This window comes from Pipistrellus hanaki (assembly GCF_964339955.1).
Source record: "Pipistrellus hanaki genome assembly, chromosome: 3".
Classification (NCBI taxonomy): Eukaryota; Metazoa; Chordata; class Mammalia; order Chiroptera; family Vespertilionidae; genus Pipistrellus; species Pipistrellus hanaki.
The window spans coordinates 154,777,180-155,353,895 of record NC_140505.1 but is presented as its reverse complement, the minus strand read 5'-3'; the positions used below and the strand labels follow the sequence as shown (position 1 = coordinate 155,353,895).

Here is a 576,716-nt window from a genome sequence, read left to right as displayed (position 1 = left end):
AGTACACCTACCCAGTAGTCAAGCACGGCAACAGAGGGCGGAGAGAAATGATTGGGGGAATAGACTCGGCATTCTTCCGGGCACGGAGTACGGGCCAGCAAGGGGTACAGGCGATGATTACGGTTTGGATTACGCAGTTACCGTACACCGCACCTGGGCTGACATGGAGATATGGCTGCAGCGAGGGCATGGAGGCTGACTACCATACATGGGAACTCCTCTACCAGTCGGGGTTTACAGAGCAGGGCAGACACTCTGGGCACGGAGGAATGGACAGTGGCTGCAGCAAGCACACAGAGCCAGGCAAGTAAAAAGCTTTTTTTTTTAAAGTATATGTGTAGGCTATATTTGGACCATAAGATGCAGGGACTTTTTCCCCCCACTTCTGGGGGGGAAAAAAGTGCGTCTTATGGTCCGAAAAATACGGTAATTAGGTTATGAAGGCAGAGCCTCCAGGAATGGGACTTGTGCCCTTATAAAAGGGACTCCACAGATCTCCCTCACTCTCTTCCTGCCATGTGGGAGAAGTCAGCAGTCTGCAACCGGGAAGAAGGCTCTTGCCCACACCTGACTGTTCTGGCCTTCTGATCTGGGACTGTCAGAAAGAAATATCTGCTGGTCATAGCCCCCAGGACTTTGTTAGAGCAGCCTGACCTGAGACACACAGCTTTAGAGGCGAATAGACCCCACGCAGCAGAGTACTATCCTCTAGGTTTAGGATAAAGATCGGCCAGTGTCTTGCATGGCAGCAAGCAACTTCTCATTTTGCCTCACCCCCACTGCATAGGTGCACTCAGAAGTATAGGTGCTTTGTCACCCATCGGAAACCATAACTTTCCATGTGGCTCTGCCTTCATAGCATGGCCAGGGCAAGGATCAACCACTTTGTCAATACCATTCCCTGTATCTCAGACTCTAAGAATTACTCCAGACCCCCCACGTGCATGCCTTGAGGACTCACTTGGGGGTGTGTGCATGTATTACATTCCCCACACACATGCCACACATGCATGCATGCAAACAACACAGATGCCCCGACTGGATCAGGGTTGGGGAAGCAGCTGGCTGGAGGGGCAGCACCGGGGTTGGAGAATGCTAAAGAAGGTGCTCAGTTTGCTTCAGGCTGGGCCTCGCTCCCCACACACAGGGCCCCAGTGACTGCACATGGAGAGGAAGGGCCCCCGTCTAGGACTCAAGGCACCTTCCTGTTTGCTTGGCTGCATTTGCACAATCTCTCTGGAAAATCAACTGTCTCCCCTTTCAGCCTCCCCCTGGGAAGGCTCTGGCAGTCCATGGATGTACTGTGTACGAGGTCTGTGAAATGAAAAAAAAAAAGAAGAGAAAAAAAAAAGTCCCAGGAAAACACTTTGGGCCCAAGCCTCTTTCTGTTAACCTTGGGTATGCACTTCTGATTTGAAAGCAGGAAAAAAGAAATGCCATATTGTTTCCTCTCAACTTCTCTTACCTTGTTTGGCATACGGTTTGCCAGTTTGGACCACCTATCATGCAGACCTGCCTGGGAAGAAAAGGCTCTCTGATGACAAGAAAATCCAGCAATTCCTGTAGCAAGAATGCCCTCTAATGGAAATGCAAAGGACACCAGACAATTCACAAACTTACTTATCCTACCTGATTCCTTATTTTAATCCAATTGGCAGCAACACTGCTCTACATTTGAGATCTTGGGCTCATATATAATATTTATTTTGCATGTGCTTCTAAAAGAATGGCTGCTTCAAATGACTGTGACCTCTCTATCTAAGCCCCTACATCTTGCAAACTGTTCTGAGAAGCTCTTTGAGGTTATGCTAGCCTTCCCTGCCATTCCAGACTCTGTATCCAGCAAGCTGTCCGGCCACGTTATGATAAAGCAGTGCCAAGAACCAACAAAAAATATTCTCTGACTTGTCTAAATGGCTTTAGACAGAGAAGTTCTTCTTATTACTTCCCCTCTCATCTCTTGAAAAATACTCCCTTACTCTGTGCCCCTGATGGTTGAAAAGAGTAAATTTTCTGTGCTTAATTTTTTTTTCAAGTTCAACATGGAGTACCCTATTCTCTCACATTCCTTCCCATCAGGGAAATGTAGATTTTCTTTCATAGAGGTGTATGTTGGCCATTGAGCTGATCTGACTTGGCCCAGAGCACCACCGAAGCCTCTTGGTCATGCAATCTTACAGGATGTGAGTCCAAACATAGCTGTGTCAGACAGCACAGGAAGGCTTTGTTCAGACGTGCTGAGAGCTCTGACTGAGAAAAACCCACATAGGCATTTTCCAGAAAGACTGATGATTAGCTTAAATTGAACCTAGGATAAGGCTAAACCTCTCAGGGTATTACGTATCTATTTCCTCTGTTAGTCAATTAAATAATTAATAGTGAGTAGTGCAGAGGCGGTTGCTTCAGGATTTAGCAGCTCATGTCTTGAAGGCCTTCCCACCTACAGTTACTTAGCCATGATGATGGCTCGGGCTGTAGATGGGATCTGGCCAGGATAGGACTTACCCTACATACCACCCAAGCAGCATCCCAGGATCCAGACTATGGGTGGAACTGCAGACCATGAACATCTAAGGGTGGAATTTTCTGAGATGAAAGCTGCAGAGATTGGGGTTGGCAATTTAATGTCGTTAGAACCAAACCTCATAGACAGACACTGCTGCTTACTTCTCTCCTATGGGGATGGAAACTTGCTGTCAGGCTTCTAGGTTGGTGGGTATTTACATACTGGACTGGTCAAACCTGGGCCCATAAAAGTATCTGCTCTACTCTCAGGTTTGATTCGTGGCCTTGATTCTGACTTTTTTTTAGAACACTGAGCCTACTATATAGTTTGCGCCCATATAGGTCTCTTACAAAAGGCCTCAAACATCTCAGGTCACTGCTTGAAGGGGTGAAGATAGAAATGACATTAACAGCGGGACCTCGTTATTTTACATTAAGTACACATGGGCAAAAATCATGCATTAAGCTACTGTCATTACACATACCACAAGCAGGCAGACTTGAGTCAACTGTTTTCCTGCTTCATGCATCTGTGTTTCAAATCATACGGGTACCAAGTGGTTAAGGAGACCAATGATTTCTAAATGAAAGGACAGTTTGCATGTGGTAGCTCAAGTTAGAGATATGCTTTTCATTGGCTCTCTGGTCTCAAAAACATAGTAATGAACCTGATATTCAGCATTTCTTCTCTCCCAAGTGTTGTCTATTGTTGCTGATTTGACACAATAGGACAGCACATACCTAGTCTTTGTGTCTACCTGATTTTGTCATGAAGCACATGACCCTCTGCTGATTTCTTCTGATGGAGGTCAGCACCCTGTTGAAAGTCATTCCAGAGGTGGAGTAATTTACCTTTCCATGAAATAATTCTTGTTTAAACTTTGGCAGAGTATTTCATTGAGAAAACCCTATTTAACATTCCACTTTATTTTTCAAGCAACTTTCTAGTGAAATCATTAAGAAATACTCAACTATCTTTGAGCATCTAAACACCAGTTTTCATTCTTTTTGGTACAGTTCGGCGATCTCTGAATCTAAAAATTGCACTTGTTGTGATATAAATTCTGCCATTACAATATATTGCACTGTGCTCACCATTTCGTTTTCTCTCTGTATTTTAAATTAAATGCACCAGGCAGGGGAAAGTATTAACCAAAAGGGAAAAGTTGTAGAGAGCAGAGTGCCTTTTGTCTGAGAGCAAAATCAAACCTCCTGAGCCTCCTCCTTATGCCCTCCCCCTTTGCTTTAAGACAGCATAAGGAAGAGCCTGGAGGGCCACTTTGAAAAATATTCCAAGGCTCCAGTAGTGAACAGATTAAATCTTTGTCCTGGCTGAGGCCTCATCTCCCAGGGGCAGAGTCCAAGGCAGAGAGCAGGGAGAAGCTGGTGGTCAACAAAGGAGGCACAATGCAGATGCAGTGCTGTGGGTCAGAGGTGCAGGTGCACTGATTGAATCCACGTGGGCAGCCTGGCCCCAGGGCTACAGACAGAACTGTGTGGCAAGATCCTTGTGTGACCTCTGCCCAAAGTTGACTCAATCTGGTTCAGTCTAAATATTATTCATCCCTCTTTTTTAAGTGTGACACAGTCACTCACCAACTCCCAAAGGCCTGGGATTAATCAAACTTCAGAGACTAAAAAAAAGAAAAAAAAGAAAAAAAAAAGTAATACGTACCTGGTGATTATCTGTAAAGCTTACAGTGGGGAGCCCTCCAGTGGCCATTGAAAAAATTGAACCCTGGTCAGTTTGGACAACAGATACTCTCTCAGAAATGGTACAATCAATATTACAGAATTCCCTACAAATTAGCCTCATTCATGCATAGCATCTAAGGGTGAGATGAAGAGAATATCTCTTTAAGAAAGTTTAGGGAGTCTTGCTCTCTCCTGAGGATATGGGTCACAGCCAGGGAGAGAAGTTGACATTGGAGTTGGTGACTTGTGTTTGTTCTCCTTCCCTTTGAAAAAAGCCTGACTTTGGGCCCTTCATGCCCCTCTCTGCTTCCTCAGTTCCTCAGTCTGTTTCTCTCTTGCATCACTGTTTTAAGGATTCAGTGAGATAGGGAAATGACCAACTAGCACACAAAAGGTGTCCTAAGAACATTAGGTCTGTCTATTTTTCCCAAGATCATGACTTATGGTTGTACTACTAGCTTTGGATCTTACAGAGAACAGAACTGTTTTGTTTGCTGTCTACTTCTGTGATTGAGTGGTATCTTCGCGGCTTGTTTGATGATCGGCTCTTCATACTTCTTTGCAGCCATGAACTAGTGTCTATCTAGTACGTGGTCAGCACCAGAGGAATGTGGATTATATTTTACTATATATAGCAAATGTTTCTCGGGGTCTACTGTATCAGGTGCTCTCCTGGGGTTCTTTGATTGGGATCAAACTGTATCTCCAGTTAAAGGAGACACTCTCTCCCTCCCTCACTCTTATGCTCTCTTGCTCTCTCATTCATTTATTTATTTATTTATTTTAATCTCACCTAGGGAGGTTTAAGCTATGATAATGACTCCACACCATTTATAAGGTCCATGGTGGACACTAAAGGGTTAAAATTAAACTTCTGCTACAAAGGCTAGAATGCTCCTATGCATCAAAAACCCTTTGCCCACCCAGCTGGTATAACTCAGTGGTTGAGCATCTATGAACCAGGAGGTCATGCTTCGATTCCCGATCAGAGCACATGCCTGAGTTGTGGGCTCAATCCCTAGTGTGGGCGTGCAGGAGGCAGCCAATCAATGATTTTCATCATTGATGTTTCAATCTCTCTCTCCCTCTCCCTTCCTCTCTGAAATCAATAAAAATTATTTTTAAAAAAAACACAACAACCTTTGCCCAACAGGTGTGGCTCAGTGGTTGAGCATTGATCATTGATGTTTCTATCTCTCCTACTCCTTTCCTCTCTGAAATTGATAAAAATATACATATTTTTAAAACGTTGCTTCATATTTATCAGTAGATATTATGGAAAACTGTCAGGACCTTCTGAAATTTGAAACTATGCTTTAAATATTATAGGTTCTAAAGTCTTTCCTATCCATGGTGGTGAGATGAGATGAGGATTCTGTGAGAGTACCAATGAGGATAACTTTAGCAAGCATATAGATCATTTTGATTAAAGGCTAACAAAACAGGTAAGAATAGTGAAAATATCAGAGGAATGAAAGAAGAGTAGAGTAGTAAGTCAGACAAGCTTAAAACAATCCCTAGAATTATCACCTAATCACTTCATATTAGCATTTTGTGTTACAGACCCTGACATAACTCATTGCATAAGTATAAAGCCTGGCATAAAACTGAGTAGATCAAAGTTCAGAAGGCTGAATGATGGGGGGGTGGGGAGAAGTAAAATGTGAGTAACCAAGGGGCTGCAATGGGCACAGAGGCGGATCTCAGCCCATCCTCCATGCCCCCACCCTGCCCCTCCTCCCATGGCCCCTGGTCCCCTGTCTGCTGGAAGCCCCACTCCCACGCACTGATGGTGCCAGTCCCGCTTGCACCCACTGAAGGTGAAGAGCAATTAAAGTCGGTGCCTGCTGCTGGCACCGACAAGTGGGTGCTGATGCTGGAAGCAGGTGTGAAAGCTGGGCAGGACCACAGCGTGCAGGAGCAAAGAATTTTCAGTAACCATCAGAGGCTCACCCCAATGACAGTGACCAGCACCCCACCTTGGTCTGGCATCCTGTTTACCTGCTCCATCATCTCGCCACGGCTGATGCCTGCCATGTTCCACACTCTGCCTTCTGCTGCCAATGCCTGCCATGTTCTGAGTGCAACCCTGGTGGTCAGTGCACATCACAGCCACCAGTTGTTCAGTTGTTCTGCCATTTGGTATATTTGCATATTAGGGTTTTATATATATAGGTATGGCCATCATTTTCTGGGATCCAAAATGTGATTTCACCTGTATTTTCATGTGTGGCAGATTGTATTTCCCAAAGGTGGTTGCAACAATATCTCCTATCTCAATTGCTTTTCTACAATGTGACCTTGCTCCGTTGAGAGGTAAAGTCTAACTCACACACACCCTGAATCAAGGTGGGCTTCTGACCACTTTTAAGAGGAGAGTATATTAGAAGTGACACAGTGAACTGTCAAGGCCAAGTCATATAAGACAATGCAGCTTCCACTTTGCTTCAACCTTGCACTTGGAACCCTAAACTTTCAAGTAAGAAGACTGACTACTCTTACATTGCTACAGAGGTTGCATGTTGGTGTCCTGGGCCAGTTTGGGCATCTACCTAAGTTAAGCTGTCAAATGAAAGAAGCTCTAATCAATGTCTGATTACATCTGCAGGAGTGACACCAAACGAGAACTACCCAGATCAGTGATCAGCAAACAGCGGCTCTCAAGCCACATGGGGCCCTTGAGTGTGGCTTTTCCACAAAATATCACATGTGTGTGCGCACATACAGTGCAATTGAAACTTTGTGGTCCGTGCACAGAAGCCAGTTTTCGGCCTGGGTGAGTCTATTTTGAAGAAGTGGCGTTAGAACACTCAAGGGGCCAAAGAGCCACATGAGAGCTGCGGTTTGCCAACCACTGACCCAGATGAACCCTGTCTAAATTCCTACCCAACCAGTCATGAGCACAGACTCATTGTTTAAAACTGCTAAATGTGGAGGTACTTTGTTATACAGTAAAGTATGCAAAACAATGTATGAAATTTAATAAAAATACTTTCAAAACTATAAATGAAAGCATTTGGCAAATTACATTAATTGCAGATTTAAATCAAGAAAATGAATGAGTCATAGATTCTCTCACATAAAATTTAATAACTCTGTGATGTTTAAAGTTGCCACAGGACTAACAAAATGATAGAATATGATGAGCAGGATTAGAGAGGAAAATTGCAATGTTATTTAAAATACAGATATGATTGCCGAAACCGGTTGGGCTCAGTGGATAGAGCATCGGCCTGAGGACTGAAGGGTCCCGGGTTTGATTCTGGTCAAGGGCATGTACCTTGGTTGCAGGCACATCCACAGTAGAGGGTGTGCAAGAGGCAGCTGATCGATGTGATGTTTCTCTCTCATTGATGTTTCTAACTCTCTGTCCCTCTCTCTTCCTCTCTGTAAAAAATCAATAAAATATATTTTTTAAATAAATAAATAAATAAAATAAAATACTGATGATGCCACAAATTGTAGCTTGATGTTACATAGTGTCTATATATCTCTGACTGCTACCTAGCTACAGAACTTTATTGAAATCTATAAGATGGTGATGACTATCTCCATTTGAAAAATATAAATGCATAGGAAAGCATTTATGTTTCAAAGTGGCAGAACAAACTTAAAAATATGGGTAAATTTTGGAACTTTTTGAGTTTTGTTAGAATCTATCCACCCTTTTAAAAATTATTATGAAAACCCCTAAATACCAGTCAGAAATAACATAGCAGTATTATTTTCAATAGTTAAGATTTGGAAACAGCCCAAGTGCCCATCAGTGGATGAATAGATAAAAAAGTTGTGGGACATTTGCATTATGGAATACTATATAGCTGTGAAAAAATGAGGGATCTCTTACCCTTTGAAACAGCATGGATGGACCTAGAAAATATAATGCTAAGTGAAATAAGCCAATATGAGAAGGGTAAGTATTACATAATCTCACTTATTTGTGGAATCTAATAAAAAATAAATAAATTGACCAACAAAATAAGATCTGAAGCATAAAGGCATAGAATAGACTGACAAACCTGGGTATGGAATTCAGGGGATGGGAAGAGATTAACCAAAGAATTTATAAACTTACTGGAGACCCAGTGCACGAAATTCATGCACAGGTAGGGTCCCCAGGCCTGGCCAGCCATCAGGGCCAATGGGGGACTTCCAGCTGCTGACCAGGGCCTTCCTTCATTCTGCACTGCCCCCTGGTGGTCATCACATATCATAGTGAGTGGTTGAAACCAGGTCAGTCAAACTCCTGAGGGAACAATTCACATTTTAGTCTTTTATTATAGAAGATTAGAGCCCAGTGCGTGAAAATACATGCACTGGAGAGGGGGTCCCTCAGTACAGCCTGCCCCCTCTCACAATCCAGGATCCCTCAGGGGTGGGAGGCAACCTGGCAATCAGGGGAAGGTGATACCTCATCACACCTCTGCTACTGACACTGGTGACAGCGCAAGCTTTGGCTGGTCCTGGTTACCTGAGCCTCAGGTGGCCATGGGAGGCTGGGCAGCTGCCATCTGAGGCTTGCCTGAACCTCGGGCAGCCCTGGGAGGCTGGGCAGCCACTATCCAAGGGATGCCTGTGCTCTGGGCTGGCCCTGGGTGGCTGATGAGCTGAAGGGACTGGGGGACTCCAGAGGCAGGTTCATGGAGTGGCTGGGCCTGCCTGGGGGTGAACCCAGCCTTGCTACATGCCTGCCATCCTGGTGGGGCTGAGGGGACTGGGCGCTGCCATCTTGTGGCTGTGGGCATCACCATCTTTGGGGGGCATGGAACTCAATTACCATATTCCCTCCTTATTGGCTGTGGGCACTGCCATATTTGTGATGGTGTTAGGGTCAATTAGCATATTCCCTCTTTATTAGATAATATGTGCAGCCCATGGACATGGGCAATAGGGTAGGATGGTTAGGAGTTGGGAGGAAGGGGATAAAGGAGGGGGAAATGGGAGCTATCTGTAATACTATCAACAATCCTATATAATAAAGAGGTAATAAGCAAATTGACCATCACTCTAACACACAAGATGGCCACCCCATGTGGTCAAAGATGGCTGCCTCCATGTGGGCACAAGATGGCCAGCAGGGGAAAGCAGTAGTGGGCAATCAGGCCAGCAGGGGAGGGAAGTTATAGGGGACCAGGCTTGCAAGGGAGTGCAGTTGGGGGGGTGGGGGGGAGACACAGGACTGCAGGGTAGGGCAGTGAAGAGGAAGCAGGCCTGCAGGGGAGGACAGTTGGGAGGAACCAGGCTGGCAGGGGAGGGCAGTTGGGGGCAACCAGGCCTGCAGGGGAGAGCAATTAGGGGTAACCAGGCTAGTAGGGGAAGGCAGTTAGGGGTGACCAGGACAACAGGGGATGACAATTATGGGCAACCAGGCCTGCAATGGAGAGCAATTAGAGACATCTGGGCCAGCACGGGAGGGCAGTTAGGGGTGACTGGGCTGCCAGGAGAGGACAGTTGGGAGCAACTAGGCCTACAGGGGAGGGCAGTTGGGGCAACCAGGCCAGCAGGGGAGGGCAGTTGGAACAACCATGCTATCAAGGGAGGGCAGTTAGGGGCAACCAGGTTGGTATGGGAGGGAAGTTAGGGGTGACCAGGTCAGCAGGAGAGCAGTTAGATGTTGACCAGGCTGGCAGGGGAATGGTTAGGGGGTGATCAGGCTGGCAGGCAGAAGCAGTTAGGGACAATCAGGTAGGCAGGCAGGTGAGCAGTTGGGAGCCAACAGTCCTGGATTGTGAGAAGGATGTCCAACTGCCCCTTTAGGCCCTATCCCATTGGATCAGGCCTAAGGGGCAGCCGGACATTCCTCAAGAGGTCCCAAATTGGAGAGAGTGCAGGCTGGGCTGAGGGACACACACACACACCCATACATGAATTTCATGCACTAGGCCTCTAGTAAAAAATATATTTTAAAAAATAACATTGAAATGCAAAATAAAACCATAAGGGAAGAATAAAATATATGATAATAGGAAATGCAAGGTAAAATGGCAGAAATAAATCCAGCAAAACCAGCAATGACAAAATAGAAAGGAATTTGATACATTCAACAGGAGACACACTTTTTTGATTTTAATATAACAAAATAAATTAAAAATAAAAAGATGGAAAAAGATAGATCATCCAAATAGCAGCCACAGTACTTCCCTGTCCCCATTGACAGTTTCACTTTCTGTGGTCTCAGTTACTCACTGTCAACCATGGTCCAAAAATATTAAATGGAATATTACAGAAAAAAAATCATAAGTTTTAAATAGAAAAAAAACGTTATTGTGAAACAAATACACTGACAGCGGAAAAGGAAAAGTTACTCATGCAAATTGAATCAGACATTTCATTTGGTTGTCATCAGAGCCTCTGGCTGTCTCTCTTAATATCCCTGTCTGTGCAGTGCATGTACTTGGAGTGAATCTCCCATTTAATGGCATGAAGGATGTTTTTAATTATTTCATAACTGTTTGGGCTCATGTTAACAATTCTTACAATTATTAATTTCTAGTTAAAATATTTTATCTTTGATGTTTTTATCAAGAAGGAAGTTTTAATTTGTTTCCTTCTTCTAAGCACTGGTAATAGAAGAATAAAATTAAATACAGCCAAAACTGGTTTGGCTCAGTGGATAGAACGTCAGCCTACGGACTGAAAGGTCCCGGGTTCGATACCGGTCAAGGGCATGTACCTTGATTGCGGGCACATCCCCAGTAGGGGGTGTGCAAGAGACAGGTGATCTATGATTCTCTCATCGATGTTTATAACTCTCTATCCCTCTCTCTTCCTCTCTGTAAAAAATCAATAAAATATATTTATTTTAAAAAATTAAATACAAAAAAAAGAAGAGTTTAATTAAAGTCAGTTGCATTATCTTGGCGTTTTTAAAAATAAAGCTCCACAAAAATGATACCCTATTTTAATTGTATTTTTAAAATGCCACTAACAACCTTCTCAACTTAAATTTCCAGTGTCATTGGCACTTTCAATACTATATGGTTTATTCTGTCATCCATAGATATATTTTTCAGGTATATATTGGCCTTAATGTGGAAAGCTGACAGATTGGCCTTATAAAATTTCTCTTGACTACCATGAATTCTGAAATGACTCTGTATTGTTTATATAAAAGCTTCCATAGGAAGATTATGACATTTCTGTCTAACTTTCTTTCAAATTTCTTACCCAGGTGGTTTTTTAAATTTGAATCTTTGGCCATCTACAGCCAAATTTTTAGAAAAGTGCGTAAAAATGCAAATACCCAAATTTCACCATAAAATTAGATTCTGTAGATTTCTATAGGATAGAGACAAGTAATCAGAATTTTAAAATAATTCTAAAACTTTTTGAAGTTGAAAACGTTTTCTCTATTAAAAAATTTACAAGATTTTAATTTCTGCAAAGATGGAGAGATCTGGAGCATATTTACCCCCCAACATGAAACTCCTTTTAGAAGCAGATAAAATATAATAAATATAGTTTCCAAACATTGGGTATTAGCAATGTGATGACCTCTCAGAGAAGGGAAACAAGGTGATTCCTGTGATTGCCTCAGCAAGAATTCCCATGCCAGCACACAGGGAAAGGGTAACGCAGGAAGAGCCCAGCGGAGTCCCTGAGTAGAACAGATAGATCTGGAGGTCCCGGAGGGCCAAAGGGGCTAGAGTGTGCAGGACTGAGTGCCAGAAAGGAGAAAGCTGCATAGGAGGAAGCTTCAGAAATCAGCAGTTCCACTTCATTTTCTTAGCTGAATACCATCCAACACCCCCAGGTTTTGTAAGGTAGAGAGGATATTATTTAGTTAAAGCTTTTTTTTTTTTATTTCCCAATATAAGCATATAATGCTATAAGTTATCTTCTGCATGAAGAAACTCAATAAATTTCAAGAAAACTCAGAAAGACAATTCAAGGAAATCATTAAAAACACAGGTTCAAAATGAGATAATTACCAAAGAGATAGAAATAATTAAAAAAGGAACCAAACAGAACCTAGAGAGCTCAATGGATGAAATAAAATATTCAGTAAAGAGTATCTGCAGTCAAGTAGAGCAAAGAAGTTAAACGACAGGAATTTGGAAAAAAAATTGTTAGAACTAATAAATAAATTCAAGTGAATTGCAGAATATAAAATCAACATATACAAATCAGTTGTGTTTCTATACACTAACAATAAAACATCTGAGTAAGAAATAAAGAAAACTATCCCATTCACAGTAGCATCAAAAACAATTTTAAAGTACTTTGGGACACATTTAACCAATAAATGAAAAGATCTATACACTAAAAACTATAAGACCTTGATGAAAGAAATTGAAGAGGACACAAATAAATGGAGATATATCACATACTTATGTGTTGAAAACATTAATAGTGTTAAAATATCCAAACTACCAATGCCATCTATAGATTCAATTCAATTCAATTCCTATCAAAATTTCAATGTCGTTTTTCATAGAAATAGAAAGACCATTTCTAAAATGTGTATGAAACCACAAAAGACTCAGGAAATCCAAAAATAATCCTAAAAAACAAAAGAACGAAGCCAGAGGCATTCCTGATATCAAACTATACTGCAAAACAATAGTAATTAAAACAGTATAATGTTGAATAAAAATGGGCATATAGACCAATGGAGCAGAATAGAGAGCCCAGAAATAAACCCCCATACTTATGGTCAACTATATTTGACAAGGGAGCCAAGAGCACTCAATGGGGACAGAATAATGTCTTCAACAAATGATACTTGGATAACTAGAGAGCCACATGCAGAAAAAGTATTGGATCTTTATTTTACAACATTCACAAAAATTAACTCAAAATGGTTTAAAGTCTTAAACATAGGACCTCACACTATAGAAGAAAACATAGAAAAGGTTTTCCTTAACATTGGTCTTGGCAATTATTTTTTTATATATGCCCAAAGCACAAGGGACAAAAGCAAAAATCAATAAGTGTATCTACATCTAAGTAAAAAAACAAAAGAAGGAGAGAGAGAGAGAGAGAGAGAGAGAGAGAGAGAGAGAGAGAGAGAAGAAGAAGAAGAAGAAGAAGAAGAAGAAGAAGAAGAAGAAGAAGAAGAAGAAGAAGAAGAAAAAGAAGAAAAGAAACGGAAAAGAAAAGAAAAGAAAAGAAAAGAAAAGAAAAGAAAAGAAAAGAGAAGAGAAGAGAAGAGAAGAGAAGAGAAAAGAAAAGAAAAGAAAAGAAAAGAAAAGAAAAGAAAAGAAAAGAAAAGAAAAGAAAAGAAAAGAAAAGAAAAGAAAAGGGAAGGGAAGGGAAGGGAAGGGAAGGGAAGGGAAGGGAAGGGAAGGGAAGGGAAGGGAAGGGAAGGAAGGGAAGGGAAGGAAGGGAAGGGAAGGAAGGGAAGGAAGGGAAGGGAAGAGAAGAAAATTAAAAAGGAAAGGAAAGGAAAGGAAAGGAAAGGAAAGGAAAGGAAAGGAAAGGAAAGGAAAAGGCAACGTATGAAATGGGAGAAAATATTTGCAAAGCACTCATTAGATAAAGGGTTAATATCTATCAGATACAAAGAATCCATACAATTCTATAACAAGAAAGAAAATAAACAATATAATTTTTAAAATGGACAGAGGAACTGAATATATTTTTTCAAAGAAGGCATCCAAATGGCACTGTTAGGTGCCACCAGGCTAAGCACAGCCAACCTCTGTGTGTGTGGCTGTGCAGCCTGTGTCTGTCCTTGACATCTGTTTATGCACATGATCTCTCTCACTGTTACCCAGAGATCATTGGTACTTTTTTTTTTTAATTTATTTTTTTTTTACCATTTATTTATTTATTTATTTTTACATATTTTATTGATTTTTTTTTTTTGCCCCTCTCCCTCCCTCCCACAAATCCCCTCCCTCCCCAGAGTTTTATGTCCATTGGTTGTACTTATATGCATGTATACAAGTCCTTCGGTTGATCTATTATCTCCCCCAAATCCTCTTCCCCTCCCCACTGTAATTTGACAAACTGCTTGTTGCTTTACTGTCTCTATATCTATCTTTTGGTTCATCAGTTTATAATGATCTTTATTATCCACAAATGAGTGAGGTCATGTGGTGTTTCTCTTTCATTGATTGGCTTATTTCACTCAGCATGATGTTCTCCAATTCCATCCAGGTTGCTGCAAATGATGAGAATTCCTTCTTTCTTATGGCAGCATAGTATTCCATTGTGTAGATGTACCATAGTTTTTGGATCCAATCATCTGCTGACGGGCACCTAGGCTGTTTCCAAATTCTGGCTATTGTAGATTGTGCTGCTATGAACATAGGGGTGCATATATCCTTTCTGATTGGTGTTTCTAGTTTCTTGGGATATATTCCTAGAAGTGGGATTACTGGATCAAATGGGAGTTCCATTTTCAGTTTTTTGAGGTAACTCCACACTGTTCTCCACAGTGGTTGCACCAATCTGCATTCCCACCAGCAGTGCACGAGGGTTCCTTTTTCTCCACAACCTTGCCAACACTTGTCGTTTGTTGATTTGTTGATGTTGGCCATTCTGACAGGTGTGAGATGGTACCGCATTGTTGTTTTGATTTGCATCTCTCGGATAATTAGTGACTTTGAGCATGTTTTCATGTGCCCTTTGGCCTTCCTTCTGTCTTCCTTTGAAAATATTCTATTTAAGTCCATTGCCCATTTCTTAATTGGATCATTCATCTTCCTTTTATTTAGTTGTATCAGCTGTCTGTAGATGTTGGAGATTAAACCTTTATCAGTGGTGTTGTTTGCAAATATGTTCTCTCACACCATGAGTTTTCTTGTTGTTTTGTTGATGGTTTCTTTTGCTGTAAAAAAGCTTTTTATTTTGATGTAGTCCCATTTGTTTATTTTCTCTTTAGCTTCCATTGCCCTAGGGGCAGTATCAGTGAAGAAGTTCTTTTGGCATACGTCTGAGATTTTGCTGCCCGTGGATGCTTCTAGTATTTTTATGGTTTCCCGTCTGATGTTTAAGTCCTGTATCCATTTTGAGTTTATTTTTGTGTATGGTGTAAGTTGGTGATCTAGTTTCATTCTTTTGCATGTGTCTGCCCAATTTTCCCAACACCATTTATTGAAGAAACTGTCTTGACTCCATTGTATATTCGTGCCTTCTTTGTCAAATATTAATTGAGCATAGTGATTTGGGTTGATATCTGGGTTCTCGATTCTATTCCATTGATCGATATGTCTGTTCTTGTGCCAGTACCAGGCTGTTTTGAGAACAGTGGCTTTGTAATACAGTTTGAAGTCTGGTATTGAGATCCCTCCTACTTTACCCTTCTTTCTCAGGATTGCTGTGGCTATTCGGGGTCTTTTATTGTTCCAAATGAACTTTTGGAGAGTTCTTTCTAGGTCAGTGAAATATGCCGTTGGTATTTTAATGGGGAGTGCATTGAACCTATAGATTGCTTTAGGAAGTATGGACATTTTGATGATGTTGATTCTACCAAACCATGAACATGGTATGTTCTTCCATCTCCTTACATCTTCCTCTACCTCTTTTTTCAGTGTCGTGTAGTTTTCTGCATATAGGTCCTTTACTTCCTTAGTTAAATTTATTCCTAGGTATCTCAATTTTTTTGGTGCGATGGTAAATGGAATTGATTTTTTAGTCTCTGCTTCTGTAGTTTCACTGTTGGTGTATAGAAATGCCATGGATTTCTTGGCATTAATTTTGTATCCTGCTACATTGCCAAATTCATTTATTAAGTCAATTAGTTTTTTAATGGAGTCTTTTGGGTTTTTTATGTACAATATCATGTCATCTGCAAATAAGGATAACTTTACTTCTTCTTTTCCAATTTGGATGTCTTTTATTTCCTCCTCTTGTCTAATTGCAATGGCTAGTACTTCCAGTACTATGTCAAACAGGAGTGGCAAGAGTGGGCATCCCTGTCTTGTTCCTGTTCTTAGAGGGAATGGTTTTAGTTTTTGCCCATTGAGTATGATGTTGGCTGTGGGTTTATCATATATAGCTTTTATTATATTTAGGTATGATCCTTGTACTCCCACCTTGTTAAGAGTTTTTATCAGGAAAGGGTGTTGGATTTTATCAAATGCTTTTTCTGCATCAATTGATATGACTATGTGATTTTTATCTTTCAATTTGTTTATGTGATGTATCACGTTTATTGATTTGCGGATATTGTACCATCCTTGCATTCCTGGAATAAATCCTACTTGGTCATGGTGTATGATCTTTGTGATGTTCTTCTGGAGTCGATTTGCTAGAATTTTGTTGAGGATTTTGGCATCTATGTTCATGAGGGATATTGGCCTATAATTCTCTTTCATTGAATTGTCTTTATCTGGTTTTGGTATTAGGGTGATGCTGGCTTCATAGAAGGAGTTTGGAAGTGTTCCTTCCTCTTGAATTTTTTGGAATAGTCTGAGGAGGATAGGTTTTAGTTCTTCCTTGAATGTTTGGTAAAACTCTCCTGTGAAGCCATCTGGCCCTGGGCTTTTGTTTGCTGGAAGCTTTTTGATGACTGTTTCAATTTCTTCCCAAGTCACTGGTCTATTGAGATTTTTAGATTCTTCCTGATTGAGTTTTGGAAGGTTGTATTTTTCTAGGAATATGTCCATTTCCTCCAGGTTGTTCAGTTTGTTGGAATAGAGTTGTTCGTAGTATTTTGTAACAATCCGTTGTATTTCGGTGGGGTCTGTTGTTATTTCACCTCTTTCATTTCTGATTTTGTTTATTTGGGTCCTCTCTCTTTGTTTCTTGGTTAGCCTGGCTAGAGTTCCATCTATCCTGTTTATTCTTTCAAAGAACCAGCTCTTGGTTTTGTTGATCTTATGTATTGCTTTTTTCGTCTCTATGTCGTTTACCTGTGCTCTGATTTTTGTTTTTTCCTTCCTTCTGCTTACACTGGGCTTTTCTTGTTGCTCCTTTTCTAACTCTTTGAGTTGTAGAGTTAGATCATCTGTTACCCTTTTTTCTAGTTTATTGCAATAGGCTTGTAAGGATATGAACTTCCCTCTCAAAACTGCTTTTGGTGTGTCCCATAGATTTTGGATTGTTGTGTTTTCATTGTCATTTATTTCCAGGATGTTTTTAATTTCTTCCTTGATTTCTCTGGTAACCCAGTCATTGGTACTTTTTGCAAAGCTTTGTTCATCCCTTTCCTCTCTGGCGACTGAAGCAATTGAGAAAATAGTAGAGTCAGAGGTAAATTGAAGATGCAGTATCAGCTGGATTGCAGGCCAAAGCTTGTACCCAAGAATAAAATGGTCTTTGAACTCCTCTGGAATTAACTGGATTAACCCACTCATTCTCAGGCAGAGCCAGTGGCTAAACTCAACCTCTCCATTCAACACTTGCCCCAGAGGGCTTTCCATGTGGGGGAAAGGGACTACATGCTGCCTGTTGGCCACTGCAGATCTAAAGAGAGAACCAGGGAGACCCAGCCATGAATGAACTTTGGAAAGAGGCAAGGTGAGAGTGTGGTGGAGAACAACACAAAGAATCCCTCCCTCCCGAGTCCCATGAGTGGAGGAATAGTTATTTGAATTCCTATTACAAACTCTATGTTTCTCTTGGTCTTCCTATAATTTTTGTTCAATAAACTAATATGTTTAAGCACTAAAGCCCACTCTTTATGGCTGGACCCCTAGACAAAAAGTCCCACAGTTGATCACGCAGTATCACATCCCTTCTTCCAATGTGGCCCTTCTTTCATTTCCCATGGCTGCTCTTCTACTGACCATCCTGAGACCTGAGCTATCCAGTGTTGATTTCACTCTGAAATGAATCACATCAGGCCATACATTACTGTTCTAGGAGGCCAGAAATCCTTGATCTCTCTCCAATTTCAAATGATAACCAACTACTTTCTCCATTACAGCTCAAGAGAAGTTATGTGATGAGCCCAAGTAACTACAGAAATAACTCCTAATAGCATAGTGCCAGCAATATTAATGAGCATACTTCTGGTAATAAATTCCTCAAAAGAAATAAGAGCCCAAAATTAAATATCTTTCCTTCTCTTATATGTAAAGCAAAAAGACATTTTACAATCTTTCCTCATTTGCCCATCTTTTATTCTGCTCGGTCTCAGCCAGAGTGATTTCATTTTAAATATCTCTGTAGCCTTGGGCTTCTTTACATAGCTGTTATACTATAGCCTTGAGTATTTTATCAAAACAGGTAATTTGTTCAGCATCTCTAACATTGAATTAATCAAGTCTCCAGCTCTTTTTTAAAAGTCTGAGTAAATCAGATATATAAAATTATCAAAGCATCAGCCCTATACCAAAAAATATATAATATATAAATAAATGCTTATTATTATAGTAGAATAATATTTCCCTATACCACACAAAGCATAACCTTTGACCACATGAGGGATGCCTGTCAAACACTGTAGCATTTACTTGATGGACTCGAGGATGCTGCTCTGATCAAGCAGTCTCAACTCATCAGTCTACAAGAGTGAAATGGATTAGCAAATTTTCAATAATTACTGCCATCTTTGCTTTGCCAAGATCTTACCCTAATGTTTAATGAGGCTGCTTAAACTTTTCAACTTTTTTATATTTCATATAAGTCCAATCCAAAAAGAAAAAAATTTCTCTCAAGCTTTGCTGAAGTCTAATTGTAATCCAATGGCCTTCTTAAAAATTCTTGTAATTAATATATTGGTCTTATTTTTGTTCAAATCTCCTCCTATCTTTATTCTCTTCTTTCTCCTTCCTTTCCAAACTATATAGAGCATAGGACTTTGTTGTTTAAGTATCACTTTCTCATCCTCCTTGCTTTTCCTCTGCCTCTTCTCTTACTTTGGTGAGGCTTGTACTATATAGCAGTGGCCAGTATTTTATATACCTGTCTATTGCATAAGTTTGCTGCCCTCTGTCCTTTCTAAATTAATTATTTTTATGTTTCATATTATGTTATTTGTACATGTGTGTATTCTCTGTCTCTCTCAATGAATGGAAAGCAGCACCTTGGTCAGTTTGATTTACTCTTCTGTCCCTTTGCCAGAAACAATCTTGACAAATAGTGATTACTCAGTAAATATATTCTGTTGAGTGAATGAATGCCTACTCATCTAGTCCAATCTGTGGATTCTATATGTATAAATGGCTAAGCCCTCAAAGGTTTCTTGTCATGAGGAATTGATCCTCTTTAAAAATGCAGTTAGAGGTTCTGTCTGGTCACCAGATGAAGACATCAAGCCTATATTTCCCTGTTTCATGCTCTGGCAATATATGGCAAAATTGCAGAGTGGTAATCTCACCTATCCTCTGAATCCCCAAATTGGGATGTGTGGACAGAGGGTAGAGCCATCATCCTGTGGAGAATTGGGCAGGTGCTCCATCCTCCTTCCTAAGGGCTTCCCCTTTGCCATGGCCCTTGCACAGTTCTTTGTGTCTTCTTGCTCAGCAGTCATCCTTCAAAGAAACATATGCCAGCCTCTGTTTTCTACAGACACCTGAAAACTTCATAAGCAAGGTGGCATTCCACCCCACAGAATACTTACTACTTCCTCAACTCTGCATGAGCGCATGGGGGCACAGGTGCACAAATTAGAGGGAATAGGGCTTCCTATGCTGATTTTTCTAGAATTTATCTTTGGACCATTTTCATTGTGATATACACCCTCAGAATAGGATTATAATAAATAATTCATAACTATATAATCCATTGGAGAAGTAAGATTGACAAACAATATGATAATAAAGATACATCATGTTGTTTTCAGCCTTGCCAGCCAGTCTGTACCAGTTCTATAGAGCTCATGTGAACTCCCCCATTGCTGCTTCTGGAGTTTCCCTAAGAATGCCAATGAGAAGCAGCAACCCAAGCCATATTCTTTTCCCCAAACCCTGCTTTTTCAGCTTTTAATCCTCAAACACTGTATAAATATTACCTCCCTGTGGCAGTCTGAAACTCTATTTTCACCACCTATTACTGTAACCAAAACACAGATCCAGCTGCTTTCCCCTATGAAAGTCAAACTCCTGAGGCAGCTCCTAGTGCAAAAGGAAAGAGGTTTATTCAGGTGCCACAACCTGGGAGAATGGTGGATTCCCATCTCAAAGACCATACCCTCTTTCTGGTCAAGCCCCTGGTTCCTATAAGGATAGGGATGGAACACTTTTTTTCTATTCGATTGTCTTGTAAGCTTTTGGCATGCTAGGATCCTGTCCATTCATCTTTCTAGCTTTTGGCTGCTTATCCATTCATTTTTTGGCACAAGAACCACTACCATCCTGCACCCCGCACCATATTGGCCAATGGGGGAGACTCCCACGAGCTCCCTAACTGTCTGTCAGGGTCAGTGGGGAAGAGGGGCTATAAGACCCAGTGTCAGGAAGCCTAGAGATATCCTAGCCCTTAGCCAACCTTCCTATACTGGTTAGGACATCTGCATGCAGGGGAGCCAATTGGAGTCCACAGGGCATGCCTGGATCCCAGCGCGGCCACCTCCTCTGTGCAGACCCCCACTAGCTGCTCACCCCCCCTGAAGTGGCCAGTAGTTGCACTCACCCTGTTTCCATCTGCCCAGGCTCTGACTATCTACAATAGCGTACCTTTTGCAGCAGAACCAGAACTTCTATAAAAGTCTGTCTCTTACCAAAAGTTGAGAAACATGGTAAAAAGGGTGGGGGAGATTAGAAGGAAGAATCAATTATATTCTTACGTCTTTGTACTTAGCACTCCAAAACTAAGGCACAGCAGAGATCAGTGTGTGCCTGCTATATAGTTCTGTATGCTCAGTCCTGGCAGAGATGCTAGAAAAGAAGCAATACCTCTTAGAGGTGAACAGGTTCTAGCTTAACAAGGGTGTTTTTCTCCTACCCCACAACTCCTGCCCTCAAAGGATTTTGAAATCTTCACAAGATAAATGTGTTCTCCAGAGTCAAGAGTATTTTCTGACTACTGGGGGAAAATATCACAATTTCTTTCCGAGTCCAGAATCTACTCATTCAATTGCATGCCCCAATTACTTTAATCCCTAAACTGAATCCTTTTATTCACTAAACCCAGATAGGGTTCCATACTTAAAGACAGCGGACAAAAAATTGGGTGAATCCTCCAAATCTGGCAGTGCTTTTTATAACCAATCACATGCCTACAAACACCAGCCACAGTATAAACTTCAACAGCCCACAAATTCAAAGATTGGCAAGGCCTATGTTTAAAGCCATCTACCTAATCCACTCCAAGACACGCTTTCTTGCTATTCTAACTTTTATGTTGATTTCTTGAGGTTTCCAAGCTAATGTACCATGCATCAGATTCCTTGTCCTTCCAGATTTTGATCCAGTTAATATAAAAAGACAAAACATTTGGCTACCAACACAGCAATAATTTGTTAAGCCAAAAATCATGAGTAGAAACTGTAACCATTGCATCAGTATTGTTAAACAGGATCAAACTATTTACATATAGGAAAAATTGTCCCTTTATTGTGACAAAAATTGCACTAACAAAGTGATCAAAGATAATGTCTTCTTGCTGGGGCAAACTGACTTCATGTGCCTCCTGATGTAATAAACTAAGAACTGAACACCTGTCTGTATTGTATGCCTGACAAAGGTACAGAACCTAAATCTAGTCATGAGAAGACAATCGGGTGACCCATGCTAAGAGGGCATTCATCTTTTACTCCCTGGCTGCTTGAAGATCAATGTCCATCATGAACAACACAGTAACTATTCAGATGAGGAAGTTCATGACCAACAGACTACTTTAGCGGAAACAAATGGTTATTGACATCCTTCACCCTGGGAAGGCAACAGTAGCCAAGACAGAAATTTAGGAAAAGGCTAGCCAAAATGTATAAAACCACACCATATGTCATCTTTGTGTTCAGAACCTATTTTGATGGTGGTAAGACAAGTGGCTTTGACATGATTGATTGATTGATTGATTGATTGACTGATTTTACAATCTTTATTGTTAAAGTATTACATATGTCCCATTTTTTCCCCATTGATCCCTTATAGCCTGTCCCAAGCCTCCATCACCCTATTGTCTGTGTCCATGGGTTATGCATATATGCATACAAGTTCTTTGGTTGATCTCTTTCCACCCACCCCCGCCTTCTCTCTGAGTTGCGACACTCTGTTCCACTTCAGCATGATTTACGATTCCTTGGATTATGTAAAGAAAAATGAACCCAAACATAGATTTGCAAGACATGGCCTATATGAGAAGAAGACCCCAAGGAAAAAGAGAAAAGAATGCAAGAACAGGATGAAGAAAGTCAGGGGGACTGCAAAGGCCAATGTTGGTGCTGGCAAGAGTGAGCTGGGGATTGGACAACAGAAGCAGTAAAGATTCAGTGATTTTATCTGTGGTGACTGTGCAGATTTTTCATGAAAAGATTAATAAACTTAAAAAATAAATTTAAAAAGAAGGCATTCATTAAAGAACTAAATTGTATTCTTTAGTAATGTTAGTGTCATGAAGCCAGAAAGAATGAGGAACTCTTCCAGATTCAAGGACACTAAAAACACAAATGCAATGTAGAGACCTTGATTGAAACATGCATTAGGAAAAACAATTGTTATAAAGAACATTTGTGAAGCAATTGGAAACATTTGAGTATAAACTGTATATTAAGTACAATATGCAGTTCAATTAGGTACAATATTGTGTTAGTGCTAAATTTCTTGAATTGGATATGCCTTTCTTCTTAATATACTAATACATATGCATAAGAGAATGGCTTTGTTCCTAGTATACATATACTGAAATATTTAGAAGTGATGGTTTATAAAATCACCAATTTACTATCAAATGGTTCTAATCAGTAATAATTGTATTAATATGCACACATTTGTGGAGAGAGATAAAGTATGTGGGAAAAACTTTTTAACAATTGGATCTAGATAAATCATATATGTGTATTCATTGGCTTACTCTTGCAGGTTTTGTTGTAGGTTATAATTTTTAAATAAAACATTAGAAAATAAATTAAGAGTATATAAAAATAAGAATAAATCTAAAAATAGATACAAGAATCAGGTTGAGGATCCCAATATTGGCTTTATTACTGGTAAAGATAGATTGGAAAACAGCAAAAATAACAACAACAAAAAGTGTGTTTCTGGAGACAGAAACCTGAAGAGCTCCATGCTTGTCCCAAGCTACCTCACTGCCTTCTCCTCTCCTGAGAAAAGTATGCCTCTCTAACAGGTTTAACCACATAGAGTGCCTTCTGTCATATTTTTTCTATTTTTAATATTGTTACATAAAATATACAGGATAGTTTTTATTTCGAGAGTTCCTGTTTGTTTCAGAAAAGCTTCTCTGACTATTCTTGATATTATACTCATCATTGTAATTGCATGCTTCCTTGCAATATGTAAAATAATCATACTTATTCAATAGTTTATCTGCATCCTGTATCTGCCAGTTCTAATATTGTCAGTCTCTTAGTATTTCCATGTTTTGCATACTGCTTCTGTTGACAAGCACTCACTATGATTGCTTGAGTTCTCATTTTTCAGCAATCTTGTTTCTGAAATTATGCTTGCTTTTATGTTAGAGAGTATTATGCTGAGACAATTCTGAGCAGCACTCCAAATTGTGATCAGCCATATGATTGATCCCCTATGCTGGGACAACCTCAGACTCCTCCATTATCTTGACTCAGAGCAGGTATCTCAGACTTAGCTTCCCTCACCCCACCCCCACCCCCCACCCCTTTTTTTTTTTTAATTCTGTAGCCCCTCCACTCCAACACTATAGGAATCTGGCTGCCTTTAGGGAAATTCTCACTGCCTGTTGGCCCAGACAGAGTCTCTGCCACTCTGGTTTAGTAGCTCTCACTCATTCCACACTGGTTTGGCTTCTAAGTATTCCCGCTTCAGCTCTGGCCATAAATATCCAGGCTTGTACCCTAGAAAATCCAGGCTTGTTTTTACTACTGTCATTTTAAGTGATTGCTGACTTTGCTGATATTCCCTCAAAGTGGTAGATTTCCTTGTGTGTTATTTAAACTTGGACTGTGAACTCATCTTCAGTTTTTTCTCCTCCTGTGAAAGTCCTGTGTACCCTAGGTTGTGAAAGTGTTCCTTTCAGAATGGTTTTGGATTTTATTCTTCCAAAGACTCCCCAAGCTTTTAACTTCTGACTAATTTTCTAACTAGAAGTGACTTTTTTCCATACACATAACAAGGTGGGTGACAAGCATTCTGTTGTTTTTTCCTGTTTCTAGATCTGTAGGTGGAGTTGTTCCGGTGCTTTTCCCCAAGTGGGACTTGAAGACTTCCAGCTTTTTGCAGAGCTTGGTTTCCGTTCTCCTCCTTGCATGGACTGAAGATTATGTCTTCTGTGGCTTATGTCAGGGCTTGTGCTCTTCTATTCTGATCTGTTATCAGCTCCTGATTGTGCCTTTGCCTGGAGTTTCCTCTGAGTTCTGATACCTGAGGATATCTCACTTTTTCTTAGTTATGCTTCTCCATATGTTCAGTGTGTTCATAACAGGATCAGAAGAGGTTGTGGGTTCCGCGATCTACTTCATTTCAATAACCCATTTTTCTAGCTATTCTCATAATTCCTCTATAACACCATTTAACAACTTCCATGGGTGTGATTTGGAGGACAGTTTGGTAGGATTGAGCTACCCTCAAATCCATGGATGGGTTTAAGCTAATTAGTGACCTGCATAACCCTAAACAAGATGATTGGCTTAGAAATGGTCACATCCACTCAGTACAAGTCAATGAAATGAGAGAAGCCATGTTTTGATACACTTGATAAAAGTTATCAACTTTTAAAAGATACAGGATGATAGTATGGACATGTTATTGACAACAATACATATTATGATTTTATTTTACAATTTCACTTTAAATTTTGCTTGACTAGGTCCATGAATCACTCAAAATAATGCAATTAAATTATTATTAAAATGTAATGTTTATTTATTCTGCTAAAAACCCTTTCCAGAGAAGGTTCTTATCTTGATCTCCATTATACAATACAGTTTAAGTTTCTTCATACTGTATCACTAGCTGAAGTTATCAGTTTATTTCATTAATTACTTTGTCTCATCCACAAAATTTTAATCTCTATGATACAAAGACCCCCTCTCTCTTATTAACTATTTTATTCTCAGTGCCTAAAACAGAGTTCCATGTATTAGAGACAGTATTAGGTGAATAAACCCTAACCACAACTCAGGCTTTTTTCTGCTGAATCTCTTCCCAATAATCTGCTCATGCCCCTAAAGAAAATATTATCTCTCTTAATAACACTTTAGAAATATAAGATTGCTGTGTTTGTTTGTTTGTTTGTTTGTTTTCCCAAGTAGTCACACACACAAAAAGTCTCCTGATTTCATTGGCCTGCATGTGAACACCTCTGAGGCAATTACATTGGCCAGAATCATGGTCTATACTAATTGACGTAAGCCATGCAAGACCCATCTTATTACTGAAAGTAGGAAGAATCCACTCAAACTAGCTTGGTAAATATGTGAAAGAGGCAGTTTCCCCAAAGAATATTCTGGTGCAATTACCATGAAAAAAACAAAAAGAGATATACTCACTAGTATTGCCAAAAACTGACCACTATACCACCCCACCTATACAACAGGATCTTACAAAAAATGTTAATTTTAGTCCAAGCCTTAAGGTCAAGTGACTCATGTATGGCATTAACAAATAATTAACACAGGAAATGGCTAAATGAGAACAAAATCTCCAAATTTTCTGTCAATCGTTTAATTATTATTTAAATTAATTACTATTTAATTTCTTCATATACGTTCATTAATTTATTCATCCATCAGTAAATATTTATTGATCATCTACTATGTGCCAGACACATGCTGTTCCAGATATTGAGGCTAGAGCAATAAACTATATAAGCAAGGTCCCTGTCTTCATGGAGTTCATATGCTAATGTGAAAGACAAATGATAAATCAATGAGTAAGTGCTTATATAATATAATGTCAAGTGGCAATAAATGCCATGGGGGGAAAAAAGCAGGGTGAGTAGATAATGACAAGGAGAGACACCTTATGATTGGTGGTCAGAGAAGGCCCCTCTAAGAAGGTACAGCTGAGCAGAGATCTGTTTCACACAAGACAGTGAGATACGAGGATATCCGTTAAGAGGGGATTTTAGCCAGAAAGAACAGCAAATAGCAAAGGCCTTGAAGTAGAAACATGCCTGGCTAGTTTGTGGAAGAGCAAGGAAATGATTAAACACAGGTGGTATAATCTTGGACAAATTAACCAACCTTTCCTAACTGTAGCGTCCCTTTCGTAAACAGGAGATAACCTATGTTTTACTATGGATAGCAGGGGACTTTACATAGAAAGCCTCTGACACATAGTAGGTGCTCAGCCAAAGATATCTTTCTTTTACGCCTTTTACCTTTCCTGTGGGTCCAACCTTCCCTCGAGTCATCTTAGGACACTAACTAACCATATGCTCAATTTGCCGTTATAAACCGTTTGGGGTTGAAGGCAGCTGCTGCTTTGAAGTGTTCCCTGTCCAAACCATGTGGTTTCGTGACCCTTTTGTTCATGATCCTGTTACACTAACCACAATCCACAAAGAAGACTGCAACACGCTACTTTCTTCATTCTGGTGTGTGTGTGTGTGTGTGTGTGTGTGTGTGTGTGTGTGTGTGTGTTACAACTCAAGCATTTTAAACTAAGCGGGTTGTGTGGGTGTCTGGTCCTATGAGTCAAAGGTTCCAACCAGAATATAAATAAAATCCAGCTCTTCATCAAAAGAAGCCAGTGTCAACTGGTATGAACCAGACCATGCATTGTACCATAAACCCTTGTAAACTATTGAAACCCACTCTTCCCTAACGTTTCCAAATGTATTGGAATAACCTTTTCTATTTGGCTTCTATGGTGCTAACTTTTGTGAAATTGCCAGGTCTCACTTTAGGTGTAGCTTTTAGACATACATCTTGTGTACATACATATGTGTGTGTGCGAAGACATGTGAGGTGTGTGTGTGTGTGTGTGTGTGTGTGTGTGTGTGTATTTGTGTGTGTAAATAAACTAGTCTAAGAATATTTATTTGCCTGTGCTTTTTATAGATCCTCTTATGGCCCTGGTTTTTAACCTCAGCTCCACAAAACTCTTCAGATGGAGGGAGATGGAGGGAGTGTAGATGTATGTGGGCTGAGGTGTGGGCCATATGCCATCGCTATTTCCAGTGGAACTTTGGCTTTTATGTATTTCACATAGTTGGTAAGATTTTATTTGAATAAAGAGTCCTGCTAATAAAAAAATGAAAATGTCTTAGGATACCAGAACAAAGCCAAAGGGAGATCTGCTTGGAAATATAATTAAGCAAATTATGCCATATTGTCAGATGGTGAAGAAAAGAGACTTAGATTTGCCTGAAGTCTTAAATCATTGACAAATAAGCATTTTCCTTCTCTTGTCTAATTTATGGTATGAGGTCCACTTTAGGTATATGTGGGTAAAGTGTTTAAGTGAAAGAAGAAAAGCTAGAATATTGTGTGATTACTGTGAGATAGAAAGTTATAATATTATAGGGGTACATCATTTTAGGCTTCACAAGTAGCATTATTTCTGATTTGCTAGTTGCATTGCCAGAAAAATGGCTTTGCATTTAGGGTATTTGTCATCCCAGGGTTACAGGACTATTTCACAGTTTTAGAGGCAAGAATATAAAAAATTTATAAGAACTATTCAATGAACAAGGTCTTATGAGCAATATAAGTTCTGTTGAAGTTCTGATTTGACTTACATTTCCATAAGGAAATTATCTAAGATTCTTCTTTTTTTTCATTAGAATCATTGAAGGATGTTTGTTTTTTCAATGAAATTGAAAAGGTCATTTTGTGAGAAATATGTAATGATTTTCTAATCAGCAGTGTTCCATCCTGACTATCCTCCATTCTGCTGGCAATTTCAGGGCATCCTCATTTACAATGAAGCCCTGGTCCATTTGATCCGGGTGCCTTCCAGCTCAAAAATTCTACGATCCTATGAAACCTTGCCTAGTGGAGTTTTCCACATCTCCCATGTTGTTTATTCTGGAACACACCACAGCAGTGGAGAATGTCCAGTTCTTTTTACTGATTTGTTTTTGCATTTCCTTCCACCTAGATTCTGAAGGGGTGGTGGGAAGCTTTGAACCACTCTTTTTTTTTATTTAAAAAAAAATCTTAGTCTTAAAAATAGCCTTTCAGAAAGACTAAATTCTTACTAAGGGTTTCCTATTTTCTTTCATTCACTGCTCTCTACCTTAGGTGCCAATTTTTCAAAGCCAGATAAGAAATGAACTGCATGAGGTGGTTGGTTCTCCCAGGTGGACCCAACCTGCTGGAACTGATATAAAAAATTTGCTTTTACTCAGTGTCTGTCAATATAAGCCACCGGGGAGTTGGATTGCACATTTTCATTATCTTCCCTGCTCATATTCTTTCTAAAATGGTATATTAAATTTAGAATGTGTCTAGGCTTCCCCCAGAGATTCTCTCAAAGTCTAAAGCCCAGACAGTTGTCTAAATTCCTGCACTCAATACCCACTCCCTAGTGTCATCTACTAGCATCACAATTGCTCTATCATATTGACCGAAGATTTCCATTCCCATTTTTTAAGATATGTTTTTATTGATTTCAGAGAGAGAAGGAGAGAGGGAGAGGGAGAGAGAAACACTGATCAACTAGCTGTCTACTTCCAGAGATCAAGCCCGAAGCCAGAGTATGTGCCCTGACCAGGAATTGAACCCACAGCCTCCTGGTGCATGGGATGATGCTCAAGCAACTGAGCCATACTGGCCAGGCTTTCATTCCCATTTTGAAGTCTTCCTCTTTGTCCCAGTTCTGCCACCATCTTGATTGCTGGGAAATGTGCTTGTATGACACATCCAACTCCCTGACCCTTTGGTTTCTTGATTTACTCATTTCTGTGGACTTTTGTCTTACTCCATTTCTGTTTTCCACTCTCAGGACTAAAATTTTGTCCTTGTCATCAACCTGACATAATCAACTCCAACAATTTAGACCATAACTTCTGTTCTTTGGTTCTTCTACTCTTCCTACTTACTAGTACTCACTGCCATTGTGCCCACATTCTGACAGTACTGCTGTATCTTTCACACATCTATTTTATCTAAGTTTACCCAGACTTTCTCTTTACTCTTCCATCTCTATCTAGCTAGATTTCATAAACCACCCCCTCTATTAAATCCTTACAGTATACCTAATCATCTTAATGCTTATTGATTTGATCACTGCCTGGCAAAACCCAAGCCCTGTTTTAACTCAGCTAGCTCCTTTTACCTTTTTAATGTCATAAGCAGCTGAAACTACAATATCCAAAACTGAAGTCATCATCCTGCCATTGGTTCTAGCCTACTGTGTGTTATCCTCATACCAGGTACTATGATCTATTTAGTTGTCTCTCAGAAATAAAACATCATACTCGACTCGTCTACCTCCTTACCAACCCTCATTTTCAATCTGTCACCAGGCCTTGATGATTTAGTTTTAGTCTTTGCTTCTTCATTCTGACTTCAATTTATTTATTCCAGTCTCTCTTTGTCTCTTAGACTTCTACAATAGCCTCCAAATTGGTCTCCCTGCATTCAGTCTTGGCCTTGTCCAATTTGTCCCTGGCCTGGTAGCTAAGTTGGTTAGAGAGTTGTCTCAATATGTCAAGATTGCAAATTAATTCCCTGGTCAGGGGACATATAAGATTCAACCAATGAATGTATAAATAAGTGAAACAACAAATCTCCCTCCGCCTCTTTCCTGTCTAAAATCCATACATTAAAAAAAAAATTGTGATCAATTACTCTTCTAATTAGGACCTTCAATAACTAACCATTGTTCTCAGAATCAAGTCCAAACTAACTAAAATGACCAGAGTCTACCCATGATCTGAGCCTGTCCCCTCCGGGTGACTTGGATCTAATTACACTGAAGTTCCTCTAATAAGCCTTGCTCACTTTGGCTTCCAAAACTTTTTGTATGAGTTCTGCTTAAACATCCTGTCTTGTATTCTTTTCCCCCTGATCCACTAATCTGTTTAGCTACTGGTATTAATTTAGGTAATATTTAGACTTCCCAAATATGAGAAGGCATCTTTCCTGTATTCACATCTTGTGATGGAATTGCCTATTTATTAGTGTCACCTATGCCCTATTCAAGTAAGACTATAATCCCTAGAGGACAGAAACCTCAATTATCTGGTTTACCCATAAAACCCCAGAAACTAGCATAACAACAGAACATTGTACATACATAATAAATGCTTGTTGTATTAATTAATGATTCAGTGTGTGTAGTCTGTCCATTAACTGAGTCATTCATTAAAAAACATGTAATACTTTTAACAATAAAGACAAAAAATAGAAGAAAGCCTTAAAAATTATGAAATCCCATTAATAGTTTTAAGTGCTAGAAAGACAAAATACAATCTCCTGGGACACATTGGAATACATCTCTATAATAAAAGTAATGCAATAATAATAATAACAAATCTCTATAAAACATGTGCCAGTCACTGTTCGAAGTGCATTCTGTGTCTTGTTCAATCCTTATACCAGCATTATGAAATAGCTAATATTATCTGCATATTACAAATATACAAAATGAGGCAAAGGGAACTTAAATAACTTCTCTAAGTTTAGGAAACAAGTGGCATGGCCAGGATTTGAACCTAAGTCGTCTGATACAAGAATCAGTGAAATGCCAGTTCTTTACCACAATTGTTTTCTTGGGTCATAGTTATTTCTGTCCTATATTTATTTCAAGAAATGAAGAGACCTTATGAATCTCAGTTAAACGAGGGAGGTGTGTTGTTGTCCTGAAGGCTTTCACAATCTGTATGAGTGTGGGGAAGGTGATAGATGAGTACATAAAAAAATCATGATTTATGTCATTGGATTGTGAACAGAGCATTCTAAAGGTTCAAAGGAGCTGAGACCGGTTTGGCTAAGTGGATAGAGCGTCGGAAGGGTCCCGGGTTTGATTCCAGCCAAGGGCATGTACCTTGGTTGTGGGCATATCCCCAGTAGGGGGTGTGCAAGAGGCAGCTGATCGATGACTCTCTCATCGATGTTTCTAACTATCTCTCTCCCTTCCTCTCTGTACAAAATCAATAAAATATATTTTTTAAATAAAATAAAGGTTCAAAGGAAGTTGTGATTTTCTCTGTCCTCAAGAAGTGAGGAGTCAAGCAAACTTTTATGAAAACATTTATATTTACCTAGATTTTGAAGGATAGAATAAATAAAGGCATAGAGGCAAGAGTAAGAATAACTTGGAGAAATATTCACAGTCCAGACTAGTTGGGGCATGAGCTGCTTGGGTATTTTTAAAAGGCATGAAAGAGCAAAATAGGGTAAAGTTTTGTGTATCCTGTTAGAAAATTCCGAAATTATTCTTGGTAAGGTGATAGCAGTGAGGAATCCAACCAAACTCTGACTCCACTTCTTCCTAGCTTTGAAACTTTAGGTAAATCACTTAAGCGTTCTCCCTTAGTTTTCCCATCATAGAATAAGGTTAATAATGATGTCTGTATTACCAAGTTGTTGTTATGATATTCTAATTAGTAAATGTATCACACTAATATATACCAAATTTGTGTGTGGTCTATATGTTTATACTAGCCTGGTAGATAGTAAGCACTTTTTGCATGTGCTAGCTATTATTATGATGTAACTTTCAAACATTTGTTAAAATTGAAACATGTGGGGGGAAAAATCTTATGTGGAATTCATATGTAGAAAATAAATTAAAGAACTATCAAATAAATAAAAGCTGCTTTGTTTTAAGAGCTCCATCTCTTGAACTGTTGTTCAATTTGTTGAGTTGCCCCAACATCAATTTGTGGTATTTCTTGGAACTCCATGACTCCATAAGAAGAGTTTGAAAGCCTCCATGGTGCCGAAACTGGTTTGGCTCAGTGGATAGAGCGTCGGCCTGCAGACTGAAAGGTCCCAGGTTCGATTCTGGTCAAGGGCATGTGCCTTGGTTGCGGGAACATCCCCAGTAGGGGGTGTGTAAGAGGCAACTGATTGATGATTATCTCTCATCGATGTTTCTAACTCTCTATCCCTCTCTCTTCCTCTCTGTAAAAAAAAATCAATAAAATATATTTTTTAAAAGAAAAGAAAACCTCCATGGTGGACACTGAAAGGAAACCCATAGCTCATTAGGGAAAGAGGGGATTTCCCTAACATCTCACACCTAAAACCCAGACTAAACCTCTCTACACCAATGCCTAACAGGCATCTCTAACATATCTAAATAAAACTCTTAATTTCCAAGAAAAACCAAGATGGCAGCATAGGTAAACATCAAACTGCAGCCTCACACAACAATTTCAATAAAATACATCTAAAATACAAAATGGACATTACCCAGAACTACAGGAAAGTCGACTGACTGGAAATTCTACAACTAAAAGAGAAGAGAAAACCAGAAGGAAAATCAGAGGAGCTGTAAAAGCCTAAGGTAGAGAGACACATTGAGTGCACAGAGAGGAAGGAGCCAGAGAGGAGGGGAGGCTGAGTGCCTGGCTGGTGTTCCCTAGAGGGAAGGAGATAAAAGCTCCAGACTGTGCTGAACCCTAGTTCCAACAGCTCTGAACCTCAGTTCTGGGAGAGACCCTGGGGACCCAGGCTCATACAGAGGGAGCCTGGGCTGTGGGCAGAACCTCAGGGGAGCGGTGAAAGGCAGAGCCCTGGAGTAGCGCACATTGCGCACAGAGAATGGACTGTTGAATCTGCTGCTAGATTGCCCTAGCATGTAGGAGACAAAAGCTCCGGACTGTGCTGAGCCCCAGTTCCAACTGCACTGAACCCCAGTTCTAGGCTGGACCCTGGGGACCCAGGCTCATACGGAGGGATCCTGGGCTATAAGACCAAAACTCAAGAGAGCAGTGAAAGGCAGAGCCCCCAGAGGTGCGCACATCGTGCACAGAGAATGGACGGTTGACTGTGCCGCTGGATTGCTCTAGCAGGAAGAAGACAAAAGCTCCAGACTGCTCTGAACCCCACTCCAACCCCACTTCCAACTGAACTGAACCCCAGTTCCGGGCTCATTGGGGGAGAGCCTAGACTGTTTGGTAGCAGGCGAAACTCGAGGGCACCTTTCTCTCAGATGTGCTTGCAGTGAGTACTGAAGGACACTGAGGAACACTGAGACTCAGGAGCCTCATAGGGCGGGGCTGATGGAAGCCAAGGCTGTAGGCTCCACCCGGAAACTCCGCCCCATCCAAGCTGAACCCAGAGACTTTTAAGGCTACCAACTCAGGGAAGCTACAAAAATGCTGAGACAAGGAAACAGATCACAAATGAAAGAAATGGAGGACAGAAAGCGACAGGATATCGAGTTCAAAACCATGCTTAAAAGGTTTTTCAAGAATTTCCTAGTAAAGGCCGATAAAATAAACAAGACCTATAAGGATATGAAAATGGATCAACTAGAAATAATAAGGGATCAACAAGAAATAAAGAATGCATTGTCTGAAATAAAAAATATTATACAGAGTCTTAAAAACAGAATGGAAGATCACAAGAATCAAGTCAAAGATTTGGAATATAAAGAGCCAGAAGACACTCCTCTGCAGAAGCAAGAAAACAAGAGAATCCAGAAAGTTGAAGACAATGTAAGAAACTTCTGGGACAACTTCAAGCGAACCAACATCAGAATTTTGGGGGTCCCAGAAGAAGAGAGAGAGCAAAATACCGAAAACATACTGGAAGAAATAGTGACAGAAAACTTTCCCCACTTGGGAAAAGAATTAGACTTACAAGTCCAGGAAGCGCACAGGATCCCAAACAAAAGGAATCCAAAGAAGACCACACCAAGACACATCATAATTAAAATTCCAAGAGCAAAAGACAAAGAGAGAATATTAAAAGCAGCAAGAGAAAAGCAGGTAGTTACCTATAAAGGAGTACCCATACGATTGTCAGCTGATTTCTCAACAGAAACCATGCAGGCAAGAAGGGAATGGCAAGAAATATTCATAGTGATGCATAGCAAGAACCTACAGCCAAAAATACTCTATCCAGCAAAGCTATCACTCAGAATTGAAGGCCAGATAAAGAGCTTCACTAATAAAAACAGCTAAAGGAGTTCATCACTACCAAACCAGAATTATATGAATTGGTGAAGGGGGTTCTTTAGGAAGAGGAAGAAAATAAAGATAAATATTATGAACAATAAATATGTAACTATCAACAAGTGAATCTAAAAACCAAGGGAATTAAAATATCTGATGAACAATATTAACTGGTGAATATAACAGAATCAGAGGTATGGAAGGGGAGTGAACTGACGATTCTCGGGGAAAAGGGGAGTGGATGATGTGGGAAGAGACTGAACATAAACTGTGCACCTATGGATGAGGACAATGGGGGGTGGGGAAAGGGCAGAGGGTGGGGTGGGAACCTGGTGGAGAGGAACAATGGAGGGGGGAAAATGAGGAACATTTGTAATAATATGAGTAATAAAGATTTATTAAAAAATAAATTAAAAACAATTTTTTTAAAACTCTTATTTTTTTTTCTTTGCCCTCACAACCCACAAGTCCTCACGAGTAAATGTTTCCACCATTCAATTGGTTGTGAAGCCAAACCCTTGACTCCTTCCTGTCTCTCACTTCATATTTATTTTGACCTGCTTAAGATCCTTTTGACTGTATCCCATAGCATGTAGCATAGCATACAAACTGGTTCATATGAGCATCATTCAGAGCTGTGCATGATTTGATCTGACCACTGCCTTCTTCTCCAGCATTTTGTATCCTTCACTGATTGCCTTTCTTTCTAGAACATGCCACCCTACTTCCATACTAAGGGCTTTTGCACTTGATATTATTTCCCATCTATTGCAGCAGGTTTTCTATTATTTGCAGTGGATGCATTCCTAACATCCGGATATCCATCACTGAGCAGATGTTGTAAGAACTATTCTGTCTTACATAATAAAGACTTCTTTCAGCTAGTTCTTATGGCTTATATTTCCCCCAGTTATTTCACTTTGCATCTTTAAGAGTTAATTTGTCCAAGAGAAAGCCAAAAGTCAGACAAGGGGAGTGTGGTGTGTGTGTGTGTGTGTGTGTGTGTGTGTGTGTGTGTGTGTGTGTGTTTCACTAGGGAAAACCTGAACCTGTTCCTTGAAACTACAAGGTTTTAAAGCCAGAGTTTATTGTCAAATTTTCATTTTAGATAGATTTCTCTGTCAGTCACATGGAGACTAGTTTCATCTCCATTTCACAGATGAAGAGTTTTAGGCATTAAGAAGTTTAACAAATACCCAGACTATAAGAAAGAAACCACACTTGAATCCTGATTTTCTAACTTCAACCTCACAATTATTCACTTTCTTGAGTGAATAGAATGGATTTTTTTAGGCTAAACATCTGTTTATTCTTTCCTTTCAAATCATTTATTAAAATTCTTACAAAGTGCTTTTCTAAGTCCCAGGAATAGAGAAATAAAGAAGATTCACAGTCCTTTAGAATTCACAGTTCTCTTATGTTTGATCTTCAATTTGGTTCCTAATACTCTGCTATTTTCTCCCCCACTGAGGTGATTAAATCCATTCCCCATTCTCCCTGGTGTGAAGGGAACATGGAGTATCCTTCTGTAGCATTCGCTTGGAAATTGCCCATGTTTTGGTTTGAGAGAAGTCTCACCATTCTTGTGGCAGCTAAATTGGGTTGGAAGACAAATAGAAATTTGACCAACACTTGACGTTTGTTGTGCCTCCATCATGAACAAATGTTCTAAGGATTCTGGTTACTCAAACCATCACAAAGTTTCCAAGAGAAGAGAGATTGAACTGGTGAGGCTATGAACCTTGCCCAAAAGGAAGTGTTTGTCCAGAACACTCACTAGCTTCTTTAATATGAAAAAGAAGAGGAAAAGAAAACATGGATGCATTCACAGGGGTTTAAGCAATTTTTTCACTGTCTCATCTCTAAAAACACTGTATTAACCCTAAGGTTCACAATAACATTTTTGGTTTGAAGACTATTTTCATTATAGGAAAGATGATATTACACAGTGAGCAAGTGTGGGTGTTACATAGCAGATGCATAATAAATTCAATGATGGAAAGCAATGATTAACAGTCCTAAACACTTAAATAGGTCTTTCAGCTTTCTCAAACCACGTTATTTTTAACCTTGTAAGAACCCTGTGGTTAAGTGGAGAGCAGGTAATTAGACAACTGAAGGAAATTAAAACACAAAAGGCGTATCTGTTTAAAGTGTTGATGGCTGTACTGGCATTAAAAGTCAGGTCTCTGAATTCCCAGATGATGTCTTTCCTATTAAATTATACTTATGTGGTAGTCAACAAAAGTATAAGTCTGGAATTCAGACAGCTCTATATACATATCTTTTATATACTGCTTCATTTGTACCTTAATAGTAGATGTCTTAGTGAGAAATAAAGTGTACACTGGAGTGTTTCTGTGTACTGTGTCTTATTACATTTTAATTTATATGAAATATTTTTTTTTGCTTAATCTGGAATATAGAGTCAGAAATCTTGGGTCAGAGATTTAAAAGTGATATTAATTCAGCCTTTCAGATGTGACCTGAGGTCCCTGTGCAGAATTAATAGATCACTTCCAGGTACTTTTCAGCTGTACTGAAGTGCTAGAGAACACATGCTCTAAGTGAGAGTCTTGACTCATGTCTTGACTCATTTTTCCAATGTGTGAACTTGGGCACGTTACTGAATATTTCTGTACTTCAGTTTCCACATGAATACAAATTGTCTTTACGTATGAAACTGGAAGGATTAACTGAGATAATACATGTAAAACACTTAGGACAATGAATGTCTATCACATACTTGGTTCTCAATAAATGTCAGCTATTATTATAAATCCCAACTATTATTACAATTGCAATAAATGTTGCGATTATATTAATTAGAGTAGCATTTTCCCCCTTGTGTGACAAATACACCTATCTCCAGTAGCTGGTAATTTTCTGTTAATTTTAATTATTTTAATTATGTTTCATTATCTTCCAAGTGAGGCCACATCACGGCAGCTAATTCTCAGATATTCCATCTTCTATTGACAATATGTAATTGTTCTTTGCCTGACAGTTGATAATGGCAAAAACAGCCAACTTTGTTTTAACAGGTAATCAACTCTTTTAAGATAAATTTAATTTCTTTGGATGTTTATGCCTTACTCTGTTATGAAAATAGATTATGACAATGCCATACTTAGAAAATATTTATGTGCGTTGAATTTTTCTTACTTCAATTTATTCAATAAACACCCATTATGCACTGTGGTTTCTGCCTTCAAGAAATGTATAATACAATAGGGAGGAAAGCATATCAATGAATAATTCTAACACATATTTTCCCTCTTAAAACTTATTTTGAGATAAAGCCTCACATGCAGGTGGCTTATTTGAGAATATGAACCAGGAAGCAGGTGTGAGGGACAGGGGGACTAAAAAGTAAAAGTGAGGGGGGGAAAACCCACAATTGAAGTATGTGTTATAAAGTTGGTCACTGCTTCAGATAACTGTTTCTTGATTTTGTGGGACTGTCCAAGAAACATGGGAAATATGCTTCACAGTTATCTGACCAGGAGACAAAAAGAGAGATGCATTTATCCATGAATTCCTATATACTATTGATGAATTGTGTCCCCAACAACCTTAACTCTCCTGCACTTTCTAATTGCATATTGTGAGTGTTAAACTGAAAATCAGGTGAATCACCCTCATCTTTTAGTCATTTCATTCCCTGCTTGCTGGTCTGATGGAATTTGGAACCAATAGATTTCTTATTCTGTCCTAGGGAACTACAGCCTCTGATAAAGCAGTTCAGGTTATGAATATTCCATAAGTGGTATCCAAAAGTGAGGTGAACATGAAAGGGGCCAATCTACTCCCATCCCTTGCCTTTTTTTTCTTTTCTTTTTTTGAACCATCTAGTCTACCTGGTGAGGATAGACCCATATACTTACTGTTGATTTAACACACATACTGTATTTTGGAGGACAGCACCCCAAACACTTAGCTAGTGTTAGCCTCATGCTTGCACCTTTCATTTGCTTCAGGATGTGGAGGTATGTGGTAAAATAAATAGAGTCCATTGCCATGCACATAGTGTTACCCCTATCTACACTAATAAACGAGAAAGATGCAAACTGACCTTACCTTCATGATGACCACCAGCCCATCAGGAGAGGGTATGCAAATTAACCCTACAAATATGGTAGGTTAATTTGCATATGCAGGTGCCTGGGCAGGATGCTTGTGTTTGCCTCTGGGAAGCATGGGAAGGCAGGGCTGGAGCAGAAAGGTGGTCCTGGCAGCCAGGGACAGAAAGGCCCATTCCTGCACGAATCTTTGTGCATTGGGCTTCTAGTGTTATCATAAAACAGGTCAGTTGGTCTGAAACAACATGCTTGGTGTATCATGCTAATGAATGACATATTCTATAAGCTCTCAAGTGGTGTGGGCCAACATACTAGGTATAGACAAAGCAATCTTAAATCTAGCAACAATAGTTTTGGTAAGAATAAATCACTGCCATTTTAATGGTAGAAAGGATCTGATATAATTAACTTGCTTTCAAGTAGAAATTTGGTTGTACCATATTAAGATCTCAGTGTTGGCCTAGTTGCCAGCAGATTAAACACAGCCATGGTGTTAGCTAACTCAGTCTTGATTAGAAGGATCCCATGCGTTAGACCCTGGCAGAACCTCCATCACTGCCACCATGTCTGCCTTCATAGGTCCTCTTGGCAAACAAAGTGGTGCCTAATGGTAGAGACTGCCAAACATCTACTATATTAGTCTGCCTGACTACTAGTTGACTTCTCTGTAGTGGGTGCAGTATGTGAGCATGTTGTTACTACAATGTCCTCATATTTTGTGCTCATTTCCCCCCCAAAAAAATAAATTTGTATGCCACTTTCCCAGATCTCCTTTTCCTGGATCTTGCTCCTGCCAACCTACTTGCCACTAGCCAGAATTCTGTGTCTATTCTTACCATGAGCTGTTTCTCTAACCACAAAAGGGATACCAAGTGCACCACTTAAAGATTTTGCCACTTGGTAGATCTCCCCCACCACAGTCTTTCAGGACATTCCTGAGTGGGGCTATAGTTCTGTAGCATTCAAATCACCACTAGAACATTTTCATAAACTCGTCTGTGAAATAGTCCCAAATTTCTTCATCTTCTATCAGCTGGCCTTAGGAAATCTTCTATGAGGCATGCTGTGAGTTGAGGAAGGAGCATTTGTTCAACAAAAATTGGTGTCATAAGAGTTTGGGATATCAATTTAAAGAATTTACTTGTGCTTTTGGGACTTATCAAACCAATATAAGATATGTACAATGCATTGCTTCTGTGCCCATCCAATCTTGTTACTGCATGGATCTGATATTATCTATCTCATGATAGGCAACTTGGGTTTATCAGTAACCTTCTTGATGCCCCAAGGCCTGACTCTTGGTCTTTGCGTGGATTATTCATGACACCAGAACAAGCTCCCTCATATAATGGGGAGTTCTCTGTCAGAAAATCATAGCCTTGCCTTAGCTGTGTGGCTCAATGGATAGAGTATGGGCCAGCAGACTGAAGGGTCCCAGGTTTGATTCTGGTCAAGGGAACATGCCCAGGTTGTGGCCTCGATCCCCAGAAGGGTGCATGCTGTAAGCAGCCAATCAATGATTCTCTCTCATCATTATTGATCTTTATATATCTCTCTCCCTCTCCCTTCCTCTCTAAAATCAATAAAAATAGGTATATTTTAAAAAGCATAGCCTTCATTAATATCCTTAGAGGTAAAGCTATGAGTCTCTTGCTAGAACTTTCCAAAGACCCCACATTTTAGTCCACCATGGATATTATAGCAGTTATCTAATTGCTGCATATTACTGCATAACAAGGTACCCCAAAACTTAATGGCTGCAATTATTTTATCTTCCAACTATCATTTGTTTTATATCACTGGAAGGAATAGTAGTCTTGATAGTGCCTTCTCCCTTGCCCATTCTTATTTATATGGAATGGGATTGGAGAGATAAAGACATGAGACTCTTTCATCCGCTAGTAAGTCATTTGCCACTATTTGGCCAAGGTTATCCCTCCTGTGAGGTTTTTCTCTGTCTAAATGGCTTCTAATTATAGTTTTTGTATTAACCCTAACATGCTTTCCATTCAGCCCATCCAGCTGTTCCCAGGCAACTCAAAGACTCCTGGTTGCAAAATATAAGTTATCTCAATTACTTCATACAGTAGTTTTGCTCAAGGATTGGTACCATGCTTCAGACAATTCAAGATAAACATGTAATTGATAAGTATGCAATCTAGTCTGGCTGAGATTAGCACATGCTATACAATATAAACCAACCCACTTTTTCTGTAAGGGGCCATAGAATAAATATTTTAGAATTTTCTAGCAATATGGTCTTTGTTGCAACTATTAAACACAGCTGTCATAGCATAAAAGCAGCCACAGACCATGCATAAATGAAAGTGCATGGTTTTGTTTCAAAAAATCTTTATGTACTAAACAAGGCCAATAGCTTACAGCAGGCTGACCCCTGCTATGCACTATCACTCCTCCATATACAGTATCTGTACCTTTTCTGAATCCAACACAGGTTAACATTTTGGTCATTGTAATGCTACAACTTGCCAGGAGTTATAATCATCTTACAGGTGTTTAGTTCTCCACTTATCACTACTAATGCCACCTGACTGCTCCTGATAGGTGAGTGAGCCAGTTCTATAGTCCAAGTCTGAGACTTGGCTTTTAAGACCACTTAACTGCTAAGTGTTTTGATTTGGATTCTCCAAAAGCAGAGGCTGACACAAGATCTTGTGTGAGATTATATTTATTTGGAATATGATCCTAGGATACAGGGGTGAAGCAATGTGGAGAGTAAGACAAGGAAGGAGGAGAAGAAACTAGCTGTCTTTACTGTGGGTAATGAGGACACCAAGAGAAGAATGCAACATATTTCCTAGAATTGTCACTTAATGGGACAAAGAATGGGAGTCTATATTCCTCAAGTACTAGCTTTCATCCCATATTTGTTGATAAAAAATTAACTTTCCTGAATTCTGGACTGAGCGTGTTCGTGGGCCAAGCGATGTCTCTGGGCTCCTGCAGAGCTGGGAAGGCCATGAAACAGAACGTGGAGAGAGTCTGATGTCCTTGGAAGTGGGATGCTGTCAGTGCAAGGTGACTCTGAGGTCATGCTGAACTCTCATCACAAGTATGGCTGAAATCAGAGGTGGGCCAGGGGAAGTGACCCAGGTGTCAGAGGTATAGTTAAAAGGTGAGACACATAAAGGACAGTTCGTTTGTAGCACTGAGAAAGAACCATCTAAATATAGGCACCGAGAGGATGTGTGAGATGGCCCAATTGGGTGGAAAAGCAGAGGAACCAAACCTAAGACCGATTGTCTAACTGGCTTTCACTTCTTATGTCAAACTAAATCCAATTTATGATCCAAGGTTTTGAGCCACTTTGAAACAAAGTAGATTCAAGGAAGTTTCCATCTCTGAATTAAAGATAGGGAGTACCTACTCTTCTTTCAATGGTCTCCACAAAACCCTATTGCTCAGATGGTCCTACTGCCCAGAAGGACTCTTTCATTTGCCAGTGCCACACAACTGAGGCCTGAATGTCAACACCTGGCAGACTTCCTCCTGTTTTGTTCTGTGGAGCCAATAAACTGCTGCTTAGGAAACCAGAAGCTCCTTGCCTCTATTTTATTTTCAATTCTACTCCCCAAGACCTAAATATGAGAGGAGATAAAGGAAAAGTTAAAACAAAACAAACAAAAAAGACCTCTGTTACTACTTTGATATTCAAATCCAAGACAGGCCCAAAATAAACCAAAAAAAAAAAGTCATTACGAATAAGATACTTAATATAATACTGTGTTTAAAACAGAGCAAACTTTAATAAGAAAACTAAATGTCAGAATTTAAATGTCACATAAATTATACAGTCTTATTTTAAAATCTTACTTTTCATCTCATATTTTTAAAAATATCTAAGAATATTAAACATGGGAACAGTATAAATGCAAGTGTGAAAAGGCAGAATATAAAATTGCCTGTACTATTACTGATTCTTCATTTTAGACAAGTAAGGTGGTACATTTCCTTGTCACTATGAGATTGACCCTTGTTGAAGGTATTCCAAGAACATCACTGTGAAGTGGAAGGATTGTTCACAGGAATGATCACTTATAGAAAGTGAACCCAAGTGTCCCTGCTGGTGGATTCCGAGACTTGCATGCCTTGGAGATTGAAGAACTGAAATATTTTGTCCTGGCCACTGACCACAAACCAGAGGTAAAAGGCACACAAAGCCTCAGCTGGCTCAGAACCAAGAATGTTGAAACGGACACTGAGCTTATCAGAATCTTTGTGGTACAGAATGGATGACAGTCTAGGAGCATGGTGACTAGTTGTTCCATATAATGTAGGGGAAATGGGGGCATACTCATAAATATGGAAACAGAAGTCATAAAAGTCTTTCATAACATAGGAATGCAACTAGCAGTGACTAATGTCTTGTGGTTCTTTCTAGGATAATAAAATGCAATGTTTATAGAGTTTGGCCTGAAAATAATTTCAGCTATTTCAGGAACACAATCTTGGACAATGTTGACAGCCTGGCAAAACAAAGACCATTCTCAAATAATAAATCAATCTTCAGAAGGTAAGGAATCCTGATTTCTTGAAAAAAGGAAAGCATCACAGATCTGAGGTGAAGCCAACTCTGAACAAGAGGAAGAAAGAGAAGAAAGACATCGTTGGAGACTAGGATTTTGAAAAGAGATTGAATAGAAATTCTGTAATTGAAAGATATTCATTTGTGGGGTGGATATGGGATAGGCAGCATTCAGCTTCATTTTGAATTATTTGAGTGATCTAAAATGTCTCTCCCTTAATTTTGGCTTTTTTCAGGGTTCTTCTTAGGGCCTCACACACTGTTTCAGGACATTGGCAGAAGGATAAATTAGCAGCCAGACATCTCTGAAATTATTGGATGCAATTTCTTCTTTATTTAGCTTGATTTGGCATCATTTTAATTCAAGAACAATTTTAGATTTTGTTAGTAATTGTTTTATTTCTAGCCTAAGACAGAGTCTACTCCTGAAAATGATGGAATTCCTAGATTCTGTGGATGACAAGTCACTGTATCAGAAACAAAATAGAAAAGAATCTATATTGTCCAGCCAGTGTTGCTCAGTGGTTGAGCATTAACCTGTGAACCAGAAGATCACAGTTCCGTTCCCTGTCAGAGCACATGCCCCCAGGATGTGAGCTCGATCTACAGTGTGGGATATGCAGGAGGCAGCCGATCGATGATTCTCTTTCATCATTGATGTTTATATCTCTCTTCTTCTCTCTTCCTCTCTGAAATCAATAAAAAAAAATTTTTTTAAGAAAAGGTCTACCAAAAATACAAAGCCTACATCCCTGGAAACTATTGAATTATCAGACTGTCAAATTACAGTGGGGAGGGGAGGAAGATCTGGGGGAGATAATAGATCAACCGAAGGACTTGTGTACATCCATATAAGTACAACCAATGGACATAAAACTCTGGGGAGGGAGGGTATGTACGGGAGGGAGGGAGGGGAGCAAAAAAAAAATCAAAAACATATATTAAAAAATAAAAAAAATAAAAAATAAAAAATAAAAAAAAATAAAAAAAGAATTTTAATTTATAAGAATTTTAGCCGAGACCGGTTTGGCTCAATGGATAGAGCGTTGGCTTGGGGACTGAAGGGTCCCGGGTTCGATTCCGGTCAAGGGCATGTACCTTGGTTGCGGGCATATCCCCGGTAGGGGGTGTGCAAGAGGCAGCTGATCGATGACTCTCTCTCATCGATGTTTCTAACTCTCTATCTCTCCCCCTTCCTCTGTACAAAATCAATAAAATATTAAAAAAAAAAAGAAAAGGTCTACCAAAAATACAAAGCCCTACATCCCTGGAAACTATTGAATTATCAGAATAGACATGTTCCTAAGGGAGAGAAAATTGGAAATGACCATTTGTTTGCATTACATTTTTTTAAATATTAATATTCTCCCAGTGATATTTATTCATAAGGATTTGATCAGGCCAGTCTCTATTTAGAGTATTGAAAACATCTTTCGATACCACAGGACTTGGGATTAACAAGCTTTGTGCTGCCCTCAGAACCATTGACCCGCCAACAGTTCTCTAGCCAATGGTCAGAGAACTATGGACAGAGTTGGTCTTTCATTTAGCATGGATCTGTTTTGAGTTAATTCTCAGTGAAAAACAGGTGACCAAACTTTAAAACTTCTCTGGAGCAAATTACTTGCCAGAAAACAAATGGCATGTTATTAATACTATATAGAAACACCACAATTTTATTAAGTCATCTACTCCCTTGGAAAAGAAAGAAGAATCCAGTTCAACTACTGGCTATCACCAAATGGAAGGATTGCTGCAATAACACCCACAAACTCTAGTCTTAGCAAGTAACCAGGATTAACAAGTGAGCTCTTTGAGAACATTATCTAAATAAACTACTGCCCGCCGAAACCAGTTTGGCTCAGTGGATAGAGCGTCGGCCTGCAGACTGGATGGTCCCCGGTTCGATTCCAGTCAAGGGCACATCCCCAGTAGGCAATGTGCAAGAGGCAGCTGATCGATGTTTCTCTCTCATCGATGTTTCTGGCTTTCTGTCCTTCTCTCTTCCTCTCTGTAAAAACTCAATAAAATATAAAGAATAAATAAACTACTGCCCATCATATATTTTAGTGTTAAATGTTCAGAATTCTCACTGTGCAGACAATGAAAAACCCCATTAAAGAAGTTCTCAACTATCTATTAAGGGAGACTGAGTGGTTAGCTCACATCCATTCTGAACTAACCTTCTCCTTTCATGGAAGCGGACTTATCCAGCCACTCTTATAGCTTCAGATGGCCATGCCTGCTCTTCAGGCAAGAGACTGAGCAGAAATTTGCTGGGGTAATCTGGAAAACTTTTTGCCTCACTGGTAAAGGGGGCAGCGATAGTTGGCAACAGCACCTAGTGGCTTGAACATGAACCTGACTCCTGAAGCAGATCACAAGAACTTCAGAAATGCCAGCTGTGATATCTTTGAGCTGCTGAACCACCATCAACTGCCACATATTCTTGTTATGTGGGAAAACACACTCTTTTTCTTCAAGCCACTTTTTGGTTGAATTTTCTGGAACTTGCAGTGAAAAGAACTCCTAACAATAAAAGGTTGAATTTTCTCTAAGTAATTCATTTATCTCAAGTTTGGTATCAGAAGGGAGTGGGAGTGAGACACATTAACCCTAAACCATGAATATGCAATTCCAATGTCTACAGCTTTCTTCCTGACTGCCTACCTCATCTTGATATTACCTTTAAACAAGGAGAATAGTTTCTCGGTTTTTAGCAAAAACTATTTAGTAACCAAAGAAAGTTTCACACTTTGAATTGTCCAATGAGCTCAGGAATAGCCACTTAACAATGAAGCACATTTATAAGCATCATTCACAAGCAAAATTGGGAGAGGATAAATAATTATCAAACACCACCTAGGTACAGATATTTTGCTACTAATTTTACATACATTATCTCATAAATTTCAGAAAGTTTGAGAGATTTTTTTAAACTTAAATCAAATTTAATGGGGCAGAATTTATATGCATGCATAAAGTTCAATAAGTTTTGATAAATATACATTCATTTAATTCCCACTACAATGAAAATAGAAAAAAAATTTGCAAATCCTAAAATGTTCTGTGCTGTCTTATCATAGCCAATATTCCTCAACTCCCAGTCCAAGCAACTACTGATCCACTTTCTGTCACTACAGAATATTGCACATTTACTTCTTTCCCTTTTACTCACTTCAGGTTTAATTTTATTAGAAAAGTTTCAGGTGTATGAGATTACTTTAACATCTGTATACAGTATTAAGATATCAAATCCAAAAGTCTAGTTACTATGCATCACCATGCAATTGACCCTCTTTACCCCTCAAACCCTTTTCCCTCTGGTAACCACCAATCTGTTCTCTGAATTGATAAGTTTGCTTTGTTTTATACATGTTTTTTATTATTATTATTATTATTAGATTTACCATTTGAGTGAAATCATACAGATTTGTCTTTCTATGTCTGGTATTTCATCCTGAAGGACCATCCATGTGATTGTAAATGGCAAGATTGTTTTTTATGACCAAGTATTGTAGTATGCCATTGTGTATATACATATACCACATCTTCTTTATCCACTCATCCATAAATGAACACTTAGTTCCCCCCAACCAAATCTCGGCTATTGTAAATAATGCTGCAATGAATGTAAGAGCGCATATATCTTTTCAAATTAGTGGTTTCATATACTTCAGATAAATACCTAGAGGTGGAATATCTAGATTATATGATAGTTCTATTTTTACGTTTTGAGGAGCCTCCATACTGTTTTCTATAGTGGCTGCATCAATTTGTAATGTACAAGGGTTGTTGTTTTTTCTCAACATTCTCTCCAAGCCTTATACCTTGTGTTTTTTTTATAATAGCCATTCTAACAGATTATGAGGTGATATATTATTGTGGTTTTGATTTTAATTTCCTAATAATTAGTGATGTTGAACATCTTCTCATATGCCTGCTGGCCATCTGTATGTCTTCTATGGAAAAACGTCTATTTAATTCCTTTGCTTATTGTTGGTGGTACTATAAATTGATTTGTTTTTGGTTGTTGTTGAGTTGTATGAGTTATTTATATTTTTTGGATATGAACCCCTTATCAGATGTATGATTTGCAAATATCTTCTCCCATTCAATAGGTTGTCTCCTTTGCCACGCAGAAGCTTTTTTGTTTAATATAGTCCCGTTCATTTATTTTTGGTTTTATTTCCTTTGTCTTTGGAGTTGGACCCACAAAAACACTGCTAAGCCATAAGTCAAGGACCTTACCAACTATGTTTTCTTCTAGGTGGTTTTTTAACCCATTTTGAGTTAATATTTGTATATAGTATAAGATAGTGATCTAGTTTTATTAGTTTTCATGTGACTATCCAATTTTTTCTAACATCATTTATTGAAGAGACTCATTTCTTCATTGCATGTTTTTGGCTCCTTTGTAAAAAATAATTGTACATATCTGGGTCTATTCCTGGGCTCTCAATTCTGTTCCATTGGGTAATATATCTGTTTTTGTTCCAATAACATACTGTTTAGATTACTATAGCTTTGTAGTATAGTTTAAAATCAGGAAGTGGAATCTATGAAAATAAATCAGTGGGATTCACTTTAATAAAGTAAAGGAATAAAAAATATATTATCATTTCAGTAGTTGAAAATTTATTTAATGAATTTAGCAACTACTTATAATAAAAACTCTCAGCAAAGAAGTAATAAAATGAAACTTCTCAATCTAATGAAATGTAACTACAAAAACTGTACAACTAACATTGTACATAACTAGGGGCTTGGTGCACAAAATTTATGAATTGGGGTGGGGGTCCCTCAGCCCAGCCTGCCCACTCTCAATTACTGAGAGCCTTCAGGGGATATCCTACTGATGGCTTAGGTCTGGTCCCCATTAGGAACGGACCTAAGCTGCCATCTGGCTTCCCTTTGTGGGAGGCAACCGGACTGATCAGGGGAAGGCACCAGCCCCATCACCCCACTGCTGCAGTCACTACCAGTCACTGCAGTGGCCAAGGTATTTTCATCAACATGGACTTCAATCCTTTCACTATGAAAAAATGACAATTTCTTTAGGCATTTTCAAGATGTGTCTTTCATAGGATATGACATTTCTTTCTTTATTTTTCTTTTTATCCTCACCTGAGGATATGTTTCCATTGATTTTTTTTTTCCCTTCTCTCCGATCCCAGGCTTGGCCCCTTCCCCGGTTTCTGCCCCATGCTTTAGGCTTGGGAAGCAGGCACCCCTGCCCCATCCCTCCAATCACAGGCTGGGAGTGACCTGGGTGCCAAGGAGGTTTCCAGGACCCAGGTATGTATGCACATTAACCACCATCTTTGTTGGGTTAATTTGCATACTTACTCTGATTTGGCTGTGGGCATAATACAGTCAATTTACATGTTTCTCTATTATTAGGTAATATGGTAACAGTATGACATGAGAAAAGTTTTCAGGATGAGGGTAATGTTCTGTATATTGATAGATGTTTAGGTTACCTAGATATATTCATTTGTCAAAACTTAATAAAGTTACTCTTAAAATTTACAAATTTATAAATTTTGTCATTAAATAAAAATTACTATAAACAAAGTTTGAAATTTAAAGAGAATCATGCAGAAGCATTTAGGGAGGAGTACAGTTATATATATTATGTACTTTGAAATGCATAAAAAATTCAGATGAGTGGATGGGTGACAAATAGAATAAATAGATGGACAAATGTGCAATAAATATGATATAATACTGATTGTGGACTCTACTTGGTGGGAAGCAGCATTCCATGCACCAAACCTGAATATAAACCATCATTGGAAAGTTTCTACTAACTTACTACTGAAATATCTGTTTAGTGGAAAATCTTCAAGGCTGTGCAACCCAGGAAAGAAATATTGTCATTGTTCAAACTGTCAGAATCTCCGCTTGAGCACAGAGCCATTTTCAGGGGCATCTGATGAGAAGATATGATCCCTGAAAGTGTACTAGTGAGAGCATCTCCCCAGCTCTATTCTAAGGAACTGGCTCTGCCTTGTTGCTGAACAGCAGCTGAAGACAGAACCATCTGGGAAGCAGAATATAGAATAATTTATATTTTTCCAAGAATCAAAGCAAGGTGGAATAGTATTGAATGAAACCATGGATGTTATTCATAAAATCTGAGCCACATGAGGTTAGAGGTATATTGTTTTCCAGTCTGAGGATGAATGGCCACCTTTGGCCTTTCAAGAAAATAATCACATATTAAGATGATGAAGAACAGATGCCACTATTTGAAGCTTCAACTAGAAAGCTCTAAATGGGCTTAATTGGCAAGGCAGTCATAGTCATAATAACTATGTCCTGCCACAGGTTGGTGGAAGGAGATGTTTAAGGTAGTGAAGACAAATCCTAGATCTAGTTGCTTCTGAACAAATGATTGACAAGGTTTGAAGCAATCAATTTATCAATATGTACCAAGTTTCAGTGCAGCCTTAGATTTGACCGATTCCATATTGGGATTAGGTTTGGTGGGGGGGGGGGGGGGGGACTATTACAATGATTTTTAGAGGAGTTCTTTAGTGAAAATATTCATACCTAGCAGGGCTTAGAGAACTCAAAGATACAAATTTCCTCTGGCTCTTCTAGAAAGCTCTGGCTCCCTTTTTCTATCCCATCTTCTGTTTTAGCAACCTTTCCCTTCCTACTACCCAAAAGTCTCATCTTGATATGTTTTTCAAAACAATATATATTAATATCCCAGACCATACTAGAATACTGGTAAAATCATATAAGTAATAAGTGACAAATTACTACTAATGTTGGACCATTTGCCTTTATGGGAAAACCTATAGTGCTTAAGCCACTGAAATGCATCACTAATTATTAAATTTCAGGTATCAGTGACAAGTTGGAAAAATATTGTTAGCAAAGAGTATTCAATACACAGTCATTTATTCATAAGGAATGTATTAACACCTTTTCTTTTAATACCTTTGTAAATTATATAAAAAAATAAAATGAACTATAAGTCAGATTTCCTTCCCTCTAAGAGTTTACAAACAGAGGAGTTAAGATATGTATATAGCTAAACAAATATGCAACAATTTTAACGTAAACCATGTAATTTTAAAAGATCATCTATTCCCCAGAAGTTCATAGAATAGAGAGACTTCTAAGTGAGGGGTTTGTGGAAGGCTTCAGGGAAGAGGTTGATAATGAGTTGTCCATGAAGGATTCAACTGATAAAGCAAGTAATAAGAAAGACAGCCTGGGTGAGGAAAAGGCCAGAAGCAAAGGTGTGGGGAAAGGGAGGTTTGGAGAATGGGCATCACTGACTTTTCATGTAAATGATCATCTAAGAGTGTGTTGATGTACACTGGGTTTCTACAGAATAGTCAAGGAAATGGCCATTTATGTTCTAGTCTCTGATTTGGCAACTCCAACACAAGCTAAAAGTCTCTCTGTTGTTCCTCATTCTATTACTCTTCACATGAGACTCAACATTCTTGGGAGCCATGGTCATCTAAATTATATATACCAAGTTAGAGTTACATTTTTAAAATTATGCTAAGTGAAATAAGCCAGTCAGGGAAAGAAAAGTAACATATGCTTTCATTTATATGTGGAATCTAATAAAAAAAATAAACCAATGAACAAAGTGGAGACAGACCCATGAAGACAGAGAAAAGGCTGATAGCTGTCAAAGGGGAGGAGGGTAGGAGCTGGGTAAGAAGGGTGAAGGGATTAAGCAAAGGAAGACTCATGGAAACAGACAACAGTATGGTGATTGCCAGAAGAAAAAAGAGTGGAGTGGGAGGAGGTAGAAGAGGGTAAAGAGGAGATGAATGGTGATGGGAGGAGACTTGACTTGGGGTGGTAAATACACAATACAATATACAGATGATGTATAGTAGAATTGTATATCTGAAATCTATCTAATTTTATTAACTAATGTCATCCCAGTAAATTAAATTACAAATAAATAAAAATAGCAAATATACTTGATGCAAAACAATTCTTTGAAGTTCTAGTTTATTTTGTTTTCTTTTTCCATACTGAAATCAAATTAAATTCCATACATTCCCTCTGAAATTACCAGCCTCTTTGCTTTATTTCTTTAATAAAGAGAAAAACATTATGCTTAACTACAGTTTTTAAATAATTCCAGAGATTTATCCAATCAACCCTTCTGTTTCCAGGCATTATTACATTTATTTCATTTCATAAACAATATGAGCAGTACTAGTGATGATTAATAATTTTATTAATGAAAAACAACTCTGAATAATCTGTTCTTAACATAATAACTGGGAAATTAATTTAGCTCATTACTATAGGTATTTCAATAGTGATTTCTATTTGCAGGACAAGGACTTAGAAACTTTGTCCTCTAAACAAAGACAAGAATAGGAGAAATCATTTTTGAGAGGATGATGATCATTGTTGGTATTATTACTAGACTTTCATAACTCATACAATGTAGGATCTCTGTGAAGGGAATGTTCACTCTAATTTATAGGACAATGCTTCGTTAGTTTCAGCATATTCATATATTTCTGACCTGCACACATGGAAACTTCAAGCTAGCAAGGGAGCAGGTTGTGTAGGAAGGAAAAAAGTTGGGTTTGGCATTGGACTCTCACTAGCTGTTTGATCTTTGGCAATTGACCTAACTTTTCTGAACCTCAATTCTTTGAATGCAAAGTAGAGATCCAAGTGCCTACCACATATGTGTGTTGGGAGGATTAGGTGACATGAAATCTATACAGTAGCTGCAGAGAACCCACACTGACAAAGCATTCTGGGAGAAACTATTTTCTGTAGTTGATAATAATCAATGAGAATGTATCTAAAAGAGTAACTTACTCAAATGATCTATTCTTAGGATTATATGTGTGTCCCAGATCTAATTATACAGAAGTTCCTGTAAGGAAACTTTTTTTTTCACTTTCTGGAATAACAACAACAAAAAACAACAACAACTATGAAAATAATGCTGGTGAAAGAAATATTCCTTATAATACAATTCGAAGCCATCTTTTCAGAAGACTTAGGAATACCATAGTGTTATTTGCTTCTACATAGTGCTATGCATCACCTCACCAAATACTGTTAGCTGCATATCTTTCTTATCCCCATTAATATAATATTTAAACCTATAAATATTCATAAAATTTTAAATCAGAAACACACAATTCTGTTTCAAAAACTTCTATACTTTTCACATAAAAATATTTCTTCTACTATAATGTGACAGAAACTTAATCTCAGGCTTACCCTTAACCAATTCACCAGCTCAATCAAAGCTCTCCATTCCTGGTGTAACACATGTTGACTGATAACCAAGTCCCACCAAATGCTCACTTAGTAGGTATGCCTACTCCTGCACTCACATGCTGCATATGTACCAAGACACAATTGTGTTTGTCCCCAAACCTGTTTATCCCAGTTCAATTTATTATCTTTATTTCACACTGTAACTAAATATTATAAAAGCCCCTGAACCATGAGTAAGAAAATAAGGTTGCTGTTTCTATTAAAGTTGAGTAGAATTTTTGGAAAGACAAAAATATAAATGATGCCGAAACCAGTTTGGCTCAGTGGATAGAGCATTAGCCTGTGGACTGAAGGGTCCCAGGCTAGATTCTGGTCAAGGGCAAGAACGTTAGTTGCAGGAGGTGTGCAGGAGGCAGCTGATTGATGTTTCTCTCTCATCAATGTTTCTAACTCTCCCTCTCCCTTCCTCTCTGTAAACATTAATAAAATATATTTTTAAAAAATATAAACGACAAAAAAATAATAATCAGTTAGGTGGAGGCAAACAGATGTAAACAAATTAGGGAAGAAAATTATAGAAATCAAGGATTTTTCACTTTAGAATATTTTTCTTTTTCAAGTTTTTGTTTCACAGTAAAACAACCAAATAAATAAAATACCCTAGACATTGCAAGTGATATATAATTGATGTATTAATATAAGGGAAACAACATTGCATTTCAAACAGCGCACCCATATTCAAAGAAAATATTTTAGATCCACAAAAAGAAAAATAATTGTATATGAAGATCCATTTATATGTTTTAAGTTTACATAAAATGTTGTTGTTTTTTTGCAGTGTGTTTTGATTCCTTTACCTTTTGTGTATCTACTAGTAGTTTCTTTTTTCTATTTATCATTAAGTTTATAGGGAGCACCTTATAGTTATAAGTCTATTTTAAGCTGATAGCAACTTAACCTTAATCTCATTTAAAAACAAACAAACAAAAAAAAACTACACTTTTACCTCTTACCCTCCCCCACCACATTCGATGCTATTGATGTCAGACTTTCCATCTTTTTATATTGTGTTTCCATTTAACAAATTATATTTTACATTGTTGTCTTCTAATTTTTATACTAGAGATAAAAGTGATTTGTGATCCAGCATTGAAGTATGAGTGTTATGAATTTGATTGTATATTTATCAGTGAGTTTTACATTTTGATATGTTTTCATTGTTGTTGCTTCACATCCTTTCATTTCAACTTGAAGATCTCCCTTTAGCTTTTCATGAATGTCCAGTTATTCCAACACCATTTGTTGCAAAGATTATCTTTGCTCCATGGTATTGCCTGTGCACCTTTGTCAAAGATCTGTTGGCTACATTTTTGTGGGTCTACTTCTAGACTCTCTATTCTGCTTTATTTATATATTCATCTATTTTTCACCAGTACCACACTGTCTTGATTACTGTAGCTTTATAGTAAGTCTTAAAATTGAGGAGTGTCAATCTTCCACCTTTGTTCTTCTCCAATGTTGAACTGGCTAGTAAATTGCCTCTCCATAAACACTTTGGAATCAGTTTGTTCATAACCGCAAAATACCTTGCTGGGATTGTTATAGAGATTGCACTATATCTATAGATCAGGTTGGAAAGACATCTTGACAGTATTGTCATCTTAATCATAGCATGTAATACCTCTCCATTTACTTAATTCTTCCTTTATATCTTTAATCAGTGTTGTATAGTTTTCCTCATATAGATCTCTGCAGAACTGTCTCAAAACAGCACAACACGTTGTATGGGACACTTGTTACTTCTCTAGCTTTTGGTGGTTTCACATTTATTGTAGGTAACTGCAATTAGCATAAATTATTATTCTGCCTATTGTAATTGCTAGAGAAAGAAAACCTAATAATTAAAATCCTTAGGGAGCATATTGTTAGACTACGAGTTTGAGACTGTGTTATTTAAACAAACAAAAAATCATTATTTTAAAGTGTATTATTTCCCCCAAAGAGAGGTATAGGCAACGTAATGGTTAGTAAAGTTATCTGTGAAGAGAGATATTCAGAACTAGAATTCTGAATTCTTGGTCATCTATTTCCCATGGTCTCCAGCAAGCACTCAAACTATACCTCTTGAATAAATGTCCATAAAAAAATCCTCAATAAAGGGGCACAACTTTTATTACTGGCTGGTACTTTCTCCCAAATTTTTATATAATCTCATAACCTAGTATATCAGTCAGAGTCTTCCAAGGAAACTGAACCAAGAGGATGTGTATGTACATAGTGACTTGTTTTAAGAAACTGTCTCATGTGATTATGGAGGCTGGCAAGCCCAAAATCCACAGGGTAGACCATCAGGCTGGAGACAGGAAAAGTCGGTGCTGTGGTTCAAGTCCAAAAACCAAAAGCCAAATGCCATTTGCTGGCGGGATTCCTCCTTGCTCAGGGGAGGTCAATCTTTTGTTCTAGTCAGACCTTCCATTAGTTGGAGAACCCCACCCACATTAGAGAGGAAAATCTGCTTTACTTAAAACCCACAGATTTAAATATTAATGTTTCTTTTTAAAAAGTTTTTTTAGATCTTAGAATATAAATTCCTGCTAATTCTTTCAGGATAAATTAAATAAAGTGGAATTGTTGAGTAAAAATACCTATATCTATTTAAAGAATCGTATCATTTATTTCAATACTTGATAAACCGTCATTATACAATATGAAAGTTCCCATTATGCTTAAAAGAAGAGCAAGACTCATTTAACTTGAAGAAAAGGTTTCTTTATTTAAAATAAAATTCTGTAAACTCAGAAAGGAGAATAACAATAATTAACATGGGAGAAGCGTCATCCTCACAAATGTAGGAAATGACTCTCTGACCAGATTAAGGTTTTTCTTACTCAAATAAGGCAAATAAAATCTGTGTGGAGGAATGTTTTTCATGTGTTCATTTAAACTACCTAGGGGCTGGTGCTGTTATCTGAGAAAGGAGAATTGAAGAAGCTGCTCACGATGTTCGTGATGGACTCCATCACACACTTCTCCAGAAAAACACCCTCACAGAAACATCGGAATAATGTCTGACCAAATACCGAGGCTCCATGGCCCAGCCAATGTGACACATAAAATTAACCATCACATCTGGCTCACTGATCCAGCCTTTATTACTTTAGCATAGAGTTAGATGCAACCCAAGGTCTGTTTGGCTTTTCAGTAGACAGGCAATAAATACAGAGATCCAAAGGATCTCTTTTTCTGAAAAGATCCTAAGAGACCTGAAAATCAGAGCAGTCAGAGAAAAATGGTGGAAAGCGTGGCGTGGATCCTCTTCCACTTTAACCTTTATTCCTGCCACTATAACCTCTGCCTCTATTTCCGTGGTCCCATCTTGCGTTCCTTGAAGAATCCCTATCAGAACCTCATCTTGGGAGTAGAGTGAGATGTAGGTAGATTGGGCTCCTCGGGGAGGTGACAGAGCACTGGAATCAGAGGCACACATCACAAAGCTTCATGATAGGCACTAGCAGAGCCTTAGTGGTCTAGCCAGGATGCTGGCAAATAAAAAGGTGCATATTCTGTACATCATTGTAAAACAGTCATAAAAGTGATTCAATGTCGGTCTGCTTTTTATGATCACCATATGCTGGAAATTCTAAACAAAGACAATGGTATACCTTTGCCCACCAAAAAGGACCACTCCCACAATCCCTCTCCTTGGCCACTACTGTGACAGAGGCCTCTAGAGCTCTAAAAGCAGCATCCTACTGTCAATCCCACATGTGTAGATGGGAAATTCTCTTCAATTACAGCATCTGTCTCCCACCCATGAATTCCTGCACCTTATTGCAAGAAGAAGGGGAGTAGAGCTGGGGGTACAGGGGTTCTTTAATTCACTTTGCTAGAGACAAACTAAAGCTCCAAGGGAAAAAAAAAAGCAAGGAAAACTGAATCCACAGTGTGAAGTTAACTTTTTGGTTTGTTTACTAAAGTACCTATATGGGTACATTTAAGCACAAGTGTGTGTGTATATATATATATATATATATATATATATATATATATACACACAATAATTGTCATTTGTATCAGGTATGAATCAGTCTACAAAGTCTGGTGTTTGTTCACATATCTGTAGACAAAAAGGGGGCCACATACTTAACCTGAAAAACTTAGAGAGGCCCGCCATGCGAGCCTTACAAACTCAGAGACAGAATGTAACCACACTGGGTAGTTTAAACGTAAAAATTCTTAACTAAGAATGGGTCATGATGAGTTGTCACTCACTAAGCATGTAGTTTCCCTGATGGCCAATCTTTACTTTTGAACTTGTACATTGTCTTTATGCACCTAAGATAACATATCTTTGAAATGTCAGAGTAATTTTCTTTTCCAGACCCCTCAAAGGTACAACTGTGGGCACCAGAGCAGGAGCCCACAGAACCACTCATTGTTATCTTGTTGCCCATATGCCATATCTATGTGCTGGAAATGCTAGCAATACTGCACCCACCAATGTAAGAGAAGAATGTGTCCCTGTACTTTGCTCTTTATCCAATCGCAACTTTTCCCAATTTGCTTTCTCCTACCTACCTATTCTACCAACAGTGAATTTCATGTAACACTTCTTACATCTCCTCCTTTAATTCTAATGTATAAAACAAGCTGCAAACCTCCGTTCTCCAGAGCATTCTCTCAATCTGTTGAGATTTTGCTTCTCAGAAATTGTCATCAGTTTTGCTCAAATTAACTTTTATAAGATTTTTCCTTAGGCTAGACATTCTTTGTTGACATGTCAAATAAAGAATAGTGCTGAGCACTATTCTATTTTGGAGGCTTGATTCTAACAGTAAACAATACAGAGAGTTGTGGAATGCAGGCGCTCCTACTTCTTTAACTCTTGAACCTATTGAATCAAACAAAAACACTTCTGTCTTGCAGAGATATCAGTTTCCAGTGACAGAACAGTGTAAACTGATACTGAAGAAAGAAATGTTTCCCTTCTTGTCTAATAACTAGTTAGTGATCCTCCCTGGAATCACCAATATCCATGACCATGCAAAGTAGGTCAAACAGTTACAAGTTGATAAAGTCAGTGGTGAACTCTTCCAGTTACACATATAAACACACATGATTTGCAGTAAGGAAAAACAAAGGAACTAAGAATGTGCCTGGTATATAGGCACATGTTCCAGTCATGGCAACTGAGACCTAATTTGAGAAGGCCATTTGTCACGTATAGGGTTCATTCTTGATAATTTCATCAGATAAAGTATTCCCCTTGTTACATACAGAGAAAGGAATTTTTAACTCAGAATTTAAGTTTGGTTATTAATTTTCCCCCCAAAGCCAGAAAGACTTTCTCTTAGTTTGATTCAATTGAGGCGCCAAAGAGTACAGTTTTGAATTGCTCCAATGGAAAAACAGATGCAAAATTTAAAAATCACGTGAGCTATGGATGCTAATGAGCTTACTCCTGCAAAGGTGATGTCTGTTCCCGTAGTGTGTCCTCTCCCAGGACTGAAGTGCTCTGCAGAAAGGTGCTGTATGATTAAAGGTGACATGGGTTGAGACACTCACAAAGGCTTCTCTACCAGTTCTGCCTCATTGGAATCCTTTCAAATTGTGAGATAACTTAGATAATTCTATACCATACAAGATCCAAGCATGAGTGCTATGTTAGACTCAACAATATTTTTACTATTCAGTTCTTTCACATGCCTTTGAGCAATTGCACAGAAATACATGCAAGTCAAATACCAGAGTAATGTAACCACCAATGATGACTTAAAGCATAGATCAAATTCAAGCCCATTAAAGAAAAAAAGAGGAGAGTGAAGAGAAGTGTGTGTATTCTTATGGCTTAGAGACATGGTGGTGCCCATCTTTATATACAAAAATCAATGGCAAATGACCATTTTAATTTAGTGAGCAACCCATAGGTGCCATGATCTGATGCTGTTCCACCATATTAAAAGAGTAAGAGTTTCTCTGTGTGTATGTATTAAAGAAATATTTTGTTATAGATTTGAGCATACTCACATTTAGTAAGCAGTAGATGACTGCAGAAAGGAGAAATTTTGGACACGTATTACAAATATAGCTAAAGGATTCTTCAATACATTTCTCTTCTGTGGTCCATTCAAAGTCAAATATCATAATCTTTTGTGACGTCAAATTTTCTGAAAGAGAATAAGCAAAGAATGCAAATTGTCTAAGATGCCTGTGATGGTTAATGTTATATGTCAACTTACCTGGCTCCTGGGTGCTCAGCTTTTGGTCAGACATAATTCTGGACCTGCCTGCAAAAGTGTTTTGGATTAATATTGAAATTGGTAGACTGAGTAACTCAGATTGCCCTCTTTAATATAGGTGGGCTTCATCCAAACAGTTGAAGGCCCAAATAGAACTTAAAAGGCTGACCCTCCCCTGAATCAAGAGAATTACTCTTGCCTGAATGCCTTTGAACTGGAGCGTCAACTTTTTCTGCCTTCAGACTTGAATGAAAATGTTAACTCTTCCTGGGTCTTGAGCCTGCCACTCATTAGACTGGAACTGCCCCATCAGCTCTTCTAGGTCTCCACCTGGCCAACTCACCTAAAGATCTTAAGATTTGTTGACTTCCATATTATGTAACTTGTTTCTTATAATAAAATAAATAAATATACACATACAAGTGAATAAACAAACATACATACACATGTATACATTGTTAGTTCCGTTTCTCTGAGAACTCTGACTAATGCAATGCCCAAGAATATTTTTCTCAAATATGAATAAACTTTCCCCTTCCTACATACCTCTTTTTCCCCTTCCTTCCTTCCTTCCTTCTTTCCTTCCTTCCTTCCTTCCTTCCTTCCTTTCTTCCTTCCCTTCTCCAAACAAGAATGCCCTAGCCAATTTGGCTCAGTGGATAGAGCATTGGTCTGCCGACTCAAGGGTCCTGGGTTTGATTCCAGTCAAGGGCAGGTACCTTGGTTGCAGGCTCCTCTCTGGTCCAGACCCTGGTCAGGGTGCGTGGAGGAAGAACCAAATGTTTTCTCACATTTATATTTCTCTCTGTCTTTTCCTCATCCTAAAAATCAATGGAAAAATATCCTTGGATGATGATTTTTTTAAAAAATAGGTAAGTAAAAAGAATATAGATATGTACAATTATGCTCCAAATATATACTGAATAGTTGATAGGATTTCTGATAGCTATTTTATCTTTTATTAAATTTATATATGCACTTGGGTATATTTCTGTGTTTTCTACTCTATTTCAATAATCTATTTTATATGTCCATACCACTCCTTTTTAAAAATTATTTTTAAAATTGTAGCACCACTTTTTTAATTAATGAGATCGTAAGAGTTTTAAAATAAGGGTCTCTCTTCTGCCTGTATTATTGGTCTTCTTTTCCAACTTTATATTAGGTGTGTTTTAAATTCTTTTTTAAATTGAAGTATAATTTACATATAGTGAAATGCATGAATCTTAAATGGAAAGTTTGATGAGCTGAAAATTTTAAATAGTTATGCCCTTTTCAACTTACAGTGTTGTATTTGAATTTATGTTTTTGAGAAGTGATATTTTTATATTGTTGCATCTTTCCATGCAAATATAAGTATGCTTTTTTCCCATGTGATCAGATCACTTTTGCTTGTCATTATATGGAAGGTCACAAATAGCATCTGCACTGTTTTGGGGGGTCAAAATGAACTATGTTATGAAGCCACTAAGAATTTGGCGGTTATTAATTATAGCAGTTAGCCTATACCAGCAATACACTTAGACTTAATGTCAGCGCTGGTTTGGACTTTGTTGTCTTATCATGCCTGTGTTATTTTGGCTACAAGAACCTGGTATGATGAGTGCAATTAATGTGCAAGTGTACTATTGGTTAACATAAGAGAATTTCTACAAAGCGCCACTAGGTGTCCTCTACTTATAATTTTCACTGAGCAACTGATAGACTGAAACTATTTTCCGTTGATGATTCCTTTTGACTGTGCTGGCTGAACTCAACAAAAGTTGACCCAGGGCTCCACCCTTTTGGCATCATTGCTAAACACAATTTTATTGGAAAATGGAAACAGCATGCTCTCTATTTTTAGAAGCATTGTTTAATAGATCATTCTTTCTTCTTGGAAACAAACGTGTAGCCTTTGTCATATTATGAAGATTAACCCCGAGCCAGAGACTGGTTGATGATTTCTCTGTGAGTTAAGAATAGATTTGGAAGAGATAAGTTAGGCTCCCTCATCTCCCACCTCTTCTCTAGCACTATAAGACAACAGGAAAATATCTCAAACAATATCAATGTGATTTCTAAAGGAGAGAAGTAATTGGAAAGTGGGGCATCTTGGAAAGGAGGGACTAAAGTCACATATATACCTTGACTTTAAGTATGTGCTTGGAGGGAGGCATTGGTTTAAGATCATTTTAAATGGTTAATGGTTAAACCACCCCATTCCCCACTGGCTTCAATATTCTTATCTAAATAAGAAGAGAATAAGATTGAAGAAAGTAGACCAGATCAGAGGCTGTTAAGGCAGAATAGACAAGAATCAATAGTGCCTAGAATGCAGGTAATGGCAGTAGAGACAGAGAAAAGGAATAAAAGAGATTTTTAAAAAAATACAAGATTTGCAAGCCACTAGTGTTTTAGGAGAGAAAAAGAAAGATGTCTAGAAAAACTCCAGAATTTCAGAATTGAGTTACTAGACATGATGGTGCCTCTTCCCAAGGCAGGAAAATCTGAAGAAGGGAAAGAATTGTGGTAGAAGGAAAGAAGGAATATGTTTTCCCTTTTTAACATGTTAATTTTGATGTATCTGGGGCACATCCAAGTGAAAATATCAAATAGACTGAAATCATTCTGAAGAAGACTTTTGGTTAAAGAAGCGAGAGTAGCGGAATTTTTACTCTTCTCCACTCCCTCTAACTCCACCAAAAACAACTGAAAAAATAGAGGGAAAATAATCTATCTTCAATGAAACATGGAAAAGGACACAACCACAAGCCACAAATTAGGAGGCAGATCTGCCAAATACTGTGAAGTCTAGACTAAAATGAGAGAAGCGAGCATGAAGAGCCAACCCTTGCCTCTAGGATCTAGAACAGGATAACTGACTTCCCCCAAAGCTGCTGCCACCAACAGCCTAAGCATCCTTTGATTGGCGTGTTGAACTGAGCTCTGTGGGTACAAGCAGTCCACGAAAAAGGAGGAATGTCCCTACAGAGACCCAAGATGACATCTCAGAATGCAGGGAAGGTTAGTAGAAAGAAATCTCTCCAGTTGACCCAGTGTCTGTGTGAGTGAGAAAGAAGAGAAGACACGGAAAGGGAAAGGAAAGATTCACAATCTGCTGTCCTAGCCAAGGGAGACCTCTGGAGGTGAAGCGGGGTGAAAGAGGGAGGAGAAGCAGTTATGGCCAGACTACAACAGAGCTTGTGACTTAAGAGACTGCTGTTATCCTCAGCCACTCCTAGCCACAGTGTCTATTATTTTATCTATTTATTTATTTTTATCAAGTGCTGGCTTCCACTAGAAAATGAGTAATAATTATGAAGAAACCAGCATGGGCTAATACATAAAAACTGCCAACACACAGACACACACACACACACACACACACACACACACACACACACAAGCAAAAGGCAGATAAAGAGCAGTTTATCAAAAAGAAATAGAATCATTACTCAACAAGGTAGGTAGAGTAGTTCTCCTCTTGATATAGAAATGTGATCTCTGTTAAGAAGAGACAACAAGAATGAGATAAAATGTCATAGATGTTTGCTGGTTTGGGCCATCTGGTGTCCACTTCCTTTCTCTTATTAATAGTAACCACCCTGCCCTCGTGTAACCAACATGCTTTAAGAAAAAATGACCCCTGCATCTCTAGAGGTAATGTTTCAGCCATAGTGAATGGTTCAAGAATGGCCCTGTGACTAAAGTTGGTCTACTCATAATGAACCTATTATTTCTGTGTAACATTTGGGGGGGGGGGGCAACTAACAAACAAAGAAAACCTTTTACTCTTGTTATGTGCATGAAAGATAAAATTCTGGAAGCTGCTGATAGCCAACTTACTAACATGAGGGGAGCTCTTGACTATGAATGGAACTAACACCAAAGAAGCTAATTTGAAAAGGAGAGAGAGAGAGAGAAAGAGAGAGAGAGAGAGAGAGCGAGAGAGAGAGAGCGAGAGAGAGAGAGAGAGAGAGAGAGACCAAGTCCTGAACAGGTAGTTTTAACCCTAGGTAAACTCATTCCCTCATCTCCTCAAGATCCAGTCAGATTTCTCTTATTATTTAAGGCATTTGGGTAAGAGTTATATATTGGCAATTTCAGAAACATTCCTAATTGAAACATGAAAAATTAAGAAACAAATAACATTTATTAACTACTTTTTAATGCCAGACATAATACTAAGCACTTTATATATAGTATCTTAGTTAAACATCAGAGCAAACCTATACAGGCAGTCCTCGGGTTACTTCGGACTTGACGTATGTTGTTTCGTGGTTTTGTCTCCATCTCCCATTTATTTATTTAAAAAAAAAAGTTCCATCATTTCAACATATTACATATATGCTTTATGTTTTTTATTTATTTACCACAAGTAAAGGTCAGGAATTGATATCTTTATTTTATTTTATTTATTTATTTTATTTATTTATTTTTTTTTTTTTACCATTTCACTTCATTACTGCTGTGTATGTGCTCCATGTGAGTGACTAAGGTGCTTATGTAGGTGGGGTCCACCTTATGACGAAAATCGCATTACATCATGCCATCTCTGATGTAGCCCAAGGCCTACAGTATGATAGGTACTATTATTATCTCCATTTAACAAATGAGACGAGTGACCCGGATGGGTTAATAATTTTTCCAAAGTCACAGATCAGGTAACAAACTTAGCAATAATTTTAACCAAGTGAATCTAACACCAAAGTTATATTTAAAACATCAGCTAGACTTTCTTCTGCACAAAGTTATGTAGGCAACATACAAAGATACATTAAATAGATACACCTAAAGTGGAGCATAGTAACCCTGTAAATTTTTCTCTGTTCCACTGGTTTGGTTGGTTTCTTCTTGAATACTACTTATATAAAAGTTGGATCTCTTCACCCTCTTCCGTATTTGTCATCTTTTCTATGAAAATGTTTATATCCTTGTTCTTTTCAAATTAATTTTGTGAGATTTCTCCAAGGTTCTTTATAGTATTTCAGTGATGTTAATTGGGGTTTATTAAAAATTTGGTTGCTCTTTAATGTTCTCTATTTATTTCTTCCTTTTCTGGCTTTCCATCTCTTATCTTTATCCATAGTTGACATGATTACTAGAATAAGTGAGTTCACTAAAGTCAATGTATACAGGTCTATATGCATAAATCAATTGTATTTCTATCTTGTTGCAACAACATTTTGGAAATTGAAAGGCAAATACCATTAGTTACAGCATCAAACAATGCAAAATAAAGGTAAATCAAACACTGAAAAATACAAAGTATCACTGAGAGAAATTTTAAAAGACCTAAATAAATGTAGAGATGTGCTATATTCATGAATTATAATATTCAATGGTGTAAAGAAATCAATTCTCCCTAAATTAGTCTATAGTTTAACAGAATTGCAGTTAAAATTACAAAAGGCATTTTTTTTAGAAATTTGCCAACAGAATAAAACACATTGATATTTACTATAAAACTGTAATAAGTTACACAATGAAATTCTGACATAGTGTTACAAATCAAGCAATAAAACATCAAGTCCAAAAATAAATCCTCATATGTATAAATAGATTATCCACATAAGTAAGAACATATACACATACAATCAAATGAATCTCTACTCTAACCTTACACCACACATAAAAAATGTATATGAATTAGATCACAACTATATGTAAGAGCTAGAACCATAAAACTTCTAGAAGAAAACACAGAGGGAGGTGGGGGGGATCTGTGAACTTGGAATAGGCAAACATCACCATTCTTGGCATAAATTCTTAAGTAAATCACATACACACACAAAATAAATTATATAAGAAAAATTGACAATATGTACTTTGTTCAAATTAAAGCTTGTACTATTCAAAAAATAATGTTACAAAAATTAAGAGAGTCTAGTTTGAGAGAATTATTGCAATGCATTTATATGTAAATGAACTAGTGTGCAAAAGCTATAAAAAACACTAACCATTGGATAATAAAAAACCATAAAACCTGATTCTTTTTTTAAAAATTTCTTTATTGACTAAAGTATTACATAGGTGTCCTCATCCCTCCATTAACTCCCCAACCTCCCTCATGCCCTCACCCCCCTTGTGTCTGTGCCCATTGGTTAGGCTTATCTGATGCATACAAGTTCTTTGGTTGATCTCTCCCCCTTACTCCCACCCTCCTCTATCTTCTCTCTGAGGTTTGACAATCCTAATCCATGCTTCTCTGTCTCTGGATCTGTCCCTGTACATCAGTTTATGTGGTTCATTATATTCCACAAATGAGTGAGATCACGTGATGTTTATCTTTCTCTGACTGGCTTATTTGACTTAGCATAATGCTCTCCAGTTCCATCCATGCTGTTGCAACTGTTAAGAATTCCTTCTTTTTTACCACGGCATAGTATTCCATTGTGTAGATGTACCATAATTTTCTAATCCTCTTAGGCTATTTCCAAATCTTAGCTTTGGTCAATTGTGCTGCGATGAACATAGGGGTGCATATATCCTTCCTGATTGGTGTTTCTAGCTTCTTGGGGTATATTTCTAAGAGTGGGATCACAGGATCAAATGGGAGTTCCATTTTTAGTTTTTTGAGGAAACTCCATACTGTTCCCCGCAATGGCTACACCAGTATGCATTCCCACCAGCAGTGCAAAAAGAGTTCCTTTTTTTCCGAATCCTCACCAACACTTGTCATTTGTTGATTTGTTGATATGACTATGTGATTTTTTATCTCTCAATTTGTTTATGTGATCTATCACGTTTATTGATTTGCAGATATTGTACCATCCTTGCACCCCCAGGATAAATCCTACTTGGTCATGTTGTATGATCTTTCTTCTGTACTGCTGGAGCCACTTTGCTAGAATTTTGTTGAGGATTTGGGCATCTATGTTCATGAGAAATATTGGCCTGTAATTATCTTTCATTGTGTTGTCTTTATCTGCTTTTGGTATTAGGGTGATGCTGGCTTCATAGAATGAGCTTGGAAGTGTTCCTTCTTCTTGAATTTTTTGGAATAGTCTGAGAAGGATAGGTTTTAGTTCTTCCTTGAGTGTTTGGTGTAACTCCCCTGTGTAGCCATCTGGCCCTGGGCTTTTGTTTGCTGGGAGTTTTTGATGACTGCTTCAATTTCTTTCATAGTTATTGGTCTATTGAGATATTTTACAATCTTCCTGATTGAGTTTTAGAAGGTTGTATTTTTCTAGGAATATGTCAATTTCCTTCAGGTTGTCTAATTTGTTGGATTAGAGTTGTTCATAGTATTTTTTAACAATCCTTTGTATTTCTGTGGGGTCTGTTGTTATTTCACCTCTCTCATTTCTGATTTTGTTTATTTGAGTCCTCTCTCTTTGCTTCTTTTTTTTAAAAAATATATTTTATTGATTTTTACAGAGAGGAGGAGAGAGGAATAGAGAGTTAGAAACATTGATGAGAGAGAATCATCAATCAGCTGCCTCTTGCACCACCCCTACTGGGGATGTGCCCGCAACCAAGGTACATGACCTTGACTGGAATCCAACCTGGGACCTTTCAGTCCACAGGCAGACACTCTATCCACTGAGCCAAATCAGTCTTGGCCATCTTTTGTATTGTTTTTCTTTTGGTCTCTATGTCATTTATTTCTGCTCTGATCTTTATTATCTCCTTCCTTCTCCCCACTCTGGGATTTTGTTGTTGCTCTAATTCTTTGAGTTGTAGAGTTAGATGATTTACTACCATTTTTTCTTGTTTTTTGAGGTAGCCTGTAGAACTATAAACTCACCTTTCGGGACTGCTTTCATTGTGTCCCATAGATTTTGGATCATTGTGTTTTTATTGTTATTAGTTTCCAGGATGTTTTTAATTTCTTCTCTGATCTCTTTGGTAACCCAATCATTGTTTAATAGCATGTTATTCCGCTTCCAAGTGTTTGATATTTTTGGATTGTTTTTATTATAGTTTATTTTTAATTTTATGCATTGTGGTCTGAGAAGGTGCTTGGTATGATTGCAATTTTCTTGACTTTGGGGAGACTTTACTTGTGACCCAATATGTGGCCTATTTTTGAAAATGTCCCATGTGCACTTCAGAAAAACGTATATTACATGTCTTTGGGGTGAAATATTCTGAAGATGTCAATTAAGTCCATCTGAATTAGTGAGTCATTTAGGATTGCTGTATCTTTGCTGATTTTTTTGTCTAGATGATTTATCCAGTGATGTCAGTGGTGTATTAAATTCCCCTATTTTGATTGTATTGTTGTCAATCTCTCCACTGATATCTTTCAGGAGTTTTGTTATGTATTTGGGTGCTCCTGCATTGGGTACATATATGTTTATCAGAGTTATATCCTGTTGTTGTATCGATCCCTTTAGTATTATGAAGTGGCTTTCCTTATTCTTGTTATGGCCTTCGCTTTGAGGTCTATTTTGTCTGCTATAAGTATTGCTTCCCCAGCTTTTTTTTTTTTTTTTTTTTTTCATTTCCTTTTGCCTGAAAGATATTTTTTCATCCCTTCACTTTCAGTCTGTGTGAGTCCCTTGTTCTGAGGTGGGTCTCTTGTAGACAGAATATATATGGGTCTTTTTTTTCCCTGTCCATTCAGCCACTTGATGTCTTTTGATTGGAGCATTGAGTCCATTTATGTTTAAAGTTATTACTGAAAGGTACTTGTATATAGTCATTTCTATTTTTGTGCCTGTGTTCCTTCTTACCTTTTTGTTTGTTCTTTTTACAGCATTCCCTTTAGTATTACTTGCATGGCTGGTTTGGTGGTGATAAATGCCCATAGCCTTTTTTTGTCTGTGAAGCTCCTGATTTCCCCTTCAATTTTGATTGATAGTCTTGCTGGATAGAGGATTCTTGGATTCAGTCCTTTGCTTTGCAACACTTTGTATACCTCCTTCCATTCCCTTCTGGTTTGATTTGTTTCTGTTGAGAAATCATTTAATAATTTGATGGGGGATCCTTTGTAGGTAACTCTCTATCTCTCTCTTATAGTCTTTAAAATTCTCTCTTTGTTGTTAATATTTGCCATTGAAATGATGATTTGTCTTGGTGTGGGTCTTTTGGGATTGATCTTGATTGGGACTCTCTGTACTTGTGTAACTTTTTTCTTCCCCATATCCGGGAGGGGAAGAAAAAAGTCATTATTTCTTCAAATAGATTTTCTAATTCTTGCTGATCTTCTTGTCCTTCTGGAAGCCCTACTATATGTATGTTATTTCGTTTTATGTTGTCCCAAAGCTCCCTTAGGCTCTCCTCCTGCTTTTTAATTTTTTCTCAGTTGCTGTTCATTTTGAGCTTGTTTCTCTACCTTATATTCTAACTCACTAATTCGGTCCTCTGCGTCTTCTAATCTACTGTTGAAACTTTCCATGGTGTTTTTTAATGTAGCTATTTCACTTTTCATTTCTTCTTGATTCTTACATAGGTTGTTGATTTTCTCATCCATCCAATGTATCCTGTTGCATGACCATTTTTCTGAATTCTTTTTTTGTCATGATGCATGCTTCAATTTCACTAATTTTCTTTCTTGGCAGCTCCTCATTTTCTTTTCTCTGGGAATTGTGTCATCTCCCCATTCTGACTATCACCAGAAGGTTCAAACTTTGAGTTGTGTGAACCTGAGCCATGTGCAGTGGGAGCTTCACACTGCCCGAGTGTCACTGAAGTGCTCCAACACTAAGACGTGTGGCTGCCGTGGGTTGGTGGGAACCAGGCTTGCCCATTGTCAGTGTTATCAGTGCTCAGTGTGGTCTCATGTGTGCACCTAGAATTAGGGACCCTGCTTGCACTGCGCTGTTGGTGTGTGCCAAAAATCAGAGTCTTCTAGTGTGTGCCAGGAGTCAGTTTCCCTGTGTCTATACCAAGAATTGAGTATCAGTTGCTTTCTTGCTTCATGCAGCTTTTCCCTGAAAATCAGGGTCCCTGTGTGTGCATGCACCAAGAATTGGAGTCGCTGGCTCTTAGTATGACTGTGCAGCCAGTTAGGGTTCCCAGGCACACTCGACAAGGAACAGAGTCAAGTCAGTGTTGCTCAATGCTGCCCCTCATCCAGAGAATTGGGGTCCTAGTCACCCTGAGGGACTGGGTTGCACAGTATCACTCTGTCAGCCGGAGGTCTGCTCCTGCGCTGTAGAAAACAGACTTCCATGTGTGCTTGCCCAGAATGCAAATCAAGTGACACTGCTGCCTTATGTGGGCTTTGGGTTTGGTTGCCCAATTGCATTGCATGGAGTAGATTTTCAGTCTCTGTGCCTGTGCAGGCTCAAATTCGCATAGTGGTGCTGCTGCCTGGGCAAGGGGCGGGACTATCAGTTACTATGGCGTTGCCCACCAGTCTGCGAGGAGGGGGATGGGCTCCATGACTCACCAAAATCTGTGGCCGGGATGTCTGGATTCTTGTTGTCCATAGGTCTGCAGCTGTGATCACAGGTCTCTGTCCCCAGTGGCTGTAGGATCCTGGTTTGCATCTGAGACCAGACAGGGTGATGCTGAGTCCAGGATCCTAGTCTCAACAGCTCTGTTTCTCAAGATGGCTGGTCTCTGTGCCCGCACTAGCCATCCACGTTGTGCGTGGGGCTCCGCCATCTAAGACTGCCTGGTTTGGAAGCCCCTTGGAAGACCTGCAGAATCTAACTGTCCCTAGCTGATACACACACACACACACACACACACACACACACACACACACACATCACACACGTCCACACACTCCTCTATCACTCCCTCACTCTCTCACACTCTCTCCCTCCCTACCTTTCTGCAGGTCACTATCTTCCTCTCCCAACCTAATTCTTTAATAAACAAAATTTTTGAACAGTCACTTCACCAAAGACATACAGAAATAGCAAATGTGCACATGAGAAAATAATTAGCATCACCTATGGAGAAATTCAAATTATAACCATAATGAGATATCACCCTAAAATGTCAAATATTAGGTAGATTGATAACATCAAGTGTTGGCAAGGATTTTGAGCAAATACAGCCATTCACACATTGCATATGTCTTTATAATATGCAAATTTATAAAGATAATTTGAAAAACAGTTTAGAAACATAAAGTGTTTAAATGCAATTCCAATAAAACACAGAAATTTATAGCTAAGTACTTACCAGAATAAAATGCACTTGTCCACAAAATGTATATGGAAATGTGAAGGACAAAACTCAAAGCAATCCAAATGTTAATCAACTAGTAAATAGATAAGCAGTGTGGTATATTTATAAAATGAAACACTACTCCATAATGAAAAGAAATATACTACTATACACACGACATAGATGAATCTCAAGAACATTATGCTAACTGAAAGAAGCCAGGCATAACAGACTACATAAAGTATAATTCCATTTATTTAAAACCTTGAAAAGGTAAATATAGAGTGATGGAAAACAGAGCAGTTATTGCCAGGATCCTGTAATGAGAAAATAGGATTTACCACACAGGGACATAAGAAAACTTTTTAGATTGATGGAAATGTTACCACAAGAATCTCAACAGGTTTTGCATAATAACCTGAAGAACACCACTTTGACTATTCAATTTGATAGGTCAATATACTTAACCAATAAAGCATGTGTATAGCATTTGTAAAAAGTGTATATGCTAGTGAACTTTAAGAAATTATGTCTAAATGTTTTAAGAGCTGGCCAAAACAAGTAAAGCCCAAGATATAGATAATGTTTTGTCATCCTATCTGGAAGCAGTTGGTGTTAGCATTTGTACAGATAGTGGTTCTTCAAGCAATTATGTTCATGAATGTTTTCACTCTCTTGTAAAATATCTGAAAATATTGACTTTGTCACAACACATCTCTTTTTTCAAGAGGGATTCTGGTGTGCAATATTCTTGAAAATAAAATTTAAAATTATTAGGATGATACTAAATGGTTAGCTTTATTAAACAAGACGAGTTTGCTCAAGAAAAGACCAGTATGAAAATGTAGACTAAGAACAAATCAATCTGCTATACACAGAAATCTGGTGATTTAATTGATGATGAGTTTTTACCAAGTTGTTTGAATTGGAAGATAAATTTCAAGGGCATTTTCAAGAAGCTAGCAGTCTGGATTTTCCTTTACAACTTAACGATGGCTGCAGAAACTAGCCTTCTTTGCAGACATTTTCTTCATATAAATCAGCTGAACGGATCTATGCAAAGCCTGGAAACAATCAATATTTGGGAAAATCATGCTGCAAAATGAAATCTTTAAACTCGTGTTTGGACCTGAAAGTGAGAAAGGATATCAACAAGTTTCAAATATTGCTGAAAATCAGCAAGAACTACAGGATAGAATTGAGCAATATTTTGAATTCCTTCTCTCTGAATTTTCTGTGACTTTGACAGAAGAAAGAACTTTGTGAGCTACACTTAAAATGACACTTACCAATCTGCCCCAGAGAAGTTCTGGATTTCTGTGTAAGAGTATCATGCAAGTCATCAGGAAGCAATGAACATTCTGCTGAGCTTTTCAATTTCTTAACATGCATGATTAAGACTTTTCTTGTTTAAACAATCATCAAGCACAAGGACCACCCTACCTGGTTTGGCACAGTGGATAGAGCGTAGGCTTGGGGACTGAAGGGTCCCAGGTTCAATTCCGGTCAAGGGCATATTCTCAGGTCATGCAGGAGGCAGCCAATCAATGATTCTCTCTCATCACTGATATTTCTATTTCTCTCTCTCTCTCCTTTCCATTCTGAAATGAATTATATTTATATATATATATATATATATATATATATATATATATATATATATATATTTAAAAGCAAGAACAGAAATCTCATTTTAGTTAAAAATAAAATCTGTATGTGCTTTTCTCAAGTTTAATCTAGAATTATGTTAGCAAAAATCAAGCATAGGATTCAAAATAAGGAGGTGAATTTGATTCTTTATATTTACTAGTAGTGTCAGAACTGAACTTTTATGCATACATTACAGTCCTGGTGCACGGATTCGTGCACAGGTGGGGGCCCTCGACCTGGCCAGCAATTGAGGCCTATCAGGGGGCCAGCCAGCTGGGGAAAGTGGCCCCAGGAGGTTGGCTGTTGTGGGGAGGGATCTTGGGAGGTTGGCCAGCTGTCCAGAAGAAGGGACTGAAGGAGGTTGGCTGTGGGAGCGCACTGATCATGAGGGGACAGCTCCTGCATTAAGCGTCTGCCCCCTGGTGGTCAGTGCATGTCATACCGACTGATCAACCAGTCATAGTGGTTGTAATGGTTATAACAGTCACTTAGGCTTTCATATATATATATATAGAAAGCTTCATTAAAAAGATCAGGAATGCTTGTATAATAATTTTGCAAAGCTAGGGCTATAAGCTTGATCATGTACTTTGAGTAAAGTAGAAGTAAAATTGTGTCTGGGGTATATTTTCATTCATATAGCTTTGGTTTATGACCTTAGCAGTTTTACTGTTCAGCATTGTTATGTTGTAAGTAGCATTAGTTAAAATCAATTAATTTTTATGTTGGAGGTAGCATTAGTTAAAATCAATTAATAATTATAATTTAAATTAAACCTGTCAAAACTATCTTTAGAAATTTGAAATTTCATTTTAGCTTGATGTAATAATTTACTATGTTCACCTTATAAGTTTTAAAATTCATAAAAATCAAAGATTAAGTAAGAAGAGTAAGTAAATCTTACTTTCAAGAATTTTCAAGAATGTGCGGCTAAAATGTTATTTTTAGTTTTAAATGCAAGAAAAAAAATACTTGTCCATATATTGTACAATCTATTACAGTGGTCAACAAACTCATTAGTCAACAGAGCGGCAAACCATGGCTGCAGCTTGTGAGCCACAGTTTGCTGACCACTGATGTATTACATATACCACACACGTATCATATCTGATTAGCATCTTACAGAGTAAAAATTTGTTATAAGACTTTTAGACTCAGTTGGATATAAGAAAAAAAATCAACCAAGAAAAAAAAAAAAAAAAAAAAAAAAAAAAAAAAAAAAAAAAAAACCTGAAGTTTTAATATCTATACTGCTTGCATTTTGTGGGGAGAAGGAAGTCACACACAAAAGTAACCTAAGTCGAAACGGTTTGGCTCAGTGGTAGAGTGTTGGTCTGCAGACTGAAAGGTCCCAGGTTTGATTCCGGTCAGGGGCATGTACGTTGGTTGTGGGCACATCCCTGGTAGGGGGTGTGCAAGAGGCAGCTGATCGATGTTTCTCTCTCATCAACGTTTCTAGCTCTCTATCTCTCTCCCTTCCTCTCTGTAAAAAATCAATAAAAATATATATTTTTTAAAAGTAACCTAATAAATTGGCCAAAAAAATATAATAAAAATAATATTCTTTACTCAATAATAATTAGTAATAATTAGTTCATTATATCTACATCTTATTTATCACATTAATGTACCATGAGCTGCAAATATAATTTTTGTACAAGAGTTCCTGATTCTTGATCATTATTGTAAGAATTCTTCATGGGTAAAAGATTACAGAGGCTTCAATAGAAAATCCATGGGCTAGCTTCAAAGCATCATCCATAAATCCTCTGAAATGGAATGCAACATTTTTCAATAATTATTATTTTATAATAACTTCTAGAAAATTTATATTTTGCTATTGTAAAAATAATATTTATTTCCATATTTGCTAATTGGTTATTATATTACTAGAGGCCCATTGCAGAAAGATTCCTGCAATAGGGCTTCCTGCGGCAGTCTTTGCCACCCCACCTGCTTCCCTCCCTTCTCCACCACCCTGCTTGCTTGCTTCTCCACAGCTTTGCTCCCTTCTGCAGAGCTTGGCTTCCTACTACACTGTCCTCAGTCTTCTTTCTGTACCTGGATATGCAAATTAACCACCATCTTGATTGGGTTAATTTGCATACTCACTCCTGATTGGCTGGTTGGTATGGCTTGCGGGAATAGCGGAGGTATGGTCAATTTGCATGTTTCTCTTTTATTATATAAGATATAAGAAAATGATAATTTTCTGTATGCTTTTTTATCCAAATTCCTCACAGAGTTCTCTTTTGATATGAGCTTCATTTGATTCCCTAGAATAATTTAATCTAAAAACAGTGATGGTAAATGATAGTATGTAGTAAACATGTTATTCAAGGATTTCCAACATTCCAATCATCTCTCCCATTATATATAATATTGTAGCTTTGGTGGGAAAAGCCCTTGACTTTAAAGTTAGCTAAGTGACCTTCTCCTGGGACTTTGCATCTTGAGTCAGTGAGCTGGCATTCTCTTACTGTTGGAAGTTATAATCATTGAAGCTTAAGGCAGCTTTGGTGGATGGGATGCACCAGGACTATTTCTGGCCAGATACTCACTGTCCCTGCCATGTGTCCTGTTTCCTGACCCTCCTGAGTTCCTCAACTCCTGTTGTTTCAAGTCTGGTCTTCCAGCTTGTCAACAAATCTGTGAACACTTGAGAATTTTCCAAGAAACTCCCTTTCTGCTTAAATCAAATAAATTTCTGTCTAAATGACACCATTTTCATATTTTTTTGTGGTTTTAATTAGACAGTTTTTAGTATTTCACTAATAAGTATTATTTTGGCTATTGGTCTGTAGCAAATGGTATTCTTTTTTATATATATATTTTATTGATTTTTTACAGAGAAGAAGGGAGAGAGACAGAGAGCTAGAAACATCGATGAGAGAGAAACATCGACCAGCTGCCTCCCACACACCCCCTACAGGGGATGTGCCCGCAACCCACGTACATGCCCCTGACCGGAATCGAACCTTGGACCCTTCAGTCCGCAGACGGATGCTCTACCACTGAGCCAAACTGGTTTCGGCCAAATGGTATTTTTTCTTATTATTATTATTACTGAAATTAAATTCAAAATGTGAGTTGTTAAAAGGAGTTTTTAAACAAGAAATGGCTATCTGACTTAATTTTTAAGCAGCTACTAAAAGGATTGTTTGTTTCTGTGAGTTGACCTATTATGGTGACCTATCATAATAATAGTTTCTCTCACATTAAATCATTCCTGGGCGAAAGTCCACTTGATTGTGGTGAGATGTTATTTCACTTTACTTCCACTTGCAAAGTATTTAAACTCTAAACTTCCTAATCTACACATAAGTAAGATAATTCTATCATGAGCCACCTTTGTTAGTTTTCAGTACTAGATCTATTCTCAGTTCAATTGGTTCATATTTTTATCTTTTTCTATAATATAGAACAGATTATATATTATAAGAATATATATTATTTTATTCATTAAGAGTTGAAAAGAACTTAGAATATAACCAGAGGCCCTCAAGCATTTATAAAAAGCAAATTTTTGACCATAGCTAGCCTAAGATAATAGTAAAAAATCTAACAAGAATAATGTTTTTAGTAATATTATTTACCCCCATTCTTATATTTTTATTTTTTAGAAGATATTAAGTGGAAATGTCATAACTTTTTTTTAGATCCTAGATACAAAACACATGCTTTATATTCAGATCATAAACACACATAACCCAATCTCTATGTCTACCTGTCATAAATTACCATGGATAAAGGCTATGTATCCAAAAGAATGTTCTCTATTCCTGTGTTAACATTGTAAATCTCCATAAAAATCTTCTACCTATTTCTTGGTGCTTTGAGTATTAAATGGAAAACTGGATCATTCGTTACATAGAAGATACAGTTGTATTGTACTGCTGCTGCTTTGGATTGTATAAATTCTGAAAAAGCAAGGGACAAGATTTCATTTGGATTCTATGTGGTCTTTTTTTCAGGTCTTTTTATGCTAATCTACTTTTATCAGGTTTCTATATGGAATCAGGATTTATTCTTTCAACTGGGAACTATTGGACATCTCTTTTATTTTTAAAAGTATTTTGTAGATTTCCATTTGCTTTTATTCATTTCACTGACCCTTCAGGCAAAGTCATTTTCAGTTAAGGATAATGGTTTCCAGAAGCTGGCAGACTGCTGATTCATTTTTCACTTAAGAATAAGAAATGATAATGTTATACTAAAAGTGAAGATTGTTTCAATAGTGCCTTTTTATGAATGCTATCTCACTACTTTAACAGAAGTGATCATGGAAAACAATGGCTTAGCTAAACCACTGCAGAATTTTTAAAAACAAAGAGATGTCCATCAATTCCACTTCTGAATATTTATCCCCCAAAATGAGGCAAGTACTTGAATAGATACTTGTACACAGATATTCAGAGTAACATTATTCTTAGTCATAGAAAGGTGGAAGTAATCTACATGTCCATCAGCAGATGAATAGATAAATGCAATGTGGTATATACCTGTTCTGGAATATTATTCAGCTTTTAAAAGAAATATATTTCTGATACAACAAGAGAATGACTAGACATGCCAAAGACTAGGAGAAAATTTTTGCACAAAGCATATCTGATAAAGAACTAGTGTGCAAAATATACAAAGAACTCTTAAAACACAACAAAAAGAAAACAACCCAATTTAAAAATGATCAAAATATCTGAATAGAAACTTCACCAAAGAAAATTACCCAGGGAAAACATATATGAAATAAGTATATGAAAAAGTGCTCAATATCCTATGGCCTTAGGGAACTGAAAATTAAAATGTGATCAACCACATACCTATTAGAATGGCCAGAATAAATAACACTGATAACACCAATAGTGGCAAGGATGTGAAGCAACAAAAACTCTCATTCATTGCTGTTTGGAATGCAAAGCGGTACAGACACTTAGGAAAACACCTTGACAGTTTCGTACAAAATTAAATATACCCTTACTACACAATCCAGCAATCACACTCTTTGGTATTTACTAGAATGAGTTGAAAAGCTACATCCACACACAAAAACCTGCATATGGATATTTATTTCAGCTTTATTCATAGTTGCCAAAACCTGGAAGCAATCAAGATGTCCTTGAATGTGAGTGGATAAACAAGTTCTGGCACATCCAGACAATGGAATTTGATTTAACACTAAAAAGAAATGAACTATTAAGCCATAAAATGACATGAAAGAAATGTAACTGCATATTGCTAAGTGAAAGAAGCCAATATGAAAAGGTTACATACTGTATTATTCCAACTATATGACAGACTGGAAAAGGCAAAACTATGGAGACAGTAAAAAGTTCAGTGGTTGCCAGAGGTAAAGGGAGGGAAGGATTAATAAACAGAGCAGAGAGGATTTTCAGGGCAGTGAAACTATTCTGTATGATAGTATAAGGATGGATACATGTTCTACATTAGACAAAACCATAGAACGCACATTATCAAGTGTGTATCCTAACTTAATGATGGTGGCAATGTGTCCAAGTTGGTTCATCAGTTGTAACAAATGCACCACTCTTATACAGGTTGTTGATAGTGGGGGAGGCTGCCAGGAGTAGAGCAAGCAGGGGGAATATAAGAACTCAGTACTTTCCACTCAATCTTTCTATCCACTGAAAATATCCTAGAAAATAAAGTCTATTGAAGAAAAAAAAAGAAAAATATTCTGATGCACGCTACAACATAAATTAACCTAAAAAAATTATGCTCAGTGAAATAAGCCAGATGAAAAAAAGATAACTAATGAATGGTTCCACTTATATATCAGATACAAATTCATAGAGAGAGAACATATAATAGTTTCCAGGGACTGGGGGTGGGGGTGAGGGTGGGATAATAACAAATCACTATACAGAGTTTTACTTTGAGAAGATGTAGAATTTTTGGATGTGGGTAATAATAATGATTGCACAACAATGTAAATTACACACTTAAATTTACTAAAATTGTAAAGTTTATGTCATGTATTTTAACACCATAAAAAGGCAAGATTTTTTTCAAATTTATCTGTATTTCTAATGAAGTTAAGTAATAACTTTTTAAAAAATCATATTTTTTCAGATTTATCTGTGTTTCCAATGAAGTTAACTAACAACCAAGTTGAACATTTATATGAATAATCCTTGCTCACAAGAATTATGGTTTATTTGACTTAAGATTTGACAAATAACTGAACTTTCTTTTTTTTAGTCTCTCTTTGTTCAAAACATAAATTCTATATGAAATGCCTTCCATCACTGAACAGCCCTTAATTCTCCTGATATGCTTCACAGTTTAAAGCTGGAAAATTTTAAAGAGATCATACTGAGTGACAAAATTCAAATTGGTCTTTGGAGAATTGAGTTCAAAATAATATTTATAAAATGATAGATAAGGTAGTACTAAACTATTAACAATATCTTGACATCTGCTTTTCCTCAAACTGGAACTGTTCTCCTTGTTCTGATACAGTAAAAATACATAGCTTCAAACAGTACAACTAAGTTGGAGCAGCCAAATATATTAGCCAGCCCATGGCACTATATAATGTGGAGGAACTCCCAAGTTTTCAGCTTCTACCTTGGGCCATACACCAAATGCCCCAACCTTTATAGCTCCTACCTAAAGAATGGGTCCCCATGGGTCATTATATAATGATAAAGGGGTTGATCATCAAGACTTGAATGTAAAGACTTGTATTAAGACCTGAAACCATAACAGTCATAGAAGAAAACATAGTGGGTAAGCTCCTTGATATTGGTCTTCATGATGATTTTCTAAATCTGACTTCAAACACAAAACTAAATAAGTGGGACTACAATAAACTAAAAAGCTTCTGTACAGCAAAGGAAGTCAACAAAATGAAGGGAACCCACTGAATGGAATAAAATATTTGCAAATCACATATCTGATAAGGGTTAAATATTCAAAATATGTAAGAACTTAAACAACTCAAGAGCAAAGAAACCAATAATCCAATTAAAAATTGGAGAGAAGATCTGGGTAGATATTTTTTCAAAGGAGTCATACAGATAGCCAACAGATACATGAAGAAACACCAGAGAAATACAAATCAAAACCACAATGAAATATCAACTTACATCTGTCAAAATCTCTACCATCAACAAATCAATATATGACAAGTGCTGGTGAGGATGTGGAGCAAAGAGAACCCTAGAACACTATTGGGAAAATGTACATTGGTGTAGCCACTATGGAAAGCAGTATAGATCTTCCTCAAGAAGTTCAAAACAAAAGTACCAGCAATCCCACTTTGGGGCATCTGTCTGAAGGGAAAAATAACTATCTCAAAGAGATGTGTGCACCCCTATGTTTATTGCAGCATTATTCACAATAGCCAAGATAAGAGAAGGGTCCTCAAACTTTTTAAAGTGGGGGCCAGATCACGGTCCCTCAGAGAGCTGGAGGGCCGGACTATATGAACTACTAATCCCTACTGTAACACCTCGGCTGCGCTCACTGCCCAAAAAACCTGGCGGGCAGGATCAGACTCCTCTGCGGGCCGCATGTGGCCCGCGGGCCCTAGTTTGAAGACCCCTGTTTCCTTACTAAGGAAACAACCTATATTTGAGTTGACAAGAGAAGGATTAAAAACAAGCATTATCCTAATATACAAAAAGCCAGGGGTCATTACAACCAAAACAACTAGACAGACAACCCAACAGCAGGCTGTGTGGGTCGACCAGGTTGGCAGGGTAGTTAGCAAGGGACGACCAAATGACCAAGCAGCAGACTGTGTGGTGCCAGTGGGTGGGGACAGTTGGGGGCAACCAGGCTGGCAGGGGGAGCAGTAAGGAGCAACTAGGCCAGTGGGGGAGGCAGTAAGGGGTGGCCAGGCTGGCGGAGGGGGGCAGTAGATGACTAGGCAAGTAGAGGGGGACAGTTGGGGGTGACCAGGCCGGTGGGAGGGGCAGTAGAGGCAAACTGGCTGGCGGGAGGACAGTAAGGTGTGACCAGGCCAGCAGAGTGGGGCAGTTGGGGGCAACCAGGCCAGTGTGGGGGCCAGTGAGGGCAATCAGGTAATCAGGTCAGCAGGGGGGGCAGTTAGGGGCAATCAGGCTAGCAGGCAGAGGCAGTTAGAGGTGATCAGGCTGGTAGTGGGGGCAATTAGGGGTAATCAGGCAGGTGGAGCCAGCTGTCCCGGATTGTGAGAGGGATGTCCAACTGCTGGTTTAGGCCCAGTCTCTGGAATCAAAGATCCCCTGAAGTGTCCTGGATTGGAGAGGGTGCAGGCTGGGCTGAGGGGAACCCCCATGCATGAATTTCATGCACTGGGCCTCTAGTATGTATATAATGAAACACTATTTATTTTTTAAAAAAGAAGAAAATCCTGCCATTTGGGACAACATGGATAAACCAAGAGGGTATTTTGCTATGTGAAATCAGTGAGACACAGAAAGACCAGTACTGTATGCATCACATTTATGTGGACTCTAAAAATAAATAAATAAATAAATAAATAAATAAATAAATAAATAAATAAATAAAATAAAAAGTCAAGCTCATAGAAATATGGAGAATGGTGCTTATTTGCTTACGGGGGGAGGGGGGAGGGTGAGAGCACCCTGGGAAAACATGGTGAGGTTGGTAAAAAAAAAAAAAAAAAGGACAGACTTTCAATTATAAAATGAATAAGGTCTGAGACTAATGTATACCATGGTGACTATAGTTTATAATAGTGTATCATATAATTAAAATGTGCTAAGAGTAGAACTCATGTTTTCACCCAATTAAATAAATCAATAAACATGTGAGGTGATGGCTGTGTTAACTCCATGGTGCTAATCCTTTCACAGCGTAAATGCAAGTTGTCCCAAAAGCATATATACACACTTTAACAGCTGGTAGCTCAATTTTGAAAATGAAATGTATTTTAATAAGCATTGCCTTTATAATTATTCAAAGTGTATATATACATTTTGGGGACACCTTATATATTAAATTAGTAACCCTGTGCATGAATCCATACACCAGTAGCTCTCTGCAGGGCCTGGATGCCCTAGAGGCTTTTCGCAACCCAGAGGCCCATCTGTGGCAGGGTGCAGAATGCATGCCCTGTAGCCACAGTCACAGCAACAAAGCAAGCATTCCGCCAGGCCACTCCTGCTGCCTGCTCTCAGCAGACACACACACACACACACACACACACACACACACACACACACACACCTCCCCCTGGGACTGGGGGACTCTGGTAGGGCTGAGGGGACTGGGCGCCACCATCTTGTGGCTATGGGTGCCGCCTTCTTTGTGATGGAGTGATGGTTAATTTGCATATTACCCTTTTATTGAATATGATCATTACACCATATACTTTAAACATACTATAATTATTTAGTAGTTGTACCTCAATAAAAGTTGGGGGGGGGAAATAGATCACATCTGCTCCTTACAATAATCCTCTAGGTAAATATTGCTCTCCCCTCTCCTTTGGTACCAAACACCATTCTTATGGTCCTCTATCTGGGAAGGTGACAAAATGCCCCTTAGTCAAATCTACTGGAAGTAAATTGTATCCAGAAAAATCAGCAAGGATTAATAGACACCTGTTCTAAGGGAACAATAAGTAAAATGAGGAGCACTGACAAAATTCATTCAACAGTGCCTATGACAAGACACATCTCTGTGCCTCATTTTCCTAATCTGTAAGATGGGGATAACCGTACTTTCTTCATAGGGTTGTTATAAGAATTAAATGAATTATGTCTTTAGAGCTATGAACATAGTAAAAATTATGTAAATGGTTGTTAATTTTTTTAACTATTTGCTTTTTAAAACATTGACTTCATCAGCCCATTTCTCTCTACAGGCACTGTGTAGCTTCTGACACACATCACAGCTAAAGTTAGCCAATTGCCAATTGTACACCAAGATGAGCAAAATGCTCAGTTGAATTATGGTTAAGCTCTTTCAGTTTGGTTTATTTAACAATTATATTCAGGACTGCCAGGACTTGCATTCTGGGTTTGGTGAAGCTGAGGAAATGACTACACTGGATGTTTGGTCCTTAAAGTTACTTGTAGGAAGGAAAATATCACTCTGGTCTACACAGTCTTTAATAAGGACACCAATCAATAGTAAAAGAATATAGTTCAAAGTGAAGAAACAGCTATTAACAAGATCAATTGCTGTATTTTATGTCTTTTATTTCCATAGGCTCATTTTGTGTTTAATAATAAGCATGTTTTGATTTTTTATAAGCTATGTAATTCTGTTTCTAAATTAAATCTCCTAATCACTATATCTACAATTCATTTCATATAATTTTTAATTGGCCAGAAAGAAAAAAAAGGGGGGGGAGATTTGCAATGAGAAGCTAATATAGTTTATATACTTTATTGTTCATTATTACATATATCTTTCTCATTTAATTATCAATGAAAGATTATCGAGTCAGCATTATCATTTCTGTTTTTACAAATAAGAAAAGAGAATGAGAGCAAGGGCAAAAACAAAAGCAAGCAAGAAAGAAAGAGAAACTAAAATTGTTTATTTCTAATATTAAATTCAGAAGATCATATTAAAGTTTTAAACTTTTTTGTCCATATTTTCATAAATAATGAATTCCACATTAATGCTGAAATAATTGAGATAATCCAGTATTTTGCTTTGAATTTCAAATTTATCTTTCTGTTTCATGCTCTTGTCTCCTAAGAACCTCCCAGGGGACTGAGTGTTCACTTTGCTTAATCCTGATAAATGCTTGATTTGTAACATATTTCTTTCCCACTAGACTTACAAAATCCTCCAAGAAAGAGGGCACAAAATTGCTAAAGAACAAAGATTTAGTGCTATGTTTGCATATGACTCATTTCTAACCAATTTGGAGTCTGTTGATTTAAAGGTTTAACAGAAAGTCCTTGTAGGACATGGACTGTCTTGTTTAAAAATATTCAGGGCTTCTGATAATACCACTGTTCTGTTCCAACCAGAAATTTTATTAAAGTAATTGACAGAGGAAAAGAAAAAGCCTAATCTTTAACCTTTTCCTTTAACTTTATAGATTTAGTTGAGTGGTATCTTTGTATTTTAAGAATCTAAGTGTATCCAATATGCTCAGTAACAAAGCTTCAAAGATTCTTTGTTCAACAAAGCAAAAATGGCGACCAGAAATATTATTAAAATTATTATCTTATTTATTGTAACCTGTTGCAATACTGAACAGCTTGCATCTGTGGGGCACGTGCCTCTTTCACCCTTCCTCCTCAGGCCTATTTTCAAACTCTAACAGGTTATAGGAGGTTATTAGGAGTGGGCTTCCTTAATCCTACCTGCACTGCATGCCCAAGGAATGAGAGTGCTTTGTGGATCACTTATTAAGCGGAATTGGTGCTGTGGAATGGACGATTGTTGCTTAAACTATCAAACATCTATAAGAATAAGTTAGGTGATAATCTTTAATCAAAACCTACATTAAACCATCATGAGTCATAGAGACAATTCACAGTGATCACAGCAAAAAGAAGAGCAAAATTTGTATTAATATTACTAGAGGCTCAGTGCACAACATTTGTGCCCTGAGTGGGGGAGAGGGGGTTCCCCAGCCCGGCCTGCACCCTCTTGCAGTCCAGGACCCCTCGGGGAATGTCCAAATGCCAGCATAGGCCCACTCCCCAAGTAATTCTTGAAATTGGGCAGTGTCAGTTCCCTAGGGAATGGGCCTAAGCCAGCAGTTGGACATCCCCAAGGGGTCCTTAGCACTGCCGCAAAGGCGGGAAAGGTTCCCACCACCACTGCTCTGTTCACCAGCCGTGAGCCTGGCTTCTGGCTGAGCTCACTACCCCTGTGGGAGCACACTGACCACCAGAGGCAGCTCCTGCATTGAGCATCTGCCCCCTGGTGGACAGTGCGCATTGTAGTGACCAGTTGTTCTGCCATTTGGTCAATTTGCATGTTAGGGTTTTATTATATAGAATACCCTATATCTTGATTTGGGGCTGTTTATTTTTTTATTATTGAGTTTTAAGAGTTTATTTAAACTCAACAATAGCAAAAATATTTTAGATATAAGTCCTTTATCAGATAGAGCTTTTAAAAATACTTTTCCCTTGCCGAAACCGGTTTGGCTCAGTGGTAGAGCATCAGTCTGCGGACTGAAAGGTCCCGGGTTCAATTCCGGTCAAGGGCATGTACCTTGGTTGCAGGCATATCCCCAGTAGGGGGTGTGCAAGAGGCAGCTGATCGATGACTCTCTCTCATCGATGTTTCTAACTCTCTCTATCCCTCTCTCTTCCTCTCTGTAAAAAATCAATCAAATATATTTTTAAAAAATAATAATAAAAATACTTTTCCCAGTCTGTGGTTTGTATGCACATTCTCTTGACATTGTCTTTTGCAGAACAGATGTTTTAGTTTAAATGAAGACAAGTTTATCAATTATTTCTTTCATGGATTGTTCGTAGGTTGTTGTATCTAAAACGTAATTTCCAAACCTAAGCTCATCTAGGTTTTTTTTATTTATTTTCTAGCTATTTTATAGTTATGAGTTTTACCATTAGTGTATGATCCATTTCTAGTTAATTTGTGTAAGGTTATAAGATCTGTGTCTACATTCTTGTTTTTATTTTTATGTCCAGTTGTTCCAGCACCATTTGTTGAAAAAGACTACCTTTGCTTCATTGTATTCTTTGTTCAGTTGACTATATTTATGTGGGTCTATTTCTGTGCTCTCTATTCTGTTCCATTGATCTATTTGTCACTTCTTTCACTAGTACTACACTATCTCGATTACCCTTGCTTCATAGTAATTATTGACGTTGGGCAGTGTTAATTCTCCAATTTTGTTATTCTCCAATGTTGAGTTCTTCTAGTCTGAGTCTGAGTCTACAATCTTTGTAATCAGTTTGTAGATATCCACCAAATATCTTGCTGGATTTTTTTTTTTTTTTTTGAGATTACATTGTATCTACAGATCAAGCTAGAAAAAATGGATATCCCAACAATATTGAGTCATCTTAATCATGAACATGGAGTATCTCTCCATTTATTTAGTTCTTCTTTGATATATCATAGTTCATCAGCATGTTGTGATTACACCTTTTATAGTTGTCCCACAGCCCTTGGACATTCTGTTCTGGTTTTCTCTGTCTTTTTTCCTCTTTGCTATTCAACTTTGGAATTTGTGTTGTCATGTCCTCCAGATCAGAGTCTTTTCTCAGCTGTATCCAGGCCATTAATGAGCCCATCGAAGTCATTCTTCACTGCTGCTACAGTTTCTCTTTTTTTCTCTAGCATTTATTTTTATTGTTTCTGAGAATTTTTATCTCTTTGTTTATATTACTCATCTGTTCTTGAATGTTTTCTACCTTATTCATTAAAACCCTTAGCATTTTAATTGTAGTTTTTAAAAATTCCTCATCTGATCATTCCAATAGTCCTGCCATATTTCACTATTTGACTCTGGTTCTGATACTTGTTCAGCGCCTTAAAAATGTGCTTTTAGCCTTTATTGTGCCTTATAATTTTATTTATTTATTTATTTATTTGTTTATTTATTTATTTATTTTTGGTAGGGTGGACATGAATACTGGGTAAAGGAACTGCAGTAAATAGGCATTTAGTAATGTAATGGTAAGGTCTGAGGAGAAGTATTTTAGTCCTAAATTGTGTCTTAGTCTTTTGGTGAGCCTATGCCCCAGTCTATGAGCACCCCAAGTGCTTCTCAGATTTCCCCCCCTCGGATAACAACTAAAGGGGGGCTGGATTTGGGAACTTCCCTTCACTTAGGCTCCAATAAAATCCTACCAGGTTAGTCTCTGATAAAATGGTTAAGAAGGACATAATGTTCTGGCTATTGCAAATGGTTCCTCTTCCCCTCCTACTGCTGGCAGCACCAGGGGATTTTTCTTCGCTGTTCACTGTGAAGATGTGGTAGAGGTCCTGGAAGTAAAATTCACAGAAGTGTTCCCCACTCCAGCCCCATTATAGGGTCCACTGGGGGAGTTTTTAACTTACAGTTGTTCACGCGGAGCCTCCAACAATTGGTCAAGTACAATTCAGTTTTCCTCCCTAGATACCAGTAACGTGGAGGTGTCTGCTCATGGGTTCTGTTCCTGTCATTTGTGATTTTCTGTATCTACTGGTCACTTTCTCCAGTTTTGGTAGCAGCAGTTTGCCTTGTGACTGTACTTTCTGACAAATTAAGAAGAGAGTTTATTTTTCAATTTGTTTAGCTTTTTACTTGTTAGGAGAGAGTGGAGGCTCATGGCACTCTTTCTTCAGTAAAAATGTTTTAATATAATTTCAATAAATGCATAAATGTGATCATACTATACCTTCAGTTATATTTTAGTCTTTCTTTTTGTGTGTATCTTTGCCTGGTACTCCTTCTTCCTTCTTACTTTCCCCACATGTAGCACTACCCTCCCTCACCAATCAAGGTAACATATTAATACCCCAGTACACATTCTTCATGTTTTTCTCTAGGTTTCCACAGACCTATATATCTATGTATGCAAGTACATATTCAAAGTTATTTGATTTTGATTTAATGGAAATAAGATCATATTAGACATGTTTTTCAGCATATTACTTTCCTCGCAAACTAAACTGCTTGGAAATCATTGCAATTCAACTGGAATAGCTTTAATTTATTCTTTTTAATGCCGACATAATAGTCAGTAGAGAGGATATGCCTTTAGTTAATTCACCTGTAACTCTATTGCATTCTCGAAACAGGATCCTCAAAAGAATTCTCAGTAGCATTCTCAAAAGACTCATGATGTTTGTGATGCAAGGCTTAAGGAACCATCAGTTCAGAATACACTCCACTTGGATTCAGAAAATAGCAGTTTAGTCATCACCTGTAACACTTTTACAATTGTGAATGAAGAAGTTATATAACTTCCAAAGACCTGTATATCTCTGTAGGGGAAAGGAATTAAGAAAAAAAAAAAGAAAAAAAAACTATAAAAATCCATAACAAGCTGCTTCGTATAAAGGGGAGATAATAATAAATAAAAAATTTTTCTCATGCAGAAGATACTCTACAGTAAAGTGGGAAATAGCACTGCTACCACTAATGCTACCACTACCACTGAGGTCAGTGAAAGATGTTCCAATTCTAAGCACCCGAGGTCACCGCACTGTAGTGGATGTGTTCCATAGAATCCTTTTCCCTCCCAGGGGTGTGGCTGTGCCTATGATGGGTTTCATTCCCGTCATTGTTTATGTGATGAAAGTGAAGGCCTCAAATAAGTTGATTTTGAGTTCATCAAAGCGAGATGATCCCAGGTTACAGCCCTTACAAAGAGTCAGAGATTTCAAGAGGGAACGAGAGATTTTCTTCTGCTGGTTTTGAAGAAGCAAACAACCATGCTATGAGAGAGCACAGGGATAGGGCCAAAGTTAGGATGGCCTCCAAGTGTTGGAAGAAAACCCTCAGCAAGATTCAGGCCCTCAGTCCTGTAGCTGCATGGAACTAACTCCTGCCAACAACCAATGAGGAGCTCAGAAAAGTGATTTCAGCCTTGTGAGACCCTGGACAAATAACTCAGTTACACTGTGTCCAGATGATTGACTTACAGAACTTTGAGATAATAAACGGATATTGTTTTTAAAGCACCCAGTTTATGGCAATTGGTTATGGGAAAACCTAAAACTAATAAAGTGACCTTTGACAAAACACAAAGTCCAGTCTTCACCACTACAAAGTAAGACAGTGGGCCAGAGAAACTAGTTTTCTAGTTCCAAAACCCCATAGTTTTATGATCCTACTGTAGATCAAAATCAAACCTCTTGTTTCCATGCTAATATCTTTCAACAGAAAAGTATCTTGTTTGTATGTTTTCTTAAACTATTTTATTTTTTAAATAATTTTAAATTGATTTTGAGAGAGAAAGGAAGGGAGAGGGAGAGAAAAAAAACAATGATGTGAGAGCAGCTGCCTCCTGCCACCTCTTACTGGGGACTGAGCCTGCAACCTGGGATGTGCCCTGACCAGGAATCTAACTGGAAACCCTTTGGGGCATGGGATGATGTCCAACTAACTGAGCCACACAGGCCAGGGCAGAAACAGTATTTGCTTAAAGAGATAGCATTGGGGAATGATAGCATTCTTTTGGAACACGGTATTTATTCAGTCTCCAACTTTAATGTGTCGTTAGAATGATCTGAGGTATTATATCAGGTCTAGCACATTTTGTGTTTTGCATATTAAATAAAATCTTCCAGGCAGATTTACAAAGAAACATTATTTTTTTAATGAGGTTGAGTAAAATGGTAAATCATTAAGCAATGGTGAAGTAGAGAAGACTTTGAAAGTAGATGTCAGTTATTGCAATAATGTATTTCTCAACATTGTCCTGCGATAGTGGTTTTGAGATAAAACCCTCCCTAGACTTTGCTCCCCTTCCTCCATCATCTACAAATTCACACATTGAAGTCCCAACCCTCAGAATGTGGCATTATTTGGAAATAGAAATGTGGGAGATGTAATAAATTCAGATGAGATCATTAGGGTAAGCCCTAATTCAATATGAATCAGGTCTTCATACAAAGGGGAATTTTGAACACACACACACGGGAAGAGCACCCTGTGAAGATGATCACAAAGATCATCTACCAGCGAAGAAAAGCCAGAGTTTACAAGCAGACCCACCTGAAGGGAGGCATGAAACAGATTCTTCCTCAAAACCATCCAAAGGAACAAACCCTGCTGACAATTCCATCTTGGATCTCTGTCCTCTAGAACTGAGACAATACCTTTCTGTTGGTTAAGCCACCCAGCCCATATACTTAGATATGGCAGCCCTAGCAAACTCATGCATTATCCATACATAAATGTAATTTTAATGGTGATAATCAAATTATGATTTTGTATAATAATGTTGATAGATAAAATAATATTGTATTTTATCTATTAACATTCCTACTGAAAGTATGTTTTACTTTCTCCTTTATTAATAACCAGAGGCCCTATGCACAAAATTCATGCATGATGCAGGGAGGAGGGGGTCGTCCCTCAGCCCAGCCTGCCTATTCTCACAATCTGGGACTGCTGGCTCCTAATTGCTCTCCTGCCTGCCTGCCTAATCACCCATAACCACTTTGCCTGCCTGCCTATAGCCCCTAACCACCTTTGCCTCGGTTCTGCCTTGGCTTTGTCCAGAATGACATCTGGAATGACATCCGGAAGGTCATTTGTCTGTCTGGTCTAATTAGCATATTACAGTTTTATTTTTATAGATGCTGTAACAAACCTGCAATTTTGTTCATGTGGCATTTCTTTTTTTGTGGATTATTTCCCTAGAATGCATTCTAAGAAATGGGAATTATTTACCAGTCCTTTACTGTTGAGAACATTTTTAAAAAGTGACTAAAAATACGTTATGCCTTGGAAATTGTGTGCTAAATTGCTTTCCAAAGAGTTGTAGCAATTTACCTTCCACCTGCTGTGATGAGTGGGTTTCAGCACGCTCTCACCAACATGTGTCTGTGTCTTTTCAAGTACTCTCATACACACTTTGAGGACACGTTCAGATTTATTCTTGTGTAGGGAGATGGGTAACAGAGTATGTTTATTTGGTCCTAACTTTTCCTCTCCCTGTTGATTTCAGGCAGTCACCAGAGGAAACGAGCCAGGTGCCTTTAGGCTACACTTTCCTTGACGCATTTAATTGAAGAGAGTCCAGCAGAAGATAATTCAAATCCGGTGTAAATTGTTTCAATGCAGGAAATAGCTCATTGCATTCATTCTAACCTTCATGGATTTTATGTCTATCTATGGTGATCGCTGTAATGGGAATGAAGACAGCTCATAGAGCAATACTCCTTTCTGGATTTTCTTAACGTAGCGTTTTTATGCGGGAATTTGCCTTCCACCTGTCCAAGGAATTAGGCTGGGCAGTTGCTGGGTTTCAGCACATCCTGGATGAGACCTATGACAGCTCCACTCACATGCCTGTCCTTCCCTCTACAACTCCGCCCTGACGCCGATGGCCACGTCTAATCTCCCCCACCCCACCCCCACGCCCCCAAAATCTATCAGGCTAAGAAACCAAACGTCTTTTTGAAGAATCTGAAGGGCCGCTGTTCCTTCAGCAGCATCTTCTCCTCTCCAGTCTCTATCCACCTGCCCACTCCCACCAGCACTGTGGGCAGATTTCGGTCCTCCAACCTGGGGAGGTCTGAGTAAACCGCGCCTCCAGCCCCTCCTGGGCGTTCGGAAGAACCCTGTGCTGTGGGTCGGTACGGGGCGCCCCACAGAGTTTGAAGCCCATAGATACAGAGCATCCCTCCCAAGGAGGGAAGAGGAGAGGGAATAGGGGGGTGCAGAAGGGACCAGCTGAGTCAATTGGGATTTGGGGCTGCCCATCCTGCTAGGGTGGCTGGGGGAAAGACCTGTTCAGTCCAGACCCTTTGACCTCGTGTCTGTCTATCTCCATCCTCCCTCTGTCCTCTCCTCTTTTTCTCTCTCCTTCTTTTCCAGACCAGAGAGGGGCGCCTCTCCTGTTCCCTTTCCCCTCACCCACCGATTAAAACACGAGGAGGGGGTGGGAACCCGTGGAGTCATAATGGCTCTGCCTGGTGCTGAATGGATGAATGGATGGATGAATGAATGAATGAATGAATGAATGAATGAATGGAGGCTCAGGGCGGGACGCAGCGAGCTGCCCCCTGGCCTCCACTGCCCAGCCCCGCCAGCCCGCGCCCCCCTCCGGCCCGCCCAGGGCCGAGGCCGCCGCCCGCTCCGCGCCCTAGCGAGGCGGCCGCGCGGCGGGGAAGGCGGGGGGAGGGTGGCTTCCTCCGCTCCACACCCAGTCTCCCGCCGGATATATAGTGTCACGTTCAAGAGCCGAGAGACAAGGAGCTGTTTCCTTGCGGCGGCGGCGGGAGCACTTCCCGTGGCCCCGGGGAAGGAGCGGATTCCAGGAGCCCCAGCTGAACCCCACCCCGACCCGGAGGAGCAGGTATTCCATCCAGGCTGCAGCCCGAGCCCGCGCCCGGCAGGCAGAGCGCGGGCAGGGCGGGCTGGGCGGGGTGGGCGCGGGGCCGGCGGGGGCACCCGAGCGTCTCCCAGGCTGAGCGCGCTGGAGCGCCCCGCGGGCAGCCAGCCGTTAGGGCGCCAGCATATTCGCCGGAGTGGGGTACGCAGGGGCGGGAACCGCGGATCGCGAGGGTTACGGTGGGGTTCTGTCCGGGACCGAGGGAGAGAGGCGCGGGCTGGGCTCTCCCGGGCCTCCTTGGCCGCGGGCTGTTCCTAGAAAGAGCGCGCGGGCTCCCGGGCCACGTGCGGCGCCGCCCTGGCTGCCCTCCCTGCGCTTCCCGCTTCCCGACCCGAGATCGCTGCCTCGCCCCCCTCTCCCCCACCCCACCCAGGGCTGCGAGCGTCCAGACCCTCCCGTGCGGGTCTGGCTGGACCAGGTCCGGGGCGCCGGGGCGGAGCCAGTCCTGGTTGAAAGTTTGGACCTTCTCCCCATGGCCTGCGTGTCTGGGAGGGAGCAGGGGAACGAGGACTGGAAGCCTCCAGCTAGAGTCCACAGCTTGCGGGGAGGCAAGTCCGATTACCCGCAGGGAAATCCATTGCATTAAGAGCAATCATGACCACCTGAATTCTAGAAACCGTAGGAAGGCTCCCCATGCCTGCCAGCCTCCTTCTCTTTCAGCTGTCGGGATGGGTAAATGATGAGCACTGATTCCTCCATGAGTGAGTTTCCTGGTGTGAGCAACCGAGAAACAGAGGTTCTCGCTGGAACCCAAGAGCTTCGAATCTCTGTGCCCCGTAGGGTGCCCCATTGTGCCATCCACGCGAGGGGAACAGAGTGGCCGGGACACAGATGGGTGGTGCTTTTTCTGCGTGTGAAAGGGTGCAAATGGAAATGTGAGGATTACGCTGTGGATTCAATGACCCATCTCTCTCTGTCCATCCCCATTTCTGTGAGCTGGAGATTTGGCTGAAGAGCATTTTTAGTCTAAAAGTGCAAAGGAACGGAATATAATTGTGATGCCGCCCCTCACTGCAGGAGCAGGCTTTTCAGCAAAATCCACATGTAGGGATATTTGTGTATAGCACCCCCAAGAGATGACCACCCCTCCTTTGCTTTTTCTGAGGGCGCTCCTGCACCTGCTTTATTAACCATCCTACCTTACTCCAGTTCCTAACATTAGGTTATAGTTATCTGTAAAACAGATATAAGTAAGCATGAGTTGGCAGATCTTCGGTGATACATTTCACCTTTCTTAATAGGAGGGAATGTGGTATCTAATTACAGAAGATGGAGACCCTTCCTTGAAAGAGGTGAAAATAAGTAAAACAGCTCGTATTTAGGTAGTACTTTGGGGTTTGTAAAGAATGGGCTCATCTGGACTATCTCACTATTTGCTTTCCTATATTTTGAAGATGCATCCTCGAGCATCCTCGAGCGTCTGTCTTTCTGGCAACAGCTGGGCAACCTTAACAATTTCTTGTTTTGTGCTCATCCCCATGTATTCCTGAAAACTCACTCATCCACCAGCATGCTGGTCCCACCCATGTATTGTGACATGCTGGGGTCTGTGGAGCATTTGCTGTTGTGGAAGATGCACTCTTAACACTTTATTGTGTTAACAGACCACTTTGAAAATCTGACAATAGCCCTAGCTGGTTTGGCTCAGTGGATAGAGTGTGGGCCTGTGGACTGAAGGGTCCCAGATTCGATTCTGGTCAAGGACACATGCCAGGTTGCGGGCTCAGTCCTTAGTGAGGGGCGTGCAGGAGGCAGCCAATCAATGATTCTTTCTCACCATTGATTTTCTATCTCTCTCTGCCTCTTCCTTCCTCTCTGAAATCAATAAAAATATATTTTTTTTAAATTTTAAAGAAAATCTGACAATAGCTATGGAATGTAAGAAACAATCATATACACATTAACACAGAAAGTTAAGCAGGAAATTCTATAACATTATAGAATACCATAACATTATTATAGATACCACAACATTAACCAGGAAATACTGCCTAAAATATCAGGAGTTCACAGTCTCCTTGATGCCCTGCCACCCATCAGAGACCCCAGGCAGCCCCAGCTTCATGGAAACATGGCCCTGTACTTGGAAGGGCCCCGTGTCCTGCTGTTACCTTCAGCTGCCTTAAGAACTTTCAAACAAGGAGCCTCAAATTTTCATTGTACACTAGACCAAGCATGTCAAACTTGTGGCCTACAAACTTTACTTTTGTGGCCTACAACAAATATTTTTGCAGCCCAGCCAATATAGTGATATGTAAGAAAACATTAATTTTACCATTGCTCTTATTCTATTTTATACTATACTTTTCTAAATAAACATACATTTCTATTAAAATTGAAGGTTGGTTTTTTGTTTTTGTTTTTGTTTTTGTTTTTTTGTGGCCCACATAGACTTAAACCTTGCTTATTTGGTCTTTGAGTTTGACATGCTTGGACTAGACCCTGCAAATTCTTTAGCCAATCCTGACCCCATGTTAACAGCCCTATTCTGAGCAACAGCATGATCTCATAGCAATTCTTCAGGGGAATTCTCCAACAGGAGTTATCAGCTGCATACTTACTGTCAGTGAGCCCTCTGAGGCAAGCTTCCTCTCTGACAAAATAAAGACAGCAGACAATAGCATCTACTCTGTTCATCTTAAAGGGTAGTTGGGAAGACACACTAGGTAAAAAGAGGAAGTAATTGTGAAAATGTTTACTTACCTCGAATAGTTCTATGCTAACAAAGACAGTATTACAGGCTTTAGTTTTCTGCTCCATTTTTAGAAGTAAGTTGAGGAAGGTTGGCTTAGTACATTAAAAGGGTTGCAGATCCTTTTTAACCCTTATATTTTGGTGGTGGGGGGGAGTAGCTAAGGTGTTCAGTTTTTTTTTTAAATATTCCTTAAATATCACTATTTGGATAAGATTAGAAATAGCAACTCAAAGTACAGAATAACTTCTTGGATCTCAAAGACACTTTCTGTCATGGACAACAGGGGGGTTGGGACATGCGTGGGGAGGGGTTTGGGATGGGAATGGGGGGATGAGGACAAATATGTGATACCTTAATAAATAAAAAATTTAAAATAAAATGCCTATTGATCTTGGATTTGTGTTTATGTATAAACTAGGGGCCTCATGCATGGACTCTTGCACTGGTGGGTCCTGCGGCCTGGCCTGCAGGGATTGGGCTGAAATGGGCTCTCCAACATCTCCCAAGGGGTTCCAGGATTGCGAGAGGGCGCAGGCCAGGTTGAGGGACCCACTGGTGCTTGGGTGCATGCACATAGGATCTTTGGTTGGTCTCTTCCTGCCCTTCCCCTCCCTCCTTCCCTCTGAGATTCATCACTCGGTTCCATGATTCCATGCCTGTGGTTTCTGCTTCCAACTGCCCTCTGGCCACTGCACATCATAGCTACCGCCGGTCAGCCGGTCACTTAGGCTTTTATGTATATAGATAATTTTCTCTTTGTGGCATTTCTTTAATACTGTACATTGCTTCCTATTAAAGTCTTTCTATTAGAGTTTAGAATTTGTCTTTAACATATTTAATTTTTATGTCTAAAAACTTCAGGAGGTTATGCTATCTTGACAATAAAAATTAAAATGAAATTGTCCTGCAAAAAAAAAAAAATCAAAGACACTTTCTAAATGAAGTTGATATTTGGACCTAATTCATCCAAATATTGAGTCAATGATTGAATTTTTTTTTTTTTGAGGATGTAATCCTCTTTATTTCATTTAAGTTTTACAAATCCATATTTTCAAAATCTTGAACAAGTCACTTTTTTTATATGATCTAGGGAGACACCTAGCAATATAAAACACACCTATCCCCTTATCGCGTTATCTTCACCTCCTGTAACGCTGAGGAGGAAATGAGACACTGGCAAGTCCTCTGTCTGCACACTCCCCGTAATTACTTCTCCTAACCTCAGAGCTTATCTTTATATCAGCCTCTATTCCCAGTATAATGGCAACACACTCAGAAGGGCAGCGGAAGAAAAGAGAGTGAAAGGAAATGGGTCAAACTCCCACATCAAAGTCTTATAATGGGGGCACAGAGGAGTAGGGTGGAGACTCCTCTTCATGCAGCTGCCCTGTTTAGGGGCACACTATATACTTTAGGATATGAAGTACCAAGTTCTGTACTTGATAGACTTACGACATCATTGGCAAGACAAAATGTGTAAATAAGAGGTGCTAATAATAGCAGATAAGTTGTTACAAATCATTATAAGGTTTGGCACAAAATGAAGGGTACAGGAAATAAATGCAATGAGGTCCCAAGGAGAGAATAAAATAAACTAAGATGATCAGTGAAGCTTTAAGTTCTGCTTCTCGTAGAGATAAATGAGTGAGTCTTCTAGGTGATAGATAGGTATGCAAAACGTGAAAATCTGGATGGGACTAAATTTCACGTTAAGAGAAAGCAGGAACCTAAAACCATGAGAGAACTTTCCACTGGCTAAATTCATTCATATTCTCTATAATAAAGGTGTAATATGCAAATGGTCTTTACACTGTGAAGTGTTAACAACCAACTACTTAACAACCAGACCACAGATCAGCAGGAAGGTGGGGTAGCAAGCTACAAGCAGGCAGCAGAAAGCTAAGGGAACAGGCAGGGAGCAGGCAGGGCAGCAAGCTCTGAGGGGGCGAAGAGCTACAAGAGGGTGGCAGTGAGCTACTGGCACATGGATTCCTGCGCAGGGCTACTAGTAAGTAAGTAATTATTGAGCCCATTTTGTAACCAGACAGTGCCAATTTCACAGCATATAGCGTTAAATAAAGCAGATATGCTCCCCATTCTTTGAGAACTTAGAGACATTTTAAACATAAACATAAAATAACAAATTGTTGGAAGTAGTATGGAGAACAGTGCTATGGAGAAAAAGACATAGGGGCTGACTCAGATGTGATGCTCTTTAAATTGATATTTGAAAGAAGTATATGAGTTAACTTGGCAAAAAAAAAAAAAAAAGAATTTGGGGAAAATCCATCTGGACAGAGAAAATAGAAATGGGAAGGCTTTAAGGAGAAGAAGAGGCCAAAAGTGTTCAAGGGATAGCAGGCACCTGTGGCTGGAGTTTGGTGAAGGTTTTGCTGAGAGGCTGGCTATGGGTGCGGGGAGGTAGGCTGGAGCGTGGTCATGCAAACCTTCACAGATCTTGATATAAGGATTTTAAATTGTATTTTGGCAGGGAGCCTTTGAAGACTTTGAAGCCAGACATCACCTAGTTTATATTTTAAGGTCTTTATGAGTACCATGAGAGAGTGGCCGGAGTCCCGGTGACAGTGCTGCCAGGGCAGACAGAGGGGAGAGGACAGAGAGATGCATTTGGAAAGTAAAATTCATAGAACTCGGTGACAGAGAGCATGTGAGAGGTGAGCGAGGTGGGAAGAAGTATGAGAACAAATTTCTTCAATAGATATTGCTGAGTGTTTATAATTTAAAACAATAGGCTCACATGTGTATGATTTAGAGCTGGATATAAAGAACCGGAAAATGAAATGCAACTTGCTAACCCTACTTAGTACCTCTAGGAAGTAGGCCAGAGGTGAAGGTGAGAGAGAGGAGGGATGAGGCTTTTGTTTTTCATATTATCACTTGCACTGTTGGGCTTATTTTTAAACCATGTATGCATTTTATAATCTATAATAATTGAAGTGTAATATGCTAATTAGACCAGACAGCCGAACGACCATCCAGACATTCTTACGGGGCTTCAAGGGCTGGCCGCCGGGGCTGTGAGGGCTAAGGCCCTTACACGAATTTTGTGCATCGGGCCTCTAGTGGTTTAAAAGTTACCACCACAACAATTATGGCTCCTGTTTTTCTGGCTTGAGCATATGGATAGGATACAGGGTAACTTCCTAAAATGAAACAACTGGGAGAGAAGGACCTGATCTTCACCAAAGTGGTTTTCCTAAAACATAACTCACTCCCCTGCATAAAACCTTTAGATTCTAGGGCATACTCCTGCCACCCCCTCCTATAGTAGTGTTTCCTAAAATGTAGTCTGTGGCTCATTTGTTTCTTGGAATATTAATAACAGTTAAGTGAAAGAGAAAAAAAAAAGCTTTCCTGATTATATAAGCTTAAGAAACACTTGATTCAACATAGTTAAGCAGTTTCTTTTCTTAAAAAAAAAAAAAAAAAAAAAAAAATTTTAAATTGATTTCAGGGAGGAAGGGAGAGGGAGATAGAAACATCAGTGATGAGAGAGAATCATTGAATGGCTGCCTCCTGCACATCCCACACTGGAGATAGAGCCCACATATGCCCTGATAGGAATTGAATGGTGACCTCCTGGTTCATAAGTTCACTCTCAACCATTCAGCCACCCCAGCTGGGCAGTTAAACAGTTTCATCGCAGGAATCCTTAGAGCCTTTAATATACTAACGCACACTAAGAATCATTGAAAAGTAAGAGGTATTTTATGCCATATTTCCTAAACTTATTTGTCCTTGAGATGCTTTTTTGGTGGAACACAGAGTCAGTGTTCAGCAGAACATGCTTTGGGAAATGCTACCCTTGTATTAATAGATTAAACCTTTTAACATGCATAGCTCTCTTAACCATCAGCTTCTCTCATTTCTTTCATGCTCCTTAGTTGGAAGAAAGCAGGAGATTAGAATTGACCCTGTCAATTGGCTTGAAACTGATGATGAAAACAATTCCGCTATATGGATAAGAGATCAAGAGATAATTCACCTGAAAGATATGCAGTCTGGTTGAAAACATTAAAAAAAAAGAAAAGAAAAAAGTCTACATGCTGGCAGGGCTATGCAGGGCCTCTCTGGATACATTCTGTCAGGTCTAGATTTACATGTGAGGAACCTGGAGCATAAACAGTGGAGAAGACATCACGGGGCCTCTCATGTTCCATGGGAGGTCTGGGCCCTACTTGATGTTTGTACTGTATTTCTGGCAAAGCCACACCGTCCTAATAATTAAAGCGTAGTATGCAAATTGTCCCCTCAACCAGGAGCTCATCCAGGAGTTCGACCAGGGCTGGCCGGGGGGAAGGGAGGAAGTACCCGGCCAGCAGCTGCTAGGGACCCTACCAGTGCACGAATTTCGTGCACTGCACCTCTAGTGTGAATACATAGATCATGTCATTTTGCAATGAATCTCAGACATTCTTTCCTGGTCCCCAGTGCATTTGCATGCTGGTGGGGTGGAGGCAGGAATACAATCTGTGACCCAAGAACAGTGAGTAGAATGGAACAGAAGGGACAGGTTTACACAACTAGAAAACTGGCTGGGGTTTCATCCATTTGGTGCTCCAGCCCAGTAGTCTGAGGGCAAATTTAGCTCCCTCCTGTTTTGATATAATATCTGAACTAAGAATGACTTTTGTACATTTTTTTTTTTACTTTTTTTTATAAGAGAACATTTATTTGGTTAATCACAGAGGTATAAAAAGTATTTCCTAGAAATGGGATTAAGAAACAAGTTATAGAGGTAAAGGAAGGGCCCTAGGAGCTTGGGAGTGAGGAAGGTAATGGTAACCTGCCTGGGCCAGGGAGGGGGAGTGGAGTGGAGAAAAGGGAAAAGCATAGACCAGGGTTTGAGCTCCTGGGAGGTAGAGCACACAGGGTCCTCCATCCTAGCTGTTTTAAGGAAAGGTCCCAGGAGATCTCAGTAGACTATTCAACAGTTTTCCAGGTGTGTGCTCTCAGGGTTCTGGGCTCCACTGATTGATTAGCTGGCACCAGGGCAAGGTAATTATCCAATAGGTCCTGAGGTCAGCCTTGGGGTCACTGGTCTGGTTTTGCTCCTTTTCTTGACCTGGAGCAGAAATACAACTTCCCATCCTAACTGAGAAACCTACCTTTAAAAAAAGAATGTGTTTCAGGTGAGATCATTCAATAAGTATTTATTGTTATTATTGTTATTATTATTATTAAACATCTGTTTCAAAGCAAAGAATATCATGTGGCCAACAATATTCTTTGTTGTGACAGTGAAGAAATTAATTCCCATACACTAAGAATAGCATTTGTTTATTGTGCTCATCTTGGTTTATTTAACAAGTCTTAGATAAATTCCGTATACTTATCCCTTCCAGTTTAGCAAAATGATTTCCAAGCTGCAATTGACAAAATGATTTCCAAGCTGCAATTGTCCCCCATGGCTTTTGGGCTATTCTCTTGTAATTAATGCATTTTAACTTCCCAGGCTCCTCCAGAAATGACCCCCCACCATCAGAGCACGGAGTTGAGGGGGTGGGGAAGCAAGGGCTCTTCCCTGTGACTCCCTGTAGAAAAGGCAAGGAGCAGTTGTTGGGTCAGTAACATTGGTTGGTGAATAACAGGATGACCATGGGAGGCAAGAATAATATTTCCTCAGCCAAGAAATGAGAAAAAGTGATTGTGAAAATGCTCCACATTGTAGAAAAATGGGGCTTTATTTAGCAGGGGTCAGTGAGAGGACACATTCTACAAACCCCAGGTAGTCTGGAAAATAGGACAATTGGAAATTAGGAAGAACACTAAGTTATGTGTCTGGTCTCAACATACTTGAAAGTAAGTACTTCAAGCAGACTTAGGTCTACCAATGCACACTATTGTCAGGAAACTGGAGATATCTGCCCCAGCTGAGTCTAACAGTTCAGTGTGTGCATATATTGAAGGCTTTTGCTTGCTACTTTGAAGAAAGGACATTTATACTGTAAGATGTCCAGATAGTAGCAGCATAGTCTTATCTATTATAGTAATGAAAGCATCTTAAAGATGGATAGTCTTCTACCTATATAATATAGGAATATGCATATTAGCCGGGGTGCCATAATGTCAGGACCGAACAGCAAGGATCTGAGGCTGCATGGCACCTGGTTGGGGCTAGGGACCTCAGGCCACGCCCCCAGCCCAGCGAAGAGTGTGCAGGGGGTGGGTGGGGACTTGACTCTAGATCCCATGGTGTGCTCCAGACTCTGATTGGAGGGAGATTTTCATATACATTTTACTAATTTTCTTTAATCTCTGACACTTCTATTATAGAGAAAGGGCAAATAGCAATATTAAAATATTCCCTCTAATTTCCTTTTAATGTGCATGAATTTTGTGCACTGGGCCACTAGTCATCTAATAAAAATAGACCCATTTAACAAAAACAAGATAATTTGTTCACTTAATTCCACTTGAAACAGAAATGTAAGATACCCTAATAAATATTAATGAAATCAACTTTATGTCCATCTATGTGGTTTTTCTTGTTTGTTTTTGTTTCTATTGCACTGTAAATTGAATCTCATTCCTATTGTGTGTTTATATAAGACCTTCAGGACATATCTGCCCTCAAGATAAGTGTGTAATCTAAAAGTTAGACACTTGTTCTAACAAAAGGCTTCAAGAATATTAAAAGCCAGTCACAAACTATTCTCAAAGCTGCAGGAATCTTGAATGGTTGAAAAGAGTTCATTTCTTTCATCCAAATGAGCAGTTTCCTTTTTTCTCAGCATCTTGTACTTATCAAAACTTTCTCCTTTGTAGAAAGGAGACATTACCTCTTCCTTTCTATCTACAATTTTGGTCTAGTCCTGCCTGAAGCAATGGCTATGCAAATTGCAGGGAGAGCATGCTGATCACAGGATTACACTATAGGTAAATTAGGTTTCTATTTATTTAGGGACAGAGTGCAACTTGCTCGAGTTAGACTTTCCTGAACTCCTACTCAACTACATGCTGGCACATATCACGACAGTTACCCACCGTGCATCGTGGTGACTGCAGATTGCTTTGCTTTAATTACATATATTCATTTCTACATTGTAGAATGTCTGAGTCCGTTATCTATTTATATTTTGTCCCCTAATTTTATAGAAAGGAAAAGCCAGTCCCAAAGACATAAAGTAAATTATCACACATCTACTTAATGCAGTGGTTCTCAACCTTTCTAATGCTGCAACCCTTTAATACAGTTCCTCATGTTGTGGTGATCCCCAATCATAAAATTATTTTCATTGCTACTTCATAACTGTAATTTTGCTTCTGTTATGAACCGTAATGTAAATCTCTGTGTTTTCCGATGGTCTTAGGCAACCCACAGGTCGAGAACCGCTGCTGTAGAGCCTAAGACCATCGGAAAACACAGATATTTAACATTACAATTCATTAACAGTAGCAAAATTACAGTTATGAAGTAGCAACAAAAATAATTTTATGGTTGAGGAACTGTATTAAAGGGTCGAGGCATTAGAAAGGTTGAGAACCACTGACTTAATGAATGAGTAGACTAGTATCCAAATCTTATTACTTCAATCTCATGACCATCCCATTCATTATTTTATTTTATTTCGTTTTACTTTATTTTATTTTTAGACAGAGTGAAAGGGAGGAAGGAAGGGAAGGGAAAGAGAAAGAGGGAGGGAGGGAGGGAGAGAGAGAGAGAGAGAGAGAGAGAGAGAGAGAGAGAGAGAGAGAGAGAGCGCATTAAGGGTATGATGGGAAATGGATTTCACATAAAATATTAAAAAGTCCACAGGGAAGAGAATGAAAATTCTTCCTAAGAAGACAATGTCCTTCTTTATTCATCAGGCCTGAGGATTCATCAGCCTGTGCTCCTCTCCTCTTAGTTTCTCACTTTCCCCAAACCTGGCTATGGAGTGAGTACCATCCCCTTTTCTTTCTGCCCGGAAAGACAGACCCACAATCTCTTTGTGTTTTAAGTAATGAACTACTAATCACTGTGGGAAAAGATATAGGGGAAGAGTGAAAACAACTAATGTGCGAAACTTGCCAAGTTTCCATAATACCTGTGAGTCCCAGCATAAAGCCAGTAGTTAGCTGCTGCCTTTCTCTGAGATGACAAGTGGAAATCCCATTTTCTTTAGCCATTCACCTTTATTTCTAGAATAAAGAGCAAAAAGCCAATCCTCTGCCTTAAAAATCTTTACCCATCATCATCTTACATCTGGATGAGTATGACATTTGTCTGATGAGATGATTTATTGCTTTCAGCAGATTCTCAAAGAGGCCATGAAGGAAGCAAGATTGAACCTTGTGAACAATCAAGTTACTCATTCCCCCTCTTTGAAATGCTCCAGACCTAAGCCACTGCCAGGTCAGGAATGAGCCCCTTGTAAAGATTCCTCACAGGACCCAGAGAACTGTCTAGGAGGCTTAGGTTTCCATATTCCATCTTCATTTTGTCACATGATTCAGAGCACTATATCTTTCCAAAACAGGGGAATAATCAATCATGTCCTTGTCCCTGTATAACACCTTCCATTGCTTAGAGAAGTTTTGCCAAGTGTACGAGTTGCTAGATGAGGTGTGTGTGTGTGTACACATGTGCACATGTGTGCACATGGAAGGGGTCTCTGGTGCATAGGACCTTCTCTTCCTTAGAGAAGTTTTCCTTAGAGAAGTTTTGCCAAGTGTACGAGTTGCTAGATGAGGTGTGTGTGTGTGTGTGTGTACACATGTGCACATGTGTGCACATGGAAGGGGTCTCTGGTGCATAGGACCTTCTCTTCCTTAGAGAAGTTTTCCTTAGAGAAGTTTTGCCAAGTGTACGAGTTGCTAGATGAGGTGTGTGTGTGTGTGTGTGTACACATGTGCACATGTGTGCACATGGAAGGGGTCTCTGGTGCATAGGACCTTCTCTTCCTGCTCTGCTCTCTGGCTGGGTGTCTATAGACAAGATACTTAACCTTTTGGGCTGCTTGAACTGCTGTAAAAAAAAACAAAACAAAAACTGAGTGGTTTCAATAACAGAAACTCATTGTCTCACAAATCTGAAGGCTAGAAATCGAAAATCAAGGCATTGGCGGGGTTGATTCCTTCTGAGAGTTGTGAGGGAAGGATCTGTTCCAGGCCTTCTTGTCTTGTAGATGGCCATCTCCTCCTGTGTCTTTATGGCATCTTCTCTCTGTGCATGTCTATGTCTCTGTCTAGATTTCTTCTTTTACACTAGTCATTGTGGATTAGGGGCCCACCCTAATCCAGTATGGCCTCTTCTTAGCTAGTTACATGTACAACAATTTATTTCCAAATAAGATCACATGCTGACGTGGTGTGGTTTAGGCCTTTGATATATGAGTTTAGCAGGGGGCACAATTCAACCACTAACGCTCAGGAAACCAGTACTTGACCTAATACTTGACTCCTCCTTACCACAATGGAATGTGATAAGGAAACTTTATCTGCTAAGTATTTTTGTCTTAAGATAATTCATCAAGAGTTTCTTTTTCATGTGACATTTAATGAGATACATTTGGAAAGTGAATAGATTGTAATTGCAGTAAGTGGAACATGTTAAAGTTTCTTTCAGATTCCAGCTCCCAGAGCAAATAAACAAAATATTTGAATTCTCCATAAACTCCCATCCAGTCACTACCTATTTCCCCCCAAAGTAACTGCTATTCTGACTTCTACACCATAGATTAGCTGGATTCAAACCTAGATTAGCATTGCCAGTTTTTAAGAGTTTATGTAAAGGGTCGAAACCAGTTTGGCTCAGTGGATAGAGCATCAGCCTGCGGACTGAAAGGTCCCGGGTTCGATTCCAGTCAAGGGCACGTAACTTGGTTGCGGGTACATCCCCAGTGGGGGGTGTGCAAGAGGCAGCTGGTCGATGTTTCTCTCTCATCAACGTTTCTAACTCTCTATCCCTCTCAATTCCTCTTTGTGTAAAATCAATAAAATATATTTTTTTTTAAAAAGAGTTTATGAAAAGGAATTCATATAGTATGCTTTCTTTGGTGTCTGGATTCTTTGCTCAACATTATGATGGTGAGATTCACCCAAATTGGGTAAATTTGTAGATTATTCATTCTCACTGCAATACAGTGCTCTATACTATGAATATACCATACTTGAGCCCTTTGTTTCTATTAGGGGATTCTGAAGAACAGCACTACTAGGAACATTCCTTTGAAGGTCTTTGTTAAACATATGTACACATTTTGTTGGGTATGCCTAAGCATTGAATTGTTTTATATAGTCAGAGCTTCAATGAAATCTGCCAAAGAGTTTTCCAGAGTGTTTGTATCATTTATACTCCCAGAAGCAGTAGTTAAGAGGTCCCCTTGTTTCAGATCCTTATCAATACTTCTTGTTTTCTCTTCTCATTTTAACCATTTTGGTGGGAGAGTTGTTGTATGGCACTGTTTATATTTTTTGATGACTGACAAGATTTAGCACTATTTTATTTTATTTTATTTTATTTTATTTTATTTTTGGTCACTTGGATATCTTGTCTTGAAAAGTGCCCAAGTATTTATCCATTTTTCTGTTGTCTTTTTCATAATGATTTATGAATATGCTTTATATATTCTAGATATAGTTCCTTTGTTGGATATCTGTCTTCTCCGAGTTGTGGCTTTCCTTTTCAGTCTGTTAATTTTTTCTTTTGATGAACATTTTAATAGAGTCCAATTTATTAGTATTCTTTTGTGGTTAGTGCTCTTTTGCCTAATTGAGGTCAGAAGATGTCCTTTTCTAAAGAGTTCATTATTTTACCTTTCAAACTAAGATATATCTATCTGTAATTAATTTTTTATATAATGTGAGAACTAAAAATTCATCTTTCCACTTGGAAATCCAATTGACTCAGGACCATCTATCCTATCTAATAAAAGAGAAACATGCAAATTGACTGTACTAATACACCCACTAGTCAATCAGTGCAAATATGCAAATTAACCCAACAAATATGGCAGTGTCCATGGAGCTGGAGCGAGCAGGAGGGTTGGGTTTCCCCTCGCGATGGAGGAAGCCAAGTTTCCCGCCTGCCCTGGCCTGCCCTGGCCTCTGCTCAAGGCTACAAAGTTTCAATTATAGAAGATAAATACATCCCAGATACCTGCTTCCAGTCGCCCTGGCCTCCGCTCAAGGAGGTGTTCAAAAAAAAAAAAAAAAAGAAAAGAAAAAGAGGAGGGGCTGGGAGCTTGGGTCACCATGGGGCATGGCCAGCCTGCAAACAGCCATTGCCCTTCTTCACCCAGGCATCCCAGTGGGGACCCCCACCCTGCAGGGTGTGTGGCCAGCCTAAAAACAGCCCTCAGCCCCTCACCCAGGCTGGCCATGCCCCCCCAACAGGGACCCTCATCCCATGGGGGCCTGGCTGGCCTGCAAACCACCACAGGCCCCTTGCCCAGGCTGCACCCCCGCCAAGGGAACACTCACCCTGATCCAGGATACCCTTCCGGGCAAACCAGCCGGCCCCCACCCATGCATCAGGCCTCTATCTATACTAATAAAAGGGTAATATGCTAATTAGACTGGGAGACCTTCTGGATATTCTTCTAGACCAGGGGTCTTCAAACTATGGCCCGCAGGCCACATGCGGCCCGCAGAGGAGTCTGATCCGGCCCGCCAGGTTTTTTGGGCAGTGAGCGCAGCCAAGGTGTTACAGTAGGAATTAGTAGTTCATATAGTCCGGCCCTCCAGCTCTCTGAGGGACCGTGATCTGGCCCCCACTTTAAAAAGTTTGAGGACCCCTGTTCTATACAAAGCCCTGGTGGCAAGGCTAAGGCAGAGGCAGTTAGAGGCCAAGAGGGGAGGGCACTTATGGGTGATCAGGTCAGGATGGGATGGCAGTTGTGGGTGATCAGGCTGGTGGGGGGTGAGGCCATTGGGGGTAAGCAGACCAACAGGGGGGCCAATTGGGGGTGAGCAGGGTGACAGTGGGTGTCAATTGGAGGTGATCAGGACAGCAAGGGTAGGGGGGAGCAGTTTGCAGTGAGCAGGCCAGCAGGGGGGGAAGTTGGAGGTAAGCAGGCCAGAGGGGAAGGAAAGTAGGGGTGAGCAGACAGCAGGGGGGGGGGGCAGTTGGGGATGAGCAGGCTGGCACAGGGGGCAGTTGGGGTGATCAGGCTAGTGGGGAGAGCATTGGGGAGAGCTGATGAGCAGGCCAGTGGTGGGGGGCAGTTGGGGGCAAGCAAGCCAGAAGGCAGAGAGGGGTTAGGGGCAATCAGGCAGGCAGGCAGGCAGGTGAGCAGTTAGGAGCAAGCAGTCCCAGATTGCAAGAGGGATGTCCAACTGCTGATTTAGGCCCGATCCCTGAGGGCTTCTCCACCTCCCCCTGCTCCTGAGGGGAGATCAGGGCAGTAGCCGATGCTCACACCTGCTGACAGCACCAGCTCTGCTCGCACCACCTGCTGGCACCGACCCCAATCACTTCACGCCATCAGCAAGTGTGAGCAGGGCCAGTGCTGTCAGCACCTGGGAGCAGTGGTGGCAGGAGCAGGGCTGCCCACAGTAAGGGGACAGGGGCCATAGCAGGAGGAGCCAGGTGGGGGTGTGGAGGATGGGCTGAGACCCACCACTGTGCCCACCATAGCCTAGCGGCCCACAGCTCCTTTCAAGGTGCACGAATTCGTGCACTGGGCCCCTAGTTTATTATAATTCTGCATGTGATTTTAAACAATAGCAGTCTGAACACCTCAGGACTTGTAAATTTAGGAATGAAGTCACTTGAAAATCTACCTCATTGTAATGACTTCCGAAGCCCGCTGTGACTCTGTATACTTTAGGACCCTCTGTGTTAAGATCAAAGTACTTATTTGACCTGCTTGTAAGGATTTAATTTCTGGTCTAATAAATCAGGCAAAATAAAATAAATTAGTCTATTTCACAATTTCACACTCAAATATTCAAGTATAAAATTTAAAATAATTTAGGTCTGAGATACAGTGACTATGGATGGAAAAAAAAAATGTGTCAAGAGTGATAAGCTGATGACCAAAGATTTAGGGAACAACAATAAAAGGGCTTATCTTTGGTTATTAAGGAAGGGCTTATCTTTTCCCATTGTACTTACAACTAAATGTCTCCCTAGTTTCCCTCAACTCACTTGAGGTTGGAAGGTGTCTGGAATACAGAGAAATTGAAGGCAGGTGAATTAGTTAGATAGCCTTTCAACACATAGTTATTTAGTGATTACGCTCAGGCATGATGTCAAATTCTGTGACTATAAGAATAGTAGAACAGTCACTTCTCTTAAGGTGTCTGGAGAGAACAGACGAATAAACAGTTATTTGCATATAATGTGATATTTAATGGGGGCTCTGAAGGTCTGGCAGATCAGACTTCTAACTTCTCTCAGAGTGCAGGGAGAATCAGAACTACTTCCCAGAGGCGTGCAGTCTGAGCTTTGCTGACTCAAACAAAGGGAATACGGCTGGGTGGTCTAGTAGAGCATGGTGTTTGGAACTGGGCTACAGGCTCTGTGACCCGAGGTAAATCTCTTTCATTTCTCTGTGCTTCAGTTTCCTCTTTGTAAAAGGGAGTTTATAATAGTAAATGCCGTGGGGGCTGAGCTATTGTTGCATGGAGGGGTTTGGTCCTGCAACTCCGGAGAAGCAGAGACATTATCAATGGCTTTGGTCCAGTTGAGGACTGAGGTCCAGAGAGAAGAGCAGACCTGAACCCAGGAGTGCAAGCTCTTGTCCTGACTTGGTACAGCTCGCTCTGTGACGGTCTTCGCTAGAAAAGCGACTAGTTATCTCACAAGCCCCTTCCAGCTCTCACACCCTGTGATTCTGCAGCTCCTGCAGACTTAAGCAATGGGATTTGGATTCTGGTCATAGAAAAATTTAATAAAAAAAAAAGAAAGAAAAGAAATCAAATTTGATTCTGATATTCCCAGCTGAGTGGGTGAAAAGAAATAGGCAAGTAAAGAAGAGACTGGTGTGTGTGGAGACTGGGAATGACAGGGCACAGACGTGTGGACAGAATTTTTAAAAATGAAGAAACCATTTCTGTTCTTTGTATTCCTGTGTGGAGAGGTGGTATATGTAGGTAGTCAGTAACAACCATAGATTCAGAAGCCCGATTGCCTGGGACACTTTCCAGCAAGTTACTGAAGTGCTCTGCATTTAGCTGGGTTTCTTCTGTAAAATGCAGGCTGAACCGCATACAATTGAGGTCAAAATGGTTGGATATTGTTAATTTTACGTGTTTCAACCTAACAATAGACACTTTCTAAGGGGCTGTACTGAGAAATAAGTGAGTTCGAAGAACATGCTAAGGATAGGGCTTGGCATAACATAAGCTGCCCTAGAAGTGATTCCTTTACTATTAAGGTTATCTGGATTATTCAAAACCTATTATACCAGTTGCATTAGGCAAGAACAATTAGGCATTGCATAATACGTCTGCTTGGGCCTCTTTCCCATGGGTTTGAGGCAAGCATGAGGACCTGAATGGCCCATTAGTCTGTAAGGGTACAGTTAAGTCGTGTGACCAGTGCTGGCTCCCATTGCCATTTTGCTTATTTCCAGTGCTTTCATCTAGACATAGGTGTTTACTCCGAAGGGGAACTTACCATCAAAGTTCCTGAATTGAAACTACCTTTCTCTCCCTGCACCCTCCTCCCCAGCCTAGCCCATGGCATCAGGGGGTCCAATTTCAGGCTCCGTCAGAGTATATAATGTTGGGACTTGCCATCTACCTTCTGAAACCCCTCGTCAGTTCAGACACCAGGCTGGCCCTGCAGAGAGGTGGAGGAGGGGACATCTAAGAGTGGTCCTGGGTGGAGACCCAGCAAAGGGGAGGACTGAGAGGAGGGTGGCTGGAGCCCCAGCCAGCCCTCAGCCATGAGTGAGAAGGTGGGGCGGAGGCAGAGGCTGTGGAAGAGCCAGACTCTGGCTGTGTGGCTTTGGACAAGTGTGAGTGTGTTTGTATGATGACAGTCCAACTGTGCATGGACAAAGATGCAGAAAGATGTTAGGCCGCAAAAAGAAGACAAAACAGAAAACCTGCCTTTCCTGAGTTTGTAAAGCAGGACCAGCTGCAGCCTTTTGCAAAACTGTTTACTGATCGTTGCTCAAGGTCCCCTATGGTAACCATGACTCACATTGTTGGGTTGACATAATAAAGGTCCTCATTTGTACCTTCTCCTTGTACTTTCTTTTTGGTGTGTCTTGAAGAGCAGAGGTTCTGACTATTAGAGTTGGTGAATTTGCCAAAGGTTTTCTCCTTGTATTGAGATTTTTGTGTCTTGTTTAAAGAGAACCTTCCCTGTCTATGTCGGTTTTTAAGCAATTTGTTTTTGAATGCCACCTCAGATTGTGGTTTCAGACTCAAGATTGCAACTGTTGATATCCTCTTGTTGGTGCCAATGCAGTGACACAGTTCACACAAAGGAAGGAAGTACTCTAACGATGATGTGCAGGATACTAAGTCATGGTTGATAAAAATCACCCTTACTGCTTACTGAATGCTTCACAGGTGCAAGGCCCCGTGCAGGCATTTACAAAACAATGTTACATCAATCCTAGGGGTTACACATTTTACAGATGAGAAAACCAAGGCTCACCAATTTTCAAATATGGTCATTGGGCAAGTATAAAAATATACTCATTACTGAAGCATAACTTCAGTGAAGAGGGACTTCCATCTAAAAAAAAAAATCTATTTTGAAAATATCTTTAATCTTGGAACACTCCCATTGTTTGGATAGACTAGACATGTTTATATTAAGAATGGCATCATATTTTCCTGAAAATCAACAAAAAATGATTCTATATTCATTTTCAATGGGAATAGACTCATGGGTTTTTCTTTTCTACCAAGAGATGATATGGATGTAATTGTACCAATAGGTAAATATTTGAGGTTGTTGAGGATTAGAGTCTCCTTCCAAAATCAGTAACTTTGAGTTCTTAGAGTTCTAATATTCTATGCAGTGGTTAAGAAAAAATACATAACAGAGAGTTACCAGGTGCACAGTACAGATGTCCTAGGTGTAGTTATAAGAAAAGCAGGAAGCAAATGAACACCTGAGAAATCCCTTATTTTCTTTATTACTTACTAGAGGCCCAGTGCACAACATTCATAAATTGAGTGTGCAGGAGGGGAGGTCCCTCAGCCTGGACTGTACCCTCTCACAGTCCGGGACCCCTCAGGGGATGTCTGACTGCTGGCTTAGGCCCACTCTCAGCAGGGTTCTTAGCGCTTAGGGTCCTTAGTGCTGCCTTGGAGGTGGGAGAAGCTCCCGCCACTGCCACTGTGCTTGCCAGCCATGAGCCTAGCTTCTGGCTGAGCAGTGCTCCCCCTGTAGGAGCGCACTTACCACCACGGGGCAGCTCCTGCATTGAGTGTCTTCCCCATGGTGGTCAGTGTGCATCAGTAACTGGTTGTTCTGTGGTTCAGTCAATTTGCATATTAGGGTTTTATTATATAGGATACGAGTTAGAAGACTTCATTTCTATGATCAAAATTTAAGTCCTGGTTGTCACTGGTATGGACCTTAACCAAATCATGTCCTCGCTTTCCACATCTGTGGATAATGGCTTCTCTCTGTTTACCTCACAGGATTGTTATAAGAAAATGCTGAAGTGTGCACATGAAATGTTTCAAGAACTATTAAAATAAAGAATAAGACATTATAGCCGAAACCGGTTTGGCTCAGTGGTAGAGCATCGGCCTGCGGACTGAAAGGTCCTGGGTTTGATTCCGGTCAAGGGCATGTACCTTGGTTGTGGGCACATCCCCGGTAGGGGGTGTGCAAGAGGCAGCTGGTCAATGTTTCTCTCTCATCGACGTTTCTGGCTCTCTATCTCTCTCCCTTCCTCTCTGTAAAAAATCAATAAAATATATTTTTACGAAAAGAATAAGACATTATGAGTTGCTAATGTTAATGGTATCAATAGCATGTAAGACTAATAATTCTGAATGCAGAGGCTCTAATATATTGTTTACTTATGACTTTGCACACTTATAATAATAATAATAATTGTACTTTACACTCCGTGGAGGACCTTTACATCCATTATTTCATACAAGCCTCAGAACATCCAGTGGGGTGGGCAAAGTGTCGTCTTGCCTTGTTGCTAATGCAGACCTCTGCTTTTCAAACAAAGAAAGCCTCTCCTCTTTTGCATCCTCTGCCAGTCATCCTTGCTGTTACTTTCACCGCCAGCTCATTTTCTGATATCTGTCAAATATGTAGCTCACGTATGTCTATTCCTTCCCAACTTTGGAGCATATCCTCCAATTCCACATCCATGTGGAGGAGCACACAGCACTCTACTGCCTCATCTCACACCTTCACCAGCTTTCAGTTCTCGCCCTAAGGCACCTAGTTTTAGAAACCTGCTTTTAAGGCCAGTCCTTGGCTTCAGCATTGCTCCAGGAGGCCGTGTCTGAAATCTCTACATCTAGCAGTTCACACATAGACGGTGACATCATATCTTGTTTTCTTCTTTCCCATCAAAGCTACCATTCCAGGTCAGCACAAATACACGTTTTCATGGTCCATGAGGTTCCTCCCAGTTGTATTCCTTCCTTTTGCACTTCCGTCCATTGCTTTACTCTTTCTTTTTTTTAAATATATTTTATTGATTTTTTACAGAGAGGAAGGGAGAGAGACAGAGATCCAGAAGCATCGATGAGAGAGAAACATCGACCAGCTGCCTCCTGCACACCCCCCACCGGGGTTGTGCCCACAACCAATGTATATGCCCCTGACTGGAATCAAACCAACACTCTACCACTGAGCCAAACCAGTTTCGGCTGCTGTACTCTTTTGTCAGCTTCCTTTATTCTCTGCCTTTTCCTTTTGTTTCTCCTTAACTCCACTCTTTGTCTAATCAAATTTGCATCTTGCTAACAGTCCATATGTCCTGCCCCACCCTCCAGCAATCAGGGTTGTTGGAGAGAACTTATGTGAAACAGGCATTGGACAAGTTCATCTTTAACAAGTTCAACTTCTTTGCTCATTTCTAATCCAATTTCTTTCCTGTCTAGAGCAGTAATTACAAATATGTACCCTTTTCCCTGAGCACCTTCCTTTACTTGCTGCTCTTCTACTGATAACATATGGGTTGCCTCATACTCTGTAGAAGGAAGTACCCAAAGATCTATCTGAGGTTCTGCTCTAATCTACAAATGCATCTACTTCCACCCACCCAGTCTCATCTCTTTTCTTCCTTTTCAAAGGATGAAATGACCTTTCGGTGTTCAGGGTTGACCACTCCATCTTTTCTACTAATTTTATTCCCCCTGAGCTTCTTTTTGGACCTTGGTTCCACTTATTTTTTATTGCTCCTTCTTTTCTATCTTATTCCTCCCAGACCATGAATATCGCATTTCACCAGCAAATGAACTCCCCCGACACACTCTGTTGTATAAAATTCTATTCTCTACTACTACTGTGTGATACTACATCACTTTCCCTCTGTGGTTGAACTTCTCCCAAAGGCAATTTACCCTAGCTGTGCATTTAATTCAGTATTCTGTCCAGCAGTGTCATATGAAATACTACAATCAAAAACAGTTTGTGATTTTTTTTTTCCTGGGACTTTATTTGGTGCCTTTTTTCCAGTCACTTTCTTCTTCTACATTGACATTTGACCTTCCTCAATAAGGATGTTTGCTTTGGATGAGTACATGACTTGTTGTTTTGACCAATGACTACAGCAGGTAACAGCATACTAACCATGAAACCTAATGTTGGAAACAAGAACTTCAAGGACAGTGATAGGAATTGTGAGAGAAAAGCACACACATTTCTCATGATCAGTTATTATGAAACTAGAGGCCCGGTGCATGAAATTCGTGGGGGGGGGGGGAGGGAGGACGGCAGGGGGAGAGAATCCCTCAGCTCAGCCTGCAATGACACAAGCGTTCTGTGCCCAGCCTGGCCAGCGGCCCTCCAGGGCTAGGCATAGAATGCTTGCTTTGTTGCCGGGGCAATGACACAAGCACCCCCGCCCCCCACGGCCGCTCCATGCCCGCTGCCCAGAGGCCCTCCACGGCTGGGGTGGAATGCTTGCCTCATCACCACAGTGATGAAGCCAGCATTCTGCCAGGCCGCTCACACTGCCGGCTCTCAGGACTCGGGGACTCCAGTGGGGCTGAGAGGACTGGGCACCGCCATCTTGTGGCTATGGGTGCTGCCATCTTTGTGGCAGAGTGATGGTCAATTTCATATTCCCTCTCTATAGATAGGATTCCTAGAGAAATGTTGCCTCAAAAAAGAGAGTATAGTCCAAGTAAATGTGCATATTCTCATAGATGAAGTTAAAGTAGTTTCTGTGCTTGAGATTCCAGGAAGTCCCAGAGGGTGAGTTCTTGATACTGTGTCACTCAAGAGTAAGCATGGATGTCAGGAGGAGCCTTTTCCTCACAATTTATCCTGGGTGGAAACCAGAGACCAGTTAGGAGGAGCTGAGCTTTGTTTGGTTCTTTCTCAGTAAAAGGAAAGAGGGCACTTTGATGAACCCTCAACTCTGTTGACAGAAATAAATGGGATTGATGATACTGTGAAGTGACATGGGGAACCTTTTCTATTAATAGATGTCAGCTCATTTCTGGGGGTGGAGAGTGAGGGATGTCTGCTGATGGAGTTGGCCCCTGAGACACACTGACTGACAGTGCATGTCTAGCTAGCAAAAGCCTATTTCTTAAAACAAAAATAAAACAGAAGAAAACAGCACAATAAAAATAAAACCCACTCAGAAAGAAATGAACAGAGAGCAATTCGAATTATAAATAATAATAATTTAGTATTTATCTTACAAAAATGCTAGGGTAAAAATTGAAAACTAAAACAAAATACCAAAATGTTAGTATCAGGAGTAGAAACTAGGTGACCTCAGTTGATGAACTTTTAAAGGACGCATAATTTAAATATGGAACGCCTTTATTTTTATGAAATGATGCACCTGTTGCTTAAGTTTTCAAAAGTACTAAACATAAGAGATCATTGTTTATGATATTCATTATCAAATTTCATTTTTAAGTTTCCTCGACTGCTCTTTCCTCCTATGAAAATTTGGGAGAATGCTTAGCAAACTTATTTAAAGAGAAAATGTAATCCCTAATAAAAGTTTTTTTTTTGTTTGTTTGTTTGTTTGTTTGTTTTTAATGATTGCAAAAGGGAATCTGCTATTAAAACAAGGTGTACATTTGTTTTTCTTGGTCAGTTTACTAGTATCAACTGGGGTCTGCATCGTGCCCTCAGGGCCTCAGACCTGCCACTCAGCTTGGTGATACCAGGTAATTGGAATTCCAGCTGAATCTGGATAAGAACAGCGAAAGTAGGCAGGAAATGGCCAGTAGCAGAGACAATATTTTGAACATTCTTAGTTAGTTTTTGTTATTTCCTCCAACCTAGAAAAGATACATTCTTTCAGAAAAAACAAAATCCACCACATTTCTATTTAAAGAAAATTAAGCTTAGATAAAGCAGTTGAAAGACTGTCTAGAGGAAAATAAGAACTATAGCAAAAACTGTGCCCCTTATATTAACAATTATTGTGTTATTTGAACAAAAAAAAAAAACTAAATATAAAACTGCTTATGACAAAGGCTGAGAAAATGATGCTATGAATATACTTTATACACCATATAGATGTGTTGCCCTAGCCCTATATCATTTTTAAAAAATATATTTTATTTATTTTTTTACAGAGAGGAAGGGAGAGGGTTAGAGAGTTAGAAACATCAATGAGAGAGAAACATCAACCAGTTTCCTCCTGAACACTCCCCACCGGGGATGCGCCTGCAACCAATGCACATGCCCTTGACCGGAATCAAACCTGGGGGACCCTTCAGTTCAGGGGCTGATGCTCTATCAAACTGTTCAGGGCCCTAACCCTATATCTTTAATCTATTGTGGAATTATTTAGGCTGTTTCAATGCTGCCTTAGCCACTCTGTTCATTTGGGCTTTTATACATAGCAATGCCATAGAAAATGGCAAAAAGAAAATTTTATGTAATTGAACTCGAATATTTTTCAGAGGAAAATAGAATATTTGGTTGTGGAGAAACCAGAAACTATAGATTAAATCACTATTCTTTCATAAACTACCAGACCTCTAATCCTTCAACTTGATGAAGCAAGACAGCCCTGTGCCCAGCACTCACCTCACAAAGTGAAGCAGTGGCCAACCTGATCTAGAGCCAGTGAGCTTTCTGAAGGGAATGGAACATAAAATGACCCTAATAAGAGCGAGAGGATGTTTATGAAGGATGCAGCAGTGCATGGAGCCCAGTCATTTAGAGATGATGGTTGAATACTCTCACAGGACATCCAGAGATTGTGGCACTTGGCACAGCTCTCGTAAGTCTCCTTCCAATCTTTTGGGGCTGAATTGGATTGAGAGAACAGTGCAGGTGAAGATCTACCACAGAAATTCCCAATAATCTACAGAGCAAATACATCAAACCTCGGTTCTCAAATGCCTCTCATCTAAAACAGTTCATTTCTCAACTGAGTTATTCATGGAAAAACAATGTCTCAGTTGTCAAAACAAACTTCAGTTCTTGACTGGACAGCCCTTTCAGGCTCGGACCTGTATGGTCAGTCATGCATCTCTTAGGCAATAAACACAGGCATGAGGATGAGTCAATTGACTGCTAACCCTCACATTGTTAACATCTCAGGAAGTCGTGCTATGAGTATTTCATGTTTTTTGCTTTTGTTGCTTCTTATTATTATTAAACTAGAGGCTCAGTGAATGAAATTCATGCACCGGTAGGTTTTTAGACCTAGCCGTTTCCCTGCCTCCCACCTACCCCTTCCCTTGCTCCCTCAGCATCCTGCTGCTGCCCCTGGTCATAGCAAGCGATAGAACTCCTGAGGGGACACTTTGCATATTAGCCTTTTATATATATAGATACATACAGTAAATCACCATGGTCCTAAGAATATTAGTGATAGCAAAGTGAAAAGGAAAGTTGTGAGAGCAACAATGGAGCTTAAAAAAGAAGTACAGTATATATAGGAAGGTTAAAACAGAGAATAATTTGCAGATATGAAACAGATTAATTCAATTTACATTATTTCTAATTGGGGGAAATGATTCTGTTTTCGAACAAATCACTTCTCAAACAGTCTTCCGGAATAAATTAAGTTCAAGAACTGAGCTTCCACCGAAGCTGGTTTGGCTCAGTGGTAGAGCGTCGGTCTGCAGACTGAAAGGTCCCAGGTTCGATTCCGGTCAAGGGCATGTACATTGGTTGTGGGCACATCCCCGGTAGAGGGTGTGCAAGAGGCAGCTGGTCAATGTTCCTCTCTCATTGACGTTTCTCGCTCTCTATCTCTCTCCCTTCCTCTCTGTAAAAAAAATCAATAAAATATATTTAAAAAAGAAAGAAAAAGAACAGCTTCCACTGTAGCAGAAAGCTGGCTATGGCTGTGGTCTTGATGAGAAAATTGAAAGAGAGGTCTGCTTCTATTAAGCTTTTACTAACACAGTATTGAGATGCTTCTGTGGAAAGAATAGGGATCAAAGAATGATGCCGCTGTGAACTACTTCAATGAATCTGTTCATCGCCCCAGTGTCATTTCTCCAGGGGGAGGAAAAAAACACAATGGAATGTAACCAATTTTTCTGTAGCTGATACACGAAGGGTTACCCTGGAGTTCCCCCCTACAGTTGAATAAGTAACAAGGTGTTTAACTGAACTATAATCAGTTCACACACTCATGGATCTTAAATCTGGACAAATTTCAAGTGAGCATTTGTTCTGGGATCTAGAAGGTATTATTATGCTCATTGCATGTAATCATCGACTTTCAGTTAAATAGCAATTGTGACATAAGCCTAAAAAAATTCAGTAATTGTATTTCTGCTCAGAAGACAAATTGCCTTTATGAGCAAGAACCAGACAAAAAGAAATAAGGAAAATTGATTGATCTGTGTGGCTGACATGAAAGAGCTCCTTGGCAATGCAAAACAGTGGATAATCTACACCTGGCCTGCAAAATCTCAAGTGTTACCTCCTGTGGTACACATTGCTCGTTGTCTTCTCTATGGAGGCTAAACTAATAATTTTCATCTGGTGGTCAGTGTAAAATTAATGGCCCTCAGAAACAGTATAGTATAGTGGATGCAGGTCTATGGTAACTATTACAATGATAAAAATAACTATAAAAAATTCTCAGTAAAATTGGTTTGCTATACTGCCACTCGCTTATGGTCTTAAAACTTACATTCAGTGGTCATTTTTTAAAGTATACTTGTAAACTAAATGTCTTTCTTAGGATGGAAGAGGAGGATAATTTTGTTTTTCTAGCATGTGAGGCCCAAGCTCTTTGCTTCTTGGAATATAAGATATAAAAACTAGATAAGCCCTTTGCTAGACACCTTATTGAAAATTTATCTTTCTTTGGTGACAATGAATTATTGTCATTATTGTCATATCTTTCTTTGGTGTACATGCATATTGGATTTACAGACGTTATTTCACTGGACAAATATGCTAGCCCTGTCATAGCCAGATACCACAGGATCGTTGGCTTAAACAATAGAAATGTATCCTCTCATAGTTCTGGAGGGTAGAAATTCATGACCAAGGGGTCAGCAGGTTTGGTTTTCTCAGAGGAGGCCTCTCTCCTTGGCTTACCAATGGCCAACTTCCCACTATGTCCACACATGGTCTTTTCCCTGTGCACACACCTGTCCCTGGTGTGTAAATTTCCTTTTCTTACATGGACACCAGTTATATTGGACTGGGTCTCACCCTAAAGACCTCATTTTAATTTGGTCATCTCTTTAAATACATTTACATTCTGAGGTACTGAAGCTTAGAGTCTCAACACATGCATTTGGGAGGGGGGAAATATTCAACCATGACAATGCCATGCATTGCAACTGAATCCTATGCCAATTTTGGGAAGTTGCTGAGATATATGAGAAAAGGAAGAGAAAGGACTCCAACATCCTTTATGCTTCCCCAGTGTAGAGTATTAGGCTAGATAGTTCAGAGACTTTATGTGTACTCATAGCCACCCTCCATGCTTATCCTATGCCAGGAACTTTACATAATTCTCATTAATCCTCACAATAAAGCTTCAAGCCAGACATGATTCCCACCTAGCAAAAGACAGAATGGAAATGGTGTTTTTCAGAGTTGGCATTCACACACAGGCCTCTCAGCCCAAGAATCCCTGTTCACTCTTCTCGATGCCAGAGTGTCACATATCTACTCAGGTCCTTGACAGGCACTCCATGGCCATTCAAATTTGTACGATCTAATTTCAGGAACATTTTCTTGTTTTGAATGGGAAAACTGAGGTCCAGAGAGAACCGAGCCCTGCCTGGCCCCATCTGTCTCCTCTATTTCAGTGATTTGTTGTGAACTTAACTGCATCAGTCAGATATGGGGGTTTGGTGATGGGATGGAAATGGACGATTTGCCATATAAAATTTAAAGCTCCCACTATAATTACTGTCAAGAAGAGAAACATAGATCGGCTGCCTCCTGCACACCACCTACTGAGAATTGAAACTGCAACCTGGGCATGTACCCTGACTGGGAATCGAACTGGCAACCTTTAGGTGCATGGAATGATACTCAACCAACCAAGCCTCACCAGCCAGGACTTTAGTGGCTATCTTAATTCCAAATGAAAGTTTACTGAACCCTTCAGATTTCCAGAGTTTATGCCACATTGTTCTTGTTGTTGTTTAGGAAACCTCAAAAAGAGATATACTAAAGACTGTCTTAACTGCAAATATCAACACAAATTTGGAAGTTGCTAAAAGTGAGGATTGTTAATCATTATAAATGTACCAACTGCCACTGAAGTGTACACATTAAAATGGTTTATTTTATATTACATGAATTTCTCCTTAATAAAAACAAACAACACAAAGATAGAAAATCTCAGAAGCTCATCTCTCTTCTCTATAAAAAAAAAAAAAAAACCTTACACAACTCCACAAGAATAATTATCTGTCCAGACCACAGAAATCAATTTGAATCTGTAGTTCTGGGAGAGATTAGGTCAGGCTTTAAATGAAGAAGTTGTAGGCAAGTTAAATTGTCATTGAATTCTTAAATACTACTCAGAATTCAAAAATTATACTTCTGAGTTATTTGTTCTCACTGTGATAAATGATGTGGCCTGATCCCAGGATCCACTGAAAAGGTCAACATATCATCTTTGCTCATAACCATTCCTAGAGAGGAGTTATTTTATTTTATTTTATTTTATTTTATTTTATTTTATTTTAATATATTTTATTGATTTTGTACAGAGAGGAAGGAGAGAGATAGAGAGTTAGAAACATCGATGAGAGAGTCATCGATCAGCTGCCTCTTGCACACCCCCTACTGGGGATATGCCCGCAACCAAAGTACATGCCCTTGACCGGAATCGGAGAGGAGTTATTTTAACCTGTGGTGGCATTTTCTATCACTTCACTCTGACCCTCAATGTTTGTGAGGCCCAGTTAAATCTCTCCTTCTAATGGTCCATCTAATGGTCTCCGTCACATGGACTCTGCCTGCCTGCCATTAGTCATGAAAGCAGCTAGAGACAATGTGTAAAGGTAGCAACCTGGCTGTGTTGCCATAGAACTTCACAAAAACAGACCTCGGGCAATAGCTTGTTGGTTCTTGTTCTACATGTTGCAGAATCACTCACTTCATTCTGACTATAGAGACTTGCCCTTCAACCTCCCAATGTGGTTCTGGCCTAAGGTTCACTTGTTATACTGAGCTTTGAGAACAAAGAAGACAGGTTCAGAGTTCACTAACTCTTGCCTGACTATGAAACTATATTGTCGTTTCAGTTTTCCTGCTACGTGTATTATAAAACTCATTTATAACTGCTTTTAGAACAAAATTATCCAAGGTTTACATTCTTGTTTGATTTCAGTAGCTTCCATGAAACCTCACTCTCAAGCTTAGTTTTTGATCTTTTGTGTTTACGTATTTCCAACTTTGAGTTCATTTGCTCAGTGGTGAATACGCCTACGTTTTCTGATTTACACCACAGTGTGAAAACAGCCTTCTAGCTCCCCAAGGAGGGTTCATCATAAATGTCTCTCCATAAAAGTGTAAGGATGCCTGTATAATGCTATGGTCTAGAATGGACAGTTGCAAGGTACACGAGGCTGCAGCCATCACCTCTGAAACAGTGGGGCCAGCTCGAAAAGCTTTCGGCAGGAAAACCTACATGAAATGCTTTGGAACTACTGATGGGAGTACACACTGGAACTAATGCAACACACAGCTAACACTCTTCCAAGACAGAAAGGCCTAGAACTGCTACAGAAGTGTTTTCTCTGATTGTGGCCACCCTGGGTTGTTACTATTGAAGTGTAAACTGTCCAAGTTACAATTGCTAAGGGACCTGTAACTGAAACAGCCTTTGATAGTTACATTGTATCAAAGGCTTTTGATCCTGGGTGATTGTAAGTGGTTCTCTTGCAGAAGTAGCTTAAAAAGATTGTTTAGGAGTGATAAAGCAGAAAGTTTGACTCCTTTCAGAATCTCATCCACTCCTAGCGTCAGGGTTTACTTCTGCAGAATCAGTCTGTAACAATGCGTTTTGAGAGGAGCTACTGAATTCCCATGTAGAGACTACTCCTGTAAAGTACACAGTGGAGCCCTATTTGTCAGAAAGTCAGTTACCTGGCTATTTGTGTTGGTTTATTGGGACGTTGGCTATGGTTTCCTAGCAGGTAGATTCCCTTGGCTTGTCAGAAAGCAAGAGAAGAATAGTCGTGGTCCAGTGAGTAGCCATGACTACCATCATTTAATCTTTCACTTCCTCCATTGCATCAAATTCAAGAATGGCTGAACCAGTACATCACAGTAACTCCTGCCATTGTTTTATCATCGGACCTCCACAAATCTAATCTGTTGCACTCTCCCTTAGAATTATGCCAGTTTAAATATTCTGAGTGAACGTTGAACTGTCAGGTTCATGGGGCACCTCTGAGACTTCAGAGGACCAAAAGCCAGAGGACCCCAACAGTCGAACTTAGAAAGAAAAACGGTTAACATTTATTAAGCACTTCCTGCATGCAGGGCACCATGATGGATGTTTATACGTATGCAATCTCTTTTCATCCTTACAAGGACCTCCATGGAACAGATAAGGTTAAACACAGTTAGTAACTGGTGGAGCCAGTATTTGCACCTAGGACTGGAAAACTCAAAAAACCCTGAGTTCTTTAAAAACCATCTATGTATTTGCAGATTCCTGGTTAAGCAGGTAATATTTGCTGTACATTTATCAAGTTGCTCAAAGGTTCCATAAAATATTGCATGTATGCATGAAGTACACGAGCCAAGTAATACATCTAAATTTACGTAAGGAATGAGGTCCAATGAACGAGCATCGGCTTTTATAACAATCGGAAGCATAAGGATCTGGTCAACATGAAATATAAGTGAAACTGGAAATGTAAAGCAAGAGAGAGTTGGAAGAAAGACTTTGGTTCCTTCAGTGGCACTCACTTCCCATTTATACACCTATCTGTAAGTTAGTGTCTACATTATGAATATGGAGAGATTTTTAAAAATTTTGATAACAGAGGAATTAAAATGCTGATATCCTAGCTATGTAACCTTCAACCATAACATTTACAGCAGGGCTCACAGCTGGCTATTCATTGCTTTTTAAAGCACATGCCTTTTAAACAGTACAGTGTTTTAGTAGACAATGTAGCAGAGCCAGTTTATTCTGGGTTGTAATACAAAAACTGAACACACCACTTTCCTCTTGCTTGCTCCATTGAAGTTAACTCCTGCTTCCTGCAGGCATTCAAGTTTGCCTCCCATAATGCGGAACTATTCCTTCAAATGCAGTGTGTATTTTTTCTTAGAGGAATACAGTTGTGTTTCCATATGTCAATGGAAGCAAAAAGAAAAGGCTGTGGTAGTAGTCTGTTAGCAGTTTTATCATTTCCAGAGACTAGTCTTCAGCTCCTCAGGTTGTGAAATTCAGGCTTGGCATCATTTTGCATTGGCTAATTTCAAAAGAATGGATTGTCAGTATGTGAACTCACAAGAAATTGATATATAAACTGGAATCCCAGTTTATCAAGTTTCTATTGGATGCATATTTCTTTTTTTAATTTTATTTTCATTTTTTAATGTTCACACTATTATAGATGTCCTCCATCCTCCCCTTTGCCCACCTCTATCCCACCCCCTCCACTCCTCTCCCCTGGCCTTCACTGCAATATTGTCTGCACCCATGCATATATGTTCTTTGGCTAATTGGAAGCATATTTCTTCCTAGGTACTAAAATTATTGTCTCTTCATTGCCAGGGACCTCCTTCCGAAATCATGGTAAATGGGTGTTTTAGCCAGTCCATAGAACTTGGATGGATTCCCCACCCAAAATTTAAAATTTGATTTGACTTCCAAAGTGCCGATCACACACACACACACACACACACAGTTTTTAATATCCATAATGAAGAGAAGGACAGACCTCTCCAACTGAACTGAAAATGGCTTCAAAGAGCCATGAAAGAGGAAAGGAGACTGGGTTTGAGTGTTTGTGGTGGTCAGAGGACAAGGCTGGGGTGAGGGTAGTAGCATGTGATGTGAACTTACTGCTGGTGACAAGACACCTAAACACCTGGGCTTTCTCATCAGCTCCCCCAGGTGTGGGGCAGAGGGGAGGTGGGAAGGGGAAGGCTTATAGGAGATGTCTGTAGTCATCAAAAACTGGACTCAGACTCTATTATACAGGGTCCACAGATTTGTAAGAAAAAAAAAATTTGTTTTGTTAGCCCGGAATTAAAGCAAAATGTGGTGAGCACTCTTGAAAGGGTTCATGCAATGCATAGTGAAGGCTAAAGACCTCCATGGAACAGATAAGGACCTCTTGGAAACAAGAGAATTGATAAAAATCTTTAGTGGAATCCCTGAGCCCCAACAGCATAGGCCCTCTGACTCCCAAGTCCCTGGTTTTTTACATGTTTTCCTTTGATTAATGTGTGTGTTTGGGGGGAGTTTACAAATTATTGTTCTTTACTTCTGTTCATAAGAGTTTTGTTCAAAACTTTCTTTGATATCAGAAAATTGAATACTTTTTTTTCTACCCAGTTTTCCTTACATTTTAGCCTGGGAATCAAAACATATTTTCTAGTGATTTCTTCTATTAGCAAACCATAACTGTTGTGGATATAAATTAAACTACTTAAATTCCTAGAATTCTAAGGAAATTGTACTTTTTACTATCTACAACCATTTTTATATTCTTTTTCTAAACTGGATGATAGTGAATCTTTTATTACTTAAGAATTTCTACCTTGCATGTTATTCCAGAACTTTGACCCTATTCTCTCATATCATGATTTAAAAGGAAAATAACATGTACATTGTAAAATGTTAGTAATAGCAGAGAACATTCCTCTAAACAACTACTTAATGCATAAAGAGTAAAGTAGCAAAGGAGAGATCATTTCTGAGTGACTGTGACTAAAACTTTTCATGTCTTTGTTGGGGAGAGAACAAATTATATATATTTCAAAAAGAAATAGAAAAGATTCAGAATACACTTGAAAAACATCTGCTAAAATAAGAAACATTTGTAAAAAGAAAAACACTGTGAGGGCCTTTTTTAAACCTTTATTTTAAAATCTGTTTATAAGAAGAACAAAGTAAGTTCTGGAATGCAACAGCCTACATCAGTGGTTCTTGATTTTGAAAGCAAGAGAATTGATAAAAATCCTTAGTGGAGAGAAAATTCACATGAAGCTCCTGCATTTGCATTTGACCTGTGATGTGTAGTATGTTATTCAGAGCTAACTTAGTGCTGCATGGTAGGTGAGAATCATTAGAAAGCAAAAGAAATTGTTTCATAAGCTACTTAGTTCTTACTAGAGCAGTGTCTCATTATTGGCCAGCTGTGTTCAGTTAGAGTCTCCAATTTCTCTCTGAACTTGACTCTATGTGTTGTTATTTTAACTACTACCCCATGCTTCAAACTGGAATATAAGAAGCACAATCTTACATTTTTATGAATATGTTGATGATGAAAAGGCCCCTTAGCCAGGCTTACAAGGATCAGATATGCAAATAATAGCAACCTTTGATTGAATGGTTACTATGTACCACACACCATACAAAGCACCACCTCATTTAATCTTCCAATTGCTTTATGATATGGTATTAATCCCATTTCATTTATGAGTAAACTGAGACTTAGAAAGTTAAACAATTTGTCTACATACTTACTGAGCACCTCCTGAATATCTGATACTATGAGTAAAGATATAAATGAAATAAAACATTTATTGTCTCAGGAAGCTTTTAGAACAAAAACAAACAAACAAAAATTCTGAAATGTAGATTCCAACCCTATATTTAAATTTATACTAAACTAATGATATGGAGAGTTGACTTCTAAAACTGTATGCGATGTATCCCATCGCAGGTTTTGTTGATGATGGCAACCAAACAAACAAATATACCCCAAGATATGTGAATTCAAGATCAAACAAAACCTCAGGCTTCAATGCAAGACAATTTTATGAACCAAAGATATCACCTTTCTTGTTGGTACCACATATGAAATGATTGATACAGCTTAATGGTGACATTAAATGTACTCCAAACAGATGTGACATGGAAAAGAATAAAAAAGAAAATGTGCATGGAGAGTTTCTTTTTATGCCTAATGTTTTATTTGTTTTTTAAAAAATGTATCTTATTGATTTTTTACAGGGAGGAAAGGAGAGGGAGAGAGAGTTAGAAACATTGATGAGAGAGAGTCATTGATCAGCTGCCTCCTGCACACCCCCTACTGGGAATGTACCTGAAACCAAGGTACATGCCCTTGTCCAGAATAGAACCTGGGACCCTTCGGTCCGCAGACCAACGCTCTATCCACTGAGTCAAACCAGTTAGGGCAATGCCTAATATTTTAAAACAGCTTTGTTCAAAGGCAATTTATATCCTTTCCCATTATTATTTTACATTTAAATATCATAGTACCTTTCCTTTAAGGCTTACCACCAATATTGATCACTTTGTCATAGAGGACAAAGGCTTTGGAGTATTAATACTTTGAAGTAACACTTACCCTCTTGTAGATTAAAACACACAGGGAGGCATAAAAATGTTAGGTCTCTGCAAAACAATCATGCAGTCAACCCTACCTTCCACTTCGAGGGAAGCAAAAGCAGAGGGATTTTTAAACCTAAAGCTAATTTCTGCATCACAGTCGTTATTTTTGTCCTACTTCATCTTCTCAAACTTCCTACCTCTCCTGAGCATCCAGAGGATTTGAAGTTCATTAATCTCCCCCTTTCTCTCCCTCTTTGACCTTTGGATTCACCTACCTCATTGACAAAGATATATTAAGTAGCTGGGTAGGTGCTAGAGGTACAAAGATAAAATCATATTTCTCTTCTCAGGGTACTTAAAGTCTAAAGGGAAAGATAGATTTGGGAAAAAATTGCAATGGCCCTGGGTGGTACTGCTGGAGTTCTAGGCAGGTGAGCTGGGTCTGTTAAGGAAGCCAAATGTAATGTGTGTGACTCCAGTGTAGGGTTATGTTAGAGGTGGTTGCCGTTGAAAAGGAAAGACATATGCAGAGTCCAGCTCACCTGTTCCTTGTTAAATGCCACACTGAGAATTTAAACTTTATCAGAAATCATATTAAACAAGGCCTAAAAATGGAATAAACTTCAGCCAGAGTGCCATGATAATATATGCATTTTAGGAAGATCCCAGCAGAAGCCTTGTGGAGGCAGCGTGGACCAGACTGTCAGAAGAGATGGCGGGCTGCTAGGGGCACTGGGCGGCCTGGGCAGCTGCAGTAAGAATGTAGCGGGGATGTGCAGGGAAAAGGCTCACGGAGGCAGGAAGGAGCTCCAGGCTTCATCCATTGATCTTATGTGGGGATTGAGTGAGATGGAGGTAATTCTCACGTTCTGCCTTGAGTTGTGGTGTTAATCAGCATTGAGGATCAATTCACTTTTTTAATATGTTGTGTTTGTGGTGCCACTAAGGCTTCTGAATATACTGTGCAGAACTCAATTAGATGTAAGTCTAGAGCTGAGGAGAAAAATCTGGGCTGAGGATAACACAACAAAAGAGCTGTGTACTAGGAGGTGGTGGTTAAAGCCATATGTAAGAAGGAAGTGAATACTAACCACATTAAAAATGAAAACAATGAAGGGCCAAGGGTACCCCCCCAAGGGAAGTATTGCCTTCCTAGGAGCCAAATTGGAGGACTTATAGGCCATCTTGTACCTTTGTGTGAACTACAGAACACCTTGACTGCCATCAGCCAGACAGTGGTCAGAATGAATTTTCAAATCTATGAAGTGTACAGGTGAATGGGCCTTGGAGCTGAGCAGGGCACACTCCCCTAATCATGTCTAGTGGCCAGCAATACTAATGTAAGAAAAATAAGAACTTACTTCCAATCAACATCTTTAGTGTTCCAATATTTTATACTCATTATCTACATTCATCTAGATCATCATTTGACAAATGAGGGGAAATACAGTTAAGAGTAGGCAAGTGGCAGGATTAAATCCAAAGTCACATTGATCTGATCCAAAGCCTACTAATTGATGCCTTACAAAAATCACCACATGGTTACATTTACTTTTCTTGGAGTAAAATAAGGTTGGGCATTGGAGTGTGCACAGAGATAATGGCAGGACCTTCAAGGAAATATTTGTTTTCTCAGATGAACAGTGTTTTCTTTGACTGGTGAACATGTTGGTAGTTATGTACTCACTCTTTTAAGAACCTTCTGAGCCAAAACCAGTTTGGCTCAGTGGATAGAGCAGCGGCCTGTGGACTGAAGGGTCCCTGGTTTGATTCCGGTCAAGGGCTGTACTTTGGTTGCAGGCATATCCCCAGTAGGGGGTGTGTAAGAGGCAGCTGATCGATGACTCTCTCTCATCGATGTTTCTAACTCTCTCTATCCCTCTCTCTTCCTCTCTGTAAAAAATCAATAAAAAATATATATTTTTTAAAAAGAACTTACTAAGAGATTCATTTATTTTTTTTAAGTATTTGTATTGATTTCAGAGACAGGAAGGGAGAAGATATTGATAGAAACATCAATGATGAGAGGAAATCATTGACCGGCTGCCCCATGTACAATCGAGCCCACAACCTGGGCATGTGCCATTGACTGGAATTGAACCTGGGATCCTTCATTCCACAGGCCGACACTCTATCCATTGAGCCAAACCAACTAGGGCTCATTTATTTTCTTACCATCAAAAAACAAATTCTGACAGGAGCAACCAGTACCATTCTAGTGAAACAATGATTCTAAACCTATTCTAAATATATTTTCATGGAAAATCTGAGAATTATAGGCAAAATAAATCTCAGTAATATTTCCCCAGAAGACAGATGCTGTTTTAATTAAATTGTACATGAGAGCTAAAGAATTTATTGAGATAAAATAGTACAAATAATTTTATAATTTATTTTCAAGATGACTTTTGAAAATGACTTTTTATTCTTAGTATACTACAAAAAAGAGAAATGCTTTACAAAATTTGATTTTGCTAAAATTTTGGCTCTAAAACCATGGTCTTGGCTTATGTGGAATTCTAATAAGCCAAAAATCTCCTTCTTAAATCATAGAAAAGTAAATGGAAATATAATATCTCTCCATCCACAGTGTAATTGTGTTTGCCTTTATCATTTTTGCAGGAAAACAACTCACGTTGCATATCTACCTTTCTTTGCAAAGAATTGCTGAGTAGGTGAGAGGTTTTCTTGGTTCTTGGGTTCCCATGGGAGACTCACCCAAGAGTGAAGCTCTTAGTTAGTGGGAAGGATCAACATTCATAAACTAGTACTTGAACCCCAAGAAAATCTCTAAGTCATGGCAATTGTATGACCTCTGAGGTTACTAAAGCCATTTAATTTTCCACAATATGGTTTGACCTGCATGAAAGCTGTGTGAGTCAGGGCAGAAATAAAGGTTGTAATTGGGTGGGATATGCATTACCACCAGCAGTGTACAGATTGCAGAATGTTTTGAGTTTATGATAGACAGTATTTCAGAAGCAAAATGTCATCTTTCAATAAGACCCAATGTGGTAAGACCTAGCATGATATTGTAATAACAAACTTGGCTAACAGCAGTCAACTCACAACAACTTGTTTCTTGGGCGTAGCAACCAATTAGCTCTGTGGAGTCAATGAGTTCTCTACAGAGGAAGCAGCCTGTACAAAGCCCTGGACGTGAGACTGTGTACCTACACAGCTGCCACACGCTTTTACAGGTCTTTTTGCCTTGACAGAATCAGACTGATGATTCCATTCTAATAATATAATAATTGCAAATATTTGTTATATTGTTGCTTTCATGGAGAAATTGGATTCTCCATTGCACTATTATTTTACAGTGAAAACCACCACTTGGAAGTATTCATTCTTTTCAGTCTATGAAAATCGCCCATGTACCTGTATTGGGTTTGGCAGAAAAAGTATGCATGCGTTTCAGGAAATGTTGCTTGTTGGCCCCCTGCCAGACTTGAATTATTGCAGAGATTCCTGCCAGACTTGAATTATTGCAGAGATTTTCAGGGGTTGTGGAGAGAGAGCTGTCAAAAAGGAATAAAATGTTTTCTCTGGTCTCAGGGAAGAACAGGCCTGGTAATTGTCAGTGTACTGACATGTTATACAAACCTTTGCTCTCTTACCTGACCTGTTCTGCTGACCTGAAGGCATAATATTTCCACTCCATTGTATTGTTGAATGACTAAGCGGGAAAGTAAGTAAAATGTGGACACTGACATCTATGCCATGTGTAAAACACTTGCTGTTTGAGTGAATATGTAGTGGAAAAAATAGCCACATGGCACCAAAAGCTACAATCCAGACTCTGAAGATAAGGGAACCAATGAAATGAAGAAGAAACCCCATATGATCCTTTACATCTGAATGAAATAATGGCACTAGCCAACCTCAAAGGATCTCAGATAGAGGGAGATTACAAGGCATCCTTACAACTTGAAAGAATCTCAGAGACCCTGAGATTCTCAGAAGGATCAGTATCTAGGATATAGCAGCTGTCTCACATCGGTGGATGTGAAAGGAGGTTGTAAGCAGGGAGTTAGGGCCCAGAGTTTATTGATTCTTAATTTCACTTGTCTTTTAAAAAACTGTATTTTAGCCCTAAATGGTTTGGCTCAGTCGATAGAGCGTTGGCCTGCAGACTCAAGGGTCCCAGGTTCAATTCTGGTCAAGGGCATACACCTTGGTTGTAGGCATATCCCCAGAAGGGGGTGTGCAGGAGGCAGCTGATCGATATTTCTCTCTCATTGATGTTTCTAACACTCTCTCCCTCTCTGTAAAAAAACCAATAAAATATATTTTACAAAACAACTATATTTTCTTTTTCTGACTTGTAGCTACCAGATAAACCTGTTTTTAAAAAATCAGTATCAATTTCCCTTACTTTGATTAGAGCCTAGGGACTGTGACTTAATGATAGTATCTTCCGTAGGAAAGATGCAGTTTCTTAAATGGTGCTTTCCTTAAATTTATTCTCCAATATGTGTCATCACGGAGAAGCATATTCCATGAGAATGCATCCTCACCCAGTGAGAATGACCCTGCACTCCTGTTCCCCTGACTTTCCCCCAAGAACTGGGCAAGAATCCCAAAGGACCCAGAAAGCCTCACCCTTGTGCAGATTTGGACCAAGTGCTTATTTCTCATTATGTCATGAGACACAATGACATTTATAGCTTACTTGAACTTTTGCAGACTGTTGCAATGTTCCTACAAGGTTTGATACTCAACCAATAAGATACCATATCCCAAAAGAATCATCCAGGTTTACCTAACCCAAACCCTTGCTTCATCTGAACAAGGTGATTGAGTCACTGTGTTGAGTTTCCTAAACTATGGTTTATAGTTAACCTGACACAAGGACCCATAATCTGAATGTTTCACCCACAGCACTACAGACACACAGCTTTCCCACAAAGCCCCTTTTTGGTTTCCATAGATAAAATAACCGTTTGGTGCCTTTGTCTTTTTTCATGCAGTCAAAAATACCGATCTCTAACTAAGTGGAGGGCACAGTGGATGTCAACTCTCATTGTTTCCACCTCTAATTGGGGGATTAAGACATACAGGCATTTAAGGAAGGAAAAGAACACTGAGAGTGCTCACTAAGAATAAAAGAAGATCATAACATAAAATGACATAGGGAAGCCCGGTTAGTGGCTCAGTGGTTGAGCATTGGCCTATGAACCAGGAGGTCACAATCTGATTCCCAGTCAGGAAACATGCCTGGATTGTGGGCTCAATCCCCAGTAGGAGGTGTGCAGGAAGGAGGCAGCTGATCAATGATTCTCTCTCATCATTGATATTTCTCTCTCTTCCTCTCCTTCCTCTCTGAAACCAATAAAAATATACATTTTAAAAATGGCATAGGGCAATTCATGATGTGTGCCATGGCCTGACAGCTGGAGCTGCCATGGGACTGGTGGGTGGAAAGGGGAGGTGTGGCTGAGTCCCAGAGTAGCCCAGGCAAGTGTTGTGGATGAAGCAGGGTTTGATCTGGGCCTTGGATGGGCCAACTTGGGATGTTTCAAAGAATTCCAAGTCAGATACCCTGGACAGGCAGAAAAATTGGGGTTCTATGAGAAGGAAAAAAATTTTTTTAAAGAAATGAAGCTTGTTTGGTCAGGTACAGCGTTCATGTAGGAGGCAGAAAAGTCAGTTTTCATCTGATTTGTAAATATCCATGGGTGTCAAGCCCAGGCATTTTGGAAACATTTGGCTTAGGATAGTGGAGTATATTTAGCTACATCCAACTATTAACAGCTGGAGAAATATATCTATTTGAATTCCTCTGTATCACATAACTCCTTGCTTCCCTTTTCCACCTGCTCCTTGGAAGCTTAAGTTAGACAGAAATTAAGTGTAGACACAGTCTAATTCTTCTCCAGTCCCTCGCCCTCTCAGATACAGGATCTCTCCTGTTACCAATTGGATCTGGTGATTCAGACAGCAGTACAACTACTGTATAGAATCCCCCTGAGGAATAGACAGAAGGGGGGCACCGCTGAGGTAGAAAAGCCAGGGTTTTCAACAGGATAACCAGGCTTCATTGTTACCTATAATGAGGGTAACAATGAAGCCACCTCTTGAATTACACGTTGGTTTGTTTTGGTGTCCCTGCTTCTTTCTCATTTTCCTTGTTTGAAGGACGGGCCTGGGTAAAGATTCAGTCATTTTATGGCTAATATTGGGCTGACACAAGTTAAATGGGTGGATGGATGGATGGATGGATGGATGGATGGATGGATGGATAGGTGGATGGATAGATAGATGATAGATAGATAGCTTTTACTAAAGAAGGTCACCTAATTAAACGGAAATGTTATTTATAGTTGGCTTTTCTTAAGATTCTTTGCAGAAAGAATTGTTAGGTCTTTAAAGGAGATAAATTTCTCATGAATTCAGGAAACTGAACTGTGGGCACTTCTGGGACCTCCAGAGAATGCTTCAGTCTCTGCCATCTCTTCTCACACACCTACTCATCGCTGAACAGCTGCAGACTAGATAGTTTTGAGCAAACTTCAGCAATGGGAAAATTTGAGCCCTGCTGCTCAGTCCCTTGAAATGGGAGAAACAGGCTTATCAGAAGCCAGATATCAAAGTATGTTTCCTCTGATTTGTGTGGGTGTGGCCTTCCTTGGCTTGTAGCTCTGCAAGTATCACAATTGTTATCTTGTTTACTCTTCACTTACATTTCTACTATCAGATTAACTAGAAGGTTCACTGTGATCTGTTTCTGGAGGAGAAACGTGATTGTCTTATTATTCAGGCAGTGGGAAGTATTTACTGAGAACTCAGACAACTCGGGTCTCAAGCTAAGTGCTAGAGAGAAGAAAGAAAAAGAGCCTGTGGGGGGGAGTGGGAAGAAACATATGTAAAATTTATACAATAAATAAATAATATAATTAAATAAATAAAAAATAAAAAGAGCCAGGTTAAGTCTGGAGACACTGTTATAAAATATGCGCCAATCAGAGAATAAATGGATACTAAAGGGAGAGATACAACAGCTGCAGTGCATGTTCTGAAAATGAAATGATTTTCATAAGATCCCTGGAGTGCTTATCTGAAACTTAGAATTCGACTAATGAGTGGCATTTCATTTCTGAGTAGTGGGGGAGTGGGGGTGGGAGAGGGAATGAACAAAATCTTGGGAGAATCTTCCAGTGAGCGAATCATGGGAGAATGTTCCAATGGCAAAATGCAAGCTTGATGTGACAAAACAGAAACTAATATGGGGAAAGCAATATGCTTTAGGTGGGTTAGTCTATAGAAGATTAGACACCCAGAAGAGTCTAGCCAGAATGTGGGCAAGGAGGCTGTTGGCAGAAATGTAGGCAGGGGGTAATTTAGACCTGAACTAAGCACAAGAGAAAGAGGATCCAAGAGGAATTTTAATGGAAGTGTCCAAAGTCATATAATGTTTTTAATTTAAAAGAAACAGTAGATATCACATAATTTAATGAATAACAATAATTTCCCCTCTAATGTCATTTTTGTCTTTAGAAATGCTTTTGACTTTACAAGTATAGTTCTATAAAGTCTTCTCTCACTATCTTTTTCTTTTTTCCAGTAGATGAAGTGGATTAGGTCTATCATCAATGTATTTATTCTGACCTTAGGCCAGCATGGGCTCCAGGTCAAGCTCACACAGTTCAAAAAAGGCTGCATTCCTTTTAGGATAAATACCTTTTAATAGTTTATGAAGGCCACATTGAATCCATGATGGGTGCAGTGATTTTAATCCCTCTGACTCTGCTGCTGAGCTTCCAGACCTCCCAGTAGAAAACTGGAAGTTAGTTTTGCTGGGCAGGCTGCGTACAAATGAATTGTGTAGGCCTGTCTCTTTGCCACTGGTTTCGGTTCTCCCAGTATTCATATGCTGAAATCCTAAACCCAATGGCCTAGAATGTGACTGTTTGGAAATAGAGAAATTGGTCAAGATGAAGTCATATTGAAGTAAGTGAACCCCTAATTCAAAATAACTGGTGTCCTTGTAAAAGGAGAAATTTAAGATTACATTAGCTTTGAGGGGACATCATGGTGATCTATAATATTGCACTAAAATGCCTTCATTTTCCTATTAGATAAGCTGCATGGTAAGCTCTGGCTTGATCATCAAGTATCAGAAGTAGCCCGGCACATAATAAGAGCTGATAGGTCATGAATGAATGAATGAATGAATGAATATATGTACTAATAATAAACCATGAATCCTCTCTGAATTTGCAGGGTGTTAGTTTTTTTTTTTTAAATTCCAACAAGAGAACATTACTTATTTTTATTTCATTTTGTTAAACTCAGTCAGAGAATAGTGTTTATTCTTCAGAATCTAGCCAGTTAAGTATCCTACCACATATTTTTCCCAATGAATTATTCATTCTTCTAAAATAATTGAGTTGATCTTTTGTGCTAGATTTTCTGTATATCAAATGAAGAAAAAAAATTATTCTTGACTCATAGGGATATTAAAGGACTGATGGGATATATATATATATATATATATATATATATATATGGCACTATGTGAATTAGAGGAAAACTCACTTTGACAGCATCTTGATGGAAACATGAATACTCAGTATACCAAGAAAAATCAACGTTTCAGATTCTTTTGTAAATAAGTGTTTGTCACAAGAAATATTTTGAATTGTTTGGAATCTCTATTTGACATGCTTATGCTCTCTTGTTTGACTTACTGTCAATTTAACTTTAGTCATTTTAATGAGGAAATGTTTTGTGTTAGTTTTCTCTTTTTAAATGAAACATGAATAAATATTCAATTTTCTGTATAATGTCAATCAAAAATTCTAAAGCAAAATATAGAACAGATGGTCCAGAAAGTTTGATTTAGTGGCATATATGGAGGCCACATTAATCAACTAAGAGTACAGCTCATATAATGATAAGGAATGCTGTTTCATGGGTTTCCATTGCTTCTTTGTTAGAAAAGCTAGTAAACTTCACTAGTGTAAGAAAGATGTCAGAGTGATTTTTTTTTAAATCTTCTAATGAAAAATCCAAATGTGTGTTGAGATATGACATTCTCTGTAAATCACTTGAAGGACATATAAGTGAAAAGTGACTCATATACAGCCATATGGTAGCCCATAACTACAGCACATGCTTCAATGGTTGTATTATTTTGGCATACTATCAGACTCCTTGCCCCAAACTATATTAACATAATGCTTGGGGCCATATGTTATTTTCAGGCAAATCCAATTTCAAATATTTTATTATTTCTGTAAGAATCTTCTTATTCTATGAACCAGAATATAGATCAGACATACTTTTTCACTTAATATAGTGATACTTTTTCATATTATTAATTATGCGCAGCCATTTTTTTTAAATAACATCATTGTGTTTAATTCCATTACTAAACTAGTTTCTTTATTCTCTTATTGTCAGATATTTGTTTTTAGATTCCCCCCCGCAAATACCCCCTCTCACACCCTGGTTATAAGAAAAGCAGTAATGAACAATGATAAATTTTAGTAGGGATAATAGAAAATTATAGAGAATAGGACCGGTCTTCATATGACTTGAGAAATGAAGAAAAAATAAAAAGGCTGAATGATATTGGGGTAAGCCTTAGATTATAACAATACTCAGGAAGGGAAGGAGACTGTTGAAGATGTATGTGTCTGTAGTCCTTCCCAGAACTATCGTTCTATTAGTTGGGAAGGTGCCCAAAAGACACCTGGAGGATCTATCAATAGGACTTTATTTGATCTGAGGAGAAAATAGATTTTAACTACAATCTATGGTTGACATATTCTCTGCTTCTATTAATGACATTTCAGTTAGTCACTTTTAAAAATAGAGTAATTAGAAATTCCCAAAGCTCATTTAGAAATTTTTTATTCTATTTATTGAGAATTAATGCATGCTCATCAAGATACAACCAATAAAAGTATAGGAATCTGAACCTGAAATAATATAAGGCAAATTCTTAAAAGTTTGGATTCCACTTCTGCCTCTGCTCTAAAAACAAAACAAATGTGTTCTCTTAAGGGGGAAAAAATTGCTGTCTAAAGCTCCATTTTGAGTCTTTATTATTGCTGACCTGCTTCATCCATTTTGCACTGGTCACTATATCCTTAGCCGTTCCATTTTGTGATTTGTGACCTCCAACTTTGGATTCTATTTTAGCTGCTCTTACTCAGGATGCTATATTTAGACCCCCTACTCTTAGGTCTTCTTTCACAGTCATTTGGCAAAGTTATTCATTTCTATTCTATTCCATCTATAAATTTGTGTCCAGCCCTCACCTGTTTCCAGAACCCCAAGAAGGATGAGCACAAAGAAAATAGCACCTAGGAAATTGGTGTAAAATAAAGATAAGGAGAAAAATCTTAACAGCAACTGGAGGTGGGGAAGATTACATTCAGGAAAACCACAGTAAGAATGACTACCTTCTTCTCAGAAACAATGAAAATCAGAAGATAATGGAATGATATGCTTAAAGTGCTGACAATAAAAACCTGCCCAGTTAGAACCCTATATCCAATGTAGGTTCTACTATTATCTACCTCTTATGGCTTGTATGAGGATTAAATGGATCATTATTATAAATCTGGTCCATAGAATAGTAGTTGGCCCATAATTCTAAAGAAGTGTTTGTTACACAAAATAAAATCCACATGGCAGTTGGGTTTATAAATTGCTATAATCTCTCTTAGAAAAAAAAAAAAATGCCTAAAGCAAATGGTATGGGGAGAGGAACTTGGTTAGTTAACAAGTTTTGTCACCATAACCTTTCTAAATTGGAACTTTAGGCCCAGTTTAGAATGCTAGTGGTACTGTACTAGTTGTTTTATAGCTCCAGACAATAAGCTCTATCATAATTCATAAGGCTTATCCATGGATGAGTAATACCAACTGTCTTATCAGAACAAAATCCTTATCAGAGCTGAAACCGGTTTGGCTCAATGGATGGAGCGTCGGCTTGGGGACTGAAGGGTCCTGGGTTCGATTCCGGTTAAGGGCATGTACCTTGGTTGCGGGCACATCCCCAGTAGGGGATGTGCAAGAGGCAGCTGATTGATGACTCTCTCTCATCGATGTTTCTAACTCTCTATCTCTCTCCCTTCCTCTCTGTACAAAATCAATAAAATATATATTTTTTAAAAAATCCTTATCAGAGCTGCCCCCACACTGACACTTTCGTTACAATGAAATCTGATCAACATCAGAGATGATGAAAATATGTGTAATATACTGTGCTATTTGTCAGGCATTGTCCTAATTTCTGTAAATTTCTTCCTTTAATCCTCCCTAGAATCTTGTGAGGGAAAGACTATTATTAGCCTCATCCCAGGATGGTAGACAGAGAGCATGAAGCACAAAGCAATGACAAACTTACGAAGTTACTTAATTAGAATATGTGAGAATGACAGTTGTAGCCTAAACTACCTGATTGTTGAGATGGTGCTCTTAACCACTGTGCATTTCTGCATCTGTAAAATCTTTTTCTTCTCTTTCCCCAAGCAAACACATGGAACTGATTAAGCTGAAGTGGCAAGATATGTTTGGAAGTACTTACATTTTGGTGCTTTTTTTTGTTCTTCTTACTTTCCAAGCTCTTTATCTTTACTACCTAGCACAGTGCTTAATACTTAATACATAACAGGTCATGAATAATTTTTGTTTTTATATAAATAAATGATTGCATGAATTACAAGGTGATATCAGTTCCTGATCCCTAACAAAATAATCACATTATCTTTTTCTTTCTTTTAATGTAGACAGGCTCTTATTAAGTTATTTACAGTTAAGCAGTTTTGAAATGCTTTCAAAAAATGTAAAAGGACTTTTGGTTGCATCGCTTGAGAAAAGAGAAGACAACCCCTTCCTACTCACCCTTCCCCCAGCCCCTCAGGTGATTCAGTCATAGAGCATAGGTCCCTGGACCATAGGGTCACAGGTTCAACTTCTGCTCAAGGGCACATACCTGGGTTACAGGTTCAATCCCTGGCCCTGGTCTGGATACATATAAGAGGCAACCAATCAATGTGTCTTTCTCACATTGATATTTCTCTCTCATCTCCTTTCCTCTCTCTTTCCTCCTTCTTCTCTTCCACTCTCTCTAAAAATCAATGGAAAAAATATTCTCAGGTGAGGATTAACAAAAAAAAGAACAATTTTTAAATACAACCAAAAAGATGGGAAGTATAAAAACTAACAATTCTTAAGTCCATTCTAAAGAATAGCTAACTATTCTTGCCTAAATGGTGTTGCTCAGTGGTTGAGCGCTGACCCATGAACCAGGAGATCAGGGTTTGAATCCTGGCCAGAGCATACTTAAAGAATACCCATCAGCATTTAATATAATACTGGTTTGGTGGTGATGAACTCCTTTAGATTTTTTCTTGTCTGTGATGCTCTTTATCTGACCTTCAGTTCTAAATGACAGCTTTGTTATGTAGAGTAATCTTGTTTGTAGGTTCATCACTTTGAATATTTCTTGCTGCTCCCACCTGGCCTGCATCATTTCTGTTGAGAAATCAATGGACAGTCATATGGGTACTCCCTTGTAGGTAACTAACTGTTTTTTTCTTGCTTCTTTTAAGATTCTCTCTTTGTCTTTTGCTCTTGACATTTTAATTATGATGTGTCTTGGTGTGATTCTCTTTGGATTCCTCTTATTTAGGGTTCTCTGTGCTTCCTGGACTTGTTAGTCTATTTCTTTCATCAGGTAGGGGAAATTTTCTGTCATTATTTCTTCAAGTAGGTTTTTGATATCTTGCTCTCTTCTTCTGGCACCCCCATAATTTGGATGTTGGTATGCTTAAATTTGTCCCAGTGGCTCCTTACACTATTTTCATATTTTTTATTCTTTTTTCTTTTAGCTTTTCTGGTTGGGAGTTTTTTGCTTCTTCATATTTCAAATCTTTGACTTTATTCTGGGGATCCTCTAGTCTGCTGTTGGATCTCTATATATTATTTTTATTTTAGTCAGTGTATGCTTAATTTCTGATTGGTCCTTTTTCATATCCCTGAGGGTCTCACTAAATTTATCGTTGCTTTCTAAAAGATTCTTGAGTAATCTTATAACCATGGTTTTGAACTCTATATCTAGTTATTTGCTTTCCTCCTTTTCTTTCATTTGTGACCTGTTTCTTTGTTTCTGCATTTTGGCTGCATCCCTGTATTGATAGAGTGGCTTTGTGTACTAAGTGTCCTATAGGGCCCAGTGGCTCAGCCTCCCCAATCACCTGAGGAAGACACACTTAGTACACCTCTTTGTGGGCTGTGTTCACAGTCTTGTTATAATTAAGCCTTGATTGCTGTTGGTTTCGCTGGGAGGAATTGACCTCCAGGCCAATTGGCTCTGAGGACCAGCTGTCTCTACAGTGGGAGAACTGCTGTGCTGGAGACACCTTTATGGGGCTTGACTTGCTTCAGTGGGGTTTTGGTGCTCACTGAGTCTGCCCCTTGAATGTATCACTTATGGATTTGAAGAATTGTAAACTGGTATGGTCTCACACTGACCACTGGGTACACTGGCTCTTGGATCTCCAAGGAGGTGCAAAATCAGCCATTGCCTGAGGCCACCCAGCAGGAGCTACAGAGAGATCTGCAGATTCCTCCTCTTTGTTTGGAATTTGGAAGTGGCCAGATGAGGCCCAACTGTGAAGCAATGCAGGCTGCTGCTGCAGGGCCTTAGGCCTTCTTTTGGAAGGTTTGGAGTTCTCTGACCCAGTTGCAGTTTGTTAGGTTTTAGATTGCAAAAGAACAGGCCATTCATATGCCAAAGCTGCTGTGCACAGCTTGGGTGGGGTTGTAAATTGTGGGGGGAAGGGGGTCCTCAGGGAATCACCAGAGCAGAGAAAACAGCAATGGCTGCCAGTCAGCCCTGCACTGGAGAGGTCCCCGAGTCTCTGTGTCCCGCTGTCCCCATGCAGAAACAATGGTCACTGCAAGCACCTCTGAGAGAAAGCCACCCTCACGTTCCTGCCCGATGCCAGACAATTTCTCCCTGTATGAGTCTAGGTCCCCAGAGTCTCACCCAGAACTGGAGCTCTGAGCAATTGGGAACTTGTATCTCCCCTCCCAATTGAAAAAAAAAAAAAAAACAATAGTGCACGCTGTTGCCAGCCCATTTCCTGTGCGCCTCTGTACCGCCACACTTCCATACCTCCTCACCTCCTATCAGTCTCTGCACATTTTTCTTTCCTTCTAGTTGTAGAACTTCCACTCAACCAGCTTTCCTGTGGTTCTGGATGATATTTGTTTTGTCTTTTAGTTTAGTTTTGATGTGGTTGTGAGAGGCAGCAAGTACAGGTGTTTACCCATGCTGCCATCTTGGTTATTCCCTAGCTTAAAGGTTCTTCAAGGACATACCAAATCAGATACAGTCCCTCATCCCTAACAGTGACATAAGAAGGCTTATTTCTCATGTCATTCCTTCTTTGAAAATGAACTCCTCTGGGTTCAGCATGCAACTGGCCTGTTGCAAGCTCACCTGCAGAACAGGCCTCGAATGAATAGCCCAAGGTGAACAGAAACAGCAGGAGTTGAGGGAGGTTAGGACAGCTCCCCAGACATGGGACCTGGATTCTTAGTCAGGTTATGACATGCCATGAAAGTGCCAAGGCAGGAAGACCTGGGGCACCTAGTATGAATCTTGTCTACACCATGTGATTTTGGCTGAGACAGTGATCTCCTGCTTTGCTCATTTAGAGAATGGTGCTACTGCTCCAAGAGTAGATGAGGAGAGGACCTACCACCCAAGATAGAGAAATTGTACAATAAAATGCTAATGCTAAGATTCAAGTTATATTTTTCAAACTCTGTGTGTGCCAGACACTGCAATGGCAACATTTTAGAACCCAGAAGGCACTGTCTGCATTTCACAGTACATAGGTGATTGCAATTGTCCTTGGGAACCCAGCCTATAGAGTCTTCCTGTGTCAGCCTGAGGCGAACTGGACCTCAGGCACAGAGATATAAGTGAGACGACCTTTCTTCCCTAGGTAGAGCTCCCCTAATGAAAGGCTGCCGGTTGTGGGATTCTGTGAGAATTCCTATAGCTCTTTAGACCTGAGTTACGTTCTTCTGCCATTTACTGCTCAATTCTTCTTATTCATACCATCTGGTCCTATAGAAAACTGAAGCCAGAGAGATAAGACAAAAAGGTAAGAGAAAAGCAAGCAAGCAATGAAATCCCAGATGTTGCTAAAGCTATTAGTAGGAGTGACAAGCTAAATGAGTTTTGGGGTGAGAGATTGATCTTTCTTACTCATTTTCACTTTTCTTTAGTCTTCATCATAGCTCATCAGAACTCATTTATCCTAAGAAACCAATGACTAATTTCCTGTGAGGTAAAATCAATAAATCTGCAATGTTTTACATTGGTTAAAAATGAGTGCTCAATTCAACTTGTATTGTGAAGCACAAGCCTAATTATTGTTGCAAGTTATTTAAATGTTTGAATGAAGAAAAATTGTTTTTCATTATGACTACATCGTATGAAATGCTGGACTTTTAGTAGTGGTGGGGTATTGGGTGGGGGTGGAGGAGTGAGATAGTTGTTGCCAGTCTCTGAAATTCAATTTTGCCTGGAGCATGTGCATTAGCAAGTGTCATTTGGGCACATCTGGTACAGATTTATAGTCCAAGGATTGTCCTATGGGAGTCAAACACAGATCACGATAGCAGGGAACTTGAGAGCTTCAGGGAAGAATATAATATTTCAATTGCGTTTGATCATTTTATTAAATTTGCCTGGAAAAATCAATTAAAAATGGAATTTAATTTCCATACTCAAATCAGAAGTTATTTATTCCAGCTCAAGTCTGACAATAAGGATGTGTGTGTGTGTGTGTGTGTGTGTGTGTGTGTGTGTGTGTTTTCTTTAAATAATCAACTCTAAAGCACTCAAGAGGCTGATTTTTCTATTCTGTTGGATGGGGGATAATTGGAATGGGCCTTCATTCCATAAATGTTTCAACTCTTTTTTCTTCAACTGGATTCTCTCTATGGGACATGTTCAAACACTATACATACCAAAATAGCGATTTATTAAACTTAAGCAGTACCTTTAAAAGATATTGATAAGATACTTAAGTTGTAAATATATGAAAGTGCAATGATATGAAAGATGTATGATTGTGTGGACTACCTGATGGGTCCCAAGTGAGCCTTCATTGCCTCATGTCCTTTTCTGAAACTAAGGGATACGAAAATAACATTAAATAATTAGTAAATTAGTAATTAGTTAACTTTGTAAATGAGAAACTTTTGGGCCTCATAGCTGTACTGCATCACAATTGAGCTGTTTTGTACTGAATAAAGTTTCTTTACTTACCACACCCCCAAATGTTGGGCAAGTTGCTCACCCTCTTTAAGCCTCCCTTTTTTCATCTGACATAGTCATGCCAGCTTCATAGGATTGCTATAAGGATTAAATGGGTTAACACATATGAACCCTTAACAGAAATCCTGGGGCAAAAAAAAATCTAAGCTATTGTTGTTATTGTTAGTATTGTTGGTCTAAGTTTACAGTTTCAGGACAGCTATCCAATAAGACTATAGGACAAAATGCAGATGTGGAAATTGTAAGATAAACAAAAAAAGTTAATGAAGACAATCATATTCTCCCTACAGTGGAGTTGCCTAGTAGTTGTACATTAGTGTACCTTCCGACTCCATAAAGCCTCACCTGGTTTCAGTTTTTGAAAGGATTGCAGCTCCAGTAAGTTATTTCCAAACTGAGTATAGGTGAGGAGATAAAAGTGCATGCTCTTTACCCTGGAGAATGTTTAAATAAAGGCATCTTGCTAGTTTCATACAGAAGAAAAGAGTCATTGGAGACAGAGTTTCTGGGTTCAAATTCCTGCTCTTCTATTATTAGACTTGCACAATTTATTTAAACTCCCTGAGCTGAACACTGTATGGGTAATGTTAACTCATGGGTAGGAAGTAGATCACTTTTCTTCTGTTTTGAGTGGGTACTCTATGTATTTCTAATATTTGTCCCAAGACTTTCAACATGATTATGTTGTCATTTTGCCTTTACACAAGAGTGCTCATTTGTTACCTCATGAAATTATTGCAAGAATTCTCTGAGAAAATAATAACATGGTACATGGAACATTTGTACCATAGGAAGTGCTCAATAAATGTTAGTGTCCCTTTTAATTTCTTTTGTTGGATGATATGTACACTAAGAAATGTTGAAAAAATGATGCATATTTAAAAATTGTAATTGTTCATTTGAAAAAAAAGAATTAAAAAAAAAAAAAAACCTCAGGTATGCCATCAGAACAAGCCCTCATGCCTGCCCTCTGAGGCCCAAGGAACGATAGCAGCCTCTGTTCTCTTTTGTTTTTCAAATAGTACATGGACCTCTCTCATTGGTCAATTGCAAGTAAAACCAATCTAGCAAGAGAGTCAAGGAAGGGTGGCCTCCAACTTCCTACAATAGAGAGAGTTGAGAAGGCAAGTTCGAAGCATCAACAGGCAACGCCCCACCTAGTACATCCCTTTTGGTACGCTCACTTGCTCACACCCTTCCCACTAGGTTTAAACTTCCAAACGACATCATGCTTTTACCTAATGTGATGCAACAACTATCCTTCATGCAATAAGGCGCTTCACCTTCTTCCCAAAATCCTATCCACTATCCATCTCTCATGTCCATTCCTCTTCCAATTCAGTGGAACTTGCTTTTGTCATCCTGTGACTTGAAGTCTAAATTAAAAGGTTTCCCATCAACAACACACCCTGTAGAAAATAACCAAGGCCCGGCCAGCATGGCTCAGTAATTGAGCATCAACCTATGAACCAGGAGGTCATAGTTCGATTCTCTGTCAGAGCACAAGCCTGATTTTTGGGTTTCATCCCCAGTATGAGGTGTGCTGTGCAGGAGGCAGCCAATCAGTGGTTCTCATCATTGATGCTTCTCAATGTATATGGATAATGTATAAAAGGTTAATCCACTATCTCTGACATCATGGTTTCTTATTATCTATTTAATTTCTGACCATTAACAGGAATTCTCCCCTCCATTTTTCTTAGGGTCAATGAACACTGTTTGGGTAATGTTAACTTGTAGGTAAGAAGTAGATCACTTTTCTTCTCTATTGAGTAGGTACTCTATGTATTTCTAATATTTGTCCCAAGACTTTCAACATGTTTATGTTGTCATTTTGCCTTTACACAAGAATATTGCAATGGATTGTTTCCAGGAAGATTTATCCAGGCAGATTGCTTTATTAAACAATCGATTTTCTTCAAGAACACTGTAAAATAAGAAATATTTGTGTCAACCAAGGAAACATCTGAAAAAGCAGCATTCTCTTGACTATAGGAAAAACAATTTTTTTGAAGAATTTTTTATGTTGCATTTAATTTTCCAGGGCAATTAACATATGCCCTGTTCTAGATTTGACACTTGGACAAATAGTCACAAACTATTTTTATTTCATTGGTATACTTTGCTAAGGTCAATACAATTGGCTTTCATTTTGTTTTGTTTTTAATAAAGAGTAGGTTTTTCCAACCTCATTACAGGCACTAACCTAATATACATTGTCCTCAAATATTTTAATAATCTTGTATTTCAACCTTGTATATTGGTTTTGATGTTTCCAAATAAAACAAAAAGATAGTCAGGACTTCCCATCTTAAAAATACTGGGGTAATGTCTCCATGTTTCCTTCTGAAAAATGACACCCCCTTTCTTAATATTACATTTACTTTAAAGGTTTAAATTTAAACGTTATTATTTATAAGTATTGTACTATAAAAATGTCATTTGAGGAACTTGCTAACAAATTATTTTTGTGGTTATTTATTTCATTTCCCCCATCATATTCTAACAGAAAAATCTAAACTTCCTGAATTTTAAAGTGTAAACTTCCTGAAGCCTAGACTGGCATCTACAGAGTCACAAAGACTGTCTTTGTCTGAGGCAGAAGAAAAACAGAGACTACTAAGGGTTTTGTTTGTCTTCATTTGCAGAAACTCAGCAAAGTTCTTTCTGTAGTTACTCAGTTTTGACGTTCTTTTCAGCCAGGTCAACAATAGTTGTTTTCAAAAGCAATTCCACCCATGATAGAGGATCTTCTAAAGCCCATATTCCCCACTGAGTGTGGCATGCTGTGCTTCCTTCCGATTGCGGTTTACCTGTCTGTCCTATTGGGATTTGTCTATTCTGAAGTTGTCTGTTTTTAACTATTGTAATGATGAAGAAACAAAGTAAGATAAAGTGTGAAGATCCTGGAAGGCATCTGCTATGTTTCAATAAATCCTTATGGAAAACTTGGACACCTGATTTTTAACCCAGCTCCACAGGGAGTCCCTATGAGCATCACTGTTCTAGCAATCTCACTTTAAATTCATGATGTACCTGCTTACAGTTTCATCTCTCAATCTAAAGAAAATACAACAACAACAACAACAACAAAAAAAAAATAGTCCTGAACAACAAAAGGAAATCGGTTGGCAAAGTAAAGATGCCAGAATCCTTTTTAAAAGATTACATTTATTTGTTCTTTGATTTATTCATCCATTTATTTTTTTTAAAAAAATCACAATTGTCTACCAACTGCTGGGCTTTCCCCGTAAGTCCGGAGGATAGTGATGAGCATAGGCAGTTCCTGTCCTCAGGGAGTTTAAAGTCTAGCTGGGGAGCACTTTTAATCAGGACATCATACAGATAAGTGGCAAATTACAATGGTGGCAAGTACTGACAGAGAAAGGTGTACAAAAGAATTTAAATTACAGCTTAGACTGAAAGGTCAGGGATAGCTTCTCAGTGGAAGGGACAAACTGATATCTGAAGGATGACTGGGCAATGACAAGACAAATATGTACTAGAGAACATTCCAATAAAGGGAACATCATGCAGTCAATGTGTCCGGCTGGTGCTGAGCAGACAACAGTGAACAAAACAAACTCCCTGCCCACCTGGGACTTACATTTTAATTTTTTTTTCTTTTTTATTAATTTCAGAGAGGAAGAAAGAGGGAAAGAGAGATAGAAAAATCAATGATGAGAGGAAATAATTTATTGGCTGCCTTCTGCACACCCCCTACTGGGGATCCAGCCCATAATCTGGGCATGTGCCCTAGACCGTAATCAAACCCAGAACCCTTCAGTCCACAGGCTAATGCTCTACTCACTGAGCAAAACCATTAGCAGGGCCACCTAAGACCATCAGAAAACACAGATACTTACATTATGATTCATAACAGTAGCAAAATTACCATTATGAAGTAGCAACGACAATCATTTTATGGTTGGGGGTCACCACAGCATGAGGAACTACATTAAAAGGTCACAGCATTAGAAAGGTTGAGAACCACTGACTTAGAGGCTGTATGGTAATGGTTTGGATCAGTTTGTCATAAGCAAAGGTAGTGAGAAGTGGACAGATCCTGAATTCACTTTGTAGGTAGGGCTGATGGGATTTGCTGAAGATTGGGTAGTGTGAGAAAAAGAGAGTCCAGGTGGCCTCATTGTCTTTGCACTGATCAACACAAAGAATAGAATTTTTCTTTACTGAGATGGGAAAGATTATAAGAGGAGTAGGTTGGGGAGAGGTGGTTGAGTCGCTTATTTTTTTAATGCTAGGAATTTTACTCTCTATTTAAAGGCCAGTTTTGAAAATGCATTCTGAATTTGTACTAGAGAAAGATTAAGCTATACATATGCTACTTAGATAAGGTGGGCATAGATATGTGGATACAATATAATGTTTGGATGTTTATGTATGGATGTAAACGTGCTAAACACACTTAACTGTCTTTCTCTAGTATTTCTATGACTTTACATTTGAAAGAAATTGAAATATACCTTCTCTAGAAAATGAAGGAGGAATTTCTGTAAAGTTTAGATTTATTTTGTCTAGATATTCTCCAAATTGTGATTTCTGTTTTTATGCATATACACGACTCTGTTTCCTTCCCTTCTGAGGGAATAAATAAATAAATAAATAAATAAATAAATATTAAAAAAATAAAATTAAAATTAAAATTGTTGCTCCTTCCCTCCTCTGGTCTCTCTAGCTCAATTTCTCCCTTCTTCCTTCCTTCCTTCCTTCCTTCCTTCCTTCCTTCCTTCCTTCCTTCCTTCTTTCTTTCTTTCTTTCTTTCTTTCTTTCTTTCTTTCTTTCTTTCTTTCATTTCGCAAACTGCAGTGTTTTTGCAGACTTCATTGTGACCTGTCAATGCTCCCAATATTTTCTTTGGTGTTGTATTTTGGGCTCCTTTCAAAAAAATATGTATAAAATATAAAATCCTTCCTTTCATTCCTGTGTCAACGTTTGAAACGAAGAGCAAACAGTCTTGTTTTTCTTGTTGCATATTAAACAGCTGAACCTGTGTTGCTCTCTGTCTTGCCTGACTTTCATTGCCTGACTTCCACTCCCTGGAGCCACCTCCATGGCTCCAGGGAGTGGTTGGTTCCTGGGAGTGTTGTGAAGGGTGTGGCCCAGGACCCTAGGGTGTGTGTCTAAGTGGTGAGGAACGCCCCCACCTCTCTAGGGTCACTGTGGAGAAATCACTCATGGGTACATCCAGTGATTGTGACAGGTGTCACACCTGAGGGTTTTGGAGAACTGAGTCTGAACACTGAGCATGCACCTTGCCTCGGGGTAATTTTGTAAGTCCATTTCAATACACAGTATTTCATGTTACAAACAAATGATTTACAAGGGTTTTGACACAGAACTTCAGGGTTTCTGTGGCCTGGAGAGGAACATGTATGTAAATTTGAGGTCTTTGTCTTGACAGCTTGACTCCATTTAGAACTGGTAACCTAAAATGACAAAATGCAGTAATAAGACAAAAAGCTTCCTTCCTTTAAATCAACTCCTCTATGTGACCCCCAGAGACCATTTTACTGGCGAGTTTACCCCTTCTCTAAATTAGTGACCTATCCACATGGGGAAAGTCTGCATTCTGAAAAGAGCATGCTGCTTTTAAATCCTTTAAATCACATTGAGACTCATATCCAATGCCCACGTGCCCTGATGCAGTCATTGGGATGCAGCCCAAGTGGACAGCACTGTAGTACCATTTCCCTCACAAGCAACTCAATTCTTAACACCTACCGTGCTCTCAATCTGCTCATATATTCTATTCATGATAAAGAAATGTGGAATTAGAGTTACTGCTCTAACCCTGGAAATCCCCTTAAACTCTCAATAGTGCATCTGAATTGAATTCATCTGCTACACCAATATGCATACAGATTAGTAGCATTATCCTTAGAGTCATTACTTGTTAAGGAAAGATAAAAGTACTCCAACAGTAAAAATTAGTGTTAGCAGAGGACAGTGGAGAAAAAAGCCTCTTTTATCTTTCTACACGTGGATAATGGTTCGTGGAATACCTTTGGAATTAGTGAGATCAACTGGAAAGCCTTGCTCTACCACTTGTGTGGCCCCATTCACAAGTTAACCTCTGCAACTCCCCTTACTTGTAAGATGCGTGTAAGAGTTTGTGGAAATGCAGGAAGACCAACCAAATGGGAACAAGTGTGGGCCATTCATTCCGAGCCTGCAAGAACAAGGGCGGCATCACCCCCACTTGTGCTTTGGCACAGACTCCAAAGCAAAGGAGCTAGAAAGCTTCCTAGGGGAGAAATGGAAGGCTTCGGGGCTGCCCTGTTGGAGATTATTGGCATGGAGAAGCTACAGGTAGGCATGTTAACTACAAGTGGGGCATCCCATGTGATTGGTTAGTGGCAGATATGTGGCTTTCTCTGGTGCTAAATTGAAAATAGGGACAAAAATTAGGGAAGCTGTCAGTTGTTAATCAAGTCCTGGCTGTTTGGGGCTGAATGTTACAGTAGCTATGGGTTGTTTGGATTGCCCTTAGAAGTAGCAATTTGACTTCCAGACAATGGGATTTACAGCTGGCTGGCTTCCTGAGTTGTGTATTGTAGATAAGAGGTTGGGTTCTTGAGCAGATTGCTGCAGGTTGTGGGTCAAAGCTCTTTTTTTTCTACAAGGTCTGGCCATTGCTCACGTGTATATTCAGTCTCTCAGTTGGACCCATGAAAAGCATCCATCACAGTGCTATCATTTGGTGGGTGCTCAATAAATAAAGTACAGTGTCAGCAAGTGTTTGAAACCACTGCTCTCTGGCACCTTTTTCTTGATGTCTGTGCTGGAGTTTGTTTCAGAACTGGGTAGACGTAGGAAAGCCAGATTATGTTGGTATAACTAGGTCCTTTTCTGTGGAATTATGTCAGAGTTGGAATGGTACATCAGTTGTAAGAAAAACACCTGTGAATTCCTTAGGAGAGTCTGAAATTGCCCATTCTGTTAATTTCACTTTCAGGAACTGTCTAAGCCCAAAAGAAACTGCAGGGTCCTAACAGGTCTCTCCATTCATCCTGAGTTTAAGATGTATTCTGGGGATACCAATGGAGCATCGGCCTGCAGACTGAAAGGTCCCAGGTTCAATTCCAGTCAAGGGCATGTACCTTGGTTGCGGGCACATCTCCAGTAAGAGGTGTGCAAGAGGCAGCTGATCAATGTTTCTCTCTCATTGATGTTTCTAACTCTCTATCTCTCTTCCTTCCTCTCTATAAAAAAGTAAATAAAATATATTAAAACACACACACACACACACACACACAAGGCAAGCCCTGGCCTAGTCAGCAGTTCGAAACATATGTCTCCTTCTGAAGTTGCATATCCTCCACAAAGGACTCTAAAATTATTTTAATGTTTAAAGTAAGTCTTTTAATGAGTTAATTACATTAGGAGTTAACAATTGCTAGACCTTGCAAAGCTATGCCATATGGAATGGGTTTGAGGGAACCAGTTTTTATAGAGGAGCTTCTGGGACCAGCAACCATGCCTTAGCCTGAGAGTAGAAGCAAGAAACAGAGGAACCATCTCTGAAGCAGCTTTGATCTGAGGATGGACATTCTCTCTGACCTTTTTCAGAATCGGTTGCCTTGATTGGAGTCACGGTCACCGTGGTCACCAGGTCTTGATGACCGGGCGGTCAGTGCCAGGAGACACGGCTGTATGTTTTGTTTTCCTCTCAGAGCACTCTGTGTACCCTGCTATGGTTTCTGTTGTGTTTGAGAAGTATCTGGGCTATGGACAGAGCAGGCAAAGTCCATTCTTTGAGGACATATCAAGCCTTCCTTTGTCCCACAAGAAATAAGCTTGGGAGAGGTATGTTTCCTGCTCTCTAAAATTCTTCATCACAATTGCAAAACTGTGTTTGGAACCAAAATGCCTTAACAGTATATTTGCATTTTTAGAAAATGTGACTCCACTAAAGCATATGAGATTACAAACAATGATATTAGCAGAAGAAATAAGGTTGGAGACCCTCTATCCAAACTCAGTTTTCCTTCCTTAATTTTTCTGCCACAAGCCATGCTCACATGTGCCAAATGTTAGAGTGGAGAAGTGTGGTGCCTACACATTTTCACATAGAAAAGAATTGGCAAGAAGTCTGCTCCTTTAGTGGAGTTGTGTTTGGTGATAACACTGTATTTGCTTTGATGATTGATTGAGTTATAAATTGTTTCCTCCTATTTCCAAAAGAGGGTATAGAAAATGCTTCAGAGAGAACATTTAAAGTAAATGTCAAAAGGAAAAGCAAGAGCCATTAAGAGGAAAAAATGTGGAACTAGTGACTATATTAATAGCTAATACTTAATAATAGTATGTACTTAATATATTCTACGTGACATATTTTTAAGATTTTTATATGTGTTCACTCATAGAATTCTTACCACAGCACTATTAAGTGGAGTCTTCTGTTGCCCCCAGTTTATTGCAGCGTAGAGATTAATAACTTGCCTGGGGTCACACAGCTAATAAGTGATAGACTGGGATTTGATTTCAGGCAGTTTCTGTTAGAACCTGTGACCTAACCTAGGATGTTATTGAAACTCGTGACACCACTTTTCTGAGCATCAAGGCAGGCAAGGCAAGAATAGTCTGTATTTTTCCAAAGTGCTCAATTCTTGAGAAAATGGTTGAATAGCTTACAATATGAATAGTGTGATATAATATGACAAAAAATAATTAATTGATGTCTTATACAAGGTCCAAATGTGTTTCTCAAAATAATATTTCTCACATCAACCCTCAATTAAAGGGGTTTAAATAGCAGCTCAATAAGTCTAGCAAATGTGATATGAAATCCAGATTTCCTAAAGCGAATAGTATTGATGTGATTTCTGTCATCCATCCCAGTTTTATCTACATTTGTAACAGTCTTGTTTATTTATGTGCTTATCTGTATTGTCTTGTTTATTTATGTGCTTATCTTTGTATCCCTGGCCTCCTCTGCTGGAGTGAAAACATGGCAGGTACCCAAAACTATTTGTTGCATAATTTCATGAATGAATGAATCTTCCAAAGGCAAAGAGTCCTGCTCAAGAACAGAGGCACAAGATCCTCCGAGTATAAATCATGACTATAAATTATAATGTGCACATTATAACTATGAAAGGTCATTGTTCCTGAGGTGTTAATGTCAGAGTGACCTTGACCGAAACTGAAGAGGCTGGGTGTGGACTCTTGGACTTGTTGCAATTCTCCTTTATAACCCCTATGCCAAGGCCAGTCCCTGGAGTTGTGTTATGCAAGATCCACACCAGCCCCTTCCAAGCAGACAGGATCTGCTGCAGCCTGAAGAGTCAGTGGACAGAAAGGAAGTCTGCTCCCCTAGAGCCAGCACCGCCTTCACTCAAAGCTCAGATGCTGCTTCCAATCAACAGTCTTTTACTACCTGGGGCTTAAAGACAAACACTCCTGCTGCGTTTCTACCACATGGGGATTATTCGTCTGGAGTGCCAGCATCCAAGTGGGGCAGCTGGCTCCCATCACCCTCTCCCCAGGCTGTGGAAACAGGGCTTACCCAGCCTCTGTCTGTGGCCTCCCTGTGCAACCTTCTCCACCCTTTCTCCTTTGCCATGCTTCAACCCTGTGAGCAGCATATGAAGGAAAGGATGGCACTCGACCCATTTTCAGCTCAAGGAAGAGAAGATCTCAATTCAGAAATGACTGAGTAGGTAGGACAGGGTCAGTCAGCACAAGTGAAACCAAAAGTTATTTGCTCCAGTAATATCTCTAAATAAAACTCCAAAGAGCTCTGGCCAGTGTTTCTCAGTGGTTAGAGCGTCACCCCATGCACCTAAGGGTCGAGAGTTCGATTTCTGGTCAGGGTACATACCCAGGTTGCAGGGTCGATCCCCAGTTAGGCGTGTCAAAGAGGCAGCCGTCTGATGCCTCTCTCTCACAGCTATGTTTCTTTCTCCTTCTAGAATCAATGAAAACATGTCCTTGAGTGAGGATTTAGAGGGGGAAAAAAACTGCAATGAAATAATAATTACATCCTAATTTTTAAAGTTTTATAGCTGTTCTAAGTTTTGGGTTAACAGGTTATAGAGCCACTCCTCGCCTTATTATTTACATTCTTGCAACCCTGAACTCCTTTTATTCCCCCCCCCCCCCCCCGATCAGCATGCTACACCACACCCTGGACCTTTGTTCTTTCTCTTTCTTTATTTGGCTTGGAACACACTTACCGCAGCCCTTCTCTGTCTTCAACTTTCACCTCAGGTGTCGCATTCCTGAAATTTCCAGGTCCTGCTATGCACCCCTCCACTGTGCCCCTTTGTGTCAGCACTTACCATGTTATATACTGCATAGCAGTCTCTACCTGTCTGTCCCCTGCATTCAACTATGAGCAATTCCTTGAGAGCAGGAACCATGTTTCACCCATTTCTTGCCCACACTTCCCAGCATAAAGCCTGGCATGTACAGTGAGCGGAATAAATATTGATTGCCACGAATCATGTTGTCAATAAGCCCTGATGACTATCACTCTCACCTTGCCCCGCATTCAAAATTCTGAGAGCACCAAGAACCGTTTAGATGACTGCACATTAGAATTTCCAGGGATGACATCTTCTGTTGTTTCTCTTCCTTTCCAGGAACCTCTTTCTGGGGCCGCGAGAGACCAAGGGAAGAATCATGTCCACGATCGCAGCTTTCTATGGTGGCAAGTCCATTCTCATCACCGGGGCCACGGGCTTCCTGGGGAAAGTCTTGATGGAAAAGCTGTTTCGCACCAGCCCGGACCTGAAAGTCATTTATATCCTCGTGAGGCCCAAGGCCGGCCAGACACTGCAGCAGAGGGTCGTCCAGATCTTAAATAGTAAGGTATGCCTCCTGGGGAGAGACTTAGGGCAAGTCTACTCCCTACGGTGTCGTAGTAGGGCCTCAAATGGCAGGTGAAGGTCAGGACGTGGGGGCAGAAGGAGGAGAGGATTCCAACAAGATAACCACCAACTGCTTCTGGGAATGGATAGGTCGTGGTGCTTTCCAATAAGAGAGAAGAGAGTGCTTAGGCTCTGTCCCGGGCAAGTGATCAGGGAGCCTCCCTGTGGGAAAGGAACATTTGGGGGAGCAAAGGGACCAGGTGCTGCGAGGCTCTGGATCCAGGGCCTGTTAAGAATGACATGGATAACACTGAGGGCAGCTTGCTCAGGAGGCAGAACTAATGGGGAGCTGTCATTGGCCCAGAGCTCTCTTGTACATTCCATAAGCCAGTGGGAGTCAAGACTCAGGGTTCATTCTGGAGTCAAAATGTTATATTCGCTTCAAGGAGTCACCTTTGTGACAAACACTATGGGGAGGATGAATGAAAAAGAAATACAGGTTAATGTAAAAGGAGAACTGTCTCCTCTGAGCCCAGAAGAAAGGATTAATGTGAGCCAGGAGAGAATGGCATGTATTGCCACAGGAGCTTTCCTCCAGCCTGTAGAATATGTGTCATGTGCAGGCATTTCAGGGTTTTATTTCTGGTAATTAGAAGACTTCTTCAAAGTAGCTGTTACCTATTTATGGTGAGATCATTGCGGTACAGACTGGCAATTTTGCAAAGGATTCACAACAAGGGGGGCTGGTTGTGACTGTGGGTTTCAGACTCGTCTATGATTCAGGAGTTTGCAGTCTTTCTATCACAGTCTTCTCGGTACCTACCTTAGCGGAAAAGGGATTCGGCTGGGTAGTGCTTATATTTTTGGTTTGGGGTTGATATTTTGATTTTGTCACTTATGAGATATTCTCTAAACCCGTGGTTTGAAAAGAAGGCCAGGCATCTCACACACCTTCCCTGATGAGTTCTTGATCAGTAAGGCCTTGAGAAGTTGTACTTTGGGACACTGTGATTGTGTTAAAAACTACAAACAAAATTGAAAGCAGTCTTCAGTCTGGAGAAAGCACCAGGGTTTGTTAGTTTGTGAAAACCACGTTTTTTAGCAAGGACGAAAATTATTAACATAATTGTCTCCAGCTTAGTTTTATTCTTCCTTTTGACATGTCACTGATCCCTGAGAAATCCAGAAAGCTTGGAGCGATACAGAGGAAAATAAGGTCGGGTGAAAGCTTACAATTGCTTAATGCGGAGGGGTTTGGTTTGAGGAAGGACCCAGAGAAGTTCTACTAGTAACAGGTTAGATCCCTTGTGGGTCCATTTGAGGCGGGGCATGTTAGGGCCTTCGGGGCTGGTGAGAGGAAAGGAAATCTGGCCTGGGAGGGTCATATGCTGAGGAGTAACCTGCAGCTCTCAGGCAGTTCCAGAAATGTAATAAGCACGGAATCCTCCAGTTTTCAAAGAAGTGCACAAAAGTCAAGTTCTGCAAAACTAGCATCAATAACATGATAATTATAACTACTTATTGAGTGTCGGCAAAAGGACAGATTTATTTATTTATTTATTTATTTATTTATTTATTTATTTATTTAGTCCTCACAACAACAATCCAAGGAAGGGTTCTTTATTTTTCTCCATTCAAGATCATATTGTATTTTTCCCCTTTTATTATTATGACATATCACAGAAATGGCCATATAGATGCCTGTTGTAACATAGTCTCGTCTCTGTAGCTGCCTCTTCTGATAGGTCTTGACCTGGTGGTTGCCTTTGACGATAGTGCCTCCGTTAGCTATAGTGCTGGATAGTGCCCAGCCCTGTGGTGGCTGTCTGTTGCCATAGTGAGAGCCTCTCCCTCTCAGGATAGCAGAAGCCTCTGCAAATAGTGACTTCCTCTCTTGAGTGACTTCCTCTCCGATAGCAACTGCTTCTTGAGATAGTGCCCAGCTGGGAAGCTGCCTCTGGCATTAGTAGCTGCCTGCTGCAACGTAACCCAGCCTGGTAGCCGCCGACTGCGATATTGTCCAGCCCAGTGGTTGCCCGTCGGGAAAATTAGGGGATTCTAAGGCAATGTGTATTTTTTTGAAGTTTAATTTAATTTTATTGAATTTATTGTGATGGCATTGGTTAATAAAATTACATATGTCTCAGGTGTACAGTTCTATAACATATCATCTGCATATTGTATTGTGTGTTCACCATGCCAACTCTCCTTCCATCACCATTTATTTCTCCTTTACCTTTCTCCCCTTCCCACCCCGCTCAAATTCCAAGTATTCGACATTGTTTTTTTATTTTTTTTAATATATTTTATTGATTTTTTTTTTTTTAGAGAAGAAGAGAGAGGGATAGAGAGTTAGAAACATCGATGAGAGAGAATGATCAGCTGCCTCTTGCACACCCCCTACTAGGGATGTGGGGATGTGCCCGCAACCAAGGTACATGCCCTTGACCGGAATCGAACCTGGGACCTTTCAGCCCGGAGTCCAATGCTCTATCCACTGAGCCAAACCGGTTTCGGCTCAATGTTGTCTTTTTAAAACATGTTTTTGTTTCTTTCACATCTGGGAAGCTTCTAAGGAAAATAAGCCAGATTTCATGTGTTGAACATGAACATGCTCACCACACCCCGTGCTTTTCAACATGTGGGTGCCGAGGTTTTCTAACCTGGCTGCTTTGTCTCTTATGAAAAATGTGCCCCTTTTATTATAAACTAACCAGCTTTCCATCTTAACCAAACCAGTTTCAGATACAGAAATTGATATTTTCTTTATTTTGCTATCTTGAATATTGCTTTGCTTAAAAAAACATGATGTCCCCTGCTAGAACAAATAAGTAGTTGGAAATAAATCCTACAGTTGTGAAATTCCAAGAAGTAATGAGAGTATTTTGAGGTTCATTAGTGCCATAAAGATGTGGTTGTTTTGTGTGCTTTGTTTTGTTTTCCCACAACAACTAGGTTCCAACTGCCTGTAATCTACTCTGAATAACTTCATAAGAAAACACCAAGACAAAATCCATACATAAAACCCCAAATAGCTGAAATTACATTAAGACTGAGGTAGTTAATTAAGAGTAATTGCAGGGTCAGCATATAAACAAAGTTTCATTGAGAGAATACTGTATTTTTCTGTGTATAAGACACTATTTTTTTTCTAAAATCATTAAACTGAAAATTGAGGGGCATCTTATACACAGAAGTCAGCCAAGGAGGGAGCCACGCAGGTGTGTAGCTGCCCATACCTTGTCAAACAGGCTTCCTCCAATCACGAGCCTTATTGTTACTGACGTCAACTGATGTTTTAATTGAAGGTGAAGGTGGAGGTGGTGGTGGGGGTGAGAGTGGGGGAGGGGGTGGGGGTGCCAGGTGCTGGTCTGGAGTGTTCTGACCCCATAAAGATTTTTTTTAAATGAAAAGATAAATACCAGTGATCGATTATCTTACTCTGCAAAATTCAAACTGAATGTCATCAGCTATACAAAAGAGCGTGGAAATAGAGCTGCATAGAGACCATTTGGATCTCCTCCCACTGAATGTATGGTCAGACAGTGGAGAAAACAGGAAGAACAACGCCTTAAGATACCAAAAAAAGAAGGTCTTAAGAGGAAAACCAGCAAAATATTTAAAATATTGATTTCTTAATTTTGGGTTTGGAAAGGGTGGTGGTCTTATATATGGGAGTGTCTTATACACAGAAAAATATGGTACCAACAATGGGTGGGTCTTTTCCTAACAAATCAGAGTAATCAGACAAGGGAAGGGTCACAGAGAGATTATGCTGGGTTTGGAATGCAGCATCATAGAAGACAAGGCGCTAGTCAAGATTTCCAGGAAAGACCTATCCTGCATGATGTAACCAGAAAGTGGATTCATAAACAAAGGAGGGCTTGGCAGGCTGTACTGTATAATTCAAGTCAACTTCTCTGGAAAATGTGAATTATTCAATAAGCCCTCAGTTGGCCCCTAACTAAATCAACTTTGAAATACCCTGCAGGGTCACACACTGGGCCCTCAGTTCACAGACCAATTGATTGTGTCTCAGACAATAGAAGGTGGTAAATTTTAATTAAACAGTTAATTGAGTCCTTTTGTAAGACTGTCACTGTTTGGTCATTTTCTAGAAGACATTATATAAATTAATCTTTAAGAGCAAAAGGAATGCATTTAAAGAAATTAATATTGGCCCTAACCAGTTTGGCTCAGTGGATAGAGCGTTGGCCTGCAGACTGAGGGTCCCAGGTTAGATTCCGGTCAAGGGCATATACCTTGGTTTTGGGCACATCTCCAGTAGAGTGTGTGCAATAGGCAGCTGATCAATGTTTCTCTCTCATCGATGTTTCTAACTCTCTCTCACCCTTCCTCTCTGTAAAAAATCAATAAAATATATATTTTTAAAAGAAATTAACTTTGAAGTAATAATAAAGAAAACCAACAACTTCTAATTAAAAACATTAATACTGAGCCAAATAACATCTGCAAAGAAAAGGCCAACAATCTGACCTTGTTGAGTATTAAGAAACACCCAAATGAAATGTTAATTTCTTTTTTTGTAAAGTTCTGTGTTGATTTATAAAGACCCTTTGATAAAAAAAACAAAACAAAAAATTCTCCTATTTTGTAAAAGCTGCTTATCCCTTCTTCCAAAAATAAATTTCTAATTCACTTTAATATTTCTGTTATATCTCTACATAAGGTAAAGACAACTGGAAAAAAGTTTATAATATAAATCCCCAAAGCCAGTTTTGTTCCATTACTATATTTTTTCCTAAGAAACTAATTATCCCACAAAAATCAAGAGACCTCTATAAACTTGGGACAACTAGAGGGAATATAATCTTGCCAGGCATTTAAATTTCTCATGTCTAACAAACACTTTTAAAGACCTCTAACTGGTTTTCAGTTTGACAGTTACTCAGCTGAGATTAGTTGAAGCATGTTAAGCTTCTCCCCTGTGGGCCATTTCCTTTCTTTCAAGAGAAAAAGAAAAAAATTTAAAGAAATTGATTTAGTCCTGGGGAAATATTAAAGGTCAGAGGAACAGAAGCAATTTATTTTCTTGATTCCTTATTTTCTTCTACAATACCATTTGCTAGTTAACTCAATCACTGACATGATTTCAGGTATCCAACTTCTTTCCTTCTTTTTAAATAGTTTCCAATCATGCAAAGCCTTTAAAAAAAAAAAAAAAAAAAAAAAAAAAAAAAAAAAAAAAAAAAAGCTTCAAAATACCTGTACTAGTTTCACACAAACAGTCACTAAGCAGCAAGATTTAGCATGACTCTGGAACACATTCAGTTTTCAGAGGTATCTGGATCTCATGGTCTAACCAGAAACCTTGAGATGACCAGACACACAAATACCCACGCGTAGCTGTCAGATTAGCAGCTTTGGAAAAATGGACTATTGTGGAAGCAGAAAGGGAGTTTTTCTATTATTAGGAGCCTATTAAGTGGCAGGCACTACCCTAGACATCTGACTTTCATTACCCTATTTAATCTTCACAAAACTGTGGTGTGCCTTATTGTAACCTCTACAGATGAGGAAATTAATCCAAAAATGTTGCCATCTATCTAAGGAATGACAAAGCAGAATTTCTCTTTTTTTTTTCTTTTAATATGTTTTTATTGATTTCAGAGAGAGTTAGGAAAAGGGAGAGAGAGAGAGAGAGAGAGAGAGAGAGAGAGAGAGAGAGAGATCAATGGGCTGTCTCCTTTACACCCCCAGTTAGTTGAGCCTACAAGCTGGATATGTGCCCTGACTGGGAATCGAGCTGTGACCTCCTGGTTCTTGGTTTGATGCTCAATCACTGAGCCACACCCACTGGACAAGAAAGCAGAAATTCAGTTCAGTTCTTTCATCTCTAAATCGCCCGTGCTTTTCCCGCTACATTGCATTGCCCCCTCTAGGACATTACTGCTTCTAACCAGGTACTTAATTCTCCAGAAGAACTCTGTGCACCTGGCCTTGGTGTGAGAACAAGGCATTCCCAAGGTGCTGGACTGAACATTGTGTGGCCTCTAGCATTTATGTAAACTAAATTAAAATCTTGTTGAATGCAAAATTGTTTTTAACAATAGCAGAGTGTCTGCTGAATCCTTAGTTCTCCAGGTCATTTAATGAGATAGTCCAGTGATTAGCATTGTAGATAAACTAGATGCCCAGTGCATGAAATTCATGCACAGATAGGGTCCCTAGGCCTGGCCAGCAATCAAGGATGATCTGTGGGGTGAGTGGCAGGGCAATTGGGGGGCCTCTGCTGGCACCCCTTGGAGGTGACTGGCAGGGTGATCTAGGGATGGCACAGCCCACTCACCAGCCACCCCGCCCCCACGGTCACCCCGCCACCATTGCCAGTTGCCTCTGCGAAAGGTGACCAGCAAGGTGATCAGGAATGGCGCCAGCCTCAATACCCACTGCCACCGTCAGTTATCTCCTTCTCCAGAGTGACAGGTGGGGCAATTGGAGAGCCCCTGCTGGCACCCGTCTTGGCTAGCCTGGGGCCTGTGGGCTAAGGCAGCTCCTGTGTTGAGCATCTGCCCCTGATGGTCAGTGATAGCAACCAGTTCTACCAGTCATTCCACTGTTAGGTCGATTTGCATATTAGGCTTTTATTACGTAGGACTAGAAGCCCAGTACTGAAATTCATGTATGAGGGGGCTGGGGGCGGGGGGTAATTGTCCTTCAGCCCAGCCTGCACCCTCTCCAATCTGGGACCCCTCAAGGGATGTATGATTGCCCTCTCACAATCTAGGACTGGGATTGGGCCTAAATGGGCGGTCAGACATCCTTCTCACAATCCAGGACTGCTGGCTCCCAACTGTGCACCTGCCTCTGCCTAATTGCCCCTAATCACTTCTTCCTGCCAGCCTGCTCAATGCTTAACTGCTCCCTGGCCTGCCTGATTGCCCCCAACTGCCCTTCCCTGCCAGACTGGTCAATCCTTACTGCCCTCCCCTGCTGAACTGGTCCCCCCAACTGCCCTCCTCTGTAGGCTTGGGTCCCCCACAACTATCCTCCCCTGAAGGCCTGGTCCCCCCACAATTGCCCTCCCCTATCAGCTATCTTGTGGTGTCCATCTTGTGTCCACATGGGGGCAGTTATCTTTGATCACATGGGGCAGCCATCTTGTGTCTTGGAGTGATGGTAAATTTGCATATTACTCTTTTATTAGATAGGGTGGGCACCAGAAGACACTCACCCAAGAGGTGAGTCATTTGCCCCAGTCACACAGCTAATATGATAGAATTACCGGGTTTCCCGGAAAATAAGACAGTGTCTTATATTAATTTTTTCTCCCAAAGTTGCGCTAGGTTTTATTTTCAGGGGATGTCTTATCTTTCCATGCAGTAGGTCTTATTTTCGGAGGATGTCTCATTTTCGGGGAAACACGGTAGGATACAAACCCTGGGCTTCCTGACTCCAAGAGCCTGACTGATCTTCATTGATAGCTCTCCCCTTCCCTGTGTATCAGACTCACTAGAGACTTGCACAAAGCACAAGTGCCCAAGCTTCCACTCAGAACCGTGGAGTCAGGCTCTCCTCAGTGAGGACATCTGGGTTTTTTGGTTTTGGTTTTTGGTTTTGTAAACAGCTTCCCAGGCAAGCCTGCTCTGTGCCGAAGTTTGATAACCACACTACCACACAACACTGCATTATAGTCCTGAAGAAATTGTCCTCGCAAAGCAGTGAAAACTTCTAGGCCAGTTTTTATATCTTATGGGAGTTCATTGATGAGCTGCCAAATCCCAACACTTTTTAAATTTTTGAATCTTTACATTGGGTACGATGGTTTTATTTTCCTTAATCTGCATGTACTTATTTGTGTTTAATTGTTCTCAACTTACATTATATTCTTTATTAACAAGTCTTTCTTGTTTGAGAGCTAACTGGGATGACCCATTGGTTTGCTTTTCATCCACACTCTAAAATTTCTCTGACAAATGTTACAGGTTCTCTTTGGCTTTAGAATACCAGCTATTTTACAAAGATTGCCCTTTAGTCAAAGGAAACTTATCTTTTTTTTTTCTTAATATTAAGCAGATTTTAATGGATTATTAGGACTAAATAACGTAGTAATATTTGAAGAGAGGGACTCAGTAAACTGAATAAGCATTACTAGTAAAGATTCTCTTGATCATAAAAGGTTTTATTACCTCAATGATGCCCAGGAACCTCTTTGTGCATACCTCCAACATGAGGTCATGTGGATGGTGGGGGTTCAAGTTCAGGACTTCGACATTGCTTCAAAAGCACCATATAAATGCCCTGCCCCCATCCCTTGCCCAAGTTCTGCTTTTAATAAAAAAAACAAAAAAAAACAAAAAAAAACAAAAAAAAACAGAAGTCAAGTTATATCTAAGGAGTTTATTGGTTCCAAAATAATTTCTCTTTCTGGCTTTCTCATTCTGCTGAATTTTCTTACTTAGGATTTTCTTTACTAAGTTTCTCTCTTGCCATAAATAAGACTGTCACTTGAGTTTAAAAACAAATTAGGAGAAAGAATACTTGCCTGTGTAGGGTCAAATCAAGGGAGCACTCCTAAACTTTCCAAGAAAAAAACAAAAAAGTATTGCTTTGTTATCAGTTTGAAATGCTTGGCTCACAACCCAGCTGCTATCTTCCAGGGACCACAGTGGCTCCTGCCACTCGTTTTCCTAAGAGGAGAAGCAGCCGTCCCTCGGCTTGAGTTTTCCTAAATGGCGAGTGGTTGTTTCTTCCTTACCATCTCAGTTTTATGCCATCAAGTAAAGGATAAATGAGAAGGAATAATATCAGAATCTAAAATTTAAAATGATTAAGTTCCTCATTGGTGGGGCGCTTCAGTGAAATGTTTGGAATTATGTTTTTCCCTCGTTTTTATTCCATCCACTTTTTCTGACCTTTCCACCATGTTTCACATTAGTGATACCCCCAAATGGCAAGCTGGGACTCTTCTCGCAGGTTCTTGTTCTATGAAGTTTGAAAAATAAATTCTCAGACTAAAAGATTTTAAGCAAAAGTGTATAAGTTTATTGCAAGGGTATACAAACTCCCCCTGGGGAGGGGTCCCCAAAACAAAGAACCCTGCTCTCTCTCCAAGATGGGAAAAAACGGTCCAGTGAGTCTCTTTGTCTACGGGTTTATAAAGGCTCGAAACTTCTTTTTTTTAATATATATTTTATTGATTTTTTACAGAGAGGAGGAGAGAGAGGAGCTAGAAACATCGATGAGAGAGAAACATCGACCAGCTGCCTCTTGCACACCCCCTTCCGGTGATGTGCCCACAACCAATGTACATGCCCTTAACCAGAATCGAACCTGGGACCTTTCAGTCAGCAGACCGACGCTCTATCACTGAGCCAAACCAATTTTGGCTCGAAACTTCTTTATCTGTTCGTCCTACTTTCTAATTGGGCCCTTCCTTATTTTATGTCCCCATGTTTTCCTAATTGGCCTCTTTCCCCATTTTCCCTGCGTGGTATCAATTTCCAAGTCCCAAAGCTCACCCAGTGCTCTCCTCCTCTTCATCCCCTTACCTTGTAACATTTTTTTAAACAATCTGGTGGGTTGGAGCCATTTCTGCCCATCAGATATGTATTCCTCTCCATGGGCCCTTACCCTAAAACTGCGTTTTGCCTAACTGCCTCTCCTGTCTCTAAAATCCTTTCATTAGCAAAAGAAATGTTCAGAAGAGCTGATATCTATCGAGGATCCTCGTGCATCATTTCATCTGTCCTTTGGGCTTGTCATTATTACAAAGGAGAAAGGTTTGCTCTGCTCTGAGAATTTCCAGCTGGCACTGTCAGTCAGTACAGAGGGCCCAGGGTGTCTTCATTTAGGAGCAGTGATCTGCTACCTTTCATCCTCCCGCTATGAAAGAGCTGGGAGCCAAGCAATTTCAGGAATCAAGCCCCATTCATGATTCTATTAGTATTCTCACAGTAATTAATTTTAATTTAATAAACAAAATTTGAATCCTTTCAATGAACTGGGAGCTGCCAAGCATAGATGGATAAGAATCAAGGAGTTTACAAACCAGTTTGGGGTGAAATTTAAGCCCTGGCTTTATAAATGGACATGAATGTTCGGAGTCAGTGTTTCTCCAAGTATGTCAGACCTATCGGCGGAGCTTGTTAAGAAATATAACTTCCTGGGTGACAAAACAAACCTAGCAGGCCCAGGTCTCTGAGGGTGGAGTATAGGAATCATTTTTAACCAGTCCCCAGATTATTCTTTTGCCTACTGCTTGAAAACCACTGATATCCTGTAACTACCCTGGGAAGTCATAAAGGGAAATGACATTTGTTCATCAGTAATAATCTGTGTTATCATCCCAAATAAAGAAGTTCTCATCTTGGGATCAGTAAAAATGAACTAAAGAACTTCATGTAAAATCCAAAGTCCTGATTATGCCCCAGTAATTTCTTACTTATTGGGCCCCACTTACTGTGTATGTGAGTGCATGCTGAGGTTAAAAGCATAGGTTTGGGGATGCAAAAACCTCAGGATAAATTGAGTAATGAGAGCAAGAACCTATGTTCTGTATGGCTGAGCTATTTAAACTTTAAAGTGAAAATAATAACACCTACCACACAGGATTAGTAGTTTGATTCATTGACTTTAAATAAATATATACCCCCACTTCCATTTCTCCCAACCTCCAGCCCCGGCCTCTGGCAACAATCACCAATCTGTTCTTTGTATTATGAGCTTGTTTTTCATTTTGCTTTGTTTTTTAAAATTACACATATTGGAGAGATCATACAGTATCTGCTTTTCTCTGTCTGACTTATTTTACTAGCATAATCTCTTTGAGGTCCACCCATGTTGTCACAAATGGCAACATTCATTATTTTTCATGGCAAAATAACATTCCATTTTATATAGAGGCCTGGTGCACAAATTCGTACTCAGGTGGGGTCCAGCCAGCCTGCCTCGATCGGGGCCAATTGGGCTGGGCTGGCTGGGGGGAGGGGACGCAGAAAGTTGGCTGGCTGGCCCTGCTCCCTGGTTGAACTCTTGGTCAAAGTCTCGATCAAGGGGACAATTTGCATATTAGCCTTTTATTATATAGGATATTCCAACTATACTAATAAAAGGGTGATATGCTAATTAGACCAGACATATTACAGACGGCCCTCTGGACATCCTTCCAGACAAAACTGTGGCTGCGAGAGCTGAGGCAAGCTGTCAAAGCTGGGAGGGCCTATTGCAGAGCCCCAGCAGTCGGACAGAGATTGGGCCTAAACCAGCAGTCAAACATCCCCCAAGTGGTCCCCATTTGGAGGCCCCCTCACCCCTGTGAACAAATTTCATGCACCAGGTCATTAGTTATATATATATTCCATTATCTATATATAATTTCTTTATTATTTTTTTTATTATTTTTTTTAATATATTTTTATTGATTTTTACAGAGAGGAAGGGAGAGAGATAGAGAGTTAGAAACTTCGATGAGAGAGAGAGTCATCGATCAGCCGCCTCTTGCACACCCCCCACTGGAGATGTGCCCGCAACAGAGGTACATGCCCTTGACCCGAATCAAACCTAAGACCTTTCAGTCCGCAGGACAATGCTCTATCCACTGAGCCAAACCAGTTTCGGCATATATATAATTTCTTTACCCATTCATCTGTCAATGGACGCCTAGGCTGTTTTCATATCATGGCTACTGTAAATAATGCTGCAATGAACACGACAATGCATATATCTTTTCAAATTTATGTTTTTGTTTTCTTAGGATAAATACCCAGAAGTGGACTTGCTGAGTCATGTGATAATTTTGTTTTTAATTTTTTGAGGCATCTATGTACTATTTTCCATAGTGGCTGCACCAATTTACAATCCCACCAACAGTGCATAAGGGTTCCCTTTTTCCTACATTCTCTCCAATATTTGGTATTTCTTGTCTTTTTTATGATAGACATTCTAACAAGTATGAAGTCATATCTCATGGTTTTCATTTGCATTTCTATGATGATTAATGATATTGAACATCTTTTCATGTGTCTATTGGTCGTCTGTATGTCATCTTTGGAAATGTCTATTCAGATCTTCTGCTCAATTTGATATTTTTTTGCTATTGAGTTGTATGTTTTTTTAAAAAACATATTTTAAATATTAGCCCCTTTTTAGATATATATTCTCCCATTGAATAAGTTGCCTTTTCATTTTTGTTACTGGTTTCTTTTGATGTGCAGAAGTTTTTTTTTACTATAATGTAGTCCCACTTATTTTTTTTTTTCCTTTGTTGCTTTTGATGTTGATTAAAAAATCATTGCCAAGACCTATGTCAAAGAGATTAGCACCATGTTTTCTTCTAGGATCTTTAGGATTTCAGGTATTGTGTTCTAGTCTTTAATCTATTTTGACCTAATTTGGGGGCATAATATCAGATAGTGTTCCAGTTTCATTCATTTGCATGTAGCTGTCCAATTTTCCCAACACCGTTTATTAAAGAGACTGTCTTTTCCCCTTTGTATATTCTTGCTCCTTAGTTGTAAATTAATTGATCACATATGAATGGATTTATTTCTGGGCTCTCTATTCTGTTCCACCAATCTATGTGTCTGTCTTTTTTTTTTTTTTTTAATATATTTTATTGATTTTTCACAGAGAAAGAGAGAGGGATAGAGAATTAGAAACATCGATGAGAGAGAATCATCGATCAGCTGCCTCTTGCACACCCCCCACTGGGGATGCGCCCGCAACCAAGGTACATGCCCCTGACCGGAATCGAACCCGGGACCCTTCAGTCCCCAAGCCGACGCTCTATCCATTGAGCCAAACCGGTCCCGGCATATGTGTCTGTCTTGATGCCAATACCATACTGTTTTAATTGCTACTACTTTGTATTATAGTTTGAAATAAGGGAGCATGATACCTCCACCTTTGTTCTTTCTTGAGATTGCTTTGGCTATGAAGGGTTTTGAGTGGTTCCATAAAAATTTTAGAATTATTTGTTCTATTTCTTTTTAAAATGTGATTGATATTTTGATAGGGATTGCATTTGAATTTATAGATTGCTTTATGTAGGATGGCCATTTTAACAGTATAGATTCTTTCAATCCATTGAATATCTCCTTTTACTTAATTGTGTCTTCTGCAGTTTCTTTCATGGAGCCCAAAATTACAAATAAATTTTTAATATGAATACTTGCTAGTGATCCCCATGCAGTTTGATTGGGGGATAACACCTTGAAAAGTACTGACCTGGTGGATGGCAGTTTGGGGATACAAATCTAGCATTCTCTGTAGGATGTAACAGTATTTACAGAGTGTTGTTTTATTAGAAATTATAGCAATATGGTGAGATTCAGATAAGGCATGTTATATAATGCAGCTAATTCATTGATTTCTTTTGACTCATAATAATCATTTATTATTTGGATCAGAAAACTTAGATTTTTTTAAGTGGACTATTTCATTCAAATATGCTCTCTCATTTGAAATCAAAAGTCAATATATAGAATATAGATTGAGACATCATTTCCTGAAATAACAATTATCTCCTATAACAGTAATGCTGTAAATTAGTATTTGGGTGCTGTTCAACATTACATTAGCTGTCTGAAAGTACAGTATGGTGTGGAGTATCCTCTGCCTTTTAGAGTCACAAAAAAACAAAGGAAATAGAAAATCTGTGTATAGCAACTTACATCAGACATGAGAAACCCCATTGCTAGGAGGATGGACACTGAAATCATCTTCCCCTTCTTACTGTCAAGCAGCCAAAAATCATCACAGCCAAAGTCAAAGATTCCACAGAACCTTAAATAAATTTTTGTGTGAATAAAATCTATCAAGCAGATTGAAAAAAAAAAAAAAGGCTTCCACAAATTTAGTTATTTTTAGATTTGAATTAACACTCCATGGAAAAGACTGACCCTTTGCAGAAAAATAGTAGCTTAGAGATAGAGTATCTGAACTTGCCAAGCAATATGTGAATTTAATTTCCTTCTCTAATCACCTTCATAAAACTCCCAGCATGGCCTCTGAATATGGTCTTGCCTGACATACATGAGCCATGATTCCTCTGGCTACCTGAGATCAACTACTTATTACCCAAAGAAAAGCCTGGGGTAGATCTCTCACGGAGAGAAGAAGCCTGCTACTAAGGATGAAGGAATAGATGAAAACATTCTTTGGTGGTTAAAGGGTAGAAGAGGACTGCCTCTGCTATTCTGTTTTGATTAAAACCACAGATGAGCCGAAACCGGTTTGGCTCAGTGGATGGAGCGTCGGCTTGGGGACTGAGGGGTCCCGGGTTCGATTCCGGTCAAGGGCATGTACCTTGGTTGCGGGCATATCCCCAGTGGGGGGTGTGCAAGAGGCGGCTGATCGATGACTCTCTCTCATGGATGTTTCTAACTCTATCTCTCTCCCTTCCTCTCTGTGCAAAATCAATAGAATATATTGTAAAAAATAAAAAAATAAAAAATAAAAATAAAAAAAAAAATAAAACCACAGATGAATTTTCTCTGCCCTTAACTTTTCTAAACATTCAGCCTTACATTTTTGCCCTCTCCCCCAGCTGTTAACATATCATACCAATATTACAGTAAAATTCCATTTTTACCAAAATAAGTTGGAATCAAGATCATTTTATTAAAATCATATTTCCTGATAAAATAGAAAACACCAATTTAATTGAAGAAGTTCTCTGTGGAGGCGAAAGTAGAGACCTAGATCCAAGTGAATAATTGTAATGAAAGTCGAAGCTGCCACTGCTCCTTCCTTTGCCCTTTATAAATTAGAATATTTTTAAAAAATCAATTATAATTCCATAAAAGGTTCATGAGCTCACGTAATTATCTAACTTGGCAATAACTGCCATTTATATTAGAAAGAGGGGATATAAAATTTGTATTTGTTTTAACCATTATAAATGTGCTTAATTTGTTTCCAATTATGTTTATGTTACTAGGACATCTTGTTAATCTGGCCAGTTAAACATGTTGTTTTGAATTGATCCTCATGAGACTTTGCAATGCCTGAAAATTTATATAGGCTGGCAATTTTGCACTGAAAACAGTATTTTTCAGCACAAAATGGAATCACCACCATGTATAAACACAGAGATGCCTCCCAGGGGAGGAGCAGAGAGGGCCGGATACATTTAATTTACTATCACTCCTCCACGCTGCAGGAACATTCAAACACACTTTTTTCCTGCTTATTAGAACTGACTTTTTTCAAATGCTTATCAGATTATGAGGAGCAGGCATGATCCCAAACATGAATTGCACAAAATTAAGCAAATGCTCTTGGGATGCCTTCTTTGAGTGATATTACAACTACTAGTAAAACCCGTTTTTTAGAGTTAGGGTGAAACAGGTCCGTGAGAACAAGAAAATGTGCTGGAGCTGGTGATCTTTGTATATTGATTTATATTTATGTTTCAGCTTTTTGAAAAAGCCAAAGAGGTCTGTCCCAACGTGCATGAGAAGATCAGAGCGGTTTACGCAGACCTCAACCAGAACGACCTGGCCATCAGCAAGGGGGACATGCAGGAGCTGCTCTCCTGCACCAACATCGTCTTCCACTGTGCCGCCACCGTGCGCTTCGATGACCACCTGAGGTACTTCCTGTCCCCTCTCGTGGCTTCTATGGATATGTGTGTGTGCATACACGTGTGCATGCACATCTGTTTTGTAAATCTGTGGTTTCTGTTGTTGATTTTTTTTTTTTTTTAAAGAAAAGGTAGGCCCAATGAAAAAGTACAAAGGAGTAAAAACTTCTCCAAAATCTCACATGCCCAGAGCTAACCACTTAACATTGTGGAGAACATTCATTCCAGTTTTCCCTTTTTGTTTTCTTTCTTTTTTTTCTTTTTTCTTTTTAAATATATTTTTATTGATTTCAGAGAGGAAGGGGAAAGGAGAGGGAGAGATAGAAACATCAATGATAACAGAGAATCATTGATCGGCTGCCTCCTGCACGGCCCCCTCTGGGGCTTGAGCCTGCAACCCAGGCATGTGCCCTGACCCCCTCCCAACTGGGAATAGAACTGTGATCTCCTGGCTCATAGGTCAAGGCTCACCACTGAGCCACGTCAGTTTTTCTTTTTTCTTTTTTCTTTTTTTATATATATATATTTTATTGATTTTTACAGAGCGGAAGAGAGAGGGATAGAGTGCTAAAAACATCAATGAGAGAGGAACATCGACCAGCTGCCTCCTGCACACCCCCTACTGGGGATGTGCCCGCAACCAATGTACATGTCCTTGACTGGAATCGAACCTGGGACCTTTCAGTCTGCACACCGACGCTCTATCCACTGAGCCAAACCAGTTTCAGCGATGTCAGTTTTTCTTTATGGAGCCTTAGTAAAATAGATTTGTGTTCAAATCTACAACAAAGTCATCATATTGAGAAGATTTTTGCAAACTGCTCATTTATTTTTTTATCTTTCATTGTTTATTATAATTTATAATGACTACATAATACTCATTTGTACACATATGTAATATATTCAGCAAGTTCTGTATAGGTAGATTGTCCTAATTTTTCACTATTGTAAACAACTCTTCAATGAACACCTCTGCACATAAATGTTTTTTTTATATAGTACCTTTGGGTGCTTCCCTTTGGGTACATACTAAATGGAATTGTTAGGTATGTATCAAATGTGCCCAGATTAGAAACAGATTATAATTTGTCATATAATGCTAAATCGCTCTTGAAAATATGGTATCAATTTACACCATCAGTATGCACACGATTCCCCATTTCAACACCCACCACCATGCTCTATTTTAATTCTTTAATTCTTTTTAACATTGTTAATTTGATCATGGAAGTGACATTATGAGTTTTGATTCTTATTTCTTTGATAATTAGGTAATTTAAATGCTGATTGGGATTTTATTCTTTTGTTCAAATACCTATCCACGGTTTTTGCCTTTTTTTCATCTGAAGCATTTTTTCTGATAAATTTTAAGATTTCTTGAAAGATTTAACAATTCGTGTTTTTTAAAAGGCTTCAAATATCTTAGCAGTTTACCATTTATCCTCAACTTTATTTTTATTATGTATGAAGTTATTTGAAATTTCTTCTAGTATTTTTATTGTTTCATTTTCACATTTCAATTTTGTTTTGTTTTTTTGTTTTTTTTTAATATATTTTTTATTGATTTTGTATAGAGAGGAAGGGAGAGAGATAGAAAGCTAGAAACATCAATGAGAGAGAGTCATCGATCAGCTGCCTCTTGCACACCCCATACTGGGGATATGCCCGCAACCAAGGTACATGCCCTTGACCGGAATCGAACCCGGGACCCTTCAGTCCCCAAGCCGACGCTCTATCCATTGAGCCAAACCAGTCTCGGCTTCACATTTCAATTTTGACCCATTTAACATTTATTTAGCTATCAGGGGGAATAAGAAGTCAGGAAAGTTCTGTAAAAAGAAGAGTGGGGTAGGTGTGAATGTAGAGTAACCTTTTTTTATTATTTCTAGCTGATGGTTACTTCTAAAACATTTATTAAATGATTTATTTTCACTTATTTATTTGAAAGGAAACTTGTAACATATTAAATTATCATTTTTAGTTTTATTCAGCTTTCTCTTTCAACATCATAGTATTTTCATTACTATAATTTTTATTTTACTAGGCAAATATACACACAGATCATTTTTAATAGGATTTTCTTGACTATTCTCACCTGCTGTACTTCTTGACTAAACTTATAATAATTTGCCAGTTTTTTAAAGGTTTGGAAATTTTATTGGGATTACCTTGAATATGTATATTCATTTAGAAAAACATTAGTTCTTTCTATCCAGGAACAATATATTTCTTTATATTTATTCAAATTTTTTGTCATGACCCTTTTGAAGTTTTATCATTTTTAGTAGAGCCTATTTGTTTATTATTAATGTGATATATATTTAACTGTTGGGTTTTGAATCTGTGCCTTTCTTCCACTATATTTCCTAATTGTTTTTTTTTTTTCTGTCCTTACTGGATTATCTTATTGTCCATCCAACATTTTTTAGCTGCTTCTGATATACACTGATGTAATCTGACATTGGGTTTGTGACTGCTTTACATCTATTAATGTTATTAATGTTTATAACTGTGAATTTTTTCCCCTAATTACAAGGCTAGAATTTCAGAGCAGTGCTAAGAGGAGGGATCATAGGTATACTTGACCCTCTTTTCACCAAGAAGCATGACACAGGCCCGGTGTGTTTCTTTCTGCCTAATTCTCTCTAGACATGCCGTGCAGCTCAACGTTACTGCCACCCAGAAGCTCCTGCTCATGGCCAGTCAGATGCCAAAGCTGGAAGCCTTCATACACATCTCTACTGCCTTTTCCAACTGTAACCTGAAGCACATTGATGAAGTCATATATCCATGCCCTGTGGAGCCAAAAAAAATCATCGACTCTATGGAGTAAGTTGGCTCAAATGAGGGGACAGGAGTGGGCAGATTGTGTTCTTCTTTGATTCTTCGTTGTCACTCACTAATGAGATGGCCAAGGGGAACACCCTTGAAACAACGTGCTTTGAAATGGGGCTAGCTTTAGCTACCCTGTCCCTGCAAGTCCCTCCATCCCCAGGTCTTGTTAAATAGCTCAGTCTTGCTATGTCATTTAGGATTGAAAGAGGTACTTGGGATACTTTACATAGAAGTGGTTTCTTCTTAATGAACTCAGTATTATCACTAAAAATATATATAGTATACTACAGGCCTGTTGCACGAAATTTGTGCATGGGTAGGGTCCGTAGGCCTGACCAATGATCAGGGCCTATTGGGGCCTTCCGGCTGCCAGCCAGGGCCTTCCTTCATTTCACAGAGCCCCCTGCTGGTCAGCACATGTCATAGAGAGTGATTGAATTCCAGATCTCCCAGTTGAACTCCCAAGGGGACACTTTGTATATTAGCCTATGAAAGGTCAGAAGGAAAGTTTTGGAGATTGACAAGACTTCAACTTGAGGCTTTTCAACTTACTGGCTGTGTGATGATGCCAAGCAAGTTCTTGACCTCTCTGAGCTTCAGTTGCTTCATTGTAAAATGAGGCTAATAATAGTGCCCATCCTATAGTTATGGTGATAAACTGATAAACACAAGCAATTGTTATAGTGTGAAGGGGCATTACATAGCAGTAATCAAAAGGTTAGTAAAGAAAAATGGAAAGAGAAAAGGATTCCTCCAGATTGGGCAGGAGTCAGTCTCTTGACCTGTTTGGCCAAGATACACTTTCCTTACTTTCCTATTGTGCAGGAGAAATAATATACAGCATTTCCCCTTCTTGCCAACTAACAGGAACCACTTTATTCTTAGGACGTGGTCGCAGTCTCAGAATAAGTATGCTTCTGTTTTCTGCTTCTTTGTTCTTCTGCTCTATTTACTAAATTTACCTTGTTACTTTTTTTTTGCTTTTTCCTCTGCATAAAAAATATTAGAGTACAGAAAATAGACTATTTCACAGTGAATTTTTCAGATTTTAATGTCATATACTACTGTATTTCCATTTAAGATATACTCTTCAAAAGGAAGCATTAGCTAAATCGAGAGTTCATTCCCTTCAGGGCCAACATTTTTATCTCATGCAGCTCTGAGGATAGATATTTTTACCTGTCATAAAAAATATCCAGGACAAAGAGGAATGAAAGTCCTTCAAAGGACCTGGCGGTGACTTACAGTTGTTAATAAATCATGCTTTGCTTAATTGGTGAAAAGAAAGCTCTCAGGTTGGGGAGTTTGTCTGGACAGAGAGAGAAAAGACACGCTGATGCCCTAGGTCAGTACAGGGAAGTCTAAAGCCTCCGGGCATTTTCAAGGTTGAATCGAGTTGTCAGTGAGCTGCCTCCTTAAAAGTGCTGTCTCTTGGTGCATATGGTGCTTACATATGAATATGCCCAAGAAAGGGCCAGACCTCCTTTGATTCCAGGCCCTGGCACTGAGAGTCCACACTCAGTCTGCTGCTGACCCCTCTGACACCTGAGGTTACAGCACAGTCTGAGGCAGCACAGTAGTCTCTGAGAGTCCCCCAGAAAAAGAGGGAGGCAACAAAACATTCCACTCAACCACAGCGAGAGGTTTCTCCAGGTACTTCCCTGCCTCCAAACCGTGTCCAGACACTCAACACCCCTGGATTTCAAAGCAGGTATTCAGCCTTTCCCACACTCCCCCACTATATGTCAGCCCCTATAGGCAGGTGATTGCTACATGATGTTTGATCAGACTCTCATTGACACTTGTACAAAATTTATGTTTCTGTCATTTGCTTCTCTCCAAGGAGAATAATTATTTAAATAAATAGGCAGCCAAACAGAACTAGGAATGAAATTCAGCATATAATTTACCATTCTATTTCTTTTTTTAACTAGGATGAGAAAGGAGCTGGTAGAGACAGAAAAAAAAAAAAAATAGAAACACCCATATTCCTTTATAAAGATCTTCTATACCACAATACCCCATGCCTTCACATTTTTGCCAATAAGTTGTGCAAAATTTATCTCTTGTGCTCTGTACTGATGCATTTTTCTTGTCTAGGAATTCTTGTAAGGCCTAAAATTTCACATTTAAATATAAGATCATTTATGTCCTTGAAGACTTCATAGTTACTGGGCTTGGAAACAAAGAAAATATATAGAAAGAGAGAAATATCAACACAGGGTGAGGTAGGATAAATACTAACTCTAACAGCAGTGTGTGATGCAGGGGTTGAAGTGAGCATCAACATCTGGCTTGTAATATATACACATAATTTGTTAATATACCTATGTGTGTGTCTGTATATATATGTATATGATATCATGTATCATACCTCTGCAGAACACACTTTGAATGCAATTAAGGAATTTAGGTATTTTTTAAAACAGGAAAAAAAGTCATAACCACCATTTATTAATTCAAAACTTTACATGTGGGACCACCTGTTCAACTACACCTCTTGGCTCTCCCCTTCCATTTGAGCCACAGTCACACAGAAATAACCGCACCTCTAACCTATGGACACAGACACTGGGGTGGTGGGGGCTTGCCCAGGGTGGGAATGGCTTTGGGTGAGGTGGGAGGGTGTCAAGTGGGGAAAAAGGAGACATATGTAAAACTTTAGACAACAAATAAATTTAAAAAAAGAAGTAACCGTCCCTCTCTCATACCACCTGCCTCTGCTTACTAAGCTCTGTTCCTAAAGAGGACTTCACCTCCGCTTCAGACAGCAAAACTCTCCCCTGGAGTCCCTCAGGCTTCGGAAGCCCCGTAGTACTACCTGTTCATTCTCAATACTGATTGCTAATCTGTATTTTCCATTAGATAGGGAAGGGCAGTGCCACAACCTTTTGCAGCAAGGACGCAGAATCTGGAGAAGGGGCCGCACATAAATGGACATACTAGACAAGAAATATGCATTTAGAAGACATGGGAGAAAGGTAGGCAGAGGCTTCACTTTAGTGGTGAACCTCCCTGTACCTTCGGACCCATCAGCTTTTTATTCACATTGATGCTTTAGTAAAGCAAAGAGACATCTCAATGGTAAAGTTTGGTAAACAATAAAAGGATGATCAGGTTAGGGGATCACCTTCAGATATTCAGCCAGCAGCAGGTAATCATATGCAGATTTTCAGCTCTGTTGAATATCAAAGTCCCATCAGCCTTCTGAGGGACTCCTCCCATCTACATGCGAACCACTTTTTGGTCCTTTCTCCCAGCATATCCCCCTTTTTGTTTTAATACATTTCAGAGCTTTGATCTTTTTATGATTTTTAAGTTCAATGAAAATGATTGAGTTCTTTCATGTCCTTTTAAAATTGTTGACAGGGCCGAAACCGGTTTGGCTCAGCGGTAGAGCATCGGTCTGCAGTCTGAAAGGTCCCCAGGTTCGATTCCGGTCAAGGGCATATACATTGGTTGCGGGCACATCCCCAGTAGGGGGTGTGCAAGAGGCAGCTGGTAGATGTTTCTCTCTCATTGACGTTTCTAGCTCTCTATCTCTCTCCCTTCCTCTCTGTAAAAAAATCAATAAAATATATTTTAAAAAATAAAATAAAAAATAAAAATAATAAAATTGTTGTCAGGTATCAAAGGAATCAGTCTGCAGTAAGCTCCTTTCTGGACCAACAGTTCTTTGAGTCCCTTGCTAATCACTGGCCAACAGTTTTTATGGGTTCCCTTCTCAATCACTGTTCCCTGTGACATGACAGCAATAATATTCCAGTTCTGGGTGGTGAACAAATGGTGGGCAATGACAATGCAGGTCCGACCTTCTTTGGCTTTGTCTAGGGCAACCTGTACCAATGCACAGCTGATGCATGCTAGCTTGGCAAGGCCTCTTTAATACCATCTCTGAACTGTTTCTCCTCTGTCTTGTCAGGGCATTGCCCCAGCATATATGCTTGGGGCAACTGCTATCTGTGGTTGGAGTAGTCTGGTCAGTTCCTCCCTCAGAACCATTGTTGCAGGAATCCACAATGGCTTGGAAGAGTTTTCTGGAAATACATAAGCATATCTTCAACCAAAGGTTAATAAAAGGACCTTTCTATAAACTTGACTCAGGATCTTCCCATATAATTAGACCATTTTCCTTTGGCTCATTCTGATACCATGTGTGTCTTGCCATCATCATTACAAGAAAAAAAAAAAAAAATCTTAAAGTGAAAAAATTTAAAATAATTAAGGCTTGATGTAATTTACTTACATGAGATTACTCCACTATCCCCCCTTTTTTGTTTTAAATTGGGAACATGCAAGTGGGACATTCCTTGAATTTATTGCATGATAAGCAGGTTTACTATGAGATGAACCATCAGTAAGAAATAGTTAATACTCCAGGAATAGGTTCCTGCCTAGTACAACTAAGTTCCCCTGAATATTCACTTATTTCAATTTGCCAATTTAAATCACTCTGAAATAGGCTTCTTTTCTAACTCATTGAATTTCTGTGTTTGAGTGTTTGAGTACAATGGCACAAGATTTGTTAGAAAAGCAAAATGAAAATTACTTCCTTTTCTTTTTGAGGCCTAATACATTGACTTTTGATTGCAATTTTCCAGATATTTGAATGAAATATTCTTCTGTTTTTTCTCCCAGAGCAATTTCTAGGCCATATTTAGGTAATTTCTTTTAAAAAACCTTTTTCTTTCTTTTAAACAGAACAACAACCTTGGTTGTTTTTTGGATGCTGGCCAGTTCTGCCATGCCTACATTTCAAGTGACTCTCTTTTTCTAATGGTGACTTACTAATGATGAGATTTATTGCTTGAATAATAACTTTTCGTTTACCTCATAAATAGTAGTGGAAGATATTTTAAAATTTCTCCTTTTTATTAAGCTTAAAATTTACTTTTAAACAGTATTTCTTTTGGCTAGTGCTCATTTGCATATGTATGCAAATTTTTACTTTGACCTTGTTAAACCCAATTGCTTATAAAAATATTGGCTTCTCATATAACTGAGCTTATATGAGATCTTGATTATATTGTAAAAAGCTAATTTATTAAGTAATTAAAGTAGGCATCTTTATTAAAAAAGTAAAGTAAGAAAACTTATACATTTGACCTATGAAGTAATAGATGCTGTCTCCTCCCCTAGTCTATTTAAAAAGCAGGCTGCCTGAGGCTTTTGTTTTTTAAAATCCCTCTGCTGAATAATCTGGTTTTGCTTAAGAAATATTCAGCAAGTTTGTCTTGCCCTTGCTTAGAGGTTGAAATCTTTATAACATTTAAAATATATGTATATATAAATAAAATATAGTTATTAATTTTTATTTGATAAAGCCTTCCACGTGATTTCAAGTATATTAAATTGGCCTAATTTAGTTCAACAATAGTTCTTTTAAGAAAAAAGAATAAATCTTGAATCATTCCAGGGCCCTTGAAATGTCCCAAAGCTATCCCTCCATTAAAGTCTTGAAATTTAACTTGGAAAGACTATCATTCATATATATATATATATATATATATATATATATATATATAAAAGATTATATTATATAATCTTTGTAATTATTCTAAAAGATATTAAATTTAAATTGGTTTTTATATTAAAATTTAGTTAAGATCATAGATTAATCCTCCTTTTTAATTAGACCAATTAAGTATTATATCTTAGGTTGAAATTTTATCACACATAGTACACATAAAGACTACAATAAATTTTAAACTACTAATTTCTCTAGAGAAAATACAAGATTTTCTCAAAAATAAAAATAAATTTCTATACTTTATGTATTTTGTTATCACAACTATATAATTTCTCCTAACTAAATTTGAACTTTAAACTCTTAGAAGCCTTAAATTTTAAGTGGCAAGTTAAATACCTAGCCTTTCTTAGATTAATAATAACTTCACATTTTCAAAAATACCAGACATATTTAATTAATAGATTCAATTCTGTCATCTAGATTTTTCATATGTGAGGCAAACTCAGATTAATATTTCAGTATTTTGTCATTTTAAAATACCTAGATATTTAATAAGTTTTATTATTTAATTCAGTAAACTCCAAAGCTTTAAGTTACCAAAGACTTGGGAAGCAGATCTGTAGCTTCTTGAATGTAAAACTGCCACATTCTTTCCTTAAAGATAACATCTAAGCTTACTGCTTTGGAAAACGTGACCAGCTCCCTACTCCATTAAAATACCTATAATTATCACTGAAAAGCTCCGCCACATATTCTTCATTTTAGTTACATCTATTTATTTATGTTTCAACAAATTTAATATTTTAAAGCCAATTATTACCATCTAAGGCATTTGCTTTGGAAAATTCTGTAACAGAGATAACTTACTGACTTTTAATGGCCTTAATGGTAACCCTGGAATGCAGTCCATTATTATTTAAAAACTATCCATTATTATGGAAACGCTAATATTGTTGCCTAAACCCAGCCTGTATATCTCCTTTGGGTCATTTTTTCCATCTTTTTGATAATAAAAACAGTTATGGATTTATTCTATATCACTTGTAAAGAGATGGAGCTCAGTTCGAGAAGCCATCCAAAATCAGACGGGGGTGTGCCTTTTCTCTTAAACTAGCCTTTTTCTCTTGATGAGTACAGAAATCCCATATGCATCCCCAAACTCTGCAAGTTTTAAATGATGGACAGGGAAATAAAAACATGGCTAAAAGGAGACTTTTAATGGTATTCTCAGGAGCGGGCATCCATTTTACAGGATCACCAAAAGACTTAGTAATTAATGGGCCACGTGTCTCCCAACCCCCACATCCTGTTTGCTCTGGGGAAATTCAGTAAATGGCCTGGCCACTGAGGTTTCTTTTCCCATTAAGTTAAATGAAAGGCTTGCTTAATAGCCTAACAATAACAACAAAGAGAGATACAAGTATCATTAATATATAGACAAGATTTAATAAATCAAAGTTCTTTTCCTGGATCTTTTCTCTCCATAGCTTTGACTAGCCTTTAAAGTTATTTTAGCTAAAATCTGCTTGTCGCAAGGCATCATGTGGTAATTTTCAAACAAAGCATTAAAGAGTACCCCTGCGAGTGAGCTGACGGCGCCACCCTCGCTAGCTGCCCAGCCTTTCCACACTAGAGGCAGAAGATTTTAGTTACTAGACTTTTGATCCCCAATACAAATTAGGCATAATGTAATTTGAACAAGACCCCACATAGTTAAATATGACAAGGCCACTGTTTTCTTGAGCCTGATTTAAGAGAGTACCTTTTGACATTTTAATTTCTTTATAATTTTGCCTATATATATAATTGATTTTTTACAGAGAGGAAGGGAGAGGGATAGAGAGCTAGAAACATTGATGAGAGAGAAACATTGACCAGCTGCTTCCTGCACACCCTCCACTGGGGATGTGCCCACAGCCAATGTACATACCCTTGACCAGAATCGAAACTGGGACCTTTCAATCCACAGACCGAAGCTCTATCCACTGAGCCAAACCGGTTTCAGCTATAATTATGCCTTTTAACCGAATTCTTCTCCATTATGGTATAGCTTGAAAAAGACATCCTCACCCACTTTGGAGCACAAATTCCAAAGTTGGTGTGAGCTTTATGCGCAGTGAATCGTCCCACCTGTTCGGGGATCCCCACCTTTACCAGTGAACTTCCTTTTTTGCTCCAGCAAATCTTCTCCGGTCCCTGTTCCGAGGTGCATAATTGCAGCAACCTTTTGCAACAATTGTTCAGGAATCTGGAGAAGGAGCCACACATAAATGGATATACTAAACAAGAAATATAAGTTTATAAGGCATGGTGGAAAGCCAAGCAGAGGCTTCACTCTAGTGAATCTCCACACCCATCAGCTTTTTATTTACTGGAATACACATCTACCCTTTAGCAAAGCAAACAGCCATTTCAATGGTAAAGTTTGGTAAACAATAAGAGGATTATCAGGTTAAAGGATTGCCTTCAGAAATTCATCCAGCAGCAAGTAATCATATGCAGATTTTCAGCCCTGCTGAATATCAAAGACCATCAGCCTTCTGAGGGACTCCTCCCATCTACATGCTAACCACTTTTTGGTCCTTGCCTCCAGCAGGGCAGGTGTCTGGCTCTTTCTTGCTCTCTAATGCCAGCACATAGTAGGGACTCAAATATTTGCTGAATGAATGAAAACTTTTTAAAATATGTTTTTATTAACTTGAGAGAGAGAGAGAGAGAGAGAGAGAGAGAGAGAGAGAGAGAGAGAGACATCATTATGAGAGAGAAACATGAAGCAGTTGCCTCCTGTATGCACCTTGATCAGAGACAGAAGCTATAACCTAGGTATGTGTCCTAACGGGGAATCAAACTGGTAACCTTTTGGTGCATGGGATGATCTCAACCAACTGAGCTGCCCTGGCTAGGCCATGAATGAAAACTTTTGATGGCACTAGATGATGATTGTTCATACTGCTCTGGCTTGTGGTGTCGGGATGGGATGGGTTGATGTTTGTTTTGACAAAAGCAAGAATAGACGACAGAATTTCATAGCTAGTTGATATTTTGGGATGTGAAGTCCTATGTGTAAAATAACTAAGCTCATATATTACCCCTGTCTCTGCCCATTTTTCTTCTTAAACTTCAATTAAAACCAAAGTGTTAAAAGTCAATAACACTTTACGCAACGCCCAGCAACCCATCACTATTACATCATAGTCCATGACTGTTTCAAGGACTCCTGTATCAGATGGAATTTCTTGAAGTTCAATAACACCAAATATCATTAAAGTTATTCTGAATAAATATTAATTCACCTAAGTTACTCTGTTGATGAATATATTTATTCTCAGCCTTCTCTGTTTTTTTTAATGGGCCCAAGGTTAACATAATAAAATTATTTCCCAAGACTTAGTTTTCTAATTCCTTGAAAATTTTTATTAACAATAACCCACCAGATCTAATAAATGTCCTTGTTCTTAGTAATCCAGCTCATAAAAAAAAAAAAAAAAAAAAAGAACCAGGAATTAGACAAGATCTTAAAGCTATACTCTGGGCTTTATGATCTCAAAACAATCACGCATGTAAATGTGTTAACTAGATGGAATATTTTCACAAGGTATCCTATCTAATAAAGAGGGAATATGCTAATTGATCCTCACACTGTTGCAAAGATAGCAGCACCCACAACCAATAAGGAGGAAATATGCTAATTGACTGCCCCCCCATCAAAGATGGTGGCACCCACAGCCAATAGGAGGGAATATGCTAATTGACTGTCACACCCTCAAAGATGGTGGACCCATAGCCAAAAGATGGCAGTGCCCATTCCCCTTAGCCCCGCCGGGTGGTAGGTGCATGACAAGGCCGTGCCTGCCCCCAGGCGGGCCCTGCTGCTCCACACACCTGCTTCCAGATTCCCCCAGTCCCCTTCGATGATGGATGCCCAGCTGCCCAGGGCTGCTCGAGGTTCAGGTAACCAGGGATGGCTAAAGCTTGCGCTCATGGCAGTGGCAGTAGCAGAGGTGTGATGGGGCATCTCCTTCCCCTAATTGCTGTATCGCCTCCTACCCCTGAGGGCTCCCAGACTGAGAGGGGGCAGGTTGGGCTGAAAGACCCCCCCCTCCAGTGCATGAATTTTCATGCACCAGGCCTCTAGTCTACATATATATAAAAAACCAACGACCAGAATGCTGTAATGACAGAATGGCTGGTCGCTATGACATCCATTGCAGCCAGCAAACCACCCAAATGGGAGGGTGGGGTGGACCAGCCAATCTTTCATGGCCCTTCCCCCGAGCCAGCCTGCTCCGGATCAGCCTCTCCCACACCCATCAAGGGCAAGGCAGCCAGCCAACACTCCCCCTCCCCCCCCCAGCTCTTCTCAATGGCTGAACCCACCCCCTATTGGTCTATCCCACTCCAATCATCCTGCAGCCCCTTCACCCATCTACCCTTACCCCACTGGGCCCCCTCCACCCCATCAGCCTTCAGCCCCTCCCCTGGCTGGCCACCCCTGTTCACACCCCCCCCCCCATCCCAATAGGGGGTGGGACCAGCCAGCCAAACTCCTGTAGCCCCTCCCCCATATGGCCCCACCCCCAATGGTCCCTGACACTTCAATCAGCCCACAGCCCCTCCCCCCAATCAGCTCCATCCCCAATCAGGGGCAGGGCCAATTGGCCAACCATCCATGGCCCCTCCCCCAGGAGCTGGCCCCAATTAGCCCCCCATCCCATGTGGGGGTGGAGCTGGCTGGCCCACTGCCCACAGCCCCTCCCCACAACTGGCCCCACCCCTGATCAGCCCCCATCACCCTGACTGGCCTGCAGTCCCACCCCCACCCAGCTCCACCCTTGACCAGCCCCCCACACTAATCGGGTGGGGCTGACTGGCCAACCTCCCATGTTCCCTCCCCCAGTCATTGACCCCAAATTGGTGCTCCCACACCCTATTTGGGGGCAGGGCCAGCTGGCCCACTGTCCACAGCCACTCCCATGGCTTACCCTGACCCCAACCACCCCCCCACCTCAATTGGGGGCAGGATTCACTGGTCAATCATCCTTGGCCCCTCCCCCAGCTGGCCCAGCCCTGATTGGGGCAGGCCTGCCAGCCAACCTCCCGCTGTCTCCTCCTCCTGACAGGCCCTGCCCTGATCTTCCCTGATTGGGGCCAGGCCAGCCAGACCACACCCAGGCACAAATTCGTGAACTGGGCCTCTAGTACATATATAAAATCATTACAATGTACACTGCAGATATTTTATAATTTTACTTGTCAATTATACCTTAATAAAGCTGAAAAATAGAATAATAAAATAAAGAGAATCACGCATAAAATGAACTTATTTTCCCAGAAAGCCAGTTTAATGGGAATTCCAGTCTGGGAAATAAAAGATGATTTGTACTTTTTTCCCAAAAAAACTTTCCTAGTTGCCTAAGCCCAAATGATCCTCCTCAGTGTTGTTAATAAAGGGAATGGGACTGTGAGCCTCAATGTGACAAGTACCACCCCTGCCCCATCCTTCCCAGCCCACCCCATTTCCTGTCCCGCCCACAGCCCACCGCTCCCTTTCTCCACTCCCTTCCTTCAGCGCACATCTGAAGCTTCCAGAATCCTGAACCATTCCCAAAAGATAACATTTGACTGTAGAAGTATAAAAAATTCAGCATAAACACATTTTAAAATTAAAACTTCAATGAAGAGTTAATGCTTTTAATTGACATGACAAGCATGGCCATTAATCAGTATGAAGCAATTGCTTTTCTTGGCTCTTATACCTGTCTTGCTTCTGCCCCTCATCACAACCATGACAAACATTTTATCCTGAGGTGTGCGACCATACTGACTCACCTCTGCCTTTATATTTCCAACTTCTGCATCGTTGGTGACATTCATCTTTAGGAACTCATGTGCATACATGGACCAGGGATTAATAGTGAAATTTCACTTTTCTCAGTGCAGCTATTTTTTATTTTTTAATGGATACAACTGATCAGAAAAGATAAGGTGTTGGGGCTGCTGCTGTCCATTTTTTTCAGGCCAAGGTAAATTAGTGGAGCTAATGAGGGAGTAAAGGGCTTTTACACCTTTATAAAAACCTTAAGTAACTAGTTAGGAAGTAGAAAAATGGATCCATACATATTTACTGCTTTATTTGACATGCAGAGATCAATTCAGTAAATATGCACTAAGAAGGGAGCAACTATTGTCAGCAGACACATTCAGATAATTCCTTAACATAATATTGTAGGGTTGATATTATTGCTGCGTAATAAGAAAGGCACAAATGCTGAGAAAAGCTAAATAACTCTTTTAAAGGCTCTCATCCATTAAGTCATAAAGAGAATTTTCTCTATAGCCATGCGATTCTGGCCACGTGGTTTTAGTCTTTCCAGTTTACCCACAGACTTGGCAGTGCCAGAGGTTAAAAGGTACTTTCTAAAGGCTTTTTTTAAAAATATATTTTATTGAGTTTTTACAGAGAGGAAGAGAGAGGAATAAAAAGCTAGAAACATAGATGAGAAACATCGATTAGCTGCCACTTGCACATGTGCCCACAACCAAGGTACATGCCTTGACCGGAATAGAACTTGGGACCTTTTAGTCCACAGGCCCACACTCTATCCACTGAGCCAAACCGGTTCCGGCAAAAGGTACTTCCTTAAGATATAGATTATGCTCTCAAGGAGCTCACAATCAAACACAAACAGAGCAGGGTAGAATTGTATTTGGGGAGTGGTGGAGAAGGTGGGACATATTAATTTGATGGAATTGGAGGGAGTGGAAAGACTATTAAGACAGGCATGGGAGATAGACTTGGAAGAACAAGTGGGATTGGGGTGCATGCTATGCAGAGCAACTGGAGCCAGGAAACCTGGGGCACATTTGGGATACAGATGTCAGTCCACTTTGGTAGCATACCTGCTCTGTGCAGGGAAGCCATGAGCGATCAAGCTGGAAAGATAGGCTGGGGCCCTGCTGTGAAGGTTGCAAATACCACCTGAGAGGATTGTGAATACCAAGCAGAAGACTGCACGTAGCTCTGTAGGCAGTGGGGATCCATTGAAGGAGAGCCGTGTGTGTGTGTGTGTGTGTGTGTGTGTGTGTGTGTGTGTGTGTGTGTGTGTGTGTGTTTCTCTCTCCAGCGCGCACACACACTGGAGAGAGAAACAGAGAGTCATAGAGAGAGAGAGAGATGGGGGGGGGGGGGGGGAGCTTTAGTCAGTTGTTTTATTTTGCTTAAATTAAGACTTGGATGAAAGTGAGCTGTAGGTAATATGGTTATGGATGGGGAAGGATTGTACATAGATTGGCTTGAGGATCCAGTGGTGGAGCGGACCAGAATGGGCATGGCAACACATTAAAAACAAAACAAACAAACAAACAAAAAACACCTTTGTGAATTTGGAGATACAATAAAAATGGTAATGCTTTGCATATGGGCCTTACACATATTTAATTAGCTACCAGATTAGAATATGCATATTGTCACAACTTGCATTTCTATTACCAGGCTTTTTTTTTTTTTTTTTTTTTTTTTTTTTCAGAGCCGAAGGGAGAGGGAGAGAGAAATAGGAACATCAATGATGAGAGAGAATTATTGATTGGTTGCCTCCTACACACCTACTGGGAATAGAGAGCACATGTGCCCTTGGCTGGAATTGAACCCAGGACCCTTGTCTGCAGGCTGATGTCTATTCACTGAGCCAAACCGGCTACGGCCAGGAATTTACTTCTTTTAAACTTTCATTATATTGATTTTTTACTAAAGAAGCAATGCCTTTCTGAGAGCTAATCCCAATTTAAGTCTTAATGATTTAAATATGTGAAGTGGAGTTCTTTAAATTAGTAATTCCCCAATTTGCCGGGCCATGAGAATCACCAAATTATTGGGTTTATCAGCCCTAAAAAATGGAATTAGTGGTTTCACAGTGATACCTTAGAACCATCCTGGGAATCTGGAAGTTTATCCGAGGCCTCACGTGAGTGATTTATGAGCTGGCCGATCTGGGAAACGGTGTGTTAAAAGTGCTTTCTTGTTGAGCAGTTTGCATCAGCAGTGGGGTTCACTCCTGTTCTGTAACCAGTGTAGCCTCTTTTTCCCACGCCCCTACCTTCCGGTGTCCTTTAATTTATTGATGGTCTAATTCAATAAAAAGTCCTCAATAGATTTGTACGTACTAAAAATCACACTTTTGAAGCTACCAGGTCACCCAAAGCCACAGCTAATTTGCCATGTGGAAAAAAAAAAAGAAGAAAAAAAAAAAAAAGGTGTTTCTTGATTTTTTTTACTTTTCAGATTACATTATCTAAAGATGGCATCTAAGTAACTGACACAAATTTGAAAATTCTGTGTACTTTTAATATGACCAAGTTGAATAATTGTCATGTTGTCAGGCCACTGGAGACCAAATTAAGTGCTCAATACATTTGGAGGAAAATACAAAGGTTCATTCAACACAAGCTCAGATATATTTTCTCTCCCCGGTAATATATTTAATTTACCCTGAAGCCAACACTGACAAATTAAAGTTGGTCAAAATATACAGAACTTCTTCTTTCAACACTTTCTCCACCACCACTGCTCCATTCTCTACAAAGTCATCCCCTTTCCCACAGTCTTCCTACAACCTCAGCTCCTTCTGAGTCCACCCATTCCCTCCTATCATTGGCCATCTCAGCTTACCAAAACCTTCTACAGAATGTAAATTGGCCAATCAAGACCATCCTCTGGCAGAGCACCCATTTACTGATTAAATAGCTGGTTCCTGGGGTAGAAACAGAGATAAAAAGCATAATCTATACTCTACTGGAAAAGTGGGGAAACAGACTGGTGAGCAAGTACATAGAACATGATGATTGCATTAATCAAGGGTAGAACTAATTCAGATGAGAGGAGAGAACAGACATTCATTACCATGAGGCTTACTCTGAAAGCTTTGCCTAGTACACTGGTCACCTTGCCCTGCTTAATGAATTAAAAAATTAAGGGGAAAAGTATATATTCTCACTGTCTCATTTATTAAATACAATACATAAATTATGAAGTCACTAGAGAGCCTGTGCATGAAATTCGTGCATGGAGGGGGGTTGGGGGGGGTTGTCCCTCAGGCCAGCCTACACCATCTCCAATCAGGGACCCCACAGAGATCTGGCCTAAACTGGTAGTCAGACATCCCTCTCACAATAGGGACTGCTGGCTGCTAACTGTTCACCTGCCTTCCTGCCTGCCTGCCTGATCGCCCCTAACTGCTTCTGCCTCCCACCCTAATCACCCCCTGCCAGCCTGATTAACATCTAACTGCTCCCCTGCCAGCCTGATCATGCCAACTGCCCTACTCTGCCAGCCCAATTGCCCCAATAGCCCTCCCCTGCTGGCCTGAGCACCCCCAACTATCCTTCCCTGCTGGCCTGGTCACCCCCAGTGGCCTCCCCTGCAGGCGTGGACACCCCCAACTGCCCTATCCTGCCAGCCTAGTTGCCCCCAACTGCCCTCCCCTGCAGGCCTGGTCGCACCTAACTGCCTTCCCTACAGGCCTGATCTCACCCCCAACTGCCTTTACCTGCTGGACTGATTTCATCCCCAACTGCCCTTCCCTGCCAGCCTGATGGCCCCAACTTTCTTCCCCTTATGGTGTTGCTGCCCACCCCTGCAGGCCTGGTTGCCCCCAGCTGCCCTCGCCTGCAGATCTGGTCAACCCTAACTGCCCTCCCCTACAGGCTGGGTCACCCCCAACTGCCCTCCCCTGCAGGCCTCATTATACCTAACTATCCTCCCTTGCAGGCCTGGTTGCCCCCAGATGCCCTCCCCTGCAGGCCTGGTCACTCCTAACTCTTCACCCGTGTCAACCTGATCACACCCAACTGCCCTCTTTGACAGGTGTGGTTGCCCCTAACTGCCCTCCCCTGCCAACCTGATCTCACCCCCACTGTCCTCCCCTACAGGCATGATCATTCCCAACTGCCCTCCCCTGCCAGCCTGATCTCATCACCAACTTCCCTCCCCTGCTGTCCTGATGGCCCACAACTGCCTTCCCTTGCTGGCCTAGTCACACCTAACTGTCCTCCCCTGCAGGCCAAGTCGCCACTTTATGCCCTCCCCTGTAGGTCTGGTTGCCCCTAACTGCCCTCCCCTGCTGGCCTGGTTGCCCCCAGCTGCCTTCCCCTGCAGACCTGGTCATGCCCAGCTGCCCTATAGTGCAGGCCTGGTCACCCCTAACTGCCCTCCCCTGCAGGCCTGGTCACACCTAACTGTCCTCCCCTGCAAGCCAAGTGACCTCCAGCTGCCCTCCCCTGCCAGGCTGAACACTCCCAACTGCCTTCCCCTGTAAGCTTAGTCACCCTCAACTGCCCTCCCCTGCCAGGCTGCATGCCCCTAACTGCCCTCCCCTACCAGCCTGATTTTTCCCAACTGCCCTCCCCTGACGGCCTGATCTCCCCTGAACTGAACCTCCCCTGCTGGCCTGATGGCCCCCAACTGCCTTCCCCTGCTGGCTGATCTCTCCCCCAACTGCCCTCCCTTGCAGGCCTGGTTGTCCTCAGCTGCCCTCCCTGTAGGCTTGGTCACCCCTAACTATCCTCTGCAGGCCTGGTCACCCCCACATGCCATCCACTGCAGATGTGGTCACCCCCAACTGCCCTCCCTGCCAATCTGGTTGCCCAAAACTGTCCTCCCCTGCCAACCTGGTCGTGCCCAACTGCCATCCCCTGCTGTCCTGATCTCATCCCCAACTGCCCTCCTCTGCTGATCTGGCTGCACCCAATTGCCCTCCCCTGCAGGCAAGTTTGCCCCTACCTGCCCTCCCCTGCAGCCCTGGTCATCCCCAGCAGCCCTCCCCTGCAGGCCCAATCACCCCCAACTTCCCTCCTCTGCAGGCCTGGTTGTCCCTAGCTGCCCTCCCCTGCAGGCCTGGTCACCTCTAACTGACCTCCCCTGCAGGCCTGGTTGCCTTCACATTCCCTCCACTGCAGGTGTGGTCACCCCCAACTGCCCTCCCCTGCTGACCTGGTTGCCCCCAACTGCCCTTCCCTGACAACTTGGTCGTGCCCAACTGCCATCCCCTGCCATCCTGATCTCATCCACAACTGTCTTCCCTTGCAGGCCTGTTTTCCCCTACCTGCCCTCCCCTGCAAACCTGGTCTCCCCCAACTTCACTCCCTTGCTAGCCTGGTCATCCCCAGCTGCCCTCCCCTGCTGGCCTGGTCATCTCCAGCTGTCCTCCCTTGCCAGCCTGGTTGGGCCAACTGTCCTCCCCTACACCCTTTGTCATCCCCAGTTGCCCTCCCCTGCAGGCCCAATAACCCCCCAACTGCCCTCCCCTGCTGGCCTGATGGCCCCCAACTGCCCTCCCCTGCAGACCTGGTTGCCCCCAACTATGCTGGCCTGATCTCTCCCCCAATTTTCCTCCCCTGATGGCCTGATCTCACCACCAACTGCCCTCCCCTGCTGGCCTGGTCGCCTCCAACTGCCCTCCCCTGCTGGCCTGATCTCACCACCAACTGCCTTCCCCTACAGGTCTGGTCACCCCGAACTGCCCATCCCTGCCAGCATGATCTCCCACAACTGCCATCCCCTGCAGGCCTGGTTGCCCCCAACTATGCTCCCCTGCTGGCCTGATCTCACCACCAACTTCCCTCCCCTGCTGGCCTGGTCGCCCCCAACTGCCCATCCCTGCCAGCATGATTGCCCACAAATGCCCTCCCCTGCTAGCCTGTTTGCCCCCACTGCCCTCCACTGCCTGCCATCTTGTGGTAGTCAACTTGTGATGATGTGAGGGCGTCGTGGGAAGTCATGAGAACCACCCAGGCTTTTATTCATATAGATGAATGATATTAAGAGGCTGATTCAATAAGTTTTAAACCAAAAAGGTAAATAATATTTAGAGGAAATTGTGGGCATGTACACACACACACACACACACACACACACACACACACACACACATTGCTTTTTGAAATCTTTAATAACTTTTTGCTTCCTTCTAATCAATTTAAGAAGTTTAGAATTTGGGACCAGTGTGTTCAAAACGCCTTCTTGAGTGTGCCAATGGGCATTGGGTTAATTTTGGAAATACCCTTTTTTTTTCATGCTAACTTACCTGCTGTTTTTAAAATGAATGGAGAACAAACCACAACAGCAAATCAAAGTTGGGTAAAGAAGAGCATGAATTGATTGTACACCCTGAAAACGACATCAGGGATGTGCGTACTTGTTACCCTCCTCTCTGTGAAGTGGGGAAGTGCCGGGTGAAACAATGGCCTGTTTGGCTGCATTAGAAAATATTTTTTTTCAGAATAATAATTTTATTTTATTATTTTTTAAATAAATCTTTATTGTTCATATTATTACAAATGTTCCTCTTTTATTTCCCCTCCATCAGGTTCCCACCCCACCCTCTGCCCTTTCCCCACCCCCCATTATCCTCATCCATCGGTACACAGTTTATGTTCAGTTTCTTCCCTCACCCCCCACTCCCCTTTTCCCCAAGAATCATCAGTCCACTCCCCTTCCATACCTCTGATTCTATTATATTCACCAGTTAATATTGTTCAACATATTTTTTAATTCCCTTGGTTTTTATATTCACTTGTTGGTAGTTACGTATTTGTTGTTCATAATTTTTATCTTTATTTTCTTCCTCTTCCTAAAGAAAATATTATTTTGAAACCAATGACTGCCTCTGTAGATTTATGCTCCTTGGTTGTTTCACCAAAAATAAGAATCCCTTAGGTTGATGGGCTCATTTTGTTTTATCAAGAAGCTTTAAGTGCAGTTGTGTCTATTTCTATTGGTCCTCATCATAACCTAAACATTTAGAACAGATGTAATCATTGCCATTTTTACAAGAAGAAGAAGAAGAAGAAGAAGAAGAAGAAGAAGAAGAAGAAGCAGAAGAAGAGAAACAAGAACAAGAATAAGAACAATGAGAAGAATGAGAAGGAGGAGAAGAAGAACAAGAACAAAAACAAAAACAAGAAGGAGAAGAAGAACAAGAACAACAACAACAACAAAGAGGAAGAGGAGGAGGAGGAGGAGGAGGAGAACAACAACAACAATGAGGAGAAGGAGAACAAGAACAAGAACAAAAACAAAAACAAGAAGAAGAAGAACAAGAACAAGAACAACAAGAAGAATGAGAAGAGGAGGAGGAAGAGAAGAAGAAGAAGAAGAAGAAGAAGAAGAAGAAGAAGAACAACAACAACAACAACAACAACAACAACAAAAACAACAACAAAAACAATAAGAAGAACAAGAACAAAAACAAGAAGAAGAACAACAACAACAACAAGGATAGGGGGTAGAGGGGAAGGAGGAGGAGGAGAACAAAAACAAAAAGAAGAAGAAGAAGAAGAAGAAGAAGAAGAAGAAGAAGAAGAACAACAACAACAACAACAACAACAACAACACCACAACAAGAACAAGAACAAGAACAAGAAGAAGAATAACAACAAGGATAGGGAAGGAGGAGGAGGAGAACAAGAAGAAGAAGAAGAAAAGGGGAAGAAGAAGAAGAAGAAGAAGAACAACAACAACAACAACAACAAGAATAAGAAGAACAAGAACAAGAAGAACAAGAACAAAAACAAGAAGAAGAAGAACAACAACAACAACAATAGGATGAGGAGGAGGAGGAGAAGGAGGAAGAGAACAACAAAAACAAGAAGAAGAAGAAGAAGAAGAAGAAGAAGAAGAAGAAGAAGAAGAACAACAACAACAACAACAACAACAACAACAGCAACAAGAAGAATAGGAAGAACAAGAACATGCTGAAACCAGTTTGGCAACAACAACAACAACAACAAGAATAGGAAGAATAAGAACATGCTGAAACCGGTTTGGCTCAGTGGATAGAGCGTCAGCCTGTGGACTGAAAGGTCCCAGGTTCAATTCCAGTCAAGGGCATGTACCTTGGTTGTGGGCACATCCCCAGTAGGGGGTTTGCAAGGGGAAGCTGATCGATGATTCTCTCTCATTGATGTTTCTAACTCTCTATCCCTCTCTCTTCCTCTCTGTAAAAAAATCAATAAAAATATATTTCTTTTAAAAATTAAAAAAAGAAGAAGAACAAGAACAAAAACAAGAAGGAGAAGAACAAGAACAACAGAAGAATAGGAAGAGGAGGAGGAGAACAAAAACAAAAACAAGAAGAAGGAGGAGGAGGAGGAGGAGGAGGAGGAGGAGGAGGAGGAGGAGGAGGAGAACAACAAGAAGAAGAACAAGAACAAGAAGAAATTAGGGTTTATTTTTTCTGGCCCAGTTTTTGTAACTTGTATGTTCTTGCTGGGAGAGAAATGGTCTTAGGTTAGTTAACTCACTGTGGCCCCCAGATAAAATGAGGTAAAGGTAACATTATTATAAGGATGGAGAACTGCCTACATTATTTCACATTCTCTGCCAACCCTCAGGTGGCCATATAATTATTTTTTCTGAGTATTTGGAGTTGTTTTAAATTTATCTTTATTGTTGAAATCCTTACAAATGTTCCCTTTTTCTCTCCATTGGCCCCCTCCAACTTATCCTCTCCATGCTTTCACTGCTCTTTCATCTATCCATGAGTTATGCATATATGCATGTAAATTCTTTAGTTAATCTCTTCCTGTCCATCTTCACCCCCATTCCCTCTGAGGTTCATCAGTCTGTTTCATGCTTCAGTGTCTCTGGATCTATTTGGTTTATCAGTTTATTTTGTTCATTAGATTCCACATATAAATAAGATCATGTGATACTTATCTTTCTCTAACTGGCTTATTTCACTTAATGCATACTCTCCAGGTTCCTCCATGCTGTCTTAAAGGATAAGATATAGGTTTTTCTTTTATAGCTACATAGTATTCCATAGTGTACTAGTCAGTGTACCACAGCTTTTTAATTCTAGGTACTTCTCAAACTTTCCCTATTCAATTTAAACAAAAGGCATGTGAGTATCTAGAAAGCATTCAATACTAATAAATAGCTGCAAAGAAAAAAAAATCCTAGACAATGCTTATGTTCTACTCCAACATCAAGGGAGAGGTGTTAAAATGGAGAGTGGAGTTTCTGAACAAGTGCTGGTGTAAACACATCTTAACTGTTCACCAGTATGCAATGGGAGCAATGTGGTAACAGCTAAGATTTTTCTACAATCAAAATAGTATGACTGAGCTCAGTTTTATAAGACAGAAATAAATGTGTCAATTCACACTAACACAGTTAAGAAATCTAATTTTTAAAAACTATATTATACCAAAAATTTGACCCAATAGGTCTGCCAGCAAAGAAAAGCATTAACTATTTAATTGACAATAATTGTATTGCTCTTTTAAGAACTGCAGTAGACTTTAAGATTATTAAAAATGCTTCTGACACCTTTAAAGAAAGGATTGGACTGATGCCATGGTAACTCAGTTATATATATATCTTGTTATAAGTAGAAATGTTCAATAATCACTATTACCACTGCTTCAGAGTACTGTAACCACTCCACTTGATAGACTTTTAGTAGTTATTAAGGCCTTTCAGAATTCATTGGAAATTTCTGGAAATAATTACCAACTTATTAACATAGATTCTAAACAGACCTTCAAAATATTTTCATAGATTTGCTAAAATATTTTTTAAGTCTGCTGAAAGTACTAGTAGTTGCTTTCATTTGTTGAGGCATTGAATGGAATTTTAAAAATTAAAAGCTGAAATTTGCAAGATTGATTGATGCATTGGGTTTTAACTGGATGGCAATGACTGAGTGGGGTGGCCACAGAAGCACCTTAGAGAGAGAGCTTTTTAAAAGCCATAAATGCACCCAGCATGTTCCTGGGTTCATGATTGGCACTCACAAACATGTTCCATGAACATATACTTCTGACCCTGTTGGAGAGAAGGTCATTGAAGATAGAGATTATCTATACTAATAAAAGTGTAATATGACCAAGCAGCCAAATGACCTTCCAGATGTCATTCGGACATCCTTCTGGACTAAGCTGTGGTGGTGGGGGCCAAGGCAGAGGCAGTTAGGGGAACAGTGAGGGACAGTCAGGCAGGCTAGGGAGCAGTTAGGGGCAATCAGGCAGACAGGCAGAGGCAGTTTCAGGAGATCGGGCAGGCAGAGGTGGTTGTGGGAGACAGCAGGCAGGCAGAGTGATTAGGGGCAATCCGGCAGACAGGGGAGCAGTTAAGGGCATCAGACAGGCAGGGGAGCAGTTAGGGTCATTAGGCAAGCAGAGGTGGTTAGAGGCAATCAGAGAAGCAAGTAGAGGGGTTACAGAAGATCAGGCAGGCAGACGGAGTGGTCAGGGGTTATCAGGAAGTCAGGTAAGTGGTTAGGGGCAATCAGTCAGGAGGCAGAGTGGTTAGTGGTGATCAGGCAGGCAGCCAGAGTGGTTAGGGTCCGTCAGACAGGCAGGCAGGCCAGCGGTTAGGAACCAGTGGTTCCAGATTGCAAGGGGGTGCAGGCCAGGCTAAGGGATCTCCCCCACACACCCCTGTGTACAAATTTTGTGCACCAGGCCTCTAGTTTGCAATAAAGTAGTAGATTGCATGGCTGTTAAACTTGTCCATCTAGGTTGGAGGAGGTGGGATTTACCTGGTCAGATTGGGTTCAGCCATTGTACACGATTTGGATAGGTTTACACTCAGCCTCACTCTCCAGTGAATGTTCTCAATTCCAGAACTCAAACTACAACGTGGACGTTCTATTTGTCTGTGGCTCACAGTGTTGTTCAGTCTATTACGTAACATTTGTTGCTGGAATTCTTTTTTCCTCGGGCTCACTTTAGGTGGTTAGATGATGCTATTATTGACGAGATCACGCCCAAGCTGATTGGGGACCAGCCCAATACATACACCTATACCAAGGCCTTGGGGGAGATGGTGGTACAGCAGGAAGGTGGCAACCTAAACATTGCCATCGTGAGGCCCTCCATCGTGGGAGCAACCTGGCAGGAGCCTTTCCCTGTAAGTCCCTTCACCCCTTCACAGATTCCTTGCTCTGCTTCCAGGCCAGCGTCCTTCTAGCCCAGTTGCTTTCTGATCTCTCTCCTCTCTCTCTCTCTCTCTCTCTCTCTCTCTCTCTCTCTCTCTCTCTCTCTCTCTCTCTCCTCTCTTTCTCTCTCTCTCTGCACCCCTCCTCTCCCAGGATGTATAACTGAGTGCAGAAAATCAAACATGAACCCGCTATATTAGGGCAAAATATTTGGTTCAGGAATTATTTAGCCTGAAACTCCTCTGGGATTTACTGATCTGGAGTTGGGTGGAGATTTTAAATTAGCTTCTCATTAACTCTAGTCTTAAATATCCATAAGAGGTAGTTTCATTTCTTTCCTTTCCCGCTATATGTAGCAGACTGGCCCTAGACAGTCTGGCTCAGTGGATAGAGTATCAGCCTGTGGGCAGAAGGATCCCAGGTTCGATTCTGGTCAAGGCCACATGCCAGGTGGCAGACTCGATCCCCAGGATGGGGTTTGCAGGAGGCAGCCAATCAATGATTCTCTTTCATCATTGATGTTTCTATCTCTCTCTTTCCCTCTCCCTTCTTCTCTCTCTAAAAACCAATAAACATTTTTTTAAAAAATAAGAAATGAAATAAAATAAATTTAGCAGACTGTTCTTAATGGCAAAATCGGTGGCATCACTACTACCAGAGTAAATCACAAAGCTCACAAAAGCTTCTCAGCTTGGGAACAGTCACCGTTGACATCTGGGTACTGCTCTGTCCTTTTGAAAGCACTTTGGAATATATTTTCTTCTCCAAAGCAATTCTGTGAAGTTTTAGGGCAGATAAAGTTGACAATGCAGACTTCTGAGTCAACTCACTGGTGAAACTGGGCTGCTGCTCCCCACTTTGCAGAGATTATGAGACAGTGTATGGGGAGTGCTCCGCAGTGCCTGGTCCCAACAACGGCTCAGCAAATAATCCGTGCATCTTCTCCCCACTCCTCTCCCATTTTACACATGCATTTTGACTTTTACAGATGAAGAAACAGAAATAATACAGTGCACTGACTTGCTTAGGGCTAAGGAGACAAACTCAAAAATACATTTTTCTCCTACGGCTTCTAAGCATAATCTCTTCTCTAACATCTCTAAGCAAGCTAATACAAGCTTGGATGGTATGAATCTTAAAATCCTCCAGAAATGGATAATTCCTACAAATCATGTTTGAAGTGTTCCCCCAGGGAGACAAAAATCAGGCCCGAGCTGGAGGAAAATGATGACTGATGAACTGGTTAGCAGGTCTTATTTAGACCCCAAGATGTCATTAAAATAGCTTGAAACTACCCATGGCTCCTCCTGGCAGAATTTTAATTATTGCACGAATAATGTGCGGAAAATATGCAGTGTTTTGCCATTGACCTTTGTGTGTGATGTGAGACCTATTGGATTAGACAATTATATTAGCTGGGGTCTCAGTGCTCCTGTTTGAAATGTATCAAGATTAGATTGCAAATGTTCCAAAGGTATTACACTTTTCTGACATGTGTAATCAATAGAGATCTTCTTCTTTATTTTAGGGTTGGGTTGATAACTTAAATGGACCTAGTGGAATCATTATTGCGGTACGTATACTAATGTGGAAATAACTCCTTGAAAGGTGGTGGAGGGATAGTAACTAACAACTTCATTGATCCAAAACCATAAATGTTACTTTACTAACTACAATTGAAGTACTTTATCTCTGTTATGGGGTTGTAAAATAGAGGCAAGATAAAACTATTTTTATTTGTGAATTTTATTATCAGAAATACAGATATACTGTGATATCGATGACCATTTAGGAGTTTTCTTTTTGGAAAGCCCTTGTGCATGGAGGACCATGACTGTATTTCCCTCTCATTACCACAAGATGGGGGTGTTTCCTATTTTTGGCAGATCATTAATAGCTTGAGTGAATGCAGCGAACTGATGATGCAATAAAAATCATATTCACAGAGATTATTATATTCTTGATTACAAAACACACACAAGAGTTTCTGTGTGTGGATATAAATTATATAAATTTATATAAATACATCAGAAACCAGTTCTTAATAGATACAAGAAAGAGAACCACCAACTCGGGCAAAGATTTCAGATTAAAAATGGATGGATTTGGGAAACACTTTTCAGCAAGCCTCTCACAGACCAGGAGAAACGTCACTGGTTCCTCTGGGCCAGCAGCCCTGTGTGCGTATCCCCTGCCATAAAGACTGGGTCAGCCTGAGCTGGGGGACATCACAGTTCATAGTGAAGCATTTTAGGACCAGAACCACAGCTCCAATCTTAAGGACAATGAACAGCAATTCAATTCTCTGAGTTAACATCTTACAAACCTCATACCTCAGACACTGGCTGTGTTCTCAGAGCTAGGTCCAATAGGAACTAAAATTCAAATATAAGACAGTGAATTATGAGCACTTGTCAAAGATAGTGAGAACACACCTTCTGTTTTTTTGTTTGTTTGTTTTGTTTTTGTTTTTCTTCTCTAGCAGCTTCTCTCTTTTTATTCTCTACCTGCCTTCCTCTTCTTTAAGGCTTAGTTATGGGTGGACATTTGGTAACTTAGAATAGAATTAATTATTTCACATGACCCTAGAGTGTGTCTTATTACACTGTTTACAAAACTGTACATTCAGTTATCTAAAAGTTCCCAAACTGGTTTCTTATGCCCAAAAGATGGGGAATCAGTTACAACAAATTAGGAACATAAGAAAGTGCTAACAACCACTGAAAATCGATGTTGGAAATAGGTAGGGTATAAATAATTCATAAAACAAACACAACTTTTTAGTTATTAACTGATTATTAATACAAATAATTCCCAATTCTTCCATCTATATAACATCAGCAATCTGTGAGGTGAACTAAGATATCAAAGGAAAAGTAAACAATGATGTCCTTTTCCCATGTAATAACAAAGTTGTTAAATGGTAGAATTTTATTAATTTTTTAAAATAAATATTTCTTAAACTTCTAGTTTCTGCTCTTGCTTGTAAAGTAGTAAGCACTAGCAGGAAACATCATTAAGAAATGGTAAAATAATACAGTATAAATGGGAAGTTGGGGAAAAATGCGTATGAATTAATTTTTAAGATGTGAAAAACTCTTCTTGGTGTTTGTTAATTAACTAAATAATTACCTCTCACAACTTTGAGGGCTTTCACAACCTAAAGGAACATAAGGACCACTCATAGAGGTTCATAGAAGTGTTGGCATTTGAGATGAACGTGGCTGGAAGGCTGGACAGGCTGTGACATCAGCCTTGGTATAGTAGCCTCAGAAGCAGTGGGTCAATGGTAGCTGTTATTAATAATTAGCTCCAGCTTTTACTTACGACCTGGCTCAATATATTATGTTCTTCTTCCCAAGCAGACAGGGAAAGGGCTCCTCCGGGCCCTGAGAGCTACTCCAATGGCTGTGGCAGATGTGATTCCCGTTGATATAGTCGTCAATCTCACGTTGGCTGTAGGATGGTACACAGCAGTTCAGAGGTGAGGATGCTAATCTGGCTTTCTTTTGTATATTTAATGATAAGGAGGGTGAATATATTAGGCCTATTTTCAAAATACATGCATTGTATTGTAGAAGACCCCAAATGTGACAGGATATATGTTTCCATATTTTACATAGTTCCAAATATATGCATTGAGTTGTTTATAAGAACTATTTAGTACTTCATTGATCATAAAGTAACACCCTTTAAATTATTAAACCACATAATTCTTTTTTTAAAAAAAATATGTGTTTTTTTACTTTGTAGAGAGAGCAGATGGGAGAGGGATAGAGAGATAGAAACATGGATGAGAGAGAAACATTGATCAGCTGCCTACTGCATGCCCCCTACTAGGGATTGAGCCTGCAACCCAGGCAGGGAATTGAATTGGAATCGAACCAGCGAGCCATACCAGTTAGGCTAATAATATAATTTTTGATAACAAAAAAAAAGCTTTTATTTTTATTTAGTAATCTAAAATAGAACTTCCTGTTTTAAAAACAAAGGAGAAAAGGAGGAATAAAATGAGAGCATATTGTTTCACTGATCTGCTCTGTTCCTGATAAATGCCTCAAGTTCAGACCACCATGTATTTACTGATACAAAGAAAAAGGGTGAAAAAATTGGTTATTTGCATATTTGGCTCTGTTAGTAAATGATAAACAGAATTAAATGTTTTTGGTTATTTTGTTGAGTCAGACTTTCCAAACTAGCAGGACTTAGTTGGACTTAGGAAAAAGCCTAGTCTGTAGTTTTGCCCAATAAACATGCCTATAATTTTGAAATATGATCATTCTCATCATCATTGATGCCAAAATTTCTGTTCGGGTCTGAGTTCATTGTCTTGCAAAATCGAAGAATGAGTTCATGGATAGAGAGATCAGCAAAAGCAAAGTCTATTGGAGATAGTAAAGTAATAAAGCTCCCTGCAGCAGAGAGGGGTCCCCAAATGGGTCACCACCGAAGCCTCTTTGTCTAGGGGTTAATATGTACCCTGCTAACTTCCAGTTGGTTGGTCTGTAAAATTCTGCTTTAGCAATATCCATACATTTCAAACTTCAGGGTTCCTGCCCCTAACTGCTAGTCTCTTCTAACTCCTCATCATGACACCTCCATTTGCTCCACAAATGTGTCAACCTATTTCCAATCTCTTACACACACACACACACACACACACTTTTCCTCTACCTCTTCTATTTTGCTTAGCCAAAAGAAGGAAGGTTGCCTAGGTTACCTTACTTATGAGAATTATTGACACATCCTTTTTTTTACATCATATTATTTTTCCTTATCTTTCTTTGATATGTTCTCCATTTTGTTTTATTTACCTAATTTTTCTTCTATTTCCAGACCAAAGTCAACGTTAATCTACCACTGTACTTCTGGTAACTTGAATCCCTGTTACTGGGGCAAAATGGGTAAGTGCCCATAGCAATGTAACTACATCACTACTATGTCTGTCACAGGGAAAAAATTAGATCAATTGTGTCATGAAGCTTAGAATCTAATGGAGAAACACACACACACACACACACACACACACACACAAAAAGAGCTAAAATAATTATAACTGTGTATGTGTAAGAGTTAAGTATAATGTGCCAAAGAAGGGTCAGTAGGAACATCTGCATAATTATAAGCAATAAGTGGTCTGTTATTTATAGAGATTTAAAAAAAATAAGTGAAACCAAGTAGAAGTCAGCAATAAGCAATGTCAGTGATCAAACACTGATCCTGTGGGGCCACAGTTCCCGCTGCAGCCACTGTTTGCTACATTGCTACATCTCTGCCATGTGAAACGACAAAGTAGATTTAGAAAAGCCCAACAATATAAACTGTTATTGAGTCAGGGATACTCTTCACTAATTATGCAGTTAGCCATAAGAGTCAACTTGATCCCTGGCTGGTGTGGCTCAGTTGGGTGCACTCTTGTGCACCAAAAGATTGCTGGTTCGATTCCCAGGCAAGGGGGCATGACTGAGGTGCAGAAGGTAGCTGATTGATGTTTTGCCCTCACATTAATGTTTTTCTCTCTTTCCCTCTCCCTTTCTCTCTCTCTACAAATCAATAAAAATATTTCCTTTAAAAAAGAGGAACCTTGAAGTTGACTGGTTGAATTAATGAATGCTGAATAAAATAGGAAATTACTTAACCAATCTTGAACTCCTTTGTCAATTTAGGAGTTTTTTTTTTTGTCAAAATCTGAAACTTTAGATCACCTACCTATTTTTAAGTACTAGATGTAGAAAAAAAATCAAATGTACTTAATATTTTAGAATCTGATTTCTATTTCAGAACACTCAAATGTGCTATCTGCAAAATTATTACTTCAATGAAAATTAAGTGAAATTCTCTAGCTGAAAAGTTCTTTAGAGCATATATCCAGTTGTTTAGGTTATCTAAATAATTCTGAAAACATTTGGAAATAAAAATATAAAAATATATCTTCTATACCACAATAATAAAGATATCAATCATAAAAAGAGGCATTAGTAGTAGTTCACAAAAACAAGATATTTTGAGCTCTTAAATAAAAAGATGTTACATGTAAATTCTATTGCTGAGATTCAAAATAGTCTTCTTCCATGCTAATAATTCTTAATATTTGTTTTGTGAAATTATAGAATCTTGGAGTTCAAAGTGATCTTAAAAATTATCTTGGAGGTTGCTTTATTTAACATAGGGGTCCCAGAGAATAAATGATCTATTCAAATTCATATGGGGAGCTGGTGCCTGAGATAGAAGACAGGTCTCTTGCCTCCCAGGAATGTGTAGTAACTGCTCCACTAGTGATTCTTAAAAGTAAATATGAATTCCTCTGGGAGGAAAGCAGTCCAGATTTCTGGATCAGATGTTTCTTGAGAATCTTTTCTATATAGGGTATATATTTTTATATAGATTTCCAAGTGGTGTCTTTTAAAGAAATAATCTTATTATAATAACTGAATAATGCATTTATGCAGATTCTTTGAAAATTCTACATAAAATGAAAAAAGAATACAAATGAATATTGAAAATTATTACTGACTTTGCAAATATACATTTAAAAAATTTTAACATGGATTTTCCTAACTGAAAATATATAAAGAAAAAATATATTATGAAAAAATTCTCTGGAGATAAGAGTAGACAATTGAGTCTGATTCATTCCCAGAGAAGTAGAAATCCCAAAGACGACCCTGGTCTTTGAAGTGAACCAGCGCATAGGAGTCCTGCCTTTACAGCCTCCTCTCCCTGAAGCCCTTAGGTTTAAGGTTTAAGTGGCCCTTTATAAGGTTTACGTAAAATGTTAAGAAACTTTCCAGATGGTTCCTAAAGTAGTGATCCAAACAAGGAAATAAGGCCCCTAGGTTCTGTCTTGGGACTTTTAGAACAATTCCCTTGGAATTGAATGATGGATTTAAGTTTTTCTGAATGACATTCACTATACTGATTAAAACTATTTCTTCTAGAAGTTGTTTAAAGATTTTAAGAAAAGGATTCAATTTTTAACCTAATCACTGCCTAAAATTTGCAGGTGATTACTTTCCAGGATAAAAATCTTAGTAATCTCAGAAGTTGTTTCTTGACTCTATAGAGCAAATCCGTATTCTTTATTGTTTTGACCCATTGCAAATGCCATCCACCACAATGGGCTTATGTGCTCCAGACTTACTCCTTACTTCACTACCACCCCTCCCCCGCAGGACTCCAAGTCTTGGCAACCTTTGAAAAAATTCCATTTGAGAGAGCTTTTAGGAGGCCAAATGCTGACCTCACAAGCAACACCTTCACAACCCAGTACTGGAATGCTGTCAGCCACTGGGCCCCTGCCATCATCTATGACTTCTACCTACGACTCACAGGAAGGAAGCCCAGGTGAGAAGCTGGGTCAACAGCTTTGAAAGTGTGGCTGCATAGAAGATTATGGCTCCAAAGTCCTTAGCCCTCCCTTCAGCTCGGGATCGGAGGTGACAACTGAATCTAACACACACACACACACACACACACACACACACACACACACACACGCGAAGATGCATTTCTCACAACGCCCAAAGAGGACATGCTCATCATCCCAATTTCACAAATGAGGAAGCAGAGCTAAGGGGGAAATAGCAAATGGTCTGAAAGGAAGTGATGGAGGAAAGATCTGGAGAAATCGGAGCTAGATTTACTATCACCTGGAGGTGAGTGAAGACTTTAGCAGGAACAGGGTGAACAGTATGCAGAGCTTTGGTGCTGTCACCATGGAGCTGTATGACGCAGGACATACTCTTTTATCTCTGTCTCACTTGAATATTATGTGTGTCTGAGGAGCCATCATTGCTATCATTACCAAAGGCAACTCCTGCAACCATGAATAAGAATCATGAATAGTCTTGCCTTCGGTGGTAACTTCTTTATAAAAGAGGAAGTCTTTCTCAGCATGTTTCATTTCCATCCTTATTAGCGGAGCAAGAGACTAAAACATAGGCAATGTTGAGTTTATTTAAATTTGCAGAAACCTTATTAAGAGCTCATCACTCAATAATTGTCAATTTCTCCTTGAACAAAGTGAAAAGGGGACAATGTGGCTATGGGGAAAATATTTGTATGAAGCATATTATATAAATATGGGAAAAGAAAAATAGCATTGTAAGCAGAAATGCTGAAGACTTTAAAATATATCAGAAATGGCCCTACCTGGTTTGGCTCAGTGGACAGAGTGTCAGCCTCCTGAAGGTCCCAGGTTCAATTCCAGTCAAGGGCACATGTCCAGTTTGCGGTTCAATCCCCAGTTGGAGGAGGCAACAAATTAATGATTCTCTCTCATCATTGATATTTCTCTCTCTCCCTTTCCCTTCCTCTCTGAAATCAATAAAAATATTACACACACGCACACACACACACACACACACACACACACACACGAGGCCCAGTGCATGAAAATTCATGCACTGGAGGGGGAGGTCCCTCAGCCTGGCCTGCCCCTCTCACAGTCCAGGAGCCCTTAGGGATAGGACGTGACCTGGCAATTAGGGGAAGATAGCGCCCCCATCACAGCTCTGCTGCTACCATTGCCAGCAGTGCTAGCCTTGGCCCGCCCTAGTTACCTGAGCTTTGAGTGGACCTGAGAGGCTGAGCAGCTGCATCCAGTTTGCCTGCTCCTTGGGCTGGCCCTGGGCAGTTGGGCAGCCACTATCTAAGGCAGTGTTTCCCAAACTTCTCTCATGATGAGAATCACCTGGTGGAGTTGTTAAAACACAGATTCCTGAATCCCAACTAAGAAGTGCTAAACTAGAATTTTTGGGAACATATAGGTAAAATTGTATACTTAACTAGTGCTCTAAGACAGATTTTATATACAGAGCACTAAGTTAGGTATGCAATTTTACCTATATGTTCCCAAAAATTCTAGTTTAGCACTTCTTAGTTGGGATTCAGGAATCTGTGTTTTAACAACTCCACCAGGTGATTCTCATCATGAGAGAAGTTTGGGAAACACTGATCTAAGGCTTGCCTGTGCTTCGGGTGTCAGCTGGGGGCGGGCCTGGCCATGCTGCGCACCTGATGCCCCAGTGAGGGGACTGGGTACCACCATCTTGTGGCTGTGAGTGCTGCCATCTTTGAGGGCATGGCATCAATTAGCATATCCCCTCCTTATTGGCTGTGGTACCGCCATCTTTGTGAGGGCATATCCCCTCTTTATTAGATAGGATATCAAGGGTGGAAGATCTGTATAAAAAGCAAAGTTTAGTAAGTAGAAAAGACAAATAAGGGACACAATACAAGTCTTTATGAATTTTTTTCTTAAGAAATTGAATTGTAATATTTGTATAAAATTGGTAGGTTTGGTTTTGATACACATTTTAATTATCTTTATGGCAGAAGTCCTTCTAGAACCTTTCCTCACCACGTGTATTTGATCTATGTATTTACAACCACATATGAAAATACATATAGTTTGGCTTTGAGGTAAACAATTACCAGTGCACATGAGTTTTTTTGTAGAATGTGCCACTGGTTTGGCAAAGATGCTGAGGGGTGGTTTTGCTGGATTCGAGCATATATGGTTGTCCTCAATAAAGGTTCTGTCCATTTGCAATTGTCAAAATAAAGACAACAAATGACATCTCTTTGTTACTTTTATTTGAGCCCCAAGTCCTCAGCACTCCCTTGTGTTCATCAAATATTTGTTTTGTTCATTAGACATTCAAGTTTTCTCCTCCATCAGTTGTTCACTAGACATTATTAGACATTCAAATTTTCTCCACTCTGAGTTGCTTCTATTTTTCATCATTTTTTCTGTTGGGTTGGCCTTATTAGTTTCTGGAAACATGTGTGTGTATGTGTGTGTGTGTGTGTATATACACATCTATATTTGATATATTTTCTCTAAGTCTGTTCCTTTTAGCTTTGAATATGAAATTTTTATGCCAGGGGAGCTACATATAAGTTTGGAGTCTGACTTCTGACTTCATCAGTTTAGCCACATGAGTCCTAAATTACGTAACCTGCCTGAAACCTAAATTTCTCACTTGGGGGGGCGAGGGATGATAATTATAGCTATTTTATAAGGTTTTGAATAAAAGTTTGTATAATACAGTAACACTATTATTACTATAGAAATTCTAAATTTTTATATGATAAAATGAATCACTTTTTGGCTTTTGCATTTTATGTATTAAGAAGACCTTCTCTACCTGAGAATAAGAAATGTACTTTTTCTTTATAAAAAAAAAATACTATTATGCTGATATAGTCATGTACATACAGTATCATTGCACAATGATTAAGAATTAAAACAAATCTATTGAAATCACAGTTACATCAGAATTATAGAATGAAGAATGTCGATTTCATTTGGGCTGCCAGAACAGAATAGATTAGAGGGCTTATAAATAACATAGATCTATTTCCCACAGTTCTGGAGATTGGGAAGTCTAAAATCCAGATGCTGGTAGACTAGGTGTGCTGAGGACCTGCTGCCTGGTTCCTAGACAGTCATCGTTCTATGCCATCTGATGCTGCAAGTGAGCTTTTACATAAGGGCACTCATCAACTTCCAGTCTCCTCCTTTAAAGACCATCTTATGAGGGGGATATAGGTTTCAAGATATGAATTTGGGGGAACATAAATATTTAATCTGAAGCAAAGATGTTAGATAATAACAGCTAAATAGAACCCTGTTCTGATGCTTATATCATGGAGAAATTATTTTTCCCTCCTAAGAATTTCCCATGATACAATGAGAGTACCACAAGAGTCAGTAAGTATGTGGACATTAGGATTGACCATAAATAAAACCAAATTCCCAAAACAGCATAGGAAGTCATTACTGGGTTACTATCATGATTTGCCTAAGGGGAAAATCAAATGTTCTATAGGCCAAAAGTGACTTGTAGCCGTAAGTCCTAGGTTTAAGCATTAGCCTTGTAACCACGAACCTATTAATCCTTTTGTAAAATGAAGATAATACAGATCTTGACTACTTCCAAGTAATGTTGTGAGGAGCAACTAGATTGCATATGGAAGTTTTTGTAAGTTGTTACGTTGGCAAGTTCACACAGCCAGCTGGTCCAAGTCCTGACCACAGGATTGGAAGACTTGGTCCACTCTAAGTAATGGGACACAGGATGGCGAGGTTACAAAAGCAGAGGCTTTTTGAGGTCAAGGAATTTTGGCTTCCACACCTATTAATGTGGCCACTTTATCTTAAATTCACTTTACTGCATTCATACAAGTGCAGATTTACACCTACCTAACTAGGATGCTATAAGAATTAGTGGAGATGAAGATTGGGGGAGGGATAGTTTTTATATCTTTCTCAAAGATAATTTCTCATGCATTCCTCTAGAGAACAGGAAAGCAGCCATCTGTGCTATGCTGATGATATTGGTTCTTATCTGATCTTTAACTCAGGATGACAAAGCTCATGAATCGGCTTTTAAGAACCGTTTCCATGCTGGAGTATTTCATCAACCGGAACTGGGAATGGAGCACGTGCAACACAGAAATGCTGATGTCCAAGTTGAGTCCTGAAGACCAGAGAGTAAGTACAGCACTGACTTAGCCAATAGGAAAATCTTACTCACTTGGAATTTGGAAGTATTTGACCTAAAAAGTTGACGAATAAAGTTCTAGTTATATACACAGAATTTAAAAATATACATATTTTTATTGATTTCAGAGGAGAGAGGGAAAGACAGAAACATCCGTGATGAGAAAGAATCATTGATTGGCTGCCTCCTGCATGCCCCCTATTGGGGATCAAGCCCAAAACCCAGGCATTTGCCCTAACTGAGAATTGAATGGTGACCTTGTTGTTCATAGATCAATGCTCAACCACTGAGCCACACCAGCCAAGCTATACACAGAATTCTTTTTCTGTAAGAAAATCAGTCAATGCTATCAACATAGTTGCAGGAAACAAGCTTAATGTAGGTAAGAAATCAAGGATCTTGATCTTTGGTTAGATCATCCCTGCTGTTCTGGGGTCTTCATATACTTAGCATTAATTCTTTGTTCACTCTCCCAGCTGTTATGTTCTCAACAAACCCTGTGTATCTCTATCTTTCCCCTAATAGCCATAGCATATGACTTTGATTAAAAAAAAAGTTATAATTTTCTTGCTTGTACATTTTCCTTCAGTTCTTATCAAATCAAAATCATTTGGCATCTCTAAAATAGTTATCTTTTTAAAGCTAAACTCAACTCCTATTTATTCTATCCCTTAGAAGACCTCCCTCCATCAGTATTGCCCTCTCCCCAGCATTGTCAACCTTCTTCCCTATGATTTAATCAACTCAGACTTGTACTTCTTACAACATGCCTTCACTTTAATTGCTTAGCACCAGCACAATGTATTTCCTCATATTAGCTTTGTGGTGGTAACAATATACCCTGAAATCTTTGCATATTCTGAAACTCACATATATAGAAATCTTTTGTGCTTTGTACATGCTCCTAACTTTCCTTCTCAAGGAGTTGAGTTCCCTGATCATGTCATTAGTTTGCAATTTAACTTTAAATTTTTCACTCTTGATTGACACTTTTCCACTGGGGGGGGGGGGGGATTGTTTAAAGAAAAAAGCATTTCTTGATTTAACTAGTTCTTGACAGACAGCATATAAAAGAAACCAAGTCATATAGAGAAACATAGCCTGGCTTTACAGCTAAAGATTTTACACCTAACATACCAACCTCATAGAGCATGATTCAAATCCCATTCTAGAATTTATGCCATGGAATCAAAGGGTTACTTGCACAATCTAACACTATAAATATTAGATTGATAAATCAGATGAGATTTAGAAGGATATTTTAATTGAAATCTTCACTGAGTACTATAATTAACATGAAATAGACCTATTTTCAGAAATGTTTATATACCTTATACAGACAAAATTCTTCTAAGCACCTGTTTGAAATGCATGGCTGATTGATCAAATCAGCTTATTTTTAAAGACCTCAAGCTATTGTACATTATTTTAAAAATTAGCTCCAAATTTTATGTAGGCTTATCTTCATTGCATTTCTCCATAGAATTTAACCATCTAAATAATTTTTAAAATAATGAGCTTAGAGTTTCATTTTTGACGTTTTACTATTTTAAACTAAAATCACTTAAAATGTCACGAAAAAATCAAATCTGTAGTGGATTTAACATACAATTTCAATACCTTAGCAAATATAATTGCCAAACTCTAGGATGGCTCGGCTTCCAGTTTGATTTGCCCCATAGATTCAGGTTTCTTAACCAGAGATGCATTGAAATCTCACTTAGAAAAGTGAAATAGAGTAAAAGAAAAGGCCACTGTTTGTATCAATGAGTATGTAATAGTGATATTGTGGAAAAACAAACATATCCAAACAAGACGATACTGAATTCAGCTTTGGACAAATCTATGAAGCTCTTTGTAACTTGTTAATCTCATCTGCTCACTTTGATGATACTCAAAATCATTTCAAAGATTTGATATTTCTTACAATAAAGGCATATATAAACAAAATAGAAATTGAATTAGAATATGAAGTCAAGGACAAAAATGAAAAAAATATTTCCATCTGTAGTATACAAAATCCTATATGTCATTCCTGTTGAAGCAGTGAATTTTTTTTGAGAGCTTTTTGGTGGTAAAAAGGAAAAGGGGAAAAAATAGTTTCATGGTATTCTTTGTCCAGGAGGAAAAAACACACTAGTGTTCCAAGAGAAGCAAAGCTTTCCTTACCACTTAACACTAAAAGAACTGTTCTGAATGGCTTCTTTAATGACACACTGAGAGACATAATGGGTATCTCTATAGCAAATACAAAATATAAGTTCTGCTAAGCTACTCCTCAATGCTTTGTTTTCCAAAGTTTGCGTTAATCTGCATAAAGTGCTGATATTGTAGGAAAGGTAGGTAGCCCAAGGGACACCATCAATATTTAAGGGGAATGAAAAGAAAAGAATGCATAATATGTTTTGATCCCTAACATATTATTCCATCACTTTTAAAAATTATTAATCCACATTTACATGAAATTAGCTTTCACCAGACTAATAACAGTTCCTTAAATTTCCCTCACAAGACTTTCTGAAGATCAAGTATTTGTGCTTGCTCCATGTTTAAATATTGCAAGGAAAATGATAATCTATATAATCAGGGCCTTTGAAATAGCAGCTCAAATAATCTCCTCTGGAGGGATCCAACCTAAGTCTTCTAAACCGACTGTTGCTCATTTATGTAAAAGAAAATTTGGTGAACAAAATGATTGTCCAGCCATGCAATTCTGGCAATCCTTTTATCTATTTGCCTTTCAGGTATTCAACTTTGATGTGCGCCAGTTGAACTGGATGGAATACATTGAAAATTACGTTTTAGGAATCAAGAAGTACTTATTGAAAGAAGATATGGCTGGGATCCCAGAAGCAAAGCAACACTTAAAAAGGTAAACATAGTCGGTCAGTTAATACTTATGGGTATCTATTTACACCAGACTTGAAATCTGAGCCAGGGAAAGGAGGAATTGACATTTTTCCCCCCAGCATTTACTAAATAAGATGTCCTTCTTTTTATACTGTGCCCTGTGATACATGGCTTCATTTACCTTCTCCACACCCCTATGAGGCATTCTTTCTGTTATCCCATTTTTATCAATAGTAATGGTCATTTGTTCCTAGTCACACATGAACCAAATTTGAACCCAAGTGTCTTTGATTCTTCTGCCACACCCTATCATGTGATAAAGTTTACCCAGTAGGCAGGAGACTGATCAGACTATGTAACATGGGCATAACCACTCTTCAAGTCCTTCAGCTGCCTTAATTTGCCATTAATCCCTTAAAGGACAAAGAATTACGACAGTTTGGTTTAATTCTGGCAGAAGCAGAGGGTTTTTAATAGATAGTAAGGATGAAAACAGAGTTTAGAGGTTGAGAACTGTTTGACTTACCCTCTAGTGAACAGGAACCAGTAAAGATTTGTGATATGGTAATAGGATCAACATACCTTCAATAAAGACTGTTAGTCATGTTTGCAAGATAGGTTACAGTATGAGAAGTATGGTAAATAGAAACTAGACAAGGTAATATTAGGGAATTCTGATTGTTGAGAATGTTTTGGAAATAAAAGATGAAACTCAAAGGCTTCTCAGGTCAAACCTGTAAGCATTTAATAATTATTTGCTTGTGATAGCCAAAAGAAACACATTTATGTTTCAGATAATAGTTGGGTATTTGGCACTGTTTTAACTTTGACTATATGTCTCTTCCCCAGGCTCCGGAATATTCACTACCTCTTTAATACTGCCCTCTTCCTCATTGCCTGGCGCCTTCTTATGGCAAGATCTCAGATGGCTCGAAATGTCTGGTTCTTCATTGTGAGCTTCTGTTATAAGTTTCTCTCCTACTTTAGGGCACCCAGAATGCTCAAGATCTAAGAACATTTGGCAGTCTTCATTTATCTGGTACCTCTCAGGTATCTCTAGAACAGCAAACTGTAGTCAAGATTAGGAAGTGGCAAAGACTATGGCCAACCTCATCACCTGTCAAATGTCATGTCATGTAGTATTTGCCCCTATTTCCTATTTCTCTCTCTCTCTCTCCTCCCCCCCCCTCTTCTTTTATGCAAGAGAAGGAAGTCATAGCCGAGCCTATAAACAAACATATTTTAGGAAAAAGTAATTTCCAGATTGCTTTCTAACACTCTATGTCCTTGAATATAAAACACCAAAGTATAACCCTCTTTCTATATTTAGCGTTCTTCCCATTGAGAGGACTAACTGCAACTCAAAACACAGAACACCTAGAAGTGGAAATAGGCTAAAGAAAGGCAGTTCTAGCCGTGAGACCAGTCTGGGATACCCAGTATAAAGGTTTAAAATCAATCTAAGTGGAAGAATGGTTTCAACATCCTCACAGATGCTGTAACCTTATATTTCAGCTTATTTTACTCAGGCCTCAATAGGAGTGACTAAATGGAGAGGAAGCTCCTAGTTTGGAATCATACAAAAACTCATTCTCTTGACTTTTGCATTGAGGAAAAACAAAATTTTAAACACAAATTTAAATGCTAGTCTTAGTCTTTTTCTATAAAGTGGGGAAGATGACTCTAGTGAGCAACAGAACTTGCTGGTGTCTCGATCATTCCAACTGCACATCGCTAATTGTACAATGTACAGCAGAAAAGGACAGACTTCATTAAGTGACTATATTTAGAGAATAGGTGTTTTGTTTAAAAATATTTTATGTATAATAAAAATTACTAAAAACTATTTATTCCTAAATTTCTATATAACTATTACTCTAACTTTCATCTTATTTGAGAGATCAGTGCGTACTGGACTGCAGTTATTTCATGCTAAAAACATGGGTTATTATTTAAGCCTAATTTGGGGGCTCAATTAAAAATAATCACAACTACTAGACAATTACATGAACACAGAAAGTTAACATGTTTATGCTCACTAGCTGGAATAATTGGTACTCAAAATGGCACACTGAAGTGATTGAGGGCAGCTTCTAGGATTTCTTGAGATTTTTCTGAATCCATAAAAGGCATTTTGGGGTAACTCTTCTGGACAATGTCCTCCCCAATCTCATCTAAGTTCTGGGAATTAATTTCTTTCCAGGGCACACAACCCAGCTCTGAAAAAAACACCTGGTGATCTTTAGCTTAAGATGTCTATACAATATTTTTGAGTTACACTGATAAGTACAGATATAGTAAAAATGAAATATATATAATTAAATGAGACTGGATAAAACATAATAGTTCCTAAGAATTTACTATCTTTTGATTATTGTGTTTCACTAATTCAATAAATTCCACTGATCAAGTATTCATTTTGACTTTTGATTACATGGAAATTTGAATTAAAAATGTTTTTCTTTTTCAGTATTGTGTCTTTAACTGATGACTACTGCAGATCTCCCTCCCTGAGAAAAAAAACGTAATCATCCAAAGAACCTACCAGATAAATACAAATTAACATATAAGTACATATTGCTCCACTTTTTCTGACCATTAATAGGGTAGCATTTGCATGCTGCATTGTTTTCTACCTGTAACATTAGAGACTTGCCATTGTCCTCTTGTAAGCAGTGAAAGCAGATAGGTATCTGTATGAAAGAAGTGATTTTAAATCAAGACTAACCATTATTTAAGTGCCTAATATATATAGAGCAATGAGAAAAAAACCCTCCTACTTTTGGGGGGGAAAGGGATGGTAAATAGAAAGAAAAGGCATTTATATTTGAAAATTTTTGATAACTACCATATTCTGCACTCACTAAATACCCAATACTGTAATAAATACTACTGAGTTGAAGACAGTCACCACCTAAGGCAATTAATATTAGAGAAAGTTAGGGCATATGGACACAGAACTCAGAAAAAAAAAACATTTCTCACAATTTTATACTAACCTAAAATCATTATCTCCACTTATCACTTTAAGTAACTGATTTAGAATCTCAAGGTAAATAGAATGACCCGAGGGACTAACACCCAAATGTGTTATCTCACAATAAACTTAATAATGTAGGTCAGCCTAAAAATTTTAAAAACAATAATCTGCAAAGTTCACAGGAGTCACATGCAAATTTCCAATTGGCTATTTTTCTAGAACTGCAAGTCTAATGTTCTGGAAACATAAGCAACTACCTATACTAAAACATAATGGTTGCTCCAATATGCCCACATGGAAGTATGGAAAAATGCTCAGTGCTAGATATATATATATATATATACACACACACATATAGCATAATACACACACACACACACACACACACACACACACACACGTTTAAATTAACAAAATAAAACAGTTGCTGGTACTTTAATTACTAACTTCAGACATGAAAACAGAATGTATGTAATATAGCCCTCCTCTTAAACCACTAAAAAATTAAGACATCTTAGTCAGTTCTTTATGAATTAAATTTGTATTAAAGATTGTAAATTTTGTTTGCATTCAAAAGTATTTAAAAATTCGGTGCTTTGTATCAAAAAATGCATGAGAAAAGTATATTAATCATCTGAGTTGAAAAATAGAATTTCATAATTCTGAATGAGTTAAGCTTTTCCAAGAGGTAGTCTGAAGTGTACAAATACACTAGTAGATAATCATTCACCTAAATATTTCATGTCTTATAGGCCAAGGTATGCAAATAATTTCAAAATTTTTCATATAATCCGAGGTCTCAACTTGAAAATATTTAGGCTGAAATAGATGTGTAGATATTTTGAACAGCCTAATAAAAAGGATTAAGTTAATAAAGTTAGGTACCCTGCTGAAGGCATCCTCAGGCATAAGACGAATAGGTCACTACAGTGTTCTCTGCAACTGAAAAGCAACACTTTGTGAGATCAGAAAACCTAATAAATCTTAATATATAGGTATACTTCATCATCCATCATCCAAAGGGCTGATCAGAATCTTATGTTTTGATTCCCAAAATATCTGATCTTACTATTCAAGGACTTTCAGCTGGAAATCTTTAATTTTTAAAATAAAAATCAATGCAAAGATTTTGCTTTGAAAAAATTCCTTTCATAGTTTGAATGGAACAAATTAATTCCATTAACATTTCAATATAATTCATAGCAGCACAATTTACAATTGTGCTAAGATCAGGAAACAGCCCAAGTGCCCACCAGTAGATGAGTGGATAAAAAAGCTGTGGTACATTTATAACATGAAATACTATGCAGTGGTATAAAGGAAGGATCACTCACCCTTTGAGACAGCATGGAGGGACCTGGAGAGTATTATGCTAAGCAAAATAAGCCAGTCAGAGACAAATATCACATGTATATGGAATCTAATGAACAAAATAAACCAATGAACTAATAGATCCAGGGACATAGAAGCATAGAATAGACTGTGGAACCTCTGAGGGAAGGCAGGGGAAGGTGGGTGGGAAGTGATCAACTAAAAGCTTGTATGCATATATAGATGTATAACCCATGGTCACAGACAATAGGGTTGAGGGGGTGGGCAGGCTAGAAGGGGTTATTTGAGGTGGGGGGAACATATGTAATACTTTCAGCAATAAAGATTTAAAAATTTTAAGAGCTATTTACTGTTAAAATCCTACAAGAAAGTAACTCTAAATGGTTATTGTCTTTCCTCCCATTAAAAAACAAAACCTCTAAAATTTGATGGAATTCTCTGACAAGCAGACTCACAGAACCAACTGTCTAATAAAAATAGCTAAAATTCTAATTCTCTCCAGTTAAAATTCCTTTTGAGAGATGCTTTCATTGGAAATATCTGAAGAAATAAAAATCACATTATTTGGAATGTTTTTGATTCAAATATGTTTCAAAGACTATTATGTTACTTGTATTAATCCGTTAACTTTGTGGCTGTTAATGATAAACTGCATTTTAAACATTGATGTTTGTATTTTCTGCAAAATACCATTCAACACAAGATTTACTGTAAAGTTTTATCAGTATTTCTCCTCTCCATTACATTATTGTCCAAACTATTTTCAAAAAACCATTTTACTTAAAAAAAAAAAAAAAAAATCCATATGAAAAACTACAACTTGTGACAGCCTATCTTCTAAAAACCATGATTTTAATCTAGCTTTTAAGCTTTGGCCTTGGTACTTACCAATTTTTGTTTCCCTATTTTCCTAAGTGCTTTACCCCATGGGGATTGGTTGACGATTCTTCTACTAACATTAAGTATTACAAAAGAAAACTGATGTTGGCACACATATTCCAAATAAGTTTTTAATGGTACCTGAATGATATCTTCCCCTCATTATTTTTAATCTTTTATAGTCTGAAAATTTTAAATCAAGTCTTAAATAGTAAGAAAGCCAGAACAACACAATCTAATACAGAATCAACCACATTCAGGACATTCTGAATGCAAATACCTCTTTCATCCAGTTTGATATTTTAATGGAAATCATTTAATATAACCTCTCAGATACGACATTATCTTGTTTTACTTAAATAGCTGCCTTACACTTTTACTTTATTTAGTTACCCTGTCGCCAACTCACCACAGCACGTATAAAATATTCTACTTTTCTTACTATTTTATAAACTGATAATTTTCATTATCAGTAGTGTATCTTTTTATTATGCATCCTGTTCCCACAGTATACCAACACAATATGATCAGATTAGAAAATTTAGCATCTTTTAAAAACATGTGCTTTTTTCCCCCCTTTGTATTAAGTGCCCACCATACAATTTGTGAATGGATTCCTATTACATGTTATAGCACCAATGTACCTGCCCCTGTAAGAATTCACCTTGGTCTTTCATGACCCTGCCTTGAACAGTTAAAAAAGTCAATAGCCAGAGGTTAAAGAAAAACAGTTACCTTCCAAAGACCAAACCATTGGATAAATTGTCTTGTCATTATGGCTTAACATTAATATGGCTATGGCATGTGAACCCATCCCTGTTTATCTTTATTAACAAGGTGACCTGATCACAACTTTTTAAAGTTTAGACTAATTTTCCATGTTTTATTCTGATATCATATTTTAAAAACAAAAGGACGTAGACATTAGCACTATTAATGCCTTTTTCTTTAGATGTGGTTTGACCTCTTTCCTTCAGGCTCTTCAAGGTCCGATTTCGACAATGCCCATTTGCTGTGAAAGTATCAGAAGGGGTCATTTTTCGAAGCAATATTCCAGTTGGACTAATTCACTGATTAGCTGCATAATTTCTTCTAAGACATTTGTAACAGACACAACATATATAGGATTTCAGTTTTTTTTCTTTTTTTTCTAGGTATGATTCCTGCTTTTCATTCTTTTTTTTTTTTTTCCTTTTGAATATATTGCACAATATTTTATTATTAAAAAAGGTTTGATGTCTCAGGCAAAAAGTTTTTCTCCTTCACCTAGGAGGTGCTAATGTGTACTGTTTTCTAAAAGAGGTAAGTGGTTGTCTGTGTGGCCATCCTCAAAGGGAACCTAGGGAGAAAAAAGACCAGAGCATCAGTTTTGTTTTACTTATTACATTAGCTCCTCTAAACACAAGGCTTTACTGAGGACAATTTTTTTTCTGGTAACCAAAAGATACTGTTTAGATTTAACAATAATACTATGAGTTAGAGACCAGTACCATTTATACTATACCACTTACAGAATTGATGGGTTTATAGGATCCAAGTCTAAAACGACAGCAAATTATTTCAACTATAAATTTTCCAATTCCATGTAACATGCCTGTAATAAAAAATGTTTTAATTGTTATGCTATAATGTAATTATTTCCTAAATAACATAAAACTAAAGCTATAACAGTATAGGTTAAGGAAGGAAAGTAGTTAGCTTTTCTCCCACAGTTAAAAGTAATGACAGTTTGATTTTAAAACAAATGAATTTATTTTCAAAATCATAAGATTCAATGATTCATGAACTTGAAAAGCAATCTTTTCAAGAGTGTTTAATACATCTTCCACCCACATAATTTTAAAAAATAAATACCAGCACTACAAATTTAAATGCATTTAAATGAAGCAATGACAAAGACTTTTATAAGAAAAGCTAGTCATTCATCTTAAAAATATAATTCAAAGTATATAAACTACTCAGTCTATGTAATACTCAATAGGGGTTGGGGATAAAGAAGGAACTGTTTCCTTTCTCTATTTATTGTATTTAACTCTATCATCTTTGAGAGAACCCCATAATATCAGGAGGAAAAAAAGTCAAAATCATAAAAACACTGACTGAACTATCACATAGCTCAAAGTATCATATTATTTTACATAGCATAAAATTAAAAATACTTTAAACCAAATAGAAAATTTACATTCAAGTGTCTACTATTTCTAGGCATTTTCTCATCTAATTCTACAACACACTTGCAAGTTAGGAACCATTATTCCCTTTTTTATAGATAAGAAAACAAATTTCAGAAAAGGTAAATATTACATTTTATACAAAGCTATCACTATGTAAATGGGAGAACTTGGATTCACTTCCAGGATCTGTCTAGTTCACTAAGTAATCAATCTTTCTTAAATCACTGAATGCAGTGAATTTAGGTATGTTTAATCCAGTGTTTTTCAACCTTTTTTGGGCAAAGGCACACTTGTTTCATGAAAAAAATCACGAGGCACACCACCATTAGAAAATGTTAAAAAATTTAACTCTGTGCCTATATTGACTATATATAAAGTAATTCTCTTGAATAGGAATCAAATAAACACAAAGAAAGTATTTTATAATTACTTTATTATGAAATATTAAGTAAACAAAATAGTGAAAAATTATAAAATTCTTGTCTTGTCTGCACCTACGGCACACCAGGCAACATCTCGCGGAACAGTGGTTGAAAAACGCTGGTTTAATCCATTAACTTTGGAATGAAGTCTTAAAAGAAAAAGTTCTTTAAATATCAAAATATGAAAAGCGTGTATATTTTTTGCCCATTTTAAGTACAAACATCCTAATTTCAGTGTCAGCAACAGTTTTAGAAAATAGACAAAAAAAAAGAAAAAAAAAAGAATCTTCACCTGTTGTTGAAAAGATTCCTCCAATGATACCACAGAGTCTTACAAAAAACTGCCAGAATGGCATATGTTCTTCAGTAACTGTCACCATAAGAGAACTGAGATCATATTTCATAAATATCCCAGAGAATCCATGGCTGCCTGCAGCATGGTTAATGACACGTTCCTAAAGGAAGGCAAAGGAAAGGGAGAGATAGGAGGAGGAAAACAGGACTTATATCAGCTGGTTACTTATATACAGTCAATATGAAGCCCTATACCCCTACTGTAGGAGAGGGACATCCAAATCTCTGCACAAATTGCCCCACTAGTCTAAGATTTTAAGAGACACTCAAATTGTTCTGTATTCTTTGTGTGGTTAGCTTTAGAAGCAGTCAAAAGGAGAGAATTTTTCTTTCTAATTTTTTCTAAAAGGTCACTTAACATACAAATTTTCTGTTGAGCTCAAGAGCTAAAAACTAACTATATGGAACATTCTTCATTGACCAAATCAATGAAAGCTAAATTCTTATTTTGACATATTTTTACATCTCTTTGCTAAGAATTTACAAAACAATCATTTACTTCCTATTATTTAAATGATCAGATTTAAAAACAATTCACTCTCTGCTGTTCATTTTAAATGACATAAGATACAGTACAGGGAAAAAAATAGTGCATTTATTTTAAAGATATCAGTATTTGGTTTAAACTAGTTCATTTAAAAATTTATTTTCTTGAAAGTTATGAAACTAAAATTATAAACCTACCACACTGCACACTAAGAAAATATTCTATTTCACTCCATTATGTTTACACTTCAAAATCAAGTTTGCAAACTTTCTAAAACATTTCTATTATAGCTCAAAACAACTATGCTGCCACAGTACTTTGTTATGACTTTTATGTCAGGCCCTACTTATTTTGACTAAGCTATAACTAAACTGCAAGCTTTAGAATAACAAGGTAAGTTAAAACAATTTTATGTGGACATTACAAAAGCCCTTCCCCTATTAACACAATAGAGCCTTATAAAGCCATTGTTAAACTTTTCAATAAAGTGATTTCATTTACAGCCCTGATAAGTTCGGACATGCCAAAATATACTCTCACCACCTCTATGGAAGAAAGATATTTCGAGATTGATCAGACTGTCCTTGGAACAAAAGACTAATAATGATTCCCTTTGGGATGCAGGACCAATGAAAGCCAGCCCTCCCCATTTCTGTTCACCTCATTCTCCATTTGACCAACTCCAGATACTCCTTTTGTGTTTTTGTTTTTTAAGTGAAACACAACTGGTTTTAGTCATCTTAAGGGCACAAACATATTCTGCAATGGTTAAATGCTCTAGGATTCTATTTTTTTATTATTTAATTAAATTATTTTATTTAAAATAGAGGTCTGGTGCACAACATTTTGTTCACTGGGGTTGAGGGGGGGTTGGAGGGGATCCCTCAGCCAGGCCTGTGCCCGCTCGCAGTCTGGGACCCCTTGGGGGATTATCCACCTACTGGCTTAAGCAGGCCTAAGCCAGCAGGCGAACATCCCTTTCACAGTCCAAGATATCTCACTCCTTATGGCCCACCAGTAGCAGAGGTGGGAGAGGCTCCTGCCACTACCGCTGCATTTGCCAATGGTGAGTCCAGCTTCTGCACTGAGTGTCTGTAGTCAGTGCACATCATAGAGACCAGTTGTTCTGCCATTTAGTCAATTTGCATATTAGGGTTTTATTATATAGGATACATCATGGATGTAATTTCATATTGGTATACAGTTATCTTTTCTCTCTCTCTTTTTTTAAAGTTGCATGTTCCTCAAATGTGGATGTACCACTTGTGTTGTTTCTAGTATTCTACAAATAGCACAAAGAAAACCCTCATACACACATCATTGTGATTTTTTTCCTACTTTTATCCTTGTATTCATCTCCTAGAACTGGGATTACTGAGTCATTTTATAGATACTGCCAGATTCCCTTCCTTAGAGACTATGCTGTTTTGCATTACCGTAGTAGCAATGATGTGTGCCTGTTTTCCCCAAAGCCTTGCCACTGTGTAGACTGACATCAGGTGGTGCCAATCTTAGTGAGAAATGGCATCTCCCCACCCATACAGAAATGCAGAAAAGAACAATATACAGATAGTCCTTGGGTTATGTCGGACTCGACTTGCGTCGTTCGTGGTTATGTCGCCATCTCCCATTTACAGTATTTATTTAAAAAAAAAAAAAAAAAGTTGTCATTTTGGCATATGTACATATGTGCTTTATTTTTTTATTATTTATTTACCACGAGTAAAGTTCAGGAATCGTTATTTTTCTTTTAATTTTTTTTTTTTTTTTTTTTTTTTTTTTTTTTTTACTGTTTCACTTCATCACTGCTGTGTATGTGCTCCATGTGAGTGATGTAGATGGTTATGTAGGTGGGTTCCGATTCACGGAGAAAATTGAGTTACGTCACACCATAGGAACAGATCCCTGTTGTAACCCGAGGACTGCCTATATACTTATGTACACTTTACCTAGTTTCTCTTTCTGTATACACCCCCCCCACACACACACCAACTTATTATACAAGTACATACTTGATTCCTCCCCTGAGCCATGTGAAAATTTTAAATACATGACACTTGACTCCTACAATTTTTATTATTTAATCCAAGAATAAGGAAAATTCTACAAGTATTAAGGACAAAGTCATCACAAAGTATAAGACTATTAAAAGAAAACTTCATCTCAAGAAAAGCCTTACAAGTCTTCTGAATACTAGTATTTGAATATTTATCATTCTTAAACAAAAAGAAAATATGATTCCAGAACAGATGAGAAATATTAAACTGTCCAATGCCAGCGCTCTGATCCTCACTGTCATATTTATTTATAAGGCCAATGCACCCTAAGGTTGCAAAACATTTGTCGTCTTAAGTAGACAAAGCACAAGTTAGGAAGGCAAACCCTCAAAATCTGCTATCTGAGCCACAATAAGAATGCATGACCAAGGTTAGATACATTATTTAAAAAGGAAGTAACACAGAAATCAGAATCTGCCAGCAAATAAAAAAACTGTTTATACCAATACATTAAAAAAATTACAAAATTAATATATTAAGATTAAAATAATTAATGCCATCAATTTAATAATTTTGAGTTAATTGAATACAAAACCTTCCAGATTTAAAAAACAAACAAAAAAACTTCTTTCTAGTATTTTAGTCTCTTAAAATATTAATGCATTTTGCTAAAACCGGTTTGGCTCAGTGGATAGAGCGTCGGTTTATGGACTGAAAGATCCCAGGTTCAATTCCAGTCAAGGGCATGTACATCCCCGGTTGAGGGTGTGCAGGAGGCAGCTAGTCAATGATTCTCTCTCATCGATGTTTCTAGCTATCTATCCCTCTCCCTTCCTCTCTGTGAAAAATCAATAATTAATATATATAAAATTCCATTAAAAATATATTAATGCATTTCAAATTTTCAACAAATTTAAAAGGGGGAGGGCACCAACTGAAACCACAACCTTATTTTGTAGCAGGAGGAATATAAAATGCTAAAAAAAATCATTTTACTAATTGGATTTAACTTACCCTTTCTGTCACAGAAAACTGATGGGTGTCTGCTGAAATTTTATATGTATGCAGTTTTGTTGGCACAACTGTAATAAAATACTGGAACATCTGGTTGTCTAGAATAAAAGCAAATTGTGTTTTTTTCCATCAATCCAGTAGCAACAAAACTACTGCCAAACATATCGTCCTCCTATTTACATTAACCAGAAATCTAATGCTACTTGTGACTTAATGCCTAACAAAAAATAATTTTAAAAGACTAAATGAAATCAATAAATACTTGATAAAATAATTTCTCTGTAAGCATATTTCAAATAGTCACATATACATCTTTTATAAGACATTTAAAAGGATGAACTACTCACTGAGATATCTTTGTAATCATTACCATCCTTATATCAAATATGAAAAAATAAAAGCATTCCTTTACAGTACAGAAACTAGTAAAAATAGTTACAATACTATAACCATCATAAGACATATTTTCAGTTTCTTCTAATATCTTAAGATATGTAAGTAAACCAACATTGAATTAGCCATGCTTTGGTTAAATGTAAGGAAACTGATACCACAGCAGAAACTAAGTGAAGGAACTATTCAATGATGGCCTGGGGTTATTGTGTAATCAAAAGGATCATATTTATATAGTCACTAGAGGCCCAGTGTATGAATTCATGCACAGGGGGGGTCCCTCAGCCTGGCTGACAATCAGGCTGAAGGTTGGCTGGCCAGGGGGAAGGCAACCCACCTCTTCCGCCAGGCCCACCTTCTCCACAGGAGGCAGCAGAGACGCTGGGACTAGCCTCCTTCACGTTGCGCAGAGCTAAAGGACCCCCAAGCCTCACCATGCAGAGCAGCGGCCGGCCCCACCTCTACTGTGCTCACAGCCATCTTATGATGACATTGCATAAGGGAGTGACACCATCTAGGCTTTTATTATATAGTATAATAATAATAATAATCCACCCATATTTAAATAAATTTAAATTTTAAATGGAATAAAAGGTTAAAACAGTAACAAAAGGTACCTGTGCTGTAATGTACAATCATGTCAAACTCGTGGCCCAGCCAATATAATGAACGGTATGTAAGAAATATTTTAATAAAAATTTCATAACGTGATTTTTTCAAGAACCTGTTATATATAATTATTAATAGTGAACCATAATGTTCGCTAATGACTGATTACTATACACATGTTGCATTCATTTCCCTAGCACACCTTAAGTGCAGGTGCACCATTTCCCTCCACTAATACTATTGTAGTAGCGAATATTTTAGCAGCTATCTGCTGTGTCATTAGTCTTGGACTAACTTGTTCAGTGTGCACACAGGAAATATTTCACTTCTGGAGAGCAAGGAAAATAGACTTATTTGCATTACGCTCATTAATTTGTGCAGTTATTCAGTGTCTGGTAAATTAATGTTCAAGAAAAAATAGTTTTATTAAGATGGTCTATTCTTTTATGTTAACAATTACTCATTTATTTCAGCCCTTTGTATTCATCATGTCTCTATCAAAATAAACTTATGTTTCTATGAAAATTGAAGCTTTTGTTTTTGCGGCCCACATAAACTTAAATCTTGTTTATTTGGTCCATGTTAGCCTTTCAATATGACACTCTTGATGTACAACTTCTATCTATGTTGATAACCAAACCATTCTAGAATAACTATAGGTTTCTGATGCCTACAAAATTCTGCAGAGGTTTCCATAGTGGTAAATATGCATTTTAGAACTATAAACCTATTATCAAGAAGAAAATTCTTCTTTGACAGTTGAAACTTCCTTTTGTTCTCATTCTTTCTTTAATGAATATGGGAAAGCAGTTATGCCCTATTAACACATTAATCTTTCATACATTTAGAAAGTTTTTAAGTTCTACTCCTTTAGCCTATATTAAATTCTAATTTTTTACTCTGCTCTATGGCTCATTTTTTTTTTTTTTTTTTTTTTTAACATTTTAAATATTATCCACTGGTAGGATAATATTTAAAATGTTAAAATAATGGTAGGACAAAGTCTTTCCAGACACATCAACCACTTAAACTACTTCAAAGATTTATCTGCTTGTCTGTTACAAGTGGGTTAAGAGTATTATTACAAATGCATTAATATTAAAGATATTTAAAAACTGCCTACATGCAAATTCCAACAATAAGTATTAAGTACTTACAATCGATAGCAATTTTTTCAGTTCCATCTAAAGGATTAATAATTCCTGGAACAAGCTCTCCAAATGACAAATGGTCTATTCTGTGAGAAAAGTTGTATGCTGAGGCAAAAAATAAAACCAATTAAGAGGAGAATTATTGTTATTTAAAACACATTACAGATGGTTTCACATTTTTATCTACTTTCAGATGAAAACATCTAAAATCTGCAGGTATAATAAAATAGTATTTAAAACCACATTCATTTTGAGAAAAATGCATATAAATATCTGGGAATTAAATGCATAAAGGTAAGTAAATTCTGATAAAATGCTATATCTCAAATTTTATGATTATATATAAATCAACATCTGAGAAATAATATTACATGTAAGCCTGATAATCCCAAAATAAGTCTTTTCCTGGTCTAATTACTATCTAGTAATAGAATTATGTCATTTATTTTCTCTTATGGATATCTGTTTTTAAAACAGTCCACTTTCAAAGCCCTATCTTGCATCTGCAATAAAATAAACAATCAAAACACATTTCTTTCAAAGACCTCTTCATGGAAAAATATTTCAGAAACTGCTTACAGTCATGGTTGACAAGTGCTGCCAAATGTGCATGACCTCGGGGATGTGGAATTGCCCTGAAAGGAGGAAAAAAGATTAAAGAAACTAAAGTAATTAGTTAAATATATAACTAAATTAAAATCTAAAGAGGGATCTTATCTTTTCTAAATTATATAATTTTCTTAACATAAAATAAAAACATATTTAGCCTATGACTTGTTAGTCTACTCATCTCAACAATTTAATAAATTGGGGGTTGGCAAACTTTTTTCTGTAAAGATCCATATAGTAAATATTTTAAGCTTTGTGGACCAAGACACAAAATTGAAGATATTATGTAGTTAGGCACATAAATAAACATTCAACTTCAAATAAGCATGGCTAATGTTTTACAGTAAAACTTTATTTTTGGATACTGAAATTTGAATTTCATGTATTTTTCATGTCCTATGATATATTACTCCAAGTAAATTTCAAAGAAGGAAAGGTTATTGAAAAGCAGAGGGCACTGGGGGGAAGCATTTTCAGTTGTCTTGGTCATTGGAGAGCTCTATTGGCATTCAGTGGACAGAGGCCAAGGAAGGAAGGCATCCTGCAAGGCGATGACAGTCTCACACAAAATAAAATTGTCTTACATCATGCAACTGAATCATCCCACATCTTACATGACACTCTTAAAAGGTATTTACATAGGTGAAAAACCTATGTATAATGACCTGAGTCTAAACTTAACTCCATTTATTTAAAAAAAGTACTTTGTTATAGTTTCAATATACACTAAATTTCTCAGGAAACAGAGGAAATGTTATTTTTGTTTTGTTCATAGTATTACAAAAGTTGTTCACTATTTCAGAGTATCAGTTCCACAACAGAAATACCATTCATGATATTTGAGTGGCCAACACATGTTTCAGTCTGCATATGCAGCTGTTGTAATAGACATATAAGTGGCAAGTATCTGCCTATTTAATGTAGTCAAGCTTAACAATCTGCATATTGAACTAAATAGTTCTTTATAATACAGTTTAAAAATGATACTATGCCTGAGAGGTAATATGAGATAGTAAAAAAAAAAAATCAATATTGAATTTGACAAACCTATTACCAAAAAATTAGGAGTGGTTTATAGGATACTTCAGAGATGATAAGATACAAACCAGATGCTTTTCAATTTGGCCTCTCCTATTGATGGAATGAGTTATCACATGAAGAGATAGGTGAAATTGGGCACAAAGGCTATAATTATGGATGTTCATATAGTATTTGTTAGCAGAGTTTTGCCCTTTCACAGTTAGCTTTGGAGTAGTATACTATTTGTTAGGTTTGAAGTAGGATATTGTTTGTGGGTGTCAACCTGTGAATCAGGAGGTCACAGTTCAGTTGCAGGTCAGGGCACATGCCTGGGTTGCGCTCAGTCCCCAGTAGAGGACATGCAGGAGGCAGCTGATCAATGATTCTCTTTCATTGTTAATGTTTCTATCTCTCTTCTCCCTTACCCTATGAAATCCAAAACGTATTTTTTTAAAAAACAAAGAATATTAAAAGGAATTGGACAACAAAGACAAAAAATGTTTGATCTGATCACTATAAATTCTGAAATAATTTTGCATATATGTCTCTAAATATATATACAATCTTCAGCCACTTTCTTTCCTGCTTTGTAACCTTTCCCTGAGTGTAGATGTCTTTTTCTCCTTTATATATAAACTTGCTAATCATCCACTAGTTTGAAGTTATGGTTATCCTAAATAAAGCCTCTGCTGACAAGAAAAGTAGGTTAGGTATCTTGTTATATAGTTTCTTATCAACCATACTTCTCCTTTTTAGGTTCAATGCAACTATAATGATATAGTTATTAGTTCAATTTTGGATTCTCTCAGACTGTCAGTACGAAATGGACAAAAACTCCCTTTTTTCACTGTTTCATTCTTAGTATCTAGCATATTACTTTGCATATAACAAGTACTCAAAAATGTCTTTTACAATGAAGATGTTCAGTTTTGCAACTCAAGACAAATAGAGGAAGGAAGAGAGAATCAGAGAGTCCATTCAGAAATTTACCAACTATTCATTACATAACAATTTCTGTGAAGAGTGCAGCTTATGAAGGCTGATGATCTAATATTTTTCCTTAACTGTTATCTAATTTACCTTTTTCCCAAACACTACTAATTTCTAACTATCTCAAAATACCTGTCTCAAATTAGTTAGGATTTACATTTTGGTGACAATTACCAAAGAGAGAAAAAATACCATCCAACAAAATAAGCAAATTAATGAAATGTCTAGGTAAGAACTTGCAGGCTACTAAAACTTGGTAAGTAGGTTTTAATTCATATTGTACCTACAGCTCATTTACTTTAACATATAAAATATGACGTGACTGTTTAACTTTATTTTAAAGTAGTATTAAAGTTAGTAGTCTTCTCTACCCTGAAATTAAAGCCCGGACAAATCTCAAGACATCAAAAATACAGATACAAAACATTTTAATCTCTCTTAGTAATTAATCATATGTTGTTATTTTAGCAAAGAATTTACTTTTAACAAACTGACAACTTGTCTAAAGTATTTTTCAGTAGGTGAAAAGAACATACTTGCCCACAGTTATGTGAAAATTCCCCGCTACTTTATTGACATATAGATGACCATGAATTCTGCAAGCATTGGGAGGCTGTGATAAATCATCTTCCCTATTATAACAAGATATGCAAGGATTATTTACAGCACATACAATATCGTCACCAGTATTGATCTGTAAGAATCAATTTTCAGGTAATTTTCTAAATGTCAAAAGTGGAAAAGCAGTTTTTTGAGGTCTGTACATTTTTTAAAAAGCATATATCTATGAAATAGAAAAAAATTTCATAATTATTATTTACATATTACATTTTCACAAATCTAAAATTCCATGGTTCTTCAAATCTAACCAAAGGAGTAAGTCCCATGATAGAAGAAAGATTAAAAGTAAATAATCAGTCCAACAAAGACAACTTTTATCATCTGTTTTTGGTACTTAAGAGGATAGGAGAGGATGGGACTATAAATGAGGTAAGAGAAAGGCATGCCATCTAAGTTCAAATAGACAATGACATTTTCTTTCTATGCAAATGTAAAAACTTTTCAATAGTTTTAGATTTAAATGATCATTTCATGATTATAACATTTCCAACTATCAGTTATTCTGATCTATAAAAAAGTTAAAAAAAACCCACAAAATTCCTAATCAAAATTCATTCCTCATAATATTAAATGCAATTAATTTGTTCTTGAAATATAACAATTTTATATAGAGGTATACCATGCACACATAAGAGAAAAATTAAATAAAATGAAATACAGTGAACACTTAAACAATGCAAGTGTTAGGAGTACTGAAATTCACATATAGCTTTTGATTCCACCAAAACTTAACACAATTGTCCCTTAGTATCTATAGGGGATTGGTTCTAAGACGTAAGGGTACCAAAATTCGGGAATGCTCAAGTAGCCTGTAAAAACAGCATAGCATACAGTTGGCCCTCCACACCTGTGGAGTCCCAACCACGGATGGAAAACAGTACAGGTTATTGAAATAAATCTGTGTATAAGTGGACCTGAGTAATTCAAACCAATGTAGTTCAAGGATCAACTGTATTTGTGATAATGCTGATCAGTATCACAGACTATAACTTTAAGAGTAAAAGGACAACTTAATCATACAGAATGATTACATTTTCTCTGAGAAATATGATATCCAGAGAAATAAATCAATGCTAAAATGATGTCAAAATAAGTATATTAATAAATAGTTGCACATTTAAAATATACACCTCACCTTAGTGAGAGTGCTGTTGAACTATTAAAAGCATCAACAAAATGAAGAAAACCCACTGAATGGAAGAACATATTCACCAATACATCTGATAAGGGCTTAATATCCAAAATTTATAAGGAACTTATACAACAACAAAGAAAAACACAATTCAATTGAGAAATGGGCAAAGAACCTGAATAAACACTTCTCCAAAGAGGACAGATGTACAGATGACCAAAAGACATATGAAAGGTTGCTCAATGTCACTAATCATCAGGGAGATGCAAATTAACTACAATGAGGTATTGCCTCACACCTGTCAGAATGGCTATCATCAATAAACCAACTAACAAGTGCTGGTGAGGATGTACAGAAAAGGAAACCCTAGTGCACTATTGGTGGGAATACAAATTGGTGCAGGTACTGTGGAAAGCAGTATGGAGTTACCTCAAAAAATTAATAATGGAACTGCCTTATGATCTAACAATTCCACTTCTGAAAATACATTGGGGGAAAAAACCCAAAACATTAATTCAAAAGAATATATGCACCCCTATATAATGCAGCATTATTTACAATAGGCAACTTTTAGAAGCAGCCCAAATGCCCATCAGTAGACGAGTGGATAAAAAAGTGTTACATCTACCCAATTATTCAGCCGTAAAAAAAAAGAAATCTGACCTTTTGTAACATCATGGGGTAGACCTGGAAAGTATACAACTCACCTTGATGGAAGGGGAATTGGACTTTTAATAGCACTTTTAAACAGCACATCTTGAAGTGAATGTTCTTCTTGTAGTCTACTCTGAATCAGCTGCAGCATCCTAAATATAACACAAACAATAGCTTACAAATACAGTAAGATACACAAAGGAAGCCAACCCTTTTAAAATAATCATAATAATTAGATGACTAAGCTAAGCCATATATTTATTATTATAGGACTTTATTCTAATCCTGGATTCCAGTGCATGAAAATTCATACACTGGGGGGTTCCTTCAGCTCGGCCTTCCCCCTCTCACAGCCAGAGAGCCCTTAGTGGATGTTCTACTGATGGCTTAGGAGCGGGCCTAAGCCGCAGTCTGGCCTTCCTCTGCTGTGGGCGACTGGGCTGATCATGGGGAGGTGATGCCCCCATCACACCTCTGCTGAGCCACTGGCAGCAGTCTGGCCCTGGCAGCGGCAGCTGCCATACGTCCGGAAGGACATCCAGAAGACGTCCACTTTAATTAGCATATTATCCTTTTATTAATATAGACAAAGTATCAAGTTTTCTTTGTTCATTTTCCTTGAAAGTGGGAAGAGTGAGGTAGGGTGGCTATAGGTCTAATAACTGGGCTGCACAATAAAACTGTTTGATTTCATCAATAATGGATGTGCAGTCTGAATCACTAATAAGTAGCTTTTGCTCATCTGAATATCTAAATTCATGCATGCATGCAATAATTATAGAATTCTTACTTTTTGTCAGGCATTAAATAACATGTTATAAATACAGAAGAAGTTAGACAAATCAGAAGCCACACAATAGATCAGATATACTTAAAAGTGGGTAATAACTGGAGGATAAAGCCAGAGCTTTATCAATTTCTCATCTCAACCCAGGCCATAGTGCCATTTAATATCACCTGGTATCTCCTTTTTTAAAGAAACCTGAGCTTTATTCTATTCCAACACCATTCTAAGCAAAGTAATATATTCTACCTGTAACTTTTACAAAGAATATCAACATATAAGGCAGAGGATTATAAAAAAACAAAGTTACATTCGAGAACACATGAGCAGATTTTATTTTTTATTTTTTATTGATTTTAGAGAGGAAGAGGGATGAGAGATAGAAATAGAAACATCAATGATGAGAATCATTGATCAGCTGCCTCCTGTACGCCCCCTACAGGGATCGAGCCTGCAATCCAGGCATGTGCCCTTGGCCAGAATCGAACCTGGGAACTTTCAGTCCGCAGGCCAACGCTCTATCCACTGAGCCAAACCAGCTAGGGCATGATTTTCTTTTTAAATATACCTAGCACAAAGAATAAATTGGTTGCTTGAAGATTTTTTGAACAAAATGTGTATGTTCACAATAACTTATGAAATTATTCCAAACAACAAAACCAAAAATAAAAGTTTTCCTCTTAATATTTCTACCTTTGTGCCATACTATCTTCTATCATTTTCAGCAATAACTTTGTATCTTCAAAATTATTTTACCTTCTTTAATTTTCACTGAACATTGTTTAAATATTAGAATCTTGCAAGTAATCTATCCATCAGTAATGATCCAATTAAGTATAGTTTATTCATAAAACAAGACTGCTACATGTACTTAAACAGGAAATTATACAAAATACCATGTTAGATGAAAAAAAAAGCTTGTTATTGAACAGACATGAAATGATCCCATTTGTATTAGAAAAAAATAACGTATAGGACATTATATATGAACAGAAAATTTCTAGAAGGCTACACAAGAAACCTGATTATTACCACTAGTCATTAGTACTAGGTTTATGGATTGCTGAGGAGGCTTTTACTTTTACATTGTATCCTTTCTGTCCAAACTGAATGTTAATCAATGATCAAATATTGTTTTTAAAATTTTTTTAAATAGTTAATAAAATTTTAAATGAAACCTAAAGTGTACTATGATTCAAAGTCCATTAGAAATAGAATTAACATGACATTCTTAAGATCTGGTAAAATTTTTGAAGGTGTAAAGATTATATGATATATTCTGTTAATATTTCATCCAGAAATATGCCTAAGTAAATATGCCAATCTATGAAGTCACAATAAACAAAATAGACAAAATGGGATCTAGATTTCTTTGGACCACAATACTTAGTATACTTATTACCTCTGCCACTCTTTTTGCTGTGGAGAGAGATCAAACATTACCTAAAATAAAGAAAAACATAATTATCAACATTGTCTATTTCTCTTGGCTTTTATATAATAATTTTGTAAAATGTTCTTTGAACAAGAAACAAATTTATAGTGTTGTAAAAAACAAGTATTCATGTTTATATTGAATCTTCAATCTATAAGTCAACCTAAAAATTTTAAAATATTTTTATTTAAAAGTAGTATAAAGAAATGTTAATAATTTAAATAATGCCAGCATAAAACTTTAATTAAAAAGGAAAAGAGAAAAAAAATACAGTGTAAGTGTAATATTAAATCTTCCAAAGCCCATATTCTTGCTGGGATAATACCATGATCAGATCAACCTTCTTTTTAAATGAGCTTAAAAAAAAAGCACTGTAATTCTTAAATGTGTTAATCATTAAAGAATAATTCAAGAAATTTCATTCGACCATTTACTTCATCAATTCAAAATCAGACGTGGCTACTTTTATTAGAATGAAATATGAATGCTTCTCATGGTTTGTGACAATATCCACAATTTAAAATTAAATTGCAACAAAAAGTCCACTTTTTATTTTCATAAAGGTAATTCTTAATAAAGCATATTAATTGTACTTTTTAACTTATTAGCATTATTAGTTATCCCTCAATAATTGGGCCCTAACTTTCACTCTCTTTACAAATACTTGCTTTTAAAAAAAAAGAGGAACAATCCCTCATTCTATCAAACAGTTCTGCCTTTGTGCCTTTGGTTATTTAATTATACCAACCTGGAACATCCTTCTCCTGTAATTATGACCCTTATGGCTTCCTAAACTCTATAAATCATATACACCAAGTTAAATTGTTCCATCTTTCTGATTTCAATAAATTTATTCTGATTTCTTCTCCTGCTAAACTTGTCTGCAGCATGATTCCCAACTCTTTTCACACCACTGCACACAAAGGTAATGCTAATATCTGAAAATCACCATGGAGTTTCTCCCCAGTTACCTTATGAATAAAATGATTGGAAGTAGAGACCAAAAAAAAAAAAAATGGCGTGATCTGCACAAAATCTTAAAGGTAGAAAATATAATCACTAAATTTTAAAACATAATGAGGACATTGAAAAGAAGATTGGTCCTTTTGGATCAAGATAATCTCCCAGAACTCAGAGGCAAAGTTCAAAATATATATTTAATGTGAAGATTAATAAAGATACGGAGAACCACTCCAGAAAGTTCAACATCATATGATCATTTGAAAAAGAGGTGAAAGCAATGCTCTGAATAGCATTAAAGCAAACAAGCAAAAACACTTAAAAAGTAAGATTACCAAGGACCAAAAACAAAACAAAAACTAAAGGAGATATACCCTTGGATATAAAGAATAAATATTTGATTTCAAAAGTGAAAGAATAAAAAAGCATACAAACTCTAAGAGAAAACTATTAGAAAGCATTAACAAAAATATAAAATAAGAATAAAGTTATAAAACAGACATTAAAGGCTTATTAAAAATGCTAATAATGGTTATCTCAAGATTTTAGTATTAGATAAAACTTTTCCCCCCTAAATTTTTACAAATAATATGGATTACTTTTGCATTAAGAAAATATATTTTAAAAACTAGCTGAAACAAAACCAATAGAAAATATCAAAACTATTTTTAAGGGGCAATTTCTCAAAGCATATTATATTAAAAAAACATATGAATCAAACTTACTGGTTCATAAACTAGACCATCTGCAGATGCAACCATTGTTTCTGCTAAATCCAATACATCTGCTCCAATATCTGCATTTAAAAAAAATTAAAAGTTTTACATTCTATGCTAAGTGTCAAACTGTATCTGATATAAAGTAACAAATTAAGATGACTAACAGAAAACTCACTTTCCTATACTGGTTAAAATTATAGATTTGATAGAAATTAATAAAAAAATGTTTTTTCTACTTTTTATACAGTAAAAAAAATGACTCAGCATTTCATGGTAAAACATATAAACTTTATTGAAGAGCTTTGTAAAACTTGGAACCTACCCTCAAGTAGTAAATGGCTGCTACACAAACTATTAATTACAAGGATTATTTTTAGAGATTAAAATAAACCTTAAGGCAAAGCTACTTATGAATTTTTAAATATCGATAGAAAGTTCATTTTGAAAATGCTAAACTTCTAATGGTGTTCAAATACCTAAAATAAGGTAAAATAATATATTCAGCATTAACACTAGCTCATAATTTGGATACAAATTATTTCTCTTAAAACCACTAGCGTAAGGAAAAATAAATGGAAACAGAAAAGAAACCTAAGTCTGTTCTAAGATAAAATCTCCCCAAAAATAATTTCCTTAATTGGGTAATACTATTTAACACTTTAAAAAATTATGTCTGAACTACTGAATTCTTGTCTCTACTTTTCAAGTGGTAGTTTAAAAGACAGCTTCCATGCAAAAGCATCCTCATTTTTTTTTTCTGGGAACTTGCATTTTTAGATTTTTTAAAAAAATGTATTGATTAAGGTGCTACCTATGTGTCCTTATTCCCCCATTTCCCCCCTTATCCCTCCTCATGCCCTCACCCCCCTGTTGCCTGTGTCCATTGGTTAGGCTTATATGCATACATACAAGTCCTTTGGTTGATCTCTCCCCTTCCCCCCACCCTCCCCTACCTTCCCTGTGAGGTTGAATGGTCTGATCGATGTTTCTCCTCATTTTTTAGGAGCACTACTGATTCAAACATTACCTAAAATACATATTAACTTTTTTTATTTTTTTACTTCTACCAATATAATCAAGTAAAGTCAGTGAAGAAAACAGAAAAGAAATCACTATTAACTTAAAATATTTGGATCTGTATTTTAATATGCAAGAGTAAAAGTAAAGGGCGGTAAGTTAAAAGAGTGAAACAGGATACTCTTGAAGAACATAAAAACTGGTAGTTCACATAAGAAATAAATAAAGGATGTACCTAAATTAAAACTCTGATTCAGATAGATATCTCTCTCCCTCTCCCTGCCTTGTTCTGAAATCAATTAAAAAGATACACATATTTTAAAACTTGGATTCACAAAAATTTCCTCCTATATTTTTTAATTATTTGAATGTGAAAGTTAAATCTCTTCTCTTTCTGGATAAGAAATTTATAGAATATAATTTAAAGTACATACATTATTAAATAGCACTGCAACAGCATGTTAAGACATAATAAAAGAAAAATGAAGTTAAAAGACAATGAGTGGTTTTTACTTTTTACTAGCAATTGTTTAAACAACTATATGTACTTACACTGACACTTCATGGCAACAGTAATATCTATATTGATTCTCAATTTGCTAAAAGACAAAAAAGAAACTTTAGTACCTACCAAGTAATCAACAAAACATGAGAAATATAAAACAATTTTATGAAAAACTAGGATTTCAAAACTATGTCGATTAGAACTTGGATAGTATTTTTTATGGCCGAAGTCACTTTAAAAGTTAAAATTCTATTTTGCAATTATTCCAAAAGACTTTCTGATTTCACAGGTTTTTAATATAGTACTCTGCAATTTAATTTTTCTAAATTAAGTAACTCCAAGAAACTCAGAAAAATAAGTTTTAAACTTTGTTTACATAAGCCTTATGTAAAATATTCCTTTAAAACTTTTAAAATCAAGAGTTAGGAGTTGCAAGTCTTTCTCCTCTATTTATCAAATAAATACTATACATAAGGCATTATACCTAACTCCTTACAAATATTATCTCCTTTATTCTTTAACATGGACATGTAAATTGGGTAGCTTCACAGTTCTGTAGATAAGACAATGGTGTTCAGGGCAGTATAAATGCCTGGCTTAAGATCACATACCTATTGTATTGGCTTATGAAAAACTAGGTCTGTGTGACTTGATAAATGCAATCAAATTGCCATAAAAAGCCTCTCATGCTTCATGTTTTGCATGATCTTCCTAAAAGGTTCAACTAATGCTTTATTTCCAAATGATGAATTTAAATTGAATTAATTTTTAAATATTACAATCAATTAAGCACCATGAATAACAGAATGAGTACTGTCAATATTAGTTTTCACCATGAATAACAGAATGAGTACTGTCAATATTAGTTTTCACCATGAATAACAGAATGAGTACCATCAGTATCTGTTTTCCCTGGGCTATCAAAACTTTTTTCACTCTAATAATTTGAATCTGGTTTCCATAGAAGTTTTTACAGCTCTAAAAGATTTTCCAATAAATTTTTAGAGCTTCATAGTCTTCCAGTTGTCTAGATTCAAGCAGTGCTCTACTAATCCAGAGGTTTATGCACAAGAGATATGGTAGGAACCAGTGATGACCAATTAGGCAAGCTTTTGCGGTAAGCTATATTAAGAGTCCATTTGAAAAAAATAAAGTGCTTCATTGGTGCTACAAATAAACAAAGTAAGGAAAATAACAAATCTTTTAAAAACCTACATTATCAAGAATAATACACAAGGTATAGATAAAGAAGCTGAGGCCCAAAAGAAGTAAGTTGTGTGACTTACCCAAGGTTATACAGCAATTTAAAATGTTTTACTTCTCACTAGTATCATGAGTAAAGTACTATGATTATTTTCCCCATTTAATAAAAAAAGTAGGTGAAGCATATACATATACAGATTTAGTAACTTCCATAGCTACTAAATGCAGAACTGGGATTGAAATTGAGAAGTAAATGTCTCCCTTATTCAGTACAATCTTTATAATATAAATCTGTTATCTTCAATCAATTAAAATCCAAATACTACAAATAAAATAAGGTATACTTTGTCTCCTTATTAAGGTAGTATATTTTCAAAGTTTTAAGTGATATTATTTACATTAAAGTTAAATTTATATATAATTTATAAAAATCAAGTTACAAGTATAAATAACGTATATTTAAAGAATATATTTTCCAAATTACACAGATCAGTATTTCAAATTCTAAAGAGTAAACAATTTTAAAAACATTAAATAATTCCTACCTGTTCAACACATTAAAATAAAAACATATTATAGTCTCCTAACCTTTTTATACAGTGCATATTAAATAAGAGAACCTCCCTCTTATAATTTAACCAGTATTCAAAATATTCTAAAATGATTCTAATGCACTAATTCTTCAGAACTAAAATAAGCCAAATATAAAAGTTCGACATTTTTTAAAAAGGTATGTTATCTTTAAAACAATTTGAATCTAAAGGTATTTCAAGAAAAAAAAAAAAAGTTACCTAGAAAAATCCTTGTCTACTTCATATTCATACTTCATCCATGTATCCTGATATACTGAAAATTCCATTATGGTTAATAAAGCCATAGTGGTGAATGCTATTAAAGAAACTGAGAAATCAAACAAAAAAGAGTTAGAGAATTAAAACAATTTTGTAAAACAATAGGAAACCATTTTTAGTGAAATTATATATATATATATGAATGTCTTAATGCTTGTCATGTGAATTATTACAATAAAGTTTTTCTTAAAATGTCCAGTATAGATTTTTTCTAAAACAGCTCAAAAATATTTAACCAACACAAAAATTAACTCAAATATTTGTATTATTGAGAAAGCATTTTATTTCTTCAATATTACAAGACATCAAACTTTTACTTTCTTATACATAGCAGTGTCACAGACATAATAAATATTTCACAATACAAATTTGAAAACAGTCCCCTCATAATTAAAAATGGGTCCATGCCTGCAGCCCAATTAAAAAAAATAATATACATCTCAAATCTCTTATAACACTCTCATGTACTTTGGAATCTCCTAAACATACTACTTCAGTTATAAAAGCAACTCAAAGGTGAGAAAAAGGAAAGAACTATCATATACTATGACAAAACACCCTTAAAATTTATTGTACCACAAGAACTTGCACTGTTTTTATTAACAAAAATTAATCATGAGATTAGAAATAGCAAGCAACTTTGTACACATTTACCAAATGAAATATATTATGTTATTAGCTCTTCAGAGGAAAAGAAATAATAGTAAAAAATGTTATAGTTCCATATTTTTCTTAAATATTCCATTATTTATTTATTTTATTTAACAACTAGAAGCATTGTGCACGAAATTCGTGCAGGGGGGGTAATCCCTCAGCCCAGTCTGCACCCTCTCCAATCCAGGACTCCTCGAGGGATGTCCGACTGGCAGTTGGACATCCCTCTCACAATCCAGGACTGCTGGCTCCCAACTGCTCACTTGCCTGCCTTCCTGATTGCCCCTAACCACTTCTACCTGCCAACCTGATCACCTCCTAACCACTCCCCTGCCAGCCTGATGGATGCCTAACTGCTTCCCTGCCAGCCTGATGGATGCCTAACTGCTTCCCTGCCAGCCTGTTTGCCCCTAACTGCCCTCCCCTGCAGACCTAGTCACCCCTAACTGCCCTCCCCTCCAGACCTAATCACCCCTAACTGCCCTTCCCTGCAGGCCTGGGTCCCTCTCAACTGCCCTCCGCTGCTGGCCTGATTACCCACAACTGCCTTCCCTTAAAGGCCTGGTCCCTCCCAACTGCTTTCCCCTGCTGGCTATCTGGCAGCCATCTTGTGTCCACATGGGGGCAGGATCTTTGACACCATCTTGTGTGTTGGAGTGGTCACTCTGCATATTACTCTTTTATTAGATAGGATAGAGGCCTGGTGCACAAGTGAGGGCCAGTTGGTTTGTCCTGAAGGATGTCCCGGATCAGGGTGGGGGTTCTCTTGGGGCATGGGGTGACCTGGGCGAGTGGGTCTGTGGTGGTTTGCAGGCCAGCCACGCCCCCTGGTGACCCAAGCAGAGGCCCTGGTATCTGGGGTTTATTTATCTTCTACAATGAAACTCTGTAGCCTGGGACGGAGCCAAGCTTTCTGCTCGCTCTGTGGTGGCAGCCATTTTTGTTGGGATTGATTTACTTTCTATAATTGAAACTCTGTAGCCTTAAGGAGAGGCCTAGGCTGGCCAGGTTGTATGGAAAGCTTGACTTCCTCCATGGCCAGTGAAACTCAAGCCTCCCTCCTGTTCTCTGTGGCTGTAGCTATCTTGCTTCCGTTTATTTGCTTATTTGCTCCTGACTGGCTGGTGAGCGTGGCTTGTGGGTCTAGCAGAGTGATGGTTAATTTGCATATTATTCTTTTATTAGATAGGATTACTTCTATCTGTACCAGGTACTATTCTAAGCATTTTATAAATATTAACTTATTTAATCATTACAGCAACCCTATTACGTAAATACTGATATCATCCCCATTTCATGGATGAACAAACTAAAGCAGAGGCCAGAGGTGTATGATTAACGTCCTCAAAGTCATTTAGTTAGGAAGGAAGAAGGGTGATTTAAATCCTTACATCTGGTTCCAAATCCAAGCTCCTATTACCCTATGCTGCCTCTCTACAGTAATGTGAAATTTAAGAATTTTTATTATAATGTATAAATTGATTTTTTCTTAACCAAAAAGGCACTGAGCCAGTTTCACATCATTAAATAACTTCTTCCAAGTTAAATTATATTTGTATGTAATCATCCTATTAGTATGATTATACATAACTCAATAGCAATAAAGCAGTAAAATTGGATTAACTTATTCCATAATGTTTTAATGAATACTGTTAAATCTTGGACTACACTGAGTTAGATGTCAAAGAGATATCTATAATAATAAAAGAGTAATATGCTAATTTGAATGGACAGCCTAACAACCTTCCGGACATCATTCTGTACATCCTTCTGGACTAAGCCACAATGGCAGGGAGAGAGGCAGACATGGTTAGAGGCAATCAGGCAGGCAGGCAGTGTGGTTGGAGGCAATCAGGCAGGCAGTCAGGCAGTGTGGTTAGAGGTGATCAGGTAGGCAGGTAAGTGGTTAGGGGCGATCAGGCAGGGAGGCAGAGTGGATAGGGGCAATCAGGCAGGCAGGCAGGCAGGTCAGTGGTTAGGAGCCAGCAGTCACGGATTGCGAGAGGGATGTCCGAATGCTGGTTTAGGCCCAATCCCACAGGGATCCCAAATGCCGGTTTAAGGATCGGGCCTAAACTGCCATTTGGACATCCATTGAGAGGTCCCGAACAGCAAGAGGGTGCAGGCCAGGATAAGGAACCCATCCGCTCCCCCCATGCTCAAATTTCATGCACCTGGCCACTAGTATATAAAGAGGTAATATGTAAAGTAACCTTCATGCCCTCACAAGATGCTGCCTACAACCAGGCCAGCCAGGGGTTAGTGAAGGACAACCAAACAAATGAACAGCAGGCTGTGTGGGACATCCAGGCCAGCAGGGGGGTTAGTGAGGGATGACCAAATGACGGAATAGCAGGCTGCGTGGGGCGACCAGGCTGGTGGGGGCTGTGAGAGGCAACCAGGCCAGCGGGGGTGGAGGGGGGGGGGCAGTTGAGGGCAATTAGGCTACTGGGGGCGCAGTAAGGGGCAACTAGTCTGGCAGGGGGGCTGCAAGGAGTGACCAGGCCAGCAGGGGGGATAGTTAGGAGCAACCAAGCTGGCAGGGAGGGTGGTAGTTGGGGGCGACCTGGATGGCAGCAGGGGCAGTTAGGGGTAACCAGGCTGGCAGGGGGGCAGTTAGGAGTGATCAGGCCGACACACAGAGGCAGTGAGGGACAATCAAGCCAGCAGGTGGGGGGGTAGTTAGGGACGACCAGGCAAGCAGGCAAGTGAGCAATTAAGAGCCAGTGGTCCAGGATTGTGAAAGGAATGTCCGACTGCCAGTTTAGGCCTGATCCCCCAAGGGGTCACAGATTGATTGGAGAGGGTACAGGCTGGGCTGAGGGAACCGCCGCCCCTCCCCCCCCCCCCCCCCCCACACACACACACACACACACACGAATTTCATGCACTGGGCCTCTAGTATATAATAAAATTATAGCAAAACAGCATCACATAAGGACAGACCAGTTACAAAGTTATATGTTGATGAGTTCTTCCTCATGGCTCTATTTCTGTATGTTGTTAAATGGATCACTCAGAAACTGCATTTAGTGTAACAGTTTTAATTTGAATTGATACTCACCTGTCCCCCCACTGGCTGAAGTCTCTACATAGCTCTCAGGAACCTTTGGAAAGGCATCCAACTCTTTCACCAAATTTAAGGTTTTTTTTCGATTCAGTCGCCTCATCTTCAGGAAAACCTTCTCCTTTCATATAGTCATGCTAAGAAATAAACAATGAATAAATGTATCCTCAAAAAAGATAAAAAGGTTTATTTTTTTGAAACTGATAAATGTCCTTAGAACTTAATATTCTCATTCCTCCTTGAAAAAAACAAAAAGCAACTTAACATTTATTCACATCTTTCCTTTTTTCCATCCCCACCCTGACAAACACAAACACATAGAGTAGGGCAAAAAAAAAAAAAAAAAAAGGAAAGTAGTCAATCACATTTATAATATTTAAATATACAAATCAAAACACATATTTCTCCTATTAAGTTTACACATATAAGATATCCCAAAAATATGTATATACACTTTAACAGCTGATAACTCACTTAATTTTCACTCCTTTTCAGGTTCAAATGATGTGAAATAAGGGATGAAGCCAGACTAGACTTTGAACAAAAAAAATTTATCCTAAAGTGCCACCTCACTTTTTTTTATGGTGATACATAAAAGATAAAGTTTACGGCATAAGCCGAAACCGGTTTGGCTCAGTGGATAGAGCGTCAGCCTGCGGACTGAAAGGTCCTAGGTTCGATTCCGGTCAACGGCATATACCTTGGTTGCAGGCGCATCCCCAGTAGGGGGTGTGCAAGAGGCAGCTGATTGATGATTCTCTCTCATCGATGTTTCTAACTCTCTACCCCTCTCTCTTCCTCTCTGTAAAAAAAAAATCAATAAAATATATTTAAAAAAAAAAAAAAAAGTTTACGGCATAAAACTGGCACAGTGGCCAAATTGAGGGCACACAAATACTGAAATAAATGATTCTAGATGTTTGTGATTCCATTGCTTCGAGTTATCAGCAGTGCCTGGACCAGAGCAGTTATCAGCTTGAAAATAGTCATTAACAACAACAAAACTCATTTTTGTGGATTCTTTTAAATTTTGAAAATGAACGTATGTAAATAAACACTGGCTTTATAATCATTCAAAGTGAGCATACATTTTAGGGGGATATCCTGTGTAGAAAAAATAATACATTCTCACTAGTAAATGACAATGAAGCAAATTAAGCATGCTCTTACATTGCTAATGAGAAGATAACTATATACCATTCCCCTTTCGACTAAATTCCATTTTTAGAAATGTATCTTAAGGCAACAATCTGAATTATGCGCAAAACTTGGACCTTAAGGATATTTCTCATATTGTTATTTATGACTATTGAAGATAGAAACAAACTCGTGGTATGCAATATATACACAAAAATGTTAAAAAGTAGATCATGGGAGGACTTTAATTATTTTACTTACAAACTTTAACTTTTATGACTGACTTATAGAAATAATATAGGTGATACTATAAAGCATTACCAGAAATCAACTATATTAATAAAATAAACACTTAACTGAGAATAAATCAAATGGTACAGAAGCCATTTAAAGGGAAAAAAATGTCTCTAGAAATAAAAAGCAGAAAGATTTGTCTAAAACCTAATGGGTGGGGTTAATATAGAAAGAATAAGCCACAGAAAGGACATTCATAGAGGAAAAAGGATTGTCAGAGAAATAAAAAGTGGCAGCAACCATGAATACTGTCCAAGAGAGCAGGTCTAAACAGGGACATTACTAATTGGTCCAGGAAGGCACTACTGCCCTAGATGAAGCTGGATGCATGTACCCTGTTTCTCCAAAAGTAAGACAGTGTCTTATATTAATTTTTGCTCCCAAAGATGCGCTAGGTCTTATTTTCAGGGGATGTCTTATTTTTCCATGAAGAAGAATACGGTACACATTTATTGTTAAATGAAAATAAAGGAAATTTATTACCTGTATAAGGTATGGTAGTACGGTAGTTGTCAACACAAACCAGACAAACTGTGAATCCTACAGTATCAAGAATTTACTCATTTATTCAATGACAATCATGTCATCATCTTCTGGAACATCATCATAACAATCCAATTCCTGAATTTCCTGGTGAATTTCTTATGACTCCATTTCTTTCAGAATCAGTGGACCAAATCTCTCATGTTTAGCAATAGCACTGTCTTTAAATGAGTAACATCACTGGTTGCTAGACGCCAGTCAGGGCGGCCCTAACAACCAGTTTATGATAAATTAATTTTCATTCTGAGACAGAGCCTAGGGGGGCCTTATTTTCGGGAGGATGCCTTATATTTCACTCAAAGGAAACCTGTAAGTAGGTCTTATTTTCAGAGGATGTTTTATTTTCGGGGAAACACGGTACTAGTATAGGTAGATTTCATTTGCCATTAGCAATATCCAACTAACTCCCCTTGCTGATTCCATGCTCACAAAGTGGCCTTCGGATTATAATTATGATTCTCAAGATTCTCAAGTATATGGTTTTCCTAAAAAAACAAAAACAAAAAAAAAACAAAACAAAAAGAAACACCAAAAAAACATGTAGACAAAATAGACGATATTTTCTAATTCCCAGTAAAGTTATAAAACTGGTATTCTCATTTGTAAATTAAGCTTCTGAGTGTTTGTTAGGCATAAACCAGGCTCCTAGAGCAATCTTCCCTTAATCTATCAATTCCTATTCATTTCTCCTACTGGAGTTAAATGTTAAATATGTTCAATCTTCTTATCTCTAAAACTCTCCACTAAAGCTCAAGTACAACTCCAACTATTGATCTCTGTCTGCATACCTATAGGCAAAATAAAAAGAGTAAGTTGTGGCCCTAGATGGTTTGGCTCAGTGGATAGAGCGTCCACCTGTGGACCAAAAAGTCCAGGGTTCAATTCCAGTTGCAGGCTGCTCCCCAGTGTGGTGCTGGTCAGCGCATGTGCAGGAGGCAACCAATCAATGTTTCTCTCTCAGATGGATATTTCTTTCTGTCTTTCCCTCTCTCTTCCACTCTCTCTAAAAATCAATGGAAAAATATCCTGGGAGAGAATTAACAAAACAAAGAGTTAAGTTGTCCCCATTCATCTGCTGTGACTACTCAGCACAGGCTCATTTAAGTAAATTTCTCTTAGCAAGGTCACTAACTTCCTTAGTACCAAATCCAATGGACACTTGCAGTCTTTAGGTAATTTTGCCTATGAGAAGAAAACCCCCCTTTTTCTTCTGGAAACACTCTTCCTTGGAATAATTTTCATTCTACCTCTAAGACTTCTTTGGCTTACTTTGAAGATCCTTCTGCCTCCCAATTCTATTGTAAGCCTTCCTCCCAACCTTCACACTTCCCCAAGCAATCCCCCATCCCTTCATTTTCCTTCTACATGATTCCACTCAAATCTTTATTCCCAATCCAAAGCTCTCTGCAGACATGTATTATCTTGCTGCCTCTACATTTCCATGGGGACATTCCAAATACATTTCAGACTCAACAAGTCCAAAAATGAATACTTCACTTTACCAAACTTGTTTCTCCTGTGTCCCTACCATAGTTAATGATGACACCCAATACCCCAAAACAAAAGGTAGTAACACAGGACAGAAACATGAGTTACATTCTTAAACTTAAGTTCTTCCTAAATTTCTTTCAAATCTGTCTTCTCTTTTCCAGGCTCACTGAGAAGTTCCTTACTAGCACCTTGGTCCCAATGGCCCCAATTTATCACTGCATTGCTTCAATGTTTACTCATCAATCTTTCAATTCACTTTCCATGCTATAACCAATAATCTTTTTAATACATAAAAGTGATTTTATGCATTTTCTTTTAAAATCTTTGTCATTCCCTTTACGTTTGAAAAGTTTGGATTCTATCCTAACAGTTTAAAAAGCCCTCAAAAATCAGGTCCTGCCCAGCCAGTATGGCTCAGTGGTTGAGCACTGACACATGCAACAGGAGGTCACCAGTTTAATTCCTGGTCAGGGAATATGCCTGGGTTGCAGGCTCATCCCCAGCAGGAGGCTGGCAGTAGGCAGCAGTTCCATGTGATGTTTCTCTCTCATTGATATTTAGATCTCTCCCTTCCTCTTTCTAAAATCAATAAAAACTTAAGACAAACAACAGCAACAAAAAAACAGGTCCTGCTTATCTCTTCAAACTCAATCCATCAATGTCTAAATTCTAGACAAACCATTTCACTTTCTAGTCCTTTAACATGTTCTTTCTGCCAGATATAGCCATTCCCCCTCTCTCCCACCTCTATATTTGGCTAATTCCCATTTATTCTTTAAGTCTCAGTCTAGACATCTCTCTTTTGAAGAGGGGGAAAACCCTATGACCTCATATGTAGTATTAGTTATAGTGCATGCTCCAAAAACACTGTTCCTTAATGCCTGTTTAATTTTCTGTTTTTGTCATTATAATATTACAGCAGGAGCTGAAACCGGTTTGGCTCAGTGGATAGAGCATCGGCCTGTGGACTGAAAGGTCCCAGGTTCGATTCCGGTCAAGGGCATGTATCTTGGTTGCAGGCGTGTCCCCAGTAGGGGGTGTGCAAGAGGCAGCTGATTGATGTTTCTCTCTCATCAACATTTCTAGCTTTCTATCCCTCTCTCTTCCTCTCTGTAAAAACTCAATAAAATATATATTTTTAAAATATATTACAGCAGGAACCAGCAAAAATATATTATCTTTGTATCTCTAGTACCTGGCATAGCAAGTATTTGATAAACATTTGTAGAAGGAAAAAAATAAGGAAGGTGGGAAATTTCCCCAGAAACACCCATGATTGCACATCTTTCCAATAGAAACAAGCTATCATTTTAGAATATATATATTTATTTTAGTATATATATATATTCTAAAATGATATATATTAATATATATATTCTACAAAGAGAAGTTTTCTGTTTTATTCTCTGCAGAATATATATTAATATATATATATTCTACAAAGAGAAGTTTTCTGTTTTATTCTCTGAAGTATATCACAAGCACCTAGAACAGTAATTGGCACATAGCAGGTCACATTATTGGGCAAATGAATAAAACTGTAAATATTAGTTCCTAAATTGACTATACTTTTACAAGCTTTATAAATGCTCTTTAAATTATATGTAATATAAAGATATACAAAAGTTAGTTTTACAAAACCTTTTAACAATACATATAGCCTATTCAGCACTCCTCCCTTAAAAGTCTAGCTAGTCTATCCCACTACGTATGTTGCCTCTCAGTCTTTAGCTTCTTCCATTCCTATTTTTCATGATTACTCTTCTCCTACTCCTGCCCCATCCCTGTTAGTTCAGCACCAACCTACATCCAAGAAACTCATTGCATCTCCAGTACTTGCCACTCTATTCTACAGAGCCACTGTTTTGTGTGTGTTGTTTTCATTGATTTCAGAAAGGAAGTGGGGATGAGAGAATCATCCATCGCCTCCTATTTGCCCCTACTGAAAATGGAGCCTGCAAAAGCCACAGAACCACACTGGCAGGGCACCACTGTTCTGATATGAACAAGGTACCCATAACTCCTAGCTTTACTAAAAACAATCCTTCTACTGTCTCTCAATATGAAAACCTGACGATCAACTGGTGGTAATTCCTTTAAATCCGTATTTTATTTCTGAGACTCAAAGGGTAAAAAATTAGCATGTCTCATCATGATTTCTCAACCACCCCTTCTCTTTTCAACTCTATCTTCGAATGAACTCATATACCACATAGAATTATAGCCTAATTTTCATATTATGTGCTAGATATTATATGAGGACTTTCGATATTAATTTAATCCTCTAAGCCACTCTATGAAGTAGATAACTATTTTTATCTCATTTATATATAAGGATATTGAGGCACAGAAAAGTCAAGTAATTTTGGTAAGACCTTTCAACAGGTGGGAGAACCTAGAATTGATCCCAAGCAGCCTGACTCGAGAATTCATGCTCTAAAACATAGTGCACACTCTCACTTTAGTACTTATTATTGTTTTCTCCATCTGGATATGTTTATAATTTTCAGGAGAGGATAAAACGTGATAGAGGAGACTTGACTTGGGGTAGCGAACACATAATAAAATATACAGATGATTTATTATTGAGCTGCACGCCTGAAACATATGTAATTTTATTAACCAATGACAACCAATGCATTCAATATTCAAAGTATAAAGCAAAAAACTTTTTAAAAAAGACAAAAATGACTTTGGCAACTGGATCTCTTTATTTGTTTCTCTTCTCCCCCATCCCATCACCATTCTTTGAAACTCACAATCTGATGACCCTTATCCTATGGTGGTCACTCACAATTAGAACACTTTACCTGTAAACCTAACAGGTCTCCTCCAGCGATCTCCATCTTAATTCCACCCAAAGCCTCACACTAGCAGGGCCATCTTTTGGCCCCTCTTAATTTCTTAAACCATTCCACCTCTAAAATCCAAGAGACTTATTTTCCTCTCGAAGCATAACCAATTATCCTTCCAGCTCCTTAACTGTCTGACTAGGACAGAATCTGCTCTTCATTTTCCCTGTGTTTTCAATATCTTGGACTCCTCCGCTATCCAGTTCTATTGCTCCCATTCCCACTCTATTTGTCTCACCATCCAGACACTTTTTATGAGCTAACGTCTATAAAAAAAAAAAAAAAAAAAAAAAAAAAAAAAAAAAAAAAAAATGAAGAGCGCTTTAGTAATTCAGGGGTCAGTAAGAGATTTAAGAAAAAAAAAATTTTTTTTTTAAATGGTCTTCTTCAGTCTGTATTTTGACTAAGTACCAGGGCAACATTTTGTGAGTAACCACAGAAGTTAGAAAACAAAAATTTAAAAATAACAAGAGCTATCATTCAATCCTCATCAATCACCACATGAGTTAGTTATTATTTATTCCCATTTTGCAGATTAGGAAACTAAGGCACAAAGAGTTTAATTTGCCTATCAGGACATTTAAGGGACAATAACAATACTGAAAAACTGTTAACTAGCGTTGGTAGCAGGACGAGACTGCCTCAAAGTAACCTCTATAAAAAATAAAATCACTATTTCTTCCAATTAAATCACTAACCCCCACAGAAAATAAATTTGTTTTTCCCCCTAATTCTTTTGTTGTGCCAGGGTAGGCCTGCTTTCCTTTGAGAGATCTTTCAAGCTTGATATATTTTTATGATCTGCACCCTCCAGCCATTGCAAATACTCAGCTGAGTGGTAAACTTTATTCTCAAAAAGAAATTCCTTACCCATTCCCAACCCCCAACCCCCAAAACATGGAGTTTTTTTTTCTCATGTTTCTCCTAGAAGAGCTGGAATAATTGCATCAACTTAAAGATATCAATAAACAAGTTAAGTAAATATATATATATATATATATATATCCTGAATTCTTCAAGAAGTGTACAAGCTTGTGATCTCTTATCTTTACAATGGCTGTATACTAGAGTTCAAAGTATCAGGCTAAGTAATTACTTGGAAGCCCTTCAGCACAACTTCAAACACATGAATAAATCCCGCTTTTAACTGTATTTTTTTAATTGTTTCTGAATGCCAGTCTTGCAACATTGTAACAGATGTTATGTAACTCTGCGTAGTCCCCAGGGCACTAAGTCCTAAACATTTTAACTTAAACATAGTATTCTCTCAAAGGATGATCTTTCAACTCTATATGCCACCTTTACCCAAGGCTATTTATTCTCCACCACGAGTTGGCGAGTCACCTTCCAAGGGTTTGTTTCTTAATCCGCGAAGGTTCCGAGAAAAGTAGGGACCTGCCTGCCTGGGACCTGTCTCTCCTGTAACATCTCACCCTGCCCTGCCCCTTTCTCATTTTTTTCCAAAGTCTCCTTCCATGCGAGGAAAAGACCTCAGCCTTTCTTAAAAACAGGGAGCAGCCTGCTGCCAAGCACTCGGTATCTGTCTGAACGGCGCTGGGCAGCCCGGCCCCCGGAGCATCGGGGCAGGACCCGAACGGTCCTCCCGGCGCGGGACCCCCCGCGCCCGCGGGCGGGAGGTGCCCCCGGGGCACCGGGCACCGTGCGAAACAATGGGTTCGTGTCAGCCGCTATCGGGGAAGCACCCAAACTCCTCCAACTTGCAAGACAGCTCCGGGACGCCGAGCCGGGAGCCGGGGCGCTCCCCGGCTAGCGCTGCCCAGGGTCCTGCCAGTAACGCCCCCGGGGGAAGTGGAGCGAGAGGCTCCCGGGTCCGGCCCGCTCTCCAGGAGAGCGACGAAGACGGGAAGCCGACTCCATGACAGCCTCTCAGCCCCCTCAACTACATTCACGCCCGGAACAGCTCTGGAACTACCGGGAGAACAGCTCCAGGCAGGGTTTCGGCGTTTTACCTTGTATTTCGGTCCCTGCCGATCGCCATGTTTCACAGAAGCCCGGGTCGCTCGGGTTCCCGTTTGCCCAGAAATATCGCGAGAGCCAGGGCGACTCCCACCGCTGAAAGCGGCGAAGGGAGACAATGCAGAGTTCTCGCGAGAAGTCCTTTGCTGACGCGATGTGTTGTGAATCGAGAGGCGGGGTCAGAGTGAGAGGGGCGTGGCTAAGCCAAACAGAGGTTGCTGCTTAGTTTAGGTGTCACCACGTGGCCAGAAGGAATCAGCTTCTCCCAGGAAGGGTATATAGATTTACCTTCTGACTGACCCTTAGAGACCACAGAAAGAATCTCTCTCCACTCCTGCTGCTCTCCTTCATTTCTGATGAAAGGCTTGGGCGCAGGATTTATCATTTGCAATCCTAGTACATCTTACTCCATCTCTGCACCACGCCCCCCGTCTTTGCCTCCTTATTTCCTCCCATTGAGACTATTTAAACTTCATTTTCCAGACTTAGGTAACGCTTTTAATTATTTGCTTAATGTGTTTGTCTTCCGGATAGTATGCCCCTTAAGAAAGCACATCTTTCTCACCCATTAATTGCCAATACGTACTTTTGCAGTCAAATATTTCTTGAGAAGGTATTTCATCTTTTCCTAACACTTCATAGTGTAAGGGGTAATAGAAGGAAGGGACTTTGGAAAGAAAGGTTAAATGGGAACTATTTGAGAGTAAGCACATCTGTTATATTTTCCAATCCAACATTGAGGTTTTAATTTTCTGATTGGCTAGAAAAGTCTTAAAAAGGCATATTGGCGACTAATACTTAAGCATTGTTTTTCCAGTAAGTTCTGCTTTAAATGCTTTATTTGCCTTATCTCATTTAACAGTGTAAGGTTATACCATTATTTATCTGTTTCATAAATTAAGAAATTGAGTCAAGTGGCCATTAAGCGACTTACCCAAAGTCAGATAGTTAGGAGAGGCAGGGAAATAATGACAACAACACTAAATTGCCCTTTTAATTAACATTTATTGAAATACTAATTTTACTAAATTGAAACTATCTTAGAATATAAGGACAAATAGTTTTCACTGATGCAATTTCACTTCTAAACTTTCCTGTCAGGATTAGTCCAAAAATGTTAAATCAACTTTAAGTTGATTTATTTCTACTTGCCTCACATCTTTTAAGCAGCAGCATAGTGTACTGGTTAACACCATAGACTTAGTTATTTGCTTCCTAGTTCTTGGCTACAACTTAGAAAAAGAGGTAGATTAAATGTTTTGTAAATAATTGAAATGTCCTAAAATTTTAACTAAAAATTTAAAAATCAATGATAAGCATGATAAATAATTTCTTAAATGTCCATTGCTCATTGAAATTGTGAAACTTACAGGGATCTTTCCTACCTGACTGTGCGCAGGGTATTGTTCTATGTGAATAAAATTAATAATTTTATGGGCTTAATAACATTTCCAATACTTACCAAACTAGAAAAAAATAGTAAAAGTGTATATTATAATATTCAACTATGGTATATACATGATACACCAGATATGAACTTAATGACAATGCAGATACCAAGTTTTCAGGAGGCATGAAGCAACATTAACTTTCTGTGACTGTTTATTACTGAACTAGGGGTCCGTCAGCCTGTCCTGCACCCTCTCCAATCCTGGACTCCACAGGGGATGTCTAACTGCCGATTTAAGCCCCATCCCACAAGGTAGTCAGACATCCCTCTCACAATCCAGGACTGCTGGCTCCTAACCACTTGCCTGCCTACTGGCTAGATCATCACCTAACCACTCCCCTGCCAGCCTGATGGCCCCCAACTGCCCTCCCCTGCTGGCCTGATTACCCCTAACCACCTCTGCCTTTGCCCCCACCACCATGGCTTTGTCCGGAAGGAAGTAAGATGGTAGGAAGATGTCCTGTCTCCCAGTCTAATTAGCATATTACCCTTTTATTAGTATAGATGTATGAAACACACCAAATCCAAGTTCCTCAATACAAGGGTTGGGAGAAGTGACTTTGAGTTTTTTAGTACTGACAAGAGACTTATTTTTCAAGTATACTGTTATAACGCAGTTCCACCTTGCTGCTGTCTCAGTGATCATGCTTCTCCTTCAGTGACAGATGTGATCCAATCCCTCTGTGCAGAAATTCTGGTGAAGACCTTTGGTGCAGTGAAATGGCGGTTACTCCTTTCCCAGCTCACAATACCGATGAGCTTGTGCTGCCCATCCTGGATGCATTGCAGTGGTCCTGCAGACTCTCCCTGCAACCATCAAAGAGAGAAGTTCTCCTGGCTGTGTGATCCATAGTTGAGACTACCCCCAAATGCACAGGATGATCAGACAAGGCACAAGTCACTCTTTCATCTCTTACTTCTACTCATAATAACAGGTTGTTGGCAGATGTTACAGATATCTGAGTCATATCAAAAATCTATATTTTCAAGGAGAGGCTAAAAGATACACTGAGTATAAATTAATTCAATACTGACAATAAAGTGTGCCATTCAGAGAACTTCAAGCATCTACTCAATACAATGGCTAAATAATAGTTTTGAAAGCCTCTTTATATTTTTAGTGCTTCTATAAGTGGGCACGTTGAGCTACCTAATTCAGCTATGAAATAAACCATAAACTCCTATACTCATCAATGCAACCCTTGAATTACCACAAATGAGGATGATCCTGCAGCCCCTTTACCAGTATTGGTGTTTTTAATGCCCAATCCCCAGAAGCTTCAACAAAATGTACTACTGGTCAATGGTACCTCTGTCTGCTGCACAGTTTCAGAAAATTCAACTTCTAGTAGAAAAGGAATAAAAACATATATAACAACCTATAATATAAATGCTTTTAAGTGAAAAAATAAAAATAACCCTATAATATATATATATATATATATATATATATATATATATATATATATATATATATATTTCAAAGATTAAGTCCCCTTATTCATTTTTTTAAAATACATTTTATTGATTTTTTACAGAGAGGAAGGGAGAGGGAGAGAAAGTTAGAAACATCAATCAGCTGCCTCCTGCACACCCACTACTGGGGATGTGCCTGCAACCAAGGTACATGTGCTTGACAGGAATCGAACCTGGGATCTTTCAGTCCCCAGGCTCACACTCTGTCCACTGAGCCACACTGGTCAGGCCCCTTATTCTTTCCTTTCAGCAATGTAATGATATTGTTAGGTGATTTGTTTAAACACACACACACACTGATACAGGCAAACCTCTGGTTATGTCAGAGTCTACGTATATCATTTTGTGGTTATGTTGCCATCTCCCATTTATTTATTAAAAAAAAAAAAAGTTCCATCATTTCGATGTATGTACATATGTGCTTTATGTTTCTTATTATTTATTTACCACAAGTAAAGGTCAGGAATTGTTATCTTTCTTTTAAATTTTTTACTGTTTCACTTCATTACTGCTGTGGTTTGCTCCACATGAATGATGTAGGTGCTTATGTAGGTGAGGTCCGACTTACTGCAATTAGTTTATTGAATATTTACTTGTAACTTGTTAATTCAGTTGCAGAATACAGTGGAGAGAAGATCAGAGTTATGGGTTTGGTCTTTATATGGGCTAGTTATTATTGTCACATAATCTTTATACCATTTACCAATTTACCAGACTATCATTTCAGAAAAATGTCTCACATCTTTTAAATAGGCTCATATTTTCCAAGTATGGAGTTTCACTGTATTAGTATACCGTTATGAAAACAATTATGTGTGTGAGTGCATGTGTTCACAATGCAATTAGAGAGTAATCATATGTAAATTAGACACACAACTATTTATTAGGTAATAAAAGAATATATATATATATTTTTTATTGTTTCACTAGATATTCTACAACACAAATTTTTACAAGTATCAATGAATTACTATCAGTGAACTACATCAATAAATATGATGGCCTAAAACTCAAATCAATCACCTTTAGATCCATTATGAGCCGGGACATTATGAAAAGACTTCTTTCTACTACCATTTTTACTAAAAATACAGAAAAATTGAAAATGAATAGACAGTATACTCAGACTACACATACATTTGTTTGGATTCTAATCTTGGAAGAGGTAGTGAATATACTCACAATGTGCTTCAGTTAGCCCCCATCCAGGAGTCATAATTTGGGAAGTCCATTTATTTTATTGTCTTTTCCTGGCAAACAGATTGAAGAAACAAGCTTTCCTAACCAAAAAGATGAGAAAGTGGCAAATACCATTTAGTCCATAGGGTTGGTATTCACATTGCTTTTCAGCGATGACTCTAGAAATACCTGCTCTTACCTACAAAACCCTTTTTAACTCTGTAACTTAACAAGTCTCCCAGAAGATACCTATTAATTACCTAGAAGGCATCATCCCAGTTGAGATGCTACTACTTTGCTCCAGGTAGTTCCACACCCTCCCAGGACAGTAGGAACACATGCCCTACACTGGGATGTGGGGCTCCTGGTTTCTCATCCACAATAGTTTTTTTAAAATCTGTCTGCCTTTTTGTCCACGTACTTCCAGGACTCCACCTTGTTGAATATGAGGTGATAGTGGAAGAGAATATAATTATCTCCTCTTTTCAACTATATAACATGAGGAGTGGGGAAAACCACATTTGTAGCAATTTAAACCCTTTATGAATCTTATAGCTAACTAAAGAGCAGGTTCATGGACTTGGCCTGGCCTGGGGGGGATCGGGCCAAAACCAGCTCTCCGACACCCGCCAAGGGGTCCCAGATTGCGAGTGGGTGGTTCTCCAGTGACACACCCTGGAATCCGAGAACCGCAGCTGCCAAGTCACTGCAGCTCAACTGTTCCTGCATTGAGCATTTGCCTCCTGGTGGTCAGTGTGTGTCAAAGCTATCAGTTAGACAGTCAAAGAGTTGGCCAGTTGGCTGGTCGCTTAGGCTTTTATATATGTAGATAATTATTTATATTTAATTTTATATCTAATAAAGGCATGCTACAAACTATATTTATCTATTATACACTTAAACTTTCCCCTTTTTCTCACAAAATTTGGGTACACATAAACATTGTGCATTTACATGTGTGTCTCTGTGTGTATACACAAAACACCAAATGCAGGGCTCCTGGTTGGTTTACCATGTTGTGGTTTACTATTGTTCCCTTTCTAAGAATGATAAAGCCAAGGTTCAGAACAATTACATCACCTGCTCAAGACTGCCTGACTACTAGTTGATAGGGCCAGGTTAACACTTTCATGGTAGATTTGGTTTAAATAAACATTTAAAAAGGACAAAATGTTAGTAAGTCATAAAGGGACAGAAAATTGAACATCTAATGGTTCAAATTCCTGTTCTAAGTTTTTGTGTTAACTTCATATTATACAAGAGCCTCAGAAGAATATATAAAATAAAGTCAAAATGTATTTCTTTGACATCTTCTATAGACTTCCATTAATTAAAAATGCAAAAAGGAAAAGTTTTAGGTAGCATTTCAGCTTTTAGAGAAAAATATATTTGATTATGAGAAAGTTATGAAATAATTATTTAACTTCAAAACTACATACAGGATTTTAAGCAAGATGAAGGACATAAACTATATGGCAAACTTTAAAATATGGAAAAGAATTAATCATATTGACCTAGTTCAAGAAGCTTTTCCAGTTGCAACAAGGATAGGTCATCATTAGGAGGAAATTGTGAGAAGCCAGAGTGAGTGTATACAGCTTTCACTGGCACCAAATCACTATTTCCTACGTTTGAGAAGTAACTTCTTCCTGTTACCAGGTTGTCCATGACAGTGCTTGTCATAAGAAAAGGAATGGGAGAATTGATACCACTTTTAAGGAGGCCATAAATTTTCAAAATTACTAAAAATAAATTCTTTAACATTGCTCTTTTTTCCTTTTTTATGAATTTATTGGGGTGACACTGGTTAACAAATGTATACCGGTTTCAGGTGCACAACTGTACAATGCATCATCTGTACACTCTATTGTGTGTTCACAATTTAAGTCTCTGTCCATCACCATTTATCCCTCCACACCCTCCTCCACCTGCACTCTCCCCCAGACAATTTCCAATTACATTAAAATTTTTATTATCTTGAATTCTTAGAAAGTAGGGATTTCTCATTAAATCCTTGAGAGAAAAACTTAAGTATCTACTTTCTTTCCTTTATAACATTAAATGAAATGATTTGACAATTAAGATTTATGATGCCTTAAGGTGATAATTCTACATATTAAAATCATAGTATTATACATTGTATTATATATCTATGTAATGGTCATGGCAAACTATTCTGAAAGCTATAGTTACTCTATTCCCTAGTACAATGTTTCTTAAAGAAATATCTGAGGACTACATGTATTCAATCTGGCATGTACATTTATTTATTTATTCATTTTTTTTTTTCCTTTTATTAGGCAAACTAGAGGCCCGGTGCATGAAATTCCTGCATGGATGGGAAAGTGTCCCTAAGCTCAGCCTGCACCCTCTCCAAACTGGGACCCCTCAAGGAATGTCCAACTGTCCATTTAGGCCTGATCCCAGTGGAATGCCTAAATGGGCAGCCAGACTTCCCTCTCACAATCTAGGACTGCTGGCTCCCAACTGCTCATATGCCTGCCTTCCTGATTGCCCCTAACCACTTCTGCCTGCCAGGGTGATCACCCCCTAACCACTCCACTGCAAGCTTGATTGATGCCTAACTGCTCCCCTGCCAGCCTGTTTGCCCTTAACTGCCATCCCCTTCAGGCCTGGTCACCCCTAATTGCCTTTCCCTGCTGGCCTGGTCACCCCCAACTTACCTCCTCTGCCAGCCTCATCACCCCTAACTGCCCTCCCCTGTGCACTTGATTGCCCCCATCTGCCCTCCCTTGCAGGCCTGGTCCCTCTCAACTGCCCTCCCCTGATGGCCATTTTGTGGTGGCCATCTTGCATCCACATGGGGGCAGGATCTTTGACCATATGGGGGCAGCCATCTTGTGTGTTGGAGTGATGGTCAATTTGCCTATTACTCTTTTATTATTTAGGATAGAGGCCTGGTGCACAGGTGGGGTCTGGCTGATTTTCCCTGAAGGATGTCCTGGATCAGGGTGGGGGTTCCGTTGGGGTGTGGGGTGGCCTAGTTGAGGGGCCTGTGGTGGTTTGCAGGCTGGTCACACACCCTGGCAACCCAACAGAGTCCCTGGTATCTTGGATTTATGTATCTTCTACAATTGAAACTTTGTAGCCTGAAGTAGAGCCAAGTCTCCTGCTTGCTTCTTGGCTGCTGCCATTTCTGTTTGGATTTGTTTACCTTCTATCACTAAAACTTTGTATCCTTGAGTGGAGGCCTAGGCCAGCTAGGGCAGGTGGAAAGCTTGGCTTCCTCCATTGGGAGGGAAACCCAAGCCTTCCTCCTGCACTCTGTGGCTACAGCCATCTTGGTTGGGGTTATTTGCATATTTGCTCCCAATGGGCTGGTGGGCATGGCTGGTGGGTGTGGCTTGTGCATGTAGTGGAGATATGATCAATTTGCATATTATTCTTTTATGAGATAGGATAATTTATTAAGTTCCCAGTAAGTAAACAAAAATGATCTCTGGTAATGTATGCCAATACAAAATAAACAATCCTATATAATAGCCTAATATGCAAATTGTTCCACTGGGAGTTTGACCGGGAGTTCGACTGCTTGCTATGGTGTGCACTGACACCAGGGGGGGGGGCAGCATGAAACATGTTGGCATCAGTGACATGGCACTGGCAGCTGGCAGCAGTGGAGGTGCTATGGCCCTAGTGGGCCCGATGAGAGCAGGACCACAGCAGGATGATGGAGCAGGTAAGCCAGAGATGCCAGGCCAAGGCTGATTTGAGCAGGGGCCAATTGCCCCACCAATTGCCTTGCAGACAGTGACCAGCGGCAGCAGTGGAGGGTAGGGCCGCTGCTAAACTCCCAGCACTGAGGTAGACAGGTGTTGTGGGGGAAGGGATTGATCGCTCTCCAGGCGGGATGGTGGAGCAGGTGAGGGGGGCGGTGCCAGGCCACAGCAGAGTGCCAGATGGGGCTGTGGGGCTGCAAGGCTGGGGGCACAAGCTGGGTCCTTTACCTGCAGGCCACCCCGAGAGACCCCACCCATGCATGAATTCTTTCACCGGCCCTCTAATCATATATAAATTATAAAAAAGAGGACATATAACATAGTTTTATTTCCATAACATGTTAGAAGTTTTTTTGTTTTCTTTTTTTTAATATATTTTATTGATTTTTCACAGAGAGGAGGAGAGAGGGATAGAGAGCTAGAAACGTCAATGAGAGAGAAACATCAACCAGCTGCCTCTTGCACACCCCCTACCGGAGATATGCCTGCAACCAATGTACATGCCCTTGACTGGAATCGAACCTGGGACCTTTCAGTCCACAGACTAACGCTCTACCACTGAGCCAAACTGGTTTAGGCACATGTTAGAAGTTTTGAGGTATAACTCAGTTGGCTATACTGTTGAATATAAAGCTAAAAAGTGTATCTTGAAGTGATTAGTTAAAGTTAGTTAAAGTCAGTTTCTTTTTACCAATAAAACTTCACAGAAGCATCAACTAAATTTTTATAAAGTAAAAATTGTGGTTATTTTACTTACCCTTTTAAAGACATTTTCAGAATTTAGATGAGGAAACTAATAAATTACAGAAAAGACAAATTATTCTCTGCTCAGGAAATGCAAGTGCAGCCCATAAAACTAGGTCTCCTGGTGAGATGGTTCTCCTTGCTCCTGTGCTTTGAGTTTCATACCTAGCATAATGCCCTCTGAGTCCATGCCATGTGCATTTAAAATGCAGAATCCCAGTGCAGCCTGCATGGCTCAGTGGTTGAGAATCAACCTATGAACCAAGAAGTCACCATTCAATTCCCAGTCAAGGCACGTGTCTGTGTTGTGGGTCCAATCCCCTGTGCAGGGCATGCAGGAGGCAGCTGATCAATGGTTCTCTCTCATCATTGATATTCCTATCTCTCTCTCCCTCTCCATTCATCTCTGAAATCAATAAAAAAATATTTTAAAAAATGCAGAATCCCAAACATAACTTATAAAATAAAAATTCAGCATTAAGATTCTAAGACTCCATTTATAGCAAAATCCCCAGGTAATTTTGAACACATGGAAGTCTGAAAACTGCCTTAATAAGAATGCCTTTTTATGACTTAAGAGCAAGAGTTGGGGGTGGTAAAGGAAATGAGTTTTTGATTTGTTGAAGGTTCCTACTCTTCAAGTTATCTGAGCAGATACTTGTATTATAAAGCCAATTTTAGAGACACTGAAGACATTCCATCTACTCACTGTGATGGTGTCAACTATCAGTACTTCTGTGAGACTATATGAAAAACATCAAGCTAACACTTCTGAGCAAGAAGTCTTCAGCTATTCTATATGCAGAATCTAACACACACACGCACATCACACTGAGACCAAGATTCAGATAAAAGTAAAAAGCTGTTTCTTTTAAAGGATATTTTTTAAATAATAATGGAACTAACATATGATCCAACAATCCAACCCTGAGTATATATCTATAGGAAAAAGAAAACATTAATTTCAAAAAGTATTTGCATCCCCATGTTTACTGCAGTATTCACAATAGCCAAAATAAGGAAACAACCTGAGTGTCTGTTAATAGATAAGTGAATAAAGAAAATATGATATAGATAAAATAAAATATTATTCAGCCATAACAGAGAATGAAATCTTGCCATTTGTGACAACATGGATGGGGTTAGAGGGCATTATGAGAAGTGAAATAAGTCAGACAGAGAAAAACAAATACCAAGTAATCTTTCTTATATGTAGAATCTAACACACACACACACACACACACACACACACACACACACACACACTAAAAAGCAAAAGCTTAACAGATACAGATACACCTATGGAATAGTGAAGTTCACTTCTCTATGGTTCAAATCAAGGACTCTTCCAAGAACCCATTCACTTCCCTTATCATAATGAAGTCAAAATGCCATAAATAAGAACTTTGCATTGCAAATTGATTAGAATTCTTCCCAGAATTACACTTCAATCAAAAGAATCTCCTAATAACACATTCATTAGGCTTTTAATCTTAAGCACAACTAATGTCATTCTTGATTAAAGTAGATTGGGTTAGTACAAAAATCATTAAATTTGTTTCTATTTTATGCAGATAAGTTTTATATGTTCAACTAAAATATTCTTTTGGAGCCTTTATAGGAATGGGGTGCAGTTATTTAATAAAAGAGGCATGGTAACAGACATTGAAACACATTGAACTCTACTTTTGTTTTAGCTATTGGTTCTTTTAAGTAGCAACTGACTTTTATGTTAATCATTATTTCTTAAATAAAAATCACACACACACACACACACACACACACACACACATACACACACACACACCAATTAACTTTATTATCTGAGACCAAAGTTTCATGCATTAAGGAATGGTTTGAAATGAAGGTATCAGTAAGTGACCTTTAAACTAGTGTTCCTAGTTCTCCTTCAAGACCTATGTGATACCTGATTTAATAAACATTTTTAAACAATTACTTACCATTGATAGACAATTTGATACCAATATTGCTTTTCTGAATCGTATCTTCCAAAATAAGTTTAAAACCTCTTTTTCCCATCAACTCATAAAAGTTAAACTGCACCATCAGATAAGCACCACTGGATATAAAGAAAAATTCTTTTTGGGGGCCACATAAATGAGCTGTAATGTGAGAAATACTCAATAATTAAAAAGATTATAGGTAAGAGACAGTTAAGAGGAGATATTGGATTCTAAACTGTTAACATTGACAAGGGAATGATTATGAACAATGTAAGATCAAGATTTGTAGGATGGAATTTATTATTTGATTGCAACAATGGAAGAGTAGAGATTTTAAGAGGTCAAGGGGAAAGGCTGGGTTAGCAATTGATACAAAATGATGTAGGATTGCATACCAATCTGTGAGTGTGAAAAATAAGAAAACAAGCATTTTGATGACAGTAAGTGGACAGAGAAACAGTGTATGGACCAAATGTTTTGTGGCTTCCCTCCACCCCCTGAAATTTGTATGTTGAAATCCTAACCCCCCAATGTGATGGGATTAGGAGATGATACCTTCAGAGGTAATTAGGTCATGGGAGTGGAGCCCTCATGAATGGAATTAGTCTCCTTATCAAAGAGACCTGAGAGAACTATCTTTTTTTTTTTTTTTTGCCATGAGAGGGTATAGTGAAAAGATAGATGCCTATGAACTAGGAAGCCAATTCTCACCAGATACCAAATCTAGGAGTTTAGAGGCTCCAGGACTCAGAAATAAATGCTTGTTATTTAAACATCCCACACTATGGAATTTTTGTTACAGAAGCTCAAATTAAGATATATAGGTTGCCCAAATATGGTATAATGAGGATCCTTTTCTAGTTCAGAAATATGAAAGTTGGCACAAAGGTGGTTCTGATAATGATAGGACATTGGTGTAATTCATCTGTACATACTGTAATTTAAATTCTCCTAAATTAAAACAATGGTACAATATTGATTTGTCTTAAAAAACAATGTTATCTCAGAAGTCTGAGAAAGAAAAATGGGGAATAAGGGAATAGTTATTCTCCACATCATTCTTAACTTCAAAGAAATAGAGAACCCCGAAATCAACCCAAGTCACTATGCTCAATTAACATTCAACAAAGGAGGCATGAACATACAATGGAGTCAAGACAGTCTCTTCAATAAATGGTGTTGGGAAATTGAACAAATACATGCAAAAAAAAGGAAGGAAGGAAGGAAGGAAGGAAGGAAGGAAGGAAGGAAGGAAGGAATAAATTAGACCACCAATTCATACCATACACAAAAATAAACTCAAAATGGATAAAGAACTTAAACAAAAGGTGGGAAACCATAAAAATATTAGAGGAATCCACAGGCAGCAAAAGCTCAGACATATACCAAAGCAATTTCTTCACTGACACCACACCTAGGGCAATGGAAAATAAAGAGAAAATAAACAAATGGGGCTACATCAAAATAAAAAGCTTTTTCACAGCAAAAGAAATCATCAACAAAACAAGAAAGTCCACTGCAGGGGAGAACATATTTGCCAATGTTATCACTAATAAGGGTTTAATCTCCAACATTTACAGGGAACTCATACAACTTAACAAAAGGAACATAATCCAATCAAAAACTGGACAACGGACCTAAACAGATACTTTTCAAAAGAAGACAAAAGGAAGGCGAAGAGACATATGAAAACATGCTCAAAGTCACTAATCATCTGAGAGATGGAAATCAAAACGGTAATTTGGAACTATCTCACACCTGTCAGAATGGCTATCATCAACAAACAAGTGCTGGCGAGAATGTGGAGAAAAAGAAACCCTTGTGCACTGTTGGTGGGAATGCAGACTGGTGCAACCACTGTGGAGAACAGTATGGAGTTTCCTAAAAAAACTGAAAATGGAACTCCCATTTGACCCAGTAATCCCACTTCTAGGGCTATATCCCCAAAAAACAGTAACACCAATCAGAAAGAATATATGCACCCCTATGTTCATAGCAGCACAATTCACCATAGCTAAGATTTGGAAACAGCCTAAGTGTCCATCAGCAGATGAATGGTTTAAAAAACTGTGGTACATCTACACAATGGAATACTACGCTGTGGTAACAAAGAAAAAATTCATACCATTTGCAACAGCATGGATGGAACTGAAGAGCATTATGCTAAGTGAAATAAGCCAGTCAGAGAAAGATAAATATCACATGATCTCATTCATTTATGGAATATAATGAACAACGTGAACTGATGAACAGAAACAGAGCCAGAGACAGAGAAGCATTGATCAAACCATCAAACCTCAGAGGGAAGATAGGGGAGGGTGAGGAAAAGGAGGAGATATCAACCAAAGGACTTGCATGCATGCATACAAGCCTAACCAGTGGACACAGACAACAGGGGGGTGAGGGCATGAGTGGGGAGCATGGGTTGGGGGGATAATGGAGGGATAAGGACACATATGTAACACCTTAATCAGTAAAGAAAATTAAAAAAAAAAACAAACCTGTAGGGTGAATCAAAAGTGATGGGGAACTTTTGGGATATACCATGTCAAATAAGGGGCTTTGGTGTAGAAACAACAAAAACCCCAGACATTTTAAAATAATGGAAATGGGGCAATGTTACTCTGTTTCTAAAGGAATTTGGGGGGTTTGGGGGTGGGGAAGAGACAGAGAAAACAGAGTTGAAGGGGATTTCCAAGGTCATATATATCAGTGAAGTGATGCAGCTTAGTGTTTATAGGCAAATTCCATCGACCAACTGCCAGTCTGAACCAGTGCTGCAATTTATTAACTCTGTGGTCTTGGGTAAATTACTTAAACTCTTTCTGTGCCTCAAATTTATCATCTGCATAGTGGAGACAAAAATAGCAATACTCACACGGGGCTAAGTGAATTGGTATTTATAAAGTATTGTGTTTATTAAATAAAAATAGACCTTGGGAAAATTTTGCAGCTAATTATTGGACTGATAATTTCAGGACACTTAGAGAAGGGCTCAGCAGTCACGTGAAGCCAGCATGGAATCACTAACATGCCACATTACATTAACCTGATTTAATTTTTGAAAGAGATAATTAGATGGTGGCTGGAGGAAATTAGATAAACTTAATGAATCCTGGTTTTAGTGAAGCACTTAATAAAGTGTCTTATGATGTCCCTGTGAACAGATATGGGATATAAGTGGATAATTATGTGGCTAAGAAGTTTCACTGCTGATTAAATAACCAGTGTTAACCTGGAGGGAAGGTCTTAGTGATATGGAAATGATTCTCTCCTGGGTTCTTCCAAATATAGCATTGCTACTAATGATTTAGCAATACAGAAAACACAAAGAGTCTATAGATTTAAGATGGGTGGTAGCTAGATAAGAAGGGACTGATTGGATTAAATATAGAACGTAGAGATCATTTAATTTAATCTGTCATCTAACATTGATTTTTAGCCTTGAAAATAGGACATGGGACCTTGTGAGCATTTCCTCCCTTTGAACAGTTCTAACTGTGAGACTGTTTTTTTTTTTTAATGTTAAATCAAAAGGTATGAAAGTAATGACTGTGATTAGTATAATGGCCAAGAATGTAAGTGTTTAAATCAGAATGTGTGGGTTAAATCCTACTTTCTCTCCCTATTATGTCCCTAAAAACAATTTATTCAATCATTTTGTGACTTGATTTCCTTTTATTTAAGATGAGACTAACATAATATACTTCTGTAGGATTTTTAAAGAGATTAAGAGAGCTATAAATTCTTAGGATTATGCCTGAGTAATTGTAAATACTCAACAATTATTAGATATTATTACACAGAACAAGTTTCATACATTGCTTCAATAATAATTCCATAAATATTTATAAAAAAGAATTATGATACTCTGTCTTTTCTTTTCTCGAAGATAAACATATGCCCCAGTGTCCACACCCTATAACATCCTGGTCATTTTGCTCTATGCATATGTTCTAGTTTGTCAATGATCTTTAAAACTGATGCTTGACCAAGAACAAAGTAACCATTAAGGCAGGGCAACAGCCCATATGATTGGACTTTGTATTTGTGAGACTGAGGATGCCAGCTAGGTGCCAACACTAAATTTGACCATACAATTGAACTATTAATATAATTCTTTTTATATATATATATATATATATATATATATATATATATATATTATTGATTTTTCACAGTCAGGAAGAGAGAGGGATAGAGAGTTAGAAACATCGATGAGAGAGAATCATCAATCAGCTGCCTCTTGCACACCCCCTACTGGGGATGTACCCGCAACCAAGGTACATGCCCTTGCCTGGAATTGAACCTGGGACCTTTCAGTCCATAGGCTGAAGCTCTATCCACTGAGCCAAACCGGCTATTCTTTTTATTTTTTAATTCTTAACTAACACTGGTCTGGAAAATTGTAATCATTTGGCACCTCTAAAATTTTTATTTTGAACACCCACTTTCTAAATCACTACCTTCAATTCTATTAGTATTTCCCTGCTGTAATGACCATCTAGCCATGGATCACATAACCTTTCTAAATCCATCAGCCTCTAAGTGGGAGAGTTCACTGTCAAATGAAGCAGGATAACGAGGCAACAGTTATATTTCCTGTTTGACTTTGTTTTAAATGATGGGCAATGCTAGACCATGTTTGAAACTGATGAGAATGATAGAGATTGATGATGTGGGAAAGAGGATAACTAAAGGAAATGTGTGAGAAGCAAGCTAATAGCTCTCAAACTTATACTTCTAGCCTCCACTTTTTCTGTAGCTCAGGAGTTCTACCTCTAGCTACCTTTTGCCAGCTCAATCTGTGTCTAGCATAGCATTAAAAACTTAACATGGCCCAAACTGATTTCTTCCAACCAATCTAGTTTGCCCTTTAAGTACTTCCCATCTCTAGAAATATCACCTTCAATATCTCACATTATCGATGAGTCATCCTTGATCTGCATGTTTAATTCAATATTCAAGCCATCAAGAAATCCTACCAATTCTGTTTCTAAATCTGTCCACTTCACTTGTCCCCTATTGTTGCCAATCTTTTGTAAGGAAAGATAATCTATTATCTAAAACTAGTAATAGAGCTTTCTGCAGTGATGGAAAGTTCTATATCAGTGTGTCCAGTATGGTAGTCAGTTACTACACATAGCAACTGAACACATTTTATTTCATTTTAACAAATTTAAGTAGTAACACTGATTGGACAACGCAGGTCTAGATACTACCATAGCTTCATAGCTGTTGATATAATTCACCCATCGCCCTAAACTTCACTCCACACAGCAGCCAGAGCAGCCCTCACATGATGTTCTTCCTAAGTGTTCACGCTCAAAACGCTGGAGATACATCAATGAAGAAAAGAGAGTAAGTATCATTCTCAGGAAATTTTCATCCTGGTGGAGGGAGAAAGATTTTAGCCAAATAAATATATATTCACCAGGTCATGATAAATGCTAAGAAGAAAGTGGAAAGCGGCTGTTAGGATTATGGGATAGCAGTGGCATCAGAGATGTATTGTTAAATACCATTATGTTTTCTTTGTAATCTGTCGTCCTAAGGGAAGGTGGCAGTGATCATCTGACTTGTGCACCGTTGTGTCTCCAATGTGCCTAACACATCAGGAAATGAATGAATTTAACCTGTAATTTAATATGGCATTTACCAATTATTGATGTCTTACTTTCATGGAATAAACAGAAGAAGGGTGACCAGATGATCTTAATTTTGCTAATTTATTTTTATTAAAATATTGTAATAGATTTCCAATGGAAAGTATTTGGCAGCTAACTACCACTCCATTCACACTCTCATCAATAATTAAAAACTAACTAAAAATTGCTGAATTCTACTTAGATGAACAAAAAGATTTAGCAAGAAAAGATAATTAAGACAATGTAGAATTGAAGACAGCATAGTTCTGTATAAGACATAGCCCTTCTAACTAGCTAGGAGAATAGCAATGGGCTCTATGCTCAATACTTTAAAAAAATCCTTATAGAAATTGCATGTTTCATTGAAATAAAATTACGTAAGGTATATAAAATTACATGAAATAAAATTGTATAAACTAGTAAACAAATGCAATTTCCCTCATTTTTACACAGAATCATACAAGCTAATTAAAGAAAAAGAAGTTGTCTCATTTGTAACCATTTGATAGCTCTAATTTTTAGATTATTCAGTACTTTTAAAGAAGAAGAATATAGCCAGGTTGGAGAGTACTTAAGAGTAAAAATGAGAAAAGCAGCCCCTGAAACCCGTGTGACGTGATGCTCACAGTTAGAATGTGCTGTTCTCTTGGAAATAAATAATCTCACAGAACATCAATAGCAGATAGGACTCTCTGCATCAGTAATAAGATGAGGTAAAAACAAGGTTACTCTCAGCCACCAAAATACCAAACAAATCTCCTCCCTCCGGTCCTCTGACCCTTTTTCTCAGCTAAAATGAGGGAGTGCTGCTCATTTGTGGTTTTATTCTAACTGAAGTCAGGTCTCCCTGTAATTGAGATACCCAATCATAAAACCTCATTTCCTGACAGCAACTAATCTAGAGCCAAGTCCACTGCTTTCGATCCTCTGCAAAACTACCCAAGCAAAACCCAAATCCTGCCAAAACTGGTTTGGCTCAGTGGATAGAGCGTCGGCCTGCGGACTGAAAGGTCCCGGGTTCGATTCCCTTCAAGGGCATGCACCTTGGTTGCGGGCACACCCAGTACGGGTGGGCAAGAGGCAGCTGGTCGATGTTTCTCTCTCATCAACGTTTCTAACCCTCTATCCCTCTCAATTCCTCTCTGTGTAAAATCAATAAAAAATATATTTTTAAAAAAAACAAAACCCCAAATCCTATAGTAGATTCTTTCTAACACCCTCTAACTGAGACCTCCTGGTATATGTTCTCCCTCTCTGCAGTGAGTAACAAATCCAAAAATTTCAACCACGGATGTGTTCCATGGGTCTTTGGCTCCAGGGCTTTAATGAAAGTTCAGAGTTGTAAGGTCTGTTGCTGTAGAGATATCTCTAATTAATCTTAAGAAGAACTAATAGCTTAAAATGCTCTATCTTCCCCTCCCCCATACTCTAATTGTCTTAGAAATCTTGATAGGTACCAAACTCACTAATAAGAAAAAGTTAGGTTCAGTGGATAGAGTGTCAGCCTGCGGACTGAAAGATCCCAGGTTTGATTCTGGTCAAGGGCCTGTACCTTGGTTGTGGGCACATCCCCAGTAGGGGGTGTGCAGGAGGCAGCTGGTTGATGTTTCTTTCTCATCGATGTTTCTAACTCTCTATCCTTCTCCCTTCTTCTCTGTTAAAAAAATAAAAAATAAATTTTTTTAAAAAGAAAAAGGAATTTTGAAATAAATTGTTGGATATATTGATGTTATAAATCCTGGAATATCACAGAAGAGGTCAAGGTCCTTGGAAAACATACTATCACATACTCTCCTATTGCCCTTTGTGACAGTGATTTGTAAGGGTGTCCTGAGTGGCAGAAGTGAGAGGAGACTGGAGAGAGGTGATGTAATATTGGATTACAAAATCTTTGGAAAAGTTTCCCTTTGTGAGTCAGTCTTAGCACAGGGTATCCAAGCATGTTAGACACCATGTGGTCAATAAGTTTGTAAAGATTATTCAACCTAATTAGCCTTTTCCTTTTTAATTTACCCTGGGTCTAAAAAATGGCCATTTTTATTGTGAGAATGAAACCTGAATAAGCATATTTTCAAAAAAGTTACCTAAATATTCAGTTTAGAAAATGAAATCTCTTAAAACATATTACCTCTTAAAAAAACAAACAAAAAACAAACAAACAAACAAACAACACCAAATTCAAGTGCTCCCTAATGGAAAAGGGAGATAAAAATCATTGGACTTAAATCAAGAAGAGCCAGTATTAAAGGTCAAGATCCAGTGGGTGTGGTCTCATGCTCAGCCCATTGTGCTCTGGAATTCTGATTAAGGATCTGATGGAAAATCACTGACAACAAAGGATATTGTTCCCAAGGTAATTATAGGTCATATTTTCCACATATATGCATTATATAAATACTTAGTGCCATTTAACATAGGCCATTTAAAAAATATCAATTTACCAAGTAATCTTGATTGCTCATCTGGTCCATCATAAATATTGAAGTAATTCCATTCACAGTTCCAAGATTCTTCTGTTTTCATCTTTAATCACTGCCTTAATTTTATTTTCTGATATGGAATACAAAGTCCAAGTGCAGTTCAGCATGCTTGGATAAATATTAGGATAATTAGGAGATGTGATTATAACAGAACCAACAGGAATCAAATCCAATACTGGACATCCTAAGGCAAAAGAAAAAAGAATGTTTAACACAGTAATTAAAAAGCTGAGTTACTTCTTAAATCTAGCTTTAATGTCTATAAGAGGGTCATTAAAACTTCAACTATAGAGTACTTTTATTAATTTCTTTCACTGTTCCTTTATTTCCAAAGTTCCTTATAGGTTTTAATTACTTTTGTTTTGAAAAACATACTCCCAAAAAAAGACAGACTGAATGAAGTTCTTTGACTTTAACTCACAAACTGTGAACCACTAAATCACTAACTTCTACATTTCAATGTAGTTTTGTTGCTCATATGTAATATATAATTTCATTTAATATTCACAATCATGAGAACTAGATTTTATTATCTTCAGTGTAGAGATGAGTGAAGTCACAATTGACCTTTAACAGGTTTGTCCTAATACTTTTAGGACTTCCTTGATTTGCAAATACCACAATAAATTCAGTAAGAAATAATTTCACTATCAAAAAAAGGCTAGTAAAGAACAAGAAAAGCAGATTGAGAAGTAAATTTGAGTATTTGATTAAACTAAATCTACAAGCAAATTATATGCACCTAAAATTCAGCTTGACAGCATGGGTAATTCAAATTATATATATTTATTAGGTAGAAAAATCTGGGTCACTTTCAGGTAGTTGAAACCAGGATATTAAATTTCATAAGAGCCATAGCACTACTATACCAGAAAAGAGAATTGAGGAACTGAATCACATTTTGGGCCTACTCCAAATGTCCTAGGTATTATTCAACCTAAATTAATGCCATCCAAAAATTGATTTATTTAATCAATAATTGTAGCTCTTTAGTTTCACTATGAAATGGTCAAGGAAAAACGAGAAAGATAGAGAGGCAGAGAGAACTACATAATCTAAAAGACATAACATATATGCAAAGAATGTCAATAAATAGACTTAAAATAGCTAGGAGGATTCCTATTAACAAAATCGATGTGCTTCTTATCCATTAATTGGATAAGGTGCTACCTCCTTTTTCTCCATTCCCTAATCCACCATGGGTGTCCATCACTCCAAAGTTTAATACTAAGACAATTCATACAAATCTATATTTCACTATAAGGCAACTAAAATCAGGCCACAAATACCTGAAAGTTATTGACAGAAGTCAGAGTACCCTTTTTAATAAGGAGTGTTTAGCCACAAGGATATTCCTGATTCTATTTCCATCATATTATGTAACCAAAGCCAAACTAATTGGATTCCTTATTTCCTTTATTATCTTACCTTTGTCATTAAATTTAACTTTTCCTCTCATGAAATCTAGAATAAGAGAATATTCATGGTCAATACATCCAAGCAAACACTTTATATTTTTTATTCTTCTGATTATAAATGATACAAGCATATTGTAGAAAATTTTAAAAATACAGAGTTCAAAGAAGAAAATAAGTCTCCTGTAGTTCTGACCTATAAGTAACCAATACTCCCAATTAAATGTAAATCTTGTCAGGCATTTTTCTATGCTATATGTACATCTACACTAATATGAATATTTACACCAATAAAAGAGAAATATGCAAATTGACCGTACTTTCACGATGTCCACCAGCCAATTAGGAGTGAGAATGCAAATTAACCCAACAAAGATGGGTTTATTTGCATAGCTAGGTGTGGAGCAAGACTGAAGACTGAAGACTGAAGACAACTGAAGACTAAAGACTGAAGAGGCTTGGCTTCACCACTCCAGCCAGAGCGAAGGCCTGGGTCCCAGGTGCTGGAGAAAAACCGGTGCTGGAAGCCAGGGGAAGGAAGGCCTATTGCACAAATCTTCATGCAACGGACCTCTAGTATTGTTATAATATTCCAAGTACCTAGAAAAATGGACACAATTTTTAGGTGCTATATGAAAAAAATAAAATAATACAACCAATTTTATATTTAAAGAGATTTAACTTGAGGCCTCCATGGAGTAGAAATATCACAATTTTAAATATTATTTTGTCTTCACCCCTAAATCTGACAAACGAAACAGAGAATTCCAATCTGTTTAATTGATAATATAGTCTTCATAATAAAGCACAATAAAATAAACACATAAACAAATTTAAAAAAGCAATATATTTACCAGAAATATGAAAAGAATATCTCAAAGAAAAATTTTCCATGGCCAAACTGACATTGATTGTGAAAATCAATGATAAGAGGACCATGAGATTTTAAGGAAGGTGAATCTCCATCACATAAATTTCCTAGCCAAAAATAAAAAATAAAAAATAAATTCTTACTATTCATCAAGGCTAAGGTAATTGAGGAAAATAAGAGAAAATAAAACTCTATTTTTGAAATTACAAATTTATACCATATTTATTCCTAAGAATATAAGAATGGGAAAAGTAAGCAGAATAAAATCCAATTAGAATAGAGAGTGATAAGTTCCAGATTCCTGAATCTAAGCAGTTCTAAGAGGTTCTAAACCAGTAGTTCTCAACCTTTCTAATGCCATGACCCTTTAATATAATTCCTCATGTTGTGATGATCCCCTACCATAAAATTATTTTTGCTGCTACTTCATAACTGTAATTTTACTACTGTTAATGAATTGCGATGTAATTTTCTGTGTTTTCCGATGGTCTTAGGCTCTACAGCAGCAGTTCTCAACCCACTACTAGCAGGGTCGTCTAAAACCATCGGAAAACACAGATATTTACATTATGATTCATAACAGTAGCAAAATTATAGTTATGAAGTAGCAACAAAAATAATTTTATGGTTGGGGGTCATCACAACATGAGGAACTGCATTAAAAGGTTATGGCATTAGAAAGGTTGAGAACCACTGTTCTAAACCAAATAGGACACAGTACCCATTTCATATAATGTCTAGACTAACCTTAGTAGATATTTTTAAGCTATTTAGTATTAGAGAAGGTGACATGGACTGGCTAGTTCCTTAGGGAAGAAAAAAAAATTAATTTTGTCACCAGACTTAAGTAAAATAATCATCTATAGGGAGTGTATTTGAAGTCTTTGCTGTATACTGGTACAACGTTCATTTATTTGCAGCATACCAATTGAATAAGAAGCAAGTAGCAGTAACTAACATGAAAGTCAAAATCAGTAGCTCACCTAAATGAAACTTTTTAGGCAGTCATTTTTAGAGGTCTCCTGAGACTCAGAACCCTAGAACTAATTAGCAATGGTGCACCTTCCCATTGCCCCAGGACATAAAGCACCCTTCAGAAGGGGATGGAGTTGAAATCCTACAGAGATTGTTCTCAATTTTATCAGGTGGACTGCTAGTAGCCTTGAAGTTCTTTCTCACAGAGCTAATTCAACTAGAACAAAACAGTTTTTCATCTTCTCTTGCTTCTTATAGTTTTAAGATCAGAATGTTCATTCACTAGAGAAAATTTAGATAATTTCAAAAATAATTACTCATAATCTTGTACTCCAGAATTATCCACTTAAACATATTGGTGTGTTTTCCTTTAGGTCTTTACGTGACACTTAAAAATTTTTAATTGTACTATGTAGTTTTTCATCCTGGTCTCATTCAATATTACATGTAGGGTTTTCCAGTTTCATAAAAACATTATGTGAAAACATTTTATTTAGTGCCTGCATAATATTTTATCTTATGGATTAACTATACTTTTCTTAACCAATTTCCCATTTAAATTATTTTTTGGCCATTATAAGTAACACTAGCTGAACAGATATCTTGTACATAAATGTCTTTACACATATATAAAGTATATTTTTAATAAGTATGGCTAAAAATAGAAACACTGAATAAACAGTTAACTTTTAAAAATTTCTATATCTCCCTCCAGAAAGTACACTCCCATACTATACTTCAATGATAACATATAAATGCCAGCCACAATTTATTTTATTTAATAAAAATAACCACTTTAAAATATTTTTGGCAACTTATTATGTACTTTTTTTTTCTCAGTCCTGTTTAACAAGCTTAATATTTTTTCTTATATGTGTTTACTTGTCTATAAATTGCTCATGTAAGTTACTTACTCATTTTCCTATTATGGTATTATCTACAAAAATAGTGAGTCAGAGTTGTGTTTCAAAATTAATTGGTTAATCTCTTAATTGTTGTACTTATTTTTTCTTTAAACTTACATTAGAGATCCTTTTAGTTAAAAAAATGAACTTACTTTATACTTGCTGAGTCAAGTAGTGGTCCATTACAAATGTCATAGTCATGGATATCATAAGGTTAATTATTTAAATTTGCTTCCTATGATAAACCATTTCAACTTTGATCAAACAGGGTATTTTCTGAAACAAACATTCTAACAAAGGTAGTATGCTATAACATTCATAGTTTCAAGGTTTTGAATCAATAAGGAACTATTAAGATGTTTTGCTATTATAGAAAAACTGTCCTTTCCAGGTAAAGAGGTGGCCAGAGGATTAATTTCATTGTGACAAGACACAAAATAAGAAGAGATTTAATTTAGATTGTATAGTAACTGATATGCAAACATTCACTAACTCTTCTTATCTATTAAAAGAGGTTAATGGTTAACCCAGTGCTTTTTGTTCTCAAAATCACTTGGGTCAATAGTTTGTCATTCTCTAGGAAGTGAACAAAAGTCAAAAGCTTTGGAGACTGGTTTCAACTTGAAATTTAATCAAGGCCAACCCAAAGAAAGTGGACCTATAAATTTATTTTTACAGAATAGAGCTTTTCTAATACATATTTAAACATTCTCTATATTAATTATCTTAACTCTTTCTCAGAGTTGTTGATAATCCCATTTATTTGTTTTTTAGATTTTGTTTTGGTTAGAGCAGAAAAGGTTTTAGTTTTATAGAAATTTATTGATAATTTTCCATTTTCTTTCATTGGTTTTACATGATAAGATCATTTTCCATCTATAGTTAAGTAATTACCTATTTTTTCTACTTTCAATGGTTTAAGAAAAACGTTTAACTCTTTAATCAGCTATTCTATGATATGATAAAGAATAAACTTTATTTTCCTCTCTGAATTGTAATGTCAAATTTATCATATAAATGCCTATATTTCTGATTTCACTTTGGGTCCACTTATATATGTCTCTTTTTGTACTAGCACTACTCTGGTTTAATTATCATTGTTGTAAAGTGTGTTTTAATATCTGATAATTTGCTTCATCACTTGGTCTTTTCCCCCCCAAAGCATTTTCAGCTCATGTATTTTTATTTTAAGGAAAAACTTTAGACTTATCAAGTTCTTCCTTACTCTCTGAAAAAAAAGGTCCCATTAGAATTGTGTTGGGAAATATATTTGTAAATTAATTTAGGATGAAGTAATGTTTATTCTGTCTTCCAGTATTAGAACATATTACTTTTCTCTATTCAGATCTGTTGTGTATATGTGCCTGTGGGTGGTTTTGTATATGTGTCTGTGTATAAAGTTTTACATTTGATGATAAGTCTCATATATTATTTTATGGTTTTTCCTAACGTTATGGTTTTTGTTGTTAACTATATGGAAATGACTTTTCTATCAATATTATATTTATTAACTAATTATTACGGGCATGGTTTTAAAGATATAATTGCTATATAATTAATTTGTATCTAGATTTATTTTTAAAATCTTTATTGTTCAGATTATTACAGTTGTTCATCTTTCCCCCCCATAGCTCCCCTCCACTCAGTTCCCACCCACCCCACCCCATGCTCTTAACTTCCCCCGCCCCACTGTCCTCATCCATAGGTAAATGATTTTTGTCCAGTCTTTTCCTGCACCCCCACACTCCTTCCCCCTGAGGATTTCAATCCACTCCCTTTCTATGCCCATGACTCTATTATATTCACCAGATTATTCTGTCCCTCAGATTTTTTTTATTCACTTGATATTTAAAGTCACTTGTTGATAGATATGTATTTGTTGTCATAATTTTTATCTTTACCTTTTTCTTCTTCTTCCTCTTCTTAAAGAATACCTTTCAGTATTTCATATAATACTGGTTTGGTGGTGATGAACTCCTTTAGATTTTTTTTTTTTTTTTTTTTACTTGTGAAGCTCTTTATCTGACCTTCCCTTCTGAATGATAGCTTTGCTGGGTAATCTTGGTTGTAGGTTCTTGCTATTCATCACTTCGAATATTTCTTGCCACTCCCATCTGGCCTGCATAGTTTCTGTTGAGAAATCAGCTGAAAATCATATGGGTGCTCCCTTGTAGATAACTGTTTTTATCTTGCTTCTTTTAAGATTCTCTCTTTGTCCTTTGCTCTTGGCATTTTAATCATGTTGTGTCTTGGTGTGGTCCTCTTTGGATTTATTTTGTTTGGGGTTCTGTGTACTTCATGGACTTGTAAGTCTATTTCTTTCATCAGGTAGGGGAAGTTTTCTGTCATTATTTTTTTCAAATAGGTTTTCAGTGCCTTGCTCTATCTCTTCTTCTGGCACCCCCATAATTCTGATATTGGTTAACTTGAAGTTGTCCCAGAGGTTCCTTATACCAGTGTTTCCCAACCTTCTCTCATGATGAGAATCACCTGGTGGAGTTGTTAAAACACAGATTCCTGAATCCCAACTAAGAAGTGCTAAACTAGAATTTTTGAGAACATATAGGTAAAATTGCATACCTAACTTAGTGCTCTGTATATAACATCTGTGTTAGAGCACTAGTTAAGTATACAATTTTACCTATATGTTCCCTTATACTATGTTCATATTTTCGGATTCATTTTGCTTTTCTGGTTGGGTGTTTTTTGCTTTGTTGTATTTTAAATCTTTGACTTGATTCTTTTTTTTTTTTTTTTTTTTTTTTTTTTAAATATATATTTTATTGATTTTGTACAGAGAGGAAGGGAGAGAGCTAGAGAGCTAGAAACATCGATGAGAGAGAGTCATCGATCAGCTGCCTCTTGCACACCCCCTACTGGGGATATGCCCGCAACCAAGGTACATGCCCTTGACCGGAATTGAACCCGGGACCCCTCAGTCCCCAAGCCGACGCTCTATCCATTGAGCCAAACCGGTCTCGGCTTTGACTTGATTCTTGCACTCCTCTAGTCTGCTGTTAGATCTCTGTATATTATTTTTTTATTTCAGTCATTGTATGCTTAATTTCTAGTTGGTTCTTTTCATATCCTCAAGGGTCTCACTAAATTTATCGGCCTTTTCTAGAAAATTCTTGAAAAACCTTATAACTGGTTTTGAACTCTATATCCAATAGTTTGCTTTCCTCCATTTCTTTCATTTGTGATCTGTTTCTTTGTCTCCACATGTTGGCTGCTCCCCTGAGTTGATAGAGTGGCTTTGTGTGCTAGGTATCCTATAATGCCAAGTGGCTCAGCCTCTCCAGTTATCTGAAGTGGACACTCTTGATGCACCCCTTTGTGGGCTGTGTGCACAGTCTTATTGAGGTTAAACCTTGATTGCTGTTGGTATCACTGGGAGGAATTGACCTCCAGGCCAATTGGTTGTGAGGATCAGCTCTGTCTAAGATGGGAGAACTTTGGTGCTCGTTGTATCTGCCCCCTGAGTATGTCCCTTATGGATCTGAGGAGTTGTAATCTGGATGGTCCTACTCTGACCCCTGGGTACCCTGGCTCTTGGCTCTCTAAGGAGGTGCTAATTTATCCTCTGCCTGAGGCCACCCTGCAGGATCTACAGAGAAATCTGCAGATTCCTCTTCTTTGTTTGGGTTTTGGAGGTACCCAAATGAGGCCCAGCTGTGAAGCAATGCAAACTGCTGTGGGGCCTTGGACCTTCTTTTGGATGTACTGGGTCTCTATGACTCAGCTGCAGTTTGATAGGTAAGTTTAGAATTCAAGGGACCAGGCCTTTCACATGCAAAAGCCTCTGAGCACAGCTTGGTTGGGGCAGAGTTTCAGGACGGAGCAAACAGCAATGGCTTTCTGTCAGCCCTGCCCTAAGAGGCCCCTGGGTCTCAGTGTCCTGTGGTAATGGCTGCAAACACCTCTGAGAGAAAGCTGCCCTCGAGTTCTGTCTGCTGCCAGACAGTCCAGTTTCTCCCCGTATGAGCCTGGGTCCCCAGAGTCTTGCTGAGAACTGGAGTTAGAGCAGCTGGGAGCTTGTATCTCCCTCTGGCTTGAAAAAGCCAGCTGTGTACTCAGTTGCCAGCCTTCTCTGCGAGAGCACCTCCATACCTCTGCCTTCTGCTTCTCCTCTGAGTCTCAGTGTGCTTTTCTCTTTCCTTCTAGTTGTGGGATTTCCACTCAGCTAGTATTCCTGTAGTTCTGGATGATGTCAGTTTTGTCTTTTAATTGTAATTTTTAAAGTTGCTGTGTGAGGCAGCAAGTTCAGGTGTTTAACTATGCCACCATCTTGGTTTCCTCTATATCTAGATTTCTTAATATGACCTACTTATATTATGCATATGTATTTATCAATATTAAAAAACTATCCTTGCATTTTAGGGATAAATCATAAAACTTGGTCATGCTAAATATTCATTGGATAATCTACTGACCTCAAGCATTAAGTTAGTGCCTAGAGTTTGTAAACCTTACTTGCAAAAATTGAAATGGAGTTATTAAAATGTCTGGGGGCTGATATAGGAAGTACTACATATGTTTTGAGAACTAATTCTAAGTAAAGATGAACTGATCTGTAGTTCATTAACATTATATTATATATTACTAGAGGCCTGGTGCACAAATTTGTGCACAGGTGGGGTCCCTTAATCTGGCTGGTGATGGGGGCTGATTGGGGTCAGATCAGGGGAAGGACTTTGGGAGATTGGCTAGCCCTGGGAGGTTGGCTGTGGGAGTGCACTGACCACCAAAGGGTAGCTCCTGCATTGAGTTTCTGCCCCCTGGTGGTCAGTGTGTCATCATAGCGACCAGTCAACCAGTCATTCAGTCGATCGGTTGTAACAGTTGCTTAGGCTTTTAAATATATATAGATAACTGATATAGCTAATGTACTATTTTCCCTCTTTTTCTGTATTTCTTTGTTCTTCCAAACTATATACACTAAGACACCCTACTCATGGAAAGGCAATAGGGAAAAAACAGTCTAATATTTTCTTGCAAGCAGCACAATTAAAGAATAGAAAGGGGAATGTATCTTCTTAATTCAAACACAGAAGAAGCTTCTTTTATTTTGTATTAATTAACAGGCCTCATTAAAGTCTCAAAACCACCCTATGAGGCAATATAAGTGACAGATATTCTGTAAGGAAAGATAGGAGGAAGCACAGCTAGTTTTCAATGGTCCTGTGCCCAGATCCTGCATTCTCCTCACAAGAAGCTATGAAGCTTTTGATGCAAAATTGGCTCGGAAACCAGGAAGCTCCTTGTTTATTGACATTCCCTTAAATAGAAACACAAAGCTTGTCATTGTGCCTATTTCTGGGATGGTAATGTGTAAGTCCAAAGAAAAAAACAACCGTGGTTTAACAATTGGCTGATTTATCAACTCTGGCATGACCCTGGGATGTTTTTCCTTTTTAGAAAGTCAAAGGCCAGTGAAATGCTCTATCTCCTCCCCCTCTGGGCAGTTGCCTTATTTCAGTAGGCCTGCGTATCGTTGACTACGTAAACAGGGAGTTTATAGTGCATCTATCACTGAACTACCGTGTGGTAGAACTGAGATTTGAACCCAGGACCATCAGATCCCATTACATCGGGTACTGTTAGTCAGCCAGCCTAAACCCTGTTTCCATTTAATGTCTTTTCCTATATTTTTTGCCTGGTCGATATTATAGTCTCAATGTTCTTGTGCTACCATTGTCTAAAACTGCTTTATTTATCCTTTGTTTGGGGTATTTCTGGACAAATTTAATCTAAGTATGACCCAAGTAAGCAGCATATATAATAGTTGGGTTTTGTTTGCAACTTACTTTGAGGGAGTATTTGATTAATCTCAATTATAAATCTAAAAATTATAGTAACAGTAAGGTTTTTCAATATCATATAAGAGATTAATTTACACTGAATATAAAACAATCTTATATAATAAAGAGGGAATATCCAAATTGACTGTCACTCTGCCACAAAGATGGTGGCACCCACAGTGGAGGCAGGATTTCTATAACACAAGATGACTGCACCCACAGCAGAGGCTGAGTTCCCATAACGAGCCTTAATGAACAATCATCAGGGACCTGATGTTGTGCCCTCCCCCCACCCCCCACTCTCGTGGGGCTTGATAGGGGATCTCAGGTCACAAACCCCACCCTGGTGCCAGACTGGGGGACTTCAGGCCATGCCCCCAACCCAGCAGGACTTGATGGGGGACCTCAAGGTGCACACCCTGCCCTGGCCCTGGTGTTGGGCTGGGGGAACTCAGGATGCTCCCCCCTGCCCTGGCCCAAGCTGGGGGACCTCAGGCCACACCCCCTACCCTGGAGCTGGGCCAAGGGACCTGAGGCTGCACCCGCCACTCAACGGGGCTTGACAAGGGTAGGCCCAGCTGGGTCTGAATCTAGCCCAATGCGGGAGGGGGGGAGGGAGGAGAGCAGGGTCTAGGTCTTGTGCAATTTTGAGATGCATGTGGGTGGGCAGGGACCCATGGTGTGCCCCAGACTCTGACAGGAGAAAGATTTCATATACATTTTACTAATTTTCTTTCATCTCTGATACTTCTATTATAGAGAAAAGGCAAATAGCAATATTAAAATATTTCCTCTATTTAATCCCCATCTAATATGCATGAATTTTGTGCACCAGACCACTGGTATTTCATAAAAGAAAATAAATTAAAAAAAAACAAAACAGTTTCTCTTAGGAGATTAATTACCTACTAATTTTTGCTTAATCTAAAACCATCATAAACCCACAGGGGACCCTGACAGGCAACCATGCTGGCTTCATCTGGAAGTTAGTAATATCTAGGTGAATGATGTGATTTTAAGGAGCTAATAACCTCCAGTGTCAACTATAGCACAGATGGAGGAATATCAGAAATGATTTCTAAACAACATGTACTGTTATTTACTTTGTTTAGAATTTAATGTATCACTGTTATTGACTTAGCATGCCTTCGTTTTTATATTTATTCCTTTGTGCTTGAGAGAGAGAAAGATTTCTACTTTAATTTACAGCAATAAAAAAATATTCTCTAGTACTAAATGAGTCAAAAGGCTTATGTAAATTTACCAATCACGGGAAATGGTTGGTGAGTCATGTAAGTTACTCAAAATTCTGACTGACAATCTGTAAGAGTCAGGGTGTTACTCTTGCCTAATTTTCCCCCAAACTCTCCCAAATCATATAAATTTAGTTAGGATTGACATTATATAAATCTTCACTTTTCATTTATCCCTTTAAATTTTTACAAGTGTACTTTATTATTAGTTTTATTATTAATTTTTTAATGAGAAAAGGGTTGGGAGGAAAAGGACTCACTTATCCTTTAAATTTATCTGTTGTTTAATTCCAGGAAAGTTCTATTTCCATATGGCAATTTTTAGAAACAATTACTGAGTACTCAGTAAGTGCCAGAAGATTCTACACACATTAATTCCTAAAAACTCTTTGATAGAGATTTGAATTTCCATTTTTCCTGATTAATTACTTCTTTTGTTAAAAAAAAAATACAATTTGTCAGCAGGGTTAATCTTACAATCAGCTTTTGCATATTGAAGGACTAAGATCAGGGATTATCTAAAAGTCTATTCTTTAAGGAGACAACGTGAAGAATAAGACTTTAGATAAACGCTAAGTGTTGCTACCTGTCAAGTAATCATTTACATACTTCTTTCATAAAAAAAAATATTCCTAACTCACCTCATAGTGGTTCTGTCAAAATATCTTGGAATCTGTATGATTCCTGCTGGTTTGGTCAGAATAACATCATTACAAGTGGCCACATGCTCTGGTTTGAATTCTGACAAAGTCTGGTTACTTTACTGACTTTTGGACCTAGAAATAAAGAAAAGGGAATGAGTATAAAACAAATTTTAAAGAGGCTTTGCTATATGCCCTTTCAAATCAAAACTGCCAGTTTTCTTCTCTAATTGTTATAGAAAAAAGTTAACAGGAGGTGGTTAGTGTCACAGAAGTCTTTACCTGAAACATATGGAAAACCTGCTCCTCTCTCAGGATTATGTTTGGTATAGCCCAGGGTCTATGTGGGATAAATGCAGATAATGCTGGTTCCATGCAGAGTTCCATCTGAAAGCAAACCTATATAATGAAAGAGTAATATGGAAATCGACTGAATGGTGGAACAACCAGTCACTATGATGTGCACTGACCACCAGGGGGCAGATGCTCAAGTAGGAGCTGCCCCCTGTTGATCAGGGTGCACCCACAGTGGGAGCACTGCTCAGCCAGAAGCCAGTTCATGGCTCGTGAGTGCAGTGGCAGTGGTGGGAGTTTCTCCCAACTCCACTGCAGGCAGGCGGTAAAGAGCAAGGGATCCAGACTACAGGAGTAATGTCTGACTGCCAGCTTAGGCCCGATCCCTGAGGGATCCTAGACTGGGCCTCTAGTACTCTTCAGGGTATAGTTCTTCAGGGTAAAAGGTTTCAGATGGTATGCATGCTTTTCTTTATTACTCACCTCATTTCCCCCCAAATTATCTGCACTGCTATTTTGGTGCCAAGGAGAGAAACAAGTTTTCAATTATCTATGCTCATAAAGAATCAAAATTCCTCACTAATTACATATTCTAAAAAGCAATGTTAACTCTGAATTGCATAGCATCTAATATTTGTATAGTTTGTTTTCAAACTCATTTTAACCTTTTATTACTAAAACTAGAGGCCTGATACATAAATCTGTGCACCAGTGGAGTCCCTCGGCCTGGCCTGTTGGAGCAGGCTGAAACTGGCTGTCCAATACACCGGTGCACAATCAAGGCCAGGGAGGGATGCAGGAGGTTAGCCAGCCAGGGAAGGATCACAGAAGGTTCCAGGCTGTGTCCTGCTGTCTCACTCAGTCCCGACCAACCAGACTTCAGCAGCAAACTAATCTACAAGTTAAAGTGTCTGCCCCCTGGTGGACAGTGCATGTCATAGCAAGTGGTTGAGCAACCTTAGCATATCAGTAGCATATTATGCTTTGACTAGAGGCCCGGTGCACAAAATTCGTGCACGGGGGAAGGGGGGTGTGCGGGGGCGGGGTGGGGGGGCTCAGCCCAGCCTGCACCCTCTCCAATCTGGGACTCCTCAAGGGATGTTCAAGCCCACCGGGATCAGGTCTAAACGGGCAGTTGGACATCTCTCTCACAATCCAGGACTGCTGGCTCCCAACTGCTTGCCTGCCTGCCCTCCTGATTGCCCCTAACAGCCTCTGCCCATCAGCCTGATCACCCCTAATCACTCCCATGCCAGTCTGATTGATGTCTAACTGCTCCCCTGCCAGCCTGTTTGTCCCCAACTTCCCTCTTCTGTCGACCTGGTCACCCCTAACTGCTCTCCCCTGCAGGGTTGATTGCCTCCAACTGCCCTCCTTTGAAGACCTGGTCCCTCTCAACTGCCCTCCCTTGCAGGCCTGGTCCCTCCCAAATATCCTCCCCTGCTGGCCATCTTGTGGTGGCCATCTTGTATCCACATGGCAGCAGGATCTTTAACCACCAGGGGCAGCCATCTCATGTGTTGGAGTGATGGTCAATCTGCATATTACTCTTTTATTATTTAGGATAGAGGCCTGGTGCATGGGTGGGGGCTGGCTGATTTGCCCCGAAGGGTGTCCCGGATCAGGGTGGGGGTTCCCTTGGAGTGTGGGACAGCCTGGGTGAGCAAGGGGCCTGTGGTGGTTTGCAGGCCAGCCATGCCCCCAACAACCTAAGCGGAGGCCCTGGTATTTGGAATTTATTTACTTCCTACAATTGAAACTTTGTAGCCTGAAGCGGAGCCAAGCCCCCTACTTGCTCTGTGGCTGCCGCCATTTCTGTTTAGATTTATTCACCTTCTATAATTGAAACTTTGTAGCCTGGAGTGGAGGCTTAGGCTGGCCAGGGCTGCAGAAGCTTGGCTTCTTCTATAAAGAAAGAAACCCAAGCCTCTCTCCTACTCTCTGTGGCTGCAGCCATCTTGGTTGGGGTTAATTTGCATACCCATGATGATTGGCTGGTGGGCGTGGCTGATGGCTGTAGTGGAGTGATGGTTAATTTGCATATTGCTCTTTTATTAGGTAGAATTGGTTGAACAGATGACTGGACGATCAGGAACTTAGCATATTAGGCTTTTATTATATAGGATATCACTATAAAGAAAACTCTGATACAGTGTAACAACCTGTCCAGAGCTATGATTTCAAACCCAGACCTTCTGATCCACAGGAATTACCACTGCAGAAAAGGCTCTCTGTGGTGTAGATTCACAATCACGGTCAAAAGTGTTATTTTGCAAACAATGTGTTCTAGCTACATCCAGAAATCACAATTCTGGATGATTTACAAGACAATTAAGTTATCCACTGAACAGTTTCTCTTTTGGAGCAAACATAAACTCATTTCCCACAAAAATAGTTTCTTACAAAATAATGTATAAGTTTTGAATATTGCTAAAAAGAAAAACAATGAATTTTAACTTCATAAGTTTACAAAATGACCAAATGTACCTTGAACTCTAAAGATAATATGACTTATGCCAAAATCACCTTGTACAAGGGAACAAAATGTCATCCTCACCAATAGTCCAGGGCTCATAAAAATTTTTGGGTAAAGCCTTCTTGCACAAAACTTCACCTATATTTAAAAAAATAAATATAGTGAAAAACAAGAACTCAAGATATTTTTTTTTTAGCAGTTTTCCTATTTTAGGCACTGGAATTATTTATATTTATGCATCATTCATTTTTATTAAAATATACACTGAATGGCCAGGTTATTATGACCACCTCGTCAGTACTTCGGTGGGCCACATTTTACCTTCAATACTGTGGTGATCCTTCTTGGCATTGACTCCATGAGATGTTGAAAGGTGATGCGAGGAATCTGACACCATGCCTGATGAATAGCACTGTCCAGTTCTGTGCGATTTGATGGCTGTGGAACCAGCTGCCTGATGGCTCGTTTAATTTTGTCCCACAAATGCTCAATTGGATTGAGATCTGGTGATTGTGGGGGCCACCTAAATAAGGTAAAGTCTCCCTCATGTTCCTGAAACCACTCCTGCACAATACTAGCACCGTGGCATGGCGCTTTGTCTTGTTGGAAGAAGCCATCTCCATTGGAATATATCATCAATATGATAGAATAAACTTTAAAAAATATATATTTTATTGATTTTTTACAGAGAGGAAGGGAGAGAGATAGAGAATTAGAAACATGGATGAGAGAGAGTCATCGATCAGCTGTCTCTTGCACACCCCCTACTGGGGATGTGCCCACAACCAAGGAACACGCCCTTGACCGGAATCGAACCCAGGACCTTTAGTCCACAAGCTGATGCTCTATTCACTGAGCCAAACCGGTTTTGGCTAATAGGACAAACTTGATCAGCAACAATACTTAGGTATGTTGTGATATTCAGACATTGTTCCACACAAATTAAAGGACCCAAATCATGCCAGGAAAACATGCCCCAAACCATAACACTGCCTCCACTAGCTTGGAGGGTTATACTCATGCATGTGAGAACTTATGCTTTCATGCTGTTCCTGAGAAATTCTCACTCTGCCATCTGCATGATGCAACTGGAAACATGATTCATCAGACCACATGACATTTTTACAATGCTCGACTGTCCAATCCTTGTGTTTCTGTGCAAATTGGAGACATTTTATCTAGGTAACTGCAGATAGCAAAGGTGTTCGAACAGGCCTTCAACTTTCATATCCCATATGATTCAGGGTATGCCTAATTTGCCTACAAATTTCAGGTGGTCATAATAATCTGACCACTCCATTTATATGACATGCAGCATGGTGTAAATTTAAGATATACAAGTCATTGGATATATTTATATATTATAATGTTATTGCAGTTGTAGCAATAGTTAGCACCTGAACCATGCCCAGCACAGCCAGGGGTGAACCTGAGAAGGGGCGGTGAAGGATTAAAGAAGACAGACAAGAGAATACAGCTGGGGCTAGGTGGATCTCTTGATCCTGGATGAGGACACAGAGAGATCCAGCCTGCAAGCCAAAGCTTCATTTTATAGTCAGAGCACACAAAGCAAAATAAAGGAAGTGGTCAACATGTTTACAATGTTCTTGCCAAAGAACACTTGGTGCACCTCCCACAGCCCATTCATTAGCTACCTAGAAACAAGGGAGGACTGTAAGTTCAAGCTTAATTATGCTAGGAGGGCCCTGCCCTCCAAGCTGGGACTTGTTTGTGGCCCTGCCACAGGTCAGTCTGAGGCTTGACCCCATAGCTGTACCCTACAAGCACCTCTACCAACATCACATAATTACTTCTCTTTTTGTAACAGGAATAATTAAGACCTAGTCCCTCAGTAAGTTTGTTGATTATAATACAATACTGTTGTCTATATTCACTGTACTGTGTATTATTAGATCTCTGGGACTTAATTTGTCTGTTGTTGTAAGTGTGTACCCATGAGGTAGGAATTCATTCCACTTTGCAACATGAAGAGACTGGGTTCCAGAACTCAAGTGACTTATCCAAAGTCACAGACTAGTGGGCTGGGGAGGCAAGGTTCATGAATCCAATACTCATCATAGCCCATGTCACATTGCTCCTTGAAGGACAGTAGGAAGTAAATTATTTTACCTTTAAAATTACATTGTCATAACATTTTTTTTCTCCTAGAAAATTAACCTACTTATTAAAAATATCTCACCATAAAGATCCATAATGGAAAACTTTTTCTACCTGAAAATTTATTATTTCCCTATAGTCAGTCTTTTTTAATTGCTTTACTTTCAGAAACTGAAGTCAAAAATGAAAGAAAAAATTACAATCATAATTTGAGTGCTGATTAAGAAGAACTTGTGCGTTTCTTAGAATCAAACTTATGTGCTATTAAGAATAATGCATCATTATTCTGTAACATTTATTTAAATGACAACTACTCAGCAAGACATTTGCTTCTTATACTATATATAACTACATGGTACTTACAATCCCAGTTACTGCTTCTTTCTCTTCCCACTTCATGTCCCCCCAACTTGTCCACCTAATATACTATATATTTTATTTTTCTTATTATGTTTCCTCTCCCCACTACAATATAAGCTTAATAAGTAAAGGGATTTTTCTGTCCATTTTGTTCACTACTGGATCCCTACAACCAAAAAGAGTCTGAATCTGGCTCATACTAGGCACTCCACAAATACTGACAGAGAGGAAGAGAGAGAGGAGAATATATCCAAGAAGAAAATACAAGAGTTAGTTAGCATAACACATCTGGGTAAATTAAGTTAAATACTATTTGAAGAATGAGCAAATATTTATTTGTAGCAAGTAAAGATGAATGTAGCTCTTGAATGAATTGCTGACTTCCACAGGGAAAAAGATAGCATTCTACAATACAGAAAAATATTATCCAACTTGAATAAGGGGTAATGTTTCCATTATAATCTTGTAGTTTTACTAGCTATCATCTGAAGTGACAGAACAATTCTGCATAGATCAAGATGGTCATTTCAAATCAAAGAAATGCTAGGTTGAAAAATTATAGTGGCTCCCCAGTTAGTCTACATCATGTTTTTCAATCATGTTTTTCAATAGGTTATAATAAAGGGAAAGTTTTCCCAGAAAATGTATTTTTATAGAAAAAGTATATATACACTTATTTTATATAGTGTATAATAAAGATAGTGATATAAATTGGAAAGAAAGAACTGATTTTTAAAGAAATAGGTATAGCATCACTTTAATATCTATACTAATAAAGGGGTAATATGCTAATTAGACCAAATAGACTGGACATCTTCCAGATGGCCTTCCTGACAAAATCCATGGTGGCAGGGCCAAGGCAGAGGCAGTTAGGGATAATCAGGCAGGCATGCAGAATGGTTAGTGGCAATCAGGCAGGCAGAGTGATTCGGGGAGATCAGCTATGCAGGCAGGTGAGCAGTTAGGAGCCAACAGTCCTGGATTGTAAGAAGGATGCTCGATTGCTGGTTTAGGTCTGATCCCCAGCAGTTGGACATTCCTTGAGAGGTACTAGATTGGAAAGGGTATAGGCTGGGCTGAGGAACACTCCCTCTCATGCACAAATTTTGTGCACTGGGCCTCTAGTATAAGATAATACATTTTAGCAGGATTAAAGAAGTACAGTTTTTAATTACAAATTTTTTTTTCTGAACTAAGAATCAATTAATTTTTAAATACAAAAACAAAGATAAGTCACAGATCAGAGATACAGATTTAAACAAATAAATTATAAAATGTTTATATCAACATATAATAAAATTTAAAGGCAAATTACAACTGTATGAATAAGCAATTGCAAACTGTGATAAATATATATGTAATATGGATATATCACATATATACATAATAGTGAAAAATGGATGATTACAAGAAATAAGAAATATAAATAGGTAAGCAATATATGAAAAATATATGTATCCCTATTAATAATTTTTAAAAAGTAAAAGAGCCAAGCTGGTGTGGCTCATTGAGCATTAACATATGAACCAGAAGTTTGTGGTACGATTCCTGGGCCAGGCACATGCCCGGACTGTGGGCTCTACCCCCAGTGTGGGGTGTGCAGGAGGCAGCTGATCAATGATTCTCTCTCATCATTGATGTTTCTATCTCTCTCCCTCTTCCTTCCTTTCTGAGATCAATAAAAAATATAAATAAAAAACAAAAGGGCCTATTAAATTTATATGTTAGGTTATGGGCATGGTGGAAGAGGCTCCCATGTGTTGCTAATGGCAGCAAAAAATTTAGTCTTTCTGAAAATCCATTTACCAGTACACATTCATGTGAAAAAATGTTCTGAGTCTTTAGGATTAGCCTACTTTGGAGAGATATAGAAGGGAACAAAATAGCAAAATCTCTGCTCTCATGAAGCTTTCATTTTAGTCATGAAAATGAAGATGATTTCAAATAGAGACCAAAGCTACAGTGAAATAACTATCGCAATATGATAGAAACTAATTGTGGGAGAAACAATAAATGATGCTACTTTAGACTGACAAGACCTCTTTGAGGTGATTTTTCATTCATTCATTCATTCATTCAATGCCATCTATGTGTCAGATAAAAAAATTTCAGTCTACATGCAGCTCACATTCAAAGGGGATTACCCAGACAAATCACAGACATGGAAAAAAGTAAAAATATGTTGGAGACAAGAAATGCTAAGGAAAGGACCTAGTGTATAGAAGAACCTAGTGTATAATAAAGATAGTGATATAAATTGGAAAGAAAGTACACAGGCAGGAGGTGATTTAATTTATATGAATCTAAGTAGGCCTTAGATCCATATCAATGAATCTAAGTACACTGAGCAATGTTAATCAAGGGAATTGGTGAAGATGATCTGATTGAAGGGGGGAAATGTGCAAAATGAACAGGCTAGTTAATAGTTTTTTTCCCCCCCTGAAGTCTAAATGATTTAATATTTTGAAGAAAAAAAATCCCTTAAACAAATATGTGTGCCTTTTCAGTCAATGATTTGATCTCTCACCCCAATGTAATCCTAAGAAAATAATCCCACATTCAAAGCAATTTTCCTGGTCTCCATATCCTCCTGAATCAAGCACATACGTGTGTGTACCTTACACACTTAGAATAACGTGCACAAACTTATTTTCACTTCAGCTTTCCCTGTAAACTAGATTATTTCTCACACCTCCTCACTTTCCTCTTTCCTTTTGGTAATACAAAAAGCCTGCATTACACCTCTACAAACAGGAGGTGGCAATTTTGTTTTGTTGAACAAAATTAGGTTTGCCTGTACATGAAATAAAATGATAGCTGGCACATTATTAGCAATCTTTTAAATTCTGCAATTTTAAAAGCCTTTAATGTGTTTTTCTTTGTTTTAAAATATAACACACTAGTCCCCTTAGGGTCCCCCAAGCCCATTTTAACCATCTTATCTCCTGCTTTGTATCATGTACACATTTCTGGCATGCTGGTGTAGTTTTGGTATGTTTGTAGACATTGGGCCCTTTTGACTTTTTCTTGAATACACTTACAAACACACACTCAACATTTAGTATAGCTGTTTTGTAAGTTCAATTTTTGAAAATATTAGGTGTGTCTAGGGAAAAAAAGACATTTCGGTGCCATTGTTACCAAGTCAAAGTCTCTCTTGATCATTAGCTGCTTCTAGAGAAAAGACCCCTCAGCCCAAAGTTCAAATTCCAGTAAAGGTTACCTGACATCCTTCTCTCCCTGTGGCTTTCTTCATAAATAGTCTGGACTGAATCTCCATAAGGCTCAGGGAGTGACAGATACTCATCCGTAAATGCTGAGGTACTGCTTGGTGAAACTCTGAGCACCTACGAACATTCCAGTCTTCCTTTACAATCCAGTGGATGGTCTTGGAGTTGAAAGAAAGCCTCTGGCTCTTCTAGCTCCACTTAGCGTAGTAACAGTGTGCAGCATAGAGTATACAAACAGCAGGGACCAACCTAAACAAAGCAAAACGAAGCTCTATCACAAATTGGGAAAATTTATGTTTATAAGAAGGAAATTAAAACATTGTCACAATCAGTTGCAAGTTCTTGGATAAAAGGGATCATCCCATTTGATGTGTCCTATTTTCTTGAAATGAGATCGTAAGAGTAGATATATTATGTAAAATGACTTTTAACCGAATTCTTAAGTTTTCTAGGAAAATGCACAGTGAATTACATTCCGTAACTCCCAGCATGTTTTTATTCCTTCTCTTCTTTCAGATGCTACTGAAGATCATTTCCTAAAATCTTCATGGATTTTGCTGGGCATTTATCCTACTGGGACCAATGATTACATTTATGGATTCTGTGACTGAAGTCAAGAAAAGAATTTGCTGAAAGCACTTGAACGTCTCTCACTTCTCTGAATTACCTTTAAGTTCAAGGGTACCTTCAGACCTGCAGGGATACCTGCAGAGCTTCAGATACCAGTAGCTCTCTGACTCACTGACTGCAATGAGCTTCAGGTTACATCCCTGACTCTTGTTTCTGTCCCTACGTCTATCTAGTCCCTTAATAAAAATGTTCTTACATATTAAAGTACTCTCTATTCAAATTAAGGTATTTTAATGTATGAGCATTAGTTAATTAGTATATACATTATTATATACAGTCTATGTGGAGAAATTAATAATCTAACCAAGGAGACATATACAAAAATATATTTTTATGAACAGTAGACATGAAGAGTGATAGAAAGAAAATACAATGCTGTAGGAATTCGGGATTCTATTCCATTGCCCAGGCCTCTGTTATTTCTTTGCAAATTTTTCTTTTTGTTTATATGGCTACTGTGTTCTAATTTATAGATTTATTACTTTGACTTAATAGTAACTAACAGTTTTCCCAGTCTCTAATCTTCCCCCACCTTGCCCTTCAATCTGGGAATTGTGTATGAACTCTTTCCTTGTTCAAAGCAACTAGAGTAGTGTACCTTGCAATGTCTTTTACCATCTGGCCCAATCTTTCCAATCCTTTAAATCTCCTTTTCCTCCCACAATAATCCTCTATGTCAAATCTGCCTGGAAAAAGAGCCAAATCCTATAAAGTCATGAATTCCCAACCAGTCACTGCTTTTTACAAGTGGGGAACAATTTAAAAAACCATAGCTAGGATTCATAAATTACCTAGTATAAAAAGCAAGTGGTGAAGGTAGGTGAGTGTTAAATATGGCATAATTCTAACATTTATCTCATACAATAGTCATAGAACCAAAATAAAACAATGCCCTTTCATATGTAAAACTTTCTAAGTTCTTTGGCATGTATAAGAATTTCTAAACACATGCAAATGAGAAATATCTTCTCTGCATTTTAACAATGTTCATTTTCTAATAGTCTGAACGGGACAACTCAAAGAATACAACTGCCACTTACTATTCTAAGGCCTTTACATGCATTAAATTAGTCACTTGTTGAAATTATTCATTTAACTCAACCCATTGAAATCATTAGGTTTGGGGATCTTGGACCTAAATTTGCTCTTCATTTCAACCCCAATTCCAGATTTCCTTTTAATCTAAGTATGACTCTTCCACCATTGTTTTGACTCTTTGACCCTTGTGTTGTCAAATCATATCAATAGCAACTGGTCTCTGAGTTATTCCTAGATTTTAACAGACATTAGCACTATTCTTCCCTTAAATCTTGCTGATTTCAGAAGCCATATAGGTAATGATTCCAGTGCTGACACTTCTCAGTTTCTCAACCTTCCCTTGCCTTATCTCAATGGTCAGCCCTAGAGACCTGGTTATTAATAGGAACTCCAGGCCTTTTATAAACTCAGTTTTAAGTACCACTATCTCCAACCACAAACTTTTATCTTTTCAACTTCCTCCAACACTTTCACCTTTGGAGACTTACAATTCATCTATCCTATCACCTTTTCTTTATCCCTAATTCCTCTCACATCCTTGTGTACTCTTTTTTAATTTTAATTCCTGTGATCCTTGTCTTACTCCTTCTTCATACACACTCTCAATTCCCTTACACTCTTGCATATTTGGGAAAATCCACTCTACTAGTAACTGAATCAATTCTCTACCTGCTCTGTCTCCAGAGGAAAACATACAATTCACCTAATAGTTGGTCTCCCTCTAAATTTATAATCATTAATCTCTGAGGCTTATGCTGCCCAGTTATCCTACCCCTTTTTTCAGCCCATGTGCTTTGTCATTTTTTTAAGAGAACTATTTCATACTTTCTCTTTTTTTATTTTAACATCTCGAGCCTTCTTTCACAACCCTGTTTCATCTGCTGAGAAAATAGAAGCAATTAAAAGAGAACTGCCAGAAGCTCCTATTCCCACATATACCTGCACACCTGTATCAGTGACTGAATTTTCTGCCTTCCATCTGGCAATTATGGATAAATTGTGTTTTGCTTCTTTCTAAGACTAACCCCTTCAGCTGGGCACTAGAGCTCATCTTTCTCTTCTACTGAAGCCACCGTTCTAACAATTCCCCACTCCCTCTCTCTTACATCTTCTTCAATTTTTCTCCAAGTCATTCTAGTTGTCTACTGTGGTTGAGTGTATGTGAGGGTGAATGGGGCAGAGATCGATGAAAAGGGAAAGACCATGGTCATTTGCAAACCAAAAATGATGGTATCATAGAACTTTCATCCCTCTACAAGTCAGCTATAGACTTCTTATTCTTAAGCTGCTGTTTGCTCTTAACTAAAAATGAAAACTTGCCCTAACCAGTTTGGCTCAGTGGATAGAGTGTTGGCCTACAGACTAAAAGGTCCCAAGTTTGATTCCAGTCAAGGGCAGGTACCTTGGTTGCAGGCACATCCCCAGTAAGGGGGGGAGTGAGGGGAGTGCAAGAGGTAGCTGATCAATGCTTCTCTCTCATAGATATCTCTAACTCTCACTCTCCCTCTCTGTAAAAAAATCAATAAAATATATTTAAAAAATCAAAATCAAAATCCTATTAGCAAACAAACACTGACAATTGTGGGAGAATTGAGAGAGACACTAACCTTGATACCGGTCTCGGTCATCTCACAGCTAGAGTACCTAGCAAAATACCTAAGAGTATAAGGACCTTGCTTCATGTAGGAATAAATATCTCAGAGGTCAAAATAATTCTCTGCACTTCTTCAAAATGCAGGCACTTGTTCACAATCACAAGATTTTTTTTTTAAAACCTGTAATCACTGTACCTATGAGGTAGAAAAGATCCCCAATCACCATAACATCTCTTCTCTCTGTCAACTTAAACTCCCCAACAGAATGAAAACACAAAATTTATAGTGTTCCAAAGAAAATAAGGGGATCCAGACATATAATGTTTTTTGTTAAATTCTTACTAGCTGTATTATGTGATAACATGAATATCCATTGCCTGGCCCGGTCCGCTGAAGATATGAGTGGCGGCAATTGTTTCCTTGTTAAGCTTTTGCTTTCATTATTTATTTGAAGTGAAACGAAGCTTGTATCTGGAGAGAACCAATTAAAAATAAATAGAAACGAGTGCCTGAGACAACATGTAGTCTGTACCAAAGCAGCTTTTGTTAAAAAAAGATGCATATCTAGGATTTAAACAGCCTCAGGAAAAGTCAGTTTTACCCTAACTGTACAAGGGAGAACATATTCTTACAGAACTTTAATGTGCATGTTAATATATTTCAAAATGAAAGTACTACTTTATAGTCTTTCATAAGGCTGACAAAAATCTGAAGAAAGAGGCATTGTTTTCATAATATCTGAAACATGTTTACCTTTAATTTTGGGTTGGATCCAGCCCAAGAAGATACTCATCCTGGCAAATTCACTGGCTTCCTTGGCCGGGCACAGCCAGCTCCCTAGCTGATGATGCCATGGAGGACAAAGAGACGATTTTCATGTCTACTCACTAGTGGCCCACCAGAGTCTCCCTGAAACCCCAAAGAAATGTATCCTAGAAATTTTCTTTAATTAGAGCTCCTGATTTCAATTTTGGAACAAGAATAACCTATAATTTGTTATAAGATGTTCCTTTAATTTTAAAAATAATTATTCTTTGTCAATTTGTACATCTTACCATACTTTAAAAAATATATATATATATTATTGATTTTTTACAGAGAGGTAGAGAGAGGGATAGAGAGTTAGAAACATCAATGAGAGAATCATTGATCAGTTGCCTCTTGCACCCCCCAACTGGGGATGTGCCCACAACCAAGGTACATGCCCTTGACCAGAATCGAACCTGGGACCTTTCAGTCCACAGGCCGACACTATCTACTGAGTCAAACTGGTTTCGGCCATCTTACCATACTTTGATTAAAATAAATAAAATCACAAATGAAAGAGGAGACATTATAACTGATGCCACAGAAATACAAAGAATCAGTAGACACTGTTATGAGATTATACACCAAAAATTGGACCACCTAGAAGAAATACAGTCATGCACTACGTGATAACATTTTGGTGAAATGACAAACCACATACACAATGGTGTTCCCATAAGATCATCATGAAGCTGAAAAGATTCCTATCACTTAATGATGTTTTAGCTACCCTAACATGAGAATGCAATGCATTATTTACATGTTTGTACTGATGCTCGTATAGACAAGCCCATGGTCCTGCCGGCCTTATAAAAGTATAGCACACATACAATTCCAGTAGTAAGCTACACTATATAGGTTTGTAAAAAGATTATATTTGCACAAAGATGATATCACCTAATGATGCATTTCTCAGAATGTATCCTTATCATTAAGCAGAGTGCGTGACCCAGAATCATACAACCCACCGAAACCTAATCCTAAGGCAATAGAAAATCAGAACAGACCAATATCAGTAAGGAGATTGATTCAATAATCAAAAATATCCCCAAAGGAAAGCCCAGATGGCTTCACTGATGAACTTACTAAACATTTAAGGAATTGACTTCAATCTTTCTCAAATTCTTAAAAACAAAACAAAAAACTGAAGAGGAGGGAACACTCTCAAGCTGATTTGATAAGGACAGGATTACCCTGAGACCCAGGACAGATAGGGAGAAAAAATATTACAGGCCAGTATCCCTAATGAACAAAGATCTAAAAATCCTAAACAAATGCAGACAGATTTTCAAAGCCCATGCAGAACTGATATCTGGGTTAAGGCCTCAGTTGGGCAAATATGTGGCAAGTTGGAAGGTCAGAAGAAAACCAATGTGGATGAAATGTAGTAAGCTAGAGGAGAGAAGTATGAAATCAATTGGAAAAGTCAGCAGGACTGAGACATACATCACTTTGTGATTTCACAAATCCCTTTGTAGGTCAAAGAATTTGAAATTTAAAACAAATCTAAAATCTGAAATGTGTGTGAACAAAGAACCACAGGATTCTACATCACATACCTAACACTCTCATGTCTCTGTATTCCAACATTTTTATTTTCATCTTCTTGGATGAAAAATTACATCAGCTGGTCCATTACCTCTGAGCATATACAAGAGGGTAAAAAATCAATTAGCTGGTAGAAATAGCAGAGTCCATTTTATCAAAGCAAATTTCTGAAGCTGAGTCACCCTTTTGTGAAAGAAATCTAGCTCCCTTTACTAGTTAGAATCTCATCTCCATATTTTCCTTCCTTTACAATGACTTGTAAATTTGGTCGTGCTGCAGCCAAAGTGACTGCTGGATGTAGCAGAAATAAGAGTAAGTGCCAAATGAGATCACAACATACGGGTCACCTCTGGCATGAACCTAATTTCCTCACCAGTTCCTCTTTGCGCCCTCTCTCTCTGTCTCTCTCTCTCTGTCTCTCTCTCTCTCTCTCTCTCTCTCTCTCTCTCTTGTTTTGTTAATCTTCATCCAAGGATTTGTTTTCCATTGCTTTTTTTTTTTTTCAGAGAGAGTGAAGGGAAGAGGAAAGACAGAGAGAAATATCCATGTGAGCAAGACACATTGATTGGTTGCCTTCCACATGAGCCTCAACTGGAGTGTGGATAGAGCCTGCAACCAAGGTGCATACCATTGACTGGAATTGAACCTGTGATCCTTCAGTCCTGGGGCTGGCGCTCTAACTGCTGAGCACCAGCCGGGATCTTCTTTGATCTCTGGATGCAGAGTAAGGTCTTCCCTCAGGGTTATATGCTGTCCCACATGACAGAGAGAGTAGAGCCATTTGTGATTTTCCTGATTCAAAGCAGAGAGAAAAAACATCCCTCAAAAGGGCAAGGATGAACACACTAATTTAGAGTTTTATTTGTATAATACAACTTTGTCCTCTAGCAGCCCTGGGAGTGCCCTTCCCATAATCCTCAGATCTTCCTATCCACATCCTGGTTCTATGCCTGGGACTCCCCCGCCCCCTTCTTCCCCTCCCCCAAGTCCCCCCAAAGCAGGCCAGAATGTAGGAAGTGCTGTTCCTGCAGCCCTCCAAAGTGACCTTGGGGAAATAGTATATAAATATCCCAGCTCCCTTACCCCTCAGAGGGAATCAATATTCTTAGTGTGTTTTGTGTCACTGCCAGATTTTTGCTGCAGGGTGAAGCTCAGTCCCTTACTGTGGTGGTGACTTAATATCACATCCTAGGTTGGCTGCCTTCCCTTCCCTATACAGAATATACCTCCTACTCACTCTCCTACCAGTGATCTGCACTTCCTAAACAGACCAATACACTGAGTACTTGTCACAGGGTGTGCTTCTGGAGAATGCAAATTGAGCTGCTCAACATGTAACAGAACATGAGTAAGCTTGATGGGTTTGAGTACAATGCATTCATAGTCAGTGTTAAGAAGGGCCTTCTTCCCTTCTCTTTTCATGTTTTCATGTGAAAGAACTTCTATTCAGGTTAATGCCCAGTTTTCTCCCCATAAAAGTGACATACATAGGTTCATGTTTCTTGATTTGGGGGGGAGGGTGTGGGCTATCAAAATCAATAGACTAGAGATTTATTATTTTCTTCCCCCTCCACTCTAGACCAGTACGAAATGATAAATCTGGGGAAGTATGTCTGCCCTGAAGACCACAACTTTCTTTTAGGAGGGCTGCTCGGATTGAGAGTAGAGGTTGAAGGTGGGCTACGAAGTGTTAGAAATGCTTTTTGTGTATATCTAAAGTCACATTCCTCAGTTGGCTTCGTGAATAGTAAAGCTGGTGTTTGCCATCCATTTGCCCAGATTCTGTTGTGTGTGTTTTTTTGTGTTGTTTTTTTTTTTCTTAGCTGGTTCTGAACTTGCCAATAGGATGCTCACCCCTGTGAATATATCTGTACAGCTTTGTGCCTCTACAATATCAATGAAATGAAACTATTGCTTTGTGACTTTTTTCACTGCACATGAAAACTATTTTTTCAAAGGTTTTCATTCTCCTCATGATTATTTTATTTTAATCTGTGATGGAAAATTAAGTGTGAGCACACTGGAGATTAATAACGATTTTAAACAATTAAAACCTTTAAAAATTTTATTGATTTCAGAGAGAAAGGGAGAGGGAAAGAGACATAGAAACATCAATGATGAGAGAGAATCTTTGATTGGCTGCCTCCTGCACGTCCCCCAATGGGGATCAAGCCCGTAAGCCAGGCATGTGACCTTGACAGGAATAGAACCTGGGACCCTCCAGTCTGCAGACTGATGCTCTATCCACTGAGCAAAACCAGCTAGGGCAACAATTAAACTCTTAAGTTATAAACAGGACATGCTAATTTAGAATCCTTATTTGTTCGTTCCTGTTTTGCTAAAGCCTTAAATACATCTGCGAACACCCTCCCACCTGCAGGTCAGTTTAGTGGTGCTGCCATCGCCTCCCTCCTCATGGCTCCTCTCTGTACTCACCCGCCCTTCTGGCTGTAGGCTGTTTCCACCCTCTCTCTCTGCCATCTCAGCAAGTTTGGATACTGAAACTTACTCTTCCTCTGGTCCTACTAGGCCTCTGGGTGAGGGGATGTGGCCTGATACTAATAAGCAGACTAAGGGAGCTATCTGTGGTTTGAGAGTGTTCTCCTGTGTGAAGACAGTCTCCAGCAGATGGCAGCTTTCTCTGTTCATCTGCAAAATCATAGTTGTCTCACCTGACAGCAATCCTCCCCTCCAGTTCCTGTGATCCCTCCTGGGTGAGCACAATAATAAGTGTGTTTGCAGATCCCTCTAACACAGGCATTTGAATCTGCTGTAAGCGACTTGCCAGGGCCCCATCTAATGAAGGAGCAGATTCTGAAAAAGAGCATAATAATGAAGTGAGCAAGAAGTTAAGTTAGAAAATATACATATACTTAAGCTCAGACTTGCTTAGCACCAACGTAACTGCAATCACTCAGGTATGCCTGTGCTGATGCAAAACATTGAGTCAAAAATGATATGTCTCACACAGGCTGTCTTCATTTCCAAATGTGGCATCTTTGTAAAGGGAATACATTGGCAGGAGAATGAGACCAGAAACACTTTTTCCTAGCTAATTTCCAATACAAATGTCAGTGTTTCAAATATTGCTACATAAGAATTCAACAAGATATGAATTGTTATATGTGATTGACATGATTACATATTTATACAGATAAATATTATGTAAACATACATTATAAATATGGGATAGCAATGTTTTTATGATTTCCTAATATAAGCCAAAATCATATTCCATTTTTTCCTCAATTGTCACTGTGACCAAAACTCAACTCCAATTTAAAATGATGCTAATAATGAACATTAAAAAATTTCTTCTTATAACTGACTCTCAGTCAGGACTCTCTTAGCATGTATTCTGTATGACTTGCTCTATCACTTCATGACATTAAAATATTGAGTTTATTATTTCATAGTCTTATACCTTTTTGGACAAAATAAGAATTACCTTCCATTTTATATAGTCCCTTGATATTTATGGAGCCCTTTACTCCAACCTAACAATACAACAGCATTGGATGGGCTGTCCCACTGAGCTCACACATACAGAAGCCACAGCTCTGAAAATGTGATCTCACAGTACCTAGGAGACAACCTCGGTCTGACTCTAAATCCTGTGCTCTTTCTGATGCATAAATCTAACACATAAATAATTTAAAGTATTTAAAATCCTCTTTTTAGGGACCATACATCCCATCAGTGTTGCTTATCATACCTCAAAATTGAAAACTCATTTTCTCTGAGATTGAAAAAAACTCATTTTTTCTGAGATTGGATTCATCTTTTATTTTTTTCTAATATATTTTATTGATTTTTTTTTTTTTTTTTTTTTTTTTTTTTTACAGACAGGAAGAGAGAGGGATAGCTAGAAACATCGATGAGAGAGAATCATCGATCAGCTACCTCTTGCACAACTCTCACTGGAGATGTGGCTGCAACCAAGGTATATACCCTTGACCGGAATCGAACCTGGGGCCTTTCAGTCCGCAGGCTCATGCTCTATCCACTGAGCCAAACCGGTTTCGGCTGAATCCATCTTTTAAAAAAAATTATTTTTACTTTGTAAAATATGCTTTTCTTTAGAGACAATGCAAAGGAGAGGGAAAGAGACAGAGAGAAACATTAATGTGAGAGAGAAACAGCTATTGGCTCCTCCTGCATGCCTCTTATTGGGGATTGAGTCCTAAACCTGGGCATGCCCTGACCGGGAATCAAACCAGTGAAATTTTGGTGCATGGGACGACACTCAACCAACTGAGCCACACCGGCCAGGGCTAAGAATGGATTCATCTTTGGTAAGACTGTAACTACCTTTCAGTTATCTGGTGGTCATGGAGGTAGCAATGATTGAAGGTGTTAAAGAATGGGTATATTTATTCAAGGCTGTTGAAGGCAGTCAATCAATAAATGTCTCCTGTTTACTCTAACCTGCCAGCCCTGGGGAAAGAGTACTACATTAAACAGAGATCTGCCTCCCAGAGGTTCCCACTCTAAGGGATAAGATGCAGAAAATAATCACATAAAATACTGTCAAGAAGGTTTGTGTACAATGAACTGATAAAAGTGGTCATGCAGAAAGTAGGTGGTGAAGAGCAGTCCTGCTGCAACAAAAGGGTGTGAGAAGGGAGTGGAATCTGAGAATGAAGAGCTAGGAGGCAGCTGGGAGACTAGAGAAGTGTGTTCCAAGTGGAGGAAAAGAAAGTGCACGGCTCCCAAACACAGGGTGAGTTTGGTGTTAAAAAAAAAGGAAGACCACAGTGCCTGAAGGGACAAAAGGAGGAAATGAAGTTGGAGAGTGAAGTGGAGGCTAAATCACATGGAGCTGAAGTCAGGCTGGGAATTCACAGATTATCAGCGGAGTCATGGCCGATTTTAGCTTCTAGCTTTGATACCTACTAGTCATGGGGTGGTAGTAAGCTACATAAATCTTTGGGCTATAACCTCCTCTTTTGCAAAACAGGGAAGATAGAAACCTCCTCAGACAGTGGTTGCAAAGGTTTTGGGAAAGCGCAATTTGGCTTCAGGAAGTACTATAGCTGTGAACATGAATATTGTACACAAAGAGAAATTCCTTCTTCAAATTCACAGATTCTAAATAAATGACACAGAAACAAAAAGAAAATGCTCTTATGTAGTGAAATGAAGCAAAATGTAAACATCAAACCATTCAAATTGATCAGCATATTACTAGTATTATGGCTTAATAACTACAATCTAGCCCAATATTTAGCAAACTACAGCCAATGGGTCAATTCCATGCCAGCACCTCCATCCCCACCCCTGGTTCTATTTATTATAACCCAGGAACTAATAATGGTTGGTACATTTTTAAATGATTGAAAAAATCCAAATTAAAAATATTTTATGACATAAATGATATACAAAATGTAAATGTCATGAATGAAGTTCTTTTGGAACACAGCCACATCCATTGCTTTACATATTGTCTGTGCTAAAATGTACACATTCTGCTTTCTGCTAAAATGGCAAAATTTAGTAGTGTGACAGGGACCATGTGGACTGCAAAGCCTAAAAAACGTACTTGTCCCTTATGGATCTAGCCTACTTATAATTAGATACCTTGCAGGGAACATATAAAATAGCTCATTCTCTAATTTGATCACCTATCACAACTAAATAAAACATAGTTTCTCTCCTCTGGAAGGAAGAAAGGTTAATGCAGATCCTGCCGTATATAATTTCCATGACAAATTTTCAAAATTAACAACCTGTAGTAAAATTTTTGCAAATGTAAAATGTTTACCATCACTAATACTTACCTATCCAGTCACAGTACTAATCTCAGAGGAAACTAGAGGCCTAAACAGGCAGTCAGACATCCCTCTCACAATCCAGGACTGGTGGCTCCCAACTGCTTGCCTGCATGCCTTCCTGATTACTCCTAACCACTTCTGCCTGCCAGCCTGATAACCCCCTAACCACTCTCCTGCCAGCCTGATTGATGCCTAACTGCTCCCCTGAAGGCCTGGTCACCCCTAATTGCCCTCCCCTGCAGGCCTGGTCAGCCCTAACTGCCCTCCCTTGCAGGCCTGGTCCTCCCAACTGCTCTCCTTGCAGGCCTGGTCCCCCCCATCTTCTCTCCCCTGCAAGCCTGGATCCCCGCCCCCCAACTGCCTTTCCCTGCAGGCCCAGTCGCCCCTAACTTCCCTCCTCTGCTGGTCTGGTCACCCCTAACTACCCTCCCCTGCCAGCCTGATTGCCCCTAACTATCCTCCCCTGAAGGCCTGGTCACCCCTAACTGCCCTAACCTGCAGGCCTGGTCCCCGCCAACTGCTCTCCTCTGCAGGTTTGGGTCCTCCCTGACTGCCCTTCCTTGCAGGACTGGTCTCCCCCAACTTTCCTCTTCTGCTGGCTTGGTCACCCCTAAGTTCCCTCCCCTGCAGGCTTGATTACCCCCAATTACCCTCCCTTGCAGGCCTGTTTCCTTCCAACTGCCCTCTCCTGCTGGCCATCTTGTGTCCACATGGGGGCAGCCATCTTGTGTGTTGGAATGACAGTCAATTTGCATATTACTCTTTTATTAGATAGGATATATATCTGTGTGTGTGTGTGTGTGTGTGTGTGTGTGTGTGTATACTAGAGGCCCGATGCACAAAGATTTGTACAAAATGAGCCTTCCTTCCCCTGGCTGCCAGCACTGCCTTCACTCAGGCCGGACCCGCCTTTCTGCCTTCCCACGCTATCCAGAGGCCCAGAGTGGTTGGGGCAGTGCCTGTGTATTCAAATTAACCTTCCATTCTTTGTTGGTTTAATTTTCATACCCACTACTGATTCGCTGGTGAGCGTCGTGAAGGTATGGTCAATTTACATCTTGTTCTTTTATTAGTGTTTTTATGTATTTGTGTGTGTTTGTGTATATATATATATATATATATATATATATATATATATATATTTGTATGCATTCCTATATTTTCTACCTTTTTCAGCTAAGAGAGCCTAGAAATTTACTAAAATAAAACCCTATGCCCAGCCGGCATGACTCAGTGGTTGAGCATTGATCTATGAGCTAGGAGGTCACAGTTTGATTCTTGGTCAGGGCACATTCCTGGGTTGCTGGCTTGATTCCCAGTAGGGGGCATGCAGAAGGCAGATGAACAATGATTCTCTCTCATCATTGATGTTTCTATCTTGCTCTCTCCCTCTTCCTACCTCTCTGAAATTAATAAGGATATATTCAATAAAATAAAATAAAGCCCTCATAGCAACTATTATGCCCAGCACCCAAATGATTTCTCATACTATTTTTCATTAAAATGAATCATAGTTCATTAAGGAATTGACTGATTTTAGGACTGAGCAGGAAATACATAAGTGGATCCTGGAGAATCTTATAGTGTAACAAAATGATGGGAGTATGTAAAAAAGATAAGAGTAATGCTGAAAAAGCTCACGATGGTTAAAGCTAGAACAATTTGAGCAACCAAATAAATATGTAGTCATATAAAATAAATATTCCTGAGTCCATACTGATATAAAGAGATGATTTAATAAATACATGGTGAAGAGACAAATCTCCCATAAATAATTTAAAATATTTTATATAACTACTCTCTGCTCAAGAAGGTGGAGCTTAACATCCAACCCCTTGTGTGTGGACTACCCTTCGTGACTTGCTTCTAAAGAGAAAGTATGGAAAGGCAGAAATGTAACAACTGTGAAGACACTTGGCAAACACTACCTTGGCCAGTGATTAAGGTTAACATCATCAGTGGTAAATTATGCTGATAGCATGTCCTCTTGCTATGATGTGATAAGAATGGCACCTTGCCTCTGTGTACTTCCTTCCCTTTAATTCATAATCAGAGCAAAATTATGAGGAAAAGATTAGATAAAATCAAATTGGGGACATTCTAAGATGAGTGCTCCCCAAAAATGTCAAAATCATCAAAAACAAGAAAAGGCTATGAAACTTACAGCCAAGAGGAGCCTAAGGCTGCAAAACACCTGAATGTATGTGGTACCCTGAAAGGCAGTGGGAACAGCAACTACGAAGCCTGGAAACAGAAACGCTCAGCAAGTTTGAGGAAGGGGCTGGCTCACTGTGAGCAAGGTGGGGAGTGGTCAAGATGGATGAGAGAGACTGGGAGTGGTTCTTGATCTTGACTATACATTGGAATCATCTGGGGAGTATCTAAATGTACAGTGCCCAGAACCTACCCACAAGTGATTATCTTAACAAGTCTGGACTGAAAATGAATTAATTACATATACACATCCACACAGATTAATCTATATAACATGGTATGAGAATAAAGTAAGTCAAAACAATATAAACTATAATTCTTTAAATTAATATCAAAACTAAGAAAGACTAATATACCGGCTTTAAGGATCTATAGCTTTTAAAACCAACTAAAAAAGATTAACACAAAATTTAGCATATTGTTTACTTCTTGGGATCTTGAAAGTAAAAGGATCCTTCCTGAACTGGGTGTTATGGACACATTTCACATCATGGCATAGTTCACAATTTAAAAGCATTATTTGAAAGTTAACCAAAATTTTAGCTCACCAGTAGTCCAGTGATCAAGGTGGCGGATTATCTACTGTGCTCTCCACTGCTGTGAACCATATTTTAAGAGGAATAATACTAAACCAATCCAGGGACTATAAGATGACAAATGAAAATAAATGTAACATTTTTACTAATAAGCAAGCTGTTGCTTGATTGCAAAGATACATAGTCATGGTCACATCCAACTTGATTTTCTATGTCTAAGCTTATAAATCTTAACAGGATAACTTTATATCTGGTACCATTATTTTCCAAATACATAAGCTGGATAGGGAAAGGTGGAGAACATTAATAAACCACAAAGTAAAGTATGACAAATAAGGTCTATTATCTGGTCTTTAGCTCATAACTCACCAACAGTAACATTTTATAGGATATGAGAATATAAAAAGCAATGGAAATTCCTTATGGGAGAATGATTTGCTTATGCTTGAATTTCTGACATTGATCCAATAAACAAAGAGTATTAATTAGAAAATGGCCAAAAACCACTCTTTAAATTTCACTTAGTTATAAAATGCTAGAATTCTGAACCATAAATGGAAGAAACCTAAGATTCATATCTTTGTTCTCAGTCTAATTAGAAATTCATGAGATTCACCCAGAAGTTGAATTATGAATTATGAGTTGTCAGTCGAAGTCACAGTCCCTGTGGTTGCAATGTCATCTCTCAAACTGCCAGTGAGGTCAGCTGTGACCTTTTCCTAACATCTTTAGAAACATGTCTAAACATTTTGAAAGTAGTCAAACATAATTTAACACATAATCCTTTACATCTTTATTTTCCTACATTAATTCATATTATTATTCAGGAAAAAAAGTCTCAGTGGACCATAAATCCTCATTGTCTGCCATGTCTCAGGCTCATCTGAGAGCAAAGCAATCTTAACTGGAATCTCACATGTCAGAATGAACTTTTTTTCTTAAAACTTGGTAGTCTTTATCAACAACCTTAGACCATTTAATAACCCCACTGCCTAAGTGATAAATAAATGTTCAGGACTGTAGGAACTATCCAACTCTTTTATACCCAGTTTCCAAAAACCAAACACAAGAATTATTCTTACTAAATATTTCCTCTTAACCAGAAAAAACTTGCTTTACTCTTTTTCTATTCAGGTCCATCACCCTGAATATAGATGTAAAAATAGGCTGCCTAAAATATCATTAAAATCACTTTTTAAGCACTTCAATTTAAAAAGCAATAAGCCACCTAAAAATATTATAAAACTCAATTTTTAAGCACTTCAATTGAAAAAGCACCCCACATCTATCATTTTTCCTGATATTCATTACACCCCCTCTGAAGCAGATGGGAGCGAAATAACTCTCCCTCTCCAAATGGGAAAACTGGCATTGATATTAAGGGACTCATCACATCTCATATAACAGAAAATGCAGCTTAGGCTTTATGATTTCAAAGGTCAGTACTTTCTCATCTTTTGATTAAATTATTTTCTGCCTCAAAATCTCTAACTCAGTGATGGAAAACAGATTTTAAATCACTTGCCAATCTTGATTTATTGTTAGCGGTTGCTATTAAAAAGGACTCTGAGCCCTGACTGGTTTGGCTCAGTGGATAGAGTGTAGGCCTGTGGACTGAAGGGTCCCAGGTTCGATTCCAGTCAAGGGCATGTACCTTGTTTGTGGGCACATCCCCGGTGGGAGGTGTGCAGGAGGCAGTTGATTGATGTTTATCTCTCATTGATGTTTCTAACTCTCGATCCCTCTCTCTTCCTCTCTGTGAAAGATCAATAAAATATATTTTTTAAAAAGGACTCTGAGGCCCTAGCTGGTTGCTCGATGGTTAGAGAAGACTGAAGGGTCAACGATTTAATTCCAAGGGTAAGTACCTCATTTGTGGGCTTGATTCTGGGCACTGGTTCGGGGCTCCTGTGAATGCCAACCAATTGATGTGTCTCTCTCATAGTGCTGTTTCTCTCTGTCTCTTCCACTCCCTTCGACTCTCTCTAAAAATCAATAGAAAATATATACCCTCTGGGGAGGATTAACAACAACAACAAGGATTCTGAGGTCTAGTCAAGCTAAGTGATATGGGTACCAAAAATAATCATGGATTTATCCATTCAATTATCTATTGAGTGCTCATGATATGCGAGTCACTCTTCTAGCCTCTAAGAAATGCAGTATCTCCCATGGGCATGAAAAAAAAGAGACCACCTGAGTTCTATTATCTGCCATTTCTGAGCCTAGGTACCAGCTGCCAGAATAAAATTAGGCTTGGGAAGATTGTATAAACTCCCCGCTTCTCATTATCTCTTTCTCCCTTACCATTATCTAATTGACTCCGTTTGGCATTTATAAAACCCTGTGCCATTCAATGCTGCTTAACATGCTGGAGAAGTCACCAAGCCTGCAAATTGGCTCCATACCTTATTACAATTCTAAAACACATGCCTTTTCACATTTGAACATTTTAAAATCAGAAAGATCTTACAATTCTGTTAGGCACAGATTGAAAGAGTTTTTCCAGAAAGGAGTTGTATTAGCTTTGCCCAGTCACCTGGGGGAACTCTCAACTGAATACTGCTTAATTTTTCTGCTTGGGATAGTTTGGACTACACTGATGTAGGGGATTTCAGACTGTAGACTTACACAAGTATTAGCTTGTGATTCAAATTATCAGGCAAGATTTTTATTCCTCCCTACATCCAGTGCCAAGGTTGAGGTATGTAACTTTCCATGTGGGTGGGATTATGCCTTGATTAGCCTAGCACTGCAGGCCTTCGGTGTCCCAGCTTTCCATGAGATTTCTCAGACTTAGATGTTTTATTTGCTTTATTGGTGGAACATGAAAAATAACAATGGATTTTATAACCAGTTTGTTTTAAACTTGTTGAAATGTAACAAATTCATGCTAATACTGAATTGTGATATTACTGAAAGTCTTTTTCTCTCTAGGTCACTTCTTTTTTAAAAGGAGTATTTTTTTTAAAAAATTGATTTGAGAGGAAAGAAATGGGATAGAGAGAAACATCAATGATGAGAAAATCATTGATTGTCTGCCTCCTGCATGCCCCCTACTGGGGATCAAGCTCACAACCGGGGCATGCACTCAGACCAGGAATCAAACCATGACCTACTGGCTCATAGGTTGACATTTAACCACTGAGCCATGCTGGTTGGGCTGTAGTTGACTTCTTAGTTTAGTCCCTAAACTCTGTAATATCTTCTTAGCTATTAATCTCAACTGCATCCCCTAAACCTGAATCAATTGAAACCTTATAATTGTAAAAACGGCATTTGGTCTAAATTACTTCAACTTTCCTATAAATTACCTAAAGATTTTTTGTTGCTTTCCCAGAAAAGGAGTTGATTTTTCTTTCCAAATCTAAATCTCCTTTATATATAGTGTTCTTATTAAACTTTCTTCACAAATTGATGTATTTCTCTTGAGTTATCACTCTTACCCTCTCTTCTGCCATAAGGACAGTTAAGTCTACATGTCCAGAAAACAAACAAAAACAAAACTCCATTTCTCTTGGTCCTACTACCCTACTACCAAAAGCCACCGTTCCATCTTTCTCTTCACTGCTTAGCTTTATTCCTCATCTCAAACAATGGCACCTCCATCCTTTCCCTAGATCAAAAAGTTTCAAGTCAATCATAAGTTTCTCTCACTTAAAACCAAAATTTTCTACTTATTAGCAAATCCTGTGGTTCTTCTCACCACTTCTACTGTTACAATCCTGGTCAAAGCCAACATCATCCTTACCTGGATTATTGCAGTAGTTGGTCTCTCAGCTCTTGGTCTTGCCTGTCTGTCTACAGTATATTTTCAGTACAACAGCCAAAGTGATCTTTTAAAACCATATCAGATCATGCTCCTCCTCTGCTCAAAGTCCTCCAATGGCTTCCTATCTTACTCACAGTAAAATCCCTAACCCTTCTTATGTCTATGAGTTTGACCACCACTAATCACAACTATTTCTCCCTCTCTCATTTAGCTCAAGCTCTCTGATCTTTCTGTGCTCTGAATATACCACAAGGTTTCCTGACTCATACAAGCCATTTTTTGACCAGGAATGTCCCTTCCCAAGATGATCACATAATTTCCTCCCTCATTTTATTCAAGTCTTTGTTCAAGTATCATCTTTGAAGCAGTCTTCCCTGATTATCCTCTCTAATACCTATCACTCTCTATACCCTCTTTCTTGCTTTATATAGTACTTATCTCTGTCTACTATGATATATAACATTTCTTGTATTATCCCCACTCTCCATCTTCCAACTTGCCCACAAAGGAATACATTTTTGTCTGTTTCATTCACTGATATATTACCAGCACCTAAATTAGCCTGACACATCTTAAAGCCTAAAAAATTTTTTTTGACTATTTGGTGAAGAAACGATACCAAATCCTCAATAATCACTTAACCCATTATGAATATAGCTTCTGATGGACAATTTCTACTGAATCAGCTCCCAAATAAGAACTGTTATATCCAGCAGCATTTAATCTGAACTTAGACCTTTGCAATATCTGACACTACTACCAATCTTTTTGTCTTAAAAGTCCTTCTTATATATATCTCTTCAATTCTTCATTGCCTACGTACATTGAATCTCAGGTTTTCTGTGTTACAGGATAAATGGGCTGTCATCTGCATGTCTCTTCCCTAATATATACGTGCTTTTTCACTAGCCATTCATGCTCTGCTAAAATAACCACTTATAAACGAAACTCATTATCTCCTCAGACAGTCCATTAAGTCTCAGAAATATCTCAAATTAGAAACTATTTAACATTGAATTGAAATCTGCCTCCTCCTAATATCTACCCTCTGCTCTCCCTAACATATACTCTATAGTTAATCAGAAAAAGTCCAATTCTGCTTCTCGAGTAGCCTTTCACATAAGTCAAAACAGTTCCTTCCTCCTCTCAAGTCTTTGGAACAAAAATATTCCTAGTTCCTTCCATCGTATCTACCAAGACACTGTTTTGAATTTCTTTCCATCTTGGGCATTGTCCTTCAGGTAATTTCCAGCTCACCCATGTCCCTTTCCAAAGATGGCACCTACAGACCTCCTCCCTACATCCCCTGCCCAGAACTCTAAACCAGGACTCTCATTTCTGTTCTGAATGCTATTTTTCTAAAACAGGGGTAGGGAATATCCAGCCCAAGAGCCATTTATAAGACCCAAGAAATTATTTGGTCTGACACTGCCAACACATTAGGAGTAAGTTAATATCAATAGTTTTACTAAACATAGCACACTAATTTTTAAGTTGATTATTTTGGATGGCTGGTGAATTTTGCTATAAGTCCCAAATGACCCTTAGTAGAAAAAAAGGTTTCCCACCTCTGTTCTAAAAGAAGAATAAGCAATAATGGCAAAGGATTTATTGGTATTATATTATTACTAGGTTTGTTCACAGAACTTAGACTCTTAAGCCTTTTAAATAGGCTGCAATAAGCCACTTCATTTTCATCCTGTACTCATAAAAATATTTACATTCATTTTACATTCATTTTATAAATTACAATCTCACCAGCATTTTAGCTTTCCATTGCCTTCAGCATAGAGTCTAAATTTATTCACATTAAATTCAAGGTCCTCTATAAGTAAGGCCTTAGCATCTTTTTATCTTCATTGTCCACTGCTAACCCAGTTCCTGGTTACATTAACATTGACCTCTTCACCTGATAGTCTTCACTTTCCTGACATTGCTTACACACAATTTCCTCTGTCTAGAATGGTTTGTAGAAATCTCTTAGATGTTAGGGCTATAAAAGACTTCATGAACTATAAAATCATAACTATCCTTAATGCCTAGTTTCAATATCACCCCCTTCACTAAAGCATTCTTACCCCAACCCCTCTCAACCATAGTACGCACACCTTACAAAATGCTGCAATGAGAATTTGTCTCTCCATTTTCCATAGTATCAACACACCTGGGATTATAAAGCTTATTTCATCTTTTTTTATAGTATAGTAAATTTTGTCCAGTTCTCTCCTCCTAGCAGATTATAAGCTCTTACCATCTATCTTTGAATACTTTTCAATGTTAAATATGATTTTTAAAAATGGATGTAGAACACTCAAGACGATGAGGTGCTAGCAAACTAATTGCTTGACCTTAAAGATATTGTTAGCCATATAGAAGACGGGGTATTTAGAAAAAATTTCAAAGACGTCGAAGCTTATAGAACATGAACTAGTTTCCATCTTCAAGGCAACACTTAACAAAATATTATCATTATTTCAAAATAAGTGAAACAGATTACCCACTAAATTCCCATAACAATATCACTACCAAATGCTGTTAATGTTAATCATTGGAATATATCAATCCAGGTGAGCTCCCTTCTTACTACCACTTGTATCAGGCATACTGATTAGTAAATATTTGCCAATCAGAAAATTTCAGATGAAATATATAACTTTTATGTTAGTCAGATAAAGAAATTGAGATCCTAGATAAAAATGACAAAACATAGATCCTTAAATGGCCCAGTTTAAGGGGAAAACTCAGGAAACCTTCCTACCTGGGACACATATCAATTATGATCATAGTTGTCCTGTTTCAAATGGGGGTAGTGGATCCTCACTGTTCCTCCAACTGACACTATTCCCTGAGGTCTGCAATATTCCAAAACATAGGAAAAAAGTTGATTTTTTTTACTTCAGCTATGGACAATATTTTAAGACATATGGTAGAGTCATCTTTAAATTATACAATTTATAATGTTTAATTTATATTTATAGGAATTTATATTTTTAGGTTCTGTGACCAAGACATTGTATTTGCAGATTTAATCAGTAAAATTTCTAAGGGTTACATTTTTTTCTTTCTTTTTTTAAAAAATTATAGTCTTATTAATTATCTGACATACTTCTACAATACTTTTCCTCTTATATTATTTCTATTAAGGAATATTTTTTAAACTTTTAAAAATATTTTATTGATTTCAGAGAGGAAGGGGCGAGAGAGAGAGAGAGAGAGAGAGAGAGAGAGGAACATCAATGATGAGAGAGGACCATTGATCAGCTGCTTCCTGCATGTCCCACACTGGGGATTGAGCTCTTAATCCTAGTATGTGCCCTGACCGGGAATCGAACCATGACCCTCTGGTTCATAAATCAATGCTTAACCACTGAGCCCCACATGTGAGTCATTAAGGTATAATTTAACATATAATATTATATTAGTTTGGGGTATACAATAATTCAGTATTTGTATATATTGCAAAACAATCATAATAACTTTAATAAATATCCATCATCACACATATTTACACATTTTTTCCTTATAATAAGTATTTTTAAAATCTACTCTCTGCAACTTTTAAATATGCAATGCAGTATTATTAACTATAGTTACAATGTCTACATTATATCCCCATGACATATTTATAATTGGAAGTTTGTACCTTTTGACCCTCTTCACTCATTTTGCTCACCCTCCTACCCCCACCTCTGGTGACTACCAATCTGTTTTCTGTATCTGTAAGCTTGGTTTTTTATTTTAATTCCACATATAAGTGGGATCATATAGTACTTATATACCTCTTTCTGACTTATTTCATTTAGCATAATGTCTTTAAGATCTATGTTGTCGCAAATGTCAAGATTTCATTCTTTTTATGGTTGAATAGTATTTATAATGTTCTTTTCTTTAAATTCTTCAGATTTTTTAACATTTATGCAATTTTTTCAAGTCATGTATCACACTGAAGTTCTCAAATTTATAGTATTTGGAATTAAGATGGAGTTTTCTCATTTTTAAGTAGGTTGTCCTGGGTTACAATAAAATACCTTTGTTTAAAGACACTAAAGTAAAAGTATACACATTTTAGCAATGACATTGCAAATCTCTATCATTCACTCAGAGCAGTGGTCAGCAAACTCATTAGACAACAGAGCCAAATATCAACAATACAATGATTGAAATTTCTTTTGAGAGCCAAATTTTTTAAACTTAAACTTTTAATGCCACTTCTTCAAAATAGACTCGCCCAGGCCGTGGTATTTTGTGGAAGAGCCACACTCAAGGGGACAAATTGCCCCATGTGGTTGCGAGCTACAGTTTGCCAACCACGGACTCAGAAAGTTCAGATGACAGTGTCACATTTTAATTGTTAGAATCAGAAGAAATAGGCAACCAGGAGATTAGAAAAAAAGATGGTCATAAGGGAGTGTTACTTAAATAAAGTACACGTCACATTCTGATTTTCATTTGACCCTGGAATTAATGGTTATCGCCTGATTTCATTGCTATTTTACAGTGTTGTTATCATTAACCTTTGTTCAGAGTTTGTTAAGCTTTTTAATCTTCACATCCAGGTGATAAAAACTAAACAGAAGTGCCACCAGGAGAGACTTTCCCCCTGCAGTGATGGCAATGAACAGAACACTTACTCTGAAGACCAAAGGAAAGTGAGCTGAGAGCCTCTCTGGTTTGAGGTAGAGCTGGTGCTCAGCTGGCCCAAAGGCAGCAAGCAGTGCTTTCCAAATCGTCCTCCAGGTGGCTGATCTTGGTCTATAAGGAGGGAGGGATGGAAAGAGCTCTATGTTCAGCTGCTCTGGGTCTTGGCCTTTAAAAACTATTGGTTCAAGTGGAGTGGGAACTGGGTGGAGGGAGACAAAGAATGGGACAAGGGGGACATTTGTAATACTCTCAATAGTAAAGTTTTTTTTATATATATATAAAATATATTTTATTGATTTTTGTACAGAGAGGAAGGGAGAGAGATAGAGAGTTAGAAACATAAATGAGAGAGAGAATCATCAATCAGCTGCCTCTTGCACACCCCCTACAGGGGATATGCCCGCAACCAAGGTACATGCCCTTGACCGGAATCGAACCCTGGACCTTTCAGTCCCCAAGCCAACGCTCTATCCATTGAGCCAAACCGGTTTTGGCCTAAAGTTTTTTGTTTTTTTTTTTAAAGGAAAAAATAGTCACATAGAATTCTAATTTTTTTTTTTTTCAGTAGCCACATTAAAAAAAACAACAACACTAAACTGGTGAAATTAATTTTAATAATACATTTTATTGAACACAATGTATCACTTCAATGTGTAATCAATAAAGCAAATTATTAATGAGAAAAAAAATGGTTCTTGAGCTGGTTTGGCTCAATGGATAGAGCGCCAGCCTGCAGACTTAAGAGTTCTAGGTTTGATTCTTATCAAGGGCATGTACCTTAGTTGCAAGCTGGATTTCTGTTTGGTGTGTGTGCAGGAGGCAACCAAATTGAAATGTCTCTCTCTGTGTCTCTCCCCTTCCCTTCTACTCTCTCTGAAAATCAATGGAAAATATCCTTGGGTGAGGATTGAGAGCAACAATAAATTCCTATACTAAATGACTTGTTCTGTAAATTGTGTTTTCTCATGCCTCTATTCTGCAGTGGCTGCCCTTGTGCCATTTTCTTGTGAAGATGTTGCCCCTTTGCATGGAAAAACCATCTGGCCCCTCAGTACTCAGCCCCTATGCTCCTCTTCAGTGATCTGACCACTCACTGGGCTGACCTACAATCCATCTTTTACTGCAACTGTCCATTTACGTCTTTCTCTCCCCAAATACAAAGTTCCTTGAGGACAGGTTAGCATCTCCACACTCATATTTGTTTTCTTAATCTAGATTTTAGTGCCACAGAACAAAGGTAAGCGCAAAGCCTTTGTATTTTCCCACTGTCTCCAGGTAAAATGAACAAGGCTGAATGGGAGAGGAAGGATTTATTTCAGTACTTTTAAGTAATCTAGAGGGGTAAAAAAGTCAAATGGATAAAGAATCTTCTGAATCATTTCTTGTACTTTTAAATCTCAGAAATACAAAAGATATACATTATTTTTTAAAATATACATGAACATAAATTTGAAGTACCAGCTGATATTTAAGTTAAATTGACAGATATCTGTGCTCATGAATTCAGCGACAAAAGTTTATATATAATGAATTACAAATTGAAAACCAGCCATATTTTTGCTTTGGTTTAAAGCTTAGTCCAGATTATATCTGCAATATATCTAAGTACCCTTGAAATAATTAAGCACAATAAATTTTCGAGTTGCAATAAATAAGAAAGGAAAATTTACAGAAACTACACCCACCTGTAATCATGTTCTGAGTGATAAAATCCATCAACTCAGACACCTTGGAGAAAATGCCAACTGGTGTCCTGTAGTTATTTCTTAAAGGAGCTCGACCTCTAACACAACCAGCTCCCCAAGAAGTTATCACAGCAAAATCCAGATTCCATTGTCTCTTCTACAAACAAGTGGACCTCCAGAGTCCCCCTTGTGCAGCAGAGAAAGAGAATATTTGAAAATTCACAAGTTAAAAATATTTTATCAAGTCCACAAATATCAGCACTCGTCTCAGAGAAGTAGAAGCAAATAGATGCCCAATGGTCATTATCTATCAATATTTTTTGTCCATCTTTCTGTGTATTCCCCCCCCCCATTAGTTTCAAGTTACTATAGTTTTGTACAGATGTAATCTACTTCTACCCATTGCCTACAATCCTATAAAGATAACATAATGTCTCTCTCCCTCCTCCTTTTTTTTGGCCACAAATATATACCAAAATCAATGCAAGGAGGAGAATGAGTTTACAGATACATGCCTCTGCAATAGCTTGCCACTTGAAATTGCTGGAAAAGATTAGGTCATATCCCAATATTATAGCACCAGTGAATAGAACCCCCAAGGTTATGCAATGATTGGAGGCTTTGAAAACTGGTACGAATTTTGTCCCAGGAACTATATTTTAAAAACTGTTTGTTCCTTGGAGAACAAGAAACACATGATTTCAGGATCCTATCTTTAATAATCCTTTGGAATAATATGCCGCTTTGAGAACATGTGCCAATTTTGTGTCAGATTAAACCACTTAAAACTTAAAACTCATGTCTTCAACAAATTGGTTTCCTTTTCTTCTGTGTATCTTGTAAAGATTGGTCTCCTTTGTGAAATTGTTACCTTTGGGAGGTCACTCATTCACATCTTTTACCCAACAGTTACTATAACTATGCTTTCCTTGGTCAAACTTTGTGCAAACATTGCATTCTGCTCTAAATGTTTAAAAAATTTAAGGAAAGGAATGAAACATAGTTCACAGATAAACCTAATTAGCTTGCCAAAGTGGTCATCTTGCTTGTTTCAATTAGGTTGGAAATGTTCAAACTACCTCCTCTGCCTGTCGCTCCCTCCCAACCCCCAACTCCCGGTGGTTAAAAAAAGAAGAAAAAAAAATATGTGTGGGGGTATGATTGGGCTTACAACAGGAAAGAATTCTCTCAGCCCAGGTCGAGTAAACTTTTTCAGTAGAAGCCAGGTGGAAAGGTGAAGGAAAAGGGAATTTTGAAGCAGCAACTCCCCAAAATAGCTCATGGGGAAGGCAGTATTCACTATCACCCTTCTGTTATAGAATAAGTCGGCCTGTTTATGCTTTGTACCTGACAGGCATCCTTTTCCCCAAATTGCCTCAGGTCTTCCCTGCCCCTTTAGTCACATTTCCCTCCTAATGACTAAAACCAGCACAAAACATGGTCCTTCCTAGGGGAGGAAGGTTCATACCCTTGAACAGAGTACTATACATTCTGTCATTTATGATAGAAGGTTCAATTCTTGCTGAGACCGGTTTGGCTCAATGGGTAGAGCATCGGCTTGGGGACTGAGGGGTCTTGGGTTCGATTCCGGTCAAGGGCATGTATATTGGTTGCGGGCACATCCCCGGTAGGGGGTGTGCAGGAGGCAGCTGATCGATGATTCTCTCTCATTGATGTTTCTAACTCTCTATCCCTCTCTCTTCCTCTCTGTAAAAAATCAATAAAATATATTAAAAGACAAAACAAAACAACAAAACAAAACAAAAAAAAACAACAAAACATGCAATTCCTGAAAAAAAAAAAAAAAAAAAAAAGAAGAAGGTTCAATTCTTGCAGGACATTTGAATATTCTGATGCTGTGGAGAAAGGACAGATAAGTTAGTCAACAACTGTCCTCACTGAAACAAATAGTAATAAGACTTCAGGTTTAAAAGTATTTCAAGTAGATGTTTAACCAAATTGTAGAAGCTTTTATTTTTTTTAGGAGTTATATTCTTTCCCAAACTCATATATGTTTTAAAGGACCTTACTAAAAAAAAAAAAATTCAGCCTATTTTTAAGGTAACATAAGCGGTTGTGGTTTCTCTGAATATATGCTCAAATGTTTCCCCAAGAGGAAAACATCAGTCAATAAAGCAATATTTGGTAAAGCTCTTTATTTTTTCTTTGAAAGTCATAATATTAAATATAATGAAGCTGAACAATTGTTACTATTTCCTGATTATCCCTTTGCTGTAGTCTTCTCATCTGTTATAGTTACCTTGGGTTTTATCTGACACACTAACCACAATGGCAGCAAGGTTTACGTAGAGCCTCAAGTATAGACTTTTATGCAGTGAAGAGAGCCACAGATCTTCACTGGGTCAGAACTCAGGGGAAAGGAAATTCAGGAAATAATGAATTACTCATGGCCAGAGAAATTCTTCCTTCTCTACTGGGCATGCAAAGGGGCCTGGAAAAAATATTATTTTATTTTTTGATGCCTCTTACTCTCTGAAATCTTGCCCCATCCACTGGTCATTCAAGGAATCCCTTTTTCAAACGTATCATTTCCATGGGGAAGACAGGTAGACTGGACAGCAATTCCTGAAAAACAACAACAAAAAATCATAATGTTCACAGAGAATTGATGCTGAGTATATTTGGAAAATGATACTGGCTGATTTAATTTCTTCTACAATTTACTCCTAAATGCTATATTGACATATATTTTCAATGTTTTCCTCTCTTGTAAAAAATATTTTATATAAAAATTTAGAAAAATGCAGGAAAAGTAAAACAAGAAAAAACATAACCCATTATTCCACATACCACAATGACCCCCCCGCCCCACCAGCCCAAAGCTACTAACATTTTAAGGTGTACCCTTGTTCATAGAGAATAGTCTTTTTCTCTCTCAATAGTAAATTGAGTACTACTGTATGGCAAGCATTCTTCTAGGCCTCAGTGAATAAGCTGAAAAAAAAGTTCCTGCCTTGGCAGAATGTGTGTGTGTGTGTGTGTGTGTGTGTGTGTGTGTGTGTGTATGAGTTTGGAGTAGGGGACAGCAGGATAAAGAAGATAAGTCTGGGGATTAAAAAGGATGGCATGGGAGGCATAATTTAAAATATGGCAGTCATGACAAATCTCATTGAGCCTGTGACATTTGAACAGTCTTAAGAAGCTGGGGGACAGCCCCATGCAGTTAGCTTGGTGAAAAGCATTTGAAGAAGAAGAAACAGAATGGAACATCCCCTGTAGTGGAATAATGTCATATTGTTTGAGGAACAGTGGGGAGGCCAAGATGCCTGGAGCAGATTAAACAAAAGAATGTTCAGTTAAAAACAAAAAAGAGGTTAGATGTTGGGCTAGGAGGAGGGAGGTGTCAGATAATAAGGATATTGATTTCCATCTGAGTATAATGGAGAACCACTGAAGTGTTTTGAATAGAGAGGCATAACCTGACTTACATTTCAAAAAGTATTTTTCTGGCTGCTGGGTTAATAATAAACATTAGTGGTGCAAAAGAGGAAGCTGATAATTTAAGAGTTGATTGAAAATAACCTAAGCAAGAGAGAGTGTAGACTGAAACAGGATGTATGAGTGGAAAAGGTAAGGCAGAAGAAATAGGATTTTCCTGATGGATTAGATGTAGAGAACAAGAGAAAGAAGAACGAGTACAAAGTTTTTAGCTTAAAAACCTGGCAGGGTAGATCTGTCATTAATTGGGATGAAAGGCAGATTTAGAATGTAGGGGATAATTAGGATTTTTATTTAAACATATTAAGTTTGAGATGCCTATTAATCATTCAGGCAGATGACCACTAGGTAGTTGACTATATGACCCCTATTAATCTAAGCAGCATGTCTATAATAAAAGGAACATGTACTAGGTAGATACCATTGCAGTACTCTTCGAGTAGATGGTGTTTAAAGCCTAGATCATTGGGCCTTGATCCTGGGTGAGATCACCATGGGAAAAGTGTGTAAAGGGGTAGGAGAAAAACCAAGGAACTCTTGGAATTCAAGTGAAGAAAATGTTTCCAGGAGAGTGTGCACAACTCTGTCAAAGCTCCTATCAAGTAAGCTAAAGACTGAAATTTACCTTTGAATTTAGCAATATGAAGGTTATTGGTGACTGTGACAAGACAAATTTGATAGAGTGGTGTGGTTGAAAGTCTCATTGACTTGGATGTCTAAGAGACATCTCAAACCTAATACATGCAATTATGGGAATTGAGGAAAGGAAATTGAAATACCTAACATAATTGAATCTTTATAGAGCGTTTCTACAATGAGGAGCAGAAAAAATCAATAATTTTTTAATATACAGATCTAGTTTGAGTTATTCTCTCTCAGTATTTTTATGATCTTGTACTATGGTCTTCTGACTTTTATTCCTGCTGTTGAAAAATTAGCTGTCAGTCTAATTGTCATTCCTTTTTGGTAATACAGTATAGGTTTTCTTCTTGATGTTTTTGAGATCCACTCTATGTTTTAAGCATGTTATAGTTTCAACATAACATATCCTATAATAAAAGGCTAATATACAAATCGACTGAACGGTGGAATGACGAACACCATGGGCCAGATGCTCAATGCAGGAGCTGCCCCCTGGTGGTCAGTGCACTCCCGCAGGGACACGCCCACTCAGCCAGAAGCCAAGATCAGGGCTGCCTGGAGCAGCTGTGGTGGCAGAAGCCTCTCTTGCCTCCACTGCAGCACTAAGAATGTCCAATTGAATGAGGTCTCCCTGATGGCAAGAAGGTGCAGGCTGGGCTGAGGGACCCTCTGAGTGCACGAATTTCATGCACTGGGCCTCTAGTCTATATATAATTTTTAATATCATATTTTGGAATTATTAAATTCTTAAATCTGAAGATTTGTGCCTTATCAGTAATGTTTATTCCTTAGCCACCTTTTTCTTAAATTATTGCTTTTTGTCCCATTACCTATATATTTTTTTCTAAAGCTCAAACTAGATGTTTACTAAATGCTTTTACGATATCTACTCTGTCTCTTTCTTTGTCACTTTTGAATAATTATTTCATTTTTAGTTTCCTGTACCTGTTCTAATCTGCTAACTAATTCAGCTACTGATTCCAATTCCACTTATGTTTTTATACCTTAGTGTTTTATTGGGTCTTTTAAAAATCTTCCTCCTAAGTTAATAGTTTCCTGTTCTTTAGTCATTTTTGATAGGCTTTTATATACATAAATTTAAGTAAAAATTATTTTATATTATGTACCTTATTTTAACATCCATAATCATAGAAATATTAGTTATTATTTCTGACTCTCACTTTGGTGGCAACTTTCTCTGCATGCTTTTGATTTAATTGTGTGTTCACATTCACTAAAACTTTATAGGAGGATAGTAAAGCTGAGATTTAAGGTTATCCTCTTCAGAAAAGATTGACATTTGCTTCTTCCAGAAGCCCTGATTACTCACCTGTAAGAACTTTAGAGTCTTGGCTTGCAGTTTTGGACCACAGGTAATGTAAATTTCATCATGACCCTGAATGAGGGCTTGCTCAAGATTACAGATTGTTTGAGAACCCTCCATCCAGAGCCAAGGTTCAAACAAGTAAGCTTCCTTATTATCTCACTTTGTGTGTTGTATTTCCCTCTCTTTTTTCCTACTTCCAAAGCATTACCTTTCGGGAAGTTCCAGGTACACAAAGGCTCCAATCAGCTTTCCCATCTCTGACCCCTATTCTAATGCAGGTTTCTTATGTAGTTAATTAAAGCTCTAGGTTCTAAAAAATCAAGTAGATGCTTCAAGTATAGTCGCTTATTTCAGTGTCTGGATAACTACTCTAGATCTGTGCTCTTCCGTTGTTTTTAGCCACTGAACACTTTCCTTTTTTGCATTAAAAAACCCCACATTTTTAATACTTTATTCAGATTGTTTAACCTGGGCTGAGAGTGTGTCAGATATCTATTTCACAATAATGACAGAAAGGAAATGATTTTGATAAAAGGTTCAAATGCCCCAACCTTAGTGTTTTATTGGCTCTTTTAAAAATCTTCCTCCTAAGATGTAGAGAACAAAATCTTCCTCTATGGCTAGAGCTGAATAAAGGTAGATGGTCAACAGTATAGCCCAGCTAAGACACTGAAGTACTTAAAAAATGCTACTTAAGTTAAGCATAGAATGAGTGGCTAGGACTTATGCCCTTTACAGTGCTTTCTGTACATTAAACAAAATATTAAAAAAGTAGCAATTCTAATATTACTAGATATATAAATAGAAATTAAACTTAACTAGTACAAAACAGTTTTCTGCATTACATTTTTTTATATTCTAACTCTCTTTACTTATCAAACTTGACTTTGTGTTTTAGATGCTGCAGTGCAATATCATAATTCATATATCCAAGTTTGTTGCAGTCAGGATAGATAATAATTTGAGACAGGAATATTCTGTTCTTGCTTATCCTTCTGAAAGAAGTTATACTCTCCAGCAATCATAACCACTCTTAATTTGCTGCCTAAAAACAAAGAAAAATATTTCAATAAGCAGTTGTTTCCCCTAGGAAAAACTCTTGGTTTCATGCAATTAAATAAAAAGTGATTAATGTACCTGTAAGTAATACAAAGTCTTAAAAGAAAATATACCTTTATTAGTGATTACTAATTGTCATAAGACCTTATAAATTATAGGGATCAATAAAGAATCATGGTTTTTGGTAATAATGTTTACATTCTGTGAAGGTCTTTCCCCTACCTCAACTGTCTTTCTGTGTAAAATATTTAAGTGTGGCATCTTTTCTTCTTTTGTACATAAACCAGTCTACACATGCACTTCCATTTTTTTTTTTTAACAAAGTATAAAAGTTGTTCCTAGAACTACAATTTCCCCCTCTTATTAGTACTCACTTTTAATCTAGCCAAGTATCTGTTATTGCCCTCCTAATGACTAAAACTCAGATTATTAAAATTTTGGAGCATCCACTTAATATTTGATATCAATACTTTATTAGAATAGGTAATTATTTTTTCCCACCACTAACTCCACAAATTATAGATGATGTCTGGGGTCTCTGGGATTTCTGGTTATAAGGCAGGAAGCATGGGAAATCTTGGGACAGACACAGTTTCTCAGGATCAGGAAGGCCAATAGGTGGGTAGATTAAGAAAGGAATTGAAATTTAACCTCAAAAGGTATTTAGATCATCAAATCTCTCAGTTCTATCTATCATCATTAATCAAAGTTAAACAAATGATGAAAATTCTTAACTTACTCTTCAAGGCTAGCCAGGCAGTGTGCTGCTATAACTATTGGGTCATCTTGAATCAAGCTTCCTTCACAGAAATGGTGCTCATCTACTTTCAAGGAGACCTGCCCAAGACAAAAGTTGTGGATACATCTAACATACATCTCCCCATGGGTGTGGACTCCAGAAATATTTGAAATCAACTCATTTAATATGGCATAGAAGTCTAGTAGGATCAAGACAAAAATTACTTGTTAATCTGGAGTGATGATATTTGAAAGAAAAAAAAAGAAATAGGTTGCCATTTTCTCATTAAGAAATCAATGCTGTTGTTATACTGACCTGCCATGGATGTCCACCAGCTGTTGGATTTCTCTAACTAGTAACTCCAGAGAACAACTCAGATTCCAAGGCAGTTTCCATACTTTTTAGATCAGCTGCTTGAATCCCACACTTTAGTCCTGTGTGGGAGAGCATATGTGTTTTATGGGCTCACTGTATCAATATTTCACGTTCAGATTTTCCTAGCTTGGCACCGATGTTCTGATATCATTCAGCTGCATGCTGTCCCTGTTCTTTTCTCAAAATATTCCTGAGACAACCCCCCACTTAGGTTATGCTGACAAGAACTTGCCTTAGGTCTCCCCTGCCCCTTTGCAGCCTGAACTGCCTTAACAAGAAAACACCTGGGGCAGGATGCACCAGCTCTTCCTATGGCAACTGTTTCTGGGGGAGGGTGAGCAGTACATAATTTAGGTTCTATAATGATACTGGAGAACAACATATGTCTCCCCAGAAGACAGATATTTGGCTACTAGAGGCCCAGTGTCCGAAATTTGTGCATGGGTAGGGTCCCTAGCCCTGGCCGGTGATCAGGGCTAATTCGGGCCTTCCAGCTGCCAGCTGGGGCAATACTTCCTTCTGTGCTGCCCCCTGGTGGTCAGTGCACATCATAGCGAGTGGTGGCACTCCAAAGGGGACAATTTGAATATTAGCCTTTTATTATATAGGATAAGTTACTTTGACTTGGCTCTTTTTCTTTGGAGGAGGCTGCTTAGCATGAGCAAGGTTAGCAGATGTGCCTACAAACTTGAACTCCAGAATCCAATAATTTCAAGAGAAAATTCTGGGCCCAGGCACTTCTTTGGGAACATCTAGGCCTGCACTGTCCCCCTCCCCTTCACCTCTTCCAGCCTGAGGAGTGTGCAGACTCCTGCCCCAGCATCTGCACCCTGGGTGCCCAGGGAAGGCTCACCTGGATTTGAGGGCAGGCCCACAGTGAGAAACAGCACCCCCCAAACATGGCCAATGATGGCATGGCGCCCATGCGGTGACTTGTCTGTCTTCCTCTGTTCCTGTGTCTCAGGCTGAGAAAACCAAGGGAAGAAGCTGGTCTGCACCCCGACAGGTCCTTGTGCTTCTGGAGGTGCCTGTCTGCCTACAGAGCTCTTAACTCCCGCCCACAGGATGATGGGCAGCACCTGCCAGGCTGCCAGACCTCCCAGAATGACCTGCTCTGGTTATCCCGATGCTGCAGCCCTCTGGCGGTCTTGGGTTTCATAGGCCCAGCCATTGGCCCTATGAAGATAGGTGCTAAGTGTCCGCAAGGCTGATGGGACTCTCAAATGTATGCACAAGTCCCTAAGGGATAGGTGGGTGATCAAGGTGATCAGTGATCTAGAAGGCTCAACACAGGTGAATTCTGTCCTACGCCGGGCAAGGAAGTTGGTCACCCATACAAGACACAGGAGAGCCCACTTCTGAGAGAAGAAAGACCCAGGAAGGCCTAATGAGTTCTTTATGGTACTGCTCCAACTTTTAAGTAGCTTGTTAAAGGCTTTGACATTAAAGTTTTCAAATAGAGTAGATATGAAAGATCAGATTTATGTCATTACATTTCTGGATGGCAGTCAGATCAGCTTCAGTGGGATGGACCAGAACTATATGACCCATCATTTAAGGTTATTAAAATAAATTCATGGCTAAGACTATCATGTCAGCACTTTCCCCATAAATATTATTTTGTAACAATTTAGCTTGAGATTGGGAGAAGAATAGAGCCAGAATTTGTAATGGACTTACAATTTATCAAAAAAAAATTAGGGCAAGGCTAAGTGGACATTCTATATAAATCAACTAACTTGGCTCAGCTGTCTCAATTCTGTGTAAAGGAGAAATAAAAGTTCCTTGAGGTGGTAAGTGGGCTGTAGACCAGGTTAGCAGATATGCCTACAAACAACAGAAAAACAGAAGATAGGGGATGCAAGTATAGGACTAGATAGGTGACAATCAGTGGGGACAATGACCTCTGTGACTGCAGAAGTTGAATGGGCAGCTTTTGGTGAAGATCTTACAGACTTGGAGCACACTTGTCCACCTTGTCTCATGACCCCGAAAATTGTTCCTGTGATTTTTGTGTCCTAAGTCTTATTACATTGAACTATCTAGAGTTGCCCTGTCCAATATGGTGAACACCAGCTATATGAGGTTTTTTAACGTGAAATGAACTAAAATTAATTTTAAAAATTTAGCTAAATTTCAAGGGCTTAGTCATCTATGGCCTGTAGCTACCATGTTGGATAGTGTAGATATAGAACATTGCCTTCCTTCCTGATGGTTCTATTGGACTGCACTATTTTTGAGAATAGCAACATTTTATTTCAAGTGTCACTTTAAATAAAGATGCCTTGGATGACAGTTTCGCCTGGGTTTCCAGCTTGGGTGTCTGGGGGACACAGGGATGGGGCTTGATTAGGCAAGCAGCTTTTTTGTAAAAAGAAGGCACTGCACCTCCAGACTTGAGCACTGGCCAGGAGATCTCCAGATAAGGTGGCAGCCTGACCAATGGCCCTCTTCATCTTCATCCCTGAGGTTTGCTTTCACTGTGGTTTTCTCACAAAGATTACCATAACCATCCCTGGCCCCAATGGCACAATAAAAGCTCAGACTTTTCAAATGGACCCAACTCCTCTTGTTCTTCTTAGCAAAAGGGAGTCATATTAAAACTACTACAATATGGGAGAAGAAAAAAAAATGAACATGTGCTGTGCCAATCCACAAAGTAGAAGTTCATGGTTAAGGTTTTCAGGAGGCCTGCAGACCTGCCCCCCACACTCTGCTGCATACAGTGCATATAGCTTTGCAGGATCTTCAGTGGTTTGTTTCTAACCAGAAATTTTCATGGGGTTCTACGCTATCTCATTTCCTGCTACAGCACAGCTCCATTTCCCCCCAAAGTTCTAAACTCACAGCCTCAAGTGAGATCTTGTTCTTCTTTAAAAAGGGTTGGTCTCTTATAGGCCTAACAAAATAATGGTTTTCCATAAAATAGGAAAATATCTGTTCAGTATAAGTTGCATAATATTCAATAGGTAGGTTGTTAGACTTAGGTTTAAATGTGTAAGATGATGGTTTAAGTGTAAGTTAAGATTATGGAGATGTTCAAGTGCTCAAATGAAAGTATTCCCTTACTTAAAAAATAAACATTAGAAAATGAAGGACATCAGGGAAGGGAAGAGTGGACTACCCTAATTTAGACTTGTGATGTCTGGTAAATTTGCCTTTAATTTGAACATATCTTCATCAGGTAGACTAATGATTTGCTGTTAGAAGACTTCCAAGTTTCTTGATGAAAGCCCCAATTTTAAGGAGTGTTGTAAAATTAGGAGCATTAGCTGACTAACCCATGAGCAATGAGCAACCTATGGACAAATAATATTTTATGTAAAAAATAAAATTTCCCACCACAGCTAAATCACTGATCTAAACTCTAGAACCATCCAAAGTCCCACAAGGTTTAAGATTCAGCACTAAGGGGATTATTGATGACCTTAAAAACAGCAATTTCATTTGAATATTAGTTGCAGAGACAGATACTTCTATGATGCAGAATTTGAACGATGAAGTAGAAAAAATGGGTGAAAAAATTCATTCAAATAGTTTGGCTGTGAATGAAAGAAATATATGTTGTAGCAGCAAGTGATGAAGAGAAATAAAGGCTTTTTTCCACAAATGATTTTGATGGTGGTTACCTGTATATGTGTCAGAGGGGGTTAGTGGGTGGGTGAGAAGAGACTAAAGAATTTATGTTCATATATGCATAGCCCATAGACACTCACAATAGTGTGGTGAAGGCCTGGGGAGGAGGGGGATTGGGGTTGGGGTGGGCAGGTGTAGTCTAGAAGGGGTCAATGGTGGGGGCAAGGGATATCTGTAATACTTTCAATAATAAAGAAATTAAAAATCTCTCTATATAAAAGCCCAAGTGACCCTTATGACTGGTCACTATGACGTGCACTGATCACCAGGGGGCAGATGGCTCAACACAGGAGCTGCCCCCTGGTGGTCAGTGCGCTCCCACAGCCAGCTTCCCATGGTCCACACTCCCCCACCCCCCACCCCCCGGCTGGCCAGCCAGTCCAATCAATCAGCCCTGATCAGGACTGGGCAAGACCCCGCCAGGCTGAGGGACCCCACCCGTGCACGAATTCGTGCATTGGGCCTCTAATAAGTCAGTAAAATGGAAGAACATGGACAAGAAACAGCAAAAGGAACAAGTTAAAGATGAAAAAGAGATTCAGGAATAGAAGTTCTACAAGAGGCAAAATAGGGCCCTTTTGTTCAACTGCAGCAACAGAAGAGAAGGAAGTATTGGGTGCAGGTAAGTTTGTAGATGGATTGCAGGATGCTGAGAGAGTTCCTGTTTTCTACCTTGTATTTACTCTCTGAAGGCATCTACTCAGCAAAATGAGGAAGGAGATGTATAAAGAGTAAGTGCGGACATAGTCATTGTGGCGTATGGGAAAGAGAGCAGACTTAAGAGCACACAGAACAAAGCAATGCAATGCAATGAATGAATAAATGAGGGAAGGACGGAAGGTGGTCTTATTCACTTTTAAAGCAGACACCGACTAGTTAAATGGGTTTCAATAGGTACTGATCATGGAGCGCTTCAGAGATTGAAACAAGACAATTATTTTCATCATATTTTATATAAAATAGACATTTACATAAATTTTATTTTGGAAAGACCTAGGCAAAGTGTACATAATCAGACTTACATGGGAGATATATTCCTAACTGGCACAGCAAACATAACAAAAATGTATACTTATATACAACTGATCAAAGTAGGAAATAAAAGCATTATGAACAAAGAACATGATGCAAGTCATTTTTCCCTGAAAAAAGGAGGCATTGGTGTGAATTACAGCAAGTCAACTGATAGCCACATCATAAAAGCAAGCCATGGCTTCTACAGATATTTTAATTTCTGAGGAGGACATTTTTAAACATCTTTTTTTTCCCCCTCCAGAAACATAACAAAATCACTAATTTTTATGTGTCCAGGATGTAAAATAAGAGGTTTCTCTGCCATGGAAAAGCATTTGGGCAGTCCAATCACTTTCGGGGTTGTTTGTATATGTGTTCTGTTGCAGTATCTTAAGAATTTCTAAAACAAAGGGCAACACTTATCAATTATGTCTTTAGATGTAGAGGGGTTTCAATCTGGGTCAGGAGACTCATAGAAGTTTGATAGTTTCTTAGAACCAGTTCTTAAATGTGTGAGAAACATGACTGAGACACTGGTAACCTGCCCAGGGTGAGATGGCTCCTCAGTGGCAGAGGAGGGACGAGGAACCCAGACCTCTGGATTCCTGACTTGGTGCATCCCCTTACAGACCAGCACGATGACCTCAGGAGGATATTATGCACATTGAGACTTCCAAATGTGATACCATATTCACCACAGGCACCACTGAGCATGGGAAGAAACTTCTGGATTTCTGGATATAGACACCTTTCCAGTTTGGGGTAAATGGTGACCTAAACTTGCAAATTAATAATGGTTGTATATGTGATAGGTGCTAATTTTATGAGTTACATATCCTAAGGTTTTAATTGCAAGGACGCTTGGTAATAATAATGGAACATTTTATACAAGACAATGATAGATAGGAATACCATCAATTCTGTTGTGAATTTTCTTCATTGATATTAAGCCATACCTTCGATTGCAGTTATTTTATTTCTTCTCTTGAAGTTACACGATTACTAAAAAATAATGAAAAAATGCTACTTTTGGAAGAAGTGTTTTAACATATTGTTCTTCTACATAAAAAACTTCAAGAATAATTTAAAAAGTTATAATATTAACCTATAGATATTTTCTCTCTTTAAATGCTAAAAGATGGCTAAAAATAGATAAGTTTTGCTATTACTAGGAAATACCAACATACAGTTTAACCCAAGTAAATGTGATGTGGAAATCAGGGTAAAAATAGAAAACAAACTACCAATACTATATTTTCTTTGATTATTGTTATTAATACCCTAAAGGGTTATTAATCTAAGGTACAAATCTATCACAAATCAGAGCAAAATTTTTGTGTTTTTTTAAAACTGATTCTAATGAGTACAATTAAAAAATAATTAATAAAAGCTGACATGTGTATAATTAACCCAAAGAAAGAGAATTATAGGGTCTAGGCATAAACTCTATATCATGGACACCTTCTTTGAGTCATAAAAAAATATGAGTTTTATATACTCAGCACGTCTGGGTACATGTAAATGGCAAGGCAATTCCTGTCCATCTTAGAATTAAGAACTCTGTAAATATAGGTCAAGTTATAGCTCAATTGCCACAAGTGTAAAACCACCTCACCAACCCACCTGGTTTGTCAATCTTAGAGTGGTAACCTCAACCGACCAATTGTGCCACAAATCAATACTTCTTTAGAATTCTTTGGCTCATTTTAGTCTAGATTTAAAAATTAAAACTGTGAAAGATTATAAACATCTCTTTTGTGAAATATTATAAACATCTCTTTTGTAAAAGTCATAAACTCCCATTGATGTTGTTAGCCTATGGTCTAACTGCATAATAGAGTCAGGAGTTTCTAAAATAAAGTTTCCTCCAAGGAATTTAAATCTTTGGTTTAGTTCAACTTTGTTACATCACTGAACCATGTCTTGTGAATGCCATCAACAAACGGAAAACTGAATCGTTTTAAAAATCCTGAATAATTTTGCAAAGCCATTCTCATGGCTCCTGTGTCAAACAAAGGACATGTTAAAGGCCTGCCGCCTGTGGGGATTTTGAAGGCAAAGAGAATGGGTTCTGGGTAGGATTGAAGGACAGATTTGACAGACTGGCAGCAGGATTAGCATATATCTGTATACAAGGAACTTTAATGTAGCTAAGAAAAATAACAAATGATGCTGAGAGTAACAGTCACAAATGAGACTCTGGTCATTGGATCAAGTGTTCAGCCAGACTAAAGCAACTCCTTAGCCACCGTCTCCTACCCAGCACCTGCGACATATGTAAGGTCCTAGGACAAAATACAATCGCAGGACTCCTGCTCAAAATTATTAAGAATTTCAATCAGGCAATTCAACCAAGCATAAGGTGCTCCTGGGTATAGGACCCTGAGGGACTGTGTAGACTGCACATCCACGAAGCAGGCTCTGCAATCCCATCGCAGAAAGGGACTATCAACTCACATGCCGATCATGCTTCCTGAAGGGCAACCTGGATGCACCTCCATGACTAGCCAGGGCACTCAGCTTTTATTGTGATAAGCATGGATTCCACATGTCATTTCATGTTACAAGGACCAAACAAAAATAGTTAAAAATATAGTTAATATCCTTGAAAAAATAATGTGATTTATTTTCTTATAGGCACCATTTCAACTATGAGAATTATTTCACTGGCCACATCTCAGTGAAGGTATTAACTCAGGACAAAATACCTAATGTAACAGTGCTAAATTTTAATGTGCACAGAATGAGAAAGGTGGTGGGGGGAGGTAGGGAGAGAGAGAGAAAAACAAAAACAAAAGCAAAAACAAAAACAGACATGGAGTTTGGGAGGGGAAGCACCCAAAAGAAGACAGAAAAAGTCTCCTGAAGGCCATGTGACCCTTCCCAACACCCCCAACATCTCCCAACCCCCACCGCCCGAGACCTTTAGGCTGTAATTGCTATTTCAATTAATCCAACAAATGTACTCTCATAGCATTCGCAGCACTTCAACAAGTAAGGCATAATTGTTTTTCAAAAATTGGGGCTCAGTCTTGCCCATTAACTTTCTAGGTGTGAGTTTTGGTTACAGATCATTCTAAAAAGTTGTGATTAAAGCCCTAGATATTAGTTTTAGGCAGAGCTTCATAATATTAATTTTAGGGGCAAGTATAATAATAGTATATTTTTCAAATGTACTGTGAAACCTTTTTTGGAACTTTTTTGATATACAACATTAAAAGGGTATTAAAAACAATCAGAATGGTAATATAAACATTATTGGATTATTGATGCACACAGATATATGCTAATGCAATTTCTGTAATCCTTTGCATTTAAAATATTCCTTGTACCCACTTTCTAAAAAAGCCCCCCCCCTTTTATCTAGATTTACCTTGACCTTCCCTCTCCCTACTGACTCCTGCAAAAAAAACCAAAAAACAAACAAAAAGACACACACAAAAAACAAAACAAAACAACAACAACAACAAAAACATACAGGGACTCTGCTCTCTGATACTGGGGTGAAAAGGAGCAGAAGAGTTTGGTGGGTTTTTTTTTTTTGTTGTTGTTTTATTTATTAATTTTTGTTTTGTTTTGCTTGACCATAACCTGGCCTAAGCATGGGAAATATGTGTGCCTTCAAACTACTGTATCTCCATGGAACCTGGCTTAGCACTGTGAATAGCACTGCCCAGAGGTTTTTTTTTGTTTTGTTTTGTTTTGTTTTTAACTTTTTATGATGATGACCAAATTAAAACCAGGTATTCCAATTTCAAAATATATACCAAAATATCCTACTACCCAAACCCTGAAGAGGCTGAGCCCCATTTCTTTAACTTTAGCAAATGAATAATCAATGCAACTTTTTTGAGGTGCTGTTAAAACTTAACTGCTTTGTAATTTAGATTTATAATGCTTGTATGATTGGTCTTAAAAGCTGTTATTAAAACAACTATGTACAATGAAAAAAAATTGTGTGTGTGTATATATATTAAATATTTTATAAGTTATGAAATAAATAACACTAAAAAACAAATGTCAATTGATAAGTTCAACTTTGCCTTCCTTATTTTAAAATATAAATATATATTTTTTATATTATGAATTTAGATTTTTTTTCCTAGATTTTTTTGAGCATTCTCTATGAATTCTCCAAAATTACAAATACAGAACCAAGAATTCTGGGTTTACATCACTCACATTTTAAGCACAGAATTCTCATTCAGCCTAGGAAGACAAAATAATAAAGCTCTCTTTCCATTTAGTCCATAGTCTATGATGATTTCCGTGATATATACTGTAAAGATTCCTAGGTGGCTAAATATATTTTTTTCAAAAAATAATAAATCTCATGATGTCTAAATGTTAAAATAATAAAGTAGAACATTTCTCTCAGTTAACATCTTTAATAATTCTCATGTAGAATATACTATTTTTTCCTTCACCAAAATAATAATATATGTGGTAGCAGAAACATTTATAATTTTAAAAGTACTTTTGAAATCTTAGAGCAGAACTACTACTCTACTTGCAATAAAGTTTAAATTTCCCATAAAGAATTAGGGGGACCAAGATTCTTGATTTTCTCCTAGGGGTAAGAATATCCATACATAATTCCAGAAGCTTCCTTTTTTATATGTTAGGCAATAGAAAAAACTTGCGTCAGAGTGGAATTTAACTTACTATTCCGTAGGGCTCTAGCAATACCTTTAGGGGAATATTAGATCAAGCTCACTTAACAACAGCCCCTTTCTCCACATATTTTGGAAGGTTCTACAAAAAATTATTTGATATTCCTTCCTGGTGCTGAAGAATTAAATGAGCCACCTCTTGGTAGAATGTCCCAAATGGCTTATCTCAGAGGCATTATCCTCTTTGAAATATCCCATTAAAAAGCAAAGATCTGACTTCATAGCATTTCCAATTTCTGTATTACTGGAACATCAAAGCTTAACTAGCCTAAGAGAGAGAACCAGATCTCTGGGTTGCAAAAGTGGAGAAATATATGGAGGGACATTCAGAGTTAAAGCAAAAACCCCAAAAACCAATCCGTAAAACGTTGCTGTATTCCTTCGCTCTCGGGCCTCCTTGCTCTTGCTTGCTCTTTTTTATCCTATTTTTTTTTTTTTTCTCATGGAGATGCAAGTCCCACACACAGGGTTACCAGCGAGGGTCTCCAAATGTGCCCCCTGGCCTGGGAGTGAGAGGAAAGCTCCATTGGCTGTCCTGCTGACGTGACAGCAAGGCCTCCATCACTTCTTCCTCCTCCAGAGGCAGCAGCAGCAGCCGTCCGTCCAGGTGCATCCAATGCTGCTATGTTTGATCCTTTTCCCGAACTTCTTGTAATCGCTTTTCTAGGCGATCCAATTTGGCCAGATTCTCCTGCAGCAGTTTGCTGTCTGGAACCAGCAGTAAGGCTCGCTCATAATAAGCTCTTGCAGACACGTAGTTTCCCTGTTGAGAAAGAGAATACTCTGATCCCTCAGAAAGATGGGGGAGACTCGGAAACAGCCCTTCCCGCCCGGCTGAACAGGAATGTCCTCACTAAGGAAACCTGTGTGCATGGGTAATTGTATCCTTCTCTTCTCTGCTGGTGCTTTTGGAGAATGCAATTGTTTTAAGTACCAAGCCAGCTGGAGAATGTGAAAGATAGAACCTACACCATAGGGTAAATGGCAGAAAACAGATTTTCAATTCTACTAATGCAGGGTATGAGGCTGGCATTTCATAGGGTTAGTACTGTTCCTCCTCTGGAATCAAATGGAGCCATGGCAGGAGAAATAGAGAGAGAGAGAGAGAGAGAGAGAGAGAGAGAGAGAGAGAGAGCGAGCGAGCGGAGAGGGGGAGAGAGAGAGAGAGAGAGAGAGAGAGAGAGAGAGAGAGAGAGAGAGAGAGAGAGAGAGAGAAAGAGACAGGAGAGGGGGAGAGATAGAGCAAGAGAAGTGCATATGTGGGGAAATGGTTTTGAAACTTCTAGAATAATAATACAAAAGTAAATAGTTTAGAATTCTATAATGCCTCCTTAGTGGTAGGAGTTATTTTAATCTTCATATTAAACAAACAAAAAGCAACCGATACAGCCCTTTGCTAATACAGCCTTTAATGCAAATGCAAGATTTTTATAAAATGAAAAGAACTGGTACGTATAAGGAGTCACATTTATCCAATATTCTAGGTGTGTGACAATATGCGCCTGCTGGATACTTTTCAAGGAGGAGAGCAGGTATATCATTCCTGACCTGCTGGAGACACCTGTCTCTGTCCTCTGGTGGCCCCATCTAACTGGCAACCGTGCATACCTGGTTCCAGATGGTCCCTGGCGAGTCAGTCACAAGTATTAACCTTTCCAGCCCCCTTTCTGATACTCAATGTGCACTAAGAATGCTAGAGATCTTTCCATTCCAAAACATATATATTTGCTCTATTTAATTTAGTTACAGCTCAGTGTGGATGAAAACCGGCCTCTCTCTAAATTTCCATCACAATTTAAAGTAGTATTCTCTTGGTGTGAAAGCATCCTCTATGTACGCAATAGCAACTAATACTTATTGGATGCTTATCTATCTTCAAAATGAATTAATATGTGTCAAGAGCTTAGACACAGCCTAACACACAGTGAGCACTCAATAATGATACAATGCAGTGACTCTCCAGGCTCTGTGTAAACACTGTCTGTTTCCTACGGCATTCACTTGGCAGATCTGTGAAAAGGAGGGTGGAAATGACCGAACAGGAAATTGTACACTGGGAACCCAGGGTCTGGCATGCACACAATGAAGATATTTCTGATTATTAATACTGATGCTGATAGGAGGCTAGGAAGAATTCCAAACAAATGAGAACCTGGATTTACTACATTATTTTGCTACATTATTTTTAACTCAAACATTTATCTTCCAAGTGTCTTCTGCCATTTACTAAGCTTAGCTCACACATGCAAACAACTGAACTTGTGGCTGTGCAAGTGGCCTCAAAGTATGTTTCTACTGCAGTTGATTTTGAAACTGTCTTTGAAGACGTTTCTCTGAATGTAGGTCTCGGCCTGGTGCCCTGGCATCGCCTTTTTTGATCACCAGCTGACTCCCTCTGCCCGGCCTGTACCCTCTTGCAGCCGGACACCCTCTGAGGGGTCCTTAGCACTACCACCATGCCGCCACCGCCACTAGGCTAGCCAGTTGTGAGCCTGGCTCTGGCTGAGTGGCACTCCCCTCTCACCCCCTCCCCTCCGAGGCAGCACACCAGGGGGCAGCTCCTGTGTTGAGCATCTGCCCCCTGGTAGTCAGTGCGAGTCATAGTGACCCGTTCTCCCCCCTCCCCCACCCCGCCGTTCAGTTGATTTGCATATTAGCCTTTTATTATATGGGATAAGAATTCAGTTGCTCACTTGCACCAACATTTCAAATCCTGGATTTGAAATCCAGCCACATGTAGCTGGCTAGCAGCTCTGCCTTGGACATGGGACATTCCCATCACTGCAGAAAGTTCCATTGAACAGTGCCATCTAGAAAATGCATTAATGTCCTAAGGCAGGATTGAATATAGGACTTTATGATATGGCCCTGTTGATACAACTTGTTGATTATAAAGAACATATCATATGGTAGCTTTTTTGACTTTGCCATTCATCCTATATAAAACTTCAAAACAACATCATTTTTTTTTATTACCAAGTAGTATGAGCAAGATACAACTCCTTTCTTCCCATCTCTCTGTCACCTCCTTGCAAAGCCTTATTTCAACTCCCACCCTACTGTAGCCCTAGTCGTTTCTATGCTTCACCAGGTTCAGGCAAGGAGTGAGGTTGAGGTATGGGACCACACTGCCTGACGCACATACTACCCGGCATGCAACACACAGAAAGTGAGTGAGTGCTGCTGAAGGCCTCGTAATGATAATCCTGCATTCTAACGGTGACTTCAAAATGACCACATCCAAGGGAAATATAGCCAGCAATATTATGACAACTTTGCATAGTGGCTAAGTCCAGTGTTTGTTAGTCTTAGTGTGGTGACCACATTGTACAATATTATGACAACTTTGCATAGTGGCTAAGTCCAGTGTTTGTTAGTCTTAGTGTGGTGACCACATTGTAAGGTAAATAAATGTCAAATCATTATATTGTGTACTTGAAACTAACATAATATTGAATGCCAACTAAACTTCAAAAAAAATTGAAAATGACCACATTTAAGTCATGTGCCTGGTCTATATATAAATATATGACTCACTGATATTAGACCATTTTTAAACCATAGACATAGCAACTTTATATTGTTCAACTAATACACAATGTTACCAAAAATGAAAAACAGGATATATTAACTTTTTATCAGTGCGTTTACTATATTTAAAAAGCACACTCAATATATCCTTATTTAACTCCCAGACACCTTTTCAAGGGGCAATACTTCAAAATTTAAAGTAATAGGTTCACTTGTTAATCTAAGAAGGTATAATAAATGTACTATCAACTTTGTATTTATAGACTTTTTAGACACTCTTCAGTATATAGTTTTACTTTTTCTAATTAATAATTAAACCCGTTACTTTAAATGCAGATGCACTGCATCTAAAAATATAGTGAGCACATTACTTGAAAATTCAACTATTTAATATACGATTTAAATATTATTATGTTACTATTTTAAAAGTAAACTCATTCTATGTTTCCCAACTAGATGTTGCTAGACAACCTAGAACATTATTAAGATCAAAACTGTGGTTACGCGGTCCTGATAAATGTCATGCTTGGATTCACCACTAATGTCCTTCTATTAAATTAGCCACAGAGTCACTGACGGAGGTCTGAAAATAAGTTAGCTAAACAAGAGTGATCCTTAAAGTCATGTCAGCCCATGATATTTCTCAAGGTCCCTCAAGGAGCCTAACTCATTTGGCATAAAAGCTAAAGCCCCTACAATCCCCTTCAAGACTCTGCATGATTAGACCCTGACTCCTCTGATCCCAGCTTCTACCATTTTCTCTCACTTTCCCCCTCAAATACAGCAAGCACACTTGTACCTCAGGACCTTTGCACATGATCATTCTTTATTGTTGCTACATGGTTTCTTCTCTTCTGGTCTCTGCTCAAATATTACTTTTTTTTTTTTTTTTTTTTTTTTTTTTTTTTTTTTTTTAACTGAGGCCTTCCCTAACCACTATAATTCAAAATTTGAACCCTTACCCCATGACATTCCTATCTTCTTTCTCTCCATAGCACTTATTACCAACTGATATATTTTATGTGTATAAATATGTATTTATGTGTTTATTTACTTACTGAAATGTTCACTCTAAAAGGACAAGATTTTTTGTCTTATTTTATTCATTGTTGTATTCCTAGTGCCTGGAAGAGTACTTGGCACAAAGAATACTCTATAAATGCCTCTCAAATGAATGGGCGAATGAATCTATCTCCGATTTTATTAGTTACAGACATAATCTCCCAAAGGGTCATTTTTAATAATTCACAAAACAAAACAACCACAAACAAGCAACCTGGTTTTTCAGTAAAAGGTTAAAGAATAAAAGATACATTAGGTATAAGAAACAGTAACGTAATATTTAAAGTAACACTTGCTCTAGACAGCGAGTTAAACTGCAGGAAGATAAACTACACTAAACTCCAATGAGGTTGTTAGCTTACATATGCAGATTTTACCTGTTCCATCAAGTGCATATGATTTTCTTTGTGTTAAACAAAACCATGGAATCTAATTTATATAGATTTACTCCTTAAATGGCTTCCTGATATTGACTAGAATACAAAGTGAGAATAAACTGTGCTAATTTTTACTTTTAAACAATTATGTTTGGGGTATTTAAATAATTCAGGGAGCAAAATTAATAATAGTTTCTCAATCTTTTATGAGAGAAGAAAAACAGAAAGAGAAAACATCTTGGTAAAGCCGGTTCACCGGGAAGTGGATTCTTCTCCTACCTTGATGTGCTGGATTCCACCCATGTTCATCCAGGCCTGCGCTTGATCTGGATTTAGTTCCACAGCAGCTTTATAGCTCTAAAGATATAAGAAATACCTTCAGGTTGGGAATCAAAAAGAATCTGCCTTTACCACGACATAATTGTGAAAACCACTTTCTGTGTAAGTGAACATCTAAATGGTTAAGAAAACCAACAGCCACTTCTGGCTCACAGGGGTTCCATTTATTTCTATTAATTTTTAACGCAGAGGAGTCTAAAGTAGAGGAAACGGAAATGTGTAATTTCCTTGCAGATCTAATGTTTAGACTTGAGACTGAGTCACCTGCAGGGAATCCGGGAGATTTCTATTATAGTGAATCACTTCCCCTTGGCCTTGACCTACAAGAAATTGGTGCTTTTTGGCCTTTTTCACTATAAATGGAGTTTGTAAGGATTTTTTAATTTTTATTTTATTTTTTAAAAATAATCATAGGATCTTAATTTCCTAAACAGCTTAACTCTACAATATCACTGACCTGGTTATTTGGTCTATGCTTGAAATCTTGCAGGATGCTCATTACTCTTTTAAGTATTTCTATTTCACTAGGGAATAGTTTTAATTATTAGAAAGCCTTTCTCTTCTTTTCTCCATATGAAAGTTCTTCAATCTTTGAAGAGAATTACTTAATCCTCGAATACTTTTTTTGTGCCTAAATAACCTGCATCCTATTAATTTATGAATTTATACTTATGAGGTATCTTTTTAACATTTTATTTGCTGTTTTGCATCAAAGGCATGCTCACCAGAGTCTTGCTTTTTAAGAGTAATCATCTTAAATATAACTAAATGCTATGAAGTGTTTAATTACAAAGCTAGGTACCTGTGTGTGTGTGTGTGTGTGTGTGTGTGTGTGTGTGTATGTGTATGTGTATGTGTATAGTTTACAAAGTGTTTAATTACAAAGCTAGGTACCTGTGTGTGTGTGTGTGTGTGTGTGTGTGTGTGTATGTGTATGTGTATAGTTTAATACTCCTTGCTATTTTCATTAGTGAGAAGGCAACTGACCAGATCCATAAAGTAATGAGGATCTGTTAAGAAACTATATGCTTTTAAAACTCTGCTTAAAAGACCTGAAGAATAAGGTCTTATCCATTTCTTATCCTCTGTGTGACCTTGAGTAAAATCATAACCTCCGATTCTCAGTTTTTCCAACTATAGAAGGAGACAGTGACCATGACTTTCTTATATGCTTATTGTGAATGTTAAATTACTAAATACATGTGAGTCATACATAAAAGCGCTATCACATTTTAGCTGTTATTAATAACTAATGGCTGTACTCCTAGTCTTCAGAAATCCAGCTACGCTATGATGAATATTTGACCCACTGGTCAAGCAACTAGACAATATTTTTGTTTTCCATACAATATATAAGCTACAGAAAGAAACAGACCCCATGTAAATGTTCGAATTATTTAATCATTAAGTTGTCATGTTAGTTATAAATAAGTTAAGAATTATGGAATAGAAAACGTTCATAAGGCAAGAGAAAATGCGTGGTACTGCCTGAAATATGCCACCATTTCTGTTTGAAGGATCTAATTTTTCACCAAATTATCTTCACAATGTGTTTTCCAATCACACTTTAAAAGCCACCCACAGTTTATTTAAAGAAAACAATAAAATCTCACTGGAGATTTTATTTTCCCATGATATATTTAGTGTCACTTTTTTACTATATTAATTCCAACTTGTGGTTTTATCGGGCACAAGGGAAATGTCTGGTGTTTGTAACATTTATACTCATAAACGTCTTTTTTATTTCAGGTTGGGCATCAGCTGTATTCCAGAGCTATTGGACACCTGTAAGATACATCACACTGTACTTATTTTTTCCATCATACTGTGTGTAGAACACAGAAGGAATCAGACCCTTTGCGCAAGGAGAAGTGCAGCCTCACTGGGGAGCCAAAATGCATGCACACAGCGCACACGGGGGCCAGAGACGGGAGCAAGAAAGGACTGAATGCTGCAACTTAATAGATGTCCTGCTCAAATGACTGGTGGAGACATAAGTGCTTCAGCATTCAGTGGCGTCACAGTCACTAGGAGAAAGGATGGCCCAGAGAGCTTCCCGAGGGAGGAGGACCCAGGCTGTGCTGGTGGATGAGTGGGAATCAGCGCGGGGAGGGAGGGGGGGGGTGGTACAAGGACATGTGGATGGGCCCAAAACTATTCAGGCACCAGTCCAGCTGGACGAGATGGTATTGAATACAAACAGAGAGAGAAAAGGAGAGAGAGGACAGAGAAGGAGAGAGACAGAGAGAGAGGGAAGGTAAAGCTGATATAAGGGCAAAATATATAATAGAATGCTCCAAACAACAAGTTAAAGATGATAGTTCAGCAAACAATGCAGAGGTATCACAGGATTCTGAATAGTCAAAAACCAGAAGCTCAATTATAAAAATTAATCAGAAACTTCACAAATATGATTCATGAATTCAATAACATAATTTGACTAAGTGTTTGTACCTCAAAAGCTTTGTCCAGAAGGTTCTGCTCTCTTAGTTGGTTTCCTTTTGTGAAAAAAAGTTCGGAAATGACCTTCGGGTCCTTTGGTTTCAGCTGGAGAGCCTTGTCTATAGCGGCAAGTGCCTGCATGGGTTGGAAATTAAGACAGAATAAATGTAGATTAGATAAAGGAAAATGAATTTAAATGATAAAATTTGTAGTTTATTTTCTTTTTTCAAAAATTTTTCCAGGTCTTTTTATTTTTTATTAAATTTTTTTGATTGATTTCAGAGAGGAAGGGAGAGGGGGAGAGAAAGAGAAAGATCAATGATTGGAATCATAGATCAGCTGCCTCCTGCACTCCCCGACTAGGGATGGAGCCCACAACCTGAACATGTGCCCCTGACCAGAATCGAACCCTGGACCCTTCAGTGTGCAGGCTGACACTCTATCCACCGAGCCAAACTGGCTAGGGCTACTTTTTGTTCTTATGAACTAGCTGGGATGGTGAGTGATGACCAATTCCTCATTCTCTCTAATGTTCTCATTGAGAAACAATTTAGCTCTGATGAAGTGACTTCCTTATGCTCCAGGTTTCCATTTATATTAGTGACAATGACAAGTCCCTGAATCACTTTACAGGGAGGTTGTGTGATCTTGTTGAAAGAAAACAAAATATTTCCCTGACTGTGTGCCCATCTGGACCCTCCCACAGCCTCTGCTTCGGTGCTGATGCTCACTCTGCCCTCACCACGCACTGCTCCAGCCCAGGCAGCCAGAGGTCTCTTCGAAGCACACACCTGATGGTGTTGCTCTTCTGCTTAAAACCCCAAGGCTTCTCCCAGGATAAGGAACAAGACTTTTGTCCTGATTCCAAGCCTTGAGGTCTAGTCCCCAACATACTCTGCAGCCACCTGTTACACTGCACCCTGCTCCCTCATGCCCATCCCTCAGTCAGGCTAATGGCTGTTGCCACAGGGCTTTTGCATGTGCTTTTTTTTTTTTGCCTGGAATGCTCTTCACTGCCCACCTTTTGTCTAATAGTTCCTATTCATTACTGGGCCCTCAACTTCACATCACTCTGCAGGGAAACAGACCTCCAATACCACTCAGGTCCCCCGATTATATCTTTATTAGGGGCCATGTCATTCTTCATGACATTGCTGAGCACAGCCATAATTCTACTACATTGATTTTGTGATTACTTGTTCAATCTCTGTCTCCTGTAAACTCCTGTCTACTGTAAATTCCATGAGGACAAGGGTGATGATTTTCTTTTTTTTCCTTTTCGGTCATACCACTTTATTCCTGGTGCCTACTACAGTGTTTGACATATAGTAAGTATCAATCAGTATTTTGTTAAATTAGTTCATGAATTTACAGGCTATATAAAATGGAGAGAAACAATAACAGGGTTAATGACCTGCCTTACAGGCTTGTTGTAAGGATTGTATAAAAAATATTTAAAGAACATGGAAAACGATAAAGTATACAAATGTTAGTCTTTACCTTTCCTAGTATTAGCTGAAAACAAACGGAGATAATACCACATAAAAATCTTCAGACCAAAAATGAGCCAGGCACATATGTCAAGGGGATGATATCTTAAGAGTTAAAGGGATATCTGTGAAAAGCACCCATAAGATTGGATATGCCAACTGATGATATTCAAGACAGCTCAGCCTTGTTACTGTGCAGCCTGGAGCCCATTTAGGGGGTCCCCACCTTCTACCCACGAATCCAAGAAACTCCAGTGTCCTCTCTACCTTGTCGTGCTGCTCCTGCTTGCTGTAGATTGCTGACAGCAGGCGATAGCATTCGAGGCATCCGGTGTCCTCTGACACAATGTGACTGGTCATCCTTTCAGCTTCTTTCGTCTGACCCATCATGGCCAAAACCTGAGCCTGCAAAACCACACTGACCTTGGCTTAGAGACATTTCATCATTTCAAATAAAACATCCTGGAGTGGAGGCATTGGGAAACACCCTGGACAACAGTGCTGAGCATCTGTTTGTGGCACACAGAGAGGGGCAACACGCCACAGCATCGAGGCTTTACCTTTTGTTGCTTGCTTATTCATGTATGTGCATGCATTTCCATGTGAATGGCGGGAACGTTAAAAATATCCAATGAAATGACTTGTGCCTGTTTAAAAAGTTGACTAACTATGTCAAAAGAAAAATGATTTCCTGTGTTTGTGACAAGGTAAGTTTCATGTGCTCAAAATCTAAGGAAAAGAAGTATGGATCCAAAATTGAAATAAAAAAAATGTTGTTGTTAATTTCATTGACTTTGAAAAAAAAATACTGTAGTTATGTTTGAGTGTCCTTATTCTTAGGAATTATATGCTGACTATTTAGAAATCAAAGGAATGAGACCTATGTGGCTCAGGAAGAAATGATATTTATTAATAATATGTATATGCACGTAATACTTGCCTAAATATGCACATGTATACAAATATGCCATACACACATATGTATATACACAAGAAGGTGGTAACAAATGCATAAAAATGCTGAAAACAGATCAATCTGGGTGAAAGAGGATATAGGAGTTACTTAATATTCTTGCAAATTTTTGCAAGTTTAAAATTATTTCCAAACAAAAATTTAAAAGTATTCTTAGTATCCATGTCTTGTGTAAATGGCTCTAACAGCGGTTAAATGACTATTCATAACATGGATATATAATAGTATAGCAATTTCAGTTCCCGTTCTGAGGCCTACTGACTGCAGCTCCCTCAACTGCAGGCTCTGCGTCCGCTCCCAGCCTCATCTGCTTAGCCCACGCACTCACCAGGGCCAGACGGAGCTCCCGGTGAGAAGGTTGAAGCGCTGCAGCTTCCCGGTAAATCTGCAAGGCCTCCTCGTATCGGCCGGTGTTGTAGAACAGTGCTCCCAGAGGCGACAGTGTCTCTGCTTTGCGTGCCACCTTCAGGGCGCTGAGTTTTAAGAAAGGTGAATTAATGCTTTTCTTCTCATGGGCACATTTCCAAAAGTCAAAACTTAGGGATGGCTGTCCAGGTTTGAGATTTTGTTCCAATATGATCTCTGTTTTTATATTAAGAAGAATGTTTAAAGAACATTGCAGTGCCATTCTCTGACTATATGAACAGCTCTAGTGGCCTAACAGGGTGGTACTGAGCCTCCAGGATCTATTCCATCAATGGTGATAGACTTGTGATGTGTGCATAATATTTCATTTATATCCACTTTTGAAAATGCTATTGGTGCTTTGGGTTGCAGCCCATCACTTCAGAAAACAGTGGGAATTGAATTCCAACCTTGGTTTAGCACCATGTTCTAACCAGCCATTAACTGGGATATCACTGACAGTGTTGCACTGTTCTCTTTGGCAATAAGAATCTGTATTGCCTGCACTGGCAACATTTGTTAGCAATCTGATAATATACCTGTCCCAACGAATTAAAAATTGGATGCTGTAGTCAATAATATCATGACCACAGCCCAGGGACAGGTGGTTACTAGCTTTATCGTGGTGGTCACATTGTAAGGTATATAAATGTAGAATCACCTAAAACTAATATGTCAACTGTACTTAAAAAAAGTAAAAACATTTTTTAAGTTGATGGGCAATTACAGAGGTCTTAGGGTGACTTATAAAGTGGAAGGGAAGACGTTTACCGTTTGTACCACTCTTCAGCCATGCTGTTGTCTCCCAGAGACCGGTAGAGCCTCCCCAGGTTCACCATGGCCACGTCATGACTCGGGCTAAGTTTGATGGCCTGTAGGTAATGGGCCACTGCCTTCTCGGGAGAGCCTGTAACCAGAGGTGCAGAGTAAGAGCAAAACATGCCTTAATTATAAAACACAAAGGGGTTTACTTTCTCTTCTGATGTAGATCATTCTTCTTACAGAGCCATGCCATCCATTATTCAGCGTGTGAATTACTGCGCATTCGGGATTCTTCTCCTTGCCACTGCCTAACTTTGAGCCATTTATTCATTCCCATTTCCAATGAAATTAACAATTAAAAAAAACCAATAGAAACTGTTAGGCACATTCTTGCACCCCATTATGCTCTGTTTGGGGCTCTCGCGCCCCCCCACAGTGATTTTCCTGTAATTCTCATTATAGGTTTCATGATTAACAGCCTTTGGTTTCCAACAAACAACCTAACCCAGTTTCCAGGGACCGCCTCCACCAGGCCTCCCCACCTGCACCTGGTCCCATCGGTTACTCTGATTGATCCCTTATAAGAGACATAAATATCTCATTCCCCCTACGCTGCCCCGCTGATGTCATTTTGGCCATAGCCCTCTGCTAGCAAACATAACAATAAATCTATAATTCATAATTCTTTACCTCTTTTGGCCTCATGCGTTCTTTCTTTGGTGACCCTAACAAAAACTAAAACCTATCTCTTTTAATATATATGTTATATATTATTAATTTTAGTCAAAGTGTTTTCTGGCCATTACCTTAGCTAATATGATGTGTTGAGATTATCAGTGGTTGTTATTTATAAAGATATGTTGCTACTCATTATGCCAAAACATGGAATTGGCTATTATAGAAAGAAAACTGTCCTGAAGCAATTTCTAAGGGTCTGTCTCAATTACTATACTATAGCATTACCCCTGAAACACTGCTTTAAATAAGCATTTATTGCAGGAAGAGATTAACAAAAAAATTTATATGCATATATGCATAACCCATGAACACAGACAATAGTGTAGTGAAAGCCGGGGGAGGGGGTAGAAGTGGGTTGGTGGGGGGCAGTCGGAGGAAAAAGGGGGCATCTGTGATACTTTCAACAATAAAGAGAAATTAAAAGTAAGTAAACAAATTAGCATGTATTAGCTGTACCTAAAAAATAATTTTTAATCACATATTTTTGAAAGATATTTATTTAAAAAAATAATGCCACCTGGCATCTGTCCAATACATGGTACATTTTTAAGAAAATATATTTTATTAATTTTCCACAGAGAGGAAGGGAGAGAAATAGAGAGCTAGATACATTGATGGGAGAGAAACATCAATTGGCGGCCTCCTGCACACCCCCCGCTGGGGATGTGCCCGCAACCAAGGTACATGCCCCTGGCCGGAATCGAACCCAGGACCTTTCAGTCTGCAGGCCAATGCTCTATCCACTGAGCCAAACCGGTTTCAGCTATTACTATTATTAATTATTATTATTATTATTATTATGTTGCTTATGAGCCAGTAGGTGGCACTACAAAACCATTTTCCATGAAAAATATGGCAAGTTTCTTGGTGTATCACAATGTAAATTTATGTTCTCTAAAACAGAAGAATGTCCAACATCCTTCAAAATAAAACCTTCTGAATATTTCATACTGACAAAATAATTAAAATTAAATTTTACTGCAGGGCATGTGGCAGGCAGTATAATAGTCAATGGGAACCAAGTAGTGCTTTTGCATTAAATTCAAATGTCTTTTTATCTTTATTGTGTTCATAACATGCCAACAGTCATAAAGAAAACAGAATCCCAGCTCCATGAAGTTTCGCATTAAATAGGATGGAGTAAGTGTACTTTACATAGCCCTGTCATATAAGAATACTTTATCAATTACAATAATACAGTTTCTATAATGTATACCACACCAGAAACAATAAAACAACTCTGGGGTTTTAAAAAAAAATCAGTTGCAGAAAAGTATTTACCATCTGCCAGTAACTAGATTCAGAGTAGGTTATACATCATTGTAGAGGAACATTTCATTATCACAGATTTATAAACTTGTATAAATGGTACTCAAAGAAGAGCTATTAAATCATCAAGACTACTTCCTGTCTCCTGGGGAGTTTTCCCTAGAGATATGATTATGAGGACTGGGCAGTTTCATTGAACGGAGCCTGAAGATTTAGGTAAATGACAGCTCCATGGCTCACTGTGACTGTCAGTGGAGTGAGCATCCTGCCAAGCCCAGTGAATTTTACTTCGGAGGCATTATTTGGGTGGTTGCCATTTTGCTCTAGAGAATTATCTAATCTCAACAGAACAGATTCTCTCTAATTTCACTTACCAGTATCAACTAAGAAAACTCCATAGTTGTTGTGTAAGTCTGAGCTATCTGGACAGTTCTTTATTCCAGCCTGGTACATTTCTTCAGCTTCCTTAAATCTCTCCTTTGCAAGAGAATAAAGAAAGATAAATGACAAAGTTGAAAGAATTAACAACAAACTGAATAGTAGAAGTGAGAAAAGCAGGAAATAATTTACTGAGCACCTATGATGCAATAGGCACTGAGATCAACATGAGGTACTCTTCTTAATTAAAGTCAATAACTGCATACACACCTACAATCAAACCTGTGCTTAGTTCCTTTACAGCAAACAGCTGATGTTTACTGAGAAGTGATATCTGGAAGGACTTGCTAGATAGCGGGAAATAGCCTCAAAATGGTTGTTTGAATGGGATGCTCTCCACCCAGTAAATCTCTGGATGAAAATGGGTGACTCAACAACATAAGACTACTTCCTAAGTAGCAAACTGACTGGGAGACAGGAGGCCTGGGATAGCTGTCTTCCAACCGCATAGTATACTAGTAGTTAGTACTCTCTTTAACTACACTGTATGGTTTATTTGGAGAGGTTTGGGGTGGGGTGGGGGGAGTAGGAGGAAAGGTGAATGCATATTATGGGAGGCTTTGTCATATCACTTCTTTATTGAAATATTTCTTTTATTTTTAGAATAAACTCATATAATCACTACACCTAATTTCTTAAAAATATTTTTACTAATTTCAGAGAGGAAGGGAGAGGGAGAGAAAGATATAAACATTAATGATGAGAGGCATGCCCTCTACTGGGGGGTAAGCCTGCAACCATGGGCATGTGCCCTTGACTGGAATCGAACCTGGGACCCTTTGGTCTGAAGGCTGACATTCTATCCATTGAGCTAAACCAAATATTTCTTATAGCCCACAAACCATTTGCCACTTTCCTTTATCCAACCTGTGCTTTCCATCTCTAAGTTACTCCCTCCCAACAGGAATATATGTCTCCTCAAAGGCATGCCCGCAACTCCTACCTCTGTGGAAAGGTCTAAGTCAACCACCACATCTCCAATGGATCATTTTCTAATTGCCCTGATCTATTCTCTGAACATTCACGTTAACATACTTTAATAACTCTGAATTAGCTTTTAAGCACTCCCCCCTCCCACAACCACCTTAGATTGCCATGTTACATACTGCTCACAACATATGTAGAAGGTAACAGATAATTAATGAATTGATGTTACCCAGGTTCTAGCAATTTCTCACAAGTAAACAAGTTCATAGTTCCCTAGTACTGCTGTAAGGTCAGGTGAAAAGAAATGATTTGGTATCAAGCACATCACAACTTTTCCTTTAATATGCTCAGAGCATGAACATTTTCTGTAATTTTATCACAAATTACTACTACCAAACATTCAACCAAATGACAAGGGAAGGTACAGCATCCGTTTTCTCAGACATGACACCTTAAGCTTGTGAATAAAAATGTATTGAGAGAGCTCAGCAATAAACCAAGAAGCCTAACTCTGATTTGACCCAGAATCGTAAAGACAGTTTACCTCCTGTAGAATGACCAAGGCCATTTCTTCGAATTCACACATTGAAGTACCATTTTGGGAACAAAGTGTGGTTTGAATCTGGCAAATTTCACTTATCTAATCATAGAATCACTAGAGTCCTGGTGCATGAAATCTGTGCATGGGGGGGGGGGGGTGGAGGTAGGGTCTGTCAGCCCAGCCTGCACCTTCTCACAATCCAGGACCCCTTGAAGGATGTCCAATCCTAGGGGATGGGGCCAAAACTGGCAGTCAGACATCCCTCTTGCAATCTGGGACTGCTGGCTCCTAACCGCATGCCTGCCTGCCTGATCTCCCCTAATCACTCACCTGCCTGCCTGCCTGCCTGATCACTCCTAACTATTTGCTGCCTGCTGAATCACCCTAACCACTCACCTGCCTGTCTGATTTCCCCTAACCACTCACCTGCTTGCTTGATCGCCCCTAACTCCTTTGCTTGCTGATTCCCCCCAACCACTTGCTTGCCTTCCTGATTGCCCCTAACCATTCACCTGCCTCTCTGATTGCCCCTAACCCTTCTGCCTGCCTGCCTGATCTCCCTTAACTACTCTCCTGCCTGCCTGATCACCCTCAACCATCTCTGCTTCAGCTCCCACCACGAAGGCTTTGTCTGGAAGGATATCTGGAATGATGTCTATAATGACATCCGAAAGGTCGTTTGGCTGTCTGGTCTAATTAGCATATTATGCTTCTATTATTATAGGTAATCAAGCAAATATGAATATCCATATTTTTAAAAAATTTTTTCTAATTGCCAAGCTCATTAAGTTACCAAACTCAATAAAGTTATAGATGAATGAAAATTTCAAAATATGTACTGAGAGAAGAAAAACTTTAGAAAGATATCATCTACTAGAGGACTAGCAAATCTGAGTGGTCATATGTATATGTTAAATGGAGATAGGCAGAACACAAATTATATAAAACTCCAATCAAATTAAGATAGTGTACCATTTAATATTTACTGATTTATCCATTCCTTCAGCACACGTTTATTGCAATGGCTATAGAAAGTATGACACAGTGATTAAAAATTGGACTGCCAGTGTTTGGGGCTACGGATTGAAATCTCAGCCTCACCACTCATTGTCTGTGTGATCTTACTTCTCCTCTGTGTACCCAATTGTAAAATAGGGATAATGAGTACCTTTCATAGGTTTGTTGTGCGGATTAAGTGGATTAGAACATGAGAAGCCCTTAGAACAATGCTTAGTACACAGTCAGCACTTGGTCGTGTTAACCATTTTCCTTACTACTACTACTATCAGAAGTACAATTAGTGTCAATATTAGTACTTATCACACTGAGAGATAAGATACCGAGGACAGGAAGATAAATAAAACAAAATACCTCTATTTAAGGAGCTCAAAGACGAATGAACTGACAAATAGACCCAATGTGAGCAGTGTATTAAAAAAGTAAGTACAGATGCTCTGAGCTCAGGTGGCCGAGCATTAGGCATCAGGACCCTGTCCAAGAGACATTTCAGCCAACAGTCTGGAGTTCCTCTCCCATCAAACCCCTTTAAGTAACTCTATATAAGAAATAATCAAGTAACTTAAATGTGTGTGTTTTTTTATTTTTTTCTTAATCACTTTCTAATACTGAGATCAATAAATAGTATCTTGAAAATTTTGAGTTTTCAATGTTACCACCTGACCAGTGTTAATCTTTGGAGCTAATGCCAGATCTTTAGTTTTATAGAATTTTTAAATATTTTATAAGGCTCTTTTACATACACTAACATAGTCATGGTAAAAAACAAACAAACCGACAACAACAAACAGTTATTAAAAATACAATAGATGAGAAATAAAAGAATATCAGAGCTGGAAAGAACATTAGTAGATACTAATGAATTACCATTTTTAACAAATAGAGAAACTTGGGTACAAAATGTTTGCCCAAGACCTCATAGCTACAAAGGGACAGAGAAAAACCTAGGTTTTCATTGAACATTCAGGGAATTGGTAACCCCTGAATAAAATAAGTTTCTGGAAATTAACAAGAGTGTCTGGCATCAAAAGAAACAATTACACTTTTGGATATCCATCCATCCATTCCCTCAATAAATATTTCATGAGCACCACCCATGAGCCAACTGTACAGTTGAGACAGAAGAGTGAATAAGATCCTGCCCTTACAGACAATTAAGGGGGATTCAACCAAGAAGGAAACCTTGCAGTGTATGGTGACAGTGTCATAGGAGGGGAAGCAAAGGGTGCTTGGGAGGCAATACGAAGTGACACCCAGATTTGGGGTTGGATAAGTACTGCACACCCATCATAATCCAAATACCCAAGGATGCTGGTGATCATGAACTCTAGCAGCTGTGTAACTTAAAAGATGTGCTTGAAAAAAATCTACAGCTACTCGAGACCTTAAAAACATCCTTATAACTAAATTGTGGGAGAGTTGAAAGTCATTTTTACTGAAAGAAACAAAATTGATGTCTTCACATTCCAACTTGCTGAAGTCAAATATAACAGTTAACAACAGTTTTCTAGTGCAATTACTGTTTTACCTGATTTAATTTTACTTTCCCCCCCATTTTCTTGCTGCTCCAAAATAGACAAAGAGATCACCTTTTTCATCTCCAACTTCTCTTATGTTTGGCTTTATATGCTGGGTTTCCATTAGAAATTCAATTTTCAAAGACCAAAGAAGTAATGGGATTTAAAAGACTGGGCGTGTTAGAAGCCAGTAATCATACCTCTGTACTCTTGGTAACCCCCAAGGGCAGTCCCAGGACTCTGGCTCTATGAAAAATGTCTTCAATATCTGTCTTTCTTTTCCTTTCACTTGACTATAAATTTCAAGGAATGATTAACTCCATTTATTGAAAAATGAAAGAAGAAAAATACCGCAGAAGAAAAATACCTCCTAGGTATTTATTTAAAATAAATTCAACCTTCTCTGGAAAGACAATGCATTTATCTTAAAAAGTAGTAGTGTTCAAGCTCCATTTCATGCACCCACTTTTATTTGCCTCTTCTGGCTAGATATCCTGACCTAAGCCTGAACATTCGTAGTATCTACTGATTTGTAAGATCTAGGAGAAATGAACATAGCTATTTCTAGAACAACTTTAATTAAAAATGCTTGGGACCCAGAGAATGGGTCTGACAAAAAATACTGTCTGCTGTACATCCGAGTCCCCAGCCAACGGCTGCGCTGCCTCAGCATGAAGTCAGCCTTCTAGGGCAGTGGCTTAACATGGGCTCCTCTCCCAGGCTCTGAAGCTTTTCCATGGAGTGGAAATAAATGGGCCTTAGGGGAGAAATAAAATGTACTCCACGTCCACTTTTCACATGCGGTAATTACCCAACATGGTATGCTTTCTACCTTAAGGGGGGAAGGGAGGAGTGAAAAGTAGATCTTTTGAACAAGGAATTCTCTTGAACAAACTGATATGTTTGGGAAACATTTCTAATAGCTCAAGAGCAATAACCAGGAGGACAAGTAGGTTAATGTAGCGATCCTCAACCTTCCTGGTTTTAGGACTTTTTTGTGCTCTGAAAACTACTGAGGACCCAATAGAGCTTCGTTTATGGGGGTTCCAAGTTCTTACCACAGCAGAAATAAAGCTGATAAAATTTAAAAATATTTATTAGTTTATTTTAAATGATAATAAACTCAGATATGACTTTTTTTGTGTGAAAATAACCATATTCTCCAAAGCAAAAAGAAAAAGAAAAAAATTAGAATAGTGACATTATTTTCTATTTTACTGCAAGTCTTTTTAATGCCAAGCCTAACAGAAGATAGCTGGATACTCATATTTACTTTTATGCTCAATCTGTTTTTTTTTTTTTTTAGTTGAAGTTCCTCCTGACATATATGTTTTTTAGTTGGAAAAGGGGATATTTTAATATTTTTTTCATGATTGTGGATATATCATGTAGCCTCTAAAAAACGACTGATGCTCATGAGAAAATGAGAATGAAAAAAGGCAAATTACTTGCTGGTACTATTCTGAAAGCTGCATGGACCTTCTTGGACCTCGGGGTCCCCTGCAAACACTGTGATCAGCTGGCCTGTAACAATGTGTACTAACTATACAGAGTTACAGGGTGTGGTATTCCAACAATGTGTAGGGCCTGCAGAGATGGGAACTAGGGCATTGTCTTCATGCCCTGACATTATGGTCATGCAATCTGAAGTACTTTCGAGAAGTACTTTCACTCTAGTCAATGACATGAGCATATAGAGTAATAGAGTACCCCCCTTCCCCCATCACCACTACCACCACCATCAACCCAATGACTTTATTTTATTTATTTCTTATTTGGTGACAAAGATGCCTAAAATCCAGGTCTCCTGATAACAAGTCCCAGTGGACTTAGTGCAAACCACATAGCCCCAGTTACCCAATAATATATGGAGGAAGAGCATGGGAAGTACTTGTTGCAATTTTGCTATCCCCTTATCAGATAGTGATTAAGTCTTGGATAGAGATCTGAGTTCTTGAAAAGAGGATAGAAACACACCTACAACATTAAACATGGAGAAGGTTAGAGATCCTCTCCCTTTCAGAAAAGTCATAACTTTATTATGACTAATAAATGACTTTATTTACTATGACAAACCTGGGAAGTTTAGGACCAATGGAGGTGTTTAAACTCATGTCAGCGACTTCTCTGAGAAATTCTTCAAGACACAGCAATTTAAAAGGTAAAGCAAAGGTGTTCGCTCTCTCACCCTCTTCTTTGCTTTTCCTTTTCATAAAACATTTCTTTCACCTATCAGTCATCAACATGAACATTTATGAAAGCATACTATCAATGTTTGATGCCTAATTCTCCTTCACATTCAACTAAAATGAATCAATGAACTTGGCGATCCTCCACACCACAGAAATATTAGGTATTTCTCAGCCTGAATTTTCTCATCATCCAGTAAACTGTGATCAACACCACCCTGTGACAATTTCAGGTGAGAGAAATATTTTAAAAAGGAAATGCCAAGAATAATAAAAAGGAAGCAAAAAAAAAAAAAGTTTGACAAGGGTAAGCAACTACAATTATGCTAAGCGAAATAAGTCAGTCAGAGAAAGATAAATATCACATGATCTCACTCATTTCTGGAATATAATGAACAACATAAACTGATGAACAAAAACAGATCCAGAGACAGAGAAGCATCTATCAGACCATCAAACCTCAGAGGGAAGGCAGGGGAGGGTGGAGGGAAAGGGAAAGAGAGCAACCAAAGGTCTTGTATGCATGCATAGAAGCCTAACCAATGGACACAGACACTAGATGGGTAAGGGCAATGGGGGGGGGGGGGGGGTTGAGGACACATATATAATACCTTAACCAATAAAAAAAAAAAAGAGTAAGCAGCCGGCACCGGTTTGGCTCAGTGGATAGAGCGTCAGCCTGTGGACTGAAAGGCCCCGGGTTCGATTCCGGTCAAGGGCATGTACCTTGGTTGCGGGCACATCCCCAGTGGGGGGTGTGCAGGAGGCAGCTGGTCGATGATTCTCTCTCATTGACATTTCTAACTCTCTATCCCCCTCTCTTCCTCTCTGTGAAAAATCAATAAAATATATTAAAAAAAAAAAAGAGTAAGCAACTATATGGGTATAACTCTATCAGGAGGCCTGGAAAATAGAAAAAAACACACCCACATTTTCTAGAATTACAGCTTCCTTCTTATGCCATTTCATCCTCGTTCTTTGCATTTCTAGGCACATGACTTTCTTTCTATGAGAGAGAGACACCTCTAGTGTTTTCCACCTCAGAGCTGCACATGGCCAGATAGCTTGTGCTATTCATTTCCCCCTACTCTATAAATTTCCATTTTTTTATAAATTCTTCAGGTGTCAGATTAAATGTGACTCTTTGGCCACTTTCCCCACTCCCCACATACCCCTCCCCACATGAGGTTAGGTCCCCTTAACATTCGTACTGGTGCTTTCCCTTTGCCCACTTATCACAACTGTTAGATATTGGGGAGGGAGCCAGCAAAGTAACACTTTGTTTGGGGGTAGCCTTACTTTCCAGCTTCTAGATTCCATAAGGATAAGGTGCATCCTTTGCTGCTTCAACTATCTCTCATGGTGGTAGCTAGACGCTAAATAAATGTGTACTGAATAATTAAATCCATGAATTCTTAAAGCTGGGTCAAGTACAAGTTGACTTGGCCACACATGCAACGCTGAAAATACCCCAAAGGGGGCATTTTTAGAAGGACAGAAATTGACCCTGACCCTGTTAATCCTGATCTACACTTCCAACACATATTTTTATGGTTCCAATTTTCATTCTTGTATCAGGTGAAGTCATATTCCAAAATACGAGAAAGGAACTATTTTATTTTAAGTGTTATCAAATTAATTAAAAGAGTTTTTCAATAGGCTATAAACCCAGGGCTAGCCATAATTTGCAGCGAGAGTCAGAGTCATAAACAATGTTAATTTTATTTCCTTTACTGCTGGTGTATTGCAAGCTATCTAATCTATGGCAAGAATGAGCTGGTTAAAAATGATGGTGGGTCTGTAAATGTTTATCATCCATTCTGGGAAGCTGGAGTTCAGCCAGTTCTGAATGCTAATGGAGAACCAGAGGAGAGGAGCAAGCCAGAGACCACCCTGACTTTGAATCGAAGAGTTTATTTTTTGTTCTTTGTTTTCTTTTTTTGCTGTAATAGATGCATGAGGGGATTAGCTTTCTTTTATGTATCTAATTGCTATGACAACTCTCCCCCATGGGTTTCCTCTATCACTTCTCTTTCTCCCTTCTGGCCCCTGGTATATCCAATCTCATCTACGATGACCCTTACCACAGTCCGGTCACTGGACCCCAGCATCACACAATGAAAGCTGAGGGGGACCAGTTGAGAGATCAGGCTCTAGTCCAGGTCCTGACACTAGTGGTAGGATCTTGAACAGCACTTAATTCTGTCCACCTCAAATTTTATATGTAAAATGAAAAAGTTAAAATATACTTTAAGATTTCTCCTCACTATACTAGTCTTCATTTCCCCCCTCAGAGAAATCACATACTCATAATATGGTTCCACTTAGTTGAAGTCCTAAATCTATCTTTCCATCCCTGATCTCTCTCGCTGCCATCTGTCCATATGCTATTTTCATTCAAATGTTCCACTAGCATTCAAGATGTGAAGAGTGTACACATGCTGGTGGCAAAGCATATTGGTACCACTCTTTTGGAAAGCAATTTAATGATGTATCCCAAGAGCCATTTAGTAAGATATCTTGACAAAACATGCTAATCCTCTCTGATATGGGAATTCTATTTCTAGGAATCCCTCATTAGGAAATGATTCAGAATATTGTTTTTAAAAAGCCGTAAGAAAGATAAAGTTCAGACACACACACACACACACACACACACCAAGACCAACAGCTAGAATATTATTATTCATATTATAATGCATCATTTTGATAAACTGGTATGCAGCCATTAAAATTATATTTATGAAGGCCATTTAGCACCATGAAAATGCATACCACATTATGTATAATTTAAGAGCAAGTGAAAAGAACAGAATACAAATGATATGTTAATGTAAGTATAAAAACAAAATAAGTATATTAAAAAGACCTGCAGGATATTAAAAAATGAAAGTACTTGTTGTTTCCAGCTATTATATTATATTGTAGACAAAAGGTATATTTTACTTTCTCTGATTTTTCTACAGTTCCCATTATGTTTTTATATTACTTGTGTGACTAAAAAAAAAATGTTGAAGTTGGTCTCATTTTCTCCCTTCCTAACATCTTGCTCCTCCCTGGCTTCCCCGTAGCTACGTAGCCATGCAGCTTCTCAGTCTTTTAGCACTCTGCCTGGGAGTTCTTACTATTTTTCTTTCCTTTCAGCCTCCTCATGCAGACAGTCTCTCATCACAAAGAGATCCTTTTTCCACAGTAGAGGTTAGCCATTCCCACACTTTCTTCCTGAAACAAGGCTCCCAACCACTCACATCACCTGAATGCATGAAAAGCCTCCTCCTCACATATATCCACAGGATGGATCGTCTTCCTCACAACTTAAAAAAGCCCATTCCTCAGACATTTAACCTTTGCTTTCTATTATACATCAGTTTCAAAAGTGTGCTTCATTTTGGGCCTTAATATATTCCACCATAGAATGTCTTTTCAAGCTTATTAATCTATTTTTCAAATGCCCCCTTCTCAGATTCTCTAATCTGTCCAAATTTACTTACTACCTTCAGGTTCCAACAGGGTGAGAAATACAACATCAGTCACAGAAAAAAACCTAGAAGGTGGTTTTATTGGCAGTGAGGATAGGAAATGGTGTCAACAGACGGCAGCATACTTACAGTAATAGGAGGGCATGCCAAGTGGGTCTTGTTTTTTTTTTTTTTTTTTTTTTTTTTTTTTTTTTTTTTTTTTTTTTTTTTTTTTATAGAATCACAAACTTATATCGAGGGAAATATTTTAGAATGAGTCTGACAAAGTATCTCACAACATTCTTGTGTACAAGACTGAGAGAGGTGCGCTAGATGATAATATAATTCAATGAAGTAGCCAAAATTTGAATAACTGTACATAAAAGAGTCTTGGGTAAAACAGAGGTCAACCTGGAGAGAAAATTCTTCAGGCACACTGTGGGCTTTCTACCTACTATTGATATAAGCAACACTGTTTTATTAAAAAAAAAAAAAAGTAAATTAATACCTAGAAGCTATTCTTACCCAATTTGCCAACTGAAATAGCTGGAAAAGGTAGTAAAATGAATGGCATATAAAAGCACTAAAAAGTCTTAGAACACCTGAAGTTTCAGGCTGACATAAAGAAACAGAGATTAAAGATGGATAAAGATGAATTCGTTCATGCAGATTAGGAAAAGTTGCCTGCAAAATGAGTGAGACCTGGATTAACAAACCTTCACATTTTTAGGGATTTCCGTGGGATGAATCTCCAATCTGAGCCAGAGCATCATGTGGAAGCTAAACAGCTAGCATTATTCATTTTAGGGTGTGATGAAATAGATAAGTGGAATATCAAGACAGGAAAGTAAGTATTTCTATTACATTTGGGAGCCATATTGTCATGAAGAAAATAGATAATCCAGAGGCCAGACAAAGCAACATGACCAGAAGAAAAGGAAAGCATTTAGAAACCAGGGTAAATGAGAAACACGTTAAAAGAAGTGGGATTGGATTAGAAAAGAGATAATTAATCTGACTGGTGTGGCTCAATGATTGAGTGTCAACCCATGAACCTGGAGGTCACAGTTTGATTCTCTGTCAGGGCATATGCCAGGGTTGTGGGCTTAATCCCCATTGTGGGTGTGCAGGAGGCAGCCAATTGATGTTTCTCTCTCTTCCCCTCTCTAAAATCAATATAAATATATTTTAAAAAATTAAACCATGGATAAGCAAACTGAATATCTAAGGCCACTCCAGGCTTCTGCCTGTTTTGAAAAAAAAAAGAAAAAGAAAAAAAGAAGAAAGATAATTAGAGAAGTGACACAGTAATTGTGCTCATAAGCTGTGGTCAAGAAGCTCTCTGTTGCCCTTGGCCTAGTAAGAGCAAATTATAGGACTGTGGATGTCAGCTCAGTGCAGTAAAGAGTTTTCTAACATTAGCCTGCCCAGCACCTGCCCTGCAACCCCGCAGTAAGCAAGGCTGTCCATGTGCACAGGTGGCCCAGAAGATAACCTGTGAGAGGAGAGTTTCACAAGTGAGTCATAAATTGGCCAAGGTCTGTCAATGTTGCTTTCGTATACCCTGGATGTTTGAAACTGCGGAATGCTGTTAAACAAGGTCATGACACACAAAAAAATGAATTCATCTTGCTGCCAAAGAATGTGAAACTAGGTGGATTTTCTTCTAATAGTTTCTCTGTGCCTTGCTTGTGTATCTGAAGCACCTTTTTATCACTAAAGAACTCAAAACATGAAGACAATATGTTGCAAGAGAGGGACGCAATCCCGAGTTATATTCATTGGCTTCTCTCCTCTCTTTGATGTTAAAATCAACTGCCCAAAAGAGCAGAACAGAGATCCTTCCACTCTTTCAATTACATTCTTTGATCCCACAGCATTTTTCATTTGAACCTCGAATAGGAGCCACTGGCAAAAGTTGTGACATTTGCATGTTAGTAAAGGTCATGACCATAGTCACAATGTGGTTTTTGTAAGAATTCTTCATAACTTCAACTATGCAATGACTTTTACATCAACTTGCCATTGTGGTCCACAAAAATATATTTATCACATAATTTATTTTATTATTTATTATTTTTTAAAATATATTTTTACTGATTTCAGAGAGAAAGGTAGAGGGAGAGAGAGAAACATCCATGATGAAAGAGAATCATTGATTGGCCACCTCCTGCATGTCCCTGGTAGGGAATTGAGCTCAAAACCTGGGCATGTGCCCTGACTGGAATCAAACTGTGACCTCTTGGTTCTTAGGTCGATGCTTAACCACTGAGCCACACCAGTCTGGCAATGCTGCTTTTCTTACAGAAACTTGCAGTTTTGCAAGGAAAATAAACCTCAAAAACTGTTTAAATTATAGTTCAAGGCATTAATTTAATAAAATGTGATTAATTAATATGTGCTTCATAAAAAGTTGTAAGAGCTCCAAAGAAATATAACTCACCATGAGATGGGAAGGTGGAAGAATGTTGAAAGAGGAAGTGGAAGTTGACTTGGATCTTGAAAAAGGGAGAGTTGAAGGGAGAGAAAGAAAAGATGCCATTACAGAAAGATGGAACTGTGTGAATTATCTGTATAGAGCTTCCCTAAAACAAAATACTAGGTTATTATTAGTATTTGGTAAGTAATATTGTCATTTATCTTAAGGGCCATTTTCATCAAGAAGATAAATTTAATGTTTATTAGCTGTTCTGTGAGTTGTGGGGGAAAATATGAGTGGGAACTACTAATGTAATGCCTTATTTATTTATTTATTTATTTACTTACTTACTTACTTATTTACACCTCATTATTCCACAAAGAAACTGAAGCAGCTTCCAAAAATATAAAACATACAGTGAATAAAATAATTATTAAGTAACATGTCAATAAAGCCAGGAGTACAAATAGCACACGCAGAAAAGCAGATTGTAGAGTCCGGACTGGTTGTTAGTCAAAGGTGGGGAGCAGGGGATGGGAGAGACTTAACCTTTCCAGTGTTTGCAAGATTTATCATGCATCAGATGAAAAAGAAAACAAAAATCTTGCAATTCAGCAGTCTGGCCTTTCCTAATACTGAAACATGAGGGAAATTTTTCCCTCGAGATGTCATAAAGAAGCCACTGAATGCTGGAGGAGGCGCTGGCCTCAACCCCATCCCCGACCCGATGGTTATAATGAGCAATGTCACATGCTCTTCCTCAGGGGAAGACAAAAGCATCATGCTGAGGCACATGCCCAGCCTCCAGGTAATATAAGAGTAAATTTAGAATATGTGCCAGATTGGAGGGACTCCATGTTCGTCAGTTTATATTAACTCATCTATTTACTCAAAATGTATTGATTGCATGCAAGGTGACAGAGGTAGGGAGATAACCATGAATAAAACCCAACAGCCATTCTCATGGAGTTAAGTATCCTGGTGGTGGGAGAAGGATCACAGACAAATAAATATATGTGAGGTGGTGGTAAGCCCTATGGGGAAAAGAAAGGCAGGGTAAGGTGATAGAGAACAAGACGGGCAGTGTGAGATTAATATTTAGAATGGTTAGTCAAAGACAACCTCTCTGATATGGTAATGTCTGGGCTAAAACCAGCATGACACAGGGAAGGTAAGTAAGATATGAGAGAAAAGTGTTGCATGCAAATGGAACAGTTAGTGCAAATGGTCTGAGTGAGAAGCATGCTCGGCAAGTCTGAGTAGCTGCAAGACAGCCAGCTACTCAGTCATAGGCAGGGTGAAGGCCTTCTTATCAAAGTAAAGGATGCAGGATGAGGTGAGAAAAGGGAATCATGATGGAGCCAATGATTTCCTCAGAAAATCCCTACTGTGTCTGTTTCAGTATAAGCCAAAGGCAGCTGAGGTCTGCCAGAGTATATAATAGAATATCATCGTCATCATTTTAGCTTAAATATTGTGCTAAAGTCTGCATTAAAATCACCCATTATAGACATGGGCTTTTTGCTAAAGCCCACTTATATTATATGTAGAGTATTAGAGCAAGACAACTAACTAGCCTTATCATTTCTGATACTTAAATATTCATAGAATGCTTTAATTTTATTTCCCAGTGAAACCTGCAAATTGAACCTCTATGAACTTGACATGCAGTACCAAGCCATTCATTACATTTAAGCCAACTGAGGGTTCAGGGCATCTTTCAAAGACGCTGAGTTTGATTTTAAAGACAATCTGGCAATTGCATGATAGCCGAACCTACTGTCTATCAAGGGCACTTAAGTGTGTCAACAAAACTTATCATCATTTTAGAGAAGACAACTGCCATTTGTTTCCCTACAGCAGGGGGCAGGCATTCAGGACATTGAAAAGTGGTACCAAATCTCTTAGACACAGGTGAGAAGGAGGGAATGAGACACCCCTCTTTGATACCGAGAGAAATACTGTCTCAGAAGCCTGTCCCGTAAGCCTCTGTGACCTTCTAACTGATATTAAGACACTTGGTCTATAAAATGAGTGGTAATTGACTCCATATTGACTTTAGAGATCTCAGTACATTAACAATTCCCCAGAAAAATGTGACAAGTAAATAGTAATAAAACCAGCACATACTGTACATTCTTCTTGACAGCTTTTGTCTCGAAGTGATAGAGAATATGTCAAAAGGCCTATTATGAACCTCTTTTTTTAAAACTTTCACCTGAGGATATGTTTTTAATGATTTGAGAGAGAGAATGAGAGAGAGAGAGAGAGAGAGAGAGAGAGAGAGAGAGAGAGAGAGAGAGAGAGAGAGAGAGAAACATTGATTGGTCACCTCCCGTACGTGCTCCTCCTGGGAATCAAACTCACAACCATCTGGTGTATGGAATGAAGTTCCAACCAACTGAACCACCAGGCCAGGGCATAACGGACCATTTTCATCTAAGGACTACCTCCACCAACCAGAGAATATTGGAGTGAGAATACTACATTTGAGATTTTTGTTAAGAAAACTGACACAGAGATTAGCTGTCCAATATGAGCTTATAAACTCAACCATCAGTAGCAAAACTCTGTAGAAAAAAAAAATATGTGAAATGAAATGGAAACAATCACCTGCTCAGCCAGTAATGAAGCGAGGCTTGAATACGCATCTGCGAAGTCTGGACCATATCGAATGGAATCTTTCAGCAAAGTGACAGCCTCTTCTTTTTTCTCCTGGGACCTGTAGAGTACAAGAAGGAGAGGGGACATCTTTTAATAAAACTTTATTTAAACCTTCTGATTAGACTCCAAGATCTGTTTATGTTAGCAAGGATTAACGGATTCACTCAGGGTATCATTGAAAATGAATTGAACTAACACTATCTTGAGTCAACAGCTTCTATCTCTGAATTCTTGGTGGAACGAGATGTTAAGACTGGTAAATGCTGCTGTAGATTATTCAGTGATTTATCTACTTTCTACATCCTGCTGTGCACTTTGGGGGAGTTGTTATTTCATATCTCACAAGTGTGTTAGCCAGAAAGGTAAGCCCTCAGAACAGCAATGTGGGACCTTCCCTGGGCACACGGGGGCCATAACTAGGCTGTGGAAGATGACTTGAGGCCCTCTAGTACCAGCTGCATCGCTGCGGACCAGGTGCCTTATGGGGGCTGAGCCACACCACCTATCAGGGACAAGCCAGCCAAACTGCCCATGTCAGTCTTTGTTTTTCCAAGAGAGATACATTTTTTACACATAGCTTATAAAATGACTATGGCGGGCTAAGAACAATCGACTATTTTATCATATTTTGATGCAGAATTGAGGCTGCATCTGTGTTCTTCATTTTAATCTTCTCCCAGGGATTGTGCTTCTGGTTCATAAAGGACTCAAGGCCCCCACGTTATTCCCATTATTTGGGGTGAGAGTTCTGTCTCCTATTAGTGCCTTGGGGAGACACTGGGTTGTTTTCTTGATATCAATATATTTGAAACAAAAAAAATGTACACAGGCAATGATCAGCTTTGCTGCTAGTACAGTTTCACAAACACCGATCCCTTGCTAAGCGGTAGATATTGTAACTGGCAAAAGAAGAGGAAGGAAGTTTGAACTCCTGGAACTACAGAGTACAAAGCCAAAAGGTCCCCCTATCTTTTCCCATTATCAATGCTGAATCATGTGCCTATGTCCTTTCTATTTAGAATCAACAATTGTTTCATCAGCAGTGAATATCTACCATATGCTCTGGTAAATTTTCACATAACATTATTAATTTTATTCATACAGCAATCCCATGCAGCAGGTATTAGTGTCTTATTATACTAATCTTTTCTCTAATGAGAACATTTAGATGCAGAAGAGTCAGGTGACTCATCATATTCACATAATCCATCTTCTGAGTCAAGAGCCAGTGCTCGTCTATCACACCACTCCTGCTTCTTCTCTCTACTCATAAATCTACCTCCGTGACCTTGCTGCTCCACATGTGATTCATGGACCAGGATAACCAACATCACTCAGGAGCTTGTTGTTAACAAGGCAGAGTCTCAGGCTCTAGCCAGACCCATTGAATCAGAGCCTGCACTTACAACAGACTCTTGGGGAATCTGTACCCATGCCGAGATTTCAGCATCACTGCTCCATGAGTTATCTAAGGCAGCTGAGAGTAGCTCCTGCTACAAAACCCCCACAGCTTCAATCTCTGGAGGACAAAGCTCTACAGCGGGAAAACTAATATTGACTCCTCGTGTCCGAGTTCCAAGTGTTAGAAGCAGCATATCACAATGTGATTTTACCTGGAAGATAGTCTTTTATCACAAACCTTGAGAAACATAAAAGTCATGTTTCCAGCACAGACCTTGCATTTAACTATTCAATTTGGCAAACATTTATCACTGTCTCTATGTGTTAGCTATTTCCCAAGGGAGGTGGCTGTCCATCACATCCTTCCTTTATTGGGTTCTAGCTCACTCCTACTGGGCTCCTCTCAATGCAAAATATCAAAGTGTGACACCGTGTCCTTAAGGAGATCGTCCTTGGGATGTGGCTTGAAAGTTGCATAGTTATAAAAGAGCTGCATTACAGCTCTCTTGGTGCTGCTTTTCTTGTTAATTCATTTAGTCAACAAACACTTAAAGAGTGCCCATAAGACTCTATAGAAGTGCACATGTGTACTTACTCCTGCGTTTCTATTCTAAAACATTTCTTGAGGTATCCTTCCAGCGGCACAACTTTTTAAATAAAAACTTATTTTTTTAATCCTGGTAATTTTACTATTGATTTCATGGCTAGCAGAACTCTTCCTCCAAGGATTTTTTAAATTTTTATTAACGTTAATTTGTACATCCTCTCCAAATCCAAAGGGGGATATGGACTAAGGAAATTAAGACTGAAAATTAAGTCCCTCAAGACATAATTTAGCTTGGATAGTCTTCAAGATCTGCAGGAGGCAAAAAACCACACACAACAATTTGATAATAAAATTTAATGATTTTCCATTTGTCATGCCTCATATCAGTTCGAATGGCAATGCAAGCCTTTTATACAAGAACACAGTGAGATTAATTACCACTGAATACAGTCTATGAACCTGTATACCTAAGGTCATCCATTAACATTCTTGTGACACAATAGAAAAGTTAGCATCAAGGTTCTTTATAGGGAATGTGGATCCTTTATGAAAAACTTCATTTCTGTGAATCTCTCAAGGGACTGGTTGACACTTTCAGGAAACCTCTGTATTTCTCAATTTTGTTAGTATATGAGCACTGCAAGATGCTTAACCAGCTCACAGCATGGTGGCCTCATCAGAGTTCATAAACATGTAACAAAACCAGAAACCACACATATGCTACCTTTTTTATAGTTTGCTTTTCTTTTTCTATCTCCATAACGAAGTAGATACTATGGGAGTCACTGTAGGAAGTCCTATCCTGGCCTCCAAGGGGGCAGCTGCTCTCTGTTCTTCAGCTCAACATTCTAAGAAGTAACTGGGCCCCAGATTATTTTTCTCTTCCAAGGTCCTGGCAGGCACAGCATGTGAAGGGTTCCCAACACTGTGCCCCGTGGCAGGGTGTAAGCCTATGTATCAGTGAACGTGCCAACCAGGCAAGTTTTTCAAGCTTCATCTTTCCCAACAGTTGTTTGCTGCACATGTACTCTCTGCTAAGGACAGAGTGATTCCTTTGCACCATTCATTTAAATTCCCCTTTAAGTGGTATGAATTAGGCATAATTATCTTTATTCTCAATGCTAGCAATCAACACCCCAACAATACAAAACTGAGCTTTGGAGAGCTCAAGTGGTTTGTGCACGGCTCACAGCTACACCAGGCCCACGCTCTGCACTTTCGTGTCCACTCTCTCACATGCCGTGCACTGTCTGTGACCACTTTTAAATCCCTTCATAGACAGGACTCATGTCTCATTCATCTTACTTGCTTCTCCTATCCCAGGGATCTGCACATAATGGAAATTCAAAAATTGCTCAATTATTTTTTAAAAGCCATGGTTTTACTATTTTCTTTAGTCCTAGTTTTTTTTTTGTACATCTCCTGAAATAAACTTCCCAATATTCTAATAAAAATTTGACAGTTGAGGATAATATAATACATTTTATAGCTCTTTCTACACCTCATTCAATATTATAGAAGTGATTCTAAGGAAGGCAGAAGTACCCAAGGCTTGGAATCATAAAAAAAAAAAAAATTATAAGTTTAGTGTCCATTTGTTGAGCACTTCTTACTTACCAAGCACTGCTAAGCAGCTTCTCTGCCTTAAATATACATAGTAGATAAAAGAACAGACTCAAAAACCAGGACTGGGTTTGGACTCTACTACCATTTGCTAGCTATGTTTCTTTAGGCAAATTATTTAACCCCCGTGTGTTTCAGGCTCATAGTAGGTACTGTGTATATTTTGGCTTTTATTAACTCATTTAATGTTTCTTTAAAAATCACCCATTAAAACCTATCTCTCCCTTCCTTAAAATTAATTTTTAAAACAAGCAGAATGCGGTGTTTTTGAAATTCCCTCAAAAGTAATATGCGTTCACTTTTTGAACATTCACAAAAATTTAGGTTAGATACTGGAGTGATATTAGATATCTGATGTCACAATTGATTTTTAATATGATAATCATCATTAAATACACCAACAAACAGCATTGTACGAAGTGTAAAATAACACCAGTAACAAACCAAGGCATTATCCTGGAAACCTCATTCCAAGGAAAACACTGGGCTGAGGAGGCCTAAATGGCAGCCCACAGTTCAGAGTCCACTCAGCAGAGGGCGAACCCACCCAAAGCAGTGCGTCTTGTGTGATCGCTAAGGGCAGGAAAGAATCAGGAGCAATTCTGAGCCTCTCCTTCAGCTAAGCCAGGAAAGCTTCTTAGAAAGGAAAGGCTGAAGCAGTTATTTCCAAGTAAAAAGGCATAACAAGAGAGGCAGACAATTTCAGATGGGCACAATGAAACTCCTTAATAGTGGGAATTACCTGTGTATTCTGACAGCACAGACCACTGCTGGGCCAGCAGGAGACAGTGATAAAACTTCCCAATGCATTTGCTGTGGCTCTAGAAGAAGCTATTTGGGGAAATCAGTAGCCCATTGTTGATGTGAACCCCATCTACAAAGAGCTACTCTGTTACCCATTTACACTGAATCGACAGGTCCATGCCAAACGGGGAAATAGAGAAAGACCATTTGCTTCTGAATTGACCAAGCATGTGATTTAGGTAACCAAGTCCACAGGCTGTTTCTCCGAATTCAATGGAAAAAGCTTGAAGGAAGGAATCCATGACTGGCAAACACACTGACCAAGTCAATCTCAGTACATACCCCTGTCCACTTAGCCATGGGCACACTTTCTGTGGAATCAAAGGGGCACGGAATCCCTTAGGAAACCCATGTCACACTAAGCATCCTGAGGACACTCAGAGCTTTGGTTAGGGGTTCCATTGGCACTGACAGGACTGTCAGGGACACCTGGGTAAGTGAGGGAACTAGGTGGGAGTAAGACTGCTCCAGGGTTAAGTAATGTCTCTTTTACTCAGCATCCTGTACTTTCTTGTCTCCTAAATGAGCCACCAGCTGATGACTGATTATCCTCCAGGACCTAAAATATTTCATCTTCACTTTCCTGTGGGTCAATAGTTCTCAAATTTTAGTGCTTAAAAATAATTAAAGTGTTGGGTAAAATGCAGGATCCCAGATCTTATAAGATCTGGGATCTTATAGGTAGGTCCTAGGTAGGGACCTGGAATCAATATTTAAATATATATATTGATTTCAGAAAGGTAGAAACATCAATGGTAAGAGAGAATCATTTATCAGCCGCCTCCTGTAGCCCCCTACTGGGGACTGAGCTTGCAACCCGAGCATGTGCCCTGACAAGGTGCTCCTGACCTCCTGGTTCATGGGTTGGCACTCAACCACTGAACCACACCAGCCAGGTCAGTATTCTTAATAAACCCTTCAGGCAATTCTGTTGAAGGTGGTCTTCAGTCTGTGCTTTAAGACACTGACTATCATGAGGGATTTGCCTGATCAATTGATCCTTGATGGAAGGCTAAACGCCACAGGATTAAGAAAGCTTAAAAAGAGAGGGAGAGAGAAAGAAGACCTCCTGGGACAATCTGAGCCAATGAGAAAGGTCACAGTGGCCAGCTGATCGATACCTCTGGATGGCCAACGATGCGGGGAGGCTGGAGGTGGAGGGGAACACTGGGGAGCACTGCAATGGGAGGAGGCGGCTTTCCCTCTCCTAGAAGCTCTGCTGTGAATGTCCTCTAGTTTACATCCAGGTCCTAGCTTCTGTGCAATCCATATAGTCATCCTATATAAATAAAAAGCTCCTATTATGCTGCAAGCAAAATCCCGCTCTCTTTAAGTTTCCCCGGGGAACTTCCAAACGGCTAAAATTCCTGAGAAGGGGTTCCTGGAACCAATAACGTCTTCATCATTGATTCCATAAGAGAAACATCAAGTAGAAATTAGATCTTGTTCATAATGTGCAAATCTTGCCATTAAACATTTGTAGTTTCACAGGGAATTTCCCCCTCAGTTCTGCAGCAGTGAGACAGCTTCTCTGGTGTGCTAAGTAAAAACATTTGCACCATCTCACTTTCCTGGCTCGATCTCAAGGACAGACATTTAGCAAAAAGCAAATAAAACTTCACCACGTTTTCTTTAAGTAATTAAGGATCTGTTAAGTGTCAATTTAGAAAACTTCCTGGACTCCTGTCTAAAATCTCATGACACATCCGTTTAAACTGAAAGCAGATGCTTGCTTTGAAAAAGTATTGACATTTCGGGAGAATTTAGGAAATGCCACAAACAGAAATAAATGGATTTGGCAATCCACTTGGCAGTAGTACAATTTCCCATTAACCACAGTTGTGAGCTTGGAGTGCTGGACAGCTCTTTTAATTTCTATGTCTTTGTTAGGGTGTTTGTTGCTGTTGGATCCAAAATCTGATGTTTTCACAAAGAAAAAAGTATTTTTTTTTTAATGTGTTGGTGGGAAGGAGGGGAGCTGGCTGATACACTTAGCAGCTCTTTTGAAAAACTGAATTGTGAAGTCAAATTGTAACTGTCCAACTGAGATGATCTTTTCTTTTTTATTTAATCCTCGCCTGAGGATATTTTTCCATTGATTTCTAGAGAGTGGGAGAGAGGGGGAAAGACAGAGAGAAACATCGATGTGATAGAAACACATCTATTGGCTGCCTCCTGTACAGATCCCAATTAGGGCCTGGGCCAGGAGGAGCCTGCAACCAACATACGTGCCCTTGACCGGAATTGAACTCGGGATCCTTCAGTCTGCAGGCCAATGCTCTATCCACTGAGCCAAACCAGCTAGGGCGAGAGATGACCTTTTCAAAGCATACATTTTTCTGAGGCTCTACTACTATCTTTTCTGTACAGTAAATGTTTAAAAATTGGATCATCCTCTCTGTAGCCTCTTTTATGATCAAGTTTACTGAGCTCATTTTTTGGGTGATGTAATGGAAATATTGTATCTAGGTTACTGGCATTCACCCTAGTGTTTCTGCTTGACTTTTTATGGAAGCCACACAGAACTGTCTGGAAGACTGATTCATAGTGTGCGGTGGTGGAAAAGAATGAATCTTTTTCTTGAACCCCAAACACACACTCAGCATTAAGGAGGCCACCTGCTCTCCCCCTACGGTGGGTTTGCAGGATCAGATTCAGGCACTGGGGCAACAACGGGAGGCAGCTGGGGTGCCCGCCTGTGTGGCATGAGTGGTCAGGCTTTGGCTGTCTTGAGCACCTGTGTCCCAGCTGAACACGGAGGAGATGGAACGACTGAAAGTTCTGATGTTGTCTAGCCACAGGGCAGCAGAGATGGAGACATGGCTCATGTTAAGACTGGGAACAGGTGGGTTCTGAGGGCGTGCTCCCCCTGAGCCCCCTCCTCCTTCATTCCTGTGAATGGCTCTTGATGTTCTTTGTCATCAGCTCAGAGCAGCCACTGCCCTGAACCCCAGAAGTGGGATGCATGTCCCACAGTGGCCTTGCTCCTGCGTGTAGGGAGCCAGCTCTGAGCCACAGCGCATGGAGGTGGGCTGGGAGGGGATGGGGATAATGGTGCCAGGCCAGCATCTCTTCGAAGTGCAGGCAAATATTTATGTAAGTTCAGCCCTTCAGTGGTTTGAAGGAAGGTAAGGAAATCATGCTCTTAGGCTGGGACCTGAGAAGAGGGCAGCTGAGAGCCTGACTTGGCCAAGGTTTGTTCACCCCTCAGGTAAAGGGCCACGTAGAGGGTGCAGTTGGAGGCCTGTCCCTGGTTTAAGGCTCAGGCTGACAGCTGCCTACATCCCGACTCCGCCCTCGCCCGCTGTGTGACTTGGGTTAGATGCTCCAGCTCCTTGAGACTCAGTGGCCCAATCTGTGAAATGTGCAAGTGATTTTATACCTCTCCAGGCTCCTGGGGGTGGGGGGAGAGGGTGAAATAAACGCTCAGGGGCAGTGAGCTCACCAGGGCATCTGGCGCGTGTGCCGATGCAGGAAATGCTGGGACCATGGGCTCCTTCTCCCCACTCCACCCAGAGTCCCACCTGGGATTCCTACCTCAGCCTCACTGATTGCTTTCTTAGCAAAGGCAAGATGTTGTTTGAATGCAAGCATTGCCTCTGAAGACAAAAGGGACTTTCGCATTCCTTTTTGTTCTTCTACTGACACTTCAGTCAGGAGATCAAAAACTTGGAGTCATCGTTAAAACCACGGGTTCCTGCAGCTCAGGAGCTTTACAGCATCACCGGGTCCCAGCCCTTATTTCGAGCTTGAGGGAACGGAGTCTCAAGGAGGTTGAATATTGTCTTAAGACCTGCTCATCTGCAGGGGAAGAAAATGTATTCCCAATTTCTCATTCATAATTAATTTTATACTAAGAAGTTCAGCTTCAAATTAGAAGTGAGAAATGATGTCCCTGGGCTAGTAATAATTAAAAACCGCTAAAACTTATTTCATCTTTATTGGGGCTAGGTCCTATGTTAAGTACTTCCATGCATTCTCGTGTTTAGTTCGAAATGGGAGGCAATGCATTTTCCTAAGGTTGCAGGCTACTACATGGGAAGCTGAGATGCAAACTCACTGAGGCCTACAGCTGTGGGCCTGCGGGGAGTGTGGCAGAGGGGGCAGGTTCTTGAGCCAGGAGGAGCACTCTGTGGTCTGCCATTCAATTGTCAGTCACTAGTGCTCTTTTCACTGGGAGAAGGGGAGGCAGCAGAAAGGTTGAGGGCAGAGAGCCCAGCAATGCTGCCAGCGGGCAGGTGGCAACATGGTGAGCCTGCTCAAGGGAGGGGAGCCTGGGAGGGAGGTTGCCAGAACTGGTAAGGGGACATGAAGAATTGGGGGGGGGGGTTTTGAGGCAAGCTTCACCTCCTCATAGCGCTTCCCGGGCAGACCCTGTGGGCCACAGGCAGGTATGGGGCCCAGGAAACACACAGACCAGGCCTTCCTCTTCCTGTCCTTCCGCTTCTCCTCCTGGACTATCCAGCAGTTTCCGGTCTGAAAGCCTCTGAATAATCTCTAACAACCTACGTTCCACATTCAGTCTCTGTGTCAGGGCAGAGCTGATTTCCTACAGGATTTAAGATCGAAAGTTGAGATGCCTGGTCCCCTAAAGTAAGATGATACGTGCAAGAAGAAATTTCCAGTGATTACCCTCATTTCTCTCTCTTTAAAAAAAAAAAAAATATAGTTTTATTGATTTTAGAGAGGAAGGAAGAGAGATAGAAACATTAATGCTGAGAGAGAATCATTGATTGGCTGCCTCCTGCATGCCTCCATCAGGGGATGGAGCCGCAACCAGGCGTGTGCCTTTGACTGGGAATCAAACCTGGACCTTCTGGTTCATAGGTCCGTGCTTACCTACTGAGCCACGCCAGCAGGGAACCCTCATTTCTCTTTTAATTGATTTGTACCTTCTTTAAGCTACATTTCTAGTCAAGAGTTGTTCCAAGTCATTCCCCAGCACAGGATAAGGGGACTAGATTGAAGATGCAGCTGGGAAAGAGGATGAGGGTTAAGGAGGGGGATAGAGGGGCCTGCTGAACTCTCCTGTCCCTCACACAGCAGTCCAGCCTGTGCAGTTACGCTCTGTCAGAAAGATGTATGCAAGGGAAGAAAATGATGACAGTTCAATTTCTTCAAGGGGATGTAAACAAAACCAGGGGACCCTTAAAGCGTGCTCTCCCGCACAGCGCTTCCTGGACAGGGCTGTCTCCTGGCCTCGGCAGGGTTTACTGCAGCCATCAGGGCCAAGAGGAACGAGAAGAGGGACCTTTTCTTGCAAACCACACTGTGGACTTAAAACAACTTACTCATGCCCAGTTCTTTAGTAATCACAGCGTGAATGAGCAGAGTTTTGGTAGGAGAGAGATACTTACAAAAATATTTTCACAATTAGCAGTGTGTTTCTATACAAACAACTCCCAAATCCCGAGGAAGTAGGTAAACATTCTCATCATTTCCCAGAGAACTCCATTTTGTAAGACACTGAATATAAGATCATAAAAAATGAGAATAAAACATGTATCAAATGAACTACAGGAGTCCTTGCTTTAATTTCTCAGGTGCCCTACATTTAAAGGGAGGGTGGGAGAACAGTAGGTATTGGAAACAGAAGAGAAAAATAATGTGTTGTAATACAGCAATGAACTAAGGAGCTGCGAAGCAGTGGAAGGCGGTCAATGGTGTCATATTCTTCATTTCAGAGAAATCAAAGGGAACGAGAGCTGAGAGAACCTTGGAAATTTGTAGCTGATGTTTAAGACCGCAGCTCCGCTGGAATGCTGAATGCACAGGTGGGAGGGAGGAGGAGTCCCATGTGCTAAGCATTCCTCTTGTCAATTTGGTCAGAGAAAGGAAGGAATGAGGAGAACAACTGGCGAGAGTAGCTAAACCCAGAAAGAGTCCCCGGGGTCTTACGTTTGGAAAGGGAAGAATCTGAAGACTCAGAGGGAACTCCTGATAATGGAATGGGATGACAGGAAAGAAACAGAATCGATAACACATGTGGATTTTACACTAATGACTACGGAGGGCTGAAATAAAAAAACACTGACGAAACCAAATGTTCGGGTGTGAAGCAAGGGGATCGCTCACCATTGTTGGACTGAAATGTGGTACAATTACTCTAAAGAACTGTTTGGCAATCATTATTTTGATTTTTTTTCACCATAAACTAGTTTAGCCTGTTTTAGAACTTCATTTTCAGGTGATCCTTTACTATGTGCTTTTTTGCTGTTTGGATAGTTTTCTTAGCATAAGTTTTTGAGGCTTATCCAGGTTGTTACATGTTACATTTTTTTAATGCTCAGTAGTATCCCATTGCATATACATGAAGTATTTTATAATTTTTCATGCATGGATACTTGGTTTGTTTACAGGTTTGAGTTATTATGAATATCCATGTGGTGAATATTCACATCCCAGTCTTTTATGTTCATTTTTTTGTGGTAAATATCTTAGAGTAGAATTGTGGATAATTGTATCTATAATGAGATTGGGACTACAGGTAAGTAATGCTCTTGACAAAAAGCTGTTTTAATTTTAAGATTTATTGTAACACCCATGTAATTCCTACAGCCAATCATATGAATGGAAGGTGCTTTAGGCAATAATATGATTTTTGGAAGGGAGGTATGATATGATTTTTTAAGAGAAGTTATTTTCATATTGTGCTTTAAACAGCACAACTATTTAATTCAAGCCCAGAATTTAAATATTCTATTATACTCTTTTGAGCCATCAGAGACTTTTACTCTTTTCATCCATAAAAAGGTTATGCTAATCTTGTCTATTTTCTTTTACATGTTCAGTTCCAAGCAAGGCAAACAATAATTAATATAAATTAAGAATTCTGGCATGGAAAGCTGCTCCTTATCAATTTGTCACACTGTAAATGTGCAGCACAGACTCATAATAGATTAACGTCAAAGTCCAGTAAAATGGTCTTGAAAGGGGCCAATTATATTTGGTTAACACTCAGTACATTCAGTGAAGTCTACTACTAGGCACAGGTCAAAAGCTCCATCATATAATTCCAAGAATGCAAATGAAATTTGTCCTAGTGCCATAAGATTTCTGAGATGCTGTAAAAGAATCACATCTTATTTAGGACTTCTGGCCTAGAAAAGACTCAGATTTCTCTCAAAGTCAAGGTTGTTAATTAAGGTCTGGCTGTCCAATATAGTAGCCACTAGCTATATCTGGCTGTTGATTCCTTGAAATATAAGTAGCCTGAGATGTCCTGTAAAATATACACTGGATTTCAAATACTAATGATACAAAGGAAAGTGTATTCTCATTAATATTTTTAAATGTTCAATTTAAAAAATAATTTTAAAGATTAATTACATGTTGAAATGGTAATAGTTTAGATACATTTGGGTTTGATAAAATATATTATTAAATTAATTTCGCCTGGTTAGGTTTTGAAATATTGCCAGTTGAAAATTTTAAATTACAGATTCTGACTCATTTTTGTTTGGCAGTGCTGCGGTAGGCTATATCCCAATTTTGAGGTGAACCACAAGGGGGCAGTCGAGTGTGGTGATGAGGGTCAAGGATACTGGGTCAGACAGATCTAGGTTCTATTTCCAGGTCTTCTCTTCCCAGGTCTTTCCCTGCTAAGGAACAAATCTAAACTGTTCAGATCTGAAGAGATAACTTGGGTTCTTGGGATGATCATTAAGTTCTATATTACAAAAAGGGTACAATTTTAAAAGTTACCTGCATAATGAGAAATAAATAGTAAAATGAGTCAATCAAACCCAATTTATAATTTTCTTATCCTCTTTTTGCCTTTGACCATGGCTACGTAGCAGAAAAATAATAAGGAAGGCAAAAGTAAAACTTAAAGTTACCTAAATGTGGATTAACTCAGCTGTTTTCTGAGCCACCTCTCTCTGCTATGGAGGGATATAGTGTAAACAGCCTTTATTGTTTGCTTAAGAAAAACAGGAAGGACCTTCCTCACAAGAGGCAATCATATACCATTGAACAGCTAAATACTAAGTAACTTTGGATAGCAAGAGCTATCTGAGCAGCATGAGTAATGGAAAATGAACAGGACAAAGTCCAAGGGCAGGGATTCAATCCTGGGTCTGCCACAGCCTAGTCCAATGTCAGAAGAGATTGCCAAACCTTGGTTTTCTCATCTGTAAAATGGGGATGAGGATAATAATACCTCTCACAATAGGTTGTTTGCAAGATTAAATTAAATAATGAATATAAAAACACACACCTGTAAACTGGAAAGTATTATATAAATGCTAGCTATCATGATGATTTTATTCTATTGGAAACTAAGAATAATATACACATATATAGCCACCTTGCTCTCTGGTATAATGTGAAAGAGCAGAAGGTAAACAAGGTTGGCTTTGTACAGAAACTTAACCCCTTAGGACCTTCCTTCCACATCTACTTTGATCACTGAGAGGGCCCTTTAAAAAGCACTTAGAAAACTACAGTCCCATACAAATGTAAAACATGGTTGTTTGTTTGGATAATCACCAAGAGTTGATTTTACTGAAAGAGAAACAATCTTATGTTAGGTATCCCTCTCACTGTGAAAAGCAGTCATTACCCATGCTCCAAAAAATATGTCCTTGTACTTTGCACTCACATACACTAATTCTAAATAATAGTCAGTGGCACTCTTATGGGAATTGAAAATGGAAGGGTAGAGTGTGTATCTCTTGTTCAGGTCCTGACAGGATGAAATTTAAAAGAATCTCTGCCTTCTTTTTGAAGTACAGGCACATTCAGCACAATATGATAATCATAGATCACTCCTCACAGGGACCGTCCTTCCACAGACAGGCTTTTAAAGCTGTCTTTTTGGGAAAAACACTCATCTGTATGATTTCTGAACTCAGTATTATATAATCCATGGAACCCAAAAGACACTGACAGGGTTGTATCCAGACTGAAGTTATTTGGGCCCTAAGTAAAGACATATACAGATGTAACAAGGACATTAAAAATGAGTCCTTAGAACTTCACATAAATAGGAAAAGAGCTAATAAAAATAGTAAAGTAAAACACACTATCAACCTGTAACTTGTTATCTACAACAATTAGAACTCATTTCTCCCAAAAACATTGTTTTTAAAGGGAGGTTATTAGTACTAATATCTATCTGTATATATAACATTCAAGGAGTAAACAGGAAAGTGAAGAATGTGAATCATAAAAGTACTGAGGCGATGCAAACAATCCTGTTAGGGAGAGGATAAAGGAAGAAAACACACCATTAGCCTCTCTAGAAGTGTAGAGGCATGGGAGCCAATTAAGAAAGGGTATAGATGGTCAGCATCCTAACAAGTACAGATAAACACAGCACTATAGTCTGATTCCAACCATTTTTGCCTTTTGATTTCCATTTCAACCTTTTTTTTTGTTTGTTTAGTTTAGAAGTTAAATTCCAGAGCCACCACCATTTTCACAATCATTGCCAGTACCATCGCCAACATGCTTAGCCTTCCTATTAATAACAATACACGAGGCAAAAGTACCCCTTGGTGTGTTCCTCTGGTGATACTAATTGCACTATTAACCTTTCATAGGGCAGTGAGGGAAAAGCCAACACCAGTGATTATGCCTGGGAAGCCTTCCTAGGAGCAAGAGTTACTCTAATCGTTACTAATTCCAGGTATCCCTCACTGTGTTTCTTACCTGGAGTACAAAGTGAACACGAGTTGTAGTTACACCATTTAGTTACACCTTTAGGACAGACTGCTTTCCCTAGACCAGCACTTTGCCAAAAGCATGTTCATTAAATACGTGGGAAATGCCTTACCAAAAAAAAAAAAAAAAGTGACTTAGAAAATGCTGTATTCCATATTCCCTGTTTGAGGATTCACAGGGCATTTAGCATACTAGACATTTTTGCAATAAAGGAATTATCTTTTTTTTTTATTTTTTACAGAACATTTATTCTCTCTCTCTCTCTCTTTCTCTCTCTGTCTCTCTCTCTCTCTCTCTCTCTTAATCCTCACCCAAGGATATTTTTCCCATTGAGTCTTAGAGAGAGTGGAAGGCAGGGGGAGAGAGAGAAACATTGATGTGAGAGAAACACATCTATTGATTGCCTCCTGCTTGCACCCTACGACTCATGGCCAGGAATTGAGCCTGAAACTAAGGTATGTGCCCTTGACCAGAACTTAACCAGGACCCTTCAGTCCTTAGACTGACACACTATCCATTGAGCCAAACCAGTTAGGGCAAAAAGGAACTATCTTTTTTTTTTAAGGAACTATATTTAACTCAACTCAGTATTTCCTAAATTCATTTGACCATATAATCCCTTCCTAATCTCACTTCTCTAGAGATAATTTATGAGCAGCTCCCAGAACTAATACTTCCAGAAAGACTCTCTGGAAAATATTCTTTTTGACTGATAAGGGATAGAATTAATTCAGATGAGTATTGCATCTTTCCAAAGCTTCAAATCTCTAATTATTTCACTCTTGGAAGAGAAGACAACAGCATAACCAAGTATTGAGAAGAAAAGGATTTCGGGAAATTACAAGGCCACCTGGCCAAAGGTACACATTCTACTTACTTGAGGAGATTCCCAAGATTGAACAGAGCCCGGTTGTGCTGTGGATTTAGCTGAAGAGCCCTCTGATAGTACATCTTTGCCTCTGCTGTGTTCCTTGTTAGTGTTCCAAGGTTGTTCAGGGCACTTGCATGGCGTGGATACAGCCTGAAAAATTTAAAATATTAAGCCATGAGTGTTGAAAAACATCTAAGTTGGACAGTTTGCTTGTTCTACTTTCCACCTCTCCCACATATGCCACAAACAAAAAGAAACACTGAATTCTTCCTTTATTTTAATGGTATGCCTATGCCAAATCTTTTGTTGAGATATAATTGTCATAAAGCACTGTATAAGTTTAAGGTATAAAGTGTAGGAATTTGACTAATATATATTGTGAAATGACTGCCACAATAAGTTTAGCTGACACCCATCATCTATATATATAAAAGGCTAATATGCAAAGTGTCCCTTTGGGAATTCAACCAGGAACCCACAAGTTCAATTGCTCACTATGATGTGTGCTGACCACCAGGGGGCGGTGCAGAGCAAAGGAGGGCCTGAGACAGCAGCTGGCAGCTGGGGAAGGGAGGCAAATCAATGCTGATTGCCAGCCAGGTCTAGGGACCTTATTCCTGCACAGATTCCGTGTTCTAGGCCTCTAGTCTCATATAAATACACACACACACACACACACACAAAAGTGTTTTCATCCTTATGAAGAGAACTCTTAGGATATATTCACTTAACAACTTTCATATGCACCAAACAGCAGTGTTATTAGCTATAGTCATGTTGTATATTATAACCCTGGGTCTCTTTTATCTTATAACTGGAAGCTTGTACCTTTTCATCACCTTCATCCAATTCCCAAGCTCTGGTAATCAACCATGGATTTTGTTTCCTATGGTTTTGTTCTGTTTTATCTTAGTTTTTAAATTTATTTCAGATTTAACATACAGGTGAAATCATACAGTACAGTAACACCCTCATTTAACATTGTCAATCAGTTCTGCGACTTTATAATGAAATCTATTTTACCATAGGACAATTGCTATAAACAAGAGTTAAGCTCCGAAGGTATTCGTTAGCATTATCACTAAACCTCATTGAATGAAATTGTTATGCAAGATCTGCTATATTTGTCTTTCTCTAACTTACTTCACTTAGCATAGTGCTATGTTGTCACAAGTGGCAACATTTTCTCCTTTTTATGGCTGACTAATATTCCACTGTGTGTAAATACAAACCACAACTTCCTTACACCCTTCTGTTTTCACGTCTTGGTTTTGGTAAATACTGCTGCTATGAATATGAGGTTGCAGATGACTCTTGGATATAGTGTTCTCATTTCCTTCAGATATATTCCAATAACTGGAATTGATGGATCATGTGGTAATTCTAATTTTGATTTTTTGAGGAACCTCCATTCTATTTTACATAATGGCTGCACTAATTTTTTCTTTCTTAATGGTCCTTTTCTCTACATTCTTACCAACATTTGTTATTTTTTTATTGTTGTTTTTTAATATTAGCCATTCTAGGCTTCTGGTCAAAGTGGAGGCATAGGTACATGTGGTACTCACATCCTCCCACATCCACATAAAAATTATAACAAATCTTCAGTGATGAAATGCAAGGACCTTCAGTTTCTTTCCAGCAAAGTTATTTAGAATCAAAGGACATATAAAGAGCTTCTTATACAAACAAACAAACAAACAAACAAAAAAGCTAAGAAAGTTCATCACGAAACCAGTATCACGAAATATTAAAGGATTTTCATAAAAAGATAAAAATATGAACAATAAAATGGCAGTAAATACATTTCTATCAATAATTGAATCTAAAAATACAAAATAAATGAAAAAATAGAGCAGAAACAGACTCATTGATACAGGGAACATTGTCACAGTTGCCAGATAGGGATTTAAGGGAATGGGTGAAAAAGGTGAAGGGATTAAGAAGTATAAAGTGTAGTTACAGAATAGTCATGGGGATATAAAATATAGCATAGAAAATAGTCAATAACATTGTAATGACATGTATGGTGTCAGATGAGTATGAGATTTATCAGGATAATCAGTAAGTTATCTATTGTATCTGATTGTACACCTGAAACTAATGTAATATTATATGTCAAATTTAATTGAAAAATAAAAATGATTAAAAAATATTAGCCATTCTAACTGATGGGAGGCTATACCTCATTGTAGTTTTGATTTTCCTTGATGATTAATAATGTTGAGCATCTTTTCATGTACCTGTTGTCCATCTGTTTGTCTTCTTTGGAAATGTTTATTCAGAGTCTCTGCCCAATTGGGTTTTTTGTTTGTTCTTGAGTTATATAAGAGCTTCATAGTTTTTGGTTAGTAAATCCTTATCAGATACATGACTTGTAAATATTTTCTCCCATTCTGAAGGTTGCCTTTACATTTTACTGATGGTGTCCTTTGCTGTATAGAAGCTTTTTAATTTTGTGTCGTCCCACTTGTTTATTTTTACTAGCATTGCGTTTGCTTTTGCTGTCAAATCCAAAAAATCACTGCCAAGAATGATGTCAAAATAAAAATAAACTTTATCCCCAAATAACCATCCATCTTGACTCTCTTTTTCCACGTTATCTGATCTCCCCCTCTTTCTGTAATGTGCTCCCACCTGGCCTGATATGGATCTCAGAATAAAAATCCTGACAAACACTAAAAAAATTAACTAATGCACAATAATGTGAAAATAACATTTATCATGTTCAAAGCAAATGTAAAGGATCGGGTATGCATCAATAAGCCAAATTTGTGCTGATTAAAGAAAAAAGGGAATCAATTTATTTCCTTAACATAAAACTATAAAGAAGGCAAAAGAGCACAGCTACACGACTTAGCCGTTTCTGCTACATTTAGTGGACATATTTAGCAGTCTAAGAGGTTCCGTCTCTGTCACCCAGAGTACTTAGAATAAGCCTGTGGAGCTGGCTTTTAATGTAAGAAAGCCAAGGTCATGCCCAAGTAATAAAAATAGGATCTGACCTTGTAAAGTCTCTTGACAACCAAATGTCATACTAGCCCCCCCACCCCCACCCCGACCCTGTTCTGTCCATTCTAAGAAGATTATTTGCTATTAAAAGCCCAGAAAGAGAAGTTGCATCACTTTCCCCTCCCCCAAAAATTTTTGCTTTGAAGGGGTTGCTATTAAAAGGCCAAAAAGACAAGTTGCTCCACTCCCCCCTCCCCCCCCAAAAAAATCGTTGCTTAACCAGCGTGTTCTGAATTTATTTGCTGATGTCTGTGGTCGGCAAATGGTGGCTTGTGAGCCACATGTGGCAATTTGGCCCCTTGAGTGTGGTTCTTCCACAAAATACCACGGCCTGGGCAAGTCTATTTTGAAGAAGTTGCATTAGAAGAGGTTTAAGTTTTAAAAATTTGGCTCTCAAAAGAAATTTCAATCATTGTACTGTTGATATTTGACTCTGTTGACTAATGAGTTTGACTAATGAGTTTGCCAACCACTGGTCTATGTCAATCTCCCTTCCCTACTCCCTCACTGAAAGCTATGAACTCCCTCAGAACTAGTATTTTAAGAAGACATTCTGGATAATGCTCCTCTTGATTGACAATATAATCAATTCAAATAAATGTAACTTAAAGCTTAAAAGCCTTAATTATTCACAATGAAGTTGAAGGCTATAGGGAAAGTTGTACTATAAGAGGAAGTTGGGGACAATTAAACATCTCAGGCCAGACAAGGGCTGTTGTTTGCTTCTCTTTGGTGACTTCTTAATTAGCAAAGACAACTCCAGGGTCCCTGCTACAGCCCCCTAACACCCAATCTCCCAGTTCTGGAGGCACGGTGAGTGTCTGGTGCTCTCTCTGCGATGCCCCTGCAGGGTACCAGAGCTATGATGAAAGGCAAAAATAAAATGCTCTTGTGTCTCCTCCCCCCCCCCCCCCCCCCCATTCACTCCATGCCCATAAATCTCCTGAGAAGCTTGTGTCTAGCAGTTATTTTAGAAGTGGTTATGGAGAGCACATTACAGCCAGGGCTCAAATTCTTCCAAAGAAACTTTTTTTTTTTTTTTTTATGTTGAGCAAACTCTGTGATTGCCAGATGATTTAAGAGCTGTCCAGAGAACATGGTGAGAATAATTCTATTAATTCCTAGATGACAGAGTGATAATAGAAAGCATTCTGGGAGCCCAGCAGGCGTGGCTCAGTGGTAAAGGTTGGGATGTCACAGTTCAGTTCCAGGTCAGGGCACAACCCAAGTTGCAGGCTTGATCCCCAGTAGGGGGTGTACAGGAGGCAGCTAATCAATGATCCTCTCTCTCTCTCTCTCTCTCTCTCTCTCTCTCTCTCTCTCTCTCTCTCTCTCTCTCCCCATCCCCCTGTATCTCTCCCTCTTCTTCTCCCTCTCACTTCCTTTCTGAAATCAATAAAAATAATATATTTTTTAAAAAGCACCCCAGGATATCTGCCTTCTCAGGAGAGGTAATTTCATAAAACTTGATCTTTCCCTTGTTTCTTTAGGCTTTGGAGCTATCAAAATAAACAAATGCCTGAGGTGAAAGCAAACTATGAAAAAGGACAGTCCACATTCAGTAAGAGCTTCCACAATGGGCTTACTTCTGTGTCAAAGTTCTGGTCTGCACAGCTGGCCTCCAGCTGGTCCTCAGCTCTTCTTTCCTGACTTTGTATTCACTCAGGACCTCACTGCCATTTAAATGAATGGCATGCACTTTCAAAGGTCACCGACTACAAAAATGTTTTTCTCTCTCTCTCCCATTTTTTTTTTTTTTTGGTCAAATCAGAAGCTAAATGTAAGTCTGTACTTAACTCTCAAAATGAGAACTAAGTAGTGAGAAGGAAAGTAAAAACCTTTAGTATACCTTGTGCTCCAAGGCTGCAAAACCATGAGGCTTAGAAAAAGAGGCTTCATGTTAATTACCAGAGTCTCAACCCTTCCAAGGAAAGGACTGCTAGCACTTTTGGTGATTTACTGAAGCTGTTACCACGCACAGCCCTCCACCTAAAAAATGAATAGCTGTTGTTCATTCCCGGTAATAGTAAGGCTCTTCTAGCAATACCTCGTCTCGCTGGTTTATCTGATTAGGTTCACCTCATCGCAAAAAAGTACTGCATTATGGATGAAACAAAGCTGAATTTATTAAAAGGATTCTTCAACAGCCAGGTCAGGAAAAAATATCACTTTTTACTTTGATTTTTATATAGAGGTAGACATTTTCTTAAAACAGAGAGTCTTTTCTTGTGTACTGAAGACCTATGCAAGAACATGACTTACTTTGTGTGTTGACTTTTTAAATAAATTTGTATTTGAATTAATGTGGGTCTAATACGTCAATCCTGAGTTCTCCAGAGGGGAGTTTTCTACTGAAAAGATGAATAATTTAAGAGGTGCTTATGTAGCTACATCAATTGTCCGAATAAATTAAGCCCATCTTGACTCTGACTTCTGCAGGAATGTTTTACATAAGTTCTGCTAGTGATCATTCCCTTCTCCATCTAAAAACAACCACAACAAAAGCGCCACTGAACTGCAGCACAGTGGTCATTGTCAGGCCTACTTAATATTTTTTTAATGATTTTAGAGAGAAAGGAAGACAAAGGAAGAAAGAAATATCTATGTGAGAGAGAAACATTGATTGACTGTCTCCTGCACACCCTACCAGGAATCGAACTGACAACCCAGGCATGTGTTCTGACCAGAACTAAGCCAGCAACTTTCTGGTGCAACTTTCTGATGCCCAACCAACTGAGCCACACCAGCCCGGGCAGGCCTATTTTTTAAAGACCATTGCAACTGGACTTTCTTCCTCATAGCTTCATTCACCATATGCATTGTGTATGGGGGCTCTTTCACTATTTCTTTACTATTTTTATTTCAATCAGTTAAAATCTTTAAAACTTATTGTACAGGAAAGGTCTTCTATTGTCAAATAGTTATGTGGTATCAGAGAGTTTATTTTTCCTCTATAAAAAAGAACTCTAAGTACAGAGATACAGTTCCATGAACTAAAGATTATTTTTCAATTATTAATTTACATTTGTAATAAACACAAATCCATTTGAGCATTTAAAGGGTTCTTCATTTTTATCGATTGGCAGAATTAATAAAGTAGACAGTTAAGAACATTAGCATTCCCTTGTATTTGCAGTCCTCTTATCTGGGAAGAATGAGCACCAATAGCATGTTAATAGAAAAGTGGGAAACAGAAGAAAATGGGTCCCCAAAGACCTAGTATATATTCATGGTATTTTTTTACATTTTAGAGGACTTTTTCTTTTTCATACATTATCTCATTTAACCTCCCTCGTTCTTTAAATAAAATTATTGTATTATTTTATAGTTAAGGAAAGAGATGCTGGGAGAAATTAAGTAAATAATAGATTATTAAAACACAAAGAATTATCTCAGAAGTCCTTGTGTTCTTTTTTGGGGGGAAAAATATGTTCTTATTGATTTCAGAGAGGAAGAGAAAAAGAGAGAGAGAGAGAGAGAGAGAGAGAGAGAGAGAGAGAGAGAGAGAGAGAGGGAGAGAGAGAGAGAAAGTAGAAACATCAATGATAAAGATAAGAGAGAATCATTGATTGGCTGCCTCCTGCATGCCCCCTACTGGGGATGGAACCCATACGGGTTCATGGATTGATGCTCAACCACTGAGCTACAGGGGCCGGACCCTTGTGTTCATAAGTGTTAGAGGGCTGATGGTTCCAACAGGTCTGTTTTCCCAAACAATTTATGAGACATTCCATCATCAGCAAATAAATACAAATTAAAGCTTTCATTTTGAATAAGTTATCTTTTTGTTACCTTGACAAATCCATTCCACTATGATCTCATAGGAACTATACTGTTTAGTGACAGAAGTAAAATAAACTTGGGAGACATAGTTACTGAGATTCTTCTTCGACAAAAAAACTGTTTTTCCGGCCATACAAAATAATCATGGTGTCTCTGAGAAGCACAGTATTATGCAAAGCAATCCACAATCAACAACATCCAGTGCATAAGGCAGATATACGTACTCTCTGATCCACTGTTCTCAAGCTTTAACCACTACTAAAGATATGAGATGTATAGGACTAATTTTTGGTTTTACATTTTTTTTTTAGTAATTTACTTTAAATTTGGTACAATCTGCTCAAAATTTCATCATGTGAGTACCTTTTAATTCATCTAATTGTTTTAAGTCATATTGTATCATATGTTCAAACTTGCAATTTTGTTTCAGAATATACACACCCTAATTTATTTATCTGATTCTCATTCCACACATTATTTTATTTTAGGTTAACAATGCTAAAGTCAGATGTTTAATTTCTATTTCCTTTTGAGAAGAAGAAGAAGAAAAAAGAATCCAAAAGAAAAACATTTCTGGGAAAAAATTCAACCATGACACCTAAATTTCACTGGACTAGAAAATATCCAAAGTAAACTTATTTTCAGGAGTCTGCAGCATATTTTCAGCCATAATTAGTTTCTGGCGTTCCTAAGTGCCTGGTTCCTTCATGTTATAAAATTTGAATCACCATGTCACTAATTGCACCTGGGTGACATTGATTATTTATTGGTTAGCTTCTTTAATTGTTTGACATCGCCATTAACACCAAGCAAATGTCTTCCCAGTTTCTTTTTAGAATGTAATCCTTCCTGTCCATTACAGACCTGCCTTGGAAAAACCCCTCAGATGAGATTTAGGGAAATGGGATACACTCTTCACGAGGGGCCAGCCAAATGATCTGACCTCTCACAATGGGTGACCTTCAGCAGGATTCTGAAGGACTCCGCCCAGTTGATTTTCTAAGACAATTCAGAGTAAAACCATGCTCTCTGAGGTCCTCAGGAAATGAGTCATTTTAAAATGACTGACAATTTCCTGATTCCTGAGTATTTACCTCCAGAGGATGAGGAATGTACTGAATTAACTACTTCTCTGCTCTTTTAAGTTGAAAATGATGAACCTAATTTAACCTTTCTCAGAGGCATGGGGTGATCACGGCGGACTTTGGAGTCTGTGCCAGATGGATGGGAAATCCTTTGGTGGAGTGGAAAAATAACTGTGTGTGGAAGCAGCAGCCATAGGTGACTTTCTAGCTGTGTGATTCTGAATGCATGTCTGTGCTTTAGTTTGCTTTCTCTGCAACAACAAGGTTAATAACATATTGACCTTCTGTGAGAACAAATCAGCTTTTATGTGAACAATGAGCTAGTGGCTATGAAAATACCCGTCATCGTACCTATTACACTGCCTCCATTTAAGGTTTGGGGTCAGCTGCCGGACCTCTGGGTGGTTTCACTTGGCTCCCTCCACAGCCCTAATGAACCCATGCCAGGCTGAAGCTACCAGCATTCCTCCTCTCCTACGGAAAACGCAGCCTCCAAAAAACCATTCTCTCCACTGCTGTTCATGGCCTTTGACCGGCTCCCATCAGTCCAAATAACATCCATTATTTCTTCATCGTTAACCCAGGGAACACTCACGTCATCTTGTATCCATCTGTTTCCCCCATACCATGGGTTCTCAGATGTGAAGGACGGGTGACCTTCTCCATTTGAAGAATGCAGGAATGTTCTTTGTCAAACACTCACTCCGAAGCCTGTCAGTCCTTCATCATCTGAAGCAAATGGTCCCACAGACACCAGAGCAATTTCCTCCAAGCCTTTTCGATATGCTGACACCAAGTGGAATTTCAGGCACGTGCAATTCTAACAACTGCATCCAAGATTATAAAGAGGATTCAACGTCCTCTGTGACAGATCAATGCATTTGTGGAATCCTTACTGTAATCACAGTTCATAGCATGTATAATACTGATTATTGGATCAACTTAGAAAAAAGAGAGTGGGGTGCAGGAAGAGTACCATATTCCTAACCAATAATACCAACCAAGGAGATCATAAGGAGTGGGGAAGAGAGGGATGCATATCCCTGATAGGCATGTTAGGAATTGGGGTCACCATTGGTATACAATGGACAGGAACTAGGAGGATTAAACATTTTGCAATGTATAGGACTGTCCTGCATAATGAAGAGTTGTTTCAACTAAACTGTCGAGCACTCTCTCAGTGAGAAACACTACTTGTCTTTATGAAGGTGTCCTCTGAACCTAAGGGGCCCTTGAGAGAGATTTTATGCATTATATTAATTCAGTTTTTCTTTCAACAAACATTCATTGAGTATCTACAATGTGCCAGGCTTTCTGCTAATGGCCTGCAATAGAGGGTGATCAATGCAGTAGAAAAAAATAAAGCCAAGAAGGGAAATAGGGTATATTGGGGGTGGCTACACTTATTTTTAATCCTCATGGGAAGACATGTTTAGAGAGAGGAAAGGAAGAGAGAGAGAGAGGATGAGGGGGGGGGGAGAGGAAGAGAAAGAAAGAGGGAGAGAGACAGAGATGGGTCACCCTCCACACATGCCATGACCAGGATGGATCCCATAGTCTAGGCGTGTGACCCAACCAGGAATCGAACCAACAACCTTTCTGTGCACAGGACTATACTCAACCAACTGTGCCACTCTGGCCTGGTGTGGCTGCACTTTTAAGAAGGGTGACCAGGAAGGCCTCATGGAAAATGACATTACATGAGGAATCCTAAAGAAAGGGAAGGAATCAGCCATTTAGAGAAGAAGAGAAAGTGTTTGGGGAAGGGGAAATGACAAATACAGAGTCGCTGAAATAGGAATGTAGTGTGACTGTTTGTGCCTGACTAGGATACGTCTGGAGCCCTAGTAGCTAGAGTTGAGCGAACAAAAATAGTAGGAGATGAGGTCTCAGCAGTAAGATGGCCAGGACTTGCAGGGAGTTGGGACTGCTACAGGGGCTTTGAGTTTCCCTGTGAGTGAGATGGGAGCCAGCAGTGTTTTAAGCACGAACTGCTATGAATGGAACATCCTATGGCTGCTGTGCTGAGAACAGACTGAAGGGTGTAGGGGAGGGGCGAAAATGCAAAGACCAGAGAATATTACAATAATCTAGGGAGAGATGATGGGTACTACATGTGGACAGAAATGGTCAGATTTTGGATATATTGATAACATTTACTGAGTTTATCATTACCAGGTATTAAGACATTGTTTTAAGCCTTTTGTATGAATTGTTTTGTACTATTCCAACCCAGAGGTAGGTAACACACTATTCTAATTTTAACAGAAAATCTAAATGATATTCTGTTAAAACTCATATTGACATATAAAAAAATCATAAATTAAGCTCTTGCACCATCCAGAGGCCCTATTCATGTGTGAGGCAAGTGTTCCCTAGCTGCTGACAGCTCACACTTCTTCCCTGGGCATTGCTCTCAGCCTCAGAGTTGCCTCATTCAAGACTCCCTCCCTGCCTGGGGCAGTGATCAGATTTAAGGGGGTATAAAGTTCCAGCTCCTATCCAATCTGAGGGGTTTTCCAGAGCTCCTGTGGGATCAGCTGAAGCCTCGTACTAATTGCACTGCACTTCAACTCTCTCCGCACATCTTGCTTCCCTGGCTTTCTTCCTTGGTGTTTCAGAGAACATTCTTGAATAAACATTCTGCAGGCAAATCCCTGCCTCCCATTGTTTCCTGGGGAACCACAGCAGAAAAGAGACAGAGAGGGCAGGATAAATTATGAAACTTCCATTTGGAAATTTAGTCCATAAGTATGTCCACAATGTGGCCAAAATTCTGCCTTTTGTCAGAATGAAATATGCTAGATTACTTAAATTAATGAATAAAACTGTGGGACATAACATATATATGTCTATATATTTATACTTCTGTAAGTGAAAATGCGACACCAGCAGAAGAACGCATCTCCTTTTCTTAAACCTGGCTGACAAAGACACTGGAATTTTAATTCTTTCCAGAGATACATGGCAGCTGGTATCCAAGGCCACCTGCAGTCAGTAATTTCAAATGTTCATTCAAAACAGGCTGTATAAAGAAGGACTTTTTACATAAACCCTGATTTTTAAAAGATGTTCAAACTCACCAGTTTCATAGATAGCATTTTGCAAAGGAATTATAATAAAATAATCTTATTGATATACTCAGGACATCAGTTGAACAGTAGGGCACGGTTAGATTTCTCTAGATTCTAATGATACGGCATTTCTTCAATACTCGTTCTTTTATTACTTCCCATTTCCACATACACTTATTGTAGTCTAATGGGATCTCCTTGCCAAGTTCCAGTGACCCACGTAGGATACAAAGGATGACATCAATGGGCACTACTCTCATGACAAGTCTTTATTTCATACATTCAAAAATTCCAGTAAGACGTCTATTCTTTCCCATGCATTCGTCGGTTGAAAGCAAGTGTAGATTTCTTGTGTCCAGGGCCATTAAAAACACATTCTTTCCCTTTTAGTTATGCCCATAGAAAAGAACCTTCTCAGGAACTTCAACCCCCTTTGAACACATTTTTCTCTCCCTTCAGATTTTCTGTTTAAAACATCAATAACAGCCAAAACTGGTTTGGCTAGGGTGGATAGAGCATCGGCCTGTGGACTGAAGGGTCCCAGGTTCGATTCCAGTCAAGGGCATGTACCTTGGTTGCGGGCCCATCCCCAGTAGGGGTTGTGCAAGAGGAAGCTGATCGATGGTTCTCTTTCATTGGTATTTCTAACTCTCTATCCCACTCTCTTCCTCTCTGTAAAAAATCAATAAAATATTTTAAAAAGACATAGTCATTTTAAAACAAAAACAAAAAAAAACATCAATAACAGATATATGAGGAGCAGACAAGGCGGCTCTAAGGGACCCAGGGCTGTCCCAGGACAACTTGAGCACCCCCAGGGCAAGGCCTGCATTTTCCACATGATTGGGTTATGGGAGCAGGGGGTGGGAGGGATGGTGGAAGGGTGTGGAATCTTAAGTGATTTATTGTGCATTTCATGTTGAAAGCATATTTGTGAAAATAAAATAGCTGTCTAAGTGACGGGGGATCACAGCCCTTTTATCAGGATGGAATCCTGCTCATGGCTGGTATCCAAGCTCCTGGAACACATCAGCAGGCCTGGGCGTGGCCAGGCATTATTCTAGTCGGGTGGGAGGAAGAAGGCATCTGGGGGAACAAATGTTCAGCAGAATCTGTGGAGAGACCTTCCTGACCCACCTGGACAAAGACAAACGCTACTCTCACTCCTGGCTGCGGGATTCCTGCTGACCCACCCCTGTGAGCCAGCCAGTAACTCAGTCATGTCTGGAATTTAAATGTAAGATAAAAAAATTGATTCCATGACTCTATCAACTACAGTGCAAACTCTTTTAAAACAGCTGTTCTCTGTAAAACATGTCAGTGGATATCCACAACTTAAACTTTCTCTGTAAGCCTTAGCTCCCAGGGGCTGAGCTGCAAGGCTGCTAAGAGTCTATCGTGTTTATGAACAAAATTATTCCAGTTGAAGCTTTTATTGCAATTGTATGATATAGTAAAATATTGTGCAAACAGATAAAATATAAATATAAATAAGAGAGTTGCTATTTCCATTAAAACTAAGCAAACATCTGAAAGTACTTTAAAAAAAAAAGAAGCTGCTAAAAAAATTGCCATTGAATTAGATGTGTGAGATCATTGTAAAAGACTGGAGGAGTATAATTAGAAAAATCTCAAAGAGACTTAACATTTTTATTCCACTTTAATATTGAAATTGTATTGAAACTGATCAGCATAGAAGTGAATTATGGGCGTGGCTTTGCAGCTTCTAACCAGCAGACTCTTACTCAGAGGAAAGGACTTGGTTTGACAGTAGAAGATCGGTGAAGGAATGTAGATGTGAAATTTTGGGGTACAATAAAAAATTCAAGAGCATGCATAAATTGTTTTAAAACTCTTCACCTTTAACAGACTTTTAAAACTATTCAGCAAAACACTGGCCATGTACACATTCAGTGTCTTCTACACTTCATCCAGGCAGGGCCACTATCTCTCCGTTTGGATTTATGGGATGAGGCATTTCATGGGAGAGCTTGTACAGGAAGAGCTGAGATATTGGGTGATCTCTAGCCTTTCTATTTCCGTACAATAAGGTGTAATGGCAGAAACTTTCCCCAGGGTAACTCAGAAGGCATTGGAGCTACCTGGCAGACCCACCAGGGGTCTTCTGATTCTCCAGCAGACAGAATTGCAAGCCTTACAGAATCCACCCTGGGCACAGACATAAGAGCTGCCTTTCACAGCAAAGCAAAACTGATACTTGTGTTGGGAAAGAGTCCTGGCATTTTTCTTTGATGATGTGGATCTTAATCTGAGTCTATAACCTCAGCTATAGCCTTTTCCTGGGGAGACTTCCCTTGTACTCCAGAAATACTTCTACATGGTTTAAAAAAAAAAATAAAGCTTAAAAGAAGAAGGATAGTCATGTGATATAGAATTATCAGCCTAATATAGTGTATTTTTAGAACTGTAAGCCAGAAAAAAAAAGATATTGGTATTGACACAACCCTAATGAGTAATTTCACCATTCCCACTGGGATCTACATAGTCAGTACAACAGGAATGAGTAACGGTTGGGCCGATTTCAGATAATATCACCTTCAACCCTGCATCTCTCCTAATCATTATCTTTCTTGCAGTGTGCAAATATGGAAAACATCAGATACATTGAAGTTGAAACAGAGGTGGAATAGTTGGGAGGGGGAGGAATTCCTGTCTCAGCAATTCCCACAAAGAAATAGCAATATAAAAATAAGGGCATTCTTCCAGTGGTGAGCAGTCCTGGTATTTTCCTTTTCTAACACACAGTGACAACTTATTTAAATTATAAAACACACACAGCTAGGCTAGTGTGGCTTAGCAGTTGAGTGTTGACCTAGGAACCAGGAAGGCACCAATTCTGATTCCCGGTTCAGGTACATGCCTGGGTTGAAGGCTCCATCTCCATTGGGTATGCAGGAGATAGCCAATGGATGATGTTTCCCATCAGTGTTTCTATCTCTCTACCCCTGTCCCTTCCTCTGTCTCTAACAACAACAACAACAACAACAACAACAACAACACACACACACACACACACACACACACACACACACACACACATACTACCCACATCTGTTGAAAATTCACCACAGAACTATCCACACAAAAATAATGATACTTTATTTTAGATCAGAAGTATTTTCGAGCCTGGTCTGAGAGAGTGAAATGTTTCACTAATTACTATGCAGTGTATTTACAGCTTTAACTGTTTTTCCTCATTTCTCAAGGGACATACTTCTTCCAGAAGCACAGTTGCTGAACATTTATTTTTATTGTTTCATGGGAGAGAAGCTGAGGTACCCAACTGGCTACTATAATTCAGTAAAATCACCTGCCAGAGAATTTACTTAACTTATACCTTTGCCCCAAGCTGTGCTTCAGGGTCTGCCATATTTTCCTGTGCGAACTTGAGAGAAAATAGTCTGTTAGAATAAAACAAATTTAAAAAGATACTGATACACTTCCTTCCAATTAATATTTTTCACACAAACTTACTGCTCTTTTCTTTCCTTCAAAAATGCCAGCTAACATGATACACCAATTGTTAAAGCCAAAACACAATTTACATGTATCCTTGAAGGAATATGCCTTTTTAAAAAGGACATTTCCTCATTGCCAACGTGATATGTGTTCATTGTAAATATGTGGAGCACTAAAGAAAGTTAAAAAAAAATTAAACCATAATCTTAATTGATTGATAAGCATTGTAAACATTTAGGTAAACTGCCTTCCAGTGAAAGAATATCATTCCTTAACATCTTAAAAGCTATCTTCTATTCCTTAATAAAAACATCTATTCCTCAGTAAAAAGCTTTGTTACAAGTATTCTTCCAGAACCTAAAGTTTCTTGTAATCTTTGGGAAAGTATTTGACAGTGAACTTGATGTGACAGTTGAAAATGCTTGCTATACTGACTATTAAGTAACAGGTTCTAAAATCTAACAGATATTGACTGATGAACAATATACTTGAGCAGAACACTGTTCAAAGGGATAGTTTCTAAAAATCAGTTCGGTTACTTTAAGAATGAGAATTTCAAACTGAGCTTTGAGACAATACGATTCGGTGCTTCAGTAAAATGTATTTGTTTGGTTTATATATTTTAAATATGTCCTAGGATGGAACAGGAACAGAAAATTTGACCAGATGTGAGTCAATCTGTGGAGGCATGGAAAACTGTTCAGGAAGCTTCGGTGAGCCTCCTGGTATTCAATAAAAAGGAGAACGCACCTAGCTTTATTTTGCCCACATTTAGGGATTCTGAGGCTGTGTTAGTTATTACGTATCCACAGGTTCCATGATAAATATGTTCATTATCTGGGACCTTTTGGAGAAGAGCATCTTGAAAGCCAGAGTTGCAATTTTCAAGAGTACTTAAGAGCAATACAGAGTGTTGCTGATAATTTAGAACTTGAATTTTTAGTTTCTTTCCAAATACATCAAGCCATATTTGGTATACTCAAATGTCTTCATATAAATCCTTTCAGACAGTTGGAAGCCTATAGTGGGGACAATTCACTTGAGTAAATATCCTGAGAACTTAATAATTATATTTATAAGATAATTATATTTTTGACAACCAACTTCGGTTTGCCTGTGGGTGGGTGTGTATGTGTGTGTGTGTGTGTGTGTGTGTGTGTGTGTGTATTCAACTGAGCATCACTTCATTTTGCAATGTGTAGCAGTGAAACTTTTACAAGCATTGAGATAAAAGCAAGGTGGAGTTACCATACTAATAACAGATTTGAACACTGAGCCATAAGACTCAGAATCCAAGGTCTATACCACTTCCAAGGAGATGTTCATTGTCATGAGGAAGAAATCAACCCCCCACATCTGAGAAGGGTGAGTGAAATGCAAGGTCTGAAAGGCACAACAGTGACACCCATATGACTCTTACTTGAGGGCCGTTCTGTAGTGGTAGATGGCTTCTCTGTTCCGACCTTGATCCTTCAGGAAATTTGCGTAGTTGTAGTGAACCTTGGCATTGTGGGGCAGAGTTTGAACTCCAGACCTAGAATAAATAAAAAGAAATTTAAAAAAGAGCAACAAACAGTACTGCTTAGGAATGTTGTCCTTCATATCTATATATATATATAAGCCTAATATGCAATTTGCCCCCTTGGGCAGGAATTCTACTAACCAGGAGCTTGACTGCTCACTATGACATGTGCTGACCACCAGGGGCAGCATGGAACAAAGGAAGGCCCTGTTGGTAGCCAGGAAAAGCAGGCCCCGGCCAGTAGCTGACAACCACTAGGGACCCTACCTGTGCACAAATTTTGTGCACTTGGCCTCTAGTTTATATTTATTTTTAAACCCTAAACTGAGGATATGTTTTTATTGACTTTTAGAGAAAAAAGAAAGAAGAGAAAGAGAGAGAGAGAGAGAGAGAGAGAGAGAGAGAGAGAGAGAGAGAGATCACTGTGAAAAACATTGATAGGCTGCCTCCAGTATGAGCCCCGAATAGAGATTGAACCTACAACCCAGGTATGTGCTCTGACAGGGAATCGAACCAGCAAACTAGCAACCTTTTGATCTAAGAGATGATAATCCAACCTACTGAGCCACATGGCCAGGGTAGTTTCCTTCATATTCTACTCACAGTTTCATGAGTAACTGTGGTGCAATGGATTTTTTTAAAAGTCCATTGCACCCTTTTAAGTCAAGTCTTTCACAATTTGTGAATTATATGAGTTACTTAACATGCTTCGATGGGAAACTATGAAGGCAGTGCTTAGTGGCCCACAACTACACAGTCATGCTAACTGCACCCGAAGCAGAAGTGACAGGACATGGAGATGGGTGAATGGTTGGAGAACAACCCTGCATGTTCAGGTTAATTCATTTGTTCCTTCCTTGCTTCCTTCATTTGCTTACAGATTAAAAATTTGAGATTATCTACAAAAAATATTCATTATAGGATGAATGAATGTGGATAGGCCTCCCTATTAAGTTTTATTGAAAATTAACATTTACCATGGACTAAGTCTGATCTATTTTTTAAAATAAATGTCCCACCCATGTGACTCAGTGGTTGAGCATCTACCCACGCACTAAGAGGATGCAGGTTCAATTCTCAGTCAGGGCACATGCCCAGGTTGCAGGCTTGATCCCAAGTAGGAGTTGTGTAGGAGGCAGCTGATCAATGATTTTTCTCATCATTGATATTTCTATTTCTCCCTCTTCTTTCCTCTCCGAAATCAATAAAATATATTTTTAACATTTTTTTAAAAAAGGTAGCTAGGATATTTTGGGGGGATGAGGGATGAGGCTGAAAATATGGACCATAAATTCATATCAGGAACAGTTGGCATCCTGATCTATTTCCCTACCCTGCACATCCGGGTGACTTTTTCAATGATTCTCTCGCTCTCCAGCAGAAGGCAGTTTACTCTCTAGAAAGGCCCTCACTCAGGAACAATAGGTCCAATTGAAGTTTGGGGGCAGAAGTGCTCCTCAAATGTAGATCAAGTAAAATCTGTATTCTGAACATTGGGGATCCCCCAGTTCTTTCCTCACAGAAAGCTCTCTGAATGCTGGCAGCCAGACTGGTCCTGTGGAAAGATTTACAAAGGCTGACCTTCAGCGGGTGCTCCAGGGAAACCATCCGTTTCCTTTTCCCCCTGTGGGGGTGGGGGGGGGGCACCCCTAGCTGACACACAGAGCTAGGATTTTAACATAATATTTAATATGGATATTACCCAAGTGAATTTAGTCACAGGGGCAGGATGTGGGTCAGTGTGAGAGTAATGGCTTTAAAAAAATCCAATTTCTTTCCAGGAAAATTTCTGATTTTTCTACCCAGAACTAAACAGTACATGGTAACAGGTTTTGTTTGTTTGTTTGTTTGTTTGTTTGTTTAATTTTAATATTTTATTGATTTCAGAGAGGAAGGGAGAGGTAGAGAGAGATAGAAACAACAACGATGAGAGAGAATCATTGATTGGTTGCCTCCTGCACACCCCTTACTGAAGATCGAGCCAGCAACCTAGGCATGTGCCCTTGATAGAATTGAACTCAGGACCCTTCAGTCCACAGGCAGACACTCTATCAACTGAGCCAAACCAGGTAAGGTGGTAACTGGTAGGTTTTAAAGAGAACTTCGATTTCAGTGTGAGTATTACTGGCCTATTTACTGGGATGGAGCCTTCCCTGTGTGATCAGCATAGTTGTTCTAATTTATGCTGCACCAACTGAGGAACAGACACTCAGGCCTGTGGGATCACGTTCCTGAATGAGATCAGAGCACTGTTCAGCGATGGCCAGAGGAAATAATAATATTCATAACAGGCAAGCAGCTGTGGGTGGAGCAACTGAATCCTAACAACACACATTCTCTCATTGATGTTTTTGACCTTTAAGTTCTCTCTGTGGTTTTGTTGTTGTTAATGTTGTATTTTTTTAGCCTCTCATTTTGCAATGAACATTTTATTAAAAAAACAAAAAACAAAACAAAACAAAAAAAAGGCAAACAAACAATTGGCCAAGGGCAAAACTTTCCATGTTGCTATCCCTGGCCAAGTTACTCTTCCCTCGGGGTCAGACTCCTCACGTTTGTTTTCTTGGTGCTATGATTGAGTACTCACAACTGTGTTAAAGGAAACATACAGCTTTACACATACTTAGTCCACAAGGAAATGTAGTGTCCATAAATTATATGACTGGGTCCCAAACCCTATTAATAATTCAATAATGATTATGAAAAGAAATCTCCCTTTCAACTCAGGATCTTAATGCATACACTTTGTATTTCCCCCTCACATCCTTCATTTGCAGAGACTTGAAAAAAATAACAGAAATAACAAATAAAAAACCACCACTTCTATATAGAGTATATTTCCAAGTTTATAGAGCATCAATTTGTTTTGTTGGCAGGAGAACCATCCACAAATTCCTGATTAGATAAGAATCTCTTTTTTTTAAGAGTGGTGTTCAGCCAAAGTTTAACAGGGAAGATTAAGAAGAAAGTGTCATTCTCCTCAATTTTGACCTTGCTTTAACCTGAGGCTTCATAATGCCACACGTAGTATGGTCGATTCTTAAGAAATGCTCATTTTGAATCAAGCACCCATTTCCATGGATTATCTCATTTTATCCCTTCAACAACCTGCCAGATGAGTAGTATTAATGTGTTTTCTATATTATAGATGAGGAAATTGAAGCTAAATTATATTAAGACCTTTTTCTAAGGTTACAGACCTAGTAAGTAGTTGAGCAGAGATTTCCACCAAATTCACAATCATTCCTGAATGGTACCACAAGAGACTAGTAACTTTAGACTTTCATGATCACAAAGTTTATATAATTGGTAAGCAAACTATGGCCTTGTGGGCCACAGATGTGTCAATGTGTTGTCAACCTATTGTCCTTTTGGTTTCTTTCCTGAGCGGAATGGATGCAAAAGAGAATGCAAGTCCCACTAAGCCTAAAATATTTACTATCCGTCCTTTTACAAAAAAAAAAAATTGCTAACCCTGGTTTACATTATGTGTCCTGAAAAGTCAAGTGATCTCTTGGCTCGGCAATTCAGAAGGGAGGAAAGAAAAATGTGTTTTCTACACAGGGGGAGGATGATTTAGGTCAGACAATCTTAATCCATCAGTGGTCAACAGTTCACGAATGGGATTCCAAGGGAGAGAGAGACAGAAACATCAATGATGAGAGTCATTGATCGGCTGCCTCTTGCACACCCCACACTGGGGATTGAGCCCACAACCTGGACATGTGCCTTCACTGGGAATCAAACTGTGATCTCCTGGTTCATAAGTCAATGCTCAACCATTGAGCCACGCAGGCTGGGCTAATTGTTTATAATATTGTCAAGCCGAAACCAGTTTGGCTCGTGGATAGAGCATCGGCCTGCAGACTGAAAGGTCCCAGGTTCGATTCCGGTCAAAGGCATGTACCTTGGTTGCGAGCACATCCCCAGTGGGAGGTGTGCAGGAGGCGGCTGATCAGATTCTTTCTCATTGATGTTTCTAGCTCTCTATCCCTCTCTCTTCCTCTCTGTAAAAAATCAATAAAAAATATTTTAAAAAAGAAAAGAAAAAATACCCCATATAAGTAGTGAGATCACAATGAGACCATATGTCTTAATTATGGTCAACAGATTTATTGTTTGGAACAGAGGAAAATACTGAAATAGGGTCTCTGCCCAGGACACCAGCTTATGTAGAACAATTGCAAGGTTTTCTTCCGCAGTTCAGCCATCTCTTAGTTTTCTGGCCATTATGGCTAATTTAGATTTTTTTCATCCTTCCATACTCAGCTCAGGCCTCCTGCAAGAGAACAGTCCTCGAAGGCCTGGGCTGGTTTTAGTCACCTGCCTGCACTTACAGTGTCTTGCATCTACTTCTGTTTACTGCTTTTTACATTGTATCAAAATATGTACACACATCTGCCACCCATGCCAACTTCTGGCTTCTCTACAGTCAATTTCTACTTGCCCCCTATCCTAGAATACACTGGAGAACAAGAATCTGAAAACCTCACATAGGGTTTACCATATGCCAGACTCCGTCTTTACCTCTTTTTTCTTTCTTTCTTACACTACATTCAGGAGATTAACACTGTTATTATTATCAAACTTAAAATGAAGAAACTAAGGCATAGAGTGGTTCAGTATATTGCCCAAGTCCACACAGTTATTAAATGGAGGAACTTGGAGTGGAGCCAGGAAGCTGAACTCCAGACCCCACACTCAACCACTAACCTTATCTTAAAGTTTCTCTAAGCACATATGTGGAATGGTTGTGTTTTAGTAACCAACCGTTCACTTACTACATGCTTCCATGTAAAAGAACAGAAACTTCTGGATGTAAGGTCAATGAACTTTTTTCTTTTCTTTTCTTTTTTTATTTAAAACTGCTGGCATCAACTGTGGAGGGTTGGAACACTAGCTTGTTACTCTTGAAATAAACTGCTGCCTGCCAAAATTCATTCCCCAAGTTGCCCTGATTGAGCAGTAAAAATCAATAGGAGACACAACCACCGTTAGTATCTTTATCCAAGGAAAGGATTTAACACAGGGCAGACCCTTTTTTAAGTTTCTCATTAAAGCACTCACTACTGAAAGCAAAAGCAAAAGCAAAAAAAAAAAAGAAAGCAAAGGAAAGGAAAGCCAACAGTTATAATCCTGAACTTCAATGCCCTTGTGTTTGCAGAATGACCTCCCCCCTAGGTAATAAGAAGAAACAAGTCTACTGTGTGTAAGAACTGCACTGAAGGTGGAGGGTATGACAGAGACTAAAAAGAATCTGATGGCTAAACATGACAAGAAAATTCTTAAACACACACACGCACACACACACATCCACACAAAACACCTTACATGTCAGCAGGTCCCTACAATATCCATTGAAATAATGATGCTGGCAATGATAATGATAATGAATTAGCAGTAATAAGTAAGCTAATAAGACATACATGCCAGATTAACTTTTCTATTAAAAAGTTAAATTGCCAAGTAGTAGGGTCAGATCTATTATTTTACAATAGTCGAAGAGTGCAGTGAAAATTTGTCATGTTTGTTCATTTATTCATTTACTCATTCATTCACTCTTTCTTGGCAGCCCAGAGTCTGTGCTCCTCCTACAGAACTTGGATTTCCTATGGGGAATTCTATTCTGTCTCAGTGGAGCCCTGAGGTGCTCTGTCCCCCTCCCCACCGTAACTTGCCCCAGGAAGTCAGAGGGGCTTCTCTGGCCAGGTCAGTCATATCAGTGCCCTGTGAGGATGAGGGGTAGGCACGTGACCTAGGCTCAAGCTCAGCCAGAGGACTTTATTTTCCCAGGACTTGGAGGTGGAAGAGGAAAAAAACTGGTGTAAGTTTACCCATTCATTCCTGTGAGGGCGCACCTGTGTTTAGGACAGACTATCTAGATGTCTGTTTCCTGTTGGCTACATGCCAGTTTCTTCACTGCCTGTCATTCTGGGCAGGTTTTTATGCTTTTCCAATATTTACCCTTTTTTTTTTCCAAGTGACCCCAATTCTGTTTCAGTTATTTGCTTCAGAAGAATAAGTGGTGGCTACCAGCTGAGCAGGGAACCAAGTGAAAACCATGTTCACTGAACTGGCCAATTGTGTCCTAAGTCAGGAAAATACTGTTGGGAGGCCAAGTGTGGCAGTGATAGGGGAGCAAAAGTGAAGGTCGCCAATACTACGGCACGAGGGAGACAGACTAAGCCCCAAGAACAGAGTATGATGAGCTTCAGCCCCCAAAAATGTTTATACTTTATGACAAGTTTAGGGCTATATGTTGACATTGTCACATTCAGAAGCAGCTTTCACATAAAAACTTGTTGGGAGATAAAACAGTCTTTCATTTCCTCATTCACAATTAAAGTTTAAAATAAAGCCGCTAGATCACAGATCACAAGATAATATTCTGGAATATTTGAAGAAAATGCATTGCATTTCTCTTCCTTCTTATCATGTGCTTCTCTTTCCCATTCACTGGAAAAGCTCGTTTCCTTGTATTTAGATCTCATTTTACAGCCCTGCTCATCATGAAGACCCAAAAACATTCCCATCAGCCTTATTTTCATACATTCACTTAGCACATATATCTTTTAAAAAAAAATCAAAGTTAAAACAAAAATTAACATAAAAAATGTTTTTAACAAAAATTAATCAAAAAATTTTCTGGATGAATAAATATTGCCAGAACCATGTTAGCTCATTTGTTTGGAAACAAGTATTTAAGCAAAAGAATGAATGGGAAGAGGTCACTCTGATCCATCAAATCATACCTGAAGAGGGACTCTCTTGACAGCCAGATTTCATTCTGCTTTACAGTTTTCCAGGAGAAAAGCAGCAGCAGCAGCACAGTGGACACTGTCAGGGTGGTGGCTCCACATCGATTTAGCCAATTGTAGAGCTTGCTTAGTCCATGCACAAAAAGGATGCAGTAGCCCATGCTGGAAAACAGGGTGGGGGAGGCAAGGTTACTTTGGGGGTGCAATGGCATCCCCCTCAGCATTCCATCCCATATAACTAACTTTCAAATGGAGCTTGTCTTGTGGTAGAGAAACAACAGATATCAACGCCCCTGTCTTATACAACCTCTACATGGCAGTCCTTTAATGGGTACTCAGGACTCTGGCGAGTTGCTTGGCATTAATGTGGAGAATAGGAACCTATTGGAGGCTCAGGCTGCCTTGGATCTCAGCAGCCCAGGCCTCATGACAAGTCCCTCATGCATGTTCTTGGCTCAGGAATGGACTCTTTAGCCCTTGACCCTTCATGTTACTGGCATTGTGTGGCACTGCTGGCACCATGTGTCCAAATGTAGACTCTAGGCTATAGCAAGTCCCATCACAGCTTTGTGGTAGACAGTCCCCAGGAGCTCCCTCTCAGGTCCTGGGAAGGATGCTGTATACCGAGGCCACTGGTTTCTCTCTCCAGGGATGTGTCCCCTAGTATGTCTCTGGCCAGTCAAGTCTTTAAGCTGAAGGAAAATCTACCCACAGGCCAATTCCTCAGCCTCATAGTTTGGAGCTTAACACAGACAAGCTGTATTGATGTGATTCTCTTGCTGAGGCTGGCTTGGCTTTCCAGACAGACATGAAGAAGCCCTTATGTTTTGAGAGTGGAATTTCGGCATGCTGAAATCATGTCTCTAAACACCTTTGACTTGGACAGGACATGGTTCCTAACATCATCTATGCATCCACAGGGATGCTGCTTATGTGCTGATTGGCCTTGGAAAAACACAAGCATTGAGTTGTACACTTTATTGCTCTGTGCATTTTAGTCAGAATTCACTTCATTCTAAAGATTATAATGACAGATTATTACGGAATATTTTAAGAACAAAGCAAGCTTGTATAAAGAAATCCTACATTGTCAGACTACTAATGCTATTAGAAGCCCCAAAATTGGTATAGCGCACTCACTTATTCAATGATCTATTCATTTTCTCTCTGTTATGTGACTAGCAATATGCTGAGCAATAAAAATATAACTGTGAACAAAACAGAGGCCTTGCCCTTAAAGAACTCTGGCCTAGTGAAGGATGGCTTTCTAAAAGGAAATACCTGAATACTCACATTTCCTTTAAAGGAAACACCTCTCTGCTTTCCTCCTCTTTGCCTTTCTAAATGTCTGTGCTTTGGTATCATGGGCAGACGAACAGAGAAGCATTTGAAGTTACTGATTTGGAGGCTCTGGAATCAATTCAAAGTAGAGCTCGGATTCCATATTTCAAGTCCCAGACGTTCATTGGTCCAGCTCCCTAAAGCTTTAGGGTCCACTTTTTGGCCAAAGAAAGTCACCACCCAACTCACCACTGGGGATGATGGTTTGAGCCAAGGAGGCCCATGGCCTGAACCCTCATCCCAGTCACAAAATTTGACTGCAAATATTTAGTAGAGCCTTGTAAATGCCGAACACGGTCACTAATGCAAAACAAAACAACAAAATATAAAAACAAAATCCCTCTTCACTGCCTTGGATAGAGCGTTGGCCTGCGGACTGAAAGGTCAAGGGCAAATGCCCAGGTTGCAGGCTCGATCCCCAGTGGGGGGCATGTAGGAGGCAGCTAATCAGTGATTCTCTCTCATCATTGATGTTTCTATCTCTCTTCCCCTCTCCCTTCCTCTCTGAGATGAATAAAAATATATGTTTAAAAAAAATCCTTATCACACTTCCACAACTCCCTATGTTTGGCCATAAAGGTATTCAGATTTTTCTAAAAATCTCCTGTTTTTATACACTCGACCACGCTGATGCCATCACATGGAAGCTTCAGTGCATGAGGCTGCTTGCTATTTACTCCTGTAGCCCCTGCCCGATCCCAAATCCTGACTAAGCAGGCTGCGTCTCTGGCCATATGAAGGCCTTCTGGGCTCCACTCTTTCATTCACCAGGCATTTAACAGACACAAAGTACCTGACACTGTGACAGGCACCAAGAACAGACCAGTGACTAGGACAGACAATAATCCCTATTCTTGTGAAACTCACATGAGTGGGGAGGAACAGAGTATGCACACAGAGAGTAACATGCGGTTTTGGGTGGAGAAAAAGCCAGCAGGAAAGAGAACAAGGAAGTCCAGTGTTGGGTTGGAGGCTAGGTTTAATACGGGTGCTCAGGGAAGGCCTCGGTGAAAAGATGACCTGTGAACAGAGTTCTGAAATGAGGGGGAGGGCAGGGGACACTGGCGGACCCCACATCAGCAAGGGCAGCTCCTTCTCACTGCAGCCTTCACAAAAAACAGGGAAAGGTGAACTGTCCCGCTGAATGAGGTCACAGAGCTCATACAGATTCCGGAGCCCATGCTTCCTCACACCTGTCACTCAGCTTCACCTACTTCCTTCCCAACTGCTCCACTCATGAAATCTTAATTGTTTTCTGCCTCCGTGTAGGAAACAGAGCTGCGGGCAGAGGGGCGGGGGAAAGGAAAGCACTGAGATTCCAACAGCCGCAGGGCATTTGTGGAATCTGTCCAAGTGGCCGAAGACAAGGAGCAGCAAAGACCGCACATATAAGCAAATATAATCAGCTACCTTATGTTTACATGTTCGCTGAGTGTTTCCTATGAGCCAGGCACTGTGCTGAGTACTTTATATGGGACCAGGGCATTACCGGCTTTACATATATTATCCAATTTAAACTTAATTCTCTGTAGCTTCCATTTCATAAATGAGGAAACTGAAGGCAGGGCATGCACGAAGTTGGCATTCCAGGTAGAAACAGATGTCTCCATACCCGGCTCCTCTAAATACAGTAAGGTCCCAAGGCCCCAGGACACTATGAGCTGCAGCAGAACAGAAGTGCTCTGGTACAGGCTTTACGTTTGGGGGTTCGCAGTGAGGAAAAGGATTCACCAGAGAATAAAGAGTCTAGAACTACATCTTCTGTGCCACTCTCGAGTTCTGTGGCCCCAAAGAGACTTCCTCAGCTCACGAGGCCTTATTTGTTTATATTGCTAGGGCTTCATATTGCCTGTGTTAAAGGTAACTTAGCTGGGCCGGCGTGGGGACAGGTTGGGCTGTGCTGATTCCCAGTTCAGTCATCTTCCTACTGGGTTTGCTAAAATAAGTTTTTGTTGTTACAAAAAAAAAAGAAAAAAATCTCCACTGATTTTAGTATCTGGTAAAACTTTGATTCAATCTTAAGTTATTCGGAAGAAGCACATGCATAGATGTCTCATCAGAAGGGTCCCCAATATCAGAGAACAGAGGTAGTGTTTCTTCAGAGGTAACATTTCTCATTTTACAAGCTGAAAACAGATACTGCAGTATTGTTTCAGTAGCAACCCATGTAAGATTTAAAAATTCCATTTCAAATTGATAGGTATGATTGGAAGATAGTTCTCAAAACTGAAAATGAATAAGAGTCATCTTTTCTCTAATTTTCCATGTCTAGTCTGCACATACATTTATTTTATTTATTTGTTAATCCTCACCTGAGTTTATTTTCCCACTGATTTTTAGTGAGAGTGGATAGGAGGGAGAGAGAGAGAGAGAAAAAAAAACACACAAAAGAAACTTCAGTGTGAGAGAGATGCATTGATTGGTTACCTCCTGCATGTATCCAAATCCAGGCTGGGATCAAGCCTGCAACACAGACTTGCCTTTGACCAGAATCGAACCCGGACCCTTTAGTCCTTGGGAAGATGCTCTATCCACTAAGCCAAACTGGCTAGGGCTATCCATACATTTAGGGTCTAAACAATTCAAATGGCATCTTTTTCTAAGAGTAGGCAATTTGTTATTTTTCTTTCCCCACCCCCCTCAAATACATACATGTTATCTTCTGTGGTTTCAGTTCTTGATCAGTTCTATCCACAATATTGTTGCTGCCTTCTCTTAATCCTGTCTATTCTTTTCCAGTCTCTACTTATTCATGTTTTCTTAAAGTAGCTTAGGAATTTGCTCTTTGGCACCTAAGTGAATAAATCACCCTTAATCTGGCATATGAATGGATATCCAAGCACATTCTATGACTTTATTTGAATGCTCTCAACAACTATTTCTGCTTCATTGGTTCTAAATGATTTTAGGCCTTTTAAACATTCTAATGTGGTTTTTATAAAATACAAAAAGGTAACCAGAAAAGTATATGCTTCTCTCGAGGTAAGAATTGGAGATCAAAATTCCTGTGAAAGAATTATTTAAGCCCCAAACTCTCCTGCCTATTCAAAAAGGACATTGACAAAAATGGCATTTATCATCAGAAGAAAGGATTATTCAATTTTTTTTACCCTAAAGCCATGCATTGCTGAACAGATAGCCTACTTCTGTTCCTTTTATCCACAGCTTTGGAGTGAAAGGAAGTGCAAGAGAGAGGAATGTGGTACTTTCTGTCTTCCCTAGCTTAGGATGGAGGGATATTAGGTATTATTAGATATAAAGACGGGAGATGAAATAACATTGTTGGTCTGACTCATTCCGGGCCTATCTTGTAACATGGACAAATTGGCCCCCTGGGACTGATGGGACTCACCTAGTCTCCAGTGAGGGAGGGTGTGACTTAGCCATGTTCATGAATGAGATTCTAAGGCCAAGAGTGGGCTCTATAATAACTTAGAATATTTCATGAGTAGGAAGGTCACCTTCCTCAGAAGGATCAGCTCTTTTATTTCATTTTCCTGTTGTTTGGTAAAGTCTTGTGAGATAACACAGAATGTCGGCATAAAAATAATGACCTATATTTTCTCGGATGCCATTGAACACACTGTGTGTATGTTTTCCTGAAAGTACTGATACCGAGGATGTGGAAATGGCTATTTCTTGTCAAGGTCAATAATGGTAAGAGGGTCATGCAAAGCAGATTCCTGAGTATCTAAAAGGCTTGGGACATGTTCTTCACCTTCATCCAAGCCAATGTGTAGGTTCATTAAATGCAACAGGCATAATCCAGAGTCCTGACACCTTCCGAGGGGTCTGTCAAATTCTCTGTGGCCCTCCTGGAAGAAATGGGTGGCTCTTTGTTCAATTCTCTACTATTCTCCACTAAGATGGGATGGCTAATCATTGCTAGGTGAAATCTTTGCCAGAAGAAGCCCCCATTTTCACAGAAAACTGTCAATATTTACAACGGCTCTAATGGAGTCATTAGAACTCTCTAAGGTCACAGCATAGAAGTTTCCCCACTTAAGCTTTAATTTCTGACTCAGCCAGAACCATCTTAGTTGCACAATTTTAGATAACAATGGAATCCATCCATTATCATAAGTAAAACAGCACCCCTGTGGTATTAGTTACAATGATGACTGTAAAGAATATTGGAATTCATTAGAGTTATAATGTCTCATACACAGAAAAAAAAAATCTTGAATTTCCTCCAATTTCAGCCTTTTAAAATCTGTATTAAACTCTCAGGATTGACCTGGCTGGTGTGGCTCAATGATTGAGCACTGATCTAAGAACCAGGAGGTCTCAGTTTGATTCCCTCTCAGGGCACATGACCAGGTTGCGGGCTCCATCCCAATGTGGGGAGTGCAGGAGACAATTGATCAATGACTCTCTCATCACTGATGATTCATTCATCTCTCTCTCCCTCTCCCCCTCTCTCTCTCCTCTCTCCTCTCTCTCTCCCCCTCTCCCTTCTCCCTTCCTTTCTGAAATCAATAAATATATATTTTTAAAAAACCAAAAACAACAACAAAAACCTCTTGTGTTTGTGGTCAGAGCTGTGGACCTGGCCTAGTAACCTGACCTCTTTACCAGACCCCAGGACCACCTCTACAGGGCAGGAGAGCACATCCATCTCCCTGTCACATGGCTTTGGCATCTGCAGAGACTACAGCTCTGGAGGGGGAGTGGCCTGGCTGAGCACAGTGATGAAGTAGGTACTAATACAGGAGATGCTGGGCAGTAAAGGGAAACCCTCGGAAAATGATTATGTACACATCTCCAACACTGCAACGCACAGCTGCAGGAATGTGAAGGGAAAAGGATAGCGCCTTTCTAATGAAGACGGGTTTACTGAAATTGATTCTGGATGACTCTGCAGCAAGTGTGCACAATGCAGCAGAATCCAAATTGCTTTTGAGAGGCAGGCACTTGCTCTTGGTAATATTGATGTTTTCTTCATATCCCGAACATTTATTTTAATCCAAGTCAGTTTATTCCTAGCAGGAAAAGGGCAGGGACAGCACTTGGTCTTTTTAGAGAAAATGAAATAAAGTCAGAGAAATGTCTATTTGAGATATAGCAGCATGGGAAGAGCAGGTGTATGGGGGACACACCCACCTGGGTGAGAGGAACCCCTTGCTTTAAATAAGATATTCCACATGGTTGATGACAACATTATGGACTTCCATAATGTTTATCTAACGGTCTCTTTCAAAAAAATAAAAGTTAGCCTCTTGTCTATCACAAATTGTTCTCTTTATCTGGACTAGAAATGTGTGTTTCACATGCAATTCTTGTCACCCAGATCCCAGAAGATTGAGATCTTGCAGCTCTTGGAAGTATGAAGTCCTGATTATCAAATAGAATTGTGCTGTAAGTACTTTAACTAAATTCACATTTCCTCTTTCCTTTTCAGTTGAGCAGAACACTAAGAAGTCGAGGTGCGAGGTCTGTCTGTAGGCAAGGATCTGCTTCCCAGCTCTGCCTCTCACTAGCTATGTCAGCTGGGCAGGTCCCTTCACTTCTCAGACCCAGGTCTTCTCTTTGTAAAATAGGAATAATGGTGTCAGCTATCTCAACCGATGCAATAATAATACTAGATATTTATTGACGATGTACAATAAAAAACACTTTCTAGATTTTATGAGCGACCATCTCATTTGTGCTCACAGTATCTCACTGAGTTGGGTGCTATTACTTTCATTGTATACAGATAAGGAAACGGAGGCTTAGGAAACCCATGCTCATGTTTAAGCCAGAATTCCAACACAGGCTCTCTGGCTTCAGTGGCATGCTGTCAACCACCACCTACAGCGTGAATTAATTGATACAATGAATACCACATGCTTAGCACAGTGCTGACATGTAATAAAGATTCAATAAAAGTTTTGCTACAATGAGTGTTAAAATAATATTAATGAGAATTATACTATTTTAAAGAATATTATGACCTGTTAAATGTTTAGAAAGAAAGATGCCTTTTTATTAATAAGGAGCTATTTAATTAAGGGGGAGACTAAGATTTACTTATTTTTGCAAACTCAGATTCCAGAACAGTATGCCTAGCAATGGTGCTCTGTGAATAGCTGATAAATGAAGACTAAATATCGACTCCACTCGGAATCCTAGGTATTACAGAGAACACCTGACTGAAGCCACTTTCAACTGGTCTAAGCAAAAACACAACTAGAATAGGTACTGAGGTCCCCTTTAGCCCTTCATATTTCTAATTATTGGCAAGGCCTCATAAGCCTGTTATTGTAAGGCCATACAGAAAACAAAAATTTTGTATTGTATTTTTGTCCTTATTGAATAGTATTTACCATGAAAGAACCTCCTTCCAAAATTGTGCTAAATACACATAAAAAAACTTAAGAGCTTCACCAAGTAAAAACCGGATGCTCCAAAGCTTTAACAATGCTGTCAAATACTTGGTTTAGGAGGAATTCAAAGGCTATGAAATTCATTTCTAACTTTATGCATATTTAAACTTATAATTCAGTATCATCAAATAATGAAATCTTACTTGTTGTTTAAATCAATTTAAAATTCTAACAGAATATCGATAATAAATAATGTCCTTATAATTTTTTGGTTTATGATACTTTTAGAAAAATTCATTCTTATATATCAATCGTTAAATTATTCATTTTAGGAAGTTCACTAAAATCCTTATTTTAAAAATTAGAAAACCTGACTTCTCAAAAGCATCATGTTTTATTCAAAGTCACACAACAGACAAATGGCAGAACCATTTCAGGGACACATCCAGGCACCTGAAAAGAAACATGGCCTTGGAAAGATGCCATCTGAACGGGACAAGAGAACAGACAAGCTGCAGCACAGTCCAAACATTCAGAGCTAAGTGGAGTGATGTAATCACACACGTCTGAAGGCCCTTTATATTTGCAACCATTTTTTTCCCCTCAAGGACAAATCTTTTTTGAGATTGTTCCTATTTTTTGTCATGAAAAGCCAAAGAAAATGAGACAGAGAAAGAAGACAGAATTCAATTACAATCATGTTATTTAACATAATTTTAAACACATCAAAAATATTACTACAGAATTACTATAATGATGTTTAATAAAACATAGATATTTGGAAAAGAATGTATTGGTAAATGATTGCTGCTGAAAACCTGAATACACTTCAGTCACTCTTTCCCATTTAACTGTCAAGCTTCCAGCTGGAGAGAAGCCACTGTCAACTAGAGTGAATGGGTGCAAAGTGAGCTCATCACCGTTGCCCTGTGGCTGGTTTTGAAGCTGAGGTAATAAGCATCTCAACTCCACAAAATCTATTTATTATACCCTATAGGACAGTCTCTCTGGAGCTGCTGGTGTTGGTGACAGAGGGCAGGCCTCATAAAGACGAAATCGAGCAGTAATTACCTGGGCATGTAAAGGACTCTCTCGGCCACAACAAACCCCACCCTGAAGAAGAGATTGCTGGCTGGAATGAACGGGAAAACCAAGAACAGCAAGCCCACCAACACCTCCTTGTGCTCCAGTCTCTGAAACACACAACAGTGAAGGGCAAATTAGTCTCAGGTTAATTCCACTTCATGGGGCATTTAACCATCTCTTTCATTTTCAAGTTCTCATCAAAGGAATGAATAGATTAGACCAATGAAAACCTTTTGATCAGTGTGCTGAATTCATCAGGAAAGCCCCGAGGCTAACACCATGCCAGAGGTGTTCACACATACCCAACAAACATTTGCCACCCGGACACATCTGCTATTTGCATAATGCAATCATGACCATTACTTGTTCTGTGTGGCCCTACAGAAACCCTTTCTTGGTTCTATCCCCTTTCAGAATCTTTGCCCTCCTCCTTCCCTGGGGAAATTCATTCCCAGGGAGCAAAAATTATATACTCCAGGCACTAAGGTATCATGTGAAACTATTGTCCTCTCAGAAATAGAATGCATTAAAAAAAAATAATAATAATAAGCCCACACATAAATCCCACCAGGAGAAGCAGAGCAAGCACAAGAAAAGTTAAATGCAAATGGTAACATTCGGTACCAATGAGGGAGATCATTTGAGCTGAGGAGTTTTGGGCACCTCAAATAAAGCCAATAAGCAAGTATTTAGTCCATGAAATTGTCTGGGATAAAAATTCATACAATAATAACTCATTATATTGACAAAGCACCTTTCTGTAATATTGTACATAGTAATTCATAAAGGTTTTCCTGTCACTTGTAGTCACAGAAAAAAGTTTCGGTTTCTAACTAATAAGTTGTAACAGACACTAAAAAGTACCTTGTATTTACATGAGTGTATAAGACATGAAAACATTTTAAGACGGGCCTATTTAAAACAAATCCTAATGTACTGGGTGGCCTTCTTTTTCCTTTTTAAAAAAAGTTTAAGAAAATCAAGAAGAACTTTCCATATTACAGTTTTAATGTTCCTTATGAACATTTTAAATAGTCTATTACTTTTAATAATTGTAGAAGACTAAATAAGTCTCAAACATATAAATAAGAAGCCATAATACAAATGACTAATACTTTAAGTATACAAAATAAAAGACTTTAAGCATCTACATATATAGGAGCTTAAGTGACTGGACAACCAGGTGACCATACAAACGGCTGGTAGTTATGACATTCACTGACCACTAGAGGGCAGACGCTCAATGCAGGAGCTGCCTCCTGGTGGTCAGTGTGCTCCCATAGCAGGAGTGCCACTCAGCTGACAGACGGATGCCAGACATGGGGCTGAAGGCTGGCGAGCGCAGCTGCAGCCATGTGAGCCCCTCCAGTGGACACTCCCCCTGCATGCCTGAGCAGTGGCACTGCAGATGTAGCAGGGCCGGGACCAGCGGGAGTGGCGCAGCCCTCGGGGATGTTGGACTGCCAGTTTCCGAGGGATCCTGGATTGCGAGAGGGTGCAGGCCAGGCTGAGAGACCCCATCAGTGCATGAATCTATGCACTGGGCCTCTAGTCTTGAGATATTTGTCATCTGGATTTTATTAAAATCGTTGTTATTTTTACCACAACACAGAATAATAAAATTTCTGACAGCAAGTTCATATGAACAAATGTGATTTGGACAATTTCCCTTAATGGTTAACAATCTGTAAGTAGTGATCTAATTTTTTTATCTAAAGGAACCACACTACAAAATTAAAAGATGAAAGAAAAAGGAGAAAAGCTTGCATAATAAGAGTTCAAATCAAATAGATGCACTAATGTTATATATTCTATGTACCATTAAAATGAATTAAAAAAACAGGTGAAAAAAGTAGCAAGTTTTCAATGAACATTGAAAAGTTGCATGCTATCTTTGTAATTTAGATTATGCTTTGAGTTTACAAAATACATTTCAGTTCAAGAACTTAAAAGTTTATATAATTTAAAAAAGAATAAACACCTTCATAAAAATCCCGTGACATCAAAAGAAACTATTTCTTGCTAAAATTAAAAATAAATCCGAGATAAAGAAGTACAGATTGGTAATTACAAAATATCCATGGGGCTATAAAGTACAGCATAGGAAAAATAGTCAACAATTTTGTAATAACTATGTATAATGCCAGGTGAGTAATGGAAATATAGGGGAAAACACTTTGTAAAATATGTGATTGTTTAACTACTATGCTGTACACCTAAAACTAACACAAAAATAACAATGAATTCAAATTGTATATATATATATATTTATACATCCTAGAGAATGAGTGTCTAGTCTAGTGTTCTGCATGAACTCTGTGCCTATTTTTAAGTAAAGGGTTGGTGTGTTCTATCAGTGCACTTTTATTTTTTAAAGATAGTTGAATACTTCTTTTAAATCTTTCAAAAGCTGAGATGATTTTTTTTTTTTTTTTTTACAGAGAGGAAGAGAGAGGGATAGCTAGAAATATCAATGAGAGGGAATCATCGATCAGCTGCCTCTTGCACACACCCTACTGGGGATGTGCCCACAACCAAGGTACATGCCCTTGACCAGAATCGAACCTGGGACCTTTCAGTTCGCAGGCCGATGCTCTATCCACTGAGCCAAAAACGGTTTCGGCAGCTGAGATGATTTTTATGAAAATATTCATCTATCTTCCTGCAGAAAATTTTAAAGAGATTTTAATACTTCTAATTTATTAATCCTATAGAATTAAGAAGAATAAGGGTATAAACAGACCTCCAAATGGGCTACTCACCATGTCCCTAGCTAGCGTTTAAACCAAAAGAGGTGCATCCCTGCCCCGCATCACCGTTACCGAAGAGCAGCCTTAACTGGGGATATGAAAGAGGCATCACCTTGATCCCCACAATATCACACCTTCTTGCCTGACCGCAAGCCACCTTCCTCACCATCATGGCCATATGTTTATGCCCTTTGCTCAACGGAACACTGAGTGCCTCAGCATCCAGAGGGGAGGAGGCAGAGGTGGGCGTCAGGTGTTAGCAGAAGCCCAGCTCCATGCTGCCTCTCTCCTCTGTCACTGAGTAGGCAGGATCCCCAGATGCTCACTGCTGCTGGGGACATGGAGAAGGATTCTCAGACCCCAAGCACAGTTTTTACTTTCTTCATGGCAATCATTCCAATTGTAATGACCTGTTTATCTGTGCATTTACTGCCTTTAATGTCGCCACTAGACTGCAAGCTCTTATGAGGGCAGGGAGCTCATCAAATGTGCTCAGGGGTGCATAACCTCTGTTTAGCTCAGTATCTGGCACTTAGTAGGTCCTCAGAAATATCTGTTGAATAAGTCAGTAAATGAATAAATATACCGGGCAAGAGAGAAAATGGGTGTGAAAAGAGGGTGAAGAGGACTTCCTGGTGGAGGTGACAATCTGGGTTTGAAAAACGAATGAATGCCTAAAAGACAAATTTGGTGTGGTGCTTGTGGGGAGGGGGTCACAGCTAATCTAACTCCAGGGAGCAGATACAGAATGTGCAAAGCAGGGACCAAAACTATAAGAGTTGGTGGTTGGCAAATCACGAGAATCTTGTATGCCCTGTGTGGAGCTGATCTTTTTTTTAGAGCCAACAGGGAACTACTAAGATGTCCAACATCCATAGAAAGAAAAGCAAGTCAGTTTCCAGGAGATGATGTCCAGATCAAGATGTGGCCCCACAGTCATTACACCATCAGTCAGCTTGAGCGGGCACCTCGTTCCCTCTCCCATGCCTCAGCTATCAAATGAGACAAGTGAGGCTCAGGGTTCAGTGGAGCTAGATCATTACAAGGGCCCACATGATTGGATTTGTGAGTTGTGGATTTAGAGGCCACCACTTCAAACTGCTCCCAGACGGTTTTTCTTTGTTTTCCTTTGTTTCCAAAGTATTTAATTGAAGACAGTGGCACTGTGCCCCAAATCAATGAAACTGTATTTTATTTTGAAAAAAAATAATATTCATGAAAAAATTATTCTCAAATTAAATTGATCACTACATTTTTTGTCTTCCCCTTTAGGTCAAGAGAAATAGAAAATTCAGAAAAGTAATTCTTTAAGCTTTGAGCCAATCAACCAAGCATAAAGTTAGGAAAAAATATGTCATGGACATGGCTGGATTTCCTAGAATGAGAAAGACTGGGAGGGAATCCAAGTTTATATCCTGCGGATCACAGATGTGACAAAATTGCCTAAATAATTTATAGCTTATTTCAGCCTAATAGAGTCAGATGGAATGCAAACAAATATGAGTGGGGGGAAAAGAGAAAATCTGTCATTTTCCAAAGTACATAAAAGTGCATTTACTTATAGGAAAAGAGGCAAATGGAAATATACTTACCCAAATTACACCAGGGCTGAAAAGACATGAGAGTCCAAAGAGCTAATTATGGGGCCATTAATAATACATGTTATTTTCTGGTTAACTGTACAACTTCAGACAATTTAATTTACTTCTCTCAGCTTTAATTTAATGATCAGTTAAACAACAGCAAGGACACTGATATCTATTGTATTTATAGGGAAAATGTGTGAGAGATTCACTATGATTTTCTTGCTTGGCTTTGAAAGATACAAAGAAGCAGCCTCCTGAGCTGTAAAGAGGTGGCAATCTCTTAACTCCACTCTCCACTCTCAAGGTGCTCACAGTCTTGCTCAGCCACTTTCAGCACAGCCACCGGTTTTCTCGGAAACAATTACCTCCAAAACATCCAGCTGCAGAATCCAAGACTAGGCTGGTAGCTTGTGGTTTATCCCCTGCCCTTCTTACTCTGTTCACATTTCAAAGCACTGGTCATGGATGAAGTCACACACACACACACACACACACACACACACACACACACAAACACACGCGTGCACTGCGGCCAGCAACATGTGGGTGTGTGCTCGTGAGAAGAAGACTTCCTCCCTGTCCCATTCAACAAAGGCAACATCCATTGCAGGCTGTTTCCTTCCACAGAGCCAGAGAAAGGCCCTATTACAGTAATTATGATCATCATTACTATTATCGTATTTTCTCTCACCTCCGAACACGTTTCAGATCAATGGGAGAGTGCATTTACTAGTAGGATGTGCGCATGTTTTCAGTTCAACATAGAGCACAGCTGTATTTCAATCCTAAGAGTCTATCTGGCAGCTCTGAGCCCTCGCTGTCTGCATCCTATTTATCAATCTTCAGGGAAGCTGATTACTAAAGCTCCCCAGCCCTTGTCTAGCGGACAACTGGCATGGCTGAAAACTTAGTAGGCCCACCTTTTCGTACCTATTTATGGGTCTACTTCCTCCAATAGACTGGATTCCTCTGTGACAGTCACCATTTCATGTGAATTTTTTAAAATTATAAACAAATTATTTAATAAGTGTATAAATTGGAAATATAAAAAGTCTACAGCCGAAAGACAGTAAAGCAACAAGCAGACTGTAAAATTACAGCGGGGAGAATAGGGAGATCTTGGGGAGATAAGAGATCAACTGAAGGACTTATATGCATATAAGTACAACCAATGGACACAAAAACTCTGGGGAAGGAGGGTATGTATGGGAGGGGGGGCAATGTTAAAATATGTACGCAGATAATAATTTAATTAAAAAATAAAAATAAATAAATAAATAAATAAATAAAATAAAAAGTCTACAGCAATATGGCAGTCTCCTAAACTTTATTTACTTAGATTACATTTATTGGGATAACTTTTGTTCAGAAAAATCATACAAGTTTCAAGTGCACAACTCAGCAAAACATCATCTGCACACCGCATCGTGTGTCCATCACCCCCAAGCAAAGTCTCTGTTTACCCTCATTTATCCCCCTTTGCCCACCCCCATTTCCATCTGGCTATCACCACACTATTGTCTGTGTTGATGTGAGATATATGAGATGTGTGTGTGTGTGTGTGTGTGTGTGTGTGTGTGTGTGTGTGTGTGTAATCCCTTCACCTTCTTTCATCCAGTTCCTGAACTCTCCTACTGACAGCTGTCAGTCTGTTCCATGTATCCATGCCTCTACCTGGCGCCTAGATAATCAGCACTCGATAAATAAAGATCAGTGATGAAAGTTGCATATAAATCAGTGGGGTTGTCAAGCATCCCAACAGTCAGTTCAGGGACTTGCCATTAAGGAAAGTTTACTTCTGGTACCCCTCAGGAACACAGTTTTTGCAACAGTAATTTGGAGCGGAGAGCCCTCGGTCTTGGTGCATCCAAGAGTATCTTCCTAGTGTAAGGGTTTGGCACAGTTGGCCCCAATACAGAGGTATTTTTAATCAGGACATACGCATAACTTCTGCCCTTCTGTAATTTCATTAATTGCTACTTACTATATCTAGGTCTTTCATGATTGTTTGACTTTTGTGCTCAGGAAAACTGACATCTTTCATTTTATTGAAATTAAATTTTAATATTTTGAGTATTGTAAGTTATTAAAATATTCCATAATGTATTACTATTATGATTTTTGGAAGTTATTTTTAATTGAGAAAGATAGGTTATTTATTTAATCAATTGGGATCCCCTTTTGATTTATTTGACTGCATAGGACTGTCTCATTTCTTAGGAGGGGCTTGATCTGAATTCCAGTTATTGAGCTGGGCAGTGAGTTAGCCTCTTCTCTGGCTAAGGGACTCCCAAACTGCAACCCTGCAGTTTGTGCAAGTTTAAATGAATTCCAATTTAATCTTCACTACAACTCTGTGGAGATATTATCCCCGTTGTAAATTCTGATATGTCAGGCCTTTGGTTCCTTCACAAATAGCTATAACTGCAATCAGCAAAAATGCCAGAGGGTTATTACATTATTTTCATGAGAAGTATTCTTCAAGGCTGCATAGGCCTTGGGGACCTGGGTTCTCATTATGCTGTTTTAAATTTTTTTGGGTGGCCCAACATCCCTATAACTTGTCCATAGGAAATGCATCTTAAGTCTCCACTTGAGCAAATCAGAGGCTCAGGTTTATTTAAACAGCATGAACTTCGAATCTGCAAAAGCTCTGAGATGCTAAAGACAGACTGCATCAACTGAATGGGGAACTGGTCTAAAAACACTAACTCAAAAGCCAAAAAAAAAGATGCTTTTAAGGCCAGAATGGGAAGAGCCCAGGCTAGAGGAGGAAGGACAGAAAGGCTGTTTGGGGCAATAGGCTTCTGTCTGAGCTGTGTACAAACATACCTTGAACTCATTTCCTCTGGGCTACCCTCTTGTCTACTTGACCCTCATTCTTGTCTGTGTTTTCCTGTGACTATAAGCACAGCTCCTCTTTGGGGCTCTTTTCCATGGTGACAGCTCTCACTTGGTACTGGTGACAGTCCCTTCACTTTGCCTATTGGCTCCACTAACCTTGCCCACATAACTGTGCATGGTTCCTTCTTAAAATCTTCAACCACCCCGTTGGCTGTTCCATGTTTCCTCAGAGTGAAAAAAACATGGGCATGGAAGCAGAGATGTGAACTCCAAAGAAGGAACAGAACACTGACTCTTATGAGCTGATATGAGCTAGCTCCAGCCCACTCCTGACGTCCTGCCATACTTATGTTTCCATTCTGTTTCAGCCCTTGGGTGGACCATCCTTTTTAAGGCCATTGTGGTTATAGAAATTTTTTAATATTATATAAAAACAGTAAAAACAAATGCCAAGCTTAGAGAGCTTTTTATCTGGCAAATGAAATCGAGACCAATCCTATCTAATAAAGAGGGAATATGCTAATTGACCCTCACACCATTGAAAAGATGGCAGTGCCTACAGGCAATAGGAGGAAATATGCTAATTGCTGCCCCGCCCTCAAAGATGGCAGTGCCCAGAGCCAGTAAGGAGGGAATATGCTAATTGACTGCCCCACCCTTAAAGATGGTGGCACTCACAGCCACAAGATAGTGGCGCCCAGTCCTCTCAGCCCCACTGGAGTTCCCTAGCCCCTCAAACCCCAGCCACCAAGGGCCAGCCCCAAGGCACAGACAAGCCTCGGATGGCAGCTGCCCAGCTGCCCAGGGCCACCCAAGGCTCAGGTAACCAGGGCTGGCCGAGGCTTATGTTGCCAGCTGTAGCAGCAGCGAAGGTGTGATGGGGTGTCACCTTCCTCTGATTGCCAGGTCGGCTCCTGCCCCCGAGGGCTCTTGGACTGTGAGAGGGGGCAGGCTGGGCTGAGGGACTCCCTCCCTCCAGTGCATGAATTTTCATGTACCAGGCCTCTAGTCTCTCAATAATTGGAGAAGAGGAAGTCTTGAATTTTTACTGCTGTTGTATATCAAAGGCAACAGACTAATTCTTATAATCTGAACTCCATAATGGCAATGAGGAAGCAAGAGGAATCTGGGGCAGTCTTAAGGGCACAGAGAATAAGAAAAATTGAAAGCTGATTCTCTGAGCCTCAGTCATTGTTGCCAAATCCCTTAGTGATTATATATTCAACTGGGGCCCCGAGTTAGTCCCACTGGACACAATGCTGCACTGAAAGAGGCTGAAGGACAGTCCTCCCAGGACATGCACACAATTCACATCTCACATGAAAGCATGGAAAAGTACTGCCTACAACTCTTCTCTCCCTGGTCTGAAAGCATCAGGACCGGCTGAGCTGGGACAGAAAATGGCCCAGGTTCAAGATCTCAACAGCATAGCTGCCAACCCACATTCTACTTGGCTCAAGCTGGTGATATCATTTCCTTGCTTTCATGTGCTCTAAAATTTACTTATAAATGCATGTGGAGAAGAATTTTAAAAGGGGAAATGAATGAATAAATTATACCTCCTCAGAGACACAAGCAGATTTGTATACTCGGTGTCTTCTCTGACCAATCCAAACATGGCGCTCCCCCACGCCAAACTTTCTTCACCAAGAAGCACTACCAGATGCACTGACGAACACAGAGCGGAAGGCAGATTAAAATCAGAGCATTCCTAAACGGGCAGTCTCAATTTCTGGACTTTGGTTGGACTGCATTTTTTTTTTTTTTTTTTTTTTTTTTTTTTTTTTTTGCAGAGAGTTTTTTGTTTGACTTGCTTTTAATCAGCAGTCTGAATCTTCTTGCCAGCACCAGTTCCTGAGATTGAAACTTCTTATCTTAAGAGCACAGTTAAGTTTCAGGGTTAAGTTGGGTGGCAGAGTAAAGCTTTCAGAATGCTTTACTCTAAATGAGAATAAACTAAGTCCTAACTTTATTTAGAAATGCATGTTATATTCTACATAGGTGTGCTTCAAATGTTTAAAGAAAAATCAAAGCAAAAATCTTTTTAAAGGCTCTGTGGAAGGGATATAACTGGAAAATACCAATCTACAGCAACAATGCTATTTGCTTAGGTAATCAAGGCCTCATAAGGAGTTACAAAAATTAAATATATTTTTAAAATGTTGTTCAAGAAACATATTTCCGATTAGAAATGAAACTATATTTCTAATTTCTGAAGAAATGAGATAAGTCAGAGAAATCAGCTTTCGTTATCTCTATTTGTGATGCTGAACATAAATGGAAAAGGTACCAAAAGCTATGTATTGAACAAAAAGAGTGAAGATGAGAGAGATAAAGGAGAGGGGTGAGATAAGATCTCTTCTACAGCAGTGTTCAACTTATAAATTATTTTATGTGCACCATGGGAGGGAGACATGCAGAGGGGACAATAAAAGCTACCTCTTAAGTGGCAGTGATAGAGGATAAGAGAAAAAACAAATATCTCCTATGCTCATACTATATGCCACATATCTGACTTAAATTGTCCCAATGGAATGTCATAATAACATTACAAACTAGGTAATTACCCCCAATTTTATAGATAAGGAAAAAGAGGATCAGAGGGCTTAAGATATTTATTCAAGTTGATCCAATTAGTGAGAAACAGGGGTTGCAAACTGAGTTCTGAATCATTCTAAAGCCAGTCCTTTTCCCACAGTTCACGTGGCTTTGGAATTCAAAGCTAATGTCAAGTGTGTGTGTGTGTACTGGAGGGTGGTATTTTAGCCCATCACTGCCTTCTGGTTTTGTCACAGAAACATACTGACAGCAGATAAGACCCAGTAATTTGGAGGTTGTCCAGCAAGGCACTGTTGTACTGGTCTAGAAAATCACCCCTAGGCTTGTGACAGAAGGCACCATTGATCCACTTTGCCAGATAAATGTAGACTCAAACATCCTATAGTCTACAGGGATCAGCAAAGTGTGTGGCACATATTAATATATATTCCTTTTCAAGTGTTCTATTTGCATGAGTGGTTTTAGATGGTCCACTCACTCATTCTGACAACCAGCCTCTGGAAGAAGGGACTTATCCATGTCCACAATCCAAAACAGGGCAAGATATAGTAACTTATTTGACCAATGTTAGTTACTGAATTATTGATCAAAATTATATTTGAGAAGTCTTGAGAGGAGGATAATGATTATTCTTGATGCAAGTAATTAAATACTGAGATAAGCCTGCCTTTTTTAGTAAGGAAAATAAGAGAACATTCACATTTTAGTTACCACAGAGGTACAATGATTAAGCTAATGGATAACTAAATGGGGCAGAGGTAGTTCTAAATTTTCATATACACATGTCTAAGCTTTCATTTCAAATATTAACTGTTTATGAATTGTTTTTGTGTTTGTTGTTGTTGTTAACCCTCACCCAAGAATATTTTTTTCCATTGAAAGATTGAAAGGGAGGGGAGAGACACACAGAGAAAAACATTGATGTGAGAGAGACACATGGATTGGTTACCTTCTGCACATGCCCTGATAAGGGCTTGAAACTGAAGTAAGTGCCCTTGACCAGAATCAAACCCAGGACCCTTCAGTCATAGGCTGACACTTCAACTACTGAGCCAAACCGGCTAGGACTGAACTATTGTTGTTTTTTTAAAATATTTTTTTCATTGTTCAATTACAGTTGACATACAATATTATATTAGAATTGAGTATATACCCCAGTAATTAGACATTATATAATTTACTAAGTGATCATTCCAATACATCTCATACTCTTCTGAAACCATACATAGTTACTAGAATATTATTGACTATATTCCCTATGCTATACTTTGTATGCCCATGCCTATTCTATAACTATCAATTTGCATTCTTAATCCCTTCAATTTTTTCACCCAAACCCTACCCACCTCCCATCTAGCAACCATAAAAATGTTCTCTGTATCTATCAGTCTGTTTCGGTTATGCTTATTTTGTTTTTTTTTAGATTCAATTGCTGATAGATATGTATTTATTGCCAATTGATTGTTCACACCCTTCTTCTTATAGAAGATCCTTGAACATTTCATATAATACTGATTTGGTGGTGATGAACTCCTTTAGCTTTTTCATATCTGGGAAGCTTTTTATCTATCCTTTGATTCTAAATGATAGCTTTGCAGGGTAGAATAATCTTGGTTGTATGTCCCTTCTTTTCATCACTCTGAATGTTTCTTGCCAGTTCCTTCTAGCCTGCAAACTTTCTGTTGAGAAATCAGTTTACAATCTTCCATTGTAGGAGCTCCCATACTGCTTTTCTCTTGTGCTGCTTTTAGGATTCTCTCTTTGTCTTTCACCATTGAAATTTAATTATGATGTGTATTGGTGTGGGCCTCTTTGGGTTCATCTTGTTTAGGACTGTGTGATTCCTGGACTTGTATGTATACTTCCTTCACCAGGTAAGTTTTCAATTTTTTGCTCTATCTCTTCTCCTTGAAGCACTTAATGATGTGAATGTTGCTACACTTGAAGTTATCCCAGAGCCTTCTTACACTCACATCATTTTCTTGGATTAATTTTTCTTTTGACATTCTAACTGGATGTTTTTTTGCTTCCTTATCTTCCAATATCTGATTTGACCCTCCCCTTCATCTGCTCCACTGCTGATTCCCTGTTATGTATCCTTCATTTCAAAATGGTTCTTTTTTGTAGGTTTCGTATATATTTTTTTTTTTATGCTGTTGAAGTTCTAAATTCGTTGAGCATCCTTATAACCAGTGTTTTGAACTCCACATCTGGTGGATTGCCAGTCTCCATTTTGTTTAGTTCTTTCTGGAGTTTTGTTCTGTTCTTTCATCTTTCTGGAGATGTTTCTTTGTCTCCTCATTTTGGCAGCCTCCCTGTGTTTGTTTCTATGTATTAGGTAGAGCTACTATGTCTCCCAGGCTTGGTAGAGTGGCCCAATATAGTAGATGTCCTATAGAGTCTATTGGCACAGACTCCCTGTTCACCTGAGCTGAGCACTCCAGCTAGCCCCCATTCCCGGGGTGGGTTGGTACACCCTCCTGTTGCAGCTGAGCCTTGAATACTGTTGGCAAGTCAATGGGAGGAATTAACCCCCAGGCTAAGTGGCTGCAAGGATTGGCTGTGACCACTGTGGAGGATCATCTGTGCAGAGGCAGGCCTCCCTATAGTGTAGGACTTACTTCAGCAAGGCTCTGGTGCCTGCTGAGTCTGTCCTTTGAGTGTGTCAGTTGTAGAGGTTATTGGGTAGTGCTTTGACATGGTCTGAAGGTGTCCACTGGGTGCAATGGCTCTGAGGCCTCCCAGGAGGTGCACACCAAGGTCAGCCACCACTTGTGTTCTACCTAGGACCTCCTGGCATGAGTCACAAAGTAATCTGCAAATAGTTGCTATGTGTGCTGGGCTTGATGGTGCCTAGAAGAAGCCAAGCTGACAACCAAGGCTGGCTATTACAGCTACCTGGCCTGGGGCCGCTTAGTGAGAGGTACGAGGCATGTGGAGGCCAGATGCTGCTTGTTTGAGAGATTTTAGGAAAATCTGAAGCATGAGCCAAGGCAAGTCATTAAATATGGAAAAGCCACTGGAAACAGCATGCATGGGCCCACACGTTGGGTGGTGAGGGGCCTCAGGGAGTCAGCAGAACTGGAAAAACTGTGTGAGCCAGGCTGATGGAACTCAGATATAGGCCTTGCCTGACAGCTCTTCTGTGTGAGAGGAAATTGTACCCCTCTCTGCACTTGCCCTGATACCAAACAATTCAATTCCTCCCTGTATGTCCCCCATGTGAACTATTTATACATGAATCTTAGACATGTGATGCTATGATACACCATTTAATCTTATAAAGTATTTGTTATATTTATATATTTAATATACATTATATATATATATGTATATATATATATATATATATATATATATTTGTTATACATACACACACACATACATATACAAGGCATTCATTCAAAAGGGTGGATTTAGAAAATCAAAATAATGGTGTTGTTTTAAGAGATATGTGTTCATATGTATTGACATCAAAGCTAGCTAGGTGGATTCAAAAGAAAGAAGGGTGACAGGGAGAGGAGTCCCATGAAACACCACTGGATTCAGGGGAGTTCCTGTCCAGAGGAAGGTTAGTGGTGCATTAGACAGGATACCTGTCAGAACCAAGGAGAGAAAATATCAGCAGAAGGGCAATCTTGTGCCTAGTACCTGTCCAGAGCTAAGAGTGGAAGAGAGAGAGAGAGACAGAGAGAGAGAGAGAGAGACACAGAGAGAGAGAGAGAGCACCCATTGCTTAAGGACCCAAGTCTAGTAACATGATCTAGCTGGAGAAATGGAGATGACACAGTAATGCCATGGAATTCTAGATCAAGAACTACAATATAACTAGAGGTCTGGTGCATGAAATTTGTGCAGGGGAGGGGGGTGTCCCTCAGCCCAGTCTGCATCCTCTCCAATCTGGGACCTCTTGGGGGATGTTTGACTGCCAGTTTAGGCCCAATCCCTCTGGGCAGCCGGACAGGACATTCCTCTCACAATCCAGGACTGCTGGCTCCTAACCAGCTGCCTGCCTGCCTGATTGCTTCTAACTGCTTCTTTCTGTCAGCCTGATCATCCCCTAACCGCTCCCCTGCCAGGCTGATTGATACCTGTTTCCCTGCCGACCCAATCACGCCCAACTGCCCTCCCTGCCAGCCCGATTGCCCCCAACTACCCTCTCCTGCTGGCCTGGTTGCCCCTAACTGCCCTCCCCTGCAGGCCTGATCCCCCCAACTGCCCTCCCCTGCAGGCCTGGTAGCCTCCAACTGCCCTACCCTGCTGGCCTGATTGCCCCTACTGTCTTCCCCTGCTGGCCTGTTTTCCCCCAACTGCCTTCCCCGCCACTGGCCTGGTTGCCCCTAACTGCTTCCCCCCATCCCTACCCCCGCAAGCTTGGTTGCCCCCAACTGCCTTCCCCCTGCCAGCCTGGTAGCTTCCAACTGCCCCCGCCCCCCCCAACAACCTCTGGCTTGGTCACCCCTCACAGCCTGCTGCTCAGTCATTTGGTCATCCCTCACTAACCCCCTGCCAGCCTGGTTGCCCCATGCCGCCTGCTTGTTCAGTGGTTTGGTCATCCCTCACTAACCCCCCTGCCAGCCTGGTTGCCCCACGCAGCATGCTGTTCTGTCATTTGGTCATCCCTCCCTAACCCTGCTGGCCTTGTCACCCCAAGCAGGCTGCTGTTCTGTCATTTGGTCATCCCTCACTTACCCTGCTGGCCTTGTCACCCCAAGCAGCCTGCTGTTTGGTTGTTACTGTTATAGTGACAGTGTCCTGGACAATTTGCATATTCCTCTATTATTAGTATAGATAAGGTACCCTAGTGTAAGAGGGAGGCAGAAATTATTAACCAATCTCCCCCCTCTGTATTAATTCAGTTAGAAACCAGGATGGATTTAACCATGGGAAAGAAGTTATGAGTAAATTCAGCCTTAATGAATAACAAAGGGAGGCAGAGGAAAATCAGATGCATTTCTTAAGTAGTTTTGTTCCTGTGCACATATGCAGGCCTAGCAGAAGAAGCCTTCTACAAAGAGGTGTCCCTCTGTCAAAAGGTTCTGAAGTGGAACACTACAGACTTATTTTTGGTTAAGAGAAAATATGTTTTACTTTTTCATACAGTGAGTTCCACTCATTAAAATGTCAATTCTGGTTAAGGGCACATGCCTAGGTTGCAGGCTCGGTCCCAGTTGGGGGCATGTAGAAGGCAGCCAATCAATGGTTCTCTCTCATTGTTGATGTTTCTATCCCTCCTCTCTTTTCCTCTCCAAAAATGAATAAAAATATATGTATTAAAAAAATAAAAGAATACAATTTTATGACACATCATCTCTATATTGCATTGTGTGCCCACCATCCAAAGTCAAATCTTCTGTCACCATATATTTGACCCTCTTTACCCTCTCCTCAGTAATCACCCTACTGTTGTCTGTGTCTATGAGTTCTTGTTTTTTTCTTGTTTGTTCATTTGTTGCTTTCACCCCACATATAAGTGACATCATATGGTTCTTGACTTTTCCTTCTTCATCGACCCACTTGGGATTGTCACTCAGAAGACAGTCCTTCCCTCTGTAATCTAAAATGAATGACAAGAAGGAAGAACAAAAACCCATAGCTCTCCATGGTAAAGATCCCAAAATTTTATAGCAGCATTTTTAAAAGACTATACTTAACCACGCTTTATCGAATAAATTACAGAGAAATATTTGGCTTACTTCAAGGTTATGATATATGAAAGTAATAAGAAATCTAGTAAGCTCTCTTAACAGCTAAGAAAAAAGTAAGATTTACTTGTACACTTGAGCTGCTAGAGAAACTACTATTAATAGTGGATTTGATTCCTGTTATCTGTTAATGCACCCATCGAAAATCAAAGTATCTTCCATAATCAGGACATGCTGCATCTTTTTAATAAGAGCCTCTTTTTTGCTTCTGAAACACATGGTATTAAAAGTTGGTTGCATCATTATGCTTCATCAGACGTTGTTAAAACAGCTCCTTTTCCAAATAACTGACTTGATTAAATAATTCTCTTCCCTCACCTTTTAATGTGCATTCAAACAGCCTACTTGCTACAGCTTAAAAGGGCAAATTTAATGGACTAATGAATGCAGCAAAGGATGGAAACAGCTATTCTTGGTGACACTCACCTCCTCACACTGTAACATATTTTTATTGTATTTTAAAATAGTATAGAATATTTGTCATCTTTTAGTTGAGACATTAAAATACCTATTGTTTCATTAGGACTGTTTTGCATCAAATAGCAACATATATCTGTAAAATGTATGTAAGAGAGAAGCAGTTTTAAATGATTTGAATGAGGCTTAAGATAAAGATACAAGTAAAAATTTAACCATGTAATCCCTAATTGGGAGTCATTTTCCCTTGGAAACTTCTTATAAGGTAACAGAAAAAAAATGGTTTAGGCAGAAAAACAGAGGATAAAGGTATTTATCCTACAAGCCTTGGCACTGAATTATTCCCAAAAGAAGGCACTGTCATCATGAGCCATGAGCAGAAAACTAGAATTCACGGGCCAGTCACCCAAATCAAAAGGAACTGTGCTCACCTGGAAAGAAGAGAATTTTCAAGGAGGCTGACATTAAAAAATGTTCTTCCCAATTAATCACTTTTTCATACCAAATGCTAGAGTTCTGGGTCGAAAAAAGACCAAGCCGATTTGGCCATTTAAAGTTGCCAGGTCAAAGACTTGTATGGGTGCATATAAGCATAACCAATGGACACATACACTGGGGGCGGGGGAGGTGGGTGGCTGGGGAGAGGTCAATGAGGGGGAAAGGAGACATACATAAAAACATGTTAAAAAAAAAAAGATGTTACAGTGTGAGGAAGTGTCACTGAGAATAGCTAAATCATGATATATGAAGTGACAGTTTCCAAAGTAAGACCAAAGTGGCATTGCATATATCTGTCTCCATGCAGTTTTCCTGGTAACTAAACAAAGTTAAAAACTGTTCCTTCACCTGCTTGGCGGACGATTTAAGAAGGACTTGATAGAGTACTCTGTGCATGACCTGAGAGTAAGGTGAGCTGTTCTTGCCTCAGAATCTAATTCCATCCATGGCAAGTTCCTGTAGGAGAGCATTGGACAGTGGAAGGACTTCCTCGATCCTCACAGTTAGTTGGTGTGTGACTGTTTGCTAGTAAGTGGTTATGCTTTTGGCAGAATTTCATCTAAAACTTGCTTTTATTTTGATACTAGAGGCTCCAAACTGCTTGCCTGCCTGCCTTCTTGATTGCCCCTAACCGCTTCTGCCTGCCAGCCTGATCACCCCCTAACCACTCCCCTGCCAGCCTGATTGATGCCTAACTGCTCCCATGCCAACCTGTTTGCCCCTAAGTGCCCCACCCTGAAGGCCTGGTTCCCCCAACTGCTCTCCCCTGCAGGCCTGTGTCCCTCCCAACTGCCCTCCCTTGCAGACCTGGTCCCTCACAACTGCCCTCTCCTTCTGGCTATCTTGTGTCCACATCGGGAAAGGATCTTTGACCACATAGGGGCAGCCATCTTGTGTGTTGGAGTGACAGTCAATTTACATATTACTCTTTTATTAGATAGGATAGAGGCCTGGTGCATGGGTGGGAGCTGGCTGGTTTGCCCTGAAGTATGTCCAGGATCAGGGTGGGGGTTTCCTTGGGGCATGGGGTAGCTTGGGTGAGGGGCCTATGCAGGCTGGCCAGGGGGTTATTTGTCTTCTATCATTGAAGCTTTGTAGTCTGGAGTGGAGCCAAGCCTTCTGCTTGCTCTGTGGCAGCAGCCATTTCCATTGGGATTTATGTATCTTCTATAATTGAAACTTTGTAGTCTTAAGCGGAGGCCTGGGCCAGCCAGGGTATGCAGAAAGCTTGGCTTCCTCCATTGCTGGGGAAACCCAAGCCTCCCTCCTGCTCTCTGTGGCTGTAGCCATCTTGGTTGGGTGTATTTGCATATTCAGTCTTGCTTGGCTGGTGCGCATGGCTTGTGGGTGTAGCAGAGTGATGGTTAATTTGCACATTACTCTTTTATTATATAGGATCCCATCTGACTCTAATTGCCAGAGGCCACCAGTATTTACAGAGGACCTGACACCTTTATTTTTATTTATTTTTCCCTTTTTTAAAAAATTCTTTATTGTTTAAAGTATTACATAAGAGAGAAACATCATCAGCTGCCTCCTGCACACCTTCTATTGGGAATGTGCCCACAACCAAGGTACATGCCCTTGACTAGAATCAAACCTGGGACCTTTCAGTCCACAGGCTGACACTCATCCTCTGGGCCAAACCGGTTTCAGCTATAATATCTTTTTATTTATTTACATATTTGTATTGATTTCAGAGAGGAAGGAAGAGGGGGAGAGAGAGATAGAAACATCAAGGATGAGAGAGAATCACTGATCAGCTGCCTCCTGCATGCCCGACAGAGATCCAGCCTGAAACCCAGGCATGTGTCCTGACTGGGGATTGAACCATGACCTCCTGGTTCATAAGTCGACGCTCAATCACAGAGCCACACTGGTGGGGCATACTGTAACATTTTTTGGATGGCCATGGACTGACAGCAGTCTTAGCAGTTGGTCATTGTATCAAATATCCATATATGCATTTTTAATTTCAGCATCAATGTAATGGTAAACAAGAATTCCATGAATCTGTTTCAAGATTTTATCTTTCACTTGATAATGAGTGGCTGGAAACTCTAACTCTAAAATAAATGGTTAAAAAAACAATTTTACTGGGGTATCACTAAAGGGGAAATAATATGAGTTGTCAATGCTGCGATGGTGGCTACTGGTTTTGAAGGTGCAAATTAGGCAGCAAGAAAGTGTTTAAATGCTGCCCAAGAATGGACTTTAAAGTTCTTATCCACCCACCCTTATATATCTCTGCCAATACTTTCCAAAGTATGTCACAAAAACACTGCTCCTGCAAGAAGCCCATAAAAAGGGTTCCAAATTCAAATAAATTTCAGAAATTTACTATATACTCCTTGTAGAAACTCACAAGGCTGCTTAGAACATAGTAAAGGCTTATAAAGTCCTCCATTTAAAAACAAAACAAAACAAAACACAAAACCTTAATTAGTGCTTCTGAAATGCAGATCTTCATTTCAGGTGACCTTACTTAATGGCCTGTATGATGATATCATATGTTTTGAAAAGTGCTTCTAAGGAGTTTCAATTACCTACCCCCCAAAAATCATCTGTCTGGAACACAAAAATTTCCCTGCATATTAGCTACAGCCTTCATGCTACAGTTGAAACACATTTTCTGTTGTTCATTCCTGGTAGATATGAAAGAGCTGGTTACCATTCTCCAGGTTTTTTTTAAAAAAATCACTGAACACTTAGAGAACTGTATTAAGCAATCCATCAGCATAGTCTTGGCTCTGGTCAGGATAAGTTATGAGAGCAAGAAGGTTTCCTGGCAGGTCAGAGGCTTGTTTAGATCATATCTGTGTTCAGAAGGATAATTATCTTAGAGGTAGAGGGGAGAATGGAACAAGAGCAGAGAAAACCAAGCTCTTACAGGCAGCTACTATATTTTATTTATTTTTATTCTCCATAGTCAGTATATTGCTTGGAACCAGGGAGTGGTCACTGAATGAAATATCTAGCATTTTTATCTTACCGTTTTCCGCTCCAAGTACACCATCCTGCACTTACATATTCTTTAAAAAGTTATTTTTCTTAGCTCTAAATAGTCTGCTAGCTTTTAAGACCAGTTTCCATTTCCATCACACAGCTATACAGATGGCTGCTAACCCTGAATGGTCATGCTACTCAGTACCCTCTTGCCTGTGAGAGGCACAAAAAGTACAGGCATAGGGAGGAAACTATGGGACACTCCCCACAATTCATTCGCCATGTCAAAGTATTCTTGAAAACATTCTCATCCTAAGCATACTTTGTAAAATATGGCCACTGATTGTTCATTCATTCAAATACATATTGTTGCCATCTCTTTAAGTTTCTTTGGGCATTGTGCTTATAGGCAGTCCTTAAAAAATTTAGTTATCCTTTACTTCTGTCTCCTTTTTATTATCCAGACAGTATTTATTCTACATTCTTTTTAGACTATATCAGTAAGCAAAATAGACACACACACACTTACACACACACACACACACACACACACACACACACACACACACCTCTACCCTTTGAGAAGACAGACAGACAAACAGAGAGGAAAGTTATGAGGGAGAGAGAATAAGAGAGAGAGACCTGGTTAGGGGCATCTGCAAAATCACTGTTTGGCTCAGTAGATAGAGTGCCGGCCTGAGTGCCAGCCTGTGGACTGAAGGGTAGTGGTTTTGATTCTTGTCAAGGGCACATACCTCGATTGTAGGTTCAATCCCTGGCCCTGCTCATGGTGTGTTCAGGAGGCAATCAATTGAGGTGTGTCTCTCATTGATGTTTTTCTCTCTATCTCTCCACCTTTCTTCTAAAAAAAATCAATGGAGAAAATATCATTGGATGAGGCTTAACAACAATAAGAAGTGGATTGCAATTGTAAATATGGTGGTCAGGGAAGGCCACATTGGGAAGGTGGTAATTAATCAAAGGCAATGAAGGAGTCATAGTAGGCAATGACTTCAGGAAGGAACAGGAGAAATAATGGAGTGGGGATGGGTTGGGGCCAGATCAGCTTATAGGCCATTATAAAGGCTATGAATGACTTTTACTTTGGGAGATATAAGGAGCCATTGGATGATTTTTAAGTACAAGAGGGATGGGCTCTGACTTTCATTTTTAAAGACTCATTCTGGCCGTTGTGCTGAGCATAGACTGGACCACTGGCACAAAGGTAGAAACAGGGAGGTTAGGTAGGTAGCTATGGAAATAATCCAGGTTTGGACCATGTGATTGCAATGAAGTTGGAGAGAAGTTGTCAGATTCTAGAAATATTTTGAAAGTTATATATATATAGTTGTTGTTGATCCTCACCTGAGGATATTTTTTCCACTGTTTTTTTAGAAAAGAGGAAGAGAGACAGATGTATTTTGAAAGTATAATTGAGTTATTGGTGGGTTGGATATCATATTAGAGAGGACAGAGTGGAAACAAGGAAACCCAAGCATTTTGGCCTGGGCAACTAGTAGAATACACTGAGATTTAAAAACAAATAAACAAACAAACAAAAAAACACCACTATTGCAGAAACATTGAATGCATTAGGTTCAGTAGTTTAATTTCACAGAATGTTGAGTTTAAGGCTTCCATGTAGAAATTCACATTTTCCTTTCAGAACAACCGCAAGCACCATATGTATAATTTTATTTATTCTTATTATATTTCAGGTTGGAAACAAGTTTGAAGACCTTATGGTCAACACACTGATGTGCAACAGTGTAGACATAGGAACAATAAAGCTCATATTACAAACTTTCTTTCTTTATATTATAAAACTCTATGCTGCCTCTTTAGAGTATCTTTAGAGTATTTATGTATAAAAATAAGGAATTTTAGGGGTTTTTATTGGGGGGGAGGGTGTAATTCTATCCAGTTGTATTTATCACAATTGCCACCCCTTTATAGGGTCATTTGGCTTTGTACAAATAGCAAATCACCTAAAGAACTTGGCTATCACTTCAGTATCCTTTGTATTTCCAATACAATAAATAATTTCCAATGGGCTTCCTATTTAGAGGGACTTGTTTAAGCTGTTTATCTTTGAGAGTCCCAATTACATATTTCATGGTTTTCTCAGATGGAAAAAGCTGTGACCCTTTAAACAGAAATCTTCTGAATGGAAACAGTAAGGAAAGAATGACTCCAGGAGTAACTAAAATGTCTTTTGACCTTTTTAAGAGTTTAATAACAATCAGAAGCATTATAAGGCTCAGTGATAATAAATTGCTTTTATAAGAGTATGAATCTTTAAGTTGAAAAAATAAGTTAAAAATGATGATTAGCATGTAAAAGGTGGCAATTATTTTGTGTAAAGGCAAAAAAAAAAGTGCTATAGACTGTAAAATCTTGCTGAGAATCAAAGCATACCATCAAGAAAAAGAAATAAAGCTGTTACTGATGCCTGAAAACTCCTTCCCAGGATGCAACTAATTCTTCCATTAATAAATGCAGTGTGTCTTTCATCTAAGGTATAAATATCAGAAGGGTAAGTAAATTATTTTCTTATTAAAGAATGAGACTTGTGAAAACGTAATTGCCCTGTGAAGGCCAAGAAGAAAACAAACTATTTAATGAAGTGGAAAACTCCAGCCAGGCCTAGATCAAAAGCCGAGCAGAGCCCCTCAGGTACAGCTGAACTGTGTATTACTCAGAACCTAGGGGGTAGCATGCTAGGGTTCAGATCCAGCACCAGGAAAATCACTTCACAGGTGTCATACCCATAATGCGCAGAAAGGAATGCCTTAGGAAGAATACTCAAGGGCCTCTCATTGTCAGGTAGCCACTGAATTAAAAGTTCAGACAGTATTTCTAGAGTCTCTTTTGTTCTAATATCCAACACTGAGTGGAATAGAGAAATTCAGCAGTGACAATAAGTTTTAAGAATGACAAAAATCCTATATAATAAAAGGCTAACATGCAAATTGTCCCTTTGACTGGGATGTTGCCCGAGGCTCCTCCTCCCAGCCAGCCTGCCCTGATCTGTCCTAATCAGGATGGGCCAGCCAGACCCTACCTGTGCACGAATTCATGCACCGGGACTCTAGTAAAATAAAATAATTAGTTCTTATACCCTGCCTATTTTTGCAAAACTTCCAAATACCTTTAAAGACATCAATGATATATTTCTATTCTTTGGTGTTTTAGTTGACGACTCCAATGTTCATTTGTAAATAACTCAGTGATATTTGTCCCTATTCCTTTCTATTGATAAATATTTACTTTTAACTAACAAGAGTATTTTTATGTTAGGATTCTGCCCTTCTGTTACATTTTAATATACCTACTTTCAAATTCCAAAATAAGAAAAAGCATTTTAAAAAAACATTTTACTACCATTAGCTTTTGGGTAAGAATTTAACCTCTGCTTCTGAGGATGGGGACTAAAAGAAGGTTGGGGGTGGGGGGGAGCAGGAGTAATCTTCAGTAGCATTATAAATATTTTTGATCATGCAAAGCATGAATGCATATTGAAATATATAGAACCAAAATAGCAGTCAACTGGATTATGTTTTTTCATGTCTGTTTTTTTCCTTACAAAATAAAAACAGGAACCCTTACTGTCCTTCTGACATTAACCTGAGACAATTTCTTGATGAGGTGATGATGGTGATGACAACAAGACTATAAAGATACCTGACAGGTTCTCAATGCTTCATACATGCCAGTTACTGTGCCAAGTGCCTTACCTGGCTCACCCTGGCACAGCCTTCTGTGACTCTACACTCTGGTGCAGGAACAAGGCTGAAGGAGGTGACCCATAGCAGAGCCTGGCCTCAGTCTCAGCTCAGTGCTAATCACTCCACCCACAGCATCCCTCCTCAGCCTCAGCACTCTTGATCTGGAACTTTGGGCAGTGCCCCTCCACGTGCACATGTGGGCTGCCTCCGACATGGACAGGTCTGGCTCCTACCTGAGGTTTGTGGCCATGAATTTAAAGTACACTACCAGTGAAAATAGGGTGAATTAGCATAAGTCAATTTGTATCACACACAGCAATGACATTAAAATATGTGTGAGAAAAGTTACAAATAAGTATGCTTCATTTTACAGTGTGGTGTAAATTCAACTTCTCTATTTTTCCAACACCACATCTGCTGAAGCAGTAAACTCATTCTCAAACTCTCAGCAGAAAAATGAGGCAAACAAAATTCTCAGCTTTGGAGCATGGCCTATGGGCTAAAGTTGACTTCAGCTACTGACCTGGAAAACCATGACCAAGTAGCAGGGTGTTATCACCATAGTTAAAAAGGTGGTGGGGAAAGAAGCTAGCTGTGCACAGTGATAAGAGGCTGGATCAGCTGGGCTGGCTAAACCTGAAACAGAGAAGCATCCCAGACAATGGCAACTCCCATAGCTCTGGGTCATGTACAGATGAACAATGTCAAGATACGATTAAGACCTCTTCCATCAGTGACTGCAATGGTCCCAGAGCAGGACAAACTAGATGGTTTGCAAATGGGCCAGACAATTGCACCTTTAATAGTATGAAGAGGATTTTAATGCATTAAGGACAGAAAAAGCATGGAGAACATAGAGTTTGTAGAGAACAGGAACTTAAAAGAGAATGTAGCCCAGAAATTTTAAAGAAAAAAACAAAAACAACAATATTGGCACAGAGCCATTCACCATTAAAGACAACCTTGATTCCTCAAGTTCAATTTTATTTTACCACCTAGTATATTAAAACAACATCCTGATTTTTTCAGGTTTCATAATGGAATTTAAAAGTCATTCCACAGTAATCTATGTATCATAATGATAACTTAACCAATTATTTGGCTGAACAAAATGCAAAATAAATTTTAGAGATCTGAAAGCATGTTCCATCGGATTGTGCAGGTCTGTAGCAGTACACTGGTTCTGTACCAGGGGTCAGCTAATTTAGGATACAATGGCAGAAATGAATAATTGTGACAGACAGTATGATCAGCAAAGCCTCAACTATTTACAATCTGGTTCTTTGAAATAAAAAAAAAGTTTTCCCATCTCCTGGTCTATCCAATTGTACTGTTTTTTTGTTTTGTTTTGTTTTGTTTTTTTGTTTTGTTTTCTTTTTTTTTTTTTTTTGTGTGTGTGTGTGTGTGTGTGTGTGTGTGTTTTGCCTTACGCTGCTCCAAGTCCTATTTGGAACGAGGTAAGAATGTCAATGAACAAATAATCACTTTCCAACAGTGGCTCCCCTCCTTGTTGTGATATGTGGGGGTTTTAATGAAGGACAGATCTAAGGCTGACAGTCATGTGATGGATCGTGCCCCCGCAGAGGGAGGCCTCACCCACCCACCACAGCCCACCTGTAGGTGGCCTGGGTCTCCCTCTTGGGGGCAATTGTGGAGCCCCCCATTGACTGATCACCCCAGTGGTTGGTGGCCTGGGCCTCCCTCTCCAGGAAGATCATGGGGCAGTGGCCGGGCCCCAGACCAATCGCATCGCACCCTCCTTGGCTGGCCTGGCTAGCGTGGTCATCTGGAAGATCTTCGTCGATCTGCTGTTAGGTCAACTTGCACATTACACTTTTATTATTATAGACTAGGCATGGTAATGCCATACATTGTAGTGACTCCGTATTCTATTTTGTTTCTCTGAAATATGCTGGTTTCCCTGCTTTATTATCTGATGAACTAGCCTGGGCTCAAAGTGAAGAACTTGTTTTTCGGCAGAGAGCTGATTTTTTTGCGCAGGTTTTTTGTTTGTTTTCTTTTTCCTGGGTCTCCAGGGGATTTCTCTTGTGCCTGCACAGTTTGTGATCAGCCAGTGATTTCAACAGAGAGTATATAGAGACAGCTTAAGCCAGTGAAGTGTTGTCTGCTCTCTGCTACCCAAACCATGTATGGGTGAAGGAACTCATTTACACTTGCAGCAGATAAGTTAGACTCCCCATGCTTTCCATTTGGCATGTGCCCCCGTGGGAGTTCCATGTACACGTGCTGTTCAGTAGTCAGCCATGAGTGCGGAGGGAGCACCTTATCTCAGCCCTTGCATAGCTCTTTGCTTCCAAATCTCCTCCTTAAATTTCTAGCTGCTCGGTTACTCCCCCCCAAACCACATCAGCCAGCTTTAACCAGTAAACCTGTTTTTAACACGGGTATACGTGTGTTGGGGGGAGGGGGCAATAAGAAAATGGGGAGATGAGAATACCCTCTGGCATCTTACCCAATTCAGTAGCAGCTTTTCATAAGTAAGCATTTTCAAGTTCTTTGCTGTCTTTGATTATTTTTGAAATGGTTGCAATCAATAACTCTTGTAGTTTTATACTGTTTTTTTTATGAAGTATCATCCAACTGAGGCAGGCAGCCATCAGTGAAGCAGAGTCTTAACCATAATTTAAGCGCTTATGATGTATTATCAGGATCTCATTGAACATTATATGAGATGTTCAATGAGATCCTTATAATATATTCAAAAATTAGTCAACCACAGATCAGGAAACAAATTTCTTGCTTGTAAAAAATTAAATTTCAGACCTAATTTCTATAGGGCTGATAGAAACAGTAAAAAAAAAAAAATGTAACAGTAAAAGAAATACAATATAAAGAAATATGATGTGATCACGGTCTGTTAATCCCACTAAGGTCTTTCAAAAATATATACACCTACCAGGAAAATTTTAAATATATGAAGTTTTTTAGACAAAAGAGTCAATTTGATTTAGACCCAAACCTCCTGTTGAGGGGGAAAAAGCATTATTGAGTGCAGACTATAGGATATCTCTCTTGAAATGTAGAGTTCATTGACATTTAAGAAAATTACCTTGAAGGCGGCTAAACAATGCAGGCTCAGCAAGGTCATCACTACTGCCAGAAGGATGGTGGCTAGATTCCGAATGTCCCAGATGGTCTCTACCAGAGGAATACTGCCGACCTGCCAGTCATAGCACAGGGTAATAGGTGCAAGCAGAAGCCACACGTTGAAGGCCAAGAGGTAGGAATACGTAAGGAATCTACAAAGAGAAGAAGAACTGCTGAGACATAACTCATGACCCATGATATTATCTAAACATTCATTCACCCTGTTTCTATTAAACAGCATTTCTACACTGTCAACATTATCTTATAGGAAAAGGCAAGGTAAGATGGAATTCCTTTAGTCATTACATTGATCATTTTGGAAAATACCTAGTAGTTTCTAGTCACTGTGGTAGATGCTGGACTTTCAGTGGTGAACAAGACAAGACCTAGTTTCCAGGACATATACTTTAAAATTATCATGCAAGTAAATACACTGTAACCTGAGATAAATGCTATGAAGGAAAAGTATGACGAAAGCATATGACAGAAATGCTGCCCTGTTGGGTATGATTCCCTGGGTAAGAAACGTGTGAACTGTCCATCTTTAATAGTTCTCAAACACCTATAGTAGATAGGAAAATATTTAATCATTTTAATAACAGATTGATTATCATTGTATAACAAGTTGACCCATATTGAATTATTTCCAAATTATCAAATATCTGTGGTAGGAAGATAATGTCTCTTATTCCCAAGTGGAGAGACTAGCCATCCAGAGGAGGCAAGTCCCACTGTCCTTGCTAAGACAGGAACAGCCAGCTGGGCCTAGGGGAGGGGAATACTGAGTGGAGGTGTTACTCCCGTTTCCTGGCTGTGTCTAAGTACTACCAGACAGTGAAAAACACTCTAATCTCATTCCTTTGAGGGTAGAGTAAATGGAATTTATTTAAATTTATTCAGTCAACACACATTCATTAACTAGTGTTCTAGACCCCTGAGAACTGCAGAACTCTCATCACATACCAAACTCCATCCAAACTTCTGTACTAGGAGAGGACCAAACCCTAGCACTGACCCTGGCAGTGTAAGGCCACATGCCTAGGACAACCCAGCCTCCCATGAAAACGCTTGGCTGAGAAAGCTCAAAGCGCCAGAAGAGTTTACTGTGTTGTGTTCTAGCTCACACCTGAGAAGAGGCCAGCCAAATCCCATTCACTCTGACCGACCCTTGGTCGTTATTCACCTCTTTGACTCTGCTGGGCCCCACCTTGGCCCCCTCTCTCATTCTCCCTTTAAAGTTTCTAGTCATCTCAGCACAAGTGAGAATGGTGCTCAGCTCTTCCCGATACTGTCAGTAGTTACAGAATAAAATCTATGGTCACTGCCCTAACTAATGTCCACTGTGCTTACCTTTGACATCCTAGATGGGATTAAACAGAAAAATCAGGTAAATTCCTTGACCCAGTATGGAAAATAAGACATACAGAATTAAAGAAGCCAAACAAGATGAGCTCCGTAAGAGTGCCAAATGTGAAGAAAAGTCACCACCTGTTTCTCTGATTCTTCTGGAGGGATTCTCCATGTGGTTAGATCACAGAATTCCTACACTGCCTTCCAGTGTGATGAGTCAAATCAGCTTGCACTCCTCTCCACATTAGCTGCTTGTTTGGAACATCCTTTCCAACTCCATCTCCTTCCCTTTCCTTATGGGGATTATTCATCCACCCAACTCTCAAATCCCAACAGAGAAACGGATTGAAGGAATAGAGATATTGCCATGGTTTTTCCCAACACTCATCTCTGCTGTTTTTAATAAAATGTTAATGTGCCAATAGTGAAGTATATATTGAAATCTTGAAGAAGTTCACGCTTTGTTATTTAACAAAAATAAAACAAAAAATTACAGTCTCCCTTTTAGGCTTGGGTCTGAGAAATTGTTTTATGAGAATGTCAACTTCATGGACAGGGGATTGGGTCACTTTGTGCCTCTATTTTTCACAGGACTTCTAAATGACCTATTTCTTAGCTCAGTAAAATTCTCTGTGACAGCTTTAAAGAAGAATGCTGAACCATCAAACTTAGCAGGCAAGTCACACAGCTTTGTCGCTCAGTGACACCCCAGGCCTCAAAAATTACTTTAAAAAATAGTATCTCTTTTTCTTGATATAACAATAATAAGCAATGCTTATAAATGGCTGCAAAAACATATTAGGTGAACAGCTGATGGGATACTTTATAATGAATGGATCAGGCTAAATCAGGTGCCTAGAACTCGCTAAATAATCTCAATGTCACAGAAGGAGACCAACAGCCAGCCGTCCTCCTGATGGATACAGATACCCCCACATATGAAGCAGTCAGGTCAAAAAAAATTTAAACTTGAATCTGATCAAGCCCATTTGTTACCAGTTCACATCAAATACAGAAAACACTGGAACATGCTAAAGGACACCACAGGCATGCAATATGCAAAATCTAGAATGTTGCAAATTCTAAAACCCAAAGGATGGCGGCTTCTTCAACAAATAATGGTGGTGGGATAGGGGTAGGGCAGGTGGCAGAAAGAAGAGTAACACATAAATTAAGAGTCTTAAAAGACATATCAAACAGAGTACAGCTTTTGTTTAGATGCTAACTCAGACAAACAACTATTAAAAGTAACCACCGGCTGAAACCGGTTTGGCTCAGTGGTAGAGCGTCGGTCTGTGGATTCCCGGGTTCGATTCCGGTCAATGGTATGTACATTGGTTGCGGGCACATCCCTGGTAGGGGGTGTGCAGGAGGCAGCTGGTCGATCTTTCTCTCTCATCGACATTTCTGGCTCTCTATCTCTCTCCCTTCCCCTCTGTTAAAAATCAATAAAATATATTTAAAAAAAAAAAAGTAACCACCGAAGAGACAGAAAAAATTGAAACACTGATTGAATATATGATACTGGAAAATCATTGCTAATTTTTAAAGTATGATAACGGTATTGCGGTTCTCTTTAGTAAGGGTCCTTGACTTTTAGAAAAATATATGAAAATATATGCTTATCAAAGGTTCTGATATCTGGTATTTGCTTCACAGTGATGAACTGGAAGCAAGGAGCAAGAAGTGGGTGGGGTATGAATGAAAAATTGGCCATACGTTTGGATTGTTGAAACTGGATAAGGGGTGCACAGGGGTTCTTTATGCCAGTTACTCTACTTTTGCACAGATCTGATATTTCCATAATAAAGACTAAATTTTTAAACAGGCCAAGAAGGCAACAACAGAATTGCAACAGGAATATTTGCATATATTATAGCTGCAAACACCATGCAGAATTTTTTTATTTGAATGTTAGGTTCATATTCCCCCTTGCCCTGCAAGTTGCCCTCACTTTATGTTTTTGAGACTTGCAATATCATACTAACAAAAAAGCAAATAAAGAATATTATTTTTTTAAAGTTAGAATTTCAACTTTGTTAGACTTTTCAAAAATGCTAATTGTGACTGTTGACACAGATTGTAACCAAAATTGGTTAAAAGAGTAATGTAAATCACCGACTAAAAGCAATTTCCCTTCTTGTAAAACTAGATTAAAGTATTAATATATCACAAAACTGTCAACTTACTCTTTTTAATACAAATGTACTGCTTCCAGAAACTCAGAGATATAATCTACCTTTCATTGCATATGATTTCAATGCTGATAATAAACGGTTGAAATATTACTTGGAATACTAAAACAACACTGCAAAATTTGTACAAATTTAAGTATAAAGAAGGTACTTGAAATCTCACCAAAAGCTAACTACATTTTTAAGGGGCTAGTGTAGCTAGTTGGAATCAGCAATTAAATTATTTCTTCTCAACTCAATGACTATCAATTACATTTCAAACTAATTATCTTGTTTATTTCTGCTAAAATTTCAGAAATGAAATGATATGTGGAGTATCTCTGTTCGACTGGAGCTCTCTTTTTTTAAAGCAGGAGCAAGAACAAAATGAATTATTGACCAATTTTCTACTATGAATTCTGCTAACAGAAGGGAAGCCATTGGAATATCTTGTGGGGGGAAAATGGGATATACAGCACAGGAAGCTAGGGCTTCAGCTTAAAAAATTCAGTCATGTATTTCCACTGATCAGCCAGGAAATCCATGCAAAGGAAAAGGAAGATGAGGCTGTGGGGAACTGCCATGCATCAATGGGAACCTAATGAAACTGTGAGGCTCTTCAATCTAAATCTTCACTTTTGTCAAGAAAAAAAATTAGAGTGCTTGAAGTGCAAAAATATACATAGATTCTGTTCTTTGCCTTTGAAAAGAACCTCTCTCTCCCTATTTTTTTTTTTTTTTTGCTAAGAAATAATCTAAACCTAATGTATTTTCATACCCTAGGAAGATGCCCATGATAGCTACATATGAAAAATCAGGCACTACATCAAAGTACAGCACTTGCATGTTTTATATGAAAAATGTTACTGCCCAAAGGATCCTTCTTTTTCATTCACCCCAAAATCCTTCACTGTTTCATAAATGCTACAGAATATGGACTGGCGATATCCACCTGGTGGCCTCTTGGGAAGGACAGTGGCTAAACTGTCAATATACCAGCCTTAGTGTGCACCACCTTTACCGCCACAGTGCATGTCCCCAGGCTAGGCCTCTACCTACTAGTTTGAGAGATCTGCCCTGCCCTTCCCTCGGCCGTTCCCTATTTCCAGCTCCTGAATTTCTAGCGATGCTTCCAAGGATCTCCACAGTCTCACTGTGCCCAGCAATAATGACAGACTGTTTCCAGGCTTAACGGGCTTCTATCACCACCAGTATCTTCTTCCCTGCCTACCTCCTGCCCCAGGACAGCCAAAGATGCCCCTTCCTACACTCTCCCTCTTGACAGACAGGAGAGCCTTGCCAAAATTCAATAAGCCCTAACTGGTTTGGCTCAGTGGATAGAAAATCCGCCAGCAGACTGAAAGGTCCCAGGTTCAATTCTAGTCAAGGGCATGAACCTTGGTCACTTACACATCCCCAGTAGGGGTGTGCAGGAGGCAGCTGATTGATGTTTCTCTCTCATCAATGTTTCTGACTCTCTATCCTTCTCCCTCACTCTCTGCAAAAAAAAAATCAATAAAATATATTTAATAAAAACAAAGTTGAGTAATTACTTTGCACTTCTCTAAGCCCTGAGGAATAATAAAATCTAGTCCCTTACCCTCTCTCATCAAGCCAAGGTTTAGCCTCCATTGAGCAAATATGTGCTGACTGCTTACTGTGCATTAGGCACAGGATTCCAGATTCCCATACAAGAATCCCATTGCTATACTAATGAACTCCATCCCACATTAAAACCCCGTAAACATGTCCAGCATTTTCCAGCTCATAAAGCATTTGCATCTAAGGATTATCTAATCCAAACATGACCTTTATGCCGTGGCTATGACTCAGTTTCCCAGGAAGGGGAATAGCCTTGAGGAGGCTGAGACTTGTTCTATGTCCCACTGCAAGCCCATAGCAGAGCCTGCACACAGGAAGGGGTTTTCTGGCTCCACAGTCTCCCTGTTCGATTCCTGTGATGTGTAGTCTTCCATTAGCACTCCTTTATTAAGGTAGAGAACTGAACGGCAACATGATGGATCAAATATTGATATTTCATGGAGAATTACCTGTTGGAGACCCTGATTTATTCTTTGAACGGTGCAGCACGGAAGAACCTTTAGCTAAAGCAAGGCTGACATAAATTTGAAACCAGAGTGTAATGTCGCTTACAACACAGTAAACAGATGAGCAGCACACAAGAAAGAATTCTTACCTAAAAGCCTGGGCCTCGTGTTATTCATTACGAAGAGCAATGTTTGCTTTTCTGTTCTAATGTTAGCAAAAAACTAAAGAACTTCTTTAATTTTTATCAGCTTCTCAGGGATTTAAGATTGTAATGGAAACACAATATGTAGATGTAGAGAATTACAGCATTTTCTGCAAGATGCTTGCCCACAACTGATCCCGAGTCTGGAGGTAAAATTGCTACCTCCACAGGCTCCCTCTTCCGACTACCTCCTCTCTCTTTTTTCTTGTATTTCTCCCCCTCATATCGAGGATCCAATACAAATTAGATATATTACTATTGCACAGTGTCATTTCATTTGACAAAACTAAACTCGATGACCATTATCATCTCTTTTATCCCTAAGAAGCTACTTTTCTATGAACATAATACAAAATACATAGTGGGGACCGCAGCCCCCTTGTAGAGAGCTCTTTGGCCACAGAGGACACAGTTTATACCTGAGCATTTCAGAAAGAGTGACACACACCACCCTCCAGACTCACTTAGGCTGCTGGTCAAATAAAGATTCTCTCGCCTGGCAGGAGTGTCTCAGTGGTTAAGCATTAACCTATGAACCAGGAGGTCAGAGTTCGATTCCTGATTCCCTCTTATCATTGATGTTCACCAAAACGAAAAAAAAATGTTGTGCTTTAAAGGACACCATCAAGAAAGTGAGACAATTCACAGAAAAGTAGAAAATGTTATAAAGCATATATCTAATAAAGCATATATATATATATATATATATATATATATATATATATCAAAAAGATATAATAAAAAAACTGTTATAACTCAATAATAAAATAACAAATAGTCCAATTCAAACCTAGACAAGAGATGTGAATAGACATTTCTTCAAATATGATACAGACATGGCCAATGTGCCCATAAAGAGATGCGAAGATCATTAGCCATTCAGGAAATGCAAATCAAAGCTACAATGAGATGCCATTTTACAACCACTCATATGGCTATAATTAAGACAAACAAACAAAAAGATTATCAAAGACTAGTGTTGGCAAAGAGTTTCAGAACTGAAGTCAGAAGAAATCATATGAAACAATGTAAAACTTGGCCAAACTACTCTTAAAAGTTATTACAATTTTTAAACTATATTAGTTAGTAACTATAGTATTAATAGAGTCATTTACTAAACATACTTTATAAGAAGATATAGTACTTGAAGGACAGAAGCAAAGATGCTATAAAAGTTGTTTGGATTCATACATACAATCAAAGAGATACAGTATTAATGAGACAGAGTGACAGAGCTGAATGCCAAACCTGTGATTAGTAAAGATGGATTCACAGAGCTGCCAAATCACAGCTAAATCACAGTTGATGAGGAAGAAAGAAACAACAACAGAACTAGGAAACAGACCAAGGTAATCCAATTTAAGAATCATCAGCTTAACAGGGGTCAAATAACTTATGCAAGCAGAGTAGAAACCTTATTCGGGAAAGGAATTGAAGACAAGTTTCTGGATGCTGGAAAAAGAGAACTACAGTGCTGCCATCTTAGAGAAATGTGAAACTCCACATATAACAAGTGTACTGAAATGTCCCTGGGCATCTGTGTATTTTAAGCACAAAACATAGGAATAAAAACTTTGTTTTGTGTAAAGAAAGGAGAGGAAGACTATAAAGGTGTTATATAATAGGATATTCTATTCTATATCTTTTTAAAAAAATAACTCTTTATCTTTGAAAGTATTACATGTCCTCTTTTTCTCCCACTGCCCGCTCCCATCTCCCACCTATTGTCTGTGCCCATGGGTTATGCATACAAGATCTCTGTATCTTTATATTGTCGGAATTGCCTTAGATGGATTTATAGACAGAAAATCCTGGGTCAAATGTTATCAGACCCCTCTAAAAAATGTTCATGTATGCCTTGGAAGTAAAACGCAGAACTTGACCGATGACTGGTCCAACGTCCTAATTTTGCCAGAGGTTCCACCAAAGAATTTTATTTGCCCTATCCCCTCCCTGACAGTACAGATAGAGGGGCACCTCGTCCTGACACCATGGACCTGGGGCCAGGCACGTGTTTACTGATCACAGAAGATATCAACAAAATAATTGGTCGGTGAGCTGAGAGGAGTCTGTTCTTGTTCTCGCCCATCTGTTTATTTGACTGCATCTGGGCTTTTGGAGACTGATAATGCAGGGAACAGGCTGCATCTAACTACAGAGATAAGAATACATGCTCAAATTCAGGAGACCAGAAAGCTTGGAGGAAACCCAACCCAACACTAAAGCAAATGGAGCCATTAAGCAAGAAAGAGGATCTGGCCAAGCTGTTTTTTCTCTTGAAAGCAGAAAGTAGCTATTTCGGGAGCTACAGAAACTGAAACAATTTATCAATGAGCTAAAAATGCCCAGCCAAGGAGCCCTGGAGATTTTGAAAGCCAGCAAGAGATGCCTAAAAAGGACAAGTAGATTGCAGCATTAACAAATATCTGAGTTAGAGATGCCAATCTTAATTAAAGGTTTAATTAAACAACATCTTGAAAAATATAAGCTGTAAACAGCAATTTATAAGACTAAACTGCCTCCAAGGGATAAGCTGACACTAGAGGTTGAATACCATATGATTTCTGAAGGTATATTCAAGAATTTTAAAATATGTTGTAAGTAATGAAAACAGTCGTGACATAATATCTATTAAAACGGTTTAATCAAATGTGAAGGTATCCTTTTTGAATGGAAAATATCTTTAGGAACAATAAAGAAAAATATGTAAGGCTAAGAAAGTTAGAAATTTACCCATTAAAACATATAAGGTAAATGAGTGAAATAAAACAAAGATCACTGCCTGGCAAAAAACAACAAACAAACAAACAAACACTAAGTCCAACAATCTGTTGTCCCTAAGAGACATGAGTAAACCCAAATAAAAATGTCTCTACAAATCGAGCTTTCATTTTAGATTTATATGTCATTGCAAACCTGCCAAAATTGAATGTTACTCTTATGAAAATAATATTAGATGTTAAGTGTATGAAACTATGAACAGTTAAGAAGAGGACATGTTAATGTTTAAGCATTATAGCAATATCCTGAAGAAAGATATTAAAATTGTGAAATATAATTATAACTGAAAACCTCAGAAGAACATCACAGCAGACTGAAGAGATAAGGAATTAAATTCTTCCCAACAAACCAGATCCACTGATCAACATCCCCTCTTGATCCAATACCTCTAAATCTCTTAAAGACAAATAGTAAGATATAATTAGGTATATCGTAACAAAAGTTTTTGTTCATTTCTGTTTGCTACTTTCAACTTCTCCACTCATTTTAATCTCAAAAATAGTTATGATGTCCAATCAAGCTCAATGCCACACTGTGCATTGTTCTATAAGTTGCCATGTGGGCCACTTAATAGATATTTATACTTGATGATTAGTAGTCAATAAACTGCTTGTTGAATAAACACATATATGCCATTATGAGAACAATAGCAACAATATAACAAAATAGACATTGGTTGAAAAGAATTCCAAATGTATGAATAGTAGTTTCTTTTCTCCCTACAAGCTGAATAAGAACACAACCTTCCTTTCTTTAAAATCCAACTTACTATTTAAGATTACAAATCAATTTAAGTAATACTCAGTAAAGTTAAAAAAAAAAAAATGTATTCCTACTGACCTTGTGAGAATGTAAGGGGAGAATGAAGCTGGATTATCTTGTTCTGAAAAGAGGGGCATCGATCCTCCCATTATCCACAGGCGGAAGTACAACACAACAATCACCTTCAGAGAAAAGAAGATCTGGTAAGAAAAGCATTGCTTGTAAAATACGGTAGTTTATTCATACTGTGTCATGGCGTTCACATGTCTGTAGAATTCTTTCTCATGTGCCTTCTAATGCTTTGTAGCATTTATGGCACGTTCACTCTTGGATCCTGAGATCAAGGTATTAGAACCTTGGTTCTCAACCAACTGGTTCTCAACCTATCTAATGCCATGACCCTTTAATACAGTTAGTCCTCATGCTGTGGTGTCCCCCAACCATAAAATTATTTTCGTTGCTACTCATAACTGTAATTTTGCTAGTTAATGAATCGTAATGTAAATATCTGTGTATTTACTGCTGATTCTATTAAACAATCTGGATCATGCCTCTGAGCCATGTTACAGTGAAATATCCCTTAGCAGATAATTCAAAAGCATATATATATATACTTACATAACTTATGACCAAAATGGCCCTTTTTAAGAATGGCCGCATGGTAAGCAGGAAATTTCTATTACTGCTTGCAGTCAGATACCTGAAACAGGAAGAAAAAGAAAATCTTAAATATGTGTCAGAGTCCACCACACATTAACATTCTCCTTTCAGTCTGACGATGCTGCAGCTCTAAAAAAGGCTGGGGCCAGACCACTTGGGTTTCAGTCCCAGAGCCCTGGTGCTTCCTGGCTGGGAGACTTTGGCCAAGTTTCCTAACCTCTTTGCACATCTATTTTTCTCACTTTATAAAAGGGGGGATACGAATAGTATCAAACAGAAGAGTTGTGAGGAATAAACGAGACAATATGTAGAACAGGGCCTACGAGTACTATTAGCTGTAAATATTACTATCCCATCTAATCCCAATAACCCAGGCATTCTGTTGTTACACTAATCACAGGGATGATTTAAAACAAAATTGGAGTTTATTTGCCTACTCCACGTAGTTTGAGAAGCACAATGTCTTCTACTCGCAAAATTATTTCACCAATGTTTTACTCCTAAAAATAGAGGATGTCAAGGCTATGTGGGGTTAAGTCGGATAAATTTATCCAAGGTAACAAAGTTAGTAACCACCGGTGGTGGGATCAGAGCTCAACGGTAAGCAACAGATTATCTCACCTGCTTAAGGATTTTGGAACCAAACTAGATTATAAGAATGTCAACTTCTAGTGGAGCAGACCCTGCATCTGCCACAGAGCTCTCACTTGAACAAAATAAGAGTTCCATATATCCACCTATCGCACATTCGATCAGGTGGTTTTTAAAAAAATATATATATATATTATTGATTTTTTTTACAGAGAGGAAGGGAGAGGGACAGAGAGCTAGAAACATCGATGAGAGAGAAACCATCAACCAGCTGCCTCCTGCACACCCCCTACAAGGGATGTGCCTGCAACCAATGTACATGACCTTGACCAGAATCAAACCTAGGACCTTTCAGTCTGCAGACTGATGCTCTATCCCAGGGGTCCTCAAACTTTTTAAAGTGGGGGCCAGATCACGGTCCCTCAGAGAGCTGGAGGGCCGGACTATATGAACTACTAATTCCTACTGTAACACCTCGGCTGCGCTCACTGCCCAAAAAACCTGGCGGGCCGGATCAGACTCCTCTGCGGGCCGCATGTGGCCCGCGGGCCGTAGTTTGAAGACCCCTGAACTGAGCCAAATCCAGGTTTCGGCTGTGATCAGGTGGTTTTAATAAAGATAATGAAAGGGAAGCAAGAGGGGTCTGTTAACCAACCCCAAGCAAAAAACTAACGCAAGGCATTTTCACCTACGTGCACATTTCTATATTTTTAAAGTACAGGATGGAGGGGGAAAAGTCAAATTGAATAGCATCATCCAGCAAGCATGCACCAACTCATCCTTATTTCCCCTAGGCTTTTCCATTTTTTCTATGACTACTTTAAGCCCAATTTCTCCTCAAAGAACTGATCCCCAGAATCTCTTAAAATTTGCATTTGAATGAGGTCTCTTTACACAATGGGACTATTCTGTAGGACAGAGATCCTTTTTTAAAACCTGAGTGGGTTAGTACCACAAAGAAATGTCCACCTTGGTAATTCCTATCAAAATATGTATGAGTCTTCTGCTTTGATTGGATGTATGAATAAAAGGTGTCCACACAGCACTGTAAGGAGGTGACAGTGTCACTCAGGGGCAGGTCTCTTCCCTTTTCATCTCCTGGTTGGTAAACAGCTGAGAAGCTGACCTTTCACGTATTTAATGAGTGCAGAGAAGGTGAGCCCAAAACACCACCCAGAGTCCGCTTTTAGCAAGCTCTGGACTGGATCCATCCCCAGGCACTGCACGTACATCCTTTCTTCTCCCTTAGCTCTCAACAGAGAGGTTGGCAAAGAGCAAGGCCAGGAATTCTGTCAACTCCCACCACACAGGTGCATCAATAATGTCCCAAAATAGGCTCCGGGAGCCCACACATCCTGAACGCACAAGATTTTCAGTATGTTTGCATCTGTGTGTTTTTCTGAGGCAAATTCCTTGGCTTTGATCATCAGTGTTAACTTGGTCTGTGATTACAAAAGAGATGCAATCCCTGCTAAGCATGTCCTCTCAGCTCTGCCTTTACTCTGGCAATCATTTTCCGAATAACTCAACAGAGACCAGCCTTGGATATTTTTGCCATTCCCTCTGGGAGATAAATGGCTGCAGGGAGGGGAAGGGCAGGAGAAAGGGAGGGGGGCGGGGAAGGCTGGAGTTGCAATGCATCTGAATGAAAAAGTACTTCTTGGGTTGTTCTGCTTGGGGAAGCTTCATTTCTCCATGACACTGGTTTATTTTAACACAGTGTAAAATGTAGAAGTGGTTTCCTTTCTATAAAGCAACAAACCCTAGGGTTTAGGATTTTTTTCAATGGTAAACTTTGGTAAGTTCATTGTTTGCTTCACTTCAAGTTCACTATGATGGTTGTTTTTATAAGGTATCTACTTGTTTAGAAATTCTTCCTCCGTGAGAAATCCCATTTCCTTGAATGTTAACCTCTTATAGTCACCAAATAATTTACTCTTAAAATGCAGCATCCTGAAGCAATGACAGCCTAGAATGATGCAGAGAGCAGTGGCTGAAAAAAAAAAAATGACCTATTTTCAAGTCTTCTATTTTTAGTTGCTACCAATATTAAGTAACAAAATAAGCCAAAATGGCATGGCCCCCTTTTTTTGACAAACACAAGGTCAGGCTAAGATCCCTAAGCTCAGACAGGGAGCACCCCAGGGCTGAAGGCTCTGCATCTTTTCCTCTTCTTCCCAGAACTCCCAACAAAAACATATAATAACAATATTATTATTAATGATAAAAATGGAAAATAATTAATATTGTAGCAACTTATTTACCACTTACAACAAGTCTATGAGGCAGAACATTCTAATTCCTTTTTACAAAGCAGGAGAAAAAAGAAAACAACCAAAAAACTAGAAGCAATACTTAACTGGTATGGCAGAGTCTCTTAGCTATTCATTTCAAACACAAGCTAAAATATCTGAGGTACCTTATAAAGCACTATGCAAATGCCATCACTGACTTATATTCCCAGGAAGCCAGAGAAAATCCCAACAACAAAACCAAACCACTGAGGAAACCACTAGAATGGGAACCAAGCATCCAGGGTTCTATTCTTATGCTTCCAACTCATTTCTTAAGTGACTTGGAACAAGTCCACAGGCCTTCTGTCTTTTTTTGTTTCCCCCGCCCTGTATCAATGAGAGTTGGACTAAATGGTTTTACTGTCTCTTTCAGTTATATATTATTGTGATGTGTAGATGTTTCACCAAATGATGACATCAGAAATGACAACTGAAGAAAAGTAGAGAGAAACCTACTGAAAATTTAAGGAAAAATGCCAAGGGATTAGGAAAATATTAATTGGTCCCCATTTGAGTAGACCCATCATAATTGTAGTTGCATATAAAATCACATTATTTGTTTTGTAATTTAATTTTTATTGAGGTAATATTGGCTTATAACAATTAAATCAGTTTCGGGTTATGCTAACCACCATAAGTCCAGTTTCCATTCAACACCATCAACTGAGCCCCTTTTCCTGTTTTGCCTTCCCTCTATCCCTGTTCCCCTCTGCTCACCACCAATCTGTTGCCTGCCTCTATAAGCTTGTTTTGCTTTGTTTGTTCATTTGCTTTTTTTCTTTCTAAATATATTTTTAATTGATTTTCAAAGAGGAAAGGAGAGGGAAAGAAACATCAATGATGAGAGAGAATGGAGAATCATTAATAGGCTGCTTCCTGCACACCCCATATAGAGTATCAAGCCTACAACACCTTCCCCCTCTTCTTCCCTCAGGCCCATTTTCTCTGCCTTTCTTTATCCTATGCTCTGATGCTCTCTCTTCCTTTGCCTCTGCAACTTACTTCCTGAGTCTGCACAGCCCAGCTGGCTCATTTCTTCTTCTACCCACCATGTGACTTTCTGAATAAACTTTTGCTAGTATTTGAATTTCTTGGCTCAGGATTATTTCCTTAGCCAAACTCAAGGATGAAAGTCTAACATTTTGGTGCAATTTGCCATTAATAAACCAACGCTCTTCCTTTTTCTGTGTTTTCCTTACCCTCCAGTACTATACCAGGGTCCAAAATAAGAAGGGTAGGTACTGTTTTCCTTACCTTAAATCTTGGTGGTTTCAATTAAGTTATTATATTGTACTTTCCAGCTCTTTTCAGAATCTCTCAAAACCTGATAATTTTGCCTGAATACCAGCTCCACTGGCAAACATCTCAGACACAAAGAGTTATTACTATTTAACGTTGTACTGATAAATTATAAAATGCTATATCCCAAATTCCTTCTAGACATCAGTCCTACTAATTTAATTTCTCCTGCTCTGTCAAGGTAATAAAGGAGATTAATAAAGAGTCACAAATTATGAACAAAATGCTGAATCCAAAGCTTTTTAAAACAGGAATTCAGAAATCTGCTTCTCTTTGAAACACAAGAAAAAGACATTTCAGTGAACCAAATAACAAAGATAAAGCTTGAATTAGAAAAAGATTATAAGCTTAACAAAAGCAACAAAGGAAATTTAAGTGGGGTTGGGTTCTCTCTTCAATGCACTCTCCTTGAACCTATAAAATGCTTCATCTAAATCTTAATAACCAAAGGCATTCCACAGAGGAGCAGAACAACCTTTGATGTCTCCTTTGATATTTAAATGAAGATTCTGAAGGGAAGAGCTAACTATTCTAAAACAAGGATGCATTTCTCAGTTCAATCTACTCAGAAACCCAAATTGACTCTCAATAACCCATTCTGTGGCTGTCAGCATTTCTGCTGAGAAATTTTAAACTCTTAACTCAGTATGTTACTTACAAATAAATGTTTACTTAGATTATCACACACAGAATGCTGGAAATAAAGTCAGAGAAGGCAAAGGGGAATAAAATTTCAGTTCTCTTAGCTATTCTGAAAATTCAAGTTAGAATTGGAAGGACTCAAAACAGCTTAGGTAGTTTTCCAGGTGAGAAAAAAAGAAAATACAGAAATGTTAACTGACTTGCAAAAGGTCATGGTCTGGTGTTCAAAGGTCAATGAGTTTAAGTTTCCTTAATTTAGTCAGATGGTCTAATTTATATTCCTTCTACAATGAATTTAGAAGGAATTTTTATGCCTCCTACATGTAATAGCAGAAATATAGTTTTGGTGATGTCACCCTTCCTGTCAGTAACAGCTCCAGGTAAGTTTTAATTAATTAATAGTGGGGAATATTTAATACGTTTAGTTTGTGCTAGTCACTGTGCTAAGCACATTAGTTTTTACTTTCATTTAATGCTCACACCAGCACTGTGAGTCCAAACTTGTGAAAGGAGTGTTTAGGGGTGAAATCGGCAGGTTTAGGAAATTTTAGGAATTAAGGGGTCAATGGGAAAAAGCACAGGCTACAGAGCAGCAGAAGGTACATTTCCATAGAATAAGGGAGCTGAGCTGCAGAAGGTACACATGTATAGAATGAGGGAAGGTAATAGGAAAACCCAAGGAAATAGAGAAACAATAAGGGAGAAGAAGAGGAGAACCTCCATATCTCGTGTGAGGGTTAAGCTCTGACGTTGCTATAGTGACCTGTCAGAGGGGATATCACGGCACAAAGAACTGCAGCCTTTATAAACCTAAGGAAAGGGGACTTGGTGGGACTCTTTCCTCCTCCCCCGTGGGAGGCTGTGCTTGTTTCCACCGTTTACTATAAACATCTTTCATCCGTGGTTTATTCTTCGACTCCACCTGGACAAGAGCCTGGGAACCATCCTGCCCAGAGGAACACCAGGCATTCCAGTCCAATTTTGCCATTTCACTTCCTTGTCCCCATCTTGTGAAGGCTTAAGGTACTTCCTCAGGATCCGCCAGTGTCAGAGGTAAGACCCAAATCCAAAACCAAAGTGAGCACTACTCTATACAGCATAAAAGTAAAATGGAACTGGTTTACTCAGCACAGTTTCAACATAGATTATTTATGAAGTGGCATTTCTGCATGTTAGCCACACAGGCAGCTGCACAGAGACTGGCATAGGCACAGGGGCTGCACTGAGCACAGCCCACCTTGGACAATGAGAGCTCCTAGCACACACCAGTGGCAGCCCCCATTCCTGCACCTGGCCCACTCCTCACAGTGTTTTAGTCAAGCTTCTGAAATCTAAATAAAGGAATTAACATTAAACGAGAACTTCAAAATCCTCTAAACTTGAACAGCAGTAGAATAATCCTTAAATACGATTGATGTCGATTCTGTCTCCTGTTTCCTAAGCCACATACGGGCAAAGTGACCTTTCCCAAGACACGTCCTTTCCCCCTAAACCTGCCCCAGTCCTTTCCTGATGTTACCCTTGTCACTAGGGCCCTACAGATACTGTGGAGGAGAGGGAAAGTCTCCCCTCAACCTCTCTTGTTATTATGACTGGACTGATAATAAAACTGACACAAGACCAAAATTAACAGGAGGAAAACCCAATTGAATATGTGCACCTAAGAAATAAAAATCGCTGCTCAGAGAAATGATCAAAGCAGGCAGCTTTGTATACTATTTAGACAAAGACACAACAAATTTATGAAGATTCGACAGGGCAAAGAAATTTAGATTTCAGTACACTTTAGTAAGTAATACAAGCAAAGTTAGTGTTTGGGCAGTATTTAGGAAAGAAGTGATAAGGTTAGTTTATAGTACAGGCTTTTCAGCCTTGAGTTCTCAGCTCCAGCTCCAGCTCCCCCAAAAGGAGGAGGGTACCTTTCGCAGGACAGATTTATTTCCTGCATTCAGGGAGATAAAGGAGGATCAGTGTACCCTTTCCCTCCCCACCCCTTGAATTTATTGGGATGACATAAATTAATAAAATTATATAGGTTTCAGCATATAATCTTATAATGCATCATTTGCATATTGTATGGTGTCACCACCCCAAAACAAGTCTCCTTCCATCACCTTGCACTGTTTGCTGTTCAAGTAACTTAAATTCAAAATAATCAACATGCCATTGTGAGGTATGTGGGAGCTTGCCCTGGACCCTAATAGCCCAAAAGTCCCACCTCCAACCTGCTCTTTAGGATTTTCAAACCTTCTGGTCAGTACCCAGGACACAGATTAAACACCACCGCTAGTGGGAGAGGTCACTTCGTGGTCCAGGGCAGCACCCTTTCCCCATCTACGTGCTGCATCCATGTGGAATGCAGACCAGCTGGCCCAGCTCAGTCTCTCTCTATCCACTTTTAGGCTTGTTACTGGGCAAGTAACTTAGGCTGGAGTCTAAGATCCAGGCAGCTTAGAGTTAGGGCACAGAGAGAGGGAGACTCACCTAAATCTTTACAAAGCCACATGCTCCAAACTTTCCCCAATTCATTCAAAAGAGCAAAAGATGCCCAGACTCAAACAGCATGCACCCACTATGTCCCATGCCACACTTGTTTCTACTTCCTATGGTGGGCAGCAGCAGCCCTGACCCATTACCACCAGCCATGCACCACATAACATTTCTGTCAACCATGAACCACATGTACAACGGTAGTCCCATAAGATTATAACAGAGCCAACAAATTCCTACAGCCTGCTGCATCCTAGTCATCAGAATGTTGGAGACCAATGCATTGCTCATCTGTTTGTGGGGATGCTGGTGTAAACAAACTGAATTCGCTGCCAGGCGTATAGCACATACAATTATGTGCAGTACGTAATACTTAATAATGATAATAGACAACTGTTACCCATTTATGTGTTTACCATACTACACTTTTTATCGTTATTTTAGAACGCACTATTTCTTTACAACAAAAAATGTTTTCTGGCAGACAATAGGCCATGTGATGCTGGCAGCAGCCTCACACATGCCATGTTTACCCAGGTTTTTGATTGCATAATTTCTCTTGTGCTTGATTGAATCTCGTGTTTTGTTTGGTTTTCAGAAAACACGCTGTGCAGGTTGGTAGCCTCAAAGCAGCGGGCTATGCCATGTAGCCTAGGTGTGTTGTAGGCTAGACCATCTAGGTTTGTGTAAGTGCACTCTATGATGTACAATGAAGAATTTGCCTAATGATGCATGTTTTGGAATGTATCCCTGTTGTTAAGCAGCGTGACAATATTTAATACCCACTAGAGCTTCATTGTCCTAATGACTTTCACAGCAATGTGTTTAAGCTAACATCCCCATTTTCTTTGCAGCCCATTTTACTCTCTCACTAACACAGTGCTACTGTATTCCCAGTCAGCAAGCCATGTGCAAAGTAACTTAACGGTCAAGTGAAGAATAGCGTTTGTTTCTGTCTTAACTCAGCTGAGTTTTCCTTGCAGACTCAGCACAATGTTTTTCGCAGTAAGCATTTAATCCATCAAACTAAATTTTAAAAAAATCCTAATCATGTAAGTCTTAACAACACTATCTTTATAAACCCCACTGGCATCAAGGCCCAATTTGAGATTGTTATTTTAAGAAATGCATTTTCCTGTGCTAAACTGACCTCAAGCCCAAAAGAAAGTCCTCTGAAATTTTTCCACTCTTAAGTTTCCGGACCTTAGAGATTTTCATATAAGAGACTGGATCTTCATCAAAGGTGACCAGCCAGTCCAGTCTGTCTAGTACTGAGGAGCTTGCTGGGATATGGGTCTTTCATTGTCAAAACTGGGCAAGTCCTGGGAAAACAGAAGGAGATGGTCACCCTGCATGCCATTGTCTACAAAATTCAAGGAGAAAAATAGTTTCTTTTTCTTGTCCTGGACACACACACACACACCACCCCTCCAGATCTGTGCCTTGCTATGTCTCATACATAAAAATTTAATCAAAAGCAAGTGTTTCGCTGTTGGAAGATATCTACTAATTGGTTGAGCCTGATGATTCTGAAAACATGAGAACAAGAATTTTCTCACCACATATTGTATCTGTCTACTAAATCTTTTTGATTTGAATAAGCCAATACAGACAGTCCTCAGGTTACGACGAACTCAATGTACATCGTAATGTGGTTACGTTGCCATCTCCCATTTATTTATATAAAAAAAAATTGCGTCACTTCGATGTATGTACATATGTGCTTTATGTTTTTTATTATTTATTTACCACAAGTAAAGGTCAGGAATTGTTATCTTTCTTTCAATTTTTTTTTTACTGTTTTCACTTCATTACTGCTGTGTGTGTGCTCCAGGTGAGTGACTTAGGTGCTTATGTAGTGGGTTCCAACTTACGGCAAAAATCATGTTACCTTGTGCTGTAGGAATGGATCTCCGACATAACCCGGGGACCTACTATATAAGGTATTCTGTATAGCATCGTTTTATAAAAGTAACAAAAAAGAAAAGAGGACGAGAAGAAACAAAAGTTTAATAACTAATACTGTACAGAGTTCCCTGTATGTGCTTCCGTTAGCATAGGTAGCTAACTAGTTATTAATAAAGGGAAGGGGCAAATGGGCAGCCAATGGAATCTGATGTTAAGTGTGATTAACTAGGAAGCTGTAGCATTCACAGACTCCCCAGGGGACAGTCACAGAGGACACTAATCCCCGAGGCCAGCTTTCCAATCTCCCTGTGGGACAACTGGCTCCTTTGCTAAGGTTACCGAGGGAAGGATAAAACAATGGGGGAAATTTCTTTTGCTGAGCATAGAGAGTAGAGCCAAGGCCGCTCTATGGGCGGTTAAGTCCATGTGTGGTAAAAGCCAGATGACGAAGCAGAACTTTTGAGGCATGCGCAGAAGCCAAAATGGCAAAACACTGGATAGGATAAGGGCATGAAAATCCCAAAGATCCAGGAAAAAGTTTTTATAGGGGGAGGGCACAGCACAGGCCACAGAAGAATTAGGAAGAAGATTGGTTAGTTTGAAAGAAAGCTTACCTTTCCAAATGCAAGGAAATATAGCCAAAGATTAACAAAAGCTCAAGACACTTGTTTGTTTGTTTGAGCTCTTTCTCCTCCATAAACCATGCAAGCCTGGGCTGAAGTATGGCACATATCGGGCCAGAGACCAGCTGGGAGCAGAGACTATGCTGGACTTACAAGCCCAATGTGAGGACATGACAGTTCTGGGTCCTGACCTGCCTGGTGGGCACTGTGTTCTCCAGGCCTAGGACTTCTTACCCAGTGCCACTTGAGCCACCTGATTGTGGAAGACACACTGGGCTCCTGAGGGCAAACCTTTGTTTTCACTCCAATAAATGTTGTCACTCTGCCTCAAGTCCTCTTACCCATGGGTCCCCAAAATGCATTTCCTGTGACTCTGTGAAATAATCCTATTTCCATCAGCACTGCTTCTACTAACCAAAGATAAACATTTGAGTATCAATAGAATATAACTAGCAAATAAAGCAAAAAGAATCAAGCATTTGTCCTGTGTTGTCGGTATATATAAACTGGACCCCCAGGGTAACCAAATATTTCATGAAGAAATATTTGTTTTTATATATATCCTATCCAATAAATGAAAAGAGAATGATAGAATTAGACTAGCACAATTTTTCACTCCCTACTGAAATAATGAATCGAGGCATATGACAACTCACTTCAGAAAAAGAAAAACAATCAGAATTATTTACTTCCTCAGAAGTACATACCACCACTGATTTAGTATTCCTGTCAAAAATTGAAAGCCCAGCCCAGCCAGAGAGGCTCAGTGGTTGAGTGTCAACCTGTGAATCAGGAAATCATGGTTCAATTCCCGATCAAGGCACATGCCCCGATTGTGGGCTTGATTCCTGGGGGAGGTGGGGGGGAGGGGGGCGCGTGCAGGAGGGAGAGTGCAGAAGGTGGCCGGTCAGTGATTCTCATCATTGTTGTTTCTATCTCTCTTTTTGTCTCTGAAATCAATTCAAATATATATATGAAAAGCCCAAATGCAATCAAATCTCTAGATCTAGCTATCAATTTACAAGAAATACAGCAGATAGAAGAACATATCAACTGACATCATGGAAGTGAAATCACCAAAATACAAACTGTCGGAAATTTCAAAACCCTCAGCAAAAGTGAGAACTGCATAAATTCAGTATGAACACTGCATTCCAACTAAAAGGCATGACCAACTTCAGCAAGGCTTCTAGCAGCCTCCAGCCTAGTTCCTGGAATCAGCCAGCACCCTGCTGAGTTCTCCTCTAGAAGAGCTCAGGGAGGGCTGTCCAAAGGATTTACTGGTTTGTTCCAGTTAACTCCTGAGGATAGGCCCCATTCCTTTTCTTGGAACATTTTCTAAAAAGGGTTCATAATTGTAAATTTTTCCTCGGTGCTTTTGAGATGTATATTTGTCTCCTACAAGCCAGGGGGGTGTCTCTCTCCAGGATCTGAAAGCCATTTCTTTTAAAGTAATTGTCAGAAAGGACAGGGCCTCTGTCTTGCAGTCCAAGGGAGGTCACAAGTCTCACTTCAGTAATTGCCAGCTTGCAGACACACCAACCTAATCACATTTACACTGACCAACCCCTTGTCATTTTCCACTTGAGTCTCCATTCTCTCCCCCTCCCTACCTCACTCTCCCTTTAAAATGCCCAATCATGTCTGCACAAATTGGAATGGAGTGCCCTACCATCAGTAGTGGCTGAATAAAATCTGTCTTCACTGCTTTAAAGCATGGCTGTGTTTATCTTTGAGAGAGAAAAAATAGTACCATGAAAAAGGATAATTTATGGAATAACTTTGATTTTAAAAACATGTCAACCAATTGCTATGTATAGACATTATTTGATTCTCTCTAGAACAAACAGGTGAAAAAATATGAAAAACGGGAAATGGATTGATTAATTAGCTATTTAATAATATTAAGTATGTGTTCTTTTAGATACAACAGTGCCATTATCGTTGTATTTAAAAGAAGAATCTTTTTATTTTAATGTTTTATTCATATATATATATATATATATATATATATATATATACCTGAAGTGCTATGATGTCTGGGCTTTGCTTCCAAAGAATTTGAGGGTGAAATAGGAACTGGTACATGAGGATTCATTATGCTGTTTTATCTAATTTTGTACATGTTTGGAATTTTCATATATATATATATATATATATATATATATATATATGTGTGTGTGTGTGTGTGTGTGTGTGTGTGTGTGTGTGTCTGTGTGTGTGTGTGTGTTTTAAATTAGGACAATTATTTGACAAAGGACTAGTATCTATATTATATTGAAAACCTCTTCAAACTCAATAGGAAAAAAAATTAAATAAAACAAGCAATTTAATTAGATAATGTCATGAAATGACATTACACTATAGAATATGTATGAACGGTCAATAAACACATGTCAGTAGCCACAGGAGAATGAAAATAAGACTGCAATGAGATAACACTGATATCACTACATATCTTTCAGATCGCCAAAATAAAAAATATAAAAACACAAAAACTTGTGACAATACCAAATGCTGGATAGGATCCATAAAACCTGGATCTCCTCCATTGCCAGAGAAAATATAAAAAGTCTGGAAAACTGTTTGGCAATTTCTTAAAGATCTAAACATACACTTACCTTGTGACCTAGGAATCACACTCCTGGGCCTTCATCATAGAGAAATGAAAATTCATGTCCATGAACAAAGCCCGTGCATGAATGTTCATAACAGCTTATTTATAATAACCCTCACTGCCTCCCCCCACCCCAATCACACTTCAATAAAAAGGAACACATGTGATATACACACTAACCTGGATAAATCTGAAAGATATTATACTTAAAAAGCTAATCTCAAAAGGCCACATACTGTATGATTCCATTAATATAATGTTCCCAAAGTATTATAGAGACATAACAAATTAGTGATTGTCAGCGTTTAGGGTTTGTAACAGACACAATAAAGGGTAGACACACCTATAATGAGAGAGCATGAGGGACATATGTGTGTTCACAGAATAATCTGGTATCTTGATTGTGATGAGCTTATATGAATTTCCAGGTATGATAAAACGACTTAAAAATATACACATATATTATACCAATGTAAATTTCCTGGGTTTGATAACTATAATAATAAAAGCATAATATGCTAATTAGACTGAATGTCCTTCCATACGTTCTTCTGGATGAAGCCAGGGCTACAGCTGAGGCTGCTAGGGAGGGATCCAGGCAAGTGAGGCTGCGAAGGCCTACTCTTGCATGAATTTTGTGCATTAGGCCTTTAGTTGTGCTATAGCTGTATGCACGATTAAGCTTTAAAGGTAACTGGGTAAAGGTTAAGGGGACCTCTCTGTACTATCTTTGCATGTTCCTATGAATCTCAAAATATTTTAAAATTAAAAGTTGTTATTGTTGTTTTTCAAATCAAGCTAATCTAATTCTTAAGTCCATATCTTTCTCCCTGTACCATGCTGCCTCATCACTGAAAAACATTGAGCTCAAAGCATGAACGGTGTTAAAAACTCATGTATTCAGCACCTGCAGTTACTTTGTTTTGAAAAGGAGCTTAGTGTAGTGTGAATTTGGTTACTGTTGTCAGCAACTGAATCATCAGAACCTCTGGCTTCCTTCCTTTAATATACCAAGTTTGGGATTCAATTACCCAGACAGTTTCAAACTGCAGAGGGTTCACAACTGAAGTCAGTGGAAATTCTGACTTTTAAGAAGTGAAGTCAAACTTATTTACATCATTCTTCCAGGAGAATGCGGGGGAAAGTATCCAGGAATTTAATATAAAATTCCCCCCCCACAAAATGCTGAAACCAGTTTGGCTCAGTGGATAGTGTTGGCCTGCGGACTGAAAGGTCCCAGGTTCGATTCCGGTCAAGGGCATGTACCTTGGTTGCAGGCACATCCCCAGTAGGGGGTGTGCAGGAGGCAGCTGATCAATGATTCTCTCTCATCTATGTTTCTAACTCTCTATCCCTCTCACGTCCTCTCTGTAAAAAATCAATAAAATATATTTAAAAATAAATAAATAATAAAAAATAAAATATTCCCCCAAAACAGAAGATAGATATGTTAAATTGAGATAAACGTCATCATACTAAATCACAGAGAAGTAATTTACAGAAAACCCTCAAACATCTGAACCTAAATAACACTCATCAAAACTCACATAAACCACAATAACTAAAAATGTCTATATATTTAAAATCTGTAGTCAATTGTGTGTAACATAAATAAACACTAAATTATGATCTGTCTTGCCAGATTGTTTCTGAAAAGTGCTGCTAAATGTAACTATACAAATTTTCTGTTTTAAACAATTCAAAAGTTCATAGAAAGTGCAAAGTCCAACAAAATAAGAGAAATAAACAGAATTTAACATACCTAAAGGAAGCTAAGCTTGCAGACAGTCTCTCCTAATTATTAAAGGGTTGAGATGTTTTCACTAACAGGATAGCTTACAGGTAAATTGAAAAGAGTGTATTATAAAGTTCACAGGGGAAAAAAGAACACAGTGTTAGCAGTACTGGCAGGACAGAGTGGTTAAAAATAAACATCAACTTTTCATGTTTACTCTTTTTTTAGGTAAAACATAGGATTTCCAGAGATGTTTTACTGATATTGACTAATTAGAGAAAAATAAGGCTAGAAAGAAAATTTTAATCTCAAATGTTTGTGAACTCATTATAGTTTAAGCTAATCATAAATGATTTCAGATAGTTTTTCTCATATCGGAAGAAATATATAAAGTTTATCTCATGTGCCTCTACCATTAAATCCAAAGATGACAATTATAACAACAATGAAAAGATGGCTTTCTCTTTCTTTTTAATCATAAATTGCTTTGAACAAATTTATATCTGATTAATTTCCTAGTGTTAAGAAATACCAAAAGTAGGGTCATTGAGAAATGTTTCTTTTGTTTATTTATTGTTTTGAACCTCTTTCTCAGTCTGACATACAGATCGGACATTGGTCTCTGATTCTAGAGACAGATAGACCTGGGTTCAGACTGACTTCTACTTCCTAACTGTGAGCTGTAACTAGTAGTAAGGATTAAGGAAGAAAATACAGTGTGGGTACTTAGCACAAGGCTTGGGATACACACACACACACACACACACACACACACACACACACACAGTTGACTAACATCATTTTCTAACACTAATGCAAACGACTGGTTAAAGTGAACATACAGAATTTTTCCAACTCAATAGTTACATAGAAAATGTATTAAACATTCCCTGTTCGGATACGCCATGCTATTTTAAATAAAACTCCAATAATTTTTCCTTTCTGTTACAAATGGTCCTTTCTATTGCCAATCTAAGAAACTGCTTTTTAAAGAATAACTGAGTGTAGGATGATGAGATCAATCTTTCCAATACATGTTTTATTTTTACAACTAAAATGCATTCACAGACATTGTAAATTAAACTTGTTCAACCAAGCAAGAAAAGGTTTTCCTAACTAGATATCAACATAAATTAATTAGTACTTTTATATAATATTATTGGCACAAAGATTCAGAAACAAATTTCCAGGCCTAATACAAAATAGTCAACATTCTAGAATTTAAAACTGCCCTACTTATTTTTATGTATTTTTTTCATGTCTTTCTCATTCAAATGCAGTGGTATTGTATTCCTTATTTTCAAATTTATTTCACAAAGAAAAAAAACTTCCCACAAAGTCATATAATTATGAATAAACTAATATTAAATGTAATACATGAAGATTTTTGGGCCTAAAGATTCAATTTTTCGCTATCTAAATTAAGTTAAAAATAAAAAGGCAGCCGAAACTGGTTTGGCTCAACGGATAGAGCGTCGGCTTGGGGACTGAAGGGTCCCAGGTTCGATTCCGGTCAAGGGCATGTACCTTGGTTGCAGGCATATTCCCAGTAAGGGGTGTCCAAGAGGCAGCTGATCGATGACTCTCTCTCATCGATGTTTCTAACTCTGTATCTCTCTCCCTTCCTTTCTGTACAAAATCAATAAAAAATATATTTAAAAAATTAAATTAAATAAAAAGGCAAAAAGGAAAGAAATAAAATCCCATTCAATGTACTTAAGGTTCTGACAAAAGTTTCACAAATTTTTGACCACTGATTTTGAAAGAGCAAATTACTGTTTTAAGAAGCATTAGTTCCCATTGAAAACATAACTGTTAACCAGAAAAGACAAGAGGCCTGGTATGCAATACTACAAGCTATATTACTGAGAAGCTTAATAAAGTTTGAAGCTTGTTTTTAGTGCTATGCTGTGTAATCTGACAAAATGGATGGGGAGCAATACAAAGATTAAATCAAGCAAATTTAAACTTTCTTAATGGGTTCCTTCCTTTATAAGCAAAGTAGGTGAGGGCACCTACAGAAGGTGAACGAACTACTCATTGGCCTCACCTTTACTATGGTCTAAAACTGTAGACAATAGCAGGATTGTTTCACAAAAAAGGTGAGCCTGGGGTATTCACTTTTCTTGGCTCTAAAAGTTGTATTATGATCCATTCACCACTCAACAGTTATTAATTTTTTAGCCAACTCAATCCAGAATCTACTCAAGTCACTAAACTAAAACTTCTACTAAAGCCATCAAACAATCTAACATCCTAACACAGTGAGCGGCAAACCGCGGTTAACAGTTTGCCGCTCTGTTAATTGAGTTTGCCAACCACTGAACTAACACACTTTTAATGTTTATCTTACTGGACATCTTGGGTCTAGTGGTTAGGATTCGGCGCTCTCTCTCATGTGACATTATTTATTAGCCCTTCTTTCTTGGAAATCTCTAACCTCTTAGATTCTTTGAAAATCTTCATCTCTAGTTCCCTTTAAACATTTCTGCATCCTTTCTGAAGCTCTTCTGTGGCTTTTATTCTTCCATCCACCCATAATATGCCATTTTCCCACTGACATGTTTTATTTTCATATTTAACACTATCACTAAATGATCTCATTCACTTTCAGGAGAGAAGAGTTTGATTTGTCTCATTAGCTGATGTCTGTGGTATAAATTCTCCCTTCACGGCTGATTTCAAGTCACCCATAGGATGGTACTGAAGTTGGAGTTGGGAAGAGATGCACAGAATTGGCTCCCTGACCCAGCAGGAGCCTGGCCCAGCACAAAGCTGCACTCTAACCCGTATCTCTTGCCAGACATTATCCCTGAGCTTGTTTCACACATCAAACCAACTCTCCCTAAAACAGATGTTTTGCAATTTCAACTCAGCACTTTCATCTCTAAATCCCCTCCTCATATATTTTCTAATACTCTACCTAGAAGTCAGACAATCGTATTTGATTCCTTCTTGTTCATCCACCAGAAAATCCATTCCAGCTATGGGAATCTCATCTCTATATAAATTAATTGAAGTGTTTTTTTTTTTGTCTCATTGATATATCTCATTAAATAAATGAATATATGTTCACTAAATTTGGAGTTTATGTAGAATGACCAGAATTTAAATATGGATTATAGCATATTTTAATATGTATTAGTCTATTTTGTTACAAATAAATAAATGAATAAATGGGGAAGAAGGGAAAGCTCATTTTAACTATTGAAAGAAAATAAATAAATGTACAGGGAATAACAGAATTAAAAAATTTAGCAACCATAATAGCAGTAAGTGAGTCAAGCAAGAAAACACTAGTGAATTTTAAAACTGTTAGGGGGAAGCATATTTATAGTTTCAATATGATCCCCCAAAACTATTTATTAGTTACAAAAGGGAAAAAACAGCTTCACAGTAAGGAAAACTGGTAGATACCACCCTAATTAAATGACCAAAGTTAACACCATCAGTATTGCAACAAATTGACACCAGGTGTCTCTTGATATAACACACTGAGGACACATCAATCGGTGTATACCTGCCAAAAATACATAGCCTAAACCTAATCTTGACAAAATATTAGACAAACCTCAACTAAAGAACATTTTACAGAATAACTGGCCTTATACTTTTAATAAACCTCAATGTCATAAGAGAAAGAATGATGAAATGTTATAGATTGAAGGAGGCTAAGAGACATGGCAAGTGAACGCAACACATAATCTGGTACTTCTTTTGCAATAAAAGACTTTATTATGACAATTGATATAATTCATCCGCAGATGAAGAATATTATTGCTTTAACATTAATCTACTGATTTTGATAATGTGGTTATGGAAAAGAATGGCTTTATGTATTTGTAAACTTTGGCTGCTATAACAAAATACCACAGACTGGGTGACTTAAACAATAGAAATGTATTTTCTTATAGTTCTGGAGGCTAGAAATCCAAGTGAGGCCACTCTACCTGGCTTATAGGTGCCCGTCTTATCACTATGTCCTCTGTGGAGAAAGAGAGAGAGAGAGAGAGAGAGAGAGAGAGAGAGAGAGAGCAAGCTCTCTGGTGATTCTTCCTCTTCTTATAAGGATAATACCAGTCCCATCAGATTAATGTCTCATTCTTATGACCTTATTTAGCCTTAAATATCTCCTTAAAGACATTATCTCCAAATATTATAACATTGGGGTTAGAGCTTCAACATATGGCTGGGGTGCACAATTTAGTCACAATACCCTGTTTTTAGGAAAGCAAGGGGGAAATGTCTATGGGGGAAAGGGCATAAGTAGTTCAATTTAGTCTCTAGTATCTGATAGGGTACCAGACAGGGTACCCCAGACTGCAATGCTTATTTGTAACAGTGCTGCTTGCCCCTTGGACAGCTCCGCACCAGGTGCTCCAGAGGGCACAGCGGCAGGGTCTACATTATTTAAGTATTGTTAATAGCTCTTTTAAGCAACTCTGCATAATAATCTCAAAGACTAAGTAATGACCTATACCTTATTTCTCAACTTACATTAGAATATTGGTCAAAGTCCTATATCACACTCTCAAAACTCCCAGGCAGTATGGTCTCTTAGAGCTGGACACTCCAAATCTGGGTCTTCCCAAAGCCTAATGCTCCAGTTTTGGTATATAGCTACCTATGGGTGCCTTACATGCATGATCTCCTTTATCATTTACTCATAACAGCTCTTTGAAATTAGCACTATCCCCATTTCCTATATGAGTAAGTAAGACTCAATAACCTGACTAAACTGCTCAGTATAAATACAGGGCAATAATAGTTATATCTTATGACAGAGTTTGTCCTTCCCTGCAGTATCCATTTTCCCCATTTCCCCCATTTTCTTAGTAACAGACACAACATTTTTAATAGGACTCATTGCTGGCCAATGAGAAATAAGCAAATATGTCAGGTGGGCCTACTAAGAAATCTTCTTGAAAAGCAGAGAAGAACCCCATTTGTGTCCTACTACAATCCTGTCTCCTTAAACTTGGATGCAATGGCCAGAGTGCTAGCAAGTATTTTAAATTATAAAGATAAGGACCATAACTTGGGGGTGGAAGAACAGAGAACTTGAACAAAAATCTGGCAAAACAAAGAGAATTAAACAAGTTTGAGGAGCCATCACACCAACTTTAGGCCATCTACCTCCACAATTCATTTAAATGGAGAGAAAGAAGCTACTGTCTTGCTTAATCTACTGTGTTGCTTTTTTAAGTATAGTCGCGGAACTTCTACAAAATATACCTATTTTCCTAGTAACATATATACAACGTGGCTGGTTCTGGACTCTGAAATGTATCTCTATTCTCTAACTTTTGTAACTTCCACAGAGAACATGGATGAGAAGACTGAGACACAGAGATTTCTAATACTTCCCTGAACATCCAAAACTTAAATTTATAATGCAAGCCTGGATGTTTTAAAATTAATAGGAATTACCTGCCAGGCTTGTTAGATAAATGAGTACATAAATGGGCCCCAGATCTGCATTCCTATGATCTGTCCTCGCTTGTCCACTGTGGAGGATCCCTTTCCTATAGAAGCCAATCATTCACCACTGACTTGCTCAGTGGTCACAGTAAGAAAGATGACCCTTCTCACCTCCAATGTATTGTAATGATGTTGATTGTATGGAACAGATCACTGCATATTTAATTAACCAAGTCCTTTACCTGAGCAAGACTGCATGCACCAACTGCAGTACCCACATTTACATAGGTCACTGCTGGCCCTGTTTGACGATCCAATAATTAATGGGATGAATGGATATCTTTTGAAACCAATCCCTCCAATAAGACAATTCGCCAAAGTGATTTTCATCACAATGCAAACTGGGTCATCTCACAGCCTCTTAGAGAATTTTTTGTTTTATTTTGTAATAGGTGGTAAAAAAGCTTGGTACTAAATTCTAGCAAAGACAGTAATGAACTGCTGCAGTCAGCGCCTTCTTTGTCTTAAACATATTGCTTTTCTTATGAGATGAGATGGGGGGAAAAATAAACACGTTAGCATCTCAAAACAGGCTAGGCAATATATGAGATAGGAATCTCAGTTTTTATATAATCTCAATTACTAAGGCATATTGCTTTTGCATTTTATATATGAGATGTGACAATAAAGTAATGAGATCAGTTTTTTGTTTGGTTCATAAACTGGCACTGATGGGGAAATTTTAAAATACGTCTGAGGAATTGCAAAATGGATGGGGTAAGTTTATAGCCAACATCATTCATTTCAAAATATAGAACATTCATTTCTATATGTTAAGTTCTGGTCTATTAATTAAAACTATAGTTGTACTTGTACTTCACAGCTCATATATACACACATTTTAATTTGGTAACAAACATTAAATCACTAAAGGGTATGTGTGTTTTCCTATTCTTTGAGTTTTTCAAGACAGTCTTTCAAATGTGAACATACATTTTATTAACTATCTACATTTTGAAAGAAAATTTCCTGGTCCCCCTTCACACTAGGATTAAATAACTGCTTTAAGAAAACTCTACTTTGGATTCTTTACCATGACTGTTCAGTTGACTATAATCTTAAGACAAAACTAAGGAAACAATTCTCGAGCATTCAGATATTAGCATTCATGGAGGAAATATTTTAGGAGATTTCATAAGACATTTGATTAAGTTATGTGAGCAATGATCCCAAAAGTAAAAAAAATAAATAAATAAACTTCCTCCCCCCAAATGCTGTACTTGGGTCTATGATAAAGAAAGCAGAGACAGAAAAAGCCAAAGTGTGAGTGAGCTGCAGAGATGAATGTGTGTTAGTAGAAATAAAAGACATGAAATGTGATTATTCAGACTCAATGTAACAAGGCTCAGATGGACACCAGTGACCACAGAAGATCTGATGCTATGCTCAGAGATGGCAGATCACAGAAGTAAAGGACATAACTCAAAATCTTAATAAATCAAAGAAAGTAGCTATGAATAGATGAAAATGTATTCTTTTTGTAGAGACTAGACAAGTATAATTTATTTTAAAAAATAACTCAAAAGTACTTTCAGCTCACGAGAACATTTTGATCTGAATGACCTCTGTATACTCTGTTATTACTCTTTTTTAAATTTTAATCCTCACCCAAAGATATTCTTCCATTGATTTTTTTTTTTTTTTTTTTAAGACAGAGTGTAAGGGAGGGGGAAGACACACAGAGAGAAACATTGATGTGAGAGATACACATCAATTGGTTACCTTTGCAAGTATCCCGATCAGGGCCAGGGATTGAGCCTGTCACCAAGGTACATGCCCTCAACTAGGAATCAAACTGAGGACTCTGCAGTCCATAGGCCAATGCTCTATCCACTGAGCCAAATTGGCTATGGCTACACTATTATTACTCTTGATAGAGAATATTAAAATTGTCCCGATGATCTTAATATACTGATATCTTTTGTATCTTTAAATGTTTGTATCTGTAACACAAACATTTATATGCAAATATGTGTAGCAGGATTATTCAAAATGACCCAAAAATAAAAAACCATCTAAATGTCCACTTCACTGGTAAATGGATAAATAAAATACAACTGAATACTATTTAACAATATAAGTAAATGAAATAATAACATTTTCTATTATATTAATAAACCTCAAAAACATTATGCTAAGTTCAAAAAGTTAGCACAAAAAAATACTGATTTTACTATTACATTTAGATGAAATTTTTAGAAAGAGTAAACCTACCAAGACAGAAAACTGATGGGGGCTGGGATTGGGGGTGAAGGTTGACTGTAAATAAGCATGGGAGTCTTCTGGGGTGAGAGATATGTTCTAAAAGTGGATTGTAGTCATGTTTGCACACTCTATAAAGCTATTTAAAAGCATTGCTTAAAATGGGGACAATTTATAATATGTAAATTATACCTCAATAAAGCTTTAAAAGCTCTATGAGTATATAATTTTTAATATAGTAGTGATAAATATCAGTATGACAAGAATCTATTAGTGGATTCCACTGTAAAACTAGAGATATTTTTTCATAAAAGACAAATCTGACAGTCTGGATGGCAAAAATGTTAAAATGCCCAGGAAGATTCATAGCATATTATATAAAGCAGGACAAAAGTAGGTTTACAGTTGTTCATATGGAAAATAATATAATATTAATAAATAATATTGATAATATAAGAATAAATTTATGTTTCATGTACTCATAACTGTAAATCTACATTTGTCCCACCTTGTATGTTATACTTTAGTTTTCTCAGTATTTGCAGAACAGACTGAAATATCACTTTCATGTATATATTACAGCTTAAAAACTCATCAAATTCAAGCCTTTAGGCTATTGAATACATTATTTTTTATAATACAGTCATGAACTACATAATTATATTTCAGTCAACTACAGACTGCTTATATGATAGTGGTCCCTGTCATAATGATGCAGCAAAAGCTCACCTTTGGGAAAGAAATTAGACAGAAAATATATATAACAGAAATATTAATAATATTTACTTCCTTTACTTTTAATTTCCTTGGGGGAAAATGTGTATCGTGGGAAGATTTAAGATCATCTGCAAGTAATGACATATAATGGAATAATTGGGGGGGAAAGGAATGGAATTGGTGTTGATGAGGTTGCCTCAAATTCTTGCATACCAAAAATTTCTTTAAACTTTTTTATAAAGTATTTGCATAATTCAAATACTGTAACATACATTAAGATGGAAGATTTAAATAAATATAAGAATTAACAACCATCAGTGTTACAGCATATAATTTTTTAAAAAATATATTTTATTGATTTTGTACAGAGAGGAAGAGAGAGAGATAGTGAGTTAGAAACATCGATGAGAGAGAGTCATCGATCAGCTGCCTCTTGCACACCCCCTACTGGAGATATGCCCGCAACCAAGGTACATGCCCTTGACCGGAATCGAACCTGGGACCCTTCAGTCCCCAAGCGATGCTCTATCCACTGAGCCAAACCGGTCTCGGCACAGCATATAATTTTTAATATATGGAGAATTTTGTACAAATTAACATTATTTAATTTTAAATAATTTTTCATTTTCTACTTTGCATCAGAATAAACTTGAGGAATTTGAACAATTTATTAATAAACTGACAGAAGAAATGTTATTCTTCTTGAAAGAAAAATGAAATAAGAGGATATCAAAGGGTTTTTGACAATGATGAATGTCTACAGAAGTATAATTTTTCTTAGAAATCATCCTCATTCACTGTAAAAACTAGAAGTATAAGTTGCACTAGAGCAGGAGACTGTGCTAGCTTCCTTTAACCATTTATTCCCCAAACCTTGAGCAGTGTCTGGCATGTGGTAGGTTCACACCATGTATTTGTCAAATAAATGAAGGAAGATATGAATGGAACCAAGAACACAGTCATGTAGCCCTAAATCTGAGTACAGGTTCCACTGCCTGCTACATACTAGCTGAGTTCCACTTCTTCCCCCAGTCACTTAGCACTTGACATAGCATCTGCCTGGATATATCTTGTCCCTTCCTATGAGCACATGTGTCCTGTTTCCCTGAGTTCCAATGTAAGAATAGAATCTATGTTTATACTTCCATTCTGTCTTTATATTCCCAGTATCCAACGTGGCACGCTCTCACAACTCAGATGATGACAATGATGGAGACTCTCTCTGAAATGTAAGGTGCACAGTATCTGAAGCAGAGGTGGGGAACCATTTGTCTGCCATGGGCCATTTGGATATTTATAACATCATTCTCAGGAGGGATTTCAAAATTATCAACTTGAAAATTAGCCTTATATATTTGCTCAAACACTTATTTAACTCACTCCTAATGCCTTGGCAGGACCAGGCCAAATGATTCCGAGGGCCCTTATATAGCCCTTGGGCCGGATGTTACCCACCCCTGATCTTATGTGACCACCTTTACAAATCATGTAGCACATGTGTCCTGTGCATCTCCTCCTTGTGTCCTCTTGGTTGTCATGTTTCAAATTAGAGAAGAACTTCATAGAAACACCAGGAAGAGACCTTTATTCTTCAGCTGCTCTATTATCTCACTTGTTTAATCACACACACACAAAAACAAAAAAACAAAAAAAACAAAAAAAAACCCAGCCATACTTTCATAGCCACATTCTTGCCTGAAACATAGACCTCTGCTCTTAACCTTTAGCATTCCATCAAATCCAAATCAATATCTCAAGAGCCAGAGTATGAAGAGAACTTCGCTCTCCTGAAAATCTGAGTATCTGTTACCAATCCTTGGAGTTTAACTATCTGTCAAGTCACAAGGGAAATTGGAGGAGAGAGTTAAAATCTCATCCCTGAAACCAGTCCTACACTCTCCAGCTGTGAACAATTAGACTTGTCAGCAGTCTCCCTAGGAAACCCCTGCAGCTTTATTAGGATGAATGGAGAACAGAATTTTGACTTTTTGATAGGTGGGGTTATAAATCTGCTATCAAGACTGGGAGGGGACCAGCTGGGCTCATGTGCACAAGTTGAATCTTTAATTATGGACCTCACAAGATGTTCAAATTAGGAATGTCCTATTGTGTTTAAACCAGAAGAGAGAGGAAATGAAGAAACTAGGCTTATGACTAAGGAAACTCTTCCTTTCAGTGGAATTATACATAAGGGTGGATAACAGCTGTGTAGAGCAAGGTCTCAGAATATCCATGGTGTACCACTTGGAAGTATTTGCTCATACACAATTCTTTTTTTTTTTCATGGTTAGTAATAAATTTTATGACTTTCTCTGAATCTAGTTTTTAAATAATCTTTACCATAAAAATGAGTAGTCCAGCTCTGAGAAAATAGAAAAAGTTAAAAGCAAGTTAATTTGGGTTTTTCAAAGGAGAAAGATGTGGCAAGAACCAAGGTACAACTATAGATTAATTAATAAGCTTTTTCAATCTCTGAGATAGCATCTTTCTCTTTTTTCTAAGATGAAGTATAATTTTTCTAATATGAGAACTGCCTGGGCACTATTTTCTTGGCTTCTAAGACTTGGTCATCTGATGACTGCAATATCCAGAATAAAGGAATGCATTGTCCACTGAACATTTATATTTTTTATCTTTGTGTGCGGAAACTTCAAAACCTATCAGTATACAATCAATATTTATTATTGTCAGTTTCTGTGGGTGAGAAATCTGGGTACAACACAGCTGGTGCCTGTGGCTCAAACTCTATCATGAGGTTGTAATCAGATAGACTGGCCAGGGATGCCGGTCTATCTGATCGCTGGGATGGAGGAATTGCTTTCAAGCTCATTCTGGTGGTCATTGACCAAACTCACCTCCTCGTGGGCTGTTAGACTGGAGCTTCACATCTCCCTGGCTATTCGTTGGAGGCCTCCCTCATCCCCTGCCACTGGGCTTCTCTGTAAGGCTGTTGGCATCCTTCAGAGTAAACCAGTAAGCATGTGAGAGAGAACCCCCAAGATGGAAGTTGCCGTTTTTGTAACCTAATCTCAGAGGTGACATTCCATCTCCTTTGTCCACAAAAGACAGTCACTAAGTCCAGCCCATCCTCAAGGAGGAGAGACTACACAAGTGCTTGAATACTCAGAAGCAAGGAGCATCAGGGCAATCTCCGAGTGCACCTCTCACACACTTACTGTAACTCCTTTAAGAGTTATTTTACTCCAGTGCATAAAGACTGGTTCATGGAAATCAATACAAACACCACAAAATCCACACAAAACAGCTAAGGACTGTGGCCCTTTTTAAATTAAGAAATAAACTAACAAATAAAGGAACAAACTGAAGAGCCAGTCCTTCGAAATGCACAGGAATGAATATCTGAGGGGTCGGGGATGGGGGAGGAGGGAGAAAAAATGCCCTTTGAAATATCAAAAAATCATGTAAGGTGCTCAGAAAAAGTGTTCTAGTCTAAGATATCAACCTAGAAAACCCTCTTTCTTTCTTTTTTCTTCTTTTTTTGTTTTTTGTTTTGTTGATGCTGTTAATCCTCACCCCAGGATATTTTTTCCCTTGATTTTTAGAGAGTGGATGGGAGGGGGAGAGACAGAGAGGGAGGAAAACATCAATGTGAAAGAGACACATGATTGGTTGCTTCCTGCACACACCCAGACCAGGGTCAGGGACAGAGCCCTTGACCAGAATTCAACCCAGGATCATTCTGTCCACAGGTCGATACTCTACCCACTGAGACAAACCCACTCCTGTGAAAACCCTCTTTCAAAAGGGAAAAATTTTCTCTTAACTAAGCCCAGACAAAGCTTGAGGTTTGTCATACAAAGAATGTTTTTGTGGTTTATTTTTTCAGAGTTCAGTTTTTTATTGAATGTGTTACAAAAGAGGTCAGAAAGACCAAAAAGCCCATGTCATCATCAGGCTCCTCCGATTCTTCTGTCTTTGCCTCTGCTTTCTTCCCTGCAGTTGGGCTGCAGTGGTAGAGGGAACAGGACCTCCTGCTGGTGCCCCGCTGACCCCTAAATGGCAGATGAGGCTCCCACTGTTGACACTGGCCAGAGCCTTTGCAAACAAGCCTGGCCAGAAAGCTTTCTACAATAGTTTATTTGTTTTAAAATAATTTATTTCATTGTCAATTTCCACGATTGGCTTAAAGATTCTTATAGCATTTCATAGTTAACAGCATCTAATATAACCTGCAAAATATAGTAAACTTTTCTCTTTATGGATTTAAGTTTAATTTTATGGAAAACCTGATTGGTTTTTAAAAGGTGTCACTAACTTGATTATATTTTGGTCAATCCTTAGCTGCACTTTTTTTCTTGCCAACAAAAACCACTATGAGGCAATGAGAGATATAAAATTATAGGAGCTTATTCTGCTAAGACTTAAATCGTTTAGTCCAGTCTCCTTGTTCTTTTAAGCTCCTGGCTGTCAATCTTTACAGTTACCTTTAGCAGAACTTCTCTTTAAACTTTCATGGCTCAGTCTTTCATAACTCTGCATAAACTCTTTGAAACCCGTTTAAATTTCCTGCCACTAATACCTCTTGGGAAACATTAAATTTGAAGTTGCAATTACTTTTTCCAAGACTTATGACTTTACTTAGGTTGAGTTATTAATATAATTGGTACGTGATATCAGCTAAAAATGACCATTTTATAGATTTTACTGATCTCAATTAAATCCAATTTTATATTTATAAATTCAGTCTTAGTTTTCATAATATAATGCCATGACATTTTAATAAGAAAATATTGATATGCTTTATTAAAATATAACTGAAAGTTATATACAAGTTCAAGTTTGTAGCATCAGAAACTTACATGGCCGAATTTCAAACCATGCACCTAGAAGGACTAATAAATAAATTAATTGATGATAGATGGTCAGATTGAAAAGAAATGAATCTCAGGGGCATGGGAAGATAAAGTCATTTCACAAAGAAATAGCCTACCTCATAACTTCAACATCCCCAGCTCCTAGAGGTGGTACAACTTTGGGAATTGGGGGAGAAGTACAATAATAACTACTATGATGAGTGATAGACTCAACACCCAACTATATCTCAAACAGATAAGAAAAAGAGGCCAAACTTAATATACTGAAATTTAATTGGGCAGTTATTTTTTTAGTATTTGAATTTAAGAGTATATGACTTCAAAGATCGAAAGCAGAAGTGGAGAAAGATGAAGTGTAACAGGAATATGAGATCTTGGGATGGGGGAAGATGCTGACAGTGCATTTACTATGATTTAAGAGTGATCTGTCTGCACACGACTTCATGCTTGGCTGTGAGGAGTAGCAGCATATGCCACCCCAAAATATGCACTTTGGCGTGGGATTATTTTGAGCTAAAGACCACTGGGAAGAAGCAGACAGAAGAAAAGCTCCCTGATCTGCCCCTACTTGCCTAAATGTAGGACATAAATTTCCATAGGCGTCCTTCCTCCCTTCTCTTCTAGAAAGGACAAAAGTTAATCACCGGAGAAAACTTTAAGCCCTGTCATCCTAGAGAAGGCATCAGATGAATCTATATAACAAACTTTGGCTCAGTGGGTAGAGCACTGGCCCTCAGTCTGAAAGGTTGTGGATTAGATCCCTAGACCCAGTTGGGACCCATGCAGGAGGCAACCATTCGATATGTCTCTCTCACATCTTTGTTTCTCTCTTTGTGTTTCTCCCCTTAGCTTCCATTTTTCTCTAAAAATCAATGGGAAAATATCCTTGGGGGACAATTAAAAACAATAACAACAAAGAAAAACTTTACTAGCTAGCCTTTATCTACTCTTAGTCTCCTCCCATATATTTACCTTCTCATAGTCTGCCATCCTTGAAAGCCTGAAACTGTTTTCTTTTGTCCTATAATTTCTCTATAAATACACCGTTCCTTGTTAAAGATGCTATAGAAACCAGCGTTCTAAGCATCCACTTTGAGTTACTCATTTTTCCCTCCCACAAATACATGAGGTACACATGTTAATAAACTTCCATCTGTTTTTCTCTTGTTAATCTGTCTTTTATTAATCAGGGTCTCAGCCAAGAACTCAGAGTGGTAGAGGGAGAATTATTTTTCCTCCCCTTCAGCTGCATGAATAGATACCTAGTCAGTCCATAAGGAGAAAAGTGCAAGGTGTACTCCTCTTGGAGTAGAATTCAACTCTGGTACATCTAACTTTCTTAGAGACATTGGTTAATTATAGACCATCTAAAGAAGGGCAGCCAGAATAAGTTAAAACTGGGATATATGAAGAAAAGTTAAAGACTATGTAGGCCTTTATCCCAGAAGAGAAATGACGTAGGAAAAAATGCTGCCTGTATCTGCAGGACTATCAGTTGAAAAGGGGCAGAGAAGTCTTCCTTACCCACGGGGACGGGCAGCCTCAGGAAAATGTGAGCCCGCGGTTGCTCAGAGTTCAGAGAAAAGACCAAACACAGGTGACAGTGCTATGCTGGAGAGAGTGCTGTGGCGGGGTAGCCTACCACCACCAATGTGTCTTCAAATCCTAAGAACTGATCCCCTGGTCAAGATTGGGAAGTGCTTCTCCAGCCTTTGGTTGCTAGGTCTAGCCTACTCTAAGGAGTCCTCGGGATGTGCAGGTTGATCTCAAATAAACATGTGTTCATCTTCTTACAATTCCAAAGCTTCCAATCTCCAAGATTTCTTTGCTTTGGGCCAGAAAAAAAGCATTATGTACGTTATAAAATGCCACATAAAGGAAAGCTATAATTCTCCTTACAAGTTATCTCTTAAGTTATCTGTTAACTCATCCTCACTGAATCCACTGAGGCCCAGGCTTTGTTTTCTACAATTCTCCCTCTGCTTCCCAGAAATTAAATCAATATACTAGGGATGTTGGCTTTAAAGGGAAGTAGGGGATTTTATCACAATCCACATATGGTGCCCAAACAGCAATGCCACCAGCACTCAGAGAAAGATGCACTGGGGTACGCAGAAGATCTTTGCAGAGATGGTGAAATATGACCTGGGCCCTGCAGGAAGAGGAAGTTTAGATGTAGAAGGAGGTGTGCATTTCCCAAAGGGCAGGAGCACAGACAGACAGGATCATGAAAGGCAGAGACAAGAGCAATAGTAATACAATTCTCTTCATATTCCCTGCGTATTGAGACATACAATAATTGCATTTTCCTTCTGCCCAACCACGGCACACTCACTTATCTCTGCTCTAAAGCAATGAAAAATATACCTTGGCTCCTGAATGAGCCACAATGTTAATGAGGTAGCGTCATCAGCATTAGGATTTAGTCTGATGTAATTACTTCTAATCTACATTTTGACTTCCTCGTTGAAATGTGGGGATGTGAAGAGGTGATTCTGCAAGTGCTTTAGCAGAGTTTGGAGCAGGTGCTTTCATCTGGAACACTGACTGCAGGAATCTTAAACCACTTGGGAACAGATGTTCAAAAAAGAATATTTTCACTATGTATGGCTAGAATCGGTTCCCTGGAGATTACTATTAATTCTGTTGATGCCATTTCATGTAGGCATTTTTTATAAACTTTAGTTTCTGTTCTGAGATTTCTTTCTACAGCAGCATTTTGTTGATGATATCATGTGTGTCTGTGTCCCCCCAAAAAAGCAGCCGGTATGAGGCAGGGAACGAGGACTGAAAAAAAAAAAAAAGTGAAAAAGTATATTTCATTGTATGTGGAAAACAAGGGAGTTAGGGTGACACCAGAAGGCAACAGTATTGAAACCCTGAGGAAGAGAGGTTGTTCAGCCTGGAGGCCTTGGGTTCCATGGGTACAGACAGACCTGGTGGCAAATAATGACTAGTCAGGAGATCAACTCCCCAAAGAATCGCTGCTCCTTACTTTGTGGACATTGAGAGGTGGCTTGGAAATATGATGTTACTGTCCTGGTTTTAGCATCATGCTGCTGGACCTTCTACATCCGCAGCCAACCCAGAACCCTGTGTGTGGTAATGCCCTTCTGACCCAATAGTCATCGTTCTGGTCCTCATGAAGTGCCTGAGTCATGGACATAGCCCAGCTATAGATTCTAAAAGTACTATATATTCCACATTTCCTTTAGAAAAGGGCTTTCTTAGTTATGTGCAATTTCTTTCCGACTCTTGCCTTGTGCGATCTTCACTTCCTTTCTCCCCAACCCCTCCCTCCCAGGACCGCTCCCCTCCCACACAGCATCTCTTTTCCCTCTGCTCTCCAGCCCAGGCACCCTGTGTTACAAGACCAGGGTTCAGAGAGCTCCCATTACTCCCAGCATCTCCATTTCTCCTTTTTGAAAAGCCCTCCCCAATGCGAGTCACCAGGAGATGCTAGCCCTTCTTCACTTCAGCCCTGAGTTTTAGAGAGAGGCAAGGGAAGGAAGACAACACTGCAACTAGGAAAACTGCAGATTCTCTCTCCTCCTCTACTGCAATACATGCTTGTTGGAGGTTGGGGATTGCATCCTACTTTCTGTTTCTATGCCCATGGCATCTACAATTGAGTCAAGTGCCCAAATTCCTGGTGAATATGAAAAACCCCACTTTCCTGAGCCTGTCTATTCTTTCTCTGCCCTTCTTCCCTTTGAAGGAACTAATTGCCAGATGGTGAGGGAACCAATCACACTAGACAACAGATATGAAATGCAGCCCTTCTAAGATATGGGCACTCTGAAAAGACACAAAGGTGCCTTCATTCGCAACGATTGCCCTTTTACCTGCCAGGAAGTACACCCACCACTCTCCTTCAGAGAAGAAAACAGACACCAGCCCCGACCTCCTGTAGCTTTGAGGAAGACATTGCACAAATAAATAATTGCAAACCATGATAGCAATTAAAGGGGAAAGGATTGTATGACTGTGTAATAAGGCAACATGACTTATTCTGAGTGGACATTGCCTTTGCTTTTGTACTGTGGATACACATTAAGGATTTCGTAAATGCATGAGTGGATTGTTAAATATAGCTAAGGAATGAGAAATTAAAGTGAAGACAGATACCAAAAACTATATGCAACTTATTTACTAAATGAATAAGAAAAGCACAGAGAAAATCTAATTATAATAGATGCTAAAAAAAAAAAAATCACAGGAACAGTGTGAATAGAAGTCACTTCCAAAAGGTTCCTAACCACTGTGCCCCTCTGAAAATCTGAAAACAAAACAATGCTGCATACGGTGGCAATGGGGTCCTTTCAAGCCCATGGGCCCAGGTTAAGAAATACTTTAAAGCAATTTTACCCGTAATGCCCACTTTCAGAACTGAACCACCTTGCACATTCTCAGAGCTCCAGTACATCCATTGTCGGGTCCTTTGGAAAACTTGTATTTATACAATACACACTGAAAAGGAGATATTTTCCATGTTAGGAACACACACAGCACAAGCCCAGACAAAAGTCTAGACTCCACGTAAAAGAGCGTAAATACAATGCCTGTCATGTAAAAAGATAAAGTAACATAGGTAACAGTGAAAAAGGAAAAAAGGAGAAAATGTTTCCACATTAGATACAGATGAGAAGAAACAGACCAAGCATTTCCATGTTCCCCTTTTTAATACAAGTGCATTCAAAAGAAAAACTTGTGAATGAAAAGTCACAGATTCTCAAAAGAAAGTGTTAAGACCAGGAAAGAAATAAGAGAAAACACCCATTTTCCTGAGCCTGCCTATTCTTCCTTTGTCCTTCTTCCTTTGAAGGAACTAATTGCCAGATAGTGAGAGAACTAATCACATTGGACAACATTTTGCCAGATATATATCTGCCTTCCAAAATGCATTACAAATTTTATAATGCCTTTATATTCTAATAATGCTTTTGGGATTTAAGTCTTATTCTTTGCTAGCGACTAACCTGTGAGATGGGTTTGCAGAGGCTGCTGCAGCAATCTAATGAGAGAGTGGGAATGAAACAGGGACGAGCCTGAAGTGCCTGAAGGGCAGCACATGGGTCTCCCTGTCCTTGCAGAGAACAGCCGACCTACAGCAGGAGAGCACAACCCCTGAACCACAGCTACGAGGGCTGACAAAGGGAGAGGATCAGCCAAAGGCAGGCCATGACCATCCTGCAGCACCTGGTCACACTCACTGGTATAACCTGTCTCTCCGGTTCTGCTCAAGCAAACAACAGTGAGAGTCCACTTCTGCTTTCCCATTAGTTTCCCTCGTTCTATGGAACAATGTTCATTCTTGAATCAAGCAGCTGCCAGGCTGCTAACTGCCTTCCAGACTGAGCTACTCCCAACAGCCAGCCGCACTGCCTTGCCAGGTCTGCAGAAAGGCATTAGGCCTGTTAGGGCACAGCGAGTCCCTGGGTGTCATGTGGCTGCTCGGCTCCTGCTGCTCTTGCTCTGCAGCCATGGGGACCCACTCTTCTTTTGGGGTCGTCTCAGGAGCATGTGGCTGTGACACCCAATGATGCTGATGTCCAGGGTTTGCCATTAACCTGTACTACACATGCCTTTGGCAAAACCTACCTGAATCCTTCACAGACCATTGTTAGAGAAGAAAGCGTGAGAGGTAAAGTTTTTACAAGGTAGGAAGGAAAAGTGTTTACACAGGAACTAGTTTTACCTGGTGATTGGAAAAGGACACAGGGCCATGAAAATGAAATGGTTTCCATGAGTCCAGCATGTTTATGAGCATGGTGGTTGCCTCCCCCTTAAGTATGTCAACACTGTCTACACTGTCCTGTAGTGACCCAAGCATGTCAAAGTCATTATTAAAATGAGCCATGGGGTGGTGAGGTTGACTAGGCTCTAACACAAAATGCTAGGGACACTGACTAGGATCCTAGTGTCCTTGGTTTAACTTAAGCTGTCAAGGGCAGGTGGCACATATCTCTAACATTGTTGAGATGAGTGAGGAGGAGGAGGAGTTGGGATAGTCAGGGACTGGGGGCTGAGGCAGAACTTAAAGAGCTGCTGGAGTTCTTCATGCACACAGTCGAATGCTCCGAGTCACATCCAGGGCAGCATCTTTCAGCCACTTGTGTCTGGGAGGCCACTTCTCTCCAACAGAACAAGGACTCCCCTCTGACAAAGTCTACATGGAAGAGAATCCCCCAATTCACCTGCCTGCTCACTGCAACCCTTCCTCTCACATCAAGTGGGACCGCCGCCAATACTGCTGTGGGTATATGGCCACTTTTAGATAAAGACACATACGTATGTGTGCTGCCTTAATAACCATTATTTTTACCTATTATCACCTCCTTTTTTATTAGCAATTTTATCAAACAATTTTCTTGTGTAAGGACCCCTTTCATTAAAAATTTCTAAAGAAACCCAAGAAGTGTTATAAGCCATAAATCTAAAAAAAAGAAAACCGAGTTTAAGCCACTAGAAATAACAACCCATTTGCCTAGAACATAATTTATTTTTAAATCTATATTTTCTAAAACAAACAAAAAACTAGAAGTGAATTTTTTAAAAATATATTTTTGCAAATGTCTTTAAATATCTGCCTCAATGAAAGAGAATAGAAACAGTATTTCCATATTTCCTTCTACATTTAATCTGTTGCTATGTGTTGATTTGGTGGAAGTATAGGAGGGAAATTTGCCCTTGTTCAGTTTGTAGTTGGGGAAAAGAGAAATATTTTACTAGTAATAGTTTTTCGGAGTATTGTGGACATCCTTCTTGGATAATACATCACTCAAAAAGCACTAGTTTCTTAAAGCTTAGTTGTGATATAGAATCCATAGATCTATCTTAAACTGTGAATACATCTTTCACTCATTTTGATGGTTATTTCCATATGTCAACTTGGCTAGGCCACAATTTCCAGTTATTTGGTCAAACTCCTGTCTAACTGTTGTTGTAAAAGTATTTTTTTAGGTGTGAGTAATATTTAAATCAGTAGATGTCAAGCAAAATAGATTATCCTCCATAAGGTGGTTGGGCCTCACCAGGTAAAGCGTTTACGTCAATGAATTATACAAATTTTCAAAACATCCACACATTTCATTACACCATGTTTTGAAAATTATATTTGCTAACATCACCACAGATCTCATCAAAAGTATTGGGAAGTTTTCAAGCTCACAATGGCAATTAAGAGTTTCCCAAAATTCTAATTTCTGCTGGGAAATTTGAATTTTAACACTAGTAATACATACCGTCAATTAGATTCCTTGGAGTTCTAAGCTCATTGCTCATTCTGAAGAAAACACCAATTAAAAGCCCCAGTCTGAATAAATCATTGTCAGTAAACCTTTCTACTAAAAACAATGTTTCATTAAAATAAAATAAGTGAGTTAGAATAGGTAAGTGTCTACTCAAGCAATCATATGCACACTCCTCCTCCATACATCCTTCTTTGGTGTGCAGAAGAAAGGGCTTTGTGCACACTGCCAACTCCATCACGTGGAATATAGTCATCTGTGGAGGTTCAACACAAAAATAATTTTTACTATGGTAATTCATGAAGGGCACTCTTAAGTGAAAATGGAATTTTTTAAATTTGTAAGAATGTGGCAGTATATACAGTGACTAACTAGTACAGTGAGGTGACACTGCCTTGATTTGTGATAAGGGGGGCATCTGATTTAGGCACTACTTCCTCTGTATTGTCAGTGCAAATATAAACACAGTGAAAAAGGCAATGTTTTTGGATTATGATGAGGATAGTTTGACCTCAAAGACCCCTTAAAATATCCAGGGCCTCCCAGGGAACCTGTGGAGCATAGTTTAAAAACCATAGAGCTGACCTGCTCTCTCCCAAGCTCACATAGCAACAAAGGCCAGAAGAGAAAATTCAAGCTGACAGATGCTGGGCATGAAGTGTCCCTGGTTCATACTGTCCAACAAACAAAAAACTAGAAGTGCAAGAATTGCAAGGAGGGCTCCAAGAGGCATGACCTTTAAACTGGGGTACATGTACCAGGTTACACAAAGACTTTCCAAAACTGATTTGTTTCACAAATGAGTCCAGATACCAGTTCTGATTCTGTTTGTATCTTCCCTTTCACGTCAGTCCTCTCTCTTTATAAAAGAAATAACATTTCTACCCATCCCATTTACAATAGTGCACTGTCTGAATGTTATATCCTCCCAGGGCACCCAACAAAAAATATAATTGGAAATGTTGGTATCAATGGTGCAAAAATAATAACTATGAAGACTGGAGAAAAAGCATTTTACAAGTGAGGGAGTTTCCACTTGAATGCTTTCAATAAAATTGAAGCATGGTCTAATTCACTGAAAGGTCATTTCAAATGATATTTGATGAAAGATCAGTAAGTGATTTTTTGGCACATACCACAGAAGGAGTTCAAAGAATTGAGAAACTTTGTTATAACATGACTACTTGTATTTCCACCTGTTCATCTATGTAAAAAATTTTCTCATTCTTAGCATATAAGTGAAAAATTGGGATAGCCATGATGGTGAACCTAGATTCACTCCAGCAGTAAATCATATTAATCATTTAACATATGAACTGATTGTTAAAAAAATTAAAAAAATATATATCTCCCTCTCATTAAGAGATGTATGGACAATAACACTTTACTTTTAATTTTTAATAATTATTAACAGAATAATCAAGCATTTATTATATGGTATTTATTATGGACTAGAAACTGTACTAAACACTTAACTATTCTAACTCACTTAACTCTCATAACATCCCTATTAGATTAATATTATTCTTAACCTTAAATTTACATATAAAGCAACTAAAGCTACAGAGCAACAAGAGTTCAAACTAGGATTTGAACCCAGGTGTACAGGCTCCAGAGTCAGTGCTGCTTCGATACATTATTTAAAATATTGCCACCATTTTGATAAATTGCACAGCAATAATTATATTCACAACTAATCCAGAGAAATTTTAATACTTAGAGCCTAAGGATATGGGAAATTTAAAAAAATATATATCAATTTATTTGCAGTTTTATTGCAAGGAAATAATAGCAATTAATAAAAAACATAAAAGTATAATAAGACAAACTGAGATTCTACAAACCCAATGGAAGGAAAACAGGCGTTCAAAATAGAAAAGAATCATGAACAACTCCAAGTGATAGGAGAGAAGTTTAAAAATGTATTTTAAAAATGTATGATGGTAGGTAACAAATCACTTTTAGTATTTATATTCCACTAGAGGCCTGGTGCACGAAATTCGTGCATGGGGGGAGTGTCCCTCAGCCCAGCCTACACCCTCCCCAATCTGGGATCCCTCGAGAAATGTCCAACTGCCCGTTTAGGCCCGATCATGGGCCTCTCACAATCTAGGACTGTTGACTAAATGCTCACATGCCTGCCTTTCTGATTGCCCCTAACTGCTTCTGCCTGCCAGCCTGATCACCCCCTAACCACTCCCCTGCCAGCCTGTTTGCCCCTAACTGTCATCCCCTGCAGGCCTGATCACCCCTAACTGCCCTTCCCTGCAGGCCTGGTCACCCCTAACTGCCCTCCCCTGCAGGCCTGGTCCCTCCCAACTACCCTCCCTCCTTGTGTCCACATGGGGGCAGCTATTGTGTGTTGGAGTGATGGTCAATCTGCATATTACTCTTTTATTAGATAGAATAGAGACTGGTGCATAGGTGGGGGCCAGCTGGTTTGCCCTGAAGGGTGTCCCGGATTCCTTGGGGTGTTGGGTGACCTAGGCTTGGGGCCTGTGGTGGTTTGCAGGCTGGCAACGCCTCCCAGTGACCCAAGGGGAGGCCCTGGTATCTGGAATTTATTTATCTTCTATAATTAAAACTTTGTAGCCTTGAGCAGAGCCAAGCCTCCTACTCACACCATATGGCCATTTTTGTTGGAATTTATTTATCTTCTATAATTGAAACTTTGTAGCCTTGAGTGTAGGCCTGGGCTGGCCACGGAGGCAGGGAAGCTTGGCTTTCTCCATTGCCAAGGAAACCCAAGCCTCCTGCTTGCTGCAGCCATCTTGCTTGGGTTAATTTGCATACCCGCTCCTGACTGGCTGGTGGGTGTGGCTTGTGGGTGCAGAGGAGTGGTGGTTAATTTGCATGTTACTCTTTTATTAGACAGGCTTGGACATATGCAAAACAAGGATATCATAATTTTATTTTGAGCTGTTAATGTTATATTGGCAATTATGTTTTTTGTAACTACTGAAAAAATACGAAGAAAATGTTAACTGCTAACTTAGTAATATCCTGCAATACTCCCAACTTCACAGCATCATAATCAGCCAGTAATTATGTGATTCTTAAAGTTTTGTCATGTTGAGATTTATAATTCCTTCTACAAATAGAAAGGTGTGCACTTTATTATAAACGAATGGTCCAATAATTACCCTTCAGTTAGGTAACTTGTATATTCAACTTGCTAGTGATTTATGATTAAGTAATTACAGGCACTTACCAAAAATAAATACCTTATAATACAATGCAGATCACATGCAATAAGTTAAACCACCGAAAATAAACATGCTATAAGTTAATATAAATTATTATGCATGCTATTAATTAAAATGTCAAAACAAGTGCAGGAAGGTTCTGTTCGAGTAATGGTGGGGTATCTTGTATTGGACCAACCCTCCCACAAAAAATCAAAAACAAAAACAAAAACACACTTTGGAAGGCAGCTATGCTCACCACTATACCACCAACGCAGACCAAAAGAACACTGTATAAAAATATAAAAAAATAACTACCTGAAGAAACTAGAGAGAAATCAAAAGCAGGCAGAAACCAGAGGGGGAATTGATACTCTGAAGAAGGTTAGAGTAATGTTTTTCATGTTTATGTTTTCCCCTCTAATTTTGTCACTTCAGCTGAGTGGAGGGCAAAGTCAGTTCCACCCGGAGAGCTGAAACTCAATAGAAACTCCTAGTCCCACGAGTCTGAGGGCCTGAATGATAGAATCCAGAGCATGAGAGGTAGCTGTAAATTGAGACCCACAGAAGACTGTCCCAAATTCTGCATTTAAGCTCTCCCCAACTCTCTGGTTGACTTCAATATCCATGTGCAAGGTAGAACTCCTAATAGGCCTGCTGAGGCTGAAAAACCTGAACAGAGAATTCAACTGCCATCTTATTACAGAATAGACACTTTGGAAGTTTAAACTCAGCCAAGTTACCTAAATAAAAAAACCAATACTCTTCAGAAAAATATAAAAGAATCAAGATTGTCTACAACATATTGTTAACAATGCTCAATATACTATCCAAAATTACTAGACATATGAACAGAAAAATGTGATCTCACACAAAAGGCAATATATGGACTAGGTGTTATTAGGAGATAAAAACAATTTTTTAAATATATTTTATTGATTTTTTTTTACAGAGAGGAAGAGGGAGGGATAGAGAATTAGAAACATCGATGATAGAGAAACATCAATCAGCTGCTGGAGATGTGCCCGCAACCAAGGTACATGCCCTAGACCAGAATCGAACCTGGGACCTTTCAGTCGCAGGCCTATGCTCTATCCAGTGAGCCAATCCAGTTTCAGCTGGAGATAAAAATTTTAAATGAATTATTATAACTATGCTAGAAAATAAATAAATCTCAGCATAAAACAGAAATCGCATGAAAAACTACTAAATAAAATCTCTATAAGTAAAAATATATCTAAAAATAAAAATTCCCTGGATGGGCTTAGCCTATTGGAGAGAGGTGGTAAACTTGAAGATAGGTCAAAATAAATGATCTAATCTGAATTAAAAAAAATAATATTTAAAAAATGAGTAATATGTCAACGATACTATGGAAAACATCAAACATTCTAGCACACATGTGTCAAACACAAGGCCCGCGGGCCAAATCCAGCCCGCCAGGCCTTGCAATGTGGCCCGCACCGAGCTGTCATCACTGCACTCCGCTGTCAGTTTATGACATTGTCAGTTTATGACTGTTCAGTAAACCATTCGGCCCGCGATTTAGGCTGGATTTTAGATTTTGGCCCCTTCTCTGATTGAGTTCGACACCCCTATTCTAGCATATAGATATAATTGAAATCTCAAAGGAAGAAGAAAGAGAGCAGAACTGAAAAAAATATATAAATCAAGAAATAATAACCAGGCAGTGCCCTGGGCAGTCCCGGATCTGTCTGTTGCTTCGACAGTGTTGCCCCTCTTCCCCCCTCACCTACCTCTCTCTGGGCTTCTATTTCCACCTGCTGTGGCTCTCGAGGGCGGGGGCCGCTTCTTCCTCGAGTTGGCAGAGAAGCGCAAGGGCGCTGAGCTACTCCTAAAGCTGCAAAACCAGCAAGGGGCGCCTTCTCCTTCAGGACGTGCTGAGGCCTCCCAGGATGAGTGGGCAGAACGCAGGGCCATGGAAACCGCCCGGCCCTGGAGAGGAGCCTGAACCAGCCCTTTGGGAGCTGCAGGCCCTGGGTTCTGCCCGCACAGGCCCTCATCCTGTGGTTCCTGCAGAACCACTTCCAAGGGGGGGGGGGGGGGGGGTGAAACTCATCTAGGAGATGGGGAACACCTGGATCACCTCCGCAGGCTGCGCTCAGCGAATATCTCTTCCAAAGACTCACCCGCAAGTGCAACTAGGAGCCTTTGGAGCCCAGAGGCCTTTGCGAGACCCCTCTGCATCCCCTGGTGTCTGGCTTTACCTGAGCCTCTCCCCAAAACTACTAGCCATTCTTTTAACCACCTGAAGCCCTCTCCCATGCATCGGACCAAATTAAACAATAAAATTTCTTGCAGGAAAAGAAAATTAACCAAAATATTATAAATTTTTTTAAAGGCATACATTCAGGATGAAAGAAATTTAGCAAACCCAATACAGTATAAATGCAAAGAAAAACCACACCTGGAAGAAAATAACACATTAAATACAGGGGAACAATAATAAAATATCTGGTGACCTAATATCAAATAGAAAGGACAACATATGGTACAGGGCTATTACCATTAAAATGTTGAAACAAAACAAGTAGGGAGCAAACATTTAAAAGCAAGTAAGTCTAAGAAACTGATTCTGACAAAATGATTTCATGAAGATATAAATCTCTCTCCCACAACCCAATAACATAGTAACAGTGGTCACTCCTATCAAAGGAAATGAGTAGAATAGAAAAAACAGGGAGGCTATTTTTCACTGAATGCCCTGTTGTACATTTAGAATACCATTTAGCTATTTAAAAACTCTACTTTAAAAGAATAATAGTGAAAAAGATTTATATTTTCTATCTGTTATAACTCTTATGTTCTTTATTAACCTACTACTTCATTCCTAATGATATGGTCTAAAGTTATTAAAATACACATTAATAAATCTAGAAGAAATGAAAATGAGCACACAGGAGAGAAATAACTAAAATCAGAAAAACAATTTGAGAAAAAACAAGATTGAGCTTTAACATAGGGAGAGAACTGTTTCCATCTATTATAAAAACTATACTCTTGATGAATTGGCTTTTTCCTTCCTAATAAAATGGCCCACAATTAATATATGCTTTAAGAAATCTAGAAGTCATGAGAAAAACTACTCCATAGATAAGTAGAGTCAGCAAAATTAAAGGAAAAATAATATAATAACCAAGGCTAAGATTCATGATAGTATAAGGTGGTCTGAAATTTGGGAGAAAAGCTGGATTTTTATTTAATCTTTATAATAACTTCCATTTATAAGGTGGATGATAGACAGACTTAGAAAAAAATGATCCTTTTATATTTAAAAGCCACAATTTAATTCCCTACTACTTTATAAGAGAAGCAGCTTAGTATAATGGTTGACAGCAGTCTTTACCTGCTCTAAATCGCTTCAAACCATGCTTACATCACTTATTTCCTATGCAATCCTATATAATAAAAGCCTAATTGCAGAAGGACTGTGGAACCATGGGTTGCTATGACACACACTGACCACTAGGGAGCAGAAACTCAATGCAGGAGCTTCCCCCAGCCCGCAAGCTCAGGCCAACTAAGGCAGGTGCCAGTGGGGGCCCCTCAATGGCTCTGCCAGTCGCCTCCCGCAGATGGAGGCGATAGGCAGTGGTGGGGGGGCCAGTGAGCAGAAGGCACCAGGCCAGCCAAGGCAGGTGCCAGTGGGGGTCCTGATAGGTGGCCAGGCCTATCTAGATTGCAGATGGGATTGGTCCTACCGATGGACAAATTTCGTGCATCAGGCCTCTAGTATGGAGTGAATATATATGAATAAGTGCCTCAGTTCCTCATCCAGAAAATGGAAATAATAAAATACTACCTACATATTAATGCAGTTGTTGTAAGGATTAAATGAGGTAGCACAGTATTAAATTGCTTAGAATCTTATACATTAAACAATATTTATATATGGTTATAATATAATATATGGTTATATTATAAACATATATGTTATATATTATTTATATGTTACTTAGTATTTCAATTAAGCATTACCAGTGTTAATACAAACTCTGTTGCTTAAAAACCAATCTGTCTTTGTGTAGAATGTCTTCAATGACTTTATTATTCATTTGCATTTGATTAAACATGATAAGTATAAGCTATTGAAGTAAGGTCACAAAAGTTTTGAGTTTTAGAATGGCTCTGATCTGCTGTTCTGAGAAAAGGAAGCCACTCTGCCACCGAGCCCCATGTACACACTCCTCCAGGGCCTTTCTCTAACATAAAAACACTAAGTGTTTAATGAAAGGGAAATTTTAAATTAAAAGTGGAATTGTATAATATATGAATGGTTGCCGAAACCGGTTTGGCTCGATGGTAGAGCGTCAGTCTGCGGACTGAAAGGTCCCAGGTTCGATTCCGGTCAAGGGCATGTACCTTGGTTGCGGGCACATCCCCAGTAGGGGGTGTGCAAGAGGCAGCTGGTCGATGTTTCTCTCTCATTGACGTTTCTAGCTCTCTATCCCTCTCTCCTCCTCTCTGTAAAAAATCAATAAAAATATATTTAAAATATCTACAGTAATAAAAGTGCAATATGCAAATTGACTGAACAGCCAAACAGCCAAACAGCAGAATGTCTGTCCAGATGACCACACTATGACAGACGCTATGACACACGCTGGCACTAGGCCAGCCAAGGCAGGTGCGATGCAATTGGTTGGGGGGCTCACAATAGCCCCATGATCACCCCAAAGAGGGAAGCCCAGGCCACCCTCTGCGGGGTGATTGATCAGATGGCTCTGCGGAACTGGGATGCTGGGGGTGTGTGTCAGTGGACATGGGCAGCACTAGGCCAAGGCTGGTGCGGGCTGTGGGTGGGGCTGCAAGGCAGCCGGGTCTGCGAGGGCTCTGGCAGCTGGGGCTGTGAAGGCCAAACCTTGCACAAATTTCATACATCGGGCTTCTAGTATCCCAATAAAGCTGTTCAAAAAGTACCCAAACTCTTCTTGAATAGTTGTAAATTTTGCAACTCATTCTTTTATACTCATATTTATTCTACTTTTCCCACAGAATTATATATATCTTGATACTGTCTACTTTATTGGTCAAGCTCTCATTCTTATCTAACAAAAGTATGTATGTAGCCTAAAATCATTTTGTAATGATATCTCTTGGAAGTGGTATGTGATGGGGATGATGACTTGGACAAGTTACTTTGTTCCAAAAATAAAAAGTTCCACTGACAAGGAGATGTCTCCTCTGTGTGGCCTAGACATCTTCATGTCACCATGGTCACTGAACAACTTGCAGGGAGGTGTGTACAGAAATAAGGAATGTTAAATGACAATAGGAAGACATGACCCTGACATTCCTGTGACTAAACAAAACATGTGGTTCAGATTCATTTCTAGATTGCAGATGGGATTTCCAAGATGAGATTGTTCCTTAAGACATGCAACTATGGTTCAAAAGCCACTGAGCTGTCAAATGAAGCAGAACAGGGCTTAGTCCACACCATGCCTGTAGTTAGGAGTAGATGGAGGTGAATTTCTTGTTCTGTAGCATGGCAGTTAGAGCCTCCCAAGGAAAAATAAAACCACTAGATAGAACATTTTTTAAAGCTAATTTGCAAATATATTGATGAACTAATTGAAAACTTCTCAGAGACCAAAGCTCAGGTGAAAGTGGGACACCACAGGGGTAAGAGGAGTACAAAAGCATTTGCTAAGCAAGCTTGCAGTAGAGTTTTCTAGTCCTTGGCCTTGCAGAGACTAGAGAATAAAAGAAAAAAGTCCAATAATCACCCAAGATGGGGAGTCAGTAAGAGACTCTAAAGCACATGTGTCAAACACACGGCCCGCGGGCCAAATCCAGCCCGCCAGGCCTTGCAATATGGCCCGCACCGCGCTGTCATCACTGCACTCCGCTGTCAGTTTATGACATTGTCAGTTTATGACTGTTCAGTAAACCATTCGGCCCGCGATTTAGGCTGGATTTTAGATTTTGGCCCCTTCTCTGATTGAGTTCGACACCCCTACAGTCTAAAGGGTTATGCTTCACTGTGACAGCACCGCAAGAAAATTTAACCGACCTAAACTTGGGCATTGGATAAGGTTGGAAAAATCTCCATTGATAATTTGTAATCACAAACTGGCCAATATAAGGTTTTATAGCTTGAATGTATACCACTGACTCCTCCAAAAAAAACTTTCAGTTGAAATTTAAAGCACTCTTGGGTTTTACAACACTGTACCCCAAGCAAAAAAAGCAAATGCCATCCAGGCATCCACATATTCACACAGAAAAAGGTCCAGGAAATATGAGCTCAGAGGTAATCATCAAAAAATAGACAAGTAAACAAAGCACCACCAGAGAGCCTACAGATAAAAAAGTTAAGATGCCAAATCAGACCTACAAAGATTTCATAAACAGGAATTACCTGAATCAGAATATAAACTCCTGTATTTTTTCAAATATAAAAAAACACGATTAATTTTTAAATGCACGCTTATTTTATTTAACACAGAAAGAAGAAAAAATCAAGAACACTGATGATTAGAATTGTAAGCTGCATCCCAATTTCAGAGATGTCAATGTGGGGGGGGGGGGGGAAATGTTTATCTTAGGAAGAATGGTACTCAGTTAAAATGACTGAGCAATAAGAATCATCTTGTCCAGGACTGATTGCCTGAAGACAGGCTTCCTGGGATGCTCCATGGAATCCGTCTACTGCTTAGTGCTTTTCTTTCTTTCTTTTTTTTTTTTTTTTTAATATATTTTATTGATTTTTCACAGAGAGGAGGAGAGAGGGATAGAGAGTTAGAAACATCGATGAGAGAGAATCATCGATTAGCTGCCTCTTGCACACCCCCTACTGGGGGTGTGCCCGCAACCACAGTACATGCCCTTGACCGGAATCGAACCCGCGACCTTTCAGTCCGCAGGCTGATGCTCTACCGCTGAGCCAAACCAGTCCCGGCTGCTTAGTGCTTTTCATAATCAGTCCTGGTAGCGGAATGAGGCAACAAATCAAGTCATTGGTCTGCTATTGAGCTGCAACCACAAGGCTCGGACATCAGAATCTTGATCATGCTCCCTTTACATGAATACTGAGGTGGGAGAACAGAGATGGGGCCAAGGTTTTATTATGTCATAATGTTATAACCCAAAGTTTGAACACCATTCATTTCTCATGTTAGAGGAGGAAGGGTATTAGCTCAATATTGCAGCTTCAACATTCCACAGCCCTAGATCCACGTTCTTCCTCTATGCTGATCCCTGAGCATATCTCATAATGCAATGGGCAGGAAGCGGGGGGAGGAGGGGGAAGAGAAGAACCAAAAGGACCCTTGTTTCTGTGAGCTTCCCCCAATAAATATGGTAGCAGATGGCCCAATGTGTGTGCTCTTAGATATTTTATATTTTACTGCTCTGTGATGTCTAAACAATGTGTAAATATGTATGGAAGGAAAAGAATATTAAAAACTTGTAGTTTTGAGTAAACACTAGAGAGAACTTTTAGAAAGAAAAATTATAACAGAATACTGCATTTTATTCTTAAAATTTGCAAAGAGGGTAGATCTTAATTCACACACAATTTATAATAAAGGAGTCAGAGAAAACTTTGGAAAGCAATAGATTATATGTTTATGGCCTTGATGGTGGTGATGATTTCATGGATATATACTTACAATCAAATTTATAAAATGAATACATAAACATATACCACTTTTTATATGTTAATCATAACTTAATAATACATTTTTTTAAGTATAAGCAAAATGCAAAACTCTATTACAGGTTTATGAACACAACAAATCAAAATGACAAAAGAATTGCTGAAGTAGAATTAAGCCTAATTAAATTATCAGGAATACAACATAAAGAGACAAAAAAAATATGAAAGCAGGGTTAATACAAATGACATGAGAAGCTTAACATACTTCAATAAGAGATACAAAAGGGAAAGTAAGAAAACATGAAGCAGAGGCAATTTTTAAACATATAATGGCTCCAAATATTAAGATTGGTGAGCAGTCCAAGCCACAGATTCAAGGCTCCTAACATATGAAGCAGAATAAAAAAAAGAAATCCACATCTCAACTATCAAGATGAAAGTGCAGATAGCCAAAGGAAAAGTCTTAAAAGCAGTAAAAAAAAAAAAAAAAAAAAAAAAAAAAATTAAAAAAAAGATTATATTACAGAGGAGTGATATACTGACAAATGACCTCTGAAAACTTGTAAGAGAAATTAGAAGTGAGAACATTATTTTCAATAGGCTGAGAAAAATAACTTAATCAGAAATATAGATGTATAGATAAATATAGATTAAAAATTTATAATTCAAACAGTGAAGTGAAATAAAGATATTTAAACATATAAAACTGAAGGGGTATGGCACCATCATAAACTTACTTCACAACATTCTAAGAAATTTTGTTCAGGTGAAGAAGTGATTACACATAGGAGGCCTGAGGTCAGTAAGAAATGAAGAACTGACATTAAATACTGAAGGTGTGTGTGTGTGTGTGTGTGTGTGTGTGTGTGTGTGTGTGTATGCATGTGCGCAGACAGATTTAACACATGATTATAACATATATGTCATGAGAAGGTGACTGTATTTTTTGGCATTTTCAATAACTTTTATATTTGTTTATAATACTTATTTCTGAGATACAAGAACAAATTTTTAGAAAGAGAAAAATGATATCAAGCAAATACCAATCCCCCCAAAAAGCCAGTGTAGCTATAACAATTTCAAATATATTTAAATAAAAAATCACCGCTACATAATAAAAGATTCATATCCCTTAGATATTACATTTCTAAACTTGTTTATTCCCAATAGCACAGCTTGAAAATATATAGAGCAAAATAAATTGACAGAACGCCAAAGAGAAACAAACAAATCCACATTAATGGGAGAAATTCTAACATACTTCTTTCAGTAATTGATAAATCAAAAAGACCAAAAGAAAAATCAATCATAACATAAAAGATTTGAATAATACAATAAGATGTTTGATCCCATAAACCAGTGCTTCTCAAAAACTTTTATCTCAGGCCTCCTTTACATTCTAAAGAATTATTGAGAATCCTAGAAAGCTTTTATTTACATGAGTTATTTCTGTTGATATTTACTGTTTAATAAGACTGAGAATTAAAAAAAATATATGTATATTGACATAATTTTTAAATTACAATAAACCCGTTAGATGTTATATATAACTTTTGATGTTATATATATGGAAAAATACACTATTTCTTAAAATCAAAAAGAAATGAATGAGCCCTGGCCGGTTTTGCTCAGTGGTTAAAGTTTAAGCCCTCGGACTGAAGAATCACAGGTTCAATTCCCAGTCAAGGGCACATAACTTGGTTGCAGGCTCCCCCACTCCCCTCCCCCACACCCCAGAAGGGGCATGTAAGGGAGGCAACTAATCTATGTATCTCTCTTAGGTTGATGTTTCTCTCTCTCTCCCCCCACTCCTACTCTCTCTTAAAAAAAAAAAAAAGAAAAAAAAAGGTCAATGGAAAAAGATGTCCTCCAGTGAGGATAAAAATAAATTAAAAAAAAAAAGAATGATAAAGGGAGTTTTTTTTTTCATTTTTGCAAATTTTTAAAATATATTTTATTGACTTTTTTACAGAGAGGAAGAGAGAGGGATAGGGAGTCAGAAAACATTGATGAGAGAGAGACATCTATCAGCTGCCTCTTGCACCCCCCCACCGTCCCCCACCAGGGATGTGCCCACAACCAAGGTACGTGCCCTTGACCAGAATTGAACCCGGGACCTTTCAGTCTGCAGGTCGATGCTCTATCCACTGAGCCAAACCGGTTTCAGCATTTTTGCAAATTTCTTAATTTTAAAATTTCTCACTTACTAGTTGACTGTTGTATTCTCCTATCTGCTTCAACATTCACTTGACAGTATCACATCATATAACCTTTGGGAAATGCCAAAGTACAATCATGAGAGAATGAGAGGTAAGAAGGCAAATAATGTCTTATAATAATACTAAAAATAGTTTTGAGCCCATGAATCTCTGGACAAGGTGAGTCAGAATCCCTAGATAATACCTTAATAACTGGCGAAATATAATATGCAGTAGTTTGCACCCACAAATGAAGAAAATACATAAAGTTTTGTTTTTGTTTTTTATAAATGTTGATTACATACTGGGCCATAAAATAAGTCTAAATAAATTTTAAAGGATTTTTATGTTAAAAACCGTATTATATGATCACAATACAATTAAGTGGATAATCAATAGCACAATCTCTTAAAGATCAGGAAATGCATCAGACATATAATGTTCACAAAAGCACTATCTAATAGGAAAAAATATGGAAAACCAAATTTCTTTCTATTGTATTCTAGATAGTGATAGAGCCATTACACAGCTTATATGATATTTACAAAATATTACACAGCTGTAGAAGTGAAGGTAATATAGCTACTAGCAACAAGAAATGTAAACCTCAGGAATACAATATTGGGTATAAAGCAAGTTGCCAAATAATATCCATTTTATGATTCAATTCACAAAAATTTATTATTTATGGATACTAACATATTTTGTGGTAAAACCATAAAGAAAATATAGGGAAACATAGACACAAAATTCAAATAGTGATACCTCTGAGGAGTCTGGGAGGGAATGGGTTGAGGGAAAGATACCCAATTCACAGAAATTACTATATTATTAATTATCTATACCTTATATAAATGTAATAAACTATCTAGTTTGCATTTAATTTTTGAAGTAAAACAAAAAGATTATATAAAAGTGAATCAACCAACAGAAGCTAACATGTCATATAGTTCACACTTTTTATCACAAATGAAACCTAAAATTCATCATAAAACTTGGCTGTATCTCTGCCAAGTTCTTAGCATAGTAATTTCTCATTTTGAATTATTAGATCATCATGTAATAAGGGCAGACTACCAGTGAATAATTGTGTTTATAAAACACAGAACCCAGATAAATGGAAAAAGTACTATCAAATATATTATTTATGCCTGGTTCATAATTAATTATATGCCCTAAAGAGAAAAGATGTTCCAGTAATAAAGTCTTTGTCATTTCTGGAGACACATTTATTTGATCTGCTATTTCACGACAGTCTATCATTTGTTACAGTGTTCAATCTTTCATAAATAAGCATTTCAAAGTCATCACTGGAGCTGACTTCCGGCCCTGGGACCGGGGTGTGTGTGTGTGTGTGTGTGTGTGTGTGTGTGTGTGTGTGACATTTAGGGCTCCCAATTGTTTAAAATCCAATCTTCAAATTAAAAACTTTATTTTTTTCCTCCTGCCAATGATATTTTAAAGAAGTGCATCTGAATCCAAACAACAGGCTGTGTGCTGGAAGAGTTCCATTCTGGCCTCTGAGCTTTTTTAAGACCTAAGTATTTATAAACAGACCCACCTAGGCCCAAGATTCCTCCGCCGACTGAGTTGGTTGCCAAGTATTTGGCCGGAGCAGAATGAAAAAAACATACACCATGTTCTAGTTTGCCTAACATTGCTCTGGGAAAAAACACTGCTGTCCCTGAGAACACACCCCACCCCACAACCCTGGAGAACTCTAGCCTACACTGTGGGCGACTGAGCCAAGATGTAGAGTTAAGGAGCGGGGACAGGAAGCAGCCTGTCTCAGGAAAACATCCTAGATTTGTTTCCGAGTTTCTGCCTGCTCAACATCTCAGACCAGCTCTCTAGCAATAATTCATCTCTTCCCTGTAAGATACAAAGCAACTAACATGAAAACTGTTCTGTATAGATAGGAGGGACATGCAAAGACAGTATTGACTCTCTTAGTAACAGAGAATCCATGCCATCTCCCGATTGTAATCTAACCCCAGAAGAGCTCTCCCGGGGTTTTTAATAAAGCCCTCTCCCACCTACGTCCGATTCTGAGAGTTCACGTGGAAATAAGGCATGTGTCCCACAAGCATATAAACAGAGGTGCAGACCAACCATGTTCCCTAAGGAGGGCAGCCAGCCCTAGCCCCTCTTCAATGGTTCTTGGAAGCCTACATTTTCCACTCTCACCGCAAAGGCTTTATTACAATGTCTGACACCGCTGCGCCTCTTCTCCTTGACCAAGCCAAAAAGTCCCATCCCAGGTTCAGTGCTGGCCATACCAGCACGCTCCCATCAAAGCACCACGGAATAATCACTGGGTATCTGCAGCACATGTTGAAAACATTCCTGAGAACCACCAGAAAAAAAAAAAAATCAGAAAGCCAGGTAAGGTGACCCTGTCCACACAGAGAGTATTCTACAGTTCCATAGGTTTGTTTATATGGAGTGGTAAAATGGACACATCAGAGATGATCCCTTCCAAATACCTACATGACGTACAGGTAGCACGTGACCCACTTAAGAGATCATGAATCCTGAGAACATGGGAACAGGACAGCACACACCCTTCTCCAGCACCTTTCAGAAGGCACTGCTGAGCACAGAGTGGGGATAACGCTGCTGCTCCTGCCGGATTGGGCTGAGAGCATCACCACATGCAATCACATCTCCCCGGGTGTCAAAATACGGCCAGGACACCAGACACATAATGTTGCAGTGGTGCCGCGTCTGGAAAAATTTGATGCGTGATTTATGAAGCGTGTGCTATAGCACTATGTGATCAAAGAAAAGGGAACTATTAGGAAGAAAAAAAAAATCTCAGGATTGTGGTCGCAGACTGATTTTCTGAAACATGAAGTCTGAGATTTTGCATATGGTACATACAGCTGTGGATTATAGTGAAACAGAAGGCCACCCCTCCTCGCGCCCCCCCCCCCCCCTAAAAAGACTCAAATCAAGGCAGAAAGCTTGGGAACCTAGGGGACTATTAGGTAGTAAGAGGGTTTATTCCTTTTCATTTTCAGGTGCTCCTGGAAACAATGGCATTCTCCAGCTATGGCGAAAGGAAAGTGAACTTGAGCATTAGGAGTTCTAAGCAGAGCGCTGATCCTGCTTAAAACGTATGCCACAAGGGGTTCAATCCCTTCTGCGGGTCTCAGAGAAGGAAACTGTGTCAGAGGAGGATCCTGAATATGCGAGAGGCCTCTTCCCAGGAACATTACAGTTTGGGACTGAAATTACAGGGTGCAACCCAAATGACACCGGGTGGTGCCTTGAGTATAGGGCTCTGTTTTTAGATCCAGCCCCTCATCAGCTGTGACAGGTGATGAGTCTCCATGAGGCAACAGGAAGCAGCCCCAGATGCTGGGAGACCTCTCAGATCTGGAAGGATAGAGCTCTGACAACAGAGCAGCCCCTGTCCACCCAGAAGCTCAGGCCATGTCCTCTGAGCTCAGCCCCTGGGAGGAGAAAGCTGCCCACACCAGGGCCCTTTCCAAAGCCTCCCTTCCTCCCAGCCCCCCACCCAGACAGTGCTGGCCAGGAGAACTGCACCAATGAGCTGGAAGGAGCCCCTGAAGTCTGAAGTCAGGGGGCTCCTTGGTTTTCCAAACTCAGCTGGGCCTTAGGAACCACCCAGCCTGCCCACTTCACGCATCGGGAAAAGGAGCAGCAGAGACTGAGCCCCCAGAGCCCTGTCCTGGGACTTGGCCTCCACTATTCTAGCTGCAGGTCCTCCCTCGATCCCATGCTACACAAAGCAGAGCAACAGCATTGAGTGGAAATGGAGATTCTCAGGTCCCATCTCAGGCCATCTAAACCAGGAACTTTTTACTTAATTTTATTTATTGATTTTTTTTTTTAAGAGAGGAAAAGAGAGAGAGAGAGAGAGAGAAACATAGGTTTGTTGTTCCACCCATTTTTGCATTTGTTGGTTGATTCCTGTATATGTCCTGCCCTGGGATCAAACCCACAACCTTTGGTGTATCAGGACGATGCTCTAACAAACTGAGCTACTCGGCCAGAGCCCAGGAACTATCTATATATATAAAACCCTAATATGCAAATAGACCAAACAGCGGAACAACCGTACAACCAAACCGAACAACCAAACAACTGGTCGCCATGATATGCACTGACCACATTTTAGCATAGTGGAACATGGCAAGCGTTGGCAGCAGGTGACAGAGTGCAGAATATGGTGGGCGTCAGCCCCAGCAGGATGGTGAAGGTGAGTAGGGGCACCAAACCAAGGCAGAGCACTGGTCGCTGTCATCGGGGCAAGCCTCTGGTGGTTACTGAAAATTCTTTGCTCCTGCCCAGTGCTTGCACCTCCTGCTGGCACTCAGCACTGGTCCCAATCACTCAGCACTGTCAGGGAGGGTGAGGGGGTCCAGCATCTCAGTGCGTGGGAGTGGAGCGGCAGAGGCGGGAGTGAGGCTTCAGGCAGAGAGAGGAATCAAGGGCTGTGGTGGGAGGGACCAGGTGGGGGTGCAGAGGATGGGCCAAGACCCACCCCTGTGCCCATCACAGCCTGGCGGCCCACAGTTTCTTCCAAGGTGCATAAATTCATGCACTGGGCCCTTAGTTGTTAAAGAACATTCCCCAAAAGACTCCTATGCACATCAAGGTTTGAAAAGCACTGTTTAACTCTCCCAACCCAGCAAAGCAGAGTTACAAGCAAACTTTCTGGGTTCCAATCTGGACTCTTTCACTTCCTAGCTGTGTGACCAGAGGTAAATTCCTTTAACTCTCTCTGTTTTCATCTGTAGAAATCATCACAATACCTATCTCACAGGGTTCTTCCGAGAGTACTCAATCATTTTTCATTATTCTTCTAATTATGCTAAAATGTCACTCCAGTGGCAGAGATTTTCACCTCTGTATTCCAAATCTCTCCTATTTGTCCTATTTGTTCTGCTCAGAAGGCTGGACCAATGAGCTGCCTTAGCCTCTAGTCACAATGGGGTGCCCTATACTAAGAGGCAAAGAAGATCAGGGGATTTATTGCCCAGACTTCCTCTCAGGCAGGCTGGTGCCTCCACCAAAGGCCCCCATGAAGGTGACTTTTCCTGCATTATTCTTCCTTCCAAGGTTCTGGGTGAGAACAGCTCCCCTGAGGACACTGCGATCAACTTATGTAAGCAGTGCCTTTGCAGACAATCCTCATCCTGTTGTCCTACATTGCTTTGTGATACTGACCAATACACCAGGCCTCCCTCCATTCACCCAATAAATATCCCTGCCTGTCCATGATGCCAGGTATTGAAGGTACAGAAGTAAAAAAAAAAAAAAAAAAAAAAAGGACAAAATGCCTGCCCTTGTGGAACTGCTATTCTGGACCTGACACTGTGTCTGACACAGAGCAGACACTCTTCTAAATGGATAAGTATAACTTCCTCTTTTCATTAAAACTTTTCCTCAATCCTGTTTCAAAAGTGCACACCAAGCCTTGGCCAATGTGCTCAGTGGTTAGAACACCAGTCGCTCTTCCCCCCACCCCCCCATTCCAGCTGCCACCCTTCCACACACACCCTTGCACCAAAGAGTCAAAGCAAAGGTTTGATCCCCAGCCCGATTGGGGGGTGTGTGGGAGGGAACCATTTGCTCTGTCTCTCACAAATGGATGTTTCTTTCTCTCTCTCCCCTCTCCCTTCCTCCCTTCCACTCTTTCTAAAAATCAATGGAAAAAGTATCGTCAGGTGAGGATTAATTTAAAAAAGTGCACACCAAGAGCCAGCTGGTTATGCAGAACAGAGGTGCCAACAGGACTCTGAGAGGGTGGGGAACAAGCCACAAGAGTGAACTGGCGCCTTATGGATGGACGGGCACAGCCAAAACCAAGGGTGTCTGCTCTGTGCCAGACACAGTGCCAGGTCCAGAACCGCAGTCCCCCGAGGGCAGATTTGAACCAAAATCTACTTGTTTCCATTTAATAAAATCAAAGACTTTGTAAAGATTTCACCCGAGAAAGTGAGGTTTTTAAAATGAGCGCAGAAGGTAACTTGTGCGGTTTTTCCACCAGATGAAACTGCGGCATGCAACATCTATACCTCCATCGTCTGCGAAAGAACGGTCCCCCACACATATCCTGGCTGGTGCTTTCTTTAAAAAACACATGGATTTTTGTGGAAAACGGCCACATTTCTTAGGAGGCAGATGGATTAAGCTAAAAGTCCAATATGTGTCATTTAAAATTCTGAGCTCGAGGCTTTGTAAACTCATCTTTCCACATCTGCTTGGAAGTTTCATCAAATTAATACTCATGCCTTAGAGGCCTGGAGATGCCCTGGATTCTTTTCTCCCCACCTCCCTTCCCCAAAATGTCAGACTCCCTGAAAGCCCACTGGGACGCTCCCTCTGGAACCATCGCTGGGAAGGAGCACCAGGGGATGGCAGCATTGCCATCTGCCCTCAGGACGGTGGGCATCAGCACTAAGAGGGCACAATCACCTCCTGATGCTAACAAAGGTCCCCTGCTCTTCCTTCAGCTGTCCCCAATTTGAACCGACTGGGACATCAGTGATGATGGTTCTTAGGTTCCAGATTCCTAAAAGTCAACTGAGTAGTTGATTCATTTGGCATGTAGAAAGGAAGATTTTTAAAAGCATCACTTTCTCGGGTGAAATCTTTACAAAGTCTTTGATTTTATTAAATTTTATCACAATGAGAAATTCCACTGAATACTTGTTCAAAGTAAGCGGCAGGATCTCACTTTGTTGGTACCCATGAGGTTTTTGTTGTTGTTGTTTTGTTAATCCTCACCTGAGAATATTTTTTTCCATTGATTTTTAGAGAGAATGGAATGGGGAGAGGAAAGGAGGGAGGAAGGAAGGGATGTGAGACACATTGACACATGGACGGGCTGCCTCCCACACGCACCCCTACCAAGGCAGGGATCAAACCTGAAGATTTATGCAGGAAGGACAGCTCCTCATGTAAGGACCATCTCTATTTAACACTCAGGGAAACAGTAGTGGATTCTACAGATTTTTGAGGAAAGTCATAGATGAGCATTTGGAGACAGAAGAAACTGGTGAGCAATTTAAGAGTCAAGTTAAGAAAAATCTATTTTCTGCTGTTTTCTGATAAGGAACTGGAGTTCTTACTAAAATAATTTAATTCATCAAAGGAATGAGATGAATAATAATCTAAAAGTATAACAATGTAGTTTTTTTAAAAAACAATGTAATGGCAACACAGTGGAGAGTCAAGTTTTTGTACTTGGAACAAAAATAATAAGGAAAAGAAAAGAAAAAACTACTTCAAAACCATCTGCTTCTTTTAAAGCAAGGACTGTAAGAAAATAGAGAAAAATGTCTGAATCCAATATTAATTTTATTTTCTCCTCCCATTTACTTCAAAGATAACCAAATAATATCAATATAAAATGTTTATGCTTTGAATCCATTAAAATACAACAAAAAAATGGAATGCTGCTATATGGCTATACAAATATACATATTTTCTAACTCTGGTTACTGTTTTCCTCGTACACATTTAAAGGTTTTTGACATACAGTTGATCTAATTCTTCTAAACCGAATATCAATTCCCATGTGGTTCCAGTATACTCCTCACACGACTATACAATTTTTCTAGGCTACTATTTCCTTTTGCTCATTCCTTTTTCCAGAATATCCTTTTCCTGGAATTGGCCAATTGAAGACTATGTGTGAGATGTGGTATTAAACACTGTTGGGATTTAAAAAAAATAAAAAACTCACCCCACAGAGCCTTTAAACTCTTGTTGAAAAGGGCACACAGGAAAGGTTACAAATTCATGGAAGCGAGTGATAATTGCAAAATTAATAAAGCAATACCAAGCAGTGGGCCTGGAATAAGAGACACCCAGACAGGCTGTGTGTTCAGGAATGTGTATCAAGGCAGGAAGAAATTATTAAGTGAGGGAGGAAAAAAAGGTTATAAAGGTGAATGACAAAAAAGGAAGAAAAAAAAGGAAACCAGGAACATAAGGTATATTTCAATGGACGTGGGAGAGCCATTTGACTGGCGTAAATCCGTTCAGTAGGAAAGCATTGGGAGATAAAGATAAACAAATGGGCTGGAAGCCAAGGAAGCTATGAACGCCAAGAGCAAGGTCCTATGGGAGGGTCAGAGATTGCCTATGAGGCCAGACAAATCCTGTTCTCTGAACTCAGTTCTGCTCCCTACCACATGGGTTTCCATGACGGTAAAATGCTAATAATAACAGTCCCTATCTCAAAGAGATTCCCTAAGCAATAAATAATAAAACTCTAGCATATATCAAGGGATTTAAAAAAAAAATTTTTTTTGTTCCTGAGGAGTCTGGGTTTTGTTGTGTCACCGTTAAAGGGGTCTTGGTGTAGAGTGATGTGGTGAATCATTCATCTGGCAAACGAGGCCCATCTTCCTGACCAGAGGGGGTGGCCCCTCTTCCCACAGGCCTTTTACTCGGCTTTCCCATTGCAATTTAAAGTTAATCCATCAACACAAATTTGAACCGGCTTCGTATCCAGCCACTTCATTCCATCATATGCTGGGGCCTTCAGCACCAAGCTCCTGCCTCTGTACTCCGTTGCCGTTTCCCATAAAGCTCTGTGATCTGCTCTTAGGGATGCTAAGCTTCAGAGTGTAGCAGACATGGATGTGGTCAAGAAAGATCTAAATTCAACTGCTGATCCCATGTGTCGCTCTCAACAAGCTATGTTCTCTGAGCTCAATTTTCTCACATGTAAAACATGGACATAATAAAACTAATCTGGGTATGTTCTTATGATGCTTAAATGAGATACATAAAGAAAATGCAATGAACATGTCATTAAAAACAGAATGTTAAGCACCAAATACTACCAGTTAACCCTGAAAACAACTCTGTGAGGTGCATGCTTGTTATTATCCACTAGAGGCCTGGTGCATGACATTCATGCACTTGGCGGGGGTGAGTGTGGGGGTGTGACTCAGCCTGGCCTGTGCCCTCTCACAGTTCCTGAACCCTTGGGAAGATGTCTGGAGGAGGCAGGAGAGGCTCCCACCACTGCGCTCACCAGCTGTGAACCTGGCTTCTGGCTGAGCTGTGCTCTCCCTGTGGGAGCACACTGACCACAGAGGGCAGCTCCTGCATTAAGTACCTGCCCCCTGGAGGTCAATAGGCATTATAGCAACTGGTCGTTCTGCCATTCAGTCGATTTGCATATTAGGGTGCTATTATATAGGATGTGTTACAGATGAAAATGAGGCTTCCAAGTCACAGACAACATGGGTGGCAGAGCCGCATTGGAGTCAGCAGTCTGACTCAAGCACTACCTCGCCCTCCCAGCACTACCTTGAGCTCCCATTACTACCTCGAGCTCCCAACACTACCTCATTCTCTCCTTCACCTTCTCAGAACTCCGAAAGTATAACTGCGTGCACTAGTGTCAGCTTCCTCAAGCCCAGGGCTGACCTGACTTCACTGAGTCACTTGCAAGAATGTCTTTAGTTGACGTAAAACCATCATCACAGGGAAGTCCTTAATATCCTTTAGGAATTGGCTTATTATCATTTTTTTTTCTATTCCTAATGCCAAAAAACAAGACATTTTGATGGTATACAGAAGTGGAAGGTTCAAGAGTGAGGTTAAGGTCCCAGCTGTTACCATACTCATGTCTCTTTTATTTCCAGAATTAACACATTTTTGGTATAAAAAAAAAATCATCTTCTAAACACATTCTTCCTGCTCTCTCTCTCTCCTAGCTGCAACCTGACAAGATTTGCAGTCAGGTTGGCTTTCTGCCTTCCTGTGAGCTTGAATTGCTATGAGCATGTCCCCTCCTCACTCCCTGTCAGTCTTTTCCCTCAGCTTCTGTGCCCTCACTAGTTTTTCATTACTCAACACATTGTGTTCTTTTCTTCACCTGTTTCAATATTCCTCTGCTCACTCTATTGTTTTTCTTGGGAGACTTCCCATTTCTCTGTTTTGACAATCACAGGCCAGTTTTTTTTATTTTATTGCAGTTTCCACAGAATATTAATGCATGTGAAGCTGCTTACTTAATTTTTTTTGAAGACGTATATCCCACATTTGGGGAGGGGAGGGGGGAGAGTTGCTTCTGATATTATTGCTGGAATCTTTTTACTTTTTCATAATGCAATGATGCCCTGTTCTCTTTCACTCAACCCAGGAACTTAATGTGCATGTTGGTGCATCTGCTTTCTCACTGAACAGACAAAAGATACTTATTCTGCCCAGCCGGGTATCGCTCTGTGATTGAGCATGGACCCAGGAACCAAGAGGTCACCAGTTCAATTCCCAGCCAAGGCACATGCCCTGGTTGTGGGCTCAGTCCCCAGATGGGGGTGTGCAGGAGGCAGCCAATTGATGATTCTCTCTCAACACTGAGGTTTCTATCTCTCTCTCCCTCTCCCTTCTCTATGAAATCAATATAAGTATATATTTTTTAAAGATACCTATTCAGATTGTTTTATAAAAACTTGCAAATCATTTTTACAAAACAGACATTTTCCGAATCCTAACTGCTTTTACATTTTTGGATGAAAAATTAGTAGTTGAAAAGAAAGATACCTATTCAAATGACGATTCATTCTTTCTTAATCCCATGCTGCCTTTTGTCTTCTTACACTTTTGCATGTCTCAAACTTTAGGAAACTTCAAGTGTGACATCCACTAGGGTGATTTATTTCTTCTGAGTCTCCTGCTGAGTTTGCCTGAATATAATAAGGCCACATGCCTTCTCTCACCTAAAGAATAACTGACATGCTCTGATTTTGTCAAGCTGGTTCTAAGAGACACGAGGCTGTTTCATCTGCATGGAGCTCTGACCCTTCCTGGAATAACACTACCCCTCTGTGCATTTTCTCCCATTTGGCACGCCCTTCCTTTTGGCTGCCTCTGGAAGAACAGGTGCGGAGCCAATAAGCCAAAAGATCATAAGTTATCTTGACAGTTCTACAAACGAAACGGGAAATATATAATCACGTTATGGAAATACCTGAGCAGAAGATTTTAAGCATATACAATAGTTCCCGTTCTTTTAATATCAAACTGCCACTAGCAATTTTTCCACAAAGCTCATTTTCCAATACTAGAAAGTAATCTTACTTTAATTTTCAGGAATCCATTATTTGAAGTTTTTATTTTCTTCTTTTGCTTTTTATGACAAGCACCATTATGACAGACCAGAGGCCCAGTGCCCGAAATTCGTGCATGATGGGGGTGGTGTGTCCCTCAGCCCAGCCTACACCCTCTCCAATCTGGAACACTTTGAGGGAATGTCCGACTGCCTGTTTAGGCCGGATCCCACCTTGGATCTCACAATCCAAGACTGCTGGCTCCCAACCACTTGCCTGCCTGCCTGCCTGATTGCTCCTAACCACTTCTGCCTGCCAGCCTGATCACCCCTTAACCACTCCCCTGCCAGCCTGATCGATACCTAACTGCTCCCCTGTCGGCCCAATTGCTCCTAACTGCCCTCCCCTGCAGGCCTAATCACCCCTAAATGCCCTCCCCTGCTTGCCTAGTCACCCTTAATTGTCCTCCTCCGCAGGCCTGGTCACCCCCAATTGCCCTCCCCTGAAGTTCTGGGTCACACCTAATTGCCCTCTTCTGCAGACCTGATCTCCCCCAACTGCCCTCCCTTGCAGGCCTGGTCCCTCCCAACTGTCCTTCCCTGCAGGCCTGATTGCCCACAACTGCCTTCCTCTGCTGGCCATCTAGTGGCTGCCATTTTGTGTCCACATGGGGGCGGCCATCTTGTGTGACAGTCATTTTGCATATCACCTCTTTATTTTATAGGATTATTTGTAGGAGGGACGAATCCTTCTGCCTCAAGACATTTAGTGCCACTTTAAACTGTATTATGATTCCAGAGATGACCTGGGACCCCCATGGCCCCCACTCTGTGTGAGCACAGGGAGAATATAATTTGGTAGATCTGTTTTTCTCTGCTCTGCTTCATGGCAATATTTCACCTCTGTCTTTAGAATTAGGCTACTACAGACAAGTTAAAAATACCTGTAAGTGAAACAACTAATCATACCCCCACTGTGTTCTCACCGAACTCCAGAACTCAGCTGAGACTGCGTTAGGTGAGTAGAGGGAAAGGCCATGCCAAGAGAAACTCTAATACCTATTCAGGAAGCTGGGCCCTCATGAAGGCTTATAACCCTCACAGCTCTGCAAGGAGGAGCCATCCTTACACTGGCAACATGATTACATTTTGAACTTAGAGGATTTCTCACAAAAACCAGCTATCTCTATAGAAGAAATATATAGTGCCCTAGCCGGTTTAGCTCAGTGGATAGAGCACTGGCCTGCAGACTGAAGGGCCCCAGGTTTGATTCGGGTCCAAGGCATGTCCCTCGGTTGCAGGCTCAATCTCAGTCTCCAACTCTGGTCCAGGTTTGTGCAGGAGGCAACCAATCAATGTGTTTCTTTCACATTGATGCTTCTCTCTCTGTGTCTCTCCCCCTCTCTTCCACTCTCTCTAAAAATCAATGGAGAAAATATAGGCTCATCAAGTGTCAAATGTACCATTCTGATGAGTGATATTGATAAGGGAAGCTATACATGTGCTGGGGTAATGGGTATATGGGAAATCTCTGTACTTTCCTTTCAACTTTGCCATGAACCAAAAATTTCTCTAAAAAATATGTTTTAAAATACAACTAATGACTTACTACTGTACTACCATGCCACAATGAAACTCTGGTTTGGCACACCCACTTAATTCTTTCCCAGATATGTATTAACTTTTAAAAATCACAATCAAAAGTCCACAAAGCAGTATTTCAACACACACACACACACTCCATCTTTCAGTAATATCACATAAATAATTTCACTGCAGAGCAACCCTGTCATCCAACATAAAATTCAGCAAACACAATAATCTAGGAACACATCTATCACTGAACAGCTACCTCAATGTTGCTTTAGAAAACTTCAGAAAAAAATGGTATTTAATGACTGCTTATAGATGAGGTGTGACACATCCCACCCAGCATTTCACTTTAAGGTAAAGGATGTCCTGAAAAGTGCTGAGCCAGGTTCTCTAAACAGAGAAATCCCCATTGGCATAATGATTCCATGGTCAAGAGCCAAGCAGAGCATCAGCACTGTAAATGGGGTAGAGCCACCCAAACTTCACGAGGTACAGAGAAGAGATGAATAGATTAATGCCCTCAGGATGCTTCTGCTTTTGTCACAATAGTCCTTTCTGAAAGTTTCTTGTAATTGTTTCCATGGAACATTATAAAGGCTTACTTAACCTGGAGAAGCCTATATAAGAAAGTCAAATGGATGTGGTTCAACTCCTAGATCTTCCACTTTCTAGCTGTGTAATGCTGTGCAAATTGTGCAACCTCCCTGAGCCTTGCCTTTACATATGTAAATGTGGAAAGACTTATTTCCCAGGGACACGGAGTTAGTTAAGTGAGCTGATCCAGGTTTATCTCCTGGCTTGTCATAGGTATTTCATATTGGCTCCCTTTTATCTCCCAATGGGAAAGAGGTAATAAATAATTAAGCCAAAACTCTCAAGACATTGAAAAGTACCAGCACAGATGTATTAGGTAAAAGCTTATTTCCCCGATGGCCAACTGTAGAAAGACTGGACATCTTCATATCTACACTAATAAAATAGAAATATGCAAATTGACCATCACTTTGTGATGTCCACCAGCCAAGTAGGAGTGAGTATGCAAATTAACCCAACAAAAATGGCAGCAATCCCGCCCACAAGCCGCTCCAGGCCTCTGGGCAGCATGCATGCAGGTGCAGAGCAGCTGGGCGGGGTGGGATGCCTGCTGGGAGGAGGAAAGTGGGGGACAGAGGGAGCTACAGAAGCAGTGCTCTGGCCAGAGTAAAGACAGAAGGCCTGGGTCCCAGGTGTCAGAGGAAAACCAGTGCCAGCAGCCAGTGGAAGGAAGGCCTATTGCACGAATCTTCATGCAATGGGCCACTAGTTAGTGCATAGTAAGCACAATTGGGTGCTTGTGTTATGCGTGGCCTGATGCTAAACTCTCCATACGTTGTGCCGTTTATAATGATGATAACTAATTATTCCTATTATATAAATGTGGTAATCACTTAATCCAAGTTCACACTGCTACTAAATGAGAAATATGGGACTTCTCATTTTGTGTGACACCAGGATTCATGCACCAATCCCTGGGTATGCCATTGCTCCCTCATATTACAAGTTAAACAAAGAAAATTTTCTAAAATCATTTTTTGGGGAAATTGCCTCAGTAGAGGTCTCCCAGTCAACCTAGTACTATTTTCCTTCTGTGAAAACTAAACTCTGTTTCTTATATTCAAGCTCTAAAAGATTATGAGTCTGATATAAGGCTGGGTCAGAATTTATCTTGGCCCAAGTGAATTTTTGGCTGAAAAGATTATGAGTCTGATATACAGGGTTGATCAGAATTTATCTTGGCCCAAGTGAATTTTTGGCCATTAATAGTGCCAGCCTGACATTGGACTGCACTTACTACATCACTTATAAAATCTCAGGTTGCAGAGCTCCGAATTGATCATGCCAGAAAAGGATATTTATTTTACATCTGCTCATTTTCTTTGCCAAGTAGAAAAGCAATTATCTGCACCAATAAAAAATATAACAGCTGCTTGGACACAATACACATAAGAATACACATATTATGTCTTAGCATACTGAATGCATAATAGGAAGGAATTATCACTTCCATGAAGTTTCCATTAATTTCTGTTATTTGGAAGAAAATCAGAAATCAAAAAGGCTTAAATCCACTAACAGGTGTGGATAAACACTATTGTTTTTTTTTTTTTCTCCTATCATGGGGAAATGCATTCTAAAGGCTCCTGTTAAGGTTTTTAAAATTTGAAAATTCTCCAAAAATGACCCAAAAAAGTGTAAAGAAATGTTATATTGTATAAGACATGATCCTAAAAACAAAGAGAAAATACTGATCACTCATACATATGCAGGATTAATTATGGTAACAATCTCAGAACTACTGTTTTTTCATTTCCCAAAATATAATAATTAATATCAAATTATTTGAATTTCTTAATCTTCACACTTAACCAATATGTTCCATCTGGGTTTATGCTCGGATTCTCCTAAAACCAAGATGCGCATGATACCATACTGGTTGCTCTTTATCTATAGGAATCAAAGTCCCTTGGTATTGCTCCCAAGTTCCTTCGTGACAGGGCTCCTACCTACCTTCCAGGCCTTGTATCCCAGGACCCATTTCCTGTAGTTACACACACACACATACACACACACACGTGCACACACACACACACACACACGAGCATGCTTTGCAGTACATTCCTCTGTGTCCTTCCTCATGCTGTGCTTTCTGCCTGGGAAGACAGCCTTACCTTTCTTCCACTCATCGTCTCATGTACTAAGACTCAGCTTGAACCAAACTTCCCAGGCTGGCCAAAATACCCTACCCTGTGCATCCCATACTTCAGTGGAAGTCCATTCATCCCTGTTTGACTTCCCCTCCAGGAGGTGAGCGAATCCACGGTGGGTCAATCAGAGCCTCTTTTTGTGAGATTCTGGACTCAGGACATAGTCTTTCTCTTACAGAGACTGGAAATGAGAGTGCAGGTAGCCCTGTACCCACCAAATTAAGAAAAGTCACTCTTTAAGAAGAGACTAAAAGGAAAATATATGGATTTTAAAAATGAAAAAGAAACCATGAAGCACCAAAGAGGCAAAAGATAAAAAAATGTTTTGATGTTGCCAGTTTCTGTGTCCAGAAATCAGGCTCAATACTCATAATAGGGTGCTGTTAGTCTAGTGTATCTTTTTAGTAAGTACCCCAAATTACTTAAACAACTTTTAAAAATGTTTCGTTCTTTGTAAGAAATTTTCCCTAAGATATTTGTATGTAGCAAGTGTTTAATAAATAATTATTAAATGAAATAACAAACTGACTGAAGAGCCAACAAAAGTCAGTTTGCAAACTTACAGCGTTATTTACATCTATGACGATGAAGGCAAAACATGTAAAGGCAAAATTTTAAAATATTGACATTTTCCATCAATACATTTTACTTATATATCAAGGATCCAGGTTGGAAAAGGAAAAGGAGAAAATAACAAAATGCACATTAGCAAAGTTTCCTGTGCAGTCTATTTAGTCACTAGGAGAGCCTCTCATTTGCTATTTCATTTCAGGGTCAACTTCCAGCTCCCACACAACTTCAACAACGTACATGCCAACGAAATACAGTGATCAAAAGACCAGAGGGAAAGTGACAGCACAGTTTCCCAAGAATCTGACCCAACAGACCTTAGAAAGAGTATCCAATGACAGGAAACCACCCCATCCGGTCTCCCTTAAGCAAAACAGAAATCCAGGGAAGTAAAATAACTGGCCTAAGGACCCGAGCAAATCAGAATGAAAGCAGAATCCAGTTTTCCCACAAGCCAGGCCATGGCTCCTTACAGGACCCTGCCTCCGTTTCTTTATATCCAGCACAACCGGGAAACAGCTCTTCCCTTTCAGAATGATGGGCAACACTACATGGCTCAGGTTTTTCATAAACACCATCAAAGGACAATGATGAGAGTTGTAATTTTCAAGACATCATGTTCGTTGGTCATTAACTATTCTCACATGAGTATTTTCTGCTTAAAAATATCTGGAGATGTACAGCCAATCTCAACCTACTATGAAAGATTCACCTGACCACTGTAGCTATAAATCATGTGCTGCAAAGAGGAAGAAAACAAACTTTATGTAGGATATACTCATTCTCTCATTGACCACATGAGAATCAAAAGTGCAGTTTTATAATTAAATAGACAACCTTTTATAATCAAAACTTTTTTTTCAACCTCAATGCCGAATGGATCATAAATCCTTTCACCAAGTCACACTCCTTTCACGGTAGCCAAGGAAAACTACTTAAGGGAGCCAAATACAAAGCACAAAAATATCCAAGATAAAGACGTAACTGTCAGGAACTAAAAGCTCTACCACTTGAAACTAGAATGCATTGGTTATTCATTAGGTACTGAGGGCAGGTCTAGCTCTCAGCATAAGACACAAGCATTATTCCTTTCAACCAACTCCGGATGGTTGTTTGGGTTTATTTGTTTTATTTTTTTCCCAAATTATGATATATTAATTGCTTTCATCCCCTAAAAATCCACACTTATATTCCCTTCAAAGATTTTACTAATACGTACTTTTAGGAGTTAAATCATTAAGAGCAAATCTTTAATGGCAGATTTCTCTTAGAGACTGCTGCCTAGGGTGATTTGAAAATCAATATGCATTTTCTAGATTATATATAAAGTAATAAAGATCATGGTTTGAATAATATGAATAGCATGAAAAATTCATAAATCTACAACATGAAATACATCTTCCTATATTGACACGAGGTCATTTATCTACAAAACTAGTAAGTTAAGTTTTATATGATTTCCAACCTAATGGTTTGTTTATTAAAGTGGTGTTTTATTCAATAGTAATTCTAAATATATCAAAAAATTTTAATTATTAAAACATCAACTGTTATTCTCAGAAACTAAGCATGTCTTCTGCAGCAACTTATAATGAGGATGGCATTTATCACTTAAGAATAAGTGTTAACACAGGCATTCTATTACCCTCTAAACCCCACTGAACTTTCCATCATTGGAATGTTTTCTCTCACAATTATTTCTCTCCAAAATATTGTAAGCTTGTGAAAAGAGAGAAAACGATTAAATGGTTACAAGTCAAGTCAAGGCCATATTATTTTCTTTCCTAAATACATCAAAGAAAAGGCGAATGCTATAAAAATATTTCTAAACAATAATTCTTCCACAGTGACTTTGCTATAAAATAAGTATGGTGCTGGGAAATGTAAATCATATCCCTACCATTTATAAAGGCCACAATTAAAAGCCATATTAAGCTCTTCCCATGTATTAACTCATTAGTTCCTCAGAATACCTCATGAAATAGGTACTAATATTACTGCCATCTACACATGAGGAAACGGAGACACAGAAAACTGAAGTAATTTGCCAAAGAGCATATATACCTGGAAAGCAGTAGAGCAGAATTAGAAGCCATGTAATCTGTGTGTGCATATGTTACTGCTCTCTGAACGTCTACCTCATAGGTTTTTGTAAGAATTAAATTTTAAGCTCTACATAAAACCTACAGCACCATTCCTGTGCATTGATAAGTGCCCACTCCACTAGAGCTACAGAAATACCCACATTGTTGATAATTGGTGAGTATCAAGGCCATAGTGCTTGTTTCTGAATTATAAGAGAATTGTCAAATCATTTCTATGTCTACACTTCTTTTTTCCTTCTGCTGGACAAAAGTTTCCTTTAAACTCTTCTTGAATTTTTAAAAAATATTTTTCAAGCATATAGATTTTTTAAGAGTCAATCTTCAGAATATAGTACCAGATCAAACTTTTTTGGGGGGCGGGTTACATGAAATTCACTGGTGAGAGATTAACAGATCAAAACTTTAATCAGACAATTTCCAGAGCAACAAACTGGAAATGCCACCAATATATCTGAAACCACCATGATGTAATGTCTGGCATAAAATAATGTTCTTGTGAAAGAATTATTTCCATATACCTGAGTGATTACCATGTTAAGATGAACTAATACTGCTGTTATTAAACAATCACTCTACAACCTCTCATCAGGCTATATTTAAAAAAAAAAAAAGGAGAAGAAGAAGAAGAAGATGAAGAAGAAGAAGAAGAAGAAGAAGAAGAAGAAGAAGAAGAAGAAGAAGAAGAAAAAATATTAATCTTGATGATTGTGACATTAAATAAAACAGCAAAGATATCAGCAGCAAACTGCCTACAACACCCTAAGAGCCTAGCTGCATTTTGCAAAAGAAGAGAGAAATGCTTGGTGGCCTAGAGGTCCCCCAGTCTCTTAATCACACTGGACAGAGGTGACATATTCCAGAAGGTGACTGTTGAGCTGACAAAGAAATACAAGCCTGGGACCTTCTTCTAAGGAGCTACCTTATCCATGACAAAATTGCATGCCAACCAGAAATGCCTACGTTCTGATAGTTTTCTCCTTCAACATATGTGCATCCGGTTGCAAAGCAGATGCCTAAGCCTGATTGCTCTACACTGAGAAAGGAAAGAACTTATCATCCACTGACTGAGATTCACAGAGGATAGAGGCGTGCCAAGAACGGGTACCCAATCAAGATTAAGCAGAATGAACCAAGGACTGTCAGCAGTTAGGAGCTCTCCCAACTGCTACCCATAAATTAAAAGAAATGTTGCCTACTTAGCATGTGATTTATTTAAAAGCATGTAGTGCTAAACTTTGCAAGAATCCAGGGAACGCTTTATTGAAATGATCCACTTTAGTGCTGAGTTCAGTTCAAGAACCAAAGCCGATTTCAATAACCTTTCAGGCGATGTCATCAAGGTGACTCCTGCTTGGCCACATCCTCTGGTCAGAGAAGGTCAAAATATTCACATGCCTAAGTCCCCTGACTTTCATCACACCACAATTTCACTTCAGGGCCAAAACTGGTTCACGAGGAATAACATTCCTCTCAGTTAATGGTTAGCAAATAGTAAAAGAAAAAAAAAAGGGGGGGGGGCTTTCAAATTCTCCATCTGCAAAAGGGAATACTTTTCTGGTAAGCTCTGTATTTGAGAGAAGCTACTATAAAGGAAGTTGGGAGCCCAATTTGGGCAAATCAACGCACCAAAGAGTTTTCACGGCACATTAATGACACTATCCCAGTAAGCACGGTTCCTAATTGAGAAGCCTGGTAAAACTAACCGACACAGTTCCTTTTTGAAAATAACTTTTTAATTTAATCTGAGGTGGTTTGTTCTCGATATGGAATCACTGAGGTTTATACTTGCATTAATTTTTAAGTAGGTGAGGAAATTTATTAATATGAATGCACAAACTTCACCTGTAACAGTTGGATATATTTTCCTTATAGAGTTACGTTACCTCTACACCTCTGAAAGCAGCAGCTAAGTGAGACTGAAAAATGGTACATTTTAGATCAGCCAATGGAAAAGGTGTGTGAAATGGTGGTGGGGCAGGCAAGGGAACCTAATTATTCATCAGCAATGCAGGCTTTCAACACGGATTTTTTTTTTTTCTGTCACCTATAAATCTCACTTTACTAGTTTGCTAAGTTTCTCTCAATGCTGATATGAGATTATTAATAATGATCTGAAACACATCTGCCCTGCTCACATTATCATATGTGTGGAATAAAAGTTCAAAATCCCACCTCATGAGTTGAATCCGCACAGCACCGCTCACTTTGGGGAAAAGGAGTGTAATGCAAGGTCTACAGAAATAAAGCATTGAAACGACACTTCAGAGATCAGTTGCCCATTCCTCCAGTGAAGGTCAAAATATTTAAATGCCTCTCCAAGTCCCCGGATTTTAATCACCTCACAAGTTCACTTTCATGTCAAATTGTTCTCTAGTCCTAAACCTGTCTTGGTTTCTTGATTTGCATTCCTACTTACAAGGCATTTACAAGATAAATGATTAAGACCCACTAAAGTGAAAAATCTAACCACTATCTCACCCACAAAGAATGAGCCTATTTTTCAATTAAAATACCATGATCATCACCCAGCCACGTTCCATGAGGGCAGGGCTTTGTTTACTTCACTGGCAAAAATGGTGTCTGGAACACAGTAAGGTGCTCGGTATATTTTGCTGAATGAATGATTCATGACAGACCTACAGGTTAGCAGGAAAAAAAAGAGGAAATAAACCAGAATTTGAGGCAAGAATGGTCTTCAATGCCTATAGTGACCACTGTTTTTAAAAATTAAATCAAGCAAGTACACATGAAAAAAATGACTCTAGAGATATATAGGCAAATCCATATACAGGGTGACCCAAAAATGTATGTATATGCATTTTGAATGATTCTAAAGTCACTGTTTATTACCATACAGTTTATTTTCAAAATTTAAAAGAATCCACAGAAATGAATAATTTTCTTTGTCAATGCCTGTTTTCAAACTGATGGGCATTCTGGTCCAGGCACTGATGATAATGTAAAGCAATGGAATCACCAACATCAAGAATCATTTCTTTCGGCATTTGTGCGCCCTCAATTAATCAACTGTTGCTGGTTTTGTACTTTAAACTTATCTTTTATGTGTCCCTATAAAAAAAAATGTCTAGTGGCACTTTAGGATAAATTTTCTTTGTTCAAAGCTTAGTCTGGCTTCACCCATTATTTCAAATCAGTTAAGCCTGAAAAAGAGTAAAAATTAAGTTATCAGCTGTTAAAGTGTGTATATATATATATTTTTGGGACACAGTATATATGAGTCCTGAAGATAAGATTTCATGTAGAACTCACTAAGCTTCCTAATGTAGAAGGAAAAGTATGTCCACATGTGAATGAATTTTATGTCCTAGTTTTTTCTTTTCTTTTCTTTTTAAATATATTTTATTGACTTTTTTTTTTTCAGAGAGAAAGGGAGAGGGATAGAAAGTTAGAAACATCATTGAGAGAGAAACATCGATCAGCTGCCTCCTGCACAATGTGCCCGCAGCCAAGGTACATGCCCTTGAAGGGAATCGAACCTCAGACCCTTCAGTCTGCAGGCCGATGCTCTAGCCACTGAGCCAAATTGGTTAGAGCTGTCCTAGGGTTTTTATTGCACTTTCTACCTATATGCCAATTACTAAGTCAGACAGAAGAAGAAGAAAAAAAAGGCAACTAAATGACTTGCAGTGGGATTTTTCCCTGGGTTAGGATTTTCCCCTGGGTATAGAAACTTCTGAAAACATTTTACCTGATTGTATGTAGCCAACTTTTTGTCAATCTAATGAAATACAAATAAATACTAGCCAACAGTCTTGAAGTTCAAAAACAACAACAAATCCCACATCACCCCACTCCCTGCCTGCATACTGCTGATTTACCATTTTCACCATGCGTCCTGGTGTCCAGAAACCCACTCAGTCATAACACTAAACTACTAATAATGACACTGCTGGCTGCCACGCACTGACTGGCCACCCTGTGCCAGGCACCCATGTACAAGTTTATACATGTGCTACTGCTTGCAGTCCTGACAGCCAGGCAGGGAGCAAGATTCTACTATTACCTCCCCCTGCAAGCGGTGAGAAACAGAGGCCCACAGAGAGAAAACAACTTGTCCAGATCAAGTAAGCAAAGGAGTCAAGATTTAACCAGTGTCTGCAAAGCTCTTTTTTGTGGGTTTGTGTTTTTTTTTAAATCCTAACCAAGGATACATTCTTATTCATTTTAGAGAGAGGAGAAGGAAGAGGGGGAGTGATGAGAGAGAGAGAGAGAGAGAGAGATTAATCTGTTGCCTTCTGAATGTGCCTAACCAGGGATCAAACTCGAAACCTGGGTATGTGCCCTGACCCGTAATCAAACCTTTAACCCTTCCGTGCACGGGACAACACTCCAAACAACTGAACCACACAGGCCAGGGCAGCAAAGATCTTACAAATTAAGATAAGATTGTCTCTTTGAACTTTTATTTGCTTAACCTGATCACCTTCTGACAAAAGGACAAGCATAGTTTTCAAAAATAATTTTTTTTAAAATATATTTTATTGATTTTGTACAGAGAGGAAGGAAGAGAGATAGAGAGTTAGAAACATCGATGAGAGAGAGTAATAGATCAGCTGCCTCTTGCACACCCCCTACTGGGGATATGCCCGCAACCAAGGTACATGCCCTTGACCGGAATCAAACCCGGGACCCTTCAGTCCCCAAGCCGACGCTCTATCCATTGAGCCAAACCGGTTTCGGCATCAAAAATAATTTTAATACTAATTAAATATATACTCCAATGTATGACACGTTTACTTTCCAAAAAAAGAAACTATATGACAATTTTCCTTCCCAATGATGGATAATGGTCCTCCCCACCCACAAACAGGTTAACGTAGTGAGACTCTGACCTAGTTCCCGCTGAGCTGTGTATTGTTCTCCGAGCATCATTCTCTCTAAAACAGCCTGGTGCTCAGGGTGGAAAAAGAACAGAACAGAACCTACAAAAGCATGCTGTCTAATTAAATGTATTAGCACCAATACCATAGATCAAAGCAAGACAAGAGGTGTCTCCTGTGTGAACCCAAGGATGGCAGCAAGAACCTGTCTACCCCTGAGGGTTCAGCAGGGAGGCCAGCTCCACAGAGAATGAAACCAGTGTCCTGCCTCATCATCCCCAAGGCTAAGCCCTTGCCTAGGATATGGACGTTAGAGCCCAGCAAATGGGCAAAAGCATAGGTTTAGGGCTCACACAGCTTGAGTTCCAATCCTGACCTTTGCCCTTACTATGTAAATGTGGACCTCTAAGACCTTTCATTGCCTCCAGTAAGGGGAACACTGATATCTGCCTAAAATGCATTAGTGTGATGGCTGCATGGTATAACATATGGGACCTGCTAGCCCACATCCTGGAACATAGTGGATGAATAACAGATATGAAACAGCCTTCTTCCCCCTGAAGGACCTTCTTCACTGGCGGGTGGCAGCTGACTCACAGTGGTGTGCAAGAAATGGCTGTTTAATTTTAGGTATTTTGCAAGCAAGTTATTAAATATAGCCATCATTCAAAATTAAATTATATTAACTTAAAATTAATCTTATTAAAAACAAAGGGCATACATACTGAAATCTCTCACTTCCTGATTAGTTTACTCCGCGTCACGGTTATCTGTGCTCTTCAGGTTATTTATGTCTATTGTCTATTAGGCAGTGGAAATATTGCATCATGGTGAGCTACAGCACTTCTCCCCCCAGCGCACCTTCAGTGCCGTCACATTGATAGCTTGAAATAAGCCCTGAAAGGCGTTATTTACATGGAAATTGGCAAACACCACAAGTCAGGATTTCCTTGCTTTGGGAGCCAGTTATTAAAAATTTATCAGCACACCCCTAGTATTCATATTTTTTCATATCCCTTTTTGTTCCAACATCTTCCATCCCTACTCTCTACATATTGTCTATATCAGTGTTTTTCAACCTTTTTTGGGCAAAGGCACACTTGTTTCATGAAAAAAATCATGAGGCACACCACCATTAGAAAATGTTAAAAAATTTAACTCTGTGCCTACATTGACTATATATAAAGTAATTCTCTTGAATAGGAATCAAATAAACACAAAGAAAGTATTTTATAATTACTTTATTATGAAATATTAAGTAAACAAAATAGTGAAAAATTATAAAATTCTTGTCTTGTCTGCACCTACGGCACACCAGGCAACATCTAGCGGCACACTAGTGTGCCGTGGAACAGCGGTTGAAAAACGCTGGTCTATATACAAACTCATGTCCATCAAATTTAAAAGGAAAACAAAAATCTAACCCTGTCCAGTTACCATCCTTTTTCCCCACACCTTCATTACCAAATTTTCTGAATAAATATGCTTCATTCCAACACTTTTTACCAGCCTCTCATTAATTTATTTATCTAACAAATACTTGTGCCCCTACCATTAGCCAGACACTATGAAAGGAATTGGATATACAAATATGAGCAAGAGGCAGCATAGCCCCCTGCCCTCAGGGAATTCAATCTGACTTCTGTCCTGCCTTGGAAATCTACAAATCTCTAGTTACTCCTCTGTTTTCTCTTCCTTTGCCTCCTTACGAACTACTTCCCCAAGTGTTTTACCTCCTTTTCCTCCACAGCTCTCTCAATGTTTCGATTGTTCGTCTCTCTTTCTCAGGAATTTCAAGAATTACTGTGATATATCCTCCCCGCAACCCTCAGGAAACTTATTTCTCCCCTTGACTTTCCGTCTCAGTAACTGACGCCACAGTCCACCCAACTGTTTAAGCCAATACCCCCAAATCCGTGTATCCTTCCTTTCCTTTCCTCCACCCCAAACATTAGCAAGTCCTGCTGGATTGGTCTCCAAAAGGTATCCCAAACCCACCGCACCTGCTGACCCCAGTCACCATCTCCCTCAGTCTGTGCAAAACTTAACTCTTTTCCCTGCTTTACTCTTATCCCCAACAACATGTACCACGACGAAGCCAGAATATTTAATGTAACCATTTCTTACCATCTTAAGATAAAACAAAATATAACAACAGCAAAAACAACATCATCTCTAAAAATAATGGTATGGCTCCATTCCACTCAGAATTAAATTGAAACTAGTTTCCTTAGCTAACACAGCCCTTCATCATCTGGGACCTGCCCACCTCCTGACCTTGCCTCTCCAATCCCCACGTGTTCATTACCCCAAGTCTGGGACCCTGTGCCCACATCTTTGCAGGGCTAGCTCCTCCTCTCATTCAGGAAGATGCAGGAGGCCTGCTCTGACCAGCCAATGCAAATGTGTCCCTCTCCATCACTTCATTCACCGTCGTCTATTCAGTGCCTGTCTTCTACTAGAAGCGACCTAACAGCAAAGACCTTGTCTTTCTTACTCACCAGGATGCTCCTGGTTCCTAAAACAGTGTCTGGCTTGTGGTGGACACTCAATGGGTATTTTATTTAAAACAGATACTTAATAAATGAATGAATAAAGCAAGAGGCAAAAAATAAGAAACAGGAAAAGGTGGGAGTAATGGGAAACATAGACCCTGAAACAGAGGGGTTTTTCTAGAAATGAACAGAAAAATAAGAACAGCAACCTGAAGTAGTAAAGGACTAACAGTATGAATTGAATTTCCATCTTTATTAGGTTCTGGCTTGCTTCATGGCTTGAGCAAGTTTAGAGGTAACCTAATTTAGTGAGCACCAGTTCTGATAAATGGACGTTACATGTTGCGGCTAGGTGAAATTGCTTTTAAAAAGCAAGTCCCATGCTTTCAGGATTTTCCTGCATCCTCACAAACCTTTCTGAGAGGCAGAGTCCCCTGGGCTTTCTCCCATACTTGTGCTGTAGTAAATTCCTATCATATACAAGAGCAAGCTGAGGCAGCAAGCGGAAGGTAGAGCACTCTCCTCCCCAGAAAGCCAACGGCAGGGGTCTCCTCACAAGGTTCTTCCAGCAGGAAAAAGAGAAAATGTTTGTTCTCCTTAATTGAGTGTTCACAGACCCACACCTCACCCCCTGCTTCTAAATAACAGCAGAGAGCAGGGCTTTTCCCAGCTACTTCTTTCTTATCTGATCTAATACAGGGAAGGAAGGTAAGGAATGACAAAGGCAGAGAAACAAGGAGTGAGGGGGAGGTCACAGAACCCAACTCAGGGCTTCTGTTCTGTCAGCTCACATAGATGATGCTGGATGGTGAAAACGCGCACAGTCCAGGAGCCCAGCACAGTACCTCATCATGGACCACACAGCTCGAGGAGACACCGGGAATCCACCGCTCTTGGGCTCTGGTGGCAATGGCGAGTGGCAGCCACTCCAGGCTTCTTTGTGAGGGAACCGCTGCTGCTTCCCATTCTGCCGGAGGGGGTGTGCTGGCAGTGAGGGCTGGGGGCTCCCCGGCTGCTGGGGGCTGCGCTGAGGGATGACCCCATTGCTCCTAAATAAAGTCAAACAGAAAGACAAAGCTTGCAACAAGAAATAGCAGTCCCGGTCCCAAGTCCTGCTCTGAGAAGCAAACCATTCTCAGGTGGTTTAGCTCTTTCGTTTCTGGTATGGACCACAGTATTTTAAAAGTAACATAATTATAATATTTTTTTTATTTTAGAAATTATTACATTGACTTCCTAATATAGAAAACTAGGGCTCAGTCCTTCATATATGGTCTCTCTCTCTCTCTCTCTCTCTCTCTCTCTCTCTCTCTCTCTCACACACACACACACACACACACACACACACTCTTCTTCACTTATCACTCTCCAAATGTATTTTTCTCATAATATTTGATGGAAGTGGTATTCAGGATTTGCATAATTACAAACTTAGGAAATACCATTCATAGCTGATCCATCTAAAGTACTGTGATTAAATTTTTCTTTCATAAATCCTCATAGACATAACTCATGTAAATTGGATGGACAAATCTGAAAGAGTCTGATTCTACCAAGTGGTGGTGAGAATATGGAGCATAGAAATCCCAAGATACTGCTACAATCATTTCAAGGGCTTATATCAGCACGTGACACAGCGAGCAGGCGCTGGTCTGTGGTCCCAGCAACCCCATTCCTATGGTACACCCCGGAAAAACCCACATGCATTTGCACAAGAAAATCCACTGCAGCATAGTTTATAATAGCAGACATTGTGAAAATAACCTAAATTCCAAATCCAGAAAACTGGATAAATAAATTGGGATAATTAAATACCATGCAACAGTTAAGGTGAATGAACTATAGCTACTTGTATTGGCAATGATGTATCTTAAAGCCTAATGGTCAATGAAAAGCAAGTGATTTATATAAAGTTTGAAAATATGTTAAGTAATTCTTTTTGGTATTCACTGGTATATACATAGGAAATAATGGGGGGAAAAAATCATGGAAATGAAAAGTGCCAAACTCAGGATTGTGGTTACTTCTAGAGAGAGTGGTTGGGGACTGGGGTCAGGGAATGTTATTGTTTGTATATTCGACATTTTATCCTAAATTTAATAAAATAAAAACAAATTTAACTCTCAGGGGCTCATCTTTCACTAAAAATTTGTTTCCCTAAAGGTGATGTCAAACAAAAGAAATCCCACTCCATTGGTGTGGTTCCCTTAAAATTTAGGAATTAATTGCTCTTAGTGTAGAAAAGTGCTTCCAACTTTGTTTCTGTTACTGTTTCTTTCCTGCTGCCTGCATCCCACAAGGAAAGATCTCAAAAACAACCTAGTGCCAAGATATTTATTTTAAATTAGCAAATGAATGGGTGTAGATCCCTAAGAGTTTTGTGCAAAACTGTGTACATTATTCTGGGGGGAGGGGACACAATTTTGTAAAATTCTCAAAGGGGTCATGGCACCCAATAAATATACTCAGAACCTCGGAGCTGGTCTCATGGTACAAATGTGCGCCCAATTCCTGCGCAGCCCATGTTCTGGGAGGTGGAGGCAGGGGTGCTCAGAGGTAACCCTGTGACTCTGGAGTCATAAGGACCAGGGACCTAATTCTGGCTCCACTCAGGGATAAGTGACTCTACGGAGGCTACTTTCTGTGCCTCTGTTTCCTCCTCTGTACAATGAGGGCAACGGTTGTGAGCATTGTGTGACTTCACACTTGTAAATGGCCTGGCACAAGGCCTTGGCATATGGCCAGAACTTGGGAGGCATTAACCATCACGGGCCAGGTCTCCCTGTCACGTGCTCTGGTTCCTTCTCACCATGCTCACAGCTGTAATTACTCATGTAATGTCTGTCTCCCCCAATATTGGACACGCTCTCTGAGGGATCTTATCTTTTATTCTTGGCTAGGTACAAAATGAGTATATGTTGAATGGGTGGAGGGAAAAAATGAGAATCTCCACTTATGCAGAGCTGCTGGTTTTCAGAGTTAAAAGTTACTTTTTTAAAAATCACAGATGATGAGCCGTGCAACGTCTAAGTTACATATCGGCATATTATTCCTTCCTTTGACCTTCTAGCAGTTTACAATGGAGGTCAGGAAAGATTCTTAAAAGAATAAAGGAGACAATTAAGCCTGGCTCAACAGTAACTGGATAAAGAAGAAAATATAGGCAACGCGGGGCTGCAGAGTCCCAAGGCCAGAGGAGACAGAGACAGAACCTCAGCGACGAGGTTAAAATAGCTCAGGACCCGACCAACGGGGAGGGTCTGCAGTCAGTTGTCACACCTTGCTGCTGCCAGTGAGGCAAAGCAGAAAGGAGCCAGGAAAAAGAGACCAAAGGAATGTAAGAAAGTAAGTGAAGAAAGGGGAAGCAAGAGAGGTCGACAGGTTGTTTTCTAAAACAAAACAAAACAACCAAAACAGAACAAAAGACGAGCAATGCAATTGCTTCCATCAGTTAAGAGGATCTAGATCACATGTGTCAAACACAAGGCCCGCGGGCCAAATCCAGCCCGCCAGGCCTTGCAATGTGGCCCGCAACGCGCTGTCATCACTGCACTCCGCTGTCAGTTTATGACATTGTCAGTTTATGACTGTTCAGTAAACCATTCGGCCCGCGATTTAGGCTGGATTTTAGATTTTAGCCCCTTCTCTGATTGAGTTCGACACCCCTAAATTCTAGAGGAAAGACTCTCACATAAGCCAAGGGGAGGGCCTCTGGCCCGTGGCTTTCTTGGCACGGGGGTCAAAATGATAACGGGGTTCCTTCCTCAGAGATTTACAGGGAGTCAACAGAGCTCTAAACTCCACTTAAAGGATGTCTAAGTGCAGATAGACAGGAAGGTGATCAGAATGTAAGGTTAATCTCAGCTTGTTGCCACTCAAGAACCCTGCTCTTATCTTTAGGTCAAGAAGTATAAAGCGGTAAGAAATAGAATAAAAAGGCAGGATTTTTTCAAAGATAAAATTCTTCTCTGGACAAGGCAGGAAAATAAATCAACCACATTTTTTCAAAGTTCAAACGTAAGGACCTTATAATTACTGAAAAATGGGGTCTGTATGTCAAATTGTTAGTAATTATGGAATTAATAGAGGAAGAAAATCATGGTATGTGTCAGAACTATTAGTATGCCTTAGTCATTTTTACTGGCTACAATACACAGGATAAAATGAATATGCGTTAAATTCGTAAAATACTGTAAAAACAGGCTGCTAAATAAACATGTTCTTTGATTTGCATAGGATGCGTGAGTATTCCTGTGTGGTTTAGATTAGCCATTTGTGAAATTTCAAAACAAAACTCCCAGAACTCTGAGGTAACAATTCAGCTCTAGAGCAGACTCCAGCACAGCAGTGCCCTTTGATGGATGACACTAATTTGAATGCCCAGGTTCAAGGCAAGCTGTTAACAAACAGTGTCCACTTGCAACCACTTCTCTGTGTGAGTCAAGATTTCTCAGTGTTTTACAACCAGAAAATATTGCTAATATAAACTTGCAAGTAGTATAGATACTTCTCAATTCCTAATTTGGGGCTCACAAAATTGTTATAGTCCCCACTGATTTCTATAAAAGTGTGAAGAGTTTGAACATTTATCTTAATAACACAAGGCTCACTTGTTATATTATGGTCTCAGGTGAAGTTACGTTTAACAAAAATGTTTTTATTTTCTTAAATGAAGTTTCAAAATTACTGATTTAAGTACTTTTTTTGTGACTTGGCTCCAGAATCTTTATTTCCTTTTTTTCACTTGATCCCTTTTTTATTAAAAAAATTTTAATGTTAACATTATTGCAGGCATCCCCCTCTTTCCCTCCCTTTGACCGGACACTCCCTCCCTGGGCTTGGTCTTCATCACCTATTGTCCATGTCCATGGCGTATACATATCCCTTAGGTAATCCCTTCACCTTCTTTATCCAGCCACCCCCTACCCTTCTCCCCTTGGGCATCGACCAGCCTGTTCCATGTATCCACACACTGCTTCACATTCAAATGGACTTACGATCTCTCTTGCTTGTGGGATAGGGAAAACAGATCGTACACCAAGCACACCCCGAACACGGTGATGCCCGTCTCTTTCACCAGCATGGCGCAGGTCCCCAGGAACAAACCGAGCAGCAAGAAGAAAGGAGAGGCCGTGGAAGGGAAACACTCCCCAGCACAGCACTGGTCCACACTCCTGAAAAACAAGGTGGAGAGTCTCCTAATACAAGAATGTGGATTGCTAAGAAATACCGCCTTTCAACACTAAGATCTAGCCATCAATTTCATCTTATTCTAAATAAGTGGGTGAGCAAATGTTTCTTCAATCATAGAATTATGTAAAGATGAAAAAAAGTAAATGCCTAGTCCTGATTTTGATACTTGAAATAAGGTATGCAAAAATTATGATAAAACCTGATATATAATAAATGAACACTAAAAAGCCATTTAAGATGCTACCATAGAGACATAGCTAGTGACATGAAAGATGGTTAGGTGACTATATTTTAAGTGAATAACACAGGTTACTAAGCCACATGCATGAACTCCAGCGCCAGGTTCCCTGGGTTCCAATCATAGCTGTATAATTAAGTAACAGGGTCATGGGGGGGGGGGGGCAGGTTACTTTGCCTCTCTGCCTCAGTTCCCTTCCCTGTGAAATGGGACCACAGTATTGGAGTGAGAATTTATTAAGTGACTAAATATATATTTAGTGTTGACCACCATTATTATTTTATGTTTTATATGCTTCTGTACACACACAAAAAATCAGTGGAGATATATACACACAAAAAAATACACACACACACACTCACACACACAAAAGATAATCATCGTTTCTCCCTGTGATAAAAATATAGATAATTTAGCTTTTTTCTTTTCTTCTGCCTAATCTGTATATTTAAATCTATTTTCCATAAGATGTATTATATAAAGGGCTTTTTTCCCCTCAGTATAATTCCCAGCAGGGGTTTTCAAGAGCCCTCCAGCACTGTAAAGTCTTTTTTTCATCTCACAAAATGGAATCAGCCCCACACGAAGAAACACCACAGTTCCTTCAGCAGGCGCCACACCTGTCGGCCCCTGCTACTTTGAAGGAAAATATTTCTGTAGCTGTGATATCTTACCCTTACTCTTATGTCTAAAAGCAATTGCATAAAAGTATGTCAGCAGATATGCATTCTTCTTCAATGCTGGGCTATAGCTCAAATTGCTAAAAGTGAGAATGGCACGCACAATAGAAACCTGTGCTACTGTAGCTCATTATCACATAAATATGGATACGCTGCAGGCCTAATCGTGTTCCCAAACACACAGAGAAAGCTCAAAAGAACAAGTTCAAACTAAAAGCAATTCTTAATCTTGTTCTGACACCAGAGTAAACAGGAAACACTTGTTGCATCTGGATTTATAGTTTTAAGATTTTCACATCTTGCCGAAGCCGGTTTGGCTCAGCGGTAGAAGGTCGGTCTGCAGACTGAAAGGTCCCAGGTTCAATTCTGGTCAAGGGCATGTACATTGGTTGCGGGCACATCCCCGGTAGGGGGTGTGCAAGAGGCAACTGGCCGATGTTTCTCTCTTATCTTTCTCTCTCTTATGTTTCTAGCTCTCTATCTCTCTCTCTTCCTCTTTGTTAAAATATATATACTATATATATATATATATATATATATATATATATATATATATATATATATATATATATATATTTAAAAAAAAGATTTTCACATCTTGATGCATGACTAGCAATGCAATGGAGGGCACAAAGCCAGGACCAGGAGACTGGTATTATGCTAAAGGCCCTGCTCTTTACCAGAGCTTCCTAAGACTTAGCTCATTCCATTCTGGGTCCACAGTCTATATTGGTTTACAACAGGGTTTCTCAATTTCAGCGCTGTTGGCGTTTTGAGGAAGATGATTCTTTACTGTAAGGGCTGACCCTGTACATTGGAGGATCCTCAGTCCAGGGAGTTGTGACGAGCCAAAGTGTCTCCAGACATTGTCAGATGTCCCCTGGGGAAGTAGGGGTAAATTTGCTGCATACAGAGAACCACTGCTTTAGAGCAGTGTTGGCTAGAGTCCCTGGGCTTTGTAAGGGTATAGATCGATGAAATGATCCAGAGATCAAGGTTCATCAATCCTTAGCCAGGCCAAGCCATCCTCCACGAAGGAGGGCAACATGGTTCTCTGACCCCTTTTTTTCTGGGCTATCCTCCGAGTCCTCTGCCCCTATTTACGTTCTCTTTTCAACCTACCCCTTTCCCTATGGGGCTAGTTCACAACACAGGTCAGAATCTGATCACATTGGGGGGAAAGAGGCAATAAAATGGAAAATTGTTTCTTGCTGTTTAATCTCCAAAAAGCAAGTAGCTTCTGTATATTGATGAAAGGATATGTACCGATAATTGGAAAACCACAGTTGAGAAACTTTCAATTCAGCATGGTTTTAAGCTCTGAGCTACTTTAATGAAGATGGGGAGAGGGATTAGAACCAAAAATGTAAAGGAAAAATTGAACAAATCATAGGCAAATAAGAGAAAGGACTACATCCAATCTATTTTTGCTCAGAGCTATGATTCCAAATTCCATTCTCAGTCAGAAACTGTAAGTAAAAGGAAACAAGAAACAAGAGCTTGTCTTCCTGGTCCTGGGAAGGCAGTTCCTACGAAAGGCTATGACATGGTTCAGAATGTGGCTGGAAGAGAACACCTGGCACTGGGTAAGGAGAGGCTGTCCTGTGCCAGGTCTCGGGGAAGCTTTTCAGCACCAAGAAGCCTCCCTCTTCTCTCAGGCAGATGTTGAGAACACACACACACACACACACACACACACACACACACACACACAACACAAATACACACACACAAATACATACACACACAAATACATACACACCACACACACACAACACAAATACATACACATACAAATACATACACACCACACACACACACACACACACACACACACACACACACAAATACACACACACCACACACACACACAGCAGAAATTCCCAAAGGACAGCATGATTGCAATCACAGAGAAGGACACCCTTAGCTATACATACCTGTTGTAGGAGAGAAAGGCCAACAGAAACAGCAGGCATGCTAACACGTCAGCTCTGCCAACAATTCCAGCTACCTAGGATGTTGGAAAAAGTTAAAAATTAAAACGTCAGAAAATTACTTCCAGTAAAGTATTACAAAAATATGTTTGGATTTAGATGACTGCAAAGTATAATAAAATGGAAAAGACATTGTTCTTCAAATTCCAACCTTCTCTGGTTATCATGTATATTTAATAATACATTTATAGGAGGAAAAAAGAAGAAGGAAGGGATAAGATTTTCATACTTCTCTTCATTTTTAACCTTTCTTCAATAGAAGGTTAATTCACAGCATCAGTTTCTTCATTTATTGGTGTATTCAAAATATCTTTTTAAATATGTTTGGATTGATTTTTTTAGAGAGAGAGAGAAACATCAGTTGAGAGAGAAACATAGATCAGCTGCCTCCCGCATGCCCCCTACTAGGGATCAAACCCACACCCGGGCATGTTCCCTGACTGGGAATCGAACTAGCGACCTTTTGGTGCATGAAAAGACACTCAAACAACTCAACCAACGGAGCCACATCAGTCAGGGTTTTTTTTTTGTTTTTGTTTTTGTATTTTTAAAAACTTTTTTGAGCAATGAGTGAGTGCCAGTGTTCTAGTCTTTGGGCCTGGAATGCTAGTGGAGCAGAGAACACTTACACAGCACTAGTAAAAATAAGTTGAATCAATATTCCTAACAAGAATGGGAATGAATCTGAACTCATCATTGCTATATGTGAGTGTATGTACATGCATGTATTTCTTAGCTCTGCCACCAAAAGAGCCTAAAAGCAAATACCTCAGGGGCAAAGGGCCATCCTGGCACTAACTGCAAGCCATTCCTCCACTAAAGAGAGCATGGACTGCAGGGCTGAGGCTGGGGAGCTATAAGAGAAGCTTGGATGGATCACCTCTTTGTGTTAGAAAGTACCTAAGAAAGTGCTCAAAAAATGGCAGGTTCATGTGTAAAAAGGACTCAGATGCCAATGACAAGCCACTGACCAAAGATGATACAATTTGAACATCAAAATAAAGACATTAAAAATTGTAAATCATTAAAAAGATATTCATGAATGCATAATGATAACAAAGATATGGATGGATGGATGGATGGATGGATGGATGGATGGACACATGTGTAAGTACCTGCATATATACAGTAAGCAAGTGAAAGAAAAAGAATGGTGAGCTCTTCCTTACATGAAAAATCCAGTTAATGAATATAGAGGGAGTAGTGCAGTTGGAAAATAGCCATTTGCTTCTCCATATGAGTAAAGATTGACTCACTCAAGAAACATCACAAACTATCAATGCATACTAAATCGAAGGTATGAAAGTTTAATGAAGCACAAGATATTTGCAGGGCTTCAAACCATTTCCTCACTGATTACTTATTAGCTGAATAAATAAAAAGAATAATTCTACTATGGGGAAAATGTGCTACATTGTACTACACCTTTTCTGGGGCATAGAATTTAGCCTCATCAATAAAGGGCAAATGGACATGGCATGTCTAAGCATGTGGTACCCTGAAGAACACATCCCTTGTGTAGTATGACAGCCAGGAACACATAACCTGAATATAATCATGAAAAGTCATAGGACAAACACAAGATAAGAATACTCTAATAAAATACATAAATTAACATATATTTATATTAATAAAGTATAACATATAATAATTCTATATTATCATTTTATAACATTAAATATTATATCTTAATATCTTTCAATCTATATTATATCTTGGTTTACTAATTATATTAGAGCTCATTATAATCTAATATATCATAATATGATATTGTACACAATATATTATATATTATAGGTACGTATATGTTGTACTAACATAATATATATTATGTGTTTATATTTTGTACATATTATTTTTATATATTTCTATATTATGTATTTACATAGAATATATTTATATTATTTACATATTATAAAATTTTAATATACTACACTTAAATATTGCATTAAATACTAAAATCATATAAGATATGTATTTATATTTTAAGTGTGTAATACAGCATATGTTATATAACCTTATGGATTTCAAAGTTATAAAGATCATATTAAGAACATTTTATTATATACATTCTAACATATGTTTTAAATTACATTTAAAGCTATATATTATATTACAGAAAGATATGACGACTAGTAACTGTTTCAAACTTAAGGAGCCTAAAGTGAAATGATGACTAATAGCCTTAGTTTATAATATACAACTAAATTAAGATGTAAAGTGGCATGAAATGCAACCTGCTCTCAAATGCTTCAGAAAACAATAATTTTATATATTGAGGGAGACAGAGAAAAAAGAATGGTAAAACAAATGTGGCAATATTTGAAAAATTGGTGAGTCTGGACAAATAAGATATATTAATTATATTTGCTTAAGTTTTATATTATTTTTTAATGTTATTCAGAAAGGAACCAAATGGAATAAAGGTGGAAGACAGAGGGCTATTTATAAATGTCTGTATAATTGCACAGCTTAAAATGTGTGAATTTCTCTTAATTTTTTTAAATCCAAGGAAGAAAACTGTAAAGGAAAAAAAAATGGCATATGATTCAAAGAATGCTGCAAAGACAAGGTCACGGATGAGCTGGACCTTTAAGTTGAGTTTGCAAAGGAAATAAACTGGGTTAACATTTCAGGCATAGAAAATAGCATCACCCAAATCATAGAAGACCTGAAGTCCACTGTGTATTTGAGACTCAGTCAATAATTAATGGCAGAAAATAGTTTTCTGGAAAATATACATATAAATGTCCTCCAAAAAAAAGAAAAATACAATTTGCAATGATAAAGAAGAGGCCATGCCACACCAGGGAGCTAGACCATCCCAGGCTTGAACATACACTTCTTTGCCATCTGAGTAAGAGTGAGACTCAATTTTGTTACCTTTAATTTCTTAAAATAGGTTATCTTTAAAATGAGTACAATACCCCCTACCTTATTTTACTGCTGTAAGTAATGAGATGATACATATAAAGTGCCCCCTCAACATTGGCACCCTTCTTTCTTCCTGCCCAGAAAGGGGTTCTAACTCTTATCCCCGAGACAGGATGTTCTGTGTGTCTTATGAAAATCATCTTTTTACTTTAAGGAATGTCTCCATGATATTTTAACTTTATTGAATAATCTACCTATTAGCTAAACTAGGAATAAAAGTAATTCAAGTATATGCCTATTTATACTGATAGATTGATGGCAAGTCACATATTGAGAAAAATTCTAGTTCAATTGAAACCAAGAGAAACCTGGACATCCTATCTAATAATAAAAATAATAATAATAATAATAATAATAATAAAGTGACATGCAAATTAACCATCACTCTGCTACACCCACAAGCCACAGCCAATCAGGTGCAAGTATGCAAATCAACCCAACCAAAATGGCTGCAACCACAGAGCGAGCAGGAGTCTTGGGTTTCCCTGGCAATGGAAGAAGCTAAGCTTTCTGCACAACCTGGAAGGCCTAGGCCTCTACTCAAGGCTACAAAGTTTCAATTATAGAAGATAAATAAATCTCAACAAAAGTAGCAGCAACCATGGAGCTGGAGAGAACAGGAGGCTTGGGTTGCCTCTGGCAATGGGGGAAGCCAAGCTTTGCACACACCCTGGCCTGCCTGGGCCCCCACTCAAGGCTACAAAGTTTCAATTATAGACGATAAATAAATCCCAACAAAAATGGCTGTGGCCATGGAGCAAGCAGGAGACTTGGCTCTGCTCAAGGCTACAAAGTTTCAATTATAGAATATAAATAAATCCCAGATACCAGGGCCTCTGCATGGGTCGCCAGCGGGCGTGGCTGGCCTGCAAACCACCACAGGCCCCTCAGGCTGTCAAGGGAGCAGTTAGGCACCAATCAGGCCAGCAGGGGAGTGGTTAGGGGGTAATCAGGCTAGCAGGCAGAAGTGGTTAGGGGCAATCAGGAAGCTAGGCAGGTGAGCAGTTGGGAGCCAGCAGTCCTGGATTGTGAGAGGGATGTCTGACTGCCCTTTTAGGCCCGATCCTATTGGTAGTTGGACATCCCTCGAGGGGTCCCATATTGGAGAGGGTGCAGGCTGGACTGAGGGACACCCTCTCTTCCCCCATGCACGAATTTCGTGCACTGGGCCTCTAGTGATCAAATAATTTCATTGTCAGTGCAGAGTTACCTAATGTGGCTGCCTGGACCACACACTGTTCATTGATCCATTTATCTATGAAGAACCTGAGTTCCAAATCAGGAAGACTGTATGACTCAAGGGAGTCGGGCAGTGACAAGGTAGCGTCACCTTGGTGTCAAGGCCAAGCTCAAACTCACCATCTGTAAAGCAACAATTAATTGCACATGGTTCACCTGCGAAGCCCAAATCTGCTCAGTATACACCTCTGCCTCCATGAGCACTGAGCTCTAGGGCCTCCTGATGGTTCAACAGAGAGTCCAGCTGGCCAGCAACGAAGTCTTGGGATAAGGCCAGGAATCTGGGCCCGGAGGGACATCCATCATAGCACAACTGATGTGGCCAACTTGGACAACGGCAAGACTTGCAAGCTGATAGTGGGTGTAGCAAGCTGGCATGAGGCAATAATAAACGAGGCAAGCATAACTAATATGTAAAAGGCGCCTGGAGCCCTGCTTTTCGAATTACAGCCAGTTTCAGTGCTGCTGGGAAACAGCAGCGGCAGAATATGCCAGCTGTGTGTGCCCAGATATGAAAAACGCAGCGTCCCTTGGAGCAGAAGGTCAGCGTGAGTGTTAAAATGTTAGTGTGAACCCTGGTAGGCTCTGTTGCCAATTTCAAAACCACCAAGCCTTCACTGAACACCTATTCTATATCCTTGTTCCATTAGGGTCTCTGGGGCTAGGGGTTACAGGTCTAAAATAAAGGCGCTTGTCACCAACGACTCTATGCCCAGACCAGCCACTCACTGTGATTCAATTAGCCAATAGCATCATGTTCAGTAACTGCCTGTGTTATTCCAGTCAACAAGCATTTTCCAAGTGCCTCCGGTTTGCCAGGTATTATGCCAGCTGGAGGGATACAGCCTGCCACAAGGAGTTTAACATCTGGTGAGGAGTCAAAAAGAGTGTACTGATGTGCCACAGGGAAACTGCAGGTCTCCTAAAGAGGAGAAATCATTGCCATGGGAAGACTAAAGGGATTCATTTTGACTGTAGGATATGGCAAGGCTTCATGGAAAGGCTGTATACACGAAGACACAGGACAGTGGAGGAAGACTTCAGAAGCTGAGGATGGATGGGAGAATGTGAATCCTGGGCTAGAGAGGGGGCACAGAAGCATTGTAGGTCAAGGAAAGAGAGGCCTGAACACATACGGGGTGTTTCTGGAAGGCAAGGCATAAGGGATTGAGAACATGGAGTAAATGAAAAGGAGACAAACGTGGGCAATGGGAAGCAGAGATGGAATGTCAATTTGGAGGCCCCTGGGCTTGATGTGACAAAGTCAGATGAACTGGAGGGTACTGGGAAGTGAAAAAGGGCTTGCTCAAAATGCAGATGGACTGCATGTATTTCTGCCTGATGTTGCAGGTTTCCATCTCCAAGGAGGTAGTTATAACCTGAGACCTGAATCCTTTAAAATATTCAAACAGTGGAAAAACATCAGTGAGTTGGGTAGAATTTAAATAATGTAACATTCAGATCTCTGAGCAAGCTTAAGAGAATGTAGAAATTGCCAATTATGGACTTAATTTGCTCCCCAAACTTATTACTTCTTGGAATACCACTCATAGGATTTGTATCAAGTTATTCATCATTTGACCTGCAAGGATGAGTTCCATTAGTGTAAGACAGAGCCAGGAACACACACTTAATACCTGGCAACTGCTGAAGGCTGAACTGACTGATTCGATTATGACAATTCTCTCCTCAGTTATTTTGTCCAAGTTCTAGAAATGTTGACTTTAACTTTCAACTCCATGTGTCAGCATTTCCTGCACATACTTTTGACTAAAGTTCATTCCTTCAAACCAGCAAGGTCTTGTCTCCATCATGGGTAAATTTCAATTCTCCTAAGAGAATAACAATGATTTTTCTCATAATTTCCCAAGAAATATACTGTCAGTTAACCCTTCCAAGAATCTCAAGGACTTAAGTGAAGAAAGGTCTGCATTTATCTTACTCTATTATTATTCTGCATGAGGACTACATTATAGTCTTTCAATATATTTGTTAAAAATTGAGTAAATAAGTGAACTTGTTCCTATCTACTTAAATTGGAAATAATTTTCCCTTTGCTGGGATTCTTGTTTTATTATAACATATTGCTGAGTCTTCTATGTATTTATGGGTATGTGCTTTGGCTTTTCTAGTGAGGATAATTTTTCATTTGATTTTTAGAGAAAGTGGAAGGAAAAGGGAATGGGAGACAGAGGGAGACAGATAGAGACAGAAACATTGATGTGAGAGAAACAAATCAATTAGTTGCCTCCCACATGCACCTGATCATGGGTAGGGATCAAACCTGCAAGCCCTATTACTGTCCTTGACTGGGAATCAAACCCATGGGCTGACACTCTAAACATTGAGAATGCCAGCCAGGCCTCAAAGCCAATTTTTGAATCATAAACCATATTACATTTCTGACATAATTTTTAAAGTACAGTTGAAAATCAATGTTTAGCATGTTAGGGAGACATTTTCTTCAGGGAAGAACAATGCAGAGGATGGTAACAGTCCTAATTCTATTCCTGCAGAGTAGGAGAACATAAAACCTAGGTAGCCTTTGGCAGTGTGATCATGAGCTGATAAAGTTAGGCTGAATTCTAAATTAAAAAAAGGAAAATCCTGTGAGCAAAATGATCTTTAAGAAAGGGTTTCAATGGGCTTTTGTCATAATCGGGGGGGAAAAATCCATGGTAACACAATTATAAGGGCAAAATAGTTTAAGGGTTGGACATTTACTTAGGAAAAAGTGTCAGAAAACTATTTGCATTCACAAAGAGATAAGGAAGAAGAGAAATTTGACCTACATAACAATCTATAGTAGTAAGTAAAATCAAGAGACTATTATTTAATTATAGATAATAGTTCAGGCTCCTAAGGAGGAGGACAGAGAAGTAGACAAAAGAGATGTGCTTTTTAGAAGACATAAATTTATTTTTAGAAGTGATACATTATTTTTAAAAAGAAAAATAGAACATAGTTGGTGGGAGAGAGGGTTATTAGGAGATATAGTTCTCCTTCGTTAAACAAAAGCAAAAACAAGACCATAAATTTTCTCAGGAAAGACTGAAAATTTAAATTTTTCAGGGAGGAGGTTTAGTTTAAACATGCTGAGATTACATTTAAACATGTTGCTATGGTTAAGGATTTGTTTTATTGATTATGCAATCAACAAATAATTCATGAGTACTTGGCTTGATGCAGGCACTCTATTGAGTGACAGGGAATATATGAGAGGATAAAAAGTTCCCTACCCTCATCTTAGGTATATGCCCTAACTGGAACTCGAACCCTCAACCTTCTGGGGTATAGACAATGCTCCAACCAACTGAGCTGCCTGGCCAGGTCTAAGTCACATTTTAAAGAGGACCAGAGCTTTAAATTATCTAACTTTATAAGTAAAAAATCATCTTCTACAAAATAACAATACTTCATATTAGATAATTTGAAAAATGATGTGTTAATCTCCTGTCTTTCTAACTTGAATATCAGTTTAACTTTTTATAGCCCTCTTCCCAGCACTTACAGTACTGCACCGTAAATATTTTAAATATAAAGCAGAGTGCGAAAAGGTAAAATATAAATGCAGAGTGGGAACAGTGACCCAGCATGATAAGTATCTCAGAATTCCCCTTGTTGTTAAAAATGCATTAGGACTTACATTTCCTGCAAATAAAGAATGGTGGCCATTTATTACTAGCTGTAATAATAACAGTGGTTATTTAGAAAAGCAATTAAATCCTGGAGGTACAATAAAGACCATTTGAACATTCAAAAAGAGAAGTTACCATGCAGTATGATTTATATATAAACACTTTAGTAGAGCTTTAAATTAACAGGGTTTTGAAACGGAAAAAAAGATGACTTTAGTGGGTTTTTTTGGTTCTTATTTCATTGAATTCCAATTACACTCACCGCCTCTGTGTGAATAGGATGCACAGCAAAGAGCAATGCCGTAACAAAAGCGAGTCCACGATTCTTGAAGACCGTTTTGTCACAGGTGTACATCAGCACAAGAGTCACCAGGCAGTGCAAAATTACATTCACTGCATGAAAGTAAAATGGGTTCATGCCAGTCAAAAATATGTTTAGCCTAGAACAAAACAAAAACAAAAACAAAAAATGGTTAGTGACCAACAGAACATAAGTACAAGGAAATCAGAGGGAATCCATCATTTTAAAAAGTAAGCTATTCAAGTGATTATTTTTAAACTAGAGGCCCAGTGCACAAATTCGTGCACAGGAGGGGTCTGGCCAGCCCACCTCATCAGGGCCGACTGGCCAGGCTGGCCAGGGGGAGGGGCAGCAGGCAGTTGGCCGTCCCTGTCCCCTGGTCAAACTCCTGATTAAACTCCTGGTTGAACTCCAATCAAACTCCTGGTTGAGGGAACAATTTGTATATTAGCCTTTTATTATCTAGGATGACTCCCAACATATGAGTCACTCCACATATATGAGTATCACTTTTTTTCCTATCTCAGATGTTTCCTCTCTGCAGAAATCACTGCAAATGCGATACAATATTATTTCAGAAAACTGTGTGGTCTCACTGAGAAGGTAGACAGAGAGGTGCTGAAATGCTTCCCTCTCTTCATGGCTAATGCAAACACGCCCAACACTGTTGCTTCACTGCTGGTTCTTCCTAGGCAGCTAAATGTTCAAAGGCAAAACAACAGGGTTATGGGTCAGAGCCACAGCCGATGGAGATGAGAAAGAAACCACAGGACTGTGACATAATACCTTTATGCCTATTTTGTCCCGACTGTGACTATGGTCACAGTTGGGACAAAATAGGCATAAAGGTATTCTCTCACCCATGGTGCCACCAGGAACCAAATTTCCAGATTATGCACCTGGATATCATTGTTAATTACCAGCCCACAAGCAAGCTTCAGGGCACCTACATCCTGGTACCAGCTGCAGTTGAATTTAAAAGGATGAGCAAAAGCATAGCATTTCAGAATTTGTATTAAATGTTTCCTTACAAAATTCCCACAGACCTCTGAATGCTAAGACCATCATGAAAAAATAAATTAAGAAAATTAAAAACTAAAAAGAGAACCAAGAGAACCACAAAGAAAAGGGAAATGATGTATTGTTCAACATCTTAAAGAATACTTTCCTGAGATAGAAATGCAGAACAGAGAAACTTCCAAAGGTTGCCTTAAATTTAATAATAGGACATCATGTCCCCAACTGAGTTTATGGGGTTATAGAAAAAGTTCAGTCATATGGGGTATGGTTGTTTTGGGGGAACCTATTCACCCTAAGTAGTATTACCCATAGGTGTCTATACTCCAGCCCAGGGGTCCTCAAACTTTTTAAAGTGGGGGCCAGATCACGGTCCCTTAGAGAGTTGGAGGGCCGGACTATATGAACTACTAATTCCTACTGTAACACCTCGGCTGCGCTCACTGCCCAAAAAACCTGGCGGGCAGGATCAGACTCCTCTGCGGGCCGCATGTGGCCCACGGGCCGTAGTTTGAAGACCCCTGCTCCAGCCCACTTATCCAAAACAGCAATCCCGCATCTTTATTCTTATGTCCTTTATCTGCTTTTTATAGAAACACGTCCTCTTTGCCAAAACAATCAAGAATGTAAAAGTCAACATTAGTGATGACATATATCTGATTTGATTCATGCACAGCTTTAACCTACATAATTTTAAACGTCTCAAGCTTTACTTGGACACATGAATCTAAATGTCATAGTTACTAATTGCTTCCACTTTCACTCCCATTGAAGTCATCATGGTCCTAACCAAGCTTAGAAAAATGAATTACTGTGTGGTATCCAACTCCAGGGCCCTGACGCCAGCAGACCCATGAGTCTGTGCACACCTAAGCATCCTCAATACAAGAATCTGGTGTGAAATAACTCACCCAAAGGGAAGGAGGAACCACAAGGAACTGGCAGGTCCAACTAAAGGGAAAATGGTGTCCCTTTCCAGTGTGAGAGATCCCACATGTGGTGAGAGCTTCTGGAAATCAGAAAGCTGGGAATGGTGGAGCTGTGAGAAGGGCAAGACCAAGTCCCCATCCTCCAACTACTTGGGTGCAATTCCCTAAGGGCCCAACCCCTGAGGTTGATTGTACAATGTTTTCCACATCATCAGGCGGAACTTTGCAAATCAACTAAGCCATTAATTTAAAATTCAATCAGACCTGTGATTTTAAGAGAAATAGGCAAGCTCAAGTCCAGTTAGGGGGATGTCCAAATTGGAAGGTCTTAAGGCTGTCACTGTGTATCAAAGGCTTTGAAAAATACATACGTGGACCAAAAATCCCACTTCTAATAATTTTCCATAAGGAAATAACCACAAAAGTATTTAAATATATATACATATATGTGATATGATAAGAAATACATATTTTAGTCTTCATCCTAAATCCTGGTCAGAGATTCTATAAAACCTTCATCATTTCCAGGCGCTAGAAGCATCCCTTGTTCTAATCTCTGTCCCTGGTTCCTAGCACAGAACTCCAAAATCCCTTATAACTTCCTAAATGATAAGAGCACTAAGAGCATCTTTTGTTGTAATGTTTGGCCTTTGCCCTGATTCCTAAATCCCTTGGAATTCCTTGGGTGATAGAAGTGTCTTTTGTCCTAATGAAGTTACTTTTGGTGGGCTGGCTTCAAGGTGGAGGCTGGTCCCCAGAAAGACCAAACCCTGATTTAGAAGAATGGAAATTTCAGCCCCACCACCAACCTCCAGGGTTGAAAGAGGGGTTGGAGATTGAGTTAATAATTAATCATATCTACATTATGAAGCTGCCATAAAAATCCCTAAACTATGGGGTTCAGAGAACTTCCAGTTTGGTGAACACATCCAAGTGACAAGAGGGTTGAACACCCCAACTTGAAGCGGACAGAAGCACTTGTGCTCAGAACCCTCCAGTCTCTTTTTACCTTTATTATATGTATAATTAACAATAAATATATGTGTCTCCCTGAGTTCTGCAAGCCACTATCATAAATTATTTATTGAACCTGAGGCATGGCCTTGGGAAATCCCAATTTGTAGTCAAGTTGGACAAAATGTAGGTAATATAGGGATACACTACTTATGATTGACATTTAAAGTGGGAGCAGTCTTATGGGACTGAGCTGTTAACCTGGTGGATTGGATGCTAACTCCAGGCAGACAGTGCCAGAATTAAATTGAAATGTCAGACAACCCAGCTGGTGTCAGAGAAATGGTCAGTTGTTTGGAGTAAACCCACATATCTGGTGTCAGAGGTATTGTGAGTGTGTGTAGAGGAGAATACAAAGGAGTATTCTTTTCAATATACAAGGATGCATCTTACTCTGTTAGTTATAAAAATGGCTATAAAGAGAAAGCAAGACATCTAGTAAGCCCAATTGCTGATTATTTAATTATTCACACAGATAGGATGCTGTAGAGCATAATTTGGGATTACAAATAACAGCATTGGTTTTAAAAAGTGGACAATATCAGACAATATTTTTCTAATGTGTCCATTATTCAACTGTTTGAAAAGTACAAAAGCATCATTAAAGATAGTGTTACTATTACTACACTAGAGGCCTGATGCACGAAATTTGTGCAAAAGTAGGCCTGCTTTCCCCCCCCCCCCCCCCCCCCCCCCCCCGCTGCTGGCACCGGCTTCCCTCTGGCACTCAGGACTGGGGCTGCCCTCACAACCCTAGCTTCGTCCAGAAAGTCGTCCGGAAGAGCATCTGGTCTAATTAGCATATTATGCTTTTATTATTATAGATCACCACACTTTTATGAGGCACATACATTCCTTTGTCCTTCTAAAAATGAGGTAAAATGGTAGATATGAGTCACCTTTGTGGTCCATATGTATCATATCTGAAAATGTGTAGGTGACATCTGTATAGATTATTATTTCTGGAAATGGGTTAGGACAGAGTGCCTGGTATTTTAAGTGAATTCAATCAGATTCCAAAATATAAAAATAAACTGATGAATGGGGAATCACTGCATTAATAAAGTAAAAGTAGGAGCCTCTCACATGGTACCCAACATTGGTGAATCTCAGCTTTGAAAAATCACCTAGAATCTAGAGTTTGTAGAGTTCCTCAAATGTCAAAAAGATGGGGAGTGAACTCTCCAAACTATAGACAAGTGACCATGAAACAAATAAAGAAACAAAACATATCCTATTTGTGAGCACTCGGGGGGAGAGAGGGGATCTCTGATTTGGGGAGCCTATATGGAATTACACAAAGGAGCTTTAACTGATCAACTCATATTTTAATGGGACAGGGGACGTGGAAGACACAGCATGTCTTTAACAAAGGCATTTACAAAATCTCTCAGAATCTCCTTGCGTACAAGATGGAATAAGATAGATTTGTAGCTCACATGAAGAGTAGTGAATAATAAATCAATGTCTCCTTGGATGGAGACCTCTAATGTATGTCACAGGATTCTGATATAAGCTCTGGTCTGTCCAATATTTTTATCAAAGACGTAAATGAATCTATGATGTATGCTGACTAAGCTTGCGGGAGGTCTGTAACCGGGCAGGAGAATTGCTGTCCTGGGAAACTGACTGACAGAGATTCACAAGAAGTTTAAATGCCTGAAATTGTTCATTAATTTTAACTCAGAATATAGGTAAGAGTAAAGACCACATTTAGACATAAAAGAGAACAAAATACATGTGATCAGATTAAAACTGTACACATGGTATTGTCCGAGGACTGTTGGTTTGCCCTAAACTCAAAGAGTTATTGTGTCTTGGATATCCAGAAAGACCAATCCAACAACAGACACACAGGGAACTACATAAGTCAAACTTATTTTTTCATTTCAATTCACTCCAACAGATGTTTATTGAGCACCTACTACATGTCAGGTATGACGTAGGGCCCAGAGATACAAAGAGAAGACATGGCATTAGCTACCAACAAGTTAACAGCATAGAAAAAGAAAGAGAGCCGAAACCAGTTTGTCTCAGCGGTAGAGCGTCGGTCTGCAGACTGAAAGGTTTGATTCAGGTCAAGGGCATGTACATTGATTGCGGGCACATCCCCGGTAGGGGGTGTGCAAGAGGCAGCTGGTCAATGTTTCTCTCTCATCGATGTTTCTAGCCCTCTATCTCTCTCCCTTCCTCCTCTCTGTAAAATATCAATAAAATATATTTTAAAAATAAATAAAATAAAATAAAAAATAAAACAGTGTGACCATTAAAAAAGAAAAAAGAAAAAGAGAGGCACTTAAACAGATAATTAATGGCTAGCTTAAAAAAATTCTAGCAATGGGAGAACTTACCAGGTGCAGAGATAGGGAAGAGGGAGGTTTTCTACCTGTAGGCAGGTGTGGGGAAGAGTCTGATATCCAACGTGAGACAGCAGCCCCTTAGAGTGCTATTTAAATGTGGAAGCACTTTTACAGAGTTCCATGATGCTAAGGGGATGGGAGGATCTCAAGGTGGTATCTCTGCAAGGCAGATTTGAGGAAACTGGGATGCTCAGACTAGAGAAAGATGACAGAAATAATACCAAGGTCTCCAAAGGAAAGGGTCTTTTCATATTTATGATTATATGCCCAGTGTCTAGCACAATGTGTGGTGCGTGGTTGTTACACAATAAATAAATGAATGGATGGAAGCATAAGTGAATGAATGAAATACTGAAGCAATGCACTTATCCTAAGTAGCTACCAAAGGAAACTACAATCCAATTACAATGTTCCAAACAGGCTACGCAAGATCTAGGTTTAGCTTGCAAACTGTTTTGTTTCACCTGTATACACTTAAAAAGAAAAATTTTTAAACAGGTGCTTTTCATATAAAAATTTCTAGTTTCTCTTCATGCTAAGTGAAATAAGTCAGAGAAAGATAAATATCACATTATCTCACTCATTTGCAGATTATAATGAACAACATAAACTTATGAACAAAAACAGATCAAGAGACAGAGAAGCATCAATCAGATGCTCAAACCTCAGAGGGAAGGTAGGAGAGGATGGGGGTAAAAGAGAGAGATCAACCAAAGAACTTGTATGCATGCTTATAAGCCTAACCAATGGACACAGACAACAGGGAGGTGAGTGCATGAATCAGGGTTTTTTTTGTGTGTTTTTTTTTGTGGGGGGGGGGGGATGCAATGGGAGGATAAGGACACATATGTAATACCTTAATCAATAAAGAAAAAAAGTTAAAAACATTTCCAGCTTCTCTTCAAATATTAGAAGACCTGGCAACTCTGGACCTATTTGGCTGCAGGGAAATATTTGAATGCCCATTGAGATGGCATGGAAATATTTGGGTGCTCATTTGGATGGCACAAGTACTCATAATTTGCCACAGTGCCTGCCAACTACTGGGATGCAGACTTCAGTTCAAAGAAAGAATATTTAAAATTTAAAATAGGTCCACATAGAAGCATGACAACAGTCCACCTTAAACACCATCTAAAAAGAACAGTCTCTCATATTCCACGTCACCCTGAATGTATTCCATTACAGCATGTACCCGATTTTCTTAAACTCTTCTGTTATATTCTTCAAATATTATAAGCATTTTTCAGACATTGGGAGGAATTGATTTCTTTTCATCATTATATCCATCGAACTTAGCACACAGTAGAGTCTAAATGAAAGTTTACTAAATGAACAATAAAACTTACAATAACTGAAAAGTTGGAAAAGATCACCTTTCCCTTCCAATGCTACAATCTCTAATTTTTATTTGATTTAGTCTTCATTTCTCATTTAAAGCTTGACCAAGCAATGGGAAATAAAATATTTTTCTGAAATAATCCAATAATCATGTTTGAGTGGTTGAAAACCTTCCAGATTTTGGCAAATAGAAATGCAAAACATCCCTCCTCCGTCTGAACTCCTCTGCCTCCTGTACAACTGCCCAGAAAGGTTGGGCCATAATGAGCAAACAGCAATCAGAGGGTACCAGGCCTCAGGAAAGGTCACAGGCTCACACAGTTTGGCACCAAGAAGTCTCAGGAGGAGGGGTGGGGAGGGGAGAAGAAAAACCTTTGGCTGCTCCATCCCATCTCCTCACACTATCACAACCCAGAGCTCTTTTAGATAAAGCCCATGCCTCTCTTTCAATTTTCTTCTTTGAAAACATAGATCTGGTTTAGAAAAACAAAAACAAGCTGTATCTCGGGAAGAGACTTCTAAGGTACTAGGGACTGTGGTAGGGTCCTTCCTCAGTCAGACAGGTCTACCCTCAGAAACTGTCAGAGGTCTGGAAAGGGCACAAGAGGCCATGCCCCTTCATTGCGGTGACTCAGGTCTGCATTTTGGCCCTGAACCTGCATTTTCTGGTTTACAGACCAAGCAACATTTAAGGGGACCATCTACTTCATTCCCTGGGACAACACAATTAATAAGCCACCACCAATGATGCCTGTGGGTCAAAACATTCTGATTTCCACTTGCCCCTGCTGCCTTCACAGTAAATGCAGCTAAGCGCTTGCCTTCTGGAACTCCAGGGTTCCATCCCTCCCACCGAAACCAGAAAGCCACCTCAATGGCAGCATCTCCCACATTACACTTCCTTCGCCTTCAGAAAAGAGCCAACACAAAGCATCTCAAAGCTGCAGATGCTCTCTCACCAGTGCATTTCTCAGTGTCCTGGTGAAGGGAAATTGCCTGGCCTTCTCAGAGAATAAAATAAGAGAAATGGGTGGGAAGTGTTTGAAGGCATCCTAATATTCCTGTGTTAAAGAGCTTTTGAATTTCTTTCTCTCTACATTATGCTAGAGAGACTTTGGCATCTCAACCTATCCTATATAATAAAGGGCTAATATGCAAATTGTCCCTTCAACTGGGAGTTTGACCAGGGGGTGGGGGCGGGGGTGGCTGGCCAACCTCTGACTTCCCCTCCCCCTGGCCTGCTGGATTGGACTCAAATGGGGTGGGCCAACCAGTGCATGAATTCATGCACCGGGCCTCTAGTTTGAATATAGGTTCTCATTGAGTCTCAGTGGTTCCCAGGATTCTGAATCACTTGTATGGAAGCTATAATTGCTGATTCCCTGATCCCATCCCAATATATTCTAAGTCAGAAGATCTAAAATGGGGCCCAGATACCTGCCCCAAGCAACTCAGTGATTCAAGATAGGTGATACTCGGAACAGAGACAGAGGTCTCAAAGCGTAAGGGGAGACTACAGATGGTTACCTTGCTTACCAGAAAAATCCAGTTTTCTCAGGAATAACACAACATACATTCTTTTCCAATAAGAACTACAAATCCAGGAATAGAAAAAAAATTAAATGTACCCCTTATCATCTGTTTCTGCTGTCTCAAATGATGGGTTCGCCTACACTTCCCTGGTGAGTTTCCACAGCTCAATATTACACACACAGTATTTTCTCCTGTCTTCCTCTATTACCATTTTTCTTCTTCCCATCTCTTGCTATCATCACTGCTCTCAAATGCTTGCAAGTGGTTTCTATAGTCCTCTTAGATCATTCAACCAATAAATAACAATATCTGGTTCTTCTCATTTTTCCTCTAAGGCAATCCCTTTGGCCCTTAATCATTTTGGTTGCTCTTCTTCTGCATTTCCCTCAGTACCAGGAATAAATCAGTAAATCATCATCACCTAATATATCTAAAGAACCAAAGGATGTTTACTGGAAGGTACAGATACAAACAGCAGGGTAGAAAAGAGATTGGTGCTCTGAGACAAAAGCAAAATGCATGATGTTTGTTTGGGCTCAAGACATCACATCTTCACCTCGCTGTGAGGAAGTTATAGGGAGAGAACAGAGGAAGGGGAGTTGGTTGGAGAAGACCATACCCCAATGGACAGTTATTGTCTCTATCTATCTATCTATCTATCTATCTATCTATCTATCTATCTATCTATCATCTATACACATATATATCCCTCATATGCAAATAGACCAGATGGTGGAACAACTGAACAACCAGTCACTATGACATGCGCTGACAGGCAGGGCACCTGTCGCTGTCATCAGGGCAAGCCTCTGGTGGTTACTGAAAATTCTTTGCTCCCATACATGGTAGTCCTGCCGGGTGCTCACACCTGCTGCCAGCAGCCCCAATCACACCCGCTGCCAGTGCTATAGCCACTGCTCGCCCCCACTGTCAGCGCCTGGCACTGGCCCTGATCACTCGGCACCATCAGCAAGTGTGAGTGGTAGCTGGTGGCCCCAATCACCGCTGAGGGCTTCTCCACCTCCCCCTGCTCCTGAAGGGTGTTTGGGAAAGCAGCCACTGCCAGTGGGGCTGGCACCATCAATACATGGGAGCAGCAGCAATGGTGGGAGTGGGGCTGCCAGCAGACTGGGGCAGACAGGAGACCGGGGCGCTGTTTGGAAGATGGGCTGAGACCCGCCCCTGTGCCCCCTGCAGCCTCATAGCCCACAGTTCCTTTCAAGGTGCACAAATTCATGCACTGAGCCCCTAGTTACCTCAAAAGTACTCGCATCAAAGAAAGAGTGAGAAAACTGAGGATAAGAAGAGCAGTAACCATATCTAGACAAGTTCCAGAAGAAAATTTTCAAAAACAGAGGGAGCAAATAATGAAAATTAACACATCAACATTAAGTATAATATAGTTAGTTATAACTCTGAGTTGTCAATTTTGAACAAATTTTTTTAAGGTATGTGTTTGAGGAGTTCCTGCATGTCATGCAATTCTAACACTCACTGCCCAGAGTGTATGCAGATTTCACAGTTGATGACAAAGTCCTGCACAAGAGTCCTCTCACTTCAGACACCAGATGCAACTTCAGTGGTCCCCAGGCCATTGGCATGTCTGACAAACTGGCCACAAATTTGGTTCCCACAACTCCCTCAGATTCAATAATTTGCAAGAACAACTCACAGAATTAAGGAAAACACTATACTTAGGATTATATAGTGTTATTATAAAAAACACAAATAAAAATCAGTCTAAAGAAAAGACTCATAGGGTGAGGTCTGGGAGAGTCCTAAAGAAAAACATTCCATGTCTTCAGACACATTGCCCTCTCTGCGTACTGATGTAAGATATCCAACCAGGGAAGCTCAACCAAGTTTCAATGTTGAGTTTTAAACAAATTTTATTCCTTAGGCTGATTGACCCATTGGCCATGTGAGAAAACTCAGGCTCCAGCACCCCATTCCCCTCCAGGAGATTAGAAGGTAGGGCTGATGTCATGTGACTCTAAGTCTCAACTCTCTAATCACATGATTGGTCTTTCCAGCATGGCCAGCCCCCATTCTGAAACTCTCTGGAGGCCCACCAAGACTTGCCTATTCTTTATTATACACTCAGGGGTAGTACCAAGGGCCCGCCATGAACAATAAATGCTTGCCTATCACTCTGGAAACTCTAATCTGCTTCCGAGGAACCTGGGTCAAAGACCAGGGAAATTCTCTATTGTATACCCAGTGAGAGGAAGTCATAGTTCCTTTGAGAAAGTACTTTTGGTACTTTTGACACAACCGGAAATGATAATTCATGTCAACCTCATTGACTGGGGGGAAAACGACCATTCTTTCTAGACAATAGGACATGGCGTGGATGACCGTTAGTCCCCTGAGAGCAGGGCATGAAAAGCAGAGCATGGAAAGAACTCAGTGTAACTCTGGGGTTTGCCTCAGAAGGTATAACTGCTATGTCCAGCCTTAAACTTCAGGGCAAGCATCCAACTACCATCACACTTCAGTATGCCAGGCAAGAGAAGTCTGATCCAAAAGTGCTAAAGACCCTCCTTCTCAAATGTCACACTCCCAAGAGATTAGAATAGAGAGCCACACTGCCCTGTTCAGAATCAAAGCTGCCTCTTCACCACCCGGTAAGCAGACCCCACTGGAACCACCTGTGGTTCCTTGCCTGCCTCCACCTTTCCCTTTGACAGAGGAAGATAAATAAAGTAAATAAGCCACGAAATAAGTCAAGCAGACTTTTTCCTCCTCATTAAAAAGGTGTAGCCCTACCTAAATATTTACCTGAGGAAGTCAAGTATTCACAAAAATTATGAATTCATTCTTTTAACAGTAACTTATTGGGCCCCTACTTTGCATGCCAGACACCATTCTGGGTGCTAAAGATACAGTGGTTGGAGCTTAGAGATTAAAACTAACAATAAATATATGATGCCAGGTAGCAGTGAGGGCTATTAAGTAAGACAAAGAGGGTAAGGCTGAAACTTGGAGGAATGAATGTCTGCTGTTTTAGATCAGTAACTAGGGAAGGGCTCTGTGATGAAGTGACATTTGAGAAGATGCTAAAGGTGGCGTGAGAGAAACACTGCAGAGATCTGGGGAAGGCAGTCCAGGAAGAAGACTCCAGGGCAAAGGTCTAGTAGCAGCAGGGTGGGCCCATGTAAGGAACAGTAATGCTATTCATAGAATGTTGATGTAGACAGAATGAGATTGCTAGACGAGAGGTCAGAGAGGTGGCCAGGAGTCAGATCCAAGAGGGCCTAGCAGAACAGGAAACATTGTTATCATTTGGAAAAGGAACACTGCCATTATTTTGGACTGATCAAACATTACCTCTTTTGTAAGTAAAATATAATGACCACATATTCAAAGTTAGGAAAAATATGAATGTAGCTCCAAAGGAAGATAGAAAAGACAGTTGTTGAATGGGATGGGGGGAAAAAACTGCTTCAGAAGATATTCTCCAGGCCTTCATTCAGAAATTCACCTATAAGCTGAAACCGGTTTGGCTCAATGGATAGAGCGTCGGCTTCGGGACTGAAGGGTCCCGGGTTCGATTCCGGTCAAGGGCATGTACCTTGGTTGCAGGCATATCCCCAGTAGGGGGTATGCAAGAGGCAGCTGATCAATGATTCTCTCTCATCGATGTTTCTAACTCTCTATCTCTTTCCCTTCCTCTCTGTACAAAATCAATAAAATATATTTTTTTTAAAATTCACCTATAAAAACACTCAGGAATTACCCTAGCTGGTTTTGCTCAGTGAATAGAACAGAACATCAGTCTCGATCCCCAGTAGGGGGCGTGCAGGAGGCAGCTGATCAATGATTCTCTCTCATCATTGATGTTTCTATCTTTCTCTCTTCCCTTCCTCTTTGAAATCAATAAAAATATATTTAGAAAAAGAAAAAGAAAGGGTTGTCAGACAACCAAGACATGAAAACAACAACAACAAAAAAAAAACCTAGCCTTTAAAATAAACAACAATCCTCAGGAATCAAAAATATATTCCTCGCACCCTAGCCAGTTTTGCTCAGTGGATAGATCTACAGCCCTGAACTGAAGGGCCCCCAGGTTTGATTCCAGTCAAGGGCACGTACCTCAGTTGCAGGCTCAGTCCCCAGCTCTGGTAGGGGCACATGTAGGAGGCAACTAATTGGTGTATCTTTCTTACATAGATATTTTTGTCTCTCTCATATCCATGTTTCTTTCTCTATGTCTCTCCCTCTCACTTCCACTCTTTCTCTCTCTCTCTCTCAAAAAAAAAAGTCAATAGAAAAATATTTCATTTTCCATCCCTCCTATACTACTAGACTGTAGTGTGAAGCCTATTTTATATCTAAAGCATGTGCTCCTAGGCAATGATCAATCTCCTCCCACTCCTGAGATTTCTACAATAAACTTAGTTCAGCATGAAATTTTCAGAAGCCATTTTTTAATTTTTGTCTCTATAAAACCTTTTTTGCCTCCAATCATATTTCCTTGGCCATATCTACCACTGAACATCCTAGACAATCTAATCAAGCATCCTGAATAATTTTTACTTCTCTCCTATCACAGACTTAGAAAGCAAACTTACCAGTCTTATAGCAGTAACCTATCTCAAAACGAATCCCCATACAGGTCAAATAAAAAGGAAATGGGCCAAAAGGAGCATGCCGACATTTCTTTTTGGGATTGAGCCTAGAGGATAAAGCTTGTTTTCACGATTGCCATATCATTTGTGACTAAAAGATGCAAACCGATGCAAAAACAACTCTCCAGATGCAAACATGAAAATGCTGTAAATCCTTACAGCTGCACATATTAAGATATTCTATTTTTTAACTCTGACATTTTAAACCACCCACTTCCACTCTTATGGCTTATATTTCCATCTGAAGCCTTCAATAAGATAAAATTTTATAGCAAGCTAGTAGGACACTATGATCTAATAACCTAAACACACAGAGAGAATGAGTTTACGGTCCTTTAATTTGCCTTCAGTCCCCCATCTTTAAAACGGAAAAACCACTGGTTTCTACTTGTTGAAGAAGCTTTGGGTGCTTCCTGATATTGAATGGCACTGCCAACCAGCCAGCAGGAGCTTCTTTTCAAGATCAAGGGGCTAGCTCCTTTTAAGTCAATCAGGGCCATTTTTCAAGGGGAGGTTGGAGGGACTCAGTGTCAATGCAGTGTCTGGCCCTGCCAAGTCATTAGGGGTAAGTTAATTAAATGCTGGGCCAATTATAGCAGGCTAATTGTTAAGTTGATAATTTTGTATGGCCTGTGGATGATGTTATAAATATCCAAATGGCCCTTGGCAGAAAAAAGTTTTCCCCACGCCTGATAATAAAGAGTGACATAATGCATTTCTCCTGATTCCAGAGTTAAAACCAGGTCATGGCCACTGAAGGATAAAGAAGCAAAATAAAAAAAAGGTTACTGCTGCAGATTAGTTTTCACAGATGTTTTGACTTTGCTCTACAATGGTCCAAAAATATTCCTATGTGCCCTTGGAAATGATCTTATCAAAAGACTGAATGGAAAATGTGACCAGAAACAGAAACTCATTAGAATTCTGAATTCACTTGAAGGAGCCAAAAAGATGAGCATTTGTATCAGTTAAGGTTTGACCAGAGCAGTGGAACCACCAGAAATGACAGAGCAGAAGGGATTTACTATAGAAATTTGACCTTTTACAATGTGGAAGCTGGTTCGATGGCCTCTGAAAGGCGGCTGCTTCTGTGTCTATAAGAGAAATGGAAAGCCAGCAGGCATTTGGGAAGGGAGGATGGATGCACTAGAAGTAAGGGAAAGGGAGGGTGAGCTGGAACCCGTGAACATAAGCTGGAATATACTTCCACTTCTCTCAACCTCTGAGACTCTAACTTTAATGATGCAAATGGCTTGCAAACAGATTAATACCCTTCCCCCCAGATGCACACTCACCTGCACCAGGATTCCCAGTAAAGGAGATCTGGAGCATTCTGGAGGAGCTGTGGACCTATCCAGAGTGTCTAAGGCTGCAGTAGCACTGAAACCTACACCAACCTTCTGAATGGAAACATGGCCATTTCACTTTCACTTTCTAAATCTCTAACCCAGTACAATACAGGAAAGGAATCTAGTTCCAGTTTAGCTAAAACAAAGCCACCACATCTTGATAAGCTGCCTATGTTTTCCATTGTGCCCTGCCCTGCAGACTGGTAAAAAAAAAAAAAAAAAAAAAAAAAAAAGATACTCTGATAAACTAATTTCTTCATTTCAAATTCAGCCCATTTCTTTTTTGAAAAAAAACTGCCAATAGTATCTTTATATACAAGCAAGCATCTTTGTAATGACAAGCATTATGCCTCTTTATTTATTGTTTATTCTTATGGGAATTTCCAGCTTTCCATATGTGTAACATTGACTTATTGAATCAAAGAAAATATAGTACTTTTAATTAAAAAAAAAAAGTTTTGAATTTTGCACTAGGAAAGACCCTGTGAAGAGGATGAAAAGACAATCTATAGAGTGGGAGGAAATATCATAACTGCCAGAGGAGTTGTACCTACACTATATTAAAAACATGTGAACCATGTCACTAGTTCACCAAGATGGGTTCATCATACACAAATCAAGTAAGGTGATACACCACATTAACAAACAAAAATCACATGCTCATCATATGTAGGTGCAGAATAAAAGACAAAATTCAACACCCTTTCATGACAAAAAAACTTTCAACAACTAAGTTTTTAAAGAATTTACCTCAACATAATAAAGAACATTTAGAAAAGCTCACAGCTTATCATACTCATTAGTGGAACACTGAAAGCTTTTCCTCTAAGATCAAGAACAAGGCAAGAATGCCCACTCTGTCCCTCACTTGATAAGGAGCCATGGGTCAGACTGCTGGACCTCAAAGGGAGGGTGGGGATAAAAGGGAGAGATCAACCAAAGGATTTGTGTGCATACATATGAGCCTAACCAGTGATCAAGGACAATAGGGAGATAGGGGCATGAGTGGGGAAGGGTGGGGGATTGGAATGGGGAGTTGAGAACAAATATGTGATACCTTAATCAATAAAGAAATTAAAAAAGAAAAGAATGCCACTGTGTCACTTCTATTTATCATAGTACTACTAGTCCTAACCAGAGCAATGGGCAAGAAAAAAAAGAAAGGAAAGCACCTAAGTCAGGAAGGAGGAAGTAAATTTATGTCTGTTTGCAGATGGTATAATCTTATATGGAGAAAATTCTAAAGCCTCACCAAAAAGTAATTAGAAATAATACAGGAATTCAGTTGCAGGATACAAATTCAAATTTAAAAAAATCAGCTTCACCCCGGCTGGTGTGGTTCATTTGGTTGGACATTGTCCTGGGCACCCAAAGGTTGCTGGTTTGCTTCCTGGTCAGGATACATGCCCAGGTTGCAGATTCTATATTCGATATCTAGTAGGGGACATGCAGGAGGCAACCAATCAATGTTTAGCTTTCACATAGATGTTTTTCTCTCTGTCTCCTCCTCTTCCTTTCTCTATCTCCAAAAACAATAAAAACATACTTTAAAAAAGAAAACAATTCCATTTACTATAGTATCAAAAAGAATAACATATACATAAAAGTAAACTTAGCCAGAGAAGTGAAAAACCTGTACACTTAAAACCACAAATCATTGATGAAAAAAATTAAAGAATACATAAATAGATAGAAAGACATCACATTTTCATGGATGGGAAGACTTAATATTGTTAAAATGCCCATACTACCCAAAGCCATCTAGAGATTCAATGTAATCCTTATCAAAATCCCAATAGCTTTTTTTACAAAAATTGAAAAAAAAAATTATGAACTTCATACTGAACCACAAAGATACTGAATATACAAAGGAGAACAATGCTGGAGGCATCACACTTCCTGATTTCAAAATATACTTCAAAGCTACAATAATTAAAACAGTGTGCTACTTGCATAAAAACAGACACATAGACCAAAGGAAAAGAACAGAGAGCCCAATAATCAACCCATGCCTATAGGGTCAAATGATCTTCAACAAGGGTGCCAAGAATACACAATGGAGAATGTCTTTTTAAAAACTGAACTGGGAGCTGAAACCGGTTTGTCTCAGTGGATAGAGCATCGGCCTGTGGACTGAAAGGTCCGAGGTTCCATTCCAGTCAAGGGCATGTACCTTGGTTGCAGGCACATCCCCAGTAGGGGGTGTGCAAGAGGCAGCTGATCAATGATTCTCTCTCATTGATGTTTCTAACTCTCTATCCCTCTCTCTTCCTCTCTGTAAAAAATTAATAAAATATATTTTTTAAAAATAATAATGCATTCATTAAAAAAAAAAACGAACTGGGAAAACTGAATGTCTTTATGGAAAAGAATAAAATTGGACCCATATCTTACACCACACATAAAAATCAACTCAAAATGTATTAAAAATTTAAATGTAAGCCCTGGAATTGTGAAACTCCTGGAAGAAAGACGTAGGGGAAAACTTCAAAATATTAGATTTGGCAATGGTTTTTTATATATGCCATCAAAAACACCAGCAATCAAAGCAAAATTAGACAAATGAGACTACACCAAACAAAAAAAGCCTCTGCATACCACAAGAAACAACCCACAGAATGAAAAGGCAACCTAGGGGATAAGAGAAAAAATATTTGTAAGCCATATATCTGTTATGTTATTAATATATAAGAAACTCTTATAATTCAAAGCAAGAACAAAAAACAAATAATCTGATTTAAAAATGGGTGGACATAGATATTTCTCCAAAGAACACATACAAATGGCCAACAGATATATGAAAAAATGCTAAACATCACTAATTATCAAAATTTAATTATGCAAATCAGAACCACAATGAGATATCACCTCACAGCTGTTAGGGTGGAGGGAAAAAGTGTTAGCAAAGATGGGGAGAAATTGGAACCCTATACACCAAGCAAGTTAAAGTCAAAAGCTAACATGGGCCAAATAAATTTGGCATGCGGCCCCCGTGAGTTTGACATGCTTGCTGTGCATTATTGGTAGGTATGCAAAATGGTACAGCCACTATAGAAAACAGAAGTTCCTTAAAAATTAAAAATACAATTATGATATGACCCAGCGATCCTACTTCTGAGTCTATATCCAAAGGTATTGAAGTCAGGGTCTTAAAGAGATATATGCACTTCCATGTTCATTGCAGCATTATTCACAATAATCAAGATATGGAAACAACTGAAGTGTCCAATGTCAAATGAGTGGATAAAGAAAAGTGGAGTGTGCATACAATGGATTATTCAGCCTTTAAAAAGCAGAAGGAAATCCTGCCATCTGTCACAACATAAATGAACCTGGAGGACATTACGCTAAGTAAAATCTCCCATTTGCAGACGTCCACTTAAGCGGTGTCTAAAATAATCTAACTTACTGAAACAGCTTGGAAAATAGTGGTTGCCAAAAGTAGGGTTGGGAGAGACAGCAGTTGCTGTTCAACAGGTGCATAGTTTCAATTAGTCAAGAGAAGTCTAAGTGTTAGCGATCTACTGCACAACATTGTGCCTACAGTTAACAATGCTGTGTTGTACACTTAAAAGCTTAAGGTGGTAGATTTCATATTAAGTGTTCTTACCACAATAAAAAGAAATAAATAAGTAAATAAATAAATAAAATTCATACAATGGTTTTAAATTCTCAAAGATCTTTGTCCACACAGGCCTAACTTAGATACAATTAAAGTAGTTTGAACATATGTACAAGGCCACTTGGTGTTTTTACCAACTACCTAAAATAAAAATCATAACGGCCAATGATTGGTTCACCCTGAATAGCTTAATAAGTGTGATTTTTGTGCCCTTTCTTGCAACAATCTTCAGAGCTGTGTGGGTCTAGCCTGGTTTATGTCATCCTTTATACATGCCTGGCTTTGGGCTATTGCATCAGTCTCACCTCAGATGACTGAAAAGGAAACATCCAGGTCTTATTTATTTATTTATTTATTTATTTATTTATTTAAGTCTATTATTATTGATTTTAGAAAGAGAGGAAGGGAGAAGTATAGAGATAGAAACATCAATGAGAGGGAATCATTGATCTGCAGCCTGCTGCACACCCCTTCCTGGGGATCAGGCCCACAACCTGGGCATGTGCCCTGACTGGAAATTGAACCAGTGACCTCTGGGTTCTTGGATCCACAGCCAACCCCTGAGCCACACTGGCCAGGCTCCAGGTCTTATTTAAATCAACACCTATGAGTACAGAAAGTTTAGTTCACTTTCTGTTTCTGAAGAGGTGCCCATCCTTTTCCAACTAGTGTTTGTTTGCACCCCAGATTTGCAACTCAATCTTCTCAAAAGAATTGTTTTTAAAAGGATGCATTGCATAGCCAGTGAGTTTCCCTACACAAAGAGCAATGCACCTTAGACACCAAGCTGCTTTTTATAACCTGTGACTCCAAGAGATGCTCTCTGCCCACCCCACCCTCAACACTCCTTCTCCCTTGCCCCTGTTCTGCCATATCCCTACCAACTTTCCTCTTCCTCAAAGGCCTTGCTTCATGTTCTACTCCATTCCTACACTCCACTCTTCTACCCCTGCCATCTCCTGCATGAATTAAAATAAATTATAAATAAATAAATAAATAAATAAATAAATAAATAAATAAGACCTTTTTTACAAAGTCAAGAAGTGAAAACACTCTTCCTCACCCTCCACCAACTGGGCAGAAACATTTGGCACTGACCTTTTTAAAATGGAAAATGCTCAGACCAGGGACCTCGATGGTCTCCATGGCAGTTGTAAGCCCCGCACACCGCATGCTGAGCACTTCCACACCTTAAATTAACCATCAACTCTCAGTGTCACAGATTAAAAACCAGGTCAGTCTGGAAGTTAAACATTTATATTTGTGCCATCTTAGCAGATTTTAAACAAACATTGAGAAAACTGAAAGTACTGAGCAGCTCTAGCTGGAGGCCAGGGTGAGGTCTCTTGACAGGTGTCTGATGACTTAGAAAAGGAAGCCATAGTAATCGGCAACAATTCACGGGCTTTTGATTTTCAGCTGGAATCCAAAACCACTTTCCAAGAGGACAAATGTTTATAAGATATTCTCCTCAGAGTCAAATGTGCAATTTCCTCAAACCACTCCCCCCCTTAAAACATTAAACTTTCAATGGAAATAATTAAGCCAGAAGCCCATGGGTTGTTGCCAATTGCTAGGGTTTCCTTTTCTAAGTCTTCAGAGACACCTGTCAGGAGACCCTAGCCGCCAGGCCCGGGCAGGCTTTTCAAACTGCAGATTGGATCCTCAAATAATCTTTTCCATAAAGACGGGTTCAGATTACACCCGTTGGAAAAGGCTCAGAACGCTAATGGTACAGAACCAACCTTTATTTCAACAGTTTTATCTGACACATCCCCAGCTTCAGTGCTGAGTCAAATTAGAAGCGGTTGAGTCAAGCTCGTGATGTATGAAATAGCACTTCCCTCACATCAGCCCTTCGCCCCATCTGAAGCTAGGTCTCTTTTAAATTCAAGAAAATATCCACAAAAAACAAAACAAAACAAAACAAAAAAAACCCTGGCGTTCCCTCGGGTCCCTTTGCACGTTATTCACACCAGAAATGCTGAATCATGACTCCGAGGTTGTAAAAAAGAAGAACTACTTCGACTGGGACGCCAAGATCCCCAGAGGCTCCCACGCTTCTGCATTCCTTTGCTTTGCACCTTTTCAAGTCTGCATCAGGGTTCTCTCCGCAGGCTAGAGGGGTTCCGGGAGCAGCCAAGGCTGCGGGTCGTGGAAAGATCCTCTCCTCTGCCCGCTCCCCTGCTTCTTCCCAAAACTCAGGCAGCCCTACAATTCAGGGATCCTGCCTCATCTCCTGGGAACGCGACCCCTAAGCGACTGATCACAGTCCCCATCGGCAAAGCTGCCTAATGCCTCTGAGACATCCCCAACTTGGAAGCATCACCACCACAGCCACCCATTCGGAACTCCTTGGGCCCGCAGTGGTCTCACTTGACCACGTTCCAGCAGGAGTAGGGGGGGAGGGGGTGCGCGGAGACAGCTCCCCCAGCCCCTCTCCCAGTCTTGTTCCCATAGACTAACCCGCCCGGAGCGCAGAGTCTTTGAGAAACTCCATCCCAACTCCCCAGCCCGCGCCTCCCTCCCGAGCCGCCCGGGAGCCCAGAGAAGCGGGACCGCAGTCCACAGAGCAGAGTGGCCTGGAGAGTCTGGAGACGGATGGGGAAGGGCAAAAGCAAGAAAAAGAAACGCCCACCAAACCAGTCCCGCAACTTCTGGGCAAGTGGAGAGGTTGAAACCGCGCAGCGGGCGCGAGGCGGGGACTCACTTGAAGGTGAGGACGCAGAGCGGCCGGTAGGACTTGTGGCTGGTGTTCTCAGCCATGCCCTTGCCCCAGAAGTCGTTGGCGAAGATGCCCCAGCGGAGCGGGGTGCCGGGCCGCAGGTCGGGGTTGTTCACGATCGCCCACACGTCGTCGTGCACGAACTCGCCCTGCAGGGAGCGGCCGTAGCACAGGCAGCTCGCCCCGGCCAGCAGCGCCGCCGCCCCGGCCGGCGCGAGTCCGCAGTCCCGCCGCCGCCGCCGCCGGGAGGGCGCGCGGTCCCCGCCGCCGCCGCCGCCGCCGCCGCCTCGGGCAGAGCCGGTCACCACCATCGCGCCGCCACCGCTGCTGCCCTGGCCTCTGCCGGGCGTCTGGCATCCTCCCCGGCCGGGGCCCCGGCGGCGCGCGGCGGCTGCCTGGAGGTGGGCTCGGGCATGGTGCGGCGGGCGCTGGACCTGCCGCCGCCGCCTGCGCCTCCGAGTTGGCCCAGCTGCAAATAAACAGCGGTCCCCCCGCCTCCCCGGGCCATCGCCACCTCCTCCTCCGCACCACTGCGCATGCCCCGCGCGCTCCAGCCTCCACCACCCTCCACACCCCCCATCCCGGGACTGGAGCCGCTCACCCACACGCACCCGGGCGCCCGCCGTCCGCGCCGGGCTCCCCCCGCCGTCTGCCCCAGGGCGCGGCGGCCCCGGGCGGCCTGAGTGGGCACGCAGGTGGAGCGGGGCTCCCGCCGCTGGGCGGCCCGGAGAGGCGGGTTCCCGCCTGCCCTGCCCGCTGTGCTCACCCCATCCCCTTCTTTCCTCCCCTAGGGGCTGGGGAGGACCTCATCTGGCGGCACCTGGGACCAGGATGGGTTTAGCTGGACCGGCAATCCCCGCACCGCTCCCGGGGACAGAAAAGTGGCCGCTGCCTCCCGGGCAGGTCCCGGTTTCAGCACCCCGGACAACAGCAGCGCGGGCGCCGGGGGCGCGGGGCGCGCTCTCCCGCCCGCACTGCGCTCCGTCCCGTCGCCCCGTCCGCGTCCCCTTCCCGGGCCCGTCTGTCCCCAACGCGGCGCTGCGTCTGAGGCTGCAGCCGTGGGTGGAGGGGATCCCGGGGAAAGGAAGGTCCCGAGCCCCTTTCCGAAAACCAGGAGGAAGGGTCTCCCTGGCCGTGGGCTTCCTGTCCACACTGCCCGGGTTGTCCCGAGGCGCCGCTGGCTGTTTCCTTCACCCTCCCTCGGTCTGCTCGCACTTAGGAAAAGTCCCAGGTTCGGTGTTTGGTGTGGGTCTGGACGCTGAATTGGCTTTTAAAACATTTTTTTCTTGTAGTTTGTTGTTGTTGTTGGTTTTTTTTGTTTTTTGGTTTGTTTTTTTCCCCTGAAACTCTCCAGGTAGTACGGGAGGTACTGAGCAAATTACTGTTTCCTCCCATCTACGCTTATCACTTGGGTCGGATTATTATATCCTGGGCTGGGCTGTGGGCGTGTTCGTTCTGTTCCTGCTAAGTCAATAGATTTAAAACAAAACAAAACAAAACAAACAAACCTCTTATGTTTAGGCCTCTGCCTCTGGCTCCCAATCTTCCTGTTTAATGAAAGGTTTTCTTCTTTAAATTTACTAATTTAATATGTAAATAAGTTAGGTGATGAGTACTATATTTGAAAAATCTGTTAACTCTTTGAGGCTCCTTGTAAGTTTTTATTATTGTGGTTAATGAGATGACCTGGAATTTTATATATTCAGACGAAAAAACTTAAAATACAAAATGCACCATTTTATTCCCATCTCTCCAAAAATTTTTAAGTTTCGTGGACCTAAAAAAAAAAAAAAGTAAAATAAAAGATATTGTTCTTATACTGACTCAGCATTTGTGAGACTCTACTATACTATTTTTTTTTTTTAATTGAAGGTCTGTCTGTTTTCAACTCAATGAATTAAGACAAATATTCCAAGGCAGGATGCATTTCATCCATTACACTTCGTTTTTTGGTGACTTGAAAATTAGTGACTGAGTAATGTTTTCATCCTAGCATCAAAACTTTTTGACCCTTGGTAGCTTTAATATCCAGACTACACACACACCTGAACACACTACAGCCTTTTCCTCTTTGCCTGCCATTAATTTAATAAAAACACATGAAGGGTAGGTAGCCCCGCAGGAGTGGATCAGTTGGCTGAGAGTAGTCTGAGCACCAAAAGGTTGCCAGTTCATTGCCCATCAAGGCACATACCTGGGTTGTGGGTTTGATCCCAGTGGGGGAACTTAGGGAAGGCAACTGATCAATGGTTCTTTCTCACCTCTCTTTCTCTCTCTCTCTCTCTCTCTCTCTCTCTCTCTCTCTCTCTCTCTCTCTCTCTCAATATGCTGAGATAGAAAAAGAGAGAGGAGAGGTAAGGGGAAGGGAAGAGAGGGGAGAGAAGGGAAGAGAGGGAAGAAAGTGAGGGAGGAGAGGAGAAAGGGAGAGACCTCATGCTACAATGTGGTAGGTGGCACTGTCAGCCTCCAGTGTGACCTTGATGTTCATCAGGGCCTCCTACTCCTGGCCCAGCTCTGACTCCAGATGCATTAGGATCCCGTTTTGCTGCTCCATCTGCAGGGCATGGCCGGTCTCCACCTCCCACAGGCTGTTTTCTAAGCTGGCCTTCAGATTTCTCATTGAGTCCAAGTCAAGGGACTGGAGCTTATGTCTCAGGTCCGTATTATCTCAGCAGCTCCTATCTCAGCAGTCTGTGAGGTGACCACTGTGTGTTTCTCCTCAGTCTGTTGGGACTAGTACTTGTCTAGCTACTCTCGGTTCTCCCAAGCCAGCTCATCATACTGGGCCCAGCCGATGTCCATCATGTTCTTGCTGAGGCCCTGAGATTTGGGGGCAGCCAACTTCACAGTAAACCCACAGTTGGCAATCTGGTTTTGTAGACCACTTACTTCCTCCTCCTGGGTCTTCATGAAGATCAGCTCCTCCTTGAGAGCCTTGATCTCTGTCTCCAGCTGCAACCGAGTGATATTGATGTCATCAATGACCTTTCGGAGCTCATTGATGTCACTCTCCACAGATTGGTGCATGACTAATTCTGTCTCATACTTGACCCTGAAGTCATCAGCAGCAAGGCAGGCCTTGTCAGTCTGTAGAACGATGCAGGCATTGTCCACAGAACTTGCAAAGATATGAGCCTTTGATGGTCTTGAAATAATGCCCCCAGTCTCTAACCTTCCTGTCCAGGTGTTCCCAAATTTTGATCTCCATTTTCTGATTATCAGTCTCCAGGCTTCTCACCTTCCCTAAAAAGGAGGCCAGGTAGTCCATTCAGGTATTGTATAGTCTCCTTCTAGCTCTGGATGCCGCCCCCCCCGCCCTATATCCGACAGACCCCCAGCCATCCCCACAGCCAGGCCCCTGGACCCCCAACCACTCCGCACATTAGTGGATTGGGACACAGAGGTCTGGGAGGCTGAGCCCCAGGTGTCTGCATAGATGCTGGCCACACTGCTGGTTGGCCTGGCCCAGTAGCTGAGTGACTGCAGGAGTTTGAGGAGAAGTTTGAGCAGATACTGAAGCTGGTGTTGTTCAGAGAGGAAGGCAGGAGTGGAGACCCACGTTCAATCACCAAAATCTAACTTTCTAAGTTTACAGCTGAGTTGGATAGGGAAGCTGTCCTTGCTGAAATGATGGCAGTCACAATAGGCCAATGTATCAATCCTTACCTATAATTAATAAGGCCTTTCTAGAGACAGTGTCTTACTCTCAAAGGGTAACTCTAATATATTTTTATAGACAGCAGACCTTTTCTCCCTCAAATCACCCTAAACTCACCCTTGTGAGAGGTACAGCTCCACCCACCAACTTCTTATCTGAGCTATGTTGTTTATTTGCTTGCCTGTTTGTTTAAGATGAAATGGTATCAAAGTTCTCTATGACAATGGGAAGAAGAGAATAAGGATCACAGCTGGGACTCCAAAAAGAAATAGAAAGGGGAAGATATAAGGGAACCCTTTAAGAGGGATTCCAGATTTCTGAGCACAGAGAGTTCATTAAGCTTCCCTCTAAGTTCAGTGGCATCTCAATTATAGTTAGTACAGACAATAAAGTTTGTATTAATTTACTTGAAATCAGTGAGGTACTTAAAGGACAAACTAATCAGTAAATACTTTTTGAAATTCAACATGTCCTTTGCAGCTCCATCATATCTGACTCAAGACTGCTCTGTGCTACTGGAAAATACTGTAAAAGTGTGTACATTGCTGTCGGCCCACCATCCCTTCTGCCTCTCTCATAGTGTGTAAAGCACTCCTCTTGACTAACCAAGGGGCCCAAAAGGAAATTAGATTAAATTCTTGTTATTTAGTCTCTGATTATGTTTAAAGGGTTTATAATTAGAGCAATATTACCTTCTAAGACACCTTTTGTCCACTCAGAGCAATTTAACACACATTATCACCAAAGTGCTTCTCTGAGGCTCATACAGATTAAGTCACTTGTACAAGTTAAAATAGACCAGATTTCTGAAAGAAATGAGGACACAACTAAAAATAAATCAAGGGCAAATAGCTATTTTAATAAAACCAATGTCAAATTACTACACTACACCTTTTCAGTCTTATATACCTGTTCAGATATACCCTATAGAAAGGAACAAATGCAATGTTACAAAGACAGAAATTCAGGAAAAGTGCTGATAACATAATTTATAGTAACAACATTTTTTGTTGTTTAGTTATTTAACTATTACCAATCATTAAATAAAACACAGAAAACTAGAAAAACAAGAAAATTAAAATACCTTATCCCCACCACCCATGGGATCTATTTATTATAGGGCAGTCAGCCTGCACTCTAAGTAGCTGGCCCAGCCTGGCTGGTGTGGCTCAGTGGCTGAGCATCAACCTATGAACCAGGAGATCATGGTTCGATCCCCAGTGAGAGATGTGCAGGATACAACTAATCAGTGATTCTATCTCATCATTGAAGTTTCTCTTTTTCTCTCTCTGACATCAATAAAATATATTTTAAAATAAATAAATAAAAATACATTTTGCAAAAAAAAGAAGAAGAAGCTGGCCCAGCACCTATTGCAGCAAAGGAGGGACAGTCTGGGGTGCCATGTGGTCTGGCTGCAGCAGCTACAGGAAAGAAGTGGGGCCCCTCATGGAGGTAAACTGGCTTCCCCTTCCATCCTCAGAGCCCCTCTCTGTGGCATCTGCACAGAATTAAATAAAAGGCTAATAAAAACGGATTGTGATCTTATACTCTCTGGCTCACAGGCAATAGAATTGATCAGCAAGTACTATACGATAAAAACACATACATGTACATTGCAATAAAGCAAATCAAATACTTAACTAGATTTCTTCAAAGAGTTTAAAGTCTCTGGTTTGTAAAACTTCAGCTGCATTGCAAAGCAAATGTCTACAGTCTTAGAAACAGAAATTAAAATGTAAGATTATTATATACAACAGAAAAAATAGTATTCTCATAGAAATGAAAATTTAATTATATACATCTTTGTTTTACATTTTAGTTATATACAAATCAAAATGCCACTTCTGGTGTTAGTACAGCATCCACAATATATAGAAAATGTCAGAGGAAACACTAAAATTCCATTGTATAAATTAAAATTAAATGCAGACGTACACTAAAGTTATTTGTATAAAGTTAATGTTTTTGGGAAAAAATTTTCCATCAGAATTATCAGCTCTCGAAGTACTATGATTTATATTTTTAAATAACTTAATAGAAACTTACTGCAGGGTTGTCACAGTCTACACTTAACATCTCCAGTATCAGATCAGCAGAAAGATGCTTCTCACAATTAAAGAAGAGCAACATAAGCCCTGATTAATAGCATTTCCTGAATTTAATTGTATAAATATTCTTACCATGGTCAATTTCATGCTATTGTGGTAGGCAGGTAGACAAAAACACACCTGGAAAGTGATGGTCAATTTGCATATTACCTGTTTATTCCCCCCCCCCCCCCCCCGCCCCCATGGATGAATTTCGGGCAGCAGGCCTCTAGTTGTTAAATATTTAGGAATTTTGTAAGCTTGTGTTAAACACAACCGTTATTAAAAAATAAGTTACATAAACTTACAATTATTTAAATTAGATTTAACAAATATAATAATGCTCAAAACTCATCATTTTCTAATTATGTATTATGTTTTCCTATTAATATGCTCTCAATATAATTTACAGCTACTATGTCTGTATGATGAAATGTTGTAGAATGATGATACTGTGCATCGATCCCCCTCTGTGTTATGTGACAGTAGAGTGGTAGTGTTGTAGGTGGCAGGAACACACCAGGTATTAGATTGGTGGGGTCAGACCACACCAGGGCTCAGCAACCTAGGTACTTGATTTCTCAGCCGAGCTTGCACCCTCTTCAATCTAGGACATCCCTCTCACAATCCAGAACTGCTGGCTTCCAACCGCTTGCCAGCCTGATTGCCCCTAACTGCTTCTGCCTGCCATCCTGATTACCCCCTAACCATTCCCCTGCCAGCCTGATCAATGCCTAACTGCTCAACTGCCAGCCTGATTGCCTCTAACTGCCCTCCTTTGCCAGCCTGTTTGCCCCAACTGCCCTACCCTGCTGGCCTGGTCACTCCTAACTGCCCTCCCCTGCCAGCCTGGATGCCCCCAACTGCCCTCCCCTGCAGGCCTAGCCACCCCCAGCTTCTCTCCCCTGCAGGCCTGGTCACCCCTAACTGCCCTCCTATAGGCCTGGTTCCCCCCAACTTGCCTTCCCTGCAGGCCTGGTCCCTTCCAACTGCCCTCCCCTGGTTGCCCACAAGTGCCCTCCCCTGCCGGCTGTCTTGTGTCCACATGGGGGTGGCCATATCGTGTGTTTGGAGTGATGGTCAATTTGCATATTACCTGTTTATTATATAAGATCAGTTTTTTGTGAACTGGCTATGAGTGGACTCTAGCACACTATCAGATGAAATCAGATTGGCCATTATTGATATTACTAGAGGCCTGGTACATGAAATTTGTGGGGGGTGGGTTGGAAGGGGGGATTCCCTCAGCCTGGCCTGCACCCTCTCACAATCTGGGACCTTTTGTAGGATGACCAACTGCTAGTCATCTATCTAGCAATCCAGAACTGGTGGCTCCTAACTGCTCATCTGCCTGCCTGATCACCCCTAACCACCTTTACCTGCCTGCTTGATTGCCCCTAATCTCTTGCCAGCCTGTCTGATTGCTCCTAACTGAGGTGGGGCCAGCTGGGGCGAGGGGCTGTGGTCATTCTCGTTTCTGGGTTTCTGGTTGTTCTTGTCGTTCCACCACTTCAGTCACTAGACTTTTTTTATATAGGATTATTTTGAATTTGAGTGCTAAGTAAGGGATGCGGGGGGGGGGGGGGGGGGGTAAAGGAGGGGTAGTCATCATACTTGTGTAGTGAACAATTAACCTTATCTTAAGAGAGGTCTTGTCATTGCCCTGGCTACCGGGATATAATAGCTAATCCCCTGGAATGTTCTGCCTGACAGTAATGTCTTTGCTCACTGGGGGCTATGGCCACTGGACAGTCTAACAGAGTGGTTTATGATGGCATCTCAGTTCTGACCTCCGGGAGAACTGGAGACTGAACTTATTAGCCTGAACTGTGGGAGGGGCTAATGACTAACGGTCAGACATAAAGGAAGTATGCGATGAGCCCCAGTAAAACCTCTGCACACCAAGGGCTCATGTGCCCTTCCCTGGTTGGCAATATTCTGTGCATATTGTCACACATAAATGCCTGGAAGGTGACACGTACTGACTTCGTGCAGAGAAGACAGCGGGAGCTCTGGGTTTGATATCTCTTTTGGACTCTGCCCTGTGTGCTTCTTTCCTTGGCTGTTTCTCATCTGTATCCTTCCCCTGAAACATTCCTATAACAATAGCTTTCAGTGAGTCTGTGACTCCTTCTAGCAGATTATCTAAACTGAGGGTGGTTTTGGGACTCCCTCCCCCCAAATTTGCATTTGGTGTCAAAAGTGAGGACTCTCTTAAGGAAATTGTGCTCAAATGACTTTCCTACTTTTAAAACAAAACAAAACACAAACAAACAAACAAAAACTGGATAGCTACACCCTCCAAGAAGAATGGAAGAAATAATAGATACCCCCAAAGTTATGATGTTAAATTCTCTTCATTTTGCCCATTGAAAATCTTTGGGGAAGACTACAAAAGTAAAACAAAAATAAAAAAGAAAAGTAAGGAATCAAGGAGAGAGGAGAGAGGAGAGAAGAGAGAGAGAGAGAGAGAGAGAGAGAGAGAGAGAGAGAGAGAGAGAGAGAGAGAGAGAGAGAGAACCATGAAAACCTGGAGCCACTGCATGCAAGCATGTGTACTGCTGGAAAGTGACCTTCAGAAACTCCTGTGTGGTTGTCAATCTGTAGGTGATGAAGCTCAAAACTAATGACTGTTTTAGAGAAGAGAGAACAAATAGTGAGAAAAGCTGAAAAGCTTGATCAGTCTATATAAAATATTTATCACAGTTACCAGTATTAAGTTTCGATGTTCTATGCCATACAGGAACATTTTGTTTTAATGTATTTAATTTAATGTGTCACATTTACTTTTGTTTAGTGAGGTGATAAAAATCATTTTGTTAAGGAATTCATCAGCCTTGCAGGTGGTCCTGAGGTCCACTTCCCCCCTCTCTTTAGAAGGCCCAGCTACACAATTTGGAGGGCCCAAAACTGTCAAATGAAGAGGCCCTGCTCCAAAAATTGTGACAAACTTCAAGACAGTGACTGTAGAGAATTAAGCTAGGAGTGGAGTCCTTGTGTGACTATGCAGGTTACACATCCATGAAATAAGACCTGCTTCTGAGAGCAGTCCTTCCAAGCTAGTTTTAGTACTTGTTGCACCCAATGGTACTGCCAAAATTGGTGAGCTCAGGGCACAAGAGACCTAATGAAATTCCTGCCATAAGCTAATGACATCACTGGCATCCTATGTTATAAAGAAGTTGGAGAACCTACCATGCCAGTTTTTCCTTGCCAAGTAAAGATTATATCTGGAAATAAACAATTACCCTTAAGAACTGACTATCGTTCATCTTATCTCGCTGTGCTTCTAAGTTTTATTTCTTGGCCTGTTTTTCCATATGTGAGGGATACATGTGAAACTTTTCAGGCCCTACTGTGACTTAGCAACAAAATGAAAGCTGTCTTTTGGATTTTGTTTTTGGCCCTGTTTTTGTGAATGAGACAGCCAGGGTTTTCTGTAGTGGTGGTGGTGTTTATAAATAATTTTAAGTCTTCTTTGCACATCTTGGATGAGTGCTGAATACTGTGGCCTTTCCAGTTGTTCAGAAGACAAAGTAGAAGCAGATTCTTGCTTCACAGTCTGTTTCACCTACTCTGTCTCTTTCATTTCCCATGTGTTCAGTGATTGCATTCTTTCCCTCGTATGCAGTGTGAGGGATTAGGACAGCGTTTTATCTACCTGATAATCTTTTTAAAGAGAATGAGCATTATGCCTACCTTCTCAGAAAGAGTGTCCTGTAATACATCATTGCTGACCTATTTGTATTTGTAGACATGTTCAATATTTTTTCCTTTATACTTGCCCCAAAATTCAGAGAACGGTTATAAAGAGGTGTTATCACAGTTTTCCATAAGTATTTAATCTGCAAATATATGATAAGATAAGTGAAAATCACCATCTAAGGGTTATTGCCATATTAGAGTATTTACATGAATATTTAGATGCCTAGAAAATATAAAAAAATCCATTTAAGATGCTAAAGGAGCCATTTATAAAGACAGTCAATAATGTAGGCACAAAAAAGTGCTCTGATGACTAATACAGTTTTAGCTATAATTCATCATCACTAAATCTAATTCTGAGTTTTTAATCTTCTTCAAAATTGAAAATTGCTTGTTGATGAATAAAGGAAGATGCTATTTCATCTGTGTTCCTTAGAAGTGGCAGAATTTTGACACTCTAGCTACTCATTAGTTCCTGAACTGATAGCTCTATTTTGCTTCAAATGGTTTATAGTCCAGATGTTCATAGAGGTCGGGGCTTTTTTCTGCCAAGTCACCACTAGACTGGGCTCCAGTTCCCTCAACAGTGAAAGTATCTCAGAAAGCAACTGAGGATATTAAATAAGCGAAGTTAAGAGCTTTGAAGAGTCCCTGACACATGTAAGTGTGCTCAGTAAAAGTAGCTATGATAAAGATGCTCCTGCTGATGATCTTTCTTTCTTTGCTCTCAATAATTTTTTGCTACTCCTATTTCTCTCCATTATTGAAAAATAAAAAAAGATGTTATCAAACAACTATTAGACATCTACTTCCCAGTTCTGGATCGGTTATTCATTTATAATGAAAATTTATTGGCTCTCAGCCTACCCTGGATTTACTCTGGACAACCAGAGTCTACATTGCTTACTGTTGCCTCCCTGCAATGTGGCACCAAAATTATAAACCTTCCCCATTCCTGGCTCCAGAGAACGCCTCCATCGCCCACGAGTCACCAGCTGCTCTGTTGTGTCTAATTTGACTGCAGGATCAAATTGCTTCTCAAAGAAAGTTTAATAATTTTTTCTTTCCAAAACTTTAAGCTTTAACATTACACGACATAACTTTTTTAACAGTCACTTCATAGGAAAATGCTCATAATATTTCCCCATGATTGTGAAAGAAATTATTAGCAAAGTTATTCGGCTATTTTATCGCTAATGTTAATCCTTTTTCTTCACTCTGCTTTAAAAACTTTTATATTTTCTTGTGAAGCAGAGTCTATGGTGGAAAATATAGAAAGGTGATTAAAAGACATTTTTCTAAAGATTTCTTTCCCCAGGATTTTCTAGGAAACCTGGGATTTGTTTCTTTCCTTTAAAGGTGTGGTCTGGAGTTTAGGCACCTAGGCTCTACTTGTTATAATTCTGAGGTAGAAGATAGCGAACTAATACCCTTTTTAACACTAACTAACCTTGAGGAAAATAGGGTTGTCATGGCATGAAAAAGTGAGAGGGACTTTCTCACCCTATAATGGAGCACTAGGTGATTCCAATCAACTCTCTCTCTCTCTCTCTCTCTCTCTCTCTCTCTCTCTCTCTCTCTCTCTCTCTCTTTCTCTCTCCCCTCTCCCCTCTCTCTCCTCCCTCCATAAAAACCAGATTAAAACAACATTTGGCTCATAACATCAGATGATTAAGAGTAGAGAAGTACCAAGGCAGGAAAAGATAAAGGGTTAGTACAGCATTTGTAGCCCTTTGTGCCCTTAGAATGAGTGAGAGGCTGAGGAACTGAGCGTTGACTCGGTCCAGGCAAAAAAAAAAAAAAGGTTAAAACACTTGCAATCCAGGGTACCTTGGTAACCCACCCTGTGCATGGGGAGGGGACCCCGCAGAAGGCATCCTAGAAATACAGAGGAACTGGAAGTCAGCCAGTGCTTCTGACTCCAACCCAGTTTCCAGGGAGCTTCATCTCAGCAAAGTTGAAGACTCACAAAGAGAAACAAAAAGAGCTTTTCACCAGAAGACCATTACAAGAAAATGCGAATGGAGGGTCTTCCAACAGATGAGAGGACTTCAGATGAAAGCACAGAGATAGAGGAAGAAAAGAGAATGCAATTTAAATGGCAACTATGGTCATACGTGATTACATCTAGTTGAAAACCACCTGCTTTCTAATATATAGAGGCAAGAAAGTAGAGACTGCTTGCCAAGGCCTGGGGAACAGGGTAATGGCGAGTGACTGCTAATGAATACAGGATTTCTTTTTAGAGTCACTGAAATAAACGTTCCACAATTAGATTGTGGCTGTGGTTGCATAACTCTGAGAGTGCACTAAAATCCATTGAATTGTACACTTTAAAAGGGCAATTTTTATGGTATGTAAATGATCCCCCAATGAAGCTTTAAAAAAAAAATAAAAAAGAGAAGAGAAAAATATATGGCCTCAATAGCATGTAAATGAAGAAAAGTTCCATGGATTGGAAGTGTTCTGGATCATGAAATTGTCTGGGAAGAGCACAAATTAGGAATTAGTCATTAGGCTTTACAATGCACATTCTATAGGTATGCCATGTTATGTCACTCACACACACATTTTGTTTTTTAAAGAAAGGCAACTAAGCCAAAGGCGTTAATACTAACAAACACTCCATTTTCCAGCCAGTTCCTTCTTTTTCGTAACACATTTTTAAAAAAACATATCTTTATTGATTTGAGAGAGAGAGAGAGAGAGAGAGAGAGAGAGAGAGAGAGAGAGAGAGGAACATCAATGATGAGAGAGAATCATTGATTGGCTGCCTCCTGTACACTCTCTATTGGGGATCGAGCCCACAACCCTGGCATGTGCCTGACTGGGAATCAAACCATGCTCTCCTGGTTCATAGGTCTACCCTCAACCACTGAGCCACGCTAGGCTGACCAGCCAGTTCCTTCTTAAGGAACCCCTAACAAGACAGTGGTATCCTAACTGGTTTGGCTCAGTGGATAGAGCCTCAGTCTGTGCACTAAAGGGTCCCAGGTTCAATTAAAATCAAGGGCATGTACCTTGGTTGCAGGCACATCCCCAGTAGGGGGTGTGCAGGAGACAGCTGATTGATATTTCTTTCTTATCAATGTTTCTAACTCTCTATCCCTCTCCTTTCCTTTCTGTAAAAAAAAAAAAATCAATAATATATATATATATATATATATATATATATATATATATATATATATATATATATTTAAGATAGTGGTGTGGTTTCCAAGTAGTCAAAGTAGAAAGATAAAACTTAAGCTCTCTTGTTTTCTTTCAAAAACGGTATGTGAAAGGCAACAGTGGAGTAAAGAATATGGATAAACTTAGTGGACACGATAGATACAAATCACCTGGGACAATGAAAATAGAAAGCTTTAAGTAATACCTGGGACTTAACAATAGGAAGACTACAGCTTTATAATATTTTTCTGTAAGCCATGTTTCCTGGGCTTTAAGTTATCAGAGCAGGCCCAGTGCTGATCTGTCTGTCCCTAGAGCTTAGCAGATTGCCTGCTCACAGCAACTAATCACATACTGATTAATCAATGGAATGAATAAACGTTCGAATGCATTCATAAATGGAAAGAAGACAGGATTTCTAAAAGCTCTATGTTAGGATGACGTGGAGACAAATTTATTTTTTTTCCTTTTCCTATGACAATGTGTATTATAAGTATGTCCAAAGATTCAAAATAGAAAATAACACATTTACACCATTTTAGAAATCTCTGAAATTGGATACATTCACACTCTGGAGGCAGGCAACAGTTATCTCAGATATAGGATTTGCTTTCTACATTGTTACTTCTACTGTGTGATGCTAATCCTGATTTCTAATGCAGAACCATTCTCCAGCTGCTTTCCTTCTGGAAGGAAGAAGGTCAGAGCTCTTCTTCCAAACAGCTTTGTCTAAAACGACTGCAGATCCTCCATAACCTCCAGTGGAGGAAAGTTCAGTTTCTTACTCTGTAGTTTCTCCTCCCTGCCTTTCTCTTGCCTCTCACATTATTCAAGAGCAACAATTTGAGATCATGTCTCTTCACTCTTACAGTGTGAATAGACAACACATTTTAATACAAATGCTTCGTTGTTTTTCTAACTACTGTTAAGTGGTTCTCTTTCTATAAATGCTTGAATGTCATCATGCACTTGGTCTTTTTCATATTCAATTCACCACACTGTTGGCCCAGCTTCAGTTGAGGGGTTTGAACTCAGTGGAAACTTTGCAGTGTTTAATTTACATCTCAGAGGAAACTAACTCAGAAAATAACCAGGTCTGCCCCATGGGGCTTGGCAAAAAAAAAAAAAGGAGCTCAGGCCTGGTTGGGTCAGTGATGGGAGGTGGGAGGGAGCCATCAGGAGGAGGGGTCTGCAGCAGAAAGAGGGATGGAGGAATTGAGACAGAGAATGGATCAGCAGCCAGAGTCCTAAGAGAAATTGCCAGTGGTTGTTCAAATACAAGAGCCAGAAAATCCAAGTCCTGGAATGAAGCAGAGTTTTGGAGTATAGGGGAGTTGGGTGTTTGTGTAGACCACATGTGTCAAACACACGGCCCGCGGGCCAAATCCAGCCCGCCAGGCCTTGCAATGTGGCCCGCACCGCGCTGTCATCACTGCACTCCGCTGTCAGTTTATGACATTGTCAGTTTATGACTGTTCAGTAAACCATTCGGCCCTCGATTTAGGCTGGATTTTAGATTTTGGCCCCTTCTCTGATTGAGTTCGACACCCCTAGTGTAGACAGACAAGAGCAGAGGGGGCTCCAGTACCCATTCCCTCGACAAGCCTTACCTTCCCTGGGCTATGGTGGGACCAGCCTTTGCTAACTGCTTGCTCTGTGCAAGATCTCTGGTTCTGGGATGTCTCAAAGATACCCAGCAGCTTCTGATAATAAGACACAGCTCAGGGATGGACTGGGAAATTGATCCAAACAGCAAAGTATGAACCAGAAACTAGAGGTATAAAAGTGAAATTTCATTCCACTGAGAAATTTGGATTCAGATAGTTGATATTTTAAAAAAAGAAAACAGAAAAATACCCAATTTTAGTATTCTTGGAAAGTGATTAAGAAAACAGCATTAGCATGATATTATCAATGGAAAATTAGCTTTGGCTAGTGATGAGAAAGGGGTTTAGAAAAACATGAGCTCATTAAAAAAAAGAGTAATGTTGTCAGGTGTTTACTTTTAAAAAATATTTTTTTCTATATTTTGACATGGTTTTATTATAGTACAAAGTGTGAATTAAAGCTATTTAAAACTAGAGGCCCGATGCATAAAAATTAGTGCAAGAGTAGGCCTTCCTTCCCTCTGCTGCTGGCACCAGATTCCCTCCAGCACCCAGGACCTGGGCTTCCCTTCTCTGGCCACCTGCAAGCACCTAGGACCTAGGCTGGCTTCCCACAGGCCGCCCATAGGCACCCTGGCTTCCCTCTGGCCCTGGCTTCGTCAGGAAGGACATCCAGAATGATGTCCAGTCTAATTAGCATATTACCCTTTTATTATTATAGACAAGAGGCCCAGTGCATGAAAATTCATGCACTGGAGGGGGTTCCCTCAGCCTGACCAGCCCCCTCTCACAGCCCAGGAGCCCTCAGGGGCAGGAGCAACCCAGGGATCAGGGGAAGGTAGCGCCCCATCACACTCTGCTGCTGCCACTGCTGGCAGCATAAACCTCAGCCAACCCTGGCTACCTGAGTCTTGGGCAGCCCTGGGAGGCTGGGCAGCCACTATCTGAGGCTTGCCTGCACCTCAAGCTGGCCCTGGATGACCAGGGGGCTGAGGGGACTGGGGGAATCCGGAGGGAGGTGCATGGCAAGGCTGGGCTTGCCTGAGGATGGGCCCAGCCTTGCTGCATGCCTGCCATCCTGGAGGGGCTGAGGGGACTGGACACCGCCATCTTGCAGCTGTGGGTACCACCATCTTTGATGGCAGGGCAGTCAATTAGCATATTCCCTCCTTATTGGCTGTGGGTGCTGCCATCTTTGTGACAGTGTGAGGGTCACTTAGCATATTCCATTTTTATTAGATAGGATAACATGGTGTGGGAATAATGTTGATAGTGAATATTCATAAAGCCAAGATCGAAAAAGGTCACATCCAGAGATAATATTTAAAGTTCCACATTTAAGGACTTGTGAGGCTTGGGCACTGGCCAATACTGACTAGAACAGAGCCTGCTTTGCTTCTGGAAACTCTCCTCTGTGTTGGGCATAAACTCTTTATTGTTAGGGAGTTAGAAAAGGTGATCCCCAGGGAGGGCCAGGCTAAGGCACAGAGGGACCCTAACCAGGACTTACAAAGTATTTCAGCATTTCAACAACCTGCGCTGGTTAAGCTCTGTGCTTGCTGTGACCAGAGGCCTGAAAGCACAGTGATGAAGCCCAGGGCTCTGTAGCCAGCCTGCTGTGAGTCCTTGGGCAATGATACAAGGGCTGTAGGACTTAATTTCTATCAGATATTGATAAAAGTGTCTGCCACACAGTAAATGCTCAAAAACCAATATAACTTATTGATAGTGTTTATCTGGAATAAAGCATACAAAATAGAGCTCAGAAAATGATGGTGATTGATTGTCAACACATTCCACAGGCTAGGGAAAAGGTAATGGCAATGCTAAAGGCCATAGGTTTGCCAACTCTGCCCTAGTCCCACCCTAAAACCCCACCTTACATATGTGTGCTGGCAATTTCTTATCACCAGCATCAGTACATCAGTGATTTAAAAAAAAAGAGGGGGGGGGGGTGGCGGGGCGGGGGGAGCACCACTTACAAACCTTTTAGTTAAGTTTAATCTAAAAATCACTTATGTAAACACCAGTAACTATATTTCAATACTGGTCCTGACCACTGGCAATTATGAAGCCTTGTCACGCCAACGTTCCTCAAAAAACCTGAATTTGGATCACTACCTGGAAGACTCACACATTCTATTTTTCCCTCTGTCCAATCTTTGTGATCCTGAGGGTTGATCTGGGAGGTGAAATTTCCCAAATCTCCATCCGCTGGAGGCAGACAGGCCTGAAGTCAGAGATGGTTGAATTCTGAGTGGGGACCTGAAGAAGGAGGTATAAAAGCAACACCTGTGACTTATTTGTCAACTCTAATGGGACCATCTCATACCATATTAATACCTTCCAGCCAACTACCTTCAGCAGTATAAGCTAAATTCTTCTGCGTATCTTACAAAATGATATGATTTCACTAAAGATCATTTCGAATGTTAATGGCGAATTTGATGAAGTTTTAATATGATTAAAATGATTCACCTTAGAGATAGTTTAGAGCAAAAGGGCAAAAACGATTTCTAATATTCAATGCTTTGCCTTTTAATAGTGGGAAGAAACATTTAACAAAAATTCTGACTTCTAAAAAGGTTCACTAAAGGTGTTGTGGTTTGTGTGTGTGTGTGTGTGTGTGTGCAAAGCTAATGAAAAAATGTGGGGGGAAAAAACTTAAGACCTGTTGGTTCCACTAAAACCTTGTAATTTCCTACTCCCTGCCCCTCTTCCTTTACCTCCAGCTGCCAACTCCTTCTATTTCTCACTCTCTTTAGGAACTTTTCCCTTAAAGTCCCCTATCCTGACACATCCTTCTGCTCTGCTCCCAACAGTAAATATAAATTCTTCTAAAAATAAGTCCACTAAAATGGGATGAGGAGCAGATAAATTTTAAGCAAAATGATATTCCTAAGTCCCTAGAGGGAAAAAAAAAACCACACGAAAATGTACCAAGAATTTAAAATACTAGTTAGAAGCTAGGAATCCCAGTTTTTCTGAACAAAATCAGCTTGAACATGGTAGGTTCTTTAGAAGCTAACATCTGGCTCTAAAATAATTAGTGGAGGCTTCAGAAAAGGATCTAGCTGTTCATGATTCCTTCAAACAGAAGAGAGACACTAGAAGACGTAAGAGGTGGGGGCAAGGCTTATTCACTGGGGTCCTCTCTGTTGCATTTTCAGTAATGACTAAGTTGATATTAATCAAATTTATAAACAAAGAAAAGGTACATCTACAGGAGATTTTGAAAGTCATCTGTTCAATTCCTCCTGACAACACTCTGTAGACCCATAGGCAGTCGCTACTGCTGCATTACCCTAAAGCTGGGGATAGAGGGTTGGCTTTACAATCAAGGGTGAGAATTTGAAATGGTTTCCTTTTTTTTGTTTTAATATATTTTATTGATTTTTTTTTTTTTTTACAGAGAGGAAGAGAGAGGGATAGAGAGCTAGAAACATCAATGAAAGAGAATCACTGATCAGCTGCCTCTTGCACACCCCCTACTGGGGATGTGTCCGCAACCAAGGTACATGCCCTTGACCGGAATTGAACCCAGGACCTTTCAGTTTGCAGGCCGACGCTCTATCCACTAAGCCAAACCGGTTTTGGTGGAAATGGCTTCCTTAATACACCACTGGATTGGGCCAAACATTCTGTGATGTTCTTAGAACAAAAGAGAAATGAGGTAATGGCTTTGCAAGTTAAGTAAAGTAGCACCTGATTTTTATTTTTTTTCTCTTAAACTTATAAGGATTATTGTTAACTGTTCAGGGAAAATTCAGTTTTCTTATAGCAATGAGTACTACAAAGTTAATAATAAATCCTACTGCTTTGTTTACTCATTTCTCTCAAAATCAACCAAAGACCCCAATGGTAGGTAACTTCAATGCCCTCAGACACCCTAGTCTTTCTTATTTTCACCCCTTCCCTCCAGTTACATAAACACTGGACCCTTACCGAAAACAAACAAACAAACAAACAAACAAACCACACTGCAAAAGTAATTACAGTACTGTGGCTGTAGCTAGTGATAACACAGAAGTAGAAATAAATATTGGGACTCTCTTTTTGGCACTTGTTATTCTCAGATAATTTCTTAGCTTCAGTGTGAATTCTGCCCAACTCTGCCACAAAAAGATAACTGGCATACTCTGGTCATGTTAAGCAACCCTGTATTCCTAACAGTGTCTATACCCTTCTTGAGTACTATTTCACATGTGGACATTAGCCTTTACTTGTTTGTCACACACAAACCTGATTTATGACCATTGGGTAATTTTTGGAGATTTTCATATATTTCAGAACCTTCTACAACCTATGGGCCATATTTCATTGAAATATGTGTCCAGCAACTTACAAAATGAAGAATGATCTATACTCTGGAGGTTTATCCACATTTTATACTCACCACCTTATGGTGGAGATTATAAAATTAGGAAAATTGTTGGAAATTTAACTTCCAGTCTGGCCAGCATGGTTGAGCATCAACCTATGAACCTGGAGGTCATGGTTTGATTCCTGGTCAGGGCACATGCCCGAGTTGTGGGCTTGATCACCAGTAGGGGGCATGCAAGAGCCAGCCGATCAAAGATTCTCTTTCATCATTGATGTTTCTATCTCTCTCCCTCTTCCTTCCTCTCTGAAATCAATCTATACTAACAAAAGGGTAATATGCTACTTAGATGGGACAATTGGACATCTTCCAGATGTCTGATTTCTTCTGGAAAAAGCCATGGTGGCAGGGGCTGAGGCAGAGGCGTTAGGGGCAATCAGGCCGGCAGGGGAGCAAGCAATTAGGGGGCGATCAGGATGGTAGGGGAGGTAAGTTGGGGGCAATTAGGCAGGCAGGGGAGTGGTTAGGGGATGATCAGGCAGGCAGGCAGAGGCAGTTAGGGGCAATCAGGTAGGCAAGCAGAGGCAGTTAGAGGCGATCTGTCAGGTAGGGAGGCAAGTGGTTAGGAGCCAGCGGTCCCAGATTGTGAGAGGGATTTCTGACTGCTGGTTTAATCAGCAGTTGAACATCCCTCGAGGGGTCCCAGACTAGAGACAGTGCAGGCCAGGCTGAGGGAATTTTGTGCACCAGGCCTCCAGAAAAAATATATTAAAAGATATTTCCACTGTAAAACAGTATTAGACAATGTAATCCTTTCAATTTCTTCAGAGTTAACCTAGGTAGTGCCTGTGCCATTGTTAACAACTTGCGATGCATGGGATAGGTAGACCAATCCATCTTTAACCTAAAGGAGGTGATGTCTGGATCTCCAAGGTGAGACCCAAATGGACATTGGGAGCATTGTCCTTGGATTAGGTTCACTAGTTTAGGATTATATCCTCAAAGCATTCTACAAAGGCTAACCATTCTCCTGCCCTTATTCTTTATGTGTATTGCAATTGTATATTGTGGATTCCCACAATTTCAAGTGCTACCATGCAGCCACTGCCATTTGATTAAAGAAGCAACAAAGCTAGATTCTGTTCTATCTCCAAACTCTCATTCTGAGATAACAGAATCATCTAGCGATTATAAATCTCTAGCCATATACATCTGCAGCAGGATTGCTTTCATGGCCAACCTCAGGACTGGTCAGAGGATGGCTAAAAAGGAGGCTTCTAGAACTGTAATGCCTTCCCTACTAGTTATGCAGCTGCAAGCTCAGGTTGTCTGTGACTGACATCACACTTCCTTCTTCACTCAGAACCTCATCTTACCGGTATGAATTCTTGCCACAAAAAGATGTTGAAAGATGTTGAAAATAATAGTAATTTGAAAAGCACATTTTTATATTCTTACATTTTTCATAGTAGAAAACTAGAAAGACTAATTTCCAGGGATGAAGGCAATTGTCAGAAAACTTCTTACCAAGAGTTAATGAAAAGCATTTAAATATCAAATTCAAGTTACCCTCGTTGATACTAAATGTCCTTTGCCTAATTTAGAAATCTTATTTTTTTATTGTTGACACTAAAAAGGGGGACAAATGTCCCCCTTTTTCCCCAGAAATCTTTTTAAAAATTTTCAGACACAATTATAACCATTTCAAATATCAGCATGAATTGTTTTTTCTTACACTGATTGACCTATGTACATGCTCATGTTTATCCTTCAGAGTAATTAAGAAATTTACTGTGGTCCAGAAGTTTCTCTGAGAAAAAAAAAACCACACACCTGTCAATGTTCATTATTTTAAAAATAGAATAAAAATTAAAGAGCAGCAAATCGACTGTGACAACCTGGAAAAGTAATGACAGCATAGTCAGCCTTCCCTTCTTCGGTTCCTCCTTAATATTTTTCTTGCTGACATCCAAGCGGTTAGATTAAGGAGTGCTTAGTTTCTAAAGGGCAAGTCAGGGTGTTCAATACATACTGATGTGAAACATACCCTAGAAGCATTTTTGGTAAAATTTATCTCTTGGTAGAATTTCCAGATAAAATACTGCATAACCATTTAAAGTTTTATTTGAGATAAAATACAATATGGCTATTTACATTTGTATTTCAGATTTAAAAATTTACCGTATGTCTCAAGCAACATTGCTGACTATACCTCAAATTATTTGTTATTTTCTGAAAATCTAAATTAACTAGGTATCCTGCATTTTTATTTGTTTAATCTGTCTATCCTGTTTCTTGCTCTTGTAATATTAATACAACTCAGTGAAATCATATTTCATAACCCATTAGGGGCTTTGTAAAATAAATGTGATAAATACCTAAGTTAAAAGGGCATTGAACAAACTATCAGGGTTTCTTTCTTATCTTTCAGTCAAGTTTTAGATAATAAATGTTATTGAGCTGTTGTATGGACAAAAAGCAAGTAATTAAGTAATAAAATACATATTTTTCATGTGGAGAAATATCGAATACCTCATCACTTTAGTAAAGAGTGTAATGATTCTGAACTGCATATAGTCAGAAAAATATTTCCAGAGATGAAATAATGGCTTCTCTGAGAAAGGTTGACAGGAACTATATTTTAATTTCCTTTGGAAAATTCCCCATGCATTTGGCTCTGGCACTATTCTATGTGTGTATGTGCACACACACACACACACACACACACACACACACACTTTTTTTCTTTCTGTTGAGTTCTATGTTACTTTTATGTGAAATGAGAAATTGGGAGGTAGCATCTAGCATGAAGATTTGGTGTTTACGTGGACTATGTCATTATCATTTCCAACCAGCTGAGTGGTTTCCATGATTCTCAGAGGTGTTCACCCCATAAAAGCTGATGGATGGGCTGACAGAGCCTTCCAGGTTTCAGTTGGTATAATATGAGCTCAGCGCCTGGAAACAATAAAACAGCAATTTTCTAGGAGATTTGCCTGTAGGAAAAGCCAGAAACATAAAAGACTTTTTTACTTTCCCACCCTAAGCCTCTTCTTTTCTCTCGGTCCCAGAAGGGTTTGGGAGGCCTGTATCCTGTCAGGTTAATTGAGGGTGACAGCCAATGTACTCTCAGCAGCAGCAGCAGCTGTATTGGCTCCAAGAGAAGGACCACTGCAGCAGCAGTCAGAGGAGCTGGGCTCTAGTCTGGCCTCAGTGGAGGCCTCCTGTCAGGAAAGCAGAAGCCATGGCTGTAGGGTTTGGAAGTGTCAGGTCTCTTCTCATGAAAACTTGATTAGAGGCATCTAGTCATGATTTGGCAAGCAATGGTCTGGCCCCTTTCCAGTGAAGTCCACGAGACTATAAAATTCATCTTGGGCATCATTCACAAGCACAGAACACACACACACAACACACACACACACACACTGCATTCTCAGAGGGCTGTGCCTTCAAACAGGGTCTTTCAATATTACAAAAAAAGGGATGTGTGTCCTGGACTCAGTGACATTCAGCATAAGGAGGTAAGGAGGTTTGGACAAAAGTGATTGGGTGGTGCTATCCACGGGGTCTTTGTCTCACAAATCGGTTTTGTAACAGTAATCAATTAACCTCCACCTTGAAGAAGCCCATATTCTGGTTCCCCATCCCAATCCACAGTCCATCGAATGGTTTCTGATCTAAAATGGATTGAATTACTTCCGTGTCTGTTTCTTATATGGTATTTAACAATCATGCAAAAGTTTACTTCCTGGTTCACCCAAAACTATTCCAAATGCCAAAGAACTATAAACTTAAAATAAGGTCTCTGGATGGCCTACAAAATAATGTTGGAAAATTCTCTTTTAATGGGCTTTTTGGCTCTGACTTGAAAACCACCTATATTTTCAGGGTTTAAAATCCTAATGGGAGGTTAAGTTACATGGTGTTGTGTTATGATAGAGAAGCTGGCTGTACCTTACTGCCCGGCCAGGAACGGGGCCATCACAAAGAGAGAAAAGGTTCTTACTCCAGGAAGACTGAGCTCCCGTGACCTCAGGTCAAGGGTAGGAACCTATTAAGCTGGAGAAGGGGGAGCGGGTAAGAGGGAGAAGTGCAGCCAGACCTTGAAGAGAGGGTTTGACTCTTCTGAGACAAAGGGTCAGATGACCGAAAGCAGGCCTTTTCAAACCACAGGTTTTCACCCGTGGACATTCACATTCTTCCAGCCTGCACGGTGCCTCGGGAGGTCACAGGGCAGTGGCTGGTAACATGGATGCCGGAAACGTGAACTCACGGTGCTGTCACCTTGGAAGCAGGTCCTGTGGCCAAATCACAAGGTGACAGAAGCAGCGGGTGCCACAAGCAGCAGGACTATGACTGGAACACACACCCACCTTATAATGGAGGTATGGGCCAGAGATGAAGACAGTATTTTGTGATTCAAACTATTTCCATGCTAATCCTGGACCCACACTCCTGGCCTTGGCTCAGTCATTGCCCTCTAGGGAACAAAGTGTGGAAAGTTGTCACCTTCTCATTGGGCAGAGTGATAATGGGAAGCCCTGCTGGCACCATCTTTTTCAGCCAGAGCTAGAGGTCAGAGGATAGGCTGGGCACCAGGCAAAAGCAGAGTGGACACCAGAGGCCCTGGCTTGGGGTCAGGAACTGTGAGAGGCAATGTGAGGGAACACTGGCCACCAATCATGAGGTCTTTCCAGAGAGAAACTCAGATTGTACTTGCTCAGCCTCCCAGCTCCTGTGTAACCTTCACCTCCAGGCCGCTGCTGTCAGCCTGCCTTTCAGACCGATCGGTCCCATTAAATGAGTCAGATGGTGCTTTTCTGTTTAAAGAATGAGTAGGCATCTCCATAAGATGCATCTCCTTTTACAAACATCACTAATTTCTCTGCTTTCTTGCATCCAATCAATCATCCCACTTCATCTGTGGATTTCATTAATGAGCCATTGACTCCCTCTTCCAGATCATTAGTGAAGATGTCAAGTTCTGACTGGACCTAATACCCATTCCCATGACTCAATGCTGGCTTCCCTGAGAGCTCCCCGGGAGGCATTCATCACTCTCGTACATGCGCCTTCATTATCCCAAACCAATTGTAATCTATTTTGCAAGAAACACTTAGGATGTTATAAAAATTAATGCTTTCCCAAGGAACTCTTAATTTTCATAGAATCCGACAGATGGCCATAAGCTACACTCATGAAACATCAGCACCCCACTAAGCACACAGTGTAGGCTCATTTATCCACTCATTTATGTCTCTGGAAAAATAGAAGGACTACATTTGTTGCTATCTACTTCCTTTATCCTTTCCGCATCACATTTTTCTATCGATTTGCCTTTTCTGTTTGACAGAAGCTTCTGATTTCAGTCCATCTTTGTGGTTACTTGGTTACTCTTAGGGTTTTTATTCAAATCAGCATGTTTCTGGAGGGCTTGTGGCTTACATAGGTGGCTAAAATGTAAGTTTATAGAATATGATGTGCTCAAGAGCTTGAAAGCAGGTATTGCTTCCTGGGTATTTCTGTAAATCAGGTTCAAATATGTGAATTAATTTTTTTTAAATCTAGTAGATGGGATTAATTTGCTTTTATTTTTATTCCTAGGTGCTTAGTTACCCACATAATTCAAATTTCAGCACCAACTTTTTTTTTCTTGAAATTTCCTTCTGAAATTAAAAAAGGACATTTTTTTCTTTCTATTAAAATACTTCTTTGCTGAAAGGATATAAAATTATTTCTCTACTATCATAAGTTGCAAAAATGCTTATGGAGACATACTGAAAAACTATAAAATGAAATTATATTATAATTTTGGTTAGCAAAATACTCTTAAATAGTCAGATAAATAAGTATTTGTTTCAAAGCTGTAAAGAGAAGCAATGCTTAAAACCTTTGGGGAAATAGTTTCTTTGAGCTTGGAGTCCAAGCTGAAAATGAGCTCCCATTAGCCATTTCCTGAGTAACAACACTGAACATTTTCCAGGAAACAGGATATCAGATATTACTCTTTAATCACTTTATGCCAAACCACATATCATGTAACTCAAAAATTATTCTGGAAGGTGCAATGTCATTGCATCTCTGGATGCACTTCCAAGTATTAATGAGGATTCTTTGATAATGGACAGTAATATAGTATGACATAGCATTTTAAAACAAATACACAGCATAATATTAGAGCATTGACTTTGGAAACAGCATAAGTTCAAATTCTGGTCCTGTTACATATTAGCTGTATGATCTCTTTGAGCCCTACTTTTAGCATATGAAAATGTGATAATTATACATACCAATTATGATGATTTGAGTGTGTATATTAGGATTCTCCAAAGAAACAGAAATTACTGTACTAGTATATAGATTATACAGATATAGGTTTAGGTAAGGGAGAGAGAAAGAGAGAGAGAAAAGAGAGAGAGATTTAGTTGAAGGGACTGGCTCACATGATGGTGTAGGCTTACAGCACCCCTAATCTGATATGTCAGGCTTGCAGGCTAGAGACTCAGGGAAGAGATGCAGTTTGAATCCAAAGACAGTCTAGGAGTGGTCAATCATTGTTCTCTTAAAGCTTCCAATGGGTCAGATGAGGCTCATCTACATTATGGAAGGTAATTTGCTTTATTCAAAGTCTACAGATATAAATGTTAGTTTCATCCAGAAAACACCATCATAGGAACATCCAGAAGACTGAATAAATATCTAGGCACTGTGGCTTAGCCAAGCTGACATATTAAAATGAAACTTCACAGTAGGGTAAGGTTTGTGAAGAGGGAGAAACAAACATTAGTAAGCATTCAATAAAATTTATGTATCGCAGTGACCTAAGATAAGGTTAAAGTTGTTGGTTAAAGAGAAGGTCTTAAGCTTCTAAGGATCAGCTGATATATGGTTGAGAGGGAGAGTGATTGGCAGTTCACTGTTTAGGACTAGAGTTGTTTGTGACCCTCATATTGGCTACTATATTTCACAAAAAGAAGACACTGAAAGGATGTGGAACTACAAAGTATCACACCACTAATGTAAAACACAAGAGAATCTTTGTGATGATTCATCAATGATAAATAGCTGCACTCCCTAGCTCTGGGGTAATGCAAGGCCAATACTGTAGTGAAAAATAAATGTGTACTTTTTGTTTTGTATTTTTATCTTTCAAACCATACACAACGTGAGGAACTGGATGTTCTAAAGAACATGCCCCCAACATAGTGTAAGTAGAGAATAGACAGTGCTAGAATAAAAATGTAAATGCACTGATTAATACTGTGGGAGACACACTATTAAGCCATTAAAGTTTTATAGTAGCAAATTCAACACAAATTTCATTCTGATTTGACTACTTGTTGGGGAGCACAAAGACTTGATTGGAAAGTTGTAAGGAGCACATTCTGAGAAAAGGGAATTGTGTGGAAGGCCACCTGCCCTGTTTATCAGAATTCCAACTTAGGGGAGACTTAGTGTCGAAGGCAGTGCCCCTAATTATTCCATGACCTTTCCAAACAAGTCTATGCACGTGCAGACCCCTGGGTGTTTACTAGATTCCTTATGCTTAATCTTTTATGTGTCCTTGCTTAAAAAACACTACAAACACATGTGTCCTCCCAAGATTACTTCCCCTACTAATGGTGTTTTAAAGATAAACTTTATTTCAAACTTCTGTAAACAGCTAATGAGGCAGGCAATCAAGGCTACTTGGACTCTTGAGCCAGGCAACCCCTTAGCCTTCTCTTTCACAGTGAAACTGTGTGGGAGTAATACGTTCATCCATTGTTCATCCACTGTTCAGGGATGAACATATTACTCCCAAAAAAATACAAAAGAAAAGTGATCAGAAAGAGAGAAGTAAAGCCCTCTCTCTTTGTAGATTTTAGGATTATTTCTATAGAAATTCCTAAGGATTTATAAAACAAGTGTTAGAACAAATAAATGAATTTGTCAAATTCACAGGACTAAGGTCGCTATACTAAAATCAGCTGTATTTTATATAAAACAGCAAACAACATGTAAATTAAAATTTAAAACTCCCATATACAATAGCATCAAAACCTACAAAATCCTGAGAAGATATGATTCTGTCATCCAGGATTTGGTAGATACTTTTGATCAGGTAACAATAGATGATGATGATGATGCCTGTCCTATAGCTAGAATACATGGTTTGTCTAGGAGTCAGTGAGTCTAAGGGGGGATGATTCATATTATTATTATGCCAAATAACCCAACTGCAGAGCTTGTACAACCATATCTACAATTTTAAGTTTTGCTATTTGGAGGTCTTGGTTTCTAAGAGAAAAATCCTTAGAGCAATGGTTACATGGAAATGGAGTTCAAGACCACAATTGGATTATTTTGAGTTCTTCATACCACTGCATCAACGAGAAAAGGAAAGGATTGCTCTCCTGGGTGGTTGATCCTAATTACTAAGAGGAAATTGAATTAATGCCAGAAAATCTGAACAAGGAGGCCTATTCCTGGAACCTAGGGGATTCTCTGTGATGTCTCTTATTTCTTGCCATCATTTCCAATAGTAAAAGTGAACTAAAAACCACATCAACCAATAAAAAACAAAAAGAGTCATTGAAGATCCAGATTTTTTAGGAAGAACCCTGACCAGTTGAGGTCCTGACTATTGGAAAAAGAAACATGGAATATGCAGTGGAAGAAGGCAAGTGTAGCTACAGCCACAGCCCTGTGCTGAGCAATAGAATGCGTATGGCAGCAGTTTCCCATAGTTTGCTCCATGCTTGGGCTGTGTGTGCAAATATTAACTCTTTCATTCTTCTCTCTTCCCTTTACTTGTTATTTAACATGTTTTACTGAAGGTTAAATCTATGGTTTGAATATTCAGGAAATGATATGTGGCTGGGATTGGAATTGAAAGTGAAGAATAAGTAATGTACTCCAGAGATGACTAGAAATTATTTACAGTATGGGTTTTACACACCGCATGTGTGCAGAAAGAAACCATTAGATGACTATTTATATTTATGTTATCCTTGCACATTTTTAAATTTTTATTTTATTGTTTAAAGTATTACATATAGTAGTACATATATATCTCCTCTTTTCCCGATTGACCTCCCCCCAGCCTCCCCTACCCCTTGTCGCATTGTATTAGTAAAACAATACACAGATAACATAAATAAATATATCTACTTTTACATCAGGGGTACATGCTAAAAAGCATGATAAGGGTACATAATTTTAAAAAGTTTAGAGTCACAAAATTAGAGCATAATAGCTTAGATCAGGAATGTAACTTTGTTCCCTATTTGTGGGCTACTTAATTCTGCAAATAGAGACATTCTATTCCAAAGTCACAGGCCCTGCTCACTCTCCATTCAGTACCATACTACCCATGGCACCGGGTTAGATATTGAAGATGCCTTATTTGAACATACCTTTCCTGCTTAAACAATGAGTCCACATCATTGGCACATGATCTGAGGGCCAGTGCTTATATAACCTGAATAAATGGGTCTATTGAGGTTACCAACTTATTTGGTAAGCTCCTAGAGGGCAGGGATCTAATTTGTTGATATTAACTCTTACCCACATAGTCTATCTAGCAGATGAGTCTACAGATGATGCTTCAGAGCTCCACCAGTATAGTGATGCCTGGTGTTCACAAAGGTCCAAAGGACTATACACATCTTCTCCTCTCCATCAAACCAGGAGGCTTCAAAGCACTTACATTGCTCAGTTTTGGAACCCTGTAGCACTCTCAGAATCATTAACTTCAGTACATCCTCTAGCCAAGCCTGACAAATTTTCTGTATCTTTTGTTCCATCATCCATCCAGTTTCTCCATCCATGTCCTCACTCACTGCAACTATATTTACTGAACAGGCAAAGCTTATAGATGAAGACAGTGTCAAAGTTTTCACTTACATTATCTATCAAATGGGGAATCTGAACTACAGTTAACCTCTAAAATTCTCTAACAGAGTAGAGATCTGCACCCAATATTCATCTTAGGCCTCCTAAGTTGCCTTCAAAATGATCAGGTTAGCTAAACTAAAATAAATAAATAAATAAATAAATAAATAAATAAATAAATAAATAAATAATAAATAATTTAAATTTATTTTCACTCAACCCATTCTCTTTTCCTGTTTAGTCTCCTTTTTAAAATGTTACTGGATCCAGCCCTGCCTGGTGTGGCTCAGTTGATTGGAGTATTGTCCTGTGTACCCAAATGAGAGGGTTCCAGTCCTAGTCAGGGCACATACCCAGGTTGTGGGTTTGATCATTGGTAAGTAATTGGAGGCAACTGATTGATGTTTCTCTCTTAATTCTCCTCTCTCTCTCTCTCTCTCTCTCTCTCTCTCTCTCTCTCTCTCTCTCTCTCTCTTCCTTCCTCCCTCTTTTATATCTTCTCTCCCTCTCTCTCTCCCTTCATCACTCTCTCAGATCAATAAAGACATATCCTTGGTTGAGGATTAAAATGTTACTGGATCCAAATCCTGTAATATCCTAATGACCATTATTTATTAACCACCAAGACAATGAGAAGATGCTCTGTCTCCATAGCTGGCCAGCAGCTGCCTGGCACAGCATGTCTGAAGATGAAGGGCCCCTTTTGTTTCTATAGACAATGTTTTCCCCACTTACAAATAATTGATATTGCTGACAGACTGCCACTTGTAAAGATACTGCTCAATAGGAAAGCTATTGGGGCGGGAGGTGGTGAAAGCATTTCATTTACAGGTTCTTTAGATAATAGAGACCAGACATTTTTAAGTGAACCAAAAAAATGCTTCAGATGGCCCTAAGTGATAAAGGAGCTTTTCTTGTTGATAAGAAAAGGCACATTCACCTAGGTGGTTTCCAGGACACAAACACATCCACACATTTATCTCACTAATTGGGCTGCAATCTGACATCTAAGAAGCCACTCAGAAGTGAGACATGTCCCAAGTCTTTTCAATAAATCTCATTTGCAAAAATGCCCTGTTTCACATTTCTGAAATAAAGAATGCTACTATGTGATTGTTTGTCATGGATCCATTACTTGAATTAGTTTTTAGTCTCCTAGTCCACTGGTTTAATAGGCTTCCTGGTCTCCAAAACAGGTATAAAACCACTTAAATCTATTTATCTAATATCAACACTGATACTAGTGATCACTTACTTAAATGTACTCATTGGTTGACTAGTCCTTTCTTAAGCCTTTACTCATTGAAACACTGCAACTGCCCAGGTGAAGTTCTTTTGTGAATATCTGTAGAAAGGTTATGGAGCTTCTTCACCTGACCTAAGAACCAGGGAAGACAGACTGAGGAGAAAAGGCCAGGAACTGTAGCTCAACGCCATTTCAACTGCTGTACTTACAGTGGATTAGCTTTCACAGTGATTTTTTATTTTTTACATTTGAAAAAAAGGAGAGAGAGAGAGAGAGAAAGAGAGAGAGAGAGAATGGGTGGGATAAGATTTTAATGGGTATTTATGTTTTATAGTTACAATGGATTATGTCGGGTTGAGACCCCGCATCACCTCTAAACCTGCAGTGGAAGAGCATTCCTTTAAACATGATGGAAAATAAACAGTTATATGAGCATTGCCATCTGGGTAGGCTTTGGTGATAACTTTCAAACTCCTCTTAGCATCCTCTAAAAGATACTTTAAATGCATTCAGATGGTTCTGAGTACATGCTGTAGGAGTTTAAAGAATTTCACCAGTCCTTCCGCTCTCAGTCAGCAAGAATTTTCTGCTGAAGATCTCCAGTTAATTTGGTACTTTGCAAACACTGGTGAACGAAAGCTCATCAGCACTACCCACAAGCAAGCTGCTTTCAGCAAACTTCCTCAGCTAGCACTGAGCTATTTAAAGGGCCCCCTGTGAGCATAGTCTTGAAGGGATGGAGATGGCCCTGATGGAGGTTCTGGGAGTTGGGCAGGGAAACCGGAACAGAGGGGTTCTGGCTTCGGTCACTGACCCTAAGAAGCCAAAGACGAGATTCCACCTCAACAGGAGAGCAGCCAATTGGCTTACTAGAAAGTTTTGGGGATTAGACATCTCTAAAAGCAACAGTAACTCCAGTTCAGTTCACAAAACAAACCAGTTAAACCCACTGGTTTAGATCAGAATGCCCTGATTTAAAATACCAAGGAAATTCTGAAGAAATAGGTCATTCCACACACAGTTGGTAGGAGGATAAATTGAAACAACCATTCTAATAAAATAAATAATTTAATTGTGCATATCGTTGGACTAAATAATCACTCTTCTGGGACTTTATTTTAAGAGTGTAATGAGAAAAGCATGTGAATATTTATGTGGAGAATTTATTGTGCTATTGTCATTGGAAGCAACCTGAATACGCACATGATGTCTTTTATTAAATAAATCATGATACATATTTACAAGGATTATCTAACCATTAAAAATGGATGAGGGACATAGAACAGGATGTTCATAATACATTTTAGGTGATAACAGTAGATTATATAATTGTATGTCTAGCCTGAGTCCATTTTTTAGTAGATGTATAAATAATTGAATAAGCACTTCTTAGCTTCCCCAGTCCTGGTATCAAATTCTGCACGAGTCACAGTTCCACAAGAGAAATAGAATCAGAAGGATATATCTATGCTAGTACTGATATCCACCTGTTTATCTATTATCCATCTGTCTATCTAGCTAGCGAGCTCTAAATAAAGGGATTTATTTTAGGGGCTTGGTTTTTGCGATTCTGGGGGCTGTGTAAGCAGTCTCTGTAAGGCTGTGCCCGTGTCTTGAAATGCAGGACAGAGACTCTAGAAGAGAAGCCCACAAACCAGCTGGAGTT

At 39.2% G+C, this 576,716-nt stretch overlaps 4 protein-coding genes and 2 pseudogenes across 7 annotated transcripts; 2 read left to right on the top strand and 4 right to left on the bottom strand.

Annotated features, from left to right (window-relative positions):
* The first annotated feature begins 21,820 nt into the window (after positions 1-21,820).
* On the top strand, positions 21,821-22,461 carry LOC311619745 (small ribosomal subunit protein eS24-like; annotated as a pseudogene). The gene is made up of 2 exons: positions 21,821-22,033; positions 22,263-22,461. The product of its transcript is annotated as a small ribosomal subunit protein eS24-like (transcript).
* A 67,293-nt stretch (positions 22,462-89,754) lies between these two features.
* On the top strand, positions 89,755-209,339 carry FAR2 (fatty acyl-CoA reductase 2). The gene is made up of 12 exons (XM_084877144.1): positions 89,755-89,965; positions 150,644-150,872; positions 166,252-166,427; positions 169,068-169,247; positions 191,455-191,632; positions 193,189-193,233; positions 195,026-195,144; positions 196,497-196,564; positions 198,833-199,004; positions 203,031-203,160; positions 205,915-206,042; positions 206,870-209,339. Exons 2-12 carry the CDS (start codon positions 150,684-150,686, stop codon positions 207,030-207,032), a joined length of 1,548 nt encoding a protein of 515 aa, XP_084733270.1. The 5' UTR covers positions 89,755-89,965; positions 150,644-150,683; the 3' UTR covers positions 207,033-209,339.
* Positions 209,340-211,328: 1,989 nt separating this feature from the next.
* ERGIC2 (ERGIC and golgi 2) lies at positions 211,329-244,449 on the bottom strand. The gene is made up of 14 exons (XM_084877145.1): positions 244,321-244,449; positions 236,031-236,170; positions 232,253-232,361; positions 230,306-230,352; positions 228,743-228,813; positions 227,025-227,065; positions 224,892-224,990; positions 222,968-223,063; positions 220,392-220,447; positions 219,819-219,917; positions 217,660-217,757; positions 214,100-214,262; positions 212,723-212,805; positions 211,329-212,550 (listed from the first exon to the last, which is right to left on the bottom strand). Exons 2-14 carry the CDS (start codon positions 236,134-236,136, stop codon positions 212,488-212,490), a joined length of 1,131 nt encoding a protein of 376 aa, XP_084733271.1. The 5' UTR covers positions 236,137-236,170; positions 244,321-244,449; the 3' UTR covers positions 211,329-212,487.
* An 18,573-nt stretch (positions 244,450-263,022) lies between these two features.
* OVCH1 (ovochymase 1) lies at positions 263,023-317,173 on the bottom strand (the record flags this gene model as incomplete). The annotated part of the gene is given in 26 exon segments (XM_084878278.1): positions 263,023-263,192; positions 264,437-264,472; positions 273,921-273,990; positions 273,994-274,006; positions 274,870-274,957; positions 277,651-277,777; positions 279,037-279,068; positions 283,341-283,464; positions 283,468-283,544; positions 287,364-287,417; positions 287,420-287,447; positions 287,451-287,519; positions 291,638-291,711; positions 291,714-291,779; positions 297,636-297,737; positions 297,740-297,768; positions 305,893-306,013; positions 307,588-307,716; positions 307,719-307,773; positions 309,403-309,443; positions 310,078-310,100; positions 313,888-313,977; positions 313,979-314,056; positions 314,814-314,911; positions 315,129-315,161; positions 317,141-317,173. Coding segments are annotated over 26 exon segments (1,860 nt in total).
* Positions 317,174-319,766: 2,593 nt separating this feature from the next.
* TMTC1 (transmembrane O-mannosyltransferase targeting cadherins 1) lies at positions 319,767-545,888 on the bottom strand. Of its 2 annotated transcripts, XM_084877142.1 has the most exons (20): positions 545,359-545,888; positions 524,814-524,991; positions 516,684-516,757; positions 513,633-513,809; positions 509,481-509,684; positions 435,508-435,589; positions 434,968-435,071; positions 425,534-425,723; positions 399,416-399,537; positions 390,690-390,857; positions 383,836-383,949; positions 367,988-368,131; positions 353,019-353,127; positions 338,274-338,376; positions 335,902-336,037; positions 335,054-335,198; positions 334,020-334,157; positions 332,275-332,397; positions 329,761-329,838; positions 319,767-325,274 (listed from the first exon to the last, which is right to left on the bottom strand). In XM_084877142.1, exons 1-20 carry the CDS (start codon positions 545,682-545,684, stop codon positions 325,134-325,136), a joined length of 2,856 nt encoding a protein of 951 aa, XP_084733268.1. In that variant the 5' UTR covers positions 545,685-545,888; the 3' UTR covers positions 319,767-325,133. The 2 variants fall into 2 exon arrangements, with proteins under 2 accessions (XP_084733268.1, XP_084733269.1); XM_084877143.1 differs by lacking the exon at positions 390,690-390,857 and having other exon boundaries at positions 545,359-545,817.
* Positions 545,889-547,870: 1,982 nt separating this feature from the next.
* On the bottom strand, positions 547,871-551,164 carry LOC311619742 (keratin, type I cytoskeletal 18-like; annotated as a pseudogene). The gene is made up of 3 exons: positions 551,081-551,164; positions 549,941-549,955; positions 547,871-548,690 (listed from the first exon to the last, which is right to left on the bottom strand). The product of its transcript is annotated as a keratin, type I cytoskeletal 18-like (transcript).
* Positions 551,165-576,716: the final 25,552 nt, after the last annotated feature.

What these genes read in the sequence shown, in the direction of transcription:
- FAR2 (XM_084877144.1), top strand. Translation starts at nt 150,684, where the DNA reads ATGTCCACGATCGCAGCTTTCTATGGTGGCAAGTCCATTCTCATCACC. An exon ending in CCTGGCAGGAGCCTTTCCCT is followed by an intron (nt 191,633 to 193,188) that starts GTAAGTCCCTTC and finishes TCTTTATTTTAG; the next exon opens with GGTTGGGTTGATAACTTAAA. An exon ending in TGAGTCCTGAAGACCAGAGA is followed by an intron (nt 203,161 to 205,914) that starts GTAAGTACAGCA and finishes TTTGCCTTTCAG; the next exon opens with GTATTCAACTTTGATGTGCG.
- ERGIC2 (XM_084877145.1), bottom strand. Translation starts at nt 236,136, where the DNA reads ATGAGGCGACTGAATCGAAAAAAAACCTTAAATTTGGTGAAAGAGTTG. An exon ending in ATGGTCTAGTTTATGAACCA is followed by an intron (nt 227,066 to 228,742) that starts GTAAGTTTGATT and finishes TCTTTATTTTAG; the next exon opens with GTAATGTTTGATCTCTCTCC. An exon ending in AGGAATCTTTTCAACAACAG is followed by an intron (nt 212,806 to 214,099) that starts GTGAAGATTCTT and finishes TTTTTATTACAG; the next exon opens with GCATGTTACATGGAATTGGA.
- TMTC1 (XM_084877142.1), bottom strand. Translation starts at nt 545,684, where the DNA reads ATGGTGGTGACCGGCTCTGCCCGAGGCGGCGGCGGCGGCGGCGGCGGC. An exon ending in GCTGTGTGGTCCATGATGAG is followed by an intron (nt 435,590 to 509,480) that starts GTACTGTGCTGG and finishes TTCCTGTTTCAG; the next exon opens with GTATCTGACTGCAAGCAGTA. An exon ending in CTTCATTACTGGCTGAGCAG is followed by an intron (nt 338,377 to 353,018) that starts GTGATTGTTTCC and finishes TCTCTTGCAAAG; the next exon opens with GAGAGATTTAAGGAAGCTGA.